Genomic DNA, 576,716 nt, shown 5'->3' on the forward strand with positions numbered 1-576,716 from the left:
AGGGGCAGAGAGAGAGGGAGACACAGAATCGGAAACAGGCTCCAGGCTCTGAGCCATCAGCCCAGAGCCCGATGCGGGGCTCGAACTCACGGACTGCGAGATCGTGACCTGGCTGAAGTCGGACGCTTAACCGACTGCGCCACCCAGGCACCCCTCTCTCTCTCTCTTTCAAAAATAAACATTAAAAAAAATTTTTTTAAAGAGAGAGATTGTTTATCATATTTTATTTACCATTCTCTCCTCACCACACACTCATCCCCAACAAACACATAATCCACAGCATATTAACACCATATGGCTATGTTAAATTTTGTAACATGAGTTTTCATAAGATTTTGTAATAAACTTCTAAAGCTGCAATGAAATATTTGTGCTTCAACTACCATTGTCTAGGCTGGTGGAAAAAAATCTTTATTGTCTTGCTAAAAGGAAAGTTCTGTGACATTGTTAGAATACAAAAGAATAGTTTCATCGATTCTCGGCCTTTTGGCTAAGATCAAGTGTAGTACAAAAGAATACAGTTTTTCATTCTTTTATTTATTAGTGAGTTCATTTTCATTAACCAGTGTATTAGTCTGCTAGGGCTAACATAACAAAATGCCACAGACCGCGGGGCTTAAACAAGTATTTATTTTCCCACAGCTTTGGAGGCTGGAAGGCTAAGACCAAATGCTGTCAGGATTGGTTTTTGATGAGGCTCTCATTCTGGCTTGTAGATGACCACCTCCTCACTATGACCTCACATGGCCTTTCCTCTGTGTGCAGGTGTGGAGAGAAGTCTCTAGTATCTTTTCCTCTCCTTATAAGGACACCAGTCCTATGAGATTAGGGCTCCACCATTCTCACCTCACTTAACCTCAATTACATTCTTAAAGGCTCTATGTCCAAATATAGTCACATTGGGGGTTAGGGCCACTCAGGCTCCCCAATAAAAATCATTTATAACAATATTTACTGATAATTTACCACGTGCCCTAATCTATACTAAGTGGCTTACACATACTATCTCATGTGATATTCATGGCAAACTTCTGAGATAGGTATTTCAGTTCAACGTGAGATAACGGAGGCTTAGAAGCTAAGATCATTTCCCAAAGAGATACAAATGGTAGGTGGTAGACTTGGTCTTAATTCAGGTCTGCCTGAGTCTAGAATTCAGGCTCTCCACTGCTATGCCACACTGCTTCCAATTAAACTCTTTTCATATTCGTTATTCAGACTGGACTACGAAAAGAACATGTAAAGATGTGTGAATGATAATGTACATAAGTAGAACCAACAGATCATGCTGAAAACCCCTGAATTCTTGTTAAATCCAACCTCTTCAGTCTAGGAGTCCAAGTTCCAAAATTCACCCAACCCTACATATTCAGTCATATGCCTCATTATACCTCACTATCATCCCCATGGCCACTATCCATCCCAGAAAGGCCCCTGCATCTCAGTAGTAGACTCTCTTCCTCATCACATCCAATCCTCTCCCTTCTGGTTTCTCTGCCTGAAGTGTCCTTCCCTCCCATTTCATGTTTGTCCAAACCCAGTGCTGCCTTTTTCAAGAAGCCTGTCTGATCTTCTTTCTCCCTCATGGGTCTCAGCATTTTGAACTTGTATTAGAGACAGACTTTTCCTTATATTTTTTTATTTTCTTTTTATTTTTCCTCTCTATTTCTGGCTCCTCCTATTCGATTTTGGATTTCAGGAAGAGAGGAAATTGGCAGTATGTGTTTTTGGAAGTCACATAACCTTCTAAGCCTCAGCTTCCTCGTCTTTAAAATGAGATAATAATATTGCCAGTAAAATGCAGCCTCAGGCTAAAGTTTGGATTAAGAGTGTAGCTATGCCAATGGCACGGTTGGAGCTAGAGAGTGTTATGCTAAATAAAATGTCAGTCTGAGAAAGACAAGCACTATATGATTTCACTCATATGTGGAATTTAAGAAACAAAACAAATGAATGGGGGGGAGGGTAGGCGGGGAGAGAAGGGCAAAGAAAGAAACAGACTCTTAGCTTTGGACAACAGAGGATTACCAGAAGGAAGTGGGGGGCGTTAAATGGGTGATGGGTGTTAAGGAGGGCACTTGCTGTGATGAGCACTGGGTGTTATACGTAAGCAATGAATCCCTAACATTGTACACTTAAAACACTGTATGTTAACTGCACTGGAAATAAAATTAAAATAACAAAATTAAAATTAAATAACATAAAATGAAATAAAATAAAATAATAATGTGGCTATAAGACCCTTCGTTAAACTCAGAAATATTGAAGTTGTTTCCTCATAGATCTTCTGAGAGACCATAAGATTACTAAGAATCTTAAAAGCCTTCCTCCTATAGCACTCTGTGTCTCAGCACAAGGTAGAAGGGGGTTTGTAAGTGTGGCTTTTATCTAAAGGAGCAGACCCTAACTTGAAATACAGTTGTGTAGAAACACAAGTTACATAGGAAGCATGTAGGAAGCTTACAAAGTCTTTGGCTAAATGGGTCAAAGACAGTTCAAAATAAAAAGAGGCTTCGAAGCAGAAATCAAGCTGAGAGTGCTACTGAGATGCTTGCATGTGCCATTTCCTGTGGGAAACATAGTGTGACTTAGAGGGTTGACCCAGAACCCAGAAGGCAGACCCAGAAGCCACAGAAAATTACTTTCCAGTAGCAGAACCCTAATTAAAGAGTACTTCCTGTTCTCTGAGTCAACAGAAATGGTGGCTTGTGGCCAACTTGATTCCAAAATTGCTATACACCTCCTCTCTGCCCCCTTTTGGAACAGAGTTGTCCCTGTGGCTACCCTATCCCTCTCCCATGATTACGTGCTGGATACGTGTCAGACCATTTGTCTTTTTTTTTTTTTTTTTTTTAACATGGCTTTCCTTCTAAGGAACTACACCAAAGAATCCTGGCCACACTTTGGCTTAGCTCAGGCTGCTATAACAAAACACCATAAACTAGGTGGCTTATCAACAACAGAAATTTGTTTCTCACAGTTCCAGAGGCTGGAGGCCCATGATCAGGATGCCAGCATGATCAAGTCCTATTGAGGGCCCTCTTCTGGGTTTCAGAGGACTGACTTCATTAGATCTCCCATGGCTGGAAGAGAGCAAGCTAGCTAGCTCTCTGGCCTCTTCTTTTAGAGGCACTAAAGCTTTCAAATCTGGCCACCATCAATTCCCTCCCTTCCTGTTGTACATATGCCACAGCTCACTAAGAGGTAGGGGTAAGTTCCCCTTTCTTTGGACCTGGGCTAATCCTGTGCATATTTTCACCTATAGGATGAAACATAGATGATGTTTTGGGACTTACAAGCCCAAACTTTGAAAGAACTGGCTACTCACACTTTCTGCCACTTGAAACTGTGTTAGAATACGATGTAAGAAGCCCGATCCAGGGGTGCCTGGGTGGCTCAGTCAGTTAAGCGGCCAACTTCAGCTCAGGTCATGATCTCACAGTTCATGGGTTCAGGCCTCACATCAGGCTCTGTACTTAGAGCTCATAACCTGGAGCCTGCTAAGAATTCTGTGTCTTCCTCTCTCTCTGCCCCTCCCCCACTCATGCTCTGTCTCTCTCTGTCTCAAAAATAAATAAAACATTTTTAAAAATTTTTTAAATCCATATATAAATTAAAAAAAGAATCCTGATCCACATGGAGAAGCTGAATTGAGGAGAATCAAGGTCAGTGAACCCAGCTGAGCTCCAGACCAACAGCCAGCACCAACTGACAAGACATCTTAGATATTCTAGCCCATTCAAGCCTTTAGACGCCAACAGCCCCAGTAAACATCCCACAGACCAGAGGAATCACCCAGGTGATCCTAGCCAAGTTAAAGAATCATGAAAGATAATAAAATGTTCATTTTTTTACACCACTAAGTTTTTGGTGGTTAGTAATGCAGCAATAAATAACTGAAATAATTCTTAGGTGACAATATGAACATAGTATATGATGATAATATAGAAAACAAAGTCAGGTCATAAGACTGGAAACACTGTAAAGATCATCTATTTTAGACTAATGTGTTCCTCACTCCAGGAGACAAAATGTAGGCCACACAGTAAGTTCATGAAGAGACAATTCTAAAACCCATTTCTCCTGCCTTCCTAATCATTGAGGCCTTCAAACAAAATGGCTGAACAGACCTATGTTCTCCCCATCAGTTACATTTCAGAATTATTCTTGAACGTGATATTAAATCCTATTTTATTCTTTCAAAAGAGCAGAGGCAGCAATTTCTTAGATGTTAATATAGAGTTTCTGAGCCGACATGTCTATGACTATGTGGTATGTCTGAGGCAATTTTTGATAAATTTATTTGAACGAATGATTTAGAGAATGTCTCTCTTCATATAAAACTTCAGACGAGAAAAGGCTGATGGAGGAGAAAGAAACGTTCATTTAAAAAAAAATTCTATAAAGAACAGGAAAGATCTGGCTGTTGTTCACAGTCATTTTTCAGGTGGCAAGGAGGTCTGGAGACCATATGTTGTTTTCAAGGTGAGGAGAATGCTATGGAAAGCGAAGCCTTAAAACAGCTATACTGTGCATGGCAATCTATGCTGAGTGAAATAAGTCAATCAGAGAAAGACAAATATCATATGTTTTCACTCCTATGTGGATCTTGAGAAACTTAACAGAAGACCATGGGGGAAATGGAAGGGGGGAAAAACAGAGAGGGAGGGAGACAAACCATAAGAGACTGAAATACAGAGAACAAACTGAGGATGGATGGGGATGGGGATGGGGGAGAGGTGAAAATGGGCATTGAGGAGGGCACTTGTTGGGATGAGCACTGGGTGTTGTAAGCCAATTTGACAATAAATTATATTAAAAAAAAATAAAAGTGGGGCGCCTGGGTGGCTCAATCGGTTAAGCGACCGACTTCGGCTCAGGTCATGATCTCACAGTTCATGGGTTCGAGCCCCGCGTCGGGCACTGTGCTGACAGCTCAGAGCCTGGAGCCTGTTTCAGATTCTGTGTCTCCCTCTCTCTGACCCTCCCCTGTTCATGCTCTGTCTCTCCCTGTCTCAAAAATAAATGAAACGTTAAAAAAAATTTTTTTTAAATAAGAAAATAAAAATAAATAAAAGTAATAAATAAATAAATAAAGCTACCCAAAATGGAGGTGTCTAGAAAATCATTCCTTTATCCTTTGAAGGACCCTGAAAAAGGCACTTTTTCTCAAAAACTTTTGATGATTCATTCTCAAGCAGATTTACAAACATGCCATCATCTGCTTTTCTTCATTTCTGCAACAACTATCTTATTCTTTGGAAACATACACCAGAGGATTTGTAGTCTTTTAAACTGAACTGTTGTCTTTTAAAATGAGTATGTATTAAAATCTTAGCAGGGAAAACATTTGACGACAGTCTGATTTTATTTATGTGAACAAATGAGACACAAGAGGGAGGAAAGTGTCCTTTTCACCATCGTACCATTGCTAATTTTTAAATAAACTTAATGAAATTCAGCATTTTCAGTTTAAACGTCATCATGTGTCATATCACACAAATATTCATTGTACTTACTCAGTGTTGCCTGCCAAAGTATCAAAATTTAGGGAAAAATATAAATATGGATGATAGAGGGGGCCTGAGTGGCTGAGTCTGTTAAGCGTCTGACTTCAGCTCAGGTCATGATCTTGCGGTCCATGAGTTTGAGCCCCGCGTTGGGCTCTATGCTGACAACTTGGAGCCTGGAGCCTGCTTTGGATTCTGTGTCTGCCTCACTCTCTGCCCCTTCCCTGCTTGCTCTCTCTCTCTCTCTCTCAAAAATAAATAAACATAAAAAATAAATAAATAAATAAATAAATAAATAAATAAATAAATAAATGGATGATAGAGCTGTATTCTGGTAATTATATTACCAGTATTTGCACCACAGGAAAAAAAACTATGAGCTTTGAACAAACTGCATGGTTTGCCTTGGCTCCTTGCCTTGCAAAAGAAGTAAATATCTGGTATTAATTGCTAATTAAGCCAAAATTAAGACTCAATTCACCTCTTTAAACGGTCTTGATAAACCTACCCCTTCATTGTTCATAGACCTTAATGAGTTGTGTTTTATAACTTCTATTTTTATTGCTTTCCAGATTATAGAATCTCTTTTCACATGAGACCTACTTATATAACTTGCTCTGACCCTTTTCTCTTCATAAAAATTCAATAAGCTTGTAACTAGCACATTATGCCTTTACAATGTGTCATGGCACTTTTTATCGGTAGGAAAGGGGATATGGTTTCCCAAACAGAACCATAGAAAGTTTAATTGTGATTTCTGTCACCAAAACAAGAGAACACTGAATATCTAATAAATAAGATTCTTGAACACAGAACACCGAATTTTCCAAATCAGCATTCTTACGAATTAAAAGATGAATCTGAGATTTGGATGAAATTTTCTCTGAAATATGTATAGATTAAACAAAAGGGAAAAGAATTAAACAAAAGGGAAGAGAAATAAAAGCATCTTAGGTTTTGTTCACTATTTGGACAGATACTTAATATGATACTACCATATCTATTGATGCCATAATACCTATTTGTTCTTCTCAGGAAGAAAATATATCCGTCAATTTATCTTTTTAAAAATATTAATTAATATCAAAGTAATAAATGTTTAATGACAGTTTTGTTATTAAAATTTCTTTTAAAAAATTGTACTGATAACCAGTTTATGTAAGCCCTACTGATTACATTTCTATGACTTTTTCAAAATGTATTGTTTTTACATAATCTTTATTGATAAAAAATTATCTTTTAATTTTTTTACTTAAAATTCTTTTGCTACATACATACAACTCTTTTGTTCTATGTATATAAAATGTATACAGGGGCACCTGGCTGACTCAGTTTGTATAGCATGCAACTCTTGATCTCAGGGTTGTAAATTTTGAGCCCCCTGTTGGATGTAGAAATTACTTAAAAATAAAAGCTTTTAGGGGCACCTGGGTGGCTCAGTCGGTTAAGAACCTGACTTTGGCTAAGGTCATGAACTTGCTGTTGGTGAGTTCAAGCCCCGCATCAGGCTCTGTGCTGACAGCTCAGAGCCTGGAGCCTGCTTCAGATTCTATGTCTCCTTCTCTCTCTGCCCCTCCCCTGCTCACACTCTGTCTCCCTCTCCCTCAAAAATAAATAAACATTTAAAAAACAATTTTTTTAGAAGAAGGTTGAACCAATTAACAGTGCCTCCAAGAAATCGTGATTTGCCAATTTCTCCCAAATCTTATCAATGGATTTTTAAACTTTTGTTTATATTATTCTTAGCTTGCTTTCCTTTCAACAATTTATAAATGTTAAATGAATATTTGTATATCATTGTATGCAATTTCTCTATCACCATAGCCATTGTCCACTTTTCCATTGCAAACTTAATAATTTCCTTAAAAATATTTTTCTTTATAAATATTTTTGATATCAGGCTTTAAAATTTTTTTTTTAATGTTTATTTATTTTTGGGACAGAGAGAGACAGAGCATGAACGGGGGAGGGGCAGAGAGAGAGGGAGACACAGAATCGGAAGCAGGCTCCAGGCTCTGAGCCATCAGCCCAGAGCCCGACGCGGGGCTCGAACTCACGGACCGCGAGATCGTGACCTGGCTGAAGTCGGACGCTTAACGGACTGAGCCACCCAGGCGCCCCTATCAGGCTTTAATTGATCATTTACCATACATATTTGCCATTTCTGTTTCTTTTACTTTCATTGCACAGAAGTTTTATCTGTGCCTCTAAAAGGAGAAGGAATCTCATATTTAGATAAGCACGCCACTTTTAATTTTTTATGAATCTTCTTTGAATAGTTAACACTCTAATTAATGGGTGACCTATGACACAATGGCTTAACATACATTTAACAAACATGTTCTCACCCACAATTCTTTCAACTATGTTAGAGAAGTATTCTCTAATTTTTGTGCTATGTATAAATTCCTAGCTGCAGGACAAACTGTGTATAATAGTGGGATGGAAAAGAGAAGGAGAATACTCATGTTATATCTTTACTATATTTCTTATATACCTTATTTGTTCTATTATATACACTTTGGCTATCTTTTATTTTTTCCTATGTATCTTTCTGAAAAGTTCAGGGAAAAACTAAAGTTCAGGTTCATTGTTTGTGACTACTCTATCATAGTAATATATAAGATGTTCATAACGGGAAATTAAGTGTGGGATATGTGGGAACTCTGAACGCCTTCACAATTATTTTTCTAAAACTACTCTAAAATAAAATTTTATTTTTTAAAACTCTATTATATATCCAATTTAAAATTCACTCATCCAACACAACTTCCCAATCCCAAGCACCAGTCTCTCTTCCCCCAGGGAAACCATTGGATCCCCCTAAGCATGATGTAATTGCACTTTGTTTGGTTCAGTCCCTGTGACACTGGTTCCAAATCCTCCCATCACGTGGCTTAAGGGACCCATGGATAAAGACTCCTCTTCTATAAGGGCCAGAGAGATAAAATTTCACAAAACTCTACTACAAAATCCTTTGAGTAAACTTCTTTCTCTCTCCAATGAAAATTAGTAAATGGGTCCAGTATATCTCTTTAATGTGGGATTTTAATAACCATAGTACCCAGTTCTGGGACCTCAGCCAAAACCTAAGACAAAAGGAAAAGTTTCATTTAACATCATTTTACTCTAGCATAGAAGACTCTTCTTTCTTGTACAGTATTTCACTGAAATTTTAGTGGACCTATTATATAGGTACCCCGGGTTTAGATTCAAAATCTCCCCAGAAATCACCACAACAACTCTTTAGGCCACATCTTTTGAAATCATTGAAAGGTAGATTAACAAATGTCCAAACCATCCATACACAATAGAACTCTGGCCATAAAGAGTACATTAATTCAATTTACACTAAATAGTCCTGCTGACCTATTATCCTTGTTAGGTTAACATCTGGGTCTTAAAAATACTTAGCTTGAGACTATAATTGTAAATTAGTAGACACTGGTTAAGCCTCTCCTCTATTCTTCCTCACTTGCTTAGAGAAAATGTGTGTTGTTAAGACACAGCATGGGTGTGAGTGAATCTTGATATTCTTCAAGATTCTGGAATAAAAACTTGGCTTTGTCAAGCTTGGCTTTGGCTGAACAAAGTACTTTTCATGAAGATGGGAACTCAGGAAAATGAAGGTCTAGTGGGTAAGACAATGGATTTAGATTCAGACTAGGTAACTGAATGGAAATGTTAACAGATTAGGCAGATATATAGGTCTGAAGCTCAGGATAAAAAGGGATGGAATTGTCGACATACAACATACTTGAAACCAAGAAAATGGAGATTATTGAGGGGAAACATGTTAAGTGGGCCAGGAAGACAGCTCCAGATAGAACCCTAAAAATTGCCAATTTAAAGGATAAAGAAAGACAAGCCCACAAGGCTAAAATTGATGAGACAGGAAGAAACGTAGAAGAGGGGAGGGTCATAAAAACAATAGAAGGGGGCATTTGAAGAAGAAAGGAGTCCATAGTGTTAAATACTGATAAAGAGGGGCGCCTGGGTGGCTCAGTCGGTTAAGCGTCCGACTTCGGCTCAGGTCACAATCTCGTGGTCCGCGAGTTCGAGCCCCGCGTCGGGCTCTGGGCTGATGGCTCAGAGCCTGGAGCTTGCTTCCGACTCTGTGTCTCCCTCTCTCTCTATCCCTCCCCCGTTCATGCTGTGTCTCTCTCTGTCTCAAAAATAAATAAACGTTAAAAAAAAATAAAAAAAAAATAAATACTGATAAAGAATCTACAAATAAAGATTGATAAATTTTTGGATTTAGAACATGGAGTTCACTGGTAGAAGAGATTCAGTGCAGTGGTGGGCTAGAAGTTAAACTAGAATCAGCTGAAGAGGGGAAAGACAGTACATGGAAACAATGAATGAAGTTAACTCTTAACTGTTTTTATGAACATTGGTCATGCAGGGTATAAAGGAGTTCAGTTCACGGGCAAATAAATTTTTACAAAGCTAAGAGATACTAGCTCTTTACAGAAAGGTGCCAATATGGTCTCCTGGCTGGCTCAGTCAGTAAAGCATGCGACCCTTAATCTCAGGATTGTAAATTCAAGCCCCACGCTGGGAGTAAGGATCACTTACAAATAAAATCTCCAGGGGCACCTGGCCGGTTTAGTTAGTGGAGCCTGCGACTCTTGGTCTCAGGGTTGTGAGTTCAGGTCTGAGTTGGGCATAGAGCCTACTTTTAAAAAAATAAATAAGTAAAAATAAAAAATAAAAAATAATTTTTTAAGTGCTATAAAGAGGAACAGGTTGAAGTATTGCACAATGAGGTTTTCTGGCCATTCACTCAATTCATTACTTTTTCCTTTTCACTTCTAATTTGAAAGAAGTTTAAATAAACCAAGTAAAAAAGCAGAGGATTGTTAGCATCTTAACTTAGTGAAGTTTCACCAGATACGCAGAAAATGTAATAAAAGAAAATTACATTGTGTCTTTTATTCTCCCCTGTGGTCCACTGGAAATTAGTACATTAAATTGATCCAACTTGGTGGGAGTAACTATCCATAGGGCTTGTTTTTTTAAAGAAAAAGTATTGTTTAGACAGCAAAATTATGAGCCTACCTAGGCATGTTGCAAAGGTATTTGAAAAATAACTCAGACCAAGTTGTATGAATGGAAATGTGGTGCTCAAGTTACATTCTGCTTAAAAAGGTTGTGATAAATAAAGATAAATAAAAAAACAATGTAGAACACACATAAGTCACTTCCTCATCTTCAGACATAATGACCTAGAAATAGCTCCCTTTTGATTTGTAGAGTATAAAATATTTTCTGAAAGTGAGAAAGAGGGACCAAGAAGTACTTAAAATTCTAGAGAGATTAGAAAGTTTTAAAATAGTCATTGTGGGTGGGGTGCCTGGGTGGCTCAGTCAGTTGAGTGTCCGACTTCAACTCAGGTCATGATCTCACCGTTCATGAGTTCAAGCCCCATATTGGGCTCTGTGCTGACAGTTCAGAGCCTGGAGCCTGCCTCAGATTCTGTGCCTCCCTCTCTCTCTGCCCCTCCTTGATCACACTCACTCTCTCTCTCTCTCTTGAAAATAAATAAACTTTAAAAAGATAAAAATAAAAATAAAATTTTTAAATAGTCAGTGTGAGAAAAGGTAATATTACCAGGAATGCATTGGCCCAGTAAACATTAAGTTCTGGAACTCAAAGTTTGGCTTTGAAGAACCATCTGATGTTCTATTACTACTCACTAAATAGTGAATGCCAACCATGTGCTAAACATCATTCTAGAAACTCAGGATCCAACATTGATCAAGGCAAAAAAAAAGACCTTATTTTCAATACATTTAAATTCTAGAAGGATGACACCAATAACAAAAAAGTAAACAACTGAATATTATTAATTATTATTTTAGATGATTGCCTGGAGATAGTTAAGAGAGAATAGGAGGAGCGAATGAGTATACAATGATTATAAACAACACTTTCAAGAAGGTTAGAAACAATAAATTGAGAAATGAGGAAACAGAGGAAAGACCCATGGGGTCAACCAATGGGAGACACTTAGGCGTTTATGTGCTGAGAGAACCAGTTCTGGAAGGACAGGGACATCATGATGCAGGAGAGTCCAGGAGAAGATGAGAGGGATAGGAATCTGGAATATAGGCGAAGGAGTTGGTTGTGACAGAGGCAGGGGCATTAAAAAGTGAGAAAAGGCAGAAAGCATGGGTACAAATGGAGGTGGGCTAGTAGATCTGAATGAAGGTAGGAAGACGAAGAAGTTCCTCTAGCTTTTCTTCAAGAGTATTTCTCTCTTATTTGCAACTTTAACTTGTTTCCCTTAATTGTATCATAAGAGACATTTCTTCACTTCTGAGGATGGAGAAACAGTATCCACATCTATGTGATTCTGACCCCAGCTCTGGGCCTTCAAAAACAGCACAGGTTTATACTGAAGTTTTTACTGTACAATCTCTTCCCCATCAGGACCTTTTTCCTTTTTTGTAAATCCCTCAATGTTACTTTTAGTCAGAGACTGAGACTCACCTATGTAGTAAACTTTTTACCTGAATTACTAGCCAGAGTGGTTTTTCCTTGTTACCTACTTAAGAAAAGGGCTAGATGGGGGCACCTCGGTGGCTCAGTTGGTTAAGCATCCAACTTCGGTTCAAGTCATGATCTCTCGGTCCGTGAGTTCAAGCCCCACGTTGGGCTCTGTGCTGAAAGCTCAGAGCCTGGAGCCTTCTTCAAATTCTGTGTCTCCCTCTCTCTCTCTCTGCTCCTCCCCTGCTCAGTCTCTCTCTCTCTCTCAAAAATAAAATGAAAAATGTTTTTAAATCCCAAAACTACAGGGTTCAGACAACTTCTGGGTTAATGAACACATCCATGTGACAGGAAGCTGGCACACCCCCAACTCCAAGGGGAAAGAAGCCTTCATGCTCAGGACCCTTCTGGACTTTTCCCTATGTACGCCTTCACCTGGCTGTTTATCTGTATGCCTTATGATATCCTTCATAATAAACCAGTAAACATAAGTGTTTCCCTGAGTCATGTGAGCCGTGATAGCAAATTACTGAACCAGAGGAGGGGGTTGGAGGAGCCCCTGATTTATATAGCCTGTTGGTCAAAAGTACAGGTGACAACTTGGGGCTTGCTACTGGGGGCAGTCTTGGGATCCCTTGACCTCTGGGGTCTCTGCTAATTCTGGATAGCATCAGTTGAAGCATAGGACACCCAGTTGGTTTTGAAAGGGCTGGTGTGGGAAAAAACCCCACACATGTGTTGTCAGAAGTGTTCTGTGGGTAGGGAATTTTTTCTTCCTTTTAACAGGGATCCTGCTACCTCTATTCTCACCTTTCAATGATTTCTCTTCTCCTTCCTTTCTTCCTTGAGGCTACCAGTTCACATGTTCTCTACAAAGAAAATCTCCTCACCATCACCAGTGTTTAAGGGGATGACTCTGCCGTGCTTGTGTTAATCCTTGAGAAATCAAAGTATAATTGTCATCATCACTCAGCAACAGAAAACTGAAGAATTTCCTCTTTGAAGGAACTTTCTACATCTTGTAGACAAGCTGTTTTCAAATAAATTTCAAGGAAGAAGAAATGGTTGATTTTTAAGGTGCTCATTGTGTTTGTTTAATTTTTGTGGCATGATGACATTTCAAAGTCTTAACGGTGTGCTCTTTCCTACCTGCTCACCTGATCCCCCCCTCCCCCAGCATAATCTTTTGCTATAAAACAAGGAGAGAGAGAAAGACACCACATTCTTCATCTCTAAGGTCAACAGGAAATTGCCTCCCCCACCTCTACCCAGAGAAAGACAACAAAATATTACAAGTAGATCTAAACCGAGAGATTTTCTTCTGTTCCTCCACCCCTCACCACAAATAGATTTTTAAAAGCTTTCGAAGGGAGAAAGAAAAAGGAGAGCTTTGGAGAAGGAAACAGCATAAAAGGAGAGCTTTGGAGAAGGAAACAGGAGCCAGTCACCAGAGAAGACTATATGGAAAACCTGTAAACTAGGAAATCCCAAGGTAAAGAGAACATGTGTTCAGCTCCAAATTGAAGTATTTTGAAAGTCACAGCCTACAGATCTCTCTGGGCTCTAAGGGGGTAAGACAGCAGAGAAGGCAACAAGGCGTTAGCCATACCACAGAGGAGCTGAAAACAAGCCCCTGGGTTTCCCTGCAGCTCCTAAGGGGATGAAGGAGATCCAGAAGTTTCCACGGGCCCCATGTGGGTAGACATGGATGTACACCTGCCTAGAGGCCATCTGCAGGGAAAAGGAACACATATTACAAAGCTAAGGCATGGACTTCCTGACGTAAGTAAAAGAGAACGCAGCTAAATTCGAGAGCCATCCTGTGTGCCAAGTTGTTTGCTGTGAATTCAATAAACACAGGCTAACTTGCCATTCACTCGCCACTGAAACAAGCCAAGGAAAGACCAAGAAATAAAGTGTCCCCTCCTCCACTATCTCAAACAGTGATTGTGTCAGCCCCTGGGGGTTTAGAATTGGGAGCTGGGTGAGGGAAAAAGAGAAAATCTTGAGAAGGGCCCATGTCTGCACCAGAATTGTTTAAACTGAAGCTGACATAGAAATGATGAGATTGGATTGAGGAAAAAGAAAAGGATGGAGCTAGCTCGGACCAGAGCAAGCAATACTGTTAGGCAGACTGAGAGTCCAGGCAGGTCGAAATCAGCCAGTATACATTATAACTATTTTTAAAGTGTCATTAAAAACACCAACTTTCGGGGCGCCTGGGTGGCTCAGTCGGTTGAGCGTCCGACTTCAGCTCAGGTCACGATCTCACGGTTCGTGAGTTCAAGCCCCACGTCAGGCTCTGGGCTGATGGCTCAGAGCCTGGAGCCTGCTTCCAATTCTGTGTCTCCCTCTCTCTCTGCCCCTCCCCCATTCATGCTCTGTCTCTCTCTGTCTCAAAAATAAATAAACATTAAAAAAAAAAATTAGGGGCGCCTGGGTGGCGCAGTCGGTTAAGCATCCGACTTCAGCCAGGTCACGATCTCGCGGTCCGTGAGTTCGAGCCCCGCGTCAGGCTCTGGGCTGATGGCTCGGAGCCTGGAGCCTGTTTCCGATTCTGTGTCTCCCTCTCTCTCTGCCCCTCCCCCGTTCATGCTCTGTCTCTCTTTGTCCCAAAAATAAATAAACGTTGAAAAAAAAAAATTTTTTTTTTTTAAAAAATTAAAAAAAAAAACAACACCAACTTTCAGGGAGCATGGGTAGCTCAGTCGGTTAAGTGTCCGACTTCAGCTCAGGTCATGATCTCACGGTTCGTGAGTTCAGGCCCTGCATTGGGCTGTGCACTGACAGCTCAGAGCCTGGAACCTGCTGCGGATTCTGTGTCTCCCTCTCTCTCTGTCCTTCCCCCACTCACACACACACACACACACACACTTTCTCTCTCTCTCAAAAACAAATAAACATTAAAAAAAGCACCAATTTTGGGGTGCCTGGGTGGCACCCCAGTCAGTTATGCATCCAATTTACACTCAAGTCATGAACTCATGGTTCATGAGTTTGAGCCCTGCATCTGGCTTCGTGCTGATAGTGCTGAGGCTGTTTAGGATTCTCTCTCTCTGTCTCTCTCTCTCTCTGCCCGTTCCCCACTCGCACTTTCTCTCTCTCTCAGAATAATTAAATAAACTTTAAAAATTTTTTTTAAATACACCAACTTTGAAGGGTGCTTGGGTGGCTCAATCAGTTAGGCATCCAGCTTTTGATCTCAGCTCAGATCTTGATCTCAGGGTCGGAAGTTCAAGCCCCACAAGTGTGGCGCCTCCTTAAAAAGAAGTTTATTTTAAAACACTGGAGACCACCATCATATTAACTTTTATTCCAATTTCTTCATTTTATTATATTTTTTAAAGTTTTTTTTTGAGAGAGAGAGAAATTGAGGGGCAGAGGGAGAGGGGGAATACTAAGCAGGCTCCACACCCGGTGCAGAGCCCAACTCAGGGCTTGATCTCAAGACCATAAGATCACGACCTGAGCCAAAATCAATAGTCAGATGCTCAACTGACTGAGTCACCCAGGCGTTCCACAGGTTTCTTCATTTTTATGATGGGACCCTGAACTATAACTTTTTTTTCTCTTTTTTTAGTCATCTTTGGGATATATATAAAATACACTAAATAGTAGTAATTCTGCACCAGTGTTGCTGTTTTTTTGTTTTTGTTTTTTTTAATCCAGACTTGCACATGGCCTCTCCTGTAAAATGATACAGGGAAGTAGACTAACCCTAGCACACATTAATCAAATTTGTCAAATGCCTGACGAGGCTCAGATGCTTCTGCCCAGGGCTTGCTCTTGTCAGAAAGCCACAGAAAGCTGTGCAGCAAACAAGTAACATATGTCACGATAATTATTTAAGCTTAGGATTTATGGTGAGTTTTGGATACTTTTTCTTTAAATTTTTTTGAAAAATTTCTAGTGAGATGAAGTAATTACCTTCAAAAGTAGAAATGAGTCATTGGTTGAAAAATTAAGCTTAATGAGAAAATATGTTAAATATGATTGTACCTCATCATGAAAAGGGCCAATTTGGTACTAAGTGATGTTCTACTAATGATCAACCACAGCACGTACAACAATACATGAAATGAACACAAGTGCCCTTGATTATATGGTCAACTAACCCTTGACAAAGCAGGAAAAAATATCCAATGGAAAAAAGACAGTCCCTTCAACAAATGGTGTTGGGAAAACTCAACAGCAACATGAAGAATGAAACTGGACCATTTTCTTAAACCATACATAAAAATAAACTCAAAATGGATTAAAGACCTGAATGTGAGATAGGAAACCGTCAAACTCTTAGAGGAGAAAGCAGGCAGCAACCTCTCTGACCTGGGCTGGAGTAACTTCTGACCAGACACGTCTCAAAAGCAAATAGCATGAACCACTGGGACCTCATGAAGATAAAAAAAAAAAAAAAAAGTTCTGCACAGCAAAAGAAACAGTCAACAAAACTAAAAGGCAGCCTACAGAATCGGAGAAGATATTTTCAAATGGCATATCAGATAAAGGGTTAGTATCCAAAAATCTATAAAGAACCTACCAAACTCAGCACCCAAAAAACAAATAATATCTTAAGAAATGGGCAAAAGACATGAATAGACATTTTTCCAAAGAAAATGGCTAACAGACACATGAAAAGAGGCTCATCACACATCATCAGGGAAATAAAAATCAAAACCAAGATGAAATATCATCTCATAACTGTCAGAATGGCTAAAATTAAGAATTCAGGAAACAACAGATGTTGAAGATACAGAGAAAGGGAACCCTCTTGCACTGTTGGTGGGAATACAAGCTGGTGCAGCCACTGTGGAAAGCAGTATGGAGGTTCCTCAAAAAATTAAAAACAGAACTACCCCATGACCTAGCAATTGCACTACTAGGTATTTACCCAAAGGGTACAAAAATACTGATTTGAAGGGACACATACACCCCAACGTTTGTAAGAGCATTATCAACAATAGCCAAACTATGGAAAGAGCCCGAGTGTCCAACGACTGATGAATAGTTATAGAAGATGTGGTATATATATGCAATGAAATATTACTTGGCCATCAAAAAGAATGACATGTTGCCATTTGTAATGACGTGGATGGAGCTAGGATGTATTATGTTAAATGAAATAAGTCAGGCAGAAAACACAAATACCATATGATTTCATTCATATGTGGAATTTAAGAAACAATACAGATGAACATAGGGGAAGGGGGAAAAAAAGAGAGATGGAAACAATAAGAAACTCTGATTTCTATAGAGAACAAACTGACGGTTGCTGGAGGGAAGGGGGGGATGGGCTAAATGGGTGATGGGCATTAAGGAAGGCACTTGTGTTGAGCACTGGGTGTTATATGCAAGTGATGAATCAATAAATTCTACTCCTGAAACCAATATTATATTATATGTTAACTAGAATTTAAATAAGAATTGGGGCGGGGGGGGAGGAGGAAAGAAAACAAGTGCCTATATACGTTTCACATGAAAGTTTTTGAAGGCAAGAAAGTACAATGACAGTGGTCACCCAATCTCATTCATTTTAGTGTGACTAAAATTGCTCAGCTTCTTATAGTTCAGGCAGTGAAATCTTCCAATCTCTGGTTCTGCTACATTACATGATTTTGAAACAAAACACAAAAGTTCCAAAAACAAGCAACTCAGACACTCCTGCCTAACTGAACTACTTAGTGTCATCAACAAAAATTTCCTATGAACAAAACTTAAATCAGACAATAAAAGCTCCTTAACAGGCCCATCCAAAGTCACAAGTGAGGAAAAGACAAATTCTACCAGAAAGAGCTTTTTAAAGTCCGGGTTATGTTCAACAAGCAGATGTTTACAAAAACATAATCTCCCTTCCTTTCTGCTGGCATTTAAGGGAGACAAGTGAAGGTCAGTTAGCATCATCCTTGGCTCCAGAAAGGATGCCCTTAGGTATCAAGACAACCAAAAACGTCCCCCCAAATTTCCAAATACCTATGAGAGCCCATCCCATGCTGGTTATCATCACTGATCTAACCCCAAATTGGACATTGAAAGTACATATCTGGCAAACTCCTTGAAAGTTTAGGTTTTATGATTCAGACCAATGAAAATATGGAGTTTTGGGTGTCTGTGTTTTGCTTGTTTTTACACAAAGTCACACAAATGAAACAAGGAATACTTTTAAAATGGGGGGAGGGGGCACCTGGCAGGCTCAGATGGTGGAGTGTGAGACTCTTGATCTTGGGATCGTGAGTTCAGACACCATATAGAGTGGAGAGATTACTTAAAAAACAAACAAACAAACAGGGTGCCTGGGTGGCCCAGTTGGTTAAGCACCTGACTTCAGCTCAGCTCAGGACATGATCTCACGGCTTGTGAGTTCGAGTTTGAGCCCCATATCAGACTCTGTGCTGACAGCTCAGAGCCTGGAGGCTGCTTCAGATTCTGTGTCTCCCTCTCTCTGTCCCTCCCCTGCTCACACTCTCTCTCAAAAATAAATAAACGTTAAAAAAAATTTTTTTTTAATGAGCACATAGAAGACTTACTACATAAAACATGACTGGAGAAAAAAATTAGGTTTTTAGATTAGATTATGATATACCATCAAATAACTTGTCAAAAGTGTATCATATCTACTCCGATGACATAGAAATTGGTGCTCAGATAAAAGCAGTTGCTGAAACATGCTTGTGGTCATCATCCGTGTAGAATAATGGTCTACACGGCATCATGAAAGGAGTTGGATAAGCATGAAAATTGACCAAATTTATTGAGGCAGAGTCTTTAAACTTAGGCGGACTTCTCAGAGTTATTTTAACGATAAGGGTGGCAAGTTCCTGAATGTATGTTTTTACAATGAAGTTTTTAGGAGTTCCAAGATAAGGTCCTACTACATATATTTCAAATTAAAATATAAATAACTTCTGTGCTTAAAAAAAAAACAAAAACCTTCCATTAATTAAACATCTTCAAATGTAATTTAGTTGTAATCAGCTGTGGTAGCTAGATGCTATTTGTTTTTAATTTTTTTTTATGTTTATTTATTTTTGAGAGAGAGAGAGAGAGAGAGCATGACTGGGGGAGGAGCAGAGCGAGAGGGAGACACAGAATCTGAAGCAGGCTCCGGGCCCCGAGCTGTCAGCACAGAGTCCGATGCAGGGCTCGAACTTACAGACCCAGGTGCCCCCTCATTCCCTAATTTTGTGATAAAGGTGGTAATTTAGGATTCATAAATTATCTAGTAAAATATAGCTTTTATCTACATTATGTACTAGAGTTTATGTAAGATTACATTTGCAAAGAGGACACTGCTATGAAAAACATAAAATAAAAAAAGTTCAAATTCACTGCCTCGGTTCAACCACATCATTCCACTCACCTGTCCACTAAGGCAGAGAGGGAGACAAATGACTTGCTCAAGATGACAGAGAAAATTCATAGTAGACACTGAGCTAAGGCGTGGACATCTCTTGATTTCTAACCCAGGATTCTTCTCCTGTCCCTCTGGATGAGGCTTCACTCTCCAGGGCTGGAAGCCAAGAATGATTTGAAAAAGACAGACTTTCCAACATAAAAATATTTAAATAGCATGGTTCCCACACAAAGCTCTCAAGAGACTGCCTTTCATATTGAAATAAATATCCATTCTTTACCATAGGCAGGTCTAGGTTTCATCATAAATCTAAAAACAATCCTCACATATTTGGGAAGAGGGTTGAATTCTGCCCTTGATGATGGCAAAAGCAAACAAACTTCAAACAGTCGTATTCTATTGAGTCAGAAAAAAGACAAAAGAACAAGAGAACAGGGATTTATGATGGCTACCACTTCCATTATGAATAAATTAACTACTTTTTTCACCCTAAGAGATTACTTATTAGAAAGAAAAATAAAAAGGTAATAACATCCTTATATTTCCTATCATGCCGGTGTTGCTAAGGGAAGTAACTTGCAGGGGGGATTTGGGCCCTTTTTCAGGAAGATATGTGCTCCAACGTTGTGCTTTGTCCAATCTTCAGAAGTTTGATCCAGTTTAATTTCTTGGCTGAGTCCTTGCCTTGGTTGAATACTTTCCAAAGGTTTAGGTCAGAGGGGCCTCACTAACAACAGGCAGCCGTCTCTCCAAATGGAGAAAAGCCTCAAATCGGGAAAAGAATGCAAAGGCGGCAGTGCCTTTTCTGTTTCTACAAATCATCAGTGATAGGGAAGGTCAAGCAAGCAGGGCTGAGATGGAAACAGTGTGTTTCCATTTTAAAGAGGAATGTTAACGGGATGGGAAAAATTTGCAAACATGGAGATGAGTGGAGTTTAACTGAGGCTCAGGGACCAAAGGTGGAAAGTTCCTCTGCTTCCAGCAGCATCAAGAGGTCCTAAGGAATGGGGTGCCTGGGTGACTCAGTTAGTTGGACATCCAACTTAGGCTCAGGTCATGATCTCACAGGTTCGTGAGTTGGAGGTTCGTGTCGGGCTCTGTGCTGACAGCTCGGAGCCTGGACCCTGCTTCAATTACCCCTCTCTGTCTGCCCCTCTCTCACTCATGCTCTGTCTCAAATATAAACATTAGAAAATTTTAGAGAAAAAAAAGATGTCCTAAGGACAAAACATGACTTGTCCTAAGGAAAACATGACTGGTTAAGAAAAAGTTCCAAGGGGCGCCTGGGTGGCTCAGTTGGTTGGGCAGCCAACTTTGGCTCAGGTCATGATCTCGCGGTCAGTGAGTTCAAGACCTGCATCGGGCTCTGTACTGACAGGTCAGAGCCTGGAGCCTGCTTCAGATTCTGTCTCCCCTCTCTCTCTGCCCCTCCCCCACTCATGCTCTGTTTCACTCTGTCTCTCAAAAATAAATGTTAAAAAAAAAAAAAAAAAAAGAAAGAAAAAGGTACTGAGCCAAACGTAATAAAGAAAAGTTCAGTCCTTGGCTGTAGAGAAAACAGAAGCCTCCAAAAAAGCCCGTTTCTCTCATTGCTGAATTTGCAGTTCTGAACTTGAACATAATCACCCTGGGAGGCATTGGCTGCTTCCTCCCAGCCCAGGCGCCCTTACACCTCATTCTTCCAAATGTGCTGTGTCTCTAGTCATATCTAGAACTTGCCATAAATCTAAAAATCATCACCACCACCTGAAAGCCATCCCAATTAGTGACAGCAGGTTTTGCACCCCATTTGGGCTGCACAGAAGAGCTGCAAGGGCCGAGTTTGTGTTTGGAGAACAGCTTTGAGAGCTCCATATGAGAGGTCGAGGGTGACTTCTGTGAACAAAATTTTAAATTATTTCATTCTCCCGTCAAGCTTCCAGAAAAAAGCTTGCCGCCAGATTTGTTTAAAAGGATTCCATGCCATGTGAGTGATTTCTTGGCACGAAGAACCTTTCCTTTCATGTTATATTAAGAGCGTGTGTACCACATTCCTTCAAAAGGCAACTTTTCTTGCACAAACAGAAAGTGAGCTCGTGGAGCCTATAGCAATCCTAAACAAAGCTACAGGTGGGTATTCCAATTCCCCAGCTTTGGGAAAGCCTGAAGTAGATTTACCACCTCAAACATCTTCCTTGCTTTGCCTGAATTGGTCACTATTTTGAAATAGGACTTTTTTTTTTTTTTTTTTTGCAGAAAAGGAAACAAGTTTCTTTGCTTCTTGGTGCTAAAATCATACAGGGGCTTTCTTGCATTGGAAAATATGACTATGACACTAAAAACTATGTTTACGGGCCCAGCAAACATGCATGTCCCAATACCATGGAGAAGAAATCAAAGGCACTTCGTGGCGTCAACTGTCTGGCAGCTGGAATCTCTCTCCAGACAGAAAACAAGGTAGAGACACAGAGCAAGACCTCAGGCAGTATTCAGCTGACGACAAGCAAGTTGATATGTGAGCAAGAATAAAAATGGCTCTCTTGCCCCACACCACAGGTGGTATTCCCTGTCTATTCACCTAGTTAATGTTGTGTATTGAGATTCAAAGAAATCAGTAAGCCCCTTCACAGCCATGCAGACGCATCCCTTTCCTGGTTTTTACCTGAAGTCATTAGTGGGCTTCTGAGGTCAAACAGAAGATTTGATGCAAAACATCAAGAAATGCAGCTCTCCAGGTCATTTTCAGACTCAGTGGTTTGAAATTAATTTTAGTCCTCCACTTAAGACTGTAAGGCACATTGGGTATATTATTGCATTTATTACATCTGCTGTGCACAGAGAAGCATAACATTTTTATTTAGGAATTTCTGCTTTTCTCCTCTCCACATCCTTTTCCCATGAGAAGCTGTATCAAGTTAAGTACATCAGTAACCAGATCGTGTTTCACTTTTTTTATGCACACCAAAAATGACCTATAAGATTATGAAGGATTTCGAAAAATAAGATCTTACACCCTCTGTTTTTAGGACAAAGAGGTAGAAAAATTAAGACTTCTCAGATGGGACCGGGCTCAGTCCCCCACTTGCTGAGATATCATGGACATGCTACTCAAACTCCAGCGACTTCACTGTCAAATGGAACAGATAACACCTTCCTTTCAAGGTTGTTGTGAGAATTAGAAACAATGCATTATGTAAAGTGCCTATTACATTATTCTTGTTATTATTGCCAAAACTATTAATGCCTAATAAAAATTACATGCTTAAAGGTTATTTGTTTTGTGGATGAAAGAATTGATACATGAATATTTACAAGTGATTCTGCTTAAGGGTGCCTGGGTGGCTCAGTCAGTCGGTTGAGGGGCTGGCCGACTCTTGATTTCAGCTCAGATTATGATCCCAGGGTCATGGGATTGAGCCTCACATCAGGCTTCATGCTGAGCATGGAACCTGCTTAAGACTTCCTCTCTCTCTCTCTCAGGGCACCTGGGTGGCTTAGTCGATTAAGCATCCAACTCTTAACTTGGGCTCAAGTCATGATTTCACGGTTTGTGAGTTCAAGCCCCACATTGGGCTGTGCACTGATAGTGCAGAACCTGCTTGGGATTCTCTCTCTCCTCTCTCTGCGCACCCTGCTTCTCTCTCAAAATAAATAAACTTTTAAAAAAGACTCTCTCTCCCTCTGCCCCTCTTAACTGCTCTTTCTCTCTAAAATTAAAACACACACACACACACACACACGCACACACACACACAAATGGTTCTGCTTAGAGCCTCTCGACCATCTGTGATGTTATTCATATACTAAAACCGTGGGACACCTGGGTGGTTAAGTGTCTGACTTCGGTTCAGGTCATGATCTCATGGTTCATGGGTTCAAGCAGACAGCTCAGAGCCTGGAGCCTGCTCAGATTCTGTGTCTCCCTCTCTCTCTGCCCCTCCCCCACTCGCAGTCTCTCTCTCTCTCTCTCTCTCTCTCAAAAATAAACATTAAAAAACAGGGGCGCCTGGGTGGCGCAGTCGGTTAAGCGTCCGATTTCAGCCAGGTCACGATCTCGCGGTCCGTGAGTTCGAGCCCCGCGTCGGGCTCTGGGCTGATGGCTCAGAGCCTGGAGCCTGTTTCCGATTCTGTGTCTCCCTCTCTCTCTGCCCCTCCCCCGTTCATGCTCTGTCTCTCTCTGTCCCAAAAATAAATAAAGGTTGGAAAAAAAAATTTTTTTTAAAAAAATAAAAAATAAATTTAAGGGGCACCTAGGTGGCTCAGTCGGTTAAGCTTCCGACTTCAGCTCAAGTCATGATCCTGCAGTTGATGAATTCAAGCCCCATATGGGGCTCTGTGCTGACAGCTCAGAGCCTGGAGCCTGCTTTGGATTCTGTGTCTCCCTCTCTCTCTCTGCCCCTTCCCTGCTCACACTCTGTCTCTCTCTCTCTCTCTCTCTCACTCTCAAATAAACATTAAAAAATTTTTAAAAATATATATATACTAAAATAGTGCCTCTTGAACTTTAAAGGACCTACCAGTCACCTGAGAATCATGTTAAAATGCATATTCTGAGTCAGTAAGTCTAGGGTGGAGTCTGAAACTCTGCATTTTTAACAAGCTCCCAATCAAGGCTGACACCCTGACTTTTAAATTCCTAAATAATTCCATGATGGAGGAACAGAACAACCAGTTCTTTAGATACTCACATGACATCAACATATATTGTATCCAAATAAAGACCGAACACCAGTTAGACATAATTGTTTTTTTCCATCGCAGCAACTAATAATGGATTCCCAACAGTACTGTTATCTCGGCTCAAGTGATCAGGGAGCTCAGCTCCAGTTCTCTCATCAATGAACTTCTCACATGCAATGAACTAAGAATTAAATGGCAGCCTATCCTTCTTCTTTTTTTTCCTTTAATTTTTTTTCATGTTTATTTTTTTATTTTTGAGAGAGAGAGAGAAAAAGATAAGAGACCAAGCAGGGGAGGGGCAGAGAGAGAGGGGAAGACACAGACTCCAAAGCAAGCTCCAGGCTCTGAGCTGTCAGCACAGAGTGCAATGCAGTGCTCGAACCTACGAACTGTGAAATCGTGACCTGAACCAAAATTAAGAGTCGGACATTTAACCAGCTAAACCACCCAGGTGCCCCAGCAGCCCATCCTTCTTAACAAGACTTGGGTCACACCTATCTCTAGTTTTGTCTTACAACTCAGAAAACATCTGCTATGGCTCGTGGTAACTAGAAACTGAGTTTTGAAGGTCTCCATAACAAAACCCAAGAATACATGTGAAAATAACATTTATTTGTGACTCCAGTTTCTTTTGTGTCTACTACGTACCAGGCAACATAAACACCAGAAGTGGGGACACACCGGTTCCATGGAACTTACCAGTCTAGTGAAGAAGACACATGGGCACAGATGGACACGAACATGATCAGTACTTTGGTACCACAGGACCTAAGCTAAAACAGGGGAGCCTAAGTGAGATAGAGGGACACCAACGAATGCTGCTCTGAGGAAGTGATGCTCAAGCCAAGATCAGAGGATGAATGCTCAAGACCAGGGATTCAGGTAGAAAGGTGTGGACACTGTTCCAGGTAGAAGGAGCAGCATATTTAAAGGCACCAAAGCACAAGAGGGCAGGGAGCGTTGAAAGAATGGAAACTGGTCCAAAATGGCTTCTCTCCACCAGCTGAACATTCACATAGGGAAGATAAGAGGGTAGAGAAGCAAGAAACTCCACAAAACCCATATGCCAAGAACTGTCAAGATTTTTAATAAGCGTTTATTTATTTGTTATTATAATACAACTATAATAAATATTATACTATTTATTTATTTTACTTATAAGTAAATGCTTATTAGCTTTATATGGCATGTAACTAATAGGTACTATAAAAGTGCAAATAAGTAAACAAATAAATACCTAAATACATAAATACACTGCTGATAGGCTTTATTCTGCCAGGTCACTTGAGATCACCTGGCAAATGAACATGACAGAGAGACCTCTCTGTCCAAAGATAGAGGGGGAAAAAAAAAGAGACCAGAATAATCTGGTTTCCCTGTAAGTCTGGAAATTACTGAATGAAAACACTATATATTCTCTGCCCCTCTCCCACTCACTCCTTCTCTCAAAAATCAATGAATAAACTAAAAAACAAAAAAAATAAACATTAACTCACTTTCATTCCCTCGTGATCTCAGCTGCCATGGCTATTTGTACTCATTATTCTCACTCATGTCTCATTTGAGCATATTTCATTAAACCTTTGACACTTCTCTCCAACTGCCTTCAGGAGTCCTGTTTTGATGTGAGGATCTCATTTCTAACTCCCTGAACCACCCAGGCTAAGTCTCCACCTCCTATCCCCTTCATGGATGGTTGAAACCAAGTGCTTGTCTAAATCGCCAGGAGTGACTCACATCCCATCCCACAGCCCCCATCCCTGCACATACATACAACAGACACCACCAGTATCTTTGTCCAGAGCAGTATCAACCTATGCTAAGGAGGATATTCAGATCAGTCTAAATCACCATAAAGCTACAACCAAAATTCACTTTCTCTGTTTACTCCGTGAACTGACACGAGACCCATTTAGTTGGAGGAAAATGGGACCTCCCATATTTCTAAAAAAATAATTGCTCAGGCAGAAGATCAAAACCCCAAAAAATCGTGAAGGAGAAGAAATAAAAGAAGAAAAAATGGGCACCTAAAAACCACAAACTTTTTTAAAAAATTTTTTTTAACATTTATTTATTTTTGAGACAGAGAGAGACAGAGCATGAACGGGGGAGGGTCAGAGAGAGGGAGACACAGAATCTGAAACAGGCTCCAGGCTCTGAGCTGTCAGCACAGAGCCCAACGCGGGGTTTGAACTCACAGACCGCGAGATCGTGACCTGAGCCGAAGTCAGACGCTCAACCGACTGAGCCACCCAGGTGCCCCTAAAAACCACAAACTTTGATGCCAAGAGAGGGGAGCTTTGACTTTCCAGGAAGAAAAAGATTTCTGAGAAGAGAGTGGCCTTTCTTACAAAGATGGGCAGTTTTACAAGAACTTCTAGGGACAGACAGCTTTAAAGACAGGGATTGGGTTGGGAATGCAAGCTGGTGCAGCCACTCTGGAAAACAGCATGGAGGTTCCTCAAAAAATTAAAAATAGAACTACCCTACGACCCGGCAATTGCACTACTAGGCATTTATCCATGGGATACAGGTGTGCTGTTTCGAAGGGACACATGCACCCCAATGTTTTGTGGTTTTTGTTTTTTTTGTTTTTTGTTTTTTTTTTTTTTGGGACAGAGAGAGACAGAGCATGAACGAGGGAGGTGCAGAGAGAGAGGGAGACACAGAATCGGAAACAGGCTCCAGGCTCCGAGCCATCAGCCCAGAGCCTGACGCGGGGCTCGAACTCACGGACCGCGAGATCATGACCTGGCTGAAGTCGGACGCTTAACCGACTGCGCCACCCAGGCGCCCCTGCACCCCAATGTTTATAGCAGCACTATCAACAACAGCCAAAGTATGGAAAGAACCCAAATGTCCATCGATGGATGAATGGATAAAGAAGGGGTGAGATATATATATATATATATATATATATATATATATATGTACACACACACACACACACACACACACACACACACACACACACACAATGGAGTATTACTTGGCAATGAAAAAGAATGAAATCTTGCCATTTGCAACTACATGGATGGAACTGGAGGGTATTATACTAAGTGAAATTAGTCAGTCAGAGAAAGACAAAAATCATATGACTTCACTCATATGAGGACTTTAAGAGACAAAACAGATGAACATAAGGGAAGGGAAACAAAAATAATATAAAAACAGGGAGGGGGACAAAACAGAAGAGACTCATAAATATGGAGAACAAACTGAGGGTTACGGGAGGGGTTGTGGGAGGGGGGATGGGTTAAATGGGTAAGGGGCACTAAGGAATCTACTCCTGAAATCATTGTTGCACTGTATGCTAATTTGGATATAAATTTAAAAAAATAAAAAATTAAATTAAATTTTTAAAAAAAGTATTAAAAATTCAATTAGACCAAAAAAAAAAAAAAAAAAAAAAAAAAAGATAGGGACTGGGTGTTCCTGGCCTGGGTGAGAGGGACACTGGTTTTTCCTGGCTCCAAATTTCCACACTTCCTCCACCAGGACCAACTCAGGAGTTGTTGTAAGAGAGACTTAGAAGCAGCAACACAATTGGTAAAGAGGCTAAAAGAATGATCCAGAGATGAATTTGCACAGAGTCTCACAATTCATACTTAGATTGTTTGGTAACATGTCAACTGAAGTAACAAAGTTACTTAAAAGTTATTTTGGGGCGCCTGGTTGGCTCAGTCAAAAGAGCATGTGACTCTTGATCTCAGGGTCATGAGTTTGAGCCCCGCATTGTGTGTAGAGATTACTTAATTAAATAAAAGTTAAAAAAAAAAGTCTTTTCGTTTATAATTTACTTAAGTTTCATATAAGATCCACTGCCCTTGTCAAATAGTTTTTTTTCCAATTTGAAGTAATTTTAGGGGTGAGGATGGATGAATTTTGAAAAAACTACTCCCATTTCACCTCCACCTTCAATCTCAGCAGATGACCTACCTCACCTCAGACTTCTAAGACGAAAGTGAATTCACCCATCAAGAACTTCTTCGTGGATGGAACTAGAGTGCATTATGCTAAGTAAAATAAGTCAGTCAGAGAAAGACAAATATCACATGATTTCGCTCACATGTGGAATTTAAAATACAAAACAGGTGAACATAAGGGAAGGGAAGCAAAAATAATATAAAAACAGAAAGGGAGACAAACCAGAAGAGCCTCTTAAATACAGAGAACAAACTGAAGGTTGCTGGGAGGCTGCTGGGTCGGGGGGGATGGGCTAAATGGGCAAAGGGCATTAAGGAGGACGCTAGTTGGGATGAGCACTGGGTGTCGTATGGAAGTGATGAATCACTAAATTCTATTCCTGAAATCATTATTACACTTTATGTTAACTAACTTGGATTTGAATTAAAAAAAAAAAAAAAAGAACTTCTTTAGTTCCCTCAACTGTAAAATGGAGATAATAATAGTATCTATCGCATAGCAGTGTTGCGAGGATTAAACAAGTTGTAATTCGTGAAGCACTTGGATCAGCAAGTGGGGTGGGAAGCACTGTCAGCAGCTGTAATTATTACCTCTCAACCTCCCCCAGCACATCTATAAACCTACCTGTCTCTGCACCCACCAACTTCCCTTCCCTCTTCCTGCTATAAGAAAGGTAACTCCTCTCCTCCCCTGGTGCTCTGGAGATCCCATCTTTTCCAGCCTTCTGCAGGACATATTAGCAATCATTTTCCCTCATTTCTGTATCTTCAACCTTGCCCTCTCCATAGGCTCCTTCCCATCATAAGAAACTATAAACTCATTTACATTCCCACAGCAATAAATCCATATTGTAATAACTTGTTCGTTGTTTAGACAGATTGTTGCTAATTACTAGTTACGGCCCCAAATTTAACTCATCTATCTGTTCTTGGAGACTATTGGTTCAGTGTCCCTGAAGCCCTAACCTCGAATATTCACCATGAAATTAATATATTTCTCCTATATTAGTCTCCTCTCTTAGCTTGGGCTGCAGCAAGAGATAGCCCCTATTGTCACTAGTTTAAAACGATTGATTTCTTTCTTTTATTTCCACCATCTGAAACATGCTAGTCACAGCAGCAGTGAGAAGGAGATAGAGAGAAAGGGAAATTTTGCTGCAGTTCTTAAATGTTTCCTTTAAACATTTCCTTAAATGTTTACTTGAGAGTGTATGTTATCTCCACTCATATTTCACACAGCTGTAATACGAAGAGGTGAAATATAATCCACCATCCACTCAGCAGGAGAGAAGAAACAGTGGTGAGTGGTCCACGTGTCTACAAAATTGGAAATAATAATGAGTCATTCTTGTATCTACTACATCTCCTTGTGTCTGACAAATGGGACTAATAACCTGCTGCTGTTGTCTTTTGACCTTATCCAATATTTGATAATATTTTCCTAAAGGACAAATAATGTGTACATTATGCAGTAGTCCCTCCTTATCCACAGGGAATATGTTCCAAGACTCCCAGTGACTGCTTGATGTCGTGGATAGTACCAAACCCTATATATACCATGATTTTTCCTATACATACATACCTATCATCAATCTCATACACAGTAAGAAATTAACAACAATAAAAGAATTATAACAATATATGATAATAAAAGTTCTGTGAACATGTTCTTTCAAAATTTCTTACTGAACTGTACTCACATTTCATGTGATGATATGATAAAATGCCTACGTGATGACATGAAATGAGGTGAATGATGTAGGCATTGGGACGTAGTATTAGGCTACTATTGACCTCTGACCATACCTCAGAAAGAGTCATCTGCTTCCAGATCCTAGTTGACCACGGCTAACTGAAACCTTAAAAAGTGAAACTGTGGGTAAGGGCGGACTACTGTATTTACATTTTGCAACAAGCATGAAAACATAAAATGTTTGCACACAGAACTAATTGTAAAGCTAAAACTATAAAACTTTACAAGAAAACATAGGAGAAAATCTTTATTACCGTGAGGTAGGCAAACATCTTTTTGGCTAGGACATACAAAACCAACCATTTAAAAAAAAAAGCTAATATACTACACTTCAAAAAAATGGAAAACTTTTGTTTTTCAACAGATTTTAAAAAGAGATAAAATAGCAAACTGCATTACATATATTCATATCTCTGACCAAATAGAAAGTGTATCCACGATATATAGTAAACTCTTACAATATAATAATTTAAAAATAACCAAAGAAGCTAAGTAAAAAATAAGCAAAAGATTTGAACACAAACTTCAAAGAAACATAGAAATAGCCAATATATATACATCATTAGTCATCAGAGAAATACAAAATAAAAGCACAGAGATAATACTATACTGCGTACCAGATACCAGTTGGAATGGTTGAATTAAAAATACAAACAGGGGCGCCTGCATGGCTCAGCTGGTTAAGCATCCAACTTCGGCTCAGGTCATGATCTTGTGATTTGTGAGTCTGAGCCCTGCATCGGGCTCTGTGCTGACAGCTCAGAGCCTGGAGCCTGCTTCAGATTCTGTCTCCTCCTCTCTCTGCCCCTCCCACGTTCATGCTCTGTCTCTCAATAATAAACAAACATTAAAAAAAAATTTTTTTTTTTTTTAATGCAAACAATACAGGGGTACCTGGCTGGCTCAGTTAAGAGTCTGACTCTTGATTTTGGCTCAGGTCATGATCTCAAGGTTCATGGGATCAAGCCCCATGTTGGGCTCCGTGTGGACAGCACAGAGCCTGCCTGGGATTCTCTCTCTCCCTCTCTCTCTCTGCTCTGTCCCCGTTCATCCTTTCTCTTTCTCTCTCTCTCTCTCTCTCTCTCCCTCAAAATAAATAAACTTTAAAAAATTAACATAAATAAACATGCAAACAATACCAAGTGTTGATGACGATATGGAACACCTGAACTTTTATTCACTAATGCTAGACATGGTACAACCATTTTGGAAAACAATGTGGCTATTTCTTCTTATACAATTAAACATACTTACACTTACCATATATCCCAGCATTTCCACATGTTGGTATTTACCCTAGAGAAATGAAAACATATGTCCACACAAGACTTTGACACAAATACTCATGACAGCTTTATTCTTAATAGCCAAAAAATGGAAGCAATCTAAATGTCCATCCATTACAGGTGAATTGCAGTACATCCATGCAATGGAACACCACACAGCAATACAAAGGGACAAACCATTAATAAGCCGTGCAAAAGAAGTCTGACACAAAAAATTACAACATGATTCCAATTATATGAAACCCTAGAAAAGAATCCTACCTAATTTATGGTGGCAGGAAGGTGGTAAGCAGTTGCTTGGGGCTGAGCTGAGGGTAAAGGAACAGACTTGAATGGGACATAAGAGAACTTCTTGGGGTGATGGAAATGTCCCATACCCAGGCCTAGATCTTGGTTCCTAAATGTTCTCTCCCTTAAATGGAGCCAGGGCTCCTTAGAAAAATGCTCAGGGAAAGTGCAAAGTGAACAAAGCAAGTATAAGTTGAGTCTAGAACAACTCGTTGTGCCAGGAAAGAAGGGTTCACCAAATGGGGACACATCAAAAAAGAAAGGGAAAAGACAGAAGAATACCAACAAATAAATACCTAAAGATGACAGAAATTGAAAACCATCATTTTATGATACCATCGTCATAATTGACTCAGGCTATAATTATGGATATTGAAACCACTGGATAAAAGACTGATGGAAAACAGAATTTAGAAAAACATGGCAGACTACTTGCCAAAAGATCAAATATCAATAATAATTGGACAAACTGCTATTATGTGCCTCCTCATGTATTGCACTTAAGTGACCAAAACATCACCTACATATTACTGTAAGTATTGCTGTAAGTAAATGTTCCAGATCAGTCTCGAGAAAGATATTGGACAAATCTAAATTAAGGGTTATTCTGTAAAATAACTGACCTGGACACTTCAAAAACTGTGTCATGAAAGACAATAATAATGATAATAATAATAATAATAATAATAATAATAATAATAATAATAAAGCTACTAAACTATACTGGTTAGCCTAAAGGAGAGTTAAAGAGACAAAACAAATAAATGTATCACTTGTTCCTTCATTGGGTCTTTGTTATAATAACTATTAAGTTCACGTGGACAACTGGGGGAAATTTGAACATAATTAGGTAATACTGTTGCATTAACATTATATTTCTGGAAGTGATTAATTGTATCTTCTTAGGAGACAAGGCTGAAGTATTTAGGGGTGATGTCTACAAAGAGCACTCAAGTGGTTCAGCAAAATATATGTGCGTGATGCCAAGGTGGTCACGGAAAAGCAAACAGGACAAAATGCAAAGAAAAAAAAAAAGAAGAAAGTGAAGAAAAAGCAAAACTTCATTGTCAGAAACAAAAGAACACTTAAATAAATGAAAAAGATACATGTTCCAGGTAGGAAAACTCAATACTGTCAAGATGTCAATTCTTACGTAGTAAGAATACTGTATTTCTCCATTCATTTGAAATGACACTTTTCTTATATAATAACTCCTGTATTATAAAAGTGGCACTTTAATGAAGAATTTAAGATTATATTTTAAATGGTACTGGTTAGGGGCACCAGGGTGGCTCAATGAGTTAAGTTCCAACTTTGGCTCAGGTCACAATCTCACAATTTGTGAGTTTGAGCCCTGCATTGGGCTCTGTGCTGATAGCTCAGAATCTGGAGCTGGCTTCAGATCCTGTGTCTCCCCCTCTCTCTCTGCCCCTCCCCCATTCTCTCTCTCTCGCTCTCTCTCTCAAAAATAAATAAACATTAAAAAATGTTTTAATAAAAAAGAATGGTATTGGTTAACTGTTAGAAGCAAAGGGCAAGAAGTAAACCCTAGCTTCAAAATATACATTAAAAAAAATCAGCTGCATTACAGAGTCAAAAAAAATTTTAAGCCATTTCTTCAACAAAAAATAAGGGGAGGAAGGAAGGGGAAAATATGGAGGAGATAGCTACAGATTAAAAGAAACTTCAATATGTATCAAACAAAAGCAATGGGTGGACCTTACTTGATAACTAATTTCAAATTTTTAAAAACAATTATAAGTCAATTAGGAAAATGACACTGAACGACGGATATTAGGTTCTTTCCCTAAATTCTTTATGTGTTATAAGTGATCCTGTGGTTATGTTTAAAAAGTGAAACCCGGGGCGCCTGGGTGGCGCAGTCGGTTAAGCGTCCGACTTCAGCCAGGTCACGGTCTCGCGGTCCGGGAGTTCGAGCCCCGCGTCAGGCTCTGGGCTGATGGCTCAGAGCCTGGAGCCTGTTTCCGATTCTGTGTCTCCCTCTCTCTCTGCCCCTCCCCCGTTCATGCTCTGTCTCTCTCTGTCCCAAAAAAAAAATAAATAAACGTTGAAAAAAAATTTAAAATAAATAAATAAATAAAAAGTGAAACCCTAAATATCAACAGATTAAATGATATTCAGATGTCTGGAATTTGTTCCAAACTGCCCAAAGAGGGTCTGGAGGCAGATAGAGATGGAATAAGATTGGCCATATATTGATATTTGCTAAAAATGAGTGATAGGTACCACAGGCTCATTATGCCTCTCTCTACTCTTAAATATGGTTCAAATTTCACATAATTGTTTTTTTTAATGAAACCAAGAAATAATCTGAGGTAAACAACTTATTCTGATATTAGATGGGAAAGGACTGTCTATACATTAACAAGAAAAGATCAACAATGAAAAAGATTGAGATTTGATTAAAAATCTGTTTAAAAATAACAAAAGTTAGACAAACACTGCCTACAACATACAAAAGGATTAGTGTTCTTAGATATGTGAATAATAAAATAAGAAATATAACTGACCAGGGGCACCTGGGTGGTTCCGTCAGTTCAGAGTCTGACTTGGGCTCAGATTATGATCTCGCGGTTCATGGGTTTGAGCCCCATGTCGGGTTCTGCTGACAGCTCAGAGCCTGGAGCCTGCTTCGGATTCTGTGTCTCCCTCTCTCTGACCCACCCCCACTCACACTCTGTCTCTCTCTCAAAAATAAATAAACATTAAAAAAAATTTTTTTTAAGAAATATAATTGACTAATAAGCATAATAATATACCCAGGTTTCATTGTAGTAAAATAAATGTAAATTAAAACAATGAGCTCTCCTTTATACTTCTTAATGTTTTTTTTTTAATTTTAATGATAATATTCAGGATTGGAAGAGTACTTAAAAACAATGCCACATATCATTTCTAGAATGCAAATAACAAAAGACACCAGAACTAAAAAAAGGCTTCTACTCTTTGAGAAAGTAATTCCCATTGCAGGAACTTAATTTAGAGAAGTAACCAAATACACAAAGTTTTCAGTTCAAAGATGTTTATGAAAGCACTATTTATACTGGTGAGACATTGGAAACTGAAATATTAAAGGACAGGTGACCTGCCCACTGAAGTACAATATTACATCAGCACTAGAAGTCCAATGATGTGAAGATGCTCAACTTATCCACGATCCTTTATCAACCTAACCTGAAAAAAAAAAAATCTGTGTAGATAGAAGAAAACATCCTCAATACGTTGATACCCAATATATTAACAAAACATGATTAGATCATATTCTTTTTTAATGTTTTTATTTATTTTTGAAGGAGAGAGAGAGAGACAGAGCATGAGCGGGGGAGGAGCAGACAGAGAGGGAGACACAGAATCCGAAGAAGGCTCCAGGCTCTGAGCTGTCAGCACAGAACCCGATGAGGTGCTCGAACTCACAGACTACAAGATCATGACCTGAGCTGTAGTTGAATGCTTAACCGACTGAGCCACCCAGGCACCCCAATTAGATCATAAATTTTGCTTATTTTTGTCAGTTTTTCCTAAATTCTCTACATAGAATATGTTACTTTCATACTTAGAAAATGTTCAAGGAGACTATTTCAGACTTTAGAAAATGTACTTTGTTGGCTAGGAATTACTCTAATTTTTTGTTCTTTTGATTTGTTTTGTTTTTTGAGAGAGAGAGAGGGGGCACAGTGAGCGAGGGGCAGAGAGAGAGTGAGAGAGAGAGAAGTGGGGCTCACCTGAAGCAGGGCTTGCTTGAGCTCACCTAACGTGGCACTTGAACTCAGGAACCGTGAGATCATGACCTGAGCCGAAGCCAGATACTTAACCAACTGAGCCACCCAGGTGCCCAATTTTTTGTTCTTTTACCAACGGGCTCAGGTAAAAAGAAACACAAATGAACAATGCTCAAAATGAAGTCACCATTTTTCCTTGTATGTTATCCTGCTATTTTAAACGAAAACTATCTGGAGTGTTCCAGTTTCTTCTGAAATTTCTACCTGTTTTCTCCTCCCAAAAGTAAAGCGAACACAACTTAAATGGAGATTCAATACATATTTCCTCCTTATGAATTAGCTAATCTTGTAACCTAAAAGGAAGGCTACCCTCGGACATGACACACTATCTCCTGTGGGGTCCACCAGTCCCTGGGTCTTGTCACTGAGACAGTAATTGATTTAGAACCAAAACCTCCTTCTTCCATACTGTGTACATAAAAGACTGCAAACAACTAAGAGGTTTCTTCATCAATTTTCCAAATATCCTAAGTTTTCCTCTTAACTTCTATCTGGCTAGTCCTAGATGAAAAGCAAAAACTCTCCCAATTTCTCCTGTAAATCATGGCCAAAGGAACATTTCTCAGCTAGTTATATGGCACCTAGTAAAAACAAGTTCAGATATTTTTCATTAGATAAAGGGGAGAAATCTACAACCACAAAATTGGAGCAGTCTGCACAAACTATGGCTGTAAATGAGAGTTGTTGCCTAAGCCAAGTAGGCAAATAAAATTTGTCAAAGCCATTAGCCTTTCCAAACCCAGCTGCACTCTACTGCTCTTTTCACAGGGAAATGATCTCCATTCTTGATCACTAATGCCCTTAGCGGTTCTTAGGAGATTTGTAAATTTTAAAAGAACTCTAGAGACAAATCTAACATCACAACAACATCACCGTTCATTCACTTAACAAATATTTCTTGAGCACATATGTAGATAAAGGCTTTTTTTTTTTCCTGCTGCCTTCTAAATAGTCTATAAACTCAATATACTTCTATATACACTCTATGCCTGGTCCTATTCTTGGATTGATTTTTTTTAATGGGAATAAATAGATATTTTTGTTTTTTTTTAAATGTTTATTTTTGAGAGAGAGAGACAGCATGTGAGCAAGGGAGGAGCAGAGAGAGAGGGAGACACAGAATCCAAAGCAGCCTCCAGGCTCTGAGCTATGAGCACAGAGCCCGACGCAGGGCTTGAACTCACAAGCCATGAGATCATGACCTGAGCTGAAGTCGGACACTCAACTGACTGAGCCACCCAGGCGCCCCTAGATACCTCTGTATTTTTAATGAAAAGTGAACATCTTGATTTAAAGAATATTCCTTTAGGGACACCTGGGCGACTCAGTCAGTTAAGCGTCCGACTTCAGCTCAGGTCATGATCTCATGACTTGTGAGTTCGAACCCGCGTGGGGCTCTGTGCTGACAGCTCACGGCCTAGAGCCTGCTTCAGATTCTGTGTCTCCCTCTCTCTCAGTCCCACCCCTGCTCACGCTCTGTCTCTGTCTCTGTCTCTCAAAAAATAAACATTTAAATAAATAAATAAATAAATAAAACTCCTTTACAGATTACTTTTTAGGAGCTACTTAAAGGAAACGAGAAATACCTGCATCTGAGACTGAAATCCTTGAAAGAGTAAAGATCAAATTGCAAACATTATCAGAAATAAATTCATTTTCCTGCATTTGACCCAACTGAGATTTAAATAACCCTGATCATATCTTATTATAAACACACTTTAGCTATAACACACTGGTTGTTCAATATTACAGATTACAAAATTCTTATTAACAGAAAGACGTTATACCCTTTAGAATTATTTACATATAAAAAATTAGTAAATGGCACATACTTTACGCAAAATATGCCAATTAGAACCATTATTTTCTACTTTCATCATGTTGTATTCACATAAAGGGTGAAAAACTGCTTCTGAAAAAGCAGTTTAATTTTAGGAAGTCTTTTATATTCATTCAATAACAATTATTGAACATCTTCCAAAATATAAAACATGGTAGAGACTAAAATAGAGACAAATATAACATGATGCATGTCAGTTATAATGATTTTAGAGTACTTATGATTTATGTGACGCTTGCCTCCATGCATAGTCTTGATCTCTGCTACTATTCTTATAATCATTCTGATTCCAAAATGCATATAAAGGATTAATGGCACACTCTAGCCTCTCAGTTACTGGACTTCCTTACATCCAATGATCACATCCTCACTCTCACCTCAATCACCCACTCTCAACGGGATCTGTTGGATATTTAGCTTAGCAACTAATGTATCATGAGCAAAGTCTTAATTTCAAGCAGTCTGCTAACACCAAACTCCTGCCTTTCCAGTTAATTTCCTCTAGTGACAATGAGTCCAATAGTTCTTCAACCCCACCAGAACCTGTGATCTCTTGATATTTTATTCCCTAACCAAACTGGATTCCACAGACCACATATTTTCCTAGGAATCTCTTCCTCCATTCTACCTGCCTAGTAAAATCCAACTTTTAGTTAAAACCAACCTTCCACTAACTCCACACCTGCACCCACATAGTTCACTGTGGCTGAGGGAAAATGTACATAGTAATGGTATCTGCTCTCACTTTAAAGTTAGGATGACAGGGGGGCCTGGGTGGCTCAGTCAGTTGAGCATCCGACTCTTGAATTTGGCTCAGGTCAGTATCCCAGCATCGTAGGACTGAGCCCCAAGTTAGGCTCCATGCTGAGCATGGAGTCTGCCTAAGATTCATTCTCTCTCTCTCTCTCTCTCTCTCTCTCTCTCTCTCTTCCTCTGCCCCCACCCCACTCATGCCTGTGTTCTGTCTAAACTAAAAATTCAAATTAAAAAAATAAGCTAGGATAAACCTCATGTTAGCTCAGTGCTATTACATTTCCTTATTCCATTCACTCTTCCAGATAATTTTCACACCTTTGTCTCTCTTCCTGGAAGAGAGAATGGAATACATCCAGTTGCCTACTCACTTCTGGCACTCAGATGTCTAAACAGGCATCTCAAATTTAACCTAACTCATTTGCTCCACCAAATCTTATTCTTCCCCAAACTAGTAAGGTGTTCCACCTTTTACTCAGTTGTTCAAATATCGTTACAGTCACCCCTCTACACACACACACACACACACACACACACACTCTCTCTCTCTCTCTCTCTCTTCAACTCCTACCCCTTCTTGCCAAACCCCTTCTTGCCAGTACCGCTACCTCAGTTGACTCATACAAAACCCTCAATAGCTTTCCCTGCTTCTACTCTTGTGTGAACAATACACTCTGTTCCCCATAAAGCAACCAGTAATCCTTTTAAGGTAAGTCCTATCCCATTCACCTACTCAACACCCTCCAGTGACTCTGGTCATATTCAGAATAAAACCCAGAGTGTTCTCCAACAGATTATGAGACCCTAAATTACTAGTTAGCAAACTAGGGTCAACAGGCAAAACCTGGCTCATTGCTTGTGTTTGTAAAAAAGGCTTTTATGAGGGGCACCCGGCTGGCTCAGTGGGTTAGGCATCTGACTCCTGCTCAGGTCATGACCTCATGGATCATGGGTTTGAGCCCAGCATTGGGCTCTGTGCTGACATCTCAGAGCCTGGAGTCTGCTTCGGATTCTGTGTCTCCCTCTCTCCCTGCCCCTCCCCTGCTTGTGCTTGCTTTCGCTCGCTTTCTCCCTCTCTCTCTCTCTCTCGCTTTCTCCCTCTCTCTCTCTCTCTCTCTCAATAATAAAAAAACATTAAAAAATTTTAAGAAAAAGGTTTTTCTGGAACACAGCCACACCCACTTGTCCATGTAACACCTGTGGCTGCTTTCCTGCTACAATGTCAAAGATTAGCAGCTATGACAGAGACCTTAAAGCACCCAAATATTTTTACTGAAAGAAGTTTGATGTGCCTCTGGTCTCCCCTCACTCGCTGTGCTCCAGCCACATTGGTGAGCTTCTTCTTGCATGCTGAGCCCACTCCCACCTCAGGCCTCGGTACTTACACTCTCTGCCCGGAACATGCTTCTCCCACATGCCCCACATAGATCAGGCCTCTCTGCTCACATTACCACCACAAAGAGAACTTCCCTGACTGTGCCAATAAAATAGCGTCCGACATTTCTAGCTCCTCACTCTGTTTTACTCCTCTCTATGGCCCTTAGAAGTGACCCCTATAGGTCATCCCTCACTTCCCCATGGAATGTAAGTTCCATGAGTGCAGGCCTTTTGTTCCAGTCACTCCTGTATGCCCAGCACACTGCACATAGCAGGAATTCAGTAGGTACCGAACAAATTGAATTTTTTTGATCCGCATTTGATCCTTCCTTTTTGCTCATTTGATTCCTTTTTTTGTCTTCGAGTTCCTTTATTTTGAATAGATGGTAGAGGAAAAACAAAACTTAAAACTCATAAGAACAAAAATTCTGTAATTCTGCCTGAGAATGCTTAATGTAAACGGATGTAAATTATATAACAGGCCATCTGAAAATACATCCCTGATCCTTGTATATGCTTAATTCTCATTGTCAGTAATGAAGCCAGAGAAATGGATGAATCAATAGCAGATTACTATTTATTTCTAACAGTTTGAATTCTGGTTTCTAGTCCGGCATGGAAGGAATTTGGAAGACATCATCACTCTGTCCTAGGAACAAGTGAAAATGCTGAATTGTAAATCAACAACTCTTCTTAGATCTATTAGAGAATTGAGATCACATGGCCAACCCCTGCTCCCAAAACTAGAGAGACAGCTGGATGCAGAGAATCACAACTTACCTGGGGCAGAAATCTCCATGGGAACCAGTACTGGGGTAGAAAAACCTAACCTGTAATTGGCTAATTGCCAAGGTTCGATGTGGACAAATTTGAGAGGTGAAAACTCCAAGGGGACCCAGTCATAGGGAAGGGCTTCCTATAATTTTCTAAGTTTTACCTCCAGGAGTTCTAACAAATCTCATAGTGAAGACAGAGAAAAAGCCCTTTCCTGCTTTTGGCAGAAGAGAGAAAGTAGACATTTTGAAATACGCCCAAAGCATTCATCAGTTCTTAACAAGACCTGCCCTCATAGGAAACTATTTTACCAGAACCTAAATTTACAAGGTTTTATGAGAGCCTAACTGACCGGGGAGAAGTCTTCCAGTGGGAGAAGGTCAATACCCAATTCCAGCCTCCTCCAGCCATGCTGCCCCGCCTGAGTAAGGAGAAACAGGAAGCAGTTGTGAAGGTCACAGCCTCGGGGCACATGCTCACCTAATCAGGGGACTATAGACCACTTGCCCTCCCCCAATACCTCATCACCACACTGCCCAGGCCTATTCACCACAGCACGCTGTACCAGGCACATCATGTCCTGCTTTCAACAATTACATGGATCCTAAAGGGCAAAAAGCACACTTTAACATTTTATTTTTTTATTTTTTTTTATTTTTTTGGGACAGAGAGAGACAGAGCATGAACAGGGGAGGGGCAGAGAGAGAGGGAGACACAGAATTGGAAACAGGCTCCGGGCTCTGAGCCATCAGCGCAGAGCCCGACGCGGGGCTCAAACTCACGGACCGCGAGATCATGACCTGGCTGAAGTCGGATGCTTAACCGACTGCGCCACCCAGGCACCCCAAAAAGCACACTTTAAAGACACAGAGTAAGCCCTGAGATACAGCAGGCATGCTGGAATTATTAGACTGAGAAATTTTAAAACTGAATATGGTAAGAGAGGATTAATATGCTAATGAAAAAAGTAGACAACCTTTAAGAACAGAGTAATGGAAGCAGAGAGATGGAAATTAACAGAATCAAAAAAAAATGCTAGAGGGGCGCCTGGGTGGCTCAGTCGGTTAAGCGTCTGACTTCAGCTCAGGTCATGATCTCTCGGTCCGTGAGTTCGAGCCCCGCGTCGGGCTCTGTGCTGACAGCTCAGAGCCTGGAGCCTGTTTCAGATTCTGTGTCTCCCTCTCTCTGACCCTCCCCTGTTCATGCTCTGTCTCTCCCTGTCTCAAAAATAAATAAAACATTAAAAAAAATTGAAAAAAAATGCTAGAAATCAAAAACACTGTAAATGACTGGATACAGTTGAGGAAAGCATCTGTGACCTTGGGGTATATCAATAGAAACTTCCAGAACTAGGATGCCTGGGTGGCTCAATTGGTTAAGCATCTGACTCTTGATTTTGGCTCAGGTCATAGTTTCACACTTCATAAGATTGAGCCCCTTGTCAGGCTCTGCACTGACAGCAAAGGGCCTGCTTGGGATTCTCTCTCTGCCCTTCCCCCTCCCCTCCCACCCACCCCCCCGTCAAAATAAATAAACATTAAAAAAAAAACCTTCCAAAACTGAAAAGCAAAGCAAACAAACAAAAGAAGGAACAAAATGTCCAAAGACCGTGGGACCACTACAAAGGCACAACATACATGTAATGGGAATACAAAAAGAGAGATATAAACAGAAGAAACATGTGAAGCAAAGGAGACTGAGAATTTCCTAACATTAATGTCAGACAGCAAACCACAGATACAGGAAGCTCAAAGAACAAGCAGGATAAAAACAAAAACAAACAACAAAAAAATTTACTACTAGGCATATATTCAAACTGCAGAAAATCAAAGATAAGGGAAAAATCTTGGAAGAAGTCAGAGGCAAAAAATATCTTCTCTATAGAGGAGCAAAAATAAGAACAATATCAGACAACACCTCAGAAACCATGCAATTAAGGAAAGTGGAATGCAATATTTAAAGTGTTGAGGGAAAAAGATAATAATAAAGTACTGAAAGAAAAAAAAAAAGCTAGAATTCTGTATCCTGTGAAATTATCCTTCAAAAGTGAAGGAGAGACACAAATACCATATGATTTCATTTATATGTGGAGTCTAAAAAACAAAATAAATGAACAAAACAGAAACAGACTCAGATACAGAGAACAATCCGGTTGCCAGAGGGGAGGGGAGGTGGGAGGATGGGTGAAATAGAGGGAAGGGATTAAAAACAAACTTCCAGTTATAAAATGTACAGCAGAGACAATATAGTTAACAATATGGTAACAATTTTGTGTGGTGACATATGGTGGCTAGATTTGTCATGGTGATCATTTCATAATGTGTATGTGAATGTGTTTGTGTGTATGTGTGTGTATATAGAAGCACCATGTTGCATACCTGATACTACTATGTCAACTACACTTCAATTTAAAAAAAAAGTAAAGGAGAAATGCTTTCTCAGGCAAACAAAAATGAGGGAATTTGTTACCAGTAACCTGCCTTGCAAGAAATATTAAAAGATGTTCTTCAGGGGGTTCCTGGCTGGCTCAGTTGGTACAGCACGTGACTCTTGATCTCAGGGTTATAAATTTAAGCCCCATGTTGGGCCTATATAGAGCCTACTTATAAAATTAATAATAAATAAAATATATTTTTTAAGTTCTTCAGGGGCACCTGGGTGGCTCAGTTGGTTAAGCCCCTCACTTAGGCTCAGGTCATGATCTCACTGTTCACGAGTGCTGACAGCGCAGAGCCCGGAGCCTGCTTCGGATTCTGTATCTCCCTCTCTCCCTGCCTCTCCCCTGCTCATGCTCTGTTTCTCAAAAATGAATAAAAGTTAAAAAAAATTTTTTTAAGTTCTTCAGAGAGAAGGAAATGATATAGGTCAGAAGCTCAGATCTGTATAAAGGAAGAGCAATAGAGAAGAAATAAGAGGATGAAATACTCACATCTTTTTTTTTTTTTTTTGCCATATTTACCTTGTTACATGTTGCAAATTAAAAGTAATTTCAGGGGCACCTGGGTGGCTCAGTTGGTTGAGCATCCAACTTCGACTCAGGTCATGATCTCGTGGTTTGTGAGTTCCAGCCCTGCGTTGGGCTCTGTGCTGACAGCTCAGAGCCTGGAGCCTGCTTTGGATTCTGTGTCTCCTCTCTCTGCCCCTCCCATGCTCTCTCTCTCAATAATGTTAAAAAAAAAAAAAAAAAAAAAAACGTTATTTTAAGTAATTTCAAATTGTTTTAATGTTTATTTATTTGGGGGGGTGGGCGTGGAGAGGAAGAGGTGGAGAGAAAGAGAGGGAGAGGCAGAGGCAGAGGGAAAGGGAGAGGGAGAATCCCAAGCAGGCCCTGTGCTTTTATCACAGAGCCTGATGCGGGGTCTCAATCCTTTGAACCGTGAGATCATAACCTGAGCTGAAATCAAGAGTCAGATATTTAACCGACTGAGCTACTCAGGCGCCCCCCCGCCCCCCTGCCCAGTTTTTTCAAGTAATTTCGATCTGTAGGTAATCAGAGTTGTATCAGTTAAGTGGAAATAGGGGTGCCTGGGTGGCTCAGTCAGTTGAGCATCCAACTTCAGCTCAGGTCATGGTCTCACGGTTCATGGGTTCAAGCCCCACATCAGGTTCTGTGCTGACAGCTCAGAGCCTGGAGCCTGCTTCAGATTCTGCATCCCCCACCCCACCCCCACTCCCTGCCCCTCCCCCACTTACACTCTGTCTCTGTCTCTCGAAAGTGAATGAACATTAAAAAAAATTAATAGGGGCGCCTGGGTGGCGCAGTCGGTTAAGCGTCCGACTTCAGCCAGGTCACGATCTCGCGGTCCGTGAGTTCGAGCCCCGCGTCGGGCTCTGGGCTGATGGCTCAGAGCCTGGAGCCTGTTTCCGATTCTGTGTCTCCCTCTCTCTCTGCCCCTCCCCCGTTCATGCTCTGTCTCTCTCTGTCCCAAAAATAAATAAACGTTGAAAAAAAAAATTAAAAAAAAAAATTAGTAAGTGGAAATAGCTTGGAAGCAGACAAGAAGAGGAAAACTTGGTTAAAACTGTTTTCTTTCTGAGATGCTTAGTTAAGACTTTTTTGTTTTGTTTTGTTTTTTAAACAGGCTGCATGCCTATTGTGGAAGCCAATGCAGGGCTTGAACTCAAGACTCTGAGATCAAGGCATGAGCTGAGATCAAGAGTTGGACACTTAACCAACTGAGCCAAACAGGTACCCCTTATTTAAGGTTTTTAAAACAGCCTTGACAAATACATCCAAATAATTAACCATGTATCAAAAAGGCATAGTAGTAAGGCCTCTGGGTTTAAAATCAGGCAAAACCAGTTCAAACTCCAGTCTCAGCAACTTGCTGGCTATATAGTTTTGGGAAAGTTACCTAAGTAACTCATCCATAAAACAAAATTAGTGAAACCCATATTTTGTACATTAATTGTAAGGATTAAATGTGAAGGATATGCAAATTAACCTAGCTCTCTGTCCAGCCAATGACAATTGGCTAAGGCTTAATGATGGAGTGTAAACACTATAAATCTTGTAACTTTCTGTTTACGCTAACTTCATAAACTAGCTTAAAGGCAACAATTTTATAGCCAACGTCTAGTAAATATATAAAATACCAGAGCATGCATTTTGTGGACATCACTCCAGCTGTACCTTATTTTAAAATTTTTCCTACATCTTACATTTATTAGTTTTTTTTAATAAAATCGCTTCATAATAGTATAAAACCTTTGAAAACAAGAGGGGAACTAAAAAGGTAAGAAACAAACCAATAGTTTTCTATATTCTCTAAGGGATGGAGGAAATGATCCTAGAAGGGCATTTTAAAAGTATCTCAACCTCCAGGGTGCCTGGATGGCTCAGTTAAGCATTCAATTCTTGATTTTGGGTCCAGTCATGATCTCATGGTTTGCCCTGCACTGACAGCTGACAGGGGATCCTCTCTCCCTCTCTCTGCCCCTTCCCCCACTTGTGCATGCACACTTGCTCTCTCAAAAATAAACCAACAACAAAATATCTCAACTTCCAATACTTCATAATATGGCATCTAGGCAGACCCAGTGGCCCATATTAACAGCCACAGGAAATGCTGCTACATACTCTTTGTTGCTTACTATAAATCACTTCTGTATTTTCTTTTGCCCTTTTTTTTCATAGCAAAGAAGATAAAATTTCAACTGATATTAGCTAAATTTGCTTTGAATTTGTCTTGTGTTCAAATTTCCTTACAAACTATAACTATCAACTATCTTCTCCATACTAAATATTGTTCTCTACTTCAGGAAATATGTTGCTAAGTTCCTAAGTGGTTTGCCAAAATAAGTCATAATGCTGAAGGCAAAAAACAAATAATTTTTGGTTCAGTCCTATGGTAACAAGGCTGTATTTTTCCCTATTTGGAAATGCATCTAGGTAGGACTTGTTTGCCAGATTGAATATAACATACCATAAAGGCAAAGACCCACTTTTAAGTGCTTTAAGGACATTTCTGATGTTTTACCTCTCACAAAGATAAAAGGAGCAACGCGTTGTTCTGTATTATGCCATTACTTTTTTACATCCCATTTTAAAAGAAAACCTGTAATGGTACAATCAGAGCATCACAGAGCTAAAAAGGACACTCATTCTAGCCCCTTACCTCACTCCAAAGCAAGTCTGAATTTGATAGTATATTTGATTAAAACCTGATATTAGGGGTGCTAATGGGCTTACTCAGTTAAACATCAGACTTCAGCTCAGGTCATGATCTCATGGTTCATGAGTTCAAGCCCCACATTGGGCTCTTTGCTATCAGGGCAGAGCCTGCTTCGGATCCTCTGTTCCCCTCTGTCTCTGCCCCTCCTCCTCTTGCCCTCTCTCTCTCCAAAATAAACATTTAAAACAAAACAAAACAAAACAAAAAAAGACACCGGATCTTAACTTTCCCAGTAATGAATTCTATTATTTTAAAATCTTGGGAACTTACTTTTCAGTAAAATTTAAACTTTGAAAATTATGATTTACTTTTTTTTTTAATGTTTATTGATTTTGAGAGAAAGAGAATGAGCACTGGAGGGGCAGAGAGAGAGAGAGAGAGAGAGAGAGAGAGAGAATCCCAAGCAGGATCCGTGCTGTCAGCACAGAGTCCAACGTGGGCCTTGATCCCACGAACCATGAGATCATACCCTGAGCCAAAATCAAAAGTCAGACACTCAACTGACTAAGCCACCCAGGCTTCCTGATTTACTCCTTATTTTCTGCTATCTGGAAAGCAAGACAGAGCAGCAGCCTTCGGACTGGTATTTCCATTGCCTCTTCACCAGGCCCAGCTTTGCATCTACTACTAGACAGGGTGGCCCAAACAAATCTGACCGTCATTTCCCTTCTTGCAACCTTAAATTACTTACACTAATTTTTTATGTAAAGTGCAAACTGTGACAAATGGAGACGAGACCCTCAGCAGGGGACCCTCCCTACCTCTGCAGACTTCCCACACACCCATCAGGCAACCCCTCCACCTAAACACCAGGCTGTTCCTTGCTGCGGCACATGGAGATCCTATGTTAAACCACCCCATGTCCCCCTCCGCTCTCCAGCACTAAGTTGGTCATAATCTTTAAAAGGTAACTGTGGGTTCTCCTCTGAGGGGAGCCCGCCCTGATGCTCTGGGACTGGCCAAATGCTCTCTGTGCTTCCACCATGCTCCAGACAGAGCTCCGACGTGACACTTCACACTGGACAGAAATTATGTTACACATACTTCTCCCTACTCCCAAGTCTGCAAAGCATAAAGAGAACGTATTCATTTTTGTTCAAAGTAATAAGTTTGTGTTGGGTACTAAATATTTATACCAGTGTACTAAACTTTTTGTCTTCTTTGAACATGCCATTTCCTCTGGCAAATTTCACCATGTCCTACATCCAGTTTATTTTTATTTTTTTAAGTAGGTTTCACGGCCAGCATGGAGCCCATTGTGGGGCTTAAACTCATAACCCTGTGATCAAGACCCAAGCTGAGTCGGTCACTTAACCGACTTAGCCACCCAAATGCCCCTTCTATGTCCAGTTTCAAAGTTGCTTTCTCTGGGATATCACTCACAAATTCTGGAAGAAATTTCTCCAAATACTTGTTATTTACATGATCTTGGAAACATCATTCACCCTCTCTGCAGCTGCTTCCTCCACCATAAAATGGAGTAATATCAACTTCAGTTATTGTAAGGATTAAATGAGTTAATGTACTAAGAACAGAGTCTGGTACTTGGTGTTCACTATTCCTATTTTTCCAAGCGATAATGTTAATGCCTACTTAACCCACATTATTAAGGAAAAATATGTAAGATGACTCACTTAACTGCAAATTATATATCCAATTAAGGGGTTACATTCACAATATATATAGAACTCCTACAACTCAACACCAAAAAAATATAATCATCCAATTAAAAGGTGGCAGATGACCTGATGGAAATTTTTCCAAAGAAGACAGTGATTAACAGACACATAAAAAGATGCTCAATTTTCACTAGTCATCAGGAAAGTGCAAATCATAACCACAATGAAGAGGCACCTGGATGGCTCAGTTGGTTGAGCATCCAACTCTTGCTCTTGGCTCAGGTCATGACTGCAATCATGTTGTGGGATCGAACCCTATATGGAGCCTGCTTAAGATTCCTTCTCCCTCTGCCCCTCTCTCCCATTTACACTCCCTCTAAAATAAAAAACAAAACAACAGAAAAACCTATAATGAGGTATCACCTGAGTCACACTGGCTAGTATCAAAAACACAAGAAATAAAAGGTGTTGGTAAGGATGTGGAGAAAAGGGAACTTCTGTTCACTGTTGGTGGGAAAGCAAATTGGTGCAACCAATGTGGAAAACAGTATGAAGATTCCTCAAACAATTAAAAATAGAAATACCATATGACCTAGTAATTCCACTGCTAGGTGTTTAAAGAAACACAAAACCTCTAATTCAAAAAGATATATGCATCCTTATGTTTATTGCAGAATTATTTACAATAGCCAAGATATGAAAGCAGCCCAAGTGTCCATTAATGAAGTATGGTATATGTGTGTGTGTGTAAAATATACTATATACATATGTATTATAATATGTATATATTATAATGTATATGTATATTATGTATGTACTAATATATATTATGTATTAATATGTATATATATTGTATTGTAACATGTATATAACTGTATATTGTACACACACACACATATATTATGTATATGTAAAAATAATGAAATACCTATCAGCAATAAGAAAAAAGATCTTGCCTTTTGCAACAATATGGATGGACCTAGAGGGTATTTTGCTAAGTGAAATAAGTCAGAGAAAGGCAAATATTATGACTTTACTTATATATGGAATCTAAACAAATGAGTAATAATTTTTTTAAAAAGACTCATAAGTAAAGAGCAGAAACTGATGGGGGGTGGTGGGAGAAGCAGGTGAAGGGGATTAAGAGATATAAACTTCCAGTTATAAAGTCATGTGGATGACAAGTACAATGTAGAGAATATAGTATTATGTAATGTACGGAACTGTTGAATAACTATGTTGTACGCCTGACACGAATGTAACATTGTCTAGCAACTAGATTTCAATTAAAAAAATTTCTGGCTGAAACATAAAATAAAAAATAAAACGTTGTCACACTGGTTAAAAAAAAAAGTGACTCATTTAAATTGGTGTTTGGTACACAGGCTGTAAGGGATAAGCAGTTGTCTTAGTGTACCTAAATTTTTTATCACAAGTAACTAGAACCATTGATCATTCTCTACCACCATTTGGCAGCTGATAAGCATATCAAATAGTATCTGTCTCTACTAGGTCTTAGGTTGAATTCCTCAATAAGCATTCAGTTTTTAAATGCTTTTCCAAGGGGTGCCTGGCTGGCTCAGTTGAGAAGCATGTACTCTTGATCTCAGGGTCATGAGTTTGAGCCCCATGTTGGGTGTAGAAATTACCTAAATAAAACTTAAAAAAAAAGAGAGAGAGAAAGAAAATGGTCTTCCAGCTTCTGCCTTTGCTCCCTTATAGTCAATTCTTCAGTCTGGGTGACTCTTGAAAAACATAATACAGATCCTTTTCTCAAATTCCTCCAATGGCTCCCCATCTGCTCAAAGATAAAGTCCTTTCACATCAACCCCAGCCCTACAACACACCATGCATGATGTAATGTAAGCTCCAAGCAGCTAGAATTTTTAATGTTTTGTTGAATGCAGCATCACCAGTACCTGGAATCCCAGTAGGACAACGTAAGAAACTCGTGTATTCAAATTTTTTTTTTCAACGTTTGTTTATTTTTGGGACAGAGAGAGACAGAGCATGAACGGGCGAGGGGCAGAGAGAGAGGGAGACACAGAATTGGAAACAGGCTCCAGGCTCTGAGCCATCAGCCCAGAGCCCAACGCGGGGCTCGAACTCACGGACCGCGAGATCGTGACCTGGCTGAAGTTGGACGCTTAACCGACTGCGCCACCCAGGCGCCCCAGAAACTCGTGTATTTAAATAAATGATCTTGCCTCAAGGGTTTTTACACTTGCTGTTCTCTCTGCCAGGAATGCTAATCCCTCAGATACCTGCATGACTTCCCACTCAGCCTCTCAGGGCTTTGCTCAAATGTCACCGATCAATAAGGTTTTACCAACTACCCTACTTAAATCACATCACAAATTCCCTATCCCTCCCTCCACTTTGTTTTCCTTGACAGAATTTCCACCACCTTTCCCCCTCTATATGTATTACTCATCTGCATATTGCCTGTCATCTCCCATCCCCATACTTATAAGTTCCATGAGATCAAGAATATTTTATTTTGTTCACTGCTTGAACCCGTAGCATCCAGAGCAGCGCCTTGCACATTGCAAATGCCCTAAGAGTTTGCGTTCCATTAATCTTTTATTAAATTTGAAGGCTAACAGTTAACTTCATGACATTCCCTAGTACAACAGCAACAAATTTCTTTGCTAGAAATATTTGCTCTAAAATCTCCAGTATAAATACTTAGACTTCCATCTGAAGCCACACAAGTAACCTAAAAACTGACATAAATTATGATTAAACGGATAATTCATTCTTCAACATTGCCTAATCACATCCCAGAAGTCTTTTTGTACTTATAGTAAATCTGAAATAATGATCTGAAATAATAATCTGAAGTCAGAAGAGTTCAGAAATCTTGTGCCCCCACTACCTAAAATATGAACAGAAAATAACAAAAAATGTTCAGTATCACTAGATCAGCAGAAAATGTAAATACTTACAGTATTTACTGATCTATTTCAAGATCATTATGCTGAGTGAAAGCCAAACAATCGAGTACATACTGTATGATTCTGTTTATTTAAATTTTAGAAAATGCAAACCAATCTACATGGAGACTAGAGCTCAGTGGTTGCCTGGGCTGGGCTGTAAGAGAAGGACAAACAAGCATGAGGAAACTTACGGAAGTGATGGAAATGTTCTGTCTTAACTGTTGATTTCAAAGTTAGGTGCATCTGTCAAAACTCACCTAACTGTACAATTAAGATTGACTGACAGACAAAATACTTACTGAAGTTAGTTAAGATTATTTTTGTGATCACCCATGACTGGGGAGTTTTTTATTCCCCAAGAATAATCAGAAAGATGAAGGAACCTACATAGATTTCTTCCAATGACAAGAAAAGACCATATATCTCAAGTGGGTTTGAAAGGATAAGATAAACAGGTTAAGACTGTACCCGTCAAACCATGCTCATCAAAACAAGGACTATAGAAATCCTCTTAGGTAATAATAGCATGCCATTTTATAAATGAAAAAAGCAGGCATAGAGGGTTCAACATCCCCCAAACCACAGTTTTCAGCTGAACTGAGAATCAAACACAAGCGATTCTCTTAACTCACTTTTCCACCTTAGAATGACTAAATTTAAAGGTTGGTAATATTCAAGTATTGGTACAGGGCAGGGAAAAAAGCATTCACATCCAGTTTATGTTGGCACCACCCTTTCAGAAAAACATTTCAGTAATAACAAACTTAAAATAGACACAACTCACAACTCTTTTAAGCCAGCTAATACTCCCTTCCAGGAAATGACAATACAGAAATCTTTTCAACTATATTTTCAAGAATGCTGCTGTATTAATTACATGACAATAAATTTGTAAGCAATCTTAATGTCAACCAATAAGAAATGGCTAAATAATTTAAGGTGTATCACACCTGGCCATAAAAAAAGAATGAGATCTATACAGATGTCTTGAGTAAAAGCCAAACCCTAGAACTGAGTGTATAACAATTTAAGAAGCAAACACAAAGGTTGGGAAGGAATCATCAAAATACTTATCTGGAGACCAGGAAAAGCGTGCTCAGTTGAAGGTAATGACTTTCACTTTTATCCCTATTTCTCATACTGTTAATTTCTTCATTTTTGCAAATATAATTTAATAACAAAGAAACTAAGATATATTTTTAACGACTATCAATGTTAAAGACAAATTCTGAATGAACTGCCAACTGTTCTGAATTACATTTAAAAAGAAAATTAGACATTTTGGTTGATTTAGGGAAGAACATACGGTGAAAGAGATTCACAGAAACTTAACTAAGCTTCCTTACCTTCTATAAAGAATGACATTTACTACAATCTTTTAGGGGCATTATGCAGGTATTAAAAAGATATTTAGGTAATAAGAAGATAACCAATTAGGCTTTCTTAATCTCTGAAATTCAAGAAGACATACCTGGGAATCTCCTGACCCACTCTTCTGCAACACTCAATGACATTTATATAAAACTATCCACACTGGGCCCAGCTATTAAGAGTAAATATGCTCATGTTTTACAATCTATTATTATTCCTTTGCTACATATTCTCCAGAAAATTATTTCTGCTTTTCTAAAAGGAAAAAGACCCCAAATGTAAACCTAATATAAGAGCTGTTAGGCATAGATTCATGAAATGGTTGTAATAAACATATAAATCCTTGGCAATTTCTTAATAAATTCATAAGATTTGTAAGACACATAAATTCATTAAGATTTTTCTTTAGCAGAAGCATATAAATATCAGAGAGAAAAAGGTCCTTGAGTGGGGGACAATGCTCTGGGACAACAAAACATTTAAATAAAGAAATCAAGTGCTGGATAACTCCTTCAAAATACTATTACTTAAACATATTACTCATATCATAAATATAACTGAGGTCTTATTGTAATAAAAAAAATGGGGCTTTACCAAAAACTAAATTAAGCACCTTTTTCACAAAATTAAATAAACCAAAAATGGTTACAACTGAATATATAAAAATACAGCATCAGTAATCCTTTACACTGAGCATGTTTAGACAAACTACAATTCCCTTTATAGGTTTATAAATAAAAGTACATAACATTATCACAGTATGGTTTAAGCTGACTGCTTCAACCCTACTAGTGTTTTATGGACAGAATTCTCCAAAATATGTTACTATAACAAGTACTCTCCTATAATACTCTTTCAACAAATCCTTTACAGATTATTTTGTGCCATGTATCATGCTAGGGACTGGCTGTGGCAGAAACACTGAAAACAACTTTATAGTGGTATTGCAATTGTACATTTATTTCCTCTCTCACACTGTGAAAAGCAGTATGGTATAGTGAAAAGAATACTGATGTAGAAAAAAATGTGGGTTGCAATTCCTGACCTAACCACTAACAACTCCTTTTTATGTTCAGAGTAACAGAACTATGTGTTATGTACCATGCAAAACTGATTCAGAAAAATCTGATTGGAGTATGTAAATGTTAAAAAAAATTTTTTTTTTAAATTTTTTTTTTTTTTCAACGTTTATTTATTTTTGGGACAGAGAGAGACAGAGCATGAACGGGGGAGGGGCAGAGAGAGAGGGAGACACAGAATCGGAAACAGGCTCCAGGCTCTGAGCCATCAGCCCAGAGCCCGACGCGGGGCTCGAACTCACGGACCGTGAGATCTTGACCTGGTTGAAGTCGGACGCTTAACCGACTGCGCCACCCAGGCGCCCCAAAAAAATTTTTAATTAAAAATAAGAATACAGCATTTCATTACATTTTTAAGGCTCTGAGGCTCATAACCATTGGAAATGACAAAATACTCTAACCTAAAAAGAAAAAAGAATTCTGCAGGCTCTTATTTATATTAAAGCTATAATGTTAGAATTATATAACCTTCTACCAGGTCACAGATTCTTTAACAATTAAAAAAGAAAAACATGTAAGAAATTTTCTAACAAATTTTATCCTTTTAAGAAATAGTCTCTAATTGTCTAGAAAAATATTTTTAATTTTCAAAATGTACTGTTTCCTCTCTCAAAACCCACAACATTCAGGGTGCCTGGCTGGCTAAGTCGGGGGAGCATGCAACTCTTGATCTTGGGGTTGTGAGTTCAAGCCCCACACTGGGCATTACTTAAAAACAAAATCTTAAAAAAAAAAAAATTCAAATAACATATATGACTTAACTACTTTTCTAAAAAAGACTATGTATGTATATTAGCATCTCTTTGTAGGTGTACAACCCTAGGCCTTCTTTACAGATAAGTATCAGATTTTCGTACTGAGAATCTACCTAAACCAAGAATTTGTGTCTGCCTTTTAGAGAACTATGCAGTGGTATTAAAGGTTTAACAACAACAACAAAAAAAGTTTATACAGAAAGCACCCAACTATTTTACAGACTCCAACCATATTTTTCCATTTAAAATTTTATCCGAGTATCTAACACTTCTGTTGATCATATATTATTAAAACAAGAATTCAAATAGCAAACAATAAAAGATGTTTTAAGTAATTGTGGCAAGTTCTATCCTTTTAAGAGTACTTGCATATTTAAAACATTTTATTAAGGTGTGAAAGGGAAAAAAGTTTTACAGTCAAAGATTTACTGACATGATTATCAATGCTTTCAATCAGAGTTAAACAAATCTTAAAATACGCATTGAGAGTTAATTATTGTCCATCTTAATTTCCTTTCATCTGAAATTCAGAAGTCATGTGTCCACTTTAGGGAAGATTTATATATGAAAAAGTTTATTAGAAAAATAAACAACTTTAAATTTTACAATATTTTCCACTTCCAAAATTCTTTTGTATAGAGCAAATGTGCCTTATGGTTTAAACATAAACTTGACTTACAAAATCTCATTTAGTCCTAAAGATACAAAAACACAAATGGTGAAATTGAGAAATTCAATGTAAAAATTTTTTTTTAAAAACACCATTTGTTGCAGATACCTAATATGGCAATATTTACTGAAAAGTATAAACAACTTTTACTGAACTTTACTGTACTGGTGTATTACCAAAATTAACATTATCAAATCAAAATGTAGATTAAGTTGTGTGGTTTAGGTTTATTTTTCCAAAAATTTTATCAACTATACCAGGAACTGGCAAATTTTTCCTTAAAAGGTCAGAGAGTAAATATTTTAGGTTTGCAGGCCCTAAGTTCTCACTACCCAACTCTGCTACTACAGGGAGAAAGCAGTCATACTTTCTCCTGAATGGATATACCTGTGGGCTGCAGTTTGTCTGCTGCTGAACTAGACAATGGATTTTGAGTAAGAGATTATTTCAGGTGCCATATTACAAATATGTCACATATAGGGGTCAGGAGGAACAATATAAAAGAGTAAACATCACTAAATGAACTATTATAAGTTAAAAATTTCACACTTATTTCCCAGTCTTAATTGTATGTGTGTATATATACAAGTTACAAAACTATTTCAATTCCACATTCTTTTTGGTGTGTTAATATAGTATCAGACCGAAGTCAGATAAGCAGCAAAGTACCATGAGAGATTCAGTACTCAGAGGCTAGCTAATCAATAACCATGAAATTAGGTTTTGACATCTAAATATTTCTACACGAAAAAATTAATTTATTTGCTGTGCCCCTAAAGAAAATGAGATGTATATTTCAGATGTCGTTTTAAAATTCAATTGAATTGTTACAATTTTGAAGCTAAATGTGATTTGCTTTGTTTTATTAGAAAAAATACTCAGGCAAGGTCTACAATCATCGGTCAATTAAGAATGACTTACAAGAACATGAGGCAATAAAATAAAAAATACAGGTACAAACTATATATCTGAAACACTTCTATTTGGCAATTTTATAACAAATCAAAATTTTAAAAGAACAAAGGAGATCGCAGATTACTTCGTAGATACAGAATAAAGCAATTGATGAAGTGCTTAAGCAAAAAAAACAAAAAAAGTAAAACACACTGCTTTCCTTTTCTTTTTAAAAAATAAATCACATTTGCTACAGATCAAATGGATAATACCCTTATTAAACAACCATTCCAGAATGTCTTATAGTAGCAGTGCTTTTATTTGCACTTCATTTAATTTTATATGACTCATTTCATGTATATAGATAGCTCTTTACCCCACTGTTAACGAATAAAGTCTCCCATAATTTTTATTATTTTAAAAATTTTTTTAAAGTAAATGAGAAATGATTTATGTATCATGGAACCTTTCCCATTTTGGAACCAAAGGCTTAATTCTATATTTTTGTCTATTCTTTTCTTTAAAAAATTTAGTGTAAAAACTGCTGGTTTTTATATCACTGTAGTAAAGTGAAAACTCCTCAATCAGGAGTATTTTTCTGCAGTTTGACTGCATATAACCACATATACTTTACAATATGTCCTTCCAACAGTAAGGAAATAATTGATTTCACGGTCACTGTCAGAAATGAGTGCCATAATTCTATTATGGGTATAGGTCCTCCCTCAAAGACTTTCTGGAAGGATGTTCAATGTGTTTTGTTCTTATAGATATTAACAGTAGTACATAGTCCCTTAAGTCTGCAAAGACATTTATTGTTAAAGAAGGTGCTTTATTAACAATTCCTCTGGCAGCACTAGTGAATTACAATATCCTTCAATATTATTTCTACCCATAATATATACATTTAACTTTCATGCCTCTAGAAAAACATCTACAGTACATTTCATAATATAAAAATATATTACAAATCTGCTGAATTATTTACAAGCAATGTTCTATTATCTCTATGCAACATTTGTTTGATACAATACTAACAAGTTACACATATTTCCATTTCTGTAAGTTAAAAAAAATCCATATGGCTTCTTGCTTACCAAGCAAGAAAGTGATTTTATTTTCCTTTTCAAAACCAACTTTGGTGCATAAAGGATTCAGTTTGAAGATACTTAAAAAAAAAAAAAAAAAATACAATTTTTCTTATGTTAAGATAAAACAGCTCATAAACCAAATGCTTTCCTCAGAAAAAAAATTAGAGGCTTATATAGGTTAAAATGAAAATATGAGGATTATTCAAATAATTTGAAATAAGAGGTTTTTCAAAAACCGTTAACAGATTAGTTATATAGGTAAATATTAACATACTGTACTCCATGAGAAAACCCTAGTCCTGAAAAGGGAGCCACCAGACATACTGCAACACTCTTTAACAGAAATTTTCAGCCCTAATTCGATAGACGAATTTTTAGTTGATTGCAAATGTCGTTCACTGTTTGCTTAAATACAAATTGAACACTTTTCTTATCAGAGTTCTGCAAAAGAACACAAATGGCAACCAATCACATCTATTTATCATAATTATCTCTTGATAATTTTCATTGTCTAAATATTTCCTAATATGACTTCAACTCAACAGACACTGTCAAGACAAATATCCTTACAGTGCTTTTGGTAATTTAAGGGCACATGTTGTAATTGTTTTTTTTTCCAATATAAACTACTGTAATTGCTAAAGGGGGAAAAAAAAGCAGCTTAAAGCAGCAAGCATGCAAAGCCTTTAAGAAGCTGTTCCACTAAGTTGCCAGAAGAGTGTTTGCTCAGTCTCCCACAGTACCATTCCATGAAAATGTGGATATACAGTAATATATTAATATATTCCACAGAAGAGCCTACTTCATTCACAGAATGTTTACACTAAGCATAAATATTACTCTAAATACCGGATTTAAGAAAAAAAAAAGGAAGGGGGTTATGACTCTAATGTGCAACTTTTACTAAACCCATTGTCAGTGACTAAGACTGCAGGTGTCCCCGCTTGTTTGCTTTTTATGTATTTATTTATTTTTTACCTCTTCAACCTCTTCTGCGGCATTGTTCTAGAAAAAGAGAAAAAGGAATATTCTTTTATTGGACTGAATCAAAAACACATTAAGTATTTCAAAAGAGACATTAAAAACATTAATAAGATATAGGCAGTGTGATAATCACTGATCATTAAAATCTATTTCCAAAGCATTCATACATTAATGGATGCAAATTTCAGTTATATAATATAGCTTTTTAATAAATCCTTTTTATGTAGGCTAATGTGATTCTAAAAAAGAATATCATGCCTAACACATGTATGTTAGCTAACTAGGACTTTAAAACTGATGTTTAAACCTTGAATAAATATGTTCTTTTTAGTTTCATTTTGAAGTTAATATATTTTTAGGTTTGTCATGCTTTCATTTTGAGATGTGTATAAGCCACAAAATATTTCTCCTAAAACAAGTCTGAATAATCACTTTATTCTTTTTACTTAATTTCACAAGTTCTCCAAATCAAAATCCAGACCTCGCTCACATGTTACACCACAGCAAATGTAGCCAGTTCTATTAATCTGTACCACTTTAGGAAAGACTCCATTCTAATTCCAGAATAGCAGAATCATGAAAATTTAGAGTCAAAATTAAATGTTAAGACCGGGGCAGCGGGCAGTAATACAGTTAAAGAAAATTAACTCCACAGATGCATTTAATATGTCTTAAGAACACCTTCATTACCCAAGAGTGACATCAATTTAGAATTGCAGACTTAACACTTTTCAGAACATACAATGCAATTCCTATGCTCTTTTGGACAATAGTTCTGCACCCAAATGGTTTTTTTTTTTTTAAGTTAATTTCACTAATATCTAAATTGCTTCCTATATACACAAAATAGCAAAAATAAGCTGTCTGTGAAAAAGGAAGAGCCTCAGAGAGGGAGAAGTAGAATGCAGGGCAGAAACACAAAGTTAGTCTGAATCTTATAATTAAGATTCATGCCCCTTTGTCAACTCTCTGCCTAAGGGATGTTTACAACCAGTTCTAATAGCAGGGTGGCTCTCCCCAAATATCACTCTTTTAAAATGCTAATTTTAATTACTCCCTTCAAAGAGTCAGCAGAAATAAACCCTAAATTAAGTACCAGTAAATAAAGAATATTCAATTATTTTTCTTAAAAAGAAAAAGGTAAATCATGACTTGCCCGTATTTTTGATAGTGGATTTCCCTCAATCTCTCCTCTGAGGTAATTTCACCGTTTTTTCTCAATAGTTAATAGTTAATTTCTCAAGAACACAGTTCCATCACACAGAAAACAAGTTTTTATTGTACTTATTATTAGCATCTGCACTAGAAGATCTTTAAAACAATTTGCGGGGTTGGAGTGCCTGGGTAGCTCAGTTGGAAGCATCAAACTTTTCATTTCAGCTCAGGTCATGATCTCACAGTCGTTGGATCGACTCCAAGTTGGGCTTTATGGTGACAATGCAGAGCCTGCTTGGGATTCTCTCTTCCTCTCTCTGCCCTCCCCCTCCAATCAAAATGAATAAACTTAAAAAATAATAATTTGGGGGGAATAGGGAAAACTTAAGAATCTTGGGGTTTCCACAAGGCAAGTCCCATTCATTATGTGAGAATTTCCCTCAGAAGAGATTTTAAATTATAGAAATCCTATTATACTGAATTACATTCCAGAAAGTTGAGTCATAGAATAAACAGAACCTTCAGAGTGTTTAACTGCTACAGGATTTGACATAGGGACAGAGTCTCTTTATGACAGCTAAAATTCACACTTGGGATTATCAATTATTATATGCTATCTTATTCTTATTCAACCTATTCCTATGCAAAATACATATCAAGTTGAAATTGATTTTTAAAACATAAAAATCTGCTCATAAAGAGTGCCTTTTAAGCATTTTCCCCACTTTCTGAATCACCCTAGTATACGTCATTTGGATGGAGGCAGTGTGGAGTTCAGTCATACCCTATCTGTGTAACCTTAGGCAAGCTATTTAAACTCTTGCCTCAGTTTTCCAATCTGTAAAACAGAGATAGTAACACCTACTTCACAGGCTGCTGTGAGGATGAAGTGTATGTAAAGCACCTAGCAAAGTGACTCAGCACATAGTCAGAAATGTTGGTCTCTTCTCCTTCCCCCCCTATACCTTCATAAGCACAGCACACTAAAACAAAGGTCAGATCAGAAAATTATTAGCAATGTGAACACTGAGCTACCTCTTAAAAACAAACACAACAATATTTAAACTGTTCTAAAGGCTTGGGTAGAGTAGAAGTTTAAAAATTCATCATTTATGGTATTTTAGGGCATTTGTGGTATATTCCCAGATCCATAAAAGTCTGGTATTGTAAAAAGAATTACGTATGTAAACAAAAGACACTTATTTTCAAAATAGTATGTACATTAGAATTTAAGCTACGTAAGATAAATCTGGAATTAAGTTGGCATATAAACTTTACCAAAATAATTATCTTTCTGGATTCTACAATTTATAAGCTTTTGTGATGTAATTTCCATATACAAAGCTCCAGAAAGCAAGCTATGCTTGGTACTGAAATTCAGTACTTAAAATTAAGTCCTAACCTTATATCCAAAAAGTTTAGGGAAATTTAAGATTATGATTCAAAAATTAAAACATCTAATCAAGAATTAAATTACCTGTATATGTTTGGATCCAAAAGCAAGGCAGTATCTTTGGGTAGCTTTGATAAATGAACTACTTTAGTTTTTAATTGATGTCGTTCACTTTCATTCACCCACACGTCAGGCAGACTATGAATTAAAAAACAAGTCATAAATGAAAAAGCATTCATTTTAAACTTACCCTTTATATAACTTCACATTACCCAGACTTTTCTGTTAGCGTGACTGAGCCACAGAAATTAACAACCTTCTCAGAAGCCAAAGAAATAGCAACGGGATGCGGAGTCCCAGGTAAAAAAATGACAGTGAAATTTCAGGCATGAATTTGGGAATGAATTAGGAATTTTTGCTGGCAAAGCCATATCAAACTTAGAAACACATATTATAGAACACTGCCTTGTCTTTTAGTTCAATGAGTAAATGTCATACTTGAGCTTGACTTGATGGAGTTTTTCTTTTTTTTTTTTTTTTTATTGAGGTATAGTTGACATCCAATGCTGTATTAGTTTCAGGTATACAACATAGTAATTCGACAATGCCAAAAATTACTCTCTCACCATATCATATTATTATAGAAATATTGACTATATTCCTTATGGTAACACCAAGTTGAGAAATAAGTAAACACTCAAGTAGATTAAACTCTACTTTAAAAAAATGCACATGACCAAAATCCTGAATTCAAAGAAATTCAATCCTATTGGGAAATTCAAATAAAAACAATTTGACTGATATTTATACTGATCAATATCCAAAATACTAAAAATACACAGATATTTGACTATACTTTAAAGAAACTGTTTATACCCTTAATATAAAAAGAGCTCTTACAAATCAGTATGAAACAGGTGAATATTCCTCAGGGAAAAAGGAACACGATAGACAAAGGATACAAACCAACAATTCACCAAAGATAAAAACAGTTTAAAAATTATCTTATTTGTAATCAAAGAAATATAAAATGTAAGAATGATAACAGTGTTAATAACCAGAGAAATAAGCTCTCTAATGTAGTGGGTAGGATTATAATTGGCACAAATTTTCAGGAAGGCGATGTGTATTGAAACCCATCAATAATTTGCATATTTTGTGTACTGGCTGATCTTAATATCTCTTTAACTGTAGAGAAAAACGGGGACCTTTAGTGTTTCAGCAAAAAAGGGAGTTCATTAAATAAATTTTACACAGCCATTTCAAAATATTTACGGTAGCATTTCCACAAAACCTGGATGGAGGGGATGTATGTGGAAAATATGTTCTACGTTAATGGAAGTTTGATAGTCACAGGATTAAAAAAAAGCTAGATTTCTTTACTAATATGCTAACATGTATTGTAAACTCTCAAATCTATTGAAGAACTCTTAATTCACATCACATTAACATCTCCTTAGAATGAAGTCTGAGAAACAATACTATAGAAAAATACTGAGTAACAAAAGATAAATGTTAACCACATACTATTAATTTCTGAAAAACCAAGTATACACAATGAGAGTCCATTCATTTATTCTATTCTTGGTATTTATTGATTTTACCCCAAACTTCTATGATTTATATACCTTTATTACCTTTTCTAACAAAAAGAATTTTAATAAAAACATAAAAGGAGGGGCACTTGAGCGGCTTAGTCGGCTAAGCATCCGACTCTTGATTTTGGCTCAGGTCACGATCTCACAGTGCGTGGGTTTGAGCCCTCCATCAGGCTCTGTGCTGACAGTGCTGAGCCTGCTTGGGATTCTCTCTCCCCCTCCCCCTCCTCCTCCTTCTCTGCTCCTCCCCCAATTGTGCTCTCTCTCCAAAATAAATAAACATTAAAAAAAAAGATAAAAGGAAAATTAAACATAAAAACATGAAAAACCTAAGGATTTTCAGGGCCAGAAAAATATAATGCTTTTGGAAAACAAGCCAAATGATTCTTCTTTATCACTGTGAGCTAGAAAATGTTTAGAATTTTTTTAAATGATTCAAACACAGGCAAAACTAAGGCTGCTTGCATACTGCCTGAGGGTCATCTAAAAATCATAAAAATAATTACATTCTAAAAATGATTAAAAATTGCTACAACAACTTTTATTGAAAACAGAAACAGCTAGTTGTAAAGGTTGTAACTTGAGTCAGGTACTATAAGAACTTTCACAGATTCTTTAACCCTGACAGGTCAAAATGTTTTGCAGTCTAATTTCTGTAATTCTTTTATATTCAAACACAGTAACTATTCAAACACAGTAAATATTTGAGTGTAAGATCATAATAAAAATAAGAGAGTCTATGGGGCACCTGAATGGCTCAGTTATTAAGCATCTGACTTCAGCTCTGCTGTCAGTACAGAGCCACTTCAGATCCTCTGTCCCCTCTCTTTCTGCCCCACCCCCACACCTGTATACTCTCTCAAAAATAAACATTAAAAAGAAAATAACAAGGATGCCTGAGTGGCTCAGTCAGTTAAGCGTCTGACATTGGCTCAATCATGATCTCATGGTTTGTGAGTTCGAGCTCCACACTGGGCTTTGGGCTGACAGCTCAGACCCTGGAACCTGCTTTGCATTCTGTGTCTCCCTCTCTCTCTCTGCCCCTCCACAGCTCGCACTCTCTCTGTCTCTCTCAAAAATAAACATTAAAAAAAATTTTTTAAAGAAAATAAGAGAGTCTATTAATTATACAGTATTTCAAATACTTACATGTCTTCAGGCATCCAATGAAGCAAAAGTTTTATCTTTCCAGAATCCTCTTTTCTCTTAGCTATTACCTAGTAATGATATAAGAGATCATAAAAATGATTTGTAAAACATTATTTTAATGCATCAATAAAAAGCAGTTTTGATTCTAATTAAGAATTTTTAAGTATTCATATCCTGGACCAGATATTATCACAGAATTTTGTTCTGACCTGCTTTAATAGCAGCTTCACCTTTTGATCATACATTTTCACAAAAGAAACAGAGAAAAAAGGAGTTGAAAAAATTTTGTATGCCCAAATATTAATACCATATTATCTTTATTAAGGGACTGAAAAATGCTATTTATTTTACTATTAAAGTCTGAAGATTAGCTAGACTGCCAACCAACAATGCATTATTAGTTGAAATTTTTTTTTAATTTTTTTAATGTTTATTTATTTTTGAGACAGAGAGAGACAGAGTGCAAGTGGGGGAGGGGCAGAGAGAGAGGGAGACACAGAATCTGAAACAGGCTCCAGGCTCTGAGCTGTCAGCACAGAGCCCGACGCGGGGCTCGAACCCACGAACCGTGAGATCATGACCTGAGCCGAAGTCAGACGCTCAACCAACTGAGCCACCCAGGTGCCCCTAGTTGAAATATTTTTAAAGAATAAGATGGTAAAGAAAAAAGAACTGCGGAGATGGGAGAAGTCTATAATTTATGACTAAGATATTTGTTGTTTACTTGGGTGTTTTTGTTTGCTGGTTGGTTTGTGTTACTTTAAATGAAACAGCTAATCAGTGTTTAGGTTCAATTATAAGGAATGTACAGATCAACCTAAATTAAAAAGACCTACATAACATAAATTATAAAAAAGAGAATATACTGGGGTGCCCAGTTAAGTGCCCAACTTCAGCTCAGGTCATGATCTTGCGGTCCATGAGTTCGAGCCCCCCGTAGGGCTCTGTGCTGACAGTGCAGAGCCTGGAGCTGCTTGGAATTCTGTGTCTCCCTCACTCTCTGACCCTCCCCGGTTCATGCTGTGTCTCTTTCTCAAAAATAAACATTTTTAACAAAGGGTAATATACTGGTCATTCATTACTAGATTCTGAAAATTAAGATAATGCTTAAATAATAACTGACCAAAATGGTATTTTGTAACTCTTACAACTTCCATATTAGCAAAATTAGCACTGTAGTGTTCTCATAATCGAAGTCTCAGTATTTTCACCAACTTTAAGCTGCAAACAGCCACCTCAAAATATGTTGAAGCATTATATTAAAGTAAAAACAGCACTTTATACATCAATAAAACTTGTAACTCCCATTACTTAAAAATCAATAGTTAGGTACTCTAATTCTAGACTTGATAATAAGATTAATTTAAAAGACTAAAGACAAATCTGAGGATGCTGAAACAAAACACCTCTACAAAAAAATTATAATATAAAAACAATGCAAACCAACTGACTAGTAACTAGGATTCTGCTGACCTCTTCTGGAGAAGGCTCGGAAGAAAATGTTTCAATTAAAGACGACAAATTAGGCAAACTGCATATAGCATAGTACCACCTCACACATATATTTTTCTGCAAAACCGTTTCATTATCTACACAGTTATTTCCTATAAATGCTTATTTGATTACTAAGGAAACTTAAAATTGCAGTTCATATTGAATATCTGACTGCTAAAAGAAGCGATTCTGTTTAACACATACCACCTCCATCAAAACCTTTCTAGTCATGGAACTTGGGTGAACCTGTCCACCTAACTCCTTTCTTTTTTTTTTTAAATTTTTTTTTTACATTTATTTATTTCTGAGAGACAGAGAGATAGAACGTGAGTGGGAGAAGGGCAGAGAGAGAAGGAGACACAGAATCCAAAGCAGGCTCCAGGCTCTGAGCTGTCAGCACAGAGCCCGATGCGGGGCTCGAACTCAAGAGTTGTGAGATCATGACCTGAGCTGAAGTCGGACGCTTAACCGACTGAGCCACCCAGGTGTCCCACTCCTTTCTTTTCTATTATGTCCACGAAGACCTGTTCCCAGACTGATGCCTCTTGCATCCACTTTCCTCAGCAAAAAGCATTCCTCAAGATTACACTCTACTTTTGTGGCTCTTCCTTAGTCAAGGTACTTGTGCTTCCACAAGGTCACTTGAGATGCAAATCATCCCTACTCCTTAGTTTTTATGGAAAAAAAACTTGTCATACCTTGTATGACAAACATAGGTATATTCTTAAAATCTCTCAAATGTTTTCTACAGCTAAAAAGCTTATTTTCATCTTCATAAATGGTTTTGTCTCTGTAAATTAAAAAAGAATTTTTCCAGACTCCTAATATCATCACCACTATTTTTAGGTCCTTCACTTTTTTGATCATAACTATTCCTCCCATGGTGAACCTAAGGATTTCATCACAAGGGAGATGCTCTAATGAAAGCATGTGAATGTTGATGCTTCATTTCTTAAAACACAACTGTACTCATCATTGTCACCACTATTCCCTAATATGTAGAGATACTTGCTCATTACCAAACCATTATTTCATCAGATTTATTGTCCTTTAAAATCAGTGATAAGCCCCAAATCTCACTCCTTAGACTTCTTTATTTATACTTAGTTCCTACATGATTCTATCCAGTCTGATTCCTTTAAATACCACTAATATGCTGAAAACTTACATATTTGTATCTGTGGCCATACTTCTTCTCTGAGCTCAAACTCTTACATCCGTGTGCCTAAGTTAAAGAGGGAGTAGATTCTCTACTGAATGTATCAAAATTATAGCTCTTGACACTCCCCTCTCCCCCAATCTGCTTTCCCCAAAGCCTCTATTAAATAGCAACTCCACTACTTTGCCCAGTTGCCCAGGCCAGAAACACTGCGGGCATCCGTTACTTTCATTACCAAACCTGACATCTGATCCATCATAATTCTGGTTAGTAATACTTTCAAAAGATATCCAGAATCTAACCCTTCTCCACATCTAACCATTCTAAGCATCTCCACCATAACCATTCTGGCCTTTTCTCACCTGAGATAAAAAGGCTGATGTCTCTTTCCCCCACCCTGACCTACATTCTGTCCTCAACACACAAAACAAGTGAGCACATTAAAATCCACATGAAAGAGGGGCACCTAGGTGACTCAGTCGGTTAAGCATCCGACTTCAGCTCAGGTCATGACCTCAGGGTTTGAGTTCGAGCCCCATGTCAGGCTCTGTGCCAACAGCTCAGAGCCTGTAGCCTGTTTCAGCTTCTGTGTCTCCCTCTCTCTCTGCCCCTCCCCTGCCTGAACACTCTCTCTCTCTCTCTCCCTCTCAGAACTAAACATTAAAAAAAAAAAAAAATCCACAAGAGAAAAGAGATCAGTGAGTTCACCAGGGTAGGGGATGGAGGCAGAGATGAACTATAAAATTACAGTAGGAAACCTTTGAGTGATGGGAATGTTCTGTATCTTAATTGTGGCGGCAGTAGTGGTTTCACAGGTAAGTACAATAGATAACTGTTTAAGTGGGTACAGTTTTATTTATTACACCTCAATAAAAATTATTATAAAAAAAAAAAATCAGACCATGGCTACTCAAATTTCTTCAACGGCTTCCCATCACACAAAGAATAAAAGCCACAGTCTTAGTCAAATAAGGTTCTCCCCACTCTGACTTAACTCTTACTCTCTCTGCTTTCGTGCATACTTGGCCTATTTTCAAACATACTTGGCATATTCCCACTTTGCAATTCTATATTTGATTTTCCCTCTAGCGATGATGTTCATCCCCCTAATAACTGAATGGTTCATACCCTCACTTCCTCTACTATTTCATCTTATCATGTCTCTTCCACTAGACATAGTTTATTGTTTTGTTTTAATCAGTTTTGTTCTCTGCTGTAACATTAGTACAAAGCAGGTGCTCAGTATTTAAGTGAATGGACAAATGAGTACTAATGCCATACTATGGGTCTGGAGACCACAACTTACTTATTGACCTTTGAAAAGAAGAACAATTATAGACCAAATCATAAGCCTACGTTACCAACTTCAAAGGAGGACTTCAACCATCACTGCTGAACAAGCCCCTGATCTTGCTGAATCCCAACAAAATTCCCCTTACAGCCATTTTAACTTTGGTCTTCACAAAATCTGTTTTTCCTTTCAATCCTTTTATTCTTATTTAGATAACTATATTTCCAATGTTTTTTTATATTTATTTTTGAGAGAGACAGAGACAGAAAGACACAGACACACACACACACACACACAAACACACACACACACACACACACACACACACACACACACACACAGGATCCAAAGCAGGCTCCAGGCTCTGAGCTGTCAGCACAAAGCCTGACGTGGGGGGGCTTGATCTCACGAACCGTGAGATCGTGACCTGAGCCAAAGTCAGACACTTAACAGACTGAGTCATCCAAGTGCCCCTCCAATATTTTTTTTAATCCAATTTTTCTTTATAGAGAATATACAGTTTCACCTTTCCTCAAACCCAAACTCACACCTCTCATGTGCTCCAATCTCAGAGCAATGGTTCCCTTGCTTTGTGTCTAATCTTCTACATTTGTTGCCTTTAATTCTGGCAATCATAGTCAAAACTGGGAATTTTTCATTGGAAGTATACACAAATGAAAAAGTAAAAATGCAATGCAACAAAACCTCAAGGTTACAAGAGATGGAAAAAACAGATATTCAAACCAGCAGAGAAATTGGTATCAATATGATCTTTTGTATTTTATCCTTGTGTATTCTGATTGATCTAAATACTAAAACCTAAATTTAGTATATTTTATATTTCAAGAGTCAAAACAATCTCTTTCTCCAGAGATTCAAATCAACAAGGTCTGACCTAAAATTTACCTCAGGGTGCCTGGGTGACTTAGTTGGTTAAGCATCTGACTCTTGATTTCAGCTCAGGTCATGACCTCACGGTTCGCAAAACCAAGCGTGGCCCACGTTGGGCTCCACACTGCATATGGGACCTGCGTGGGATTCTCTTTCTGCCTCTCTCTCTGCTCCTCTCCTCCCCACCCCCACCCCCCGCTCTCAAAATAAATAAACATTTTTTAAAAACACTTAAAAAAATAATAAAGATGACTGCATAATAAAACAGCAAAGGGCCCGGGGAAAAAGAACAACTCTGTTACCTCCTAGCTAACCAAAAATAGTTATTGCTTTTTCAAATTTGGTATAGTTACCAAACTCTGGTATAGTTACCAAACAGAGGTAACTCTGTTACCTCCTAGCTAACCAAAAATAGTTACTGCTTTTTCAAATTTTCCTATATTGAACAACACAGTCATTCAGCAAATAAACGGACTACTGTGTGTCAGGAACAATTACAGAAACTTGGGCTACATCAGTAGAATAAATAAATAAAAATTCCCTCCTTCAGGGCACCTGGGTGGCTCAGTCAGTTAAGCATCAGATTCTTGGTTTGGCTCAGGCTGATCTCACAATTTCATGAGTTCAAGCCCCATGGTGGGTTCTGTGCTGGCAGCACAGAGCCTGCTTGGGATTCTCTCTCCCTGCCCCTCCCCCACTCACAATGTCTCCATGTCTCTCTCTCTCAAAATAAATACATAAACTTAAAAAAAAAAATCCCTCTTTCATAAATCTTTAATTTGATGGCCATTATCTTATTTCTGTTTAATACCAACTTTAGATGTGTTTCTGAGGCTGAAGGAAAAGCATGTAAGCACTCAGGGATAAGACTTAAAAGAAGTCTAATACTCTAACTTTACAAATGAGGAAACCAGAAAAGACACCTAATTATAAGGTCAAAGCCTGATCTGCAAATGCCTACAAGCCCAAAAGTCACCCTAATATTCCTAAATAGCTCAAATTAAAGGCTAAAATATTCAATTGAATCATCAAAATGTTGAACTGTGGGGAATACAGTTGACTCTTGAACAACCCAGAGGTTAAGGCTGCCAACCACTCACCCAGTCAAAAACCCACATATAACTTTTGACTCCCCAAAAACTAACAGCCTACTGTTGACCAGAAACCTTACCGAAAACATAAAGTCGATTAACACATATTTTGTACATTATGTGTATTATATACTACATTCTGACAATAAAGTAAACTAAAAGAAAACACTAAAATCATAAGGAAGAAAAAATACATTTACAGTACTTTACTATGTTTATTGAAAAAAATCTGTATGTAAGTGGATCTGTGCAGTTTAAACCCATGTTGCTTAAGAGTTAACTGTATTTGTTTTACAACCAACAATACAAGTAATTTTTAAAATACTGATAAAGCAGAACTTTTTGATTTTGTTAAAATATATATTCTAAGGTTTTGAGCAGTTTAGAAATGTGATTGTGAAAGTCAAAATACATGTTCTTGCAGACCTACACAGATAATTAAAAAACAAAAACAAATACTTACAGTACTATGAAAAACAACACTGTGTCCCTTCCCTAAACTTTCTATATGAGCTGAGAGGTTAAAGCATATGGCTCGATGTCTTATCGCATCCAGTGTTTGTGCATCGAAGAAATCATGTGGTCGTGCTAAAAGTCAACACAAAAGAAGTAAAGAATATTTAGAAAAATGTAACAATTTGCCAAACAGCCAAATAGTCCATTTTCTACAAAAAATGTAATAAGTAAGGGTTAAAACAATTAACAAATATCTGGTGTTTAAATAAAAAATTTTATTTTGCTTTCAGAACATGGGTTCTAGCTGACAAGAAGAATATACAAAAGCTAATGAGTAAATGTGGCTTAATTGTGCCATTTGGTGTGGGAGGTTGTAACCTCAGACCTCATGATTCCACATTTCGCTATCTTTTCCATGTAACTTCATATTTTACTCCTGCATCCTGCCTGAGCACCAGTCCTGCATTTTCAACAATCTGATGAGTATCTCCATCTATCAACACACTGAGATCTAATTCACCACAGCCAAACATATAACATGTATGTCAGGAATACTCTATAAACATGTAATCAAAAATTTTCCAAATTTGGGGCACCTGGCTGGCTCAGTGGGAGGAGCATGCGACTCTTGATCTCAGGGTCATGAGTTCAAGCCCCACGCTGGGTGTAGAGATTATCTGAATAAATAAACTTAAAAAAAAAATTCCAAATTTGACAAACTGGTAATATTATTTTGGAGTTCTTGACAATTATTTTCTTGACTGTAAATAACTCTTCCAACAACAATCTAAGAAAATTATGAATACATCCTTGAATGCCAATGAGTCCGCCAAAATTCTTTCTAACTCCCAACTCCACCAGTTATTAGCTGTGCAACTTTAGGCAAACTGCTTAATCTACTTGGCCTGTTTCCTTATTTGTGAAACGGAGATAACAACAGCTATAGTTTAGGAAAAAGAAATGCATGTGAAAAATGCCTTCATAAGTCACAAAGCAGTTTATATTAATAAGCTTATACTACTTTTAAAAATAAACTCACAAACCTAGAGTAAGCTTTAGTGTAATCACAAAACTATACACTAAAGGTTTAATTTGGTAAGAACATTTTTTAAATTTCTATTTTCATCCCGCTAGTATTATTATAAATTGTGCTATTTTTATTCCTAATAAGAACATTGCTCACAAGGAAAATGAATTTATTTTACAATTGTGGAGCTTACTAATACATGTAATTTTTCAAGATCCTATGTAATTAAGTATTACATTTTATTGACATTAAAAGAGAGGGCTTGATTTCCTGCTACAGCATATTCTGAATTACATGTATGCTGATTTACCACATTATTCTGATTTACTACTATATGAAGTGGATTTTCCTCTACTAATCATGGAGTTCTCAGAACACCTACACAAATCCACCAGAGCTTTTGTGGGGAAATGTTTCACCAGTTGGCATACTCAATACAACAACCTAAATAGCTCTTTTTTTTACTGGATCTTTCTTCAAAAGGAAATAAGCAAAACAACATCAAGTAATAAACTAGCAGAACCCACAACACTAGGAATGCAACAGGAAATCAGTAAGAAAAAAATATCTGACATTTATGGAATAAAAAAGTCATGATTTTACTTAAACACTGAGAAACAAATTCCCTTCCTGTTAGATTTGTGGCTACTGGCAGGAAAATAAAGCGTACTCTATTCTGTCCATGCTCTCCAAATACGCTTTTTCCTGAGCATGATAAGCACTTAAGAAAAATAGAAACTAAAATAATAGTCTCCAAAGCAGGTCTTGTCATGATCCATTAGGGTAAGGGAAGAAAACAATATCACTACTTTTTTTATTCCATCTCAATGTTTTTTTCATATATCCTTCTTGGTAATTGTTTTATAACTTGCATCAGCAGCATTACCTGTGTGTACTGTGTAAGTACATGTTGGGATAGGGTGCCCAAGCATTTTTTTTTTCTAACTGATGAGCTGTACAATCAAAAACTTCTGGAGACCACAAAAATAGAGGCTCTATTTTCCTGTGGTTCAGAATTAAACATACCATCTGATTTCTTTTTTTGCCCTTCAGGTATGGTATTATGGGTATCCTTCCCAAGAACAGTACTATAGTTATGTAAAAGAATATTCTTAGGAGATGCATTCTTAGAATCTATGTTGTAATCAGAACAAAAACACTACATATATAGGGAGATAAAGCAAATATGGCATATTCTCTAAATGAAGGATATGCAAGTATTTATTGTACTCTTCTTTCCACTTTACTTTGAAGTATGTTAAAACAGAAAAGCTTTGAAATAAATTTTATAAATTGTATCAAAGAGAAAATGACTTAAGCTGCAGTTCTACTGTTCATTGATATACTTCTCTCCCAGTTAAGTGAAAATGACCTTTCTGAATCACATGAGGAAGGCACTAGCAAAGTGATGATTTTACTACACTGCTACAGATAGGCACATTTTTAAAGAAGGAATGGACTGCAACAGCAGCAACCCTGCCATTCAAATCTTAATAGTGACTGCTCACAACGACAGCTCCTGAATCTTTTAAAGCTCATATACTCAGGATTATCTTTATTCTCCCCCCATAAAACAGGAAACAAAAAGACTGTTTTTCCCCACCACTCTCCCTACACAGCCTGTTTTACTAGTTAATACTGGAAAAAACAACACTCTCAAAAGAGGCCATATACTTAAGCAGGCACCAGTCCCTCCTTCTCTAAGAAAGAACTAGATATTTAACTAACCCATTCTCTTTAAAAGAACTAGCAAATTGCATAGATACTACCAAATAATACGAAACAGTCAGTAAGTTTAACTGATTACACTACGTATACACAGAGATGAAAATAGTAATGAGGCTACTGAGTCAAAGAGGCGGGAAAGTGATTCCCAACTTTGTGTGATTGCAAGTACCACATCAATATTCAAGTAAAAAAAAAAAAAAAAACATGTAATTTCTGTTTTTCTAAAAGGAAGTCAAAAGGAAAATGGATCCATAACCTAAATTCAATAGCCAACTTTGAAAAATAAACATTTATTTCAAAAATAAGAAACTTAAAAGAGAGCTTAGAAAAGTTTGTCACCCATGGTTTGTTCATTTGTCCACTGTAGCTTTGTAGTAACAAAAAAAAATTGAACATTTTAGAGACAAGCCTTCTAGTCTGGATTAGTGTCTGGAGTCTCTTCTACATTCTAATCAAATCCCAAGAGAAAAGGTAAGGTACAATCTATTTTTTTTCTATCTAGTTCACCCTTGCAGTGGACTCCCTTTCAATTACAGCTTCAGTCAATTCTCGCTCTCCATTCAGGATGTGCTGAATCAGCCAGCTGACACCACAAACCAGGCAGAGTGCTAGGCTCTGGAGCTTCAACATCAATTCCTGCTCCCCGCGTATATAAAACTTATCATCTAGACTATATCCTAAATATTGAGGATACATTTCATAATCTGGTAATTAAACATATTAACATATGTGTTACAACACATTTAAGTACAGAGACACACACTACCAATAGTTTTGCTATTCACACATACCACTCTGCAGCAGATTGGTTACTTTTACTTCATTATTACCTTTAACATGTTCAAATTTTCTAAAATATCAACACTGCCGTATTTTAAATTTTCTTGTTTTACAGCAGAATCAAAGGACCCCTCAAACTCTAACTGTTTACAGACTTTGTATTCTAAGGCCACATATACTTACCCTCTCTTAACTAGAAAGGTAAGACAAAACATACATCACTGAACTCTCACACTAACACCCAAGGGATCCCATCTGTTTATTACTGTTAACAAAAATACACAGAGTTAAAGAACAGTAAAACCTGAATTTGCATGAAAGCCCAACATAGAAACAAAAGCTATCTACTACATACAGATTTTTAGTGAAAAACTTACGTAATGAACGTCGTCTTTTGTTCTTTAATTTTCTCCTTTTGTTCATTCCAGCTTTAGAAGGAGATTCTTCTTTGGCCTTTGGCTGGCTAGAAACTTTTGAGGAGTTCTGCTGACTGAAGTGTGTGGGTACATGGCGAGCTAGCCCTCCCTGAGAAGCAAAGCTGGCATTGCAGCCACCAACAACACACTAGACAAAGATAAAAAAGGATGTCAGGGATGCCATGCAAGGCACAAGTATATGAAGGAGTGAATATTCTGTTATTTTCAGAAGTAAATGAGTAACACTATAGAACTATTCCAGATAGAAACTACGAGAGATTACTACACCCTTTCTTTTTATAAGGTGCCCCAAATAATACACATTAGGCAGTGGCAGAGCTGGGAAATAAAACTCTAGTGTCACGACTCTCCAGTTTACTGCTCTTCCCACTGTACACAAGACAAAGATAGTGAGATCTTCTTCCCAGAAAAATCGGGTTTTGAATTAATCATTTTGCTAAGAAAAACAGTAACTTTTTTTTAAATCAGAGAATTACATATCCTGACAATTACTTGGGACTCCTAGATTTCTTTTTTAATGTTTATTTATTTATTTGAGAGACAGAGCACAAGATCGCGATGAGCATGGGAAGGACACAGAGAGAGGGAGAGAAAAGAATCCTAAGCAGGCTCCGTGCTGTCAGCACAGAGCCTGACGCGGTGCTCAAACTCATGACATGTGAGATCATGACCTGAGCTGAAATCAAGAGTCGGATGCTTAACTAACTGAGCCACCGAGGCACCTGGGGACTCCTAGATTTCTAAAATTATTTTTATCTTAACCATATATACTACTTCAATACATTCAGCAGCCTCCTTACTGTTCTACCCTGTTGTAACAGGAAAGAAATACAGTGATACTGACTTTTAAACAATTAGATCCAGCCACTCCGAGAAGACTTACCCTCAGGGTTGGTTTTACCCAACTCGTTAAGTTCCATTAAATACTGCCTGCCTCTTTAGCCTTCAGCACTTGCCAAGACTGAGATAACTACCCAAGTCACCTGGCAGATCTGCTACTCCAACAATGAATGCAGAACATTTAGATATCATTAAAATTATAATAAACAAATTAGCTACAGTACAAAGTGTATGACATCTAACAAGTGAATGTTAGTAATTAAAACAAATGCCATTTACAAAATGATCACCACAGCAAAATTCATAGCTAGATTTCCAGGGGCTCTTCTATTGGTAACTAAGCCAATTTACTTAGATTCTGACTTGACAACCAAACTCCAAGCATCCAAATCCGCCAAATCATGTCAAACACCAAATAAATCTATCACATTGTTCCTAGGTGGTTCAACGTACAATAGAGTTTATCTAGATAATACCACAAAAAAATGTACACGTTTCCAGGCTCTTTCTTTCAATCCAGGCAACTTTACCATTTTAAACTTCAACTCTCTACTAGGGATCATATCTTTATTCAGTCTCTCTAAATCTACCCAACTTAAGAAAAGCTCATCCCTTTGCAACTACATGGATGGAACTTGAGGGTATTATGCTAAGCATAATTAGAGAAAGACAAATATCATATGAATTCACTCATATGGAGGAATTTAAGATACTAAACAGGCGAACATAAGGGAAGGGAAGCAAAAATAATATAAAAACGAGGGGGACAAAACCTAAGAGACTCTTTGAGAACAGAGGGCTGCTGCAGGGGATGTGGGGGGGGGGGGGGGGGCTAAATGGGTAAGGGGCATTAAGGAATCTACTCCTGAAATCATTGTTGCAATATATGCTAACTTGGATGTAAATTAAATAATAATTAAAAAAAAAACTCATCCTCCTTTGAAGATAGCCTCACACTTTCAGACTGCTTATCTACGTATCGCAATTAATCCTTTCTCCATGTATTTTGAAGGCAAGAACATACTTTTATGAATATATATACGTATACATATGTGTGTGTGTATCCAGAACCACCTTGCAAATCATAGCTATTTCTAAATATACCTGAAGAACTCAACTATTTATAGATTCTGGTAAAACTGATGCTGGCTGAAACATTTCAGAGCAAGCCCCTTAGGCAGTGCCATTCATAAATATTCTATTTATTCTGTATACAACAGACCTTTTATGGGCTTAATGGCACTCAGCATTGCTAATAAAAACCTTTGCCCATTCTAAGGTGTACACTAAGAGGCAGAGGAATGATTCAAGGTTTTAGTTCAAATACTTATTTGAAAAAAAAAATTTTTTTTTTTTTTTTTTTTAAGGGCACGGGGCAGGGGGACCAGAGTGGCTCTCAGTCAGTTGAGCATCTGACTCCTGGTATTGGCTCAGGTCATGATCTCAGGGTGGTGGGATCGGGTCTGTGTCAGGCTCAAGCACGGAGCCTATTTGGGGATTCTCCCCCCCCCCCCATTTGCACACGCGAGCTCTCTCTCCCTCAAAATAAAATAAAAAATATTTACTCTATGTGCTATGCACCATGCAAGATGCTAGAAGTTTAAGGATGAATAAGACACAGTACCCCCCTGAAAGAGCTTACAATATGTCAGTAGGCATATGACACCTTAAAGAACTACAGTTAGGCTTAGGGGGCAGAGTGCTATGGGAACCCTAAAAAGGAGCAATTAACCATATCCAGTGCTTGAAAGTATTTCACTCAATTCTTTTAATACTTTTTAAAATGTTTATTTCTGAGAGAAAGAGAGACAGTCAGTCAGTTTGAGAAAGTGCACGTAGGGGAGGGTCAGAGAGAGAGGGGGACAGAGGATCCAAAGCAGGTTCTGTGCTGACAGCAGACAGCCCCAAGTGGGGCTCGAATTCAAGAACCACAAGATCATGACCTGAATCAAAGTTGGACAATTAACCAACTGAGCCACCTAGGTGCTCCTCATTCAAGTCTTACAATGACCTTATCAATAGTGTTACCCTCAGCCTGTATCAAAAATGTTCAGCTACAGATTCTGGCGATGAAAAGTTTAGCATCTAATGGTTACTGAATTCTTAGAATTAAAAAATTTATATTTAAAAAAATATATATATTTCAAGTGCCAAGAAAAAATAATGCTTTTTAAAAGTTTCCATCTCCTATTGATTACCACACTGCCATAGAACGACACTGTCCACAAAAGCCACTAGCCAAATGTTGCTACTTAACATTTTAAGGCAACTGTAACTAAGAAACAAAATTTTAATTTTATTTAAATTAATTTTTATTTGTTGAGGTGAAATTCATGTAACACACTACCTTAAAGTGTATAATGCAGTGGTCTTTAGTGCATTCACAACATTGTATAACCACCAGCTAGCTCCACATCCTTGTCAACACTTGTTATTTTCAGTTTATTTTATTAATCTTTTATTGAGGAGGGCACCTGTTGGGATGAGCACTGGGTGTTGTACGGAAACCAATTTGACAATAAATTGCATATTAAAAAAGAATAAATAATAAATAAATAAAATCTTAAAAAAGAAAAAAAAAGTAATCTTTTACTATTAACATTCAGGCCAGCCCTTCCATTTTAATTTCCAATTAAATACCTGATACTCAATTTCACTACTGAAAAACTTTTAAATGTATCTGCAATAGCTTGCTATGTGAATCTACCTCTCCAACTACAAATTTTTGAAATCTAAATAAAGATCAAGTATTCAGCATCTGAAATGAGAAGGCTTAAGTAAAATTACCCTCATGGGTTAGTTTTACACTGTCCAACACATTTTAATCATTAGATACCTATAGTACTAAGCACTTGAAATATGGCTCTTCTTAAAAAATATTTTAAGTATAAAATATGCACTGAACTTTGAAGATTTAGTACCCAAAAAAGCAAAAACTTTCATTAATTCTGTATATTGCTAAGATGTTGAAACAATACAAGGAGTTAAGCCAAAGATATTGTTTAAATTATTTTCACCCATTTCAATTATTTTAATGAAACACTGGAGAATTTAAAATTATATATTTGGTTCACACATATTTGTGTTACACAGTACTGCACAGAATAAAGCCACAGAGTATTTATTTTTCTTACTTTTCAATTTTAGAAGATATCATCCCTGTATTTCCTAACATCTACTTTAAAAACATACATTAATTGTCTTTGGTGGCCCATGTGTCAGATACTTTAAGGAATACAATGTAAGTAAGATAGTCTTTGCCCTGGAATTCGCAGTTTAATATTGGTTATTCAAACAAATCTGTTGGAAAAACATCACATTTCAAACTTCCGAATAGCTACCTGAATACAATTAAGGCAGAGATGACAGTAACAGTTTCAGATCCAAGCCCTCAGCTTTAAATTCAGAAGGATTTTGTGATATAATTCCATCCAGCATTACCCTTAATTATAAGGGTCCCAATACACTAGCAGATACATTTTGTCCCAGAATCCTTCAAGACTGCAATGAATAGGCCCTGAAAGCATCTAGAACTGAGTAAATATCACAAGTGTATTTTAATCAGTGGTGATTCAATGCTCTGGAAACGAATAATGAGAATTCTACTAGAAAATAGTTTTATCTTTGCTTTTAATCATTCATCCATCAAGAATCATAAACAAATCTAAAAAAGAAAACCTAAAAGTACAATGAGAATTTAAAATGAAGAGAGTCCTTTATTAAAAAGAACTATGAGGGGCGCCTGGGTGGTTCAGTCGGTTAAGCGGCCGACTTCGGCTCAGGTCATGATCTCGCGGTCCGTGAGTTCGAGCCCCGCGTCGGGCTCTGTGCTGACAGCTCAGAGCCTGGAGCCTGTTTCAGATTCTGTGTCTCCCTCTCTCTGGCCCTCCCCCATTCATGCTTTGTCTCTCTCTGTCCCAAAAATAAAATAAACGTTGAAAAAAAAAATTAAAAAAAAAAAAAGAAATATGAGAATCACACACCTTTCACTTAAATACAAATTTTACCCTAGAAAATAATTTTACGCATCATCTAATGAAAATTCCATCCATTATGTATATATCACAGAGAACAAGGTAAGAGACAAATCAGCTATTGCCTCAAGTGGACTTTCATTCCTCTCAACAAGAGCATTTCATGGTGAATGTGGTTTTAATGTTCAAAGATTCATTTTTTCCCCAACACATACAATGATCCATGAATTCAAGCCACCACATTGATGTCCTGATTTCAACAATCAGGGGAAAATCTGGTTGTTGGATACCAAATGCTTTAAATGATCTATTTCCCAAATCCACTGAAATACTCTCTATATACTGACTACTGTTGTGGTCAAGCAGCTGTTCTAAAATGTGGAATCACTGTTTTTATTTTTTGCCCCAAACATGTTCAAATTAAGCAATACTAACAATGTCTTTTCTAGTACTAAGACTGCCTTATTCATATATTCCCAAAAGTGCTATGAAAATCTACAAGGGGCTACTGAAACACCGAGGACAAAACATCAGTTTCACAGGAGACATGGTAGTATTTATTAATAAAGTAGGTAATCTAAAGAAAAATAAAAATTCCGGGCGGGTAGAAATGTTGGTTTTTTTAGTTGTGACGAATGTATCACAGTAATATGAATGAGGCAACACTAAGGGGAACAAACTAGGTGAAGGCACATGAATAGTCTGTTATATCTCTGCAGCTTAACTTTTCTGTAAATCTAACATTTTTCCAAAATAAAAAGCTTTTAAAAATTCCATGTAGAGGGATGCCTAGTGGCTCAGTCAGTTGAGCGTTCAACTCTTGATTTTGGCTCAAGAATCTCACGGTTCCCGAGATCGGCCCCCATGGTGAGCTCTGCACTGACAGTGCAGAACCTGCTTGGGATTCTCTCTTTCTGTCTGTCCCTCTCCACCCCTCCCCTGTTCACATGGGTCCACACACTTGCTGTCTCTCTCTCAAACAAACAAACAAACAAAAAATCCAAGTAGAAAGCACAGCCACAATGATTGTGATTCATTTGAGAACTACAAGTAGTTCTTATGGCTGGAACACTACAGTAAGGAACAAATGAGTCATGAAGCAGATAAATAACAGGTATGAAGATCTTATTATGCATCATGCTAAGAAATAGGGATTTTAATTTGGAAAGAGAAGTTATCATGGATTTCAAACTGAGTGACTAACAGAACCACAGAAGATAAACGGGGGATAAAAGAGTAGAGTGAGAAGTAGCAGTCATATTCAAAATATAATGAGGATCTGTGCCTGGGTGGCTCAGAGTTAAGCATCTGACTTTGGCTCAGGTCATGACCTTGCGGTTCATGGGTTCCAACCCCACATTGGGCTCTGTGCTGACAGCTCAGAGCCTGGAGCCTGCTTTGGATTCTGTGTCTCCCCCTCTCTCTGCCTGTCCCCCATTCGTGCTCTGGTCCCTCTCTCAAAAATAAATAAACGTTAAAAAAAATTTTTTTTAATATACAGAGGGTCAAATTGACAGGATTTGCTAATGTATTTACAGGAGTACAGGAGAAGTTAAGAGAGGAATCAAGAATGATACAGGGCTCTTAAAGTCAGAGCCCTTGATCTTACTATTTACCGAGTCTAGAACAGAACCATGTTTGAAATAAAAAACCTCAAGATTTTGTACATGTTAGGTTCAAGATACTCTATTAGACATCCAAGCCAAATATTCCATTCTGGAATCCAAGAGGGAATATTGTTAGGGCTAGAGATAAACATCTGAGAGTAATCAGAATATAAAAAGTATTTACTAGTATTTAAAACCAAAGGACACCTAGGGTAAGAACTTTGAGAGCACTCTCCAACATTTAGAAGTCAGGTATACCAAGCAGAGATCAGCAAAACTGACTAGACAGGAGCAGCAGCCAATGGCTTTGGAAATAGAGGTTGGAGGGATGAAGAATAGGCAAGTGTGGTATAAAAGAGGCCTAGAAAAGAAAGGTTACATCAATAAAAATAAGATCCCAAATGTGACATGCACACAGTACACACAGCATATCTTTTTCCCCTCAATGCTTTCTCCCCCCCTTTCAAAGACCATTGAACTGGCAGTCACATTTACCACAGAAATGCTGCTTAGTTAGTATAGAGTACCTGGTAAGAGAAATATCTTGTAGAACAGTAATTCTGAAGCCTAAGCACACATCCAAATCACCTAACTTTTTTTAAAAAATGTTAATTTATTGAGAGAGAGGCAGAGCAAGCAGGGAAGGGGGCAGACAGAGAGGGAGAGAGAGAATCCCAACCAGGCTCACGCTGTCAGCACGGAGCCCAGTGCAGGGCTCAAACTCACGAACTGTGAGAGTCGGATACTAAACTGAGTGAGTCACCCAGGTGCCCCTCAATTTTTTTAAACATAGCAAAATGCCTGGCTGTGTGCCCCAGATTCTGATTTAACTAGTCCTGGATGCAACTCTAGCACCAGGATTTGGACAGCCAGTAGCACAGTTCATACAGTAAAGGAAGAACTACTTCAGTCTTAACAGCTTTCCAAATAATGAGATCCCTGTCATTGTCCAATGGTGACCAACTCGTTTTTCTTTTGGGGGAATAAAGGGAATCATTTTTTGTCTTTTAGAATCATGATGACCAATGCAGTTATTATTCTTATTTATAGTCAAATAATTCCATGTTTGGTCAGCAGGAGCCTCCTAATAAGCACTGGCTGCCAAGGCTAGGGAGCTTCAAATTTTTTTTTTTTTTCAACGTTTATTTATTTTTTTGGGACAGAGAGAGACAGAGCATGAACAGGGGAGGGGCAGAGAGAGAGGGAGACACAGAATCGGAAACAGGCTCCAGGCTCTGAGCCATCAGCCCAGAGCCTGACGCGGGGCTCGAACTCCCGGACCGCGAGATCGTGACCTGGCTGAAGTCTGACGCTTAACCGACTGCGCCACCCAGGCGCCCCAAGGCTAGGGAGCTTCAAATACAGACATACAAAATGTCAAAGAAGAATTAAAGATAGCAGAACAGGGTATTTAAAGCTTCATATTATTACAGAGAATGTGTCTTAAAAATAAAAAGATTCTTACAAATATATATATTAAAATACATATATATATGAGGTGATGGATGAGTTAACTAGATGGAGAGAATACTTTCACAACTGTATACACGTATCAAATCACCACGATGTATAATTTAAATTTCTTACAATTTTATTTGTCAATTATACCTCAAAAACCTGGGGAAAAAAAGCAAGCGATTTAAAAATTATCAAAATCAACTATCATTACAAAACAGGTCCATTAAAGAACATGAGAAGGAAATTATTTCATCATCCACCACAGTGAATACCAGTATCATTCACTATGTAACAAATTACCAGAAACTGCCTGAATGCACAACTGTAAAGTTATCATAGGTTAAATATGGTTTGATAAAAAATTTTTTCTTTATCAAGAATGTAGGCTAGGGTTTTGATTCCAAAACACCTAAAAAGAATGGTTACTTTATGTATCAAGCTTGAAAGAAAATCTGAGTTTTCAAGCACTACTCTAACACAATGAGAAGTTATTCAAATGTGTCAATATTACAAATGGAGTCAATCATATTGAGCTACAGGACCCTATCTGCTGAGGAAAAGTCACAATAAATAAATTAACCCGAGATAATTAAATAACTATACTCTGTTCAAAGTAAGGAGAAACATGTAAGGGAAGCAAAACTACATATCGAGCTTATCTCATAAAAAGTATAACTACATAATTTCAAACATATACAAATCCGTCAAGACAAACCACTGCCCCATTAGCAATAAAGGAAATCAAAAGAATCACCAAACATGCTGTATATAACTACTTTTTTTTTCTTCAGTTAGGCAAAATATGTATTTCTAAGTGTGGTGGTATTGAAGCCACTTGGCTCTGATAAAGCTTAACACCAGATAACAAGAATCAAATTTAAACTGAAAAGGAAAAAAAAGAAGACCAAGAGAATAGTTTAAAATATTGCCATATTCTACTACTGTGAACACATGTAATGTTTTGTTTGCTTTTAAAGATTTTAAGTAATCTCTACACCCAATGTGGGGCTCAAATTTACAATCCCAAGATCAAGAGTCCCACGCTCTACCAACTGAACCAGCCAGGCATTCCAACACATGTAATGTTTTCCAAACCTAACTAAAATATTTCACTACATTTAACAAAATGGCAGCAGCAACTCCCCATCCCACAAAGTCTAAATGTATATATAAAGCACAGATATATATACCCGACAAAGTGAACGTGAGGTGGGGGAATTTTATCTAGGAACAATCCTTGTACTTTAATTATCAAATATAAATATCATAAAAGCCCTTGGCAAAGAAACTGTATTTGCATTTTAAGAGTACATTGATTTTACAAAACTAAAGTTTCATAAGCTAACATGATTATTTTCATATGATACTATCTTCTTATCAGACATTAAGTTTAGGAAACATAAAACTAGCCTTAAACCTAATGACACTTCCACGACTTTCTTTTATTTCTAATAACAAGTTACTTAGGTCTTAATGACTTTCAGTTTCAAGCCTCTGCCATTGCCAACACTACAATGGAGACTACTACCCTTCAAATATTTAGACAGTTGCCCCAGAAACTACATATATATTCAGATATATATATTCAGATATATTCAATATTTTAAAATCTGATTAGATGAGCATCAAAATAATAATAGTCATGAATTACAAACCAAGGAATAAAACAAGAACACAAGTTAAGGGGCGCCTGGGTGACTCAATCAGTTAAGCATCTTACTTCGGCTCAGGTCATGATCTCATGGTTCGTGGGTTCAAGCCCCAGCTTGGGTTCTGTGCTGACAGCTCAGAGCCTGGAGCCTGCTCCAGATTCTGTGTTTCCCTCTCTGCCCCCTCTTCCACTCACGCTCCATCTCTCTCTCTCTCTCTCAAAAATAAACACTAAGAAAAATTTAAAAAAACAAAACAAAACAAAAAAAAAAACCACAAGTCCATTCCTAAATAAATGATTAATTGGCAGACAGACATATAAAGAACAAAGAAGGCTCTATAAGTAGAATACTTACCAAAAAGTTTACACTGAGAAGCAGAAAACATACTCATTTTGTAATCCTTACATTAATAATTGATTCAGCCAAGAATCATCAATAGAAACTAAAACTAATTCCAATGGGAAACAACTTATTTACGTACGTTCAAAGTAACTCTCCAAAACTATTATAAAGGGACAAAGAATAAGTTTACAGTGGAGAACTTGGCAAATTCCACCTTCATCAAGTGATCTAGGTAACATTATCTACGATGGGACAAACTGTCATCAAGTATCCCTTGACATAATAGTGAGAATTTTGTTGTATTTTCTCCAAAAATTCATAAACCCAATCTCATCATTACCAACAATCCCAAAACAGGGAATATACTACAAAATAAAAGGTTTATATTCTTCAAAAATATCAGTGCCATGAAAAATACAGAAAGGCTGAGAAAACTTTATGAAAACTAAATGCAATATGAGATCCCCAACTGGATTCTAAGCAGACGGAGAAAAAAAAAAATTAAAAACAAATAAAACCAACAAAAAAACCAAACAAACAAACAAAAACCTGCTACAAAAGACATTAGTGGGACAATTAGTGAACTTCAAATAGCTAATAGCATCAATGTTAAATTTCTGGGTCTTGACAACTATTCTAAGGTTACGTAAATGAATATCCTTGTTCTTAGGAAATGTACACACTGAAGTATTTAGGGATTTTGCTCCTCTCAAATGTTTTCCAAAAAATGTGTGTGTAGGTAGGTGAGGAAGGAGAAGGAGGGAGAAAGGGAAGGAAGGTAGACAGATGAAGAAACGGATGATGGATAAATATAGAACAAATGTAGTAAAAAGTTAATTGGTGAATCCGGGTTAGGATATATGGAATTTATACATTCATGTGAGAGAGAGAAAATATATGGGAGCTTTTCATCTTCTCTGCAAGTTGAAATTACTTCAAAATTAAGTTTTAAAACTCTGCATTTTAGGGGCGCCTGGGTGGCGCAGTCGGTTAAGCGTCCGACTTCAGCCAGGTCACGATCTCGCGGTCTGTGAGTTCGAGCCCCGCGTCGGGCTCTGGGCTGGTGGCTCGGAGCCTGGGGCCTGTTTCCGATTCTGTGTCTCCCTCTCTCTCTGCCCCTCCCCCGTTCATGCTCTGTCTCTCTCTGTCCCAAAAATAAATAAAAACGTTGAAAAAAAAAAAATTAAAAAAAAAACTCTGCATTTTAGAAAAAGCACCATAAAAAGTAAAGGAAAAAAAAAGTCAAAATAAGAAAAATATTTAATTCCTATCATAGCAGGGAAATGTTTTTCCTACTTTTAAGCAGATTAATAAGATTTCCAACCTAAAATTACAAAAATAATACAGGAAGAAAGGTAATGAAAATATATAGAAACATATTTACATTGTGTAATCATGTATTTACATTTACATTGTGTGTAACTACATGTATATATGTAGAAATGTACAATATCAATATACAGAAGCTTCCAGATGGCAGAACAAACAAAATTTTATGAGAAATGACAAGCTAGACCAAAATATCTGTTACAGCAAACATGTACACTTTATATTAAGCTTGGGTTTTTTTTTTTTTGAGAGAGAAAGAGGGCGCAAGTGAGCAAGGGGCTGAGAGAGAGAGACAGACAGACAGGGAAGTGAGAGAGAAGCAGGGCTTGAGTTCACCAGATGGGGGACTCCAGATCAACCAAAGTGGGGCATGAGCTCACCCGATGTGGGACTCAAACTCACAAACCGTGAGATCATGACCTGAGCCGAAGCAGATGCTTAATGACTGAGCCACCTAGGGCCCAATATTAAGGTTTGTATAAATCAGAAAGAAAAAATCCAGGATGCCTGGGTGGCTCAGTTGGTTAAGTGTCCGACTCTTGATTAAGGCTCAGGCCATGCCCCTCCCCCATTCACACAAGCTCTATCTCAAAATAAATAAACTTAAAAATAACAATAGAAAGCAAGCCTATACATACTCTTTGACCTAGTAACATAGGTTTTAGGGATTTATATTAGCTCCCAAAAGCAGTGTATAAAAATGTTAATTACATTGTTCTTTACATTGGGGATAATTGTGCAAAAAACGATCCATCAAGAAAGGACTATTAAATATGATAAACTATCACATAGGAATACCATACAACAATTAAAAAGTAATAAATTTATAAATGTGAAGCAATGTCCAATATAGAAATGAAAACGTAAGTTACATGTAGGTGCAAAATGATACCATTTACTTCTTTGCTTTGTACAGGTTAAGAAATCAAATAAGTACTAAAAAATAAACAATGGTTTTCTATAGATGTTAAAGTTATACTATCTTCCTGAAGCTTTACAGAATTAAAATTCTTTAGTAGTAGCAAGTATTACATTTGTTATACTTATTTCCATGTGACAGAGTGGAAGACCAAGCAACTACTAGGAATTCAGAAAAAATTTTGCTGGTTGTGAAATTCCAAGGTCTGTCAGAGTCAGGCAAATTTAGGTACTATATATTAAGCCCTTCCTTTCCCTATTCTCCATCCCTTTTCTTTATTCAGACTTCATCCTAAAGAATTAAATATTTTTAGCAAAAACAGTACACATTAAAAAAAAACCCGTATCAATTTTTAAAAACATTTTTATTTTTACTTATGTATGTATTTTTTTCATTTTAATTTTTTTTGAAAGAGAGAGAAAGGGAGGGGCAGACAGAGAGGGAGACAGAAGATCTGAAGCGGGCTCTGTACTGACAGCAGAGAGCAGCACACTTCAGGGCTCAAACTCAAGAACCATAAGATTATGACCTGAGCCGAGGTAGGGGCTTATGCTGCTGAGCCACCCAGGTGCCCCAAGGTAATTTAATCAATTATCCACACACAAAGCACAACTGTAGAGCAGCCACACTGTCATTTTTTTAAGGTATGAATAAAACCATTTTTTTTGGTGAATGCTTAAAGCATATTATAAACACGATGAAAAAGGCCAAAATATACAATGCAAACTCCTTAGAATCAAATTCCAAGCTAACATACAGTGAGAGGTAATAACAGTAATCTAAACACAAATATACAATACATATATTACACCAAAGCCATTCTGCATTATAAATTACCAGAGTACAAATGGTTAAGGACACAGACCCTGGATTTATACTACCTCTGAAGTCCTGAATCTGCCACTAACTGCCCATGACCTTAGAAAATATTTCATTTCAGGGCGCATGGGTGGCTCAGCTGAGTAAGGGTCTGACTCCTGGTTTAGGCTCAGGCCATGATCTCACCGTTCGTGAGTTAGAGCCTTGCATTGGGCTCTGTGCTGACAGTGTGAAGTCAGCTTGGGATTCTCTCTCTCTGACCCCACCCCTGCATCCCCTCTCTCAAAATAAACCAAAACTGAGAGAAAAAAAAGAAAATATTTCTTCTCTTCCAACATCAATCTCCTCATGTATAAAATGAGGGCAGGCACCTGGGAAGGCTCAGTCGGTTAAGCAACAGGCTTTTGATTTTGGAAGGTCATGATCTCACGATTCATAAGATCGACACCAACACGGGGCTGCTTAAAACTACCACTGCGGAGCCTGTTTGGGATTTTCTCTCTCCGTCTCTCTCTGCCTTCCCTGCTTGCTTTAAATAAATAAACTTTAAAAAAATAAAATAAGGGGCGCTTGGTTTTCTCGGTAGGTTAAGCGTCTGACTTCACCTCAGCTCATGATCTCACCAGTTCATGGGTCCCAGCCCTGCACTGGGCTCTGTGCTGACAGCTCAGAGCCTGAAGTCTGCTTCTGATTTTGTGTCTCCCTCTCTCTCTCTCTGCCCCTCCCCCACTCACGCTGTCTCTCAAAAATAAATAAACCTTTAAAAATGAATAAATAAAACGAGGGCAAAACAGTAATTACTTCACAGAATTGTTTTAAGAGATAGTTAAAATAGGTAATACAATAAAATATGTAGGTAATGTGCAAGCCACAAAGTAGCATTAAAGCCTTTGCTAATCATGATTATTTCTGACCCTTACCTTCATCTTGTTCATTATACAACAAATACTCAAACATTCAATATGAAAAACTTTTTTCTAATGTTTGTTTATTTTTGAGACAGAGAGAGAGACAGAGACAGAGAGAGACAGAGCACAAATGGAGGAGGGGAAAAGAGAGATTGAGATACAAAATCTGAAGCAGCTCCAAGCTCTGAGCTGTCAGCACAGAACCTGACATGGGGCTTGAACCCACAAACCACAAGATCATGACCTGAGCCAAAGTCGGACACTCAACTGATTGAGCCACCCAGGCATCCCAATATGAAAAACTTATGAAACCAATTGCTTATACATTTAATTTCTAGATAGTCCAGGCTCACCAGTCTACAGAACTAGGTCTGAAAATATTTCAGGGGTGCCTGGGTGGCTCACTTGGTTAAGCATCCAACTCTTTTTTTGTTTGTTTATTTTTGAGAGAGAGAGAGAGAGAGAGAGAAAACACACACACACAAGCAGGTGAAGGGCAGAGAGGAGACATATTCCAAAGGAGACATATTCCATTTCCAAAGCCCTCCAAAGAGGGCTCCACGCTGACAGCAGGGAGCCCGATGTGGGGGTTGTGGGGCTCAAACTCACAAACCATGAGATCAAGGCATCCAATTCTTGATATCAGCTTAGGTCATGATCTCATGATTCACGAGATCAAGACTCATGTCAAGCTCTGCACTGACAAGGTGGAGCCTGCTTGGGATTCTCACTCTTTCAAAACAAATAATTTAAACTTCAAAAAAACTTTTTAAGGGGCACCTGGGTGGCTCAGTCAGTTGATTGTCCAACTTTGGCTCAGGTCATGATCTCACGGTTCGTGGGTTCGAGCCCCATGCTGGGCTCTGTGCTGACAGCTCAGAGCCTGAAGCCTGCTTCGAATTGTGTGTCTCCCTCTCTCTCTAGCCCCTCCCCTATTTGTGCTCTCCCTCTCCCCCCAAAATAAATAAACTTAAAAAAAAATGTTTTAATATTTCAAATTCCCACAATAAAGTACCATCTATAGATATGAAACATACTACTCCCTAAATAGTCCACTCATTCTTTTATGTCTCCTTTTCTTTCTCCCAAAGGCACTTCCATCTACAATTAAGTAGTGGTGATGGTTGCAGAACACTATGAATACACTAAAAAAAACTACTAAATTGTACACTTGGGTAAACTTTACAGGATGAAAATTTATTTAAATATATACCTGAAATGATCTTCCTATAACCATAAAATAAAACTCAGCTTTTCTGTAAGAGCCTCCTCATCTTCACACACTAAAGGTAGGCAAAAATTTTTTAAACAATACAAAAGGCACTAACTATAAAAAATAAAAGCTAGAGAACTACAGGCCAATATCCCTGATGAATATGGATGCAAAAATTCTCAATAACATACTAGCAAATCAAATTCAACAGCATATAAAAAGAATTATTCACCATGATCAAGTGGGATTCATTCCTGGGATGCAGGGCTGGTTCAACATTCGCAAATCAATCAACGTGATACATCACATTAGTAAAAGAAAAGATAAGAACCATATAATCCTGTCAATCGATGCAGAAAGGCCTTTGACAAAATTCAGCAACCTTTCTTAATAAAAACCCTCGAGAAAGTCGGGATAGAAGGAACATACTTAAAGATCATAAAAGCCATTTATGAAAAGCCCACAGCTAACATCATCCTCAACGGGGAAAAACTGAGAGCTTTTTCCCTGAGATCAGGAACACGACAGGGATGTCCACTCTCACCGCTGTTGTTTAACATAGTGTTGCAAGTTCTAGCATCAGCAATCAGACAACAAAAGGAAATCAAAGGCATCAAAATTGGCAAAGATGAAGTCAAGCTTTCACTTTTGCAGATGACATGATATTGTACATGGAAAATCCGAGAGACTCCACCAGAAGTCTGCTAGAACTGATACATGAATTTAGCAAAGTTGCAGGATACAAAATCAACGTACAGAAATCAGTTGCATTTTTATACACTAATAATGAAGCAACAGAAAGACAAATAAAGAAACTGATCCCATTCACAATTGCACCAAGAAGCATAAAATACCTAGGAATAAATCTAACCAAAGATGTAAAAGATCTGTATGCTGAAAACTATAGAAAGCTTATCAAGGAAATTGAAGAAGATACAAAGAAATGGAAAAACATTCCGTGCTCATGGGTTGGAAGAATAAATATTGTCAAAATGTCAATACTACCCAAAGCTATCTACACATTCAATGCAATCCCAATCAAAATTGCACCAGCATTCTTCTCGAAACTAGAACAAGCAATCCTAAAATTCATATGGAACCACAAAAGGCCCCGAATAGCCAAAGGAATTTTGAAGAAGAAGACCAAAGCAGGAGGCATCACAATCCCAGACTTTAGCCTCTACTACAAAGCTGTCATCATCAAGACAGCATGGTATTGGCACAAAAACAGACACACAGACCAATGGAATAGAATAGAAACCCCAGAACTAGACCCACAAACGTATGGCCAACTCATCTTTGACAAAGTAGGAAAGAACATCCAATGGAAAAAAGACAGTCTCTTTAACAAATGGTGCTGGGAGAACTGGACAGCAACATGCAGAAGGTTGAAACTAGACCACTTTCTCACACCATTCACAAAAATAAACTCAAAATGGATAAAGGACCTGAATGTGAGACAGGAAACCATCAAAACCCTAGAGGAGAAAGCAGGAAAAGACCTCTCTGACCTCAGCCGTAGCAATCTCTTACTTGACACATCCCCAAAGGCAAGGGAATTAAAAGCAAAAATGAACTACTGGGGCCTTATGAAGATAAAAAGCTTCTGCACAGCAAAGGAAACAACCAACAAAACTAAAAGGCAACCAACGGAATGGGAAAACATATTCGCAAATGACTTATCGGACAAAGGGCTAGTATCCAAAATCTATAAAGAGCTCACCAAACTCCACACCTGAAAAACAAGTAACCCAGTGAAGAAATGGGCAGCAAACATGAATAGACACTTCTCTAAAGAAGACATCCGGATGGCCAACAGGCACATGAAAAGATGCTCAATGTTGTTCCTCATCAGGGAAATACAAATCAAAACCACCTCATGCCAGTCAGAGTGGCCAAAATGAACAAATCAGGAGACTAGAGATGCTGGAGAGGATGTGGAGAAACGGGAACCCTCTTGCACTGTTGGTGGGAATGCAAACTGGTGCAGCCGCTCTGGAAAACAGTGTGGAGGTTCCTCAAAAAATTAAAAATAGACCTACCCTATGACCCAGCAATAGCACTGCTAGAATTTACCCAAGGGATACAGAAGTACTGATGCATAGGGGCACTTGTACCCCAATGTTTATAGCAGCACTCTCAACAGTAGCCAAATTATGGAAAGAGCCTCAATGTCCATCAACGGATGAATGGATAAAGAAATTGTGGTTTATATACACAATGGAGTACAACGTGGCAATGAGAAAGAATGAAATATGGCCCTTTGTAGCAACGTGGATGGAACTGGAGAGTGTGATGTTAAGTGAAATAAGCCATACAGAGAAAGACAGATACCATATGGTTTCACTCTTATGTGATTCTGAGAAACTTAACAGAAACCCATAGGGGAGGGGAAGGAAAGAAAAAAAAAAAAAAAAAAAGAGGTTAGAGTGGAAGAGAGCCAAAGCATAAGAGACTCTTAAAAACTGAGAACAAACTGAGGGCTGATGGGGGGTGGGAGGGAGGGGAGGGTGGGTGATGGGTATTGAGGAGGGCACCTTTTGGGATGAGCACTGGGTGTTGTATGGAAACCAATTTGACAATAAACTTCATATATTTAAAAAAAAAAAGCTGATAAATTAGATTTCATTGAAATTTAAAACTTTTTCAAAAAAATCCCATTAGGAAACCAAACACAGAAGGGATGTGCATATAACTGACAAAGAACTTATATCCAAAATATATAAAAATTTATACAATAGGGGCGCCTGGGTGGCTCAGTCACTTAAGCCATCTGATTTTGGCTGAGGTCATGATCTCATGGTTTATGGGTTCAAATAGGCACTTCCCCAAAACAGGAAATTCAAACAGCCATAAGCACATGAAAATGTGCTCATCATTATTCACTGGGGAAATAAAAATGAAAGCAAAAATGAGATACCACTTATATATCCACCAGAATGGCTAAAATTAAAAGACATTTGATAATATAAGATAGAGCAACTAAAAACTCTAAGTCACTGCTGGTGGAAATGTAAATAATATGACCAATTTGGAGAAGAGTTTGTCATTTCCAAAGCTAAAAATGCCCTATTCTGGGGTGCCTGTGTAGCTCAGTCGGTTGAGCATCCTTCTCTTGATCTTGGCTCAGGTCGTGATCTCATGGTTCATGGGATCAAGTCCTGTGTCAGGCTCCTCACTGGCAGTGTAGCACTTGCTTGGGATTCTCCACCTCCCTCTCTCTCTCAAAAATAAATAACCATTTAAAATGTAAATAAATAAACTGGTACAGCCAGAACTAAACCAGATGACAGAAATCTAATATGGCCTGAGGAGAATAACAGAGGACAGAATAGACTGGAAAATCATAATATGACCTGCGGGGGAAAACAGAGGACAGGAGAAGAATAGATTGGAAAGGGTCATTAAAGAAATTCTATTTTACTAAAAAATATTTTTCATCAGGGTGGTGGTGACACAGGTGCATACATCACAGGTGCATACACACATATGAAACATATCTTTACACTGTTGAACACTTAAGTATACTTAAGACACTTTATTATACATTATAAGTAAAAACTTTAAAAAAAAAAGACTCACCTCAAACATCATCACCTCATGACCTTCTTTCTATAGCTGACTCCCACTTACCTTCTACTATTCCTCCACAGTCCCTATTATAGTATTTAATTGATACCTAATCTAAGTTTCCATAGAACCTTTCATACGTCACTATTAAAACACATAAAACATTTCATTACTTAAATTTAGATCTTATTTACCTTGCTTCCAAAGTGCCTAGCACACTGCCATGTACTACAGATATCAATAAATGCTTTCTGAATTTAAATGATTCCTATGACTTACAGAACAATGCCTCACTAATTCATACTCCTTAACTTCTTTTTTTTTTTTTTTAATGTTTATTTATTTTGAGGGAGAGAGAGAAAAGTATACGTGGTGGGAGGGGTAGAGGGAGAAGGAGACACAGAGTCTGAAGCAAGCTCCAGGCTCTGAGCTGTCAGCACAGAGCCTGAGGTGGAGCTTGAACTCACGAACAGCAAGATCATGACCTGACAAAGTCAGACACTTAACTGACTGAGCCACCCAGGCGCCCCAACTTTTATCTTTTAAAGACAACTTCATTCCCCCTCTCCAATGGGAATCTTCTACAGTTTCTAAAAGGAGGATCTGGGAGAAAAAAAGCATTTGACAGGCTTTGAAATCAATCTGCACATCACAATCAACCAGGAGGATTGCTGCCTTAAAGAAAAACACATACAAATACAGTAAAAAAGTAAATGATTCTTTCACTTTAACAACAATAATCTCTTATGTTTATTGGATACATACTGTATGGCTCCATGAGGTAACTATTCTTACTAGCTACATCTTAATGGGAAGTTTAAAAACTGTCCCAGATCATACACTTCCAGAACATACCAGGGGTAGGATCTATAGTAAGACCCCAAGAAAGACTAGGGTGTTAAAGTTATAAGACCCACATGCCAACAGAAAGGTCAATGAGATCATTTATTTAAAAAAGAATAAAGAGGGGCTCCTGGCTGCCTCAGTCAGTAGAGCATTAGACTCTTGACCTCAGTATCATGAGTTCAAGCCCCATGCTGGGCACAGAGCTTGCTTAATAAAAATTAAAAAAAAATTTTAAAGTAAATAGACAAAATTAAAAAGAAAGAAAAATAAACCCGAATAGTTAAACATAAGAATAGATAACCAGGGGCGCCTGGGTGACTCAGTCAGTTAAGCATCTGACTTCGTCTCAGGTCATGATCTCACAGCTAGTGGGTTCGAGCCCCATATCGGGCTCTGTGCTGACAGCTCAGAGTCTGGAGCCTGCTTCGCATTCTGTGTCACCCTCTCTCTTTGCCACTATCCTCTTCATCCTCTGTTTCTCTCAAAAACAAACATTAAAAAAAGAAAAAAGAAAAAGAAAAAAGGATACCCAAACTTCCTCATAATGAAAGAGAAGCAAATTAAAACTACATTAGGATGAAAACAAGAAAAAAACCTACACAACGATGGAATTTCTAATCTATTAGATTGGCAAAAATCCAAAAGTTTGAGAACACCTTCTTATCTTAGCCCAGCTACTGAGAAGGCAGACGTTCTAACAATGATGATGAGGACACAAACCCTAAGGAGGGCAATTTGACAAGATTTATCAAAATCATCAATGCTTATATAGCCTTTGATCCACCCACTCATGTCACTTCGGGGAATTCTTCCTCCATATATATTTACACATGTACAAAATGACACGTATGTTCCAAGATTTATCACTGCAGCACTATTTATAATAGCCAAAGACTAGAAATAACCCAAGTGTCTATACAAATTTGGTTAAATAAACTGAAAGAATACTCTCTAGGAGCAAATATAGAAAGATCTCTAGAATACAGTAAGTTTAAAAAGCAAGGTACACATACATGCAAGAAAGAGGTTAACAGTGGGAGAAACTTGGCATAGGGTATAAGGGAACTTTATAATCCTTGTAATATTACTGTATATCTAAAACTGCTCTAAAATAAAAGGTTGATTAAAGAAAAAAATAATAAGGTATATGGGGTGCCTGGCTGGCACAGTCAGTAGAGCATGCGACTTCTGATTTCAGAGATTTGAGTTTGAGTCCCACACTGGGTATGGAGATTACTTAAAAATAAAATCATTAAAAAAAAAAAAAAATTACAGGGGTATCTGGGTAGCTCAGTCGGTTAAGCATCCCACTTAATTTTGGCTCAGGTCATGATCTCGCGGTTCCTGAGTTTGAGCCCTGCATACAGCTCTGCACTGACAGTGTAGAGACTGCTTGGGATTCTCTGTCTGACCCTCCCCTGCTTGTGCACGCTCTCTCTCACTCTCTCTCAAAATCAACCAACCAACCAACCAACCAACCAACCAACCAACCAACCAACCAACATTTTAAAAAAATAGTTAGAAATAAAGTACAGACGGTATATAGTTTACTGGATTTTGTGTAAGAAAGAAGAATGAAACTACATATATTGGTTCATAAAGAAATACTAGAATTCACTAGAAACTAGTAACAGTGGTTACATATTTGAGGAAGAGGGAAGAAGGAAAGAAGAAAAGGGAGCAAGATTTCTCTACATAAATAATTTCCTTAAAAATTTTTTTCAACTTGGGGCGCCTGGTAGCCCAGTTTGTTGAGAGTCTGACATTAGCTCAGCTCATAATCTCATGGTGCCTGAGTTTGAGCCTCGCATTGGGGTCTGTGCTGACAGCTTAAAGCCTGAAGCCTGCTTCTGATTCTGTGTCTCCTCTCTCTGCCCCTCCCCTGCTGGCATTGTGTCTCTCTCTCTCTCTCAAAATTAAACATTAAAAATTTAAAAAAAAATTTTTTTTAACTTGTTAAAGATTGTCTTTTCAAAATAAACTAATTTTTTAAAAAGCAGCTCCATAAGAATTACCTCCTTCTCTAATGAAACCCAAGGGAAGTTTCTGGCACGGTATTTACATACCAGTAAATTATGGGTTTAACAGCTATTAAAGTTTTCTAAACACAAACTTTTAACCTCTATGGTATATGCTTTCCATAATTACAAACCAAAATATTTTGTTTAATTTTTAATGAAGATAAATGGAAAAACGGTTTTTACAGAACTGGTTCTTCATACAATTTTTCAGAATACATCTATTTGACACAGTAATTTACAACTAAACTCAGTACCATGACCTCAAACCTGAGTGAAAGCAATCAATTTCCTTAACGTTGTACAATTTCACTTTTTGGAATTATTAATAATCAGTGTTGTTTGCTAATAAAAAGGCTGAAACCTATAGCGGTGAAAACACACATCACAAGGTATTAAAAGCCACCAATTTTAAAGACATGCATTCAAACAGGTCTGCCCATTAGCTATTCTCAATCCACCCTCCAGTGACTTTTTTCTGTTCTCCAAATTTTACAAATTGGATTAAATTATCTTTACCTCCATTGCTTTTTTAAATTCCATGTATCTACAGAAATATTTTTAAACATTGCTAGAAGGGCAAAAATATGCCCATTAAGAAATATATCAACCAGGGGCACCTGGGTGGCTCAGTCGGTTAAGCATCTGACTTCGGCTCAGGTTATGAACTCGCAGTTTGTGAGTTCGAGCCCCGCGTCGGGCTCTGTGCTGACAGCTCAGAGCCTGGAACCTGCTTCAGATTCTGTGTCTCCCTCTCCCTCTGCCCCTCCCCTGCTCACGCTCTGACTCTCTCTGTCCTTCAATAATAAATAAACGTTTAAAAAAAATTTTTCAAAGAAATACATCAACTAAAGGTTAAAAACAACTCATATACTTACTTACCTTAAAAGGTTTGTCTCCACTGTGTGTCAGCATATGCCTCTGTAACCAACTCTGACTGGTTGATGGAGTGTTATATACTTTACAACCTTTCCATAAGCAAACAAATACCTGTTAAAAGAAGAGCCATAATAATTTTCATCACTTATTTCAACAGAGTTTTATTCCTTGTATGTTCAAATGAACATGCTGCAAGTCTTTAACTGACAGAAAGAGCCATTAATGTAGGAGTCAATCAAAATGCTTAACATAGTTAAACTTCTGAACTTCCAGTATGAAAAGCACAGTGTCAACCCTTTCCCCTTAAGGCTGCTGTCCAATTCCCTCAATGGGGACTGAAAAACCAATCCCAAAGTGTCACTCAGAAGGCAAAATTCAAAATATTAACAATATACCCTTGGAACCAGAACTATACACCATTATTTTGTATTTACTGCATGAGGGAACTAACATGTATTATTTATAACAGGAAAATATAATGGTATAAAGAAATAATGAAAATAAATCAAAATACTCAAATATTAATCTCTGAAGATGAATGTCAGAAAATGAGTATAGAAATTAAATTACTAAGTTAAAATTTTCTGCTCTAGATTCCTTATTCTCATATGCATGCTAATACTTATTTTTATACTGTTCTATTCTTTAAAAATTATTTCCCATTATCTTATGAAACAAAATCTAATACAAAATGTTAAATTAATACAGTTGTAAAAGCAATGGGCATAAGCTGTTTATCATAACAGATCCACATTCTTGGATTCAGGTAATTGAGTATGACTGGGTTTGGAAAATACCAGTCTAACTAACAATCTAATCTTTATCATCTTCTTACTAGTGACATATCAAGTTTCTAACTGATTGTATTTCCATCAAACTGAACATTTAAAATTGCTTCCCAACACCAGTAAAAGAAGTCTGAATCCACTGTAGTTATAGCCTTCAAAGAGCCACTTATATATAAGCTCTGTTCTTTTCTAAGGGAAGAGTAATTATAAACAGAGCCATACTTTCAAGACTGTAACATACTACATGTAGAATAGAATGAAGATACATGCAAAAATGAAGCATCATTAAACAGTTTAAAATAAACCTTTTTTAAAGCCTAGAAAAATCAACAGTCTAAAATAACTGAATTTTTACTCAAAACCAAAGTCATTTTATATTAGATAGGTCTAACAAGGCAATACTGCTATTGCTGTTTGATATGACTGTTTATAGAGTTATCATGTATCCTGATTCCTCTATAAATTGGCTCATTTCTTTTAATTAAACAGACATAGAAATCAAAACATTTCCTCCTTCATATTTAAAATCCTTGACCCTAGTTTGTGTTTACAAAATGATTCCACAAGTTCCCAGAATTCAAAGCTACTTTTTAAAATGAATCCAAAAAAAGGAAAATATGTTTTCAAAACTACATGAATTGTGTTGTGGAAATTAATTCAATAATGTTTAATAATCACATGCAGATAATCAGTAGTGCTATCTATCAACTTCCTGACAACTCTGAATCTTAAATTTTCAAGCAATAAATAGGAATCAGAGATTGATTTAAAATTCTCTCACAAGCCATACCACATAAAGAGAGATGCATTAAAGTAACTGTAAACAAATCTACCGTCATTTATGTAATAATTTTTAAAACAGTGAAGAATTCTGTTGTCTTAACTCTTAAGTAACCTCTGTGCTGAGTTACTCTCAAAGAAACAAGAAGATAAATATTCAAACACTGCCCCTTACATTAGCCAACCACTATATGTGAAAGAAACAACAATCTCTGACTAGCAATTTTTTTTTCCTAGAAATAAACACAAATATGGAGACAATGGCAGACTGTAATTCCACCAGATAATAGCCTTCAAGATGAGTAGTTATGGTCCAGACTCTAGATGAAATAATGTCTAGTAACGCTATTAGAGCAACACCTTCAGGTTCAAAGAAAAACCATAACCTTCAACCTAATGAATTTTATAGGAAATGGAAGTAAGTGTAAAGAGACCAAAGCTAACTATATTTAGCTATACTGGGGTGAAATATTTAGAAAATAATTTTGGGGTTTGGAGAGAGGGGGAGAGGAAGCACTAAACTTGCACAAAGACAAAACAGGCACTAAAACTCCACACCATGGATCCACAAAAATCACAAAACTGTTAAAAGCTAAATTTCTTTCCCTAATCTATGTTAGGACACCCTTTGATAAAGAGTTAAAATCTGACAGAAGGGTCTTTCTTCAAACTTGAGAGTTTTTAGATGCACAATATATGAAAAACATTCTCATAATCAATTTTTAGAAACTTCTTCATTGTAAAAATTAACTCTGAAAACCAAACACCACAGGAATCTAATCCAAATGTGAAAGGAATTATTCAAGCATAAAATCTATCATGCTTCCTCTATAATACCTTAAGATGAATTAAGTTCTAAAAAAAAAATGAATTAAGATCTAGCTATACTAATCAGAATACTGAGGCACATAGGTACATAGTCTAGTCTCTCATAATAGACAGACTTATATTAGGTTATTAGATGTAACAAAAATAGCACAAAGTAAATGACCTGAATTGTATACAGAGCTTTCATACTTTGCAGCTTTGTAATCTTGGAAGAATCATTTCTTTAAGCGTCTATTTTCTTTCTCATCAAACAGACACTACGAGCACACATTTGCTAACTCCAAAATACAATGAAAATGCAAGATGATACTCTAAACTATTTAACAGAAAAATTGGGTTTATATTAGACACTGGAGGCCCCTTTTCAAAATAACTGCCACCAAATAAATTTTTCTGCCAAACTATCTTTAAAAATCAAATCAAAACACACAGTTATTAAAAGAATATTTGTGGAGGTGGCTGGGTGGCTTGGTCAGTTAAGCGATCGACTCCCTGATTTCAACTCAGGGTTACCCACATCAGGCTCCATGCTGGGCGTGTAGCCTGTTTTGGATTCTCTTTCTTTCTTTCTCCCTCTCGCTCTCTCCCCTCCTTCTCCCCCAACCCCCATCCCTCCCTGGCTCTCTCTCAAACAAAACTAAATTAAATTAAATTAAATTAAATTAAATTAAATTAAATTAAATTAAATTAAATTAAATTAAACTAAACTAAATTAAATCAGAATATTTTTGGACTACCAAAGAATCTTCAAATTTACAATGACCCAACAAAAGATGTAGAGGTCTAAAATTTCAATTTTATAGGTTTGGGCTTTCTGTTGAGAAGTCCTTCAGAAATCCTCACTCATTCAAACTGTCAACTTTAAGGCAACTCCTCCAAAATGCCCAGAATGGAAAAGACTGGTACAAACCTGAGAACCAAGAGTAGTGTTAAGTGTTCTTCACTTTCATCAATTTCTTTGACCAAATGCAGCAACGTATTTTTCTGAAGTTATTCATGGCCTACACCTTTGACAGCTTGTGTGACAGTATAAAGATACTTGTACTTATCTGGTCACTAACATTTCACACTAAAGTGTGCAAATGATCCATTAAAATTTTCTGTAAGTAAATTATAAAATCTACTGCAAAAAAAAAATGCAATGTAACCTGACAGAATCTAAGTATGCATAAGGAAAATTCAGTTAGTAGTAAGGTAAATTAAAATCAGCCAAATATATTCTAAATAGAGCCAGAAGGCAATATAATTTACATGCAGGAGTGGGGGAAGGGGCTGGCTTTACTAAGGAATTAGATTCCTTTTGCAGTAAAATGATACAAAAAGATTTTGTATAAAGCAAGAGATAATACCATCTAAAGTCAGGAAGGGATTGGATGATTCTTATGGATCCCTTAAACTTTCATTTCTTTTTTTGTTTAATGTTTTATTTTATTTTTGAGGGTGGGGGGCAGAGAGAAAGGGAGACATAGAATGTGAAGAGGGTCTAGGCTCCAAGCTATCAGCACAGAGCCCAACACGAGGCTTGAACCCATGAACTGTGAGGTCATGACTTGAGCCAAAGTCGGATGCTTAACTGACTGAGCTACCAGGCACCCCAAGCTTTAATATTACTTAGAAAAAACCCAGCTCACTCTTTTACAAAATGCGAACAAAAGAGAAATAAAATACCTTTTACATGTAATTATTGTTTCTAATCAGTTTGTTCTTCCAAGATCTAAAACAACAGCTATCATTTTATATCCTATTATTTTTAGCCACATTAAATGAACATTTTCAATTTTCTCTGTTAAAAGAACAGAGGACAAATTTAATAAAACAGAGGACAAAAATATTTAATAGAACACTCAAATTACAAGAATTAAGTATTTTTCCTTTATTACAAAATCTATGACCAATTTCATGCATGTTTTAGGAGCTATCAGATAGGCAATCAAAACTCAAAGTGACCTCCTAAGATTGATTTCACTTTCTAGTCTCATTCCAATTTAACCCTGAGTGTCATTTTATGTAACATATAAAGATAATTGATCTTATTCAAGCCTTTGAATAATACCCTACCATCCCTTCCCCAAAATCTCCTTCAGGCCCTCTGCCCTCAAACACACCAAAGAACATACACAAAAATGAACTTAATAAAATGACACGTGTAAAATAACTCGAGCATCAAGAAACACAAACAGGTTTCTTTCTGGCAAATCTGTTTTTTTTTTTTTAATAAGAAATAGTTAAGACGGAAAGAACACAACACTAATGGATGTTACTAAACCACAGAAATCCTAGAAGACAAAGTTTCCTGCTTACCAAGACTTCAGTGTATATGAATAGGACACTGGGATTTGAAATATGATTAATAAAATACCTCATTCTAGTTTTTGAAATCCAATCATGCACAGAAGTATGACCCCAGAACCCGATTCTATTATACCTAATGAAAAAAAGTTAAAAAATGTTTTGCCTCTTTTAGTGTTTTAAATAGGAAAAAGTACTTTCATGAGTCTTCCTTAAAAGGCATATTCACTCACGCACACTCTCTCTCTCTCAAAAATAAACATGAAAGAAAGAAAAGAAAAGAAAAGAAAAGAAAAGAAAAGAAAAGAGAAAAGAAAAGAAAAGAAAAGAAAAGAAAAGAAAAGAAAAGGAAAGGAAAGAAAAGAAAAAGGAAAAGAAAATTGGGGCAGCTAGGTGGCTCAGTCAGTTAAGCATACGACTTCAGCTCAGGTCATGATCTTGCAGTTCGTGAGTTTGAACCCCGCATCAGGCTCTGTGCTAACAGCTAGGACCCTAGAGCCTGCTTCGGATTCTGTCTCCCTCTCTCTCTGCCCCTCCCCCACTCATGCTGTCTCTCTCTCAAAAATAATAAACATTTTTTTAAAAAGGTATTTTTTAAAAATTAAAAAAAAAAGGTACACTCACAATCTGGTGTTTAAGTGGTTAGCTTAACTTTTGAAATAGAAGAATCTACCCACTTTGATATATGAAAAGGTCAACGAAGACCCAAACTCTACCCAATTTCAGCCTCCAAATATAATTAAAGTCCATGTGACATGGAAATATAAAAAGCTTAAAGGGGGGATGGGGGGAGAGAGAAGTTTCTAAGCTATTATATGATGGTTTTGTTTTCCCAGGGTGAAGATTAGAGTGGGATGAGAAAAAGAACAGGAATTAATATAGTATTCAGATCTTGCTAACATACTACTCCAATAAAACCGTCAACTTTTAGTAAGTAGAAGCATAAAGTCCTCTAGAGTTACCAATTTTTTCCTCATTTGCTTCTGTTCCATTAAGACAGTTTAACACTTGGGGTAGAAAGAAGAGATAAGAAATCTAAACAAAAATTATGTTATGAAAATCAGCTGTTTTCCAGGTGTATGAGGTACCTAGAACAAAGTCATGAAGACAGAAAGTAGAACTGGGGTGCTGAGGAAAGGGAGGAATGGGGAATTATTGTTGAATGGGTACAGATGTCAGTTTGATATATTAAACAATTCTGGAGACAGACAGTGATGATGGTTGTACAACAATATAAACGTACTTAACGTCAATGAACTCTACACTTAAAAACGCTTATTATTTTAAAGTTCCCTTCAAAGAGGCCATAAAAAAAAAAAAGATGTCCCAACCAACATCCACTCTATTTTAAGCACAAAACCAGATCAAGATTTCCTGTTACATAGTTGTACATAGTTTTCAAACTTTCATTCATTCATCGGTATACAGACTGAAAGCTTGATCTATAGGCCAATGACTGATATGTAAAAATAATCTGAGTGTATTTTCTCTATTCTCTAATATTTGTAGTTTAGCAATTAATGTCCTTCAAAGATCAGGCCTCCTTTCTGTGGTCAAAACAGCATTAAGCTTAAAATTAGCCAGAGAATCCTATTTTTAATAAAGTAATTTTATGAGTAAGTATTTGAGAAATGACACGGGGGGGGGGTCATTTCAACAAGTTTATACTTATTGTAGAAATACCAAGACTTCATGCCTTGCTCTATGACATAAGGTAAATATAGTTGCCGTGACTACATGATAGATTCAGTCTGCACCTCGATTCCTTCTGTAGATCCTTAAAGAGCTGAAAACATTCTCATAAGGCTATGTACCAACTCCTCAATGTGTAAGATCTAAGACTTAGAAATGTGAGATTTTCCCACACCTACTACACGAAGCTCAGTAACCTTCTACATAGTTCATGATCCTATATATAGTTGCTAAATCAAGTGACTAAAAAAGCATCATGCCATGGCTCAAAAGACTATCTTAGTGATATATACCGAATGATATCAAGCACTGGCTCACAAAAAACAACTCTATAATAACTAGGAAACCAACTTGGTTAACATAGGTCACAATAAAAATCTGATATATGTAAGCAGGGAAAAAAGACTATTACAAAAGTAACCTAACCACTGAGCTGGGTTGGGTTAAGCGGTGAAAATACCATACGATGGGCAAATTTCTTTAATACACTATCTGTTGTCTACCTAGACATCACAAAATTCAAATCTAGTAAGACAAGTATTTACTTATCAAATTTCAGTAATCAAAAAATTGCTGATACATTACAACATACTGTGACAACGGCAAAGATTTCTTAAAAGATTTCAATGCACAAATACCACTGGTTACAACGTGAGAGGTGCTTATATGGTTGCATGTTTTGAAAAAGATCAATGCAATCTAACTATCAATGCAACCTTGGAAACAGCTACCCACTCACTTAAACCATAATGATCCTAAACCATTTTAGTATCAGTAGATCTCAACAGTGATGGCAAGCTGATAGGAAATATGTGGCCTAAAGATTATCTGTACTTAACAATGTGACATTAATTTCTGGAAAGTGCACTAAAGTGCGGTTAACTATTCAAGACAAACCTAGATAAAATTGAAAAAAGTTGTAAGTAACATTATAATACTTTGATTCATTACACTTTGACTCACCTAATTTGCTTAGCTCTTAAATCACTATCCAATAAAAATTATATAGACTGACATAATTAAATTTATTCCTAAAAAGGTATAGGTCAATACTCACTAACCAGAACTTCCTATCTAAGCCAGCTCTGTTAAGACCTGGGAAAAGATGATCAATTCTCATTCACAAATAATGACTGCAAGCCGTCATTTAACAGAACTGTTTATACTAATCCTGTAGAAAGTCTAATATTACCGTTGTATTTTAGAAAACTGAATTTCTTCGCACTGTATTTTAGAAAGTCTAATCTCTTCTAAGAGCAAATTAAAATCCAACACATATGTTCATTTGATCCTATCAAGTTATGTGGGAAATAAATGAAAAAAAAATTGAAAAAAATAAAGCCTGTGTAAAAACAATCTCAAATTACTTAAAAAAAAAAAAAAAAGCCTAGCTAGCAATTACAAATTAATAAAACTAATGAAAACAGGGAGTGAAAAAAAGAAATGACAAAACCAACCCCTCCTCGCTGACCATCTACATGTATGGAACGGATGTGATCTGCCAGATCTGGACTAGAGTTGAAGCAAGCCTGGCACTGGTCCCAACAACAATTATAGGCAATATTTTTGCTTGAAGAAGTAGTGCTTCCTTGTCCATTCATCATTGCTGGAGTTGAACGCCCACTGGAAATTGTGCTGTCTACATCCATTATAGTACTGCTTATGCTACAAAAGAAGAAAAAAGGCTGTGTTATTCCTAGAAATTCACTAACATGAATATGATCTTATACTTAATTAAGATTACTACTTGACATTCTGCTCCATACAAAGCATACTAAACCATATTTTCTATTAGAAAACAACACTGCTTTGAAATCATTTAGTTGGCAATAAAGTGCAAATCAAGGCAAAAAAAAAAAAAAAAAGAAATGCTGGTATCTCAAAACCAGATATGGGATAATTTAAGTAACTTTTGGCAGACATGAACTCAATACTATAACCTACAGAAAGCAAAGCAAACACACACACACACACACACACACACCCCATACATACAGCTCATCAAATTTCAGCCCTTGCATAGTTCTGAGAAGCACAATAAAGTAATAGAGTTATAGTGTCCAGCTATAAATAATTCAGAACCAAGAGTATGTTTACAATTCTGCAAATCACTTGTTAATCCATAATCATTTCCTCTATTCACTAATCTAAGAATACAACTGCTGTCATATCCTACTTCTCTCCATCTCAAAGAAGTTGGGAAATTGTGCAATATTTTCCCTTCTAAATAAACAAGCAGAAGAGAGAAAACTGGGTGCAATAAAAAGTTTCTCCAATTTTACCAAAGTCCAAATAAAATGTCTTTTTCTAGACCTCAATTTTTTTTTTTTGCTAATCTCTATCCACAAAAAAAGGACTGAAAAAGCCAATCTTTTTTATTTTTTATTCACTAAAGTATAACATATTAGTGACCCTTTTATTTACTAAGAAAATTACATACTAGTAGAAATAAAAGTAAAAAAAAAAAAAAGAAAGAAATGAAAGCCTTCCTTTCAAAAGCAATTCATTTAAGGGGACGGCTGGCTGGCATAGTCAGTAGAGCATCTGACTCTTGATCTCAGGGTTGTAGGTTCAAGCCCCATGCTGGATGTAGAGATCACTTAAAAATAAAATCTTTTTGGGGCGCCTGGGTGGCTCAGTCGGTTAAGCATCCGATTTCAGCTCAGGTCATGATCTTAAGGTTCAAAAGTTCAAGCCCTGCATCGGGCTCTGTGCTGACACAGCCCAGAGCCTGGAGCCTGCTTCGGATTCTGTGTCTCCCTCTCTCTACCCCTCACTCGCTCACACTCTATCTCTCTCTCTCTCACAAATAAACAAAATTTGTAATAAAATAAAAATAAAAATAAAATTTTTAAAAAATTAAAAGCAATTCATTAAAACAATTTTTTTCAGTATCTTCCCAACAGAGACTACAGGAAAGTAGCTTCAACCAGAGGGCTCAACAGTAAGAATGTTTGCACATTAAATCCATCAAAAGCTATTTATTTATCTGCTTGCAATCTAAGTACCAATAAATTATGAAAATTATATTAACTTTTAAGGAGTATGCTTCCCGACTCCCAAGTTTTTACTACAGAAAATTTCAAAGACACAGAAAAGTTACATAAATTTGAACTTAATTTACATTTTGGGGACACCTGGCTGGCTCAGTCGGTACAGCCTGCGACTCCTGATCTCAGGGTTGTGAATTCAAGTGTCATGTTGGGTATAGAGATCACTTAAAATAAATTTTTTTTTTTAATTTACATTTTGTCCTACTTGCTATATGTAATTTGTTTTTCTCAATCATCTCCAAGTTGCAAACATGATACTTCAACCACAATCACTTCAGCACACACCATCTAAAAATAAGAACATTTATCTATAATCACAACTTCATTTGCTTATATGTAAGAGTCAAAATAAAGTTTAACTTATTAAAGTAAAAATGATTTGTGTCTGGGGGTAGCTCAATCAGTTGAGCGTCAGACTCCTGATTTCAGGTAGTGATCCCAGGGTTATGGGCTTGAGCCCCACGTCAGGCTGCAAGCTGAGCATGGAGCCGACTTGAGATTCTCCATCTCCCTCTGCCCTTCTCCTGCTAGGGCTCTCTCTTGAAATAAATAAATACATAAACTTAAAAAAAAAAAAAAAGTGTCTAACATCCAATGCACCCATTTAAAAAGAGCTAGCAAAAATGTTTTTTTTTTAATAGGATGCTTCAGACATGAAAAATGTCTGATTCCCCTTTAAAGAATATTCACATGCTTAAATTCATCTGGCTATCTACCAGTCAATGTAAGTTCTAAATTAGAACTTTAAAACTTCATTCTAAACTTTGTAATCTTGGGGCACCTGGATGGTTCAATCCATAGAACATGCAACTCTTTACCTCAGGGTCGTGAGTTTGAGCCCCACGTTGGGTGTAGATATTAAAAAATTTTTCTGTAATCTCTATTAAGTTCTCAAATGCAAATAAGCTTGGTTATCTGAATACTTAGTCATATTTTTTGCAGGAATAAATTGTGACTATGGCGTTTTTTCTATACAGAAATACATTATTTTTATTTGGGCCCTAGGAATTTCAAGTTTCATGAGGCCCTTAACCCATGAAACAATCACCTATTTTCATAGATTTTAAAACATTTTAACTGTAATGCTCATACTTTTATAAACCATACTAACTAACACCAAAGGCAAATAAAATATTAATAGTTTTCAGTGGACAACCAACCACACTCAAATTATAAACCATCTTAGGAAAAGAGATTAATCTCAATGATCTATTGCAATGCAATCTCTAAGGTATAGCAAAGTGTAATACACACACACACACACACACACACACACACACACACACACGGTAGTAATGCTCCAATTTCCATATCCATACCTAGGCCGGGGAGGGAGACAGATATAGACATGGGTGTTCTCTCAAGACAAAACTTTTGTTTTTTTTTTTTGTTTTTTTTTTTTTTTTTAAGGCAAAACTTCTTTTGAAGGATACACAAAACATCATCCATGTTTTTTTGGAGGGGCAGATGGAGGATCAGAAGGAGAGAAACTTTCACTATAAATACCTTTTTGTATCACTTTTAACCACATACCTGTACTGCTTTTATGGAAAAGTCCAAACTTAGTTGAAAATAAAACCAATTTTCTTTAAATTGGACAAAGAAAGGCCAAGAGACTCATAATAAATCCAACTAGCAATATACAGTCTATCTACATAGTGCTTAATGTACTTTTGTTTATTAATCTTACCACAGAAGGGGAACCTTGTAACTGCAAACATCCATATACACTGAAGATCATGTAATCAGTCTATGTGCAGTATCACTGAAACACAAGCCTTCATGTGGATACAGATCCTCACAAAAAGACAGTATAATGCTGATATTAAGAATATGAACTGTGTCTATCATTGGCAACTGAGCTGCATATGCAGTGGCAGAGGTGGTAAGGGACAGACCTCATGCCCTAGAAGACTCAAGAGACCTTCACACATGTGCAGCATACCACAGAGCCTCCCAAAGCCTAGCAGGACCAAATGGAGTCCTGCTGCGTAGCCCCTCTTAGGCTCCTGCAAATTCTAGGAGATGTCCAAATCCTAAGCCTCCAGGATCCCTTTTGGCCCTAGATCCATGCTGGAATCTATGGTTTTCTCCACTCCTAAGACAAAAAGGCAACAGTCCTGACGTGGGAGAGCAAAAGAGACAAGTTATAGTTAATTTTTTATTTTGACAGGGCACTGAGCTAGATATAGATCCCATAGAAAACAGTGTCCTTCCTCCTGTAACAGTAAGATAACAAGATGATCTGAACTAGAAGAAGATATTCCACCTGATCCTGTAATATTCCTAGGATCCTACATATTAACATTTTTCATTCACTTAGTTCTCCTTCCCAGTGAACACCTACTAATTCTGTAAAATGTGAACAAAAGCAGCCTAGTATTTGGAAGGAAACTTAAGCCAGAAAAAAGCACTCCTACTATTCAGATAGTTACAATAATCTAATGCAGTGCTTCTCAATTTAATATTCTAACAATCACCTGGGATCTTATTACGTGCAGATACCAATTTAGTGAATTTTGGGGTAGGACCAGAGATAACTGTATTTTTCTTTTGAGATACTGTATTTTTAATAAGCACCTACTTGTTGATGCTACTGCTACAACATTTTGAGTAGCAAGACTAAAAGATCTTTTACTATTACCCAAGTAAGACAGGTCAGACTATCTCATGAAGTGTGTGTCTGATACGGCACAATGATATAAACTAAAGCATACACGAAAACAGACACACACACACACACACACACACACATCCTGTGACAACACATAATCCATAAATTTCAAAAAAAAAAAAAGAAAATCCCACACGATGTTAGAAATTCACACGCAATATTTAGGGAAGGATAGGAAGGATTTTCAACATAACAACATTTTCTCTCTTTTCCATGGACCCTTTTCCTCTTAAGAAACTACCCGGCACACCAGCCATTTCTACCATAACATCTAGAGTAAACTACATTGCTATTATGAAAATTATTTCCTCTGGGGGCACCTGGGTGGCTCAGTCGGTTAAGCGGCCGACTTCAGCTCAGGTCATGATCTCACGGTTTATGAGTTTGAGCCCCGCACTGGGCTCTGTGCTGACAGCTCAGAGCCTGGAGCCTGTGTCTCCCTCTCTCTCTCTCTAGGCCCCTCCCCGCCCCTGCTCACACTCTGCTTTCTCTCTCAAAAATAAATAAACATTAAAAAAAAATTATGTCCTCTGGGAACTCAAGGGCCAACCAACACATGTAAGAATATACCCTTCTTTGGGGCGCCTGGGTGGCGCAGTCGGTTAAGCGTCCGACTTCAGCCAGGTCACGATCTCGCGGTCCGTGAGTTCGAGCCCCGCGTCGGGCTCTGGGCTGATGGCTCAGAGCCTGGAGCCTGTTTCCGATTCTGCGTCTCCCTCTCTCTCTGCCCTTCCCCCGTTCATGCTCTGTCTCTCTCTGTCCCAAAAATAAATAAAAAAACGTTGAAAAAAAAATTAAAAAAAAAAAAAGCATATACCCTTCTTTGAGAACTCAAATTACTGTCAAGCAAAACATTTGTGTGTAGACATAACCATAGCCGTCAGGGTTCCAACTTTGAAAAGCAAAGGGCAGATTACTAATGACAAAACACAGGAATAGAGGAAGCAATACATGGATGTTACATTATCAAGATGGAGGACAAACCCACGGTCTAAATGCAACAGAATAAGAAAAGCTCACTGATATAGTTTCAGATCCCACATTGCAAACACTGTAAAAAAAACTATCACCTGTCAAGTTTGGGTGTATAATCAAATAGCCACACAATTAATCTAAAAAGGTTATTAAAAAACTCATTCCTTTTCCAACTACATATTTGTAAGAGGCCAGTCGTCACATAGTTCAACCAAATCAATTCACTACAACAGACTGAATGCAGAAGTAGATATGAAAAACTAGCTGTAAAGTCAGATATTAAAGACGTTAAATATAAAACAACATCACTCTTCTATTTTTTTAACAGTAAAAGTTATTTTACATTAAGAAAATACTATGTAGGGGTGCCTGGCTGGCTCAGTTGGTAAAGCATGCAACTACTGGTCTCAGGGTCTTAAGTTCAAGCCCCACATTAGGCATGAAGCCTATGCTGAAGGAAGGAAGGAAGGAAGGAAGGAAGGAAGGAAGGAAGGAAGGAAGGAAGGAAGGAAACATATAATTGGTTTATTTTTAATGTTTCTAAAGTTCTTGGTTTTAATTTCTAATCCTATAAGTTTATTGATAAATATAACCCACATAAACAAAAGATCTTTAATTTTTTTTAATAACTTTAACAGGTTTATTGAGATATAATTCATATTCCTAAATACTTAAGAAAGCAAAGGGGTTTTTTAAAGTAAAATGTTCAAGAACCACTGTTCTGGTGCAAAGTTTAAATGACTCTCTAAAATGTACTGGAAAGAGTAGGTTTCTGAGCTGGAATATTTTTATTTTATTTGGAGTTTAATTCCTGAATTCGAAATTGAATCTGAGGTCCAATGGGTAGAGAAGCCTTATCAGGAGCCTTCTTTTCAGTTACCTGTGAGGAAATTCATTTGTACTATGGATTCTCCTTGGTATCTTTGGGTCCTTTTCTTTCTCCTGCTCTTAATTACAAGGCTCTGAAATGTCTAACTTTATTTTTTTTTTAATTTTTTTTAATGTTTATTTTTGAGAGAGAGAGAGAGAGAGAGAGCAAGCATGAGTGGGGGAGGGGCAGAGAGAGAGGGAGACACAGAATCCGAAACAGGCTCCAGGCTCTGAGCTGTCAGCACAGAGCCCAACAGGGCTTGAACTCACAGACAGCGAGATCATGACTTGAGCCGAAGTTGGACACTCAACCGAATGAACCACCCAGGTGCCCCCCTAAAATGTCTAACTTTAAAGGAGAGTTAGGAACAGAGACCCGAATGGATATGGGTGTATAATTTGAATTTAAGTATAATTTACTCTCTTCACTCAAAAAAAAATTAAAACATCAGAATTTCCTATAAATATGTCATTCATTAGCAAAGTTGCAGGTCTGTACTATAGACTTAATTTAGGCCTCCACATGTCCATTTATAAAAAATTAGATCTGTAAATCATACCCTTATGCCTTACCCAATTAAACACCTTCCAAGAAGACCAGTTACTTACTATGTGCTCTCCTCTCCTGGGGAGCCAATAACAAATTAAAGGGCTGACATAAGACAATTATTAAGAATTTTATAGCTTAAGTTTGAGGTTCTAGTCACTTTTGCATTTGTGATATAAAGACAATTAAGATCCTTAGGTAATGGTGTTTTTCAAACAAAATTTCCATACTAGTAATCCCCTTTCATAGCTCTTGATCAGCAGAACTAAAGTGTAGTACATGGAGACTGAAAGACAAGCTGCCCATATCTGCAAGTCAAATTTTCAAGACTAAGCAGCCAAAATAGAACAAGGAAATTCTGTTTGAATACTGACATATATTTGTAACATTCACAAACCCTACTTGTAATTTAAATTTACTTAAAAAGTTATACTGTTCTGAGTGACTTTATAAATTAATGTAAAATTTTTGAGATTACAAAAACTAAATACTAATAAAATACCATTTTAACATGTCTCAGGTACTGGAGTTCCACACAAAAACTCATTTGGGGAAAAAATTTCATCCACTACTCAATCTGTAAATTGTTTAGACTGTTTATGTTCTCAACAACAGTCCTTAAAATTATGAAACTACTAACTATGAAATGAATGGCATTTTACATTAAAAAGTGAGAAAACGGGCGGCTAGCTGGCTCAGTCAGTAGAGCATGCAACTCATAATCTCAGGGTCCTGATGGTGTAGAGCCTATTTTAAAAAAAATTAAAAACAAACAAAAAGTTAAAAAAAACCATAGAGCTGTATTACATACAGAGTAAGAGACATCAAGGATAAAAGGTACCATAAACTTAAAGAATGTAGTAGCAAGGGGCGCCTGGCTGGCTCAGTTGGAGCCTGTGACTCTTGATCTGGGGATTGTGAGTTCAAGCCCCACACTGGGTATAGAGATTACTCAAAAATAAAATCTTAAGGGGCGCCTGGGTGGCTCAGTCAGTTGAGTGTCCGACTTCAGCTCAGGTCATGATCTCACAGTCTGTGAGTTCGAGCCCTGCGTTGGGCCCTGTGCTAACAGCTCAGAGCCTGGAACCTGCTTCAGATTGTGTGTTTCCCTCTCTCTCTGACCCTCCCCCGTTCATGCTCTGTCTCTCTCTGTCTCAAAAATAATAAAATAAAACACTAAAAAAAAAATTTTTTTTAATCTTAAAAAAAAAAGAATTTAATAGGAAAAAAGGATGATCAAGGCATCTAACCAATTCTTTCAGGATCTGGAAGTTCTTGATTGAGGTTCCACAAAAGAACCTCACTAATCTCTAAAGAAACAAGGCGGTTTTATTTTTGTTCTCTGATGAAAACTATATGTTTAGGAAGTCTTAGGTTCATAGCTTCCATCTGAATTATTATAAAACAAATATTCAGGGAGCCTGGGTGGCTCAGTCAGTTAAGCGTCTGACCAGTTCAGGTCACGATCTCATGGCTTGTGAGTTCGAGCCCCACGTCGGGCTCTGGGCTGATAGCTCAGAGCCTGGAGCCTGTTTTGGATTCTGTGTCTCCCTCTCTCTGTCCCTCCCCTGTTCACACTCTGTCTCTGTCTCTCTCAAAAATAAATAGACATTAAAAAAAATTTTTTTAAACAAAAAAACCAAATATTCTATAATTCTCATTTTTAAAGAATGGAACATGGTCCTCCATAGGGACTGAAGAAAGTGGCATGAGATAAAAGGAAACAAAAATTCTACAGGTTTATAAGTTACATTTAACAAGGTAAAATCGAGCATTATAAACTTAGCTTAACTTTGTAATTGGTAATAAGCTTTGTGTAGAAATAAGTATACTATATAAAGTTTCAAAGTATTTACCAAATTATAGGTAAACATTATACCCACACATCAGGGATTCCTAATGTAATCATAGTGCAGGGTAAGTTGTTATTTGGCTAACAGATGGGTGACATTCCTTTCATCTATGAAATTGCCACTTACTAGTAGAATGATTATGTCTCTTCTATACTTATAATCAAATTTATTAAAGGCTAAAATTCAAGAGTGCCAAGCACTTAAGACAAGCCTTCTTCAAAAGTATGAAGTTGTATACCTAATATTATATGGATATTATATTAATAATATACAACTTTAAGAGTGAAATTCTACCATTCCTCACCTCCATTTGTTGGAATAGACTATAATTTTGTGCCCTGCTCCTTATTCTAGGCACTGACAATGAGATTAAAAGCCAAAACTAAACCAGTTAAAAGAGACAGGCACTTCAAGGGGCGTCTGGCTAGCTCAGTCAGAGGAGCGTGCCACTGTTAGTCTTGGGGTCGTGAGTTCAAGTCCCACATTGGGTGTAGAGATTACTTAAATAAATAAAAACTTAAAAAAAAAAAAAAGAAACAGGCAGTTCAAGAAAATTATGGGAGCTCCTGGGTGTCTCAGTCGGTTAAGCATCTCTTGGTTTTGGATCAGGTCATGATCTCATGGTTCACAAGATCCAGTACATCGGGCTCTACCCTGGCAGCACAGAGCCTGCTTGGTATTCTTTCTCTCCCTCTCTGCCCCTCCCCCAAACACTCTCTCTCAAAATAAATAAACATTTAAAAAAAAAGAAAATTATGAATTGCCTGCCTGTTACATTTTATAACTTTCTGTTAAGGAAAAAAAGGAATCATGTAACTTACTATATCAAAATTTGTATCACAAAACAAGATAGCCTATCTAAATCTGACTTCCTATACTTTATCATAACTGCCAATACTTACTGAGTCTATTTCCCAAAGACAGCCACACCATATACACTTTCCACATCCTCTTCTTTCAAAATGGCATGGGGATGGGACTCAATATTACCTACCCTTGAATCTGAACAAGACCAAGACTACTGCAAAAGTGACATTGCAATACTTCCAAGGTAAGGTCATATACTACAGCTACCAGCTGACTCTCTCAGGACACACAGCTTGGAAGCCCAGACCTACCATGTAAAGAAATCTGGTTCCCCTGAAGCCACCATGCTGAAGAGATCTTACGAGAAAAGTACACAGACCTAGAGAGAGATACCAGGGAGTCCCAGATGTTTCAGTCTTCTCAGCCCAGGCACCACACGTGTGACTGATAATGTCAGTGGGTGAGTTTTTTGGTGACTACAGTCCCCAGCCTTTATGCTGTTCTAGGCTGACACCAAGTGGAACAGGAATGATCTAACCCTACCCAGCCCTGCTCAGATCTTAGATTTATAAGCAACATGACTGTTTTAAGCCATTAAATGTTGGGAGTTGGTTATCATGCAGCCATAGTAACTAGAAGAAGGCTTGATATGTAGTAACTCATTTAATGTTTACAACAACCATATCAGGTAGGTACTATTAGTATCCTCATCTTAATAAAACAGACTGAGACACAGAATTACATGACTTGCCCAAAGTCAGACAAATATAAAACACTAATGCCAAAGTGGATTGCCAGACTTACACATAGGAAAAATCTGAGTAAATCACAGATTTGAGAAATACTGAAATACAACCCATATCATACATCAAAATAACTGACAGTTTCACTTGGTGTGCACACACAAGAAGTTGTTTCTTTGCTTTTGCACACCTATATAGCACACACAAAGGATATTTAAGACTTAGATATAACTTGACTCATTTAGGCGGACAGATAGCTTTGATAACAAGATAAACTATTAAATTTGATTCCTACAAGTCAATTAGTTTCATAAAAAAAAGTAATTCAAGGTCACAGAAAGCAACCCAATCCTCAGGTAGAACTTGTCCCAAATTTAGAACTTAGACCATTAGAACAGGAGCCTAACAAAGTCAACATAAAATCCAACTCCAAATATTAATTTGTTTAGAGATAAAGGGGAAGTCACTTTCATTTTTCTTTATCAAGAACAAATAATAGGGGGGGTCTGGGTGGCTCAGTCAGTTAAGCGTTCGACTTCAGCTTAGGTCATGATCTCACGGTTTGTGGGTTTGAGCCCCACGTCTGGCTCTGTGCTAACAGCTCAGAGCCTGGAGCCTGCTTCAGATTCTGTGTCTCCCTCTCTCTCTGCCCCTCCCCCACTCACACTCCGTCTTTCTCAAACACTAAAAAAAATTTTTTAAAAAGATCAAATAATTATGAAATTGGTCGTAAATGGGACTAAAGAATTTAGATCACATAAGATTTCTGTAAGGCCATCTGATTTTGTCTTCCAAACTGCTATGGTACCACAGGCTTTTAGATCTCTAAACTCAGAAGCAATTAGAAAAAATAAGTAAGAAAGAAAAAGAGAAGTAAAGACAAGTGCTTGTTTTATTACATGTGCTACACATGCTCAAGTCACATCTCCCTAAAGCCCTCCCTACTCACCTAAGGTGGAAAGAATTTTGCTTCCTTATGATCTGGTTGATTTGTATTATGAATCACCTATAAGCCTCTTATTTTGAGTAAACTCCTAAATCTAGGTAGTGCAGTGCCTTGCACACAGTAAATGCTCACATACTTTTAGTGACAAATTTAAGTAGGATTTTTAAGGCAAGGAAAATATATGGCTTTGTCACACTGAGATAATCATAAAAATTAATTGGAGGCACACTAAAAATCATTAGCCAAAACCAAGATATTATTATTACTATTGTTACTGTAATTACAAGCTATTATCACTGTAATTTAAAAAGCTAAAATGGGTTTTTCTAATCAAGAAAAAGACTACTCTCCATCCCTACAATTATTTCTCTGAATAAAAACAAAAGATTTTTTCCTTAAGACCCAGCAGCATTCACTAAATTGGTCAAAAGGGACTTTATGCAACAATGATGAAATATAGCCTATGGAAAACAAGTAGGTTGTATTCTTATATCACTACTATGCACTGTGCACATCATTTTAAATTTCCTTCTCATTTCTAGTCTAGTCCAGAAAGCAATAGTCTAGTCTATTGCTCTTTAAGATTACTCCACCCACATTTTTCACAGTTTAAGACAAGATCAGCAAGAAATTATCTTCAAAAACACTGTAATACTAGAAACATTCTATTTCAATATAATTACATTACAAGGAGTTATCTTTTACCTTTTTTATCTTTTACCTTCTTAAAAAGATTTCCAGGAAAATGTCTATATGCAAAGACAGTACGTAAAAAAAATCTGCTGTGAAGGATAACACCCATTTTATACAGAAGCAATCATTACTTGGTTTGTTTTTTTCTTTTTAACTTAGTTTTAAATCATAAATATGATTTTATCAGATGATTTCAGTACACACATTTCTGACAAAAATGCCTCTAGTAGTCCTCAACACCTCAAAAGACATTTCAAATGACTGTCAACATGAATTTAAAGCACTAAAAAATTCCACAGCTGATTCATCCACTATCAGAACTTTAACAAGTATTTATAAAAAGCAATGACATTAAGTTTTATAATTTAGAAATGAACTTGGAGCGCCTGGGTGGCTCACTTGGTTAGGTGACCAACTTCAGCTCAGGTCATGATCTCACAGTTTGCGAGTTCGAGTTTTAAAAAAAAAAAAAAAAGAATACATTACAATGCTAGTTTATATCAACATCAGTACATAGAAGGAAAAAAAAAAGAAATGAACTAGTAATATTTACTGAAAAATACAAATGTCCTTCTAAAATCCCTGTTTTCTCTAATTAGTATCACTTCACCTTTCTAGAATATTGAAACATAAATGAAAACCAGAAAGACAGGGACTTAGAAAAGCATTAAAATTAAAGAAATAAAATGCCAATAAAGACTCTCTATTCCCCTAAAGACTGAAAAACTACAACACTTAAATATCAACTTTTGTATTTCATAGTCTTAAAAGAGATACAGGCTATGTATATTATAATTACAAATGAAAATGAGGCCCAGAAATGTAAATGAATTCAAGTACTTAAGTTATTCTTTGCAAAAGAAACAGGTTGAAATTTAAAATAGCCACTGACTTAATACTATTTTAATTAAACTTTCCTAGTCCAGGTTGGTTATAAGAATCACTTAGGCAATATAGTAGCTAAGACCACATCCAGAGCCAGGACTGCCTGCATTCTCAAGGAGCTGTGTAACTCTGGGCAAGTTATGTCTGTGCTCTCTCGCCTCATTAGCGGTTTGTGAGGATGCAGTGAACTGAAGTTCATAAAATCTTTTCAATTAGCTCAAGAGTCTCAGATTCATAAGCAAAATAGACACTCGCAGTTTTCTCCTAAAATAGCATATGCATTTATTTTTTGTTGTTGGGAAACAAAATATGGGAGGTCCACTTTCTAAATAATTCAAAAATCAAAAAATAAATAATTCAAACATCATGGTTTTTCTCAAATACTGTTTCCACATATGCTGTTATAAAGAATGGGGGGGGAAGGGGGGCGCCTGGGTGGCGCAGTCGGTTGGGCGTCCGACTTCAACCAGGTCACGATCTCGCGGTCCGTGAGTTCGAGCCCCGCGTCGGGCTCTGGGCTGATGGCTCGGAGCCTGGAGCCTGTTTCCGATTCTGTGTCTCCCTCTCTCTCTGCCCCTCCCCCGTTCATGCTCTGTCTCTCTCTGTCCCAAAAATAAATAAACGTTGAAAAAAAAAAAAATTTTTTTTTTTAAAATAATAAAAAAAAAAAAAGAATGGGGGGGAAGGGATGCCTTGGTGCCTCAGAAGGGCACGTGACTCAATTTCGGGGTCATGAGTTCAAGCCCCATAATGGGTTTAGAGATTACTTAAATTAAAAAAAAAAAAAAACTTAAAAAGAAAAGATTTTGGGGAAGATATAAGGCACAAAACAGTTCTCCTTATTTCTTATAGTCCTGATAGTAAGAAAGAAGAAATTGTGTATCAAGTACATCCACATGCAATTAAATTCAACCAATCCCTGAATTCTGAAGATAGGCAATGCAATAGGTGAGTGAGTGCAGCTGAAGGTAAGTAAAGTATAAAAATAAATAGAACCAGATTTTAATTCTTAAAAAATGTTACAGCCTGGACAAGACAAACACAAATGAATATTTCAATACAACACCATAAATTACGGTGATTTTTGAACCCAGAAGAACCTATCTAAAGTATCTTTGAGATCCTGGATAAAGCAAAGCCATGCTTGCAATATTCTGGGTTTGTCTAAAGGATAAAAGAGAATATTTGCCAAGTCTACATCTGAATTATCGTATTTGAGCTCCAAATTATTTTATGTTGTTTAAACCCTCACTTTTAAGAAAAAGAATCAATCTGAAGTTCAAAGAAATGAAATGATTACAAGCAGTCTCTAGTAAAGCCAGTACTACAATTTCAATCACTTATTTTCACCAGAGTTTTCTTTTCACATCTCTAGGCATGAGAAAGGGAAGGATAAATGACTCTCTGAATTAAATAGAGCCCTAGGCCCTTTACATATTCCATCTCATTTAATCACAACACGAAGGTATTCTATTTTGCAGGCAGGGAAACAACTTCTAAGAAGTTAAATTATAATTCCTTCTAACTTAAGGTTCATGCTCTTTCACTACCCAACTTTTCTTTTAGTTATTTTAGTGCTGGATATGTCTGGAAAAGTAAGCAAGCTATTGTTCCAAAGAAATCCTCAAGAAAAAAGCTTTTTACTCAGAAATAATAATATTTTTCTTACAGGACACTCAGGAAATTAGCTTTTCTTTCCTTTGATTCTGTTTCCCAAGCATGACTTTTCCTCCAACTTCTACCCCAGCTCAAATCTCTTCAGTTCACACCTGTACTATTCCTACTACTTCCTAATTGGTCTCCCAGCTCCCAAAATTTCCAACCTTTGCCACATTTTCCTTTAACACAGCAGTTTCATCATTCATCCAAAATACATTCAAGAATACCTAAGGGGCACCTGGCTGCCTCAGTCAGTACAGCATGTGACTCTTGATCTCAGGGTTACATAAATTTGAGCCCTATGTTAGGTCTGTAGAGATTACTTAAAAATAAAATCTTGGGGCACCTGGGTGGCTCAGTCAGGGGCATGATTTTGGCTCAGGTCACGATCCCAGCATCATGGGAACTGCTCAGGGTACAACCTGCTTGGGATTCTCTCTCTCTCCCTCTGCTCCTCTCCCTCACCCCCGCACTGCTCACTCTCTCTCTCTCTCTCTCTCTCTAAAATAAAAAGAAAAATTTTTAGTAAATAAATAAAATCTTAAAAAAAAAAAACCTAAAATAAGCATCAGGCACTGTGCCAGGTGCTGTGAATACAACAATCATCAAGAGACACAATTCCTATTCTCAGGGAGCATACATTCTAGCAGGAGAGATAAACAGTAAATAATAAAATTGTTAAGAAGGTCAAGGAAGAACCTGGGAATGCTAGCAATGTGACTAACATAGAATCAGGAATAGTTTGCCTGAGAAAATGCTTGAGATAAGATCTGAATGTGACTAGGATTGACAAAAACAGAAGTTGGGGTGAGGAAAAAGAATCTGATTCACAAACCTATACTGACAAAATGCCCACATCTGTGTTGGCATACAAAATCTCACTTTAGCCATTCTTATTTCTCAGTTCCAATGTGAATCCTCTGATCTAGGCAGAAAGCCTCGTGAACATGGTGGGCTCTTTCTTTTCTGTTTCATTTAGGCTTTCTAAAAATTTCTCATCACTCACCTAACCCTAAAACTCAGCCCTCTCCCCACCAAAACTTTAATCACTGACTACAATACTCTCCAGTTTTTATTTTAATGTACTGTGTCACAATTTACAGAAAAACTAGGAAAAACAACGGAGTCATCTTTTTAGTCTTCTCATTAAAAACTAAGTATCTAGGGGTGCCTGGCTGGCTCAGTCTGCCCAGCAGGGGACTCTTAATCTCAAGGTAGTGAGTTCAAGCCCCACACTGGGCATGGAGACTACTTTAAAATAAAATTAAATTAAATTAAATTAAAATAAAAACTAAGTATCTGGGGAGGCGCTATCACATTTCTCTCTTATCACTAAACAGAGCACCATGCTAACTACCAGAGTAAATGCTCAAAATGTGATTTTTTTTTTTTTTAAACATCCATCCATCCCTCTGATCCATGCCCAAAATTGTCCATTTAGTTCTAAGGCCAATATAACCACTATTTTCACAAAAGCAAACTATCAGTCATAAAAATGAACTCAACAGGTGGTTAGATCACTGCAAATCCATTACCATTACTAGAAAACATACCCCAAAGACTTTTAGTAATAGGTCAGCAGCTTCGCTTACATATTAAAAACCATTAAAAAGTATTGAGGCCTTTTAGGTCAACCACTGAATAGATATACATGTTAAAGAAAGCTGATTAAAATGTAGATTTTGTAATGAAATATTTGACCTGGCATTTCCTTTTGCAAGTTTCTGCAGCACTCATTTACAGATACTTGCCACACATTTAACAGCTGGTCTGGCACTTTTTGGCATTCAGATCTTATACTGCTTCATAACAACAAAAGATCATTACTAGCTATTTCTAGTTCATTTGTGCAGTCTGTCTCCCCTCCTCGTGAGGTCTCATAGTCACCAGTTTAAGTGAGAGCCAGAATTCAAACCACACATTCAGACTCAAATCACAGACTTAAACCACTACTCTTTATACTTTCTCCTTAACTTCAAAATTTCCATTTAACTTTAATAAAATGTTAAGCATTTTTATACAATAAATGCCTTAACAATGATTTGGAAAAAACCCTCTGGTGACTATCCATTTTGGATTTTCCATACTCATACTCATTTATAAAAACGTGTTTTATAAAAATTCACAATTTCAGAATTGTCCGATCACTTAATAAACATTTATCATGCACCTCTGGACCTCCTCTAAGTTGGCAGGGTTTTTTTTTGCGGGGGGGGGGGGGGGGGTTGGTAAAGTAAACCCTAGTCCCAACATGGGCCTTGAACTCACAATCCTGAGATCAAGAGTCATATGTTCTACCAACTGAGCCAGCAGTAGTTCTTAACCTAGACCAAACTCTTTTGAAAAGCTGATAGAAGTTGTTGACATCTTCTCAGAGACACATAAAATTTTGCACATGACCTCAATGGCCTTACTGGAGTACACTGACCCAATACCCTTTTAAATTTATCAATACCACAATACAATGATCCAACCAAAGGCACTAACTCCTAGCCCTCAGTTTATAGTCTCCTTTATTTATACAAATTCTATTGTTGGCATTTCCATTTAATTATAATAACTGAGTACCCACTATATCCAAGATACTGTGTTTAGACACAATAAAGATCTAAATGAACTGAACTGTCCCTGTTCTCAAAAATACCACTGTACAACAAAAAAGGATAAAGCAAGCATTCAAATAGCATGGATTCTTCAGAAAATTTCACAGGACTCTTAAAATCTTCACAGTAAAAGCTAAACTTTCTTCACAGTTAAGAAACTAAGACTCAAAGATATTACTTAAAATCATAATACAAAGATCTGAATTGTTTCCTTTAACTCAGATTACATGCTCTTAATACTGAAATATTCTACACCTCTCCACCTATAGAATAGAGCCATAGGCTGGGAGAGAAAAAAGACAAAAAATACATATGTGAGAACTAAAAGGAAAAAGAAATGAAAACCAGGAAAGGATTCGTTGTGGCATTTTGATGGGTTTTAAAAGGTGGCCTCAGTGAAAAAATCTGAAATAATTATTGTGTAACAGGGTATGAATGAAAAGAAAAATAGGAAAAACTTCTCTGCTGAATAAAAAGACAGGAAGAATAAAACATAAGCAGGTATATTTAGGTCATAAAAAGCCTTTGTGGCTTCTTCCTGCTGTCTCAGATCACTTACTCTGAGGGAAAATAGCTGCTATGTCAGGAGCACACACAAACAGATATTGACTTGGTGAGTAACTGAAGCATCCTGCCAAGTGCTACAATAAGTGAGCCATCTTGGAAACACTTTTCTAGCCCCAGTCAAGTCTTCAGATGACTGCAATGCTGGCCAACATTTTCACTGCAACCTCATGAAACCCTGAGCCAGAACCACCCAGTTAAGCCTATCCACTCCTCTCAGAAACCACACGTGGTAAGAAATTCTGTTCCCTGAAATTGCTAAAGTTGAGACAAATTTATTACACGGCAATAAACAGCTAATACAATTGGCAAGGTGTGAAATTTGACTTTGTTTACATTAGAGCCAATGAAGTTTTGTGCTAGGAACTAGAGCAAAACCTACAGTTGGAATTAAGTCTCACAGCAATATGCAACATGAAGTGGGAAGTATTTTTTCCTCCCATTTTCCACAATACTCAGTAAAGAGTCCTGCACATAGTAAATACCTGTTTGGTTAGTAAGTCAACTTACACACAGGATTCTCTAATTGACTAAACATAGTAGTCTTTATGTTTCTTAAAAGTAAAATGGCCCCTTAGAATCTCTCCATAAATTCAACCCTGAAGTCTAGTTTTTTCCATGGTTTGTTTTTGGCACAGAGCCATACCTTCCTTAACTGAGAGTTACAGATTATCAATGAAAACTGAGAGCTACTACAAGCTTCTTTCCCTAATCAAAATAAAAAGTTAGCTTAAAGAATGATTTCAGAGCCTATAGACAGCTGCTTCAGAGTTGAAGTGGCAAATACTGAAAGTTCATCATGGAGACACCTGGGTAGTTCAGTTGGTTAAGCATCTGACTCTTCAGCTCAGGTCCCAATCTCATGGTTCTTAAGATGGAGGCCCTTGTGGGGCTCCGCACCGGCAGCATGGAGCCTACTTGGGATTCTCTCTTTCTCTGCCCCTCCCCACTCACTTGCACAAGCCCTCTCTCAAAATAAATATTTTTTTTTTAAAAAGGAGTCCAAGGGGCACCTGGGTGGCTCAGTCGGTTAAGTGTCCGACTCTTAATTTCTGCTCAAGTCATGATCTCATGGTTGGTCATGAGAGACAGAGAAGAGCCCCACATTGGGCTCTGGGCTGACACTGTGGAGCCTGCTTGAGATTCTCTCTCCCTCTCGTTTTGCCCCCCCCCCCCCACACACACACACTCAGGTTATCTCTCAGAACTAAATAAATTAAAGAATGAATGACTGGTTAGCCTCTATGTCATAAGATCTTCCAAATCATACTAATGAGAAATTGGGCAATATAGGTCTATCTCACCAGCATCTGAGCAATGTTAGTTATACCTCAAAGTTTGCAACCTGTAAGGCTGGGATTCCAAATTTTGATCCACAAAATGGTAAGGGCCTCTGGCCTTCCTGATCATTAAGTTTCAAACTATATGCCCTTCCCTATCATCCCATCCTTACACATGCCCTTTTACTTGACATCTGGACTTACCCAGAAAGGCTGATAAAAGTGGCTGAAAAGTAGTCTTGGCTTTTTCAAAATAAGTCATGGTTTCTATTCTAGTTGAAAATATATATATAGAGGGGCGCCTGGGTGGCGCAGTCGGTTAAGCGTCCGACTTCAGCCAGGTCACGATCTCGCGGTCTGTGAGTTCGAGCCCCACGTCAGGCTCTGGGCTGATGGCTCAGAGCCTGGAGCCTGTTTCCGATTCTGTGTCTCCCTCTCTCTCTGCCCCTCCCCCGTTCATGCTCTGTCTCTCTCTGTCCCAAAAATAAATAAACGTTTAAAAAAAAAAAAAAGAAAGAAAATATATATATAGAGACATATATACAAAAAGACAAGCACAAAAAAGTTATTATCAGTTCACTTATACAGATAAGAAGGTAAGAATATTTTCAATGTATAATCTGACTCAATAGCTAAAATTTGTCAACTAAAAAAATTTCAGAGACATTTTAAATTCTAAAATTCTATTTAAACATTAATTAGCCTCTAAAGTAACCCAAAAGGTTATAATTTTTAAGTGGTAATTTTTTAAAAAGTACTTAAGCTTAGGTTCAAAGTAAAAGAGAAACTAGTTTTTAATGGTCTTGCACAGCTCAATATTCCTCCAAAGAAAAGAAATTACATTTCTTTTTCTAACTTTATCAAAATAAACACACTAATAACACACTTACTCTGGTTTTGAATAACTTTCTCACAGGGAAAATAACCAATGTTTTTGTACCAAGTGTCATTTATTCATTTTATAAATTAGTCACTTTTCACCACACAACACTTAGAGTACACACTTGTAGACTGACACTTTGGATCATGAGCTTTCATATCTAAGTCTTTATATCTAAATGTTTCTTAAAAAGAAGCACTTACAGTCAAAAATATTTAAGATATTTCAACAAATTCTAAAGTATGCTAGATAAACTCAAAAGCATGATCTCATTTCAAAGTGAGAAAAACTGAATGGCATTCTAAAAGAAACAGTAAATTCTAATGATAAAATCATTTTGATAGGAATGCCTCAAGTTTTTTAAAAGCACTTTAAAACCACAATATCTTTCCATCGGTTACAAAAATATACACCTCCTACCATGAAATCAATTTATAAAATCCACATAGATTAGTGTAATCTGCAGGACAGTTCATAAGAACTATGATTCCTTCCCAAATTTAAAAGGACTCTTAAAAAAAAAAACTTAAACGGCAACAAGGGGTCATTTCAGAATTAAGATTATCAAGACCACCATAACCAGCTTCACCAGTAAAGCTTTTTCATACAAGTGATAAATTTATTACCTTGAAACAGTAAAATGATTACGATATTTTGTAGTCTCTTATGTTCAAGCATTAAGAAAACCAAGTATGTTTGATTATCAGGTCTGAACCTTATTTGGACTTGTGGCTCTAATATCTCTTACTCCTTACTCTGAAATATGATGTAAAATTAGATATTCCGGTGTATACCTTACAAATATGAAGTCAAAACTCCACTTCCTGAGATACTACTTGACCAACCATCATCCCCTAAAGGGATGTAGTAGACAGATATTTAAAAAAAAAAAAAAAAAAAAAACAAGATGAAGAAAAAAAAAATCCTGACACATACACCTTGCTATTTAAGGTGAAGTATTTTTACTCTTGTGAAATGGAAATAGCAGGGGACTTGATAATGTACTTTATTCAGATCCAGCTCTACCACTTGCATTCTATACTTACTGTTTTGAGTAAGACACTCAACTTGCTTCTTCCCCTGTTAAATGGAAGTCAAAATAATACCTATCTTGCACCAGAGTTGTGCGAATGAGGCGGAGATATTTAAATTGTGCAGTACTAAGTGTGTGTGTGTGTGTGTCCGCACTCTAGATAAATGGAAGAACTATGGTAGATGCTAACTGTATAAACTAATATCAACTTTCAAACGTCTACTGGTACCAATGAAAGAGGATATAATAAAATGATTAATAACATATACTTCATTGTGTGGTTCTCATCAATTTTTAGTGGTCTTGAAGACATTCTCCTTCCTGCCATGCCTATGTAGTTTAGTACAATTTTTGTAGTCTATTTTAGCCCATCCAAGATGTTTTCCTCACTAGCTGTATCTAAAGCTGTATTTTCATAATATTTAAAGCTTGGTATTCCTTATAATATTAAATATGAACCAAAATGGTCTTTTTATCAGTTACCAATCAGAATTTCTAGAACTTTAGAATAAAGCTTTTCAAGCCAAATCAATATGGATTGTTAAAAATTCTACTGTTCATCAAAATACTAGATGGTCAAAATACATGCTAGTATACTTTAGAAGCAGAACATACATGACATGGTTCTCTGTGCTTAAAAAAGTACATTAAAAACCAATTAGTTTCCAAAGTGATCAAAAGTAATAACAACAACTGAAACATACTAATAAATTTTAATGTCTTGAAAAAATGAAGCTTATTTTTGTTGGTATCCACGTTATTTCTCACAAGCTTTAAAAAAATGTTATTCTTCAGCGAGCTCTCCAATACATGACTTTAAATATTATCCTCTAAAATCATGACATCCATGTTAAAGCACTACTATATAAAGATTATAAACCACACACTAATAGAGTGTTTCCTTCCAGACTGTATTTTATTATGATTCCAACTCTTTGATTCTGTAAAATTACTTTAAAGGATATCAGCTCATTATTCTTTTCTACAATAATTTATACTTGTTTTAAACTTTCTCCCAGATTTGATCACAAATAGAAGCTACTAAAATCAGTTTGGAGATCATATTAATGACCACACATGAGGAATTTAAGAAGCACTGATTAAATATAAAAGACTAGTCTTTTCCCTATTAAGTAGCGAAAAGTGATAGTTGGGGTCTCCTCCCCGAACAAGGAAGTTCTGTTAAATCCAGGCGAGACCAGCCATGTTGGAAAACACTTGTCAATTATAGTTCTGACAAGTGTTCGCGAACACGGTTGGATGAAGCTAACCTTGTGTACTGAGGTGTGTACATCAAGGCCCTCTTAAGCCCTGCCAGAGGATCTGGGCCTACTTTGAGGATTGTTTCTGAGTTAGAGCTGTCCTTACGTTCGTAAAGAGTGTAGAGCCGAGGGGAAAGAGGGCGGGGAAAGGAGAGTTGGGGGGAAATGGTTTGAGAGTTGGAAGCGGCTATCCGCAGCGAGAGGGGCGCGGCGACCAGGAGAGATTTGCGAGTTGAGAACCTGGGGGAAGGGCTGAAGATTTGGGGAAAGGGGAGATATCAGCAAAAAGTCCCCTCGGCCCCCTCTGAGGGGCCCATGAGTGCAAAAGGAGGAAGGGAAGGGAAAACGCTTCAGTGCACTGACCTGTCCTCCGAGTCCATGCGGCTCAGGGGTTCCCCATCCGACGACATCTCCAAGCTGCCTCGCCGGCCCCCGGAGGTCGCGCTGCTTCCGCCACCCCCGGTCCCGTAGCCCTCATCGCCGCCACTAGAGACGACGCTGCTGCTACTGCTGCCGCCCCCGCCGCCGCCCTGGCTGCCCCGCGGTCCCTTGGGTTCCTCCAGGCCCTCCTTGCCGTCCCCATCCCCGCTGCTGCTGCTGGCGGCGCCGGGGCTGAGCGAGCGCGTCTCGTCGCTGCTGCTCCCGCCGCTGCTGCCCACCAAGCTCTCGGCGCTACTCTCCTCCTCGCCCCCGCCGCTGCTGCTGCTCTCGTCCTCCTCCTCCTCGTCCTCTTCTTCGTCCTCGTCCTCCCCGGCCTGGCTGGCGCTCTCGGGGCTCGGCTCCGACATCGTCTCCGCCTCGCCGCCCCCCACTCCGCCGCCACCGCCGCCGCCCCCACCGCCGCCGCCGCCGTTCAACAGCAGCACAGCCACCGCCTCGGCCTCGGCCTCCTCTTCCTCCTCCTCTTCTTCCTCCTCCTCCTCGGGGGGCTCAGCCCGGCCCCGCGCCGCCGGGCCAGGGCTGCCGGGGGGCAGAGGGCTCAGACGAGAGAGCTCCTCCAGGTCGGCCATGTCGGTGATAGCGGCGGCCATGGCGGCGCCTGCTCCTCCTCCTCCTCCTCCCCGCCGCCGCCGCCGCCGCCTCCCTCTCCCGACTCTACCTCCCTCGCCCCCTCCCAAACGCCCAAAACTCCGCCGACGCCGCTGCAGAGCAGGAGGAGGGCCCGCGAGCTGCGTCAGCCTACACACGCGCTACGGAGCCCGCGCGGGGACAGGCGCGCGACTGCGCGCATTCACGCGGAGACGGTTGCGCGCCTGCGCGGCGGCACGAGGTAGCACCTCCCCCGGGCCGCGGATTCCGCGCCCGCGCCCCCACCCGTGTACCCGCCCGGATCCGCCGAGTCCTCAGAGTTTCTTTGGGGCCTTCCCACGCCTTCCCCTTCCTCGCAGCCGCCAGGACACGCAGAACGAAAGCTTGAGTGCTAGCCGGGGATTTTAACAGCCGTCTGAGTTCTCACGATAAAGTCATTCATTCCGGGGATGTTTGGGGAGTGCCCCTGGGTACCGGCAGTGAGCCAGGCAATGAGCCCTGGGCTTCTGAGAGCTTGTAATCTACGAGGAGAGATCTTTAAAATGGATAAAAATAAGTAATACAATGCAAAGTACTAAATCCATACGGGCAGCCACAGGTTTTGGTCCAACCTTCGTTTGAATACCCCAAGAAATGGTTAAATCAGTATCAGAGCTAATGTGTCTTATGTTCAAGATCTTCAAACTTGTTAGCTCAGGAGTCCTGTAAAACAATTTTGTACATCCTTAATATAGTTTAAAAATAAATATACATTTTTCTTCAGCTTGTTATAAATATTTTATAACTGTCACACTTTTAAATGTAGCCAATGAACTCTAAATACTGCAGGGACTTAATATCCACCAATATCCACTTTTTAAAATACAATTTCTTTTCTACTTGGTTAATTTCCATCCTTCCTTTATCTTCTGGAACTCTTTTATATTCGGCATCCCCTTCAGAATTTTATACTAATAATGAATGTCCTATTTGAACTATTGTATTGATCATCTTATATTTCCTTGTAATAAAATGAAATAAATTGAAATTTAAGGGTTTTTTAATTTCCTGTTATAAAATCCTAAATCTTATTATTTCAATTGATCAAAACACATATTTTAAATACTTACATGTATGTAAGTATTAAACACAAAAGTTAAATTTTGTTGGAAATGCATCTTACAGAGATGGAACTCCTAGTTCCAACTAGTCTATTTTATTGGTGGATGAGTAATTACTAGAATGAGAACAAGTTCAGCATCAATTCTATTCCAAGTTTTCAATTCCATGGATGCATGCATTGAAGAAACTTGTTTCCAAAAATGAGTGGATGAAAATGAATGGAGTTTTTAGTAATGCCACTCGAATCTTTGAACCCTTTCCAAGTTATATACCAAAAAAAAAAAAAAAAAAAAAAAAAAATCACATAAAGAGCTAACAAAAAGTACTTTCATTTTTTATTAAATGTTTTATTTATTTCTGAGAGAGCACAGGCAGGGGAGGGACAGAGAGAGGGGGACAGAGGATCTGAAACAGGCTCTGTGCTGACAGCAGAGTAACTGATGTGGGGTTTGAACTCCTGAGCCTAGAGGTCATGACCTAAGCCAGTCAGAGACTAACCGACTGAGCCACCCAGGTACCCCTAACAAAAATGGTCAGCTGACAGCTCTTATTAGTTTATAAACTTTGTTGAAAGCAAGTAACCTGAAACCAGGAGACTTGTAAAGGATGTGTTACCCATTCTCATTTACCAGTCAATTGTTCCTTTTCTGATGTCCTAGAGATTTTTTGCTCCCCCATCCCCACCCTGCCCCAGGGTATTGCACCTAGGTAAAATTTGGGATGGGGAAGAATTATGCCTTTCTTTTTTTAAAGTCGGGGAGGGGCGGTTGGGATAAGGAAGGCTGGAAAGAATTTTACACTCTGACCCCAGGGGCATACTTTCAGGCAGATCACTTTTAGAGACAGCCACCTGAGAGAAGTGAGGATCTGAGAACTGATTATGTTAAAACAGTAGTCTCCTACTCATACACATCTTGAAAAGTCTTCATAGACCATGAGTACTCCAGTTTTGTATCTGCTGCCTTAGGCCTTTGGATAGCTATTATATGTTCCATATGTTGCCTCAAGGGAAAGCAAAAAATTTTTAAATAATAGTATGGGTCATTATGGTTTACAAATACCTTGAGACACACATACAATGCAAAATCCTAACCTCAAACATTTCAGCCTCAAAGCCACTCTTTGAGAAAGACAAGGAATGTCCTATCCTATATTGTAAATTAAGTACTATCAGAGAGTTTAACTGAAGAGTGTATACTAAGTGTATGTGCCAGGCACTGTACTAAACCCTGGAAATTAGGGTTAACATTTAGCTGAGCTAATCAAGGAAAACTTCATAAAGGATGTAGGATTTGAACAAATTTGTATAGTAACATATATAACTACATGTAAGTTTAATTAATTTGAGCTGAATCTTGAAGAGTGACGAATAGAATTCTATGTGAGGGGGAATTCTAGGACTGAGAAATAAAAACATGGAAACACATAAAAATTTATTCTGGACAGTGTTAATCAACCATGAGAAAGCAATCTAGAAAACTAAAAAAGACTTTAAGATTAGATTGCATAAAATCTTGAACAAACAAATTGACTTTGGAAGACAACATACACTGGGATTTGTTTTTTCAAGATGTGCTGATATGATTGAAGTTATTTGTAACGGTGGCTAATGCATAGGGAATAAGAAGAAAAGTGTGAAGAGAGTGAAAGTGAATGGGGATTCAACATGTGGAAATGGCAGGTATCAAAGCGACAAGTGAATGCATTAGCTGCAGTATTTGTTGGACTTGGAGAATACAATGAGCTATCTTGGAACTGGCTAAAGTTCAGGTCCCACCCATCCCCAGAGACTTTTTTTTTTTTAATTACAAATTTTCTGAAAATTTCAAAGAATTAAATAATAAACCACTATACATTTGTATAGATTCATCAATTATTAACATTTTGCCACTTTAGCACAGCCTGTGTTCCTCTGTCTCTCAGTCCCTCCTCCTCTCTCTCTCTCTTTTAAAATTTATTTATTTAATTTGGAGAGAGAGCAAGGGACAGGCTGAGAGAGAGGGAGGCAGAGCATCCCAAGCAGGCTCCATACTGTCAGTGCAGAGCCCAATAGGGGACTCAAACTCACAAACCAGGAGATCATGACCTCAGCCAAAATCAAGAGTTGGACACTTAACCAACTGAGCCACCCAGGTGCCCCTTCTTCTCTCTTCTTTACCCCTCCACTTTACCCCTCCCCCTTCCTCTCTTCTAACCCCTACCTCTACCCCCTCTCCTTTTCTCTCTCCATCTGGGTTTAGTTGCAGATCATTACTCTGCATGTATCTCCTTAGAACAGGGCCACTCTCCTACATAACCACAATGTTAAAGTGTCATTATCCCACTCACTGAAGTGTGTGGCTAGAGGCCAGACTTGTGGATGATGGATTTCCTTCCGGCGGCATCAGGTGAGAGGTGGGTGGATAGGACCACCAGAAGCACTGTCTACCGACCAGTGCACCTCCATAAACTATTTGTTACTGGTCTGTAGCTAGATAAGTACTGAAATTAGCTTCTGGAAACTTCTATAACCACTTGACAGAGTAATTTTATGCCTACTGAATCTAATAATAAAAAAATGGGGCTTATATTTTGATGTCATCAGTTTATTCTATTATTCTAGTAATTCACTTTTACTATATTTTGCAAAAGTATCAGTCCACTAAATTTAAGGAAAAAAAAAAAAATACTGGTCCTTTGCAGATTGAAAATCACTGCTTCTATAGTTCCCTTCTTCCCGCTAGGAGAATAGGTGATTCTATGCATATTAGAAGTTACCAGATAATACACCATTGCATAAGAACTATTTGATTAGGAATAGTATTCAAACCCATCGACCACAGTACTAATGGGGTTGGATTAGCAGTAATTTGAATTCCTCTGCTTTTCTACCTACCAAGCCTACTAACAAAGTAAGGACCCCTCTGGCTTTCCAGGAGCCTCTGGGGTGCGAGGTCTTTCATATACTCACACATTCTTCTCCCAGGGGCCTCTTCTAGGCATTGCAGGCTCCATTCTGGGACCTGTGACACAGGCAAAGCAGGCAAAGCCACAGTGTAGCCTGCAGAAATGGAGATGATTGTGTGGACCCGTTTTAGGGGAACCCCGAGGCAGACTGCTTGTGCCCAATATCAGAGAAGGTTTTCAGTGAAATAGCTCTTTATGTTTTTACTCAGAGCTCTGTTTCTCTTAGGCACCCAGACATGCTTTCATGGGCCTTGGATTGGCGACAGATTTCAGTAACAGCCACCCCAAGCTGCATTTATTATTCCCCATCCAATGACTAAGTCTTTCTTATAGAGCTTCTCTGTCTCATTCTCTTCCACTAAAATGAGTTCTGTTCTAGGAAGCAGTTTCAGCCCCCATGTCAGCAGGTTTCTTTCAGGCCTGCCTCACCAGTTTGCCAGACATGCCCAGACATGCTGGAACCCAGCAACAGACCCAGCTTAGATTTAAGCTGAGATTCCTGCTACACCACACGTGAGATACTTCTGAAAACGACAAATGATGTCTCTAAAACATGCAGCTGTCACACATTTTGCACCTTTACAGCCTCCTCATTCTGCATGTAGGTACTGCCATAGTGAGCAAGATCAATAGCAACATAATGACTTCATTCTCTGATTGACTTGGAGTCTAAAGATAGTATACATGAGGGTGCCTGGGTGGCTCAGTCAGTTAAGTGTCCAACTTCGGCTTAGCTCATGATCTCGTGGGTTTGTGGGTTTGTGTCCCCCGTCGGGCTCTGTGCTGACAGCTCTGGAGCTTGGAGCCTTTCTTGAATTCTGTGTCTCCCTCTCTCTGCGCCCCTCCCCCAATCACACTCTGTCTCTGTCTCTCAAAAATGAATAAACATTAAAAAAAATTTTTTAAAAAGTATACACGAAATGATAGAACATCTTACCGAATGAAGGAAAGATAGGATCAAAGCTGGAAAGAACTAGAAATCTGATGAAAGCTTTTCCAATCTGTAGATTGCAATCCAACCAAAACACAACCAAATAATGATTATAGTTTTTTCATAGTCTTTTTTTTTTTTTTTTTTTTTAATTTTTTTTTAACGTTTATTTCCTTTTGAGACAGAGAGAGACAGAGCATGAACGGGGGAGGGTCAGAGAGCGGGAGACACAGAATCTGAAACAGGCTCCAGGCTCCGAGCTGTCAGCACAGAGCCCGACGCGGGGCTCGAACTCACGGACCGTGAGATCATGACCTGAGCCGAAGTCGGCCGCTTAACCGACTGAGCCACCCAGGTGCCCCAACATAGTCTTTTTTTTAAGTTTATTTATTTTGAGAGAGAGAGAGAGAACCCGTGCAGGGGAGTGGCAAAGAGAGAGGAAGAGAAAGAATCCCAAGCAGGCTCTTGGGACTTGATCTCACAAACCATGAGATCATGGCCTGAGCCAAATCAAGAGTTGGATACTTAACCAACTGAGCCACCCAGGCACCCCATTTTTCTTTCTTTTTTTTTTTCTTTCAGTTTTATAGTTGTGTATACATATATAGATTATAGCTAAAATTTGTTAGTATATTTTGAGACACAACTGCTTTTGGCTGGCAAATTCCCACAATAAGGAGATCATGTGCATGTCTGGTATTTTGAATAGTCAGTCATTTGGAATTTACTAAATATGCTTCCCTATAAGCTATCAGTGAATGGGTAGGCACAATGTGAAAGGTGAATAACTTAAATACATTTCTTGCTCTCTTTTGTATTTTGCATCTGACTTGCTAACCAAATAATTTTTTTCAATGTTCAAAATGCTCTCAATTATTAAATTTGAATTTTCTGGGTTAGTTATTGTAGCATACAACTTACAAGACCATCAAATCTCTAAGAAGACAGGGCAAAATCTAAACAAAATACATAATGGGTGAAATATTTAAAAAAGCAAATCAGCAGTTTGGATAAATTACCTTGGCTTCAAGCCAAAACAAAAAACAAAAAAAGGTATCCCACCCCTTCTTTTATTGAAGTATGCATGGCATCTATTTTGACCACTAACCTTACTCATACACTTTTTTCCCCTTTGTTCTTCCCTTTCTCCCTTATTTTGTTACTTGTTTTGATAGCTACTTTGTAGCCCTTTATACATCTTTTGGTAAATTATCTCAATTTATTATTTTTTTAAGTAAACTCCACTCCCAGTGTGGGGCTTGAACTGATGACCCCAAGACCAAGAATCACATGCTCTACTGACTGAGCCAGCCAGTTGCCCCTCAAATTAATTTTTTTTTTAATTTTTTTTTTCAACATTTATTTATTTTTGGGACAGAGAGAGACAGAGCATGAACGGGGGAGGGGCAGAGAGAGAGGGAGACACAGAATCGGAAACAGGCTCCAGGCTCTGAGCCATCAGCCCAGAGCCCGACGCGGGGCTCGAACTCACGGACCGCGAGATCGTGACCTGGCTGAAGTCGGACACTTAACCGACTGCGCCACCCAGGCGCCCCTCAAATTAATTTTTAAAGGTGTTTTGTGGGACCTGGGTGGCTCAATCAGCTAAGCATCTGACTCTTGATTTCTGCTCAGGTCATGATCTCATGATTCATGAGTTCAAGCCCTGAGTGCAGCTCTGTGCTGACAGCACAAAACCTGCTTGGGATCTCTCTCTCTCTCTCTCTCTGCCCCTCTCCCACTAGTGCTCACAGGCTCACTCTCTCAAAATAAATAAATAAACTTAAAAAAAAATGAGTTTTGTGGGGTGCCTGGGTGGTTCAGTCGGTTGAGCATCCAACTCTTGATTTGGGCTCAGGTCATGATCCCAGGGTCATGGGATCAATCCCTGCATAGGGCTCTACTAAGTGTGGAGCCTGCTTGGGATTCTCTCTCCCTCTGTCACACTCTCTCTAAAATGAAAATACAAATAAAAAATTAACCTCCCCGCATCTCTTTCAGCTAGATTTGGCCATGTGACTAAGTTCTAATGAGCCAGGAGCAGAAGGAGCCAGGAGCAGAAGGATCACATCCTCCCACAGAAAGCTGCTTGCCCTCCCTCCTCTCACACTTTTGTTGTGTCTTGTCCTTGGGCTGGGGCATATACTTGAACGGGGATGAGCCAGCGTCAACCACGCATACCAGAACCAGAGCCTAGGATAACAGAGCCACAAGAGAAGGGACCTGTGTCCCTAGATGAGGATGAAGGAATCAGGGTATCATTTTACAGTGCCATCCACTCCCGTTGACTAATAACTCAGATTTTTTGTAGGGAGAAAGAAATTTTTTATGTAGTTAGTCTGTTCTAAACCAGCCAAATCAGGCCCACCTGAGTGGATCAGATGGTTAAGCCTCTGTCTCTTTATTTCAGCCTAGGTTGTGATCTCACAGTTTGTGAGATGGAGCCCTGTATGGAGCTCTGCGGTGACAACACAAGGACTCCTTGGGATTCTCTCTCTCTCTCTCTCTCTCTCTCTCTCACCCTCTGTCCCTCTCCCTCCTTTCTCTCTCACTCTCTCAAAATAAATAAGTAAACATTAAAAAAAAATTAGGGGCACCTGGGTGGCACAGTCAGTTAAGCATCCAACTCTTGATCTCTGCTCCAGTCATGATCTCATTGTACTTGAGTTCTTGATTCTGTCTCTCCTTCTCTCTGCCCCTCCCCCACCTCTGCTCATTCTCTCTAAATAAATACATAAATAAATAGCAGAATATCTTTTAAAAAATTAAAATTAAAAAAAAACCTTGCAACAACATGGGTGGAACTAGAAAGTATGATGCTGAGCATAATTAGTCACAGAAAGACAAATATCTTATGACTTAACTCCAATGTGGAATTTAAGGCACAAAACAAATGAACACAAGGGAAGGGAAGCAAAAATATAAAAACAGGGAGGGGGACAAAACAGAGACTCTTAAATATAGAGAACAAACCGAGGGTTGCTGGAGGGTTTGCAGGTGGGGGGATGGGCTAAATGGGCAAGGGGCATTAAGGAGGACACTTGATGGGATGAGCACTGGGTGTCATATGTAGGGGATGGATCACTGGATTCTATTCCTGAAATCATTATTGCAGTATATGCTACCTAACTTGGATGTAAATTAAAAAAAAAATTTAAACCAGCCAAATCAATATCCTAATTAATGCAGGTAAAATGAACAAATTAGATAGCGTTCCTAACTACTTCCAGTTTGGCGCTGCCCGATTGGAATCAATTTTGCTCATACAAACTCTTAAAAAATTAAATATGTAAAAAAAATTTTTAAAAATTTTTTTTTAACGTTTATTTATTTTTGAGACAGAGAGAGACAGAGCATGAACGGGGGAGGGGCAGAGAGAGAGGGAGACACAGAATCAGAAGCAGGCTCCAGGCTCTGAGCTGCCAGCACAGAGTCCAACGCGGGGCTCGAACCCACAAACCACGAGATCATGACCTGAGCTGAAGTCAGCCGCCCAACTGACTGAGCTGCCCAGGTGCCCCTGGATCATGTGACTCTTGATCTCAGGTTGGTGAATTCAAGCCCCTTGTCGGATGTAGAGATTACTAAAAATACTTACATACATACACAAATACACAAATAAAATAAATAGGGGTGCCTCAGTGGCTCAATCAGTTGAGCATCCGACTCTTGATTTCAGCTCAGGTCATGATCTCACGGTTTGTGTGTGTGAGCCCAATGTCAGGCTCTGTGCTGACAGTGAGGACCCTGCTTGGGATTCTCTCCCCCCCCCCCCCCCCCGCCCTTCACTCCTCTCAAAAAATGAAAATAAATAAATAAATAAACATTTAAAATAAACAAACAGGCAAATATCGTTTCTTATTTCCCAGAAATCTGAGATCCTCAGGACTGAGGTCTTCCTTTTTCTGTTCCTTCACCTATAAAATCATCTATATCCACACTCATTTTTCCTTCCCTATGTAAGCCTAAGCACTCTACTGTGGCAAACTCTTAGGTGTCCTGAAAAAGGAGGGAAAATGACCATATATGTATATATGGTCTTTTTTTTCTCCTCACCCTCTACTTGGGCTCTTGGCTCCTTCATGCTCCCTTACATTCGGTTATTTAACCTAAGCAATATTTTGTTAATCCAAATATTGGATCCTTTCAGGTAGAGAGTAGTTTCCAAAGAACTGTAAATATAACACGTTGTGTAAGCAAGGTAAAATTGCAGATTTCTTTGTCCTTGTAGGTGCTCTGATGACAGGTTGAATGAAAGATACACTCAAAACAAATACAAAAACATTTCAGAGGCAGGATTCTGTGCCCTTATAGTTACCATCACAGAATCAGAAATCCAAATAGCTCAGAATAGGACAGTTTAGGACAAGCATCATGAGGAATCCCTAAGATACCAGATAGCAAAACTTGCTGTTCCTACAAACATAAGGAAAGTCTCCTGACTATCATAGATAAAATCCTTACACCTTGAGTAACTTTAATTTCACTGTCTCAAACATCCATCATTCTGTTTAACAAATCACTAGCTTCCCTAATATAAAACCCATTTCTAACATTCATTATGCCATTTAGCAAGGCTTTATGGAGATCTTGATAGTGAAAGATCATGTTGGCAGCAAATTCTGGAGTATGCCCCTTTCTGATGGACTGCTAACTAAAGACTACTGACCTGGGATTTTTTTTTCTTAGCATATTAATTGAGTCTATAGAATTAAAGCTTACATTGTTGGCACATGCATAGCATCACATAAACCACCCAAAGTACAGGATTTTGAGCTGAATTATGGAAGTATTAATGGTTAATATTAGTTCCATGACTGAATTCTCACCAAGAGAATGTGAACAGAGGTAATATGTACAACTTCCGCCTAAATTGTTCTGGACTTCCTTTCCCATGTGCTAGAACAGCGCTGTACCATTGACCCAACTTCAACATGCAGTAATGGAAGCAGTCATATGGAAGGAATATAGGTCCCTGAGTAACTTCACCGTCTGGAGCTGGCAGCCAGTCTACACTGACCAAGCTGCTACATGGTAGAGAAATAAACGTCTATTTTATCCAAGCTACTATATTCTAGAGTCTCCTTTTTTTTTTAAGTTTATTTATTTTTGAGAGAGAGAGAGAGAGAGAGAGAGAGCACAAGCGAGAGAGAGGGAGACACAGAATCAGAAGTAGATTCCAGGCTCCAGCTGTCAGCACAGAGGCCAACGTGGGGCTTGAACTCAGGAACTGTGAGATCATGACCTAAGTCAGACACTTAACTGGCTGAGCCACCCAGGCACCCTAGAGTCTCTTTTTTTTTAAAGACAACTTTACTTGTCATTAAATGATAAACCTTTACATCTTGACCCATCAGCTTCCATCTCCTCTTCTATGTCTTCAATCTCACCCTCTATACTTGCTCCTTTTCAGTTTACAAACATGATCAAGTCCTTACAAAGTATTTCTTTCTTTTTCATCCAAAATTTTTTTTTATTTTAAAAGTGTTTATTTTTGAGAGAGAGAGAGCGAGGGAGAGAGAGAGAGCCAGAGAGTGAGGGAGGGGCAGAGAGAGAGGGGGACAGAGGATCTGAAGCAGGCTCTGCACGGTCAGCACAGAGACTGACGTGTGGCTCGAACTCATGAACCATGAGATCATGACCTGAGCTGAAGTTGGATGCTTAACCAACTGAGCCACCCAGGTGCCCCTTTTCCATCCAAATTTCTGAAAATATGAACTATACTTGCTTGTTCCATCTTCTTACCTCCCATACACTGTCTTTCTATTACAAAGTGATGTCCATTCCCACATTTTTTAAGATGACTCCCAGTAAAACTATTAATTAAATCTGGAGAATACTCCTCAGTTCTACACTTACAACTTGCTATCACCTTATAATGAAAATAAGTCTCAGGCCAAATTCTGCACCATGTACATCGCTGCATTTTCTCCTCTGCTCCATCCTCATTTTCTCTCCTCTCTTATTTCAACAATGCCACACCTCCTAGATTGCTGGTCTCTTTCATAGATTTTTGAAATGTTGGTTCCCAAGTCTACATCCTTGACTCATTGTCTTCTGGTTCTACAAAGTCTTCCTGGCAAATAACATCTCTCCTGCTGATTCTGATCTCTGATGAGAACCTCCTGTATTCATTCATTCATATTTTTGGAGAGCACTGATTCTTTCTTGAGGTAGAAGATCCTTGATTTATACTGACACCAATAAACAAAATTGTATGTGCTTCTGTCTCAGTTTTCCCCATGTATCGCAAATTGACTTCAGTCTATTTGGCCTTTCAGCAACTGTCAGGTTCTGTTAGTAAATGTCAATAGCATCTATTGATTGGACTAGGTGGAAGCTGGGCGTGCCCTTCTCCAAACATTGATATCATGTGATAGATTACAAGGAAAGCAAGACTTCATTGTAATTCTTCCAAATGTATAAAATTTATTAGCAAGTGGACAAAAAAGTCATATAACATGTTCATATAAGGTTTCAGGAAATCCTCACTCTTTGTCCTCGGACATGCCCACAAGCATCTCGATGAGAGACTCACTCTCAGGTGGCTGTAGCAATATCCAAACAGCAGAATCAGCCGACCTTCTATTCAGATCTGTCAGTCTATGTCTCCAAACACTGAATAGAAGGCCCTGGGGAGAGGTGGATAACACAGAATCAAATAGAACTTAGACCAAGAAGGTAGTAGATTGCTGGGCTACTATTGTATTGATTATGTTGAGTGTCTACTACGTGTCAGGCACTGTTCTTAGCATTGCGTATATAGCTACGAATAAAGCCAATAAAAATCCCTGCTCTTGTGAAACTTATACTCTGGTCAGTTGTGTTGTTGTATCTCATTCACACAAGAGTGACAGGGCTGTGAAATCTCTCTAACCAGCCATACATCTGGGACATCATTTATTTCACCAATGAAAATGTATTTCTAAACTCCCTTTTAGTAATTAATAAACCTTTGGATATAAATTTCAATACAGATCCTTGAAATGCTTAAATAGCCACCTGGGGAGTATGGATCCCTGATTAGGGTACTTCAGATTACAACTAACCACCCCTAGAGTGTGAATTCCTAATAGGGTAACTCTAATGATAACTAACCTTCCCTAGAGTGTAGATGAAAGCTAATTTACACACAAGTACATTACACTGTTTATAAGGAAGTATTTTAAAGTAAATTATAACAGAGGTAATATGACAACATGGCAAGAAGCATGGTTGCACAGAGCTCCCAAGTTTCACATATAGGTTTTAAAATACTGAAAGATACCAACCATCTCTCTTAGGACTTCTGAGTTCTCCTCGTGATCTAGCAACTACAGGTACAACAAAAGGTATATCAGACCATCCTAGTGTAACACGGTTCGCAATCATTCTGAATGGCCAGTTCCCATACCACTCCAACCACTGAATATGTTCAATAGCATTGTTGCTCAAGTCTTTAGCCATGAAGAAACTGACAAGGCTCTCTGAATTTCAACTCCAAATACCTTGAGGAAAAAATAATAACTATCCCAGTTTGGACCTAAGATTCATGCCCAAATTGATTGGGATTGGTAAGGGCATAGGACCTTTATAACTTGTTTGATGGGATGATGGAGATGCTTGCAGAAACTCTTAGGAGGTTATGAAAAGTGTTCCAGCATCAGGGTTTTGTCAGGAGAGTAAATCAAAGGGGGAAAGAACCAAAAGAGTTAAAGATATATATAGGAGAGTGAACAATGACATTTAAGCTGGGTAGAAAAGGAAGTAAAAACAGGATTTTATCAGGGTAGCTGGCTGGTTCAATTGATAGAGCATGCAACTCTTGATCTCAGGGTTTTGAGTTTGAGCCCCACACTGGGTGTATAGATTACTTGAAAAAACAACAGCAACAAGAACAGGACTTTATTAAATCATTTGTAGTAGAGAATAGTATTTATATCAAAAGAGATATTGGAGCGCCTGGGTGACTCAGCTGGCTAAGTGTCTGACTTCAGCTCAGGTCATGATCTCGCAGTTCATGAATTTGAGCCCTGCATCAGGCTTTCCTGTCAGTACAAAACCCACTCTGGATTCTCTGTCTCCCTCTGTCTGTGCCCCACTTACACGTGTTCTCTCTCTCTCTAAAAAATGAATAAACATTAAAAAAAAAAAAAACAGAGAGAAAGATGCATACTTGAAATGCTATCTGTTCTGGTCCATTTATATAAATATATATATGTAGTTCCACAGATGATCTGGTAGTATTAATAACTGTTACTTTATTTCTTTTTTTAGGTTTCTTTATTTTTGGGGGGTGCCCAGGTGGCTCAGTCATTTAAGCAGCTGACTCCTGATATTGGCTCAGGTCATAATCTCACAGTTTGTGGGATTGTGCCCCGTGTCAGGCTCTGCAGTGACAGTGTGGACCCTGCCTGGGATTCTCTCTCTCCCTCTCTCTCTGCCTCTCCCCTCCTTTGATGTGTTCACACATGTGCTCTTTCTCTCTCAAAATAAACTTAAAAACAAAACATATATATATATGTTTTATATATATGTATATGTATATACATATATGTATTTGTGTATATATATATATATATATATATATATATATATATATACAGCTGAAGAATAGCATGTTTCTCATATTATTAAAATTGCAAATAGTTCAAAACTAGGAAATGGAAGCAATGAACAAATATTGAAAACCTATTATGCGCAAGTTCTGTTCTTGCAAATTAATATGAGACAATTTGGGCATGCACAACTCTTAGGTTCTTTTTGGCAGATACAAGTAGCCAAAAAGCTTTCTTTTCAAGTAAAAGCCAAGATTCCAGAAGGAAAATTGGGTCAGGCACCCAGATTCCTCCAGTGTTTTTGACTAGAGACCCGTTGAAGGATTTAGCCTAGGGCATCATTGCTAAGGACATAGGCTATAAGCCTCTTGAGATTTGTATTCCCTACTTATGCTAGAGCAGGGAGAGTCTGGAATATTTTTAGATAACCATACATCTTGAATATCTTTATTTTGCCATTAAAAAAAACCTCATTTCCAACATTCATCATGTTGGTCAACAAGCCATTGTTTTTTTTTTTTTTTAATTTTTTTTTCCAACGTTTTTTATTTATTTTTGGGACAGAGAGAGACAGAGCATGAACGGGGGAGGGGCAGAGAGAGAGGGAGACACAGAATCGGAAACAGGCTCCAGGCTCCGAGCCATCAGCCCAGAGCCTGACGCGGGGCTCGAACTCACGAACCGCGAGATCGTGACCTAGCTGAAGTCGGACGCTTAACCGACTGCGCCACCCAGGCGCCCCAACAAGCCATTGTTTTTATCAGTAAAACCTATTTCTTACATTTAGTAGGCAAATTACAAAGAATCATTGTTATCAAGATACTGATAACAGAAGCATTTATAAAAGCTACCTCTGAATGTTAGAAAAACCACCACCCTGCACAGTGAATTCTTTTTTTTTCTTTAGCTTTTCATTATTACCATTTATATATATATAAATGTATATATATGTACAGAGAATGTACAGAGAATAGTATAACGAACACCCAAACACTCATCACCTAGATTTAATAACTCTCATAATTTCCTCATATTTGCTCAAGTATTACATAGTTAATTATAGACATCATGACATTTCACCCTTAATTACTTTAGTACGCACTTCTAACAACCTAAATACATTTCCCCATGATCACCCTTAAATACATTTCCCCACGATCACACTTAATAAAATCAACAGTAATACCCTAATATCCTCTAATGCTCAGTCTGTACTCAGATTTCCACATTTGTCCCTAAAGTGTCTTTTACAGTTGATTTTTAAATACCAGATCCAATGAGAATCTTGCCTTGCATTTGGTTATTAGTGACTTGCACCTTCCGGATTAGAATGTTGGCAGCCTCTGGGTTATAGTTTAAGCCAAATGGTACACACATAACATCACAATGTATATATTAAAATTTTTTAAAAATAATGACAGACCTCCCAATGACTTTACTAGATATTTTTGTCAACATTATCTTATCTATTTCTTTCTTTTTAAATACATATGTATTTTTAAGTAATCTCTACACCCAATATGGGGCTCAAACTCATGACCCCAAGATCAAGAGTCATAGGCTCTATCAAATAAGCCATCCAGGCGCTCCCTTATCTATTTTTTTCCCAGAGAGGAAGAAGGTTTCCAAGGGACTCAACCAGACTAACGTGTATTCTTTATAGAAAAGACCTTTTTAATCAGTTTGGGAATTCTTAAGTTAAAAGCACAGAGGATTCCAACACCACACTTTGAGAAACTGACCCATAGGGCATGTAAGTAGCAGGCTCTCAGGAATGACTCTAAAAACACTCTGGGATTTGGCCTCTAACCACTTTTCTATTGTCTTTTGCACCCATCTAGATCCCCTGAGCTCTTCAGTGTTCACTGATAAGGCCAGGATTAGGGGGAGGAGAGATGCCTAGGACAGAAAAAAGAAGGAGGAACTACTCTCATGTGCCAGGCCTACACTTATGTGACTGAAGAGTAATATCTGATGTGATAATAGTAATAATAATAAATTTATTAAGTCTTTACTTGTGCCAGGGACTGTTCTAAGAACTTTACATGGATTAACCCATTTAATCCTGCCAACCCCATGAGGTCGGAATTTGTAAAATCCCCATTTAGAGATGCACAAAAGCCCTCTCACCAGAGCTCTGGGGCTAGTCTGGCTCTACAGGCAAAAGAGGACATTCTCTCTTTACACAGTCACCTTTCTTCTCTAGTCCACGTGGCTATCTGGCCTCCTTGGTGTTGTCTATCAGTCAGGCCGTACACACTGCCTGCCCTGGGCCTTACCATGCTGAGATGGTGAGCTATATCCTCTCCTTTGACCACTCTCTAACACTGTGAATTCTCAGATTAGGGATACAGTTCTAAAAAATTTTTTTTCTTCTTCTTCTTTTCGATGTTTATTTATTGGGGCATCTGGGTGGCTCAGTTGGTTAATTTTCCGACCTTGGCTCAGGTCATGATCTCACAGCTTGTGAGTTCGAGGCCTGCATTGGGCTCTGTGCTGACAGCTCAGAGCCTGGAGACTGTTTCAGATTCTGTGCCTCCCTCTCTATGTCCCTCCCCTGCTTTCTCTCTCTCTCTCTCTCTCTCAAAAATAAATAAAGATTAAAAAGAAACTTTAATGTTTATTTATATTTGAGAGAGAGACAGACAGACCACAAGCAGGGGAGGGACAGAGAGATGGAGACAGAATCTGAAGCAGGCTCCAGGCTGTCAGCACAGAGCCTGATGCAGGGCTCAAACTCACGAACCATAAGATCATGACCTGAGCCAAAGTTGGATGCTTAACTGACTGAGCCACCCAGGCACCCATCACAGTGAAGCTAGTAATGAACACTAGATCCTAAGATGCTATCCTTGTTTTATGAAATATCAGAATAGATTTGTCTGTTAGCAGACTTGAATACTTTCAGAATATCCACTTCCAAATCCAAAAGTTTAAGTTCCCACACACAGACTTTTAATAGTTTGCTTTGCCAGTTCTTTAGTTTATGTGTCAGCAACAAGGGTGTGTGTTTCACACCTAACCTCCCTGGAAGCTTTCAAGGAGCCTACTCAATGCTGCTATCATCAACTTCTTCTCTGCCATTGATATGGAGGTTAACTCTAGTTTAAGTAACAAAGGTTCATTTACCCAAAACAAACTATGCATTTTAGCACTTGTAAAGCACTTAAGCCTTCCCTTCACTGCCTGAAATGCAGCTATCTGCATTTTTAGCTAGCTACATATTTTAGCATATCACTGACAAGTCTCTTCAAGCTCACAGCCATGACACATCTTCCGAAGGCTTCCAGCCCCAGAATTCTTAGCTATCAAGATCCACATGGGCAGAAATAGTTCTGATCACTACCAGAAGTCCGGCAAACAGGTCACACATTCGATAATTCGGTATTTTTATTTATTCAACAAATATGCACTGAACACCTACTATGTGCCAGGATTTGTAAGGTCTCTGGCAAAGAATTCAGAACTCTTGTTTTGGTGGGAGAAAGGGTGGATAAAGCCTAGAAACTAGAGAGCCGCAATTCCTAAGGGCACCAACAGGCTTTGGAGAGAGCAAGGCATTCGCATTGACTCTCTTGGCTAGAGAAAACGTCTGTAAAGGACCAGACACAAAGCAGGTTCTGTCTCAAATATTTGAATCTATTCCATCTACACCATTTGGCTGGCAGGAAGTCCCTGCTCTCTGTGGATTTACTAATGGGAGACACAAACCTCTGACATAATGAAGTGGCAGGAGGTGTGTTTTACTCCAGTTTCTCTTGAAGGGCAAGAATAGCAGCAAAAGTTTCTTCGGTTAATCCCATGGCGCACATTTCCGTGTGGGTGCGCATGCTGGTATGCGCTCGTCTGTTAAATACAACAGGCTTCAGCTCTGTAAGAGAGAGTGAATTAATTTATGTATATTTTTGAATAAAAAAAAAGGAAGCCTGGCAGTGAAGTTAGCACACTGGGCCCATTTTATTTTATTTTATTTTATTTTATTTTATTTTATTTTATTTTATTTTATTATTTTATTCTATTTCGGAGTGTGGGGCCCTATTTTAAAAAGAGACAGTCTGATCTCTTAGAAGAGGTATGCCAGTACTTTTTTCTGGCCCTGTTTGGCTCCATTCTTACACATAGATGACAACTACACAAACAGGCTACAGGCTGAAATCGATTCCCTTGAGCACCCTGAGATATCTACGAATTTAGGGGCTATTCTAGATTTTAGAGGGTTAAATCAGACAATGATTCAGAAAGTTTGTTTTTAAAGAGAGAAGCTATATAATTGTTGCTCAGAAGAAAAATTTTAATACAGCCCAAAGATAATTCACTACAAAACCTAAATTAGATGTAGTACTTGCCAAATTGACTTTCTATAACTTAGAAAGAAAGATTCCTAAGCAAAGCTTACAGTGTTATAATGAAAAAAGCCGTCTACTAAGCCTGGTCTGATTGACTTGGTCAAATGGTATATAAATTAAATCCATCTGAAGAATCTGATCTCCAAATGGGATTTTCATTTCCATCAGACTGCAGTTTAAAAATGTACATGAAGTAAGAAAGTAAGAGTAAAATCATTTCCCCCCATGACCAGTGAACTTGGCAGCCCACGTGGAAAATGAGCCAGCTCTTCCCCTGCTGAACAAATCCATTCAAAATGATTTCATAGTTTTCCTTCCTCATCCTTTGGAATGTGGAAGCCATTTTCCAGTGGGCTTTTTAAAAAAATGTCTGAATTTAACCCTTTGAAAGAAGATATTTATTCTCTTTTTGTTTTTGTTTTCCAAGGGTATGTAGAATAATGCAATGGGGATTTTTTTTTTTTTTTTTTTTAGCACAATAGCTGTAGGCAGGAAGTTGACTCCATCTTATTTAATTAGGACCCACGGGAGATAGTTGTGTCTAATATAATGCAAAATTCTATAATTGAACTAATGTGATTTTGCAGCCACCTGCCAGGGAAATACCAATGCAGGTAGCTTAAATGATACAGGAAAAAGTTTTTTTTTGCTTTGGTATTGCAAAATTAAATAAGCAAATTAAAAATCAGTAGTTGAAGACTGCTAGCTTTTGTAGTCAGGTTGGATTTGTTTTGGGGTATCTTTCTTCCTTGGCCTAATTTCCCCATATCTTATGCCAAACTCTATTCCAGGCAAAAAAGATATATACATATTTGCTTATATACACATAAAATATATCTTCTAGAAGGGAAACACACAAAAAACTTTAATTTTTGTATTTTTTATATTTTCTTTTTTTGTATCGATAAAGTTAATTCACATATTGGGACCCACAAAATGGAGGCTGCACCAGTGGTGGAGATCATGTCACAAAATGAATTAAGTCAGCCTGCACTTACAGGAAACACCTGTCAAGGAATCCTAACAAACATCACTCACAATCTTCTAACTCAGCTTTGGCTAGTTACCTTAGTCTAGAAAATAGGATCTGCTAACCTTATAAGGAAATTCCGGACTCTTAGCCTACCATACCCTGTTTCTGGGTTGCCTTTTCTAACACTTTATAAAATTCACTCTTTCCCAAAATCCCTTGGGAAGAATGCTCCACTGCTTGTTAGGCATGGTACTCCCCCAACCCACAGATTATTTTCCCTTGAATAAAGCACATCAGATTTGTTACTAAATCATTTATGTGTTGTCATTTGACAGTATATACTCATTCATATTAATTCATTCACATTACTCCAAATTGAAAAAGGGTTTATAGTGTTGGGGAGCAAGAATATCCTGTCCCCTTCAAGGTCCTTCTAGCTGGACTAAGAATTAAATTGACATGAGATAGATTAACAAAAGAAAATCAAATTTAATAGCGTACGCACGGGAATCCACACAGACATTGAAATTCCAAAGACAGGCAAAATGAGGTATGCGTGCCATCCTGAAGTGAGGAGAAGAGGATAGGGGTCTGGAACTTCCAAGAGAAGGAAGGCAATTCATAGGGCAATAAGAAGAGCTGATGTTTGGCAATTAGATACTTGCCTTGCCATATAGATGGGTACTTAGAAAAATTTATCTTTGGTAATAATTGTAATTCTGGGAAAGACCCCAGATTGAGATTCTTCTGAGTAGTTAAAGAAGGGGCAAAATTTTCTGTTGAGTCTACAGGGTCTCAATTGCTTTCAGCTCAGAATAGTCTTCATGTGAGGGGTGCCTGCATGGCTCAGTTGGTTAAGCATGCAACTCTTGATTTCGGCTCAGGTCAAGATCTCACAGTTTGTGGGTCCAAGCCCCGCATTGGGCTCTGTGCTGACAGCATGGGACCTGCTTGGGATTCTCTCTTTCTTCCTCTCTCTGCCCCTACCCTGCTCATGCTCTCTCTCAAAATAAATAAATAAACTTTAAAAAAAAACTTTTTTTTTATTAAAGAAAAATAATAGTCTTTATGTCTCATGGCCCCTCTTGGGGCAGCCTGCCCTAGGCCCCTACAACAGGAAAAGTCTTTCCACCTTTACCTCCTAGCTACCCAATTTTCCTTTTCAAAACAACTAATATTATAAGTTTGTTTCGACTTTGTTTTTGTTGCAGTGAGGACTATAACTCTTTCTGAGACATTTTATAGATATTTAAGCAGCTATACACATATATATCTATATCTGGATATATATATATATATATATACACACACACACACACATGTGTATATATATATATATTCCATAAACCCCAATCTTTAAAAAAAATTTTTTTTAATGTTTACTTATTTTTGACAGAGAGAGAGAGAGAGAGAGAGAGACAGAGACAGAGACAGAGCATGAGTGGGGCAGGGGCAGAGAGACAGGTAGACCCAGAATCCGAAGCAGCCTCCAGGCTCTGAGCTGTCAGCACAGAGCCCATCGCGGGGCTCGAACTCATGGACTGTGAGATCATGGCCTGAGCCAAAGTCGGACGCTCAACCAAATGAGCCACCCAGGCGCCCCCCTTCCCCCATCTTTATATATATTTTTTAATGTTTATTTATTTTTGAGAGAGAGAGAGAGGGACAGAGTGCAAACAGGGGAGGAGCAGAGAGAGGGAGTCACAGAGTCAGAAGTAGGCTCCAGGCTCTGAGCTGAGCTGTCAGCACAGAGCCCATCGCAGGGCTCAAACTCATGGAGTGTGAGATCATGACCTGAGCAGAAGTCGAACACTCAACTGACAGAGCCACCCAGGCATCCCTCTTTATTTTTATACAAAGGTTAACATTCATCTGTATCCTTTTTGTAACCCCCAATGTATATTTGACAAAGGAGCAAAGTCTGGAACAAGTGGATATCCATGTCCAAAAAATGAACCTAGATACAGAGCTTACACCCTTCACAAAAATTAACTCAAAATGGACACACCTAAATGTAAAATGCAAAAGTATCACACTCTTAGAAGAGGATATAGGAGAAAAACTAGATGATCTTGGGTTTGATGATGACCTTTAGATACAACACCAAAGGCTGATCCATGAAAGAAATAGTTACTCAGCTAGATTCCATTAAAATTAAAAACTCTGGTCTATGAAAGACATTGCCAAGAAGATAAAAAGAGAAGCTACAGACTGGAGAAAATAATTGTAAATACACATCTGATAAAGGACTATTATTTAAAATATACAAAGAACTCTTAAAACTCGACAAGTGGCTATAATAAAAATATATTTGGTCTTTGTTCCCAGTTCCTTTTTTGTTTGTTTAAGTTTCGTTTATTTATTTAAGTAATCTCTACACCCAATGTGGGGCTCGAACTTATAACCACGGAATCAAGCGTTCCATGCTCCACCAACTGAGCCAGCCAGGCGCCCCTCAATTTACACTCTTATCCGCAAAATATGAGTTTCTGCGTCTGTTTCTCACAACCTCAAAACAGAGTGCTTATCAAATATTTGGATTTTTGCCAATCTGATGGGCTTAAAATGTTATTTAAGGTCAGTTTTTAAAACAATTTTTCTTATGGGTATTTTATATTTCCTGCATTTTTTTTTTTTTATTTTTAGATTTTAACTTTTTGGTGGTTATCCATCTGGAATTTATTTTGGGGAGCAGTGTGACAAAGAGATTACTATTTTTCCTTCAGTATTATGTAATAAGGAAACATTGTCCACTCTTTACCCATTTGAAAGGCTCCCTCTTTCTGGATGCTATTCTCTTTTGTGGCTGTATTTTATTATACCTAATATCAATATCTTTTTTTTTTTTTAAGTTTATTTATTTATTTATTTTAAGAGAGAAAGAGAGAAAGAGGGACAGGTAGAAAGGGTGGGAGAGAGAGAATTGCAAGCAGGTTCTGTGCTGTCAGTGCAGAGCCCTATTCCAGGCTAAAACTCACAAACTGTGAGATTATGACCTGGGCTGAAACCAAGAGTCAGACACAAAACGTAACCCAGGTGCCCCCCAATACCAATATGTTAATGGTTTTAATAACTATGGCACCAGACTACGCTCTGTATCTAACAGGGCAAGACTTTACTTACTAATCTTTCTTCTCTAAAATTGTTCTTCTATTCCTTATCATTTCTTCTACCAAATGAATTTAAGAATCAGCTTGCCAATTTACATAAAGAATCTCTATGAGAAATGATTAGGACTTACAGTGAATCCATTGGTAGATTTCATGGGACAACTGTATTTTTTTTGGGGGGGGAACAACTATTTCAATTTAGGAATATGACATATGTCCCCCTCAAGCCTTCTTTTACTTCCTTCAATAATGTTTTCTATTTCTTGTTTAATTTACTCTTAGGCACTTTTAGGGGTTCTGTTGTCATCATGGCCCAGATCTGTTTTGTTTTGTTTTGTTTTTTTTAATTTTTAAACGTAATTTCTATACCCAACACAGGGCTTGAATTCAGAACCCTGAGATCATGAGTCACATGCCTTACTGACTGAACCAGCCAGGAGCCTCTCAGATCTTTTTCTTATTACATTTTTTGAACTTTAGAATAGTTATACTTATTGTGTAAGATAAACATTTTTCTTTAATATTAACATTTTTAATGAGATGTAGCTTATATGTGGTGACCCTCTTTCAGAATGAAATATATTATTTTCCCTGAAATGACATAAGGTTAAAAAAATGTTGGGGCACCTGGGTGGTTCAGTCAGTTAAGTGGCCAACTTCGGCTCAGGTCATAATCTCAGTTTGTGAGTTTGAGCCCCGCATCGGGCTCTGTGTTGACAGCTCAGAGCCTGGAACCTACTTCAGATTCTGTGTCTCCCTCTCTCTCTGCCCCTCCCCTGCTCACACTCTTTCTCTCTCTGTCTCTCAATAATGAACGTTAAAAAAAAATTTTTTTTAATGTTTATTTATTTATTTGGAGACAGAGAAAGAGAGAGCGCTGGGGAGGAGCAGAGAGAGAATGAGAAAGAGAATCCCAACTAGGTTCTGCACTGTCAGCACAGAGCCTGAAGCGGGGCTCAATTTCATGAACCACGAGACCATGACCTGAGTTGAAATCCAGAGTTGGATGCTGAGCCACCCAGGCACCCCAACACAAGCTTTTGAACAGGAATGAAACCTAGCATTTATTATGCAAGGAAAAGTACTATTTGCTGAATACCTACTATACTAGCAATAGCTAATACTTATTTAGCACAATTATATGTCAGCCACTATTTCAAGTGTTTTATATACTTTAATTCCTGACAACAATCCTGTGAGGGAGTTTGTAATATTTGTATTGTATAGGTGTATCAACTAGGTCACAGAGAAGTTAAGAAACATGCTCAAAGTCACACAGCTAGAGAGTAGTGGAGCTAGGAATCATAAGCAGTTGGCTTCAAAGGTCTTCTTAATCATTAGGCCATATTCACCACTAGTTGCCAAATATTGAATTTTAATCTATTATTTCATTTTAAAAAAAAATTTTTTTTTTCAACGTTTATTTATTTTTGGGACAGAGAGAGACAGAGCATGAACGGGGGAGGGGCAGAGAGAGAGGGAGACACAGAATCGGAAACAGGCTCCAGGCTCTGAGCCATCAGCCCAGAGCCTGACGCGGGGCTCGAACTCACGGACCGCGAGATCGTGACCTGGCTGAAGTCGGACGCTTAACCGACTGCGCCACCCAGGCGCCCCTCTATTATTTCATTTTTAATCTGTATAGCCGTATCAGATTGAAAACTATTAAACTCATTTTACATCTGGGGCAATTTAGGCAAGAGAAATTAAGGAACATGCTCATAGTTCACATCGCAGTCCTGGAGTTACTGGTATTTCAAAGTCAACCTGCTTTCCATTGCTCTTTGCTACATCTCATTTCATCTGTAAAACTACATTTTTATTTAGCCATTAATTTGATTTTTGGTCAGAGGTAAATAAATCTTGCAATCAGAGCTTCAAATGAGGGTGAGGTTACCAGAGATACCATATTAACACGTATCATTTCAGTCAAAACAAATGACTTGATATTTTAGCTAATCTGTGAGGCTCTTTTACAGGGAAATTCATTCTTTTCCTTGCACTTTTAGAAAATGGCACAGTGGCCCCTTTTCATTCTACCATCCTAAAGGGCAGAACTCATGCTCTCACGAAAAATAATTACCAGCCTTTTCTCTTCAGTATACTATAAGATGCATTAATTTAATATTTATCACTTCAAATGGCAAACAACAGTCGTAGTCTCTACACTTACAGGAGTTTTATTCTAGTGGGGAGGCATATATTAAGAAATAATCTATGAAGTGTGATCATTGCTCCGACGGGAAACAAAGTGATTTGAGAGCGACTGGTCTAGTCTTGGTGTGTGTTGGACAAGGGTATCAAAGACAAGTTCTTCAGGAAAAAAATTTGAGCCAAGATCTGAAGAATGGGTCATCAAGGAGGTTATGTTCAAGGAGCTAAGAGGACTGGGTGGGGGGGTGGGGTGCGGGGGGAGTTGGGTGCAGAGAACTGATGAGAGAGAGCAACTCACATTAAGGTTGAAGAAGTAAGCGTGAACTAGAGAGCATGCAGGCTTTGTGAATTTTAAGGGCTTTTCCTTTTTGGCCCTAAATTAATGGGAACCCTTTGAAGAGTTTCAGTAGTTTCTATTCAAAACCTTTCTGACAGCAAATGAGATTTTTTTGCTTCCTGACACCAAATACGTGGTGTCTTTTCCAATACCACTTCCACTATCTGATACCAACTGGATATACAACAATTAATTTCGATTCTGACACTACCTGGAGTTAGCATCAGATCCCACAGGCTAAAGGACTTTGTCCCACAAGAGTGCTCCCACCGCAGACACCAATTACAAGTCTGCACCACTCTTCCTTCTAACTGAACAGCTATAAACTTGAGGGTTCCCACAACTCCTCTCTCAGGTCTGATAATTAGCTAGAATGACTCAGAACTCAGGAAAAGGGTTTTGCTTATATTACTGGTTTCTTATACAAGCTAGAACTCAGGGGCGCTGGCTGACTCTGCTGGTGGAGCATGTGACTCTGATCTCTGGGTTGTGAGTTCGAATCCCACACTGAGTATAGAGATTACTAAAAAATAAATAAATAAAAACTTAAGAGTTAGAACTCAGACACAGCCAAATGGAAGAGATGCACAGAGCAACATATGGGGACAGAACTTAAAAGTCCCATGCTCTCTGGGTGGGTGTGCCATGCTTCTGGCATCTCTATGCGAGGTCATCAACCCAGGGGTTGGTGGTTGGTTATGGAGGTTTCATTGTGCAGGCATAATTGATGAAATCACTTGGCATTGGTGGCTAGACTCAACCTCTGGTCCATCTCCCCTCCCTCGAATTTGGAGTGTGCAGCTGGAAGTTCCAGCTCTCTAAGCACAGCATTTGGTCTTTCTGGTGAACAGCCTCCATCCTGGAGCTATCTAGGAGGCCCCGGCCACCAGTCACCTCAATAGCATACAAAAGACACTGTTATCACTCCAGAGATTCCAAGGGTTTTATGAGCTGTGTACTAGGGACTGGGGCAAAGATTAAATATTTATCTTTTATGGTACTGCAGGCTTTAAGTGGAAGGATATGCTCAGGTTTCCATTTTTGCACATACTACTCTGCAGGATGGAAAATGGATTGGGGGAGATAAATCAAAGTGAGTGTTGATGGAAGCTTGATCCAGGGGATGGAGGAAGAGATGGAGAGAAGAGTGTACACAAGGGATATGAAAATACAATAGCAGGATGGGGAGGTGGCTAGGATGTCAGAAGTGAAGCAGGAAGAGGCATGTCAGGGATAGCTCCTTGGGGTCTGTCTGTACAGCTGGAAAGATAGTGATGAACGAATCATGAGGTAAGAACTGAAGGAGGACGAGGTTTAGACAGTGTGTGAATTCAGTACATTATATTAAGGGTAATTTTGAGATACTTTATTGGAGATGTCAAACAAGCACCTGGAGATATTCATTTACAACAATGACATGCTTCCAGATAACTCTGGCTGCAGATATTCATAAGATCACCTAGGGACATAATATAAAGTGAGAAAAGCCAAAGACTGAAGCATGGGTTGATTAGTTCACGAATTTGACCAAACTGTCTTCTCTTCTAGTGTTCATCGTTTGGTCCCTGATAGGTACTGGATAAATGTTTGAAGAATAAAATTTTAAAGATATTTCCTTTCTTTCTAATTTATTTATTTATTTATTTATTTATTTATTTTTTTAATTTTTTTTTCAACGTTTATTTATTTTTGGGACAGAGAGAGACAGAGCATGAATGGGGGAGGGGCAGAGAGAGAGGGAGACACAGAATCGGAAACAGGCTCCAGGCTCTGAGCCATCAGCCCAGAGCCCGACGCGGGGCTCGAACTCACGGACCGCGAGATCGTGACCTGTTTGAAGTCGGACGCTTAACCGACTGCGCCACCCAGGTGCCCCTCTAATTTATTTTTTAAAAAGGTTTATTATTTTTTATGGGGGAGAAGGAGAGGGAGAGAGAGAGAAAATCTTAAGCAGGCTTCACGATGTGGAGCCTGACACAGGGCTCGATCCCATGACTCTGGGATCATGACGTGAGCCTAAATCAAGGTTCAACTGATTGAACCACCCAAGTACCCCTTAAAAATATTTTTAATGATTATTTGGACATCATCTTGGGCCGGTCATAAGAGCAAGTAAAATATCATTGACACACCTACCTCATTCCTTCTCTATTACACAATTTTTAGGGCGTGGAAAAGGGATAATGCTAGGAATCATTTATTTGGTGCTTAGTTGAAACACAGTAGAAGAGAACTCTGACCTTTATCTGACCACTAAATTTCAACTGACATTTCCTCTGGGAAAACCTTTCCTTGTCCTCCTCATCTCTTTTAAAGTTCCCAGCACCCCCTTCCCCCAAAATGTTCCCAGGCCCAATTTCAACGTGTGTGTGTATGTGAGGGGCTCCTCCCACCCCAACAGCAAGCAATTCTTGGATAGCACCGGGGTATCCAAGAGTTCAACATAATTCTGATACTATCTACCTAGAAATAACATCAGATTCCACAGGTTAAGGGTTTACTTCTACAGGGGCACCTGGCTGGCTGATTTGGTAGAGCATGCAACTCTTCATCTTGAGGCTATTAGTTTGAGCCCCACATTGGCTATAGAGATTACTTAAAAATAAAATATTTAGGGGTGCCTGGGTGGCTCAGTCGGTTAAGCGTCTGACCTTGGCTCAAGTCATGATCTTGTGGTTTGTGAGTTCGAGACCCGTGTCGGGCTCTGTGCTGACAGCTCGGAGCCTGGGGCCTGCTTCAGATTCTGTGTCTCCCTCTCTCTCTGCCCCTCCCCCGTTTGTGCTCTGTCTCTCAAAAAGGAATAAATGTAAAAAAAATAAATAAATAAATAAAAAATATTGATGAGAAATGTGTGACTTCTGTAAATAATAAAACCATGAATACCACACTGTTTTTTAAAAAAATAAAATATTTAAAAAGGAAAAAAGAATTCACTACTACAAGACTACTTCTCATCCCCTACTTCAGATACTAGTCACAAACCCCAGGCTGTTACCTGTGCTTCTGAGAAACCAGCTACAGATTGGAGGTTCTAACTGCCTCCTTCTTAGGTTCAATGAACCTGCTGGAGCAGCTCACAGAACTCAGGGAAATACTTAAATTTACCAGTTCATGAAAAGGATATAATAAAGGGTACAAATCAGCAGCCAGATGAGGAGACACATAGGACAAGCTCCTAACAAAGGAGCTTCCATCCTCACGGAGCTTGGGGCCCCATTTGGTGGCATGTTACAAGCATTCTGGTTCTCCAAGTGTGGAAGCTTGCTGAAGAAAAAGAACCACAACTGTCCTCTTGGTTTTTTTTTTTTTTTTTTTTTTTTTTTTATGAAGGCTTCATTACATAGTCATGATTGACTAAGCCATTGGCCACTAGCAACCTCTAGCCCCTCAACTCTCCCCGGAGCTCAGGGGGTAGGGTGGGACTGAAAGTTCCAACCCTCTAATGCTGGCAGTCAGCCCCCACATTTGGGTGGGATCCAACAGTCACCTTGATTAATAGGAAGACACCCATTTCACCTTTATGAAATGACCAAATATATATTTCTTATAAATCATTATATAATGCAACACCCCATAGAAGAAAATGCAATCTTTGGATCTCCTTATACTCAGGATATATTTCCATCATAGTGCCACCCAGCATTCCAATAGAGTATTGAGCATTTCTTTGTTTACAGGTCTGTCTCCCTATAAGACTGAGAGCTCGTTAAAGGCATATACATTGTCTTAATCCATCTTTGTATTTACAATACGTTGTTTAGCATGCAGTAGGAAGTACTCAACACATTTTTTAAATTAATATATTTTAGGGGCGCCTGGGTGGCTCAGTCGGTTAACCGCCGACTTCAGCTCAGGTCATGATCTCGCGTTCTGTGAGTTCGAGCCCCGCGTTGGGCTCTGTGCTGACAGCTCAGAGCCTGGAGCCTGTTTCAGATTCTGTGTCTCCCTCTCTCTGACCCTCCCCCATTCATGCTCTGTCTCTCTCTGTCTCAAAAATAAATAAACGTTAAAAAAAAATTTTTTTTTTAATTAATACATTTTATCTTTTAGAGTAGTTTCAGGTTCACAGCAAACTGGAGCAGAAAGTATAGAATTCCCATATAACCCCTGCCCCCACACTGTGGACATCCGGCTCCTGAGTGCTATATTTGGTGTAACCGGTGAACCAACATTGACACACTGTAATCATCCAAAGTCTATACTTCACATTAGAGTTCACTTTCGGTATGGAAAATTGTATGGGTTTGGACAAATGTACAATGATATGTATCCACCATTATAGTGTCACACAGCATAGTTTCACTGCTCTGGAAATCCTCTGTGCTCGGTCTGTTCCTTCCTCCCTTCTCTAACCCCTAGGAATCACTGATCTTTTAACTGTCTCCATACTTTTTCCTTTTCCAGAATGTCATGTGGTTGAAATCATACAATGTGTATGTAGTCTTTTTACTTTTGCTTCTTTCACTTAGTAATATGCATTTAAATTTCTTTCATATCTTCTCATGGCTTGACAGCTCATCTCTTTTTATCATTAAGTGACACCCATTGTTTAGATGTATCAGTTTATCCATCCAGCTACTGGAGGATATCTTGGTTGCTTACAAGTTTTGGCAATTATGAATAAAGCTACTGTAAATATCCATGTACAGTTTTTTTATATGGACATAAACTTTTGATTTATTCATGTAAATGTTGAGCAGTGTAAATGCTGGACTGTGTGGTAAGAGTATGTTTAGTTTGTAAGAAAAGGCCAAACTACCTTCCAAAGTGGCTGTACCATTTTGCATTCCCACCAACAATGAATGAGAGCTCCTATTGGTCCGCATCCTTGCGAGCACCACTACATACTATTTGAGGGCCAAAGTACCTTAAAGATTTTTTTCCATGTAAATGGATGGATTGTACTTATTGGTAAGGTGATGTGAAGCAACTCAGAGCTAATAATTACCTAGGGGTTCCCTTGTAAATGAACTATAAATTCAAACTTCTAAAATTTGGGAAAATTAGATTTAGAAACAAAATACAGACTTTATTTATTTGGCCCCTATTAGTGTGCGAAAAAACTCTTTATTCTTTTTTTTTTTTTTTAAGATTTTATTTTTAGGGACGCCTGGGTGGCTCAGTCCATTTAAGCATCTGACTTTAGCTCAGGTCATGATCTTATGGTTCATGAGTTCAAACCCTGCATTGGGCTGTGCACTGATGATGCAGAGCCTGCCTGGGATTCTCTCTCCCTCTCTCTCTGCCCCTCGCCCACTCAAAAAATAATAAGATTTTATTTTTCAGTAATCTCTACACCCAATGCAGGGCTCAAGCTCACAACCCTGAGATCACAAGTGATCATGAGTTGTCCATTCTTCCTACTGAGCCAAAATACTCTTTATTCTTATAATAAGCATAACATTGGCAGATTAATGACAACAAGAAAGAACTAGGTTTTGAGTATGCCTGCAGATTGATTAAAAGTTGAAGGAACAATTTGGAAAGCTTATTGATCATTGTTGATTAAAATAAATGACAATGATTTGTTGCTGTAGATCATTTGGGGAAAAAACAGGACATTAGGTCACTAATGTTTGCCTATTTGTAAGATGAGCCAAAGCTATAAGTTATGTCTACAAGGCTGTCCTTATTCACTTGAAATGCCCTTTAATATCCTACCAAGAAACCTCCTATTCAATTACTTAGAACACTTAAACTTCATAAATTATGAGCTGTTTGAACAGGTTGATTCAATTAAGAGTATAGAAAAAACCCATATAACTATTGTCATAAAATTCCTTAAAATTATGCAAAAGCCACATGATCTTCCTGAGGTAGGACTGAAACACAAACAGAGCTGTTTTCTTTCTACTGTGTGTTATTAAGAGTAATTGCTTCATTCTCGTGATTGCTTTTGAAAGAGAAGGAATCAATCAAGCTTTCACCAAAAGCGGATGCCATTGCATTATGTATGAGGTTGGCAAGGGAAGAGAGACCTGTGACCTAGAAGGAAATCAGGATCTAAAGCACTTACAAATGTGAGTCTCTCATGTGTCCAAGTCTCCTTTGTCAAGGGGCATGCTTCCTTTGAACATGAACTTCAACATTATTCACTTCATATAAGTTTCTTAAGTTTATTTTCTAACATAGGGCAGTCCCTTGAATATGAAGATAATGTTACTGATATATTACAAAAATATAAAGACACACTTCCCCAGGAGTGTTGAAAGGCCCTGTCTACACTGCCTCTTCAGAGTCGCCTGGGAATATACAGCATTCATTTTTGAGATGGCAAAGCAGGATTAGGAGTATTGATGATTGAAGAAAATTATCCTCTGTTTGAATCTCCTGGCTCCTAAGGGCAAGCCCTTGGCCTCATTGGTACCATTGCACCCAATAAGGTGAGTGAATTGGCCTAGATTCTTTTTTTTTTAAGCTTATTTGTTTGTTTTATATATATTTTTTAATGTTTATTTATTTTTGAGAGAGAGAGAGACGGAATGAGAGTGGGCGAGGGGCAGAGAGAGGGAGACACAGAATCTGAAGCAGGCTCCAGGCTCTGAGCTGTCAGCACAGCACAGAGCCCAACGCGGGGCTTGAACCCACGAGCTGTGAGATCATGACCTGAGTGAAGTTGGGGGTTTAACCGATTGAGCCACCCAGATGCCCTTGTTTATTTGTTTTTTTAAAGTTTATTTATTTATTTATTTTTGAGAAAGACAGTGTGAGCAGGGGAGTGGAAGAGAGAGAGGGAGAGAGAGAATCCCAAGCAGGTTCTACACTGTCAGCACCGAGCCCAACGCAGGGCTTGAACTCAGGACGCGTGTATCATGACCTGAGCCTAAATTGGACACTTTAACACACTGACGGCTCGTGGGTTTGAGCCCACATCAGACTCTGTGCTGAGAGTGCAGAGCCTGCTTGGGATTCTCTCTCTACCCCTCTCTCTGCCCCTCCCCCACTGTGTGCACTTTCTCTCTCTCAAATTAAATAAATAAACTTAAAAAGAAAAAAAAAAAAAGAACCCATGTTACCTCAGCACAGTTCCAGAAGAATTTCTTATTTTGAAAGCTTTCTCATTCAACCTGCCAGCAAGACCAGGATTCCTTAATGTGTGATTTACTTGTCATCTTTGTATGCACAGTTCAGCAGGCAGCAGAAACAGCTGGCAAAGGCAGGATATCTTAGGTGGAGATGAATCTCTGGAGGAAAAATAAGAATTTGGTAGAGAAAGCATCTTTCATGGACTTTTCTCTAGAGAAATCACATTGTCTTCTGGCCTGACAGAGACTGGACTCTAATCATTATGGTTCCATTGAACCCACCTATCATTAAGCAGCAACTTAAAATCCACTTTTCTATAAAAGAGGCATTTTTTTCTTAAGTGTCTAATTTCCCTTTTATTAAGAGTAGTTTTAATGTACTAAATGCTTGAACATGGACTGGACTCCCTGAACACATATCCCTTTCTTCACAGCCCTCAGTAGGGTGGAGAGGAGGGAGAGGGAACTAACATTTTTTGAGCCTTCACAAGGGCCAGATTCAGGAGCTGGTAATTTCCCAACTTGCTTTGTAATCAGATGAGGAAACTCTGGGAGAAGCCAGGGTGTCTGAGTCCAGGCAGAGGGTTGGGTAACCTCTAAACAGGGACTATAGTCTGGTTCAGGCCACTATCCTTGCTAAAGAACCGGTCCCTGGTAGAAGGGAGAAAAAGAGGGATCACTGGAGTGGGTAGTACAGAAAAGTGACACAAAGGTGTCCCCTTCGTTTGGGCAACACTAATGGAGTGTCCTTCTGTGCTGTGACCATGTCCTACACAGCCCAAACAACACCTACTACAGTGCTGGGAACATGGTGGGTCCACAAGGGAGGTTTTTGGAAGTAATTCCCATTAACATCATTTAAAGCATGTGTTTAATGTCAGCTGTCACCACCGCTGTGACAGATTTTGGTCATCATTTGAATCCATTAAAAAAAATTTTTTTTAGGGGCGCCTGGGTGGCACAGTCGGTTAAGTGTCCGACTTCAGCCAGGTCACGATCTCGCGGTCCGTGAGTTCGAGCCCTGCGTCGGGCTCTGTGCTGACAGCTCAGAGCCTGGAGCCTGCTTCCGATTCTGTGTCTCCCTGTCTCTGACCCTCCCCGTTCATGCTCTGTCTCTCTCTGTCTCAAAAATAAATAAACGTTAAAAAAAAATTAAAAAAATAAAAAATAAAACTTTTTTTAATGTTTATTCATTTTTGATAGAGAGAGAGACAGAGCCAAGCCAGGGAGGGGCAGAGAGAGAGGGAGACACAGAATCCGAAGCAGGCTTCAGGCTCTGAGCTGTCAGCACAGAGCCTGAATGGGGCTCAAACCCATGAACTATGAGATCATGACCTGAGCTGAAGTCAGATGCTTACCCGACTACGCCACCCCGGCTCCCCAAAATCCATACTTAATATCACATTAACAGCTCAGAATTTGGTTAATCTCTTAATTAGAAGGCACTAGGCATTAAAGACAAGCCAAATGAAGTTGGCCGTGAGGAGCTGAGTTATCTGGCTCCACGTGCTGCAGAATCTCTCAAGAGGTTTCCTCTGATGGGTTCAGGGGCTCTGCCAGCATGGCGCAAAAGGCTCAAATACCTCAGGTGCCGCTCCGAAGGCAAGAGGAGATGGAAGAATACTTAGAGTGTGAGAAACTGGACCAGGGCTGCCTGAGCAGTAGGGCACCAAACAGACATACTGCCTCCGGGGCAAAATGTCTTACTTGTCTTCTGAAGTTAGTAGAAGTATCAAAACGTGGGCACTGCCCTTTCTCTCTCTCCCATTTTTAGAAAGATGTGGAGACAGAAAGACTTCTCTTTTGCACGATTTTATATTGAATTGAATAGGTAATGGTTGGACCAAGTTCCCCACAAAAACTTACATGCTCAAGTTGGAGTCTTGTATGGGTGTCGATGCCTCGTAACAAATGACCACAGGTCCAGTGGCTTGCCACAGCATCCGTTTATTAGCCACAGTTCTGTAGGTCAGAAGTCCTGGAGGCTTCAGGTCAAAATCAAGGCATCATGCTGGCCGCTTTATGATCTGGAGGCTCTGAGGAAGATTCTCTTCCAAGACCATTCAGGTTGTTGGCAGAATTCAGGTCCTTGTAGTTGTAGGACTAAAGAGGTCCCATTTCCTTGCTGGCTGTCAACCAGGGGGGCTATTCCTGCTCTTGGAGGTCACTTTTGTTCCTTCTTATGTGGTCCTCTTCATCATTGAACCAGCAACAGTGTGGTATCTAGCCCTTCAGATGTTAATCTCTGATTTTTCCTGCTGCTTCTCGACAGAGAAGTCTCCATGATTTAAGAAAATTTTTTTTGCAATGCTTATTTTTTGAGAGAGAGAGAGAGAGAGTGAGCGAGCGAGAGAGAGTGAGTGAGGGGCAGAGAGAGAATGAGACACAGAATCTGAAACAGGCTCCAGGCTCTGAGCTGTCAGCACGGTGACGTGAGCAGAAGTAGGACGCTTAACCGTCTGAACCACGCAGGTGCCTCCATGATTTTAAAGGGCCCTTTAGGGAGATTAGGTGCATCTGGATAATCTCCCTTTTCCATGTAATGTAACCTAATCATAGGAGGGGGGAGGCAGGTTTACCAGGGTTCGCTGGACCATTCTTAGAATTCTGCCTACCCTAAGTTGCAAAATCTGTTCCTTTCTCAAAGGATGGTAAAGAGAAGAGATCAGGTAGGCACACTTGAAAGGCATCAGTTCAGTACTTCCTTTTCAACCTTCTTGCTGTGAGCATTGGAAAAGGCAAGACCTATTATCCTGATGGCCTAGGTGCAATGCTCTACCCGGGGCATGAAGAGGTTGGTGCGTCCCACCTTCCCACCTGAATGTGTTGCTCTCTTAAAGCAAGGGTCAGACTTTCAGAATGTGAAAGCATTTCTTGTTACTCTCTTTCCCTGTATCTGAGATCCCACATTCGTGCAGCCTTGGGAGACAGGGAGATAATAAAATTTGGTTGTTAAACAGCAAATGTTGGGACGCCTGGGTGGCTCAGTCTGTTGAGTGTCTGACTCTTGGTTTTGGCTCAGGTCATGGTCTCATAGTTGACGGGTTCGAGCCCTGCATCAGGCTCTGCACTGGCAGCCCAGAGCCTGCTTGGGATTCTCTGTCTCCCTCTCTCTCCCTGCCCCTCCCAACTGTCTCAAAATAAATAAGTAACCTTTACATTTTTAATTAAAAAAACAGCAAACATTTATTACATATTCATTCAGCAAAGATTTACCATGTGCAAAGCACTCTGATAAGCAGTGGGAATACAGCGATGACACAGTGGCTGACCTCCCAAGGGTCCTAAATGTTATGATAGGGGAGAAGCTAAAGCTGTGAGGGACTCAGAAAAGGAATGTTTTATCCCAAGAGGGATGATGTAGTCAAGAAATTCTCCTAGAGGTAGTGAGGTCTAAGCTGACTCAAGGGTAGGTGGGAATTCCTTAGAGGCTAAGTGTGTGTGAGTGAGTGCCTGTGTGTCTGCCAGGGAGATGGTCACCAGCAGGGGGAACAGCATGGCTCTGTGGTCAGTATGGATCTCCACACTCCATGAACGATGGGCAAGTGTAAGATTTGCGGTGACAAAGGTAGTGAGAGGCTTGTAATTAAGTGCACTGATTCTGAAGCCTTCTCTTTTTTAAATTGTGGTAAAATACACATAACATAAAGTTAACATTTTAGCCACTTTTTTTATTATTAAAATTTTTTTTTAATGTTTATTTTTGAGAGGCAGAGACAGAGCATGAGTGGCTGAGGGGGAGAGAGAGAGGGAGAGAGAGAGGGAGACACAGAACTCATAGCAGGCTCCAGGCTCTGTGCTGTCAGCACAGAGCCTGATGCAGGGCTTGAACCCATGAGCTGTGAGATCATGACCTGAGCTTAAGTCGGAGGCGTAACCCACTAAGCCACCCAGGCGCCCCCATTTTGACCACTTCAAAGTGTTCAATTCTGTGGCATTAAGTACATTTGCAATTATCTAGTTACAAATGTTTTCATCCCCAGATGGCAATCCTTTACCAATTAAGTAGTCATTTCTTTTCTTTTCTTTTCTTTTTAAGTTTATTTGTTTATCTTGAGAGAGAGAGAGAATGAGAGTACAGGTGCAGGAGGGGCAGAGAGAGAGGAGAGAAAGAATGCACAGAGCCAGATGTGGGGCTCGAACTCTCGAACTGTGAGATTATGATCTGAGTCAAAACCAAGGGTTGGACGCTTAACCGACGGAGCCACCCAGGTGCCCCAAAGAGTCACTTCTTATATCCCTCCTCTCCCCAGCCTCTGGCAATTGTGTATCTGCTTTCTGTCTCTATGGATTTGCCTACTGTGGACATCTCACACTTATGGAATCATACAATATGTGGCCTTTTGTGTTTGGCTTCTTTCACTCCACATACTTTTTTTTTTTTTAAGATTTTATTTTTTAAGTAATCTCTACACCCAACGTGAGGCTTGAATTTACAATCCTGAGATCAAGAGTCACATGCTCTACTGACCGAGCCACCCAGGCTCCCCACTCTGCATAATGTTTTAAGGTTCATCTGGGGTGAAGCAATAGTCCATTCCCTTTTATGACTGAATGATATTCCATTGTACGATATACCACAATTTGTTTATCCATCCATCCATTGATGGATATTTGGATTGTTTCCATCTTTTGGCTTTGTGAATAGTGCTGCAATAAACATTGGTGTACAGGTTTTTGTTTGAACATCTGTTCTCAATTCTTTTGGGCATATACCTACAAATAAAATCACTGGGCCATGTTGAGGAAACACCAAACTCTTTTCCACAGCGTCTGTACCATTTTAGGTTTCCGCCAGCAATATGTGAGGGTTCCAATTGCTCCATAACCCTGTCTGGCTTTTGATCCTGGCTATACCAGCTTACCAGTTGTTAAACCTTGGCAAGTCCTTAGCTTCTCTGTGCCTCAGTTTTCTCTCATCTGTAAAGAATGAAATCATGATGCCTCCTTTACCAGGTTGTTGTGAAGATTACACTCAGTTAATAAGAAAACACGTCGTTAATATGTGTATAGGACAGTGTTTGGCATGCATTGGTTGCACCAGATGAAATTGCTGATCAACTGTTAATTGGTGTACAGAAAAGGTAATTTTATATGACTCAACCTGATAGCAAGCATTGTATAGCAGTTTGTTTTAATTAGGTAAGGGCCAGGTTAGCATAGTTCATCTTTCGTCTAAGACTAACAGGGCCCTCGTTAGGGGACTTGAAACAGAGCAGTGACACGATGACATATAATAAATAGATTGGAAGTGAAGAGTTGTGGCAAGGGTGCCGGGAGAACTGAAGAAAAGGGGGAAAAAAGGAAGCAAAAGTTAACTCTGCATGTGGTCAGTTTGGAAGCTGGTGCAGTAATCCAGGTGAGATACAACAGTGGCTGTGAGGATGAAATTAAGTAGATGTAATCAAGGGCGCTTTAGAAGGTAAAATGGACAAAGAGGGTATACTGATCACATGTGAGCATATGCCACTTCTGTTGACTTTATCTCTTAAATGCAAATATTATTCAAACATCGTTAGTTTGCTCCATCTCTTTTATCACTCAGCAGTCCAAATTACCATCATCTCTCAAATAGCCTGCCGTGATGATCTCCTAATAGCCTTTCCATGTCAATTATGATTTTCATTCCATGTTGTTCCTCCATTTTTTCCAATCCAATCTCCATATTATGAACTGGCATTAAGGAAGTACTTCAGGGGCGCCTGGCTGGCTCAGTCAGTAGAGCATGTGACTCCAGATCTCCGGGTTGTAAGTTCAAGTCCCACATTGGATGCAGAGATTAGTCAAAAATAAAATCTTAAAAAAAAAAAAAAGAAAATACTTGAGATACACAAAAACGAAAAAGAATAATGTATATCCACATATCCAACTCATATATTTACAAAACAAGAATACATATGGCTATGTCCCTCTTGTAACCCTCCCCAGTCATACTCTCCTCATTATGTCTGTAATTCAATGTTACAGATAGGGCTAACTACCACGCTGATTTTGGTATTTACCATTTTCTCACATTTTTATACTTTTATAGCATTTACATGTGTCCATATGTGTATGTGTATTTGTATACTTTCTTCAATATTTTAATGCTTCATGTGGAAGAAATCACATTGTATGTATTCTTCTGTCACTGCTCCTCACCCCCCACCCCACTTATCTCATTAGTGTGAAGTTTTCACGCTGAAACATGTGTCCTACTCAGTCCAGCGATTTTCAGTGTAGCAGAATCTTCATCGTACGATTTTCAGTGCAGCGGAATCTTCATTGTACGAGTGTACCAAAATGACAGTTATCTATTCAAAAGGCAAATCCGATCATGTCAATCTCCTGCTTCAAATACCTCAGCAGTTTTCTACTGCTCTGAGGCTTAAGACTACAATCAGGCCTGGCTTCATTTCAAACTCCTTCCAGAGCAACGCCTCATCTTAGGCTCCTTGTCTTCTCCTATTAACGAACTCCACTCATTCTTCAGACCTCAGCTCAAATTTACTTCCTTGCTGATTGGTTAAAGCAGGACTACTTTTGGGGTGCCTGGCTGGCTCAGTCAGTGGAGCATGCAGCTCTTGATCTCAGGGTTGTGAGTTCAAGCCCCACCTTGGGTGTAGAGATTACCTAAAAATAAAATCTTGAAAAAAACAAAAAAACAAATCAAGGCTACTTTCCTTACACGGGGTAAAGGGAACCTCAGCACCAGGTTAGGTAACTGCTGAGCAGGCATGTGTTCATTGGTTGACCTGGGCCTTCCTCTTCTGGGAGAACTGAGCGTAGAAACTTAGTCAAGTTTTGCTTTGCTGCTACAGGGCTTAGCGTGAGCAACTCCATCTTGGGCCTTCCTGAGGTATTTTAGCAATTTCACAATATATAATTTAACAATACATATTCCAGAATTTAATTTAATTGAATTTACTTTGATGATGGGGTATCTGGGACTAGATACACCCTCCCTCCGTAAACAACTAGAGAACTGGACAAAGTCTATAAACAACTGTTTTCAGACATTTGACCACAAACAGTACAGGACTGTGATCCCTGAAAGAAGGGAAACAAGGCCAGTCCTACTATGTCGTGGGGATATTTTTCTGGACGATGGTGCAGGGAGGGAGATCTTAAGCAGAGATAGCACTGGACTCAGAAGGAAAAAAGAAAACAGAACTAAAGAACAGATAAGACAATAGTAAACAAAGAGTAAAATGGCAGATTTAAACTCAACCATGTTGATCATTACATTAAATGCTGATAGTCAAAACATTCCAACTAGGATCCAGAGGTTGTCACATGGAACATAAAAGCAAGGTCTGGGGTTCCTGGCTGGCTCTGTTGGTGGAGCATGAGACTCTTGATCTGGGAGTTGTGGGTACCAGCATGACACTGGGTGTAGAGATTACTTAAAAATAAAATCTTTAAAAAAAAGAAAATGAGGTCCAACTATTGTGCTATCTATAAGAAATGCACTTTATTTTCTATTTATTCTTTTTCCTTTCTTTTTCTTCTTTCTTTTCTTTTCTTTTTTTTGAGAGAGAGAGAGAGAGTGCGAGCCGGGGAGAGAGGCAAAGGGCGAGAGAAAATCTCAAGCAGTCTCCATGCTCAGCACAGAGCCTGATGCAGGGCTTGATCATGACCTGAGCTGAAATCAAGAATCAGACACTCAACCAACTGAGCCACCCAGGTGCCTGTATTCATTTTTTTAATGTAAGCTCTATGCCCAACATGGGGCTTAAACTTACAACCATGATATCAAGAGTCAGACCACCCACCGATTAAGCCAGGCAGGTGCTCTAAGAAATGCACTTTATTTATTTAAAAAAATTTTTAATGTTTATTTTTGAGAGAGAGAGACAGTGTGAGCAGGGGAGGGGCAGAGAGAGAGAGGGAGACACAGAATCAAAGCAGGCTTCAGGCTCTGAACTGTCAGCACAGAGCCTGACGTGGGGCTGGAACCCATGAACTGTGAGATCATGACTTGAGCTTAAGTTGGACACTTAACCAACTGAGCCACTCAGGCGCCCCCAAAAATGCACTTTAAATATAAAGATACATATAGGGTAAAAGTAAAAGTGTAGAAAAAGACACTAGGCAAACACTAATTATAAAAAAAAAAAAAAAGGTGAAGTTGCTATATTAATATCAACAAAATGGACATCAGGACAGGAAATTTCACCAGAGTAAAAGAGTGACACTTCATAATGACAAAAAGTGAATTCATTGAGGGCCATCTGGCTGGCTCAGTCAGAAGAGCATGCAACTCTTGATCTTAGGGTTGTGAGTTCAAGCCCCACATTGGGTATGGAGATATGCATGCACCTAAAAACCAAAATTTCAAAATACGCTAAGCGAAACCTGACAGAACCAAACGGAGAAATAGACAAATCCAAAGCCACAGTTTCAGTTGGAGATTTCAATATGGCTCTCCCAGTGATTTATAGAACAGGAAGATAGAAAATCTCTAAAAACAAAGATGTGAAACAATATTACCTCATCAAGTACACATGGAACATTTACCAAGATAGATAGTAATCTAGGCCATAAACTGAGGTCTCAATAAATGTAAAAACTACAGAATTTTTTTTTTTTTTACTACAATAGAATTAAATTAGAAATTAATTACAAAAGTTATACTAAGCTCCCCACCCCCCACCACAAATATTTGGAAATTAAACAGCATACTTTTTCTTTTTCTTATTTTTACATAAGTTCCACACCCACCATGGGGCTCAAAGTCGGGACCCCAAGATCAAGAGTTGCACGCTCTACTGACTGAGCCAGCCAGGCACCCCAACAATACACTTTTTCATAACCATGGGTCAGAGAAGAAGTTGCAAAGGAAATGAGAGAATATTTTAAAATGAAGAATAATATATCAGACATAATCAATAAAATGGACAAACCTGTAATTAGACTGATTAAAAAAATAGTAATACAAATTACCATATCAGGTATAAGAGGGTCATCTCTGAACATACTGAAGGTCTAATAAGTAGTATGAACAATTTTATGCCAATCAATGAAATGAGCAAATCTGTTGAGGGCATAAGGTACCAAAATTATGTCAAGAAGAAATAAAAATTTGAGTATTTTTTTTATCTATTAATTAGATGGAATTTATTATTTTTTTATTATTTAAAATTAAAAAAAGAAGTTTATTTATTTTTGAGAGAGAGAGAGAGTGTGTCAGTGGGAGAGGAGCAGAGAGGGAGACACAGAATCTGAAGCAGGCTCCAGGCTCCAAGCTGTCAAGACAGAGCTTGACATGGGGCTCGAACTCATGAACCATGAGATCATGACTTGAGACAAAGTCAGACGCTAAACTGACTGAGCCACCTAGGTGCCCCAGATGGAATTTATATCTAAATATTTTTCCACAAAGCAAAATCCAGTCTCATAGGGATTCACTGGTGAAGTCCATGAAACATTTAAGGAAGAAATGGTACACCAGCTCTTTCAGAAGACAGAGGAAAGAACCCTTCCAACTCATTTTAGGAAATCACTATCCACCAACACTAGACAAAGTCATTATAAGATTAATATTGCTCACGAGGGATGGACATAAAAATCCTTAACATTAGCAAACGGAATCCTGAAACGGAAATGCAGACTAGCCAAAACAAACTTGAAAATAAAGAACAAAAATGGAGGTCTTACAGTATCTGATTTCAAAGCACGTTACAGTAATCCAGATAATGTGAGGCTCAGGAATTTATATTAAAACAAAACAAAATCTCCAAATGATTCTGTTGATCAACGAGGTTTAAGAAATACAGACAGTTTAGGAAACACTTAAAGTCAGGCACATTTTAAAGTGTGTGTTTTTTTTTTTTTTCTTAATTAGAAATTTTTTTTAGTAATCTCTACACCCAACAGGGGCTTGAACTCACCACCCCGAGATCAAGAGCCACATGTTCTTCCAACTAAGCCAGCCAGGCACCTCAGGCACATTTTAAAATTTGATTTTAAACAGTATATTCTTTGGGTTTCACCATTTTATGAAGCTGCTCAGTGAGCTCTATACTTGAGCGCCCTTAACCTTCATTATTCTCTTAGCCCTCAACCTGATCTACCTTCTGGTCCTTGCTCCCTTCTGCCTCCAATCCTCACAATTATATCCTTAATGTTGTTTCCAGATTTTTACCTTCTTTACTTCCTTTTTCTTTTGGATTTTTTCTACTTTTGTAAAAGGAGATAAAGGGAATCATAGCTCATCTACTGTTTCCGTAAAGTGTGTTGATTCTTCTTTTGGTTCATCCACTGGAATTTTATGACAATCGATTACTGTCACTTTGAAAATTATCACAGTTTTCCAGAACCCTTTTGCCCAGATACTGTTAATGTCAAAGCCTAGTGCCTCTTCAGACCTGAGGATTTGGGGACAATATTTATGCTACTATTTTTGAAAATAAGTTCACTTAAAAATTTTATTTATTTATTTATTTGTTTTGAAAGAGACAGAGAAAGAGCAAGACTGGGAAGGTGAGAAAGAGAGGAGACAGAATCCCAAGCAGTCTCTGCCCTAACAGGACATCAAACTCACGAACTGTAAGAACATGACCTGAGTCAAAACTAAGAGTTGGACGCTCAACCAACCGAGCCATTCAGGTGCCCCCAAATAGGGCTACTTTTGATTTAAAAATGTAACTCTGCACATTGTCTACACAATGTCTTTTGAGCCATCTATCAGCAATCAAATAAACCAGATCACTTGAAACTCCAAGGAGAGCTTATGCTTTATGTTGTTGTTCCTGAAATTTCCTTGGAGATGATACACTTACTGCAACAAATCCCACCGGACCAATTCACAAAGAACTTTCCACTTAGCCTCCTCAGCCATGACTTCTTTTTGGCATACTGATCAGCTTTCCTGCAGACTCTGGTTCTTCGTGATTTTGAACTGAGCGTACTCCTGCAGTAATGACCACCTGGCTTCACTGAGCTTTGGTCAGGCAATGGAAGATGTGCGGGAGTTTGTCCTCTTACAAGCAAAGTGAAATGTAGCAGATTGCAAGTCATGGTATTTTCCAAAATGACTTATTTATGGTTTTCTCTTTGTACTTGGCTTTGAGTCAACCTCGAGAAAGTTTTATGGCTAAGATTTGGAGGTCACTTGGGGGCAGGAGGCCTCATCAAGTTGATTTTAACGGACTAGTTTATCTCCTGTTTCAGGTCCAATGAGAACTCAAAACTGGAAATTTATGATCTGTTCTTTGTTCTAAAACAAAGACATGATTGCTTGCCAAAAAAATTCAGAGACTGTAGGCTCCTTAAAGGAGATCCAGAATTAATACCATGCATATAGCATCGCTAGGTAATTGTGAGTGTGTACTGTCCATGCGTTTTTAGCAAAATGGGATCTTGTGAAACATAGTGTAATTTACTCTTTTTACTATTCAGCGAACAGGATTAACCACATAATACATGGCTGCATAGTATGGGTATTCTCTACTTTATTTAACCAGTTCCCTAACAACAACAACAACAGCAACAATAACAAAATCAATTTCCTATAGGTGAACATGTAGGTCCTGGGGTATTTTTTGCACCTTGGCCCATTCAACACTCACTTCAACTGCCTTTCACTGCTGTCCTCTATTCTAGAAGCTGGAAAGATAAATACTTGCTTTCCCAGGCACCCTTACAAGTCAGGTCGCATATCATTTGGTTCTGGCCAACGAGACAGAAACAGAGCTGCTGATAACACCTCCTGGGCTTCTGCTGTCCACGTGGCACACCCGAGGAAGAGTGGTCACCGCTGATGGCAGAGCAGGAAGAGAGGAGTCTGGCTCCCTCACAGCATTCCCTGCCATGGGCTCCCCACTGTTTGCTTATGGCAAGAGATAAAGGATTTAAACCCTTTGCAAAACAAACTACAAATGCTTCTGGGTACTCATTAGAGTATTTCTTTAGGATACATCCCCAGAAGTAGCATTGCTGGGTCAGAGTATGTGTTTTTAATGCTTTTGAAAAGTTGTATTAACTGACAGTCTCACCAGCCCTATATGAGTAGATCTATCCTCTTCCTGCACCCTGCTGACTGGACATTATCACTTTTTCTTTTTTTTTAAGCACAGCTTCATTGAAGGTATGACTGATATACAAAGAACTGGATATATTTAATGTGTACAGTTTGATGACTTTGGACACATTAACACCTGTGAAACCATTGCCACAACCAAAGTAAGAAAGATATCCAACCCCTTCCAGAGTGTCCTTGTGTCCTTTGTGGGTATTGTTGTGTGTGTGGGTGGTTAGGAACACCTAACATGAGGTCTACCCTCAACACATTTTTTCCAGCTTGATTTATTTATTTTTTAAAATAAAAAAAAATATATTTTAATATATAAAATAAATATATATATAAATATATATATACATATATATATATACATATATAAATAAATATATATTTTTTTAATTTTAGAGAGGGAGAGAGTGCATGAGTAGGGAGGGGGCAGAGGGAGAGAGAGAGAGAATCCAAAGCACATTCCATGCTCAGCAGAGCCTGATGTGGGGCTCAAACTCACACCCCTGAGCCAAAACCAAGAGTCTGATGCTCAACCGACTGAGCCACCTAGGCACCCACCTCTCATCTACCCATTAAAAAAAAAAGTTTATTTATTTTTGAGAAGTGGGGGGGAAGGGCTGAGAGAGAGAGGGACAGAGGATCTTAAGTAGACTCTGTACTGTCAGTGCAGAGCCTAATGCGGGGCTTGAACTAATGAACCGTGAGATCATGACCCAAGCTGAAGGTGGATGCTTAATTCACTGAGACACCCAGGTGACCCTCATTTACTCATTTTTAACTGATGTTTTTGTAATCCCCCAGGGCTAAAGAGAAGGAAGTTTGAGCTGGGCATGAGAGCTAGATTCAAAATTCAAATACACTTGGCAGATGAAGGCAGGGCCAAAGCTTACACAGAAGAAAACAACAGGTAGTCTAGGAGGCCTCAACCTTTCTAGACCTTTGTAAGTCTGAATGTTGCCTTTCCAAATCATTTGTCATGAATGATTGAGCCTGCAGGGCCCAAGAGGGATCTAAAAGCTCTGGATGGCACTCAGAGACATTGGGGCTTTCAATGCAAGGAGCAGATGGGCAATGAATTGTGAGTGGTAGCAGCAAGCATGTTTCTTGGAAAGATGGGCTGATGTCTTCTATTAGCCTGCTGGATCTCACGTTTTCCAGCTGTGCCCTCAGAAGAGGCTGACCTATATGGACTACAGGGAGTTCTCAAACTTTTGGGTCTCATGATTTTCACATGCTTAATAACTACTGAGGAATCTAAATAGCTTGTTTTGTGGGTTATATCTATTGGTATTTACTGTAGTAGTAATTAAAGCTGAGAAATGTTGAAAATATTTACTCATTCATCTATTTTTATTTTATTTTTTTTCTTTTAAGTAGGCTCCATGCCCAACGTGGGGGTTCAAACTAACGACCCTGGGACTGTAGAGCAGAGTAGCACAGCGGAAGCGTGCTGGGCCCATAATGACTCTGGGATCAAGAGTTGCATGCTCTATTGGCTGAGCCAGTCAGAAGCCCCTTTACTTGTTCATCTAAAGCAGCAGTATAAGGGCGCCTGGGTGGCTCAGTTGGTTAAGCGTTCAACTTCAGCTCAAGTCATGATCTCAGGGCTTGTGAGTTTGAGCCCCACACTGGGCTCCAGGCTGACAGTGTGGAAACCTGCTTCGGATTCTTTCTCTGTACCCTCCTCCCACTTTCTCTCTCTCAAAAATAAACTTAAAATAATAAATAAAATAACAGTAATAAACTCACTGTGTGTTAACATAAATAACATCCTTTCTTATCTTTTAAAAGATTTTATTTATTTTATTTTTACAAGATTTTATTTTTTTTAAGTAATCCCTACACCCAACATGGGGCTCGAACCCACAACTCTGAGATCAAGAGTCACATGCTTTATACTCTGAGACAGCCGGGCACGACCAACATTGTTTTTAAATAAAAAACATTGCCTTCCATGTTTGTAACTCTCCTCAACATGTGGATTAACAGAAGATAGCTGGATCTTCACATCTCCTTCTGCATTCAATCAGTAGAAATACCACAGGTCAGACATCCTTTGGGAAAGGCCGGTGTTCACTACTGAGAGAATAGAAGTGAAAAAGGCAAATAACATCTTAGTATTATTATGAAAATAGTTTTGACTTCAAGAATCCTCTGGAAAGGTCTTGAAAACCCCCAGGCATTCCCAGCTACACTCAATACAACTCTTGTGACCTCTTAATCTACTGGGTTCAGCCAATAGGAGCCCCAGGGAGAAACTGCAGTGGTAAGTCAGTGTCCAGAACATTTATTCTCCTGTCTTTATCCATGTAGGGATGCCTACACTGAGGCTGGCTTTGTCTCTTGAAAAAAAAAAAAAAGAGGAAGGGCTTCTCGGAAGTAACTCTCTTCTTTGGATTCCAGTTACTTCCCTCATCCCTTTGGGCCTTCGTGTGAAACATCTGAGTTACTGCGTTATCTTCCTTAGTTCTTCTATGTTCTATGCACACCTTTGTCAATAAAAACCTCTTAATTTATCCGAAAACTCTATCACCACATATAAATGAAACAAAAATTCAACATACAACACAGAGCCTTATTACATGTTAGTGGTTTTCCAAGACTAGTCCCTGGAGCATCAGCATTATCTGGGAACTTATTGGAATTAGAATTCAAATTTTTGGACCACACCTCAGACTGACTAAATTCTAGGGACCTGCTTTTTTTTTTTAATTTTTTTTTTCAACGTTTATTTATTTTTGGGACAGAGAGAGACAGAGCATGAACGGGGGAGGGGCAGAGAGAGAGGGAGACACAGAATCGGAAACAGGCTCCAGGCTCTGAGCCATCAGCCCAGAGCCCGACGCGGGGCTCGAACTCACGGACCGCGAGATCGTGACCTGTTTGAAGTCGGACGCTTAACCGACTGCGCCACCCAGGCGCCACCCAGGCGCCCCTCTAGGGACCTGTTTTAACAAGCCTTTTGGGTGGGTTTAATATATGCTAAATTGTAACCCAATCTGAAAACACTGCTCAAACAAGATAATTAGTAGTGCCCTGGTAAAGTTAGAAACTGTACAGTTAGATAAAGTTAGCCCTTAGTTAATAAAAGCTAATAGCAGCAAGCATTTACATGGTGCCAGGAAATATTGTAAACACTTGACACATGTTAACTCATTTAGTCTTTATTTTTTTTAATTATTTGTGTATGTATTTATTTATTTTTGAAAGAGAGAGAGAGAATGAGCTGGGAGGGGCAGAGAGAGAAGGACAGAAAGAAGCCCAAGCAGGATCAGTGCTGTTCGCATGGAGCCCGACATGGGGCTCGAACCCACAAACCGTGAGATCAAGACCTGAGCCGAAAACCAAGAGTCTGGCGCTTAACCGAATGAGCCACCCAGGCACTCCACTCATTTAGTCTTTACAACAATCCTAGGGTAATAATAACTGTGAAATCAAGTTTTGATTATGTAGAAAAAAAACTAGGCATAGATAGGATGAGTACCTTGGCCAAAGGACACACAGTAAGAGCAAGAGCTAGGCTCCAATCCAGGTAATCCAGTGCCAGACTTTGTGCTCCCATCTGCTACGCAATGGGGCCTGTAGCAGAAAAAAGGGTCTGGAGGGACTCGGGTTTCCTAGCAACAGAGGTGGTGGAAGGTCCCTTCAGCCAGCCCGCCAACCTAGGACGATTGCTTACACTGTTTCCCAGCACTGGAGGAAAGGAGGTGAGCCCTTTCTAGGAAGCAGCTGGAGTGAATGAGCCTTCCCTCAAGTAGACGAGATAGGCTTCTCTGAACATAGCTAATAGAGGATGTAAGGGACTTTCCAGGAAGTTTGTGAGGCACTGAGCTTGTGAGAGAGACACGGCTCTGGGGTTCTATCCTAAACTTAAATGTGTTGTCCCAGGCTAGAATTACATGAAACAGCTTGTGCTGTATTCCCTCACACCTCTGCCCCAGTCTTTCACCTTATGTTTTATGTTGCCTTTTCATTTCTATTTTAAAACAAAAAATTAATGTTAAATGTAAAAGTTAAATTAAAAACATTAAAGTTTCTGCTTTTACAATACCAACCATATATTGCAAAGATTTATTTTCAACTAATGGATGAAGGATGTGATCCATTTTTCTGGAAGACTTCTGGGAAAACTTTCCAAATTACTTTAGCATAACAGAAAATTTGTTTCTGCATTAAGTCAGCTTATTCCTCATACATACATAGTTGTTCAAAATTGTTGAATAGTGAGTTTCTCTGCCATGTGCTAAATCTATATAAAGCCTTTATGTAGTTAAAGTGACCACATATGCATGAATGAATACACTTAACACATATTTTAATGGCCAGATCGTCTAGGAATGCATTCTTCAAATCAGTACACAGAAACATTTCGAACGTATGTGGGCAAGGATGCTTTCAATGGACTTGGTACCCAGAACGTTCCCTTCCACATAAACACCTGCCTCAAACATATCACCCCTCAGCCTCCTGAGATCAAGGCACTCCTTTCCAGAGCATTAGCTCCTTTCTCCCTTACACATGAAAACCTTACTTCTCTGAATCTTACCCTTACCCTTCAGGGTGTAAATCCTCCAGCATGGTGAAAAGTGAACGGCCACAATGGCTGAGTAACGAGATCTCACAGAAATGGATGGAATTAGAATTACATTTAACGTATCCTAATTTGTTGTGATCAAGTATGTTCGGGGAAGTACAATGGAAATGTAAGTTCAAGGAGAAAAAGAAACGATGTAACATTTCCTACTTAAAAAAAAAAAAAAAAAAAAAAAAAGCTTTTGGGGCTCCTGGCTGGCTCAGTGCGTATAGCATGCGACTCTTGATCTCAGGGTTGTGAGTTTGAGCCCTGTGTTGGGCATAGAGATTACTTAAAAAGAAATATTAAAAAAAAAAAAATCTTGTGTGGCGCCTGGATGGCTCAGTCAGTTGAGGGTCTGACTTCAGCTCAGGTTATGATCTCATGGTTGGGGAGTTTGAGCCCCACGTAGGGCTCTGTGGTGACAGCTCAGAACCTGGAGCCTGCTTCAGATTCTGTGTCTCCCTCTCTCTCTGCCTTTCCCCCGCTGTCTCTCAAAAATGAATAAACATTAAAAAAATTTTTTTAAAACTTTAATACATTTTTAATTAGCTAATTTTTAATAAAAAATTCTATTTAATTTAGTTAATTATTGAATGGTTTTTTTTTAAGCTCCCCGAGGGAGTGCACCATTCCCAGAGGTACTGCGATACCAGGTCGATGCCCGGAGAGGACGGAGCAAGCTTCTATTCCATCCCCCTGCTCCAGAAATCCACTTAGTATATTGTCCTCGGATAGATGACGTCTCAGATATCAAACTGATACGAACAGATACTATGCTTGATATTAGCCAAAAGGCCAAGAAATGATTAATCTTTTTTTTTTTTTTTAAAGTAAGCTCTATGCCCAAGGTGGGACTCAAATTCACAACCCCGAGATCAAGAGTCATGCTCTACCGATTGAGCCCCAGGTGCCCCCTTGTTTGCATCTCTTAAAAATGGATAATGAGGGGCGCCTGGGTGGCGCAGTCGGTTAAGCGTCCGACTTCAGCCAGGTCACGATCTCGCGGTCCGTGGGTTCGAGCCCCGCGTCAGGCTCTGGGCTGATGGCTCAGAGCCTGGAGCCTGTTTCCGATTCTGTGTCTCCCTCTCTCTCTGCCCCTCCCCCGTTCATGCTCTGTCTCTCTCTGTCCCAAAAATAAATAAACGTTGAAAAAAAAAAATTAAAAAAAAAAAAAAATGGATAATGAGAGGGGTGCCTGAGTGGCTCAGTCAGTTAAGCACCCGACTTTGGCTCAGGTCATGATCTCGCAGTTCATGAGTTTGAGCCCCGTGTCAGGCTCTGTGCTGACAGCTCAGAGCCTGGAGCCTGCTTCAGATTCTGTGTTTCCCTCTTTCTCTGCTCCTCCCCTGCTCACGCTCTGTCTCTCAAAAATAAATAAACATTAAAAAATTAAAAAAAAGATGGATGAGGGGTGCCTGGGTGGCTCAGTCAGTTAAGCACCTGACTTCGGCTCAGGTCATGATCTCACGGTTCTTGAATTTGAGCCCAAGGTAGGGCTCTGTGCTGACAGCTCAGAGGCTGGAGCTTGCTTCAGATTCTGTGTCATCCTCTCTCTGCCCCTCCCCCACTCATGCTCTGTCTCTCAAAAATGAATAAATGTTAAAAAAAAAAAAAGAAAAAGATGATGAAGGGTGCCTGGGTGGCTCAGTTGGTTGAGCATCTGGCTTCTGATTTTGGCTCAGGTCATGATCCCAGGGTTGTGGGATCAAGCCCCGTGTTGGGCTCTGTGCTGAGTGTGGAGCCTGCTTGAGATTCTCTCTCTCCCTCTACCCCTCTCCCTTGCTCACACTTATTCTCTAAAATAAAATTTAAAAAATAAATGAAACTATCAAAACAGTATTTAGATTCTGTTGGACACATTTAAAAAACTGATTTAATAATTTTATTTTACAAAGCCAAATTTACAGTTTGCTAAAAATTGATCTTTTCAACTTCAACTTTTGAAAAACTATAGATGTCAATTTTAAAATGTGCAAAGGGAAACATAATTTTTAAAAACACTCTTGTGGACGTGCAAATAAGTTTGCAGATTGCTTATTTACGGTTATGTTTAATTTCTGACCACCATGGAAGTATGGCTATCAACCTTCTATAAACTGGGAGCAGGTGCATGTGGGGGACTTGGATGTGATGTTTAACCGACCCAATAAGGCACACACTAAGCTTTGGAGCTTGCTTCCATGCTGGAAGGGTGGTGCCGGTGACGAACCCCCATTTGGAGTAAGGTTCTTTCCGGCTTGTCTGCCCTCCTTACTATGAGTCTCTGTACTCCCTGGGCTCTCTGCACACCTCTCCAGTAAGATGGAGTTGAGTAAGGTAAGTTTTAGGTGAGATAGAAAGTATTGATCTAGTCCATATTTTTGGAGAAGAGTCCCTTTTGCTATCTCCTGTTACAGGTACCCTTGCTGACCTACAGTTTTTAAGCACCTGATTTTCATCTGGCTTTCTGAAAGGTTGACAAAAGTTACAAGTCCTCTGTACTGCTTTTTCTAAACTCCTTTGGCTTGCAGGTATTCAAGTATGGGACGTTCTTCCTTCTTGAAACAGCTCAGAAAATGTTGTGTTTAATAAAGCCAAGTGACACACACCACATACACACATCAATCAAACCCTAAGAAGCCTCACCAAGAAAACCCGAAGGGAAAACCCAAGAATAACAGTAACTCAACCCACTGACAAAAGATCTGGAACCATAACCATCTCATGCTTGGAAAGAAAGAATAATCTTTTGCCTATTTCCTTTGGAAGACTTTGGCTGGCATGATGTCTTTAGATAAAGGTGGTATGTGTAAACATGTTTACGTGGATACAGAGAGCTGAGCCCTCTCCTTCCATCTTAACCTCTCTTCTCATTCACCTCCTACAATACAGACTGCATCTATTTGCATTTCATTTTGTGTGTTTCTGTTTGGAGCAGATGAATTTTTGTACATCTGCATTTTGAATTAAATTTAAATCCTCTTTACCATAGCATGGGGAAAAAAGAAAAAAAGAAAGACTGACCGGTGCCAATTTAGTTTCAGCCATTTCATATAGGAATCCAAAAGCATCAAATTTCCTTGTACTCTGGGAACAATATATAGCATGAACAAAAGGTTATAGAGGGAAGAAAATGTAATTGATTCTGAAGAGCGTGAACATCTGCAAAGAATGTATTGTAAGGGAAAATGATCTCTGAGGGTCCTACTCCTGATGATGAAACAGTTTCTAGTTCCCCATGTCAGAGGAATAACACTCCGCTCCACACAGGCCTCTCCAGGCCCAATGCACTGAGCAGAGAGTGTCAATGCTTGGAGCTAGTTTCCACAACACAGAAACAAACAGAAAGAAGTGTGAAGACTTCAGGAAACAAAACCTGCCTGGCGGTGCTGAGCTAATGGCCTCAGAGGAAAAGTGAAGAAAGAAAAGTATATTCTGGTCCAAACTCTGTCATTACATATAATGTGACTGTGGCCAAGTCAATGTATCTCTCGGAGCCTCAAGGTCCTCAAACTCTCACATGGGAGAGCCAGACTGGATGGCAGAAGAGGCCTTTTTATGATGTGATCTACAATAATACGATTAACAGTCTATTATTTCATAGAGAAGTCCCTTGAGTCTCAGACTTTCCATTTTATTTATTTTTTATTTTTTTGAAAGATTTTGTTTTTCTCAAGTAATCTCTACACTCAAAGTGGGGCTTGAACTCACAGCCCGGAAATTATGAGTTGCATGCTCCACTGACAGAGCTAACCAGGTGCCCCACAGTCTTCTCATTTTATTTTTTTAGTTTTTTGAATGCTTATTTTTGAGAGAGAGAGACAGACCGACACATGGAGTGCGAGTGGGGGAGGGGCAGAGAGAGAGGGAGACCCAGAAGCAGGCTCCAGGCTCTGAGAAGGCAGCACAGAGCCCGATGTGGGGCTCGAATTCATGAACCATGAGATCATGACCTGAGCCTAAGTTGGATGCTTAACCGACTGAGCCACCCAGGCATACCTATTTTATTTTATTTCATTTTATTTTATTTTATTTTATTTTTAATGTTTTATCCATTTTCTGAGAGAGAGAAAGAGAGAGAAAGCAGGAGAGGAGCAGAGAGAGAGAGGGAGACACAGAATCCGAAGCAGGCTCCACGGCTTGGAGCCTGACGTGGGGCTTGAACTCATGAACCATGAGATCCTGACCTGAGCTGTAGTCAGATGCTTAACTGACTGAGCCACCCAGGCGCCCCTAGGCGTACCCGTTTTAGATGGGAGAGAGCAAAAAATTCTAACACGAGTGATTTAAGAACATCAACATTTATTTAACATGATAAAAAAGAAATGAGATATGAACATTTGCATTTAAACAATAGTAAGTAGCCTTTAATACTTACATGTGCTCATTGTATAATATATACACAATGAACATAATTACATTTGTACACAAACTAAGTACTGGATTGGAAAACCTGCTTATTGCTGTACACATCTATCCCAATGAAGTATAAGCCCAGTACTTCAAAATACCTACATTTTAAATTGTACCTTTAAGAAACAGGAAGCGGTAACATTTGTGTTTAAGCTGACAAGAGTGTGGCAGTAACTGCTGACGCTGCAATCTGAGAAATAATAGTAGCAGAAAACAGGACATTCTTCACTTAGCAGTAATAAAATGGCACATTTTAAATATATATATAAAATTTTTACAAATCAAGTGTGAAACAAAGCATTGCAGTAGCCAAAAATGGGAAGGAAAAAAAAAAAAAAAAGGAAAACAAGCTTCATTCGAAATAATAACTAAATTTATGTACTGAAAAGCAAAAAGAAATATAAATCCACCTAAATTTTAGAAACATCAAAATCTGGAAATCAGCAACTGAGTGAGCTCTGGCTGTAGACCGCACATTAAAAAAGCACCTTTACTTATGTGCTCTGAAATCATAGCAGCAAGCTGGTGTCAGAACAACAACCTTAGGATTACGGAGTGTACATATGAGCCATTAAAGCTGTTTGGAATAAACATTTTCCAGAAGTGATAAAATGATGCTCTGTGGCCAAAAGCATCAGAACTATGAATTTCATAGATTTAAAGTATACTGTACAATATCTTCTCACATTGCTGAAGGTCCACGTCCTTAGCTTTCAATGGTTTTGACAGAAGTCAGGATAGCTGAAAAATAAAGACAGGGAAAATTACTTTGACACCTGCAAGTTAATGAGTGACCATTTCCTAAAGTAACTGAGGGCAATGTTCTACAACGGCAGAGCTGACAGGCATGGCCATGAAAATCCTAAAATATAATACAACAGAAGGACGTTTCTTGTCATTTCGTAGGTTTAATTTACCAGGCCATTTCAGAATTTTAAAAAAGAGTACCCAAATTTATGGCTGAATCAAAAAGATCAACAAAATAAGCAAAGATTTGCATAACTTTGCTAAAATATCTAACAATATATTAAGCTGCCTGCACAGTAGTGTCATTTGTAAACCTTCCCAAAGTCCTGCCAAAACTACTAGGTCAGCAACATGACATACACTCAACGAGAAGACATAAAAAAATACAAGTCTGAGTGCTACTTGTCGTTCTGGCCATACGCCAGAAGACAAGGAAATACCCGGCAATAACTGGACCCCATTCCAGCTTATAATGCCACTGGCTCTTAGAGGGAAAGTAAAACAAAACAAAATCCAATAATAACAACTTAAGGAACCCGGAAATGTACTTGAGTTTTAACTGTACATATTCTTTATTGTCAGACAACATTCTTTCATATCATTGGTCTGTGTACAGAGAATTGTAACCTGTTTATTGAACCAAAGATAATGAGAGTGGACTTTAATTTACATTCCTCCACGAAGATGGACAGAGGCCATCTATCAGCTCTTCGCACAGAAGGAATCACACAAGCATGCTGCTATTCCTATTCTGGTGGTATTCTTGTCACTAGTTGCAACTGTCACTTCAGAACCTATTAAGTTAAAAGTTTAAATGCATGAATGACAGAGGCAAGACACAGGTAAGACTGTAACAAACAGGTGGTTTGTCACTCCAGAAAGGATGTCAATCCTGCATAAATGCCAACTGACAACAAACAAAGGCCTCTTCTAGGCTCTAGGTAGACATAATCTCAAACAGAGGTTATAAATATGCCAAGACAGTTAGACACAAGTCCATCTGGATGAAAAAAGGGACACAGATTACAGTTGCTACAAAAGGTATGAATGGAAGTGGATTCTAGAAAATAAGCACTACTGGATGAACTTAGTCAGTGTTTGTACTAATTTGAGAATCTGTAAGTCAAAGCATATGTTAGCAACAATGCTTATAATGTCTCTATGTGTTTCTGCTGCTTATAATTGTTTAACAGAAATGTGCTGGTAATCCTAATGCACACATTACTAGATCTGATAGACACTGAAGAAAAAAAAGGAAAAAGGCATAAATAGCTTCACATCTCAAAGCTCTTCTGAAAAGTAAAAAAAAAAAAAAAAAAGGTACGTATTTACAAGTACAAAAGGCAAGTAAAATTTAGCAACTGTTTATAAAAGTGTTAACAGTAAGACCTTAGGAAATTATTGTCAGTTCCCAAACTGTGGTCTATGGCACAATGTTCAGTCAGGTTCTGTCCTTCCCCCTGCATCCACCCACAGCTTTTTTAGTAGCTACTTCTCTTACTTAAACAAAATTAATTATTTAGAAATAGTTTCTGATAGATCTTAAGGACTGTAATATTCCTTGTAGTTGGCTGTACCACAAACACTTCTTTGTCCTTTTAAAATAATAAACTCCCGATGCGGTAGGTGGGTTGCACAAACTGTAAAAAAACATTACTTGATCAACATGTAACTGCTTCAACAGAATTCTCAGGTCCGACTACGGAAAGGAATGCTAAGTGGGGGCACAGCTGCAAAACCCCGTGCGGCCTGTCTTGGCACGGGCTATACCTTTCCCGTTTTGCTGTTTTTATGGACGATGAAATAAGAGACAGAGAAAATGTTGTCACACAGCAAATCACTGGAAGGGCTGATGGAGATCTGAGTTAGTGCCTGTGGCTCAAATACATGGCCTCCTTGCTCTGCCAACAATCTCTAGTGCACGGCCCAGAATTAATCTCAGTTTTTGTTCACTAAAGCAACAAATGGATACAACTCAAGTTAAAAACTCTGAAGTTAAAGCACGGACGCAAAGGGAACAGACGTACTTTTTCTGAGACTACACACACATGAAATGGGATCCTTCCGTGAGCTGCGGCTGGGCGGCTGGAACCGGAGATGCTGAGGACTCAGGAGATGGGGACAGACTTTTCACTAAAACAGACCAAGAGAATGCAAGAAGGTACACATGTTTAGGATACACTTGGAGAAGGAAATCCTGATGTTGTGATCCCATAAAATAGGAACATGTTTCAGGAAGGAATTAATAGTTGTATTTGGTTTCTGTTGTTTTCTAAATTGGCAATTGATTATTTAGCATGAAATGTCTCTTGAAGACTGTTAAAATTCTTCTTCCTTATATACCTTAAACATCGTATACAATGTTATGTGTCAATTATACATCAACCAAATTGGAAAAAAAAATTCTTGTCTTTTTTTTTTGGCTTTGAGGTTAATTTTTAGGTGTCTGTCAAGGAAGCCCTCTTGTTGGGTCTGTTTATCTATCTATCTATCTATCTATCTATCTATCTATCTATCTATCTATCTATCTAGTAAGCTCTGTGCCCAACATGGGGCTTGAACTCATAATCCTGAGATCAAGAGTTGCATGCTCTACTGACTGAGCCAGCCAGGCACTGCTGGGTCTCACTTTAACAGACTTTCTAGTTTCATGCAGCTAAATAGTATGAACAGTTTAAATGTTGTGATTTTAATGCACCCACACACTTTACGCAGACGTGCCAAAACAGTAACAGGAAGTGGTCAGTGACAAAAAACTGCCTTATAAGCGACAGAGGCAAAAGACAATGCTTAATGTTGGCTACAGGGAAACACGACTCATAATATAAATTTGCATGTTACATGCATGTAAGATACAGAAAATACTCTGCCAGAATCCAATGCTCCTCCTAAGAAGAACAGTACCAAATAATTGGATTTCATTTTATTTGCTTGTCTGCAAAATGATGGGGAGAAAGGTGAAGGAAGGCAGGATTAAGAATAGTTTTTTCCAGGGGTGCCTGGTGGTTCAGTCAGTTATCCAATTCTTGATTTTGGCTCAGGTCATGATCTCACGGGTTCAGGAGTTTAAGCCCAGTCAGGGGCTCTGTGCTGACAGCCTGGAGCCTGCTTGGGATTCTCGGTCTCCCTCTCTCTCTGCCCCTCCCCCACTTTCTCTCTCTCTCAACATAAAGAAATAAACATTAAAAAATAAAGAATGGATTTTTTGCTTATGGACTATGAGAAGTAAGGCTGATAATATGCACCAGTGGTATGATCCCTCTCCCCACCCCTTGCCAAACATCATAAAGAAAAAAAGAGAAAAATCTGTGAAGATTCTAAAAAAAAATAGAAATTTTTATTTTGTGACGTACTATGGATCACGATTTTCTCTCAAGGAAACGTCCAAGTGTGGATTCTAGCAGGGGCTAGAGTAAACAAGGTCATGCTACTAGTTTAGATATTAAATCTTACACAGTTCCCGAAGTGGTAGGTTTGTGACTACTCTGAGAGTCCAGCCTCAGAGAAGCAGGTACATTTTCCATGTACTGAAAGATCTTAGTAGAAAAAATTTGTGGTATATGTGTTAAGGTTGAGATGGGAGGGAGAGAGAGAGAGAGAAGCAACAGATTCCCAAGCCAGGACAGACCCTGTGGATCTAGCTGGGTAGGCACGTGTCCCCTTTCCTTCCTTTCCAGTGACATCCTTCCTGAAGGCGCATGTGGGAAAGCAAAGGTATGCGTTGAGAAATTCAGAGGAAGCACCAGTGAGAAAAGTATGAAATGTGGAATATCTACCTGCCATCGTTTGATTTCCTCTAGAAGCCTCAGGAGTTTGTTCACAAGAAGCAATAGTTTCTTCCTGCTCATGAATATCGTCCTTTATATTTTCTTCAGGGTGGCTTTCTGCTTTATGATTTGGGATCTGTGTCTCATCCTGAGGGCTAATGAAAACAGATATTTTAAAATTTGTTATTACAGAATGCAATACATTTTTTCCTTCCAATTTACTGTTATGTAAAATTTTAACCATACACAAAGGATGTCACCATCTCCATATTTAGTAACTGCTGACATTTTGCTTGTAATTAATCTCTTTTCTTTTCCCCCCTTACAGAAATTTTAATCATAAAAAAATCAGAGCAAATAATATATGAAACTTATACCCTCAGCTTCAATAATGATCCATGTTTTACCAATTTTGTTTCATATACACTGCCAGTTTCCTACTCCCCAAATTATTTTAAAATAGATTCCAGACAAATCATTCAGTCTGTAAACACTTCAGTTTGTATTTATAATACCTAAATGTCATCAAATATCTAGTCAGTGCTCAAATTTCCTTGATAGCCTCATTATACCAATTTTAGAGTTATGTTTCAAGAAGATCCAAAGTCCACATTTGTATTTGCCTGACAAGTCTCTTAAACTTTAAAATACCCCACAACACACATCCTTTTTATTCTTTGCCACTTATCTGTGAAAGAACCTGCTTTCTCCATCCTACATAGTTTATCACATTCTGTATTTTGATGATTTTATTCCTCTTATTTTTTATTAAAAAAAATTTTTTTAAGTTTATTTATTTATGAGAGATAGAGACAGCATGAGTGAGGGAGAGGCAAAGAAAGAGACAGAGACCCAGAATCCAAAGCAGGTTCCAGGCTCCGAGCTGTCAGCACAGAGCTGACATGGGGCTTGAACCCACAAACCATGAGATCATGATCTGAGCTGAAGTCAGACGCTTAACTGACTGAGCCACCCAGGCGCCCCTCCTCTTATTTTTTATAAACTGATAGCATTTTGAAGCTTGATCAGATTTAGGTTTTTTGGGGAAAGGGGCAAACAGTAGATCATTAGGTGGGGTTTGTGCCCTATTGCATTAACAGGTTCTATTCTTTATGTTGAAAATGATCAGTGAGTTCAAGGGTTATCAGCTTGATCCACTCACTATAAAGTTCCCTGTCAGATTTTCAGCTAACAGCTTTTCCAGCCATTGAGGAGTATTGCCTAAATCCCTTATTTCTTTAAGGCTAGCAAAGCTGTGATAGTGTAAGTCTCTCATTCCTTATTGAATAAAATTCTTCTAAAAAGAAAAATATTTCCTCAAAAACTTTTTGGTTGCAATTTGTTTGGGAAAGGCAAGAAAAATACTTGATTCTTTGCCTTTATGCACCAGACTTTGGAATAAGAAGTCAACTCCTTAGCATCGTCCAGAGTGGCCAACAAATGATTTTTTTGTTGTTGTATCATTATAAACTCATAGATTTTTAACTGAGGGTAAGATTGAGGGTATACACATAAGAAGGCTAGTTAAGAAATGCAGCTAAACAATAAATAGCAAATCACTATAATTTTTGGAACACATCAGATAACTTAGATATCTGATCAATGTCTATCATTGCCTATCATTATGCAGGCAATACTGAAGTGGCTCACTTTGATAGACCTTATACATCTCTTGGCATTTTTAAAAAGGTATTTATTGAATTCCTGGGTGAGAAGCATAGTGATAAGTGCTATACTTGTATTTTCTTATTTAATCATTGCAACACATTTGTGAGATAGATACTATTATCATCCTCATTTTTACAAGTAAGGAACCTGCAGTTTAGGAAGTTTATGTAAATTGTTTAAGATCCTACAGCTCTTAAGTAGCTAAGCTGGGACAGGAATCCAAGACTTTTTGACTCTGAAATTCACCATGCTTTCTTCTAATGTATGATTGTTTATTTTTGAGAGAGAGAGAGAGAAAGAGAAAGGGAGGGAGGAAGGGAGGGAGGGAGCGCAAGCAGGGGAGGGGCAGAGAGAGCTGGAGACACAGAATCCAAAGCAGGCTCTAGGCTCTGAGCTGTTAGCCTGACGCGGGGCTCGAACTCACGGACCGTGAGATCATGACCTGAGCCGAAGTAGGACGCCCAATTGACTGAGCCACCCAGTCACCTCTGAAGTTCACCATTCTTAAGTAGTTATAGTATTTGGGGAATGATTCCTTTGTTGTTTTCCCTATTACTTATTACCTGAATGAAACATCCTCAGACATTTTCTCTTTGTTTCTCTCTTGATCCATCACTTCCTCAGAATTCACTCCATTTGGTTCAGGTTTAAAAAGTGTTGTGGAAAAAATGTCCTCAGTGCTTTTCAACTATAGAATAAGAAGAAAAATGATTCAAAAATAAATGTGTATTAAAAAATTAGACCCTGTCAAATAGTTACTGAAATACATATTCAGATTCAAGTATATTAACAATATTAACATTCTTTTTTTTTATGTTTTATTTATTGATTTTGAGAAGAGAGAGAGAGCGCCAGCAGAGGAGGGGTAGAGAGAGAAGGAGAGAGAGAATCACATGCAGGCTCTGCCCTAAGAAGCGCAGAGGCTGACAGGTGTCTGAACTCAAGAACAAAGAGTCGGACACTTAACTGACTGAGCCACCTACGTACCTCTAAAAATATTAACATCCTTTACTACTGGAAGCAAAAAGTTACTTGCCTAAAGGGCTGATGCACGTTGCTAACAGCTAGGTGTTTTGGGACATAAGATTCTTTAACTGGGGTTAACAATAATTTATTCTAGCCTTACTTATGTTTTAACTTTTCAATTAACCCATTTTTTGATGTGCTGAATACATCACTCAAATTAACAAAACCTATTTCACTTAGACGTAGGGTCTCTGTGATGAAATGAAACATAACTATTTTCAACCTTACCACTTGATCTAATCTTCAAAAATCTACCCCTTTGGAATATCTATTCAAAAGTAATCTCTTTACCTCTTTGCTGAAATCTGTATTTTGAGGTTCACTTTCTTTTAGTCGAACAATTTCTGCTGCAGGAGTTTCATGGTTTGGCTTCACATCATTTTCTCTAATGACAGTATCCAGTTCCTTAATGTTATCATCCCTTTTTCGAGTCTGTCCGAAAGACATATAGCATAGATTCATACTATGTACAGTTTTTAGATAGCATCTGTTATTTTGAAAAAAAAAAAAAAAAAAAAAAAAAAAAAAGGTTGATCTTCACGTACAAGGAGGTTCTCTTATGAAAACCAATAGGAAGAAAAAAAAATATATATCAGTATTCCATGCATTTTTTTTCTCTTTTAATTACCCATTTTGTAATTTGAAGAATGTGCAATTTCAGCGGTTAATCTGCTGAATCTTTAGTAGCAGTGCCTGGATGCTCCTGATTAGATGGAAAGGGGATTTCTAGGAAGACAGGGAAACCCTTTCAGCTGGTGCATGTCTACTAACAGGGACAGGCCAGACAGAAGCTACTGAAAAGGTTTGCTCGTCTGCTATCTCTGTATTTATGAATCGGGGTAACAAACAAACAAACAATAAGAAATGGAATGGTGTCTCTTTGCAAGGCAGGAGTTGGGATGTAAGGAATAGTAGACTTACGCTTTTACTGAGAAGCTCTGTCCTGCTACAATTTAGGTCATGTTAAACTAGGACACAGAGTAATACACATTTTATTGGAGGGGGAATTGGGGAATATCTCGTTAACTTGCGTGGCATTTTACATTCGCTGAAAGCACTTTTACCTTAGTATCTCTGTGAAGTAGACAGGGTAGGGCTGTGTCATCTGATTTACAGCAGAGAAGAGTAAGGCCACAACTGGTACAAGTATGTCCAACAAGTAAGATGGCTCTCGTTTTCTGAACCCAGGGCTATTTCCACTTTACTGAGCTGTCTTAGCTTATTATTATGGACATTAGGTAAAATCAAATAACTATCCACACTGCAGACATTTGAAAACCCATCAATCATGTAACTCCAGATCCTGACTCAAGTGATACTACATTTACACACAAGAATGGTTAAAAGCAAATTGATGTACCTGGGTAATCCTGAACGGATTATCCCTTAAGCCTGAGGGACTTTGTAAGGGTGACTGGTCTAAAGAACCAATAACATTTAATCCTTTTTTCTTTTCCCTCAGGCACGCTTGTTGATGTCTCCTTATTCTTTCCATCTGCTCTTCCACAGTCATCCTAGGTCGAGTACTTTCAGCCAAACAGAGCTGTTCCACTGCACTTCTTGGTCTTTCCTTTAAATTAGAAATAGACATATGAACACATCAATACAGAATAACTTCTGAAAAGTATGTTGGGATAAAAAATGTTCTGAAAGGATTTATTTTGTTCTCAAAATCACAAGTGGAGCTTTGAGTGTTAATTTAGTTAACACCAGAAAGGCAAACTGTTTTTTCCTTCACTGGTGATTGGTGATGCACAGTCAATGAAACAGGAAATTGTATAAAACTCAAACTAGGAGAACACAGCGGGCACAGTATCTAAATATAAGACTTTATTTTAAACATTTTATTTATGTTGAGAGAGCAGGAGCAGGGGAGAGGCAGAGGCAGAGAGGCAGAGAGAGAGAGAATCCCAAGCAGCTCTCCGCTGACAGGCTGACAGTGAGGAGCCCAATGTGGGGCTACATCTCAGGAACCATGAGATCATCACCTGAGCTGAAATCAAGAGTCAGAGGCTTAACTGACTAAGCCACAAAGGTGCCCCCCTCCTTTTTAATTTTTTTTTCCTAAGGTTTAGTTTTCAGTAATCTCTATACCAATGTGGGGCTCAAACTCGTAACTCCAAGATCAAAAGTTGCATGCTCTACTGACTAGGCAGCCAGGTGCCCGAAGATATATTTTAATGAAAATTTAATTTGTTAAAAAAGTTTATTTACTTGTTTTGGGGGGAGAGAGAGAGAGAGAGAACCAGCAGGGAAGATGCAGAGAGAGAGGGAGACAGAGAATCTGAAGTGGGCTCTGTGCTAACAGTATGAGCCCAATGTGGGGCGAACTCACAAACCACGAGATCATGACCTGAGCTGAAGTCAGACGTTTAACCAATTAAGCCACCCAGGTGCTCCAAAATATGTTTTAAGTCAAACATTTACTGTGAAAAGACTTCGCAGAGAAAACATCCTCAGTTTATGATCAATAAGGATTTAAAAATTAAACAACCAATTCTTAATCTCACTTTCTTATTAAAGACGTAAAACAATATCGGTATAAAATGCCAAATAAGAACTTCAATATTAGTCACAAGCAAATTTTAGCTTATTTTATGTAACAGAAAATTTGAAGACTGAACATATTCTAGAATCTATGGCATAGAATCCATAGGTTTCTTTGTGCCCTCTGGTCTGGGTTGGTGGGAACTGACTGAGATATTGGTGAAGTTGCTTTCTTTTGAAAAAACCTAGGGCAGAGATGAGCATTTCCGTGAGGAAGCAATACGTCAGGCAAACCCACTAAGATCCTTTTTTCTCTTGAGCAATCTGGAAAATGCTTGCAGGGCAGGAGTGATAGCTCTAGAGCCATTTTCTATTGTATAGAATAAGTATCTTAAAGAGCTCAAGTAAAATCTAAAAGAGGAAAACTGAAAAGCCTTAATTTGCAGAAGTAACGATGATTTTCATTTATATGTAAAATAAAACACATTAGCTTTGGAAAGAAAAAACAAAACACCAACCAAACCAAAAAAAAAAAAATAAATTAAAAAAAGTAAATTCTAAATATAGATTGGGAATTGGCTACTATAGTCATCCCTTTTCTTTTATTTTTATTTCAGATTTTATTAAAGTTTCTTATTTTATCCTTTTATTTTTAGTAACAATAAACATGCAGTCTTCCTGGCTTTTCTAGGTTTATACAATAATGTCACACTGCAACTTTCTTCTCAAGTTGTCATATAGTAAAAATCTGTTTTTATTTATTTATTTGTAATTAAAAAAAATTTTTTTTGAGAGAGTGAGAGAGAGCGAGAGAGCCAGAAAATGAGTGGGGGAGGGGCAGAGAGAGAGGGAGACAGAATCCAAAGCAGGCTCCAGGCTCTGAGCTGTCAGCATAGGCCTGATGCAGGGCTTGAACTCATGAACTGTGAGATCATGATGGAGCCAGTGTCGGACGTTTAACAAACTGAACCACTCAGGAGCCCCTGTAAAAATCTGTTTTTAAAGGTCAGATATTGTTAATTTTTAGATCTTTTCTCTAATGATAACTGGAAAAGAATATGTCATTACAGTTTTAGTTATTAGTATTCTAAAAATTATTATGGGGTTGAAGAATATTTGTGAATTATTGTTACATATTTTCCATAGAAAAGAAACTCTTAAAAATAACTTATGTATATTCATTCCTCATATATTATGGAAATTTTGTGTTATATTCCAAGTATTTTATTCTGAAACTGATATTGCTTATAAAGGTCTTTTTTGTACCAATAATAAACTGGAGTCTTCTATACTCCCTTCCCCACTCCTGTATTTGGTGATATAGAAGTCTTTCTTCTACTATTTAAGATAGTTACATATTAAAAAAAAGAAAGAATATAAGTCCACTAATATCTTTCTTCTTTATCTCAACATACACTGTTAACTTTTTTAAAAAGTATTTTCATTTATTTATTTATTTATGCATAATCTCCACACCCAACGTGGGGCTTGAACTCACAACCCCAAGATCAAGAGTCACACCACCCTCTACCCTCCACCAACTAAGCCAGCCAGGGGTCCCTTAACTTTTTTTTTTTTTTTTTTTTTAACGTAAGCTCTATGTCCAGCGTGGGGCTTAAATTCACCACCCTGACATCAAGAGTTGCATGCTCTACTAATTGAACCAGTCAGGTGCCCCTCAACATACATTTTTAAAACCTTTTTCTGTTGATTTTTTTTTAGCATTACAATTTCCAAAGAAATTTTTCCATCTGTAAAAAAATGCCTCTAAACAAACAATAGTATTATAGAACCATGACTGCAAATATATAGCTATTCATTTATTTTGATTCTACAATAATTATCTTTCTAGGTCTTTATAATTTTGTACTCATTAAAATATTATATTTCTTGTATATAAATTTGTCAGATGTTTTAGGCATATACTTTGTACCTGTAGTTTAATATCTCTCAAGAATAACCATAAATCTTATCATTTGTAGTACTTTTCATTCTTTTCTTATAGTTTAAAATTATCAAATTACCCATACCAAATAAGTATAGAATTTATAAAGATGAAAAGTAAAAGTTCTTTTGCACCCCAAATGTTTGAGACTACTTGGTAAAAAGGAGTTAAGTATGCTGATAATCTTCTCAATGTGACCAAGCTTAGACTGGTTTACAGCCAGTTTGAATTAAATGGATCTCAGATGAATATATGAAATATAGAAGCTATTTTCCCAATCCCAATTCACATTTCTCAGAGTAACCAGAGGATTGGCAAACTCCAAATCTACCATAGCTGAAAGGCCCTGTAAACTCGGGCTGGCTTGGAAATCCATTACCTTGGATGACCATAGGACATGTCTATCACTCTCTTTAAGGAAATTCTTAGAGGTATCAAGAGATGTAACATGAGACAGCTGTCTGAAAACAGATTCCACAAACTGTGGACTAAGACCCCATGTCAAAGCTGATCAAAACAAACCTAGACTAGGTATTGAGTAGGTCTGTCCCCTAGACACTAATTTCCTCAATGGAATTAAAACAATAAATAGGCCTTAAGAATCCTTTTAAAGATTAACTTCTAGTTAAATACCGTTCTTGAATCCATCATCTTCTTAGTTTTCCTTAAGGTTACATAAGAGGCTATCGTTGAAGATTCAGGTGTTGGTGATTTGGTCCTTGGAGGAACTACTCCAACAGGAAAATGGGAACCTAAAAATGAAAACACCAGTTAAGTTCTACAAAACATCTTTCACACAACATTGCTTTCTTTTGAGGTACTCAATTTCTAATTAAAAACATTTTTTTTTTAATTTTAGAGAGATGGAGCAAGAGAACGTGTGTGTGGGGGGTGGGTGGGGAGAGAGGCAGTGGGAGAGAGGAAATCTTAAGCAGAGCCTAATCAGGGCTTGATCCCATAACCCTGGGATCATCACCTGAATGAAATCAAGAGTTGGATGCTCAATCAACTGAGCCACCCAGGAGCCCCTGACATACTCCATTTCTGAGGTTTTCAAAATTAAAAGGCAAATTTATTTTTATTGGTTTATTGTTTTAAAGATTTTATTTTTAACTAACCTCCATCCACAACATGGGGCTCAAACTTACTACCCTGAGATCAATAGTCATATTCTCTACCGACTGAGCCAGCCAGATGCTCCAAAAGGCAGATTTATCGTTTAAAAAGAGCCAGGGAAAATGTAGTAGCCTTCCATTAGTTACTCTGTCTAAAGTTCTACAGATTTTTTTTTAATTAAAAAATTTAATTATAAAATCAGTAATACTCAGTGGATCAGACATCTTCACAACAATCTTCTAAAGAAAAGAAGGTAAATGAACTGCAGTGTCTGCATTAATTTACTTCCTCAAGTCCATGCAGCTCATCAGCAGCATGGCTGGGGCTTCTCTTTGCTGTAGCCTTCTTTCCATTTGCAGTATTTTCAGAGGTTGAAAAGGACCTTAATCCTCTCACATGTTGCAGATCAGGAAAGGAATGGCCCAGAAAGGTTAAGTGATTTACCTAAATGCCCTTAATTTCCATTTGGTCTCTTTTCAATCACACTGTACTGTCTCAAGAGAATCCACTAACAATGTTAACAACAGTTAACTATAGGTAATCACTGTGACTTTTTTGCATTTTCAATTAATTTCTAAAATGGACACACACCATAAAAAACAAAACACACAACACAAAATCATTAACCCAACAACAATAAAAGCTAAAAGTAAGTTAATACATAAAATGTACGTAGTTATATCGCATTAATTTTGTTTTAAGTAGAATATATGCACTATTATTCACTGAGGACACTAGCAAAAGAACAAATTATTAAAATCTCAATGGCTTACTTAAAAAAAAAAAACAACAAAAAAACAAACCACTCTCTTTGAGCTCACTTAAAGTTACATCAACTGAGTAGAAAAAAGAAGTCTAGTTTCTCCCCCAAAGACAAATGGTACATCAGTCATTCAGGGTCCCTTTAATTTACACACCAAACAATCTGTAGCTTAGGTTTTAATATTGTTTATGAACTGTGTGAGTATTGTAAGGCTGTATATTTAAGAACGTGAAGTGCTGAACTGCTACACAATATAGGTAATTCTGCAGTTCAAACTAAGAGAAAGACTCTATTATCCCAGTTAGTGATCCACTTTTAAAAGTTCTACTTTAAGTCATGTGGCACAAATTACACCATAATTTATCTGTGTATTTCAGACAATTTATTCAGGTGAGAGCTTGTAAGTTAAAAAAAAAAAAAAAAAAAAAACCAACAAAAACTCAAACATCTAGGGATGCCTAGCTGGCTCAGTTGGTAGAGCATGTAACTCTTGATCTCAGGGTCATGAGTTCAAGCCCCACTAAGTGATCTCTTATTTCAGAGATCATTAAAAATAAAAATAAAAAATCAGGGGCAGCTGGGTGGCTCAATCGCTTTAGTGTCCCACTTCGGCTCTGATCTGCAGGTCGGTCGTGATCTCACAGTTTGTGAGTTCAAGCTCTGCATTGGGCTCTTTGCTGTCAGCACACAGCCCACTTTGGATCTTCTGTCTCCTCCTCTCTCTCAAAAATAAAGATTAAAAAAAACCAGACAATAGAATTCTTTCAAAAAATAAACAAACACCTAAATTTTAAAAGCAGCAAAACTCTGAAGAAGAATCCAAACCCTACAGAGAACACATGCCAGACAAGGTATTTTTTATGAGTACAGATATGGCATTGACTTTTGTCCCCCCTCTCTGTACCTTCCCCCGCTTATTCTTTGTCTGTCTGTCTAAAATAAAATAAACATTAAAAAAAAGTCTATTGATGAGTTGAACTCACTTATTAAATAATTTCTAAATTTTGTAGACTTGACTGGCGACAATTATCCCTTATAGATCATGGGGTATTATGACTATGTAGGAACCAGAAAAAGAATGGAATAGAAAATGCAAAATCAAAGCATAAAATGTAGTCCTTATTTTATATATGCTCTAAATACTTTGCCCACAGGGATTAAGAATGTTACACATGTGATAAATAGCAACTTCCTCCCCCCCACCCCGCATATGCTTTTTGAAGAGGGTAGATGTTAGGTCTAGGAAACAAGTGCTGTTGAAACAGGGGCACTCTGGCTAGATTTACTGACTTCTTTTAATTTTTAAGTAATCTCTACACCCAACAATGTGGGGCTCAAACTTACTCATTCAAGATCAAGAGTCATATGCTCTACCGACTGAGCCAGCCAGGAGCCCCTAGATCTATTGGGTATTTAAGAAAACCTAGGAAGTCCCAATTTTTATTTATTTATTTTCTTAAAATTTTTAGTTTGAAAGAGAGACAGAGAGCAAGAAGAGGAAGGACAGAGAGAGAGAATCCCAACCAAGCTTCACACTGTTAGCATAGACATGGCTGTGCTCAGCGTGGAGCTTGATCCCACAAACCTTGAGATCATGACCTGAGCTGAAATCAAGAGTCTGATGCTTAACTACTGAACAAAACAGGCGCCTCTAAAGTCCCAATTCTTAAAAATTTTTTATTATTTATTTATTTTTAAAAATCTAAATCCTAGTTAACGTATAGAATAATAATAATTTCAGGAATAAAATTTAGTGTTTCATCACTTACATGTAATACCCAGTGCTCATCCCAACTAGTGTCCTCCTTAATACCCCTTGCTCATTTAGTCCTTCCCTCCACCTAACACCCCTCCAACAACCATCAGTTTTTCTGTATTTGAGTCTCTTATATAAAAAAAAAAAAAAAAAAAAAAAAAAAGAGTCTCTTATAGTTTGTCTCCCTCTGTTTTTATATTATTTTGGCCTCCCTTCCCTTATGTTTATTTGTCTTGTATCTTAAATTCCACATGTGAGTGAAATCATATCTGTCTTTCTTTGACTTATTTTGCTTAGGATAATACACTCTAGTTCCATCTACGTTGTTACAAGTGGCAAAATTTCATTCTTTTTGATCACCCAGGAATGTTCCACTGTATGTGTGTATGTATGTATGTATGTGTGTATGTATGTATGTGTGTGTGTACCTTCCTTATCCATTCACCAGTCAATGGGTTATTTGGGCTCTTTCCATACTTTGGCTATTGTCAATATTGCTGCTATGAACCGTGGGGTGCATGTGCCCCTTAGAATCAGCACTCCTGTATCCTCTGGATAAATTCTATAAAATTCTATAAAAATTCTATAAAGTTCTATTTTTAATTTTTTGAGGAATTGTTTTCCAGAGTAGCTGCACTCATTTGCATTCCCACCAACAATGCAAAAGAGAACCTCTTTTTCCGTATCCTCACCAACACCTGTTGTTGCCTGAGTTGTTAATTTTAGCCATTTTGACAGTTGTGAGGTGGTATCTCATTGTGGTTTTGATTTGTATTTCCCTGATGGTAAGTGATGTAGTGATGTTGAGCATTTTTCACGAGTCTGCTAACAATCTGGATGCTTTCTTTGGAAAAGTGTCTATTCATGTCTTTTTGCCCATTTCTTCACTAAAGTCCCAATTTTTAAATGTTGGCAACCAACACTTGTTGAGCCAGTGGCTCAGTTGGTTGAGCATCCTACTCTTGGTTTCCACTTAGGTCATGATCCCAGGGTTGTGGGATCAAGCACCATGCTGCTTAAGATTCATTCTCTCCCTCCCTCCCTCCCTGCCTCTCTCTCTCTCTCTCTCTCTCTCTCAGTGCCTGGGTGGTTCAGGAGGTTAAGCATCTGACTCTTGATTTGGGCTCAGGTTAGGATCTTGCAGTTTGTGGGTTTGAGGCCTGTGTCGGGCTCTGTGCTGACAGTTTGGAATCTGGAGTGTGCTTCAGATTCTGTCTCCCTCTCCTTCTCTACCCCTCTCCACTTGTGTGTGCATGTGTGCGTGTGTGCTCTCTCTCAAAAATAAACATTAAAAAAACAAAAACTATGGAAAAAAAAAGTCTCTTTCTCTCCCTGTTTGCCCCTCTCCCCAGCTCCTGCTCTCTTTTTAAAATTTTTTAATGTTTATTTATTTTTAGAGAGAATGAGAGACAGAGCATGAACGGGGAGGGGCAGAGAGAGGGAGACACAGAGTCAGAAGCAGGCTCCAGGTTCCAAGCTGTCAGCACAGAGCCTGACGTGGGGCTCGAACTCACAAATCACGAGATCATGACCTGGGCTGAAGTCGGACCCTTAACTGAGCCACCCAGGCGCCCCAAGTCTATTTCTTTTCTTTATCTTATCCTTAAGCATGTACACTAAACTTATTAAAATATAAAGGTAATCATGATCATTACCATCCTCTGGAACAATACAAGGACTTTAGAACATGTTAATATCAACAAAATTAGTCCTGGTTATATGCTATTGGTATCCAATATTTTAGTTCTCTGCTTCTTAGACCTTCCCTATCTGACCAGTTTGCTTCTATCTGAAAACTGCAGAACTCTCTCAAGTGACGGTTAAGTGGCAAACTCTCTAGTTTTTATCTTTATCTTTACTGTTTCTTCAAGTTTTATTGACGCAAAATGTACAACTAAAATGAATAGATCTTAAGTGCACAACTGGTGAAGTTTTATAAATGTATTCTTACCCCTAGCTGCACATGCATATGCCAGTGTAATTATCTCAGTGAAGACAAAGACCATCTTCGTCACCCCACAAAATTCCCTTCCAGGGAATCCCACCCTTCTGCCAAAGATGACCACTGTTCTGTTGTCTATCACCAATAGATGAGTTTTGCCTGTTCTCAAACTTCACATAAAGGGATTCATACACTAGGTCTGCTTTGTGTTAAGCTTTTTTCACTTAATATAATTTTTTTTCACATTTATACATGTTGCTAAGTTACACATGTACATCTATCAGTAGTGTTTTTTAATTGTTAAGGAGTTTGAAGATACCATAATTTGTTTATCCATACTCTTGTTTACAGAAATACAGGTTGCTTCCAATTTTTATCTACTATGAATTAAAACTATGGTTAAAAATCCTTGTATAAGTTTTTTTGAGGAATGATGTTTCCATTTTTCTTAGGTAAATATGTAGGAGAATTGCTGGATACGATAATTGCATGTTCAATTTTGTAAGAAACTACAAAACTGTTGTTCTTTCTTACACCACCATCAGAATTGTGTTTGAGATCCAACTGTTCTATGTCCTAACAAACACTTGGTAGTCTTAATTTTAGCTATTCCAGAAGGTGTGAATTATGATTTTAATTTGCATCAAAACTGCATTTATGCTTGATCAGTTGTAAACTTTTTCATATACTTGTATACTTTATTTGTTAAGTGTTTAAGTCTTTTGCCTACTTTCTTATTGGGTTGTCTTTATTATTGATTTGTAAGAGTTGTTTATATATTCTGAATACGAAGACTTTGTTAGGTATATATACCAATGATATTTTCTCCGATTCTAATGGATAGAAGTTTTAAATTTTGATGAAATCTAATTAATCTCAGTTTTCATAGAGAGTACAGCCTTTGGAGGGTTCCAGCTTTCCTTGAGGGGGTGTCTTATCAGACTTGGTTTTTTGTTTAAAAATGTTTATTTATTTTTGAGACAGAGAGAGAGACAGACGGACAGACAGACTAAGAGAGGCAGAGGGGCAGAGAGAGAAGGAGACACAGAATCCAAAGCAGGCTCCAGGCTCCGAGTTGTCAGAGCAGAGCCCGATGTGGGGCTCGAACCCACAAACCATGAGGTCACGACCTGAGCCATAGTTGGACGCTTAACCAACTGAGCCACGCAGGCGCCCCAAGACTTGTAATTTCTTCAGGATCTGAGCTTTGTCCTGTCACAAGGCACTTTAGTGCTCCACTTAACTTATTGGATCCCTCCTACTACAAACTGAATTATGACTTTCTAAAATTCATGTGAGGTCTTAACCCGTGATGTGACTATATTTGGAGATAGAGCCTATGAGGAGGTAATTAAGGTTAAGTGAGGTCATAAAGGCATGCCCCTGATCCAACAGGATTAGTAACCTTCTAAAAAGAGAGCTAACATCAGAGAGCTAACATGTGCTCTCTCTCTGCTTAACTGAGAGGAAAAGCCCGGTGAGGTGCAGCAAGAGGCAGTATCTGCAAGCCACGAATAGAGTCTTTCCCTGAAACCAAACCCAGCTGGACCCTGATCTTGGACTTCTACCCTCCAGAACTGTGAAAACAAAATTCTGTTGTTTAAGCCACTCAGTCTATGATATTTTGTTATGGCAGCCTGAGGAAACAAATACACTACCTTTCACATAAGGTGAGCGTCCCTTTCTTTACTTTTCCTTAACTTGTTGAAGATTCTCAAAAAAATTTAGAATGGTATCACCCAGCAATTAGAATCACTTTCTATAGGAATAGGAGGATTGGCCAGGGCATCTAGTTAGCTATACTGCTAAAACATTTGTTTGCAGTTTAATATTTCCTGTGTATTTATAATAATATGCACCATTGGGGCACCTGGGTGGCTCAGTTGGTTAAGCGTCAGACTCTTGAATTTGGCTCAGGTCATGATCTCACAGCTGGTGACCTCCAGCCCTGCATCAGGCTCCACACTAATAGCATGGGGCTGTCCAATGTGAGGCTTGAACTCACGACCCCAAGATCAAGAGTCACATACTCTACAGACTGCCAGACAGGTGTCCCTGCATATAATTTTTAATTACTAAAAATCTTAGCTACTAACAGCCTACTGGTGACCAGACAATTAACACATTATTCTGTATGGTACATGTGTTATATACTGTATCCTTACAATAAAGTAAGCTAGGAAAAAGAAAACCGTATGAAGAAAACCAAATGGGGGGGGTGCCTGGGTGGCTCGGTTGGTTAAGCATCCGACTTCGGCTCAGGTCATGATCTTGCGTTTCATGAGCTCAAGCCCTGCACTGGGCTCTGTGCTGACAGCACAGAGCCTGGAGCCTGCTTCGGATTCTGTGTCTCCCCCTCTCTCTGCCCCTCCCCTGCTTGTGCTCTCTTTCTGTCTCTCAAAAAAAAATGAATAAATGTTAAAAAAATGTTTTTAAAAGAAAACCATATGGAAAATACATTTATAGTACTATACTGCATTTATTGAAAAAAAATCTGCATTTAAGTAGACCCTCATAGTTGAAACTTGTGTTGTTCAAGTCAACTGTATGTGAACACACACACACACACAAATTTTGGTGAACCATTTACACATTCTCCTATACAACCACAATTTCACTTAACTGTCAATAATCTCCAGAACATATTTAAGTTTCCATAATTGTCCCAAGAACGTCTTTAGAGACTTAAAATTTTTTTTATTATTAAAAAATATATAGTATTTATTTATTTATTTATTTGAGGGAGAGAGAGAAAGTGCAAGCTGGGTGGGGTGGGGATGGGAACATGCTCAACTGACTGAGCCACCCAGGCGCCCCGATTGAGACTTTTTTTTAAACCACAATCCAATCAAGGTTAAGTATTGCTGTTGTATCTGGGCTTTTCTACCTTTTAATCTTGAATAGTGCCTCCTCTATCCTTTTTCTTCACAACACTGACTAATGACCAGCATTAAAAAAAGAAAAAAAGTCTGGCTCAGTTGGAAGAGTGTGCAACTCTTGATCTCAGGGTTGAACTAACAACCCCAACGTTGGGTGTAGAGATTAGTTTCTGGTAAAAATGAAATACAATATAAAAATCAGAGTACACCCATAGTAGTATTATTTCATGGAATTTGTTTTTTAGTTTATTTATTTGTTAAGTAAACTTTATGCCCGATGTGGGGCTCCAACTCACGACCCTGAGATCAAGTGTCACAGGCTCTACTGACTGAGTCAGCCAGGTGTCCCTCAGCCCTTAATCCTTTATGTATAATTCTGAAACAGAAAAAACCTAAAACCTCCCTCTCCCCAATTCTCAGGAAATGGAAAACTTTTCAAAAGTTTGGCATATGAACCTTTTTAGTCTTTATCCCACTTAGGATGAATATTCCAGGAATGTTAATTGATTTCAAAAGAGGATGCTGCCTCATGCCTAGCTGAAATGACATGTAATATATGGTTTACATATGGGTCATGTTACCTTCCTAATACCTGAAATTTCTGAATTCAGAAGCTCATCAGATTCCAAAGGTTTCAGATAAGGGACTATGGATTTGTCTATGTATTGGGCCAACATGTACACTGAGCTTATTGCTAAAATGTCTGAAAAACACAGGAGATAAAACATATCCTAATGCTGACCTTTAACAGAAGTTTCCATTTCTGAAACAGGTTCTGATTTTTCTTCTCCATTAGACTCATCAACTTCTGCCACTGTTGTTAACTCTGGTTCACTCTTGTAGAGTCTATAATCCGGACCCTTGAAAAGAAGATGTGCAATTTTAAAACAAAAGAAAAAAAATTGCTACAAGTTTCTTTTAAAATGCTTACCTCAAATCAAACTTTGAAAACTAAAAGTCTCAGCCAGCTATATTGGGGACAAGCACAACTGACATATATGTTACAGCTTAGGTGGAAAAAAATCTGAAATATTTTAATCAGTAAAAGTTTTGGCTTTTAAATTAAAAATATTCCTCTTAGGGACAAAGTCAGAATATTTTTTATCATAGTAAAACTGAAATCTGAAAATAATTATATCATATTAACTCAATTGGCCCTATTCCCTACCTTCCTACTTCTCTTCTAGCTTACCACATTTTACATTTATTTAACCCCAAACCTCTTATTTTCAGCTTCCGTGGATAATGAATGTTTCTCCTTGGCAATGTCCATATCCTCTAATAGTTTTCCTAGATGGAATGGCCCATATCCCAACCCTTTTATCATTCCTAGAATGATCTTTTTCATTCTTGCTTCCTTCTGATCTAAATATATTATTTTGTCTCTAATATCCTGAAATGGTATATTTAAAATAAGACGTCTTAGACAAATGTAAAGTAACCACTTTGCAAAAGCATTAGAAATATGAAATTATGAAGTATTAAAATTATAAAAACATTAAGAAATGAGAATGGCAAAACCAAAACAGGAAAAACACAGATAATAACATTAAATACAAACAAAAAACAAACAAACAAAAAAGCACTGGCTAAAAGTGGGGTTATAACAAAAAAAAAGTTTGAGTGTAAAATAAATTAACTTTCAAAAATGAGAGGGCATGTACATGATTGATTATTCTGTGGCTATTGAAGCCACTTACACAGTGAGATCCATTTCTTGGATATCCTTGAACTTGATGAATCTTCTTTTCTTCAGGCAGATGGACTGGGCCCCTGCTATAACAGAGCAAGGAGCTGCTATCACTGGGCAGAGGGGGGATTATGGGAGGCTGCTCTGTAAAGTCATAGGACCGAGGAAGTGGAGGACGAGGTGGGACTACTTCCTCTTCCTAAAGATTGTAGAATAGTCACCTTATTTAGATAAGCATATTGAATTAAGTATATCTAAATTCTTTGCAATGGTAAGTTAACTTAAAAATCACTTTAAGATAATTAAAGGGACACTGCCAAGCCAAAAGTCAGTCTCATACTGAAAAGTAAAATAAAGAATGTTTATGATAGCCAGTAACTGGGTCTTAAAAAAATAGTTTTATCTAATTTTTTCCTGTAACATTCAGGTTAGCTTTAATCTGAAGCTAAAAATCAAAACAGATGTGAGACTACAGTGTTTCACTTTAAAAGTAGAAGAAAATAATTAATTAAAAAATCTTATTGCCTATTTGTTTTTGTAATTTTTAAGGGAAAAAATAAACTTCTTTTTGTTTGGTTTTAATATAAAATTCAAGACCACAAATGCTTTCAGTTAGGTTGACAGTATCTCTTTGTAGTTGTAATTTCTTTATGGTATGCACAACACACAGCAAACTTATCTATCAATCATCCTATAAATTTTACCAAGAATAAGACACAATGATAAATATTCAAATTACTTATATTAGAAAAAGTATGACAATGTTAAAGTTCTAACATAAATGAAAAATAATGATTTTTTTTTTTTTTTTTGCATTAAGGGAGGAAAAATTGCCATCTGTTAGAAGGATCAAATTACTGAAACAGCGAAATTTCAAGATTAAAACAATAACTTAAATATATTTAGGAAACATTTTTGTTATGAAGAAAAGACAATTAAATTCCAATTCATGTTTTACACATTTAAAATAATTTAGAGATAAACAAACAATCCAAACTTACCTCGTTTTTGTACTTAACTGTTGAGAAAGGCTTTGATCCTGCCATACCTATTAAAAAAATTATAAAACATAACTTATATTAAATAAGTTTAAGATATATTAAATATATCTTTTAAATCCACATAAAAAAGGAGTAATTTCATTTATTTTATTTTTTCTAAAAATTCCATTGTTAAGTAGTCTCTACAGCAGACATAGGGCTTGAACTAACAAATCCCGAGATTAAGAATCACATACTATACAGACTGAGCCAGCTGGGCGTCCCCATTTGACTTATTTTAACTGAAGCTTTCAGTTCTAACCCCTCATTTATTAATGTTTTCAGAATTGGAAGCCAATTACATTAAAAAATACAAGTTAAAATATCTAGTTTATTTTTATTTTTTAAGTTGATTTATTATTTATTTTTGTTACTATTTTTGAGAGAGAGAGAGAGAGTGTGTGAGTGGGGGAGGACAGAACATTTGAAGTGGGCTCTGTGTTGACAGCAGTAAGTCCAATGCGAGGATCGAACTCATTAATACCGGACTTGAATTCACAAACTGTGGGATCATGACCTGAGCCAAAGGTAGATGGTCAGTCGACTGAGCGACCCAGGCGCCTTTAAGTTTACTTATTTTTGAGAGAGAGGCATGGTGGAGGGGCAGAGAGAGAGAGACAGAAAGAATCCCAAGCAGCCTCCATGATGTCAGTGTTGAGCCTGACGCAATGTGAGATCATGAGCCAAACCTGAGCCAAAATCATGAGTCAGACACTTAACTGACTGAGCCATCCAAGTGCCCCTAAAATATCTAGTTTAAGTAAGAGTACAGGGAAATGGGTTTTCTGAAGTACTGTTGATGTAAATATAAGTCAGTACCATTTTTTAAGAGGGCAATCTGGCAGTGACTATCAAAATGGAAGATGTGTGCTCATTTCCCACTTCTTCTAATCCATAAGTACTAGCATGTGTGTTTAGTCATATATACAGTAATGTTCATTACAGCATGGCTTATGATAGAAAACAAACAAACAAACTCAAAACCTGGAAACAAACTATATGTCCAAAAACACAGAAATGGACATATTATAATTCATCTATACAATGAATTCTTACACAGCTATTACTGCATTGTACTGTTAAGGAGAAAGAAACCAAATTGTTGAAAAATAAGTATAGTATGATTCCATTTTTTGTTGTGGGGAAAAAAAATTCCTAAAAGCAAAACATTTTGTGTGTGTATAATTAAATACATAAAACAGTAATTTATTTTTGTTGTGGGTGAGGTTGCCAGAACTTTTGCTTTTTACCATCTAAACTTGTGTACTGACTCAATGTTACAGGAGTGCCTGTTTTCTGATGTCAAAAGTCCATTAACAAAAGAAACCCAATTCTATGTATCATTCCATTTATTTTTTAAAAAAGTTTATTTATTTATTTTAAAGAAATTTCTACACGCAATGAGGGGCCCAAACTCATAACCCTGAGATCAAGAGTTGTATACTTTTCTAAATGAGCCAGCCAGATGCCCTGTGTCACTTCATTTAGATATAATATTATGGTCAATTACTGCAGAATAAAACACAAAGCTAATTTACCTGTTTCTGTAGTGCCTCTTTGCTGTTTGTGTTTACTCAGTCCTTCCATGACATCTTGAATTCTCCAAAGTTCTTTCTGAATCTGTGCACGCTGAATTCCTGCTGATTCAGTCTATCAGTAAAAAGAGATCACATACAGGAAAAAATAAAGTTGTAAACTAAACTAAGTATATATTTTAAAAAATGAGAACTGCAGTAGATTAAGTTTTGAAGACTACGAACTCTCCCAATTTTGCAACTTTTGTGGCAAAGATAAAAGTCGAAAAAAAAAATTCAGTTTCTCAGACCTAAGTGCATTATTTCACTTCTTTTCAATAAGCTTTGCCTTGCATTACTGCTGATCACAAGAGACTAAAACATGGGGGGAAAAAAAAAGAAAACAAAATAAAGTAGAAACTCACAAAACCCAAATTAAAAAAAAAAAAATTTAAAGGAGAAGAAAAAAAATGGGAAGTATACTAGTTTCCTAAGTACTAGAAATTCTAGAAAATAAGATCATATTGGTATTATTGGTCTTACTGAAAGTAAGATTCTAATAGAACTCTATGACTTTATCAATACTTCTGATAAAAAGAATTATGCTTTTTTGGAATGTAAATTTATTTTTTTTATTTTTTTATTTATTATTATTTAAAAAAAAAATTTTTTTTTTCAACATTTATTTATTTTTGGGACAGGAGAGACAGAGCATGAACGGGGGAGGGGCAGAGAGAGAGGGAGACACAGAATCGGAAACAGGCTCCAGGCTCTGAGCCATCAGCCCAGAGCCCGACGCGGGGCTCGAACCCACGGACCACGAGATCGTGACCTGGCTGAAGTCGGACGCTTAACCGACTGCGCCACCCAGGCGCCCCAATTTATTTTTTTTTAAAAAAGGGCAATGAAAGTAGTACTGTCACAGTTACCAAAAAATTTTTTTTTCACTTAATATGTTTTTGACAATCATAGATATGAGAATAAAATCAGTATGTTTCATTAGTAAGCTAAAAAGTCCTCCAAGGGGTGAAAACATGCTTTCAAAGTCTATAACTGTAAAGACTATGTACTAATGCTGCTTCAAAAAGGCACTACACAACCTTAGTTATCCAGTTTTCTAAGCTACAGGGCTGGAAGCATCAGAGTAAATGAAGGAAATATTCACACAAGAGCCAAACACAATGACAACCCAGAGATGTGAATACTGACATAGACTTCTAGGGAGTGAATTTCAGTTATAAAAACCAGATATGTGCACATGTCCTATATAGAATATATATTATTTTTGCAGTGATTAAAAAAAATATATAGCCTATCTGAAAAGTATACAATGAAAGTCTCATTTTTGTATTATTTCTCATTTATCTGATTACTGGTGCAAACAATATTCAAACACTTGTTAGCAATCTGAGTTTCACTTTCTATAGATTAAAGCTGGTCATATTCCTCATCCATTTTTCTAATGTATTGCTTTTCCAAACCAAGAAGAAAATTCCTTGGAGATCTAAATAGTAACTTTTGTTGAATCAGTGGTCAACAATACTTCTCCCTAGTATGCCATCTTTTTGTTTAAGCCATTGTCTTCTTACTGACTTATTACTTTTTAAAAAGTAGGTTCTATGCTCAACCTGGGGCTTGAACTCACAACCTTGAGATCAAGAGTTGCCTGCTCTACCGACAGAGCCAGGCAGGCACTCTGTTTACTTATTTAATAAACACTTATCAGTATGTTTTATATGCCTAATACTATTTTAAGTGCTTCAAAAATATCAACATATTAGCCATTATAATAACCCGATAGAGGTAGGCACTATTATTTTATAGTCATGAAAACTGAAGTGCAGAGTTGTCATGTAACTGGTCTATGTGCAATGTTATCTCTCATAGAGTGTGCCTTGTAGTTCTTTATATTTTCAAAACAATAACTATTGTGGCTTTTATTATACCTTTAAAATATGAGAACCATTTTGTTAATTTTTTCAAAAATTTCTGGATGAAATTTGGTTAGGACAGCATTTGAGTTTATAGGAAGAATTTTTACTGAGATAATGTTAAAGCATGCCATCCATGAACATGGTATACCAATTCCACTTCTCCATTTATGTCCTATAACATAGAAATTACATTTTCATGATGAATGTTTTTGTCAAGTTAAATCAAGTTAAACTACTTTGGCCTGAAAGCTAAAAATGAATTTTCTCATTTAAAAATTTCTCATTCTCAAAAACAAAACCATCCAAGATTATGTGACAAAATGTATATACCTGCAACATCTACAATATTTTAATATCTGGCCTTATACAGAAAAAGTTTGCTGACCCATGGGTAAGTTCTTTCTCAGGCATACTGGCAACATTTCAATTGCCCAACAACTGCATGTGGCCAGTGGTTACTATACTGAACAGCAAAGATGGAGGACAGTTGGTTTTCTCCAAGTAAACTTTACTAACCTTTACTCCTTGTATTGACTTGTCTGTTGAGTCCACAGTTTCCAATGCAGATGACCAAATTTACATAGGGTCACAAACATGAAGTGACTTTTATTATTTTCTTAAACGTATATTATCTCCACTTCTCAGAACAACACTTTAAGACAGGTATTATTGTTCCATTTTATAGACTAGAAAATTAACACCTGGAACCTGATTCCAGATCTGATTGTTTATGCTAAATGGTGCTGCATCTTTCCCCATTCAATAATATACCAAAAGTCTATAGGCTAAATACAGTTTGATAAGAAAGAGACATTTAATATAGAATGGATTAGAATACATTTTTATTTTTTTATTTTTAAGTAATCTCTACACCCAGTGTTGGGGCTTGAACTTATAACCCCGAGATCAAGAGTTGCATGCTCTTCTGACTGAACCAGCCAGGTGCTCCAGATTAGAATAAGTTTTATAAGACACAAATTACCCTTTATTTGATAAATCCATTTAATTCAACACTTTAATACTAACTTCCATATAGTTAGCTAGGAGCGCAAAACATGACAGGGATCACACCATGTACCCAACAGAATAAAGAACTTTTGAACAATGAGAGATGGGCTACTTTGTGGGATATTAAGAGTCCTATTATTGAAAGTATTAAAACCCAGGTCTTAGGTGGCCAGTAATGTAAAAACTGTTAAGGGCATGCATGGATAACAAGGTATACAGTACCAGTCAAAACCAGTTGAGACAATGCAAAAAGACATTCACTTCTGTACCTGAACTTCACCAAGGCGATCTAGCTGTTCTTGCATCTGGTTCCTGGTAACAGTCACATCATATTCTAACTTATCATACTCTCTCCATGCTCGTTCCAGTTCCTAAAATCAAAGAGCTTTAATTACTTTAATAGGGAAAATGTGCTTTTGTATTGTTATCACTGCAATGGCAAGCTTTCTAGATTTTAGAAAATTGTGTAAGTTTATACTGGGTGAAAGAAAAACTTTTGTAATTCATTTTCCCTTTCCTTTACTGTTTTAAAGCACTTTCTTAACTGCCCTGATTAAAATTTCTCCATAAATAAAAATACCAAGTAGGTTGTATTTTAGCATGTTGGATTTTCAATCATACCAGAAGCCTAACGTACCTTTACTTGTAATAAATTTACAGTAATGTAATAAACCTAACTCAGCTAACTAAACAAGTCAGTGAATCCTGCCCACAGAGACTCAACATATATGCTACCCACCTACTCTTTTCTCCTTTGGAAAAAAAATCACCAACCCTAAAATCAGAGAGGTTTTTCACATTTGGTCTTTAACCACCTGTCATCTAATACAGGATGTCAAAAATACGTCATCATTTCATTGTTTCAGAACTCTATTCTACGGGAGTGCAAGTATTCTTCTATGGGTTGTAATTACTCTTCAGACATTTCAGAGCGGTATGAAGTCAACAAATTGATAAAGACAGGGGCTTTGACCAGTTTTATCATTAGTATTAGTGTGGTGTTGGCACATGTAACACAACCAACACATACATGCTGAACACTGTTATAAAATGAATTAGTAACTCTTGTCTAAGAACCTTTCATGACCAGAGATTTCTTGCCCTGAACTGTGCTGAATGAAGCCGCCCTGGGAAATGTCAGTTTAACAATAGCAACAGTCTTGGGATAAGGCAAGAAGATACTGAGTGTGGAGGAAAGGGTACTGAAAATAATTTTAAGAGTTTTTTTTTTTTTTAAATGTTTATTTGAGAGAGAGAGCGAGCGCACGCGCAAGTGAGCATGTGTGAACAGGAGAGGGGCAGAGACAGAGAACCCCAAGCAGGCTCCACACTCAGTGTGGAACCCAATGAGGGACTTGATCTCACAACTGAGAGATCATGACCTGAGCCAAAATCAAGTTGAGAGCTTAAATGACTGGGCCACCCAGGCACCCCAAAAAGGATTTTTTAAATTGAAGAATAGTTGACACATGATACACAATAATCTTAACAGTTTATTTGTAAAGGTTCTCTTTTAAAGAGTTATTTTACTTTTCATACTGTGCAACTAGCTTAAAATCACTTTTAAAAATGCAGGTAATGAAAAATTATTCAAGGTACACACTTTTAAAAATTAAAATGAGTGTTAGAATATGGCCATTTGGAATAATTGCTTTTTGAATCTAAGATATTTCCTTAAGCAGGTTTTACAATGAATTATATTTTTTAAAAAGTAAAAAAAAAAAAAAAAAAACAAAAAAAAACCACTGGAGATTTTCTTTTTAAAGCTTTATTTTATTTATTTTGACAGAGAGAGTGTCCACGTAAGCAGGGAAGGGACAGAATCCCAAGCAGGTTCTGTGCTGTCAGCCCAGACCCCGACGCGGGGCTCATGAACTGTGTGATCATAACCTGAGGTGAAATCAAGAAATTAAAAATGCTTAACTAACTGAGCCACCCAAGTGTGCCACCACTGGAGATTTTTTTTTTTAATCATCTCTTTATTATATAGATAATTTAGGGAGTCTGATTTCACAATTAATAAAATTTTTAAAAGGCAAAGTGATAAAGGACTAACGATTTTTATGTCATCTATATTGCGTAAATGCTAGTCGTCTTACTTGGCTTCAGCAAACTATTTTTAACTGAATAAATAAGGATATTGATCTCCTTTAATAAACTTTGCTTTTAGACATCTTCTAATTTGTGTACATCACAAAAATTACAAATTTAAATAGTGGGCCTTTGAAGGCTTCACAGGGAGGGTAAAATGAAGCTGACAGACCCAATGGCGCCCAGTAATTAAGTACAGATGGCATTGCCAGGCTAACACCTGACCTCTTTTGTAGAAAAGCCAGTTTCACGGTGGATCCAAAGGCTATAGAGGCATCTAAATGTCAGAACATTTTAGTATGGTAAGAATCCTTGTCTTTCTTATGGAAACACATAATCTAGAGCTACAGACTAAGAGCTAGAAATTATTTTAAGGGTGAAGAAACTCAATATACTTTCAATTTTTCTAGCCTGGAAAGTGCACTCTAACATTTGGACTAAATCCCATAATCCTCCGGGGATTACCTGCTTCTGCCTTCACCTCTGGGCTCCTCAAACATGATTATGCATGGGCAGAACACAAATCAACAGTGGATGGCAAAAAAAGGGGCAGCACTGGAATAACATCAGTTTCTCCCAATACCTGGCTGAGCATTTCATTAAAGAATTTAATGGATTACACAAGTTTTTTTGTTTTTTTTTTTTTTGGTCAAGAATATACTTGTATGACAAAGCAATTAAAAGGGGTAATGACTTTTAAACATACAATTATCTTAAAATCACAGGCATTAAGTCAGGAAACAGTGCTTTTTTTTTAATTTTTTTAATGTTTTTATTTATTTTTGAGACAGAGAGAGACAAAGCATGAGCAGGGAAGGGGGAGAGAGAGAGGGAGACACAGAATCGGAAGCAGGCTCCAGGCTCTGAGCTGTCAGTACAGAGCCCGACGTGGGGCTCGAACTCACAGACCTTGAGATCATGACCTGAGCCGAAGTCGGACACTCAACTGACTGAGCCACCCAGGCGCCCCAGGAAACAGTGCTTTTGATAAAAATGTGGAGTTTCATGCTATATACAGTTAAGAGAATGAATGAAATTTTGCAGTCTACAAACCATACGGATGACTGTCACAATGTTAAAAGAAGCCAAAGAGCATATACAGTATATCCCATCCTTTTAAAGTTCAAAAATAAGCAAAAAGCTAACATATAGTTTAAAAGTCAGGTAGCGGTGTTCTAGGGAAGCAGTCGCTGGAAAGGGAGCTTCTGGTGTGCTAGTAAAATTCAGTATCTTGATATGGATGTCAGCCATATCTGTGCACATAAATTGTGTAATTTTCTGGCAATATGTTACACTCTAACAAAGGTAAAAAAAAAAAAAAGTATGTTTTTTTAAAAAAAAGATTGTTACAGGGATGGCAGAAGACTTCTCAAAAATTTGACTTAGTCTAACTTTAGGATGTGGAACAAGTAACTTTTAATCGCGGTGACTTCTTTATTGTCTACACTATGGGGGAAAACCTTCAAGTAGGTCTGCAGCACTCAGATGTAATGAAATGCCAGACTACCAAAAATGAGGATTTTAATATTTAAAATGGAACTATGGTAATTACACATTTTTATCTTTATTAAGAAAGTAATAGGACTAATGATTCATTTCCAAGTTTTTAACGTAATAAGATCTTTCCTCTTTCTTTCAAGATCTTATTTTTAAGTAATCTCTCTACACGCAATGTGGGGCTCAGCTCGAACTCAAAACCCCGAGATCAAGAGTTGCATGCCCTACTGACTGAGCCAGCCAGGCACCCCACCTTTTCTTGTCCAGAATCAATCATAATTTATAACCAAATCCACCCATGGGAACAGTTACACAATATGCTACATACAAATAAATGTGTAATCTTTATTTATAATCTTTAACTTGTATCTGTAGTTTCTCTTCTAATCTCTTTGAAATAAATTCCATCTGAAAGAAGTGGTTAGTGTTTACTGTACAAATTTGAAATGTAATAAATTTGTATCATTATAAATGTAGAAAAGCTAGTAAATAGGGAAAGAAAAAGAAAAAAATACCTATTATTGTGCTACACTTCTGTTAGCATTTTCATGGGTTTCTTGCAACCTTTTCCACACATACACAATGTCCAAATACACACAAAAGTAGGGCCCACTCCAAATTCAACAGTTATGGATATAGGGCCAGTCTGGTTTCATCTATAGTACTCATATTCTACCTTTGTGGGATTATTTTAAAGAAAACACCAAGCATCATGTCATTTCATTTATAAACACTGCAGTATGTATTTCTAAAGAAAAGAAACCAAAATGAAAAAAAAAAAACATGGAAATTCTTACTTTTAAAATCATTAATATGCATTCCTTAAAAAATTCCTTAAAAACAATTTCCCCTGTTCTCTCTATTCCCTTACTACTTATTTAAAAAAATTTTTTTAAATGTTTTTATTTATTTTTGAGACAGACGGAGAGACAGAACATGAGCAGGGGAGGAGCAGAGAGGGAGACACAGAATCCGAAGCAGGCTCCAGGCTCTGAGCTGTCAGCACAGAGCCCGACGCGGGGCTCAAACTCACGGACTGTGAGATCATGACCTGAGCCGAAGTTGGATGCTCAACCGACTGAGCCACCCAGGTGCCCCCCTTACTACTTATTTAAAAAAAAATTTTTTTTTAATGTTTATTTATTTTTGAGAAAGAGAGAGAGACACAGTGCAAGTGGGATAGGTCCAGAGAGACAGGAAGACACAGAACGTGAAGCAGGCTCCGGGCTCTGAGCTGTCAGCACAGAGCCCGATGATCTGACCTGAGCCGAAGTTGGACACTTAATCTACTGAACTACCCAGGTGCCCTTCTATTCCCTTGTTACTTATATGGGGACGAGATTGGGTCACTTACTCTGCAGAATTTACGTATTCTACATTTTGCCAACTGAATTCCTGTGGGATTCCTTAGCATGCTCTTCTGTTTGCTTTGTTTCCTATAAACTCATAGTGGGTTACACACTAACGCTTGCTACCTTCAGATTTGATTGTTCGTTAAAAATAGCTTGCAATTGTTGTCGGGTACTTCCTACTGCAGCAAATCAGGAGGCATATCATATCTGCCTACCTCTTTTTGGGGGGATATTGTTAATTATAAAATAACCAAGTATTCAGAAATTACCTTAAAATCTTTCAAAACGTATTCCATACCAATTCATGGATATTGATGGAACTACTACAAAAAATTACACTTTACTATAACCATGATTCTCAGAAACTCTTTATTACATTGAGAATGAGTATATGAAGGTATTTAATGTGTAAGCTTCTCCCCAAGACAGTTCATTTGTCCTGCTTCCCTGCCCCTGTAAATTTACAATCCTAGAATCTAGCATATCCACTGGAATCTAACATCTGTTTACTCAAGGTCCTCCTCCTAGCTAGAATCCAGCTTAGAACACAAATCAGTTTAATGGAAGTCTATACATACTACTTACTCATTGTAAGCCTGGGCAATCTGTCTCAGTTTTCCATTTTTAACATAGTAATAAGAGTACCCATTCCAAGGGGTTATGGGGATTATGTGCATGTAAAGCCCTTAATAACTGCTCCAAAAAATATTCATGATGGTTATTATTATTATTTATATACTGTATTATTTCATAGTGGGTAAATGCATAAACTACCAGCATTATTTAGGATGAATGGGGGGCTTTTATACCTCCCTTATGATGGCTGAAATTCCAATTTTAGATTTTTGAGTTAATATAATCTAAATTTGATTCCAAGTTCCAGAAACTACAAGTTATGTGACCACGTAGATAGTGAGGCAGAATAGAAGGTACAGAAGCCATAGAATTAAAAAGTCCTTGATTGAGGTGTTGATTCTTCCCTTATTAGTTACGTCATCTATGCAAGTCATTTAGCTTCCATGAGCCTCAGTTTATCTGTGCAGTGAAGATAATAAAAATGAAAATAAATGGAGATAATAATTATATTTACTTTGCACATGCTTTTCTTAAAGATCAAACCAGGTAATATATTGAGAGAAACAATTACAAATATATTTTGCTGCCATTATTGGATGAGTCACAAAATATCTGGTTCCTTGAATTGCTAGGTCGAGTAAGAAGCACCTGATGAACTGATAAAACCTAAGAATATTTCTCTTCCATTTGGAGACAAGGCCTAATGTAAATTCCCCAAGAGAGGTGCCTGCAGTGGACGTTTACGGAAGTCCACACCATACCCCTTTTGCCCACTCAATTTCAAGGAGCTATGTTAAGTTCCATGCCTGCTAGTGTCTCACAGCAAGCAAGCTAAGGCAGTTTGGAAGTATGGGTGAATTAAGGACACTGGGGCAACTTCAACCAATGCATGATAGACACCCCAGTCTCCCAGACTTTGCTAGAAAATTCTGACGCATTCTGCTCATTTCCTCAGTCCCCAGTGGAATTAAACCCCAGCTGACGACAGTGGGAACCAGCTCGGTAGTGAAACCTTTACAGGCTTTTCTCCTTCTGTCTCATTCTTCACTGACACTCTCTCACTTCTGCTTCTAGAAATGATCCCAAAAGAAGATGGTGACACATTGAAAAATTTCAAGTATAACTGATTGTTGTAACAATCTTTGCCACTAATCCGGCTTAAGTAAAAAGAAGTAAAAGCAAGGTGAGAACACAGAGGCACTAGGTGCTTAAAACTGTAAGGTTGTTGGATGGGGCTTACGGAAAGAAGATACAATATCAAGAATTTAATAGAATATAACAGGAACACTGCCTTACATGTTTGCCTTGTGTTAATCCTAGTTTTACCTACTTAAATGGCCAACCAGGTGAGGACAAGATGTTCTCAGAATCAAAGCTTTCATCTTTGGAGGCATTAATGTTATACCTCTTGTATCTTTTATACCTCATGACTTGGATTTGAACCAATGACCTCAATCAACTGCAAAAGAATCAGAAGAATCCTTTGGGATTCTGCTAGCACAAATGTAATTCAATTTTAAATCTAATCAACATCCACCCAGTGTCAACCATATGCCCAATATGATGTTAGGCATCATTTGTAGTCTTGAGCTACAAGTATGAATAACTTTACAAAGGCAGAAGTAACATAGTTTGTATTCTGTGTAGTAAGACATGTCTTAGAAGAACATATTGAGGGTTTGTAATGACCAATGAATAACGCTGAAGACAAAGAAAAAGAAACTGGGAAAGTGATTATAGGGAATAACAACCTGAAAAATGGGATAATCAACATCATTAATGTCTACTAAAACATTAAAAACAATTTTTTTAATGTTTATTATTTACTTTTGAGAGAGAGAGAGACAGAGCACGAGTGGGGTAGGGGCAGAGACAGAGGGAGACACAGAATCTGAAGCAGGCTCCAGGCTCTGAGCTGTTAACACAGATCCCAACACAGGGCTCGAACTCACGGACCATGAGATTGTGACCTGAGCTGAAGTCAGAAGATTACCCAACTGAGCTACCCAGGCGCCCCTCTACTAAAACATTTTTAACAAACTTCCATCAGAGTTGGGAGTTAACCTTCAGATAAAGCAAACTGTAAGCCTACTGATCAAATTTAAGTTACTAAACCCATTTGGTAAGGGAAAAAAAAAACAATTCAACTGAACACTGTACATCCTCAGAATTTTCTAAAACAGATACCAAATCATGAAATAGTTTCCAACTACATTTTGATTCAATTCAGGTTGCCACAGAGATACCGAGTTTTTCATTAGCTTGGCATTGACAGCTTAGCCCCATTTTCCCTTTCTAATGGTATATTCCTGATCCTCTATTCCAGTCAGTTACTTCTATTTCTTTTTTTTTTTAATTTTTTTTAATGTTTATTTATTATTGAGACACAGAAAGACACAGAGCATGAGCAGGGGAGGAGTAGAGAGAGGGGGAGACACAGAATCCAAAGCAGGCTCCAAGCTCTGAGCTTTCAGCACAGAGCCCGACGCGGGGCTTGAACTCACAAACTGTGAGATCATGACCTGAGCCAAAGTCGGACACTTAACTGACTGAGCCACCCAGGCACCCCCAGTTACTTCTATTTCTTGTAGAAGAACACGTCTCCTACTTTCTTATCTCTGTGTTGTGGTTCAAGGCATTTTATCCTGCATGGACTACTCTTTACTGCCCTTTCCTATCCAAATCCTACCCACCACTGGTTAACTAAGGGACTATTTCCTTGTAGACAACATTTCAGGTGCAACAATTTCCTTTGTGACCATATTATAAAAATCTATGTAGATTTAAGTTTTCAGGGATTATGTTGAGAAGACCTGGGATTGAGTTCTAGGCATAGCATTGATTAGCTCTGTAACACTGAGTAAGTCATCTGGTTCAATCATCAAAATGTTAACACACATCCTACAGTGCTGGATTCTAGGACTACAAAGATGAATGAGATAGGGTTTTGATATCAAGGAGTTCACAACTGAAAGGATATTAAATTCTTTTTTATTTCTTATCAGAGAGAGTGTGTGCAAGAGGGGAGGGGCAGAGAGAAAGATAAGAAGAGAGAGAATCCCAACCAGGCTCCTGAGCTGTCAGCATGGAGTCTGATGTGGGGGTCAATACCACAAACCGTGAGATCATGACCTGAGCCAAAATGAAGATTCGGACGCTTAACTGACTAAACCACCAAGGTGCCCTCAAAGGGTCTATGAACATTACAGTATAACAGAATCAAATGAAATAATGGAAATAACAGTACTTAACAGATAGGAATAGGATATTAAATATAAGGTATTTAAGAATGACAAAAAGTATGTTTTGATATTTATGATCAAGGTATATTCCTTTAAAAACTGCTCATGTTTGGAATATTAATTTAGTGTTTAGAACTGAAGCCATGTTGAGATTCTGGTATCTTGTTAGCTTAGACCTCTCTTAGTTTAGCTATAACTGTCTATGGATGACCTTCATTTTTTTTTTTTTTAAATGCTTATTTTATTTTTGAGAGAGAGAGAGCATGAGTGTGGGAGGGAGGATACAGAGAGAGAGAGAGAGAGGGACAGAGGTTCCAAAGCATGCTCTGTGCTGATAGCAGAGAGCCCGATGTGGGGCTTGAACTCACCAACCATGAAATCATGACTTAAGCTGAAGTTGGACACTTAATAGACTGAGCCATCCAGCTGCCACTGTCTGTGGACCTTCTTATATATTTTTTAATATGAAATTTATTGTCAAATTGGTTTCCATACAACACCCAGGGCTCATCCCAACAGCTGCCCTCCTCAATGCCCATCACCCACCTTCCCCTCCCCCCTTCCATCAACCCTCAGTTTATTCTCAGTTTTTAAGAGTCTCTTATGGTTTGCCTTCCTCCCTAACTTTTTTTTCCCCCTTCCCCTCCCCCATAATTTGTTATGTTCCCCTCCCCCTTAACTTCTGTTAAGTTTCTCAGGATCCTCTGTGGACCTTCTTAGAAGGTAGCTCCTCCCTATCTGAATATACCCTTATAGACAAGGGTATATTAGCAGTTTTCTATAACTGGTGGCTTCTGCTAGGATTTTTCTTTCAACAGGCCACTTGGGTAGGAGTTCTTACTAGGTTTAGAGATAACCATCACAAGATCTAAAGCAGATGGTTTAAACTCAAAATAGTCAATTTATAAACTCTAAGAATTTTAGATTTGGTAATCCCAAGAGACTTAAAAAAAAAATTTTTTTTTTTTAATGTTTACTTATTATTGAGAGACAGAGAGACACAGAGTGTGAGCAGGGGAGGAGTAGAGAGAGGGGGAGACACAGAATCCGAAGCAGGCTCCAGGCTCTGAGCTGTCAGCACAGAGCACGATGCGGGGCTTGACCTCACAAACTGCGAAATCATGACCTGAGCTGAAGTCGGTCGTGAAGAGACTCTTTATAAAGTAACATGACTATGGGTTAAAAGGTTCTAGTTATATTTCCTACTCAAACCCTCTATCAAAGCTGAGATCACACCGCAGCTATGAGATGATAATGTCAGTGGCTGCTTAAAAGCATTTCACAGGTGCCTTTTATTGAAACGGTTGGTTAAATGAATCCAATTACCACCTTCCCCAAATTATTCTAACTCCCTAAAATCTATGAAATACTTTTCTTCTTCTTTTATTTAAAGATTTTATTTTTAATTAATCTCTACACCCAACTTGGGGCTCACACTCACAACTCTAAGATCAAGAGTCACATGCTCTACTGACTGAGCCAGCCAGGTGCCCCGAAATACTTATTTTCTTAATGTAATGAATATTAACATATTGAAGGGTTTTCATTTGAATAATTCATAAACAGGAGTATTTGTCTCCCCTGTAAAACAACTATTTCACAAGGAACAGGATGTTTACTATAAGAGAAATAATTATATTTATTTTGCATCAGAAAATAAATCACCCTTTATTTTTATTAATAACAAATTATTTTTTGTTATAGTAAAGAACAATCCTAAAGTCAGTCCAATTGTATAGAAACATAAATAGGAAAAAAGAAAAAAAAAGAACCGCATAATATTTCAGTGACTCTTACTAGAAAAAATCTGTTACTTACGGCAGTGGCTCGAGAGAGTTCTCTACACGTACTAAGCAGTCCATTTTGTAAATCGTCCCTCTGTAACACCACGGTCTGAATGGCTGCTGGGTTATCTGCATTCATTTCTATCTCTTGGCTGGCTGATAGCAAAGCTTGCTCAAGCGTGTACTATTATAATAAAAATAATTACACTTAATGTTCTGCATCATCGAATTAACTCTTTTTACTTTAGTTATCAGTGTCCTGATAATGAGCATATAAAGTAACATCAATTGCAGATAATAAACGTAATTGTCCTACTTTCTCCTTGTGGAGTTGCTGAAGTTTCTCTTCCAGAGCATGTACCACTTTATCTTGTTCACATAACCGGCTTAGCTTGGCCTAGGTTATAAGAGAAAATCTGTTGTTAGCAAATTTTCCTTTTTCCTGTAGTTGGAGGTAAGTGTAATAAGAAAACACATTTAAAATAGCCATAGAATACCTAATTAGGCCAATCTTTATTTCGATCAGTAAAATAAAAATTAAAATAGCTTTTAAAGACACAGTGCTTAACAAACATGCATATAAAGTGAAAAAGCATTTCAACCATACTATTTAACCTCACAATTCAAAATATTCGTAGTGAACAAGCAGTCTCATATAACTTTAATGGATTTCAATGTAGTTTTTTCCCTACAAACTGCTAGATAGGTTAAGCGACATATGCAGTCCTTAATTAAAATATCGACTGGATTCTGTTTTTATATTTTAAAAATTATGCTCTTATGTTCAGAAAAGAATATAAACAAAAGATTGCTTTTAACTGCAATAATACAAATAAAACCTTGCTAAATGGAGAAAAAAATCACTTTCAATAGTTTAAATGTTTTGAATTCTTGGTATTACCCCAATTTTTAAATTATGAAAATATCATATAATGACAAGCGAGAAATCAGAGATTTCACTTTCTTTGCCATGTACCTGTTAAAGTAACTACCTTATGTTTATTAGACACCAAAACTCAAGCTATACCAAATGGCATATACTGAAATGAGAAGGTATAACTCTACGGAATAAAACCAGGGGAAATGAGGGAAGAATGAGATAAAGAAGAATGGGGCACCTGGGTGGCTCCGTTGGGTTAAGCGTCTGACTTCAGCTCAGGTCATGATCTCACGGTTTGTGAGTTCGAGCCCCACACTGAGTTCTGTGCTGACAGCTTGGAGCCTGGACCTTGCTTCAGATTCTGTGATTCCTTCTCTCTGCCCCTCCCCCACTTGCACTCTGTCTCTGTCTCTCTCAAAAATAAATAAAAACTCAAAAAAATTTTTTCTTAAATAAAGAAGAATGCATGGCAAGTTAGTCAATCTAACTAATTAATTGTATTGATTGTATTTTAGATACAATTAAAAGACTAAATTTTAAAAAGGAAGGAGTTACAAAATTTCTAGAGACTGATACTTTCCCTAGAAGACAGAAAACTTTACTTTGTTTCCAGTTCTCCATACTTTTTTTTAAATCAGAAATAGTCCTTTTTACTTAAAAAAAATTGTTTTTATTTTAGAGAGAGCGTGTGCACATGTGCAGGAGCAGGGGAGGGACAGAGGGAGGGAGAGAGAATCCCAAGGAGGCTCCACACTCAATGCAGAGCCTGACCCAGGCCTGATTCCATGACCCCAGGACCATACCTGAGCCCAAATCAAGAGGTGCTCAACCAACTGAGCCAACCAGGTGCCCCTAGTCTTTTACTTTCATTTAAGTGATTTTTTCCTAGATTCAACTGTTAATTATGGGGAGGGGGGATAGTTACAGAATAGGGGAGTGATGCTATAACTTAACCTAAGCATAAAATAAAAGAAAATGTTAATTTATTTGGTGTCATTTTGGAGGGCAAGAGAGGAAGAGGAAGTTTTTTGTCATGCATACTTCCAATGTTTTGGCAGAGAATATAACAGAGTACTGACAATATATATGTAGCATACTAACACTTACATCAGTATCCACTTCTTCAGGTCTGTATTTGTATAATGTGCCTCTACATTCATCTTGTGACAGCTATAGGGAAAAATGTCAGGTAGCAAGTTTAAAAATAGTATTTAAAAAATATATTTAGCCTATAGTTAACATTTTAGATTTATATAATAAGAAAATGGGATTTTAATGATTCTTATACTTTAAGAAGTTTAATTCAAACACAGATCATTACAAAAGTAGAAAAATATTTAACAGTGATGCAATATGCAAGATACATGAAAATGATGTTAACTTAAGCTTGTCAAACAAAATAATAAGTTGGTCAAACAAATTATACGGCACCTTACATCTTCCATTTGTAAGACACACGTCATTTTAATGGAAAATTGACAAATACAATCATGGCAACTGTACTGAATCAAATATTCGAACCAGGCATATTTCAGCAGCCAGAACCATCCTTCACGGTATACACATAATCACACAACTGTGTATGCGTATACTCAAATGCCAACACATCTTAGTACAACTTTAGTAACAAAACCTGTAACATACTGCATACATATACATAATATATAAACACACATACACAATATAGACTTATCTTGTTCTTCTGTCTTAAGAACTAAAAGATAATGGGGGAAAAGGACGGGTTTAATTGAAAAGAGGAAACTCATTCAAAACCTCATAGAACTGAAAGCCTATGTTATAAACTATGAATAGTCAAATTGCATAAAAAGTTTGTATGTGTTGATTGACACCATTTGTTTTATTACACTATAAGAAATGCTTGCTCAGTGCATTTAAACGTCCTTTCTTCAAACTCTTTCCCAGTATCTTTCAGTCAAAGGAATCTTCATTTTTGCTTGTGTTTATCAAGATTTCAAAAGTCATCCCGGTCAGTTATACCACAGCCTCTGCAAGCAATATTTCACTTTCTCCCTGGTCTTCTGACTTTATATCGACTGCTAGACAGTAACAAAAACATAGTTGGAAAAACTTACTTTGGGTTCACTGCATATTTACTAACTGGCACACTTTTTCTCAAAGTGGGGATGGGAGTAATGTTTTCCCACTACATTCCAGATTGGAAAATTAAACTTCATCTAATGCATCATAATGCATCTAATTCATCACAAATGCATAAAAATGTATAAGTTTTAACTATCTACGTCCACTTGGCAAAAAACTGCTTGCCAGTTACATCTTTAGAAGGAAGCATAATTTAAAAGCAGATAACTTTGAATGGATCTAGAAATGTAGGTTATCAGGAGGTTAAAAATGTAAGCATTACAAACATACAATAATAAATCCTGGATTTGTGTGTTTCATTTCAAGACATAACTTTCACATCCTCATGCAAATGAATCTGTGACTATTTAAGGGTATGCAGTGATTATTAAACAAAACTTTCATAGAAATGAGTTATCACATGAAAAATGAATTTAATGAGAAAAGTCAGAATACTTGTGCAGTATTTTCAAATAAAGAGCATTAAATATGTTGTAAGAAGTATCAATTTTTATTCTAAATTAAAGCACCTAGATCCAAGAAAATAATTTGTACTTTTATCTGAAAAAAAAAAAAAAAAGTAATGAAAAGGAAGTTTTAAAATGCTTAGATCCATGATAAAAAAATGTAAGACAATGCCAAAATTAAATTTCCCATTTATAAGAAATTAGAGATGTAAAGCCTTTAGCTACTAAATGTTCAAATATACTTTACTTAATATTTAAAGTTAAATGCAGAGCAGCTTTACCAAACCATGGAATGTAAAGTTTGAATGTAACTAATGCACAGTGCTACATGTAGATTAAAATATGAACATCGTATCCTAATTGCCAGGGTCAACAGAAAAAAAGACTAATATTTTAAAATGGAAATGTAGCAGTCTATAATAAAAATTTAGGGTGTTGGTATACTATTTTTATTTATGGAATCTTACTGCATATTCATTTTCTTTCTCTTTTTTTTTAAAATCAATTTTCTTAATGTTTATTTATTACTGAGAAAGAGAGAGAGACAGAGCATCAGCAGGGGAGGGAGAGACACAGAATCCGAAGCAGGCTCCAGGCTCTGAGCTGTCAGCACAGAGCCCTACACGGGGCTCGAACTCACGAACTGTGAGATCATGACCTGAGCCGAAGTTGGTCACTCAACCAACTGAGCCACCCAGACACCCCTGCAATATATTCATTTTCACATCAGCTGGCAAAGTAAAAAATGTATACTGTGTTGCTAGAATTTGAGAGTGATATATCCTTATAACCATATGAATATATTACCTACGTTAGATTTACTTTATCATTATGTTTACTACCACTGAAAAATTTATTAAAACCTTTTAGCAAGTTATTCAATAAAGATATTCATTATTAGACACTAATAAAATCTTAAAATAATCAGCCTTCCACTATACATTGCTTTTACCTATTAGAAGGAAAGAATAAAAAAACATGATTATTCTTTAAAAAAATTAACCTTTAAGCATGGCGTATTTTCCATTACTGATAATAATAACTGAGGCTTTTCTTAAGAAAAGATGGATATAGTTTATTAAAAGTATTTCCACTTGGAATTGAAGAAGTTTCTATTTGGTCCTCACTATGAAAATCTTACTAATAAGAAAAAAAGTAATTTCGTTAATATTCTCATTACTTAAGATCTCCATAAAATCATGTTTCACTTTTTATCATTTTTCAAATGCATCTTTAGCAAAAGGAAAAAAGTTCTGGGTTTGAATACCTTTTTTTTTTGAAGTACCTGAGCAATACTAGAAAAGCACATGAAAAGGGGCAACGGAGAATGTATAAGGGTTAGCAGTGCTCAAGCTTCAACCTGAGAAGTGTATTATACAGACTTTACTGACATCTAGACATATGAAGATATATGCTCTATTTAGAAAGTCAGAACTTTTTCATAATAAAATATCTAATAACCTTTTAAAAAACTGGCTTGGCATTAACACAAAATTACTTTTGTTTATCAAAATTCAACTTTCTATAGTATCCCTTTTAAGAATGTGAATATACATATACTTTAAAGTTAATGAATATATGTAAACCCCAAAAAGGTTTTTTGGGGAAATATTTGATAGAATTAGACATTTTGTGAGGGCTCAAAAATAGTCACAGGACGGTAGGTATTTGCTAATATTAGTAGGTGCCTTTCAAAACAATTATTCATCAGGTGATTCATCTCACAGATATTATTTTATAAAAACTCTAGTACAAAAATTAATTGGGAAAGGCCGTAGAATGACTAATAAATGAGAAGATTTTTCAATACCAAGTGCACTCATTTAGCACTTTTTTTTTTTTGGATTCAGTTTTAGATCCTTTTTATATCACCGATTCAAAGAAAATTAACTGAATAGGTAATTTTTCGGGTGTCTTCTTTCTTCCAAGAAAATGCAAACTTAAAGGTTCTCCTGAGAGAAAATCTAAATGGCTATGATTTAGAATAACAGGTCACAAAACATCATATTTTAAGTTGTATTTCAGGAAACTATTAACACAGTGTCAGAGAGGCATATTGTTAGAGTGTATAATAGAAACTTTCATAAAGATTTCCTTTGGATATTAACACGGTAAGGGAAATCTGGAGAAAAAAATGAGATCGAATTTCAATTTATGTAAATTAATAAGCAAATTTAAGAAATGTGTCTGATAGTCATTTTTGTTTTTTAATGCTTATTTTGAGAGACAGAGACAGAGAGAGAGAGAGAGAGAGAGAGAGAGAGAGAGAACGAGTTGGGTAGGAACAGAGACAGAGAGGGAGAGAGGGAATCCCAATCAGGCTCTGTGCTGTCTGTAGAGCCAGAGGGGCTTGATATCATGAATCATGAGATCATGACCCGGGCCGAAATCAAGAGCCAGATGCTGAACTGACTGAGCCACCCAGATGCCCCTGAAGGTCACTTTCATCTACCAGCAGTGCCCTGTAACAATTAAGTACTTCATTAGTGGCTGACTTTTAAAAAAGAATTCTCTAAAGACACCCTCAATTTGACAGGACTGGCAGTCAACACTGATTACCTGGTAATCGGTTGCCTATCTCACGCCCAGGAATGGCTGCTGATGGTAGACATTCAGATCTTCCAGTTTTGTACAAATTTAGTTTTTTCTTTCAAGTATTCATATTTAATGAGGAAATACATTTATACAAATCGATTGTTCTGGTCAGTGATGCTAGTATATAAGACCACTCTAACATATCTCCACACTTTTGAAAAACTCCGATTAGAACGTTTAGTGCAACTGAGTAATTTCAATCAGCGATGACTTCTGCATCACCAACCCTGATTACTGATCATTATAAAAAAGATGGGGCGCCTGGGTGGCTCAGTCGGTTAAGCGTCCGACTTCAGCCAGGTCACGATCTCGCGGTCTGTGAGTTCGAGCCCCGCGTCAGGCCCTGGGCTGATGGCTCAGAGCCTGGAGCCTGCTTCCGATTCTGTGTCTCCCTCTCTCTCTGCCCCTCCCACGTTCATGCTCTGTCTCTCTCTGTCCCCCCAAAAAAATAAATAAATGTTGAAAAAAAATTTAAAAAAAATAAATAAAAAAAAAAAGAAAAACCCAACCCAACAAAACTGAAAATCCAGGCTATCACTCTTACTGAGAATATGCAAAATGTGAAAATAAAACCCATTAAAACATAATACCTTTGACTTTTACCAATATAAAAATGATAAAGTGCAGCTTCAGAAAAAGGTATTAATTCCAGAACAAAGGCTAAGGTTCTCAGCAGTGGCATTTTGGAATGAAGTGTCAAGTTCCTTTAACCTGGTTACTTTAAAAATGAAAGATTTTCTTTTTTTAACCTTTATTTTTTTAAGTTTATTTATTCATTTCTAGGGAGAGAGAGTGAGTGGAGGAGGGGCAGAGGGAGAGGGAGAGAGAGAATCCCAAGCAGGCTCTGTACTGTCAGCGCAGAGCCTGATGCAGGGCTTGAACTCGTGAAACCTGAGATCATGACCCGAACCAAAACCAAGAGTTGGACACTTAACCGACTGAGCCACCCAGGCGCCCCAGAAAGATTTTATTTTCTTTTGAAAAGTAAAGCTGTTTAACTTTAAATATTTAATCCTTTGTTTCTTTATTGATAGAATAAAAACTGGGCCCAGAAACAGGGCTCACCCTTCTATCAACTGTTTCAATCTCCCAGCTACAAGGCCCATGATACTGATCTCTAGGTGACTAAAGCAAACCAGAAGACTTTAAAGCCAGTGAGCTCAAGGTGCTTCTTTTCACTAGGTGCTTTTACACATGTTAATCAAAATACATTCATTTTTCATGTTTGTTAATTTTCTTCTTCGGTATGAATTTTAAAGTACTATAACAGGTCATAGGCCACAGTAATTTGAAGGTGTTGAAGTGGAAGAAGCTGATGTTGCAAAACACACAGCTAAGAACACTTAGACCATGAAATACAAAAAAAAAACAAAAAAAAAAACAAAAAAAAACAAAAAAAACAACTGGATAGGAATGTATAAAATGACTTCTTTTGCAGATCTGCAGATTACCAATGTCCTAAATTAAAGCCAGCCAGCTCCATGGCACATATTTTGAGTTAGGGAAAAGAATGAGGTAAGATGATGCATATGATGGCATAAGAATGGTAAGAATACAGGGAGAAGATATCCCCAGTATGTTAAGAAGTGGCTATCATTAGGTCTTACTACACCACAGTACAGAAACTAGATTTGAACAACTCCCATACAAATATAATCTATTCCTAAAACAGTGGGTGGGGGTGGGGTAGGGTGGGTTGCGGGCCGCCCCTAAAAGGAAAAAAAAAGTTTTTTAAAGTTCTCCCTAGAAATCAGTGAAAATGCTTTTAGAGTAAATTGGAATTAACGGCAATCCAGTACCAAATTTGCAAATGTACTGCAGACCTCCAAGTACATACGTATCAATCAAATACTCTGCACAACAACTTCAGGAAAATGGCACACTTAATATTCAACAGCAAAATGTTCAGCAAAGCCATGCTAAGAATACTGCAGCATCTTAAAAAGCATGGATGAATTGCATTTTTCCAAATAGACATAAACAAAAAAAATGAAATAAGAAAACACTAATGTTATGAGTAACTCTGAGGATAAACCAAAACTGTCACTGAGGGATTTTGCAGATGATAAAGCAGTATCATTCACTGTCCAAGACCTTACTTGCTGGTACAGTTGGGGTCTTAGCGCCGAGTTCTCAATCATTGTGTGAACCATGGTGATAATAGGTTCATTTTCTTTCATCTATTTCAAATCAGGAGGAGCATACAGCAAACATCAGTTTACAGCACAGCTAGATTTGAAAGACGACACTGTAAATATAGCCTCTACTTTAATATCTTCCTAATAGTGCAGTTGCTTACATTTTACCCCAAGGTTGTACAGATTTAACTTACATAAACCATTTCGAGCAAGTATTAAATGATGTTAAAATACTTCCAAAGTTATATAAAAGCTTATTAATTGCAATATTGCTACAACTAGGGTTTACCTTATGAATATAATCATACAGTCAATGAATATTTTTACATGTACTAGAAAAGATGATAAAGCAGCACGTCTTATTCAAAGAATAAAGCACAAGGACCTACTTAAAAGGAGAAATGGCATAATTTGACTGTTTAGTAAAAAAGCTTAAAACAATATTCAGTTCTTTGTAAAGTTAATCAGAAAAATATTAGTCCTCTGCAAATATTAAAATCTTATAATAATCAGTATATCTTGTTGAAATAATTACATATTTCATTAATGTTAATTTTGATAGATATCTGTAATACACCGTTTTGGATTTTCTCCCAGTATAACACCACGTGTAAAATTATTTCAAGGACATGCAAACTGAAATTTATTTAGCAAAGATCAATGTATCTCCCTAGTTCCTAAAAAGGCTGAAACCACATTTCACATTTCCAGCTATGTTGTACTTAATTACTGCCTCCAGAAAAATACTTGTTTTAGTAGGCTCTGGACTCAACAGCTAAAGCATTCAAAAGAGAATCATCATGACATATAGAGAGTAAAAGGCCAATGAGGATTGTACTGTTTATAAGCAGACAAGTCTGTTTATAATTGCAATTTGCAACATATAGTTTACATAGTTTTCTTCTGCATAGTATAGACAATAAGCATTTTTATCATGGTTCACAAATGCTACTTTAGTGGCTTACTTAAATCTACAATAAAGGTTTACTAATCTTAAGATTAATAAATGCATCATGTAAGTAAAAAATAAGTCTTGAAAACTGTGTATCTAGACAATTTTATTTTCAGCCTAGTTACCAATGTTTCATGTCAATAAAATCTGTTTTGTCAAGTAACAAACTGGCAACTGGTTTAACTTTTTTTTTCTAAAGTTTTATTCAAGCTAAATAATTTCTTTTTAAATGTTAACATCTGTATTATCAGTTAGACTCAAACTTCTGTTTCTCTCCTGCAATACTATCCCAGAAGGATGTGTTGATATGTAGTTCAGAACACATTTTTTACGTTGTTGGAAAGTAATTTATAAACAACTACAGATATTTTTTTTTTCTTTAGGAGAAAAAATACTTTTATTATAGAAATTTAAGACCTCTTTATGTTTTCAAGTGCCCTCTATATCTTACAGGAATGCTAATTATTTTATCTTAATCAAATGGTGATCTTGGAATAAATTGTTACTGCTTTTTGTTTTGGCTTACATTTGACTGTAAGGATACACATTTCATACAGCACAAGTAAGCTTAAGTCTCTATCTACTTCTAATTTTAATTTTCAAAGCAATCTCATCATTACTATTTTTCAATAACATGCCCTGGAAATTAGTCAAAAGAATACTGGATTCAGATTTTCTTGTGTGTGGTGGGTGGAGGTCAGGAGCATGAATGTTTTAAGAAATAATGGAGATCAGATAGCATCCAAATGTAAATGATACTCAAAGTCAAACTGAAATTGCCCATTGAGTCTTGGAAATCTGCCACCACAAATGGGCCTCTGTGTCAAATGACTAGGTCAACATGGCTCACACCTCTAAGCAGAGTTTCAATAGAGTCAGATTAAGGACAATGTTCATACTCTAAGCTTGGCAAATTTATTTGAAGGGACAATATGGTTTTTGTAGAAGGATAATCAAGCCTGATTTATTTAGTGTACTACTTTGAGATGGTAAATATGCATGTATATACAGGGATGCCATATGTGATTTAAAAGTGTTTAACTTACATGTCATAGCTTATTAAATATTGAGTCACTGAGAAGGGTTCTTTGCAAGAAGAAACTAGCTTAGGAACAGAAAAACTAAAAGTAAAAAGAATACTTAAAACATACAGACTGCAGAGTGTTTCAGAGATCATTTCTGAAACTATTTCTCATTATGAAAAATTTCAAATATACGTAACAAATCCTAAAATATTAAAATTAGAAGTCATCTCTAGAAATCGATAGTTTAGTACAACAAAGGAATAAAAATGTTAGCAGCAATTATTTTGTTTTTTAATTTCAGAGAGATAGAGAGAGAAAGAATCTCAAGCAGGCTGTACGCTCAGCACAGAGTCTGATGCAAGGCTTGATCCCATGACCCTGAGATCATGACCTGAGTTGAAATCAAGAATTGGACACTCAACCCAATGAACTACCCAGGAGCCCCAGCTGCAATTATTTTGAATTGTGGGACTGTGGATTATTATCTTTTTCTTTCTCTACACTTTTTTTTTTTTAATGTTTGTTTATTTAAGGGGGTGGGAGGGGCTGAGAGAGAATCCCAGCAGACTCTCCATTGTCAGTGCAGAGCCTGACGTGAGGCTGGATCCCACAAACTGTGAGATCATGACCTGAACGGAAATCAAGAGTTGGACACTTAACTAAGGCCCCCAAAGCACCCCTTTCTTTTCTCTATACTTCTCTGCATTTGCCAAGTTTCCTCCCGAGTAGATACTGCTTTTCTTTCTTCTTTTTTTTTTTTTTAAATTTTTTTAATGTTTATTTATTTTTTTTAAAAAAAAAAATTTTTTTTTTCAACGTTTATTTATTTTTGGGACAGAGAGAGACAGAGCATGAACGGGGGAGGGGCAGAGAGAGAGGGAGACACAGAATCGGAAACAGGCTCCAGGCTCTGAGCCATCAGCCCAGAGCCCGACGCGGGGCTCGAACTCACGGACCGCGAGATAGTGACCTGGCTGAAGTCGGACGCTTAACCGACTGCGCCACCCAGGCGCCCCAATGTTTATTTATTTTTGAGACAGACAGAGAGACAGAGTGTGAGCCAGGGAGGGACAGAGTGAGAGGGAGACACAGAACCTGAAGCAGAGCTCGAACTCATGAACTGTGAGATCATGACCTGAGCCAAAGTGGGACGCTTAAGCAACTGAGCCACCCGGGTGCCCCAGATACTGCTTTTCTAATTTAAAAAGATATTAAAGAGTCAAGGATAAAAATATATAAACATGAAATAAACAAAATTAATGGGACAACCATATCCTCTGGCAAACACCCTTTGGTAATGCAAGGAAGCTAAGAAAAATTTTAGCACCATGTGTTCGTATCATGTTCAAGGCTGAGAGTTAAGGTGGAAGAGCCCTACTGGAGTCATCTAGTATAATGAGGACCTGATCTAGAAAACTATTCTTATAAACCTTTAGTCTATTTAGTCTATCTTAGGAATCTGTACCCATGTCAGAAATTTATTAGGAAATATGTTAATTAATTAAAAAAGGTAAGCTACCCAATATATTTATAAATACATGTAACTACCTTGTAATACCCACCCCCCCGCCCCCCGCCATTTTTATTACATCTTCAGAAATCAAAATTCAAGTTTAGACCAGGGATTCTGAACCCACACTCAAACTACCCGCAGAGCCTGAAAAGAATATAGACACCCTGATTCCCAGATAATTCCAATGGGCAACTTCAGAATCTTTGATGTAGACAATATCATTAAAACAAAAAGGTGACAGAGATGGGATAAGACAATCTATGGAAAGGCAGAAGAAGCAGGATCATTTCAGAATTTCCTAGGGCACCACACCTACCTGACCAAGAGCTGTTAGGATGGCTGAGTAATGGGCTGTTAAGAATGATCCTCAAAGGTGAGTGGTCCTGTATGTGGTGGCTCTACCTTTGCATGTGGTGTGCAACAGCTGAAGACAAGTGAACACAATAATCATGATCCAATATAGTGAGAGCTTAGTCCCTATGAAACAATTTCAGCAAGTTGACTGAACTTTCACACTCTCCAGATTTATTGAATTGGAAATACTAGACCTGCTTTATCTCCAAATGTTCCTAGAAATAGGATAGTGGTTCCCCTCACTGAAACACCTCTGAAATACTGTATATTTTAATACTTAAAAACTGCCTTGTTTCCAGAACTTACACTGAAATAGCACATTCTATCTGGCTTTGGTCATGCAAACTTTATAACAGCTTTTCAATTAAAGTACTAAATTATGGCCTAAAAAATACACAATGCTCCATGAGCAAGTTGGAATTTCATTCTCAAGTTCTTAAAAAAAAAAAAAATCCACCAATTCTCTTTTGGTTCGAATACAAGGATTCTAGACAGTATTATGATAGTGGTGTTAACAGCTGATGTATTTTGTTTTAAGGAAGCAGAGCAAGAAAAAGACTAGCACATGGAACATGTTTATTCACTTGAAAATGAGTTAAATAAATGCATTGCTTCTACTTTAATTCCTTGTTTGAAGTAACAGGTAATGTAAGTTTATGTTTCATTTAATTGATAAATTATAAAGCTATTAATAATAAGACATTATTTTATAATAATAAAAATTAGAATGCTTGATTCAGGCATTATACTATTTTCCTAACTTCAGCAATAAATAAGTAAACAAACGTGGAAACATCTTGCAAATACATTTAGGTAATGTCAATGTATTTCTGTTTAGAACAAAACCACCTATTTTTATTTGACATTTTAAAGTCTAAATGTTTAGAAAAACTACCTAGAAGGTCTGGTACTTAATTCTAGCCTCCTTCTCAGTTTTGAAGTATGCTGGGCTAATATAAACAAACAGTATTCTTTGATGTTACTCTCAGAAATAACTTAAAAACCCATCACAAAAAAACTTTTCAACACAATTCTATGTATCTGTGTCATACTTACTAGGCTCTTAGGCAGAACTTCCCGATACCTGTGGGTTGGGAATGGATTACAGGTGTGGGGAGATAGGGACCACCTCAGTCCTCCCTAGGCCTAACCTGCTGATGACAGTGCGTCATTTAGTTCCTGCCAAGGCGCTGCACAAATATCATCACTTTCTACGTGTGCCATATATGAAGAAAGATAAAAAGCACTAAGATAGTGTTTTTATTTCAGAAAAACTAGACTTTACTTCTTTCTTTGGTGTTTACTGTCATTATTTATCTCAGTAGTTCTCAAACCTGACTGAAAAAGAAAAGGGCCTATGGACATTTAAAAACATATGGAGGGCTGGGCTCTGGCAATTCTGACCGGGGACTAGGGGAAAGAGGGCCCTGAGTATTGTACTTTCTTTCTGTCTTTTCTAAAGACCCACTGGTAGTTCTGATAGGAGATCAGGCTTGAGAACTATCTTGGCACGAATTCAAGTAATTGGAGGACTAATTCAACTGTCCCCAGTAAGGAATTTTTCAAGGTCCTGATGAGATGGTATTAAATGTTAATCAAGATCTCTGCACAAACACCAAAAGACGAAAAATTTCAAACTATCTAAATACAAGGATTGCATCTACATTAAGATAATTATCTTTTCTTTGTATGAGATATAGCATTAAGATACTAACCTCCCTTAAAAAATCCAATAAATCTCACGATTAGTAATATTGGTGGACTCAAGCATAATCATGGGGGGACCTGGGGTGTCAGGAGTCCAATTTCCAATTGTGTTTTTCTATTTGTCTAGCAACTCCTAACTATCTGTTTCAAAGTCTCTGTATAGAAATTAGATAAGCTACTAATGTAGAAGGACTAGTATATTCTAAATCATGAGATAAATGCTCCTGAATAATTTTGGAGGTAAGCGGCAGGAAAGAGAAAGATTAGTAGTGAGCAGAGCCAACCAAGACAGTCATTGATATAATTTAGCCTTGGAAAAGATTAATTCTTGAATCCTCCTGCAATATTAAGTAGTGGCTTAATTGGTCTTTAAAAATTTTATATAATAAATCATCCAGAATAGTGTTGTTCAACAGACCTTTCTGTGATGATGAAAATGTTCTATACTGGTGTAGTCTCATACTGTAGACGTGTGCCTATTCAGCTCTTTAAATGTGGCTAGTATGAGGAAAAGAATTTTACTTTTATAAAAATGTAACTAACTTAAAATGTAGTCACATATGGCTTAGTGGCTATCACAGTAGACAGTAAGTTTAGAAATTCTAGACAAGTAAATATAGTATAATTTTTTCCCTGATCTAGGTCTTATTCCCAGAAGGAGAAAACATTTGCTCAAGCTCTGTCTTGTAATTGAGTTTGAGTCTAAATGCTGTGCTAACAGCTTCCTCCTTTTTTGGAGCAAGCAGTCTGGATGATTCTTATCTACCCCACAGAGCTTTTGTCCTGATAACCAATGAGAAGACCCATTTCTGTGCTGTCATTTTCCATTTAAATGGAAAATGGACTTTTCCCCAGTTCTTAATGACTTCTTAGGAAAAGAATTTTTAAGTTGAGAATCTGTCTTAACAATAGCAAAACCCCTGATGGCCTAATCACTGAAGAATTCATTTCTCAAGAATGTCCTCCTGTGTCTAGATCAATAAACTCTTAAGAAGTGTGGAAAGACTAAAATGCTAAAGAATTTGACATGCCTAGGGTGAAGCTTTGAGGAATGCAGGGGTCTTTATAAACAGGTCATTGAGATAATGACAATGTAAATGCCCTTCACTCTCATTCTAGGAACATCTGAAAGTCCAAGAACCTGAGATTGAAGGGTATGACTACCTATTGAAACTACTCATTGTTTAACGGGGAGCAGAGAAATCTGAAGTGACTTTTTAAATAGAGGAATGTAAATAAGTCTCTGTATAACTGATCAGGCAAAATACTGAGGTCTATTACTGTGAAAATTTTAAAGCAATCTGAATAAACTGTCCATGCTATATACGTCTTCTAAAAGTAAAATTTGGGGAAAATATTACTATTATTATATTTCAGAAGAATCAATGGTACTTTGAAAGATGCAGCTAGACAATATAATATTTTCTCTTTTTCTTGAAGGGAGGAAGATTTTTAAAAAAAGGAATAACAAATTGGGACGCTAACATAGGAGTCAAACATATCTGATGTTCCCTTAATAGAAAACGCAGACACATTTCTAAACTGGATGATGCAGTAAGTATTGGCTTCAGGATTACTGGTAAGGTCCATTTATTGAGAAACATTATAAAAATACCCTGAACCCAGCAGAACAAAAGAAGGGTAATCTCTACACTCACAACCTTACTTAAAACTGCTACATTTTTAGGGCCCCCATTTTGAGATACATATACCTGTAGTATATTTTGAAGAAGACTTTAAAGGTCTCAGCTAATGTCTTTCCAAATAATTTATTTATGTAATTTACTCACAGTGAGTTTCTACTCTTTTTACCTAGGGTCTTTTAAGGTTTTGTTTAATTAAAATCCTTTTACTACACGATAAACTTTACAAACCTGACTTGACTTTAGTGGCTTAAACTATTTTCCTTATTTAGCTATTCTTAACCACTGTTCCTTTGGCTTCACGGAATATATTACTATCTGATGCTAGCATCTTTATTCCTGGCATTCACAGGCAACCAGAAATATTAAAAGAACTCAAAATCAATTTTGTAAAAATGCTTTATTGTGGACATAATGTTTGATATGGTTATATTTTCCTCTTCTTTGCATGTATTTTAATACCATCTTAAAGGAACAAATATTCCAAAAGTGAAAATCTGATACCTCTGTTAGTAAAAAAAGGTATTTGTTTTGGCCGTGGGTAAATCTACTACAAAATATATTTGAGCTTTAAATCAAAGTTAAAATATCTTCTGGATACAAGGATCTAGGTTTTATTAATAGCAATTGTATATTGAGTTATAATTAGCACTGAGTAGCAGATTTCCTATCATTATTTTAAAGATTTATCAGCTTATGTTTTAACTACATAATCATACACTTAGGCCAGTCTTAAAAATGTTTTTGGCATTTATGCTCAACTTTATTTCCTTCCTGGGCTTTGAAAATAATTAAAGAATCTACTTTGTAAGCACTAACTTCCTGCCTTACACTGAGCTCCATCAATCTCTGCTGAATGAATGTTCTGAAAAAATGAATAAAAATAAGATAGAAGCCAAAACGACGGACACTGGGCTACAAAAATACTTGCTTTTATAAATACAAAAGCGAACTATATAAATATTATGCATTTTAGGAGGGGTGGGGGAAATTGTCTTCATGTTCTTATCTAGGAAAATATAAGAACAACTCCATTAATGTTCAAGGAAGTCAAATAGATTTTTTATTTTATTTATTTAAAATTTTTTTTAACATTTATTTATTTTTGAGACAGAGAGAGACAGAGCATGAACGGGGGAGGGTCAGAGAGAGGGAGACACAGAATCTGAAACAGGCTCCAGGCTCCGAGCCGTCAGCACAGAGCCCGACACGGGGCTTGAACTCACTGACCGCGAGATCATGACCTGAGCCGAAGTCGGCCACCCAACCGACTGAGCCACCCAGGCGCCCCTCAAATAGATTTTTTTATAAAAGGGAAGAAAATTCATTAATACAATGTATTCATCCTAGCTTTGTGATCTGGGGCAAGTCATTAAACCTGGCTTCTGGGGACAAAGGTAACTGGCCCACATGCTACAGAGGCTTACACAGAAGAAGTCAAGTGGGATATTGTATGTGCCAGTGCTTTGGAAACGGTAAAGTGTCACTTAAGCTGTTAGGATGAACAGGTACTGGACAGGTGCACAGTGTAGAGAATGGGATTGCTTTTAAAGTAGTATTTGAGAAATAATGAGTTGCTGGCTGAAAAAAAGGGATGATAGGGTAGGAAGAATTTCAAGGTTGGGGAGGTAGTAGAGAGGGGGCTTGGATGATAAACCAAAAGGAGACCTTATTTTGTAGCAAAAAATTTGTGAAATTTCTGGAGTTAGCTGAGAGACATAATGTGGCAGGTGCTTTTATTATTGCCAAGATTTTGTGATTAAATGGTAATAAGGAGCTTAGTATATATAGGGTGTTATGATGGCCTCTATAATCCTGACTAAACACCATGAATATATCATGTATTCAGTTAAACAATCTATAGAATCTCATGATTTTCCTGCTTTCAGTAAAATTGTTCTTAAAATACTTTAAATTCAAGTTTCAAGGTATTTTAAACTTTAATATTCGGTGGTGTTGGGCGGATGAGATATTAGGAGAACATAATATAACTCCAGGAAGCTGACTTAATTTTTCCATTTTTGTAGATCTGTATTCTTTCCACCCTTAGAGTGGTGGAACAAGAGAACTGCCATACCTTCACTCCTTCTAGGTAGGCTGCCACTTATTTTTCTTTTCATCCACCAGGCAATCAGACTGCCATAGGCTGGTTATCAGGCTCTCCCAGCCATAGCTGGAGGTGGAGACTGGGTCTCATTTTTTTTCTTTTCTCTTGAGGGCTTAAACCAGTTCTAGGTTTAAGCAAACAGCTAAAGTAAAGGTCCCGACACTTCCCAAAGTCCAACGAGCTCTTTCCCAAGGATGATGTGCTCAATAAATATTACATCATTGACATTAAAGGTGAGCAGTATTTTGAACTAATTTTGCTTTTTAGCTTTTGATCTGACTACTGAGGTATAAAACAACAATTCTAAATTTGGACATGTTGGGCAGGTAATGAACTGAAGGCAGAATGTCCAAGTGCAGATTTCCATAAGCAATTAGAAACACATAACTGGAACTGCAGAGAGAGGTGTTTTAGATACCTTTGTGTCTTTTTCCACATCCTACTGGCCCAACTTTTGTTTCAACTCTTGCTGAGCCAACCAATTTGTGTATTGGGACCCACTGGGTGCTAATGTATGTATAACCTCAATGTGTTGGAGAGTTAGTCTCAACAGGTAACCCTTGGTCAAAGGAGGATGGGAGCCAGTACAAATGCTTTCTTTTGTTGGTCAGTCGGGCAATTCTGCAGTGTTTCTTTCATCAACAAGTAATAGTCAGATGAGGCCCAACTTGCCTATGGCAGTTGCTAATATATTCTCTCCTTCCTTGCTCACTCTCTTTACTGCTGTGCCTTGGTATCACTTCCCAAAGAAAACTTCCTGAGAACAAGCCCACATCAAGGACACACCACAGGCTCTGCTTCCTGAGAGAAATCCAGGGGCTAGAGATGAAGAATAACAGACAACTAGTAAAATGTGTGGATAAATGCTCAGTTGAAAGAACACTAAAACCCAGAGAACTTCCCCTATTAAGGCTGAGATGAGTGAAAACAGTTAGCAAAAAGGGATAGATTAATTACTAGTAACAAATAGGAAAGTCATGATAATAATATGTAGGCACTGATAGGCCAAGATATCAGAGAGTTAACACATATAAGTCCTTCCAAATTTTCAATTCTAATCTACCCACTATTTATTTTAGCCTTCTTAGAGTTCTGCCATTATGATGTCATACACTGCTTCAGAACTTTCTGGGTATCATCCCCCTCTCCCCAATATTTCTGTGATTAAATATGCAGAGGAAGGGAGAGACAGAAAAGAAGAATGAGGTGTGATGGAGAGAAAGGATCACTCTTAATAGCAAGGCATAAAAAAACACAGATATTCTATACCATGTAACTAGTTAATAAATGTTAAAGTAACATACTTCCAATTTTCTAGTTTCCTTAGTTTGCTTTTGCCAAATGCCTATTCTACATCCCCTAGAAACATTATCTCAATCATCCCTAAAAATAGAAGCTCCAGGACCCCTTGAAATATTAGAGAAAATGGGATCTTTGCTTAATAGCTCAACAGAACAAAGTTGCTGAATTGACATGAACAATGAAAGCCATCAAGAATCTCTTCAATCATCTTGTTAGCATTTCTTCCCTTATAGGGAAGCTGTCTTTCATGAACACAAAGAACAAAATGCAAAAAGGTATTCTTGGATTTTTACCTTGAATGGTTCCAGTACCAATTACATATATTCAGTTAATTGTTTCTTTTTACATTTCCCTTGGCATAAGTATGTTTAAAGGTGGCCAGAGTCTGTGTCTGCATAGTTTTTTTCACTATTGTTTCTTGAAAGGATATAGAAAGCATACTGGTGAGGAATGTCCACAGCAGCCAATGGGGAATATCAGACTTCTTCCAAAAGTCATTAGTAGCTTTAGCACACAGTTCATAAAATATTCGTATTTATAAAAAGAATTACATCATAAAATCTCAATGCTAATACAAAATCTTTGCAAATTATAAGGTTTAGTTTACTCTTCAAGATTTTTTTATTTTTATTTTTTCATGGATAAACTATTTTGTAGTTCTTTTTTCTTTTTTTAAATTTTATTTTTTAACTTATTTTTTTAAATTTGCATCCAATTCAAGATGTTTTTTTAAAAGTTAGTATTAAAACAAAATGATTTTATCTTCCTCACAAGCATCTGATAAAACTTAAAAAAATATATTGATAAGACACAAGGATGTAGCTATTGGCTGTTGCACCTTAAGCATTTTTATTTTTTAAATATTTTTATTTTTAAAATATTTATTTATTTTTGAGAGAGACAGAGGCAGAATGCGAGTGGGTTAGGGGCAGAGAGAGAGGGAGACACAGAATCCGAAGCAGGCTCCAGGCTCTGGGCTGTCAGCACAGAGCCCGACGTGAGGCTTGAACTCGCAGACCGTGAGATCTTGACCTGAGCCGAAGTCGGACAGGCAACCGACTGAGCCACCCAGGCGCCTCTCCTCTTAAGCGTTTTTAAAAAAATGTTTATTAAAATTTTTAAAAATGTTTATTCATTTTTGAGAGACAGAGAGAGGCAGAGCATGAACAGGAGAGGGATAGAGGGAGAGGGAGACACAGAATTGAAAGCAGGCTCCAGGCTCTGAGCTGTCAGCACAGAGCCTGACGCGGGGCTCAAATCCACAAACCGTGAAATCATGACCTGAACTGAAGTTGGATGCTTAACCCACTGAGCTACCCAGGCGCCCCCACAAATATTTATTTTTGAGAGGGAAAGAAAGAGAGTGCACTCAAGAGCACGTGAGCAGGGGAGGGACAGAGAGTGGGACAGACAGAGAATCCCAAGCAGGCTCTGTGCTGTCAACACAAAGCCCCATACAGGGCTAGATCTCACAAATTGTAAAATCATGATCTGAGCTGAATTCAAGAGTTGGATGCTGAGCCACCTAGGTGTCCCTTAAACATTTTTATACAACAAAGAACACCGTAGGTAAGCTTGGGCTGTATTTTTCTTTTATTATACTATGGCAAACTGCTTTTTCAGGAAAAACGTCTAGTTTTTCCATGAGAATTTGAGTATAATAAGATCCTTTTGCTATCTGATGTTAAAGAATATACTATTTGATGCTACATCTGGAAACAAGTATGTTCCAGCAGCAGGTAGACAGCTCCAACTGGGTAAATCAACTTCATTAATTACTGGAACAGAGGCATATTCTTTTCACAAAGAATTTCTGAGTACATGGGGAAGAGACAATCTACAACCTGAGTGTAGCTGAGATCTGTGTCCTCCTTTCCCTTTCTCAAGCAAATGTTTCTGATGCAATTACCTATGATGACTCTTGAAGGGAGAGGGGTAAAGGCAGAATGTCATAATTTTAAGGGCATTCAATGTTACAGTATTTATATTTAAAAGATGAAAAAATAAAATAACTGCTGCAGTATCAGTGCAAGTAAAGCTTAGATGTGTAGAAGTCAAACTCCATTTACTATAACAAGTATTCTATTCTATTATTTTATTTTTTTTTACTGTAGCAAGTATTCTTAAAGGAGGAGGTTAGCTACTAGAGTGCTAGTATAAAATCACAGTGGGGTGAGGAGCAGTGGTGGTGGAAAGGGTTGGGATATGTTTAGTGTACCCACAAGGGGGCAGCACACTGACAAAGGCCTGTGAAGCATGGCCCCAAGTTCCTTGATCCTTCTATCCATGTCTTCCTACCAATTTCTTAGTATCTCATTTTCTGTTATCATTGCCTACATGGAAAGCTGGCCGAAAGTTTTAGGAAGAAGGGAAAGGGAACATAATCTAAACTGTCTCATAACTGCTTTTTACTCAATAACAGGGGAAAGTCAGAAAAAGCAGGTGAGGAAGAAAGAAACAAATGGAAGGAAGAGCTAAAATAGGGTGGAGAATATGGACAAAAGGATGGAATCGTTCTCATTTCCCCATTCCTATTAATCCTCCCTTCATGACTGACCAAAAAAGTTATGCATTTATTCATTTTATAAATAGAATCTGGATGAGGTACATGAAGTATATCCAGTTAGGATTATTGTACATTCACAGGTTATCTTAAAATTCACAAAAATGACAAATAAACCTAGCCTGGTCTTATTAAATGTAGTCTGTGAATAGTCTACTAATTGGGCTGTAAAAGCACAAGCAAATGATAATAGTGTACTCCAAAATGAAACAAAAAGCAGAAGATAATTCTGCTATATAATTAGTATAGCTTTTGTTGTTTTTAAAAACACTTTAGTACAGAACTCATCCTCAAAATGTGGTTAATCAGAAGCCAAATTATACTGCTCAAGTTATGGGGGACCAGAAGTCAAGATTTTTGGATTGATTGTATAATATGCAGATCTTCAGAATTACAGGGTAAGGCATTTTTATTTTTCATTTGTTATAACCATTCTGATATCAGAAATGAATTTACCTCTGAAGCAACTCAGAAACCACACTTGGTTCTATTTTTCATGGACAGTGATAGCAACTGAGAGAATTTCAATCAATAAAAAACTTTCTTTTGACTAGCTCCCAAGAGGCGGGAGAAAGACTACATTTTGCTGCTGGCCTTAAGTTATTCTAACGATGTATTTGAGCTAGGAGAACAAGTGTTGAAAGTGAGTATTAATTAGTACATGTTCATTTGTAGGACATATTGTATAAAATGTGACCAGAGCCTTTTCTTTTGACTTTCAGATTTTAAAATCTAGCTTCCAATTTCTAGTTATGAAAAAACTGCTGATTTTTTTATATACTGGGCAAACAATAATGCCTATAAAAACAACAGACTTGGCAATCTAAAATAAGTTACTGGCAGTAACAAGATTAAAAGCTGGAAATGCTTTCTTTTTTTTTTTTAAACTAGAAGTGTTTGAGCTGAATGAAAAAAATTTCATTAAAATGGAAAATGATCGAGAATTCTTTTTATATAACTTAATAACTTTACTGTTGATATAAAATATAGAACAGTTCAAAAGTAAATGTTTCATTTACATTAAATGTAATTAATTATTTGAAACCATAAAAATTTTTGATTTATTTAAAGAGGGATTTTTCTTTTGGAAACCTTAAGGATCTATATATTTAGGCATATCTGAGTTTCTGGGCAAAGTTTCCACCTTGTTTCTATATATTGTCTATTTATTGCCTAAAAATGGCCCAACTTTTTCCATCAGAAACAGTCTTCTTTTGATCATGCAAATCAGCATTCAAACAATTACTGTAGTTCTTTTCATTACTACATTTTAAAATTGGACTAATATACTTTTATTTCAGTATCTAATATAAAAAAAGGCAACTACTAGAAAACCTCTGCTGATGTGTAGAGGCAATAGAGAGGATCACTTAAAAGTCGAGATTTTTAGAGGCCACCTGTAGACCACTAGCCTGGTCCTCTCCAACAACAAAGGCTCAGTGGAGCACACTTCCAGAGTACCAAGGGCAACAGAAACCTCAATCGGATCTAGGTCACTTGGGTAAAGGGAAGAAACAGCTCAACCCGGGAAAGGGAGTTGAGGAGAAGTATCTTAGCAAATGGTGGTGTTTTCAATATATTCACCTGTCTTTTCCTAGGATTTCTTTTTTTTATGTTTATTTATTTTGAGAGAGGGAGAGCATGCGTGCGTAAGCAGGGGAGGGAGAGACAGAGAAGGAGGGAGAGAATCCCAAGCAGGCTCTGCGCTGACGGCTCAGAGTTGAAATCAAGAGGTGGATTCTTAACCAACTGAGCCACCCAGGCGCCCCTCCTAAGATTTTTTTTTTTTTTTTTTTTTTTTTTTTTTCAGTTTCTCTATGCTCAATGTGGGGGTTGAACTCACAACCCGGAGAGTCACATGTTCCACGCACTGAGCCAGCTAGCAAGCACTGGGATTTTCTAAAGCTCTTTGTCTCTGTAATTCTAGTTTTGATTTATTGAGGTAAGTAATAAATTACAATGAACCACTAGGTTTATTTCCAGAGATACTATATAACTTTAGATTCACATTTATATCATTGTTTTTTACACCTAATTTTTGAAATATCCCCTTATTTTTCAGAACTATTGCTAGCTTTACAGACAAAAGAGCTTTTATGAAAGTTATTTACCAATGCATCTTAGAAGCTTTCTTGGCAGTGTGGCATTTTGAGGGAAGACTTTGTGTCTTTATTAGATTACTTTCAAAGTGTGAATATACACCGTGGTTAAATTTCAACAGCAGTCTCTGGAGTGGAGACTGGAATTTGGACTCATGAAATGCTGATTTCTAAAGCTTTCCAATTGGCAAAATCATGACAAAAACATGTTGTGGGACAAAAAATAAACTCTATATTAAAAAAGTATATTTCTTTTAAAAATTATCAAACACGATTGAACAGTTTTTAAAGGGTCATCCTAATGCAAAATCCCTCTTTAAATAGAACTAATTTAAAGCAGTACCTTAGTATTTTAAGGAGGCAAATATAAATATGTAAACATTTGTCTTATGACATTTTCCACAGTAACCTCTTTCATTTGGTAAAATGCTCAAGTTTGAATTGTTTGAAACAGGCTAAAACAAGTTAGAGCTTAATTTATATAGATAAAAAATGCATTCACAGGACGAAATTCAGTGTTTAAGGACATATCAAAAGCTCCCATAAAATTAAAATTAAATATTAATAGAGAATTTCATAAAAACTAAAATATGGAAAAAGCAGTCCCTGTGCATGAACTGCCATTCACCCTAACCATCCACACTCACTGCTACCACTGAGGAAATGGTAGGAACTATAGCCCACTGTAAAAATGATTCTACAGAGCTTAGTGAAGACCAAACACCAGGAGATGGCAAACAAGGGCTGAAGTTACAGAATTAAAAATGGTCACCATACTTTTCACCCATAGCGAAAGTACCCTTTGAGAGCACAGCACACCCCCCCCCCCCCCCTTGATCTTCCAACAAGGCATGCACAGTTTGGTACCTAGTTCTTTAATCAGGTCAACCCCAAGCAGAGATAAACCTAATGAGTAGGAGCTTTCTTGGGATAAGAGAAGGGAAGTCTGGAGAATTCAGGCTCCCAATTTTCCAGCGACCCAGTATTGCTCCTTACACTCACAACTATCCTTTTTACTTGTTTATTTTGGTATTACTGAATTCACCGTTAGGAATTTCTTATTCTGTTACTTATAAAAGTCATGCTATTAGTTCCAAATAACCTGGAAAACTAAACTACATTTGAAAAGTTCTATTAGGTACTTTAAGCAAAAAAATGCTACAAATCCCACCTGATGATCCAAATATATGGTGTTCCTTTGAAGATGATGTGAAAGAATTTCATTCTAGTAGGCATCAATCAAGAAACAAAGGGATAGAGAAAGAGGGTGTAGAATTCATGAAAAGGTCAATTTTGAAATAAGAAAAACAGGTAGTTTACCACAACCTATTATATCTTGGTACACAACTTTCACATACATGCTCCCTGTAAATTGTACAGATGACATATTAAATTATTAAAAATTACACTTAGTTTTGTAAGAAATTAAATAGACATGCACAGAAGCCAAAATATTCAGCAGGAAAATCCTTGAAATGGCTTTAGCAGATTCAATGTTAGAAGTTTTACATGTTAATACTTTTCTGTGACACAGTACGACTTCTTTGGATGTTTCTCATATAACCAGAGGCTATTAAACCCTTTGAGAAATGTTTGCATGTGTTCATTCTTTTAGTCAAGAACAAAAGAAATATCTTAATCTCTGACATTTATAAGGCAGTATTATTACAGTTACAACCAATTTTCAACTCATTACTTTCCAGGAAATTATAGGACTTTTCAATCATCTGTTTCATCAGCTGTGGAAGCTACGGTACAAGGGGAATGAAGTCTGTATGCATTTCCTTCCTCACGACCAAAAGTTGGTGGGTGAGTGGGCTGGAAGGCCAAGAAGAAATCCATCCTACCCGTATTTCCCTTTAATAACATATAAATAAGTGAATTCTCAAAGGGTCAATAGGAGATCATAATGTCACTGCAATGATTGTATGGGCTCATGCTCAACACTAATGACACCGATCAAACTGATTAACGAATGGCTCAAGGTAAGTGGTAATGGCAGATGACACATACAAAACTCTTCATAGCTGACCTTTGGGCTGTGGGCCTCAAGTTTCAGCTGCATGAGCTGTGCTAATGTATGCTCCCGGACACTACTCAGTTCGGCCTGCTGCCGTCTCAGCTTTATTAGCAGCAGCGTAAGCTCCTCTGGCTGAAGGAGTACAATTTAAGAATCCAAACAGTGGAAAACAGATTAATTGTTGTCTTAAGTGACAGATATTAAACCAAGATTTCTTGGCAAGTTTCCTCTTACGGTTGACATCAAACATAGTGCCTAGGCACTATGATGATAGGTCCTACATAAATGCATAGATATCTAGAGAAATAGAAGGAACAGTGTTACTTTAAAAGATACAGCAAAACAACAGTATATTAAGGCACTTTCTCAGAATTCATGAGAGAATACTAAATGTTAAGTATTAAAAAGCACAATGCCAAAAAACAACTGTAAAGGTTTGTACATAAGAGTTATTAAAAAATTATCATTAAAAGATATTTTTAAGTGATGCCTAAGACTTTTACAGCAATAGAACAATACCTGCATGTCCAACATTCTATTTTAGAGACAGAAGGTAAATAAAAAGCATTCAAATTCATGTAAAACTTGGATGATATCTTCATATTTAACTCAGTACCTGGGGTCTATTAATTGCTTCCCAGTTATATTTCTAAATGTCACTGTTAATGCATTCACAGGATATTTTAAATAACCAAAGATCAGTTTTTATTTTTTAAGGGGGGGGGGGGAAGGACACCATTTAATACCAACAGAAAGGTTCCATGAGTACATAAACTCTCCTCCCACACTCTGGTTCCTGATTGGTTACTATGAACACTAAGACGAATAAATTTTCAAAGGTAGATAAAATTCCTTAACAGGCCAATCTGATACATTTTTCTTTGTTAGAAATGCAATAAAGTATGGTCATTGGCAGTCTTATAGGCTGTAAAACATTATTTGATGTTTCTGTGAGCTTTGTTATGATTAAAAACTGCAGATGGGCAAGAGAGAGACTCATCACTTCAGGGCTACAGCGTGGTCTTAAAACTTCCAGGCCAAAAAATGGTCCTGAGATTGATTTATATTGCCTATAACACAGTACTACACCAGCTCTCTTCTGTTCTGTTCATTTGCCATGTCTTTATATTCTATACAATTTTTTTAAGGGACAGAAATAATTTTTAACTGTTATTTGAAATTTTATATGAAATTTTATTGCCTTTAGGTGAGAAAAATGTCAGAAGTAAGTAAGAGTTACTACGGGATTCTTCAGATAAAGCTATCTATGTAGATGAGACAATGCTCTTTTATATTAAAGAGTAAAAGAATGTGTATGTGTGTGACTTAAGGAAGAAATTTCACAACAGGAGAAGAGTAACTGCTTTTGTTCTGATGCCAACCACATCTGGTGACCTCGTGACTATGGGAGAGCCCAGGTCTTATGACCACCATATCAAGCTCTTGAGGTCTTGCCAAGGAGAAGGTAGGGTCGTGTAAGGGATTCAGACAGTCTAAGACCCAGAGTGGTATTTGAAAAAAATATCAAAAGAAGGAATTTTGAAACTCTAGTTTATTATTTACTGAGTTAAAAAGATTAAGACATTTTCAAAAGGATGAAAGATTCCAGTAAGTTTGCTACATATTTGAATTTTGAGGCAAAATAAAAACGGGCACATTTTTTGACCCACAAAGGTGATAAGTACATTTTATCCTAACTATCCACTAGAGGGAGCAAGGCAGAAGATAAAAATTCATAAGACGATACTTAGCATTATCTTACGATAAATGTTTCTTGGCAGATCACCAATCTAATATTTAAAAATTACAACATTTAAAAGTTTTCAGTTTTACTCAAGCAATATTTATAACCTTTAATAAATAAGCTGGAAACAGTTTAAAGCCAGGACACCTGTCTTATATCTTAGCATGTAAAAGACTCAGAGATGAAATAAAACAACATCTGCAAAACACATAAGATGAATTTGTTTTGATTCCTGCAGGAAGAGAATTTTAAATGAACACATCTTCACAGGAACTGACACTACCTACTCAGATCACATCTTCACAGGAACTGAGACTACCTACTGATATTAATGCACAGATAAAACAATGCCATTAAAATAAAATGAAGTAATGGAAGTCATCTTTTCTATTTAATGTGAAGAATAACAGTGTCCTGGTAATAAAACTCCTTCCCAATTTGAACATAATACTGACAATGAAATGGTAATGGTAAGTACTTGCTTGCACCTAGTATTTTCATAGTCTCTCTCTGCATAAATATGTAAATCAGTTTTTTCCTCTCTAAAGTAGTTAATCTATGCAAAAATTTATGGGAGAAACTTTTTTTAATTTTTAAATTTTATTTATCTGAGAGAGAGAATGAATGTGGGGGAGGGGTAGAGAGAGAGGGAGAGAGAGAATCCCAAGCAGGCTCCATGCTGCCAGCAAAGAGCCTGATGTGGGGCTTGATCCCACTAACTGTGAGATCAGGACCTGAGCTGAAATCAGGATTTGGATGCTTAACCGACTAAGCCACCCAAGTGTCCCCTAGGAGAGACTTCTTAATAGGCCCATAGTGTGACTACACACGGTTGCTTGCTAGATTTGTTCCACTAATCAACAACTCCAACTTCTGTTTTAAGAATGAGGGAATCGGGGCACATGGGTGGCTCAGTCAATTGAGCATCTGACTCTTAATTTCGGCTTGGGTCATAACCTCACGGTTCGTGGGTTCAAGACCCCATGTTGGGCTCTGCCCTGACAGTGCAGGGCCTGCTTGGGATTCTCTCTCTCAGTCCCTTCCCACTTGTGTGCTCCCTTTCTCTCTCAAAATAAACAAACTTAAAAAAAAAAAAAAAAAAAGGGAAGGAGGTAATCAACATCCAATGAAGTAAAGAAACCCACCCAGGTTATACAGTAAGCCCTGAAAATATAATCTCATATTTAGGCAATATGACATTTTGGGAGATTTCTCTAGTCAGATAGAGAAGTGGCTGCATGATCCCAAACTCTTCTGATGAGCTCTCTTTCACAAAAGTAGCAACGGTTTTTCTTTGGGAGGAACCTCTCTGAAAATTCAAACTTAAATGCTCTGTAAGATATGTGCTATCATGTGTAGCACATAAATAAAACATGATATGATAAATAAAAATACTGAACTCACCGTTTTGCCTTGGAGGTTCTGGGGACTTACAGACTGTAAAGTCAGGCCAGCTGGCATTGACCTTCTGTCAGGCACATAGACATGCTAGGAAAATAAAGGTACAATATAAATTCTGTGGTCAATGTCAATGATGAGAAATCTTAAATTTACATTATAAAGTATCATTTAAAATTTGTTATTAGTGCTAATGAAAGTAGATATTAAAAGTTAGTTGCAAATGTTATCTGAAACTGTATCAATGACCTTTTCACATTAACACCTATTACTTTACAGGCATACCTAGGAGATACCGTGAGTTCAGTTCCTGACTACTACAATTAAGTGAATTATGCGATCAAGCGAGTCAAATGAATTTTTTGGGTTCCCATTGCATGTACAAGTTATGTTTGCACTATGCTGCTATTAAATGTGCAAAGGCATTATGTCTAAAATATATATATATATACACCTTAATTAAAAGATACTGCAAGAAATGCTAACCATCATCTGAGCTTTCAGTAAATTGTAATCACTGATGACAGATCCCCATAACAAATATAACAGTAAAAGAATGGTTTGAAATAATGTGAGAATTACCAAAACATGACAGAGACAGAAGTGAGCAAATGCTGTGGGAAAAATGGTGCTGACAGACTTGCATGACACAGAATGGGAGCAAACTTTAAATCTGTAGAAAATGCGGTACCTACAAAGTGCACTAAAGTGAAGCACACAAGAATGAGGTATGCCTGGTGTTTACACTTTAAATGAATTTTTTACCCATCTCTGATTTTGTAATAGCAAACACTGGTCATGTGGAAAGTGCTGGTTCGGTGAATTCTGCAGATGTTGACACATATCAGTATACAATACCAGTAACACACATTTGTTAATACTGCTGATCTTTAAGCACCAGAAAGCTGTCAAGCTCACAGTGGCAGATACAACATTTCCAAAATTCTAATTTTTGCTTGAAAGCTCCAATTTGTCATCAGTGACAAATACTGTTGGTTGTTTTCCTGGAAGTGACAGGATAGCATTTCACTCTGAGAAGTGTCTGTCAAATACTGAGTGTGAACAACCGTAGAGTGTCTGTCATTCATCCTTTCAAGTAAAAATGGTGTTTCAGGAAAAAAGGAGCTAGTTCAGCTTGCAACTCAATCACACGTATCTTTTTCTGAGTCAACCTTGATGTTAGTAGTTTGGTACGCAAGAGAAATGCTTTATGCACCATTTCCCATTTCATCGCACACACTATGAAAATGATGTATAATGAAAGGTCAAGATTGAATAAAATTATCTTTTATTGCTTCATCAAAGGGATTTTTAAGTGAATTTAAAAATTCACAGTTGGGAGCTGCCCCCCTGATTTACGCTAATGTGCCAGTACCCATCGTTGCTTTTGCACTCAAAAATGGTAACGCAATGAATGATGTCTTATTATTGCCATTATAAGAATAGTTTTGAGCTTACAGGCTAGACTCCTTGCAAGGGTCATGGGAACCCCACAGGGGTCCACGGACATATTTTGGGAACCAATGATCACATCAAGGAAAATGACAGGAGAGTTTGAAAGAAAATTTTGGCAATGTTTAAGAAGTTTTTTGGGAAGAGGAGTAGACCAGTAGTTGATTAGGAACTAGACAGAGAGCATACATTCATATTTGTTTTTGAAACAGATGATACATTTAGGTCAAAAATAATAAAAAATGCTAATTCCCAGGAGAACATGTTTCAACCACACACTATTGAATCCGATTTCTCTTAAATATTGTTACCATTTTTTTTTTTTTTTAAATCAAAGATGATTTAGTTTTGGATGTACAAAGTGACAAAACACTGAACTCCGTTATGATGGAGTTCAACGTGAGCCTTTTTTGGTGAGGCAAACTAAAGCTTCCTCCAAGAAGAAAAATTCCTGACTGACTTATTCATTTCTAACTAATGCTTATTTATGGAAAACATACACCTTATTTATATCAAACATATACTTTATGCAATGTTATAACTGAAGGATTCAGTCTGTCAGAGGGATAAGAAAAGGTACATTTTAAAATGGTGTAAAGTAAGAAATTCTTTAGAATTAAAAAGAAAATGACAGAAAAATTCCTTTTCATTTTAGGATAGACATTAAACAACTGGCTGCATACAGGCTGAATGATCAAAACATGTGCTTTAGTATTATAAAAAGCTAACCAACACAAAAGCTAATTATTTGAATTAACTCCAAATAGTCTACTAAGCAATGCTTAAACCAACTTCATGTACAAATTAAAACATGATCTCTATGTGTATCTTAATTTTTAAAAAGTATATATGCCACCATGCATTGTTATCCTAATATTAAATTGGGTACATAAGGAGATGATTTCAATAAGCCACATATGCAGCTGGTTAGAAGAGATTAGCACTTTTCTTAAAAAAAAAAAAGTTTATTTATTTTAAGAGAAACCAAGAGTAAGAGTGAGAGAGTGGATGGGGGGAGGGGCAGAGAGAGGGAGAGAGAATCCCAAGCATGCTCTGCGCTAATAGTGGGGCTCAATCTCATGGTCTCATGAACCATAAGATCCTGACCTAAGCCTATACCAAGAGTCGAATGCCTAACCAACTGAGCTACACAGGCGCCCTGAGCTCAGCACTTTTATCTTAGCAAAGTGCAGGATGAACCTGATGCAAGAATACAGGTATGCTGCTGGAAGAGGACAGGAACAGAATTTTCAAGTGTGTGAAGAGCCAATAAAAATGCAAGTGGTCTTAACCTACATGGAAAGCTGATGACATAGGCTATGGAGCATAGAAGAATGCGTAACACATCTGCTCAAAATAAATATTTTTGTGCTCTCGAAAGATGATGTGTTGCAAGCTTAGGTTTTTATATGTGAGATTCTGATACTAGAGATTATTCTTTTTTAATTTTAATTTTTTAAAAAAGACATTTATGATTTTTTAAAAAGTTTATTTTTTTGAGAGAGAGAGAGAGAGAGAGAGAGAGAGAGAGAGAGAGAGAGAGAGAGAATGCATGCCAGGGGGAGGGGCAGAGAGAGAGAATCCCAAGCAGGCTCTGCACTGTCAGCACAGAGACCAATGGCGGGGCTCAAACTCACAAACTGTGAGATCATGACCTGAACTGAAACCAAGAATCGGATGCTTAAACAACTAACTGAGCCACCCAGGCGTCCCATATTCTTCCTTAATTTTTAAAACAAAGGAGCTGTCTTGCCTACCTATTTTTTTGTCTCTCACATTAAGAAAAAAGAATAGGTGGACAGAAATAAAACACAACATCCGTAAAGTAGTAGTTAACACAAGATTAGCAGATATGTTACCTTAGGATGATGGGCCCTGTGCCTGCGGTCTATCGTCACATCTCCTCTCTGAATTGGCGAAGACACTTCCGACCTGTATGTTCGTTGAGGGGAGTATCCCTGATAAGCAGCTATTGACCCATGGGAAGGTGATGTGGGAATAGAGTGCATTGTCTGATCAGAAATATTAACCATGGTTTTAGGACTGGTCAAAGTACCGTGACGAGGGAGGGTGCTCTGCTTATTATAAAACTGACGCTGCTGCCATTCGTAAAGCTGCCACATTGTGTCATCTCTCATTGATCTCCGTTTCTCTTCTGCTCCAGGCCCTACTGTTTTGTCACGAGTGGAAGGGGTTACACTGCAGATGCTTTCAGGCCGGGTCTTGCTGTTTCTGGGGAGTGTTCTGTAACCTTCTGGATAGCGGGCCATAACCTGGGCTCTATGGCTTGGCATATTTCTTGGTAACGTTTGGTATGAAATGACTCTAAAATTAAAAAAAAAAAAATTGAAATATAAAAACGAAGAAAAGAGTTGTTTTCCAGATTCTAAATTAGAGTAAATTTTTTTTTTCCTGCCGGTAAGTAAAGTATATCTTGGGACTTACTTTTAAAAAGTTGATCAAAATATTACACAGGGTATAAAATATTAACGAACATATTTCGACCTTTTTATGAAATTCAATTTGATGACTTTACTACATTAAGTAAAAAGTATCTTTGTTATTTACATAAAAGACTGTTAACTCCACACAGCGTGCAGTTTGGTTAAAAAAGGAAAAATACTTACTTGTAAGAATATCTAAGATCTAATCTTAAATTTGTCTCTGTAGCTTGTTTTTATATAAACAAACTCCTAGGCTCTTTTCATAAGGTAAGTAGGAATGGAATACTAAGGGTTTGAGTTGTCCTATAGAGCAAGAACACAGGAAATGAATCCCTGCAGGTATATGTGACTCCTCTATTACAATGTTTTTTTCAGAAAGCAGGACTATTTCTGGGAAGAAGCGCATCAGTACATTTGTGGTTTGAAGAGAAAACTCTCCTTGATATCTTTTCTTAATTTGAAAAATAAAAGTGACTGGAAGCTAAAGCTCGAAATTTAACTATTTAAAGACAAAACACTTAAACGTGGTAATATTCAGATATACAACTGCAAATCTCAGGAGTTTTACATGTTTCTAGCATGGAAATGAATATTCCACCTTGGTATAAACATTTGTGGCAGGCTTTTTAAAGCAATCTAAAAATTCTCATCTATATTAAGCATCTAAAATAAAGTTCTTTTAAAATGCTATATTTTTGGGCATGGATACATAAGGCATATTACTAAGCACATATTTCCTAATGTTTCCTAAAATGAGAGAATAAAGTAGAATTTTAGTTTACAATTTTTAAAAAAGACTCTGTGATAAAAACAGTTTTAACTATCCTTTGCTAACCTCATGCTAGGTCAGATACATTATATAAAAAAGTTTCTTAAAAAGTTAGGATTTGTGTTCCCCCGTTATCTTCAGAGGTAGGAATAAGGTGCAATTAAAATTCAAATTCTAAATGCAAACACAATCTTTTTAATAACAATAACCACAATAAAATCAAGATTTAAAAGATCAATATTATAAGTATTCATCTTGCTAGCATCTATACTTGGCATAAATCTATATTCTAATATAATATAAAATGTAATTCAATCAACTAAATGTGGGGGAGTTGGGACCCCATACACCCAGGTTTTCCAACCTCTTCTTTCAACATTAACACATTTCTTCTGTGCACTGTATTTTCAACATAGAGTGTAGTTTGCAATTGTGCATGCATGATTGCATACTATTTTGCTGCCTCCTACTGGGTGTTAAAATGTCAAAAAGGTGGTGATTACATAGGCCAGAAAGGGTAGAAGACTTAATGCGTAAATTACCTGACCACACTCTTTCACCATCTGGGAATCCTTGGCTGATAAGCTGGATGTCAGAGCTGTTTGACCCAAGACTGTTGTCAGTGACAATGTGTAAACACTAATGTACCGTAGTAAAAAAAGATTTCATTGTGATGATTAGGCGTAATGAATTGGGTGCGTTTGAGCTAAGAGGAATGGTGATAATAAAAATCCCTGCATAATTTGTGCCTACTAGGGCAGTAAAATTATGTTACCTTTACAAAAACACCAGAGGAAGTCTCAAGTTAAATACACTTTTTTTGTGGCTTAAAGCACCCACAGAGGGGATAATGCTGTGAAAAATATGACAAAATAATAAAGTGGGAAAAAGCAGCTGATCAAGAGTCAGGAGGACCAAGATTCTTGCTCTCCTACTTATGTATAAGGAGACCTTGGATGAATTACATCTTCTGGGACTCAGAGAATGTTAGAGAGCATGGTGTTTTTGTTTTGTTTTGGTGGGGGTGGTGTGTGGAAAAGACCAAGAGTGCGTACTTCTCTTAATGTTTTCTCCTTTTTAAAGTGATCTCTATACCCAATGTGAGGCTTGTACTCATGACCCTGAGATCAAGAATCACAGGCTCTTCCAGCTGAGCCAGCCAGGTGTCCCTCATGCTCCTTTTAATATGTGGGTTAAAGGAAGAGTTAGTGAGCCCACTAGGAGTGGCATGTGAGCTCTTCCTTAAGCAGCACTCTTTTCATTATGCCAATGATTCCTAGACTTTTGGATTTAATGAAGAAGCAAAACAATCCTTCTATGTAAAAAAATTTCCCCCGAACCACGAAAATTATTTTTAAAACTTTACTCTTTAATTAAAAATAAAAATACACCTGGAAGGGCATAATCTTAAAATGCTACTAGAGTCCTTCATATGCTACCCAAATCTAGCAAACTGAAACTTTGGGAGATTTGGTTTTCTCATCTATGAGATGATGTGATCATAAAGCCATCTTACAGTTCTAAACTCCATGTCTTATATATTCGAAATTTTTCCATTTCCTTTAACCATTCCCCCTAAACTAAATTTCCTTCATCACGCTGGTTGTTCTTCAGCTTTTCAATGTCTTTACTTACAACAGGCTTGCTTAAAATTGAACATGCCCCTCACACCCCAACAGGAACTGCTGCAGTGAGGCTAACCACTGGAGGTCTTTGGGGCTGGAGTGAAGAAAAAAGGTACCCAGTACTCTGATACAACCAGTATAAAGGTTCTTCTATTCTTTGCTGCTTTCTTGCCACAAATATTTCCTATTTGTTCCCCCCCTGCTTGGTCTCCCTTCCTATCCCTACCTTCTCTGTTAACAACAAAGCCAGAAACTGGAAGAAGTTCAGAGTTGGCAACCCCACAGCTATCTGCTAGGAAGCAAGTCAGTCACAGAAATAGACACTATCCTAGAACTTCTGTCCTAGTACTAAAGCAATTTACCCCAATATACCTTGATTTGGTCATTCGCAAATTCAAGAACTATTATAGAGACTTTAATATGCAAAAAGCTCTGTACTAAGCAGTGAACTATACCATAGAAGCACATACCGAAAATATAAATGTTAACTTTGTATCTAGTTTGGAAATGTGGGAAAAAACTATTTCTAACCATATAACGAATGGACATATATTTTTAATTTAAAACACAGTTAAAACTGCCCATAAACTAATGTTTGAGTTCCAGCTCAGAAAGTCTATTACACCAAAACCCTCCATCAGTGCTCTGAAGCATTCACAATACGTGAGCTGGACGCTCCTGTAGACATGTATATTCAACTGGAGCCATTAACCTATCCTATGATCATTAACAGTATGCTATTTCCCTACTGAGCTTGGCTAATTAATGACTACAAAGCTTAAAAGGCTCTTCTGCCATCTTTGGAACCACTTTTGAAGAATTTTAATACAAAGTTAGGTTATTTTCAAGTAAATTTATTTTTACCACATATACTTTCTAGCATTTTGAGACCTGTTTTTCAAAAACGGGTTTCCTTCAGTGGATTTCCCCAAAGAAATTCAAATTAAGCAAAGTGTGACTTACTTTTAAGTGAAAGCTTAAGAAATGAACACTGTAAGCTCCTTCATCAGGTTTGGTGCTCCATTCACTAGCAGCTGCCTGTCAAACACCATGAAAACCCTGTCCCTGTGATTCTGCCATGCAGAACAATGGATTAAGGCACCATGCATCTTAACAGTGCCTGCCACTCACAAAGAAACTTTAAAGCTCTGTTCACAGATGCAGGGATCTACTATTTGACTAAATATTAAACCCCTTTTCTTTCTATCAGAACTTTAATAATAATAGCAAGGCTTCCACAAAGTTTTACAAAATGAATTATACTATGAATAACCCTTATGCTTCTTTCCACCAATAAAAATTATTGTATTATAAAACATCCTATTTTTTTTAAAATATGAAGTTCATATAATAATGTAGGTGGTATATCTCACTCAATGACCCAAAGTAGACTCTAGCCAGTGACTCCAAAGTTGGAGAGGCAAGGCAGAGAAAATCTTAGCTCAAAATACCTTCAGAAGCTGTAAATCTGCTTTCAAAGGAAAAAAGTCACACAGAAAGCCTTTATGTGTGTTAATTATACCTATCCAGAGACCTAAAAGTTCTTGGAAAATATTATTTATGCTCAACAATTAAGAAAACCCTAACTTCCAGATGTTTGTCAAACCACTTTATACAGTTTCAACTGTAAGAAAGTATAGAATCATGGAGAAGTGATTTCATTAAGAAGTGAGGTTTAATTTTCTGGGTAGAGATTCAGAAAATTTTCTGGCTGGCATTTTTATTATTGTTTCCTTGAAAATGGTTACCTTAAGTACTACCAAACATCCGTTCATTTATCCCCCCCAGAATTAACTCTGGTTTTCCTTCTGTCTAATCAAACTTTATTTTTGAAATAGCAAATATTTCTCACAACCTTTCCTTGGGAAAATCAGAAAAGTGAGCACTGAGGGTGGAGAAAAAGAAAATGGAAGTGAACACCACACTGCAAGAGTGTTTTGCAGTGCTGGTTGAGATAACAAAAGATGAGGCCAAGTGTACCCAGGCCTTTGAGCTGCTCCTGAAAGGAGAGAGACTTTGGCTGACAGCTGCAGACATCAGCCATGACAACTGAGCAAACTGGAAGAACTGTTAAGTTAATCTTCACTTAACCAAAACATCATTAATGTCATTGGTTTTTGGTTTTCTACTACTGAGAGGTAAGAGTCACAATAACTCTTCAGGTAATTTTTCTGCCCACAAGCACATTAAAGTCTTTTTTAGGTTTTGCATCACCAAATTCTGGCCTAATGACAGAACACTGTTTCCCATTGTAGGGGCCCGCTTTTCTTCCATCTCCTCTGGCCTTTATTTTTCATCTCCTTTGCGGGTCCCTCAATTCTTTTTCCCTTAAATGTAAATTTTCTTTCAGGTTTTCCTGTAGAATCTTTATTTTATCTAGCTTCCAGCTGAATGAATTTATCTATTTTCATCCTTATCTTTAAGTGCTTTTGATACAATGATGATGCCCCAAAACTTACTCAAGTCCAGATTTCTCTTTGCAGCTACAGACTACATACAGGCCGCCTCAAATTGAACCTGTCCAATTATTCATTACTTTCTCTCTTCCCAAATCTTTTCCATGCAGTAAAAGGCACCAGACAATCCCTGATGACCAGAGTCCTAAAAGCAGGTGTCATGCTTGATTTTCCCCTATCAGACTGAGACTAGTTTGCAATCAAGCACATCCAAGCACTCAACTAGTCTTGTCAATCCCAACTTAAATACATCCCCTCTCTCTCCTCATTTCACTTACTCCAATAGTGTTTGAACTTTCTCTAATTCATTCTCCAGATTCTTCGGTGGGAGTGATCTTTCTGAAACACCAAATCTGAAAACATCTCTTCTGGCTTATCTCTCCAGCCTTGGTTCTCATGCATCATCACAGAGGTTGTACCTAAGCCTGGATTCCAGCTCTGTCAACTCTGCAGTTTTGCATATCTAAGCCAATTATCAGCCTGCCACCCTTTACAACTCAGCTCGTTATTTCATTTCCTGCAGAACAGTTTTCCTGGACCCCTAGGTTGGGTTCGGTGTCCCTGAAACCTGTTTTTGTAAGCACCCTGTTCTTGCCTTCATTTTGTAACAGTGTATTGCACTTGTTTATCTAACTTTCTTCTCTACCAGGGAAGGACCTCTGTGAGAAATCTGGATAGCATAATGAGAAACAGAGAAAAAACAGTTACGTCTGATTACCATGAAGAAAAGATTGAAATGAAGCTATAATGTCTAAAACACAATTTAAACTAATACTTTTCAACAGGTGTCTCAGAAACCAATCTTCACCAACATAGTATGAAAGAAACGTGGGTTCAGGACATGTTATGACAAGATACTTACCCCCTGGTTTCTTCTTCATGACCCCTCCCCTTCTGGATTTTAATCCACTGTTCCAACTGTTGCATTGAGTTTGTCCTCTGTATGACTCGATCAGCCTCTGTGTGTAAGGGCCCGGTATTTGGGTGGTTTCCACCTCTAAGATCTGCCAGGCTGACATTGACAGTTTTGTTCTCTGAACTGTTCACGTTGACTGGTCTATAGTGTCCAGTCGGAGCTGGACATGTTGACCCGCTCTCATATTCAGATGGCAGAGAATTCAACTTCACACTGTTAATTTTTGTTAAAGGTCTATCTTGACCATCCTTCTGAAATCCGTATTTTTCAGCTTCCAATGCCTTTTTGTCTTCATTTTTGCTTATTTCTTTGTTTTTCTGGTTATTTTGGACCTCTGGTTTAATTAGCACTCTATGGTTGGGAAAGTTATTGATTTCCTTAGTTGGGGCATTTTCAGATGTAATCTTGTCCACTCTGAAATCAGAGAAGAAAATCATAGTAAATCAGATGAAATAATGTGCATGTTATTTCTTGGATTCAATCTAGGAAAAATGTAAAATTACCTTTGACTTTATGGAAAAACCTGAAAGGGTCACAGAAAACAAGTCTGTACAAACCCCCAACGTTATGATATGAAAATTCAAGCACAACACCAAAATGCATAAATACAAAAGTGGGAGGGGAAGAAAACATAAAATGTATGGTGTATAAAGCACTGGAGGGTAAGAAGTGATGAGTGTTCCCATAAGAAATCTGGAAATAAAGCAAATTAAGATTGCCTTTGACAGTAAAACCTCAAAATCCACACGTAAAGGACCACAGCAGCTAGTCATTTGAAATACATAATGTGGCTTCCAGCCAGGAGGGTTAACTCATCTTGAGACAAACATGAATCTGGTTTGTGGAAATGGCTGCACCAAGAAATTACAGTCTGATGCTGTCCAAGTTCTGAACCATATGACTTACTAACTCTATGTTTGTATTCAAGAGGACCTGACTTTTGGTGAAGAACTCTTACAGCCAGACTGCTATAAGCTCTATCTCTTACTAGCTATGTTTTTGGACAAGGTGTAGAGATTTACCGTGGGGATAACTGTAGCACCAGGACTACAGGATTGTTGAGGACCAGATTAATATTTCAGTGGCTGCCACAGACTTTATTACTATTATCATTCTGTCTTATCAAGCAATTCTGGATTAGAATCTGGCATCCCATATCCATCTCCCCACTGGAAGAATGTGCTGCTTAACAGTACATTGCTGGGCCACCGGACAGTTTTATTGCTCACCATTCCAGTTGTTATATCTAGGACTTTCTGAAGAGAGTCAGCTTCTCTGAAACCAATCACCTCCAGACTCTGACAAGACCAAGCTGAGTGTCTGAACCTGCATGAAATTGCCAAGATCATGCCAAGCTGGGAGGCCTTTCAGGAACTGGCCAACCTTCTACATTTCCGTATATAATAATGTTCCTATCAGATCCCAAGTGTGATATTGCTGCCAGTTTTGGTGATGAGTAGGAAATACATAACCCATACATAATTAGCTATAGACAGAGTTTAGAATACAATTAGTGAATGTAAAAAAAAAAAAAAAAAATGAAAAGAAATGTGACTACTTTTCTTAGAATAAATTTATAAGCTATCCACATATTTAGGTTGGATATAACCCATAGCTTCTAGATTGGAAGCAATATTAGACACTGGGGAAGTTTATTAAGATACGCTATGGAGCTTCTTTATCTTAAAAGATAAAAGTGTGAGAAGATTTACACTAAAAGCACACTGACCTTTACTAAATTCTAGGAGTGAGGGGGTGGGTTTAATATTGAATATCAAATATCTGAAAAAAGTTTTTAGACTTAGTTGCCTATTATTTTAAAGTAGAACAGCATTGCCTTTTTTATCTTCATTTCTCCAAAGACTTATCATTTAAGACATGTAACAAAAAGACATATATACTGACTTTTCGAATGGAACAAATGAATTTAGAAGAAATTAACTACCTAGTTAAAAGCTGGATGTTTTATCTCTTATGATAGGTTCCAATAAATATTTGTAAGTATTTTGGCCATACAGGAAAGAGAGCCCATTACCTTAAAACCAAGCACACAAAATCTCCCTCTACTTATGAAATATTATAATAATTAGGTTCCTTCAGTTTGAAATATTAAGTAAGGCTAACAAGGCGGGCTAAAAATGCCAACAGCTAGCAGTAGAATAAAAAGCATAATTTCTACAGGATAATGGTGACCGACATCAGGCTGGGCACAAAGGTGGTTTCCAAGAATTTCTGGCTAGGGCTTCCTATGTGGGGTTAGGCATCAGACTTCAGCTCAGGTTGTGATCTTGTGGTCTGTGGATTAGAGCCCTGCTTCGGGCTCTCTGCTGTCAGCACAGAGCCCACTTGGGATTCTCTGCCCCCCCCCCCCCCCCCCCCCGCGGCTCATGCTCTCTCTCAAAAATAAACAAACATTAAAAAAAAAAAAATTCTGGCTGAGTAAATTATATCAATACAACCTGCTAAACATTGTTACAGGCACATAATCAACTAATAAGTTGTTAGAAGTCCAACCAAAATATTGACTATTATTTTTATCACCCTAAATTATGAGTAATTATCAGTTTTTAGAGTGGAAAATACAAGAAAAGAAAATGGAAGTTGAAATTCTGAGATAAGGACAACATATATTATGAGACTATCTGGAAATCAAATATGTAAACTATGATGCTGATTTCTTTATTCTAAATAACTCCTTAAAAATTTTATTCTGATGTTAAAATTGTCTTAATACTTTTTAAATTTTTTTTTTTTTCAACGTTTATTTATTTTTGGGATAGAGAGAGACAGAGCATGAACGGGGGAGGGGCAGAGAGAGAGGGAGACACAGAATTGGAAACAGGCTCCAGGCTCTGAGCCATCAGCCCAGAGCCTGACGCGGGGCTCAAACTCACGGACCGCGAGATCGTGACCTGGCTGAAGTCGGACGCTTAACTGACTGCGCCACCCAGGCGCCCCTAAATTGTCTTAATACTTTTAATTAATTCTTTTCACCTACACAATTCCTCTACCTATTAGTACTAATCACCTCAATTTTATGGCCATTTGGGTAATTTTTTTTTAAGTGAATGCTATACCATACATGGGGCTCGAACTCATGGCCCTGGGATCAAGAGTCCCATGCTTCACCGACTGAGCTGGCCAGGCAATCCCCATCAGGTAATTTTTACACATGAGATTCCAAAAGCAATTTTCCTTTTATTAGCTTGTCACATAGAATACGCAGATGGTTGAGTTTTTTTTTGGTTTTTTTTTTTAAATAGGTGTCCTAGAATTTAATCCTGGGCCTTCCTTTTTCTCTTCTTACTTTTCCTAGCTGTAATTACTAGTGATTGGTTAAATTGATTTGGACTTGATATTAAAAAAAAACAAACCACAAATATATACATCAATTTCAGTCTTTTAACCAACAAATCAAAAGACTTTACTAGTGTGTACACTAACCCTCCCCCACCACCAAAACGAAAAGGTTTATATTATAACAGTACCCTAAATCCCTGAGAAGAGAGAAAAAGAGAATAAACTTGCAAGGAAGCATCTTTCTTGTATGAGACATATGCTCAACTGTAACTGACTGGAAAAAAAACTTAATGGTGTCACAGATCTTTCTTCAAATTACAGGAATACAATTTTTTTTAAAGCATATTATTCAGCTGCTATTTAAGTAGTTTTATAAACAGATTTCCTCTCACTAGTTCTTCATATAGTTGATTATTAAAATGATTCAGATGTTCAAAAAGAAAAAAATCACAGGTCAATTTTAATAGTACATATTTGTACTCTCAAGGAATCTGAATATTGAAGTTTCAAAAGAAAGAAGGTAGAATTTATAAAAAAGTAGACATATTTAAAAATAATCTAAATGCTTGCTGAGTTATTTTCTGGAGACATTCATCATAAAACCATCAGAATTAACCAGGAAATGCTGAAGAAATGAAACTCATCAAAATTTTTTATTTCTACTTATTAAACTTCAAAAACATACAACATAGCATAAAAACACAATAAAATTAACTTCATGAATATAAATTGTTTTCTAAGATTTAGGCTTTGAAACAGTCTCGTGTAGTTTTAAGATAACAATTAAAAACGTACTTACCGGAAATTAAAGGTAATTCTGTAAGAAGAAAGAATATTCAGTTTGAATGTTAGGATTCTGGATTCACCTCAGTACACTGATAGGTGAAAATGAATAAAGAGGAAATGGGGAATAAAAACACAGGTGGTATCTCAAATTAACTAAAGGTATATTAATTTAATACAGAACATGAATTAATCCTTGCTTTCTGAGGAAGAAATGATTTCGTATCATGAGTAATAAAATGATATGCACTATGATAACAATATACTTGCAGGGCATGGAATAAAATGTAAGTGGAAATCACAGTTATTTTCCCTACAAGCTTTTACCTTTTCACGGGTTCTGTCTGTACTAGGGCAGCATCTAACATGGCTTTCATCCACAACTCCATTTCCTTTCCTGTATCAGTGCAGAAATAATAGGTCCGCATGTTTGGATGGGCTGCCTGATTGAAAATGATAGGATCATTTTAAATAGATACATGGGATCTGTAAAAGAAAAAGAAAGAAAGTTAAGTAGTTCCTACAGAGATCATTACTGTCAACTTTCAAAGCAAGCAAGACTTGTCTCACACACAGAGTTACAGAAATGACTGACTTAAGAAAAATATAATTCAATCTTAAAAAAAATGTAACTATTAAAATTTCCTCCCAACACTGCCATTTTCCTTTGAAAATTAAAACAAGGGAAACGGTGTATGGGAAGGAAAGGAGGTAAGAAATGAAGCACCTTGTCGTGCCCCTTTGCTGTCCTTGTCCATGCCCAAATCCCTAGCAATTCCCATTTACTACAATTCATACCTCTTATTCAAGAAGGTTCCATAAAAATTGAACTACCAAACAAGGCAGCAAATCCACTTCTTATTTAAAGAAGAAAACACTAGTTCAAAGTAATATATGCACTCCCACTGCAGCATTATTTATAATAGCCAGATACGGAAGCACCCTAAGTGTCCGGTGATAGATGAGCGGATAAAGCAGATGTAGTAGACAGACAAAGACAGACTGACAGACACACACACTGGAATGTAACTCAGCCATAAAAAAGAAAATGAAATCTTGCGACAACATGTAGAGACCTGGAGGCTATTACACCAAGTGTTCTAAGTCTGAAAGAGAAAGACAAATATTTTACGACTATTTGATGGAGCCTAAAAAACAAAACAAGTGAACAAACATAACAAAACAGAAAGACTCAAAGATAACAGGGAACAAACTTTTGGTTACCAGAGGCAGGAGGGATTAGAGGGTAGGTGAAATAGTTGAAGAGGATTAAGAGGTATCAAATTCTACGTACAAAATAAGTCGTGGGGATAGAACATACAGCATAGGGAACACAGTCAGTGACACTTGTAATAACTTTGTATGGTGACAGATGGTAACTAGTCTTATTATGGGGATCATTTCATAATATATAAAAAATATCAAATCACTATGATGTACACCTGAAATTATTGTTTGTCGATTATACTTCAATTAAATAAAGAATGTTCCAGAACAACCAGCCACAAAATTAATAGAAATGTTCATGTCCTAGCATTTCCCCTTTGTGTTAACAACTCCTTTAGTCTTCAAAAGGTGCCGCTGTTAAGGCATTTTGTTTAATCCTTATAGACGTCTACACACAAACATCTAAGATTTACAAACGATTCAAAACGGTATTTCCCTTTAGCTTTTCATCTCAAGTTTCAGAGTTAAAATGTAAATGTTTGGGTTGAGGAAAGCCTATGTAACTGGAAAGTGCGTTTTTATTTTTTTTTAAAATGCTTATTTATTTATTTTGAGAGAGAGAGAGAGAGAGAGTGAGCGCGCACGCGTGTGTGTGCGGTGGGGGGAGGAGCAGAGAGGGAGAGAGAATCCCAAGTAGACTTTGCACTGTCAGCATGCAGCCGGGTGCAGGGCTTGATCTCATGAACGATGAGATCATGACCTAAGCTGAAATCAAGAGTCAGACCTTTAACTAACTGAGCTACCCAGGTGCCCCTGCCCTTTTTTTTTTTTTTTTAAGTTTATTTATTTATTTATTTTGAGTGAGAGTGTGTGTGAATGGGGGAGGGGAAGAGAGAGAGAGACAGAGAGAGAAAGAGAATATGAATCCTGACCAGGCTCCACTGTCAGCACTCGGATACTGATGTGGGGCTCAAACTCACCAACCATGAGATCATGACCTGAGCAGTAATCAAGAGTCGGATGCTTAACCGACTGGGCCACCCAGGCACCCCTGTGGGTTTTTATCTTTATAGTCGTTCAATCTGCCTGTTTCTGAGAAATGAAATAAAGATGTCAATCAGGAACTGGTATCCAACATATGAACACTGAGTGCTCAGCTTAATGCATGGGCTGACAAGACAAAGAAGGACAGCAGTAGTAGCTGTATCAAAGTAGAAAAAGAGGCTGAGGTAGAGACTTCTGTGAAGGAAACATTCTTAATTTCCATGTAAAAATGCCTGTGACAGTTTCCTATCACATAACTGAAGAACAAAGAAAAACAAAGACTCTTTCGGCATACAGTGAAGTAAAGGAAAAGAGTAATAAGTATGTAGTTAGTCTGCTAAACATTAAAAGATGAGAGGAATAAATCTGGAGCCACACACTTTACTCCAAAACCTAGACTATCTGCTTTATTTAAACAAGATCAAATTAGCTTCTTCAATTTTTTTTTTTCCAGAAAGAATCAAGATAGAATTAAATGAACACAGTGATCCAAATAACTATGTAAGCAACAAATCTCACTTAACTGATCAGAGATATAAAACTATCCACAGAAACAATTTAGAAGAAACAGCTGAAATGCTACATGTTGTTAAATGATTAAAGCTACCACAAAGTGTCATTGCACTGCTTTAGTGGAGTTTTGGAGAAATGAATGAAAGACCACGGTCCATATTTGTGATCAGTGGAAGGAAGACTGGGCTAGTGCTAAGAAGATCCAGGTACAGCCATGACTCCTATGCTAACAAACCACACCCATGCTTGACAGATGTCAAATGGAAATATTTACTAGATGATGATCAAGTTTGCTACCTAGCTTCAAGTCCCACAGTCGTCCATGAAGTCTCTACTCACCACTATGACAAGCAGTAGATTCAGTGTCCAAAGGTGCTCATAAATTCAGAGGAAACAACATTGCAAAAGAGAGTTTGAGAGAGAAATTACTATCCTTGTACTTGTAACAGATAAAATATATATTTTTAAGTCTAAGAACCCAGCAAAAAGTCCTACAAAGAGTACAAATTCAATAACCTTTTGCCAAATTGATGAGCAAAGAAACAAAAAAAATAAATTCATGATCAAATATAAGTATCAAACGGTTTTACATGTAAAAGTAACTTTATGAAGTCATTAAAGTTACTAGAATTAACTTTGTTATAGCATTTTAAAATATTTAATTCTGTTTTATGGTTCACACTGTTTATAAAAATTTATTGAAATTCTATGCCATTCCCTTCTTACCCACAGTGTTTGCTCAGATATTACCTTCTCATTGAGGCCATCCACCCACGCCCAACCACTATTAACTTCTTTGCTCTTTTTTTCCCCAGAGCTAATAATGCAACGTATGAATTAGCAAAAGTTGTAAATCAGCTGCAGTCCTGAGTACTCTTGAAAAAAGAGTGGATGGGAATTAAAAATGGAATAAATTTTATAATGGGGTAAACATTTCCACTGTTAAACGTGTTACCCTAATTTTTCCCCTTTTCCTTAAAACAAAGTTTTTACATCAAACCCTTTAAGAGTTCTTAATTTAAGACTGACTTAAAAAACAGGTGACCTCTGAAATTTATTTCAGCCATAATCATGAGGCAAAAAATGCAGTATGGTTTTTGAAAACAAAAAATAACCAAACTATCATTAAAGTGGCCTTTTAGTTGAGGTATTTTACAAACCAGCGTTATCAGAAGCAGATGGGTATTGTCAGAGGAGGTGGGCTCAGGTCTGCTTGGATTTAGTGACCGTTTTTAATGTCTCAACTTCCATATTATCTCAAATGTACCTGATGCTCATGATGTACTTAGACCTGAGAACATTTTTGCAAATATTCTCTGAGGTCATAAATGTACATATCTTATGTTAAAAAACATAGTTGTTCTCTTTCATAGTACTCTTCCCCTAACTTATAATGAAACATTTCAAACATACAGTAAGTAACCTTTGAAGAATAGTACAGTGACCACCAGGACACCTACAGCTGTATTTACCAATTATTACTATTTTCACATATTTGCTTTATCTAGAACCATTCTTAAGTATAAAGACACTTGGCCCTTGGATATCTGAGAAAACGCTTCCTAATTAAAAGGGAACCTAAGACTATTAACTAATATATTTTAAATATAAAAATGACCATCACTAAAATATCTTTTTGTAATAATCTATGGGTCGATATCCATTTTTTTAAATCAGTGCAAGATTCAAATACAGAATTAAAAAAGTATGACTACTTCCTTACCTTAAAAGCATATTTGCGGTTAATGTGATCCTCTGAGGTAAGCATGGCTATCTGAAAACTAGGTAATAGTATGCTTCCCAGGATACCCTCTTCTTTCTCATCTAAGAGATAATTGAACATCTGATTAGAATTTTAAATGTTCTCACGAAGCAGAATAACTTTTCTCAAAATGTATTTTGACCAAACCAAAAGGTTCTTACATATAAATGAACTGTATTCAGTGTGCTGTTTAGATAGTTCTTTACAAGGCTTTAAAGGAAATATTAATAGCAAAAACCTATATGCTTCTTCACCTTCATTAAGCTTCCCTATCCTAAGCAAATCAGAAATGGGTCTCACACGTCAGAAAAAGGTCAATTAGACACGAAAACAGCATACATTGGTTTAGCATATATACCACATTCTACAAAACCCTTGACATGTGATTCACTGAAAACATATTAGTACGTAAGTAACGACACAGAAGCTTTACAAAATTAATTCACCCACATTTCTGGTAGGATTTAAATGCCCAACCATTTCAGGCCAAGACAAATGCACAGCTCACTTGCTCACACTCTTCAGGGTGGCTCAAATGTCTCATGATACAGCCTTCCTTTACTGCCCTAATTTTAGCTGCTATTCATCTGAACTCATCCCAGAGCCCTCTCTTCTCTTTCTGCGACTTCACCACCACCCCCTCCCCATACCTCTGACACACTGTGTTCTATTATTTATTTATCAACTCTTTCCTCACTAGAATGTCAACTCCAGGAAGATACTCAGAATGACAGGAGGAGACACTAAAAAATTTTCAATAAATGAGTACATATGTAAATACATATTTTTAACTATGCTGTAAAAATTATGATGTTTAAAACATATAACCGTGGTTACCTTTTACCAGTCATTCTGATACACAACACTTATGGAAATAAATTATAGGCCTACAAGGCAAGCACATAAAATATACCCAGGAAAATGACAAAATATTAATCTTGGCACAGTATAGATTCACATTATTAGCTTGCTGCTTGGGGGCAGACATGTTTATAAAACTCGAAATACATATATAGTCCATTGTTAGAAACCCATAAGGCAAGTTAATAAAGCTGAGCATTAGGCTGATGAACTCAGTAATGGGAAAAACCAGAAACGAGAAATAATTTATTTTTAGTATGCTTGTCATGTTTTTTACTATCCCAAACTTAACAAGGAATTTTATTTATTTTCCCCTCATTTCTAAAATATAGGTGTAACTTCCACAAGAAAGAAAGTTGCATTAAATTGAGGTTACCTCTGTAGCTTTTTTCATAACACAACAATTCTGCTCTTACTATACTGTGCTCATTCATGTGCAGTTCACTAATACAAGGAAGAATGAACACAAGTGCAGATTTAGTCTAAAAGGTTAAAAAAAGAAGAGGTAGAGAGCAGTCATCAATTACGGAGAATATGATGATTTAAATGAATGAGTCACATTCCAATTTTAAATCCAATTTTGTTTATATAAAAGCATATAATCAGAAAAAGCTCATGAAGACATCTTTATTAAAAAATCATCTTTATCAAATAATAAATTCTCTTTTGTTGCATTACTGGAAACTGTGACTCTTCCTAAAGTTATTTCAGAATATGCACAGGCATTATATAGCACAGGGCGATTTTACTGGGTCGTCATGAATTGTTTCCCAGATGGACACCAAGCCGTTATGAGGGCTTGTCAAGTCATCCATGCAGGGCATCTTGGCTTCATCAGCTACAAACCTGAGGAAAAAAGCACTTAACGCAAAGAACTGCTGTGAGGGTCACATGAGCAAACAGCTATGAAGAACTCAATAATGCACTCAGCCTGTTTTAAGTCTTCAATAAATACTGCCCTCATCATATTACTGCATATAGAAAAATCTTCATCTTCTGTCAAACGACTGTCCTAAGAGTTCTTTACTAGATTCTCCAAATGTTCTTGATCATGGCACTCTTCGGTTTGGTTCTGTGAAGCCTGACCTACTGTCTTCACATACTGACAAGCAAAGAGTAGGTACTGAGTGATATTTGTAGAATGAATGAACTCTTTGGGGGGCGGGGGTTCAGCTAGGCCTTCTTTAGACTGGATAGGAGCCCAACTCCCTCTGTCCCATTCTAGTCCCTCCCCTTTTCTGCCACAGGTAATGGTCCCAAGAACACTTCCTAATAAGCCTCTTGCACAGAGCTTACCGCTTGGGGAACACAACTTGTGACTGGAACCCCTTAAGAATCTCAACACTGACTGGATTCAAGTAACATTTTAGACTCCTTACTTGTACTTCAGCTTTAAAGACATTTGGATTAAAGGCAAAAAAATACATATAATTACAGCTGGGTATATAACTTACAGACTGGAATATTATCACTAATTATCATTACCTAGAATACTTCAATACTTTAACTGGTCTCTTGGCTTCTCGTTTAAGTGCTAGGGTGATTTTTCTAAAATGTACTCTAAATGTATCCTATTATTATTCTCACTTTTAAGACAGAGTTAAAACTCATGAGGATGGCAAACAGATGCCTTTTGTGCCTTGAACCACTTGTTAGCCTTTGCTCCTATGTCCTTAGGCATAACCTTCTTTTCAGTAACACAAGCCCCATGTGTCATTTTACAAATATGTCATGCTCACTCATGCTTTGAACATGTGAAGTTCTTTGCCTAGATCATCCTTATTTCCCAATCCTTTCCTGGTACTCCTGGTCAACACTCATTCAACATAACTGGACACTATGACATTCTTTCTTAGACTCCTTTAGCTAATCCGTGAGTTCCATGGAGATGCGTTTATATTGTTCATTTCTGTATCCTACTACCTAATAATACATCTGGTACATCAAAAGTGCTCACTGCTAGCTACCACCTTAGTCTAAGCCATCATCACTTCTACCTAATAATTCCTAACTAGTCTCCGCTTCCTTCCTTCCTCATAATCCATTCTCCAATAGCAGCTTGAGTAGGCTTTCCACAATGTAAGTCACAGCATATTGCTCTTATACTTAAAAACATCCAATTGTTTCCTAATGGAATTTACAGTAGAACTGCAATTCTAGTAGGGTCTGACATTGGTGCAATCTCCTCCATTCCTCCCACCTCCCTCCCTACTGCTCCCCTTCTGTGGGCTCCTTTGATGTTCCACTTTCCTACCTTCCAGCCTTTGCACTCTTGCTCCCCCTGCCTGCAATACACTGCTCACTCTGGCTCTTATTTACATTTTGCTATCTAAAACGTCTGCTGAGAGAACTGATCCAAAGAAATCTTTCATCCATGCCTGTCTTTAATACAATGACCTTATTTTCCCAAAAGCACTTGTCATGGTATTGTTTATTTGAATTTACTGTCTCCTTGACTTCTCTAGAATGTAAGCTTCATGAGTGCTTTCACTTTTTTTTTTTTAATGTTTTTGAGAGAGAGAGAGAGAGAGAGAGAGAGCGAGCAGGGGAGGGGCAGGGAGAGAGGGAGACACGGAATCCAAAGCAGGCTCCAGGCTCTGAGCTGTCAGCACAGAGCCCGATACAGGGCTCAAACCCACAGACTGTGAGATCATGACCTGAGCCGAAGTTGGACGCTTAAACGACTGAGCCACCCAGGCACCCTTCTTTTACTGTTTGACAGCATCTGCTCAATAAATATTTGTTGAATGAATTAAGTCCTATGATATGTACTGTCAACAGACTGACTATAAAATAGAACAATCTAAGTGCTCTGTCATAATATGCCTGATACTCTGCAAAGATCAGTGGGAACCTGAACTTCCATCTGGTATTGGCTCCTAACCTATTGTAAAAAATAGCAAATCACTGGGGCGCCTGGGTGGCTCAATAGGTTAAGCGGCTGACCTGGGTTCAGGTCATGGTCTCATGGTTCGTGGGTTTGAGTCCCGTGTCGGGCTCTGTGCTGACAGCTCAGATTCTGTGTCTCCTTCTCTCTCAGCCCCTCCCCAACTTGTGCTCTGTGTCTCTATGTCTTTCAAAAAACAAATAAATGTAAATAAATAAATAAATAAAAAAAATAGCCAATCACTTATTTTCTGTCTTACTCTCCGTATCTGTGAAATGGAGACTGATGGTCAAAAAATTCTGACAGTGCACTGTGTATGTCAGTATACCAGACACTTGGAAGGATATAGAAGAAATGAATGGGGATGCTGTATTCAGCACATAAGAGATCTGTGAAAGGAAAAATTCTGTGGTTAAGAGAAGTAATCTTGGCTATGACACATGCCAGTTGTGAGCAAACAGTATGACCTCTCTGCCCTTTGGGTTCCTCTTGTGTAAAAGGGCATAGTATTTCCCACCTTGGAAGGGAAGACATAGACCATCTATGCTACATGCTCAGCATATAGTAAGTGCTCAAAAAAAAAAAAAGCAAGGTATTATGACCATCTCACTAAAATATGGTCATTTTTATTTCAAATCTGACATTTCTTATTGATAAAACAGAGGAAGTGTATAATATCATAATACTCATTTCCAAGCGTCTGAAGAGAAGTGAGTTAAATGATATTTCTTTCCTTTTCATATTTTCTTCTCTGTTACATTGTTTCTTTCTGGGGAACCATACTAAAATTAACAAGTATAGTGAATGTAAAATGCATATAGTTAATAATAATACATAATCTCAGATTCAACACAGCTTCTGAAGTCAACATTTACATTTTAAAAATTCGGTTAAGAGAGGAAAACTTTTAAAAGAGGTGGTAGGCAGCACCTTTCCATGAGCAACAATAGCAAATCACAAGGAACTCAGTGTTCTTTTTGTGGTAAATTAACATTAAGGAATTTTGTATGAGAAGTGGTAATAAACATATTCCTGGTCTCATTTAAAGCTCTAAAAAGACTATAAATAAATTGAAAAGAGGAGGGAAGTACAAACTATAAGCTTAGAAATTATGCCTAAGTTATATATAACTCTTGACTTTTTGAACGAGTGGGAAAGCCTTTAAGGAAAATTGTAGAGTAAGGTTGGCATAAGACTAAAGATAATACCGCAATTGCTGCCTGACCAACATCTCTGTGACAAAATGAAATTTTATAGGTTTGTTTAATTCTGACTCAGCAGTACTTTTCAACCACAGTTTGCAGTGGGGGAAAAACAGATGAATATAATTCTAGTAATTTCTAATTTTGAAAGTTAATATACATTATATTGCTTTGATAGATGACCACAGAATTTCATCACCCTTTTGTTTGTGCAATCACAAAGCAAATTTTAAAACTGCTAATCAGTTCTAAAATCCTGTTTTATCTTGTGATATACTCATCTAGAAAAGTTATAAACTGTTCAACACGCTTTGACAATCTAATTCTTTAATGAATGTTTCCAACCAGACTTTAAAGTAGGAAAGAAAGAACTACTGTCCAGGTTCATGGTTTTATATTATAATTGAAGCAGATTTCTATGGAGAGTGCAGCCTATATAAACTTTTTCATGGCTGGGTACCAACTGTATCGTATCTAACAGATCCACGTAGCATATGAGGAGAGACTTCTTTGGACTTTGAGCTGAAACTGTATTCATCAATAATTTACTAACAAGAAAACATATTTAAAAAAGGAGTTTATGGCATCCATATAGGAAAAATGGAGACAATAACTCAATACCTAAGATAATACCTTTATTTACTCTCCACCAACTTTAACAGCCTGGTATGTATACTTTCCACAACTTTCTCCATGTTTCAGGGAGTCTGTCATTGTTTGAAAAAAAGGGGGTGGGGAGGGTGGGAATCATAATAAGTACATATTTTGTACTTAAAAAAATTGCCAATATATCAGAGTAGTCTTTGACAGTCTAAAGACATCTGCTGCAGAGACCTGAACATTCAACAATTCAATAGCTAGAGCTAACAGAGCTGACACATAAAAAAATAAAAAAAAATCTTATCAGACTAATGACTTTTGTCTATTAGGCAACGAATTCAAGGATAACATTACAGAGTAAAGAGTCATACACTATTTACATAAAACAAATCAGATTAACACAATCACACTACAGAAATTGGACCAAACTCAGACTAATCTGCTCGAAGCACAATATTGTCTTCAGTCATCCCTCAAGTACTCAGTATTATATATCGATGAAGAAAAGGTTTTCTTGATATTGTTTGTTGGTAATAAAACAGCCAAAAGAATTGTAATGTTTTTTCTTTAAAAAAAGTATCTACTACTTAACATATCCTATCATGAAATACTACACTAAGACAGTTTATAGTAAACTTACCTCTGTAATAAAAGAGGCAAAGGTCAGAAAGCACGAACCAGCGTTTCTTCCATAGCTTCATGCCGGTACTGTCCTATATTAAATCAGCATATTAAAGGGTTTTTTTTTTTTCATTTCAGAAAATTCAAATTCATTTCTGATACCTTTATTTAAAATAAGCTTTTATTTCTTAAAAAAAAATTTTAATGTTTATTTGAGAGACACACATAGAATGTGAGCAGGGGAGGGACACAGAGAGAGGGAGACACAGAATCTGCCCTGCAGCAGGTTCTAGGCTCTGAGCTGTCAGCACGAAGTTTGATGTGGGGCTCGAACTCATGATGAACAGTGAGATCACGACCTGAGCCGAAATTGGACATTTAGCCACTGAGCCACCCAGGCGCCCCTAAAATAAGCTTTTAAAACAAGATGTAGAAACCTAATATACAAAGCAAAAATATGGAGGTAGTTTTCTAGGGACTTGTATCACCTTAAGACATTCCCAAATATACAGGTCTCTGAAGAGTAATACTATCATGTAAGAAATACTGTTGAAGCAATCAGATTTAGCTTCATATTTGTAAGCAATCTGAAATTACTTTTTTGAACATACATGTCTGCTAACATGAGGATAACGTAACCATGCAGCATTGTGTGCATTCTGGTAGAACAGATTTAATAAATGTTAATCTCCAACAAGAAGAAAAATATGTGATTTGAAATTATCCCAAAGGTAATGTGATTTAAAATGACTGTGAATAAAGGAAACTTAGCATACAAATAGATTTCATAAACACTTTTTTCTTCTTACATATACAGTTTGGGTTTCGCTCACCCTGCAAAAAAGAGTGCTTCTTTGGCAGCTTTTTCTTAGTAATTCAGTTAATGAAAATACCAAGCTCAAACAAAATTACAGTTTTAATAAAAACTGCAAGAGTAAATGAAACACGCACACACACACACACACACACACACACGCAAAAAAGAGGTCAGTTTGGATGTGCATTAACATTATTTTTAGTTGTAACAATCAAAAATGACTTTAGAACTAAAGAAATTATATAGATAAAAATCTTAAAGTAAGGGATTTGTCCTTAAAATTGACAGCTACATCAAAGAACCAAAAAAAAATTTTTAACAGTATATGGTATTCTTAATGTCCTAATAATATTCTTTAATACAAATAATTTAAAAGTTTACACTTTTATTTTAAGCAGGTTCCATGCTCAGCAAGGAGCCAACGCGAGGCTTGATCCCACAACCCTGGGATCATGATCTGAGCCAAAATCAAGAGCTGGACACTCAACCATCAGAGCCAACCAGGTGCCCCAAAAAGTTTACACTTTTAAGTAACTCTGCAAACAAACACTCTGTGTAAGTCACACAGCTATTACAAAATAAACACTCATGGTAGAGAAACTGGTTGTTAACACTTCTGCAATACAAATTAACCAAGGGATCAAGAAATAAGAACAAATATCATTTTAAAGAAATTCTGTGTCGTCTATTAGGCTCAATATTACACTGAGCTATTTGAACATAACTTGGACTTATTAGAAGACTAGTTAAAGAAATCTTTTAGGGGCGCCTGGGTGGCGCAGTCGGTTAAGCGTCCGACTTCAGCCAGGTCACGATCTCGCGGTCCGTGAGTTCGAGCCCCGCGTCGGGCTCTGGGCTGATGGCTCGGAGCCTGGAGCCTGTTTCCGATTCTGTGTCTCCCTCTCTCTGCCCCTCCCCCGTTCATGCTCTGTCTCTCTCTGTCCCAAAAATAAATAAACGTTGGAAAAAAAAAAAAAAAAAGAAATCTTTTAGTATACATAAGTTTAAATGTCTGATGGTGAAAATATAGATGATGTTTTTTTAATGTTTATTTTGAGAGAGAGAACACATGCGCACGTGAGTGGGTAGCAGAAGGGCAGGTGAAGGGAGAGACAGAGAGAATCCCAAGCAGGCTCCTCACTGTCAGCACAGAGACCAACGTGGGGCTTGAACTCAGGAAACCGAGAGATCATGACCTAAGCTGAAACCAAGAGTCGGATGCTCAACTGACTGAGCCATCCAGGTGCCCCAAGATGGTTTTTTTTAGTAGATGATTTTTAAATAAAAATAAAAGTTGGTATTCAAGTTACATACTCAATCAACTCAGCGACACACTGGCAAAACTAATTTGCTTCAATGATTGGGAATTCTTTGGATTTTAAGATGGCCCTCTCTCGGTAAGTTGCCACCTCAGCTTTCATATGGAACGATGTCTAATGAATGTATCCTCCGTATACATGTATAATCAGAGACAGAACAAAGATAGATAAAGGTCTTGAAGGCTGAATATATCATCTCAGTTATCTGGTGGTCACTTAACTTGGAAACCCAGGTGCAAACCAGAAAGTAAAAAAGAAAACAGTCTATAAGCACGAAAAGAGATGTCAGGAAGTCCAATATGCATGCATCCTTACTAATTCCCAAAGTAATGGCAAAGTTCCAAAAAAGCTTAGTTATCAGGTTTTCCAAACGATAAAACAATATACACCCCAACTTATCAGGATGTCTGACAGTGAGCCATACTTAAGCAAACAGATCAGAAAAGAAGAAAAAGAAAAAAAGGAAAAGAAAAAAAGAAAAAACAACACATTTAAGAGAGTAGTCTTGAGAGCCTAAAAGTAAAAATCTTAGAAAACTATAAAAATCTCAATTACAATTTCTCTATAAAGCAGAGAAGTATATAATTGTACACTTCTCTAATGATTTTTAAAAGAACAGAAAAATGAACAGTATCTCTATATGTTTTTTTTCCCCATTTAAAAAATATTTCTGCCTGGATAATTTTAGCATAGTATTCCTAACGATTTCATACAGCATGTATTTAATTTCAAATCTAGAAATACCTACAACAAAGACACACAATCTGTGTTCTAAGTAACATCCATTACTTTTTCTTTCTTTACTATTCTAACATTCTTCAGTGGTAATAAAAAGAATCTGGATGACTAATTCTACAGTTCCTTCTCTATTTTATATAATTGTCCTAGGTACATTCAGCTGAAAAGGTCTTTTGATTCCATTTTTCTTTCACATCAAATAGAACACAAACAAAAAATACCTGTTTATAAAGCCAGCCTCGCCTGACCACAGGTGCATTAGGATTCCTTTTAATTGAATTTGATCTTTTTCCAAAATTGTGAACTTTTTTTGAAGACCGTGAAGTCTAAACAGAAAAAAGAAAAACAGAAAATGTGTTATTAATGGTTGGTATTTATATTTCTTCTTCATAATTTTATCTCTCCAGATTTCTCTGAAACATGCAGGACTTAAATCTTTTCAGATGAATTATAGCAATTCTGCTTTTTGAGGATTTACTTATTTCAAGTGTAAGAATTTTGCACAAAGAATTTTTCCCCAGGATATTACAAAGAATCACAAGTTTTACAATCTGTCCTTTAAAACTGGGATATACAATTTTTAAAAAGGCACAATGTGTGGCACTATTTTGTCCTACCTGCTATATAAATTGAATAAACCTTGGGTAAAAATGAACAAATCTTTAAGAATAAATGAAATGTAGAACTTTTTGCTTTATATCTGATTTAATAATGTTATTTCAATTACAGAGAGTGAACAGTGTCAAGGGTCAAGAGAAATACTCAGATATAAAACATACCACATCAAGTCAACACAAGACTGGAAAGATCTGCTTAATGTCATGTACTGTCTTCTCCTTTATGGGCAATTCTGAACTTGAATGATGCCACAAAGATAGTGTTTACTATATATTTAAAAGTATACATAAGGAGATACAATCTTTTGAGATACTATGTTGATTTAGTATGAAGATTTAGCAGGAATGGTAGTGGTAACCAACAAACAAAAACAAAGAAGCTGAATTTGAGTTCTCTATAAAGGTAAGTAATATCAAATTATCTCTTATTGTTTAACTTATCTAGAATCCAGCACATTTCATGAGAATTTTGTTTTTTGAAGCTTATATTAGTACATAACAGAATGTTAAGTCCCAATATCAACCACATTTTCCCAAAGTATGTTTTGTTGATACGTTTCACTTTATTTTTGAATACATAATGCTTAAACATAGTATACAACTCAAATGGTACAAAAAGATACACACTGGGACTGGTCATCTACTTCCTACCTCTGGGCTCTAGCACTCAACCCTATGAGGCAACCAATGTCAACTGTGTGTATGTGTGCACTTATTCACCTAAGATAACTGTTTTCATAGGTATGGAATATCTTTTTTTCCTCAAATGATTACATATATAATACCTACTATTCTGTTCTACTGTTTCTTGGAGCTTACTACATAAAGAAAATGCCTATTTACCCACATTGTTGTTGAGGTACCGCGCTAGAAAACTTCTTAACCTTTGCTGGGGCGCCTGGGTGGCGCAGTCGGTTAAGCGTCCGACTTCAGCCAGGTCACGATCTCGCGGTCCGTGAGTTCGAGCCCCGCATCAGGCTCTGGGCTGATGGCTCAGAGCCTGGAGCCTGTTTCCGATTCTGTGTCTCCCTCTCTCTCTGCCCCTCCCCCATTCATGCTCTGTCTCTCTCTGTCCCAAAAAATAAATAAACGTTGAAAAAAAAAAATTTAAAAAAAAAAAAGAAAAAAAAAAAAAAGAAAACTTCTTAACCTTTGCAAATTCGATATGTGAAAAATGGTGTCCTTTGTTGTTTTAATTAGCATTTTTCATATTATGAATGAGTTTGAACATCGTTTTCATATATTTAACAGTAAGATTCCATTTTCTGGGTGGGGATTTTACATAATATGCCCATTTAAAAAGTAGGCTGTAAGCCTTTTCCTTATTGATTCAAAAAACTTCTTTTGATTATAAAGGAATTATTCGCGAATTATTACATGAATTGCAGATATTATGCATGCATAATAATTATTTATGGTTCAATCTCCTTATTTTCTATTTTGATTTTTGGGTTTTATGTCATATTTAGAAAGCCAATCTGCATTCTGCGTTTGTTTTTTTAAAAATCTTCCACTGTTCTTTGTAGTGCTTTTATAGTTTTGTTTTTAACATTTCAACACCTGATCCATCCAGAAAATTTTCAGTGTAAAGTTTGAGGCAGAGATCCGACTTTCTTTCCAGATAATGACTTGCTGGCCCTCAACCTACATATCATTTCTCTAGATTTTGATTAAAATATATTAATGAAGTATTATAATACTCAGTTACCTTACTAGCATTTTATGTTACATAAGAATTAGAAAATATTTACATTATTTAGAAATTTATATTAACTTGTAATACTCTACAAAATATCATTTTAAAAACATTAAAACAAAAATGTCACAACAGGCATTTAAAATAGATAACCGCCTATTATCCATTTCTTTATAATAGCCATAATTTACTATAACTGTTCTATTATAAAATATATTATTTTTTAATAAAGATTATTCTTTTATTATCACTTGATTCTCTTGCTATCCATTAATTTAGGAACTGAGAAGCAACTTTAAGGCAACTATTTATTCAGATTTAATAGCATGTGTTTTAAGAGACTGATAAAATTTCCGTATTAAAATTCTAAACTTAAAATATTAGCACTGTAGTTTAAAGTATAAGAAACAATAACTACAGGGGCCCCCAGGTGGCTTGCTCAGAGGAGCATAAGAAAGACTCTTGATCTCATGGTCATGAGTTCGAGCCCCATGTGGGATGCAGTGATTACTTAAATAAAAAAATTAATAGAAGCAGTAACTACAAATTTTTATAGACACAAAGTCTGGGACCTTACATTAAACAATTAACATTTTTCTTTGTGATTATAAAGAAACACCACCCTCCTCTATTTCCATATGACTATGGCACTTTTTGTATAATGGATTCTAAATATGTCAGAATCATCAAGCACAGTGGCCTAGGGTTTCCCTTTGGCAGTGATTCTACATTTCTTTTTAAAAAGTTTGTCTGCTCAATCTAGGGATTTATAACAGTCAGAAAATGGTATTTCTATGCCATTATATTAACTCTCATCTTTAAAACTTCAGTTGATTCAATAAATTGCCATTTTTTCACGTAAACATCCATATATTTGTAAAATTATTCAAAATCTGAACTCTATAATAGTTTTAAAAAGTCATTAAATTATTAAAATATAATCTTATTATTTTATATTCCACATCATTCCTTAAGTAAATTATCTCAAATGTAATCTGGTTCATGTAATAAGAAAAATGAAATAATTATTCTTTAATTCCAAGCCCATTAAGAGTATAGTAATAGATGCAACCAATTATACCAGATATCAGTAATTAACAGTAAGCAAAAGAACTTACTCTGCCTACAGGGCTCATCGGATGCACTCCATAATCTGAAGTCATATTATAGTTAGAAGCTTCATTTATCATGCTTATAGGTCGTTCCTTCTTTTCTTCAGATGTCATGGTTGCAACAGTCCTGAAAATATGTCAGAATGCTAAAACTTGCTGTACATGTTGACTGCTTTACAATAAACCTTCCCTAGAAATTATAATGCTGATGTCCCACTTTTCCAAAGAGCTGGATACTAGTTAGAGCTTAATAAGCTCTAGAGTCAGAGCTTAATATTTATAACTATTTTAAATATAATTAGCATATCTCCTAAGCACAGGATAGGTTAAAATCATGTTTATTTTAATAAGCATTATTATAGATATGCTACTTGGTCATCTAACTGGAAAATTAAAACCTCAGTAAAGATGAGCTATTCTATTATCGAAAATAAAAATAATGATATCAAGAGCTATTTTTTTTTGTGAACAAATTTATAGTATATAAAATATTTTCACACATATCTCATTTGATGCTTATAATAATCCTAAGAAATGGTAATTACCACTATCTCTGATTTAAGAACGAGAAAACTGAGCTCACATTAGTTTAATAATCTGACAAAGTTTATAGTTTCTCTGACGTTAATTCTGGGCTCTTGAGCTTACTGTCTGTGTTTGTACCAACAGCTTCTGAGATTACATTCTTCATCAAAGAAAGTTTTAAGTTATGTTCCTATGCCATCCATAGTAAATAGATGGGTTTCTGTTATACCTGACTGCAAATATCCAGATAAGAAACTGTTAAATTATAATGTATTAACATATGGACAACAGCAGAGTGCCTGGGTGGCTCAGTTGGTTAAGTGTCCTAGTCTTAACTCTTGATTTCAGCTCGGGTCATGACAGCATGGAGCTTGGGATTCTCTCTCTCTCTCCTCTCACTGCCGCTCCTCTTGCTCACACTCTCTCTCAAAATAAATAAACTTAAAAATATGTTTTTGGATAACAGCAAACTTAATGCTAACACCATTTAAAACGAAGGCATTCCATGAAACTCTTTACTTACTGTTCATTCACTACAAAGATACAATTGTCCTGTGATGGCTGTCCTGTGACTGGATGTTTACAGGTTACTTTCCTTTCATTATGGCTAAAAGAAAAGAGAAAAAGAGAAAATGCATGTACTTCTATTATCACAAATGTTTTTCTAATATTCTGGTAGGAAAATAGTGATTTCTTTATTATAACATTAGTGAATAAAAGAGATGAAATTCAAACTCCCAGGTGATGAAATCTCCAAATACACCCTTTCTACTACCTACCATGTACACATGTATGTGTGAATGCTACTACAGTTTTACCATATAGGTAAATGAACCTCCCACCTCCCAAGCCTGACCTCAATTCTTTCTTCTCACTATTTTATAAAAAAGTAAGTTGATTTGGCTCCACGATCACTGCATTTCACATTTGATAGGTGGGACACAAAGAATGAGTATCTACCTACTTCTATTATTTTGTATCTTTATTTAGGCACATCATAGAGAAGTAATGCCAAACTCATATACTATTCTTTTTAGGCTGAGTGATAAGATTAGGTCTCCTGCTGTCTTCTTAGAAATGAGAGGGAAAAGAATTCCCAAACGATTTATCTAAATAAAAAATACTGGAGGCCAAAAAAAGTATAATATATACTGATAAATAATACACATTATTATTTATAAATTAATTTTCCCCCTTTGGGTCACATACTATAAGGCAAGATCTATAAGGAAGATCCATCATTTACTTTCCTTACAGAGAAAAATTTCAAGATGCTGTAACTGAATATTGCTTTGTTAATCTTAAAAGATTATTAAATGTGCTCTATAACCACAAGCCACAAACTTTCTGGCAAACTTTAGATATTTAAATTCCTTTTCTATATCCTAACTTTTATTAATATTATTTTTATTGGTAACATAGTACTTGAAACTTTATCCATTAAATAAAACTAAAACCACAAAAAAGAAAAGGTACAGATACATATTGACTATTGTGGGAGTAGAATGACTGATGGAATATAATGTGTTTCTATTATTCCTTTATTTTATTTTTTTTTAACGTTTATTTTATTTTTGAGACTGAGAGAGACAGAGCATGAATGGGGGAGGGTCAGAGAGAGGGAGACACAGAATCTGAAACAGGCTGCAGGCTCTGAGCTGTCAGCACAGAGCCCGACGCGGGGCTCGAACTCACGGACTGCGAGATCATGACCTGAGCCAAGGTCGGCCACTCAACCGACTGAGCCACCCAGGCGCCCCACTCTATTATTCCTTTAGATAACCGGTCTAACAAGCACACAGGACTACTAAATTATCAGCTTTTTGAGGTGGTTTTGTTTTTATGCAATAGAGAGATTAAGATTTGGTGGGTTTAAATATCCATTTGGAGCGATATTTTCACTACATAAAAAGTATGTGAGTGGGGCGCCTGGGTGGCTCAGTTGGTTAACGTCTGACTTCAGCTCAGGTCATGATCTTGCAATTCAGGAGTTTGAGCCCCACATCGGGCTCAGTGCCAACAAGCTCAGAGCCTGGAGCCTACTTCAGATTCTGTGTCTCCCTCTCTCTGCTCCTCCTCTGCTTGTGCTCTTTCTCAAAAATAAACAGTAAAAAAAATTTTGAAGTATGTGAGTGGGTTCAATGGTGGAAACCTAAGGTCTCATGTGGGATAGCAGTTTATGTAATAAGCAGTAAACTGGTAACAGAATAACTAAGGAAGTACAGCCTCTGCAGGTAAGTGGAAAATTCTGAAGTACCCAGATGTGATGAACACCATGAATGTGTCGAGGTATATAAATTGTGATGTTTAACAGAATAAAAGTGTGGAGAAAAAGGGAGGGGGTAAAGTAATCAAGGACAGGGATTAGGACACCTTAGTGATAAAAAAAAAAAAAAATGGAAGATAGCATCTTTTGTTTTCTTAAAGCCTCTCCTAGGAAGCATTAAAAAGGCAGAAGTAGATAGAACAGAAATATACAAATTCTTTCCATAAAAATCCAATATTGCAAAAAGAAAGCAAACAAACCCTTATATATTGCATTATTTCCCTAGGCTATGTCATCTTGCCTAGGAGGAATACAGTAGACTCCATTCCCCAAATTCTGGAAGATCTAAATTGTAACAACATGGCTCTGCAATAGTTATCTGGCTAAGAGACTACTCTGATATCCTGACCACTACATGGATTTGGGTATCCATTAGAAAAAAACATAAAGGAATGGAGATACCTAAATAGTGAATGGTTTAAAAAGAGCACACTCTTTTGCCTAAAAGTGGATGCTGTTTTGAATGAAATGGTGATTTTATTATCTAAGTACTTTTCAGAGCACAATGTCTTAAACAGTAAACCTAATAAAAATCTTACTATTCTAGCTTAAAAGACCAGTGACTAAAATCAATATGAAATACAAATATATTTATGTTCTTCATTTCTTCAAAGTATCCAATGTGTGTGAGGTTTTTTTTAATTTACTGTTGATATTATATTGACATACAATTCCTATAAAATCTACAAGGACACTCTAACACAAAAGTATTTTACAGGCATATTTTAGAGGTATTGCAGGTTTCATTTCAGATTACTGAAATAAGGTGAGTATCACAATAAACTGAGAAATGAATTTTCTGGTTTCCTAGCACATATAAAAGTTATGTTTACACTATTAAGTGTACAATAACATTATGTCTAAAAAAACCCCCAATGTACATACCTTAATTTAAAATGCTTTATTGTTAAAAAATGCTATTTATCATCTAAGCTTTTAGTGAGTCTCAGTCACTGATCACAGATCACCAGAACAAATGAATAATGAAAAAGTTTGAAATAATTGTGAGAAATCACCAAAATGTGATAGAGACGTGAAGTGGGCAACAGCTGTTGGAAAAACAGTGCCAAAAGATTAACACAAGCAGGCTTACCACAAACCTTCAATTTGTAGAAAACACTATCTGTGAAGTGCAATAGAGAAATGCAATAAAACAATATGACCATAATATTTTTTAATGAAAGAAATAACCTTTCTCACTACATAAGCATAACTGTAACATAAAATAAAGATATCCTCTCAACTACTGGGACCTCATCCAGTAGTTGAAAAAAACCTTCTGCACAGCAAAGGAAACAATGCGCAAAACTAAAAGGCAACCAATGAGATGGGAAAAGATATTTGCAAATGACACATCAGATAAAGTGTTAGTATCCAAATTCTATAGAGAAGTTCTCAAAAAACAATCCAGTGAAGAAATGGGCAAAACACATGAATAGACACTTCTCCAAAGAAGATATCCAGATGGCTAACAGACACATGAAAAAATGCTCAACATCACTCATCATCAGGGAAATACAAATTAAAACCACAATGAGATACCACCTTACACCAGTCAGAATGGCTAAAATTAACAACTCAAGCAACAGATGGTGGCAAGGATGTAGAGAAAGAGGATTTCTTTTGCACTGCTGGTGGGAATGCAAACTAGTACAGCCACTCTGGAAAACAATATGGAGGTTTCTCAAAAAATTAAAAATAGAACTACCCTATGACCCAGCAATTGCACTACTAGGTATTTACCCAAGGGATACAGGTGTGCTGTTTTGAAGGGGTACATGCACCCCAATGCTTATAGCAGCACTATCAACAATAGCCAAAGTATGGAAAGAGCTCAAAGGTCCATCAATGGATGAATGGATAAAGAAGATGTAGTGTGTGTGTGTGTGTGTCTGTGTGTGTGTGTATATATATACACACACACACATATATGCATATACATGTGTGTATATATATACATATACATATATACATATATATATATATATAGGAGTATTACTCAGCAATCAAAAATAATGAAATGTTGCCATTTTCAACTATGTGGATGGAACCAGAGTGTATTCTGCTAAGTGAAATCAATCAGAGAAACACAAATATCATATGACTTCATTCATATGAGGATGTTAAGATACAAAACAGATTGATATAAGAGAATGGAAGCAAAAATAATATAAAAACAGGGAGGGGGACAAAACATAAGAGACTCTTAAATACAAACAACAAACTGAGGATTGCTGGAGGGCTTGTGGGTGGGGGGATGGGCTAAATCACCAGAATCTACTCCTGAAATCATTATTGCACTATATGCTAACTAACTTGGATGTATAATAAATAAACAAATAAATAAAAAGTCCTCTCAAATGTTTATTCATTTGTTCTGTCTTATACAGTATTCCTAAAATCTGGTTCCTGAAAACTAATTTAAACAACATAATTATCAAATAGAAAAGTCACAGTAACATTTTCGAATTATTCCATTAAAAAAAAATAAAATTGGGGTGCCTGGCTGGCTCAGTCGGTTAAGCATCCGACTTCGGCTCAGGTCATGATCTCATGGTTAGTGAGTTCAAGCCCCACGTCGGGCTCTGTGTTGACAGTATGGATCCTAAAGTCTGCTTCGAGTTCTGTGTCTCCCTAGCTCTCTGTCCCTCCCCCACTCACACTCTCTCTCTCAAAAACAAATAAACGTTTAAAAAAATTTTTAAAGCAAAATATCAATTCCAGTCTTAACTGTTTAAATGTGGTAATTTCCTATCACCTGATAGGATTGCCAATCCTTACTGCCCCTGAGCAAATATATTTTTATATATATTTTTATATATCTAAAAATTTATTTTAAATTTCAAAATCATTCCTTATGTTGGCATTTACACTTCATTTTTATACTAATGTTTCATTTTAAGGTATTGTAATGGTAAGGGTAAACATAATTTGGAAATTATAGACAGAAACTAAAAATATGAATTAAATGAGTACTGAGTGCCAATAAGTGAAAGAATTGTAAATGAAATCCAAATGAGTCTTTAAAAATCTCCACAAAGTCATCTCTGTTAATGTTAGAGTTCATTATATGCTATCCATATATACCAACTGGGCACTGTGGGAGATGGCTGGCCTACTGTTTAAGTATCAAGTCAGGGCCACTGTCTCTGGCACGAAGGAGGACTGTCTGCTCAGGACCAGGAAGGAGGGTAGGGACAATGATTCTCAGCCTTTCCTCAATTCTACTAAAGTTTGTCCCTTGCACTGTTTACAAAGCATATGTTTTCATCCTACATCTGCTATCCTTTTGTAGTCCACCAGTTTTTTTCTTTTATGGAAGGGCCTCAAAATTCAGATCAGGAGTACTATCAGTTCTGTTGTAACTGATATGTGGAATACATTCCATGTAAATGTGGAAAAGTGTGTTCTCCAACGTGATTCATATGTTAGGGAACACTTTGAATATCAGTCACATAAATTCCACATTTTTTATGCATGCTCTTGTCTGTGATCCTGTCCTGTTTGTGTGCACAGGATTACATCAATCATACAATTGCACAACCTCAAACATCTGTCAGCTACGTTAGTTCACTGCCTGTTTTATGCAACACACCCATTCACATGTAGTGATACAACTTTCCATCTAATTTCAGATTCCCGTACTTCCAAAACTTCCCAAAACTCACAACTTAAAACCGTCCCAATGTCCACTTCCACTATACAAACTGTGGGTCTTTTTCCAAGGCAAAGTGTATCTGCAGTATTTTTGTGTTTCCTAACCATTTAACAGTAAAATTGTGCAACCACTTTTATTAGTTTCCTATCTTTGTTTTTAGGTGTCACTAATGAAGTTTTTGAGGGGTCTTCCAATGAAGTTCTTTTCCACAAAAGCCCCTGATTTCCATTGCCTGATTTTGCACAGTGATGTGATTTTTAGGAACATACATGTTGTGTTATAGCAAAATTGATTGGACCACTTAGTTCCAAACTAACATACGTCTATGCTGCAAAAAGTGCATTTTGAAGCTTTAACAGAAAAGATGCCATTTTAAAAATCCTTGCCAGAGATTTTTATGCTCGTCATGAATGAAAAGAAGTACTGGAAAGGTATAATGTTACATAAATTTGTGTTTCTAGTGGAATCCTTATAAAGCAGGGATAAAATTCAGGTCTTGATATAAGACATTCTTAAGATCACAGAACAAACTATTTCCCATCGTGTCTTTGAATTCTCTGTGGCATAGCAGAAGTCCTAACTTTAACAAATGTGATGCCCAGTATTTACCTACTCATACTTCCTGGCTTCTCTGATGTTTTATTTTTTTTTTAAAGATTTTATTTTATGTTTTAAAAGATTATTTATTTATTTTGGGAGTGGGGAACAGGCAGAGAGAGAGAGAGAGAGAGAGAGAGAGAGAGAGAGAGAGAGAGAATCCCAAGCAGGTTCTGCACTGTCAGCACAGAGCCTAAAGCAGGGTTCAATTTCATGAACCATGAGATCATGACCTAAGTTGAAATCAAGAGTTGGATGCTTAAGTGCCTGAGTGAACCCCTTAAAGATTTTATTTTTTAGTAATCTCTATGCTCAACATAGGGGCCCTAACCTGCAACCCCCCGAGATCAAGAGTCAGCATGCTCCATCCACACTGACTGAGCCAAGCAGCAGCCCTTGTCTGTGCTGGTTTAATGTCTAAGTCTAGACAGTGGATCTCAACTGGGAGTGATTTTATTTCCCAGGGGACATTTGGAAATGTCTGGTAATATTTTTGAATGTCACAAGTGGGACTGGTATCTAGTGGGTAGAGTCCAGGATGCTGCTAAATGTCTTACAATGCACAGGCAAGATTTCCACAGGAAAAAAGTATGGAGCCCAAAATGCCAATAGTGTGAGGTTATGTAAGCCTATGCTAGACCATCATAGCCCTCTAACAATTAACTCTGCTGAATACGCCACATTTACTATTTCTTTGTGTTTCTGTATTTCTCTAGAGACAACAGAGGCAGCAGGAAATAACAGCAATTAAGAGCACAGGTTCTGTTATCAGGCCACCTAGGCTTAAATCCCAGCTCCCTGACTCATTAGCTAGGTATCTAAATTACTTTAACTTTCCATGCCTCAGTTTCCTTAGCTTAGTACCAGTAACTGTATCAAGGTTGGTTATTTTTTTCAGAGTTGCTCTAGGCACCGGGGATAGCAGTGAACAAAACATAAAAATCTTTGCCCTCATGAAACTTACTTTATAGTGGAGACGTTTATGAGGATTAAAAGAGTGAGCGGTATAAACATGGCCTGGGACAGAGTAAGTCCTCCATAACTGTTGGCTTATATTTATTGTGAACAACAGGACTTTCAGCATGTCATTGTCATTAAATTACTGGTCAGTCAACTGTTTATGTTAAAAGTTTAAAATAGTACCCACCTAGTAGCCCCCTCTCACCCATGGTTTTCCGCTTTCTGTGTTTGTTACCCATGGGTCAACTGCAGTGATGACCCTTTTGACCTATCCCCAGAAGGCCACTGGTAGCCTCACGCTGTGCATTAATACCTGTGTCATTCTACTCACTTCATCTCATCACATAGGCATTTTATCATCTCACATCATCAAAAGAACAAGGGTGAGTACAGAACAAAATATTTTGAGATCATATTCATATGACTTTTACTACAGTAGACTATAGTTGTTCTATTTTATTATTAGTTATAGTTGTTAATCTCTTACTGTGCCTAATTTATAAATTAAGCTTTACCATAGGTATGCATGTATAGGAAAAAACATAGTATATATAGGATTTGGTACTATTTGTGCAATCAGGCATCCACTGCTGGGGGTAGGGGGTGTCTTAGAATGTATCCTCTGCAGATAAGGGGCTACTGTACTCAGTATTTACTGTAAAAGAATAAAGTTGTAATCTCTCTTGGTTTTCATGCTTCTGGTAAAGATATCTGCCCCTAATATGTCAAAAAGACAGAGGAGAAAAGTAATTCTAATACAAAAATTCCAAAGAAAGATTAGCTGTGTTTTTATGCTAGCAAAGGCAGGATGTGAGAAGATTCTTAAATAGTGACAAGCAACACTTAAAAAAGAAAAAAAAATGGACTCAGCTATTCTGGAGAGTTCAGGACCAAAGAAAATAGGGCATATTCACTAGCTTAATCTGAGGATCATGCTCTATTACGAGTCCAGATAAAAAGGTTGAATAAATTCCATTTTCAGGAAAATATCAAGAAATTGACAAACAGCAACACAAATTACTTGTTTTCTGGCATTATGCCTTCTTCACTATTTATTACCAGACATGTAATCATTTACTAAACTAGAAGACCAAATGCAAGACCTGCTTATTTAGAGCCTCTATGGAAATACTTCGTTCAATAATAATTTAGTTTTAAAAGATCTTAAGATGAATAAATCAGTGTGTGTAAAACATTGTGTCTCTATCAGATTATATAAATAACAAATTAAAAAAGACATGTCTGCTGGAGATGGAATATACTTACTACTCTACCTTATTTCTTTTCAAATCTTGTATTTATGAACCAAATAATGCATCATGTAGGTAACTGTACTAGAAAATCTGGGTGAAGCTGTACCATTTTAAGCAGTACTGAGCTTTCTAGCAGCCTACATGAACAGGGAAAGCTGATAAACTACATTACTCCTTATAGCCTCGTTGTGAAAACAGAGCAATTCACTGGGTTTGCGTCAACTCTCAGTGACAGGTGCTTTTATATTAGAATAATTTAAACTACATGGCAGCACACTGAAGATAGGAGAAGCTGGTATTGTGTCCCTTTCCAGGGTCATTGGAGCAAGGCATTTTGTGTTCAGTCCACATTGCTAGTCTTCCTTCAGCAGAACACTTTTAAGGGAAGGTGCCAATGACATTGCTAAAGAAATACCTCCCTCCATGCACTAAGTACATGCATAAAATGCACAAAATTGCACATTTCATATACAAACCCCAATAGGGGTTTAGAAAGACAGAGGGGAAAAAAAGATTTAAAAATCAGTTGCTATTGGGTTGTAAAAGTTCTTTATATATTTTGGGTATTAATTCCTTATCAAATATATGATTTGCAAATATTTCCTCTCACCTGGTAGACTGCCATTTTTTAAAATTTTTATTTATTTGTTTTTTGAGATATAGAGTGCTTAGGGGAAGTGGGGGCGGAGATTGAGAGAGAGAGAGAGGGGGAGGGAGGGAGGGAGGGAGGGAGAGAGAGAGAGAGAGAATGAGAATATGAATCCTAAGCAGGCTCTGCATCATCAGCTCAGAGCCTGATGCGGGACTCAAACCCACAAACTGTGAGATTGTGACCTGAGCTGAAACCAGAAGTCAGATGCTTGACTGTCTGAGCCATCCAGGCACCCCTGTTATATTGCTTTTTCATTTTGTTGTGCAAATGCTTTTTAGTTTGATTTAGTCCCACTATTTTTGCTTTTGTTGCCAGAATTTTTTTTTAATGTTTTCGCCAACTAACAGCAATGTTCTGGATATTTAATTAGTATTGCAATTTTCTCCTATGGGAATACTTATTTGTGTGTGTGTGTGTATGAGTTTCAACGCTTTTGTATCATGCATAATTTCAATGACTGCTTAATACATAAAATCCATTGTTTTTTAAGAAATAAATATCAAAACTGCTATTAACATTGCCAATAACAACCAATATAATTCTTCTGAGTAATAATACATTAGACAAAGTAAGCTTTAGTAGTGTTTTATATGTGTAACTGTGGCAATACAGTGAAAATTTATCTACTGTGCATAAAAAATATGTGGTTTTAGAAAACTATTCCACAGAAGAGATTTTGGTTGTCTCTTACTAAACTCAGATGCAAACCCGTTTATATGATTTGCTCTGAATCATGTGTTTCCCTTATGGGGAAGAAAGAAGGATTTAATTTAGTATAAGAAAAACAGGGTATCATAGAGGTTTGGCAACGAAGCCAGTATCATGACTTGGATTTTTACAAGGGCTCAACGCATAAAAGGTGCCACATATTCACAATGTTGTTAGAAGGGAGCAAGGTGGAAGAGGTGTGGGAACTACGGAGGCTATTTATTTCCCAAATTAGTCTGAAAGCTGTAGAGCAAACAGCTCATATGTGTATTTATGACTCTTTTGTTTTTAGTATCCTTCTAACACAAAATGGAGTATTGTACATTCTCAATTTGTCCTTGGTTTCAGTATACTATTAGACAATAACACTCTCCAGATTATTCTAAAATTGAAGAGCTTTTATCGCTAGAAATCATACAGCCTTATCACTTTGAGACTCAAAGAGTCTCAAATTAGGTTCTGAAAACATGTTTGTAGTTGTGACTTAGTTATTAAATTTGTTCTAAGGTAGTTCAGAGAAATTTTAAAAATACTGTTACATGTTAAGTTTGTTAATGTTTTATACAGATAACTATTTTATTTTTCTTTTAATAAAAAGGAGAAAATGTTATGTCGAAATCTGACTACCACAATGACTATGTCTGCAATTTATTTTTAAAATGAAAATATGTTGGCATGGAAAACTGTGCCCACAGTTAAAGGCAATGTTTTAAGAACAAGAGAAAAACACTGTAAGTGCCCTGCCTTTTCTTGAGACTCAATTCTTGAACCTTATGTGAAGAGATAACCACTGAGTTAGCAGTCTAAAAGAGTGTAATTTTTTTTTTTTTTTTTTTTTTTTTGCAAAACATGAAAAGTATATGTTTCCTTTCCCCGCATTTCTTCTAAATGCCATTTGCCTTTAACTTAAGAACTAACTGCTTCCAGACATCCTGCTCAAACCTCAGTGATTCATTTACCCACCATCTCCTTAAGGTCTTAACTCTTTCTCTCCTTTCTCCTCTCATCATTTAGCAAATGGATCATCTCCCATTTCTGGGGGGTTAAAAAGAAAGGATTTCTTAGGTGCGAGTACCTCATTGATCCTCACTCTCACCAAAAAGTATCAAAATTATCAGCTTGATCATCACCACCACTTGAGCAGGACAGCGAGTGCTGCTCACACACTCAGCTGTCACACCTGTGCTTAAAATGTGACTATCGATCCTCACATAGACCCTCTGAGGTTACTATCTTCACTTTACAAAATGCATACACTGAGGCTCACAGGATTCACAAAGCTGTCAGAAGTCACACAGTGACAAGGCGAGGAAGAGGCAGCCCCAAGGCCTGAGCTGTGTCCTTTTCAGATCCCCAACTTTCAATAGCTGCCCCTGCCTTGAATCTTATCTCAGCCAATGAGACTTTTCAGTTCTGCCCTTCATCTTCTGCGTTTCTGCCCAATGGTACTAAAACACAACACAACATAACACAACACTGTACTTTCCTCAGAGGTCCTTCCCTTTTTCCACAGACCAGTGACACACAGCCTCCTTCACTGCTCGTCTTGTCTCCTTCTGCCTCACTGCCTGGCATCACCCCAAGACCACATCTATCTGAAGCAGAATAATGAAACCTTCCCAGTTCCAATTTAATTTTAGATTTCCCTATCTCTTTTCCATCTTCCTATTCTCTAAGGCTTCAGAATCATTTTCCAGTCTTAGATGCTCAGATAAAATTATCACAGCATAATCATAAACACTGCCTCACATTCCCAATTACAGGTACTAAAGAATTTAAGTACAAATAACTGTAAAGCATGGGTTTACAAAAGCACCCAACAGGAACTGAGTATCTTGTTTTTCCCAGTAGGAAAATATGAACATGGTGTAATGCTGTAAGTATAAATATGAAAACATTATTATAGACTAGGAACAATAAAGACAAAAAATTAAAAATATTAGGCTCACATACAAATTCATTTGTTTTACTTCTGGGTTATTTGTAGATAATTTCTAATCCAGCTTTTCAACAAAACCTTAAGTAACACCAACATGTTCATTTACAATCTATAAATACTTTTTAACAGATTTAAATAATTTTGGAAGTAACATCAAGAATAATTCAATTAACTCCATGCTAGTTACAGACAAAATGTGTCTATCACACTAATAATTGCTACATATCCTGAGTGTTATGGCACCATTACCTTTTAGAACACTTGATACAAAACACTTGAATTACAAAACACATTATAGGCAAAAATACCTAAAATAATTTAGGTAATTCTTTCACTTGTAAGTCATCTGAGTGACTCTTAAGGAGCTTTTAAATGGCAAGGTTAAATGGCACTTAATGGTGAGAACAGAAATAGGATTCTTCAAATATACGCACTAATCCACCAAAGTAATTTCCTGTCAAACATTCAAGAATCAGGTGACATTTCTGGCTGTCACCCACACATCACCCTAGAGAACACACAACTAAAGACATCTCCATCACTGCCCTTGTTTAGGCTCTTATCTCCCCAAGAGTCTTTTAACAACATTCAAATTCACCTCATTTTAACTAGGCCCTCTCCTATTTAGAGCATCCTCCTCACTGAGCCTTAAATTCTTTTTTGAACTAAAACCCAAACAACAATAATAAACCCTATGCAATAGGACTTTTAAAAGAAAAAAGTACTTGGTAGCACAAATACACATTACCTGGACCTAACTAAGTTCTCACTAAATAGCAGCTAAACTTGAATGTTCTAGGAGAGATTTCTTGAAAAGTAAAATGATGTCACTTCCTTGCTTTACAAAGTTGCTGGCTCTCTGCTCTTTTTTCTTCTTTTGAAAAAATGTTTATTTCTGAGAGAGACAGAGAGAGTGCGCGTGCACATGTGCGGGAGAGTGCATGCAGGGGTGGGGCAGTGAGAAAGAGGGAGACAGGATCTGAAGCAGACTCTGTGCTGACAGCAGAGAGCCCTACATAGGGCTTGAACCCATGAACTGTGAGATCATGACCTGCACTGAAGCCACACACTTATCTGAGCCACCCAGGAGTTCCTCTCTGCTCTGTCTTAAATACAAAGTACAATGGTTTGTATAGGACTATAATTTAATGAATGAGGAACCTGATAATTTGACCTGAGGTTAAAGTTTACTGTTGAATGACCTATGCAAAAAGCAACTGTAATACCACACATAGGAACATAAAATGATCATAGGGTATATTAAAGTAGTTTAATTTTGTAAAAAAATTTTTGAATATTTATTTTTGAGAGAGAGAGAGAGAGAAAAAGCATGAGCAGGGGAGGGGCAGAGAGAGAGGGAGACAGAATTTGAAGCAGGTTCTGGGCTCTGAGCTGTCAGCACAGAGCCAGAAGCAGGGCTTGAACTTACAAACTGGGAGATCACAGACCACAAGATCATGACCTGAGCCAAAGTCAGACACTTAACCGACTGAGCCACCCAGGTGCCCCTATAGTTTAAAAGAATACTTATTTGAAAAATTAGAGTCACCTGTATAAAAAAGTTTTATTTACAGAAGTCTAATGGAGTTTTAAAATAAAACTAAGCAGAACTCCAACTCAGAAACATTTCAGTAGTCAGAATATTCTTGGGGTGCCCTGTGTGGCTCAGTCAGCTAGGCATCTGACTCTTGATCTTGACTCAGGTCAGATCTCCTGGTTCATGAGACTGAGCCCCATGTTGGGCTCAGCGCTGACACTGGGACAGTGTGGAGCCCGCTTGGGTATTTTCTCTCTCTCTCCTCTCTGCTCCTCCCCTGCTCTCATGTGTTCTCTCTCTCTCAAAATAAATAAACTTTTTTTTTTTTTTACCATTTTATTTTTTTGAGAGAGACAGAGTGTGAGTGGGGGAGGGGTAAAGAGAGAGGCAGACACAGAATCCGAAGCAGGGTGCAGGCTCCAAGCTGTCAGCACAGAGCCCGATGCAGGGCCTGAACTCATGAACTGTGAGATCATGACCTAAGCCGAAGTTGGACGCTTAACCTACTGAGCCACCCAGGAGCTCCAATAAACTTTAAAAAAAAAAAGAATATTCTTAGCATTTAAATGCAATGATGTGGCATTCAATGCCATACTCAATATATATTAACATAGAATTGCATTAATTCAGACAACTCTACTACTTGCTAATGAATGCTAATTACTAATGTTTTATTGTAACATGCAATAAATAGAAGTTTACTACCTTTGGTAAGGAAGCAAACAACAAATTAGAAAAAGTTGAATTTAAGCACTATTTCTTCTATGTGTGGTCATATACCACTTTAAAAAGTTAATCTAACTCTAACCTACACATAAAGAACCACATGATTTCAAAAAAGATCCAGTTATTTTACTGTAGGTGAAGCATTCTTCCCAATAGTCAAACTGACAGAATAGCTCAATTCAAACAGAAAAAAAACTCAGTAATTACTGAATTTTACTCTTCTTTACTGCAGTGTTTCATCATTTTAATACTGCAAGAGCTTTATCTGAGCAATCACCTCAAGAACAAAAAGGTAGTTACTACTACCAAGTCAAATGATACTTCTATGAAACAAAGATTTTATAAACAACAACAAAAGGTAGCTTTTTTTCCAAAATGGCTATATTTTTGTGTAACTTGAATACTTCATTCAATATGACACAGGCACTGGTGACACAGCCTTAATGATAATATAAATAAAGAAACAGGAAGAGTAATATAACCATAATCAAAATATAAAGGGGAGACCAATTAGGGATTGATCTTGCTTAGAAGGGAAAGAGCAGGAAAGATGTCACAGAAATGGGTGCCATTTGAACTGAGCTTCAGGATCAGCAAGAGTAGTCAGTCAGATGTGGTGAGAGTGCAGCACATACTGAAAAGAGGGGATACAGAAATGGGGCAGAAAATCTAGGCTTTGAGTAACAACACACTTACACATAAAACATTTGGCATATAAGTTTTGAAGCAATGTATTTTCTCTACTCCTAGGAGCAAATATATTTTTTATAACTCTGAAAAGGTTCAACGCACTTGTGACGCACGCAGCACTTAATTAATTAAGGCTCCATTTAGTCAACAAATCATTATCCCTGAGTACTGAGAAATTTCTCACGTACAGATGAGGTGGGATAGAAATCTGACCCAGAATAGCAGGGGTAAGGCTCACTTCCTACAATAGAGATAGATACAATAAGTAGAGCCACCAATGAAATCCAGTGGCCACTGCTGGCTATGGACTTGGCAGGTACTGTACTCCTGAGATACAGTTCCTTCTAACAGAGTACAGGTCATGGTATCCTATTAGTTGGTTTGCTAACTAGTAGGTTTGCATTATCAGAGTGAAAATGAAATCTCTCCAATACAAGGATCAAGGGGGTCTCCTCATTCATTTAACTTGCTTAATCAATTCATTTACTCATAGTCAAATATTTATTAGGCATCGATTATGCGCAAGATTTTGTACTGTATGCCCTAGAGAACAAAAATACAGTTTAAGACTATTAGTAACTTCAAGAATATGATTTCATCTGAGTTTTACTATGCTAAATTTCAAACTTAAAGAATGGCGCAATTATATTTTTCCATCAGGCTTCAATACTGATGGAAAGAGTTCCTTAAAGCATACCTATTCATTAGAAAACAGACAAGTACTTTATTCTCTACTGCTTTAGATTTCAGTAAAACTTTTATGTCAGTTTCAGGTTATTTCCTCCTGCAGTTCTGCTCATCTTCCCCTGACCCCTCCTTTTTGGCCAGATTTAATTTCCTGTTCATACAAAGAAGTTTAAGTAACTTCCCTTCAACTTTAGTAGCATTTAGGCCAATGACCTCTGATGTCATAACGCCTCAAAAACATCTTTGTTTAATATGTATACTGAATATATTATAATTCATTGTGACTACTGTAACTTTCTGATTAAGTTTAAAATACAGGCTATTTTAAAAACATGTTAAAATATTTTAAATGGATTCAAGATAAAATTTTAAAGGGAATAAAAATATTCATGAGTGCTCCATATACTTAAATTTTCTGGCTTTGGGCAGAATTTTCAGCTTCCAGCTGAAAATCTTGCAACTCAAGGGAAAAACTGTGAATCGTGAATTAAGGCCGTCAAATCAAATAAAATGAACTTGAGACCCTACTTCTGTATTTCTCTGCCTCCAAATATAGAAGTATAATGTACTAGGAGTCATGTATGAGGCAGTTATTGCAAATTCCTCAAGTCTGGTATTTTTGCACATTCACAAATAAAAAGATGACGTAGATAATTTCCTTTCAATACTTACGTAATTCACACAAAAATGTGTACAAGGAGTCTTATTCTTTGTTTCAGTAAATTGATGTGAAAATATTTAAAATATTAAGAATTTCCATATTGCTCTTGCTTCAACTAGACTTAAAAAGCAGATGGTGCCTGTTCTTTAAGAGTAAACTTTATTTGAAAATTCTTCTAAAAAAACCTTGAAATCACAAGGCTGCTACTAAACCCGCATAAAAAGAATTATACCAGAAATGGCAAAATGTAAAAAAGTAAAAGACTTTAAAGGCTTCAGTTTTTACTATATAAATAGCATGATATTAAAATATTCATCTCCTCACAGTGGAGAAGAGAATTATAAGCAAAATAGCTACAGACAAAAAAAGTCTTGCCCAACCTAATCTACTCCTTAAATTAATGGTTTCAAAACAAGTAAATCAATATACATAGTGAAATTCAAAGAAGCATGAATATTGTTAGTAAGAAATAAATCTTTAAAGACATGCTGCCCAGCCTTTATAGCTAATTGCAGTAGTAACTTTATTTCTTTAAATGCCAAAATACTGTCTATAATAATTTCCTACCACTATATTGCTTTCAAATTTTAGGTTAATGAAGATTCCTGTTTCGAATCACATTACTGAAACACACCAAATAATTAAAAACTTAAATAAATAGAAGCAGCTTCAACCAACTGTTAATTAGTTTAAGCTAGTATTAATATACATGCTAATAAAAACATTATGTAATGAATACTGTTAACATCTCCACAGGAATTTCTGAGAATTGTTCATTTAGTTCTCTTTAAGGAACAAAAAAATATATACAAGCTTCTCTTCCAAGTAAGTTAAAAAATAGACAAGATAAATTTAAAAATTTTAATGAAAATCATTGGGCTTTAAAGCAACATGCAACTACTACACATTTATGTAGTTTAAAGTTAAGGACAGACTAAGAGGAAGATTACATTTGAAAATACCCAAGTCATTTGAAAACCTAATGATGTACAGTATTTACATTGTTACAAAAATACAACACTTTGGTTATAGAAATATTTATGTCAATTTTTTACACTAGGCACTGTGCCTGGCACTAGGGCTACAAAGATTATTTACCACAGGATTGTGAGCGGAGAAAAAAGTCCTAACTAATGCTCATTTAGCCATGACTTATTTATTATTAATACATAAAAGTAACAAGAAATACTCACCAGCCTTCATCAAAATCACATTTGTGAACAGACATTCAACTATAGGCAAAAAGGATACTGGAATAAAAATCAGACTCCACTCCTTTTGTCTTTGAGCTGCTCCCAAATGAACACTGTAGGGACGAAGCACTAAGGAAATGCACTGTGGCTGTCAGGCTGGTCTGCCACTCTGCAAGTCTGACACCAGACTGACGTCACGCACCAACATGTCAAATGCAGCCACAAATTCAGGCAGCTTCTCCAGGAGGAATCTGTTGTGATTATGCATGCCTTCCAGCCATAAGAGTGAAATATGATTTCAATTCTCTTTAAAGTTGGCATACATCATAGGGTAAAATATCAGCATATACGGTTACAAACAGCTCTTGAAGAAAACATGCCGTGAGTAATTTTAAATAACCTTAGCTCAAAATAAATAGACATTTCCTGTTAAAACTGTAAGCATACCAATTTAAACGACTCCTCTAAAAACATTTTTTGTTGTTGTTTCCAAAGTTGATACATACTTATTTCAAAAATTCAAGCAATAAAAAGGCATAAAGAAAGCTAAAATTACCTGGTGTTCCACTACCCAAAAATGATAATAGCTGCTTAGATTTATTGATCATTTACTATGTCAATCACTTTATAAACTCATCTGAGCCTCATAACCCAACAATAGAATTTCTTCATTTTACTAAAGAACGTGAGACCCAGAATAGTTATGGAACAGTGCTATTAGGCGACAGAGCAGGACTCAAACCCAGATAGAGTGTCTCTACTGCCTATGTATTTGATCACTAATATTTAGCAGTCAAGATACCAATTGTTTAAATTCTGGTAGACCAGAGTTTGTATATGTATACAGATTTCAATATAAGAAAATCAAACTACATATGTTGTTTGCAACCTACTTTTTTCATTCAACAATATGCCACGGACAGTTTCCCATGTCAATAAATAGACTCTTAACTCTTCCTTTTTTGATGGCTGCCCATCATAATTATGTAAACCTGATTCCTACAGAACACTTTATTATTAATTTTTTATTATTATAAACAGTAATATTAACTGTCCAGACATCTTCGTGTTTTCTTGTGTTTAGCTACACAGGATAATTCTTAGAAGTGGGGCAAACAGGTCAAACTATGTGCGTACTTTCAACATTTACATGTTTCGTCCTCCAAAAAGGGGTAACAATATGTATTTGTATTTCAATGCATTAGGTTTGTCCTTTCCCCACAAACTGGGTATTGACAATTACTTTTCTTCTTTCTGAACCTAATAGAATATACAAACAATCACACAGTTCTAATTGTGTGTACGTGCTTGTGTTTTAACTGCAAGTGAGGTCAAGTCTTTTCTTTGTATGCCCATCCTCACAGGAGGCAGTCCAGCTTCCTGGTCACAAGCACCTGGCCATGGAGTCAGAGACAGTAGTCAAGCTCTTTTTCTGGGCACAGGCAAATTACTTTGCTTCTCCATGCTTCCATTCCCTTATATAGAAAATACAGATAACAATTTAATCTTCATGGGATTTTTGTGAGAATTATATGAGGAAAATCGTCCCAAGCGACTAGAACAGTGCTTACCACAAAATAAGTGTTTAATTGTTATCTCGTATTTAATGACCGACCATATTTGTTCTGCATTTCATACCCTTCGCCCAAAATGGGGATTTCTTAACAGAGTACATGAACACACCATTTTATAATGGTGTCAATACCTTGTTAGAGTGCTAATGACATAAAAATGTTCAGTGACCTTAGTTGTGAGTTGTCTTACAACTAAATCTAGAGTGTAACGTAACTGGCGCTGAAAACACTCCTTTCATATGAAACTGCTACAGCAAAAATTAAAAATAACATCTCAAGTTGAGAAAACAAAATTGTTTCATCATGTAGCTTGAAATATAGACAAGCAAGCCAACACAGTTTGCTATAACCAGAAGGGTTTGCATATGTTTTAGAAAAGTAGTGATTCATGATCTTTCCCATTTTTTCAAAGTGAAGGTTTTGCTGGTCTCAATTAAATTTAAATTTTTCACACAAAGAAAGAAAACAAAACCCATTCTTGAAAACATCAAAGTCAACCACTTTTCTCACAGTTCTGAAAAGTCCTATAGCCCCTTTTAAATGACACAAATAGTAACAACCTATAAACAAAAAATATATGGAGATTGAAATGTATTAAACTTATAGTCCTACTCCCAAACCAAACAACGTATTATTATTATATAATAAAGCCTTCAACTATTCTCATTATCAGGCTACTTATAACAAAACATCTCTAAAAATACTGAGAAGAAAGTTTTATATTATTCTAGCAGATTTGGTTTAGATGTATTCATTGTTGTATATGCTATAAAATTATCCTATGCAATGGCAAACATTTCTGTAATATGTTTGTAGAATCACAGTGGCATGGTGGTTCTGCATATGGCTGCCAGGGGGAAAACAATAATAATGCAGCAGCAGAGATCTGTCAAGATTCTGGAAGATTAACAGGAATACTGAGAACTAACAAATCGACCAAGTGTTTGGTTTACGGAGTTGTCAGCACCCTGTGCAATTTCTCTAGAACCTGGGAGGCTTGGCTTCCCCCTGCCCCAATCACAGCTTACAGAAGGACTTCCACAGGGATAAAGAGGGAAAAAGGTCCCTCCTCTTAAGACCGTAACAGCATAGAACTGACAGTTTAATAGGGAAAAGAGAGCTGTAAACAGATCATTATACCATAACCTGATTTGCAGAGCACAGAAGAGGAAGTGGCTAAATGCCTGGGGGAATCTGGAAAAGGCTTAACAAAGTAAATGACAGCTGGCCAAACTATTTCAAGAGGAGATTTCAGTTAGCGGTAGCAGTAGTTGTAAAAGTACAAATTTAAGATTAATCTAAATTTTACACTGGTGCCTAATTAACAGAGAAACTATTCATTTAAGGGGAAAAAAATGCATACCAAAAAGGCAATTCTCCCAAATGCCTTATAAGATTCTGTCCTGCTTTTCCTAAATGTCAGTGATATCTAGTTTGGTTTTCTCAATTCTGCTCAAACCACATTTTAGAAAAGGAAGCTGAAGCAGACTGTGGATATATGTCCCACTACGTCAGAGCTAATAAACTTCTTTAAATCAGTAGGAAATCCTAAATCTCAATTAATCCTGACTCCCTTTTCATGTATCTCTATGCTATAGGGCATGACTCATAAAAAGCTACAGAAGAAAGTCCAACAAGAGTCTCCAAAACATTCGTCACCAAATAATGTGTTTCAGTATATTCTTTAGGGATGTTTGTGATAATGACTAAAGATTCAATTGTGAGGACTCTTAATTTTTTCATTTAACTTCATTAAACTTCATTAAAACTCTTGACTACTCACTTCTTGGAAATGTCACCCTTTATCTTAACTTATGTAACCTGGTTCCCAGCTGATGTGAGAACAAAGGCAAAAGAAAAAAGTTAAATTTCCTTACAACTTACAGACCACTGACAAGTCCTTGAGACAGGCAGAGTGACCTTCCTCCAGGAACTCAACTGCCTTGATGTCAATACTTTGCTAAGGGCAAAGGTAACCTTGGCTTAACATTAGCCCGACCTCCAGGATCCTGTAAGTCTCTTTTAACATATAATAATTTCTTTGGAAACTTCCTTTATCTCTAACCACCCCTGCACCTCCCTCCCCTCCCCCCCCCCCCCCCCCCCCCCGCAACCTCCCGCCCCAAGATAATGTTAGCAATCATCCTCCAAGCAAATGCCCATTTATATACATCTGAAGGATCTCATGATTAGACAGTAGCAAATGACGATTTCCTCTAAGGTCCTGGAAACCTTACTTCCAAATTCCTTAGGGATTTAACGCTATTCCTAACTCCCTCCCAACTTGAACGTATATACTTGAAAGTTTATAATCTGCCACCCCTCACAACCCCAGTGCACCTCTTTCTGCCCCTTGGGTCCTGTCCCCGTGCTTTAATAAAACCACACTTTTTGCAAAGATGCCTCAAGAATTCTTTCTTGACCGTTCGCTTTCGAACCCCAACATTTTCTTATCACCAGCCTTCACTTTGCAAAACAAGCTTAATTCCAAACGACTCAAACCAGCACAAAACTGTCTCCATAATTTGGTGCCAATTTACTCATCACTAACACCCAAAGGAGAAGTCCTCTTAATGGGTGAGAAACAAATCTACTAATCTCTTTTGCACATACTAATAGTGCTAAGTAACAGAAAGTACTCTAATGTTCTATCAGTTGATTACTGATTTTTATCTCTTAGGTCAGTAATATAAATCTTTCAGATCAGAAAAATACTAGGACATTGAGAAGGCCACAAATACTTGTTTCTGATGTGTGTTTTTTCCAACACCACTAAGCATTTAACTCAATTCTGACACCGTGTACCTGGAGACATGTTAGAACACACAGGTTAAGGGCTCTGTCCCACAAGACTGCCTCCACTTTAGGTAACAATCTTTATTTTGTTTATTTATTTATTTTGAGAGAAAGAGAGAGTGTGAGTGGGGAGAGGGGTCGAGGGAGAGGGGGAGAGAATCTTAAGCAGGCTGCACAGAGCCCAACGTGGGGCTGGATATCTCATGACCTGAGGAGAAATCAAGAGTCAGATGCTTAACTAACTGAGCCATCCAGGTGCCCCTAGATAACAATTTTTTTTTTTTTTTAAGTTTTATTTATTTTGAGAGAGAGAGATAAGGAGCAAGTGGGGGAGGAGCAGAGAGAGAGAGGAAGACCAGAATCCTCAATGTGGGGCTCAAACTGACAAACCGTGAGATCATGACCTGAGCTGAAGTGGGATGCTTAACCGACTGAGCCACCCAGGCGCCCCCCAAATATATTTCTTACATATATCATAGTATTCATACGCAGTTACAAAAAAGTAAAGTAAGAATACCAACAGCCTCCTTTTGCTTTCTCCCAAATTTGCAAACTCACTTATCTTGGCACTATACCATATCTTCATGACTTAAAGAGAAACACCAAAGTGCACTAATTAGAAAAGTACATTAAAATTCGCAAATACGAGGATCTCTCTCAAATATCTTTATTAGCTTCTGTTAAAAGGCAGTAATCAGGTAGAGAGTGAATCAAACTCACAGAAATTAAACACTAAACCCAAAGACAGCCTGACAGAGATCCCAGGCCAACAACTTCTTCTAAACACTAAGTTATCATCATTGAACACTGTGAAAATTAGTAATGGGAATCCTCACTAAAATGGAGTCAGGAGGTTTTGGCACTGGGCACTATGTCCTACTGTTACTAAACCATCTATCATTGCTGCTAACTCAGGATTTGAATGGGTAAGCCCTTGTGCACCGTGTGGCCAACTGCTCTGTTCCGGGGATCCTGAGGAGGCTGAACATACTGAAAGCATAGTTCCTGGCTGGGTTTGCCAACACTGTTGTCGAACAAACTCAGACAAACCCGTTACAAGAGAAGGCAACAGCTCATAAGATGAGCGTTTGAAAAAGAGAAAGGGAGAAATTTAGATGCTGGCAGCCAGGGAAGGCGGCAGGCTCAAGCCTTAACAACCACCTCTGCTGGCAATATGGACACCTAGATCTTTATAAGGAGAGGTTGGGAGCAGGGGTACATGCAAGAGAGTAGGCAGGGAACCTGTGATCATGGGTGAGAGGCGGCGACGTCAGTGTGTGTTCTGCCCATGATCATGGGCAGGGAAAGGGTTGGGCTGAGTGTGGTTTTCTAGGCATTCTGCTGCTATCAGAGCTTTTCTGGCCTGGTGGCTGTAATGCTGTGGTCACTGCAAAATGTCTTCGTCAATGCCTCAAGACAGTGTGACAAAAACAGAACAATAAGAAAAAAGAACAATGGGTTTCAGAGCATGAGTTGTGAAGTTGCCTTGTCTATTTCTGGTTTCACCTGTTAGGGTCAATAGTTTAAGCAAGAGGGCTCCCTGACACTAACACTCCTGGTCAACTGCATACCCAACAGAAACAGATGGACTTGGCCTTGCAAGTAGACACTACTCTACTACTTCAGTGGAGGAAGAGAGGCTTTCTTTATCTCCCTCCACTAACCCCAACAGCTCAACCAATGAAAAGCTACTATACTTCCTACTCCTAGGTTGTTCCAATGGACTTTAGTTTATAACACTCTTCCCAACAAAGCGTACCTCTCCTTTGTTGCCTGGTTTTTCTGCAGCTTGTTTGTCCTAGATTGCAATTTTTTTTAAAATTCCAAAATAAACCCATTTTTTTTTTTTTACTGGTAAAATAACTGGCAGCTTTTATTTTTAAGGTTAACAACACTGACATTAGCAGTTTTAGATATTCTCAACTTACTACCCAAGAAAAGGCCAAGCGTTGTTCTATGTTATCATCTTGGTTTTCTATTAGAGCTAAAATTTCACAACACAGCAAATTCGGAAAAAGTGGAAGAGCCAAATGATTTAAGAATCAAATTAATCCATAAACACCTGCTTAGGAAGGGACCAATTATAATGAAAGTCCTTTTTACCACTAGGATCTTCTTCCCCAGGGAGTGATAGCTATTAAAATATACTTGCTAACAGGACTCAGCCTTCTAATTTGAAAATGTCCAGTTCTTAGGTCATCAATTAACAAGTTTGGTCCTTGAAAGCCAGTTTAATAAAATGATGACTTAGCCATTTTATACTCCCTTTTATTTCATCTAATCCTTTCTAAATTCTTTCCACTTTTTGCGTGAGATTGATAGCCACAGTTCCTCCTTCTGAACTGTCATAACTTGTGTACCTCATCAGTTTATAGGATTTAGGTCCAGCTCAAATGTTGCATCCTGAGAAGTTTCCCTCAATCTCCCTCACTAGGATAGCGCCAGTACTATCTGGAACAATTAGCATAACCAGTAAAATATTCAATCATGCATATTTACATCTCAAAGAATCTGCCAATAGGGATGTATATAAACTATTTTGCACAATAAACAGAAAGTGTATACCCATGGAGAGCAGACTGACTCTAGTAAGTTCATTTATATAAGCAAATACAAACCAAAGTGAAAGAATTTAAAAGGCAACAATGATAGGGCCATTAAAACTGATCATCTTTCTTCCCTTTTCCTATTAGCACGTGACATATCAACTTCTCAGCTAAAAGTGAGATGTCTGGTTATATTTATATCTCCTTTGAATATGTGAACTCATCTCTGAAGACAATTTCACTTGATAGGGAAAAAAAACTGGATTTTGAGTGGTGAATTTAATGGGCTCTGGAATCTTTAACTACATTTTCACCTTAACCATTACAATTCTAGAAAAATTCCAAGTCAAAGTATATGTGTGCAAGAAACAAATGATGCTAACTTTCAATTTAGTAATTTTGTACTTAAGTGTGCAATGGTAACTAATAGGAAATTGGAAGTACTTGTGTTTTATGAAAAATAATCTGAAATTCTAGCACAATAAAGAAATTCAGACTTAGGAACATGTTGATGACTATGAAATAATAAATCAACAACCAAGTTATAGGAGCAAGAAAATAAATGTAAATTTAGCTAAGCTCTAGCTTCCTTGCCTAGGTTCTATTTCAACTCTGGATGAATACACATTTTTGAATGATAGTTTGTAACTTATATTCTATCTACATATCTATTGATTTTCATTCTGAAAGAAATTTTAAAATCTAACTGGTTTTCTACAGAGCCTGATTTACTAACAAAGCATCTATTATCCAAGTAACTAAGTCAATTCTACACTTGAACCATCTGCTTAGAAGACAGTCTGTTTTTGATGCAAGAATAAAATCAAACATATGACAGTGTTACCAGTTTCATTATCATAAAAAAATAGTCTCAAAGAAACTATAAGGGTTTTGTGAAAATAGAGGAAATTTCATTTAAAATGTCAGGAAGCCCTGAAGGGGGAGCTCTCATGCACTACCACTCACATCCCCAATAGGAGGAAGCTTACTTAAAAAAATTTTCTTTTAATGTTTTATTTATTGTGGCTTAGAAATTTTCCTTTTAATGTTTTATTTATTTTTGAGAGAGAGACAGAGTGTGAGCGGGGAGGGGTAGAGAAAGAGGAAGACACAGAATCTGAAGTAGAATTCAGGCTCTTAGCTGTTAGCACAGAGCCCGATGCAGGGATTGAACCCACAAACAGTGAGATCATGACCTCAGCCAAAGTCAGGCTTACCTGACTGAGCCACCCAAGTGCCCGGGAAGAAGCTGACTTTACATGCCCCAGCAGTACAAAGAATTTCTCCTTGCCCATCAACAGCTCAGCCAATGAGAAACTGCCACACTCAGCCAGTGAGAAGTTGTCACCACCCAGAACTCTTCAGCCCCTCCTGGCTGCCTCCTTTCTTTCATAAAAGCAAGCCCTTCTCTGTTCTCCACACTCGCCTATGGTTTGCCATACTCAGCTTGTCCTGAATTATAATCTTCTGCTACTCCCGAATAAACTCATTTTGCTGGTAAAATAGCTGGCTCTTTTGTTTTTTGTTTTTTTACAGTCAACAGCTGCTTTTGTGTGTTGGCTTGATTTCCCAAGAAACTCATGCTTACTCTCTTGAAAGAAGGCAAGAAAATGTGCACGTTTTTTAGAAGTTTTACTACCATGGAACACGACAGAATACATTGTGGAGACTCATGATCCAGACATAGCCTTGGGAACTAAGAGATACTTTTATATCTACAACTAACTCAATGAAAGTAACTGACTTCCTTAGTTGTCCCTTTGTCAGGAGATTACATTGAAAAAGGACTTTACCTCCATTTTGACCTCAGTCTGTACTTTCTAACTGATTAAGTTCTTCTTATCTTTGAACTCCGGCACAAGACCCAATGTGCAAAGAATCTTGTGATGGGAACTGAAACCACCCCCTCAAGCATTAACTGCCCTGACAACCAACAAGACCCCACATGACTGATCTGAAGACCATGGTCGACTTGACCTTTACTGCCCAGCTGTATATGTACCCACTGACCTTTGTTCCATACTTTCCATATATAAACTGAGAAGTATTTTCAGCACTTCAGAGGCAGTCTTTGAGACATCAGTGCACTGTCTTCCTGGTGTTGGCCTCATTGAAATAAATTCCTCTCCTGTTTCGCCACCATAGGTCTCTGTGCCTTTGGATTTTGTCAGTGGCAAATGGCCAAACCTGCTTTATTTGGGGCCCCTGGAGCCAGGTGCTCTTCCTGCACCCTCGAGCCCCAGTTACAACATAACAAACACAATCAGGTGGTCTTATGGCAACAACCCCAACCACGACCATTTGCTTATCAAGGGCAAGTTTTATTGAGGTGTGAGCATTTCCCCTTAAGACCAAAAACAAAACTGGTTTTAACTTGCCAAACTTCTACACTTACATTTCAGGCACAAGAGAGATAATTTCTTTTTATCTCTCTGTTTATCTATCCATCTATCTTAAGAAAGACAGAGTGTGCGTAAGCAGGAGGGGCAGATGAGGAAAGAGAATCTTAAGCAGGCTCCAACATGGAGCCTGACATGGGGCTCAATCCCATGACCCTGGGATCATGACCTGAGCTGAAATCAAGAGTCAGACACTCAACTGTCTGAGCCACCCAGATGCCCAAATTTGTTTTTAAATCTCATTTGTACAAATTCCTTGGCCCACAAGATTTTTCTTTTAGATGAAAATTTTTCTTTTAGATGAAAATACTTTATTTTGGAAGTTTACTGGAAATGTTACACATTTGCTATCTAGTGTTAAAGAGAAAAATCAAGCAAACAAACCTGGGTTGAGATTTAATCTCCTTGGCTACTGTTAATACATTTTTAAATTCAGTCAACAAATATTTATTGAGGATAGTGTTTCTTTTGTAGAAACACTAGATCCTGTGAGAAAATTAAAAAAAGAAATGAAATGTCCAAACTAGTTATGGGTAGATAAGTACATAATTAAAATACAAGTAAGAATATGAGATGCTATAACATAAATGAATTCTGGAACCAGAAAGCCTAAGGCGCAATTTTGGATCAGGCCTTGGGAAAACTACTGTACTTCTACGTGCCTCAGTTATCTCTAAAATGGGTATAACAATAGTATCTTCTTCATAGAATTTTTATGAGGATTAAATGAATTCAAACATTAAAGCCCTTACAACAGTACTTGATACATAATTAGAGTTCATTAAATAATAACTATTATTGTTCTGAAAGACATGTGGACCAAAAAAGCTGAGGTAAGTGAAATGGCCTGTCAGCATGAACCCAATAAAGATGGGTAGGGTCGGGGCGCCTGGGTGGCGCAGTCGGTTAAGCGTCCGACTTCAGCCAGGTCACAATCTTGCGGTCCGTGAGTTCGAGCCCCGTGTCGGGCTCTGGGCTGATGGCTCAGAGCCTGGAGCCTGGTTCCGATTCTGTGTCTCCCTCTCTCTCTGCCCCTCGCCTGTTCATACTCTGTCTCTCTCTGTCCCAAAAATGAATAAACGTTGAAGAAAAAAAAAAAAAAGATGGGTAGGATCTGGAAAACATAAATTAGGAAGGTCATGGTGAAAAAATATTGTGGTAAAAAATGAGATGACTAGTTTGACTTGGTTATAATGCAGTGGTTTAGAAAGGTAGGTTGGGAACAGGGTTGAAGGTTGTGAACATTAGACAGAATAGCCTGGGTGTCATCTGACAGGCCATGGAGAGCGACTAAAGAGAGAAGGGTTATGACCAAAGGAGATTTACCAGCAAAGTTTTATAAGTGACATAGAGGGCTGGTGAGTTTTCACAAATGCCATTGAGAAACGTGATTTTCCTTTACAGCAGTTTTGCTTACATATAAAGTAAGACTTATACTAACAACCTCATCACTACAAATGAAAGCACTAAAGCTGGGATATAAACAGACTTCCACTATCTGGAAATGAACTGAATGAGTAAGCAAACGAATATGAAAGAAAATGAGATTTGATACTAACTTGAAAACAGGTTTGACTCAGCTCATATTACTGTTTAGATTGTGTTTTTAAACGTTTTTTATTTTGAGATAAAAGAGAGAAAGCGTGTGTGCTCGCAGGGGCATAGACAAAGGGAGAGAGAGAATCCCAAGCAGGCTTTGTGCTAACAGCATGAGCCCGATGTGGAGCTTGAACTCATGAACTGTGAGATCACGACCTGAACCGAATTCAAGAGTTGGATACTTAACCGACTGAGTCACCCAGACGCCTCGGGATTATGAGTAAAAAGTTGCCAATGAACTCAACACGGCCAACCTTTGCCAACTGCTGATGGTACACACTGGTCACTGCCACACACTGCCCACTCTCCCTTTCCTGCTCAGTCTCAGTCAGGGTAGCAACGCATCCAACTAAAGCATTCTGTTTCCGGGCTTCTCTTGCGATTAGGTGTTAATGAGGTGTGCCCACTGAGATATAAAGAAGAACTTATGGAACCCCTGGAAAGGATGCTTAGAGGAAGCTGACTCAGCTAGGAAATACATGCTTTTGCTCTTCTGATCTTTCTCCTTTTGGACATAAGGACAGCCACTGTGGTCCATGAAGTAATCTTGACAAAAGAAGTCTCATGTTAGGATGGTGAAACAGGAAGACAGAAAGGTCTAGGGCCCTGATTTCAATCTTAAAAGGCCTGTCTCTGAGATTGCTCTTACTTGAGAAGATAAACTACTCTGTGTTTAAACCGCTCTCCGGTCACTCTCGTCAGACCCTAACAGATTTCCCAACAAACAGTGCTAGTTACTCGATGTTGTTAGTTGAACTAACTACAACTAAGTTACTGTAACCACAATGTGTCTAAATTCAGGGATGTATGTCACTCGTTCACACTCACTAGACTATTATAAGCAGTCATTCAAGAGAGGGTCCTCCAGGGTGATGAAGCTCTGGGGACGGGGTCTGAGACCTGCTGGCAGACACTGTTCTAGCTCTGGGGAGGAAGCAGGTCTGAGATAATGAGCCAAATAGCAGTGAGAAGCAGCAAACATCCTGCACAGTTAAGGGTCACTGCTTCTAACCCTTACTGCCACTCCCCAGCCCAGCTGCACCCACGCCTTCTATAGTGTCAGTATATAAGCCACTTAATTTATCTTTTTGCCTACAAGTGTGAGTTTGATTTCTTTAAAAAAAAATTTTTTTTTTTAACATTTATTTATTTTTGAGACAGAGAGAGACAGAGCATGAACAGTGGAGGGTCAGAGAGAGAGAGACGAAGAATCTGAAACAGGCTCCAGGCTCTGAGCTATCAGCACAGAGCCCGACGTGGGGCTCGAACTCACAGCCCTCACGGACCGCGAGATCATGACCTGAGCTGAAGTCGGCCGCTTAACCAACTGAGCCACCCAGGCGCCCCATGAATTTGATTTCTATAACAAAAGAGTCTTGAGTAAGACAATATATTCCGGGAAAAGTGGCTTATTAGGTACACAACAGAAAAGGAATAAAACAAAAATTCCCTTTTCTCTAATTATAAAATATTAGAAATTATGTATCTACATAAAGCTGCACTAAATAAATGGTGCAGAGAGAACAAAGAACAAATTCAAGAACAGTACTTTCATGCACATTACATATCCTTGACGGGCAACATTTTAGTATTAATTTAGCTGCTGAAATGTGAAATTCAAGCACTTTCTTATTACCAGCAAATAAAAGTAGCAGTACTTAGAGTTCCAAAGCATTGAGAAATTTAGACATTTGCCCTAGGGTCAGTGGTTACTAAACTCAAAAACTGGCTGCCTCAGAATCATGGGAGAACTGGTTTAAAACGCACATTACTAAGCCAAACCTCAGGAGATTCTGATTCAGCAGGTTTGGTTTGGGCATTATATTCTAAGCCACAAAACTACTTTCAGGCAAAAATAGGCTTGAGTAGCTGATAGGTATATGTGAACAAAACTAGTGAATATTTCTACTTGTTTTTTTCCTCAGATAAACCCCATCTTTATTTATAATTTACATGATGAACTACATAGTTACCTCAAATGTAAATGTGAAGAGTTTAAATGTCTTACCTTTTTTCTACCCATAAAATTCCAGAGTCTCACATGTAAAAACTATAAAGTATAGGAGCAGTTTTTTCACATTTTAACAAAATACTTCTCATCTTTTCTTTGGTAGGAGTTAGGATGCTTTTAGCACCAGAATGCCCAATTAAAAAAACGGCTCAAATAATGAAGAATTTAGTATCTCACATGATAAGAGGGCAGTCTCTGGTCTAATTCAGAGACTCAATAATGCCTCCGTGATTCTCTTACTTCTTCTCTGTCATGGGTCCACAATTGCCACTGTGGCTCCAAGCATCATGTTCTTACAGTAAAAAAAGGAAACAACTTCTTATCTTAGATGCCCCCCCCCTTTTTTAAAGAAAATGAAGAAAACTTTCACATTAGTTCTTCAGCCTACACCAATCACTGGCATGGGGGATAGGAGTAACTCCCTAAGAATAATTATTATTTATACTCTAAGGCTTAGGAGGCTAACCTTTCCAAAGCACATGGAAGAAAAAAACCCTTAGAACAAAACCTGGACTCTTTCCAAAAGGAAGAAGGTTGGAGGGAAGTGTGGAGAGCAATAGCAGTTTGTTAGGCACCAACAATGATCCACCGCATTCTGTCACAAACTAATAAACCATATTTAAAACAATCAAAATGTAATTTAGCATGGAGATACCAGTTCAGTGCATTAAACGACTGGAAAACATTAACAATGAACAACAAAAGAAAGATTAAGCTGCCAAAACTTTGAATCCTGCACAACAGAAAAAGAAACAAAAGATGTACCTAACTGGAAACTTGAAGGATATAACCCACTTCCTTACGCAGTATAATTACTGTCAGTCAAGGGGCGCCTGAGTGGCTCAGTCAGTTGAGTGTCTGTGAGTGCCCGACTTGGGCTCAGGTCATGATCTCACTGTTCATGAGTTTGAGCCCCACATCAGGCTCTGTGCTGACGGCTCAGAGCCTGGAGCCTGCTTCTGTGTCTCCCTCTCTCTCTGCCTCTCCCCTGCTCGCCCTCTGTCTCTCTCAAAAATAAATGAACATTAAAAAAAAATTACTGTCAAATCAATTAAAAAGCATCTTGCAAATTACTATTCAGGAATGTTCTCCTACCCTAATCTGTGTATCCATTACTCTCTGATTTCTAAATCAGCTAAATATTTCAAAAGTGTCACATATTAGATATAAAAGACAAAACAAGGAATAGGTATTTTAATTTAAATAGCAAATTCAGTTTTTAAACACTGTTTCTTAAAAATTCTGTTCGGATGTCAGAGGATCAACAGCATAACAAAATAACAGCAACTTTAGAAATGGACCATTTTCATAGGCCTCCTTTGAAAATCTTCATGAAACCATATACACTAATGTTACCCAAAAATAAAAAAATCCTGATTGTTCAGAATTTAATCTGGAAGCCCCAGAGTCAGTTCAGGATCCCAGCATAAATATTCAGTGTTGGCAATAATGTAAAATAGCACAGCCGCTATAAAAAATAGTTTAGAGATCCCTCATAAAGTTAAACACAGAATTACTACATGACCTAGCAATTGAACTGTTTTTTTTTTTTATTTATTTTTTATTTTTTTTATTTACAAAAAAATTTTTTTTTTTCAATGTTTATTTATTTTTGGGACAGAGAGAGACAGAGCATGAACGGGGGAGGGGCAGAGAGAGAGGGAGACACAGAATCGGAAACAGGCTCCAGGCTCTGAGCCATCAGCCCAGAGCCTGACGCGGGGCTCGAACTCACGGACCGCGAGATCGTGACCTGGCTGAAGTCAGACGCTTAACCGACTGCGCCACCCAGGTGCTCCTGAACTCTTAGGTATATATCCCAAAGGACTGAAAATAGGTATTCAAACAAATATTTGTAGACAAACATTGCTAGGAGCACTATTCACAATAGCCACAAGGCAGAAACAACCCAATTGTGTACCAATGGGTAAATGAGTAAACAAAATGTAGCATGTACATACAATTTATTCAGCCATTGAAAAAAAGTATTCATAGATGCTACCAACATAGATGAACTTCAAAACCATTATGCTAGTGGAAGAAGGCAGACACAAAAGGTCATACACTAATATGATTCCTTTTATAAGAAATACTCAAAACAGGTAAATCCACAGTAACAGAAAGCGGATTAGTGGTTGCCAGGGGCTGAGGGGAAGGGGGAAATGGGGAGGGAGAGCTTATAGGGCACAGGGTTTGCTTCTGTGGTGATGAAACTATTTTGGAACTAGACAGAGGTAATGGTTGCCCACCACTGTGAATGTACTAAATGCTACTGAATTATACACCTTAAAATGGCTAATTTTACGCTCTATGAGCTTTATAACAATTAAAAAAAATAACTGATGTATCTGTAATATGAATTTTGTACAGATCTGAAGGAAGATGTGTGTTGGAATTTAACCAAGGCTGGTCAACAGTATTCCAACTTGCTTTAATACAGTATAGTATTATACAATTCTTCTGATTGGATATAATCTGGGATCCTCATTCCACCCAGCATTCTAAGATTTAAAATGGGAAACTACAATACTGAAGTTCAGATTAATTCCCACACTACAAATGGAATTGCCCACACAGCCAGTTCAGGAGCAGGATAAGTCAAAGGGCATTCTGATTTAAATCATAAATGAAAGAGACCCTAATTGTTTACGGTTATGGGGATCCTTGGGGAGTTCCTTGGTAGTTTATAGTTTAGGACCCTCTGACATCACCTTATAAGGCTGTTTTGCCTCTCACGAGAAGGATGGGGTAAACAGATTGTTTACCACTGCTGTTTTAAAGTAAGGGTCTGCAAGGATCAGAGTGGTCCTTTCCAGAAGGCAGACGATACAGTATAAAGTAACAAGGGAAAAGAAGAACACTTGCAATTTCATTTTAAAAGTCCACAAATTCCGTTTTTAAAACTCCATATTGGTCTAGAAATTTTATTTGTTTGCAAATGTTTTGGATGTGATAAGAAAGGCCTGCACTGGTCCAGAATCTCTGCCCTGAGGAAACAGACAAAAGGAGTCGCGTATTTCCAAGGGAACTGGCTGGGGCTTTGGGGCAGGCACCAGGCACCCCTGCATCATCTCTCCACAAAGATGGAGCAAACACATGTAGTTCTGGGGCCCTGCAATACTTCGATACTGCAATTCTCACCCTTAGGGAAGCAGACCAGGATTGGTAGTACAGGCGGTAGTAGCTAGGCATTTCATACTGTGTGGATGAAGGGGCTGCAAAAACTCTTCAGTGGTCCCTTACGGTCTTAAAATTGCTGTCCTCTTGTGGTTGAAGGAGAGGAACCCCCAATTTTGACAGACCCTTATACATTTATAAACACAAAGCATACATAGTTCAAAGTTAATGGCTTAAGTTTTACTCCCAGAATGTGTATATTTTAAAGCCATATGCTTTTGAAGGATTATCATATTTAGTTTATTAGAATACTCACTGATAATTATGAAAATGCTTTAAGTGGAAATAGTCACTGAGGTATCGTCTACAGTTCCGTAAGTCAGTCATACTTCCTTAGGATTATTTCATAAAACTATAAATCTGAAGAGCATTTAAGCTTAAATTTCTGCAACAAATCCTTTAAAAAATTCATAAGATATTATTCTGTTATAAAGGTAGGCATTTTCCTTGGGACGGTATATTAACAAGAAATGAGTTTAAATGTAGACAACTGGCTTATCTACCAAATAAGAGCACCACCATCCACTGACAACATAGTCAAGTGAGGAAAGGAGTTAATGGTAGAATATTGTTTAGAAAAGCCATTCCATTAAATGTTCTGTCCACTTCTGCCATGTCAGAATATCACATGTACTATTAACAGTATTTACTTTATATTAAAAAAGCAAGTTAAGTCGCTTCATCCTCAGCAATATCTGCAAAATTGCAGGTTTTATCCATTAGCTATGTTTTCCAACATGTAACATATATTAAAATGTGAAAATTTCATCCACATATTGCCTTGTTACACTGCAAACAACTTTAAAATAATTCAATATGAAGGCTAAAAGAAGACAGTTGGTTAATATTTTAAATACCCTATCAGCTATCCATGTTCAAGGCAGCTAAGACCATCACACAAACTCTTCAAATCTCACTATCTAAATCTGCATCAGAGGGTTTATTAGGGTAAGGGAAGTTGGAACTATTTTCTCATGGTGAAATAAGTGATAATCAAAGTATGTAGATGGCCAGAAGGTCCTTGCATAAATAGGAAACACGAATTTGGCTAACCTAGTAGCCAAGCGCGTTTGGACTAGTCCCCCATTATAAAATTTCCTTTGGTTCTTTGTTCCCCTCATTGAAGGGTACTGCTTGCTGAATTCATTAAGTTAGGTGATCTTTCTGTCAGAATATTGTTATATCTGGAGTACATCTTTCGTGTTAAGGTGTTTGTTGGAATGCTTAAAAAAGACACAGAGTAGGGACACTGCTACTCTTAGAGAAAGACTTGTGTGTATGTGTGTGCATATATAATGTTTTATTTTTGAATGAGAGGTGGGGTGGTGGGGAGGGAAAGTGAGGGAGGGGCAGAAAGAGAGGGGACAGAGGATCCAAGGCAGGCTCCAAGCTGACAGCAGGGCAGCCCGATGTGGGGCTCCGATGAGATCATGACCTTCACCAAAGTTGAATGCTTAACCACCCAGGCACCCTGGGACTTAGTCTATTCTTACAGGAATAGGTTAAATGGCTGTTTTGGTATCTACTTGCTAATAGTGTGTGTAGCAGAATTCAGTGCAGGACTTGTTTCCATCACTAACATACCTGGGAGCAAGGCTGTGGGAAAGAAACATATATGGGTCACATCTACCTGCAGCTGTCAGAGGCTTACTTACCAAAAGAATTAAAAAAGGCAAACACCCGAATTGGCTTATCTCAGCTCCCAATAGGCCTAAAAATTATTTTATATACTACCAATGACACAGGTACCAGGCTCTGAGAAATGAGAAGTTAAACCTTATGTTAAAAAAAAAAAAGCAACTATTAAATCTAACAAAACAAACAACTATGGCTGTAGATGGAAAGTTCCCTATTTCCTAGATGAGTTGCTGCTGTTCAAAAGTATTAGTCTACCATCTCACAATAAGAACTACTACACAAACATGCTTCGAGTACCCTCTTTCATTTATTCTAAGAAGCAATTAAAAAATCATTTTAATAGTCCTGAAATTGGGAAACTCGTCACATCTCATGGCATTTTAGGATCATTGTCCACGAGGCAGATTGTGATACTGTGATATTCTCATTACCTGTATGCTCAAATGTCAGAAGCACGGTGTGTCCGTCAACATCTTGGATCACACTTTTACCTTAGGATCCAATGGTTGTGGGGTGGGGGCACTTAGCAACATTTTGGATGCAGGAATCAAAATTAGGTTTGGCTGGTTAGCATCATAGATTTGATAGACTAACTAAAGAAACAAAATTAAAGAGAAAACTTCATTCACATCTATTGTTTCCCCAGTAAAACAAGTATTTATCTAATAACATCTTTTGGATTATATGAGCTGATCCACTGAACAAAAATTTAGGCCAAAGCAATCTGGCAGCTACGTCCCCAAAGCATGGTGTTTGACAAAGTGAATGGCCCTTGACCCAAGTGTACATATTTATAGTATCTGCCCAGCTCTTGTAGGCATTGGAACTTGTCATTCCCAGAATTAAAGAGTTACTAAAAGAAAACCTGAGGTGCTATATATTTCAAAAATATTTACATATACTACTGGGTCTGAATCAAACTTGTATTGTCTCTGGAACTGATTTCCACCTCCCTTATTTATGTATTATTAATTTATTGTGTTTTTGTTATAAGCCATTTCAAATTCTTCAAGGGAGTCTGGTTATGAATAAATGGAAGTTTTTAGGACCTGAGCCAGTTCTTTACTCATTCACTGTCTCAATCAACAATTACTGAGTGTGCCCAGCAAGCAACGGCAGGTGGTGTGTGTAAGGTGTGTGCATGTACAAATGCACTATGTACCACAGCTGGCAATAAAATCATTAAAAAATCAGGCACTGTGTTCATTATCAAGACATTTCTATCAAGATTTTTATAAACTATAAAAAATACTTGGTTTTTATAACAGATGAACTGTAGGCACCAATGAGGAAATGAACACAAATATGACTAAACCCAGTTCTTCTGTAACTCTGAAAGATAAAAAAGTTAGCTTTGAGCCATGTTTATGCTCTGTATCTCATAGAACGCTGGACAGGTCAAAAAAAAAAATTTTTTTTTTTTTTTTTTTTTTTTTAACTAACTAAAGGCCATAGTTTGTATGAATTCTCTTAATTTTTACCTAATGTTCTTTTTCTGTTTCAGGATCCCAACCCGGGTACCACATTATATTTAGTCATCTTGTCCTTAAGCTCCTCTTGGCTGTGACAGTTTCTCAGAGTTCCTCTGTTTTTGATGACCTTACTGGAATGAAGTATTATGCAGAAGACTACATAGTCTTCTGTCTTTAGTCTTATAGACTCCACTATTTCCAAAGTTACATAGGTCATTATCTTTTTTGCCCCATCTCCTCCAAGTAAGGTAGTGTCGTGCATATATACATTCTTTTGTCACAGTCTGCATTCTATACTGGGGTCCCTTGATCTCCTAAATGATTTCTTAAGTTTGCACACAGCCTGGTTTCACTTGTTGTCCTATAAAGTTCCATGGGTTTTGACAAACGCATTGTGTCATACAACCACAATTATAGTACCACACAGAATAGCTTCATCACCCTCAAAATCCCCCATGCCTTACCTATTCAGCTCTTTCTTCTTTTCCCCCAAGCCCCTGATCTTTATATCATCTCTATAGTCTTAGCTTTTCCGGAGTGTCGATGGGAATCATATACTAGGTAGAATTTTTAGACTGCCTTCTTTCATTTGGCAATAGGCACTTAAGATTCACCTCTGTCTTTTTGTGGCTTGACCATTTCTTTTTACTGTTGAAAAATATTCCATTATATGGATGTCCTGCAGTTTGTTTAGCACTCATTTACTAGAGGGTATTATCTCAGCTGCTTCCAGTTTGGGCAATTATGAAAAAAGCTGCTATAAACATTCATGCGCGGGTTTTTGTATGGACAGAAGTTTTCAACTCATCTGAGTGAATACCAAGGAGTATGATTATAGGATCATATGGTAAGACTATGGTTAGCTTTATAATAATAGATTACCAAACTATATTCCAATTTTGCTTTCCCAAAGGCAACGAATGAGAGTTCCTGTAGCTCCACAACACTGCAGCAAACAGTATTGTCAGTTATTTGGATTTTAGCTATTCTAATAAGTGCATCATAGTATCTCACTGTTAATTTAATTTGCAATTCCCCAATGACAAATGTGTTCAGCATCTTTTCATATGCTTATTGGCCATCTGTGTATTTTCTTTGGCAAGGTGTCTGTTCAGATCTTTTACTCATATTTTAATTGGGTTGTTTTCTTATTGAGTAAAGACATTTTAAATGAAGGAATGATGTTTTTGTTCAGATTTACATAATTTACTAGAGAATAGGTTATAAATCAATCTCATCATTTCATCTAGGACAGCAAAAGTGGAAACAATAGCAAACTACTTGAGTCTTTGATTTTCTTTTTAAAAGCAACACATAAAACTGAATCAACCCAAGTGTCACAATCTCATATGGAGAAATAATTAAAGAAATTAAGGCACATTCACAGAAACAGCACACTAAAAAGTTTCTAATGTGCTCATTATAAATCTTGATCACATTTTGGCTTTACAAAAGATTGACTTGTATTTTTTTTTTTTTTTTTTTTTTGAGAGAGAGAGAGAGAGAGACTAAATGCAAGCAGGGGAGAAGCAGAGAGAGGTGGAGAGAGAGGGAGATAGAAGGAGGGAGAGAGGGAGGGAGAGGGGGGAGAGAGAGAGTGAGAGAGAGAGAGAGAGTGAGAGAATATATCTTGAGCAGGCTCCATGCTCAGCAAGGAGCCTATGATGGGGCTGGATCCCACAACCCTGAAGTCATGACCTGAGCCAAAATCAAGAGCCATACGTTCAACAACAGCACCTCAAGTTGTACTGTTTAAAATATGAGCCACGTAAATGATACAGCATATTCCACTATCAGAGCTTTGGCAAACGTCTATGTTTCATTTTCATACTTTAGTCAAGCTTAATGATATAGACTGCAAGTCAGTTAACTGATAACTTTCCTCAAGTAGTTTTGGGCATTTTATTTGGAGATGTGGCTAATGATAATTTAAAGGAAATTAACTTCTTATTTTCTGTAGAAATTATAACTGCATTCAATGAGTCAATGTGATGGTAACATTCAACCAAAGGTTAAAAAAAAAATCAACTAGAGTTTCTTTGACTTTCTCTGTGTGAATTTGGTTTAGGAAAAAAAACTCCACAAACTTTGGCAAGGGTATGCATTAACTGATATTCTGCAGTGTGTCTGACACAACCAAAAAGAAAAGTGCTTCTACTATTCCCATTTTTTAAATGACTCCCCCTTTCATTTCCACCAAAACCAATTACATAAAGTCTCATATCACATCAAACACCTTTCCTCCTGAAAAATCCATAGGGAAAAAATTCAATTAAAGTCTAAGATTGAAAACAATCTAACTGTATTTTTAAAATAAAGGGATATGTAAAATGTTACAGTAGTAACTAGTACCTAGCTTTTTAAATAACAGGTAAAACATTCATTATATATATAACAAATTAGTCTTTCCTTCTAAATTATGACCCCCAATTCATAGTAGGAAATTAAAAAGAGAGAAACAGAAGTAATCTGGAGCAGCACATATCCAAATGATTCACAAATCTTTTATAGTTGTTTCTAATAACAAAACAAAGCAAGTGCACACACACACCCGCCCCATCAACAACAAAGAATAAAAATAAATGTAGACCTACTGGATTAAAAATTTGAAGTATAATTGACAGATTTGTTGTTAAGAGGGGTGACTGGATTAAGGGTGAAAGTACAATTATATTTTGAAGTATTTTATATTATATCTCACTATACACATAGTGTAGTTTCTTTTAAAATGAATCTTTATCAGGGGCGCCTGGGTGGCGCAGTCGGTTAAGCGTCCGACTTCAGCCAGGTCACGATCTCGCGGTCCGTGAGTTCGAGCCCCGCGTCGGGCTCTGGGCTGATGGCTCAGAGCCTGGAGCCTGTTTCCGATTCTGTGTCTCCCTCTCTCTCTGCCCCTCCCCCGTTCATGCTCTGTCTCTCTCTGTCCCAAAAATAAAATAAATAAACGTTGAAAAAAAAAAAATTAAAAAAAAAAAAAAATGAATCTTTATCAGTGCTTTATCAGTGCTTCTATATAGAAGAAAATAGAACAAAAGAGGCCAATGATTCCAATGCCCAGGATAACCTGCTGACATATAAAAACAAGTAAATTTGATAGTTCAAAAGCTCAGTTAGGCAGAGTGTGAAAAGTGAAATGCATTTAAACCCTATCTGCCCAATCGAAGCAACCTCTGTTATCGACCTGCTTCAGATATACAAATTATTGAAATCCCTTCTTCCCTTTCACTACAGCAAAATCAATCACACAACTTTAGACATATTTTTTTATAGGGAAAATAGTTTACACTGAAACATTTCTATTCTATAGCATTTTTGGACACTGCTGCTAAGATCATGAACTTTTAAATATAAAAGAATAGGTTCTCTCTTGTTCTTGTTGGGTCTAATGAAATTAAGGTACCCTTAGATATCATCAGTAGTGTACAAACTTGTAGTGGGTAGTGAATAAGCCATACATATCTAATCTATGGTGTAATGAATGTATACGATAATATTGTACTACAATAGTACTGTGGCAAATATCACTACATTGGCAGTCATATTACAATATATAAATATATCAAAGGAACATGCTGTGCACCTTAAACTTATACAACGTTACAGAGCAATTTTATTCCATTAAAAAAAAAAAAATTAAGGGGCGCCTGCCTGGGTGGCTCAGTCAGCTGAGTGTCCGACTTCGGCTCAGGTCATGATCTTGCAGTTTATGACTTTGGGCCCCATGTAGGGCTGCGTGCTGACAGCTCACAGCCTGGAGCCTGCTTCGGATTCTGTGTCTCCCTCTCTCTATGCTCCTCAACTGCTCATACACTCTCTCTCTCTCAAGAATAAATAAAGATTAAAAAATTTTTTGACCAAAAAAAAAAAAAAAAGAAAGAAAGAAATTAAGGTTCCCTTCCCATATGAGAATAAAACATACTTATTTTGGTGGTTAGCACCCCGATCCTCATCTTGTAGTATTCTTGAGGACTAGATTAAATAGTTGGTATTATTTAAAAAAACCCATCGGTCTCCCCAACTTTGTAACTTGCAAAAGACGGTTAAGAGCTGGAATTTAGGTTAAAAAATTCAGTTCTATTATATGACACTGCAGGGGTACAAATTTTCAATTAAAATTACTGGTAACTTCTGTTATAGCTGTCTTTGGAGCTGAGTCTCTAATACCTCTCAAACAATACTGCTTGACAATCCCATTCCTCTGTAATTCATGTCCCCAACTCCCAGAAAAGCTACTTTTCTACTAGCCTCAAGTCTCTCTAGAGGTCTTAGCAGATGATCTTTCTCATTTACTGAGTAACGGAAGTCATCTGACACACATCCTCTCAATTACTACCCTTACTACCTGTGATAGTAAGCCTCCAAGATGGCACCCAATGATCCCAAGCCAGAACCATCCAGCTGACCCATGACAAATTCCTGATCCACAGAAATATTTGCTATTGTTTTCAGCACTACATCTTGCTATGATTTGTTATGCAACAATAGATTAATGCAATCCATTTTATTTTCCTATTAGCTTGCAAAATTTAAGTTTTTCTCCAATGTAGAAAGCACATTTCCTTCAGTATTTTTATCTTTCTCCTTCTGCCAAACTTCTCCAGAGAGTCCACCCCAATCATGCTATTAAAACTCCTTTCTCAAAGGTCAATCGATATTCTCATAATTGCTACATCAATGGGCTCTGTTTCTTTCTCATCCCTTTGACGTTTGTGCAGCTTTTGACAATTAAAAATCTTTACATTCTTGGCTTCCACAACACTGAATTCTCCTTAGTTCTGTCCCAGGCTCTGTGAACTAATTTTCTGACTTTCTTTATGTGCTATATTTGTATTCATACCCTTTAAACACAGGCATTTCTCCAAGATTCCGACTTCAGTCCCCTACTTTCCCCAAAATAGGTGTGACAGCAATAATAGTAACAACCAGCACAACCAAAATATACTGAACACTAATGTGCTAGGTCTTATGCCAACCTCTTTACATATCTCATACATCATCCCATATATGTTTAGACTTTCCATTATAATGCTGTTGCTTAAGTGTGTTCTACAGTTTGGATAATCTACCATATTAGTCAAGCTTTCTTTCCCTTTCCAGGAGTAAACCACATTCCAAATGCCTTATCCTTTTGTTTTTACCATCATCTTCCCAATGTTTACAACACTGCTTGATACACAGTAGGTATTTATGGAGCACGGGGTAGGATACTTGTTGCATAAGTGATTGGAAAACTCACACATATCCCATCTCTTTTTGAGACAGGGTGGGCTGCAATAAAAAATAAGACTACTGGGGGCAACTGGGTGGTTCAGTCGGTTAGGCATCCAACTCTGGGTTTTGGCTCTGGTCATGATCTCACGTTTCGTGGGTTTGACCCCTGCATCGGGCTCTGCACTGACAGCACAGAGCCTGCTTGGGATTCTCTGTCTCCCTCTCTCTCTGTCCCTTCCCCACTCACACTCACTCTCACAAAAATAAATAAACATAAAAAAAAAAAAAAGATTACTAGCTCACAGTTACAACTAGTATAATAAGTAATTCAACCTGCTTGTTGCATTTTTTTGTTTTGTTTTTAATTTTTTTAATGTTTATTTTTGAGAGAGAAAGAGACAGAGAGTGAGTGGGGGAGGGGTGGAGAGAGAGGAAGACAGAATATGAAGCAGGCTCCAGGCTCCAAGCTGTCAGCACAGAGTCCAAAGTGGGGCTTGAGCCTACGAACCATAAGATCGTGACCTGAGCCGAAGTCGGATGCTTAACCCAACTGAGCCACCGAGGCACCCCTGCTTGTTGCATTTCTAAAGCCTATGTCTCATTCAATGCATATTATAAAGTACCAACGTTTCAAAAGTTGTGCAAAACTTCTACACGAAAAACTTCACAATACTACTATGTGAAGTTTTAAAATTTCTTAAGAAATAGAGAAATATACCAAGGCATATAATGAAAACTCAATATTGCAAAGATGTCAGTTATCTCCAATCAATCTATAGATTTAGTTCAACCCCAATAAAAATTCCAGCAAGACCTCGTGTGGAAATTAAAATTGACTCAATACTTACGTGGAAATGCAAAGGACCAAAGTAGAATAACAATCTCTAAAATAATGAATGACAATGCTGCCCGGTGAGGATGTAGAACAGCCAGAACTTTCTTACAATGCTTTTGGAAGCCTAAATTCATGCAACCACTCTGAAACAACGTTTGGCAGTATTTTCTAAAGTTGAACGTACACATATCCTGTGATTCAGGCAATTCTCTTCTTCAAAATTAATTCAAAGAAAGGTGTAAATATGAGCACTAAAAGACATGCAACAATGTCAATAGCAACATTGTCTATAATAGTTACAAACTGGAAATAATCCAAATGTCCCTCTACAGAAGAGTGGCTAAAATGAACAGTGGCATGTTTATACAGGGGAACACTACATAGCAATGACAATGAAGAAACTCCTGCTACATGCAACATGGATGAAATCTCAAAAGATGCTAATATGTAAAACAAGCCAGATGCTAGATTGCACTGTATCATATTTCATGATACCTTGAATTTGTTCAAAAACAAATACAACTATACCCTTGGTGTTAGAAGGTAAAATAGAGGTACTTTTAGGGCAAAGGAGTGGGGGCAGTGATTGGGTGGAGACATCTAGTGGTCTTTTAGGATATAAGCCATATTCTATTTCCTGAGTAGTGGTGCACAAGTATGTTCCCTTTGTGATGCTTTTTCAAGTCATACACTTAAGATACATGCACTTAAACGTTTATTATATTTTAAAGCAATTGAAGCAATTGAAGGAAGCAACATTCAGGGAAGGCCATGGAAACCTGTGGTCCCTGATGAGTTTTTAAACCAGCAATCACAATATTGAAGATGCAAGATTCTTTGAGAGAAACCACACCTACTTTTTAATTCTCACAATCCTATATTTATTGACTATAGGAAGTTTAAAAATCATAATTATAGCATAGGGTTGAATCATACGGCATTGCTGTTTTTGGAGGTCAAAAGCAGCCACAGATTGGCAACTGCTGTTAATTTAGTCAATACTGTTTAAGAGGGTTTCACTGGTATGGTTGTAAAAACACAATCAAAATAATCCCACCGGTGGTTACATGTAATAACAGTATTGAGGAAAGCAGTCTTGGAGGACACTTTCTGGATTAGAAGCATTGATAAGAATCCAAGTTAATGGATTAATATTTTAAAAGGTAACAGTTGCAGTAGACAACTGGCGGTACATCTTGAAAACAAGAGTCCTAACTGCATGCAAATATGCTGTGTCCCACCTTTACCTCCTCCTTGTTCTAGAGGCAGTCCTTGGGCCACAGCCATCCAGTCAGTGAATCCTGACTGGCTCTGCCCTTTTAGTTTGGGCCCTTTCAGAATCACCTCTATTAAGATGTGCCCAATGTTACTCTCTTAACTTTTCGAAGGCAGCTGTAATGGAGAGATATTGGAAGTCCGCCTGTTGAGCTGTAAAAGTTTTGTACAGCACATTGTTTATTACACCACTAAGTGTCCCTAAATAAAAACTCACAAGAGAAATACTTTTCAAGGGAAAACCATCTTCTGGATGAACTGACAGGCATCTCCTTTCTGACAGCAAGGGAACATATTTCCCTTTTACACCGAGAAACAGCCAAACCGAAGTCCAACTGTGGCAATTCTAAGGACTGATGTTTAGTAAATTTGCATTTTATTATTTTCTTTATTGATTATATTGCCTTACCTTTTGTTGGACATTTCCTAGAAAAAAACAATATAAGTAAATCCAGTTCATGCCAACTCAATATAACTTTTTCTAACCTACCATAAGTTGGGGGCTTATTGTTAAATTATTCTACCTTTAAAGATACAAATTTAGTCAAAAACAAAAACAAAAACAAAACTCAGCACCTCACTGAGCTACAATGAGATCTGCTAGATGAACTCAGCTCTTGAGCACCAATTGGTTACAACAGATTTCTTTAAACCTGATAAATAATGAGATGTCATTAAAAGTGCTAAATAAATTTTTCAAAGGGGTCTCAGGGACTAGGACTGGGTCCTCTACATGGCTTACTATGACATTTTTTCAGAAGGATATGAATATATGGTTTCAAATACAAAAATGCTTTAAATTTTTCTTAACTGTAACTTGAAGTAGGGTATGTGGATACTGTTAAGCAAACTACTTATATGTACCCTCTTCCCCTGGCTAAAATCTCAGCTACTAATATGTCAGAGTCCATATTACCCTGGCCATCTCTGCATGCTAGAGAGCACTAAACACTCAATAAATATTCAATGTCTGGATTCTGTTATAGCTTCTGTATTATTTATAACTCATAACATATTTTTTACATTTCACATTAAAAAAACTTTTGGCTAACCTAAACAAGCTTAAGCTGACAGGGGTTCCAAGTATTAAGCTGAAAGGGGTTCCAAGTATTGCAAAAGAAGGAATAGTTTTCAGTAAGCAAATACATTCTAGAGGGGGAAGAAAAGGAAAGAAACATACTTGCTTTCAAATGAACACCAGCATCTGCCCATACAGATTGATGTGATTAACAATTCCTCGTTTCCAGCTTCAGACAGGTTCTTAACACTACTTTGCAGGCAACTTTTTAGTTTACTTTCATTCTCCCTTCAGCAGCTATTCTCAAATTTTTGCCACTCCCCTTAAGCCACCTACCCAATCCCTCTGGTGCCCCCAAGTAATCTTTAGTTTTGTTGCCCTACAGCTCAAATCTGAACGGTAGTTATGCCCATTCTCACTTCTTCCTTCAAGTCTTCAGAAGATGAAGTCACCACCCTCTGTTCCGTCTCTGATCAGTTTTCTTCCCAACTACCGTGGGACCTTGTTCTAACAACTGGTTCTTCTCTTTCCCGCATCTTCAATCTCTTTTCTCCTGGCTCCTATTTAACAGCTAAAAAAAGACTTTTAGCCATTCCCATTCTTGGGTGCATCTTGTCAGTGAACTTCTGATTTCTTTCCTGGACAAAAGACTGGTTCACACAGGTTGCGAGCACTCGCTCCAGCCTTGTTCACTTCTCCCCTAACTGTTAATCTGTAATCTTACTTACATCCTTCCTCATCCCTCAGTGAAGGTGGCTGATGTCTTCCTATTGGGCGAAGGATGCTTCTTCGTCCTCATCTCCCAGGACTAATGTGTGGCTCTTGACACCGTTAACACTCCTTCTGGTTTTTTTTTTTTTTTTTTCATTTTTTTTTTTCAACATTTACTTATTTTTGGGACAGAGAGAGACAGAGCATGAACGGGGGAGGGGCAGAGAGAGAGGGAGACACAGAATCGGAAACAGGCTCCAGGCTCCGAGCCATCAGCCCAGAGCCTGACGCGGGGCTCGAACTCACGGACCGCGAGATCGTGACCTGGCTGAAGTCGGACGCTTAACCGACTGCGCCACCCAGGCACCCCTCCTTCTGGTTTTCTTAATCTCACTCCTCTAAGTTCTCTCACGCTAATTTTTTCTTCTAGGTGTCCTGTGCCCACTACCTAGACACTGGGTTTCCTTTAAAGTTCTGTCTTCAATCCTCCTTCATTTACACCCTCCATCCTTAAGTGATTTAATCCACTCCTTATTTAGTGACTCCTGTTATCGTTCAATAACACTACTGGTAAAGTTTTAATTAAACTTATACATTCCAATCCATATCTGTTGCCCTGATATTTCTTTCTTGCTCCACAGGTCCCTGTACCTAAATTTCTGCTCTCTGAACAAAAGGAATATCCTACACACATTTCAAACTCAAATTGCCCAAACCTCTTTATTCCCAATTAAACCTATTTCTCTCTTAAGTTTCTCATCCCAAATATAATCCAAATGCTGGAGTGTGGTCTTGCCCTCTCATTTGCTAACTCCTATCCCAGCTGATCAAATCCTAAGATTCTTAACTTCCATATCATCTATCTTCTCCCCCTTTGTGCTGCCATAGTTTAAAATTTTTATCGCATTTTCAGTCATACCCATTTTCAGTTTGAAATTCAGTCATTTCAAACATCAAGGAATTCATGCCCAATCTCCTCCGCCTCTAAATGAGCCTCTATACTGCTGCAGGTTTATCTAATACACAGATTTGTCTTCCTCTCCTCCCCTATTAAGCCCTTAAAAGCGGCCCGCCAATGCCTATGGGATTGTCTGTGCCTCCTCTGCACGGCTCATAATGCTTCTCTGATCTACCTTCCTCATCTGTCTAAGCTTCCTGCCACCAAGCACCTCACAGTACTCTAATAGCAATGAAGTAAGTAACTGTTCCTTGAAGACACCTAGAAGACTTTGGTCTCGTCATTCAATTTACAGTGTTATCCACCTCCCCGCACCCTGACCCCGGTGTTCTGCTTAGCAAATTCTTCATCATCCTTCTTCAAAACCCAACATAGCTGTCATCTGTTCTGGGCAGCCATCCACACCCTCACATCACTGGGCAAGAATAATCACTTCCTTCTATGTGCTCCCTCACACTGTGCACACATCTCTCATGGTCCTCAGCCCTTACCCCAGAGGGATGTCATCCATCTTTACAGAGATTTAGGTCACCTGGGTCCGGAATGTGTAGATGTTCTTATGTTTATTAATTTGAAAGAAATTATCTCTTTCTAGGACCTATTCCCCTCTGCTGGGTGGGTTAAGAGCTGTCTGAGGCTCACAAGAAGCTAGCACAGGAACTGGAATATCAAAAACACAGCGTCAGGGTGCCTGAGTGGCTCAGTCAGTTAAGCACCCAACTCTTGGTTTCAGCTCAGGTCATGATCTCATGGCTTGTGAGTTTGAGCCCCACATCAGGCTCTGCACTGATGGTATGGAGACTGCTTGGGATTCTTTCTCTGTTCACCCAACTTTCTCTGCCCCTCTCTTGCTCACACGCACTCTCTCTCTCTCTCTCAAAATAAACTTAAAAAAAAAACATAAAAAACACAGGGTCTTTTAGGTTAAAGATAAAAAAAAAATTGGAATTACACAAACGTGAGTTTAAATCTTGGCTCTGCTACTTTACAAGTTCTGTGAACTTGAAACAAAGAACCATTCTCAACATGTTTTCCTATTTCCATAGATAGCTGTGAGCATTATACTAGAAAACAGGCACTCAATAACTAACCCAGTGTATGTGATGTTTGGTGAATTATGAATATATTGATCATGTAACCAATTTAATCCAAAAGTCATTTCGAAAAGTCCCAAATATTTAAAGTTAAAACTAAACATGTAAGCACAGATTAAATTTTTTGAAACCTACCTAAAGGTAATATTTTAACAGTCACTTTACATTTTATTTACATTTTTATTAAAACCAAACTTGAGAATTTTTCTCTTCTGACTTTGGTTGATGGCTGTTCCATGCTTAAAATCTTTATAATCAAAAGAAGCATGAAATCTCTAATTTAATCTATTTCCTCAAACTCAGCATGACTGGGTTTCAACTGCTTCCTCTACCTCGCTGTTGAGTAACTCTGTACTTCAAAACAAAATTAGAAAGGAAGTGACTGAAAGACACGCTAAGTTAGTAGACATTAGAAACTCTGGAAAAAACCTAGAGAGGAAAACACCTTTGAAGTTAACACAGCTGTTACTCAGTAGTATCAGATTGAAGGCAAGCACATAAAAATCTAGAGCCACCAAGATACCAGAATTAAAGTGGCAGTGTCATGAATAATCTTTTCATGCTTTTACTTGTTCATGTTCTGTAACATTTTCTACAATACGCATGTTTCACTTTTTAGAAGAAAAACATTAAAAAAAAGTTTGAAAATGCTCGAAATAAACTGTCAGGTGAAAAAGCAGAATTACAACACTGTATAGTCCATATACTCTCAATGACAGAAGAAAACGTGTGCACGTGGGACATACATAATGTGGGAGAAAAACGAGAAGGCAATACGCAAAAAATGTATGGTTCTCTGGTGAATTACCAGTAGTTTTTATGGCCTTATAGTTTTCTGTATTTTCCAGTTTCTTTATAATAATCTAGTATACTTAAAAAAAATAACTGCTTGATTCACATACCATAAATTCAACCATTTAAAGTGTACAATTCAATTGGTTTTGGTACATCCACAAAATTGTACATCACCACAATTTTAAAACGTCTTCATCACCCTAGAAGAAAACCTGCACCCACAGCAGTCACTCCTTATACCCTCCTTTCCCCAGCCTCTAGCAATTTCCAGTTTATGTTCTGTCACTGTGGGTTTGCCTATCCTGGATATTTCATACAAGTGGAACCACAGAATACCGGGTCCTTTGTGAATGGTTCCTTTTCCTTAGCATAATGTTTTCAAGGTGCATTCATGTGGTAGCATGTATCAGCACTTCATCTGTCACCAAGCAATATTCCATTGCATAGATAGAATGCATTTCATATATCCATTTTTGAGCTGGCTGTGATTTGAGTTGTTTCCACTTTTTGGTTATAATGAAAAACGCTGCTATGAATACTCACATACAAGTTCTGCATATATGCACGTTTGCAAATCTGTTGGGTATGTAGCTAGGAGTGGAATGCCTGGTCATTTGGTAACTCCATGTGTATCTTTGAGGAACTATCAAACTGTTTTCCAAAGCAGCTGCATCATTTTACATTCCCGGCAGCAGTGGAGAAGAGCTGTAATTTTTCCATATCATTGCCAACACGTGTTATTGCCCATCTTTTTGATTATAGCCATGCTAGTGGGCTTGAAGTGATAGTTCATTATGGATTTGATTTGCATTTCTCTGATGGCTAATGATGTTTAGCATCTTTCAAGTACTTATTCTTCTTTGGCAAAGTGTTTGTTCAGATCTTTGCCCATTTTTAAATTGGGTTATTTGTCTTTTTATTATTGAGTTGTAGGAGTTTTCAAAAATATATTCTAGTCACAAGTCTCTTATCAGATATGTGATTTGCAAAATGTTTTGTATTATATTTATAAAGACAAAAAAGAACTCCATCTCTTCTGAAAATTCAATTAGCAAACACTGTGGTCATGGGGTATAACATGGCAATGACAAATATTAAACAACTTAAAATGTGAGCAACGTTTTATAATTTTCTGCTTAATCCTCGCATGGATTTAAAATAATAGGCCTGGTTCTCAGGTCAATAATCGAAGGTCTGTAGAGGTAAGTTGATTTATTCAAAGCTCTCCTAACTTCATTATTTTTCTATCACTATTTTTCTTTGCTTTATCTTTCTTATTTGTCTTAAATTAATGTTCCCCCTCTATGTTGTTTTCAAATTTGTTTGCAAACTGTCTTAAATCCTTTTAGAACGAACTAGATACGTTTACACAGAAATTTAAAAAAAATTTTTTTAATGTTTATTTTTGAGAGAAAGAGAGACAGAGCATGAGCAGGGGTGCGGCAGAGAGAGAGGGAGACACAGAATCTGAAGCAGGCTCCAGGCTCTGAGCTGTCAGCACAGAGCAGAACGCAGGGCCTGAACCCATGAACCGTGAGATGATGACCTGAGCCAAAGTTGGACACTTAACTGACTGAGCCACCCAGGCAACTCTACACAGAAATTTCTTGAAGATTCATAATGAACTAGGATTAATAATACCCACTACTCTGGGTATCTGGTACAGATCTTTCTCTGCTATGATTATTCATATGCTCTCTGATAGTGCAATAGGTCTGACAGGAGGCACGGTGTAGCCTGACAGAGATTTGTGAGGACTGACATGACAGGGTGGAAGGTGAATGATCCCAATGAACCCAGCTCTGTGGGCTCTATTAGTTTCCTATGACTACTGTAATTACGACATTGGTGGCTTAAAACGACAGAAATCTTTTCTCTCTCAGTTCTGGAGGCCAGAAATTCAGGCTGTAATCTGTTCCACTGTACCAAAATCAAGGTGTTGGCAAGGCCACAATCCCTCAAGAAGCTCTAGAGGAGAACCAGTTCCTTGCCTCTTCTAGCATCTGGTGACTCCTGGCATTCCTTGGTTTGTGGTCCCATCTTGCTTCTAGAGTCACAGTGTCTTTTCTTCTCGGGGCTGAAATCTCCCCCTGCCACTCCTACCCGCCATGAGGACACTTGTGACTGTATTTAGTCCTGGCCCCCCAGATCCAGGATAATCTCCTCATCTCAAGGTCCTTAACTTAATGACATTTGCAAAGTGTTTGCCACAAAAGGTAACTTTCCCGATTCTAGGCATTAGGACATTATGCAGGGTATATGTGTGTGTTGGCAGGGGGGGGGGTCCTTACAAAACTCAAGAACAAAGTACCAAGGGGCAATTCTCCACTGTTTTCTTTTCTTTATATTCATAGTCTACTCAATTCAGATACAAAAACTGCTCCCACAGTTACATTCTCTCCTAGCCCTGACGCTATCCCCAAATATTGCTAAAAGTCACCATCTTAGTTACCTGATCAAGTAGCTTCAATTACTGCTAAGAACACTTTCATACAGAAGAAAACACTCTCTAGATTCAAATTTGTTATGACAAAACAGTTGTAGGAGGAAAAAAGAGAAACAGAACAATATACTGTTTTCTCTTAAAATTATTTACAAATCTATGCTATAAATCTAACATTAAGGAGGAATTCGGTATTTAATATTACATCACTCCCCAGATACCTAAAAGTAATCAAAATTTGTAATACAATAATAATGGTTCACATACAGTATAAGTTTTGAAATATATTGGCAATTTTTTTTTCTCTTATGCTAGATAGGGAGTATTATATGGACATTCTTAATTCATATCCTTTGTATGTCCATAATATTTATACAGTATTATAATTTTTGAGTATTAAAAAAGAAAAAGGATATAATGCCATCCTCCACAAGCCCTAGAAAGCACCCCATGTGCTAGGCTTCAGATTAATGTCTGGAACTACATCAATAACTCTATCATAAGCCACTGTTAAAATCTACAAACAGGGCAACTCTTTGGTTATGAAAAAATTCTTGCTTATTAATTCTTTAGGGAAGTAGAGAAAAGGTAGTGAAAATGAGAAAGTCTAACCAGGAAACAGATACAGATATATGCTGATTAAGTTGCCCATCTCCATATGCCTTGCCCTATAATTTCTACTTGTTTATACGGAAAGATTTTTGCGCTATTTACCAAGATGAAGTTATCCATCTCCCAGATGGATTTTGCAGGCTAGGTGTTAACTGCTGCAATTCTCCTTTTCTTGCCACAAGCAACTTGTCCTCAAAGGAAAGATATGTTTCTGGAATACTTATAAAATCGCTTTTAGTAGACAAATCATACTTTCTCATTGACTTAAGCTGTAATTTCAGAGATTTATTCTTAAGGAAAAAGTATAGCTCCAAGGAAAATTTATGCTTATATCCAAAACATACTTTCTTTCTGACAGAAAGGAAAAAAAAATTCCATCATAGTTCATCTGAACTGGGAAAAACCCCAAAGATGTGTGCTAGACAGCAGACAAGCTGTGTACCAGACATTAAGGAGACCAGGAGAAGGTCTTGGTTCCTAATCTTAAACCTCTTCCATTGGAAACTGTCCATGCTAAATGATGGCTAAGGGGGGATGTTCCATCTGTATTAAATAAGCCATAGATCCTGTGCTCTAGACTTGTGGTTTGTGGTTTTCTATCTTTATAAAGTAGATTTTAGACTCAGACTTCAAAATGTCACTGATAAAAATCACAGAATATCTGTAGCATTTTACTAAGATATGTATTTTTCATAGAGATTCACTATACTGCATATTCAATGCCTAGTCCTTTACACTAGAGTATATATGGCTTACTAAACCACCAAAATACCGATTCTACATTAAGCTTAGTAAGAAAGCTGGCCGATCTCCATTCTCAGAGACCAAACAAGACCCACACTGAATCTGCAGAGGATCCTGGGGTCAAGCAACCAGCCCATCTGAAGTTCCTAAGTAGCTCAGGATAGGACTCCTTCCCCCTCATATCTGTTAATATGTATACATTCCCTTGTAAGAATAAATGATGATTTGAGAACATGCATACTCATTAGGTTACAGCAAGGAAACCCACAGTTTAAATTAGGTTTCATATTTAACAGAGGTGCCAGAACAGGAGCCTCTAAGCTGATAACTAATCAAACTGTCCATTTTTCAAAATAAAATTAAAGCAAAAAACCCTTAAAGTAAGTGGGTGGGCCAGGGGAGCAGCCAACAGATATTTTACTTTCATAGGAGTCTGATATGTTTCACTGAAGAGGCAGAAGGCCCGAGACTCAAGTAAACTAAGGGAATGACGGCCATTCTTTAACATCCTGGGCAGTATTCAGGATCATGGGGAAGAAACAACATAGCCTGAGGGAAGAGAAAAAGTTAAAAAATCTGGTTCAAGGCCAGTGAGCTGAGGAGTTGCTGAGAAGAAATTATTCTGAAATTATTATGGAAAACCGTAATTCAAACCGTATTAAGGCTTAACCCTTGCAAGGAAAATTTGTGACAATTTGGCAAGATGAATATGCCAACAGTTAGTCACTCAAAGGAAACAAAGGCATTCTAAAAACTGGAGAGCCCCAGGCTTGTTTGCGTTCTAATATCAAGCTTAACATGGGTGGGAGGAAGTCTGAAAATGATGTGAGGCTACTGTTGTTATTGTCGCTGTTCTTACTTTAACTTTTATTCTGACCTGCAGCCTTTACTTTTTATTACGCAGGCTGATGACACCTGAGGAAAGCTAGGGGACAGGAACCTGAAACTGTCTGGAGTGAGCTAGGCAGGACTGAGCTTGCACATGTGGCTTACTGAAAGCATCCTATGTGATAGGTGCCAGCAAAGATCTGGATGTCTAAGTTGAGGAGTAATGTGGAGAAACAGCAAAACAAACCAAAGAAACAGAGATCCCAAACCTTGATTCCTAGACTAAATGTATGAGCTCTAAATGCAAGAGGGGACTTGATAAAAGGTTGCTGAGAAGAATCTAGATGCGGAACAGTAAGCCAGGAATGACAACCAAGAGATTGTGAATTCAGGTTCAAGACAACCTGAAATGGAGTGGGAATCTGGGCACCATCAACAAAACACTGAGGAAATTACAGACTGAGGTTAAACTCACATGAATTTGCTGAGTGTTTTGTGGCCATCTATTAATAGCCTAATTAAAGACATAAGTTATGCCAAGTTAGGGCAAGTAATGGTATTATATATATACTTCTGATGTGCCTATCTTAAATCACTGATACCCCTGAGAGCTCATTAGTTTTATATCAAGCCAGCTAACTGACCTTGAATTTGCCAAAAAGCCAGTATAAGAAGAAATGTATTAGAGAGAAGCTAATATACAATGGTTATGGCCCCAGTGACACAGTATTTGAGGTATCTTTCTAGCGCCAACTTATGCACCCGTTTGCTGAACAATCTTGCTATGTAAGGGCTACAATAGGCTAGATTTCAACAAATTTTCAATGGATAAGCCACACAGTTCCAGAGTTCTGGGGTATAAGTAATTACAAAAGTCTATCAAGGTCAGCAAAGACCTTCTTCTTTCAAAAGAAAAAAAGCCCCTGCTAATTCATATTATCAGCTCATTTGTGGAGATTACATTATGGAGTCTAATAATTTTAATGTCTCTCTTAAGCAATAATAGTATGGGAAGGGCTTCGTTTTTAAAGAATAGCAATCTTCACAAAAGTAGAGAACACAGAAATGGAAAATAATAAGCTCTAAAATAGTGTTATTCATTGATATGGACTGAAAACCATGAAAGAGAAAAACATTCAATGCCAAATGTGTGCCAGGCACTGTTGGGTTTCCACTAATTTAAGAGTTCATATTTCACTAAAAGTGATTTTATTTATACTAACATTGTTTTATAGTAATATGAACAAATTTGAGGTATTTTTTTTAGCCAAAATATTCATCACTTTGTCTACCAGGTCAAAGACAGCTGAAACATATAGGTATTTACAAGTGACTCTTATAAAAGTTGGCTCAGCAAGTTGAGTCTCTTTCAACATTTTATCACGTATACATGCTGGTTTTAAAAGTAAATTATATAGGGGCGCCTGGGTGGCTCAGTCGGTTAAGCGTCCGACTTTGGTTCAGGTCATGATCTCACAGTTCGTGAGTTTGAGCCCTGCGTCGGGCTCTGTGCTGACAGCTTGGAGCCTGGAGCCTGCTTCACATTCTGTGTCTCCCTCTCTCTCTGACCCTTCCCAGCTCATGCTCTGTCTCTCTCTGTCTCAAAAATAAATAAACATTAAAAAAAATTTTTTTAAGTAAATTATATAAAGATATTCTAAGCATATTATTATTTATAAATCAGCATACTTCTGAGGGTCTGGTATTTAAAATAGGATAAGTAATATTTTTAAAAAATTATAATACAGAAAAAACATAATTGTTTGAAACAGAAATTAAGGAGACATTTATCGAACACTTCATGAGTGGCACCATGCTAGGCTCTTTATATAAAATTAAATTTTCATAATGTAAAAGAAAATATTGACATTTCTGTGTATTACTGAAAACACAGAATGGAGAAAAGAAGACACTTGCCTGAATCACAAGTGGCAAAGCTAGTCTGGCCCACCAGACTACAAACACCACTAATTTACCATTACAAACCATATTTTAAAAATTAGTTTGTTTCTCCACAGGGGTAATCTAGGAGTAACTTTAAGGGAAGGGATGAAAATTTGTGAGAATTATCAAAATCTTTATTTGGCCGTATTGCCCCCCAAATACCTCATACATGTTTGCTCACTGCTTGTACGTTCAGAGTTTAAGGCTTTCAAAAATGTAAGTTCAGCTTATATCACTAGCTTATATCACTAGCACTATCCCCAAATCTAATCATATCTTTTATATCCCATTTACACTATATTTCTAAGATTGTTGTTTTAAATGTAAAACAAGAAAAGAACTGAGGCAATTTTCTGGAGGACAGAAGCAAACTCATAATTCCTCTTTCACTTATCCAGACACTTCAAATAGAAGGGTTCAAATTCAGAATTATTTACATGTTTGGTTAATGTTCATATCATATATTAATTAAACTAATTATAATTAAATATAATTATATTTATATTTTATATTTATATATTATATAAATATAATTATATCATACATTACAATTAAATATATCATATTTCAGAGAAAACTAAGTTCTAGAATAAAGTTCTGAACAAGATGTTAAAGGCCAAGAAGTTCTGCCATAAATAAGTCCTTATGGCCCATTATTCCCAGACTTACTTGACCATGAGGGAAGACCACTTGGGATCTTTAAGCACTATTGAACTTCATAAAATTTAGGGAAAGAAGTCATCCTTAATTGGTAGATGTTAAGTTAAATAAATAAACGAATAGATGAACTTAATGATTTGGAAATGAACAAATTATACAGGTATGTGCTTAATCTGCAGAAACCTGGCAAAGAAATCCTTGTCATCAGTCACTCTTCTTCTCATATTTCCCTCCTTTCACTCTCCCAGTATTTCTAATTTTTTTTTAGTGTTTATTTATTTTTGAGAGACAGAGACAGAGCACAAGTGGGGGAGGGGCAGAGAAAAAGGGAGACACAGAATCTGAAACAGGCTCCAGGCTCTGAGTTGTCAGCACAGAGCCCAATGCGGGCTGAAACCTGCGAACCGCAAGATCATGACCTGAGCCGAAGTCGGATGCTTAACCGACTGAGCCACCCAGGCACTCCTCCATATTCTTCTTTAACAGACTTCAACTGATTATCGATTTCTCTTCTATTGAAGATCTATGAAGGTCTATGAATAGAGGCAAATGGGACTAAATACATAAGAGAAAATAGGGTAAAGTACGATTCTTCATGAAAATTTCATGATTATTCACAGACTAAATATGTATTAGCAAATTAGTTTCAAAGACCACAGAAGACTTATAAAGCAACACTTGTTTGTTTCCCCACAGTAGGTATCTGGGAATGACTTACAGTCCTCACAAATCTTTGTAACAGTCCAAGAAATAATCTTATTACTTTAGAAATCTTAAATGAACCTCCATGATACAGTACTATACTAAAAATAAGTAGAAACAAACAGAGTGTGCATGCTGCCCAAGGTCACACAAGTGAGTCAGTATGTACAAGTGGGAACAGACTTCTCGAGTATTGCCACTTAGTCCTCATCTCTAAGTGCTAACCCTCCCTTTCCACGAACATACAGGCTTAAGTATACACCCACCTCCTTCACATGTGCCAATCCTGGAAAATGGCATAGTGGGGGCAGTTCACAAAATAAAGATATTTCAGGAAAGCATCACATAATTGCCTGGCATTTGAAGGCACTAAGCCTTTAGTATTCTCTTCCTATTCCTCCCACCCCCTGCATCGTTTTTCTAGAACTCTTTAAAATACCTTCTCTACCTCAAATTCCCTACCTGACATTTACATTTACTAATGAACATGATTTTCCTCCAAGGAAATAAATATGGTAATTTTATGCCTTTTCTTCAAATCTTTAAAAAATACAATGATTTATCTCATGCTGAGTATGCAATTTTAACTTTCAGAACACTCTGAAGATTTGGCTGCCACGTTTATCTATGATAAATATAAATCAATTGAATATGAATTAATAATTTGTAGACTTTAAATGTTATGATATTATGAGAGCATAACATAGAAAAATGCACAAAAACTTCTCTCTTTAACTTCACGGTAAAACATGAGCACTTGGATAACAGAAACAACCACAAAACATTTCCTAGCAATCATGCTAACATGAGCTCAAGGGAAGAAAGAAGAGCCCAGAACGGCAAAACTATTATATGCCAAACACTTCTGTAGCTACTTTAAGAACTAAAAACAGAACAGTTTCTAAATATGCATACTAAGTAAGTGGAACATATTTCACAAAGTGTTGTCAATTTCATTTTATTTTAGTGTACTGTAAATGACCAATTAGATTACAAAGCCAACTTATTTCTGAATCATCTATATAACGATATGTACATATACTATATAACATACCCTCTCATTTCAAGAATTCTTGCTTTTAAGCTAAATTAAATCTTACCCACTACTTTTTCTTTTTAAGATATAGTACAGAAATGTGAAAGCAAAAATTATAATTTCATCAAAATACAAGAACAAAAATGCTAAACTAGTCCAAGCAGACAAATCCTGTGCTCCCTCAGCACACAATCCTGCCAGCATTATTCAGCACCAGTGAGCAAATGAAATTTGTGGAGAACACGAAGGAGTATCATCATAGCAATTTATGAACTTGTCACCTAAGGAATGTACTGAAAATATTTCAAGAGTGAGATTTGGACAGCAGAAACAATTTTCTCCCAATCTCAGCTAAGTTACTTGCTACATAAAGCTTCAGCTTAGTACAAAACAAGCAGTAGATAGAAGTAAAGACACAGCCTTGCTAGGAATTACAGAATAGAATAAAACAGCTAATTAGCTCACCAAATAGCCTTTTGCTAAAAACCTGCATTCTTCTCTTTGTCTCAGGCTTCTGGTTTCCAAAGACAAATTACATGCCCTCTGACAGAATGATGACAAAAGGGCACTCGGTGAGCTCTTCTCTTCTCTTCCCACTAGAAGAAAACTGAACCACACTGCAGTCTCCAAGAGTAAGTACTTCATATGAGCATGCTCGGTATCTAATTTAAATGACTTGGTATTTCATCTCAGCATGTGATGGCCTACTTCCAAACAAACCCAGAGAGCTGCAAATTCAATCGAAGATCATTAACTGCAATAAACTAAACGGAACTGCCAAATGATAATTGATTTGTTTTTGACTTCATGATTTTTGTGGTTCATTTAACTTGATGTGACTGGAAGTAATTATCTCTATACTTTTTTTTTTTTAAACAAGTCCTTAGGCTTCAGTATTTCATTAACTATATCAACATAGGTATCTCCCAAAATACTGAAATGAACTGAAAATATCAAGACATGCAGGATGTGATTCCAAAAAATAAATCTGACCACTGAGTAGGCAAACTATAAACCATTCCCATTTCACTTTTTAACCCCTTATTCTGTACTCTTGGCTATACATCAAATAAAACAATCTGCAAACTATCCAGTAGTATTTTAATTTTGCCTTTGGAAATATTAATACACATCAATAAACTGAAATGTTCATTATCTTTATTAAACATGTCTGCTATCTTCAAAAATATAGCAGTAAAGATTTTCCCAGCTATGGAGTATATATTATATAATGAATTAGAAGCTTATGTAACAACAGACGTCACCCAAATATTGATAAAGCTATATAGGATTAATAATTTTTTTTTGCATTCTTAAAAATAATTTTTACAAAAATTCCCCCCGCCCCCACACACAAATCAACCACATAGTTTGCATAGGTATGCTTATGTAATCAAATAACTAATTTGCCTGGTTTGCCAAGTAAGTTGCTACAAAGGCCATACACTTTTGCAAGATGGAAATATGGTCAAGATGCTCATTATGACCATTTAAATCTTTCAGGAAAAAAAAAAAAAATCTAGCACAGCAGATATAGCCCCACCAAAAACAAACAGAAAATTCTTATGAATCCACTTCCCATTTTCACCTTGAAAATCGGAAGTGTTCACATACTAGATACACGTCAAGCTTAAGGATAGCAAACCACAGGCAGAGTGGGGCTAACCCATCTAACTGTGTCCATATACTAATTTACGATTTTCCTTTCTACACTTCCCCATCATTAAATACCTAACTACCCCAATACAAATGTCTCATTTTTAAAAAAAAATTTCTTTAATGTTTTTTTTTGAAAGAGAGACAATGTGAGCAGGAGAGGGGTAGAGAGAGAGAGGGAGACACACAGAATCTGAAGCAGGCTCCAGGCTCCAAGCTGTCAGCACAGAGACCAACGTAGGGCTTGAACTCATGAACCGTGAGATCATAACCTGAGCCGAAGCTGGATGTTACACCGACTGAGCCACTCAGGCGCCCCACAACATGAGACCATTTTGTAAATAGTAGCCTTGCTTCCCCTTCCCTCCTGACTCCAAATTAATCTGGAAGACCTGGGGAAGTAAGAAGGCACAGGAAACAAATTCCATGGGAGCAATGAAGATAAGGCCCTTCTTTCATAGATGGTGAGGCAAGATCATTAAAAGGCTCAGAGAAGTTATTAAAAAAATGTTAAAAAAAGAACATGGACAACTATTTACGGAACCACACCTGACTCCAATACCTTTCCAAAAAAAAAAAAAGTGTTAAGTTCAAAGAAAGCTACTAACATATTATTTTCTTTAGCATTCTATCAAAGCAGCTCATTCTTATTGCCAAGGAGTGTTAGGTAAGTTTAATTGCAAGGTCTATGGGCAATGTATGCTACATAAGCATCCTCTCTCTAAAGAAAAAGCCCAGGAAAAGAAGGAGCACAGAATAAAAGCAAATACCAAGAGTCATACAAGGTATCAAAAAGTGTCAACATGCATATGTTTTATGTATTGTTAAGTCTAATAAGTTTTGTGCACAGTATGTATCAGGGTGATGATTCTGTTTTAAAAAAGAACTTTTAGAAAACTATGATTTCTGAAGGAGAAAGGAAAAGTTCTTCACTAAAACAAACAAATCTACTTTTTTTTGGTGCCATAAATAAATATTTATTTTATTAGAAGAAAAAACTGCTTCTTTCTTATTATTTTTTTATTTTTTATATATTATTTATTGTCAAGTTAGCTAACATAAAGTGTATATGGTGTGCTCTTGGCTTTGGGAGTAGGTTCCTGCGATACGTCACTTACATAAAATACCCAGTATTTATCCCACCAAGTGCCCTCCTCAATGCCCATCACCCATTTTCCCTGTCCCCTGCTCCCCCCCCCAACTCCCTTCCACCCTCAGTTTGTTCTCTGTATTTAAAAGTCTCTTATGGCTTGCCTCCCTCTCTGTAACAAATCTACCTCTGATCTATAAATACTTATTAAAAACATGTTACATATGAGGCATGGTGCAAGGCAATTTACAGTAGAAACAAACACAAGGAGGATTATCTCTGTCTTGAAACGAGCTTGTAGAAGATGAGGCAAGAATACATGACACTATTACAAGGTGATCACAGCAAAAGAGAGAGGTGCCTTGCTGCAATGGGGAGTTTAGAGGGAAGAGAGACAGCATTCTGATGAAGGAAATTTAGAGAAGGCTTTGGGAGGGGGTGACCTTTTTGAAATGCCTTGGATAAACACTGAGGATCTGGACCAGAAAGAAGATGCAGGGAAGAGGAAACGGCCAGACTGGAGGCAGAGCAGCAGAGCAGGAGAGGACTGGGAACTGGCCGCACTGGTGTGAGTGCTGGGAAATGTAGGCTGTCAAAACTGGGAAGAGAGAAAAGAGAGGAAGGGAAGCTAATATTCAGGGGTGGAATTTGGAAGCAGACAGCAAGAAGTGCTTTATATCCTGCATAATGGAGGAGCTAGGGTCATGTGCTAAACAGCTAAATGAAGGACATAACTTTGGAAAGATAGGCAGACACAAAAGTAGGTAAAAAAGGCATTAATTCCAGCCCACTGGCACAGCACAGCCATTTTTTAATTTACGTTTTGGATTCTTCCATATTACTTAATAATAGCTCTTTAACCTGAATTTTCTCTCTCCTACACATTCAACTTTAGCTTTGTGATTTAACATGGAGGTAATCTTATAATTACATTTACCTTTGATCTTAATTAGAGATCTTACCTTTTTTAAACATCTTTATCTCATCGTTTTTTTTTGTTTGTTTATTTTGAGAGACAGCACGTGTGCACACACACAAGTGGGGGAGGGGCAAAGAGAAAGAGAGAGAGAGAGAGAGAGAGAGAGCGCGCGTGCCACTCCCAAGCAGGCTCCCTGCTGTCAGCACAGAGCCAGATGCAGGGCTCGATCTCACAAACCGTGAGTCCACTGACATGAGCTGAAACCACGAGTCGGATGCTTAACTGACTGAGCCACTCAGGGACCCCTCACCATTGATTTGCTTACCCTTTCTCTACCTACAAAACTTGATAAAATGTTTCCTGAATATTACTCTGCTAAGAATGAATGAATCTGTAAAAATTCAACAAACGATATAATCTATTTCTATCTATGACAAGTGAGTAACCTCTAAAGACTTTGGACAGTTCTGGTGCAGTGCAGGAGGATGGACGGATATCTCTATGACTAAACATACTTGCCATTCGTTGGACAGTGAACTACAGGGAGGGAACCGGAGACAAGAGGAGGGAGAATGGAAGGGAGCGCGAGAACCTTCTACTGCAACTTGTCGCCATTTTGGTTTTCACCATAGTTCACATTAGGATCATTTGTGTAGCTGAAAAACTCAGGCACACATAGTCAGGGTCCAGAAATCTTTCAATCTGACCAGTTGGTGTGGGGCCAGACATTATGAAGAAGCTCTCTACATGATTTTGAGGTTCCTCTGGTTACAAGCCACTGTTCTAGGCACTCGCTAGTGTGCAGGGAGACATGGATACATAAATAATCATGAAGTACTGACACTACACAACTTGACGGTAAAAGATTCCTTTTTATTTTTTACTGCTTTCTCACTCAGAAATCTTCAGATGGCATTTAAAAATGTGGAAGCACTTTGCTTTTTAAAAGTCTTCAGTCTTAATGCAATGAAATTAGGAATTTTTTTCAAATACATACAGCAAAAAAGTGAGCCCCCAGAAGTGTCCAATAACAAAGAAGTAGTAACAGGAAGAATCCCTACAAAATCTGGGGCATGTATTTGCAAGAATCATGGGCAAAGGAATACATTTTGCATGATAATTTGTTGTCTAAAAAAGCTAAATTTTAAAACATATTTCATAAAATAAACTTAAATATCCTAGTGACTTTTACTGCAGTGATAAGCCCTTAGCATCTACTTAGCATGCGGCAAGATAATGAATAGACTTAATTATACATTATTTTGGCATTCAAACAGTCTCTTGCTTGAGACAATGCTTAGAGTATAAAGAAAACTTCTCATGCTTTCCTAGAAAAACAAAAGCAAACACAAAACAATTTTGCTTCTGAATAAAGACATAAGAGAAGAATATTTTGAAAATACTGTATTGTGCACATGAAAAGAGAAAATGAGGATGGGGTGGGACTATTTTCTGCTTTCTACTAAGACACAGAGCACTAATGCCTCTTTCCCCAAATCAGAACAATCATATTTTTCTCCCATTATTCTTAAGGATATTCTTAATCAGTTAGCTAAAATATTAAGTATTACAGAAATTTGGAACTCTTAAAAAACAAGTTGTTCTCTGTTGTTCATTTATTCATTCAGTATACAAATACTTATCAAGCATCAACTCTATCAGACACTGTTGTATGTATTAGGAAAATGTTTTCAGTGGTACAAAAGTTACAAAGACCTCTCACAGAGCTTATATTCTTATTAGGGAAAAAACTCAATGAACAATATATAAGATAGTGGGAAAGGGTTATTATGCAAAGAACTAAGACAGGCTGAGTAACCGAGTGAATGGATGGTCAAGTCCTGAACAGGCAACATGTAAGCAACATCTTACACAGTAGCAGAAAGAGGGAAAAGGAGTCCAGATAGAGTGGACAGTTAGTCTAAAGGCTTTAAGGTTAGCATATCTAGGGAGAAGAAGGAAGGCCTCAGTGTCCACAGTGTGGTAGGGATGAGGGGAAAACAGTTAAGAGATGAGAGACAGCAGGTCAACCAGTGCTGGATTTATAAGCCAAAGAAGGGACTCTGGATTTTACTGTAAGTGGTATGGAAAGCCACTGGAAGGCTGTGGGATGATCTGCTTACCTTTTTACATTTTACAGAAGATGCTTCTGGCTACAGAGTGGAGAATGGACTGCAATGGGTCAAAAATAGAAGCAGGGGAAAAGCTGAGAGGCTGCTGCTGTTGTTTGGGTGAGAGATGATAGTGGCACAGATGATTTGGGACCCTTTCTGAAAAGAAGAAAGGTCAACAGGGCATACTGATAGACTGAAGGGGAAGGAAGGGTCAATGAAGGAAAGAGAGAAATTAAGGATGCCTGTAAAATCTTTTTGTTTTCTGATTATATCCACTAGACACTATGTAGACAGGTCAGTGAGTAGAGACATGCAAGAGCTTAGACATCTAGGCAGGCGATGTAGATTTATGGATGATTGGCATACGGTGTGCAAAGAGCCTTGGAAGTGAATGAGATGACTTAAAAGAGAACACAGGATAGATGCTGTGTTTTCATCAATCAACGATGCCTACTACGTGCCAGGCCCTATGCTAGGTGTTTGGTGCAATCTATGGAAACAAAATCTAGATCCTTGCCCTCATGGAGCTTATACTCTATCAGAGAAGATAGACAAACATAATAAATAAGTAAACTATGTAGTATGATAGAAGGGGTAAATGCTATCGAAAAAGGAAAAAGTTAGCAGTGTTGCAAGGATAACAGGGGTCATGATCTCACTCAAAAGATGGGAAGTGAGCAAAAAGCCAAGCAGAGAGGGAGAGGTCAGTGCTAAGGCCCTGAGGCAGGAATAAGTAAGATTTTCCAAAATAATTTCACTAGCATATTTGAAGAATGGCAGAGAGACCAAAATGGCTGCGGCAAAAGAAAAAGAGCCAGTAAAAGAGTAGCCAGAAAAGCAGCAAAAAACCCAGAAGTGCATGATGTCATAGAAGCCAAGGGGAAAAAGGTGTCAAAGGACTCACTATGCTGAATGTTGCCAAGAAATTGAGTAAGATGAAAACAAAGAGATTCTTAATGTTGGAAGAGCAATGTGGTCAGTAGAGAAGAGAGCCATCTCTGCAGAAAGGCAAGGAAGGAGATACATTTGGCAAGAGACACGTTCATTTCTAAAGGTAGTAAGACAAGTTGGCTCTCAGGACTTGACTAAATTCTTGATTTACTGCAGCCAACAAACAAGGATTTAAAAAAAATTTTTTTTTCAATATTTAAGGTTTATTTCTTATTATTGAGAGACAGAGCATGAGCATGGGAGGGGCAGAGAGAGGAGGAGACACAGAATCCGAAGCAGGCTCCAGGCTCTGAGCTGTCAGTACAGAGCCCAATGCAGGGCTCGAACTCAAAAACTGTAAGATCATGACCTGACCCGAAGTCGGATGCTTAACCAACTGAGACACATAGGTGCCCCAAGGATTTAAAAATTTTAATAGTCAATATCATCAATCAATTTTGGCATCCAGAAAGCCTATCCTGCTTATTTTCTCACTCCATTAATTATAAACCACCCAAAAATTACTACTCTAAGTGATTTTCTAAAAATAAAGAAAAAAGAAAGAAAGAAAATCACAGACAGAAGAAAAGCTAAAAATTCATAAGCCAGACCAGCAACTTCAGCAACACCATGATACCAAGTTTCATGGATTGAGAATCACTTCAGGTATTGTGGGTATGTGACTGATCTTTCTTTTGCACAAGAACACCATCAGATGGGTTTTACTATTCGCACTATATATATGTGAAAAGGTGAAAACAGACATAAGCTATTTAGGGTTGCATGGCTACGAAACTGAAGAAAGGGGTAAGAAAGAGTGCATGTTTTTCCTGCTCTGCCTCATGGTGTCTCCCTTCTATTCATACTCTTCTAAAACAAGAGGGCAAATGGGTAGGTTTTCTTCTTTGCTTTGCTGGACACTCCTGCTAGCCAGATAAGGTGATTTTTATTCTTTCCAGTCCTACTACAACCATTAACATTGTTGTACTAACAAATAGATAACTTCCTCAATTTTTTGTCTCCTTCCTCTCTCCTATCCATCCATCCATCCATCCCTTCATTCATGTAATAAATACTACTACATACAAGTAGATACTTTGTACTAATGCAGAAAAGTTAGTTTTCTAAAATACCAATAGTACTTTCCAAAATAAGCATCACTGGTGTATAAAAAGAATACTTTGCCAGTATGTCAACAATAGTGTTGTACTTTTTTAAATAAGTTACTAAATTGATACCAGGAATTAGGTTAGATATCTTAATGCTCTTTTAGAAAAACTACTTTCTGACAATTCATGGCCAATTTTTTTTTTACTATATATATACAATCATGTATAAGGTTTACAGTCTAATGACCTATGAAGAATCAACTTAAGTCATTTAAAAAAATTTTTAATGTTTATTTAATTTTGAGACAGACAGAGCAGGAGTGGGGGAGGGGCAGAGAGAGAGGGAGATACAGCATCTGAAGCAGGCTCCTGGCTCTGAGCTGTCAGCACAAAGCCTGATGTGGGGCTTGAACCCATGAACTGCGAGACTATTACCTGAGTTGAAGTCAGCTGCTTAACCGACTGAGCCACCCAGGTGCCCCATCAACTTGTCATTTTTCTGTGATAATTTAAGACTTCTGATGGAGATAGCTCATCCTTAAATTCTTGTTATAATTGACATATAAATTATAATCTGCTGATAACTGAGAAAAGAATAAAGATTTTCAAGGAGTTTAAGAAAGGGTCACAACACCTCATGATGCAGAGACAAAATCCTATTCAAGAAATCAGACTCAAAATATCACTAAGGTCACCATTGCTTTTTAAAAATTATTTAGAGTGATGATAGATAAACTTCAGTCATTTCAATTAGTGTGTGCAAGGCATGCACCAGATGCTCATTAGGCCAAGTTATATAAACAGCAACAAAGACAGAAAACAAGATGCCATAAGTCAAGAGAATAATCAATAGGAATCACTGCATAAATTAAAGTTTCTGTACTGTGGAACATGTCACACAGCTGTTAAAAATAGGAAGGGAGAAAGAACTGTATGTCCTGTCATGGGAGATATCTATGATATCTATGTATATTATCTTGGTAAAAGAAGCAAGAAGCAAGAGAACAGTATGGATAAAGGCTACTTTCATTTTTTATTTTATACTCTTGTGCTAAATTGTTTTTGATAGCACATATTAGTTATGTAATTAACAATAAAAAAAAAGAAAGGAAATGGGAAAGGGAAGAAGAGGTGGGAGGAAGGGAAAAGAAAAGGGAAAAAAAATAATAGGAGCTAGGAACAAGATGACAGATTTAGAGGCTGGCAGTGTGATGTGGAGACATCTGGAATGAGATGTCCTCAGATTGTAAGTCCTAGTGGACTACAAAACTACTGGATTTGGGCAAGTTAAACTCTCTAAGGTTCAGTTTACTCATACGTTGAGTGAGGATAACACTATTTCTTATCCTATGGAGTTACTGAGAGCAGTAAATGAGCCACTTTTTGAAATGTGCCTAGTACAGAGCCTGATTAAAATGCTAAAACAACTTCACATCTTTTCTTCTTTATATCACAATCTTAACGTATATTCTATTTGGTACAAATTTTTCCCACTAATTTAGAAAAACAGGTTTTAACAATGACCACAAAGCCAATCCGGTAAGATAACTTATGCTGGTGGTACTATTAGAACTATATTTCACCTGGGGTTTTCTAGTCCACCTGCACATGAGTGCCTAGGTCCTTGTCCTTGCTCATACAGCCCTGAGCCCTAAATTTTGGGCTTCTTATTTGGAAATTTCATTCTTCAATTTGTCTGCAGCACACCATTAAGGATATCTCTTTAAGTTATTCTGCAGAAGGGTAGAAAATAGATATTACTCAGGGGACATATTCTGAAGACTATACTTTCATGTTTTTTTAAAAAAAAAAGGCAAAAAAGCAAAACTCTCACCATAAACCAGAAAAGATTTCAAAGTAAATAATAAAATTCTTAACTTCTAATTCAGATTAAGAATAGATTAAAATTTTTAGATTGGTTTTTCACACTAACCTAATTCAGTCAACATAATGTTCACATTTGCTTTTCAAATGCTGGCTTCATATGTTCCCACATGGGCTGTATTCAAAGCTCATGAATTTTCTTAATAAGCAAAGTCTTGCCTAATGAAGCATTATTCTTGTGAATCTTACAATATTCTGTCCCTCCCTCTTCTAATTAATAAGACTTTTCTTCTAAAAAAAATTACAATGCTATTCACAATGCATTTTTTTTTTTTTATGTTTACATGCTACTGTCTGTAGATTTATGCATCCATCGGCACTCCAAAACCTAATCTTGTATTTTAAAAGTCTAAAATCTAGAGCAGGGGTCAATAAACTTATTCTTCAAAGGGCAGCAAATATTTTAGGCTTTGTGCACAGTCTTTGTCACACAACTATTGCCTCTGATATTGCAGTGAGAAAGCAGTCACAGACAATATGGAAACAGATGAATGTGGCTGTGTTCCAATAAAACTTTATTTACAAAAACAGGCAGCATGCTGGATTTGGTCCACAGGCCCCTACTGCCAAATCCTAATCTAGAATATCAATTAACTGGAATGTTATGATAATCTTCTAAAAGTTTAGTAACACATGCCTCTGTCCAATTGGTTTAATAGATTATTTTACTTGTTAATGATTAGTTTTTACCACTTTTACAGAGAGTAAATTATTTTCTATTCATACTCATTTCATTTAGGGTCTTTCTAGTATTTAACTAATTTTTCATAGTTCTGTACTTAGCTAACTAAATGTCAGTATGTCTCTGAAAATGCTTTACAAAATTCACAAATAAAACAAGCATTTACATGTTTACTTTTTCCTTCATTAAAAATTCCCACTAGTTTAGAAAAGTAGGTCTTAACAATGACCACAAAGCCAATCCTTTAGGATAATATATGCTGGCAGTACTATTAAATATATATAGTTCACCTGGAATTTCCTAGTCTACCTATACATGAATGTCTAGATCCTTGTCCTTGCTCATACAGCCCTGAGCCCTAAACTTTGTTATTAACAGAGATATTCACTTAAGGTATGGCAGCTAGTCTCTAAGATACCCTTCAAGGATCCTCACCTCCTGGTATTCACTCCACTGTAGTCCCCTTCACTGCAGCTTCTGTCTTGGTTTCTTAGATAGCTCACTCTGGACAAAGCCAGATCTTAAGGGCCACATAACCCTGTGGAGGGGCCCACATGGAGAGAAACCAGCTAGCCAGACCCAACTTGCCAGCCATGTGATCCTCCAGCCAAACCTTCCAAACTTGTAGAGACTAAAGCCCCGTGGAACTAAAGCTTCATAAGACACCCTGAGACAGAACTGCCCGACCAAGCAGCTCCAGAATTCCTGCACCACAGGAACTGTGATAATAAATTATTATTGTACTAAGTCTAGGGGTGATCTGAGGACACAGCAGATCCTCCTTATCTGATTAGATTATAATTTAGCCTACTTTGTAGACCTTAATGAATATTTTGGTTCATGGCAGCTATAGTTGATAAACAAGCATCTCCTGTCTTGCAATAAGATGAGTTCAGAGGACAAGACTGATATTAGCAACAATCAATTAGGCTGCACAGTAGTGATGACTACGAAGCTGTTTGTTCAACAGCATTCAATGTTAACTTGATGCTTCCTGTGTGGAAAGCAGTGTGTCAGGATGTAAAGGTTGTTTGATTTCTCCATACTGGCACATGACCCACAGTAACAGTTACATGCAAAAACAATCCTTACTTTGCCTCCATCGGTGCCCATGTAAATCTCACTGTTGCACAGAGCAGTATTTTTAAATCGTGGTCTAACCCATTAGAAGATACTGAAATGTAGTTAATGAGATGCTTTCTACCACCTCTTTTAAATAATTAAACAGAAGAAACGATACAGGTAATAAAGGGAAAGCATTTTTTTTTAATTTCAGTTTTATAGGAAAAAAAATGTTATGTGGATAATACATTTCGTAATAATATATATTTCCTACTGTGGATCCTGGTCAAGGAAGTTTGAAATCAGTGACATGAAGTACCAAATGTTAACATTCTTAGGAACTAACAAGTTGCCACGTTCCCAGTTCTCACCCATCACGTTCTTCTTTTCTGACTTCTCTTCTGCCTGCCTGTTAAACCTGGGTTTCAACCACTTACTTTATTTTCACGTTGAGATTTTATTAATTTTTAAAAATTTTTTTTAAACATTTATTCGTTTTTGAGAGACAGAGCATGAGCAGGGGAGGGGCAGAGAGAGAGAGGGAGACACAGAATCTGAGGCAGGCTTCAGGGTCTGAGCTGTCAGCACAGAGCCCGACGTGGGGCTCAAACCCACTAAGTGTGAGATCATGACCTCAGCTGAAGTCGGATGCTCAACTGACTGAGCCACTCAGGCACCCCATCACGTTGAGATTTTAAAATCTATGTGGAAATTGGCTCTGGCCCAGTTGTTTTCTTCCCCTATCCTCAGTCCTGCCCATTTTGAGAATAGGGAAGTGCCTTCTTCTTGGGAATACCCCTTTTAAAACACACTTAGTGGTTGTCTCAAAAGAGTGAGGCAAGTAATGAGAGGAAGATCATATAGGGAACTTGAAAGGACCCTGAGATCATTGAAATTTCTGACTAAATGAATCATATTCACTTCTCCAACATGGTAGAAATAATTACATATGCTGGACTTACAAGGTTGTTTTTTAGCTCTATAATGCCCCAGAAACAATGGTATTTTCCACTAGTGGACTTTCAGATTGTTATGACTTATATGCAGTATATAAAGTTGTATGCTTTTATAACAAACCTTACAGACAAAGTATCTTGAGTCCAAGAATTATCCCCCAGCTCTCTCTTCTGTAGTGCCTGGCACAGATTTTGCATTAAAATGATAAATGACAAAGCGGCACCTGGGTGGGCTCAGTCGGTTAAGGGTCCGACTTTGGCTCAGGTCATAATCTCACCGTTTGTGAGTTCAAGTCCTGTGTCGGGCTCTGTGCTGACAGCTCAGAGCCTAGAGCTTGTTTCAGATTCTGTGTCTCCCTCTCTCTCTGCCCCTCTCCTGCTCAGATCCTGTCTTTCTCATTCTCAAAAAATAAATAAACATTAAAAAATAATAGAAATAAGTGTTTAAAATGATAATGAATATTTTCAAAAGGACATTTTGGTAACCTAAAAAAAAAAAAATCCAATCAAGTGATCGTTCATTTGCTTATTTATAATGCTTCAAGAGAAAGGCATTGTTATCAGTAAGGAAGTTTTTGTAGCTTTAAACCAATTATTTCTACCACTGAAAATATAAATACTAATAAACAGAGCTAAACATTTCTTTGAATAGGAGGATTTCAAGATTACTCCAAAATGAGTCAGAATAAGCAAAAGGTCAGGATGATGATACTACTGCACATAGATGGCTGTCTTTCTACCAAAAAGGCACAATGAAGCTTAAGAGAAACTATGGGAAAGATGATACTAAGATTCAGCTGATTAATAACTTCTAAAAAACAAGCCACAAGGAGGAAATGGGGAATCAACATGCTGTAGCCAGACCTCAACATTTAATAAGGAAATGGACTGATGTCTTTGGAAAAGCACAGAAAAGTAAGTAATCAAATTCCTCTAGAATGAGATCAAGAAACGAAAGGGCAGGGGGCATTAAATCACAAAAAGCTCTAATAAAAAAAAAAATTCTTTTCCAAAGTTCTTTTCCTAAGCCACATTCTGATTTTTATTAATTATTCAAAAAGCAGTCATTTTTCATGTCAATAAAATTTTAGCACAGTTATGTCATCCTCATCCTATCCCCAGTCTAAACAAGACTTAAGAACATGTCTTACAGTCTGTCCTTTGGCCTAAATTGCAGAATGTGTTGGCATTTGCCAAATCTACTTTTCTAACCCAAATGCCTGCCTGGAATCTCTACTAGGTTTTCCCACAACCATTTCAAACTCACCCTACCAGGAAACAAATTTCTTTTGACCTCCATCCTTCAATCCACAACTCCTCCCTAACTTGCCACCTTGCCCTGCTCCTAAAAAGAATAAACCATTTCTCTCATTTCAAAATATGGAGTTTCCAACCCAGCTGCCTAAGTCACAAAGCTGGAAATTATTCTTCCCATGTAATCCACCAGATGCTGTGTGCTTGGCCTCCAAAATTTCTCCCCCAAATAATCTACTTTCCTGTAACTCTGCTGATGCTCCCCTTAATTCATGCAGCACCTTTTCCCATTGGGACAAATGCAGTAGCTTCTTCACTATTCTTCTTCTATTTAAGTTTGCATCATTTAATTCTCCACCAGGCAGCCAAAGTCGTATACAAGATGGCACTCTCCTATATAAAACCGTCACAGTTTCCCACGGCATCTGAAATAAAGTGCTAAGACCTTAACTGGGCTACAAGGCCCTGCACTGTGGCCGCTGGCCCTGTTTCCAGCTGCAGATGGGGAGGCTCCCCTCACTCCTGCAAGGAACCCAGATGCTTTCAGACTCTGTGGATTTTTACAGCCCACGAGGTTCTTTCCCAGCAAACTAACTCCCCGTACTTATCTGTCAGGTCTCAGCTTAAGTACTTAAAAACACACGTATATATTGGGGTACCTGGGTGGCTCAGTTGGTTGAGCATCTGACTTCGGTTTGGGTCATGATCTCACAGTTCGTGAGTTCAAGCCCTGTATCGGGCTCTGTGCTGACAGTTCAGAGCATGGAGCCTGTTTCTGGATCTCCCTCTCTCTCTGCCCTTCCCTCACTCTCTCTCTCTCTCAAAAATAAACATTAAAATATATATACACCTATATATTTACCTGTGTGGTTATTAGTCTAATGTCCATCCATCTCTCCTCTGTGCTGACAGCTGTTCAGCTGACAGTGACAGTGCCTATTTTGTTCTTCAACACTGACCCCAGAAATTACCATAGGCTTCGGTATATAATACAAGCCCAATAAATATTTGTTCAGTGAAGGGAGTTTCCTTTAAATTCATCTCATCACTAAGATTGCATAATACATAAAATTTTATATGTAAAATTTTATATAAAATTTTTATTCAATGTTCACAGGATAAGAAATGAATAAACTCCTAAGAAAAGAATACTGTCAGTGAAAAATAATCTCAACATATAAAGTACTATAAATCTATCCATTTGCCTTTTGGGATTACATTAATTTAACGAGTCAAATCTGCAAAATAAGGCCTTAAAGATAAACAAGCATTACAGGCTATTATAGTTATGCCATGGAAATATTTACTCTAGGTTGGCTATTACCAGAAGCATTAATAAACTGCAGAGCCAGGAACATCATTTCTAATATGATTTGTTCCCTAAATGGTACTGAAATGATTAGATGAAAAACAGATCAATTTTAATATTTTAAATTGTTTATATCCTCCTATGTTTTTCTTTCTTATACATTCACAATGCTGGAAGTATCACTGTTATATTTTCAAAATGAACATACTAACCTGAAAACAGATATGATTTATGAAAAGGATGTATTAAGACAGAAAACAGAGAAGGAAAATAACTTGGGGGAAACACAGCTGAGAGGAGTGACTTTAATTTTCCTTACTAATTTTATTTCACAGTCCTGATGTTCTTAATACTAAAGTAAAATTCTGGTTTAAACACTTTACTCTCAGTTCTGTTCATATCTGTTATTAACCTAGCAATGTTTAAACCTACATATGCATGAAGTGGCCACATTCTCCTTACCCCTCAATCAACTCTATTATTCCCATTATTCATCACGACACTGATGAGAGTAACAGTGTCAGGTTGTAGACCCAAAACGGTGCTCTCTGCTCAAATTTAAAATATGTAAGTAATTTGACAAAGAAATCTTTGAAAAACAAGCAGTAATTTCTATGACGCTTGGTCAGCCATCACTAAGCACTCTCTCTGCAATAGTATTTCTCACCATTGAATGACACAGAAACATAAATAAATAGATCACATTAAAAAAATTAAAATGTCCCAGTCTCACTTTTATAAAAGCATGTTCTCATAAAACTCATTTCTCTTACCATTCTTTTCCTATTTCCCATTTAAAAGTACAGCTAGGGAACACTGAGAACGTAACGCCATTCTCCCAGGGGAATGAAGAATGGAAAATTAAAGTGAAGATGAGCTGGTCTGATTTTTCAACCCCATATTTCACTCTAAAATACTTCCATCTGAAGATTTACTTGTGTCTTCTTCACACAGGCCCAAAGCCATTGACCGATGCTTACAACAGGGCTACAATACGTGGTAGCCAGCGTACAAGGTGGTCCCCAGTGATTCTCACCTCCTGGAACTCAGGCCCTTACGTAGGTATCTTGCACATGAAACACACCTGACTGTGAGATACAAAAGGATATTGCACAAGTGACAAAAGCTTGACTGCTAAGGACAGGTCACTGAAAACACTGGCTTCCCTCTTCCTCTGTCTTCACTCACTCACTCTGGGTAAAGCCAACCAGGATCAACTTGGAAGCAGATCCACCAGCCCCAGTGAAGTCTTCAGGTGACTGCAGCTCTGACCAACCTCTTGGCCACAATCTCTTAAAAGACGCTTCGCCACAAGTGCCCAGTCAAGTCACTTCCATAATTCCCGACTCAGAAACTCTGATATTGTTTGTTGTTTGAAGGCTAAGTTTTGAGGCAACAAGAGACTAAAACACAATACTTCCTCATTTTTCATCCATCACATTTACAACCAATTTGAAGCTCAGCAGGCCTAGAAATGTTATATGTAGATAGGAAAACACTTTGTAACCTAAATGCAGCATCCCCAAAGTCATGAAAGCACGCTTTTGGAATTCCATTTGTAAGACCTCAAAAATGTTAACTACTGCTACCACACCAGACAGGGACTGTCATACAGAAGATGCTCATAACATGCTTAATAAATCAGTGAACCCATAAATGATACAGGAATAAAAGAAACAAATGATACCAAGGCTAGTAAGATTCACAGCACACATCTTTATTACTTGTTTGCAATGTTTCTTTCAACCACCAGAGGGCAGGAACTGCACACTGTTCTTTGGACTTCCTACAACTTAACATAAAGCATTTACTAGTAATAAAACAAAAATTCTCCACAAATGAGGAGAGAAAGGGAGGATGCTTGTTCATAAATTGTAAGAGATTAAGTCTTACTAAGATGCCCAAAAAAGCTTCCTGGAGTATAAACTGAGTTAGAATATAGGATATCATATATTAATATCAATTAGTACTAATTCATATATTTCATAATTCAATACTAACTCATTAAGGGTATTCTGTAAGGGAATAAAGCAAAAAAGCACAGAGGCTGAAAACATCATGCCAATTTCAAGAAACACATGACCAGAGCGCTGGGAATGTGGACTGGGATTCAAACTCAAGCTAAACTTCTTACTCTTGCTCTGTTTGTCCTACCTAATTAGAAATTAGCTGGGGTTTATTGTTGTTGTTGTTGTTGTTTTTTTCTTACCCTGAAATGTCTGTTTCTACAGGAAACAGTAAATTTAGTATGTTAAATTCAGGCACATTCTCAAAGTAACCACGGGTAATTATAACTCCACCTTTTTGCTCTGTATAACCAAAACAAGCTTGATTGTGTACCTAGCAGGAGCTACATCCAATGCAGGTACAGCACCCAGAAACAAATAATCACCCTCTCTGTGGCCAGACTCATTAACTCATACCTATTAGGGTTACCACAGATGTCACAATGCTCTCTGAAATCTTATTATCATAGCAAGTACTTTCCAACTGCCTTATTATTTTTAATGTTGCCTTGCAGCAAATCATTGTTATTGAATTGTATTTTAAAATATCCATCATTTTGTATTGAATTGGAAGCTTACTTCTAATAACAAAATCATTTTCACTTTTCTTCAAGTTACTTAAGTTAGCTAGGGTCAGGGATGACTTCATATTTGAATTTTATGAGGCCTTTGGTGAATTATGTTGCTTTTATGGTTTATGGTCTGATTCCTAGATCTAAGAATTATGGTTGGCAAGAATATTTATAAGCGGAGAGAGACAGATAATGAATAAAATGGAATCTCAACATTTCACAAAGGATATCCTTGCTGAAAGAAGCTGGAGGAGATAAATGGGTTAACTCTTGATTAATCCAAGAGGCATTAATAAAAATATCCCATCCACTCAACTGTAATAAATAACAAGATGTTATATGAATGTAATAAAGATCAAATTGTCCCATGGATGACCATTAATTAGTTAATGATAACAATACTGGCTCTGGATTTATAGAGAAAATCTTGTTGGTACTAATGTTAAGCAGAATAAAGCTGAGGCATTTAATTTGGTTCAGTGGGCCTCTACAGATCTGTAAACCCCTGATCCTTTGCATACTTTAAAATACATAAGCACATAGGCATTCTTTAGGAGAATGAAATTCTTCTTTCACCCTAAAATGACAGAAAATCAAATTCAAAATAGCTTAAGCAAAGGAAGTGAATTCACTGATTCAAATAATTGAAAAATCCAGAAGTAGATCCAGTGACTCAACTCACGATAAAGGTGTATATCTGTCTCAGCTCCTTCCCTCCCTCTTCACCCCTTCTCTGTCTCAGAGATACTCATCCAGGAGGGCAACTCTAGGCTTACACCTTTACAGCTTCAATCCAACAAAAGAGATTCTCTTCCTCCAGAGCTTAAGGAAAGTCCCAGGATCAAGTCACACTGGCCCAGTTACATCCTGTGCACACCCTTGAGGTCAGGTCTGCAACAAATACTTACCCCTAAGACCAGGCCTGACAGAGAGGAAAGGAAGGAGTTGCTATCCAAGGAAAATATGGATTAGATTCTCAGAAGGAAGGAAGGAAGGAAGGAAGGAAGGAAGGAAGGAAGGAAGGAACGAAGGAAGGAAGGAAGGACGAATGATGGGCAGGGAACAAAATAAATGTAAGTCATCTATGTATATCCACTTGCACAGAGGTCCCTGAATACTTCTTTGAAGTTAAGAACCACTATAAAAAAGGTTTAAGAAAGAAGGGGTACACCTCTAACATGTTACCGTAAACCGAACACAGCACCACATTGCTCATAATTAAGTAACGGATACACTAATCGAATCTAGTGCCTCACTTGGCTTCCTCAATTTAGAAGCACTGCCATTTCCTTCCACTGACCCCATATTTATCTTTTCTTAAAGTGGTGTTCTGTCTTCTGACTTTGGCTTCCAGGATATACATGACTCAGGCTCCACGAACTCTCTTTTTCAGGCATTCATTCCCCAGCTTCCTCCCCTCTTTTTCTACCTCATTCTATCACTATTCCATCTTATCTGTCACTTTCCTTCAAATGACTCTCAAGTATTCATCTCCAGACCAAAAAAACACTTCCACTCCCACATATCTAAAAACCAAATATATTACCTCAGAAGCCTAGGTGCCACACCCCAAATATTCAAAACAGACGTCTTCTCTTCGACAAAACCAGCCCTTCTTCCCTCTCAGTTATCTATCTGAGAAATAACCTGATCACTTGTGCTTCGGGATTCAGCTCAGACCTTACATCTTCTGTGAAGGCTTCCCTCTCCTCTCCAATCCAGGCTGGGCTAAGTGCCCACTGCCCACTGTCACAGTACTCACGCCATTTCAGTGATGCCTGGTTCACTTCCTGAGTTCTTATGCTAGACTACATACTCAGTAGCAAGGACACAGCTGAGTCTTACATCTGCATCCAATATGCTGAGCCAAGTGGCTGGCACATAGAAGGTTCCCAATGAATATTTAATGGAAAAGGGAGGGGGGGGAATTTAATTCTCATTAAAGATCTAGAAGTTTAAAATATTTACTACGTGCTAAAAAGGACTGTCAGGAAAAAAGATTTGTTTGATTTACCATATGAGCAGACTGTATCTTGGTAAAGTAAGGTCTAGCCAACAAGACTGCTACCAAAATTTATAAAATAAAAGTCAGGGACCAGAATTAAAGTGAAAAATCACCACTCTCTTCTTTCCTTTTTTTAAAGCAAGCCCTGAGGTTAAAAAAAAGAGGGAACAATGGTGGACATTAAACACTAGGAAACTCTTCTTTCTCCCCAATGGACTTTAATAACAACACCCCATCAATGGGCACCAGATGTGCTTGCTCTTGAGACCTTAAATCTGTCCTCTCAGGGATCAAGCGTCCTAGCCGCCATTCCTTGCTTGACACACCAAGAGATGGCTTTTTGAGACAGAGCTGACTGGAAACGACTCCATCCTTTTATCCAAAAGCCTTTGCTTCTTTGTGATATTCCTCCTAACTTTAAAGAGTCTTTAATCTTTATGACCTGAATTTCAGTCGGAGAATTCATTATTTACTGGTTTCTAGGACACTGACCACATTACTTAAGGTCTCAATTAAGAGATTAGTGATCTAATTAATCCGAATGTCTAAATTTCCACATCTTTAAAATGGGAATTAAAAAGCTGCCCCACAGAGCTGTTAACGAGAGTACGCGAAGGAGCAGGAAAAGCGCCTGAGGCACAGGTGGGCTTGTAAGCGAGGATATGACGACAGTGGTTACAGCTGCTCCCTGTTGTTCATAAAGGCCACGAAGGTTTGCTGGCTTCCTGACCTGAGACGTCTTCCAGGTCACTTGATGGCAGCTTTCTTTAACCTGCTGCAGGCAGGTATTATTCAAACTCCTCTTGTTAATACATATATTTTAAGAGCATTTCATTCCTTCTCCTGATTCCTAAAGTTGTGTAAAATTTTACACATGCTCTCATCTCACACTTGCTGGTTCCCCCTTTGAATTTCCTTCAGTTCAATCAAGTTTTCATGACATACTGTCATTTTTTTTAAGACTTTAATAAGCAACAGCTGGTTCTCTGTTCATTGCTATGCACAAACTTAATTTATAAACCTCAACATTATTCTCTCCTTAGTTTTCTCCTTGGATTATTCACATCGACACCACCTAGCTGCAGTCTGTATTGTTTTTAGTACCATTACCTATAACCTTGGAAAGCTTGTGCTACTCAACCTAGCCCCTGAGACAGCAATCACTGCAAATAAAAAAGTTACACATACCATATTTCTGATATTTTATTTATAGGTGTCAGATTGCAGTCATTTTCATTTATGTATTTGGGGTTTTGTCTGTTCGAAGACAAAATGCTCCTGATATTTTATTTCCTTTCCATACTTCTGAATGACTTTAGTGGAGATGCGAAGTGACACTGATTCACTACCACATGAGCATTGGAAATTTGGTGAGGAGGAGAGAAGAGTCTAGTCAATGCCACTTCATCATGCCATGAACAAATGGAGTACTAAAATTAGATTAAAAGTATATTCCAACTTCTATTATTAATTATGAGCAAAACCACAAAACACTTAGACATTTACTTTCTTAAAATTACTTTGTTACACAGAAATTTTGTCATTTAAGTTTCCAAATATAAAAACTTTGCAAGAAACTGAAGCGTTTCCTTTTGGGGAAAGATCAACCTATAAGAATAAACACAATCAAAACATTAAAAATGTCAAAACTATTTCTCTCACTGGCAATAACAACAGAAAGTAAGTAACAGCTTGCATGGGGAAAAACAAATCTGCTTCACAGTTCAAACTTCACAAATGTAAAGAAAAAGTGCCCTCATCTGGCCAAACAAAAAACTTAACATTCTAGACGTACATACTAAAACTCTTGCTCGAGCATAATTTTCAAGGCTTTAATTGGTATAGAAATAAATCTGAAGGTTTAAAAAAATAAGCAGCAAATCCAACAGTATAACCTTTTTTACTGTCTTCTACAAATGTAACTATTTGCTATTTAACTATTTAACAATAAAATATAAAGCAAATTATACAATACATAGTCTCTTCCCAATCAGATATATTAGAAATATAGTAGGAAGAGCATATATTGCTACTGGTCCCCTTACTTGTAAACCATTAACTATAAAATGGCATAAATAACCACATAGCTTAATGACAAGGCTGATTTATGAATGTCATATGCTATTATCTGGAAAAAATATCTTGGTAAAACTTTCAAGAATTTTTCTTCCTGAGTACTTTTAAAAATGAATGTGCCATTTAAAATTAAATATTGGTAAATCACTTATATTCTCAGCTGACATCTCTGCCAAACAGAGCCAGTAAAGCCCTGACTGGAAATACAATTTTCAGCAGTGCTGTGACACTAATATTACAATTGAAGTGCGAGGGATGAGTAATCCTACCATTAACAGTAATGATGATGAGGCAATACTAATATTAGAAATCACTCAAAAGTTCACTATTTGCCAGGCCCTGTAGGAGGTAGGCAGAATGCCCCTCCGCCTCCAAGAAGCCTGTGTCCTAATCCCCAGAACCTGTGATTACATTACCTTACTACCTCACACGGCAAAAGGGACTCTGCAGATGTGGTTGAAATGGCGGAGGTAAGGCAGACTGTTCTGCATTATCTGGGTGGCCTGACGTAATCGCAAGGGTCCTTATAAAAGTGGAAGAGGGAGGCAGGAGAGTCAGGGGGAGGTATAACCATGGAAAAAGGGATGGTGATGCAACATTGCTGGCTTTAAAGATGGAGAAAGGAGATCATGAACCAAGAATATGAACAGCCTCTAGAAGTGCAAAAGCATGCAAATAGATTCTACCCTACGAGCCTCTGGAAAGGGACAGCCCTGCCAATGCCTTAACTTTGGCCCAGTGAGTCCTGGGTCGGACGCTTGACCTACAGAACTGCAAGGTAATGAATCTGTGTCGTAAGCCACAAAGTTATGGTAACTTAACAGCTAATACACGGCGCTAAACTCAGTTACTCCTCATACAGCGAGACAGATACTACTGGACTTGGGCATATCCATCTGCCATCAGTGTCACGCAAGGATGATGCCCACCTCTTAGATCACTGCCTTCAACCCGTAAACATGACACCATTGCTCTTTGGTACTGAAAGTGTTTCGTTCATTTCTCCTACCCTCGCACCCAATGAGATCTTCCAGTTACTGCTGTTTCAAACTACCACATCATTCTCCTTGTTCAACCAATCTTTGGATCATTGTATCTTTTATGTATTTTCTACTTTCCACATCCACTGGGCCATGCTGAAGTAGGACAAATCACTTGAATAAAAACATTCTAACTCACTCCCTATTATCAGTTCCAGTCATGTAATGTCCCACTTGAGGGCTTTCAATAGCTTTCCAGTATATAATCAAGTAAAACCAAAGTTCTTTTAGGAGTCTGACTTCAGGAATCCTTTCAGGATTTCAAAAGGATCCCATCTTATCTTTCCATCTTCTTCTACTGCTTCCCACATACTATAAGATACATCCAAATATAGTCTGCAGGCCCATATTTTGGCTCTCACTTCCACATCCTTTGTTGTGTTGTGATGTTTATCTAGAATGTTTGTCTATCAAAAGCCACACTTGCCCCCTTAAAAATAGCACACCAGCCACAAAGCCCTATAGCATTTTGCTTATACCACTCATTAGTCCCTACCTTGTCCAGCCCCATTTGGCTTCAGACACTAACAACCCAGTTAGGCTAAAGGAAGTGGTATACCCTTGTTATCTCTTAGGCTAGACATCCTGGGTCCTAATCCAAGCACCACCACTTTCTAGCTTTGTGAACTGGGCCATTTATTTCACATCACTGGTCTAGGTTTCTTTACCTGGAAAATGTAAAAAATAATAGTACCCCCCTCATATGGTCATTTAAAGAATTGAATAGATAACTACCTGTAGCTGGCATATAGATGTTTAATTTTTACTACAGTTCCCCTAGAGAAGTACCTTCTTCCTTCAATCTTAGTCTACTTGGCTGGTATACACATGATGTATCTAATCGTCACCTTCCCTTCTCCCAGAAGGCTGGATCTTATGATCTGCCCCACAGTATCCAGCCTCTACTTCCACGAGACAGATCGCAATTCCCAATCCCCAGTACTACAGTACGGAAATCAGCATGAATCAGTACCTCTTTTCACCACCTTTCCCCTTTTCCCTCTTGACCAATACCCCATTCCCAGATCAGACACTTACATATTTTCTTAAGCACAGGTTTACTCTATCAGTTTAGCTACTGTGACTTTAATAGCTGACTGCCCTAGCTCCATAGATGAGTTAGTCCGTGCAGCACTGGCTTCTTCAGCAAACCTCTTTTCCTATTATTGCATCAACGAAAAAGGTCAACCTGCTGTTATTGTTGTTATTGGTATATGTCTTACTCACCTATACAATTAGAGGTTTCTTGAGAGCAAAGACTATGGAATAATAATCTTTGAATTTCCCAGACCTAAACACATTTTTATTTTTGATTAAGCTGACAGATGAAATGAGTCACATGTGACTCACAGTTGAGTACCAATCAGCAAAAATAGCTTTCTGTTTACCACCCATTCCCCAACCACTGGTACTAAAATACAAACACAAATTTATCCTTGCCTAGAATTACGAGTTTTATTTTTTATTATTATTTAAAAGTCTAAAATGTTTTTATTTTAGAGAGAGAGAGAGAGAGAGAGAGCGCGCGCATGTGAACAGGGGAGAGGGGCAGAGGGGGAGTGAGAATCTCAAGCCCAATGCAAGGCTCAATCCCACGACCCTGGGATCACGACCTGAGCCGAAATCAAGGGTCAGACGCCTAACCAACTGAGCCACCCAAATGAGTTCTTAAATGACTGATACCACTATAGTTTCCTCAGGTTTTCGTGACATATCTTTACATTACCTTACCTTAGTTATTTTAATGTACTAACGTGTGTTCCATACAAAGCTTTTTGAAATTATTTAAAAATACTGTAATAATAATCAATATAGGCACATTAGTGCTTTTCAGTAACACTTATTATACTTAGTATACCGTAAGCTTTCAGAGCCTACACTTCAATACTATGAAATTATGCTGCATTCAACAAGAGATTTCAAATATTTTTTAAAAATAACAGATACTGCGGGCGCCTGGGTGGCGCAGTCGGTTGAGCGTCCGACTTCAGCCAGGTCACCATCTCGTGGTCCGTGGGTTCGAGCCTCGCGTCGGGCTCTGGGCTGATGGCTCAGAGCCTGGAGCCTGTTTCCAATTTTGTGTCTCCCTCTCTCTCTGCCCCTCCCCCGTTCATGCTCTGTCTCTCTCTGTCCCAAAAATAAATAAAAAACGTTGAAAAAAAATAAAAAAAAAAATAACAGATACTGTTATTCTGCTTCATTTATTCACATGCTTCTCCTTTAATCTGAGCTTAGTGCTAAATTTAACTTGCTTGATACTCTAAGTCAAGTTCAAGTGTAACTCATGCCAATATTGGTCTGTGGCTATTAAATATTCTATCATCCTTACAATACAATAAAATAAAATCTCAAAAAAATATTCTATCATCTTCTATTTTCTTATGTTTACTTCAGGCCATCTCAAGTAAATAATGAAATTTTCTTAGAGGGAGGTGCTCATTGTAATCTGACATTTTCCAAAGTATTAAAGAAGTAAAATTGATCTGTTTCTTTTTATGGTTACTACAAGACACCTACAAGATTTAACTCTCTGCCTTTCCATGTGAAATATACAAAACTCTACAAAACAGTGTGGTTCAGAACCCTGACTGTACACTATGAATCTGTGGAGATATTTAAAAATAGATCCCCCGGTCCCAAGCTAGCAGGCTCTGATTTGGTTAATCTCTGGTGAGCCCAAGTTTGAATGTTGTTGCTGATGATTTTAGAGGACCCACAGTGAATAAGAAGCACAGCCCAAGGAATCCTTCCTTCCCTAAGAGAAAACGTTGTATGTCAAAGATCTATGTAAGACATATGTAGGTACAGATTTAAAATATGTATGTGTCATCTATAATCAGTCACCTAATTGAAATAACTTACATAACCAACATATTAAGTTTTTTTTCTTAATTTGAGAGAAAGGGGTGGGGGAGAGAGGTAGAAGGGGAGACAGGGGGAGAGAGGGGGGCAGAGAGAGACAGAGAGAGAGGGGGGAGAGAGGGAGGATGAGAATCTCAAACAGGCTCCACGTTCAGCACTGAGCCAGATGCAGGACTTGATCCCACAACGCTGGGATCACAACCAGTGCCGAAATCAAGAGTCAGATGCTCCACTGACTGAGCCACCCAGGCACCCCACTAACATATTTTAAATCATCATTGTACTGCCTAGGTCTTTGAAAATATAATTGCAACAATCACTGTCAATTTTTTTCTCCCAAATGATCAGTCCTTATCTTGGTGATTTTCTAAAATAATCTTTCAGGTATAAATTTTTTTGTACATCAAAATAACAGAGTATATTCTAAATACCTTTAATCCTCAGTATCTGACCAAATCATTCCCTATCCGCTTGCTATCAATTTAAAGTTCATTTTCTGGATTAGTTTACAAAACAAATCCCCCTGTGTTTCATTATTATTTTTTGCATGTGGAGCACCCCAGATTTAATGCCTTAGCCCTGAGAATAACTCCCCCCTCTTGGGCTGATGGAGGAGTTTTCTGCTGGGCCTGCAAAACAGTCTTGAGAATGAAAATGCCCTTGATGACTGTCAAATGACCTAGTCTTTCAGAGTAAAATTTAAATCCCAATGGTGATTTAAAGTCTATATTCAGCTGTTAAGCTCTTTTGGACTCAAACAGCAGACACACATAATAAATCTCAAAGCTGACAGTTTGAGATTTGCTTACTACCTCTGGCACTTCTAAGCTCTAAAAAAAAAAAAAAAATTCATCGGCATAACTGCACTCTGATAAAGCCTAAAACCAAGTATAACATCAACTAGATGGGGGAAGAAGGAGGCTGAGAGACTTTTGCTTAAATACATGCCATGTTTTCATATAAATTTTTCAAGTACATTCTACCTCATTTGAATTATATTTTTCTGTATCTCCTGCAAAAAAAAAAAAAAAAAAAATATATATATATATATATACACACACACACTATTTTTTTCCAAATAAGAGTCTGAATTTCAACACCCCTGAAATTAACTTGCCTGTTACTACTTCAACAGGCCCATCCCTCCCCCATACACCAGGGAAAAACCTATACCCTGAAAAATCTATATTTAACTAACCCTTCATTCATTTGCAATGCCAATTGTTTTCCAGATTCCCGTCCAGTCTTTAGCAGATGCATAAATTTATAAAATCGTGATCACAGTTGTGTATCAGAATTGTTTCTTCTGTTTCAATATAAATATTGTTAAGAAGAGGCCTTTAATAATAACGCAGGATATAAAAAAAAAGGAAAGGCATTCAAGAATTATACAAAACAGTCAATTTCATATCTTAAAAAATTTTATCCAAAAAACTGATTTCCCAGTGCCAAGGAATTAAATGTCTTCCTTTTAAAATGCAGTGTAATCATCAGAGTCCTAAAAATCTCTGAAGGAGGCAATATGTGCCTGTAATTAAAAATTTCCCTCCTCCTAAGTATTTGGTTTCTATTCCAAGTAAGATATGTAAGATATATGCAGATTTCTAGATTTCAACTAGATTAACATGTACCACCACCAATCACTATAAATAATTTTTCCTTTTTTAAAAAAGTCATTAATTTTAGCCCATTTTAGCCCATACCTCCTCCATAAAGATGAAGAAACTAACACCCAGTTGGGCAGATGCCATGTGATTCTGCAGTGCAAGGGAGGAGTTAGTTACCACCTTCTGCACTGGATGGGGCTACATCAACCCCAGATCCCTCTATCTCCCCAAAGAGAAGTGAGCAGTCTCCAAAAGCTACTGATTATTACCATACCACCTTTGTACAACATCATCACAATTTACTTCATTACATGGACTTTGTAACTTCAATCATGAAAATTAAGAATAAAATTAACTACCCACTTGGAGAATGTGCTTAAGCATTCTACCACATGTCACGCTTCACAGAAACCACACTGTCGCAGTCTGTTTCTCCAGGTCCGGATTTCCTTGTTTTTCTATAAATTGAGTATGCTGGCCTAGTGTTAAATAATCCCCAAATATGTTACTGTCTTCAACTAATGATGGGATCAGTTTGACGTTTCAGCTATTTCTGCTGCACTGACTTGGGAATAATGACTTCTGAACAAAATGTAACAACTGAAAATCAAACCAATTTCTGTTACACTTTTATAAATACCTGGTTTGCTAGCAGTGCTTCCTCAAGTCTCTTCATGTCACAGGCACATAAAGTAAATGATAATACTTGGGCAGCACACTGGAGACTGCCAGAGGTGGGTGTAGGGGAGTTCAATGGCTCCTGAAACCTCATCATGGCTGTGTGCCCTAGCTGTGTGCTAGAGTAGGAGGTGATGACACAATCACAGACTCAACTGCTGTAATAAATGACATGCTCACTTTCAAACAGAGCCTGTATTTCTAGGGTTAACTCACAAAGCTATGCACTTAGTCACACACAAACTGATCACCAGCACTAGCTAACTCACTGAAAATTAACAATGGCAGCAAAATATTCCAAGCACTGGAAAGAGAAATCAAGCATTCTCTTCCTGAGAAACATCGTGGAGCTCTGAGTGTATTGATTAGCCAGAGTGGGAGATGAAGGGCCTGGGTACTGGGATTTCAAAACAAAGCTGATTTACAGGACAAGTGTCTAATTCCCCTCACCCATAGTTTCCTTTTCTGTCAAATAGAGCCAGGATCATCTTCCTTATTGGGTTTCTCTGAGGATTAGAGATAAGAAACTTGGTTTCTACCAAGCATATCTGGTACTCAAAATACACTCAAAAAGCATTACTGTAGCCATTGGTACTATTTTGTGTGCTTTATCATTTACTTAACTATAACTTATGTATCTTTTTACAAGTACCTTCCCAGTATCTGTGTTCCATATTTTTAAAGGCCACATAATATTCTTGTAATCTCATGGTTTAGTCAACACGAGTCAACTGCTGGAGATTTGTATTGCAATCATTTTCTACTAATATGAAAACTTTTTATTTCCTTAGCATCTAGATCCAGAAATGGAACTACAGAGTCAAAGAATATGATTATCTTTATGGCTTTTGGTAAACATATTTCTTAGAGATCTATCTTCCTAAATGAAGACTTGGGTGTAGAGTTTGAGTTGGGTTGAATCTGATTGATTTTGAAAATTTGCTAGTTCTAGCTCAATCACTTTAACTAAATCTTAGAACTAACCATGCTTTTTTAAAAGAGAAATTAAATTATAAAGAAATCAAGAGCAAGCTTTTCAAAATTATTTAAAAATAAGAGACGATTTCCTCAGTTACAAAGCAAAATCATTTTAACAATGAACACACTTACTGTTTTAAAACTTTTAAACACAAACAACATATATACAACATAGACTGTGTATATATCTTTCTTCACAAAATACAGACAGATTTAAAGTGAAAATGAAAGCCTCCTCTGCTCCATCCTTGGTATTTCTTACCAAAACTCAATAAAATCCAAAAGTCATTAACATTTTCATTTGTATCCTACTAGAATCTCTACACAGAAAAAGCTTAAATATGTAGAACTTTATTAGTACACAAACTGTAAAACTTGATTTTTTTCCCTCTTAGTAAACCTTGATTTCAACACATTCAGATCTACTGCTACATATATTTTTTATTGCTCTATAATTTATTTTTTTTTTTAATTTTTTTTTCAACATTTATTTTTGCGACAGAGAGAGACAGAGCATGAACGGGGAAGGGGCAGAGAGAGAGGGAGACACAGAATCGGAAACAGGCTCCAGGCTCTGAGCCATCAGCCCAGAGCCCGACGCGGGGCTCGAACCCACGGACCGCGAGATCGTGACCTGGCTGAAGTCGGACGCCCAACCAACTGCGCCACCCAGGCGCCCCTATTGCTCTATAATTTAGATAACTAGTTCATTATTAAATGATACTTGAGCGATTATCAGTTTTCACTGGGCTTTTTATGTGTGCGTATAAAACAAAACTTCAGCAAGTTGTACATACATCACTATAATATAGATGAAAATTCAACCTCATATTAATTAATACTATGATATTTGTAGGACAAGGTTGCAGTTATAGACTTGATGAGACAAAAGGGTATGAGCATTTTATATTTCACTATTTTCACCACGTTATATTCTTATCAGTAGTAAAAGAGAGTGACTTATTTCCCTCTACCTTCACTAATGGGAGGTATTACCACACTTGAAACTTTGCCAAGCCCCTAAGCAAATAAGAGATCTCATTCTAGCTGGCTTTTTGCTTTTAAGTGTCTTTCTGTATTTCCTTTAGTGTGAGCTGACTTTCCTTGTTCCCATCTTTTATTCATTTTCTACTAGCTTGCTCATTATTTTCTTCCTGGGAATCGTATGTTTTAATTTAATTAACTTATTTAAAATTTTTGAGTTTCATTCATATTTGATCTAAAATGTTAACTTGAGGGGCACCTGGGTGGCTTAGTTGGTTAAGCGTCTGACTCTTGATTTTTGGCTCAGGTCACGATCTCAAGGTTTGTGGGTTTGAGCCCTGCCTCAGGCTCTGCCCTTACAGCACAGAGCCTGCTTGGGATTCTGTCTCCCCCTCTCCCTACCTCTTCCTCTCCCCCACTCGCTCTCTGTCTCTCTCTCTCAAAATAAACATTTTTTTAAAAATAAAGTTTCACTTAAAAAAATAATGATACAATGTAACCTTAAAAGCAATTAGGGAGTTTGACATTGACCTCAATATACTCTGTGTCTATAATCCTGGCACATCTTTTCCATTATTCTTTAATTTTTTTCACACCCTTTGCTTTTATGTTTTTCCTTAAATTTTTAAATTTGAGGATAGTTGACACGATGTTACATTAGTTTCAGGTGTACAACACAGGGATTCAACATCTCTATACATTATGATATGCTCACCTCAAGTGTAGCTACCATCTGTCAACATATAACACTATTAAAATATCATTGACTATAGGGCATCAAATATTTTAAAATATATCTAATATTCAACATTATGCAATAAAAGTTACAAAAATAAATCTGAAACCTGGCTGTAGTTTCCTTGTTATCTGAATCACTTATGAATACTTTCACACTCCCTCTTGTCCAGTGGAGATGAATGCATGTATATTTGTTTTTATATTAAGCATAAATCTATTGTAAACATCAACAGATGTGGAAGGAGCAAACAAGAATATAGCATCATGCAGGTAAAAGGTTAAGAGGCCAGGGTCATCTAATTCTGGTCTCAACTCGGCCACAATAAGCTGAATGATCCATCAAAATATTAGCCCTTCAATCGATAAAATGAAAAAGTTGGGCAAAATGATCCCTAAGATTGCTTCCTGGCATAAATCCTATGAGTCTAGGAGGTTTCAACATTTTTCTTAGCACTATGAAGAACTTACAGTAGGACATAATGAAATAACTTGATTATTATACTGTAAAAATATAAATGATAAATATAATCAAAAAGTCTATTTTTAAAAAATAAAACTAAACAATAATATAACAAGATTATCAACATGGTAATATCCAGGTTTCTTAAGACATTTGATTTTCTAAGTCCTCAATATAGGAATAAAATATAAACCTACTTAAGGGCCCACTGCTATTAAAAGCTTCTTTTTGTTGGAATAATATCATGCCACTTATTGGCATTTATGCTATATTAATTTTTCAACTCTTGCTTTGTTTGTTTTATTATTTTTTAAATGTTTTATTTATTTTTGAGAGCAAGAGAGACAGAGCATGAGCAGGGGAGGGGCAGAGAGAGAGGGAGACACAGAATCCCAAGCAGGCTCCAGGCTCTGAGCTGTCAGCATAGAGTCTGACATGGGGCTCGAACTCATGGACTGCAAGATCATGGCCTGAACTGAAGTCAGATGCTTAACTGACTGAGCCACCCAAGGGGCCCCTATTTATTTTTTAAAGTTTATTTATTTTGAGAGAGGGAGGGAAGAGGACAGAAAGAAAGAGAAAGAGAGAGAACCAGTGGAGGAGGGGCAAAGAAAGAGATGGGGACAGAGGATTCAAAGCAGGCTCATGCTGACAGCAGTGAGCCCAATGCAGGCTCAAACTCACAAACTGTGAGATCATGACCTGGGACGAAGTCAGTCGCTTAATCGACTGAGCCACGCAGGTTTCCCTCAACTCTTGCTTTAAATGAGATATATCTGTAAATCAAATTAGACTTGTATTTAAGTTTACATCCCTGAGCTCCCACCCATAAAATCAGCTGAGATTTCTGATCAAGTCTTCGTGTTTATATGCAAGAAATTATAAAACCAAGTCACCTTTCTGCCATTTGAAGAATTATTTCAGGGCCATGATGCCTACGCTTATTCATTTTATACTTTTAAAAACCGTGTTTAAGAAAAAACTGTCTCAAACACAAATTTTATGTAGGCGAAAAATCATTGCTATAGCAACAGTAGCTTTAGTTTATGAGAACTGAAAGGTGAAAAATTCACATTTCCAACACTTAAAACTTAACTATTTGATTTTTGATGGCTGATGGCATAGGGTGGTAGCTCCTGACCTTTCAGCACTACTATCATTAACTGGATCCCAATGAGACTTGGCCAAACTCAAAGCCTTAAAAGATAAAACACGATGCTTTCTTTAATGATAAGATTAATTAATACAATTCAAACATTTATTATTTAGACCATCCCCCAGGCTGTTCTGCTCTTCTGCCTGGGTTACTGGGACAGTAACAGCCTCAAGTGGTGAGTGATCTGCATATCTCTGAGGTCTTCCAGCTAAAAGAACATCAACAACAACAACAACAACAACAACAACAACAACAACAACAAACACCACTAGCATCATGCCATTGCACTGGTCCCAGCTAGAACTGGCATCTCCAAACTTAACTGTGGCTGGTTCCAAGTATGAAACATGATCATTTCCTTACTATTCTGATGGCACAGGTTAAAAACTAGCAACAAAAAGAAATTAAAACAGTATTTTTCCATAAACAGATGGCAAAATTTGTGAGTATATGTATACAAGAAAAGGAAATGAGGATCAATTTTGAAATACTTTTTCCCATTCTAATGCCTAGCTGCAAAACATACCCCTGGCACAAGGGGAATGATCACCACTAATAACTTAACCCAATAGCACATGACCCACTGAATATGGTAGAGTTATACAATGTTCATATAAATCTGTAATAATATATTCCTGATTCCGCGCTTTACCAGCTGTGTGACTATGGCCAATTTATCTAAGCCTCAGATCTCTCATCTGAAAATATGCTTTTTTTTTTTTTAATTTTCTTTTTTTAACCTTTATTTATTTTTGAGACAGACAGATCATGAGCGGGAGAGGGGCAGAGAGAGAGGGAGACACAGAATCCGAAGCAGGCTCCAGGCTCCGAGCTGTAAGCACAGAGCCCGACACGGGGCTCGAACCCACAAACCGTGAGATCATGACCTGAGCCAAAGTCGGATGCTTAATCGACTAAGCCACCCAGGTGCCCTTGAAAATATGCTATCTTATAGTTTGTTATACAGATCAAATAAGTTAATGTATGTAAAGCATGGAGAACTGTCAGTGGCACATGGTTAAACACTTAATAAAGGGAATAGTTACCTTCATTGTTCAGTTTTGAGTCATTCTAATAGGGATGCAGTGGTACCTAACTGTGGTTTTAATTTGCACCTCTCTCAAGACTATTGATGACTATTGAGTATCTTTTCATGTATTTATTTATTTTTTAATGTTTTATTTATTTTTGAGACAGAGCATGAACGGGGGAGGGTCAGAGAGAGAGGGAGACACAGAATCTGAAGCAGGCTCCAGACTCTGAGCTGTCAGCACAGAGCCCGATGCAGGGCTCGAACTCACGGACCCTGAGATCATGACCTGAGCCGAAGTCGGACGCTTAACCGACTGAGCCACCCAGGCGCCCCTTCATGTATTTATTTTTAATCTGCGTATCTTCTCTCTTGGTGAAGTGACTTTTCAAATCTTCAGCCCATTGGATGGTTTGTCTTCTTATTGTTGAGTTTCATGAGTACTTTATGTTATTTGGATATAATTTATTTGTCAGATAAATGATTTGCAAATATTTTCTCCCATTCAGTTGCTTTTCTTTCTGTAACAGTTTTTCACACAGCAAAAACTTTTTAACTTTCATCAAGTTGAATTTATTACTTTTTTTTCTTTTTGCAGATTATGCTTTTGGTGTCATCTCTAAGAAATTTCTGCCTAACTCAAGATCACAAAGAGTATCTCCTATGTTTCCTTCTAGAAGATTTATAGTTTTTTTTTTTAATTTTTTTTTTTAACATTTATTTATTTTTGAGACAGAGAGAGACACAGCATGAATGGGGGAGGGGCAGAGAGAGAGGGAGACACAGAATCGGAAGCAGGCTCCAGGCTCTGAGCCATCAGCCCAGAGCCCGACGCGGGGCTCGAACTCGCGGACCGCGAGATCGTGACCTGAGCTGAAGTCGGATGCTCAACCGACTGAGCTACCCAGGCGCCCCTAGAAGATCTATAGTTTTAAATTTAGGTCTATGATCCATTTTGAGTTTTTGTTTTTTTAAAGTAAGCTCCACAGCAACGCAGGGCTTGAACTCATAACCCCAAGATCAAGAGCTGCATGTTCCACTGAGCGAGCCACCAAGGTGCCCCTTTAGTAGATCCTTTTGTTGTTGTTGTTGTTTATAAGATTTTTTTTTTTTTAAGTAATCTCTATACCCAATTTGGGGCTCAAACTCGCAACCCAAAGATCAAGATTGCATGCTCCGCCAACTGAACCAGTCAGGTGCCCTGAGTTTTGAGTTTTATGTAAAGTACAAAATGGGTCAAAGTTCTCTCTTTCTTCCATGGGAATGTCCAACTGTCCCAGAAGTATTTGTAAAAAAGACTAACCCTCTCTCCATTTCAATACCTTTTCACCTATGTGCTGAAAACAATGACCTACCGTGTATGGTATGGGCCTATTTCTAGATTCTGTTTTGTCACAATCCCCACCCTCCCCAACCCCAGCCCGACTATCCTTTCTCTGATGCCACAACGTCTTGATTACTGTGGCTTTCAGTGAACCTTCAAATCAGGCAGTATGAGCGTTCCTACTTTGTTTTTCTTTTTAAAATACTCTGGCTACTCTGTAAATAAAAAAACATATAAATATAAATTCACATAAATTTTAGAAGAGCTAACCAGGCCTTCTTAAGCAGGGCAAATTTATACTTATAAGCAGCTATTCTTACAGGGTGTTGTTGGAACTCATAGCTAATATAGTGTCTCTTCATCATTACATTAAAAGAAATGCTAACATCTTCTCAGAGGTAGATGAAGGAGCTGATGATCTCCATGTTTCCCAAACTGTGACAGAATTTAAATACTCATTCCCTAAACTGATTTCTTCTTAATCTCAGTCTTTTCAGAGATAATGATGTCACAGGCCTCAGCTATAAGTAAAGCTGTTTTCCTGTGGCATGTCCCCCATAAGTCAAGCCAGGCTGTTTGGCGGTTATCTCTGGCGTGGGGGAAGGGAAAGGCTAGGAAAAATATCTCTATCTCTATTCTAGTTGCTAGTCTCATTTTACGTCTCAAATTGCCAAAAATTTTCACTTGATTAAGATTTTATGAGCTTCTTGCAACTGCCTTGTTAGCCAAAAGCCAACAATAGTAACAGACTCCTAACTATGTAAACAAGGGTTTTACAACTGTGGTTTTGTAAAGTGTATGGGCTGGGCACAGTCATCCTCCCCAGTAATTCAACTACCTTCCCTGCTCATTGTAAACTGTAGTATGTAAGGAAGGACAACCAAGTTTACAAACATTATGTAGACTCCAGAAAGAAGGGATGATAAATTACTTATAAAATCATTACAGGGAGATTTTAATTATATTTTGTGCAGAAAGTTACTGATCTGCATTAACTGGGTTTAAAAGCCCAACAACATAGACAATCAGAGCCACAGATGTTGCCCCTTCCCTTTAGTTTGTTTACTGGAGGAAAAGGCTCTGTAAACACACACAACTGAAAATCAAAAAACACAAGAGAAAACCATTAAATTGCTCATTTAGTAGCTTTAAGGCCAAGTTTTAAATTAACCCCTATAAATACAAAATATGCCACCTCTGCTGGTCAGACTGGCTAGCCATCTTCCCATATTCCACTTCAGAGGTTAAGAACAAACCTTAACAGTGATAATTCAATTTCTGACCTGATTTTCCCACAATTTAATTAAGCTAAAGCCAACGACAAAGGGAAAAATGCTGTCATTAGAATCTTCCAATTTGCTACCTGACAAGTCTCCTTCATACAAGTAAAAGGGTTTTTTTGGTTTCTTAAAAATTATTTATTTTGAGAGAGTGGGGGAAGGGGGGAGAGAGAGAGAGAGAGAGAGAGCGAGAGCAAGAGAGAATCCCAAGCAGGCTCCATACTCAGCACAGAGCCTGATGCAGAGCTCGATCCCACGACCATGAGATCACGACCTGAGCTAAAAACAAGAATCTGATGCTTAATGGACTGAGTCATCCAGGTGCCTCTAAAAGTTTTTATGTCACTCATTCCTAAGCTTTCAACTCTTATTATTTGGAAACAAAATACTTACAGAAACTTCAATACCCAAGTAGAGGTATAGTACTGGGTTTATTTTTTTAATTTAAGGAAGAAAAAAAGAAACATTCCGGATTAGCCAGACACAAAAGAGGGGTTTTTTTGATCACATAGCAAAGATCACACACTTCACTTTTAACAATAAATGAAAAGAGGCAAGAGCGGGAGTTCACAACACTGAGAGCAGGGTTTCTATTTGATCTTATTTCATAGTATTTTAATGCAGACTTGATACATAGGCTACACTCTAAAATGGTTCACTCAGGACTAGAGGTTGCTAGGGAGCTCTACAACAGACAGAACACACATAATTATAAATTCCTTTACATATTCCTTTTTCTTTACGTATAATGCTTAATATTCATTTCTTACCTCACACCACTGAGTGAGGAATGAGAAGATTATAACAGAAACAATTTACAAAAAGGAGCAGACTTTTGTGGGGAATGCTGAAAATGGCATATGCTATCCATGTGCAGGGGCCAAGGGTAAATGGAAAATCTCCACCTTCCTCTTAATTTTGCTGTGAACCTAACATTGTTCTAAAAAATAGTCTTTTAAATAAGAGGGGGGAGAAAGTTACACAACAGAAGAAAAAGAAGTACAAGTTATCAGTAATGGCCCAGAAAGATGCTCAGTCCAAGCTTTGTCTAAAAGACTGAACCCCAGTGAAATCTTGACCCAATTTTTACCCAGGCTCTTTCTCAGGCGCCACTGGTGTCCCTGCAGGATGCAGAAGACAAGGTCTGGAAATACCTGAATTGTATCAACACTTATAATCGCCAACAAACTCACTAATGAGTTCTTCAAATTACATCCTTCTTGTATTTATACATTTTGTTTCACATTCACACTTTAATGTTTATGAAATTGGGTTCGTCTTAGATTCAATGTGTGCATTTTATGTCCTAGTTTATCTGTTTGTTTTTCCCAACAAAAGTCTATATTCAAACCACTGGCACATCTTTCAAAGAGTCTCAGAAGACAATACGAAACTCAAGTCTACCACTGCTGGTCAGTGAAAGCCACGCAGCACTGACATACACATCATTGCTACCTGAATGGGTAAAGGCCAGAAAACGCTGGAGGCCCTCCCAGGACCGGGCAGAGAGGGAAAGCTCCGATTCCCTTCAATGTAATATCAGCAGAAACCAAGCAGAAAAGTGACACTAACTTCATTCATCTGTGGTGGCTTTAGTTTACAACCATCCTTTTTTTTTTTATATATACTTGATAATCTTTAAATAGATCTTTACTGAGGTCCAAAGATAAAACTGAAAATTGATTTAAGTCAGCCTCCTGGGTCTAAACTAGCTGTACAACATTAGCAAAGCTGCTAAACCATTACTGATAATTCTTCTTTAAGGGTAAAAACAAGAGAAAGATGACATATGCTTTCTACGACTACTACCAGAATAAAAGAAATCAAACCATTTGTTTTATCTTTGATAAACTAATTAAAAAATAATGACGGCACCTTATTATTCACATATCTACTATGTGCCAGGAACTCAATCAAAGTATATTACTTTAATCCTCTATGGCAGCTGTTAATCTCACATTACAGAAAAGGAAACAAGAAACTCAAAGAAGTTATATGGTTAGAATCAGGTCTGGGATTCAAAGTCAAGACTGGTTGATTCCAAAGATCTCTCTGCTTCACCAAGTTGCCTCCAGAATACTAACTTACTACTTTACCATCATTCATTTACCTTTAACTGAGTTTCTGTTTAGAACACATTCTTATAAGAAATCTCAATATTTGGTATTATCCACTACTAATATACTCTTTCCCTCGTTCAAAGAGCTCTTTCTTACTGATGTTACCTGTAATACAGCATTATGAAAATCAGAATGTGTCCATATGTATGGGCTTGCAGGTGTGTGTATGGGGGAAGGAGAATGCATAGGGAGATGAAGAATTTTTGGTAAATTTAATATTCAAATAACAGAAAAGATACTGGTATCAAATTTTTATTTCTCCCACCCAAAAGAACTGTTTTGCAGCTATTTCTCTGTAAATCACTGCAATAAACTGCCTTCAACTCAGAGTCTTGTGGTTTCTAGAAATGTACTTGCCACAATTGATTTGTTTCATCTATGGCATAAATAAGGTATAACTAACTCACTTTGGCTGTACAAACTCTGAAGTTTATTTTGTATTAGAATAGCCCATTTACACATAAAAGAGAATATTTTTTTTTCCCCACCAACAAAATCCAAATACACGATTTTAATGAAAAGTTAAGTCTCAAAAAACCTTACATCAGCCAAGGAGAATAATGAAGAAAAATGGCAGCCAGGAGATGGTTCCTTCTGTTCATCTAAAACAGCTTATATCCTGAAACCAATCTAAAGGTTGTCTCTATTCAAAACACACAGCTTTAATGGATTGACACCGTAGTTCAAAGTAATCAAGAAGTCCTTCAGTGGTTGGGTGGGGTGGAGACAAATTGAAACTTTCAACTAGAAAGAACTAGTATGAAGCAGTAGTCTCTCCATGAAAACTGTACAGTAGCTACTTTTACACTAGAACAGTAACACAGCCTGCAGTGAAATACGGAATTAATAATGACCACAAAGAACCCATGCTACCATGGATGCTTACAGCAGATTGACAACTAGGAAAATCTCCAGCCATCCAAAGACAGAAAAGAGCCATTTCAAGAATTGTGTCATTTTCCCCAACGGTACTTAGCTTCCCTCCATAGGGAAGTTGACCCAGGGATGAGAGTTTTTCTGGGGGTTTGCAACAAAATGTAAAAATAAAATAAAATAAAATAAAATGAGGAAATCAAGCTCTGTGGAGTTGAGAAGATCAAAGGAACATGTAGTAGACATTACTTGGGGAGGCTCACCATCTCATGATTCTCCTGACACTTAGAGGAGCCCCCCCAAATGTGTCTGTGCTTATCAAGCTGAAGCATGAGAAACTGCTTTTTCTTGAGGCAAAAACCGTCCAATTAGCAAATTAATATGGCTCAGTCTACTACAGATGGCTCTATCCTCCCATCCATCAAACAAATCAGATTCTCTCTCTTGGGAATTTGACACTTGAGTGACAATATGGTCACAGCTGTGTCACCCTGATGAAAGCACTCTAGGGAAGGTTCAGAAGCTCCCAGTGCTCAAGGCACTAGATTCTTGCTCTGTGCAAAATTTAGCCATGCTGCAATTCCTTCAAGATTGCAAGCTCCCCAAGAATTCTTTCAATAACGAATTTTAGCAAATAACTTCTTTTGATGAAGTGTGACTTAATTTCTATCTTTGCAACCAAAGGAATCTTAACAAACACCGTGAGCCTAGGAGGTCAGACAGGTGGTTCCACCAGATCCTTGAATTACCAGTCCAACACCCAACTTTTTTTTCTGTTGTTCACAAAACCTGAGCATGATTGCTGATTAAGCAAAGTATATCAAGCAAGGAAGAAAGGTTTCCCTTTTCTTTTTTTATTTTCAGAAGCCTTATAATTGCTGCAAACATACAGACTTGCTCAAGGCATATTCTGTAAACTGAGAGAGAAAATTATATTAATAAAATGTCTACCAGGATTCAAGGACTTTGGTTATTTTCAATAGCAACTTTAATAGTCACATACGCTATATAAATTAAAATGATATAAAGTGTTCATTTAAAAAACAAAACAAAACAAAACAGTTGGGGCTCCTGGGTGGCTCAGTCAGTTAAGCGTCCGACTTCGACTCCGGTCATGATCTCGCGGTCCGTGAGTTCAAGCCCTGCGTCAGGCTCTGTGCTGACAGCTCAAAGCCTGGAGCCTGTTTCAGATTCTGTGTCTCCCTCTTTCTCTGACCCTCCCCCGTTAATCCTCTGTCTCTCTCTGTCTCGAAAATAAATAAACGTTAACAAAAAATTAAAAAAAGAAAAACAGTACCTGAAGTTATCTCAATCTTAATTCCCACTAAAAAGAATCGATTTCAGCTTCAATGGGCACTCAGCTGGGCAGGTATACTGCCCCTCCCCCGTGAGGCGTATGAGAAGGCACAAAAAGCACAGGAAACAGAGTCAAATGGAGCCTCATGGAAATTAGATGGTAAACCTATAACTGGCCACCAGCTAGGAATATGGAGAGGATTTTCCAAATATAAGAGCCTATCACGTCCTCTGAGCCAATAAAAAGGACTTACTTCACCTTCTCCATGATATAACTGCTAATGCTTAGTGATGCTGCCTTGTTTAAAGCAATGTGGCTTTCTCTGCTTCAAATGGCCCAGAGAACTAATACTTTCTACCTTGCTCCATTGTAATCACTAATTATTAAGGATATTTTAAAACACTTGGTAAGAGTTTTATATATATTCACATAATCCTATATACTAAACAACAACAGAAAATTAATGCTGTTGGGACAACTAACCAACATTTGACAAAAAAAAAAAAAAAAGTTCTACATGCAAAACCATTTCTCAATGGACTAGAAATGTAAATATGAAGAATAAAAACATGAACATATAATACAGCTATTTTTATAATCTAAGGGTTAACTGCATGTATGATACCAAATGCAGAAATCAAAAAAGGAAAAGGCTGATCAGTTTCACTACAACAAAACAAAAATGTCTCTGAAAATTAAAAAAATGTCAAAATACAAATGAAAAACTTAATCAAAAATAGTAAGAAAATGATTAGTATGCCAAGCAAAAATGGACACTGAAGGCAATTAACCTGGAGACCAGTATAGGAATGTGTATCAAAACTTTAAAAGGGGTGCTTGGGTGGCTTAGCTGGTTGAGTGCCCTACTCTGGATTTCAGCTCACGTAATGACTGTGCAGTTGAAGGGTTCCAGCCCCACGTCAGGCTCTGCACTGACAGTGTGGAGCCTGCTTGGGATTCTCTCTCTCTCCCTCTCTCCCACTCTCAAAATAAATAACTTAAAAAAAATAATAAGCCTTAAAAACAGGCTTGCTTTTTGACCCATCGAATTCTATTTTTAATAATTTACCTTACAAAAACAATTTTCTTATCAAGTATATTCACTTTTGCATTGTTAACAGCCAAAAAACCTAAAACAAACAAAACTACCATTAGCATGTTAAATTATAATTCATTCCATCTGTTCCATCAAGTAATGTACTGCCATTAGAAAACAGAAAGAGATCCATCCATATTCACTGACATGAAAAGATACATGAAAAGATACCATGTACTAGAATAATGGGAGGAAAAAAAACCCAGATTACAAAACAGCAAAAAATAATGTGCATAACAAGGCCCACTATCAAAGTACATTTTTCCCGGGCACAAAGGTAGACTATATTTCCACCTCCTATCTTTACTCCTAACACATGCACACTTTCATGTGCCTTGTGATTGTGTTCTTTCTCTGCAACAGAAATATAAGCGTGGGTATAACCTTGGAGCCACAGGTTGAAGATGTCAGACACAACCCTGGCCTGAGTTCCTGCAAGAATGTAAGGAGGCCCCCACCCAGATCCCAACCTGGAACACTAACCCCAGACTGCTGTGTGTGAGAGAAAAATAAACACTTGTGTTTGTGCCATTTCACTTGGGCCTGTATTCAGTAGCTTAGCCTACCTACCCTAACCGAGTAGAAAATCAGCAGTTTCACGTTTTAATGAAATTTATATTCACATATAAATATTTTTGAAGTCTGGGAAGCTATGCATCAAAACTTATCTTTATGATATTTAACCCTACTGTTATGTTGCATGCAGCTGTGAACGATTCTTGTTGCTATACAGTATTTCATTATGTGCCCATGTCACAACTTATGTATCGACTACTGATGGGCACTTGGGTAATTCCATAGTTTTTTGCTATTATTACACAGCTATTCCATGAACATTCTTGTATATGACTTTTGGTGAACATATATTCAAATTACTGTCAGGTACTAACCTAAGAGAGAACGACTGAGTCAGGATATGAGGTGTTCAGCTTTAGTAGATACTAAACAGTATTCCAAAGTGAGGGCACCAATTTGCACTCCCACCAGCAGCACATGAGAATTCCAACTGCTCTATACCCTCATCAACACTTTGTATTTTCTTACAGTTGCCATTCTAGAACTATACACTTTTAATTATTCTCTACATAAAATACTTTATTATCTAAAATTAAAGAAGTTTAGTTAAGGGGCGCCTGGGTGGCTCAGTCAGTTAAACATCCCACTTTGGCTCAGGTCATGATCCCACGGTTTGTGCGTTTGAGCCCTGTATCAGACTCCACGCTGGTGGTACAGAGCCTGCTTGGGATTCTCACTCTCTCTCCTCTCTCTGCCCCTCCCCCACTCATGACCTCTCTCCCTCAAAATAAATAAATAAACTTAAAGAAGTTTAACTACAGTTTACCTCTACAGTGGAATAACGTGATTTCAAAACTATACATATAAAATGTGTTCTTAATGATTTATATAATGTCTAGAAAACAGTAAAAGAAAAGAGTTGCAACCGTGTAAAATGACTGTTACCGACATTTGAAATCTGACCTTCCTTTAAAGAAAACTATTCTCCTGATGCCTGTAATTTACTTGGAAACACTGCAGGGGATCTGAAGTCAGAGTTCTTGGGTGAGGGTCCTGTTTCCGTGACATACTGTGCAGCGTGAACTTGAGCTCTAACTTCTCTAACCTGCCACTTCTGACCTCTGACCCGGATCTGCAATTTCGTATATCTCTCTGGGCCTCATCCTCATCTCTAAACAGAGAACATAAGGGGCGCCTGGGTGGCTCAGTCGGTTGAGCGGCGGACTTCGGCTCAGGTCATGATCTCGCGGTCCGTGAGTTCGAGCCCTGCGTCGGGCTCTGTGCTGACGGCTCAGAGCCTGGAGCCTGTTTCGGATTCTGTGTCTCCCTCTCTCTGACCCTCCCCCATTCATGCTCTGTCTCTCTCTGTCTCAAAAATAAATAAACGTTAAACAGAGAACATAAAAGTTCCAACACCTCATGAAACTGAAAGAGAAATAAATGGATGTACATATGCAGAACACTCAGAACAGTGTCTGACACGTATGCATTTGCTACTCATCAGTGCCACTGCTGCTGCTCCTGTCACCACCGCCCCAACCACTATGAGTCTCACTATCTAACAGAAAAAAGAAAAGAAAAAAAAAAGAAACCAATTAATCATCAGAAGGCACGATGACACTTGCACCTCGATACACCCTCGCTTATTCTCTGAAACTGACAGTGGATTATCTGAGACCAAGTGGCCACAGAGCTAGAGGTCTCAAGCACCCTTCACTTTCACGTACTTCCAAGTAGACTCAGGGTCCTTTGCAAGGCCGATGGAGAGATAAGCTTCCACTATGCAAATCCCAAATACAAAGCACAAAGATGGTGAAATATGGGCACATTTTATAACTGAAAATTCATTAAAATGACATTTGTAATAGCTTACTGGATTTTCCTACACCCATTCAGGCCTGTCTAGTCTCTTCTCACAGGATGAGTTTTTCAAAACAGAAATGTGATCTTAGATCCTGCTCTGAGGATAAACACAAACATCTTAGGCCATCCTAACATGGCTTTCACAGTCCTGCTTGGAATAACCCTGTAACCTACTTCTCCTGCCTCAGCTTCCTTCAGATTTCTCTGTCTACACACTCCAGATACACAGGTCTTCCTTGAGTGCCACAAACCCACCATGCTTCCTCTCTCCATGGGGCTTTCTGGCAACTACTTCCTCTGCCTGCAAAGACCTGCCTTTCCCTCTTCGCCTGGGTAATTGTCATTTATCCTATGGATCTCAGTTCAGTCTACTCCCCCGCAGACTAGTCTTATGACACTGTGCATCTCTCTTCACTAAGCTTATCACAGTTGTAGTTTACAGTGATTTGTGTGACAGCTGATTTAAGGACAGTCTCCTTCACTGACATGAAGATTCCACGTGGACATCTGTGTCTGCTCACCACAGTAACCCCAGTGAAGGACACACTGGATAAAGGACAGGCTGAATAAACATCTTTTGGTTGGCTGAATGAATACAATGAAAGGAAGAAATGAAATAAAAAACTGGAGTAACACAAGTCAAACCAACAGGGAAAAGACAGGATTTCAAAACCTTTCAGCAAACTAAGAACCACAAAAAAATTATCTCAGCACCAAGACAGAATCTGCCCAGTAGCCATGTTTCCAAAGCAAAAAGGAAATAGAGGCCTTAGAAGACTTGGAGAGTCTTCTTGTAAGATGAAGCCAACGCCAAAAGCAAAACTTCTTCCCGCATAGTTCCCTAAGTCAAATAAGGTACTGCATCTGTTGCCACTTTTACACATTTTGTAAGTATTTGTAAGCTACATTCAGTCCACTCCTTTTGAAAGACACATTCTTTTTAGCTCTCCTTGGTTCCCAGAAGAATCTGAGATCAAATTACTGTTCCAAGGCTACCCTAAAGAATGTTTTCATCACTGATCTATATGCAAAGTATGGATTGCAAAATGGGAAACAATCCTAAACAGATGTAACAATTGGGTAAGCAATGAGGTGGGAAAGGTGGGGCTTGGGTGTGTGAATAGTATCGTTTTATTAATGAATACAGCGAGTGGGTATTATCTGCTGGAGGTTAAATATATGCTAGCAACTTTTACTTTTTATTTTTTGGTAGTGGAAAGATAATATATAGAAGAGAACTTTGAAAGTCAATGACTCATGGGGCGCCTGGGTGGCTCAGTCAGGCGTCCGACTTTGGCTCAGGTCATGATCTCACGGTTTATGAGTTCGAGCCCCGCACTGGGCTATGTGCTGACAGCTCAGAGCCTGGAGTCTGCTTTGGATTCTGTGTCTCCTTCTCTCTCTGCCCCTCCCCCACTTGTGCTCTGTCTCTCTCTCTCTCTCTCTCAAAAATAAATACATGTAAAAAAAAATTTTTTTTAAGTCAATGACATATAATAATCTGTTAATTCCATTTAAAAACAATATAAGGCGGACCACACATTAACAGACAAGAGTCACAAAGAATGACAAATCAAAGGTCAAATGGTTCACAAAATCAGAAAAAAGAAAAAAAAAACCAAATTTACATTGCTATGGTCACTACTATCTTCAAAAAGAAGCAAAGAAAAAGTGAAATACACAGGTTGTTTTTTAAAGTTCAGTTTATCATTATCTACATTAATAATAGTTACAAATGTGGAAACTTGATACTTAAATTGCAGAGGCTACAGAAATTATGATCTGGAATGTCTGTCTCCTGGACAGCTGACAGCCTTTGTATAGGCAAAGAAAGTCAAGCTCCTGGTTCACAGCCACTAGTCAGCTGAGGTAAAATAGGACGAGTTTGGGATGTGGCACACCATTTTAGGGGTGATACTCAGTGATGCGTGCAAGTGGAGTACAAAGGATCCTACCCCGGAAAAGACAGCCAGACCCTCAAGTGAAAAAGAGAGGCAAAAGCAGAGATAATGATGTAACACTGTTATCTTTTGCCATTTGGATATAAAATGTTAGGTACGAGACATTTAGTACCACGAAGTATTTGTGTAACTGCAATAGGTTTCAATGAGGTCAATAACACAAGGAGTAAGCTAGATAAAATTAAGTCAAGTGTTAAATTTAGGTTAAACTCTCTTCAACCCTGATCTAATTTTGAACTTTTTTTTTCATGTTTTAGCATTTGAAAAGAATGGTTACTTTTTTTTTTTTTTTTGAGCCCACACACAATTTATTTTAGAAAAAGGAACATAGGAGAGACTGCATAGTGTTGCATCGAGAATAAGGATTCTGAAGCCAGATCCCAATGCTACCACTTATCATCTATGGGACCTTTAGGCAATCACCATTCTCTTTGTGCCTCAGCTTCCTTCTGTATAATGTCAAAAACAATCGTATCTACTTCGTGATTACAAGGATTAAGTGAATTAGTATTTATAAAAGTAAAAATACCTGGAACATGGTATGCCTTATATAAGTATCTGTTAAATAACTATTTTAGTTTAATTAGGTTAAGCAGATTTATAAAATCTCATGTCATAAAACACATGAAAGAGTTTAAGTATATATTTTAAGAGGCCTAACTGCTAATACCTTCACAATAAATTCTGTTAAAAGTGCCCATCTTTTACTGATTCAACTTAAAAGGAACGGCAACAAAAAAGCTACCACTTACTGAGTACTTACTTTGTACTATAACACACACTTTATGCTAACTAGCCCTTAGAACAATCCTATAAATGTTATTATCCCCATTGACGGTTGAGGGAACAGATTCCAAGAGGTTAAATGACTTGCCCAAAGACACAGCTAATCTCGTTAAAGCTGGAATTGAAATCCCAGTCTTTCTGATTCCAGAGTCTGTCTTCTTAATCGTAAAATATCTTGTTCTAAAACTAGCTTTGTCATCTACTGAGTTCCATGGTCTTTAAGTGCTTAGCTTAGACATAAGTAGACTTTAAAGAGGTAGATCATCTTAATAAAAACTAGGTTTCTAAATAGCAGGTATTACAGATCTTCTGTCTGATAAGCACACAGTAGTTTCACATCTCATAACTACTTCTAAAATCAAACTCACAACTGAAAAAATGATTGTGCTAACAAGTATCACAACACTAAGTTGAAAACACTGGGTACTGTAATTTCAGAATATTACTTCTGAAAGGGGAGAAAGGAATTCTTTTATTTACTTTAAATTTATTTTATTTGGCGGAAGGAGTAAGATGCTGAGACTTGGGATGTGGACATCTGTGTCCATGCACAATAAACTCTGAATCCCCAGATGCCTGTGGAACCTCTATGACCACTTCTCCCTATGAAAAGCTAATGCAGCCCCCTTGCTTCAAGATGATGAAGAAGCCTCTGCCTTGCAACGCAGCAGGGCCCCCTAAGTGGTTTCTGCTAAATAACTGAGGAGGAATCCTTTTGTCCTGGCTAAATATTAATTTAACTGGTGTCAATACAATGCAAAGAAGTTGAGTGTTAAAATGAAAATATTTGAATCACATTTTAACATTAAATGGGCCATTTGTGAAAGTAAAATGTACAAATAATTATAATGGGGACATTAAATGTAATTGCCAATATTCCATTCCTTTTTAAAGGAAGTAAGGAAGAGGTAGGAGGAACAATGCAAAAGACAGTAAACCTGTGGCATCCAGGGCATGGAACAATCTCTGCTATTTTGGTGAATAATGGGGCAGCCATGTTTGGATTTACCCTAGATCATCCTGGTTAACCACTTATTCAGGATGAAATAAGGTTTCTTAGTTAAATCTAATTTCCTAGTCTGGAAACTTCTCTAGCACATGCACGTACCAATGTTATAAGATTCTAGGACTCTATCACAGTGCCTCCAAAGTTAACCTTCAACAAATCTTTGCTAGTGAAAAATTATTAAATTTTCTACACTTCTATATATTTTACAAAATTAAACATAGTTAAATAATGGTACTTGGGGCAATACTAATTACTTTCCCTTCTGTGAATCCTCTTTAAAATGGCTCACCGTATAACTATGATGTAAGTACATCCCCTTAAGTGATTTGTGTGTTTGAATAGTTTGACCAAAACATACAGAAGTTTTAGAGGATAAAAGATATTACAAGCCGCTAGGTGTAGGAAGTTCCCCAAAGTGCCTTCTGCAGAGAAGACTGCCTGCCCAGTCTTGGTTACAGCACAGGCAAAACAGGTATTACGGGTTTCTAGTTTGAACTCTTTTCTATACTGTATACTTCAGACCTCATCTCTGAATGTCAAAGATTCTATCACTACCAATTTAAAGCTGATTAAGGATGTGGGTGAACGAAACACTGTCCAAAGATCTATAAAAATGATGTCTAGGATGCTAACATAAAACATTCCTATCCGGGGCGCCTGGGTGGCGCAGTCGGTTAAGCGTCCGACTTCAGCCAGGTCACGATCTCGCGGTCCGTGAGTTCGAGCCCCGCGTCGGGCTCTGGGCTGATGGCTCGGAGCCTGGAGCCTGTTTCCGATTCTGTGTCTCCCTCTCTCTCTGCCCCTCCCCCGTTCATGCTCTGTCTCTCTCTGTCCCAAAAATAAATAAAAAACGTTGAAAAAAAAATTAAAAAAAAAAAACAAACATTCCTATCCAAAAATAAGATTTTTCTGACCCAAGATTTACTCTATGAATTGAAAGGAAACTAGGGTTGAACAAGAAAGAAATGGGGTACTCATATCCTCAGTTTCAGCAGAGCTGGAAGAAGAGTTTCTCTTGGAAGAAAATATTAATAGTCACCTCTTTAAAACAGGGAGAAAAGGGGTCAGTTAAGGGTCTGACTCTTGAATTCAGCTCAGGTCATGATCACTCGGTCATGAGATTGAGCCCTGAGTGGGGTTCCGTGCTGAGCTTGGAGCTGCTTACAGTTCTTTCTCCTTCTCTCTCTGCCCCTCCTCCACTCGCATGCACTAGCTCTCTAATGGAAATGAAGTCAGGATAAAACTATATCTCGGTTTGAGTCGGCAGTTTCACTTTTTTCTAGAGAGTAGGAACAGGGTTGGTGGGTAACCTCTGCAGAGGTGATTACAGACCACTTAAGGGTCACTGGGTATTACTGGGGATCCAGATAAGACTTGGAAATTGGAGACCTTTAATGGCCCCAAAAGACAGAGTTATTTTATTTTTCCCAAGAGAGAAGAACAGATAGGTGTGCAGCCCACAATGAAAAACTTGGGAATAGAAAAACATGAACAAGAGGTCAACCACAGTTTTCCAGAAGACACTGAGACTCACTGGGCAAAACCCAGCAGAGATAACATTTCCAGGCACAGAGTGTCCACCTCAGACAGTTCAGCAGAAAGGTCAAAGACAAGTGGATTCAAATTATGGGGCCTGGTTAACTAGCTATGATGTTGGTCAAGCTGTTTTTTGTTTTTGTTTTCTCACTTGCTCACAAAGGTTTCGGGGGATTGTAATACCTGCCTTTATAAAGTTATTCTGTATATTAAAGGAAGTAATATATGAAAAGACTCAGTATTGTTTCTGACACTTCATAGGCACTAAATAAATATTAGGGTTTTTGGGTTTTTTTCCTGTACAAAATGAGGACATTAGACCAGATGTAGAGTCCCATCCCATCTAGAAAATTATTTCTAGATAAATTTGTGTTGGCCACAACTCACTCTTTGAATTTTGTGAGCTACTTTTCATCACCAACACCAAAACTAATAATGATACCATCTTATGTTTGTAAGGTGCTTTGCAGTTTTAAAAGCGTTTACTTTCAATTACCTCATTCATTAGTCCTGACAACAACCCTCTGAGGTAGACAGAATAGTTAACTGCCATCAATTTGTGTACAGGAAACTTGAGAGGCAGGGAGATTAAATGACTTGTCCCTAGGTCAATTTACTGTTCATTTAGTTATCTTTGTTCTGTAAAGTTGCTGAAGTCCATTTAAAAAAAGACAACCTGTCCCTGTATAGAAAATAGGCTCCCTTTGCTTTTATTTTTATAAAGCTGACTTACTTCTGATTTCATTCACAGCTTATTTTGCACTGTGCTTTAATTTGCCAATCATTTCACATGTCTTTCTAAAAAGGCACAAGTTAAATGCCAACCATAAGAGAAAATATCTAAAATCAAATACAGTATATAAAAGTACCTTGACTGGTGCCTGCTAACCCCCACATTCCTAAGATTTCCCCTGCATTCTATATGTACACGTATAATTTATTTCATTAAAGAGGGACTATAATTTTTAGATGAAGATGGCCACTAACTTGCTTTATCCCCTCCATGAAAATAGTACCCCAAGGAATCAGGGGGAGAATACAGGGATCTTGGGATGGAATTCAGAAAATCCATTAAGTTAGATGTAAGAGAAATTATTCTCTATCTTCACAGATCTCGAACTGAAATTTGGCATTTCCTTCAATTATGAATACAGATAAGTCACACTTATATTAGCAGCACTTCTCATTTTTATCAACAATAGAATTCAGATATTTTCTATCATATTATAGTCATTGCAGATATCTTGAAATATCATTTACATATCACCACTTCAAAATTACCAGTTATTAAACTCACTTCTAGATTTTATTACGTGTTAATAAAGAAGCATATATTACCATATTACAAATTGTTTTAAAATTACCCTCTCTATATTTCAATTTAATTGGCCTGCTTTGAAACATAAATATTTGTGTGTATAACATAAATAAAACAGGTTAACAACTTCCGTTTCAAAGGATGGCTTAAGACCCTGCCAGGGTGCCTGGGTGGCTCAGTCGGCTGAGTGTCTGACTTCGGCTCAGGTCATGATCTCATGGTTCATGAGTTCAAGCCCCCAGTCAGGCTCACTGCTGTCAGTGGAGAGCTCACTTCAGATCCTCTGTCTGCCCCCTCAGTGTCCCTCCCCACTCATGTTCCCTCTCTTGAAAATAAATATTTAAAAAAAAAAAAAAAAAAAAAAAAAAAGACCCTGCAGAACTTCCCTCTTGATCCTCTACTTCAAGAGATTTCTTCTTCCCCAATTTTGCCTTCCTTCCCCCCTTCTTCCATCCTGCCTGGCTTCAAATACAAGGAACTCAGAAAGAGAAAGAGGTTTGTGGGAGAGTAAAACAAGTAAAACATATGGCTAATTCTGCATCCCTTTTCCTCTCTCTCCTCAGATACAGGCACCATGATTATTATTTGCATCCAGAGCTTCTAAATTCATTTTTTCTCCTAAATTCTGAAATGTCCTTTGTTGCCCTTTGCTCCTTAAGTCCTAACACCCAACATCAGTGATAAAATGTCTGGGGTAGTGTCAGAGTACCCTTATGAAACAGCTTTTTTAACATTCAAAGACCTATAATCTATGTGGCTTATATGACTGCTGGAACATGGTCTACTAAGAAAAGAGAAGATAGCCAGGATGGGGTGGGGGTGATTGGTAAAGGGAGGTGGACCATAGAAAGAGTTTTCATTTCTCATCTTCCTAGCAACTGGAAGGAAAGAAGGAATGAATAAGGAAAGCACATACACATATATTCACACCCGTAGAAACCACCACATGGGCTGTGAAATTGCTTTTGGGAAAGCAGAAGAAGTGAGACCGAATCCCTACTGGAAGTGAGCCAGGAAGACAAGATGCACTGGCTGAGTGAGAGAACAGTGAAAATGGAGGGCATGTTGGTTAGTTTTTAGTAGAAGAGTCAGCCAAACACCTAGGTCAAGACCACGAAGTGTCCAAACAGGAAGCTCAGGTTTGTTCATATTTATAGAGCTCTTCTCCCCAGCTTCCACATAACCCAGAACAAAACTTCCAATGTAGTATTCATATTACCAGAGGTGCCATGGCCACAGGAGCCATTTGCAGAAGCTAAGAAGAGAGGTCTCCATCGCATTTGCTTAAAAAGTGAGGGGGAAAGCAAAAAAATCCTTACAAGATTACAAGAGAGGGATGTATCTGTCCAAAGAAACACTGCAAATGAATTTAAGTCCTCCACTATTATCAATACTATACATCATGAGCTGGCCAGTTTGAGAGCAAATCTACTTCCACGATACTGTTTATGTGGGAAAACGTACTACAAGTTCTAAACAAATGATTATTACATAAAATCTGAGCATGACTCATGACAGAGAGCTACTTTTATTAATTACCCTCCAAGGTACCAAATGACAAATGTAACAGAAAACGAAGAGGTAAAAGTTTAAGAAAGGATGAAAACATTGAGACAGTGGTAAATATCTTTAAAAAGTGATACTGTGATATTCTACACAAACTTTGATTACACTTTAAATTATTAAAAACTAGGACACACATAGCTTAAGTCAAGTTTGAATTCAGTGTATTAATTTAACAATTTTTTAAAAATACATACAAATGGGCTATTCTCTATGGTATTCCCCTATAAAAACATTTTTTTAAGTTTATTTTGAGAGACAGCACGAGCACAAGTGGGGGAGGCATAGAGAGAGAGGGAGAGAGTCCCAAGCAGGCTCTACACTGTCAGCATAAAGCCCAATGTGGGGCTCGAACCCACGAACTGCCTAAGATCATGACCTGAACCAAAACCAAGAGTCAAACACTTAACCAACTGAATCACCCAGGAGCCTCCAAAACATTTTTCAAGTAAATGTCTTCTTTTCCTTTGTCATTAACAAAACACATTCTCAATTAACCAGAAAATCAATATAATGAATAGCATTTACGTGACATAATAATATCCTATTCTTTTAAAAGCTAAAGCAAAAATTATGTAGCTATAAGGCATAGAAAAAAACAGATTTTTTTTTTTTTTTTGCCTTGTTTATTAGTAAAAATCAGCTTAGGACAAAAAAAACCTTGTTATTCTAACAATTAATGTTCAAATAAGAATATTTAAAACTCAAGTTAATGTAGTAACATCCTATTGCTCCCTGAACATACTGGGATAAAATGACACATTAAAACTATAAACACTTAAAGAAAATGGAAAAGCCTGTTGCATTTTTCCAAAGTAATTGTGAATGTTGACCCTTCTAATGAAATTGTAACTTGTGTCATTACACTGTCTAGTTTTTGCATCTCCTATAATTTCAAGTATTATTTCATCACTACCTTGCCAATATAATACTTGGAATGAAATTTCTATCTGAATTTGTTATAAGGTCCACATTTTTACAAGATAAAACATTCAAGTGCTTTGTTCTTTACCTAAAGTCACAAAGCAATCTGACAAGGAATATATTAATATCCTAAAACTGAATGGCTGGACTAGAAAGTGCATACAGAGACGTCCTTTTAATTTTGGTTCCTTTAAATATTAAAACATTACAGAAAAAAAAAACAAAAAACCGTCTTCAAGGAAATAAGTTGAAGGCATGAATTATGTCCAGCAATTCCATGTTTAAGAAAAATCAATTTTACCTATAAATAACCTATTTTCTTTGCCTACTTGCCTCAAAAGAAAACATTTTCCCCCAAAGTGTTCAATATAACACTCTTACGTGGAAGAAGGATTAAAATAAAGTATAAACCCATTTTCTATGAAAGAATAATGGTAGTAAAATAGTGGTCACCACTTTAAAATCACCTAACAAAATGCTGACAGGAAAAAAAAATTAGAGCTTGCCTGGAACATAGTAGGAGCTCAGTATTTGTTGAATAAAGTAATTTAATGTTGAGAACTTTCCTGGGGGAATAAAATGAAAGTTGGAATAGCAACTTGTTCCTCTCAAATTACTTAAATATAAGTTCTGTAATAAGAAAAAACATTAAACTAAGGCAAATATATAATTCCATTTTATATTAAAACAAACTTGTATTTTGACATAAATACAAAGCAATTGCTAAAGCAATAAACCTAATTATGAACTTCCTGCATTTTCCCCAAAATGATTGCATCATAGTACAACTGCTTTTCAGAAGTTAAATGATTTCTGATTCACATTAGATGACTAATAAGTTTTTTTGGCCATTCACTTAAATGAGTATGTGCACAAATCTATATTATGGGAACAAAAGTAAGACTACTTTATGGTCCCAGAAAAATCTACTCATTCTGTTTTGAAAAAGAATATCTAATTTGAATAATTGAGATTATATTACTTTCCTTTGCCCTGAAGGAAAGAACATTCTCAGTTCCCGTTTTGTAGCTGGCACCCAAATACTCAATCTTGGTTAATTTCCAAAAGCGCACATGTTATAGTAAATCCTCTTTCAGTGCCAAAAAGTTTTTCGCTCCTGGAAATTGTTTTACTGGCATATTCTCAACATATCAGTATCTCAATACCTGCTAATCCTAGAGAAGTGAGAGTGGCCATGTACTTTAGAAAGTAAAGGCTCCATTTCAAATCTATAAAAGGCTGAACTATTACTTTGAGCAAGATCCTATCTGCAAAATCTGAGAGTTTAAAATAGTAGCTCTCAATCTTGGGTGTGCATGAGAATCACAGTTAAGACAGGGGTATTGACTGTTTTAATATGTAGCTACTAAACCTATTAGCTCTTTAAAAAAAATTTTTTTTTAATGTTTATTTCTGAGAGAAAGAGAGAGAGAGAGGGAGACACAGAATCCAAAGCGGGCTGCAGGCTCTGATCTGTTAGCACAGAGCCCGACGCGGGGCTCTAACTCACAGATCATGACCTGAGCTGAAATCGGCCGCTTAACAGACTGAGCCACCCAGGCACCACAGCTCTTAATAAAGGAATTTTGTACAAATGAGGTAACACTTCAGTCTTTAAAAAGACACAGAAACATACTTTAGCCAATTCAGATGGAAGTTTTCTGACAATCACTGAAGTGTTTTTTCCAGTAAAAAAAACAAAAACAGTAATCAACTCAAAATGAGCTATGAGAGAATTTGCTTTTTCTTCTTTTAAACAAATGGAGGTAAAGCCAAAGAGTGAGGAAAATATCCCATAAAAATATTTAAGTTTTCCTACTCTCCATCTTTAAGGAATGGTCTGAACACTTCTATGTAAATACTAATATATCCCTGCTAAGGGACTTAAACTTCTAAAAACTTAAGTTTAAAAAAACAAAACAAAAAAAAACCTTGGGTGCCAGACATTTCATTAAGACTAATGTTTGTATAATAAACCCTTTGCTTTAAATGAAAACAAAAGCTTTCCTGCTTTCTTTCATACATGTGGGTTATTATTATTACTATTATTACTATTATTACTATTGATTTTATTTACTATTTTAGTAGCAAAAAAAATTACTTCTTAGAATAGTAAATTATAAAGCTTTTGTGTTCCCTATCCCCCTTCAAGTTAAGTTTAATTTTAAAACACCTTATTATAAAGCATCAAGTTTAAAATTCATACTCACTGACCCAGTAATTCTGTAACTGTGAACTTATCTGAAGAATGCTTTAAGAAATTTATGTTCAATAATGTTTTTTATAGAATTAAATTAACAACAAGGATTAGAAAAACTAACCACTGAAAGTAGGAAACAAATGAACATATTATGATATACAGCTATACAATACTATGCACTCATTATAAGAAATTGTCACCAGTGGTTGGAGAAAGAAGGGCGTGAAGAGGTAGGGAAGAGAGTTGAGGAAATTTCCAGTCCTTACACTCTTCAGACTTTTCCAAACTTTCTGGGCAAACTATGAAAGGGTAGGTAGATTATGACTACAACTACACGAAAATGGGTGATGATGAAATTGTGGGTAAATCTATTTCAAAAAATATTTTAATATTATGGGTATATCACTGTTTTAACTGAAAAAGATAAGGCAATTTTTCTAAGCCTAAATGCCCAGTCGGCTTCTTTTGAAATCCAGATTTTAAGTAAAGGAATAAAGAATAGAATTGAATGCACAGCTGTTTGCTTCTAGGAATACACACAGGCGGAAATAAACAGAGGGAGGCTAATGTCTGTGAGACTGGGCTAACTACTTCATTCCCAGCTGTGTGTTAATTTGTATTATTAAACAGTAACAAACCCTTTTTATGATCATCAGAAGCTGAGAATTTCCATTTGTACCCAGCAAAAGTTAAAGGCACACTAGAAAATACTTGGAATGTTAGATTCAGTAATTTATTATCTGGTCTATGTTCTAAGTTGTAAAACATCAGTTGAATTATTCAGCTGTTAACTCTAATTTAATGCCATTTAAAATCAGAGATGTCTGATCACTTACAACTGGCTTAAACTATAAGAAAGATGGGCAAGTTAAAAACCATACCCTGTTTTCCATGGTAAGATAATTAGGTCCATAATAAAGAAAGCCGGTATTGACTGAGGTCAGTTTATGCCACTGGATCATAACTGCAAAGAGTCCTGTTCTCTACTTTTCAAAAACTATACAAGATTCCTATGACAGCCACAGAAACCAGCGAGGCAGGACTATGTTCAGACCCAAGTGAGGCAATACTACGGAAGGTGAATGTCTTTATTATTATTGCTACTTTACACACTAGTTTTGGGTTTGTTTTCTTATAAACAGACAACTGTAAAGTCCATGGAAGCCCAGAACTTTCAAGAAATCAAGGGGGGAGAGGCATTCAAAAATGTACCAAAAACCAGATATTCTTTAAACTATCAATTTTTTAAAGCCATCAGCATAAGATGACTACCTTTACATAGAACATCGGTTACCTTTTCTTACTGGTTGTAGGAAAATACATGAAATGTCCAGCTTAATTTTATGGAATTAATTTTTTAAAATTTCATTATAAACTTGATCCTAGGTTTATGGCAATAGCTGCATTAGCTGAAATGGTTAGAAGTCTTTTTGTTTGTTTTTTTAAAGCTGGTCATAACAGACACAATATTGGTTATTTAAAATGATTAATTAATTCCATAGTTGAGTTCCACTCCTATCTTTTATTAACTCTTTCTGAATTGGTGAATTTTAAATAATCTGATCCTCTATTATTTATACTGTAGATGAAAATTTTACCGTAAATTTACCAAAATTTACCTCAACTGCTAAAAGATCTTTTTGGGTAGGATACAGACCCACAATTGCCAACCTACCCCAAGTTTGAATCCTAGCTCTGCTAATTCTCTAAGGCTTAGGTTCCTCATTTGTAAAGAGATGAAATGCTTACACAGTCGCAGGTACATAAAATGCTCAACAACTGGAGGGGAGGTCCACATGGTGTGTGCAATAAATGACATAACACATACAAAATACAGAGCTGAGTGCCTGGAACATAGTTACATGCTCCACAAACAGCAGGCATTGCACAAAACAAGTAGACAAAAAGTTAAAAATAACATGTACAAATGTAAGTAGTTTCTAATTCAAATAATTGTCTTCTCAAAATCTTAAAAAAGTGCCACTATTATCATGCAATTTGTTATCCCCTAGCATCTAGCATTCTATCTAGCAAATAACAGATACTGGATAAATATTATTATATTACTAAATAAGGACTATCAAAATCAATTATGAAGTTCTAAGAATAACTGGTTTGTAGATCTTGCCTATTTCATCTTTACAGCCCACTGCCTGACAGATTATGTAATACAGTTAATTTCATCTTTTCTCATTCAATTAAAAAACAAATTTACTTAAAACTTTCAAACTTTTTTAAGTTTATTTATTTATTTTGAGAGACAGCGAGTGAGCGAGCAGGACAGAGGCAAAGAGAGGGAGAAAAAGAATCCCAAGCAGGCTCTGCACTGTTATCGCAGAGCCCAGTGTGGGACTCTATCTCATGAACTGTGAGATTATGACCTGAGCCAAAATCAAGAAGCAGATAGATGCTTAACTGAGTCACCCAGGTGTCCCAAAGTTGTCAAACTTTTGATTTGTAACTGGAAACTCATTACAAGGGGTTTTGTGTTAGGACTATGGCATACACAAGGGTAAGGGCCAGGTCTGTTTGATTCATTATTTTGCAAAGCTGGTCAATATTTAACATATATTAGGGGCTCAAATGTTTGAATAAATGCATGAATTTTTTTTCATGTTCTATATTAAGAGGGAAACAAAACCGTAATTCCTAACCGGAGTTCATACCCAACAAATGCATGAAACGACCATAATGAGAAAATTACTGCTGGTTAGTTGTACTTCAATAAAAAAGTCTTGGCTTGGTAGACGTCAATTATCTCTCAATAAAGCTAGAAAAAAGAAAAGGAAGTGACAAGTACAAAAAGCCAATCGTTACAGTAAGGGACCAACAGCAAGCAGTGGTATCCTTTTGGCTGCCAGAAATATTTTCTTTAAATGGAATACTGATTTTTTTGTGTACTTTCTTACTAAAACTAAAACATAAAATTCAGTGTCATATATAGTTTCACCACTAAACCTGAGAAACTCTACACAACCAACTTCCGACACTTCTATAAAAGTCTCCCAATTACTTCCTCTTCTGTTTCACAGAAGTTGTAATGACTGGCTTGGTTCCAGTCCCCAGTGGGGAGGGGGGAGAACCAAAGCAAGGAAATGCTCCTATCTAAGCTTTTTGAAGGAAGGCCCCTGCAATACTAACTCTGTGAGGTAATAACTGATATAGGAAACTTCAAAAAAAACTGTAAAATGGAAACTACTTCCTAATACAAATACTTGTCTCAAGAAGCAAACAAAAATGACATGTAGCAATGATAACAATTACCTTCTCTGTACACCTGGGTCTAACTATGTAAACTTAAATGAAAAGGACCGTTCATTCAATGCACACTTTTCAGGAATGTCTCTGAAGATAAACAAAATGTTCAATCAGAGGTGAGTTATTTTCAGAGAGCCATGTGTGTTGTTTCAGGGGTTATTAGGATATTTGGGTAATGTGTTATCATGCTCAGTTTCACAGAAGTCAGAAATTGTTACTGTTCTTCCCCATGTGTCTGATTCACTATGAAGATTATGAGAAAGTAATTCTACCTCTCACAGAATCTTGTCACCTAAATGAAGGCTTTTGCAACCCTGAGTGCAGAGTAGACACAAATTCTAGATAGATGAATAATAATATATGCCCAAGGTTATGATTCACATCTTTAAATTGTTACCTTCTTTTGCAGAAGAAAATATATTCCATTTGATTCGAAGTCACATTTAAAGTCCTGATATAGGTGATTCCGAAGCTGATTTAAAAATCTATAGATCTTATTAAAAACCGTTCCAGATCAGGAAGATGTCCGACTAAAGGCTAACAGAGTAACACCACACAGGACCTGAAGAAAAACCAAGGTGGAGGGACTTCATAGGAACGACTTGCTTGCCATCCCTGGAATGGCCTTGCTTCCATCCCTGGCAGGGCCTCTGACTAGACACAGTTGGGTTCATTATTCAGAAGCATCTAATAAAAGTGTTTTTATTTAATCTCATGATCAAAACAAGTTTGGGATTGTCCAGATTTCCTTCTTGCCAGGTAAAGTAGCTGATATTATAAAAACACACCTCACTTACTTTACACAGACCTTGTGAGGTCTCCCAGTATGTGACAATGAGCTATCAGATAAAAACTAAGAGTTCAGACATACATCTTTAAATAATCTCTTTAAAGATAGGCAACTGAAGGAGACTGGAGTATCAGTGCCACTCTGTTCCACCTACACACCCCCCAGTAGAATTCCTTCCTTATTTTCTGACTCTTCCCTACTGTATCTCACCCCCTTGCTTCATTTTCCTTCCTAAGCCTCAGTCCTGCCTCTATGAACCATAGGTTTAGCCCAATACTGACACCAAAAGAGGTTTCTCTCTCTCTCTTTTTTTTTTTCTTAATTTTAGAGAGAGAGAGAGAGAGAGAGTGTGTGTGTGTGTGTGTGTGTGTGTGTGTATGTAAGCGGGGAAGAGGGGCAAAGGGAAAGAGAGAGAATCTTAAGCAGGCTCCACAATCAGTGCAGAGTCTGATGCAGCAGGGCTCAATCCCAGGATCCTGGGATCATGACCTGAGCCAAAATCAGGAGTTGGACACTCAAAGGACTAGGCCACCCAGGTGCCCCAGAAGTTTCTCACTCTTATTTAGTATTAACTTAACATCAGGGCAAGCCTATGATTTCTCTGTACTCACAAGGTACAGACCTTAATTACCTTAATTACAGAAGGCACTCAGTGTTAGCTGAAGTCTTGATAAAAAATTACATTTTATTTTAAGCCACCAGAAAGCTAATATAAATATCAGACTACTAGTAAGAGATTCTAGTTAAGTTTAAAAAACACATGAAACATTCTGCTTCCATCGATGAATACAAACAACAAAACAGCAAGAAGTATTTAACCAGCATATTTCACTATGCCAACTACACAAAAAAAACAGTCTTTAATCTACCTTGGAATTACTTCTTCCAAAATTATGAAGACCTTTAGCAGGCATTTTCTCTAATAACTTCTTACTAAGTTTGTGGTACATACTGAAATCTAGGTCTCTTATGAGTCAACTACTAAGGTAAAAATTTATTATCTACTGCTGTGTAAATATTGAGGTCTATACAATATAAAAGATTATATAATATATAATCTATTAGATTATATAATCTATTATATAATAGATTATATAATCTATTATATAATAGATTATATAGCTATTATATAATAGATTATATAATCTATTATATTATATAATAGATTATCTTCTTAAAAGAACAAAAAAAGCAAGAGAAGAAAGTATAAAAGAGAAAAGCACAAAATAAGGCATAATTTTAAATACACCAATGATCACAAGAAACATAAATTGACTAATTTTCTAAATGAAAAAAATTTTTCAAACTAGATATCTATATGCCATTTAAAAGAGATATATAAAAGATGGATGGATAAACAAAGGTGGTCTTTTTTTTTTTAACAATAAAAGAGTAGAAAAGTTGTATTAGACAAGTACTAAATAAAAGAAGGCTGGTATGATATATTAAAATCTGACAACATAAGCAAGGCCTTGAGTATAAAGGGAGATCAAAGTCCCTTCTAATGATAAAATGCTGAATTCATTCTGATGACATATTCTGCACTTAATAAAACATATCAATTCCACACCATAGTCATCTGCTAACATAATTTCCAAAGTTAAAGGGGGGCACCTGGGTAGCTCAGTCGGTTAAGCGTCCAACCTCATCTCAGGTCATGATCTCACGGTTTGTGGGTTTGAGCCCCGCGTTGGGCTCTGTGCTGACAGCTCAGAGCCTGGAGCCTGCTTCAGATTCTGTATCTCTTTCTCTCTTGGCCCCTCCCCTGCTCATGCTCTGTCTCTCAAAAATAAATAAACATTAAAAAAAATTTTTTTTAATTAAAAGCACAGAAATTCAAAAAGAAAATGAAAAGTCACCATAACAGCAAAAAATTATAACTCCCCCCAAATTATAACAATACCTTCCTCAGTAATTAATTCCAATCTCATGTAAACTATCTCAGAACATAAAAAGTGGAATATCCTCCAATTTACGTTTTAGGGCAAGAATAACCTTGATGTTAAAGGCAGACAACGACAGTACAAGAGAAAGAAACTATAGGGCAATTTTGCTTATTATGATAAATGTCAAAGTCCTAAACAAAATATCAACAACCAATAGAGCAATGTATAAAATAGAAAGTACATCATGAGGGGTGCCTGGGTGGCTCAGTCGGTTAAGCGTCAGGCTTTGGCTCAGGTCGTGATCTCACGGTTTGTGAGTTCGAGCCCTGCGTCGGGCTCTGTGCTGACAGCTCAGAGCCTGGAGTCTGCTTCGGATTCTATGTCTCCCTCTCTCTCTGCCCCTCCCCCACTCATGCTCTGTCTCTCTGTCTCTCAAAAATAAACATTTTTAAAAAAATTAAAAAAAAAAAAAGAAAGTACATCGTGACCAAGTTAGGTTTATTCCAAGAATGCAAGGTTGGTTTACCATTAACAAGTGTATTACATAATTCATAGTAATCCACTGAGTTAGCAAATTAATAAGTCATGTCAAAAATAAAAAAAATTTAAAAAGACATTTCAATGGATGCAGAAAATATACTCAGTGAAATTCAACACTCACTCACCTAATATATTAAAGTTCTTACCAAACTAGGAATAGCAGAGAATTTTCTTAACTTGGAAGGGATACCTTCCAAAAACCTTCATTAAATAGCATTCTTATTGATTATTGGCAAAGTCAGAAGCAGTTATTTTTAAGTCAGAGAGGTAGTTGCTTCTATTTATCACTCTACTAGAAGTACTAGCCAGCAGTACAAAGAAATACAGGGACTAAAATGGAAACAGATAAAAAGGACTGGAATGAGGGGGAAAAAAAAAAACCCTATCATAACCTATAGAAGACTGCTAATAATTACACTAAGATTAAGAATTATGTTCATCAAGCGAGCCCTTAAATAAAATGAAGGCAAGTTACAAACCTGGAGAGTAGATTTGCAAAGGTGATTATCTATAATTAATAAACTTAAAAATTATAAAAACCGTAAGAAAAGATGCCAAGTAAAGCAGACAATATGTTAATAGGTGTATCACAGACAAATACACAACGGACCTAATAAAAGATGCTAAATTTTATTAATCTGGGAAATCTAAAGTAAAAGCCACAGTAAGAAAATATCTGACAAACAGCAGATTGTCAAAAATGTACAAACCAGACAATATCAAGTGCTGACACAGATATGAAGCAACAAGAACTCATATACTGCTGGAGGGAGCTTAACAGTACAACCACTTCAGAAAATAAATGTATTCAAAAATTGAAATGCATACCTTACAACCTCAATTATAGTTATATATTCTAGAAAACTTGCAAATGTACATGAAGAGACATACAATATTGTCCACATAATAGCCATAAAATAGGAAACAAATGTCCACTCGTGGTTAAACTGTAGTATAATCGTACAGTGAAATACTACAGTCATAAAAACAAACCACATCAACTTTGGATAAATCTCCTCAAAAAACTGTGTTTAACAAAATTAACAAATCACACAAGAATAACTTCACCACTGTAAAGTTAAAAAAAAGCAACAGGGGAAATTATTGTATATGGACTCAGACATATGTGGTAAAATTTAAGAAAACCATGAGAAGGTAGGTTATAAACACAAATCAGGATGGTGGACATCTCTAAGGAGGGGGCACAGAAGACAAAGGGATGGGATCGAGTAGGGGAAAGAGGGGGCTTCAAAGATCGAAGATGTGATCTATATCTAAAGCTGAGTATCATGTGCATAAGTATTATGTATTATCTGACAAATGTTATATTTGGCATGTATTAAATTTTTTGTAATGAAACAAAATACATACTCAAAAAAGGCTTAAAAATTCTTAGCATTAGATAGAAGTAGCAGTAAGATGAATAATTACTTGATCCACAGAGTTTAAACTATTGCTAACTGCACAAAACAAGCTAGATGAGCAAACAGTTAAATTACATAGATTTTAACCTGCCTTGCTTCTTTCAATGGAATAAGTCTGACCAAAGGGTTAAAGGCCACAAAGTAATTACTATTAATTATTCTTTATGTTAAACGGTCCCTATTTATGAGCTTATAATCAAATACTTTTCCTAAAATTACTTCCTGGTGGTTCCAGGAATTTATAAAATCTTCCACTGTTGTCATTCCTACTCTGTTGTCTATTAGGTAACTTTGAGGTTTAAAGATTATGAAATCTTGCTCTGGTTCACCACACAATTTGAACTTCCAAAGTGACTAAGAGCAAAAGGAGGAGATTAAATATTTACATTTAAAACATCTACTTCTGCTAATACCAATACAAAAAACTTTATGACCAAAAAATAGAAAATACTAATTTGAAAATCCTGATCTTTGGATTTCAGTAACTAACAGTACTACATAAATTAAGTCATTGTCCTCTAGTATTTGCATATATCATTAATGTTTCACATTTTTAAATACTTTTACATTTTAAAAATGTCATTTCTTATTTAAAAAGATACTTAGACATTCTGAAAAACCTCCAATGAAAGCTGAAACTATTTAATGAGTGTATGTCTGCTGACTATGTAAGCCCCTAAGAGTTCAAAATAGGTCTACCTCAACCCCATTCACAGGGGCAGAGGCCAGAAATTCCTGGGCTGACCATTGCCCTTGGCCAAATGAAAAATGGCCTCTGGTCATTAGCCCCAGGGTCACTTCTGTCAGACTCTACTGAAACTAAATCCACCTGGAAGCACAGGTTCATACCATCACAATTCCCTTTCTCAATCCATCCCCTGACCCAGCATTAGCCCTACAAAAGGCTTTGTTCTCCTGTCCCTGACCTAGCCTCCACTCCTTCATTTTGTAGACTACACTACCTATGGAAGTGGTGCTCCCTAATTAGCAAACTTCCCGGTACTGGCAACCTTGTCTCAAAGCATTACCCCAGTATCGTGGCTGTCAAGGACTTTCTCCAGAGGACATGAGCTGTACTGCTGCACACTCTCAAACAGCAGCTGTTTAGTTCCTACCCCTCAAGGTCCTTCAACCACCTGAGCCATTCATTCATGCCCATGCATGCCCATAACCTGGCACAGTGATCACACTGCATCAACACAGCCCCTAACTTCCCAGCACACAAGTTTAACTACTTTCCCTCTGTGGATTCTCCGGTCCTGAGGGAATCTCTATTCCAGTCCATCAGATTCTTACTTCACCTCCTTCCTTCCCGGCCTGAAGTCCAAGGGTCTAACATTTCAACAAATTTATCATACCCTAAAGTCTCCTGCTCATCTGCCTTCCATTGCATTCATGAAAAACCCTCTGTAGCTCCAACTATTCATTTTCTCTGAGCTCTCACGGCCCATGAGCCTCCCTCAGCACTGCATAAATACTTCATGAGTGTCTGAGTGTCTACAATGTATCAGAGACACAGCTTATAACACTCTTACCACAAAATTTTCATTAAGACTGTTCAACAAATGGGGCACTTGGGTGGCTCAGTTGATTAAGCATCTGACTTTGGCTCAGGTCATAATCTCATGGTTCATAGGTTCGAGCCCGACATCGGGCTCGCTGCTGTCAGTGCAGGGCCCGCTCGGATCCTCTGCCCCCGCCCCCCGAACTCACACACTCTCAAAAAAATAAACATTGAAAAAAAAAAAAAAACTGTTCAACAAATGCTTTACTAAGCATCTCCTAAGAAGAGAAAGGCACTATTTTAAGTTCTGAGAATTCAGTAGTGAACAAGTCAGAAAAGGTTACTGCTCTTATGAAGCTTACATGCTAGAGGGGGAAGACCAACCACAAAAAAAGTAAATGAACAAGAACTTGAGCCAGTGCTATGTGCCATGAGGAAAATAAGACAGCAAGTACTGATCAATGGGTTTTAGGTATGGGCAGGATAGGGGAGGGGAGGTCTTCTGTTTGAAAGAAACACACTAAAACCTACAGTATCTTCTCCACCACAACCCTCCACAACAAAAATACTAGGGCCCATTCTGAACCCTAACCAGACATAGCCTCAGTGAGATTACCAAACCAAATAAATACATTATCAAAAGAAAAGAAAATAATAACCCTACTCTACAGGAGTCAGAAACTAACAGATTTAATAATGAAGAAAATCCTCCACACGTCCATCTAATTTTCTATGTAATCAAAGGAGTACATGGATCAGCAGTTTGGCCATGATCAAGTGTAATCCCTTATTTAAGACTAAAAACCATAAACTTCCGCTGGGTTCAATAATTTTTTTTTTTTGACATGTGTGCTATATGCATTACAAAAATGTTCCAATTCACCACCTCCCACCCTCTCCCACCCCCATATCCACAACCCTTGCGGTGTGAGTTTCCAATTCCTCCCTCAAAAGATGGGAGTCTGTTTCTCCACTCCTTGAATCTGAGCTGGCCTTGTGACTTTCTCTGGCCAACAGAAAGCAGTGGAAGTGACTTTTCTTCCCAGTTGTGAGCCCAGGGTTTCCCTCAAGAAACCTGGAAGACTTCTGCTTGCTCACCTGGAATTTGCCGTCACCACAGGAGCAAGCCTGGGCGAGGCTCCTGGAGGATGAGAGATGTGTGAAAGCCAGTCCAGTCATTCCCACCATCCCAGATAATGGCCATCCTCGACCAGCCAAGATCAGCAACTTTCCTACCTAACCCACAGCTAATCTTAGACAAGAGCAACCCAACAGAAACTAGATGAATTGCCCAGCCAACACAGGGATGTGTGCAAAATAACAGTTACTGTTTTTAAGCCACTGAATTTTTAAGTGGTTTTTATATAGCAATAACTGATAATGGCAAGATTAATTAAACATTATCTATTCGACTCAAATAATCTATTACATTTCTATTTTCATGTTTTTGAGGAATTAAAGCCAAAAATTGTGAACTATTTTAATTTTAGGCTTTTCTGCAATGAGGCTTTAAAAGCAGACCAGGCAAGAACTGTTATATACAGAAAGGATTTAAAACCTCATCAAAGGATTTTACTTCTCCTACCAATACTACTGCTTGTTTTCAATTAGAGTTTTTCTGTTTTTTGTTTGTTTTGTTTTTGTTTGGGGGAGGGGGGTTGCAGCTCCACTGACAAAGGAATAGCAGCTAAACCGAAAATCGCTCATATTGGGGCTGACTTGAGAAGGTAAAAATCTGGATTATTAGGTAAAGGTTCAAAATGACCTAAAGGTCCTCAGTAAAAGAAAAAAAATAAGTACTTGATTTCCTTGTCCTTTTATCATTCTTTTCTGAAACACAGAAATTTCTCCGTGTGAATGGTTTCTGACAAATGCATCTATTTTTCAGTAAGGATTTCATTTCTTGTTTGCCTACTGTCTCTCACCTCCTCCAACTAAGTTTTGGAAAATAGATACAGTAAGTAGACGTTCTGCCCCCACCCCCTTCCCATTCATCTGGGTAAGCATAAAAGGTTTAGTGACCTGAACTGGACGAGGCCTGTCCTGCTTTCTACCCTGCGGGGCTGTTCTAAGAATCAAATGAGAGGGAGGGAGAAGAAAGTGTTTACAAGGAATGTGACCTCTCTTGGCTCACCGCCCACAGTTCTCAGTTCCAGCCTACTCCAACCACTCCTGGTCATGGCCTGGCCTGTGCCAGTCAGCAGAGGGTGCCCGAGAGTGCCTGTTTTCCAGCACTTTTGCTGAGCCTGAATATTAATACATTTTAAATATATTTGCACAGCTGTGATCTCAATTTTTTAACTCCTATTTATTAACGACCAGGGTTTCAGTTCTTCTCCATCCTTCATTCACCCTCTTCTGCAGATAATTTATTCTACAGCTAAATTTTTTCAAAAAGATTTATAAAATGTATATTTTAAAAACACCAACATCTACATTCAAAATGCCTTTTCATAGTAACTCCTGGGCATACTATATTATATATTGCCTTTAGCATTCTCTCAATTCAGTTCCACTTGCCTATGTAGGAGTCCCTAATGTTATGATGCCTTAAATTCTTCATTACCCTGGAGAATATATTCGAGCTAGGTCCTGCCTTTTTTTATCTGCAGCCCTAGACAAGAGCTACTTTACTCTTAAAGAAAATCTTTCTTAGTGCCACCAGGCAATTCACAAATAAACTGATTTCTAATTCCCAAATCACAAGGCTTTCTTAGGTAGAAAACAGCATTTATTTATTTTTAATTTATTTATTTTAATATATGAAATTTATTGTCAAATTGGTTTCCATACAACACCCAGTGCTCATCTCAAAAGATGCCCTCTTCAATGCCCACCACCTACCCTTCCCTCCCTCCCAACCCCCATCAGCCCTCAGTTTGTTCTCAGTTTTTAAAAGTCTCTTATGCTTTGGCTCTCTCCCACTCTAACCTCTATTTTTTTTTCCTTCCCCTCCCCCATGGGTTTCTGTTAAGAAAACAGCATTTTATTTTTTTTTCTTTTTTTTTTTTAATTTTCTTTTTTTTTTCAACGTTTATTTATTTATTTTTGGGACAGAGAGAGACAGAGCATGAACGCGGGAGGGGCAGAGAGAGAGGGAGACACAGAATTGGAAACAGGCTCCAGGCTCTGAGCCATCAGCCCAGAGCCTGACGCGGGGCTCGAACTCACGGACCGCGAGATCGTGACCTGGCTGAAGTCGGACGCTTAACCGACTGCGCCACCCAGGAGCCCCGAAAACAGCATTTTAAAAACCAAATATAGAGGCACCTGGGTGGCGCAGTTGGTTAAGCCTCTGACTTCGGCTCAGGTCATGATCTTGTGGTTGATGAGTTCGAGCCCCACATTGGGCTCTCTGCCCGTCAGAGCAAAGCCCACTTCAGATCTTTTTTCTGTCTCTCTCTGTCCCTCCCCCTGCTCACGCTCTCCCTCTCTCTCAACAAATGAAGAAACATTTTTGAAAATTAAATTAAAAAAACCCAAATATGTGTATTATTGAAAATATACTACACTATCACTAATACTTGCTGTTACATATAATAGTAAGTGTTGGTGAAGTTCCTACCTTCAAGAGGTCTAAAATCTACATGGGCTAAAGACTTAAAACGATGTTTCAGAACCACTATTAGCAGCCCTGATTCTTAAGCTGTTTTCCAGCATAAATAACATTGAAATGAATTCTTTTTACCCAATGTTATGAACTTGTAAAACAAATACTCATGTGAATTAAAATTTTAAAAATAAATAAATACTCAGGTATTTCATACCTACACCATGTTTCACAGTTTTTCAGAGTTTGTTTATATAAATTAACTCATAACATCGTAAGCCTATATAATAGTCAAGACAAAAAGAAACTGGTACATAACAGGACTAAGACATATTCTCAAAGTGATATGGTCAATAGAAGTAACAGAACCAGGGGCACCTGGGTAGCTCAGTCGGTTGGGCGTCTGATTTCAGCTCAGGTCATGGTCTCCCAGTTTGTGAGTTCGAGCCCCGCATTGGGCTCTGTGCTGACAGCTCAGAGCCTGGAGCCTGTTTGTGATTATGTGTCTCCCTCTCTCTCTGCCCCTCCCCGACTCTGTCTCTCAAAAAAATTAAATAAACATTAAAAAAAAAATTAAAGGGGCACCTGGGTGGCTTAGTTGGTTAAGCGACCAACTTCAGCTCAGGTCATGATCTTGCCGTTTCCGAGTTCAAACCCCGTCTCGGGCTCTCTACTAACAGCTCAGAGCCTGGAGCCAGTTTCAGATTCTGTGCCTCCCTCTCTCTCTCTCTGCCCCTTCCCCACTCATGCTCTGTCTTTCTCTCTCAAAAATAAATAAACATTAAAAAAAAATTTAATTAAAAAAAAAAAGAAGTAACAGAACCAATGTCTGACCCATGGCTACTTTCTACTTTACTAGAGTACTCAGTGCCCACAGACTTACAAATTATGTACACTGTGGTACAGAGAGCACATTCCTCTTAGCAAATCTAAGTGGCTGATAAAGGGCCTAAATCATAGCTCTGAACTCGTGGTTTTCTAGGTGAATGCACACAAGACTTTCCATTGGGTTGTGGCAAACCATATTTAGCACCCATACATACATGAACTTTTAAATCATGATAAAATAAGAAAAAGTAAGCTTTACTAATATGTAACACATGAACTGACAGCAATAGATGTACATAATTTATAAATACACATGAAATGGGGGTGTATAATCAAAAACTTTTCACCTGTAGGGTTACAAAACCAAAAATACTTTGGAGATCTCTACTAAGCTAAATGGCTCAGGCATCAAAAATACAAATCTCTGACAGAACAGAAAAACAGAAAATATATGGAAGAGACAATTCACAAAGACATTCAAACTGGCAACAGATAGGAAAAAAGATGCCAAGCATAGCCAAAACCAAGAACGTGCAAATTCAAACAAGGTACAATTTTTGTCCATGACATTAGCCAAAATTTAAGTCTGGGAATACCAAGTGCTGGCAAGAATACAAAAGAGGATAACTCCAAACACTGCCTGGTTCAAGGATAAAATGGAAAAGATTTTTTGGAAGACAGCTGGACTAAGTGTAAACCACAAACAGTAAAACCATGAATGTGTCTATCAAATGGTTCCAATAGGTGGCCCAACTCCAATTCCCAAACGAATTCAGGAATTGAATGTACTGTGATCCGGGGCTCTCTGACGCATTACACAGTCACTTTTGCACAATGCATCGCTTTTTATCACTTTTCTACTTTTTTGTGTGTGTGTGACTCCATGGTCTTAGTGAGAAATAATGTTTTCATTAATCTTCTAAGTAGGCATTTTAATAATTTCAATATTTTTAGACTCCATTTATGGTGGAGAGCAGGATTTTACATTTACCAAAAGCTAAAATACACATATAGCCTAAGCCAGCAATTCTATATCTAACAAACATTTTCTAAAAATATTTGCAAATGACCACAAAGTTTATGTAGGAGTATGTTCACTACACACTTTTAGAAATTGGAAAAAAATTTTTAAAGCTAAATGTCCAATAATAGAGGTATGCCTAAATAATCAAAGTGTATTTTGTAGCTCCTGAAATTGACTTATAACTACTAATATGAAAAGACATATTAAATAAAAACTACATAGTTTAATCTCAGTTTTTAAGTACAATCTCAATTTTGTTTACACACACACACACACGTGAATGCAGAGAAAAGACAGTATATATAGTATGGAATAATAATATTTTCCTTTAAGTCTTCCTTTGAATGCAGTGTTATAGTGCCTACTCAGAAATACTGCCACTGATAATTACTGTTTAAATCACATGAGTTGATCCAAAGGTCAAGTTGACAACTCAGTCCAGCACTTAAAATCTCTCCCCACACAAATACACATGCAAATGCATACATAGGTGAGACTATCTATCTATCATTGATATTTTATTCTACACCAACTGTTATTAACTGCCAACATGAAACCAGGACGAACAAAAGGTTAAGACTCATTTTACTCAAGTACTCAAATATTTTTTAACTATTTGGGCTTACATACAAGCTCATGGATTGCTTTAGGTTTTTTTTTTTAGGTTTGTGGCTTTATGGTATACATTCACAGACATTAAAGTACGGTAAGTACAACCAGTATACCCACATCCTCATTTAAACCCTTACAAACATCACTAGCTCATCACCATATGCTTTTCTACTGATCCAGAAGCTGGTCTCCAAATTCTTCTGAATACAGTGCTCCAAACTGCTATTGCTAAGCAATTCGAGTTGCAACTTATTTCCCATCTCTGGTATTCACAGGCTTGTGTAGTCCTCTTCCACTTTTGATTTTGGCCTTAGTTTGTGACTTGCTTTGACCAATGGGACATAAGCAAGTATAATGTGAGCAAAGGATTTATAAGTGCTCTGCACTAGGGTTTGTCCTCTTAGAATGTTCCCCCTTAGGGGCGCCTGGGTGGCGCAGTCGGTTAAGCGTCCGACTTCAGCCAGGTCACGATCTCGCAGTCTGTGAGTTCGAGCCCCGCGTCAGGCTCTGGGCTGATGGCTCAGAGCCTGGAGCCCGTTTCCAATTCTGTGTCTCCCTCTCTCTGCCCCTCCCCCGTTCATGCTCTGTCTCTCTCTGTCCCAAAAATAAATAAACGTTGAAAAAAAAAAATTAAAAAAAAAAAAAAAAAAGAATGTTCCCCCTTAGAAGTCAGCTGCCTTGTTACAAAGAAACTGTACATAGAGCACGAAGTGATGAGAGGCCATGAGACAAGACACACTGGATATTCCAGCCATGGCCAAGTGCCAGCTGAATGTATCTGTATGAATAACCTCAGTTTTACCACAAAGAACAGAGGAATGGCCTAGCTGAACTCAGTCAACCCAAAGAAAGGGAAAAAAACTATAAATCACTATTGTTTTAAGCCACTAAGACTTGAGGTAGTTGATTATGTGGCAACAGGTAACTGGAAGACTAATCCCTGTTCTAAACCATCTGCATCACTAGCAACAATCCATGTAGATTCTCTATCAGTTACCTTTAAACTTCACCTGTCCAATCAAGAGTGTTTATTACAGAAATGGGGGCACTTTCAAGTACTCTCAGATACTGCAGGAGAGAACATAAATGTACACAAATCTTCTAGAGAGCAATTTGGCAAAATGTTAAGGTAGTGAAGCTTTTAAAAAGGTCATATCCTTTCCAAATAATTCCAAGTCTAGGAAATAGACATGCATTATAAGAATGTTACATAGAATTTTCTCACCACAAAAAAGTAGAAAACATAGCCATCTAAAAATAGAGAAGTATTTAAACAATTATATGCTCACAAGACAGAATATCAGAGTTATTTAAAAATCTTCTCATGAGTATAACACACAATAAACCTAATGAAAATAGTATTCAACACAATATTAGCAATAAGACCCAAAACTTTAAAAAAACACATGTGTATGCATATATACTGAAACATTAACAAATTCTCTTGGCACAACAGGATTGATTTTTTATTTTCTCCATATTCTTTAGTATTTTCCAAATGTTTTTATTTAAAAAATACATTACTTCTATAATCAGGAAAAAAAAAACATTATATAAAAGGTTGGGAAGGGGCACTTGGTCGGCTCAGTGGGTTAAGCGTCCGACTTCTGCTCGGGTCACGATCTCGCGGTTCTGGAGTTTGAGCCTCGCATCAGGCTGTGTTGACAGCTCAGAACCTGGAGCCTGCTTCGGATTCTGTCTTCCTCTCTCTGCCCCTCCCCTGCTTGTGTGCACTCACACATATGTATGCGCACTCTCTCTCTCAAAAATAAACATTAAAAATTAAAAAAAAAAACAGGTTGAGAAAAAAGTACACACATTAAATATAGATTCTTACTTGACTTGGAATCATTATTTTTTGAGAGAGTGCATGCATGTGAGCAAGGAGGGGGAGAGGGAGAGAGAAAATCCTAAGCAGGAGCCACACCAGGCTCAGAGGCCTACAGGGGGTTGCATTTCATGACCGTGAGATCATGACCTGAGCCGAAATCAGAGTTGGGTGCCCAACCGACTGAGCCACTCAGGCACTCCTAGTGAATTATTTTAAATGAATTATTACAATGCATCTATATTTCTGGGATTGAACAAATTTTTCAAAATAAATGTAATACAGGAGCGCCTGAGTGCTCAGCTCAGTCATTGAGCATCTGACTTCGGCTCAGGTCATTATTTCACAGGTCATGGGTTCGGGGCTCCGCACTGGGCTCTGGGCTGACAGCTCAGAGCCTGGCACCCGCTTCAGATTCTTAGTCTCTCTCTGCCCCTCTCCCACTCACGCACTCTCTTTCAAATATAAACATTAAAAAATTAAAAAAAAAAAATAAGTGTAGCATAAAAGATTCATTTTCAACAGAGGAAAAAAAACTGACTAAATTTAACATGTTACTTTCCCTCTATCATCGTTTTGTACTATGAAGCTGGCCAAGGAGTTCATTTCAAGACTCTGCTATACTGTTCTACTTCACTGTGTTTTAAATTTTAGTTTGAACAGCTTTATAAATAAATATTTAATAAAATGGGTATTATATGCACCTTCAACCAAGTTTAGCAAAAGCTGTTGGAGTGAACTCAGTGTGAAGACTAGAACTATTTTTCATCTCAGAGGAAAAATGTGTAAAGAATCTAACTCTTTTGGAAATTAGAAGAAATAGGAGATATGTAGCAAGCAAGTTTTGGTAGCATTACTCAAGCACTGGTACTATTTGGCAATGAGTCTCAGCAGTGGCCAGTAACTTCAGAAGAACCGGATGGAATCACTGGCCTACCACAGCAAGGTAGAGTTTTGATCACACTGGGGGTCTACTGCTACTTGTACTAAATCAAAGTTGATTTCTTCCATCTCCTTTGCTCACAACAGCCAGTTTAAGATTGATTTCATAGTTTCTTCTCCAGAATTCAACCCTTCTGCTCCACTGTCCCAGATCTAGGGCTGGTCACTCTGCAAGGTACTATACAAAGCTTCCTTGAAGATCAGTGATACTATCACTTCTTGAAATTCTGCAGATGTTCAGGTTCACCATCTTCCTGGCCTTAGGCACATTGTACTATATTATAAGGGAGGAGCAGCAGACCTCTGATCTTGTAGTCTTTCACACCCTTGCTTCCTATGGTGAACTAGACCTTTCCAATCACATGGTTTCTGGAAGGTTTGCCAATAGTAATTTTGGCTGCAGCCAAGGACAGAAAATTGCTGAAGACCAGAGGGTCAGTCCTTGCTGTGATTCAAGGTGGTCAAAGTCCTGTCTAAGATTTTTTTTATTTGAGTATGGAAAAGAAAACTTACCTTTTGGACTTAAAATCTAAAATGGTATTACGTGGGGCTGGAAATAAGCTGTCTAAAGTGAAAAAAGGTAAGAGCCTTGAAGAATTCATTTGTATGCCTCCTGGAATTAATGTGGAAAAACAGTTCTGTTTTTGCATATACCATTGGCTTAGGGTCACTGATATTTGCCACAGTAAGAATGCTGACTGGATGACAAGTGGAAAGCAGAAAAATGCCCTGGGATGTTCAGATTTGGGTAAAAACTTTCTTTTCTTACAATCTGTAATAGGTCTTCATTTCAAACATCTAATTGCCTATTATGTGCCGGATGTGGAAAACATAAAGATTATTATGACTTCAAAGAGTTAAGTGCTTCTGAAGTTGCTGGCCACTTCAGAGAATAATTCCCAAATAGCTCAGAGGCTACTGCCAAATGGCCACACAGTTCCCCAACTGGCTCTAAAACTTCTATCATCTGTACCTCATGAGCACTACTTTCTATTTCTCTCAGGTTTCTATAGGACCCACTGATTTCAGTATATTAAAGACTGGTCTACATTCACTTTACCCATGCTATTCACAACAGTATGGACTTCAAAGTCTCCCTTGTGTTCTAAAAGCCACAACAGCCTGATGTGAACGTTTCTAAATGGAAATGTCATGGCAGTTGGTAAGGTCTGGATTTCAGCTGTCTCCCAAGAGGCCTCTCAGGTCCCTGCATTATCTTGGCATAGTCATGGATCAGGTCCTACAATCAGGCCTCTAGGCAGATCCTTTCTATCTCACAAAGAATCACATACAGCAAACTTGACAAACGGATGATTTACTAATTCATATAGGATAAATAAATGTCACATGAAGAGAGTATTTAATTTCACAAGGAGGCATATTTTAAGGTTTCTGAATAAGCATGGAATTAAGTTGGCTGTCATCAAAACTCATTAAATCAACAAATATTTATTGAAGACCTACTATGAGAAAAGCTTAGGCTGAGGGACTAAAAATACAGCAATGAACAAGACTGCTTTTCATGAAGAACAAGACTGCTTTTCATGAATCTTACCTACCATACATACACAGTGTGAGCAAGTAGGCATTAAACAAGCGTTGCCTTGATTCTAACATGTACTTTTTAAATATACTGTCTCTGAAATAAGGATGGAGAGGTTTATTTAATATGGCCATGATGCTCCCTTCCCCCCCCCCAAAAGCTGCTATTAAATTAACAGTAACTGATCATCAAGCAGCTTAAAAGAAACAGTAATTATGCAATTCAATATTTAAGCATAATCTCGTTAAATGCTAAGAAAGAAAAATATAAGGAGAAAAATCTCACATGGAAGAGAACTTCCTCTGGAAGGGCTCTGTTAGCTCTTCCAAATCTCCTCATAAACACAGCAAAGTGACCCTTTCAAAGGGTAATACCGGATCATGTGCCTCCTCTACTCAGCCTGCAGTGACACCAACCAATGAGGCCACAGTCTAACCCGTCACCTCTCTGATTTCAGCTTTCTTCCCACATTCATTCCTCATCATTGCTCTCCTGATGACCAAACCTTGCCCTATTTTTGTCTTACAGCATTTGCATATTATCACACACTCTAAAATTTATTTACTGGGGCGCCTGGGTGGCGCAGTCGGTTAAGCGTCCGACTTCAGCCAGGTCACGATCTCGCGGTCCGTGAGTTTGAGCCCCGCGTCAGGCTCTGGGCTGATGGCTCAGAGCCTGGAGCCTGTTTCCGATTCTGTGTCTCCCTCTCTCTCTGCCTCTCCCCCGTTCATGCTCTGTCTCTCTCTGTCCCAAAAATAAAAATAAATGTTGAAAAAAAAATTAAAAAAAAAAAAATAAAATTTATTTACTAATGCTTACTTTGTCTGACATTCTGCACCCCGCCCCCCACCCTGCTCCCCAGAAAGATAGTGTTCTGGTCTATTTTGTTTAGTGATAGATCTTAATCACTAAGGCACATTTAGGAGTTCAAAATGTGTTGAAGAGAATCGCAAGAAAGAATGTATCTGTGAACAAGTGATTGGAAGACCCTGTCATTGGGACTAAAATAACAATCAAAACCAGTTGCTGAAGACTTGCCCTTCCGTAGTTTTTCTCCTTTTACTCAATTTCTATACCACACCAATCCACCCCAAGTCTTCAGACAGGGCAAAACTTTCACTCAGGTTATGGTCCAGTCTCAAGCCCAAGATGCTATTTATTTTTCATTTTTCAGATGATTTTGTGCTGCTTTGTTCTGATCCGCTCTGGGAATTTCACTGCTGAACTTTCAGAGGCAGGCTTATTTCTCTGATTTGTGAGAAAGTCCTCTTCCAGTAACCCTCATACTGGGCCAAGTCCGCTCCATATATCTGGTCAAAGCATGATGTACACTTCACAGAATGTATCACCATCTACAAGTACATATTTGTGATTATTTTATTATGGCCTCTCCCACAAAATACCTGTGTGCTCCTTACAAGCAAGGTCCATGTCTGTCCTTCACAAAGCCTACAGCACTTGGCACACAGTAAATACCCGTAAGTATTTGTTGAATGAATAACTGGATGGGTGACTATGGCATTTCTGCCTTGGATGTATATACATGTACAGTCTACTAGGTAGCTGGAATAGGATGTTTTGGGGAGAAAGGTTGTGTTTCTTGTTTGTGAAGGAGAAATAGAAGATAATGTTGGGAGTGCTTTGGAAAGGCCGATTTTTGCCACCTAAAATGCTATGTCCTCTCAAACAGCTCAAAGACTAAACCATGATTAACACTTCCACCTAGAGCTTCCCCCCACCCCCCTCCCCGCCACCTACTCCCTTATTCCAGTCAGGGTACCAATCATTCTTGTAGTCACTCAGACACAAAGACTTTGAGTAGCTTATGACCTCTTTCTCTGTCAACCTCCTAGCTCAGCACGAGTCATAGAGCCTGTCAACTCCTCTTTAATATCTTTGATCGATGGCCTTCTTCCTTTCCATTCCTGCTACTACTAACTTGGTTCAAGCAACTAACTCACAGGTTATTATAGCAACAGATCCAGAACTTGCTCTCCTTGATTCCAGGTTTGCCCCTTTCTAATCCATCTGCCTATATTAAATTTCCCTTAAAACCTTCACTTTGCACTATTAATGCTATACCAAAAATTATCTGCCATGGCAAGCTAGAAAATAAAAATCTCAGCCTGCCATTCGAAGACCAGACACAATATAGCTCCAAACAGTATGGCAGCATTTTCTATGTTAATTAACATCACTTACCAGCATGGTAGTTATCACTAGACATCACACACATTATACATGGTTCCCACCCCCATGAATTTACCCTACCGGTCATTTATATCAACCCATCTGAATTCCATCCATACCCTCACATCTACATGTAACTTTTAATATTTGACCCCAATTTATACATAATCTATTACAGAAAAATTAAAAAGTCACAGGAGAGGTGCATTTATCAACAAATGCTAAGAAACACCTTATCTACCATGGACAGATAAAGGTGGCTATACAGGGATGTATACATCTGGCCAGTCTCCAGGGCCTCCAATTCTCACTCTTCTAACTAACTTTATATTTTTCTACTCTTCATTTCTTTCTCCTTCCTAAAGATACACCAGGCATAAAAACAAAAAACAAAGAAACAAAACAAATCTACCCACATTAAGGGAAAAAACATTTGAGAAATCCAAAAAGGGTTCTCAAAATGCAACTACCTGAGTTATGCGGATGCCTGTTATTCGGTCCCAGTTAACTCCTTCAAAGACTGGAGGCCAACATCATCACCATCAGTACCACTTTTAGAGAGTGACGGGATGCCAGGCATTAAGCTACCCACAGAAACTATAAACACACTGAGCAGGCCTGGTCCTGGCAGTGGTCCTGGGGCTAAAAAGGAGAACGGGATTCCATGGTAAAATTCACTAAGACTGGAAGTCTGATGTCCCATTCTTGAAACTCTAAATGTACTTCATCATTGAAACTTTCTTAAACTGTCACAAAACACTCTACTTTTCCTTTAAGATGATACTATTTTAATTTTTAACTTTCTTTTAATGTTTATTTTTGAGAGAGACAGAGACAGAATTTGAGTGGGTTAGGGGCAGAGAGAGAGGGAGACACAGAATCCGAAGCAGGCTCCAGGCTCCGAGCTGTTAGCACAGAGCCTGACGCAGGGCTCGAACTCCCAGACTGCGAGATCATGACCTGAGCCAAAGTCGGACGTTCAACCGACTGAGCCACCCAGGCGCCCCAATGCTATTTTAATTTTTAAAAAATGTTTATTTTGAGAGAGAGAGCACTCATGCACAAATGGGCAGGGCGAGAGAGAGAGAGAGAGAGAGAGAGATGCCCAAGCAGGCTTTGTGCTGTCAGCATAGAGCCCGAAGCAGGGCTTGATCCCTTGACTGTGAGATCATGACCTGAGCCAAAATCGAGTCAGAAGTTCAACCAACTGAGCCCCCAGGTGTCCCAGAAGATATTATTTCTAAACTACATGTTTATTCCATTTTTTGTTTTCATGTCTTGTTTCTACTACTAGAGTATAGGCTCCAGGAAGGCAGGGTCTCCCCACTGTATTACAGAACAGTGCCCAGCATTTACTAAGTGCTCCTGAGTGAAGGTAAATGAATGACCAAATTGCAAGACCCTGTTATTATAATACTAGTCACAGGTTTTTAGGGGGTTGAACAAGCTTTTATTTGTAGGTTGGCCTACTAACCTAACTACTGTATTTGTTTCCATGAAATGACACCTCTAGCCCCAAGCAACCCACTTATGGAGAAATACATATTATAGGGCTGTTTATTATACTGTCCGGTATTTTTAGGTGTAGAGGGGCTTTAGCCCCGAGACCTTAATTTGAATGCTAGTGACTAGTGAGGCTATATGTGACCTACGATAGGCCCTTAACCTCTTTAAGCTTCAGTTTCATCTGGGGAAAAAAAAAAAAAAAAAAAAAGGAAAGAGAACAGTAAAAGGCCATTGTGGAGATTAAATTCATCTAATGGTACACTGAAGGACCTAACACTTAAATAAGTCCATGTTGTCCCCACCATCTCCCTCTTTCAATCCACTGCCTGTTCTTTCCAATATTACAGACTCCTTGAAGGTTGAAACCATAGTTGATAGCTGTGCTGTACCTAATGGATTAGCGTAAACTGCTTCACACGTATAAGAATCACACGTTATAGTCCAAAACTCTCTGTTATGAATATAAAAAATATAATGCCCATAAACTGTTCTGAAGCATTATATTGCTAGATCCAATTATAATATTATGGTATTAATGTACCCAACAATTTTAAATATCAAATATATAGGAAAATATTCTAAGATTCTTGGTGGCAGTTGTGTTACGTTCCCTACCTTTGCTTATAGTTCGAACTGTGATAATCTATGAAGAAACACGATTTTTCCCCCTCACTCACAACCTTAAGTGGCTATGTCAAACTAGAATTCCCTTCACTGCAGGTTAGTTTGAAATTCTAAGCACACATTAGATCCAGTCATTGAAGATACTGAAATGAAACTTCATTAGTGAAAAATCAAACACTGCTCTATTTGCATATCTAAGAAAAAGTTCAATTTTCAGAACTTAAAATTTTAAGTCAAGAAAAAAATCAGTATGAAAATATAACCTCACAAAATTTACATCCTACTTTATTACCCTGCAAAGACTTTTTATGATTCCTAATTCTACCACATAAGACAATGACCTTTAAATAATCAGAACAAAGTTTCTCACTATTCAGAGAGCATTGTTTTAAGATTTATTTGGCACCTAAAGTTAACCATCTTAAAGCTTTGAAGCACAAAGGAATAGTCAATGACACATCCATTTTAAGCTACCATGACCTGTCATTAGAGTCATTAAGCAGTATTTTCAAGGAGTAGCAGAAAGCTTTAAAACTTTCAAATATATAAGACTGTCTTCTGTACTTCATAAACTAAGTTATTTGGATATCTAGAGTTACACTTCATAAATTATAAAATGCACTGATAATTTTCTGCATTCTTCCTAAAGATAAATAAAATGAATTGTTAAAAAGCAATATGGAAACTCAATAACCAAATTCAAACATTGTATATATGTATTTATTATACATAAACGTGATAATTTCGAAGCTGGCTAGCTTAAAGTATACAGAAAAAACACTTTTCTCAGAAAAAAATTATCCAACTTTAGGATAATTTTCAAGCATTAACATTTTTTTGACCAAATGGATTTAAAGTAAAATACATTCTCTATATTATATATTCTTTTATCTAACTGTAAGCTTTTATTAAAGAACCAATTCCAAAAATTGTATAAAGTAAACTGATGACCCAATTCAAATCTATACAACTCTTAACGCTGATCAGGTCCTCTGTTGACATTAGCACCATTAACTGTTTCCATGCAGCTCTCCAGGGAAGATATGTATACAAAGCACAAAACGCAGCAGCAACAGAAAGAAAGCACACACCAGTCTGGCACTACACACTTCACACTCATCTGCAGTTAATCTACACAAAGTTTAAGGAAGAAACTAAAATAGTTGGCATGATAGGAAAGCTAAGTAGCTTTCCATATTTCCCACATCATCTCTTCTTGACCCTCTGAGTTCATCATTTTGTAGACTTTTGCAAATTCCCAGAACATTATAAAATCCAAAGAATTTTTAAAAATTGGATGGAATTTAGAGGTTGCCATTTCCAGCCCGCCTAACTTAAAGGCATGAAGACTGAACTCCACGGTCTTGAAGAAGTTCCAGACACAGGCTAGCTCTTACAACTTACCCCCACTGCAGTCCTCTTTCCCCTTTTACCACCCCTAGAGATGTAATGGTCACTACCAAAGTATTATTCAAAAATAAATTATTCTTGGCAATGTGCCATTTTGAACAACCACTAACATTTGTTCAGAAGAGAAATGACCTGAGAGTCACATGTGCCTTACTTGGGAACAAAAGTAGAAATAAGTCAAGTACTTTAGGTCTTTCTTCTTGCTAAGGGAGCCTCCCAGGAACACTTGCTTAGGAATAGCAAGAGGGTCAACGTGTCTTTAATTGACCTATCTTCCCTCTTCCCACGAGAACAAAAACTACCCTGTTCCCTGTATCACTTCCTTTCTTATAATTTGATCAATAACCTCCTTGCTTCATCGAAGAAAGAACCAACAATGAGAAATATATCCACCAACATTAATCAGTTTGCTACTTCAGAGTCCTACCCTTTCTTCTCTGAACATTCTAAATATAGTTCACATTCCTGCTGTTTCTCATCTTGCTGTCTCTGCAGACTATAAGTTCCAAAGGCATGTTTCTGTTGTTTTATTATGTGGTGTGACAATGGAAACAGTAATTCTTCTGACTACTTCCAGGATTAAAATGAGATTCAGACATGACAATATATGTGAAAGCACTTGGTGAACGGCAAAATTTATGATAAAAGTAATGTCCCATCATGTGAAAATGATAAAGTATTCTTAATTGCTCATAACAAGACAAGTAAGCAAAAAGTTTCTAGGAAATTACGGCCTACATTAGCGATTTAACTATCTTAAATTAGTCTGATACATCTAGAAAGGAAAAGTAGTAGCACCTAACATTCAGCAAATCATGTATTTGTCAATGATCATTTTATTTCAAAGAAATTTAATGACTGATATATTTATATAGCATGCTCAACTTTAGAACAAATTACTTTCACAGTATAAATTTATTACTACTTTCTGATACAATTATTGGTTGTCTATTAACACCACATGATTAAAACCCACTAGTTTAAAATGTCTTCAGAATTAAACTAAAATTATTATAGCTTTCTTAATATTGTCCTCATTTTCCTGAGAAACTTACTTGGGCATGACATTCAAGTAAGATTCTAATTTGTTTAAGTCAACATAAAAGAAAATGTAATCAAAATGGCTAGAAAAAAAAAAATTCAGTCTTTCTAACAGCTCAGTTCTGGATTAAAACATATTCAGCCCACACAGAATAACATTTTGTACTGTTGAATAAATGTTCATCTAAGAATGTACCTATTCACAGAAATTAAAATATTATGAGAATTACACTGTTACCCCTATTCTTGTAAGATCAGCTAGACTTAATGTACAGTAAAAATATATTGGCTAAAAATAAATGAACTCCATCAAAAAAACCTTCCTTCAGAAATATCAATACTACATCCAAAAAAAGAAGCATCCTTTTCATGGCAATACAAACTCACTTTAATTCAGGATGAATACAGTCACTAAAAAAATACTTGGTGACTCTGCACTTATGCCTTTATTTTTTAGATCATATAATGATGTATAGCACAATCTCCGAATAAAAGATGTGATAAAAAACATCCAGAGAAGAACCACATCATGAAATCGTCCATTCCTATAGCTTACTTCTGCTTTCTCTATTTCTATATTCAAATGCAAGCATTCCTAATACCTATAAATATCCCTTGACATTTTACATAAATATCATTCTGAAAAATTTTAAAACCATACAAATTAATTATAATTTAACACAAGTATGGTGTGATCTTAAAAATATCACTTAGTAGGGGCACCTTGGTGGCTCAGTTGGTTAAGTGTCTGATTTTGGCTCAGGTCATGATCTCAAGGTTTGCGAGTTCAAGCCCTGAGCCCTGTGTTGGGCTCTGTGCTGACAGCATGGAGCCTGGAGCCTGCTTCAGTTTCTGTGTCTCCCTATCTCCCTGCCCCTCCCTCACTCATGCCCTCTCTCTCTCAAAAATAAATAAACATTAGGGGCGCCTGGGTGGCGCAGTCGGTTAAGCGTCCGACTTCAGCCAGGTCACGATCTCGCGGTCCGTGAGTTCGAGCCCCGCGTCAGGCTCTGGGCTGATGGCTCGGAGCCTGGAGCCTATTTCCGATTCTGTGTCTCCCTCTCTCTCTGCCCCTCCCCCGTTCATGCTCTGTCTCTGTCCCAAAAATAAATAAAAAAAACGTTGAAAAAAAAATAAATAAACATTAAAAAAAATTTTTTTTAAATATCATTTAGTAAAATACCTTACTGGGCCCAATGAAATAAAGGTAACTTCAGCTAGGTATCCATTATGATTAATAAACTATTGACATCTCAATCAATTCTTGTGTTTTAAGCATTCTCTTTTCAGCCTCAGTTCCTTAAAATTAAACAAAAAATTCTAAAACAACAAAAACAAGCTCTTAAGTAAACAGTTTATCTGATTTAAAATGAAGATAAAACCACCTTTATTTTCCCCTTGGGGAGTAAAAAACTTTCCTACATACTGTTGACCTCAAGCACTGTATTTGTCCCCAAGTACTACCAAGAGAACACTAAATAGAAATTAGCTTAATGTTCTATAGAATTAAAAGTTAGGACTGACTGGTTACCCCTCCTTTGTAAGCTCTAGAGAGAATCTTGTACTGAATCACAAACAAACATAAATTATCTGTATTTTAAAAACCCTGATATATTTAAATAAACTGAGGCAAATTACAATGCTCCAACAGATATTTGTGAAATAATCAGTATTTATTTGTTTTTACTTTCAGCTCTGTCATTGTTCATCCAACTGTGACCTAACCTCAAGTCACTTTTGCTTCTTATTAACAACTCTGGTCAAAATACACATGAACAGAATTCACTTCAAAAGAAAAAACAAGGGGGGGTGGTGACATGCTAAAGACAAAATACTATAATGCTCTATCACCCAGGAATATATGCAGGAGCACCAAAAATGTACTTGTGGCCATAAATGATCTGATTTCCAAATGAATGAAATGTCTAGGCAAGTAACATAGAAAACTAGGAGTGTTGCCTTTTCTCTCAAAATTACAACACTATAAAGGATAAAGCCAATATTATATGATAGACCTTAAAAATCATGATCATATCTAGAGATATAACTATTCAATTGAAGATTACAACATTTAAATTACTGAGGGAAAAAAAAAATCACAATGAAAAAACTCACTTTATATAGTATCTTGCACCTTCAAAAGTATATGCTTCTTCCCAGCCAGTAGGCAAATCTAAAAAACATACATTTCACAGTTAGTATTACTTCAGTGGGATAGCAAAATAAGTTTCCATCTATTTTAATTATTCATTTTCATGATCAGGTATTTTCATTTCTTAGGATTCTTCAAAAAAAACGCTGTACTGGTAACAAAACTCGTAGTCAACATAGTATCGTTTTTGGCAAAATGGTAATTCAAATTTAAAGCCACCAGAAAAGTATGAACAATATTAGAGATTATCTTACGTGATTATACACTTTAATGATCAAAGTGAAAAGGAACTACTCTTTGGCATCCAAAAAAAGCAAGGAAAGCCTTCTAATCCTAGGTAAAATACCCATGATGGTTGGCCAAAAACGAAAAAAAAAAAAAAACAAACCCAACACTGCATAAAAGGCAACACCTGCTTCTTCTCACTGTGTCTATTTAAAACGGTACCTTTCAGCTACATAAATGAATCCATCCAGAAAGTGTCACTGATGAGAAAAAACTTCCTAAGTACTTAATTAGGGGAAAAGAACTCTGATATCACATACTTAATACATGTGTTTCTACAGATTTGACTTTAAGAGATGTGAAGTTTCAAGTAATAAACCTGGGAACAATTCAGGTGAATGATGGTAATTTTATTTGCTACACATTACAAATGACAAGTGGCTTGGATTTAACCATAATCTCTCTGAAATAAAAACCAATGATGTGTGTACAAAACCACACAAAGTAAACCAAACCAGAAAAGAAATCATGATCCGTCTTAGAAATTAATGTGAAATCATATAAAATAAAATTTTTCTGTAGTGTCAATGTTATCAAATCTGTGGAGGTAATTAGGATACAAATTCATATTACACATAACCAAAATAAGCATGAAATAATTCCACAAGATGATTAGGCTAAATAATTACACCATACTGTCTTTTGTGAAATAAATTTATTATCCATATGGCAAAGAGGCCATCAGAGTTGATATTATGTATGCAAAACACTGAAAAGTATATTGAAGTCAAAGACTGCAGCGGGGAGTTAAGAAATATGACCGTGTATTAGTCAGAAATGCCTTAAAAATGTAACCTCATCATGCTTGCTACACCAGCTTTCCCTTTCCTCCTCCACCTTTTTGCAAATTTGGGTATTAGTCACTTAACTCAACTCCAGAATTTCATAGAAAAGGCAGGCTTGTTCAATATCCTGGCAACTCTAAGGGACTCCCAGAATCTCATAGTTGGAGAGAAAGTATCCCAGAGAGCAGCTCTAAAGGACTGCTGAAGCCGGCCTCACCTTCGACCCAAACAATTCACAAGCCTTTCCAATTACCAGAAACAGAGGGAAGCCAGTAAGAGAACACATGTTATATTTCAAAGACAAACAAGTTTCACGAATGTAAACAAAGAATGACAAAAGAAAGCCAGACCAGCACTGAAGCTACCATCAACCTTTCTCCACTTCAATTCACATTTAGATTCAAACGAGCCAGCAAAGGCACTAGAGAGACCCCCATCCAAGCCGACCCTCTCCAATTAGGGCACAAATGCCCACACGCGGGACAGCCCCTAGCACGCCCACCGCCTCCTGGCGGTCTGTGCAACCTCTGTGCTGCTGCCGGGGACTTTGAATCTCGCTGGCCAGCAACTGCAGCTGCAAATGCCTCCTTGGGTTCCGGCTGCTGCTCTGGTGGCAGGAGGAAACGCGCCAAGCGTTTCCTGAGCCATTCACTGTCACACAGAGGAGCGCAGCACCCCCGAACTCCTCTCCTCCTCCTCAATCAGTCACCTACCCACAGGTCCCACCTAGGAGGAGGAGGAAGCCACACGACTAGAGGCAGCTGTCCGACGAGCAGGGAGAGGATGTGGATCCCATTATCCCGGCGGACGAGTGCCAGGGTCCCGGGCTGCATGGAGGGGAGTGGGGAAGGACTTCCCAAAGGTTAAAAGGGGTTGAGATCAGGGAACGAGGGTGGTGGTGGAAGGATTTAGGAGTGGCTGCGGGAAGAAAAACTCAGGATCCCAGATTCCTGGTAGAGGAGAGTCGGCCTCCTGGGGGCGGGGGGGGGGGGGGGAGCGGGGGGGGAGGGGTCCAGGTTGGGATGGGGGAGAGGGCCCAGGAAGAGAGGGCGCCGTCTCCAAGTGGCGATGAAAGGCTGAAGAGAAGCGTCCAGAGACTCGAAAGAACTCCCGCGGCGGGGCCCCCGCCGGCCCCTCTACCTGCGGCCACCCCCGCTGGCCTCCGCCCCACTTCGCCGCCTCCCGGGGACGGCGGCTGGGGGCAGGTTGCGGGGAGGCGGGCGGCCGGGGCTCTGCCGCCTCCTCCCGGCGGAGCCCAACTCCGCTCGGGCCCGGCCGGGCTCAGCGTTACCTGTGCTCTGCCTCCGGTGTCCGGTGACCACGGCCTCGCCGGTGACGGGGTGCAGCCAGGTGGTGCTCTTCGCCTCCTCGCTGCAGGGATGAGAGAAGGGGCAGAGACGGAGCGTGAGTGGGGGCGCCGGAGGAGCCGAGAGGGCTGAAGCGGCACAGACCCGGCTCCCTCTTCCCCTCCCGCCAGCCTCCCGCACCCTCCGGGGCCCCGCGCCGTCCCCTGCTCTTTACTTGATGAAGAAGACTCGGCCGCCCCTGGTGATCCCGTAAGTCCAGGACCGGGGCAGGGAGCAGATCCACTCCAGGTTCAGATCCGCCGCCATGTCTGATCCCCAGCCGCCGCCGCCACCTTCTCCTGCTGCCGCCGCGGCTGCCGAGGGAGGAGGGAACGAGCGAAGGGAGCGCGGAGCGAGCGCGGCCGGAGCGCGCCTCCCCGGCCCGGCGCGCCCCCGCGCGCGCCCTACCCCCTCGGGCGGCGCCCGCCCCGCCGCCCCGGCTGGGTCGGGCCCGCGTCGCCGCCCCTCCGCATCCTCCGCGGCCGCCGGTCGGCCGCCCCGCCGCGCGCTCGGGGGATGGGCGAGTGGCGCCGCGCCCCGTAGCCAGACCCCTCCCTCGCGCCCCTCCCGCGCTCCCCGCCCGAGCGAAGGTTCCGGGATCGATTAAAAAAAAACAAAACAAAAAAAAACCCCACAACAACGCGTCCTGCCCCCAGGGCTTTGCCCGAAGGCTTCCCAGCCTAGAGCGCGAGTCAAAGGGAGCGTAATCCCTGCGCCCCAGATTGCTCTCTTTCTAAAACAACAGGAACACAGTGGCTGAGCTTTGTTTTATTAGAGCTATTGGCTATCAGAGGTTTTTCAAAAATATATCGCTTTAAAATAGAAAGCTGCTTTATTAAAGCACACGGAAGGCTTTTCCTGTTTGTGTCTTGTGTGCCAGATAGCAAAGGTTTGACTAGTTATCGTGGGCCCATGAAATATGAGTAGATTCTGACTTGACAAAACAAGTTTGCTTCTTCCTAGGCCCCTTAAATCATACAATGTTTTATAAAATGAAACCTTGACTTTTTCTCTTTTTTTTTTTTTTTCAAAAAAAAGATTCCCTTATTATCAGTCTGGAGTTCTGCTTTCCTCTATTCTCCCATAGATTACAATCATAACCAACTTTATGGAGTCCTTGCGACGGTATACATTTTTAAATCCCCACAACCCTATGGATACTATGATAATCCCCATTTTACAGATTAGAAAAATTAAGTTTAGAGAAACAATAACTTTCCCAAGGTCACAGTAGTAAATGACAACGCCTGGATTCAAACTGGCTCTAGTATTTAAAAAGTCTGTCTGTATAACCACGTTGCTTTACTTATTTTAAGTCTTGTTTCCTCTGTAGCCCACCCCCTTTTTGTTCTTTGAACAAGTGAAGGGCAGATTTCACTGCAACTGAGATTCCCCCCCCCCCCCCCCCCCCCCCCCCCCCCCCCCCCCCCCCCGCCCCACCACCTGGAAATGCTTGCCTCTTCTCATTGTCTCTGGTCCTCTGCCACACTTGAAATTGCTTATGCATCTTTGCAGCAAGATGACTCATTCCAACAGTTCAATAATAATAGTACTACTTGATATTCCTCTAACACCTTTTCTGACCAGTTTTGGGTGCCTCTGAAGCATTATCTCATTTATCTTTCCAGTAGCTCAAAGCAGCAAACCATCTCTCTGCATTTAAGGAAACTAAGGCACAGAAAGGGCAAATGACCTTGGCCAAAGCCATATCCAGCAAGTCAGATGGGGCCTGGGTGAGAATGCAGTTTCATTGGACATTGTCTCTCATACTCTAATTCCCCAAGGCCAGTCTGTCTTTGGAGAAAAGAAGTCTACAATTACTGCTATAATTTTCCTGTCCATCTGCATACACAGGGAAAAAAATAACATCACTTTAATGTTTTCTCTTTTTGGTTCCTTTGCATTCTCCTCTTTCATTTTGCTACTTATTACTTCTTGACATCTTATCTCCTGCCCAGTCTCTGGAAAAAGTGCCCCGCCCCCCCCTTTTCAAAAAATCAATGAATAACTAGCAGGAAATGTTCCACATTACCATCAGTGGTTACTGGTTATTACATAACAAGAAAATCAAGAGCTATTGAATTTATATTGTGCTATCTTACAAATTAAAAAATCTAAAGTGAATCTTTCTAATACCATTATAACTTTAGAAATCTATTAGTCGAGCTATATTTGACTTTTTGACTGTGTTAAGAAGTCTTTAAGTTGGCCATTTGTTGTATGAGAATTCCTTTTAGCTGTGAATCTTTGATTTTACAAGATTCATTAGTGCAAAGCATATTTCAAAAAGTGATAGATTCACTTAATAAAAATGTGTATCTTAAGAAATTACATTCACAGTACTTAAATAGTAACCTACAATCTTAAGCATAATTCTATATGTCCCTAAATTTAGGAATTTAGGAAAGCAGTAAATAAAAAAACTAAAAGTTATATATATATATATATATATATATATATATATATATATATATATACAAAATGAGGCATGCTTCTGTTCTGATTTGGGGAAATGATAGCCCTCATACCTTCCAGGAACCAATAAAAGCAGCTTCATACACTAGACTGTTGTGTTCTCTGGATAATTTTCACCCTTAATGAGTAAAATAGTATTTTTTCCAAAAATTTTCCAGAATGCCCTTTGTCTGAAACTTTATTGCCTTATCCTGGGCTGCTTTGCCTTTTGGTTGTATGTACATGTGTGTCTCCTTCACTGCAGGAAGCTGGGAGTCATGTCTTCCCCATCAATGAATCCTTCCCAGCCTTGACTCAGTACTCAAATGGTTATTGAATTTCATTTTCTTGCCAATGCCTCTACCTCCCAACAGAGTTATTTCCCAATAACATATCCCCTTTTTATCATCGTGAACCTCTTCAGTAACTGACTCAGACCTAAACTCATATCTAACCTCTGCTTTTTATTGCATTTTTTTTCATATTTCCAACCTATGAGACTATTCAATTTCTCATGTTGTGATCTAACTTTTTGAGGAGTAATATCCTATGACCATTACAGCCTTTCTGAAAAAAAGAAGAGATTTCAACAGTACTGAGCACTAAAAATAAACATCACTCCATTGATATGTAGAGGATGATCCTTGTCCTAAGGGGCTTCCAGTTCAAATATAACAGAGAAATACATATAATGATAAGAAAAACTCAAATGAAAGTTTCTTAAAATATGCGAAACAAAGAAGAACAAGGTGACATTTTGGAAAACAGCAAATCGATCCCCCCTCCCATTTTAATAAATGGGAATGAAAAATGGATGAACTCTGGAGAGTACAGAGATTCTTGAGAGAGAAAAATATTCTTTTGCTACCAAGAAACATCTATTTATACACATTAATGTTTATCAAAATCTACCAACAAAGTTTTGTAACTTTGATTAGGTCATCTCTCCAAATATATCTGTGTTACTCTAGATGATTTGTTACACTATTAGTACACAAAATTAAGAATATTGTAAACAGTTCCTTTAATAAGTCATCTGTAGAGTGTTCTAGATCATGAAAAGTTATAAGGAAGGGCAAAATAGAGGACCCCATGAGCTCAGTGGAAATCTAGGCAGAAAGGATGGCAATTGAGGGTTTAAGTCAGGGAAGAAAAATACTTGGAAGTTGATTTAATAGGGATTTTTTTTTCTGTTAAGGAATAAATTGATAGAAGAGTTATGGATAAAATAATTTCCCTCATTCATTCAACAACCATGTATAGGCTCCCTGTTACATATGGTGTGCCAGCCAGTCTGCTGGGTCACAGGGATTAAACGACTTGGCCTCCTTTGGGCAGCTTAGAAAGGGAGATAGAGATGTAAATATTTAAGTACCTTGTAGAAGCAGCATGTCTATCCTTGTCATAGAAAGAAACCTCTGTTACAGGTGTTTTCCAGAGTGTCCTGTGAACTGCTCAAGGCCTATCTCAAACAACAGTCTTCTAACATTGATATTTTGGAGAACTCTTCAATTATGAACAAGGATAATTGAAAGAAATATGTAGCAAGCAGCACTAGTTACCCTGCTGCTGGCCAATCCCTCTGCTACACTGAGGCTCTAGACTAAGTTGGTATCTGCCTGGAGGCTTGGAAAGAGGCTTGAAAGGGAGTTCAAAAATGTCTTCGAGGAACTTACATCTGAACTTCTGGTCATGTTCAAATTAAACACCACTTCCTTTACCCCAGTTAGGAAAGCTTCAATCATCTACTTCTCTCTTTGCTATAAAAGAGAAAGACCAAAATTCAAATGGTGGAGAATTAGGAAGTATGTTCGAATGCAGGGGGCAGGATAGAGTGAGTCAGCAGTCTGGCTGAATTTTATGCCTGGCTCTGCCATTAATTAGCTGTATGACTTTGAACAAATCATTTAACCTCTACCCCTCTTAGACCTCTGAATCCTCATCTGTAAAGTAAGAGCACTGGTGTGTTTAAGACATTACATCTGATTCTTTTTCCCCTCTAAAGTCTTCTGCTTTGACAGGGTGAGCACTCCATTAACTAAAGTTGGGGATGTTTTGTCACAGTGCAAAGACACGAGTAGGATCCCTGCTTCTAGAACTGCTTAGGATTTTCTGCCACTCAGATGGTTTGTTAATAGAGAAGGTTGGAAGAGCAGTTAACAAAGTTCTTTCACATCATATTTAACTTGTGCAAATGGCTCTGTAACATCGACACTATTAATGTGTTACGAACAGGAAAATGGGCTCCATGAAGATACTATATAATATAGCGATCAAGTGGCAGACTTAGGGTTTGAACCAGGTCTTTAGCATATTAGATTTCAAATTCCATCCACAAGGTATTTTCTTTCTCAACCTTCGCTCCTTGTGTCCTCTAGTTCCTTACTGCCAGTCGCTCTCCTACCTACTGCGGATTGTGTCCGCCCTCACCACCTCACCACACCTGCTCTTCTGCGTCACTGTTGTCCCCCTGCGCGCCGCCAAGTCTAGCGGATGCTTTCAGTTCCAAGCTTTCTCGACTTCCCTGCTGTATTCACATGTCACCACTTTTACTCCTTGAAACTTTCTACTCTTGGGTTTCATGATACCACTTCCCTGAAATTCTCCTGCTCTCGCTGTAGACCATCTGCAGTACGGTCACCAGGGAAGCTTATTTAATTATTGATTCCTGAGCCTCTCTCCAGACCCATTCAACCACAACCTCTGAGGATTAGACTGAGGAATCCACATCTAACAAGCATTTTGGTGATTTCTTGTGTATGGTAACTTCTGAGAACAATTCCCAGTATGATAAAATTCCCATATTTGTATTTCCAGTATAGAACTCTCTCCTGAGTTCTAGACCATATACCAAATTTCTTTGTAGACATGTTCCTTCTGGAATATTCTTTCTGGATGTTCCTCAAGTATGTCAAACTCAGCATTCCAAAACAAGTCCCTTTTGCTCCAGATATGCACCACTCCAGTGTAGTCCCCTCCTACATGGTACCAGCATCCAAACAAATAGCCACATCAAAAACTTCCAAATCATCCTCCCACAAGCAGTTGGTTAATAAATTCTATTAATTGTTCATTAAATATGTCACGAAGTTAAAGTTATCTCTCTTTCTCATTTCCTGTATCCTAATATAAGCATTCACCAATGCTACCAGAATGATCTTTTTAAAAATGCAAATCTGATTATGTTCCTTTCTTGCATAAAATCCCCTCATGGCTCAAAAAACTTAGAGGATGAAATGCAAAGCCTGTTGCCTGGCATTGGAGGTTCTTCTTGATCGGAGCACTGCCCACCTGCATGTTAGCCATATGGAATGGCCTACTGTTCTCTGAACAAACCACGCTTTTTCAAGTCTCTGTACATGCTGCTTTCTCTCTAGAATGCCCTTTTCTCTGTTTACCTAACAAACTCCTACTTATGTTTAAATTCTTAGCTCAAAAGTTATTTCCATTAAGAAGCCAGCCCTTATTCCTTCAGGGCAAATCTAGCTCCTCCTTCCACCATTCATGCTCCCATATCTTCTCTACCGAGTTATCGTTATAATCTGCATCTCGTTCTCCCCCCTAAACTCCATAAATGAAAACATTTTATTTATTTATATTTATCACCTCACTTTCAATAAATGTTATTTACATGAATGAATAATAGTACTGACATTTACATAGTGCCCTATATTTCACTCCATATTTGATATTTATTTCTGTTTGTATTACAGCCACTTGCCAGTGAGTCATGTTTCTATCCTTTCTTAGATTTAACATTCCCTTTAGCTTTTTATAGACTATCCCATATAGAAGAGAAAAAAATGGCATGGGCCCAAGAGCAGCATAGCAGTATATGAAAATAGCTGCTTTCTATAGAGCTGTCTACCTGGCTTAAAGAATTCTAAGATTTGTAGTTATATTGAGTGAGATATTGAAGGACAGGAAGGATTCTGCATTACATTTAATTTCTTAAAGAGATCTATGGAGCCATCTTTTGAATGAATTTTTCCTAGAAAAATATTGATAAAAATAATATGCAGTATTTACAAAAATCACATACTATAGCTACATGAACTGGGGAAAAATTATAAGCTATAACATATAAGGTATAAACACACCATAATTACAACTATATGTATAGCTGTAAGTGATAAAGATTATCAGATCTCTTGCCTTAAGCCCGAGGAATAAATGGAAAGATAAAGGGGAATCCTTTTCTCCCTCATTGTTGGTGTTTTACATTGTGTACCAGTATTCTCTGAACAATTTTTCTTTAATGTTTTAAGTCGCTATCTGCTTAAAACAAAAAAATTTTCTCCCATCAGATAATTCATATAGTTTAATAAAAAAATTATGTACACACATGTGTATATGTATATATTTTTTCAACCAATGTTTCTCAGTTTCCATTTCTTCAGTTTCCAATTGTTTATTTCAGTTCCATGTAGAATTATATAAATAGTAATCTCAGATGGAGTATCTGCAGTTAACTGTAATATATCATATAGCTCAAATTAAGGAAAATGTAATGTGAATGCAAATTTTGTATCATCATAGGCACTGCCTTGTATATAGTTAGTATTCAACAAATGCTTAGTAATGGAGCGCATCGTAAAATAACAGTGCTAGGGGAAAAACTGGAGGCTTTTTAACAAAGCTCTTCTGTTTCAGATGCATTTTTCTTAAAATCAAGCAGTTATAAATTCAGAAGTGTCTCATCACTGAATTTCTGATCTGAAGAACATGCATGTTTGACCTAGGAAGATTTTTAAAAATATATGAATAATTACAATGGGAAATTAATAGGTTTAAAATGAAAAAGGGCTAAAAAATATAAATCACATCTGCTTAAATTTCTCTCTTTCTACATGATTGCGTATGGGTAACCGAGGGAAGAAGAGAGACTGAGCTGGAGCACAGCTCCAGCCTTGTTGTCCACTCGCGGCCTGTCCTGCTACAACCGTGTGAGGATCTGAACCTAGGAAACAACACTGTTTGGAGTCGTGTGTGTTACTCTATTTCCAGGTGTGTCATTTTGTGCCCAACGTGACCATTTTTTTTAATGTTTTTATTATTGAGAGAGAGACAGACAGACACAGAGCACAGTGGGGGAGGGGCAGAGAGAGAGAGAGGGAGACACAGAATCCGAAGCAGGCTCCAGGCTCTGAGGTGTCAGCTCAGAGTCTGACATGGGACTCGAACCCATGAATTGTAAGATCATGACTTGAGTCCAAGTTGGACGCTCAACAGACTGAGCCATCCAGGTGCCCCTCTTTTTTTTTAAGTTTATTTATTTATTCTGAGAGAGAGAGAGCACAAGCGGGGGAGGAACAGCAGAGAGAGAAGGAGAGAGAGAGAATTCCAAGCAGGCTCTGCACCATCAGCACAGAGCCCAAAGTGGGGCTTGAACCCACAAACTGTGAGATCATGAGCCGAAACCAAGAGTCAGATGCTTAGCCAACCTAGCTACCCAGATACTCCCCAACTTGACCATTTCTATCAAAGAGATAGAATTAGCTATTTGTTTTTTACTAGACCATTTTTTTAAAGTTTTTTGTTTTTGTGGGCAATCTTGATAAAAGGGTAATTTTCAGATTTTTATAATTGTCATAACATTCATCATAGGCAAAATGCAATTAATTGTGTTTGTCAGCAATATTAAACATGCTCAGAAATCAGTTGCTATTCTAAATATTGATGAAAATAAAAGAATCGCTTGTGTTCACAAGCAAAAAAATTGGTGCTAAATATTTTGTTAGCTGGAGAAATTTTTCTTTTTATACCATTGTGTGCTCTGTAGTAACTAATCTTTATTACACTTGATTAGAAATCCTTTATCTGCAGTTTATTGATTCATCCACTTTAAGTAATAGACACTTTTCATGAATCTAGTATATATCATACACTAGGCTAGGGATAGTGGTGACACAAAGAAATAAAAATTCAGGTTTGGGCCTTCAAGGCATTGCAGTCAACCTGGGGTAGAAAGGAGTGGGGAAAAGATAAACACACAAATAATATATCAGTAACAAATGGTATGATACGTACTGCGCGTGATGGAAAACAAAAGCTTGTTAAAAGGGTATCCATTCTGCAACCATGCGGAGAGGTGATCAGGCAGGCCTTCCTGGAGAAAGTGGTACCCGACTTACTGTTGTTAATTAATATTATCTCTACAAGGGTTTCTTGAAATGGTAAATGATACCTTAAGCTGATTCTGCCCTTCTTCCTCCCTCCTCCAGTTCTTTTAAGGTACTAGGTACAAGAGGTCCAGAGCCATGCATGGCAGAAATTATTGACCCCAACATCATTTCTCCTTTGTTAGATCCCACCCCCCACCCCACCCCACTGATTTTTTTTTTTTGTTGGGTGTTTGGATGCTTTAAATAAAGATGCATTGGGGCACCTGGGTGGCTCAGTCGGTTAAGCGTCCCATTCTTGATTTCGGAAAAGGTCATGATCTCACAGTTCATGAGTTCAAGCCCTACATGAAGCTCTATGCTGACAGTGTGGAGCCTGCTTGAGATTCTCCTCTCTCTCTCTCTCTCTCTCTCTCTCTCTCTCTCTCTCTCTTTCTCTCCCTCTCTCACCTCCTTTCTCTCTGCCCTTCCCCTGCTAGCTATCTCAAAATAAATAAACAAATTTAAAGATGTATTTCCCAGGTACCCTTTTATCAAGATGTGAGCCCTTGGGTTGGGTTTAGGTAAGTGGGATATAAACAGAGAAATGTATGGCAGATTATGGGACATGTCCTTGAAAGATGATTGATAAATACTTGGTCCTGCTTCTCTCCCTCTTCCTCAGCCTCCTGCTTGGAATGTGGATGAAGTGGCTGTAGGTCTTTGTTGGATGAAGAAGGCAAAGGCCACCCAAGGGATGGCAAAGCGGACATCTGGATGTAGCCTAAGTCCCTAAGAGTTACAGGCAGTGGAGCCAACATAACTGCTCTGAACTTACAAGTGGAGGAGAAATCAAATTCTGTCTTGATTAAGCTAATGCTATCTTGTGGGGGAGGGGAGCTTCTGTTACTCTCAGATAAACCTAATTTTATCTAATGTATCACATCTATCTTATTTAACAGCACTTAGTACATGTTGGGTGCTCAATAATTTCTTAAATGAATGAATTAATGTATGAATCTCCAAACACATCAAAATTTCATACATAAAATTTGCCTCATGCCTCAGTAACTCCTGATTATTCTTTTGGATGAGCCAGCTTTTCTCTCACTTACCTTATTATTTACTGAGAATAAGGTAGACCCTTACAGATCTTTAACTCATTCTGATAATTAGACTATTAATATCTTTAAAATTAAAAGGATTTTTAAAAAAATCTTTTTTTTTTTTAAAGCTTATTTATTTATTTTGAGAGAGAGAGAAAGAGAGAAAGCATGGCTTGGGGATGAGCAGAGGGAGGAAGAGAGAGAGAATCCCAAAAAGCTCCACACTGTCATCATGGAGCCCAATGCATAGGGTCAAGCCCATGAACCCCCAGATCATGACCTGAACTGAAGTTGATGCTTAACCTACAAGCCACCCAGGAGCCCCTAATTTCTTTAATATTTTAATTTGAACTACAATAGTAAAATTTAGTTAACTAAATTTTCCAAATATCCATACTACTTTACGCTCTTTATAGACTACACATTGCCAATATATCATTGCAAACAAAAAGGAAACTTGACAGAATACTTGAACCAATAGGTACCATTGCCAACCATGCACTGATGGACATATGTTGTGTTGTGTTTATGTCCTGTCTACCCAGCTCTCAGGGACAGGCTCAGAATACTAACCATCACTTTTATCAAAATTCTCCCCAAAACACGGTCTGCAAAAAAGTTCTACTCATTACAGGCAAGACAAAGTTGTCAAGAAGATTTATATCATCTAGATTGTTCTACATATAATGAAATCTGAAGAGTAATCATTTTAGAAAACATTAAAAAAAAACTTTCAAATTGTTCCAGTCCATTACTTGGTAGTGCATTTTTATTAACCATTTTGAGATGCAGCAAAGAGCACTGACTCAGAGATCTAAGCTTTGAACAGCTTTGATACAGGTTATTGTCACTTTCCATCTCTCTGTAAAATGGCGGAACGTTTACCTACCACATTTCATTATGTGTGTTGAAACAGATAACATCTTGAAATAGCTTGAACTGCTCAGATATAAATGTCTTAAAATAAAGATGGCATTTTCCTAGAGTAGAGAAGAAAGAAAGGTAATTTAAATTAGTAGTAATTTGCATGCTGTTCCTATCTCTGGGCAGCTTGCTGTGATTTTTCCTCTATAGTCCATCACTTATTTTCAAAATGATTATTCAAAAATAAAACTAGAGCAGCAGTTGTTTCCTTCTGAAATAGTTGTATATAGGAATTGTCCTCTATGAAATTATACTTAATTTGGCAATGGAGATCAGGTGCTTCTAAAAACAGTTGAAAGGAGGAAAGGAAGGAAGGGAGGAAGGAAGACAGGGAGAAAGGGAAAGGAACCACACTATCCAAGATTCTGATTATCTATGAGTTAATGCTTAGAAGCTCAAATTGATTTTCCAAAGTCTTTCTTTTTTTTTCTGCTCAATACCCTCATTATAGAAAACTTCATCGGATAATTTTTTCTTCTGGACCAGAAGAATCCTTCTTCAGAAGTAACTTTCTTGGGGCACCTGCTGGCTCAGTCGGCAGAGCATGTGACTCTTGATCTCCAGGTCATGAGTTTGAGCCCCACGTTAAGGGTAGAGATTACTTAGAAGAAGAAGAAGAAGAAGAAGAAGAAGAAGAAGAAGAAGAAGAAGAAGAAGAAGAAGAAGAAACTTTTTCTTTTTCTATCCCTTCATACTTAAAGGTTAATGGTTGCAATGCTGCAGGAGTACATATAATCCAGTGCAATGAGAATCAGAAAGGAGAGTACAAAGAAGGCCACTGGTGGAGATGGGTTAGGGAAAAGGGCTGAGTGATTCACAGAATGAAGGATCTTCATCAAGCAATAAGAATGGATTGCAAAATTGTTCCAAGATAATTTATGTACCTAAATAGTAGCCTCCTGTACTATTATATTCAGGAAAAACTCCTCAAATCAGAATTGCTATGACTTATATGAGCCTCATTTTCTTTATCTTATCTTGTTTTCTTGTTTTTGTTTTTGTTTTTTTTTTTTTTTTTAATCTTGTTTTACAGATGAGGAAGGAGAGGCAGGATCAGCTACATAATTTCTGGGGCCCAATGGAAAATGAAAATGTTGGGCTTCTTGTTCAAAAATCATTAGACATTTCAAGATGGCGTCAATAAACCAATCATAGCATACTTGTGAGGGCAGAGGCTTGTGTGACTGCACAGGTTGCATGCCTAGGAAGCCAGTTGTGAGGTCACCAAGGTTAAATTATTTGCTGAAGGGGATGAAACTGGTTAGGAACAGAAGTAACCTCCTGATTCCTTGTTTAGTTTTTCTTTTTTTCCTCTGCATTTTATTACTTTTCTATATTCACTTCATTTTTAGCTCAGAATAATGTATATTTATTCTTTCATTCTTTAATAAGTATTTTTTGAATACAGACTGTGTGACAGGCACTATATTAAGCATTGAAGAAACAATTATAAGATAATTCCTTTCCTTAAGTACTACTTTACACTGGGTGCATAAAAAGGACATTAGGAAAAATTCCATTTCTACAGAGGTGTGGGGAAGTTGAACTCCCATATACTATTAGTGAGAGTTAAATAGGTGTTAATTTTTTGGAGGGCAACCTGGCCATATAAGAAAAATGTCTTAAAATTGGTATGCCCTTTGGCCCAGAAAGAACACTTACTGGAATTTATACTAAAGCAAAAATAAGAGATGTGGGCAAAGTTATATGCACAGAGTTGTTCATCACATGATTTGTTTTTTCATAAGTGCTCAAGAATGTGGGTTTTATTGGGCACATTTTGTTATACCCATGCTGTTAACACATGACCATTAAAAATGTGGTTTTAGAAGACTACTAACATAAAATGTTTGTAATATGTAATTAGTGAAAAATCAAGGTTTAAACTAGTATGTATAGCATGATACCTTTTTCTTTCCTTCTTTCTTTTTTTTCTTTTGCTAGAAAATATCTATAACTAGGAAAGCAGGGAAGGACACATACCCAAATGATAGTAATTAACCTTTTGTAATTTGTTTTTCTCTGTACTTAGTTGTATTTTTTAATATTTTGGTTTCTTATTGAGATATAATTGACATATAACATATTATTTTCAGGTCAATATTTCCTTATTGAGCATGTATTACTATTTTTTAACGTTTATTTATTATTGAGAGACAGAGAGAGACAGAGCATGAGCATGGCAGGGGCAGAGAGAGGAGGAGACACAGAATCTGAAGGAGGCTCCAGGCTCTGAGCTGTTAGCACAGAGCCTGACGAGGGGCTCGAACTCACAAACCCAGTGAGATCATGACCTGAGCCAAAGTCAGACGCTTAGCTGACTGAGCCACCCAGGTGTCCCAAGCATATATTATTTTTATAATGAGACAGAATTTTAAGTTCTACCTGTATTAAACTGTGAAAATCTGTTTTCTTTTTTTAAATTTATTATTAATTTTTTAATGGTTATCTTTGAGAGGGAGAGATACAGAGAGGGAGAGAGTGGAGGAGAGCTAGAGAGAGAGGGAGACACAGAATCCGAAGCAGACTCCAGGCTCTGAGCTGTCAGCACAGACATGGGGCTCAAACTCATGAACCGTGACATCATGACCTGAGCCAAAGGCAGGCACTTAACTGACTGAGCCACCCAGGTGTCCCTATGTTTCCTTTTCTTTTTTTTTTTTTTAATGTTTATTTATTTATTCTGAGAGAGAGCACAAGTAGGGGAGGGGCAGAGAGAGAGGGAGAGACAGAATCCCAAGCAAGCTCTGCACAGCCAGCACAGAGCCTAATGCTAAGCTTGGTCTCATGAACTGTGAGATCATGACCTAAGCCAAGATCAAGAGTCAGATGCTTAACCAACTAAGCCACCAGGCACCCTGAAAATCTATGTTTTCTTAAATATCTTCAAAAGAAGGGCAGCAATTCTACATTTTGCCATTGGAAAAAATTAATGTTTAAATGCCACATGTAAAAGTTCATGATAGACTAACCTAAATGTCCATCATAAACGTGGGTGAATTGAAATATTCCCCTTGTAGTTGAAATAATTCTTACAGGTCATATGGTCTAATCTCCCAACTAAAGTAGAAATTGACTTTGTCATCCTTGAAAAGTGATCTAAACTTACTGAATTTAGAGGTAGAATCTTTTTATTCACAAAATACAGGATCTTACCTACATTACAACAAAGAGAAGCCAGTTTGGAATCAGAGCACCAATATTCTGTAACTACACTTGAATATTTAGGTAGAATTATGCATGGTAAAGGAAGGAATTGGTATGTTACTGAATAGATGTTCTCTAAAAAAATCCATCCAAATTGGAGAGTTGCTTTTGGTCACTATACCTTTATTTAGTGTGTGTTTAGTGTTACCATCCACCAGAGACTTTGCTTTTAAATGCAGGGCTAAGAAAATGAAGAATAGTTCCCCTGGAGCACTCTCACAGGGGCCGATCTTCCAGATCTAACCATAAAAACACCTAGTATAAGGGCTTCACTCGGAACCTCACTTGGCAATTTCTTATAATGTTTGTAATATTATGGGTAAAAATTTGTTTTTGTAATCATTACATTGTGTAAAGTGAAAAGGCAACTTTAAAAAACATGAAATTAAAAAAAAAAACAAACCAGAAACACACACAAATAATCAATGGTCTCGTGCCATTTTTATTTTTTTTAATTTTTTAAAAAATATTTTTATTTATTTTTGAGGGAGAGAGAGACAAAGCATGGGGGGGGGGGGACAGAGAAAGAGGGAGACACAGAATTGGAAGCAGGCTCCAGGCTCTAAGCAGTCAGCACAGAGCCCAACACGAGGCTCAAACTTGTGAACCACGAGATCATGACCTGAGCCAAAGTCGGACGTTTAACTGACTGAGCCACTCAGGCACCCTGGTTTGGTGCCATATTTAAATCCTAATTTTGTAAGAAAGAAAATATGTTTAGAAAAATGTGTAGAGGATCATGAGAAAATATGAATAGTAATTATCTCCGGGGAAAAGCTGATGATAAAATTTCAGAGTAACAGAATGATTTCTAAGAGGACAATTCCTTTAGAGCAATGCTGAATGCAGCACACTGCTAGAAAGAAATTCAACACGTCTTAAGAGCGTGCTGCCGGAAAGAGTCTATTGCATCGAACTTGGCCGTTCCCTTACTCTAAAATTCCATTTTGTTTTGTTTCTTTTTGTTTTTGTTTACCTTCTGCCCTGTAAATACCACTTAAATGCTCTACACTAGTGGATCTTAACATTTTTTTTTTAACTTCAAAAAAGGTCATTGATAATTGTTATGCTTTTAGTGTCTACACTGACTGGGATACACACACACACACACACACACACACACACACACACACCGACAGACACACAGGCACACATACTTTGATTCTTACTCACTGTACTTGCTCTGCACCCCAGATTTCCAAGACAAATGGTCTTTAGAAATTGCTGCTCTATATCTTTTAGCATTTGATAAATAAACTTGGTTTAGTACCCTGTGTAATGACAAAGATGGTAGTAAAATTACTTTTCCTTAAAAATGACAGCTGCCAAAACAACCACAAAAGCCCATGTTTCATAGCTTGCAACATACTTTCTTTTCCAGAAAATATTCCAAAAATATGTGTTCACCACTGGTGTTGTGTGAATTCTTTAAGCCCCACAACAATTCCTATAGTGTTCCCTGTAACCACGAACTTGACCAACTTTGTTACAATGCAGTCAGATTAAATTTGTGAGTTAAGAATTATATCTACGTTAGTTTCCTCTCTCCTCCATTTTCCCTGCACCTGCAAAAACACAATACAAGCAACAACTACACATCCCTTCTTAGCATCATGGTGTCTTTTCTTCTCCTCCTCTCCCCACTTCCTAGCCGTCAGAGCTCACGATCCTTTCTGGTCTCTGTGTAGTTCTACCTTTTCTCCCACCCACCTCCTTCCGGATACCCCTTCGGCACCAGTGTAATCCTAAGAGCTACTGGGGATTTTGCCACATCCTTCTTTTTAAAACACGATCTAGAGAATAGAGAAGAAAAGAAATTTGCTTTAAAGTTGAATGTTTGTTTATTTTGCAGAGGTCACAGATCATAGCACACCCATTAAAATTAATGTGACTTTTCAACTTAAAAGAATTAACCCAAGGAGAATCTCTTCAAGGACAAATAATGCTTTATAGACTGGGGGGAAGATGGCCAGTAGAAAAAGGTCCTTTTGAGAGTGAAATCTATCCAATCATATGAAAACCCTCCATTATTAATAGATCTCATTATTAATAGATTTGTAGAATTGAGTGACGTTGGTAAGATTTTTAACAAACAAGTAGCCTATGTGACAACATTAACTAATGCAGTAAGTAAAGACTATAACAAAAATTCAATAGTAAGAAAATGAAACATTGAAGATAAAAATATTCAAAGAAATGATTCATTTTGCCTTATCCTTGGGTAGGTAAGAATAAAGGAATCAAAAGGGTAAAAGGGGGAGAAGGCATCAAGGACACTCAGTAGGATGCCAACTTGAGAAAGTGACATTGGGGAAAGATTTTGCATTGATCCATGGTTGAAGCTAAGAGGAAGGGAAGAAAGAGGGGCCAATATATTTTTATTGTCTTTTTAATTTTCTGAATGTAATGCTTTGTGAGTATAGCAGTTTCCTCCTACCACATCTTAAGAATGTTCTTTAGCCCTAAATATTGTGGAGAAATTGCTTTTTCTTATAAAATAATTATGATTAAAATTCCTTGAGTGCCTGGGTGGATCAGTCAGTTGAGCATCCAACTTCAGCTCAGGTCATGATCTCACAGTTCATGAGTTCAAGTCCCACATCAGGCTCTCTGCTGACAGCTTGGAGCCCTCTTTGGATCCTCTGTCCCCCTCTTTCTCTGCCCCTGCCCCGCTAGTTCTCTCTCTCTCTCTCTTAAAATAAATAAACTTAAAAGAATAAAATAATATTCTTGCTAAATTTTATAAATTCTTAATATGAACTATAGCATAGACTAGCAAAATTGAGAGTTTATTAACTTAGCAATTAAGAAAAATATTCAGTCAGGGGCATCTGGGTGTCTCAGTCAGTTAAGCATCTGACTTCGGCTCAGATCATGATCTCACGATTTGTGAGTTCAAGCCCCGCATTGGGTTCTCTGCTGTCAGCACAGAGCCTGCTTTAGATGCTCTGTCCCCCTCTCTCCCCCCTTCTCTTTCTGCCCCTCCCCCGCTCATGCTCTCTTTCTCTCTCTCTCTCTCTCTAAAAAATAAATAAACATTAAAAAAATATTCAGTCACATAAAAAATGAAAATACTGGTTCCTCTAAAAGTTAAACATAGAATTACCAAATGATCTAGCAATTCCACTTCTAGGTATGTAACCAAAAGAATTGAAAGCAGGGATTCAAACACATGCTGTATACCAATGTTCTTGGCAGCATTATTCACAATCGCCGAAAGGTGGAAATTACCCAAATCCATACAACAGATGAATGGATTTAAAAAAATGTGCCATATACATACAATGGGATATTGTTCAGCCTAAAAAAGAATGAAAGTTGGATTCATGCTACAACACAGGAGAACCTTGACAAAGATGCCAAGTGAAAAAAAGCCAGATACGAGAGAACAAATATTATATGTTTCCATTTATATAAGGCACCTAGAATAGGCAAATTCAGAGAGACAGGAAGTATATTAGAGGTTACCAGGGGCCGGGGGAAGAAGGGAATGAAGAGTTATTATTTAATAAGTACGGAGTTTCTGTTTGGGATGATGAAGAAATTTTGGAAACATATAGCATTGAAGGCTGCACAACCTGGGAAATACACTTAACGCCACTGAATTGCACACTTATAAATGGTCAAAATAGTAAATTTTATGGTATGTATATTCTACCACAATAAAAATGTATTAAAAAGTAAAAATAAAAACATTGACCATATTTCCCACCACAGAAAATTTGAAAGATGCCATAACGTCATACCAGAAATGACTCCTGGTTTTGAATGTACATTATATTTAATCTTTCAAAGCATATAATTCAATTTGAGCTGTAAGTATTTTTCAAACTTTGAGATTATTTTGTTCTTCAAATTTTTCAGCAATCAGGGCCAGACTCCAGACTACTGAACACACTATAGGGGAAAGATGTTCCATGCTATTAACTAAACAAAGCTAAGCAGGGTCCTTAATCAGTTATTATTCAGGAAAAAAACAAACAAAAAAACTCCACTGTATAGTTTGCTGCCTTTTTCAAATGTAAATGACTACAAACCTTTCAGTATCTCCCTGACCCAATGTTCCTTGAGATACAGTTTTGGGGAATACTGCTAACCAGTCACCTACATGGCATAACTTCTGGAGTTGGCCCCCACAACTGATTGATTCGCTCATTCCCTTGTTATGCTTTCATTATTTTATTCTTTCTTTTATTTATGGATCAATGCAACACATTTATTGGGTACCAACATTGTGCCAGTCAGTATGCTAAGTGCCATTCAGTGTCCTTGGTGAACTTTGTATGTATGTCTAGGTATGAATAACATAAAAATCCTCTGGTTAGCATTCTCAATTATCCCTGAGTCTATCCAATTAAAGACTTGCCCAGTTTTGTGTAGATCCATCTAACTTTATTATATGGAATAGATGGAAGAAGAGGAGCTTCTCAATTGGGATGGGTCAAGGTCTAGGATGTGGAATGAGGGTCTTCACCTATGTCCCCATATTTTCTGCTGTGCAAATCACAATGGGAGTAATACTTGAGGTGAGTCTTGATGGATGAGTCACATTTCATCCAGCACCAGGTAGAGGTATGTATGTGTTGAGGTGAGCAGAGAGGGCAGAGGAGAAGGGATTATTGCACATACAGTTGTATAAGTTGTGCACAAGAATGTCCAGGTAAGGAAATGGGGGGAGAGGCTGGAATCTATACCCGCTCTGCTCACTGAGCTATGCACCCTGGGGTGCATCTGCTCCCACCTGAAGAGGGTACAGTTTGCATGAAGATACTGTATATTATTCTTTCTATTCAGTTTCTAGGAGTAGTTTTGTGAGACTGATCAACTATAGATTAAAATTTAAACTATAGAAGCTTGATGGTAAAGACTCTGTTTGTGCTTGTTTTTTGATTCTTGTCTCATAATTCCAGCCCTCAGATACTAAATGTCATCAGAACTGCCTTCTAATCATAACTGATCCTGTCTGCCCTCCAAATTACCCCTATTCCAGAAGTAATTCTTCCTCTTCTCTAGCTGTAAGAATATGTCCACATTTTAAAGTACATCTAGGAATTGATTGGTTCTTTCAGAGTTCACATTAAGGTGTGAGAGACAGATAACCTGCCCTAAAACTCTAAAAAGAGATTGCTTACTAATAGAAAGCACATGAAATTAGTAGAGTTTCATGTGGTAGTGGACACATGTTCTCGGCCAGAGGGAACAATCTGATAACTTGTGAGTAAAATTAAGAAGTCTCTATCCACCTGTGATCTGTTTAGTTTCAAGAATCTTATAGTAGCGTTCACTCTTACTTGGACTCTCCATGCAATGAACCCTAGAAATATACTATCAAGTGCATACTTTAGATCATTTCTTGTCCTACCTTTAGGCCCATGATTAACTTGATTTCTTTGTTCTTTTGGGAGCTGGGCTGTTGCTCAGTTGACAACTGTCCCTTGTCCCACATCCACCCCAGAAAAAATAATCTCCAGTCCAAACTCTAGTTCCAGCTTGGATAGACTGAACCTGACCAAGATGGTTTTTTTTTTTTTTTTTTTTGAACATTCAGCATGATGATCTGTCCCCGATCCATTAACTAATATTGTGTAATATAAACTCCACATTACGTAGGGTTGTTACTCCTAGCAAGCTCAGAATGTCCAATTGCCTTTTCTCTCTTAAGTTCTTTTTTCAAAAATGCAAATAATCCAGGTGTGAATAGCATTTTTGACTAATTTACACCAAGGTGTAGGTGTGTTTTTTATGGCCTTTTTTCCTCAGGAAGCACTTTGACAGAGAGGTTAGAGAATGGAGGAGGGAAGATATGGAAAGACAAAGGGAAGAGAGAGAACAAGCTTAATTGAAACCGATAATACCTAAAGACTTCATAATTCAGCCATTTCATAGTTTTTACTTTGGGGACAACATCTGAAACTTTTTTTTAAGTTTATTTATTTTTGAGAGAGAGAGAGAGAGAGAGAGTGGGGGAGGGGCAGGGAGAGAGGGAGAGAGAGAGAGAGAGAATCCCAAGCAGGCTCTGCCCTGCCAGTGTACAGCCCAATGCAGGGCTCAAACCCACGAAACTGTGGGATCATGACCTAAGCCAAAACCAAGAGTTGGTCACTCAAACGACTGAGCCACCCAGGTGCCCTGGGAACGACACTTTAGAGTAATATCTGGAAGAAGTGAATCAAATGAGTTTACACTTTAACTGATATGCATAAGGAAACCAAGAAGACCTATTCTGAATCCCAGGTTTCCAAATATGGAATTTTTTATAAGTACTGATATTTCACGGTATTTATTACAGAGAGGCAAACTTTTCCACTCTTGATAATAAGAGACAAGTTTTTCTACTCTTGTAAATCAGAAACAAGTTTTCCATTCACATATCTCATGGACTCTGAATTCTTTAAAGTTTGTGAAATAATAAAAACTTTCCCCTCAAATGTGACAATATTATACATGCCTTAAGACATGTTTGATATAAGAGGCAGATTTTCTCTAAGCAATCTAAAGAATAGAAGGATCTCTTATAAAGAGGCAAGGTATGTCATAGAACCCAAGGACAGGAAATGGCCAGTTCCCCCATGAGACCAGAACTGAGAACTGTAACGTTCTCAGTGACCAAGGCAACTCTTGGTCTGTTTTTCCTTTCCCTCAATCTCATCCCCTCCCCCACTGCACATTCACCACAGTCTTTAATTTTCCTTATCTCTGTGTTTCTAGTCCCTTTTTACAGAGCAGCGCTCATCACTTATACATGGTTCATCATATAGGGTTGCCAGATTTAGCAAGTAAAATTATAGGATGCTTATCCTTTACCTGGCAACCCTAACATCATGCCCAGCCAATCCATTGCCCTCATTTCCTGGGTCTACCTGACCCATAACCAGAGCAAATTTACAGGAGTTTCTGTGTCCTCATTCAGTAGAGAGAATCTCATTAGTCAGGTTGGGCTAGTGGCCAGCCCTCATGGGTAAGGCAGCCAGAGGGCCCATCTCTGGTGTGATGCACTGGAAGAAAAAAAGTGCTGAGTCAACCCAAAATGTTATCTACTAAATATAAATTTAGGCTATAAGTACACCTTGCTATACATAATAGAAGTTGCTTTTGCAAATATCTTGAATTCATGGACCAACTTCTATTGGTTTTTGTATCTCCTGGTGTCTGGCATCTGGTACTTCATACATATTAGTGAATCGAGTTAAACAAGAAAAATTTCATAAATTTTTCTATTTCTCTATTAACTTGAATATCTATAAATGTAGATAAGGACAGAGCAACTTTCCAGAAGTGGTGTTTCAAGTTACTAATGTATTCTTTAAAGTGATAGTACATATAGCGGGGGATCAAATGAAGAATGATATTGACCTAATGTAGAAAAGAGTTGGAAGGGGCGCCTGGGTGGCGCAGTCGGTTAAGCGTCCGACTTCAGCCAGGTCACGATCTCGCCGTCCGTGAGTTCGAGCCCCGCGTCAGGCTCTGGGCTGATGGCTCAGAGCCTGGAGCCTGTTTCCGATTCTGTGTCTCCCTCTCTCTCTGCCCCTCCCCCATTCATGCTCTGTCTCTCTCTGTCGCAAAAATAAATAAACGTTGAAAAAAAATTTTTTTTTAAAAAAATAAAAAAAAAAAGAAAAGAGTTGGAGGGCCTGGGTGGCTCAGTTGGTTAAGCATCTGAATTTGACTGAGGTCATGATCTCCCTGTTCCCAAGTTTGAGCCCCGCATAGGGCTCTGTGCTGATGGCTCAGAGCTTGGATCCTGCTTCAGATTTTGTGTGTGTCTCTCTCTCTGCCCCTCCTCCCCTCATGGCTCTGTCTTCGCCTCTACCTCAAAAGTAAATAAACATTAAAAAAATTTTTTTAATGTAGAAAAGGTCACTGAAGGGGCGCCTGGGTGGCGTAGTCGGTTAAGCGTCCGACTTCAGCCAGGTCACGATCTCGCGGTCCGTGAGTTCGAGCCCCCCGTCAGGCTCTGGGCTGATGGCTCAGAGCCTGGAGCCTGTTTCCGATTCTGTGTCTCCCTCTCTCTCTGCCCCTCCCCCGTTCATGCTCTGTCTCTCTCTGTCCCCAAAAAAATAAATAAACGTTGAAAAAAAAAAGAAAAGGTCACTGAAAAGCTTCAGAACACTGAAAATTTACCAAATATCTTTTGAAAGTACATAAACTATCCAAGAAGGTTCATGTATTAGCCAATTACTAAGAGGAAATTAATTTATTAAAATTTCAGATTGAATGGTTTTCTCCTAATAAACAATAAAAAAAAACCCTCTTATAATGGACCTGCTCATTTATTTTCTTGCTTCTCTCTGGCCATCAATAATACTCTTTACATGGTGATTTACTCTAATTTTTCAGGTTGCTTTATGCAAATGGCAGCTAGTGACTTTTAATCTATTACCTATCACTTAGATGATGCAAACCACATATGCAAACCAGTCATCTATATTATCAACATCTACAGCCTGATGGATAAAAGTCGTGGTAGCATCAACCTAGCTGGGGTCATAATGTTATAGGAAGCAGAACGTGGAGGGGAGGAAGCTGAACCTGGGTCACATGACCTGCGCTTGATGACACCTGGCCTCGGTTTAGCTCCTGGTTCTCCTTCTTATTTACTGTGATGCCTTGGGCGAGTTTCACAACCTCTGTAAGTCTCAATTTTTTTAAAGCAGGGATAAATATGCCTGCCCTGGCCGCCTACCAGGCTTGTTAATCAAATGAGACAATGTATGTGAAAGTGTTTGTAAACTATAAAATGCTTCACAGACATAAGATTCTTCTTGTTGTTGTTTTCTAATAAAAGATTTTTATAAATCATGTTAACATCGATGCCAAAATACCATTGTTATATTGATGATTACTATGAGCTAGAGGTACAAGCTCTAAAAAGTAGAATTTTTCAAAGAAAAATAGTCTTCCTGAAAGGAATATTCTTTTACATACCATTTTTAAGGACAAAACTATTCTCATTGCTTATTATTGTTTTTTTTTTTAAGTTTATTTATTTTGAGAGAGAGAAAGAGAGAGTGTCCATGTGTAAGCAGGGGAGAGGCAGAAAGAGAGGGAGAAAGAGAATCTCAAGTAGGACCTGGCTGTCAACACAGAACCCCACACGGGCCTCGAACCCACAAACGTTGAGATCATAACCTGAGTCGAAATCAAGAGTTGGATGCTTAACTGACTGAGCTGCCTAGGCACCCTTATTGTTTTTAACGCATAATTTAAGATGAACAGAAGACACACTAGGCTGGGGGGGGAACATGAGCCATAATCAAACATATCTGAGTAAAAAAGCCCTCATGGTTGCCATATTGTTAAAGGTAGGAATCTTTGAGTCCCCCCTATTGGATTCCCATGCTGTCCCACTGTCTTGTCCCTTGTCTATATCCTGTTGGAATCCCCAGAGAGAAAGAAGAACATAGCTATTAATGCCTCCCTTGCCCTACAGACAGACTTTAGTATCAGTATCTATTCTCTTATCATTTCCTTTCCCTCTTCTTAAGCCCCACCATTTGGTGAAAATGAGAAATAGTCTCTCTGACAAAGTGGTGGGAGCCTTGTGGAAAAGCAAAGTTTTCTCTGCTGTAGAAATCTCCTTTCTTCTAGACATGAATTTGGAACTTACGGATATTGTCGATGGTGATTTTTAGCCCCTAACTGGGGCCTGGTATACATAGGTGCCCAATAAATGACTAAATTAATGGATAAATGGATTGATTGTAGCTTGGTTGAATTTGTATATTCTCAAGAAGACAGATAAACATCTTCTTGTTAATTAATCCATTTAACTATATAAAAATGGTATGACAGAGACTTTTAACCTTGAAATTGTCTATGGATGCAATTCCCTAATATAAAGTAATTGTGGAACCATATACTATTGTATCAAATGCTTGTGACTTGTCTTATTTGGGAACACTTGTAAATATCCATTTTGAATATTGATAAAGCAATGTCCATATATCCTCTTTTGCATTAATGATTTTATTAGTTTCTATTATTTAAAAATTTTAAGTTAGTTGAATTCATATCTAACCAAACTGAATTAGATTTCAGGTCTGTGCTGTTAACTTGAAAATGATTAACATTCACAAAAGAAAAAGAAGCAGGCTATTTCCAGGAAAGTTTTATGTTTACAAGTTGTATAAAGATTGCTTATTTTAACCAGTGAGATTGATCTAGGGTGATGAACTTTTAAAAAAAGATGGACTATGGCCAGTTTGACCTAGAGACAGAAAATGAGTTCTGAAAACAAAACATAGGCAGGATAGAGTTGCACTGAGGAGCAGTTTTTAATATGGGATTTAAGCCCTGGTTATTATTCTATTTCTTTTGTTAGCTTCATAGATTCTGTAGTTGAAACATTTCAGCTAGTTAGTGTATAAGGGTTGCTCATATGCTTATTGCAAAGTCTGTCATTGCTTATCATTTCATGATGTTTTATTTGTTGTATGCTGTTGTTCACCATCACCATCCAGGCTTATACAATTCTGCCCCTAGTTTATGGTGTTGGTTTTCTGCTCTTATGCCTGAAAAAATTATCTCCACTTTGTTGCTTTCCTTTGTGACTTGTCTCTTGCTTAGGTCCCCAGTTTCTGCCTAACTGGTTGGAGGAATACTTCTGGGCTTGCCACTGTAATTTGTTTAATCAGGTCCAGGTCATGGGAACAGAGCAATGATTCTGAGAATGATTTGCTCTCAGCTGAGGTCTGGCCACCCCAGAGAATAGACACAACATTATGGGAGCCACAGCATCCTGTCTCAAAGTAGGAGGCATGTAGCCCTGAGAAATCATTCTGGGAAAAAAATCTAGAAATTAACCTGAAAGTAGGAGACTGTAGTGGATAGACTGGAATAAAATATCTGCCTTGTTCGAATGGCAATTCCAGTGGTCATAAACCTTGGTTCAATTGATTTGCCTTAATTAAAACGAACATAATATATATTTTTGCTTCTTCATAAGTGATTACATTTATATATCAGTTAAACTTTTCCTTTTGGATGCCAACAAAACTTTTTCTGTAAAATTTTACTAAAGTGAGTTTTGGAGTATAATTATTAACTCATTTATCAAAACAATATTTCTAGCAGAGAAATAGATACAATCTTTAAAAGAAATGGCAACCAATCTTAGATTATAATAAAGGAAACATCTTGACATTCTCCAAAGAAGACTCTGGTATTAAAAATACAGACAAAACATTAGAATAATGGTACAGTAACATAATGGTTCTATCTTCATGTTTGTCCACATATACAATAGATTTAGTGATTGCATAATTGTCTTTTGCCTCCCATACTTCAATATGCCACTGAGGTTATGTAAAATTACATTTAAGAACCTCTTCTGTTCCATTTGAAACAGGGAAAAAAGTGTCCCACTGAGAGTAATTAAAGATTCTCTTTTTTATCCACAAACTGTTTTCTTAAAGAATGACTTGCTCACCCCAAAAGGATTTGGGGGACAATAAAGCTTAATTACTTAAAATTACTATGCAGCATACAAAAAAAACTACTTAAGTATGATTCTTTGGATGTTATAATTTTAAATATGCTTGCTTATCTTCAGCTCAAAATACTATTAAGAAAAACCTTGCCATATGCATGGGATTCTTAATGACTAACTTTATGATTGTAGCAAACCCAGCTAGAACCTAATATTTGGGAAATCTGGTCTTTATTGGGAAATACTAGTCAAGGGTGGGGGGTCAGTGTTGTAAGAAATGAGGTTCTCATAACATTTTCATGCAAGCTCAGTGACCAAAGGAAAAAAAAAATTCTTCTGTGTTCTTATCGTGTTTGTGCAACATTAAAAAAGATTACTGCTCTAAAAATTGTGCAATAGAAAGTAGTCATAGTTAGAGCTTTATAAGATTACAATACATGAGACACAGATGTCATTTAATTATGTACCGATTTACCTGTTTAGACATGCCTTTGTTGTCCCTGGGTGTTCATCAGAAGTTCAGGTATAATTGCAATTAAGATTTTAAGAACTTGGAAATATACATAGAAAGCATTTGTATAATTACTTCTTTTTGATAAAAATAGAGTAATAGGTTTGTTTTGGAGTTAGAGACATGAGTATAAAACAAATGGCATTTCTTGAGATCATGCTTCAAGTGTGTTCATTTTTAGCTGATGAAAAGAAACTAACTTTGTCAGTAAAACTCTATTTTTTTCCCCACTACTGCTGAAATTTAAAATATAATAGGTGATCAAGTTTTATCACAAATGTAAGTATGTGAACTGTCAGTTGACGTAGGGGTTGCACATAAACTGTTTGGCATAATTTAAAACATGATAAACTTGTTGAGATAGTATCCAAAGCTTTTTGCTCTCATTTTATAGATAAAACTACCTCTCCTCCTTCAACTTTTACTGAAACGGTTAAGTTTTCTAATATTGGTGTACTTACCGCACACAAAGTAAATAAGATAATTGGATACTACTTCCGTACTGCAGAAACAACCATAATTCAAAATAAGGGCAGAGAAACTTCTAGGAGCCTTCTTTCTGACTAAACCTACCACACCCGTCACAAGAGGACAAAGTTCAATCCGTGAATAAGCACAAGCTGCCCTTAAAGCCATGGCTCACAGTTGTTTTTTTTTTTTTTTTTTGATCAAAGTGGCTCTTTTGCCAACAATATGCCACCATACTCCCTTCCCTTCTTCTCTGTAATAAGTAGTGCTTTTCTGAAGTTTACGTCTTAAGTGATTATTAACCTGTCCCTTACTAGCTGAATAGCTCCTAAAGTTACCAACAGTTTAGTGCTCGAAGAATACAACAAACACGTTGGCTCTCAGGAATTGTCCAATTAGCTTCATGATGATAAGACAGTGCTTAAATGTAAGAATGGGGAGAAATACAAGTCTTAAAGCTGCATACGAAAGGAAACAAATCATACAGAAATAGTTATGCTTAAGAAAAAAACAGAGTCCTTGAAATAGCGGAGGTGATCTACGACGATGGTAGATCGTAATAGTTGTAAACTGCTGACGGGCGGAAGAGGAAATACAGTGTTCTAAACCACCAAACGTTCTTACCTGCAGCCTCTTTGCAAATGGGAGAAGGTGAATTTGTTTTAGGGTAGCGTCCTCCTTTGTTTCCGAAGGATTTCTATTTCATAAGTTAGGTATTTGCAAATTAAGTAAATAATATTTCTTTTAGTTGAGTATTTGTAAATGAACTATCCACCATTGTTAGTGGGAAAATCACTCAGAAATAGATCCCTAAGTCCACTGAATTCTTTGGGGGGGCTATGTAGCTAACAGAAGATCCTTTGATGATGTGACCCGGTTCTGCTTTCTCTAGCTGAGTCTGAGACAGCGGGTTGGGGACACGGTACTTGGGAAAGAAAAGATGAACAAGGAAACTTTTGGCTAGTGGAGATTAAGTGGATTCTGTAAATACCCAAGCAGACTGGGGCCCAAAAAAGAGTTCACTAGGTAATTCCTTGTGAAAAGGATGTCAATATTTTTCTTTTCTTTATTATAATTCCTTTTTAGCTTCTTTGGGCTTTAGTAAAGTATGCTAAAATGTGTTAGCTGTGTTTGCTGAATTCAAGGTGGCAGGGGGTGGAAAATCCATTTCTATGCTTTGGGGGAATCTGTGTCTATACGTTGGGAAGTTAAGGAGCCTGGAGAGTTCCGGCCAGAGGTGATGAGTGGAGAGCTCTGAAGCGGCAGCCCAGAAGGCATTGAGACAAAACTCCCAGGATAGATTTGTGAAAGGTGAGAGTACTCACTGAGCATCTTCATAAAGTCTGAGGGAGGAACCTGGCTCCCTGCATTCCCTTGGATGGAGGCTCAGATCCTTTTATTTAGATATTAAAGAGAAGAGTGACATTGAAAGCCTAGAGACATGGTGTTATATAATTCACGTCACAAGAATATAAGAACTGAAATGCAATGTCACACTGATGTGCTAGCATCTGGCAGTAAAGTAATAAGATCACATCAGCTGATTCCAGAACAATTTGGAAAGTACAGACAGGAAGCTTAAAATATCAAAGCCTTGTATCGCTCCATGAAATATGACACCTTTACTATTGTATAAGGGCACATACAAAAAATCCATAAGCATGCAAGGAGAAAAACTTTAAATCCATATAAATAAAAAATTATAAAAGGCCTATCGTTCATTCATTATGCTGGCAAATGCAAATAAGTTAGAAAACATAACCTTGCCCTTGAGAAGTTTACCATTATATAGTCTAATCTGCATTACAAATAGAGGGACACATAAGAGAGATCAAAGGAGGATACGCAGAAATCCATACCTTTCTTCCCAGACAGGACACACTGTTCTGGACAACAATGACCACAAGTCTTAGAATGTGGTGACTACTGTCAGACCAGATGTGGGATCAGGAAGCAGAGAGACCAGTGGCAGTTCTACAGAAGAAATGTCTAGTGATCCGTAGGATGTGACCGGGCCCTCTGCGGCTGGCCAGAATGCAGTGGAGGGGATGGTGCAGGGCACCGAGTGGGGCTGTGTGGTGCAGAAGTCCAGAGAAGGAACTCTAGAACCACACCACCTGACTTCTAACTTACGCAAGTTCCTTCACCAGTCCAAATGCTTTTCCTCAAGAAGTCACCTTACTTTCAATTACAATCAATTTAGATGAATCACTAAAGGGGTGCTGTTTTAAGACGTGATTTGAGTCTTTCCTCCTAGTTCTTAGATGAGGTTTTATGTGGTGATTCTGCAGTCAAATGCTCTACCCCGAGCTATACCCTCTAACGTGACGATCCTGGATGGCAAGTGGTTTCTGCCTGCTCTGGATTCATTTGAGAAGTAAAAATTAATGTTGGCTAAAAGCAATGTAGTTGTATCAAGGTGGATTCCTTCCCCTACAACTGAGGCTAGTTCTGAGACATCCCAGATTTAGGCTATATATGGGCTCAGGGAGCATCTCCAGGATGATTAGCTGTGAATATGTTGGTTACAGGCTACCAGTGCCATCAGGACAGTTTCTGCAGTCACCACAGTTTTTCTGCCACAGCCTCCCACCTGGTGACTTGGCAGTCTCACAGAGTGAAGGAAACAGTGATTGAGGAAAAGCCAAAAGATATTTCTCTGCTGACTGCTATAATACAGAAACTGTGTTGTCTGGTTAATTGGGAAGCTCTACAGATAAATAATGATGTAACAATACCCTTAATTGCAGTATTCTGTAAAACTAACTGAATTCCCTTGAGATCCTAAACTACCTTTTTATAAAAAATGGTATTTCTTTAAAATCGTAGCATTTACATTTTCATTTAATCTCTTTCTTTTGAAAAGAAAACATGCTATGGTGGTAAAATTGGTTTGTACTGCATTTACTTTGCCTAACGATAGTTTTTCTGTATGGACAGTACTTTTCTGAGCTGACATTCAGAAATAACCTAAAGCCCAGGAAAGGAAAGCTAGGAGAAAGAGGGATGATAATATAATCAGGAACAAACAAACAAACAAACAATTCTACACAAGAAGGAGCTACTAGGAGCACATACAAATAGTACACTGAAAACACCTTCCGAAAAGTACAGTTCTCATACACATCCTCAGAGTATCTCAGGTTAGAATTTTAGGTACTATACAAATATTCAACCTGCCATTGTTTAAATTTTCTTGAAGACAACACTAACTACACTTGCTTTTATAGATGGATAACACAAACCAAGAATTAAGAAAAATAAATTATCTCAAGAAAGCAAGCCAGAACTCCCGACTCTTGATTCCTGCTGCAGTCAGTAAGACACGCATCTTAAAAAGTTCAACTGTCCGAAACCTTCTCTCTAGAATCTTAATTGTTACACCTCTTAATGTCCAGAAAGCCTGTGGGCTAAGTCTCTTTCTCCTTAGTAGGGGGTTTTCTTGGCCTGCAGAAGGAAAGCTGTGTCTATGTAGCAAATTGTAGCAGTCTTCATCCTGGGGTTGAACTCATCCTTGCTAAGACCCACCTGTCTGGCACATTTGTTTAGAAGCCTAACACTGGTGAGTCCTGTACTCCTTTGCAAGGCTCATTGGTCCTTGCACTTCTGCGCTGTGGTGACAGTGGTCCAAGAGGTGTTTGCTAGAAGCTGCACGTAAGTAGAGCACCCCCGCAACTGCCCACAACCCTGAACTCTTATTGAAACAGTGGTTCATTCTGGGCAAAGCTGCCATAAGTTGCAGTCACTGTTCTGCATGACCAAACCGCAAAACTTCTTGTTCAAGCTGTAGCAGACAAAACCATCTGCCCATCTCTTAAATCACCTTGGCTAGTGTAAGCCTCTACAAACCACTGAGGTCAAAATGTCCTACCCATATACTGAAGTCTAAAGCCCTAAGCCACCTGTCTGGACCCCATCAAAAATTACTCCTCTGTATATATTCCACCCCACCCCCCCGCCCCAACTAATTTCACTTCTTTTATTTCTCAACGTTAGCAGCCAATTCATCAAATTTGGGGGTCTTTAAAAAAATTTTTTTTTTAATGTTTATTTATTTTTGAGACAGAGAGAGACAGAGCATGAACGGGGGAGGGGCAGAGAGAGAGGGAGACACAGAATCGGAAACAGGCTCCAGGCTCTGAGCCATCAGCCCAGAGCCTGACGCGGGGCTCGAACTCACGGACCGCGAGATCGTGACCTGGCTGAAGTCGGACGCTTAACCGACTGCGCCACCCAGGCGCCCCAAATTTGGGGGTCTTTGTGAAGGTCCACCAAATAGAGTTTTCCTTCCCCTTCTGGCTTCTGAACAAATCAAGAAATAAAGCAAAAGAATAAGACAGGTGAAATGTCCAAATATCACCATTATTACCATGAAACCTTAATTCAAGAACCAAATGGACTCCCTCATACTAAATCCCACGATGAAAGTCACTGCAATGCTGGGCCCCACACAGGGTGTTCTAATTTGCCACATTTAATGGAAATGAAGGGAGGTCCTCCTCAGAAGTATCAGATTAGTCCTATTGTATTGCACTATTTCCTAATTCAGAGCAATCTTATTTTGTCCAGTAATCTGAAATTCAGTAGGAATTCCACGGGATCCCTGTCTAGAATAAAAAATAAAACACTGGGATCTGTCCTTCACCTTTCTTATGAAGTTTAGGGTGTAACAACTGCCTTCTGCTAATTACAGAAGCTCTGTTTCATTTTTCCAGAAACACTGGTTAGGTCTGTTCTAAATCAGCAGCCAATCAGCTTAGCTACTTCTAGTAAACATGAGCTATGTTCTGCTCCAGTCCTGCTTAGGCTTCTGGATGCAGATGAGTGACATTTTAGCCTGAGAGATCTGGTTTTTACTGTTGCTGTTTTGTTTTGGTTGTTGTTATTGTTACTGGTGGTGGTGTGTGTCTATTTGTAGGTAGGACAGTGAGGAGGGAAGAATTTTATGGCAAATACACTTAAATAATGAGAACAGGCTACTATCATAGAAATGTGCCTTTGGCTGGCAAACATGTGAGATAAAATTAAATGCATTGCCTGAAGGTTTATTGGGAAAACAAGGAAAGAATAAAATATTGGAGGAAAATAATACTCAGAAATAGAAGGATAGAGAAACACAAATATCTAACACTGAGAGTTTGTAATTTGCTAAGAAAATGTGACCTAATCTTTTCTAAATAGAGGGAAAAGAAGTTAAGAAAGAGCAGAGATTTAGAAGTATGGTATCATATTTAAGAAAAGAGTCTGCAAACAATAGGGCAATAAAAAAGCAGTGTTCATCTTACATGAATGCTGAATTAGATTTTTTTCCACAGTGAAAGGCCTAAGGGATTTTGCACAACTGTGCAATTTAAAAAGACAGCGGTTTTTTTTTTTTTTTTTTTTGACGTGCAAAAAAATTATGGTAGAGGTGTTAAAGCTCATTATTATTTATTTTCATTTTCAGGGAAGGGAGGCTTTTCTATCCAGATGTAAGCCTTTATCTTAACAGAAGTCACAGTAATTCGCAATCAATAATTATACCTAATAATAGAAAAACATATGGTGAAACTACATGCAGTTATTTTATAATACGTTCTTCTAAAAAACTATCTTTCGGAGTTGATTTTAGAATTAAAATAAGACTATAAAGGAAAGGCAAGGAAGAAATAAATTTTCCAAGTTGAAACTCATCAAAAATTTTCATCTCCATTGATAAGGCTTTTACAAAGAATTACTTTTAGAAAATTACTGGCAATTTAAATTAATGTTTGAGTGTGGGAATTCATTCATTAAACAATTTAACATTTTTGACTTTTCAAAAAACATGGTCACTACAAAGTCTGAATTATCTGTGGGAAATAAATGATATGCAATTGAAATTCCTTATAGATTACCAGAACTAACATTTTTAGTCTTTTTCCGTGATATATTTTAAAAAACTAACAATTAGAAACAAAACCTCAATTATAATACCTATTTCTCTCGCTGTAGGGCTGTAATAAAATTAAAAGACATAATATAGCGTTGACCTAAGTGTTTTCCTAAGATTAATAATGTTTTAAACATTGTGGTTAAATCAATAAGAAAACTCTAGATTAGATAAAATTAAACAGGTCTTTCTGTTTAAAATATTGCAGAGATTTTAATATGCTAAAATAGATATCCAAGAATATCCAGGAGGTAAACATATTTCCCGGTGGGTTTTATTTGATTACAGAATATTTATTCTCAGACTATCTTCCAAGGGTAGCACCATGCACAGTATGTAGCTGTTGTTATTTTTATTTAGACGTCTCTGAACAAGAAATAAGGGACCCAGATAACACGTAAGCTAGATAGTCAACGTCCAGTGTGGTAGTCCTTGGTGCCACTTATCAATATCCAGTCCTTCTCTCCTTCCTGGCATATTGAAAACTGAACTTTCTAGGCAATGAATTTGGTGGAAGGTACTGTGAATTATTTTTAGCTGGAGCATATATATACATCAAAGCAAACTCCTTAGGGCTCCTTTTTCTTGACCACAACTCTTGGCTATTCTAGAGGGTAGCTACTTGTCAGTCTGGGTCCCATAATCAGGAGAGCAGAAAGTGGAACAGAGGACAGAGGAGCAGACCCTTCAGCTGACTCTCAATGGACACGTAGCAAAAGCAAGAAAAAAAAAATCTTGGTTGTTTTAAATTGCTGAGATTTGGGGTTGTTATCATAACCTAACTTAATTTATACTGACAGCTATGCTAAGTGATCAAGAGTAAATTGTATTTTTACAGCTAGAAAAAAATCTTCACTGTTTAGTAGAAAGAAAACTGGGTCAGAGCTTAGTCAGTGGTTAGACAGGCCGGAGCAGAGAAAGCAAGGATCTAGAGAAGGGCCAGATCCACCAAGTTGGCATTGATCATCAGGGGAGGTGGTAGCTATAGAATAAGCCCCAGGAAAGTCATGAAACAGAGTCATAGTCAGGGAGATTTAAGAACTGCCAAGAAGGATCATCATGAGCTGGTGTTTAGGGACAGGCCCCACAACGAGGGTTGGTCAGAAAGAAAAAAAGCAGAGCCTATTAATTAGAACAATGCTTGACCATTGTCCAAGACGATTAGATGATTAGTCTATGATTATTAAATATTGCCTGACTAGGGATGGCTTTAATTTTGGAGCTTGGAGTAGGGCTGAATCTATAGATAAAAAATAAATGGCTCATAATTAGTAGAAGAGTAGTAGAAGGAAGCCAAATGAGTTACTAAAGTGAAAGATTTTGTGAATGGGTCTAGAAAATGGAAGAACAGTTTTTTTGAAATAGTATTAGAAAAAAACGAGTTTCTGTTGATTTTCTACCTGTTAACTCTCTAAGATGGAAAATATTTGGTTATGACATGGTCGTGGTTCTTTCCTAAGTTTAGGGTATCTGGTAGAATAGTCTGGGTCAAGATCCCTTCATGGACTTTTAATTGCACTTGTGGCACCTTTTGTGAACTTGGGCTAACTTGACAGAATGAGGCTATCTACAGCACGTGTATTGGTTTCCTAGGGCTGCCGTAACAAAGTACTACAAACTAGGTGACTTACACAACAGAAATATATTGTCTTCGTTTTGGAAGGTAGAAATTTGAAATCAAGGTGTTACAAGGTTGGTTCCTTCTGAGGTCCGTGAGGAAAAATCTGTTCCATGCCTCTCCCTTCCATCCCAGTGGTTTGTTGGCCATCTTTGACATTCCTTGGTTTGTAGAAATATCACCCGAAACTTTGCCTTCATCTTCCTTGGGACATTTTCCTTGGGTATGTGTGTCTGCCTCCAAATTTCCCTTTCTTTTAAAAAATGTTTATTTATTTTGAAAGAGAGAGAAAATGCATGAGCAGGAGGAGGGGCAGAGAAAGAGAGAGAGAGAGAGAGAGAGAGAGAGAGAGAATCTCAAGTAGGCTCCACACTGTCAGCACAGAGCCTGCGGTGGGGCTTGACCTCATGAACAGTAAGATCAGGACCTGAGATGAAATCAAGAGTTTGGACGCTTAACTGAGCCACCCAGGTGCCCCTAAATTTCCCTTTTTTATAAGGACACCAGTCATATTGAATTAGGAGCCCACCTTACTCCAGTATGACCTTCTCTTTTTTTTTTTTTTAATTTTTTTTTTCAACGTTTATTTATTTTTGGGACAGAGAGAGACAGAGCATGAACGGGGAAGGGGCAGAGAGAGAGGGAGACACAGAATCGGAAACAGGCTCCAGGCTCTGAGCCATCAGCCCAGAGCCTGACGCGGGGCTCGAACTCACGGACCGCGAGATCGTGACCTGGCTGAAGTCGGACGCTTAACCGACTGCGCCACCCAGGCACCCCTGACCTTCTCTTAACTTAACTAATAACATCTGCAATGGCCCTATTTCCAAGTAAGGCCACATGCTGAGATTCTGGGGATTAGGATTTTAATGTATGAATTTGGCGGGGGTGGGGGGGTGGGGGGGGGAGGGGCGGGGGAGGACATAATTAAACTCATAACAGCACCCATCAAAGATTGGTTTTCCCACCCTACCTACTTGTTCTTGTTTTTTTCTCTTTTGCATGGCTTTTTACAGCAGCATTTACATGTCTTTTTTAATTTCCCAGACCATGAGCTTCTTAAGGTCAGAGACTACACCATTTTAATTTGTCCAGCTCCTGGCACAGGACTATCGCAAAGTAGTGCAGTCATATCTCTCCTGAACTAGTGACTACAAGAGCCTTATAATTGCATTGCCTGTTTCCTCTACTTTTGGTTTATCCATTCTGATTCATCTTGCATAAAATGGCCCCCTCATTAAAGAATAAACCTCACCAAACTCACATTCACCCTTCAAATCAGATCAAGCACTACCATCTCCAATGCCTTCTGTGATATTCCTGGGCAAAGTTAGGTAGCTAATTCCTCTTTACTCCCATATAACATTGTTAAGGTCAGAGACTACACTATTTCAATCTGTCTAGCTCCTGCCACAGGACTATCACAACGTAGCACATACCTATGGTAAGCATTAGACACTCAATAAATGTTTGAATGAGTATTTGAATTAATTAAATTCATGATTTGTAAGGCAAATCCCATAGTAATTTTTGAAAATTTTAGGAAATATTTTTCCATTTCTGTTTGCACTGCTGAATTAAATGGGCCATACTCTAGAATTAGTCTTCTTATACCTGCAGTCCTTCTAAAAAATGTATTTTTAAAATTGAGATATAATTGACATATCCTGTATCACCTTTAACTCTGAAGAACTACCCATAAATTTCAAAGAATGTAATTAACAAACAATGCCGTTCACAATACAATTCACAACATTTTGTCAAAGAAAAAACAAAACAAAACTGTAGGGTCTTCAAATCTTCTTTCAAATAGAGATTGGTGTTCATAAAGCAGCTAAAAGAATACTGTACCAGGGGCACCTGGTTAGCTCAGTCGGTTAAGCATCCCACTTCTGCTCAGGTCACCATCTCACGGTTCGTTAGTTTGAGCCCTGAATTGGGCTCTGTGCTGACAGCTCAGAGCCTGGAGCCTGCTTTGGCTTCTGTGTCTTCCTCTCTCTGCCCCTCTACTGCTAGTGCTCTCTCTCTCTCTCTCTCTTAAAAATAAATAAAGATTAAAAAAAAAAAAAGAATACTGTGCCATTAGTATAACTACCCAGAAATACCTTTAGCACCACTTGACAAATCAGAAAACTTCATCTCTAAAAGAAGGCCTTGGAATGTACCACTCCTTAACAATCTAGGCCATGATAGCCAGGCATCAAGACTTTGGGTAGGACACATGAAAAGTGGTAGATGGCAATCACACTGACAGAGTGGATTAGGACAGTAAGTGGAGCAATTCGAAGATGTGCTGAGAGCAATTTGAAAAGTTCCACACCATCATCATTAGGGACGAGTGGGAAACTATTGTTGCTTAGTATATTTTGGGCTTGGGATTATCTCCCCTATAACAAAATGCTGACCACCAAGTCCAGAAACAGCCAAACCTTCCACCCTCTCTGTCTGTCATCCAGTCTCATCTCATCACTCCTCACGCACCCTTCTCCAAAAAGTCCTCCCTGTTTGCTGTCCCCACGTTCAATTCCCTTTCACTTTCCTTTGGTGCATTTCAATCTGGCTTCCATCACCACAATGCAAATAAAGCTATTTTTCTTCTTTTTAAAAAATATTTCCTTGTATGTTTTACTGGTTAGCTATTTTATGAATGTTTTTTTCTTTTTTATTGTAAAAAACACGTAACATGAAAAACTCCCCACATAACATGAAATCTACCTTCTTACATTTTTAAGCGTACAGTAGTGTTAACTATATGCACATCGCTGTTCAGCAGATCTCTAGAACTTTCCCATGTTGCATGACTGAAACTACGTCTACTGAACAGTAACTGCTCATTTTCGCCTCCCTCCAGGCCCTGGTAACCACTATTCTACTTTCTGAAGCTATTTTTCTTTCTTTAAAAAAATTTTTTTTTAACATTTATTTATTTTTGAGAGAGAGAGAGAGAGAGAGATCGATCAGGGGAGGGGCAGAGAGAGAGAGGGAGACAGAATCTGAAGCAGGTTCCAGGTTCTGAGCTGTCAGCACAGAGCCCGACACAGAGATTGAACTCACAGACTGAGAGATCATGACCTGAGCCAAAGTCAGAAACTTAACTGACAGAGCTACTCAGGCACCCCTGAAGCTATTTTTCTAGTCACTGCTGACCTTTTAAATGCAAAAACCTATGATGCTTTTCTGTCTTTATCTTACCAGATATTTTGGGGCATTTCACACTGATGATGAAATCTTTCTTCCTGGAACTTTTTGTATTTCAGTTTTCCTGATACTTCTCTACCATTCTCCACTTCCATCACTGACTGCCATCTTTCTACCCATCCAGTAAATGTTGGTGGCTTCACAGAACCCAGTGGTCTTCTCACTCTCACTCGCCAATCCCCTCCTTTCCTGTTATATCAACACTGATTTCTGCTATTCTACCTGCTCATGACTCCTCCAAGCCTTGGAGCTATAATTCCTGATGGTCATCTACCTGAAGGTCCTATATGCACCTCAAACGCAACTTGCCTAAAATTAAATTCCATATCCTCACCTATGATTTCCCTCAAGTGGTGACTCTAACAGTCTTACAGTAACTCACACCAAAGGCTGGGGGATCCTGTAGGACTACTCCTTTTTTTTGCTCTCCACATTGGATCATTCACCAAATTCTACTGATTTTAATTTCTAAAGTTTTCTTGAATGTTTTGCACCTCTCAGTGTGCATCACTAATTAGTTCAAACCTTCATCCTCTCTGATCTGAAATTCTGAAGAGACTTCCAATCCCTCTTACTGTTTCCAGTTTTATTTTCTTAAATAGTCCTCCACAGAGCAGCCAGCGATTTAAGTAAAACAGAAGTTCAAATACGTTGTCCCCTACTGGTGATTTGATCCCTACCTGGGGATCGTTGAGTCTTGGGCAACCAGAGTATCCAAGGTAGACTCATGAGCTCAAGGAACAGCTACTAGCAATTTCAATAGTTTAGGAATCTGTACAACTGTACCGGCATGTACCCGCCACCGTGTTCTGTTTCCTATCTGCACCTTAGCTCCGGCCCTGCCAGCTCAACCCTAACCTGGTTAACTTCTCTCATTCTTCAAAAGTTGCTTAGCTATCTATTCCTCCAAGATGTCTTCTTGTCACCTCCCCTAAATACCTCATCCCTATGCTTCCTAAATAGAGCTGTGCTTCATACACTCCTTGTAGATAGGGACCATATCACAAAGCCATGCTGCACAGAATCTGATATATACTTGCATGGTGAAGGTTATTGTGAAGGGGATGGTTGGTGCCTGGGAAGATGTGGGACCCAGATAGGTAATTTTTTATTTTCACTCGGACACTTCCTATTACAATTTTTACACAGGTGAAATCAGGTCAAAATGTTTATACATAGGAAAACAAAGAGAAGGAAGAAAGACATCAAGGACTTCTCAAGGGATGTGGGTATGAGGGGTTGAAGGGCAAATCCACATCTTTGCTTTGGGAGATCGAGAGCTGGAGTAAATGGGCCTTTAAAATGTGTATAAGGTTTTAGTGTCTTTTGCATTTGATGACAGGGCCACGTCTTTCTTCCCATCAAATTGTATCCTGATTTATTGCCTTATGGGAGCATTGTGAGTGAATGTCTAGGTGCTGTCAGGGACTGTCCTATTTTTAAGAAGAGTTGAATTCTGCATTAGAACTCTTTTTTTTTTTTTTTAATTTTTTTTTCAACGTTTTTATTTATTTTGGGACAGAGAGAGACAGAGCATGAACGGGGGCGGGGCAGAGAGAGAGGGAGACACAGAATCGGAAACAGGCTCCAGGCTCCGAGCCATCAGCCCAGAGCCTGATGCGGGGCTCGAGCTCACAGACCGTGAGATCGTGACCTGGCTGAAGTCGGACGCTTAACCGACTGCGCCACCCAGGCGCCCCTAGAACTCTTGAGTAGAGATCTTAATATTCGCTATGTGTAGTAGATATTTGTTTATTGATTTATTTCCTGGTTCATTCTGCAAAAGATTTGAGGCTAATTATAAGAATACATATAATAAAATAATGGTAATATATGAACAGAAATAGAAAGACTAAAGAAAATAATACAAATATGCAAATCATCAGGGCCAATACAGTTGTTTCACTCATTCATTTAATTATTGACTCTTTGTTTCATCTGCCAAATATTTAGTGGATACCTACCATTCCTAGCCATATACGGGGTCCATATTTGGCTTTGGGTTTCTTAGGACGTCCAGTCAACAGGGAAGTATGATTAATTACATAATCCTTATTATTAGATAGGAAGAAATGTATAATTTCCTCTAGGAAAATAAAGCTTTCTCTGGTACTAAATTCTGAAAAAAACAAGAGCTCCTATGGTAGTAGACATAGTAGACAATAAGTCAAAAGACAATGTCTTCAACAACTTAGAGTAGTAGATTTTTATGTTCTGATATGTGAACCAGATAGAGGGGGTTCTTTGATCAGGTTCTAAACAGATCAGATACTGATATACATATACCACACATATATACTTAACTAATACATTTAGTAGTAGTTTAGAAGAAAGAATAACAGACTTGGAGTAAGGAGATCTGGAATCTTGTCCCTGGCTCACCAGTAATTGAATAAATTATGTATGCCATTTGTGTCTTTTTTTTTTTTCAACTTTTTTTTTTTTATTTATTTTTGGGACAGAGAGAGACAGAGCATGAACGGGGGAGGGGCAGAGAGAGAGGGAGACACAGAATCAGAAACAGGCTCCAGGCTCCGAGCCATCAGCCCAGAGCCTGACGCGGGGCTCGAACTCACGGACTGCGAGATCGTGACCTGGCTGAAGTCGGACGCTTAACCGACTGCGCCACCCAGGCGCCCCATGCCTTTTGTGTCTTGAACCATGCATCCATCATCACTATTATACCATCCCACTTCCTGCAATGTTGCTATGAGACTCAAACAAGGGTATATGTACAAAGTGCTTTATAAATCGCAAATTACAATACAAATGTTATTTCTCTGAAATTATGAGAGCTTTGATGGTAAAAATTATATCTTGTTTATTTTCCAGTTCCAACATCCCATCTTCTCACCATGGTTGTAGACAAGCAACATGTGTTTGTTAGTAAAGTCGAAAAAAAGATAGGGGAGGGGGCAGAACAAGATCCTGTCTCATGCCCCTGGAGATTATTTGACTATTCCAGTTTTGTTAAATTATTAAAATTTCAGGTTTCTGAGTACCAAAACTACTTGTCTGTCTATAGAATCTGTCTATAGGTAATAAAATGTATAAAAGAAATGCAACTTGCCTTGCACTTGGGTTGGAAGATCTCTTTGGGGTGGGAGAGAGCCGTCCCATTCAACAAGGGACTTACTCAGCCTGAGGTCTGCTTTCCCTTCACATAAAAATGGAAGTGAGAAAACCCAGTGTTCAGTTTGAGTAGCAAGCTGATATAAAGGGTTTGAAAATAGTGGGGTTTTTTTTCTGCATATAAAACAAAAAAATGCTTATTGTAGAAAGTTTGAACTATATATTAAAGAACATTAAAATCACCCAGAATTTGAATATGTGGAGGAGGTAATTTTTAACATTTAAAAAAAGTTTTTTTTTTTTTTTAATGTGTATTTACTCTTGAGAGAGAGAGACAGTGACAGAGCATGAGTGAGGAGGGGCAGAGAGAGAGGGAGACACAGAATCAGAAGTAGGCTCCAGGCTCTGAGCTGTCAGCACAGAGCCCAACACAGGGCTTGAACCCATGAACCGCGAGATGCCCTGAGCCAAAGTTGGATGCTTAACCAACTGAGCCACCCAGGTGACCCAACATTTTAATGATTATCTTCTAGTTGTGTGGGGTTTTTTTGTTTGTTTTCAATGCAAGAATGAATGCATGCACAAATTTGACATCCTAGTATATATACTATTTTGTAACCCTTTATCTCAGTGTGCCTAAAGATTCTTTTTTTGTTGTATTTTTTTAAAGCTTATTTTGAGAGAGAGAGAGAGCGAGCAAGACAGAGTGCAAATGGGGTAAAGGCACAGAGGGAGAAAGAATCCCAAACAGGTTTAGCGCTGTTAACGCAGAAGTTGATGCGGGGCTTGAACTCACAAACTGTGAAATCATGACCTGAGCTGAGACCAAGAGTCGGCCATTTAACCAACTGAGCCACCCAGACCCCCCCTAAATATTCTTTTATAATGGCTCCCCAACACTTCAATTAAATCAACAATATTTGTTGCCAAGACCTACTGAGCACTTAACATGTACTAGAGCTAGATATACCTTAAATACTCATTTAATCCTCATAGTAACTCAGCAAGTTTATTTTAATATGAGGGAGTGGAGGCTTAGAAAATTTAAATAACTTTCTCATTTTCACACAGGTAGTATATGACTTGAACCCAGATTTGTATCAATCCAACTACTAAGACTTTAGTCGCGGTCGACTACTGGCTTATATGTGGACATAATATACTACATTTACCAGTTTTGTATTCTTGGACATTTAGGTAATTACTAATTTGGTGATATGAAAACACATACTGTGATTAACATCTTTATAGGGAAATTTATATACACAGGGAGATTATTTCACTAAGTTACATTGCTAGAGGTAATATAGCTCAAAGGAACTGCACAGTTTTATTTTATTTATTTAAACATTTTTTTAATGTTTATTTATTTTTGAGAGGGACAAAGTCAGTGCACGAGCAGGGGAAAGATAGAGAGACAGGGAGATACAGAATCTGAAGCAGGCTCCAGGCTCTTAGCTGTCAGCACAGAGCCCAACTGGGGCTTGAACCCATGAACTGTGAGATCATGACCTGAGCTGAAGTCAGACACAACTGACTGAGCCACCTAGGCACCCCAGAACTGCACAATTTTAAGAAGACTTTTAAAAATAATTATTGTTTAATTGCCTTCTAGAAATACTGAAAAAAGCTACAGTACCTGGTTTCCTAAAATCTCAACTCTAGATATTTTTTTTTCAGCTTTTTGGCATAAGATTTTTGAGGTGTGTTCAGGAAGGTAATAATTCTACATTTTTGAGGGAGTAGAAGATTATCCTTTTTGAAAATTTGTCTGAGTAGATCTTTATTACATCTAACTGGATTGTATCTGAGGAATTCAATCAATAAATAATTTGGTGAGAATTGGAAATCAGAATAGACTTTGAAAATTTATGTTAGCAAGAGTTCTTCATCCTGATTCATTTAAGAACTTAAAGAGAATGGGAACTAAAAGGAGGATTTACTTTGTGTTGGCCTGAGGGGTATATTAATGGTAATGAATCTTCTTTGTGATATATTACCTAATATACACCTACACAACTTGATAGGAAGAGTAATTTTTCAATGTCGTTTTTAGTTCTGGGAGATGTGAATTATGGTGTTATGTTTGATCTTAACAAAACTTCTTTCCAAACTTCTTTAGATATCTGAGGTCAAAGGAGAGGAGAACCAATGTTAGATAAAAATCAGAGCTAAAGGACAGCAAGTCTAGTAAGAGGATGACATGGGAGCTTCATGACCTGGGTTTTTGCCCCAGCTCCTTAATCCTTGGGCAAGCTTCTTAGCTTCTTTTAGTGATGTTGTCTACTTATAAAATACGTTTTGACTAAAGCAGTGATTTTCAGATTGCTACAGATATTCTGAGAAGCTTTGACTCAAATTTCAAAATATATTTTTGAGTATTAAAAATTCAACTGGTACAAACTAAGGGTGTTAAATCCCAAATTTTAACATATTAGAGATCACCCATACATTGTCACATCAACTTCTTTTTTGGTGTTAACCCTGGAATAAAACTTCCTGTGCTTATATTTGACTGCCTTATAAATGTGTCATTGACTAAGAAGAATATAGGTCTTACTGAAAGCCCTTCAAATTTCCTACAAATTTTAGCCCAGGTTCTCACTCATGAGATTATACAACTGAATACAGAGGCTGCTGTCAAAGGAATGGCAAGCTAGTGGTACACACGTGTGCCTGGCCAGCTTCCACTTACCATGAAATCACCAGTGGTATTGTCCAGAGTGACTGTTTTCCACATCTCTTTTCAACAATGCACTTGGCAGTATGTTTAAATGCTTACTTTTCACTTTGAATGCTTGTTACTTGATCTTTTTGATAAAGTTGTTGCGTGTTTGGGTGCTTTGTGTTTAACTTTTATACACGCACACACACACACACACACACACACACACACACTCTCACACATTTTAGGTGAGGTGGAATAATTCACCCTGCAACTAGAAATGGGTTGCTGATTAAAAGCAGGGCATTTAAAAAGCAAATGTGCAGATGGAAATGATAATATTGATCAGGCCCACATTTGACGACAGAGGTGCTGTATTGATTAGGCTCAGGATAAAACAAGTCATACTATAAAGTACTAAATGTATCTTCAGATTTTATCGACCAAACTGACAGCACTATACAAAATGAAAGCAATATGCAGAAAATTCTCTTCAAAGTCACTATGATACAAGTTTATATTTGTTTGGCAGTTCAGGGTCCCAATGAATTATAGCTATAGGTTAAAGTATCAGTAAAAAGATGAAAACTTAAAAGCACTTTTTTTTTTACCATTATTTATCATTGGGATTTACCTTTGTGGCAATAAAAATGCTTAAATTTTCAATATGATATATGTAATCAGATTTTGCAAGATACTTATCTGTTCTATGACAAGTTACAACACCATTTGGAAATAAAATTTTGTGAATGTAGGCAGAAGGATTCCAGATTCTTTCAATATTGTATAGCTCCTCATATCAAGAGGTGGTATCTCTTTTTCCATTCTTTGAATCTGAACTTGCCTTGTGACTTGGTTAGACTAATAGAATGTTGCCTTGGAGCTCTTGCCTCTCCCTCTAAGAATGCTCTGGCCACCACGTAAAGAAGCCTAGCTAGCTACTGAATGATGAGAAACCACAGAGAAAAAACAGCACCAAAACCCAAGACACAAGTGACTTTCTGACCCCAGGCAAGTCATTGATCTATGCAACCACAAGAGTGAACCAGGCAAAACTAGCAGAACGGACAAGTTAATTCATAGAATTGTAAAAAAAAAAATGATAAATTGTCTTTTTGAGCCACTAATCTTTGGAATGGTTTGTTTGTTATACAGCAGCAAATAACTGATGTAATACAGTAACAAATATGGGATTGGATCAGTAATATTATCTGATAACACAATCTAGAGAGGATTTAAGAATACATCCATCGAACTTGATGTGGTAGCAAGGAAGCTGAAATTATATGAATTCTTTACAGTTCAATTGATCATATTGCAAATAATGTGACTCTCAGTTTTGTTTAATTTACGGTTTGTTCTGACATGCATATATGAAGAAGATTTAACGCTCTGTCAAACACATGATTCATAGGAACCAGAAAGAAATGATAAGAGTTAAAACCAGTTTTCAAATACTATGAATGTAGGAATGTCTTCAATAACTGTGTAAGACCAATGGTAGGGACAAAAAAGAAGCAGCTCATGGAAAAGTTGTTGCCAAAATGTGCCTAGTCATCATATGTTGTATAAGACAAGCACTAGCTCTTAAGAAGATTCTATCATCTTTGCACACAGTGTTAGTGCCATACAAATCTCAATTTTGTTAAAACTTGCATTTTAAATTGCAGGATTTTCAGGATTATTTGTAATGACATGGGTAGTAAGTTATAGAACTTGAACAAGCTCATGTTAGTTTGGTAATTCAAGATCCCAATGAGTTATAGCTACAGACTAAAGTGTCCATAAAGAAATGGAAACAAAATTTAGACTCAATATACAAAATAACATAAATCCTATTATTTTGAGAAGTAAAAGAAATATTGGACAAAATTATTCCTCAAGTATGGGTTTTAAAAAAGACACCATTGAAACATGTCATAATTTTTTTTAATGTTTATTCATTTTTGAGAGAGAGAGAGAAACAAGAGTGCAAGCAGAGGAGAGAGAACAGGGGCAGAGAGAGAAGGAGACACAGAATCTGAAGCAAGCTCCAGGCTTTGAGCTGTCACCACAGAGCCTGATGCGGGGCTCGAGCTCATGAACCGTGAGATCATGACCTGAGTCAAAGTTGGACCCTTAACCAACTGAACCACCCAGGTGTCCGGAAACATGTCATAATTTAACAAATATATGTTTAAAAATCATTTTTCCAGCAAGCAATGACAGCCTGAAAAAGCTATTCGTTGATTCTCTCCACATTGAACATTTACCAATTAAGAAATGTTTGTAGATATTATTAAACATTCAGACTTCACTTTTCTTTCAAATATCTTGATTGGTTTTCCTGAATGTGGTAGCTGTTTCTAAAGGGGCCACCATCAATTCTTTCAGCTCTTTGTATGAACATACCATTCTCCCATTGAGAGAGTCTATTCCTCCCTCTCCTTGAACTTGGGCAGGTCTTAGTGACTTATTTGATCAACAGAATATATTGGAAATTCTGAAACCAGGTCACAAGAAGGCTTGCAGCTTCTTCCTAACCTTCTTAGAAGGCCCACTTTTGGATCCCTGAGCTACCATGCAAGAAGCTTGACTGCCTTGCTGGGGTGACCACACGGAGAGACCCTGAGTCTGTGTGGAGAGGGGAAAGGGCCCAGCTAAGCCTACCTACCAGCTGTGCCCACCAAAGAATCAGACCTGTGAGTGAAGTAATTTTGGTTACTCCAGACAAGGTCCTCTATCAGCTGAGTACCGGTGAAGAATGACTACATTTAATGCCACATGGAGCAGAATCCAGCATCCATGCTCTGCCTGAATTCTGGACTTACAGAAATTGTTGTGACTTTTTTTAAGCCACTAAGTTTTAAGATAGTTTATTGTATTGCAATAGATACTCAGAACATTGACTAATAATCTGAGATGACAAGATAAGCTATTAAAGTTGTTACCACTTCAATAATTTATCTTGTGAATCAAGCAATGGAAATAGAGAAGACAAAACACAGAAACAAATTGAGCATCATGTCTGATATAAGACCACAATGAAAGGCAGTAACCTCCAATTGTTAATACCTTTGCATTTGCAAAACAGCTTTACTGTTTTCATTGGCTGTTTTTAAAATACATATTACAAATTTGAGTTAAGAATTAACTTTTGTAGGGTGCCTGGGTGGCTGTCTGTTAAGCGACTGACTTTGGCTCAGGTCATGATCTCATGGTTCATGGGTTTGAGCCCTGTGTCAGGCTCTGTGTTGACAGTGTGGAGCCTGCCTGGGATTCTCTTTCTCTCCCTCTCTTTCTGTCTCTCTCTGTTTCTCTCTCTCTCCCTCTCACAAAATAGATTAAAGAAAAAAACTTTTAAAAAAAGAGTAAACTTTTGCTAGTATAATGCCACCTTTATCTCTTGGGGGTATCTAATAATATTCTACTAGGAATATGTGATCTAGGAAATAATTTCTGAATTTAAAAATGTTTGAAAAGCACTAGACAAATACTCTTAGTGTTTCTTTTTAGTTCTAATATTTATAAAATATGTCACAGTGGGTATGATGGATTTTGAGTGGATTTTTACTTGAGCCACAATCTCTTTTCATCAGGGATATCAAAAAAATTCTTCCTGGTGTTTAGACAGGAGGTTTTTCTTAAAAAAGAAAGCAGAGTTTCTTAATAACAGCACCTTCCTGAATAGTGGTTAAATGACTTCCATTTTATATGCTTATATAGGTGTTCTAAATCTCAGGTCACAGATCAAAGTATGTAAGAAATGTACCTTCATTTTTCAATAACTCCATTTAATTTCTGTTTGCACACCCATTCCTCCAGCATGGTAGAAACTTCACTGTGGTTCATGTGGATGGTTTTCCAATATCTCTACTTCCCTTCTCCTTGGGTTGCATTTATTTATTTATTTTTTTTTTCAACGTTTATTTATTTTTGGGACAGAGAGAGACAGAGCATGAACGGGCGAGGGGCAGAGAGAGAGGGAGACACAGAATAGGAAACAGGCTCCAGGCTCTGAGCCATCAGCCCAGAGCCTGACGCGGGGCCCGAACTCACGAACCGCGAGATCGTGACCTGGCTGAAGTCGGACGCTTAACCGACTGCGCCACCCAGGCGCCCCTTGGGTTGCATTTAAGCCCTAGAGGGCTCACTTGGGTCTAAGCCCTCAGGGCTGAAGAGGACATTTGATCACACATGCATCTTCAAGGCACCCATTGCTCCCTCCTGTCCATACAGCTCAGCCTGAACACTCTTCATTTCCACCTGAATGAGGTCTTTAGGTCTGACAGGGCTCTCAGCTACATCCACACTGTTCTAGGGCCTTGAGAATCATACTACTGCTCCCATGTCATGCTAGAATTTGTAAAGCTCTGTGAGGCTAAGACCTTCTCTTGCCAACTCTTAGGGGCCTGTTCATAGAGTTGGGCTCCAGTCTCCTTTGCTCTAAGATCCCAAAGACTTATCTGGGAGTTATTCTGTCTCATTGGAGCTTGGTTGTAGGAAAAAAGCTCTGGGTCCTAATTACCCCCATCTCCCCATGTGATAGTCAGAGGCCTTATCTTTGGGGGGTGGGGAAGCCTTGCTCTTGCTTTATGTTTTTTCCTAAATTGTTCTTATGTCATGAGTCCTTACTAGTCCTTACCTTTCTATGTTCATGGTGTCTTAAGTGTGTCAATTTTTTTCATGGCATCTTTAGGTCTAAGTAAACAAATGAATAACAAGCAAACAAATAAAACACTAAAATCCTAGTGGCCCCATTTTTAATTTTTGTAATTAATTAACTAATTTTTAAAAAGTTTATTTATTTATTGAGAGACAGAGAGAGAGGCAGAGAGAGAGAGGGAGACAGAGGACCCAAAGCTCTGTGCTGACAGCAGAGAGCTTGATGTGGGGCTTGAACTCATGAACCATGAGATCATGACCTGAGCCGAAGTCGGATGCTTAATTGACTGAGCCACCCAGGCACCCCATGGTTCCATTTTTTAAATAGTTAGGTTCAAACAAGAAGTTAATAGTAGCAGCTTGTGCACTGACAGCTCAAAATTTAAGGAAGCCACAACAGTCTTGTAAATTCACCATGGCACTTAAAGAAGTATGTGCATAGGCCACTGAAATACAAAATCCAAGGAAACTCCCCTCTTTGCTGTTATATGCCTTCATATGTACAGAAGCTCAGAAAGGCCTACCTATTTGATTGGCAGTAGTGAGTAGTGGAACAGGAAATGGTGGGGAAAAAAAGCCATAAAAACAAGTAAGTTCAGTCAGGAAATTACAGCCATTATAAATAGTACTGGAACAAGAGACTTATTATAAGAAAGGGAAGGAGCTTGGGAAAGTGAATGTTTGGAAGGAGGAAATGAGAAGATTTGATAGAGGGGACGCCTGGGTAGTTAGTTAAGTGTCCAACTTTGGCTCAGGTCATAATCTTATGGTTCCTGAGTTTGAGTCCCTCATCGGGCTCTGTACTGACAGCTCAGAGCCTGGAGCCTGCTTTGGATTCTGTGTCTCCCTCTCTTTGACCCTCCCCTGCTCGTATTCTCTCTCTCTCAAAAACAAATAAACATTAAAAAAATAATTAAGGAGAAGAGTTGATAGAGAGTCACTAACCAATCTGTCGTGTGGGCGATGAGAGGCTGGGTGCACAGGTCTCAAAACGTGAGCTCACAAAGGGGCTGATGGAAAACTGTTAGCCCTCTGGGGAACATAGCCATGTGTCTGGAGCCACTGTTGGTAAAGCAGTATCGTAGAGGAAAAATATATGTTCATATATGTGCAGTGGTGGTAGAGGGGAAAACCAGGAGACCTGAACAAATAAGAGCTTTATTTAGGAAGATCAGGAGAAGACAGCTGCCTCAGACATCTAAGCAAATAGCTTCCAAAGAGAAGATGGACAACGTAGGATTCCAGGGGCTGGAAAGTTTTACAGAAAGAATAATAAAACTAAGAAGGCTCTCTTGAGAAGGATTACCTATCTTGCAATAATTTGCACCTCTTTTATTGCCATTATCTGTAGTAAAGTAGCTGTTAATATTCTCAACAAGAATGATTGTCATGTCACTTGCTAAGAATGAGGGAAATCAGGAATAAATGGTGTGAGGAGACAGACTCCTGTTTCTAAGTTCATAAATACAAGAGGAAATCTTCAAAAGCTCTGGTGGTCACAGCAAAGGCAGTTGGTAACTTTACTGCCACATTTCCAGACAAACTGGGTCTATGAGTTCTACTTGAAACTCGCAGTAGTAAAAGCCAACAGACATAGAAAGGATTACCCTTCCACATAACTCAATTCTGACCTTAACTACATGGGCATAGTATAGTGAAAATATGAATTAAGGGTTCATATCTTTAAGTCACTTTACTGGTACTAAAAGGTTGATTTTGGGGTGATTAAAAACCATAGTCTGCAGTTCTCAGTGAATACAATCTTGAGAAATTTGAACAGAATCTGCAGAAGATATTCATTAGTCAACTAATGCTGGATAACAAACAACCACAAACCCTAGTGGCATAAAACAACAAGCATTTATTTCTTGTTTGTCCATTTGTGTGTCAGCTGGAGTTCAGCTGCCCCAAGTCTGACTGAGGGCCGGGCTTAGGTCTCTTCCATGAGTATTCATTTTAGAGCTTGGGTTACAGGGGTAATGGCTACACACTGGAAATTCTTCTCATGGCAATTGGAAGGAGGGCAAGAGGGTAAGTCCAGCCACACAGGCACACTTCAAGTCTTTGTGCAAGTCATGTATGCTGACATCTCATTGGTCAAAGCAAGTGATATGGTCAAATCCCACATCAATGGGTATGGAAATATATTCCTCCAATGGAAAGGAGAGGAGTATTTCCTTAGCAACCATCTAATCTAAGACGTTTTATATATTATTTTCTATTATTTCTTAAATTTTAAATTACTTAAGTTCTAATTCAACTCAAAGTGATAAAAACCCCTAAATAAGAGTAGCTTAAACCACATGGAATTTTATTTGGTACATATAAATGAAGTCTACAGGAAAACAGTCTAAAGTGGCACGGGACCTTCATCATCTTCAGGAACCCAGTGCTTTCTCTCTACCTTCATCCCTGTTTTTAGGCCACCTTCTGACCCAAGATAGCTGGTAAGTTTCAGCCATCAAGTCCACCTTCCAGACAGCTAGCTGGAGAATGGGATGAAGAAAGTTACATCAGAGGTCACACAAAATTCTTTTGCTTCCATCTTTGGCCAGAAATTTTTTTGCATAACTATGTCAGCAAGGAAAGATGAAAATGTATACTTTATTGTTAGAAGTCTCCAGTTGGCCATGTTTCATATGCAAAAATTACGTTTTTTAAGAGGTTAATATACTGAAGAACACCTGTTGATGTAAATACTTGGTAGTCTTTGCCAGAAAATTCCAGAGAAACTGTTTGCATTCTCATCACTACTAAGCGTGTACATGAGATATTTCATGTCTTAGAATAAAAATGATTGTTAACAGATAAAAGCTATTGATATCATTCTTTAAATTAAATTTCTGAATTATTTTTAGTTACAGCTGGCAAGCTGCCAAAAAGAAAAAGGTAGAGGGAATAAAGTTTAATTTTTCATTTTTTAACATTTATTTATTTTTGAGAGACTGAGAGCGACAGAGCGCAAGCAGGAGAGAGGCAAAGAGAGAGGGAGACACAGAATCGAAAGCAGGCTCCAGGCTCTGAGCTCTCAGTACAGAGCCCAATGAGGGGCTCGAACTCACAAGATTATGACCTGAGACAAAGTTGGACCCTTAACCAACTGAGCCACCCAGGAGCCCTGGGAATGAAGTTTTTTAACATGTATGTTTATTCTCAGCATCCTTCCAGGTTGCTCCTCAAAATGAATTCCAGGGAAAACTCATACTTTATATTTTCCACTGTAGTATGTTAATGCCAGTGCATGAGTTCTTAAGAGATTTCAGGAAAGAGGACATTTCCTGTCATGAATAAATAGTTGAGATTTGAATTAGCCCATGGACATTGATGGATCACTGGTTTTTGTCACAATCATTAGCTTGTAATCCAGGTTATCCACGATCTGTTCCCAATATACTTTTCTAGGCCTATCTCACATGACTCTTTTTCAGGTATCTTTATAAAATTCATGGCATGTTGCAAAATGTCAAGTATCATATATGACTTTCTCAAACTAGATCAATTGTGCCACCCAAACATATTCTGTATCTTCCTTTTTTGTTTTTTTGCCTATGCTTGAGCCATCTTAGAAGAGTGACCCCCATCGTACCCACTATAACCTTACCCCTTCATTTAAGATGTAACGCAAAAATTTATATTCTTATAAAAGCCTCTCTAGAATCTCACAATCAGATGTGACTTCTCTCTAAATCCCACATAACTGCATATCATATGCATTCTCTCTTTCATTAATTTATAATTAATACTTACTGAACAGCTACTGGTGCCACTGTGCTAGGTTTCATTCGTAGCATTTATAATCTAGTGAAAGGCATTAACCAAATAGTATTTTCTCATGTATTATACCACAGCCTATCTCACATTATACTTCTATTGTTCATCTTGCTTACCTTTATAAGCATTAGAAAGATACTTGCAAAACAGTGTCTTATCATCTGTATATCCTTTTGACACCTAGGACTATGCTTGCACTGTTACTCAAATGTTCAGCAAAAATATTTGATGCGTGAATATTCTTGGTGTGTTTCACTTACTGCCTTCCACTTTCCCCCAGGGGAGGCAAGTCAAAGGAGGTATGTTATCATTAAATTAACTGCTGTAGAAAAATCCACTCAAAACTGAAGCACACATTTTAAAACATATACATGTAACTTCATACTACAGTGGTGAGGATGGAGAAAAATCAACAAGATGAAATCCAGCATTTGCCTTATTAGAAATGGAAAGTGTCCCAGTGAAAGATGATGTGAATTTCAAGAGGCTGAGTATCAGGTGTCCAGTGTCCAGGCTTGCAAAAATCACACAGATAAAAAGCAAATCTCTGTCTAATATATATGTGCCTTCTATGATTAAAAGAAAGAGTAAACAATGAAGAAATGATATTCAGGCATTTCTGAAAATACTTGCATCCTGCTGCAGTCATTGTATAATAGTATGTTTTCTGGGTCAGCAGCCTTTTCCTTGTTTCCCATTTATTCAGGCTTCAGATCTGTGGTGTGGATCATAATTAGGAATCTGGTCATCTTTCCCCAACTCGGATTCAATTAGCCATATGTTACAGGTAACAAACACAGTGACTGTCAAACTTCAGCAACTACCAAGGGAAAAAGAAGGTAGTGGGGTCAAAACTGTGGATGTATAAAAAGCTCTTGAAGTAGAGGTGACTCCTAATTATGAAGCATTAATCAGAATTTTGTCTGCTCATTCATCAGCCATCTCCATGGACCACTCTGGAAATAGCAGCCTCTTATTCACAAGGGACAGAAGTGTGGAGCAAAGGTATCAGAAAATGGAATGGGTAAATATGCAATTCTGTTTACATTCTTCATCTCAACAATGAAGAAAAATCAATAAGGTTACAGAATACGGCAATTGTACTTTTAAATGAAGACTCTCTAGAAGACAGGTTTTTGTTTGTTTGTTTGTTTGTTTTAACTCATAAGGGCTGATTCCAAACAAGTGATGTCCTTGTTGTGGAACTTTTTATGCATAATTAGGGCTGCCCTGGGTCAGCCCTGCAGTAGGAGAGCCTTGGCATGGTGGGTCAGCATGAAATTCATTTTACTTGGAAAAGGTGGAATTAAATTTAAGCATTAGAATTTGAAAACTGTGTTACTTCAGAACTTTTCTTCTCTGTTACATGCTGATTTGTTAGAGAAAAAGGTTGGAAATCCTGGGAGTAGAGAACAGTTAAAAAAGTAGTTAAAAGAAAATGAGTATTGAAGCATGTGGTTCTTGAGGAGAAACTCACATAATTCGATAGGCTTTGTGAAGAAATTTACCACTTAGAAAAAAAAAACTGTTTAATTTTTGGCTAACCTACCCATTCACACTCTTCTCTGAAGAAGAAGGAACTAAGTTATAATACAGCCACACTCCATTTAAAATAACATTTATTCAACAGCAGGTCAGCCTCCTAGGCTTACTTCCTCACAGAAAAGGCCTATTATAAATCCCACTAATTTTCCCATGAGTTCTACAAAGAGTGTTTCTTCGTGGTGGGTTTGAGAATTTTAACCACTACAATTTAAATGTCTCAAACGATGTCGCTTCAAATCATTTCCCTGGAGGCTGCTCTAGTCTGAAAAATATCTTCATTAAGATATTTCTCTAGTATTTAACCTGGAGTTTTAAAATTCTGTTTTATCTGCCATCAGAAACATGTCCTTTTTGCCCCAGCCTTGACCACTGAACTTTATTCAAGGAGTTGGTGTGTGCTATAGCACAAGAAAGGTGGTTGTCTTTTCTTCATAAAAGAAGTGATTTTTAGCTCAATGGTACTGAACAATTCCCATTTGATTTCTTCTGCTCCATGTATGTCTACAGGGACTAGTTTTGAGATTTTTGTCAAGGAAGGTTGAGGTTTGGTTGGGGGAGGGTGAAGACCACTGGAGAGGATTTTTAAATATAATTTTTATTTTCTCATATCAAATCGAGGTTAAAACATTTTTTCAATGTTTATTTATTTTTGAGAGACAGAGCGCGAGTGGGGGAGGAAAAAGAGAGAGGGAGACACAGAGCCCAAAGCAGGCTCCAGGCTTCAAGCTGTCAGCACAGAGCCTGACATGGGGCTCAAACCCACAAACCGTTAGATCATGACCTGAGCTGAAGCCAAACGCTCAACTGACTGAGCCACCCAGGCACCCCGAGATTTTTGTTTTTAATATTGAGAGATTAAACTTTACTCTGGTAGAATGCAAATTGAGGAAAGGAAAGAATCTACAAGAATATAGGTGTGACCCTTCAGACTTTTTTCTCTTTAAGGAAAAACAACTGGGAAAGCATCTTGCTAAGAATTTAGGGCACAGATTTCTGACCCTTTAAAGAACTTCTACCAAAACACTTGAGCTTTAAGCATGTCTACTTTAATTTTAATAACATAATTGGAACGACAAGGGAGGCAAGGGTTGTCAAAGCCAATACATTAAATGCTTATCGAGGAGAGTGGGCTGCTCTGTGGAAATAATTCACTCAGCTCCATCGCTCCCTACTGTGATGGGGGCCCCAGGGGTGAGGATCTTTGCTGCTGGCCCTCTCATCAGTTTTAAGTGTGTCTGTACACACTGACAGTTCTCCTACAGAAGGCAGAGCATACTCCAACAGAGGTCCTAGAAGGTTCATAGATGGTACAGCAGAAGAGAATTTTTTTTTCTACTAGGACAGTTTGGTTAAAACTACTCGTGGTCTGAAATGGATGCTGTTCCTTCCCTTCTGACAAACTTTGCGATGCACAATAATAAAAAGAATAACTCTTAAGCCTTCATTTAAATCAGTGAGATGATCGCTTCAGTGAGGATTGCTGTGTAGGCTTTAATATAAGATTGTTCCAGGCACACTTCAAAGGCCAGGGCTAAGTTTAACAGGCCATTGGCTGTAAGTGTCAGTGTCATTGGACATCACCAACTGGTTCATGTGGAAAGTTTCTTTAGGCTTTTCAGTTTTGGAATTTAAAACATATATGAGGAAACCTTGCCATTTGCAACAGCATGGATGGATCCTGAAGGCATTATGCTAAATGAGATAAGTCAGACACAGAGAGACAAATGCTATATGATCTCACTTATATGTGGAAACTAGGGAAACAACAACAACAAAAACTCAACTCATAGCTTCAGAGAATAGATTGGTGATTGCCATAATTGAGGGTAGTGTGTGTGGGGAGGTAGGCAAAATGAGTGAAGGAAGTCAAAAGATAAAACTTCTAGTTATAAGATAAACAATTCGTAGGATGTAATGTACAGTATGGTGACTATAGTGAATAATACTGTATTGTATATTTAAAGGTTGCTAATAGGGTGCCTGGCTGGCTGATTCAGTAGAGCATGTCACTCTTGATGTTGGGGTCATGAGTTCAAGCCCCACATTGGGCATAGAGATTAATTTTTAAAAAGCTTGCTAAGAGTGTAGATCTTAAAAGTTCTCATCACAAGAAAAAACTTATAACTATGTGTGGTAATGGATGTTAACTGATCTTATGGTGGTACTCATCTCATGATATAAATATACATCAAAACACTACATTATATAGACCTAAAATTAATACAATGTTATATGTCAGTTATATCTCAATTGAAAACAAAAAGAACCACCCAAACCCCTATTATTACTAAATTAATAGATACAACTTGAAAAAAAATAAAACATATACAAAAATGTATAAAACAAAAATGTGTGGCCTAATAATGTATCCTAAAGCCAACCCTAATGTAAACACTACCCAGATCAAGAAATAAAATCTTGGTAGTACTTGCAAAGCCCCTGTCCTATTTCCTCTATCTCCCCTTGCCTAGAATGGTAATTGCTTCCTTGCTTACTTTATAGTTTCAGTGTATCTCCAAACTCCATGGTTTTCTGGTTTGAATTGTACAGTAAATGAAGTCCTACAGTATGAGTACTCCCATGACTGGCTCCTTTTGCTAATGTACTTGTGAAATTTATCCAGGATTTGATTTGATTGTAGCTATATTTTGTTCATTTTCCTCTTTCATAATCTTCCATTTTATAAATATACCTACAGACTATTTACCCATTTTACTCTTAATGTACATTTGGGGATTTCCAGTTTGAGGCAAAAACAAATGATACTGTTAAGAACTCTCTTCTACCTGCCTGCTGGCTCATATGTGCACACATTGCTGTTCTATCTGGTCCTAGAACTGGAGGTACCACATCAGAGCATGTGCTTGTATTTTACTCTGTAGATAGCATCAAACTCTTTTCTAAAGGGTTGTATTAATTTTCTTGCCAAACAGCAGGGAAAGAGAATTCTTGCTGCTCTATACTTGACTTAATGATTCGTATTATCAATCTTGTAAATTTTAGTCATATTGATGGGTCTCTGGTTCAAGGGAAGCTCTTTCTCTATTCACAGCATTTCTGGTACCAAATGTGTGGGTTTTCCACAAGAAGAAATTCTCTAATTCTCTGTGGACAACAACTGGACGTTGTACAATTTAATTCAATTCTGACTCTAACTACCTGGAGTCAGTTCAGACCTTACAGCTTAAGGGCTCAGATGCACAAGACTGCCCCCACTTCAGACGCCAATTGCAAGAGTGGCTCCCGGGTTAGTCACACTTCTGTCTGACTTGGCTATAGATTGGGGGCTCCCACAACTCCCTGCTCAGGCTTGATAATTTGTTAGAGTGGCTCACAGAACCCAGGGAAACACTTTCATGCAAAGGACACAGATGAAGAGGTACAGCACTTACGTGTGTCCACCACCCTGGAAAACCTCCAAACTTTGTTTTTTAGGGTTTTTGTGGAGTTTCATTAAATAGGCACAGTTGATTAAATCACTGGCCATTGATGACTGACTGGATCTCCAGTCTAATTCCCCCACCCTGGAATGTTCTAACTCTCTAATCATGCTTTGATCTTTCTGGGGACCAGCTCCTACCTATATTTTGGTAAATTCAACTTGTTGATATTTTATTTAGGATTTTTCAATCCATGTTCTAGGTGATACCGCCTTGAAAATTCTTTCTCATAATGTTTTTTGTCATGTTTTAATATCAAGGCTATGTGCTCCCTCAAAAAGGATGGGAAATAAATAATCCCTCATTTACTGTTCTCTAGAAAAGTCTGTTTAAATGTTTGGTAGAATTCACCAGGAAAGCCATCTGTGCCTGTTGTTTTTCTCTGTGGGAAAGGATTAAATTAAGAATGCAGTTACTTTAATAGTTACAAAACAATCTAGATTTTCTATTCTTGTTAGTTTTGGTAATGTGTTTCTACCTATGCCATTTAAAAATTTAAGTTTATTGGTATAAAGTTTTTCAGGGGTGCCTGGGTGGCTCAGTCCGTTAAGCATCCGACTTCGGCTCAGGTCATGATCTCCTGGTTCGTGAGTTCAAGCTCTGTGGTGGACTCTGTGCTGACAGCTCAGAGCCTGGAGCCTGCCTGCTTCGGATTCTGTGTCTCCCTCTCTCTCTGACCCTCCCCAATTTGCTCTTTGTCTCTCTCTGTCCCTCAAAAATGAATGTTAAAAAAATTAAAAAAAATTTTTGTAATTTTCCCTTATGATCATTTTAATATCTGTGTGATCTAAAGCAGGAGTCAGCAAACCACAGCTCTCAGGCCAAGTCTAGCCCATGGCCTATTTTTGTTTGGGCCAGTGATCTAAGAATGATGTTTATATTTCTAAAGGGTTGTAAAAAACAAAATAAAACAATAACAACATACGTATAAGAATATATGACAGATACCTGAATTCCTGCTCTTAATATTTCCTTTATTTTAAATTTTTTGATTTAATTTTCTATTCTCAACTGTCTTCTTGAGATTCCAGTCTTTGTAGATATTCCGTGTGTATTGGAAAAGTCAGGTTTGCTATCATGTTATTTAAATCCTCTGTATCCTTACAGATTTCTTATCTCCTTATTCTATCAGCTAGTGAGAATTGTGTTAAAATCTCTCTTTTTTATAGTGGATTTGAATATTTATCCTTGTAGTTCTGATAAAGTTTTGCTCCACATATTTTGAAAAATGTTATTAGATACATTTAAATTTAGAATTGTTGGGGTTCCTGGGTGTCTCAGTTGGTTAAGGGTCGAATTTCGGCTCAGGTCATGATCTTGTGGTTTGCAAGTTTAAGCCCCACATCAGGCTCTCTGCTATTAACACAGAGCCTGCTTTGGATCCTGTCTCCCTTTCTCCGCCCACCCTTATAAAAAATAAACATTAAAAAAATAAATTGAATTGAATCTCTTATTATTATTAATTGGGGTGGAAGGGAGGTACATTCTAAGCAATGGAAACACCTAATAAAACATAGATGGGAGAAAATGTGAAACATATTTTGGGAGATGAAATTATACCATTTAATTATACTGTGAAGTCCGTTTAGGGAAACAGAGGAAAAGGAGGCTGCAAAAATATAAAGAACCATCGGGCGCCTGGGTGGCTCAGTTGGGGAAGCGACCGACTTCGGCTCAGGTCATGATCTCGTGGTTCACAGATTCGAGCCCCGCGTTGGGCTCTGTACTGACAGCTCAGAGCATGGAGCCTGCTTCGGATTCTGTGTCTCCCCCTCTCTCTGCCCCTCCCCTGCTCACACTCTGTGTCTCTCTGTCTCTCAATAATAAATAAATGTTAAAAAAAAAACTAAAAAAAATATAAAGAACCATCAATCAACTGGATTAATTGATATCTCTATACCACTTCATCCAATGAGAGCAGAATGCACACTTTTCTCAAGCTCACATGTTATAATATTCTCTAAAATAGATCACATTCTGAACCATAAAACACACCTCAACCAATTTTAAAGAATAGAAACCACACAATGCTACCTGTGGGCTATAATAAAATTAAACTAAAAATCAATAACAAAGCGTTAGAAAATCCCAAAACATGTGGTTAAGGAACACACTTTTAAATGGTATATGGGTCAAGGAAGAAATATTAAGAAAAATATAAAAATACTTTGAACTAGGGGCGCCTGGGTGGCGCAGTCGGTTAAGCGTCCGACTTCAGCCAGGTCACGATCTCGCGGTCCGTGAGTTCGAGCCCCGCGTCAGGCTCTGGGCTGATGGCTCAGAGCCTGGAGCCTGTTTCCGATTCTGTGTCTCCCTCTCTCTCTGCCCCTCCCCCGTTCATGCTCTGTCTCTCTCTGTCCCAAAAATAAAAAAAAAAAAATAAAAAAATAAAAATACTTTGAACTAAATAAAAATGCAGGGCACCTGGGTGGCTCAGTTGGTTGAGCATCTGACTCTAGATTTCCGCTTGGGTCATAATCCCAGGGCCATGGGATCAAGCTCCCCTGTCAGGCTCTGTGCTGAGCATGGAGCCTGCTTGGGATTCTTTCTCTTACCCTCTCCCCTGTTCACGTGCGCGCTCTCTCTCTCTCTCTCTCTCTCTCAAATAAAAAAAAAATTTAAAAAAATAAAAATACAACTTCAGAAAATTTGGGGGATGCAGTGAAAACAGTTTTTAAAGGGAAATGTATAGAATTAAATCCATAAATAAGGAAAGAAGAAAGATCTAAAACCAATCATTGAAGCTTCCATGTTAGGAAACTAGAAAAAAGATGGGCAAATTAGATCCAAAGTAAGCAAAAGAAATAAAATAAGAATTAGAGGAAAAATAAAAAAAGAAATTGAAAACAGGAAATCAATACAGAAAAATCAGTGACATCAAAAGCAAAATCTTTAGAAAGAGCAATAAAATTGACATGCCTCTAGCCAGGCTAACTAGGAAAAAAAGAGAGAGAGAGAGAGGGAGAGAGAGGGAGAGAGAGCAAGAGAGAAAGAGTACACCAATTATTAATATGAGGAATGAAAGAGGGGACATTAATACATATCCTACGAGCATTAAAAGGATAATAAAGAAATACTATGAAGAACTTTATACCTACAAAGTTGATAACCTAGATGAAAAGCATTAATTTCTTGAGAGACACAATTTGCAAAAACTCACAAAAAGAAATGGACAATTGGAATAGGCCCGTATCTATTAAAGAAATTGAATAAAAAAATTAATAACCTTCCAAATAGAAATCATCAAGTCCAGATGGGTTCAGTGGTGAATTCTGCAAAACATTTAAGGAAGAAATCATACCAATTCTCTACAATGTCTTCCAGAAGATATAAGTAGAGAGAATACTTCCTAATTCATTCTATGAGGGCAGCATTACCCTAATACCAAAGCCAGAGGAAGACATTATAAGAAAACTACAGGCCTATATCTCTCATAAACATAGTTGCAAAAATCCTTGATAAAAACATTAGGAAGCCAAATTCAGCCATGTATAAAAACAGCTGTAGCCTTGCCCAAGTATGATTTATTTCAGGTATATAAGACTGGTTCAACATTCCAAAATCAATTAATGTAATCCATCATATCACCAGGCTAAAATAGAAAAAAAAATTCCTTGATTTTATCACTACATAAAGACAAAGCATTTGACAAAATTCAACACTCATTCATGATAAAGGCTTTCTGCAAACTAGGAATAGAGAGCAACTTTTTCAGCTCGATAAAGAACATCTACAAAAAATCTATAGCAACACCATATTTCATAGTGAGAAAGCTCTCTCAGTAAAATCAAGTACAAGGCAATGATGTCCCCTTTCACTATTCCTTTTCAGTATTGTACTGGAAGTTTTAGTTAATGTTCCAAAAAAATAAAAAAGAAATAAAAGTTATACAGACTGGGAAAGAGGAAATGCAACTGTATTTGTTTGCAGATGGCATGACTATCTATACAGAGAATAAAAATATCACTAATAAAACCTCCTGGAACTAATAAATAATTATAGCACGATTGCAGGATACAAGGCTAATATACAAAAGTCAACCACTTACCTATATACCAGCAATGAATAACTGGAATTTGAAATTAAAAACACAAAACCACTTAATTAGCATCCCCAAAATGAAATACTTAGGTATAAAGCAACAAAATATATACAAGATATGTACGAGGAGGGGCGCCTGAGTGGCTCAGTCAGTTAAGCGTCCGACTTCAGCTCAGGTCACGATCTCAAGGTCCATGGGTTCTGGCCCCAAGTCGGGCTCTGTGTTGACAGCTCAGAGCCTGGAGCCTGCTTTGGATTCTGTACCTACCTCTCTCTCTGCCCCTCCCCTGCTCGCTCTCTCTCTCTCTCTCTCTCCCTCCCTCAGAAATGAATAAACATTGAAAAAAAAGATATGTATGAGGAAAACTATAAAATTCTTATAAAAGAAATCAAAGAATTAAAGAAATGAAAAAGTATTCCATGTTCACAGATGGGAAAACTCAATGTTGCCAAGTTGTCAGTTCTTCCCAGCTTGATCTAGAGATCCAATACAATCCCAATCAATATGCCAGCAAGTTATTTTGTGGACATCAACAAACTGGTCCCAATGTTTATATGCAGAGACAAAAGGCCCAAAATAGCCAATGGAATATTGCAACGTAACATGCAAAATAGTAATAAAAAAATCTAGACACAGATCTTATAGGTTTCGCAAAATTAACTCAAAATGGATCATCGAGTTAAATGTAAAACACAAAACTATAAAACTCCTAGAAGATAACGTAGGAGAAAACCCGGCTGATCCTGAATATGTGGTGGTGTTTTAGATGCAACACCAGAGGCATGATCTATTAAAGAAATAATTGATAAGCTAGATTTTATTAAAATTAAAAACTTCTCATAATCCCTATAAAAATAACACCAGCATTCTTCACAGAGCTAGAACAAACAATCCTAAAATTTATATGCAACCAGAAAAGACCCCAAATAGCCAAAACAATCTTGAAAAAGAAAACCAAAGCTGCAGGCATCAAAATTCTGGACTTCAAGATGTATTACATAGCTGTAATCATCAAGACAGTATGGTATTGGCACAAAAACAGACACTCAGATCAATGGAACAAAATAGAAAACCCAGAAATGGACCCACAATTGTACGACCAACTAATCTTTGACAAAGCAGGAAAGAATATCCAATCAGCAAATGATGCTGGGAAAACTGGACAGCAACATGCAGAAAAATGAACCTGGACCACTTTCTTATACTGTACACAAAAATAAACTCAAAATGGATAAAAGACCTAAATGTAAGACAGGACGCCATCAAAATCCTAGAGGAGAAAGCAGACAAAAACCTCTTTGACCTCAGTTGCAGCAACTTCTTTCTCAGCACATCTCTGGAGGCAAGGGAAACAAAAGCAACAATGAACCATTGGGACCTCATCAAAATAAAAAGCTTCTGTATAGCAAAGGAAACAATCAGCAAAACTAAAAGGCAATAGACTGAACGGGAGAAGACATTTGCAAATGACATATCAGATAAAGGGTTAGTGTCCAAAATCTATAAAGATCTTATCAAATAATCCAGTGAAGAAATGGGCAAAAAGACATGAATAGACACTTCTTCAAAGAAGACATCCAGATGGCCAACTGACACATGAAAAAATTCTCAACATCACTCATCAATCAGGAAAATACAAATCAAAACCACAATGAGATACCACCTTACACCTGTCAGAATGGCTAACATTAACAACTCAGGCAACAACAGATGTTGTTGAGGATGCGGAGAAAGAGGATCTCTTTTGCATTGCTGGTGGGAATGCAAACTGGTGCAGTCACTCTGGAAAACAGTATGGAGCTTCCTCAAAAAATTAAAAATAGAACTACCCTACGACCCAGCAATTGCACTACTAGGTATTTATCCAAGGGATACAGGTATGCTGTTTCGAAGGGGTACATGCACCCCAATGTTTATAGCAGCACTATTGACAATAGCCAAGGTATGGAAAGAGTGCAAATGTCCATCAATGGATGAATGGATAAAGATGTAGTATATATATACACACACAATGGAGTATTACTCAGCAATTAAAAGAGATAAAATCTTGCCATTTGCAGCTACATGGATATAACTAGAGGGTATTATGCTAAGTGAAATTAGTCAGTCAGAGAGAGACAAATATCTTATGATTTCACTCATATGAGAAATTTAAGATACAAAACAGATGAACATAAGGGAAGGGAAGCAAAAATAATATAAAAACAGGGAGGGGGACAAAATATAGGACCCTCTTAAATACAAAGAACAAAGAAAGGTTGCCGGAGGGGTTGTGGGAGGGGGGATAGGTTAAATGGGTAAGGGGTAGTAAGGAATCTACTCCTGAAATCAGTGTTGCATTATATGCTAACCAACTTGGATGTAAATTAAAAAATTAATTAATTAATTAATTAATTAAAAATAGAATAAAATACAGTAAAATCTTTAAATATAATAATAAAATAGTAAAATGAAAAAAATTAAATAAAATTAAAAACATCTCTATAAAAGATACTGTTAAGAAAATGAGAAGACTGGGGCGCCTGGGTGGCTCAGCTGGTTAAGCAACTGACTCTTGATTTTAGTTCAGGTCTTGATATCATGGTTCGTGAGATCGAGCCCTACATCGGGCTCCACGCTGACAGCGTGACAGCTTGATATCACGACCTGAACTAAAATCAGGCTGTCAGCGTGGAGCCTGCTTGGAATTCTCTCTCTCTGCCTCTCCTCCACTTGTGCTCTCCCTCTTTTAAAATATAAGTAAACTTAAAAAAAATGAGAAGAAAAACTACAAACTGAGAAAATACTTGCAAAAGACACATTTGAAAAAGTACTGTTGTCCAGAATATAGAAAGAACCCTTGAAACTCAACAATAAGAAAAAAAAACAGATTAAAAAATGGGCAAAATGCCTGAAAAAAGACCTCATCAAAGAAGATATATAAATGGCAAATAAGCATGTGAAAAGATGCTCCACATCATATATCATAAGAGAAATGCAAATTAAGTCAATGAGATGCAACTACACACCTATTAGAATGACTGAGATAAACACACGACACCAAATACTTGAGAGGATGTGGAAATAAGAACTCTCATTCATTGCTGGTGGGAATGAAAAATGATACAGACACTTCGGTGGTTTCTTACAAAACTAAACATACTCTTACCGTGATCAAACAATGAGGCTCCTTGGTATTACCCAAAGGAGTGGGAAACATATGTCCCCACAAAAACCTGCACATGGATGTTTATAAGCAGCTTTATCCAGAACTGGCAAAACTTGGCAGCAAGTAAAATGTCTTTCAGTAGGTAAATGGGTAAATAAATAATGGAATGATATTTGGTACTAAAAAGAAGGGGGCGAAAAGCCAAAAAAGGACACGGAAGAATCTTAAATACATGTTACTAATTGAAAGAAGCCATACTAAAAAGCCTACATAGTGTGTGATTCCAACTATATGACATTCTGGAAAAGGCAAACCTATGGAAAAGTAAAAAGATCAGTGGTTGCCAGGATTGGGGGAGTGGGGCAGAATGAATAGGTGAGTACAGAGGATATATTTTTTCTTTTCATTGTATCTACGCGAGATGATGGATGGTAACTAAACTTACAGCCGTAATCATTTTGCAATATACGTAAATCAAACTATCATGCTGTACACCTTAAGCTTATACATTGATATATGTCAACTATTTCTCAATGAAACTGGAAAAAAATAGATGGGGACTTTATTTTGCCTGTAAGTTTCAGAGGCAAGAGATTGTATCTAAGCCTTTTACAGATTTTTGAATGGCATTTTTCTTACCTAAATTCAAGCTGGTTGCAATCACAAGCAATTAAGAAAGACTTTGAGGGAGGGGAGGGTGGGTGATGGGTATTGAGGAGGGCACCTTTTGGGATGAGCACTGGGTGTTGGATGGAAACCAATTTGACAATAAATTTCATATATTGAAAAAAAATAAAAGCTTTGCATAAAACAAAAAAAAAAGAAAGACTTTGATTTAAGGCTTTACACCATCTTTCAATACCTTTAAGCAAGGTAAATTATCTTAGCCATTTAATCTTAAACATTCCATTTTAATAATTTTTCTACTATCTTATTTCCTTTTTCTCAAGAAATAAAGGAAGTTGATTTTTATAAACAAAAATAGTGAACGAGTGCTTGTTGATTACCCTTATGTGAAAATACTCATGCTAGATTTTCCTTTGTTTTCTTCTGAACAATGACCTTTGAAATGAAAATAACCGATAGAGAAACAAAAGTAAAAGTCTTGGCTCAGAACTGGCTCAATGCCAGAAGGATGTATGTTCTAATTTTTACCTTAAAGAGTGGCTGCAGTGTGATTCTGGTTTGGCGGGTGGAGGTGTTATGATTCAGGACCCCATTCAGCTGTGGCACAGTTTCAGGGGGACTTATTTAACACCACGTGGGATGAAGCCAACTAAAGAAGGGTTTGGTGGGACAAACCAAGAAATATTCTCTTAACTATAGAGACCCAGAGGGCTCTGGTTAACAGAGGGGCAGTGTGGAGAGAGTGGGTGAAATAGGTGATGGGGGGTAAAGAGTACACTTATGATGAGCGCTGAGTACTGTATAGAACTCTTGTATCACTATATCATACACCTGAAACTAATATAACACTGTTAACTGTAGGAGAATTTTTAAAAACTTAATTAAACAATTAAAAAACAGAAGGGCTTGGTGGGAAGGTCAGCAAAGGAGGGGTCCTGCAGACTTTATACAATACATAAACACTCATCCAATGGACAGAAAACCACTTGGAACTGTAGCCTCAACTCCTGCCTTACCTCATAGCAACCAAGTCCACAGCAACCGTATCTGCAGTGATTTGTTGGTGACTGAACTATTCGTTTTTGTTTCCCGAATAGGACCCCATCTTCCCATCTGTTCGTCAGTTGGTACTAAAGGTTCAGAAAAAGGCAGTTCCCAGCTGGGGTGGGGTGCTGGTGTCCTTATCTGTCAGGAAAGGTATCTATTACATGACCGGTTCTATTCCCTGCTCAACTACTTACATGTAGTGAAGCCATAGATAAATTACCTTATCAGTCTTTGCTTTTTTTTTTTTTTCCTTTCTGTATCTGTAATCTGAAGATAACAGAATTATACTGCCTTCTTACACACTTAGTGACATACCTGTGAAGACAAATTGAGGCTGGATTGCAGTGTGTCTGCAAAGTCTAAAGAGGTCTCCGAATAAAAACTATGTATAAGTAAAAATGTATTATGAATGTTTGAATATTAACAAAGGCTTTTATATTTTACCCTCATGACACTCTAGAAAATCCTAACTGTTGAATATCAAACATTTCCGGGCTACCCAAATAATATTTCCCAAGCTCTCCAAGTTAGTCCTTAGGACATAACCATGAAGGAGATAAAAATCTGCCTGTGCCCCCAGGTCCCCCCTTTTCCTCCTCCCAATGATGCATCTACACCACCACTGCCAATAGGTTCAGGGCTCTCATGGACTTTCTGCCACTATTAAAAAATGCTCCCAGCCAAGCATTTCATGAATGTGTCCATTGAGGTAGAAGTGACTGACAGACCGAGTGTGTTCTTTCAGTATTTTTTAAATTTTGAAACAGTACACAGTCTTTAACCAGATGGATTAATCTAAAACGGGATTTTCAGATTTCCATTTGAGTATCTGTGGGGAGGCTTTGTGTTATTTGTCTGTTTTCTGAAGGTGGTAGGGGCGAGAGAAGGAGGAAAACAGCAAGCTGGAGGTTCTAAAGTCTTACTACATTGGTACAGGTATTAAAAAATAATTCTAGCATTAACCTAGAATATATAATTCTAGCACTATATATCATCAGCCTTGTCTATACATTATCAAATGCACCCTTTTACAGATGAGACTACTGAAGCGGGCTGAGGTCACACACTTAGGAAAAAAGCTAACTGCGCTCAAATTTGAACCCAAGCTTCTTTGACTCCAAAGTGCTTTTCTTGTCACATACATTAAGGAAACAAATCACAATTATATACAACTGCCTCTAGGATTAACTATGGACTCAGCTCTTTTTGTGTCATCCACACTAGTTAAGCACACATGTTTTCATGCTAACAGGTCTCCATGTCTTCCCTGGCTCTGTAATGTTTGCCACCAAAATAGATATGCATATATATTCAGCATATTCTCCAGAAACAATTATGTTGTGGTGAAATGTCATCAATAGATCTTTGGTATCTTCCAAATGCTTTTCAGAATTTCACCAAATTGAATGATGAATGTCTTTTAATTAAAAATCAGGAAAAAAGTTAACAATGTAATAATATGTTTATGTACGACTCAATTTGAAGGCCTTTTCTTCAGCAGCCAATTTCCTTGACATATGTTCAGCCTATTCCTGAATCTCTCTTTACTTCAATTATATTGTATTCTTTTAGTTCTCTTGCTCCTTCTTCAGTGAAGAAGGATTTTTTTTTATATTTTGCTAGCTTTTCTTTCTTTTTAACATGTATGTCTCCCAGAGCTCTTATAAAAATTGTTGTGTTTTTCTTTCCCAATACTCCTTAAGTGTTTTCAGTCTTCATGTTGGCTTTCATTTCTTTCCAGCATGAAGCTTGGTTCAGGCAATTCAGGCTTGAGTTTCCATCCATTCCCCCTACCCCCTTGCTTTTCCATATATTAAAAAAAATTTTTTTTTAATGTTTATTTATTTTTCAGAGAGTGAGAGAGACAGAGCACGAGCAGGGGAGGGACAGAGAGAGAGACACACACACAGAATCCAAAGCAGGCTCCAGGCTCTGAGCTGTCAGCACAGAGCCCAACGCAGGGCTCAAACTCACAAACTGTGAGATTATGAGCCAAAGTCAGACACTTAACCGACTGAGCCATCCAGACGCCCCGCTTTTCTATATATCTAATGCTTGTCTCTCACACAAACATGTCACACATGTATCCCTTTCAGTCCAAGCTCTGTGTTGCCCACAGTATGGTAAATTACCATGCCACAGAATTCAGAATCTTTGAGGGTTTTTTCTATAATAATAGAAAAATTTAAAGTGACAGAGACATATATCAAAGTTAAATTCCCAATAAATTAGTGATACCTAGTGAAGCGTATTAGTATAATTAATAACCAATATTAACCAAGTAGAGTCATCAAACTTTGTCTATCAGTGTGCCATTTTGTTTTCTTATGTGATCTCTCATCCATGGACTTCTCTCTACTCATTCGCAGGTCTTTGCTCACTGCCATGACATGACTCAGCTGCCTGTCAACAAAAGTATTAACTGGGACCACTGATGATATGTCTTCTTGTCACTTCTACTCACTCCACTGTCATTACTCTGATCATTTGGTTTTTTATCCAGAACTCTCCCTAACCTAGCAAAATTTTTAAATGTTTCAGGTTTCACAATATGTCAAGGTAAAAACCCCTGGTTTTATCTATTAATATCCTCCTCCCTAACTCTGTCCTAAAGTGGAGGGACAGGCTCTCACATCAATAACTGTACCTTTTCCTTTTAAAATCTGGCTACCATTTCTCCAGAACATACTGAAAGTATTTAGAGGAGAAAACATTCTAAAAATGTTTCTTTACAAGTTGTGAGGTCTATTTCTTTATATAGTAGAGAAATACCCTATCAAATTTTCCTCTCACGTGTCTCTCCATTGAAATCAGAAATAGTTTACAAATTATCTTTGAAGATTCAGTTCTACCCCTAGGGCATTCTATCAATGTCCTTAGTTGTGCTCAATAGAAACTGACTGCTGTTATCTTAAACAAAAGAGAGTTTATTTAAGACTATGGTGACAAGCATGAGGTTGGTATGGTGCTTGTGTATGTAGGGATAACAGGGTAGGAGGCTGTGAGGCCAGGCTTGGGTACAGAGAGGAGTAAAGGGTGCTTGGGAGGACCAGGAAGTAGGAAAGACAGCAACCACCCCATGATGAAAGGTGGTCAGCACACCTCTTCTCTTTCACTGCCACTGAAACGAAATAATTTCTACAATAATTTCTTCACTCTTGCATCACTCACTCAAGATTCATAGTTTCAGGAGACAGAACTTGGATGGCTGAGGTTATCATATGTCTGAACTTTGGGTCTACCAGAAAAAAGACCTGGGTCTCTTAGCCTCCAAAGACAGTCAATTGCCCTTCTAGCATGGATGAGATACTTTCCTAAAAGAAAATCAGGAGTGGAGAACCTAGCTGGTTCAGTTGGTGAGCATTTGACTCTTGATCTCAGGGTTGTGAGTTTGAACTCTGTGATAGATGTATAGTTTACTTAAAATAAATAAATAAAATCTTAAAAACAAAAAAAAAAAAAAGAAAGAAAAGAAAAGCAGGGGAGGGTGAGTGGATTCGGCAGCCATTAAAGACCAATGTGCATAAAGGAACTAGAATTTTGGATTGAGTTGCTCATCTTTTGAAATGTCATAGGGACATGTCAAATAATATCCATTTTGTACTTACTTGTCATGGGAAATAATTCTAAATAATTCCAAATATGTCTTCCTAATAAGAATTTACAATAGTAAACACAAACAAGTAGTTCCCAAGTGGGCATAAGAGATGGTCTTGGATCATAGGGCTGCTGTTGAAATGTTGTGGGTAAGGAGATGAGAAGAGAGGGAATAAGTTTGAATGGAAATAAAGACAAGAGAGGCTATATGGACAAGAAATATGAGTTTGTAAGCATTTTACATGTCATCTGCAAGTCTAGTTCTTTGTGGAGACTTGGAATTGATTGTCAAACCCTTTAGGGAGCCTGTTTCCTTCTTTTCTATTCAACTTTCTTTCTGTACTCCAACAGGTAGACTTTTCTGCATATTGAATCAAACATTTGAATAGGTGGAAAAGCCACATATTTTAGTATCCACTTTTCTCTTCAGCAATTTCTCTCCCTGTTTTATGCATGCTGCTCATGGGTTTCAGTAGTAATAAAGATTCATTTTTCAAGAGGGAGCATCAAAATTAAGAGACTTGTAAAACCATTCAGCAACCATCATTCTTCTTATAATTAGGTTGAGGGCAAGATAAAGTATATGTATTTCTAAAATCCTTTTTGGTTTCTTTTTTTTTTTTTTTGCAGATGACAAGGAACATTGGGCTGTTCATTGTCTAATTTGACAAGCTGAATATTGTCAGGCAGATGTCTTCATTAAGTCTGTGAAGGAAAAGGGAAGAGCATCAAAGGGTAAAAGTAGAGAGTTTTCTTTCAGGTAATCCATAAAGGGGTCATATATCTTGCAGGATGATCTATGAATACAAGAGTAGATTACAGTATTTTGGGTGAAATGGTAAATTTTTTTTAGTATTACAAATACCTTTGGCAAACATTTGTTGGGTCCTGACACGCCATTTGGTAGTCTTGAGATAAAGAGTATTATGATCCACTTCAGGAAGCAATAACAATTTAAATAGATTTTAATTTTAAGTATTTAGGTCATGAAGCATAGCAGAGAGGTATATGGCAATTAGGTGAGGTTAATCAAAGGTGGGGAAGACTGAAAATGAGCTGGAATAATATCCCCGCCTATAGCAAGGCTTGATATAGATGATATCTATCAGTTGTTTCTGCCAGTAGTATCTATCTAATTTCAATCTTGTCCATTCCAAGTTAAGGAACTAACTACCCAAATGTGCATCTTTTTGCCATTTATTATTTTTCATTTCCTTACAACCTTCCAGTTGTAAGGTTAAAATAATCCTCACTCTATAATTTCTTAGATTTACTTCTTTTTGATGATTTGGTTCTTTTTAAGTGATCTCATATCCTCCCCTTGGTCATATTGTGATTTTTTTTAAGTAGCAAAGACTCTCTACAATTTCTGAGGTAACTTTCTGTAAAAACAGCTAGGTTACCCCAGCAGGATGATGTGAGAAAATGGCATCACAGCAAGAAGCATGTATTGTGCTAGTTACGTAGCAGGAATGACTAGTAGTATACAATCAGGGGCTGAGACTAAACAATAGTGGCAGCTATTTTGGACAAATTCCTGCTCTCTTAATTCAGTTATATATTGTGATAACTACTATGCATCCTTAACAATAAACTGCAGGTAATCGAATTATGCCTCTCAATCATCATGATAATGGAGAACGACATTATAAGAGCAGCAGATATAAAATGCCACATACTCCGAGTAACCCAAGAATGAGGGTTAGAAAATGGTGCTTCCAGGAAGAGCCATTTTTCTTTTCTTTCCTCCTATCATCTACCTTTTAAAATTACTGTTTCCTTCCCAAATCACTAGGAAAATGCCTACTATACATTTTAGCACCAGATCTGATCCTTCTTTGCCTCCTCAGGTGGTACAATCTTGCGATATGAAATAGAGAAAAAAGCATGACATTTTGGATGTTATGGTCAGAGGGTACTGTCACATTTAAAATTAACTAATAGGGGGGCGCCTGGTTGGCTCAGTCGGTTGAGTGTCTGACTTCGGCTCAGGTCATAGTCTCATGGTTCCTGAGTTCAAGTTCCACATCTGTGCTGACAGCTCAGAGCCTGGAGCCTGTTTCAGATTCTGTGTCTTCCTCTCTCTCTGCCCCTCCCCTGTTCATGCTCTGTCTCTCTCTGTCTCAAAAATAAATAAACGTTAAAAAAAAAAATTAAAAAAAAAATAAAAATTACTTCTAGTATGTCAGGAAACCTTTACTAATTTAGAGATGTCAAACAAAAGATTAAAGATAATGCAATTACTGGGGGGCCTGGGTGGCTCAATCAGTTGAGTGTCCAACTTCGGCTCAGGTCATGATCTTGCAGTCTGTGAGTTTGAGCCCCGCGTGGGGCTCTGTGTTGACAGCTCAGAGCCTGCTTCAGATTCTGTGTCTCTCTGTCTTCCCTCCCCCACTCACACTCTCTCTCAAAAAATAAACATAAAAAATTTCTTTAATAAATAAATAAACATTAAAAACAAGACATGCAATTACTATATTAATGCACCCAATCAACAAGAATTTAATGAATGCCTACATGCCAGATATTGTTCTAGTTGCCCAGGAAAACACAGGAGAGATAAAGTAAAATTGTTGTTCTTATGGAACTTATATTCTAGTGGTGGTGAGAACATACAGGCAGTAACTAAACAGTAAATATACAGTATGTTAGTTGGTGAGGAGTGCTACAGAGAAAAATTAATCGGGGAAGCGTGAGTGGATGGTGATTGGGGGAAGGAGCTAGCTGTTTTATACAGTTTTATCCAAAAGAATCCCCAGTAAGGGTTCAAGGAGGAAAATAAATAAATAAATAATCCTCAGTGAGAAGATGGCATTTGAGCAGAGATGGGAAGGAAGTAAGGAAGCTGTCTATGTGGGTATTTGGGCAAAGAATGTCCAGGCAGAGGAAACAGCAAGCACAGAATCTCCAAGGAAGGAGCATGCCTGGTGTGTGTGAGGAAAAGCAAGAAGGTCATGGGGCTGGGCCAGACTAATAAGAGTTGTAAGAGATGAAGTCAGATAAGTGGGTGGGTGTGGTGGGCAGGTCAGATCACGTAAGTACTCCTGTAAGACCTCCAGGTACCATCACAGGGAAGGTTAGGATTCCAACATATGAATTTTGGGGGGACACAAACATTTACTCTGCTTCAGGAGGGATTATATATATATTTTTTTTTTTAATTTTTTTTTTTTCAACGTTTATTTATTTTTGGGACAGAGAGAGACAGAGCATGAACAGGGGAGGGGCAGAGAGAGAGGGAGACACAGAATCGGAAACAGGCTCCAGGCTCTGAGCCATCAGTCCAGAGCCCGACGCGGGGCTCGAACTCACGGACCGCGAGATCGTGACCTGGCTGAAGTCGGACGCTTAACCGACTGCGCCACCCAGGCGCCCCTGGAGGGATTATATTAAATCTAAAGATGATGTGACTTAGAGTAGATTTTGTTTCATTTGAGGTATTGGGAAATGGTTGGCTGTTACAAATAAAACTTCTATGAACATTTATGTGTAAGTCTTTGTATGGTCATATGTTTACATTTCTCCTGGGTAAATACCTTGGAGTGGAATGGCCAGGTCACATGATAACTATACATTTAACATTTTAAGAAACTGCCAAACTGTTTTCCAAAGTGATTGGTCCATTTTATGTTCCCACCAGTAGACTATGAGAACTTCAGTTGTTCCATATTGTTGCTAACACGTTTTACACTAATTGTAACCACTCTAGTACATACATAGTGGTATCTCATTGTGGTTTTCATTGGCATTTCTGTAATAACTAGTGATGTTGAGTGTCTTTTCATGTGTTCATTTTGCCACCTCCATTTCTTCTTTGGTGAAGTGTCAGTTCAAATCATTTGCCCACTTTTAAAAATTGTATTGCTTGATTTCTTATTGTTGAGTTTTGAAAGTTCTTTATATAATCTTGATGCAAATCCTTTATCAAACACATGATTTGCAAATATTTTCTCCCTGTGTGTTTCTTGTCCTTTTATTCTCTTAAACAGTATCTTTTTGAGGAGCTGAAGTTCTTAATTTTAAAAGAAAAAGTTAAAAGAAAATTGGGGTCCATTATTCAATCTGGAGTCACATGTTGCCCTTAGTTTTTATGTCTCTTCAGTCTCATTCAATCTGGAAAAGATCTTCAGTCTGTTTTTGTTTTTCATATCCTTGACATATTTAAAGAATACAGGCCAGTTATTTTTGTAGAATGTTCCTCACTTTGGGTTTTTTTTATGTTTCCTCATGATTAGTTTGAAGTTTTTTGGCAGGAATACCACAAAAGTGATGTTGTGTACTTCTCAGTGCACCATATCATGAGGCACATGATATTGACTTGTCTTAATTCCAGTGATATTAACTTTGATCACTTGGTTAAAAGTTTTTCTGTTGTAAAGTTCTGGGTTTTTTTTTTTTTATGTTTATTTATTATTGAGAGACAGAAAGACACAGAGCATGAGCAGGGGAGGGGCAGAGAGAGGGAGAGACACAGAATCTGAAATAGGCTCCATGCTCTGAGCTGTCAGCACAGAGCCCGATGTGGGGCTCGAACTCAGAAACTGTGAGATCATGACCTAAGCTGAAGTCAGTCGCCCAACCAACTGAGCCACCCAGGCGCCTTTGTTTTTTTTTTTTAATGTGTATTTTTTAGAGAGAGACAGAGCATGAGGGGGGTGGTAAGGGGTGGATGGGGGAGGGGCAGAGAGAGAGACACAGAATCCAAAGCAGGCTTCAGGCTCTGAGCTGTCAGCACAGAGCCTGATGCGGGGCTCAAACTCACGAACCATGAGATCATGACCTGAGCCGAAGTCGGACACTTAACTGCCTGAGGCACCAAGGCGCCCCTGTTTTTCTATTTTTAATCAATGAATTTTGGGGGGAGATAATATTTTGTAAGAGTATGTAGACCTCTTCACCCATTAGTTTAAGTACCCATTGACAATTTTTGCCCAAATCAATTATTATGATGTTTGTTGTATAAAAGCTTTTTCTATCCCTCATTCATTCATTCATTCATTCATTCATTCATTCATTCATTCCCTTATTCATTCCTATGCTTTCTATATCAGTATGGATTTGTGGATTCTTATTTCTCTTAATAGGTTTTAATCTGTTAATATAATTATTTTCTTGCTGAAATTGTCCCAGATTTGGCTAGGTAAATAGGTTCCTGTGCTTTTTTGACATTCCCACTATGTTTGAACCGCTTTTTTACAGTGGCATGACAAGATGTTTGAGGTTCCTCTTATATTTTCTCTGCTTCAGGCTGGAATCAGCCATTTCTCCAAGGAGCATTGATTTCTTTTTATAGACAGTATGTTTAGAAGCTAAAATTTGGGCATTAATTGTTCTTATTGCAATTGGGAACTGATTACTTCTAGGCTTTCTCAGCAGACAATGCTAAGAAATATTCTTATTATATTAAAAATCATATATTCATACAGTTCTTTCCTTTTAGAATGAAGTTATAGTGTTAAAATGCCATGCTCAAAGGTGACTTGAACAGCCCTTCCTGACTCTCTCCCCCACTCTCCCACCTCAGGGGTAGTTATGTTATTCTTTTGAATGCAATAAGAACACAATTATTATTATATTCTTTAGATACTAATAGTTTGTATTCCTTTTAAGGGTTAAAATATATTACTATTTTATGAATATTAAAAAGTAACATGCTTCAAAAGTTGAAGTGATAAAAATGATAAACTTAGAGAAGTATCACTCTAGTCATTTAAGTGAGTAGACTTCTAGCTTTCTTAAAACCTTCTCACAAACTATGCCCTCCACCTGCTCATTTCTACTTTTTAGCCTTGTTTATAATTCTTCAAACTCCAGGCTCAAGTCAAATGCCATTTCCTTAGGGAAATCTCCCTGTAAACATCCCCCAACCCTAACCACCCCACCCCCCAAAAGAACTGGATCTTCCTGCTATTAAATCCTCCAAACATTTTCTTCATGGCACTGATCACGGTTAACTCTTATAATAAATATTTATTTCTTTGAATCATGGCTACCTGGCTCACCATGCTTCAGATTCCATGTATAGCAAATATTTGTTGAAGAAATGAATGTACATCAGAAAAAAATTAAGGTTTAGGTTACTATGTAGTATCAAAATTAAATATAATAAAATTATGTGGCCATTTTAGCTAATTCACAGTTACTTTAGCTTTGTTTACAAATTCACGTATCTTTGGTTTTTTGGTACAACTATAAAAATTTAATGTAAATATCAGTCTGGCCTTGAATAATTGAAAGTAGTTGTATTGGCAAATATCAGCCTATGCTTTTTAACTAACAAAATTATACAAAAGGAAGATTTTTTTTTTTTTTGAGAGAGGAGGGGTACAAGTGAGCGAGGGGCAGAGAGAGAGAGAGAGAGAGAGAGAAGTGGGGCTCACCCGGGGCTCATGTTTTACCCAAAGTAGGGCTCATGCTCATCCGAAGTGAGACTTGTGCTCACCAGATGAGGGGCTTGAGCTCACCTGATGTGGGACTCAAACTTATTAACTATGAGATCATGACCGGAGTCAAAGTCAGATGCTTAACAACTAAGCCACTCAGTTGCCCTAGAAAAGGAAGATTTTTAAGGAAAGAAGTGTGAATAAATAAAATAATTGCTATATTTCTTGTTGCTAAGTAGAGGAAACAAATGGAGTGAAGTAGGAGATAAAAAGAGCCATTATTTGACAACATGAAAGATAGCTATTTTGGTATATGACTGAAAACACTTTTCATTATTTTTGTCATGTTTTCCAATATTACTGCAAATATACTTAAGACCCTAATGCAGAGCAAATGCCTTTAATTTCTATGGCCAATAAGTATAATTTTATCTAAAATATCCCAAGCAACCATTCTTTTTTAAAAAATTAACTTTATTTTACATAATTATTTTAAATAGACTTTGTATTTTAGAGAAGTTTTAGGTTAATGGCTAAATTGGGAGACAGATACAGAGATTTCCCATACATCCCCTGACCCACACATGCATAGACTCCCTCATTATCAACATCCTCCACTAGAGGGGATTATTTGTTACAGCTGATGAACCTCCATTGACATATTATTAGCATTGGAAGTTCATTGATTATATCAGGGCTCACTCTTGGTGTTGTACATTCTATGGGTTTTGACAATTTCATAATGACATATATACACCGTTATAGTATCATATAGAGTAGTTGCATTGCCCTAAAAATCCCCTGTTCCCTGCCTACTTACAAACCCCTGGCAACCACCAATCTTTCTATTGTCCATAGTTTTAGTTTTTTTCAGAATGTCATATAGTTGGAGTCATAGTATAAAGTCTTTCAGATTAGCCTCTTTCACTTAGTTCTATATATTTAAGTCTGTTTTTTCATGGCCTGGTAGCTTCTTGCTTTTTAGCACTGAATAATATTCCATTATCTGGATGTACCACAGTATATTATCCATTTACCTACTGAATGAAGGACATCTTTGTTGCTTCCAAGTTTTGCCAATTCTGAATAAAGCTGCTATAAATATCCACGTGCAGGTTTTGTGGGGACATAAATTTTCAACTTTTTTGGGAAAATACCAAGAAATATAATTGCTAGATTGTATGATAAGAGTATGTTTGGGGCGCCTGGGTGGCTCAGTCGGTTAAGCGGCTGACTTTGGCTCAGGTCATGGTCTCGCGGTCCATGAGTTCGAGCCCCGCGTCGGGCTCTGTGCTGACAGCTCAGAGCCTGGAGCCTGTTTCGGACTCTGTGTCTCCCCCTCTCTCTGACCCTCCCCCGTTCATGCTCTGTCTCTCTCTGTCTCCAAAATAAATAAACGTTAAAAAAAAATTAAAAAAAAAAAAAAGAGTATGTTTAATTTTGTAAGAAACCACAAAACTGTTTTCCAAAACGGCTGTACCATTTTGCTTCCCACCAGCAATGAATAAGGGTTCCTGTTGCTTCATGTTCTCACCAGCATTTGGTGTTGTCAGTGTTTTGGATTTTGGCCATTCTGATAGGTATATAGAAGCATTTCATTGTTTTAATTTGCATTCCCTTGATGACATATGATGTGGAACATCTTTTTTAAAATTTATTTTGAGAAAGAGTGCACGCACACTGAGAGGGAAAGGGGCAGGGAGGGAGAGAATCCCAAGCAGGCTCCATGTTGTCAGAGAGCAGCCTGACATGGGGCTCTTTCCCACAAACCATAATATCCTGACCTGAGCCCAAACCAAGAATCTGACACTTAACCAGACTGAGCAGCCCAGCCACCCGGAAGCATCTTTTCATATGCTTATTTTCCATCTGTATATCTTTTTGGTGAGATCTCTGTTCAGGCCTTTTGCCCATTTCCTAATCTGGTTTTTGGTTTTCCTACTAGTGAGTTTTAAGAGTTCTTAATATATTTTGGCTAACAGTCCTTTATCAGATATGTCTTTAGCAAATATTTTCTCTCAGTCTGCGGCTTGTCTTCTTATCCTCTTGACAGTGTCCTTCATAGAGCAGAGTTTTTAATTTTGGTAAAGTCCAGCTTATAAATTATTTCTTTCAAGGATCATGCCTTTGGAACTGTATCTAAAAAGTCATCACAAAATTCAAGGTCATCTTAGATTTATAGGATCTGTGCTGATGTACCCTCTTTCATTTCTGATAATAGTAATTTGACTTCCCTCTTTCTTTTTCCTAGCCTTGTTAGAGGCTTATTGATTTTATTGACTTTTTCTAAAACAAAACAAAACAAAACAAAACAAAACAAGCTTTTGGTTTCATTGATTTTCTGTATTGATTTCCTGTTTTCAATTTCATTGATTTCTGCTCTGATTATTATTATTTCTTTCTTCTTGCTTACTTTGGATTTGCTCTTCTTTCTTTAGTTTCTTAAAGAAACTTTGACAACTGATTTTAGATCTTTTTTCTTTCCTAATATATGCATTCAATGCCATAAGTTTTCCTCTTTGCTCTGCTTTCATTGCATCCACAATTTTAATAAGTTTTATTTTCATTTAGTTCAAAATACTTTTTAATTTTTCTTGAGATATCTTCTTTGACCAATGTATATGTAGAATTGTGTTTAATCCCCTTGTATTTTGAGATTTTCCCAGCTATCTTTGTGTTATTGCCTCTGAGTTTAAGTCCAGTGTGGTCTGAGAGCAAACATTTTGTGATTTATATTTTCAAAAATTCGTTAAGATGTATTTTATGGTTCAGAAGTTGTCTATCTTAGTGAATGTGTCAGATATTAATTTAGGGAAATTCTCACTTATTACTGCTTAAAATTGCTTCTGTTCCTTTCTCTCTTTATTTCCTTCTAGTATTCCCATTATGCATGCATTTCACCTTTTTTAACTGTCCCACAGTTCCTGGATATTTTGTTCTTTTTTTTTTCCCCCCAGTCTTTTTCTCTTTGCATTTCAGTTTTGTAATCTTCTACTGTCATATCCTCAAGCTCAGAGATTCTTTCTTCAACCATGTCCAGTCTACCAAGTCATTCTTCATATCTGTTACAGTGTTTCTGATCTCAAGCATTTAAAAAAATTTTTTTTAACATTTATTTATTTATTTTTTGAGAGACAAAGAGAGACAGAGCATGAGTGGGGGAGGGGCAGAGAGAGGGAGACACAGAATCTGAAGCAGGCTCCAGGCTCTGAGCTGTCAGCACAGAGCTGGACTTGGGGCTCAAACTCACAAAGATCATGACCTGAGCTGCAGTCAGATGCTTAACCAACTGAGCCATCCAGGAGCCCCTCAAGCATTTCTTTTCGATTATGTCTTAGAATATTCATCTCCCTGCTTACATTATCCATGTGTTCTTATATGTTGCCTACTTTTTCTTCGTTAAAGCCTTTAGCATATTAATTTTAGTTATTAAAATTCTTGGTCTGATCATTCTAACATTCTTGCCATATCTGACTCTGGTTCTGATATTGTTCAGGCTCTTCAAACTGTGTTTACTTTTTAGTATGCCTTGAACGTTTCTGTTGAAAAGTAGACATGATGTACTTAGTAAAAGGAACTGCAGTAATTAAACCTTTAGTAATGTAGTGATCAGGTGCCCAGAGAGGGGAAGCCCTGTTTGGTCCTATGATTAGGTCTCAGCCTGTTGGTGAGCCTGTGCCCCTCGACTGTGTACTTCACCACTACTTCTCAGTGGTGGGAAAGGATGGGCTAAGTGGGGGCTGCGGTTGTGTATTTCCCTTCCCTCAGGTCAGGTAGGATCTGGTAAAACTCTAGTAGGTTAGTCTCTGGTGAAGTAGTTTCTCATGGGGGCAGACTTTGTTAAAAACACAATACCCTGGGTGGCTCAGTTGATTAAGCATTCGACTCTTGATTTCTGCTGAGGTCATGATCTTATGGTTTGTGACTTCAAGCCCCCTGTCGGTCTCTGTGCTGGCAGTGCAGAGCCTGCTGGGGATTCTCTCTCTGCCATCTTTCTCTCTGCCTCTACCCTGCTTGCTCTTTCAATATAAATAAATAAACTTAAAAAAACAAAGAAAGAACAGAATACCACTTGCATATTTCAAATAATTTTTTTTTTTTTTACATTTTATTTATTTTTGAGAGAGAGAGAGAGCACAAGTGGAGGAGAGGCAGAGGGAGAGGGAGGCACGGAATGTGAAGCTGGCTCCAGGCTCTGAGCTCTCAGCACAGAGTTTGACGCGGGGCCGGAACTCACAAACGTGAGATCCTGGCCTGAGCCGAAGTCAGGCACTTAACCGACTGAGCCATCCAGGCTCCCCGCCCCTTGAATATTTCAAATGGTTCCTTTTCTCTTTTCCCTGCAGGAAGCATGAGGGGTTCTTCTGATATTCACTGTGAGAACCTGGTAGAAGTCCCTGAGATGAAACTCACAAAAGCGTGCCCTCTTCCCCTTAATGGGTCTTTCAGAGATTTTAACCCTTAGATTTGTCCATACTGAGATTCCAGGAATTTGTCAGTTACAATTCAGGTTTTCTTCTTGTTCCTGTGAAGGTCTGTGCTTATAGGTTTCTGCTTTATTGAACTGTGATTCTCTGTATCTGCTTGTTTGTTTTTCCAGTTTGGGAGATTAGCAGTTTTCCCTGTGATCTCATTTCTCTGATGAATGTAAGAAGAGTTGTTGATTTTTTCAGATTGTTTAGCTTTTCATTAGCTGTTCGGATGGAATGGCAACTTCTAATTTGTTTATTTATTTTTTAATTTACATCCAAATTAGTTAGCACATAGTGCAACAATGATTTCAGGAGTAGATTCCTTAATGCCCCTGACCCATTTAGCCCACCCCCCTCCCACCACCCCTCCAGTAACCCTCTATTTGTTCTCCATATTTAAGAGTCTCTTATGTTTTGTCCCCTCCCTGTTTTTATATTATTGTTGCTTCCATTCCCTTCTGTTCATCTGTTTTGTATCTTAAATTCCTCATATGAGTGAAGTCATATGATATTTGTCTTTCTCTGACTAATTTCGCATAGCATAATACCCTCTAGTTCCATCCACCTAGTTACAAATGGCAAGACTTCATTCTTTTTGATTGAAGTGGCAACTTCTAAGCTGCACTGTGCTCGAAACTGAAGTCTTAACTGCTCTGTTTTAAAGGATCAATGAGGTTAGAGGCCGAAGCAACTTTACTGTAAAGGTAATAGAGGCTTTTGTTTGCATTCCCTTTCCAAGGCCCTGAGAATGTCCAAGCAATGTGTTTACATGGTCAGATGATTTGTAAAATTTGCAAACTTTGATCTATAATTGGTTAAGACTCCTGTCTCCACACAGACTCTCCCTCACATTTCCTCTGGTGTCCGCCATACTGGGACTGCAATAATGATAGTCACTTCTCTGTATAATTAGCCACCTCTTTGACAGAATTGCTTCCAGAAAATCCTGCTGCCCACCTGGCATAATGACACAAAGCTTCAAAGTCAGAAGTTATATTGTGATACGCAAGTGTTCTATAGTGCCAGGCACTGCAGTATGTGGACAGCAGAAGAGGAAAACGTTTTTAAAATAGGAAGCCAGAAGCTAGTTTGTGGCAAATACTTCTAAACATCAGAAGTGTAGAATTATAACCAGAGCATCTACTTCTCATTATTGCCTCATCAAAATGGTTGCTCTCTCCCGTCAGGAGAGTTAATGCAGAGTGTACAATTATAAATGCATCATGTTTTTTCCTTTTTTGGATGAGAACCACACAAAATAACATTTGTCCAAGAATTCCTGTGTTTATAGGTCACAGATTTTAGAAATATTACAGAGAATAAGCCTCTTGACATAGTGCTTACTGCATTCCAATATGTCAGATCACTTCTTAGAGTATCTGACATATCTTGCCCTTAGAACGGTGTGTAGTTCCAGATGAAATCGTACACAAAATTGCCAACAGAGCAGAAATATGGACTGAAAAAATAAGTACTCGGATGGCAAAATACCTACATGTATTCATCAACTTAGTCAATGTAGTATAAGAGTAATTTGATTATGCTTCATGCAGTTCTGCATAAGGTAGCAACAATTTAAAACTATGTTTTAGTTCCTCTTGTGTTACAATTAATTTTGCATATATTTTTCAGAATAGAAGCAAAAAAGGAAAAAAAATATTAGAGGGATTTATCAAGTAATTAATAAAGTATTATGTTATTTTTCTGTATTGTGTATTTCTGTATTTGTGGAGCATATATTTTCTGTATTTTGTATTTTCTCTTCCCACACATATATTTGCTTTTATTCCCAATTTTATATTTGTAGTTTTGTGTTCTTTTCCTTAAAGTATGTCCCTTTAGGCCAGAAAACATCTGGCCCCACAGAAACTTAATCTTCCTTTGTTTGGGTGAACTAAAAATGTTTCTGTCCTATGAAAGTTAGGTGTTTTCTGTTAACCCTAAAGATAATTAAGCACACAAATACATATTGCCCTTCATCAACAATGCACTCCAATATTTATGAGATAATTGTTCAGCTTTCATTTGTGTGTATACGTTCGGATTATGAATTAACAGAAACTGGGCCAATGGAGAACTTTTAAACACCACCCACCCCCTTCAGAGATGGGTCTTCTTTTTCCCTTGGTGAAGGTAGACAGCATGCAGTGGAAGATGAGTCAGAGTTTTGAGCCAGCTCAGGAAACAGAGGGAGATAGAGCTGGATGGAGAACTAAATTAAAAAAAAAAAAAAAAAAAGGAAACGCAGCTAGATTCTACTGTTGCTTTTGGTATTAAAAATGGAGCCGAGAGATATGCCTAGGAATTACCTACTGAATACAAAGAAACCAAAAAAACCACTGAGTTGAAGTTTGAGAAATGATGAGACCCAGACGCTAAACATCTATGTAAAAAAAAAAAAAAAAAAAGAAAAGAAAAAGAAAAAGAAACAGAAAAAACCCTAAGGAAATAAAAGGAATAGAAAACAAAAGATCAACTGGACGAAGGTGTACTGTCAAGTAGGAAGCCCTCTTGGAAATAATTTGAAAAGAACAGTTGGTTCCCTTCTGACCAGTTTTAATATGAGAAGTCCAAGCCTCTGCTACTTGCTTTTGTCCAGCCTCAGCTTTTGGTGTCCCTTCTATGGGGCTCACGTATCTAGTGAGCAGAAATAACATTGTGCTTCCATAATTCCCACAGAGGCTTTGCCACTGGATCTCTTTGAGGCTCTTACTCACCTTTCCTTTTGGGGCTTATTTATTTCTGCTTAAGGAGAGGTGGGAGTTGAATTTGCTACTGGCAGCTCAAGTGTCTGAAGCTCTTTGATGTTTTCATCATGGTTGAAAAATTCAACGAATCTACAGGTTATGAAATACGTGCGACAAGAGTACATGGGAGAACGGATAACAAAATCCCCAATTTGAGGACAGGGTACTTACTAGGTGCTAAGGCAGGCGTTAGTATCATGGTTGGCACCTCCAAAACAGTGTAAAAGGCTAGTCAATTGAAACACCCAAAGCTTCACCATTCATTCTTGTGCATCATTTCACTGTCCCCCTTCTACCTTAAAAGATGATATGACTCTTAAGAATTTTGGGGAGTAATCAGGTTACTATTACTGTTACTATTACAACTATCAAACGAGTTCATCAAAAAAATTACAAATTCTGAGCTGCATTAAGAAATAAAGGGTCAGTATTTTAGCAAAACATCCCAAAGTCTCTGCACGACAAATTACCTCCTCTGGAGAGCTGTAATAATATGACCCTGCTGAGTGTCACCAGATGCTTGTTTTGAAAATATTTTGCATTTCTTAGATGAAGGGCACGCTTTAACACTCCAGATTATAATAACACGGACTTACATTTCAGCTACTTCAATTCACATCAATCTCACAACTTGGCAGAAACGTTTTTTACCCAGTCTGTGTTTGTTCTGGTCACACTGAGAATTTTATTTTTAGAAAAAGGTGTTTAAAACAGAATCACAACCACAGATTTTTAAAAAAATGTTATCTCGAAACTTATGAATGCTTTTCATATTTCAGTCTTAGGAAATAAGAGTTAGTTAATTTCTATGGAATCTTCTACCTTGCTTGAATTGGAAAAGGAAAAATAACACAAAAGAAATAGAAATACATCCTAGCAAACTCAAAGAAAACTTTTCTCTTTCTTTCCTTTCAGGGGTAAAGTGTAAGGGTGGAGAACTATTTGTTGTTTTCTGCTAGGATTGTGTTTCATATTTTGATGTAAATTTTGCTCTTGTGTTTAGAGGCCTCTCCATAAAGAAAGAAAGGAAAAAAAAAAAAAACCCTGAATACCCAGAAATGCTTATTAAATCTAACAGCACACCTGCTGCAGATTAAATGCCAGTGGCTCCTTGACTCATACTGCTTCTTTTCACATCCCAATATCTTTTTTCACCGAGGTGTATCATTTTTTACTGCAGGAATCCAGAGAAACATCGGAGTTAGACATGCAGGCCAGTTAAAAGCAAACAAACCTTAACACTTCAACATTTTTGAGAAAACATTTGAGCTTGCAAAGCTTCTGATACTTGTTGCCATAAAACACGATTGTGATTCTTCTGATAATCATGCACAGCCGTGCCTCCCCAACCCCGCCACGGTACTTGGAAATTGTTAAAAAAAATAAATAAATCTTACCTTGCTATCTCAGAAGAATAAGAAATAAGAAAGCTCTCTTCTTCCAAAGGCAAGATCTTCTTGATAGATACCTCACCACTGTAAGCTACTTATTGTGGTTTATTTTTATAGTCCCAGACCCTCATGGAGGGAGGGGCCTGATGAGGACCTCGACTGAGGGCAGAGCTGAGTGAGGGAATCCACAGCTGAGGTAGAGGCAGCTGGGAGAAAAGAGCCCTATTTGGGAAGATGGTGTTATCCTCGGGGGAGGGGGTGGGTGGGTGCCAGTCCAGTGTGTGGTAAACAACTGCAGAATTTAGGGACCCCCACCCCACCCCACCCCCCCACACTCTCCCGTGAAGCTCGGCAGGGGTCAGAGGCAGGTTGTAGGAACAGGCATTTGTGTAGCAAATGAGGAAAAAGAGAAAACCCTGAAACGGTAGCTGGCACGCGGCCCAGGCCAACACAGCTGTGGTCAGGGAGGCTGTGGCCTAGCGGCAGGAGACAGGCTAGACACAGGTCATCACATTTAGCAGCGCAATACATTTTAAGGCCCTGCTGCCTAGTGTGTCTGAGCCTCTACGGGGGTCTAAATGCAATCCGCTCTGGTTGCAGTTATGGCCAGAACTCAAGTTGTTGGTGTCGGGGCCTGCAGCTGAGACATTTAGAGAAGTTTCTGACAAGAGCCACTTGCATGGTTTCCCTAAATCCACTTCTGTCCCATTCCAGTCTATTTTTAGCTGAGAAGTTGGAGGAGTCCTTAAAAATGTATCTGATAATTTCACCCTCCGCTTAAATTCCATCCAAGGTGTTCCTTTGGCCTTTAGGCTAAAACCCAACCTCAACAAGGCCTACGGGTCTGTACATCTAGCCATTCTCCCTGTTGATTTCTGCCCTGCAGCCACAGCTTCTCCCCAGCTGTTCCACACACATGCTCCTGCTTTATATACCGTCTACTCTGCCTGAATTTCTCTTCCCTGTTTACTAGCAGAAGAAGCCCTCTTGTCCTTAGACTTGCCAGTCAAAAGTCACTTCCTCATGGAGGTGGGGTATGTGAGGTCCCCTGTTTCAGCCTCTCTTGTAGCTTTTGTTTCATATTCAATGCATTTACCACAATAGTGATCAAATAATTAAGTGTCTAGAAGTGCGTGGGTGGCTCAGTCATTTGAGCATCTGACTCTTGATTTCGGCTCAGGTGGTGATCTCACAGATGGGGGATCAGCCCTGCTTTGGGCTCCACACCGAGCACGGAGCCTGCTGGGGATTCTCTCTCTCCCTCTGCTCTGCCCCTCCCCAACTCTTTCTCTCTCAAAATAAATAAATGAACATTAATGTTTGTTATTATTATTATTATTATAAACATCATTTACTTTGAGGGAGAGAAAGTGCACAAGAGGAAAGGGACAGAAACAGAGGGAGAGAGAGAGACAGAATCCCAAGCAGACTCCACGCTGCTAGCCGAAAGCCTGACGCGGGGCTGGAACTCATGCACCATGATATCACTACCTGAGCTGAAATCAAGAGTCAGATGGTTAATCTTCTGAGCCACCCAGACAACCCCCTCATGGCCACCTTTTAAAAAAAATAAACATTAAAAAAAATTAATTGTGTAATTAATGTTTGTCTTCCTGGCTGGCTGAAAGCTCTATTAGGCTAAGACCACATCTGTGTTGCATTCCACTGTGCCTATCTATCATAAGTCCTTTTGCAAAGTAGGTGTTTGGTGAAGAGTTACTGAATGACTGTATACACAAGGATTATCTCATCATCATTAGGTCTTAATACAGTCAGTAATCTATTTTGCCTGTTTACAAGGCCAGCCCACTGCAAGGACTGGTCTTAGTAAAGCATCATATCATATGATATTACATCAACTAGTATAGCATAACAATACATATCGATGGATTGCTTTGTATACAACTAAACCCATTTTTTTTTCTAAATTTCCTTTTTTAGAGTTGGAAAAAATACCACTTACAGAAAATGAAAGAGAAAAGAGACAACAAAATACCACATCAGTCTTCTGGAATTGCTAAGTCAAATGAATACTCTGTATTGGTGACTTTTCCCATGATCCATAAGGCACTAAATCTAATGCAATTTCCCACAAAATCACATCAGTCTATGAACCATTATACTCTCAGTAGCATAGAAGCTTTGGAATGTTGCAAGAGGCCCTTATCTCAACTCTCTGTGGTAATGCATTGGAACTGAAGTGAAGCAAATCGATCCACCAATGGAGAGAGGGTAGAGTGTGTAGTTTCCTGCCTGCTACGTCCAGTCAAACATTGTCAAAAACCACTGCATGTGTGGTAGGAGTGGTAAATGGCTGTTCATCCAGTTTCTAAAACGTCTCTAGAATCTGTTCCCTCTTTCTACTTCTGTTCATACTCTGAACTATCACAACCTTGGTTTGGACCCTTTGTCATCCCCATAATGGGCTATTTTAACAGTCTAACTAATTGCTTTCTGGCCTTTCATGTCTCCTTTCTCTAATCTTTCCTCCTGTCCTACAGCCAGAATCCGTGTTCTGAAATGTAAATATGGTCATTTAAGTTCCCTAACCAAAGATCTTTTCTGACTTTTAGAGGCTTACATGAGCAATTTTAAAACTTGAAAATAACAGCTGGCTTCTACTTTCAAATTAAAAATATAAACGAGATGTATGAAAGATACAAAGTGGAGTGGAGTAGGGTGGAGGCCGGAGCTTTGGTCTTTGGACCCACCCTATGCTCCCATTATGGTGCTTCTTTGGAAGCTGTTGGCCCATTGGATGCCCTGGTTGTCCTCAAAAAGGCCAATCTATTCAGAAAAGCATTCATGAGATTTCACAACCTGACCACACTTTTTCCTTCTAGCATAATGTCTTGCTAGTCCACTTGTGAACTTTCTAGCCCCTGGACTTGTCATTCTCCAACACTCCATGCTTTTTCATTCATTTTCACCTTGGCATAGGCTGTTAGTGCTGACTGGAAAGGCCATTCTCTGCTGGTGAAATATAGGACCCAGTTTGAAAGTCATCTTTTCTGAAGGCTTTTCAGACTTCCCCAGTAAGAGCTGGGATCTCTCCATCCCCAGCACTGACTCCGTACTTAGGCCCATCACAGCACTTAGCATGCTATATTGTCTGTCTCCTTATTTGATGGCAGAAAATATTTTATTCATCTTGGTGAAACTAATGCTTTCCTAACACAATGTCTGGCTTATAGTTAGGTGTTTGCCGAATACAAGACGATTCTGTTCCCTTTTCCCAGGACGTATTCATTCCTAAGGGATGAATTCAGACTAACTCTTTCCTCACTGCCTCTTCCCTTCCTATGCAGTATGGGCTGCTGTAGATTAAATGTTTGTATCCCCCCCCCCAATTCATATGTTGAAGTCCTAATCCCCAATGTGATGGTATTTAGAAGTGGGAGGCAATTACATCATAAGGGTTGAGCAGTACCCCCCACCCTCCACTGAATGAGATTAGTATCCTTATAAGAAGAGATGTGAAGGATATGATCTTTCTCTACCACGTGAGGATACAGGAGAAGGTGGCTGTCTGCAGGCCAGGAAGCAGTCTCTTGCCAGATACCAAATCTGCTGGCACCTTGATCTTGGACTTCGCAGTCTCCTTGGAGAAATACATGTTGTTGTTTACCCATCTAATTTATGGTATTTGTTATAGAAGCTCAAGCTGACTAGGATACATATCTACATATTTAAGATGCTGCCTTTCTTTTTTCTCTGATTTGCACAGACATGAATATCCCTCTCTTGGACCTTGAACCACTAAGAAGAGCCTAGGGACAGAGTGGGGTCACTCCTAAGTGCACTAGAGGAGAAAATGTAACAGTGGTGTCAAGGCTAAAAATAAGAGATCTTGGAGAGAAAAAATTGAGAGAGACACAGAATTTGTTCTTCCCTGTGTGGCATATAGTGAATACGAATTTCTAAAAATCCAAAATTCAGATATGCGAGAAAGAAAAGTTTTTAGATTTCTTTTTTCTAAACTCCAATTTACCATTTATTTAGAGACCCTATTCTCCCTGAGGGCAGTAACCACAACTTTAGTAAATTCCTGGCAAACTCAGTCACTGCAAGTTTTAACTCAGATGATTCCCCGGTTGCATTTAAGTAGCCTCCTGGCTCCAGGGATGAAGCAGTATTTGGGTCTCAGACAGCAGTTGTCCATGCTGTTATTTGCTGTAATCATCACGTATGGTTTCCAGATGTAGTCACCACTTACAGTAGCTTCTATCGAGATGTTGATGTTCCTACTAATCCCCAGCTGTACGGTCCAAGCTTCCTTATGCTGCCCTGTTCCCTTGTCACGACTACAAAATTCTTTCAGGTGTCTGCACTCTGTCGTTTTGTGGGGGTTGTTGTGACTCTAAGCTGGTTTGGGCTTGTACAGCTTTAGATTATTTTAGGAAATAATAGTAACCACCACAAAAGCGGTTTACTCTCCATAAATTATGCCACAAGTGCAGACTTTATTAAAAGAACATTTATTAGGAAGCAGTCTTGAAAATATTTATACAAACTATAAGACTGATGAAGTCCCAGCTCTCTGTTCTTTTGGAGCGTTCTGACTACCTCTTTGCATGAAATGTTTACTTGAAGCAGATAGAACAATATGCAGAGGCAGGATCCTGTGCTCTCAGAGTGAGCATCAGGCAACAAGGAGTCCTCTGACTCAATGATCGCGCACAGGTTCATCTGTGGGTCAAGCCTCAGGCCATATCCCTATTGGTACAAGGAACAGGCCTGGGTAGATTTTCATATTATATTAATTAAGCTACGCATCTCGAGTTCCACTCATTTCCACAGTGAGACCCTATTTTCTAACATTCGTTATGCTAATTAGAAAAGCTTCTGGTATTTACGGAGATATGGATGGTAGAAGGTGTATATTCATATTGGCTGGAGTGTGGGCTTCCTGATTTGCATGCTAACTGGCTGCCCCTGGGATTTTAATTCCTGATTTGGGTAATCTTTTAGTCAGTTTGGGTTACGGTAACAAAAGTGCCATAAACTAGGTGTCTTAAACAGCAAGTACTTATTCCACACTGTTCTGAGAGCCCGGAAGTCCAAGATCAAGGCGCTAACAGATTCAGTGTCCGGTGAGAAACTTCTTCCTGGCTTGTAGACAGATGTCTTTCTGTTGCGTCCTCCTCTGGTGGAGAGCAGAGAGATAGGACTGGGCGAGAGCTCTTTCTCTTCTTAGATGGACACTAATTCCATCATGGAAGTTCCACCCTCATCAGCTAATTACCTCCCAGAGCCCCCACCTTTAAATACCACATTAGGGCTTCAACATACGAACTTCGGCAAGACAAACATTCAGTCCCTACCTGGAAACTAGCTGGACCTTAGGTTGTAACTTATACCAAAAAATCTATAATATTACATTGGTTATGCTAAAGGATTTTATATTTGTTCCCTTCATACTCTGCCATAATAACCATCCTTTTGGGCAGTGGTGGACCTGTGTTAAATTGCCTGGGTTTGAGTGGAGGGTAGAGTGGGATGGAACAAGGATATGTGGATTAGTACTTCAAAATACTATTTTACTTTGTGAGTGTACTTTGCTTTCTTGAGAGGAAACATAGAAGTCTGTTTTCTCATAAACCTTCAGTAGGAGGTAGATAAGCCTTTTGGATAAATGTTAACATTTTTCTTTCTGACAAGGAAAGCCCACTGACAAGTTGGGTAAGAGAAAAATTTAAACTGACCTGATCTAATTTAGAAAATAAATCTTGGAGATTTTCCTTTCTTAACATACTGTAGTTTATCCTCATTTTAATTAATCATTACACAGCAGAAGTTTGCCTTTTCTAATTAACACATAAAAAGACAGTGATTATAAAGATTGAAACATCTTAATTCCAAGGTATGGAAACCACGCATAGAGGAAAAATAATTTTAAGAAACTCAATAGTAAGTATCTGGCACACAGTAGGGCTTCACTAAACATTTGTTTTTGAATGAATGATTGAATAAATAAAAGTCTGATACTAAAAGAGTCAAGTCTGTGGGTATTAAAACACAGGCAAAGTCTGGCAACCTTTTTGCACATTAGAAACTTGTAGATGATTGAGAGAATTTGTTTCTGTGGAAGTTATCATAGAGAAAACTACATTCTGCCAGAATCTGATAGAAGAATTAGGATAAAGCATCTCCAGTGACTCCCTCAGATCTGTCCCTTTGAACTCAAAGCTCAGAGTCTTGGGGTCTGAGGCATTTTGATGGGGACCGAGAAACTGCTATGGCGACAAGAGTTGAAGCACCAAGAAGGCTTTGTCCTGCTTTGAATGCCAGAACACAGAGTAAGGCAGAAATTGCCTATCAGAAGAAATTTAGTGTGCTGCCTGGGTGGCTCAGTTGGTTAATGTCCCACTCTTTTTTTTTTTTTTTTTTAAGTTTATTCATTTCTTTTGAGAGAGAGACAGAGCACGTGAGCAGGGGAGGGGGCAGAGAGAGAGGGAGAGAGAGAAACCCAAGCAGGTTCCACACTGCCAGTGCAGAGCCTGATGTGGGGCTCGAACCCATAAACTGTGAGATCATGACCTGAGCCAAAGTCAAGAGCCGGGCACTTAACTGACTGAGCCATCCAGGCACCCCATCTTCCCACTCTTGATTTTGGCTGAGGTCATGATCTCAGGATCATGGGATGGAGCACTGCATTGAGCCCCTTGTCAGACTCCACGCTGGGAGCTGAGCAGGCTTAAGATTCTCTCTCTCCCTCTGCCCCACTAATGGGTGCTTATGCACCATCTCTCAGAAAAAAAAGGAGAGGAAAAAGAGGGAGGAGGAGGAGAAGGAGAAGAAGAAATTTAGAAACATTTACTAAACTGTGACTTCTATGGTGGAGTAATTTATTTTTTTAACTTGATTTTCCTTTTTTTCCTTTTCTTTTTTAAATCAAACTAATGCCAGAATAATTTAAAAGATCAAATAATTTTATAAGGCTTATAACAATAACAAAAGTCCCTCCATTACCTCTCTCTATCTCTCTTTCGAAGGGGTAACTAATTTTTAAAAAATACTTTATTATTTAAAAAAAAAATGTTTATTTATTTAAAGGAGACAGTTCGGCCATTCTGTCAGCACAGAGTCTCACATGGGGCTTGATCTCATGGACGATGAGATCATGACCAGAGCCAAAATTAAGAGCCAGATGGTTAACTGACTGAGCCACCCAGGGACCCCCAAAAGATTTTATGTATGTATGTATGTATGTATGTATGTATGTATGTATGTATGTACGTATGCATTTTTCAATTTACATCCAAGTTAGTTAGCATATAGTGCAACAGTGATTTCAGGAGTAGATTCCTTAATGCCCCTTACCTATTTAGCCCATCCCCCCTCCCACAACCCCTCCAGCAACCCTCTGTTTGTTCTCCATATTTAACAGTCTCTTATGTTTTGTCCCCTCCCTGTTTTTATATTATTGCTGCTTCCCTTCCCTTATGTTCATCTGTTTGTATCTTAAATTCCTCATATGAGTGAAGTCATATGATATTTGTCTTTCCCTGACTAATTTTGCTTGGCATAATACCCTCCAGTTCCATCCACATAGGTGCAAATGGCAAGATTTCATTCTTTTTGATTGCCGAGTAATACTCCATTGTACATATATACCACATCTTCTTTATCCATTCCATCAATGGACAATTTGCCTCTTTCCATACTTTGGCTATTGTTGATAGTGCTGCTATAAACATTGGGGTGCATATGTCCCTTCAAAACAGCACACCTGTATCCCTTGGATAAATACCTAGTAGTGCAATTGCTGGGTTGTAGGGTAGTTCTATTTTTAGTTTTTTGAGGAAAACTCCATACTGTTTTCCAGAGTGGCTACACCAGCTTGCATTCCCCTCAGCAATGCAAAAGAGATCTTCTTTCTCTGCATCCTTGCCAACATCTGTTGTTGTCCGAGTTGTTAATGTTAGCCATTCTGACAGGTGTGAAGTGGTATCTCATTGTGGTTTTGATTTATATTTCCCTGATGTTGACTGATGTTGAATGTTGTTTCATGTGTTGGTTGGCCATCTGGATTTCTTCTTTGGAGAAGTGTCTATTCATGTCTTTTGCCCGTTTCTTCACTGGATTATTTTTTTGTGTGTGTGTTGAGTTTGATTAAGTTCTTTATAGATTTTGGATACTAACCCTTTATCTGGTATGTCATTTGCAAATATCTTCTCCCATTCCATCTGTTGCGTTTAGTTTTGCTGATTGTTTCCTTCACCGTGCACAAGTTTTTATTTTGATGAGGTCCCAATGGTTCATTTTTGCTTTTGTTTCTCTTGCCTCTGGAGACATGTTGAATAAGAAGTTGCTGCGGCCGAGGTCAAAGAGGTTTTTGCCTGCTTTCTCCTCTAGGATTTAGATGGTTTCCTCTCTTATATTGAGATCTTTCATCCATTTTGAGTTTATTTTTGTGTATTTTTAACTAGTCTCTACGTGCAATATGGGGCTTAAACTTACAACCCTGAGACCAAGACTCACATGCTCCACCAACTGAGCCAGCCAGGTACCCCCAATTTTTAAATTATTTTTTTAAGTAATCTCTACACCCAACTTGGGGCTTGAACTTACAACCCTGAGATTAAGAGTTGCATGCTCTACCAACTGAGCCAGCCAGGCAATGGGCAACCAATTTTAACTCTTTTAGTATTACCATGCTTATATTATTATTTCCTAATTTTTCAATTTTAGGCATTATCTATTAACTTCTTATCCCTCTGCTTCTCTCCCATTTTGTTTTTGTAAGGGAGGAAACATAATTTTCCCTCTACCCTTGTGAGTTCTTGGCTGAGACTCCTATAATAAAAGGGGAGGGTAAGTGAATTTTAAAAAAGACCAATGGGCCATTAGAACAGATAATAGGTATGATAGTAGGTGACAAAGTTTGTCTGGGTTGGGGTGGTGTCCACCTGTCATCTCCTCTCCTGTGATGATAGTCAATCTTCCCTGGTTAATGAAACTCCCCAGGGAAGGGATTTATAACAATTGAGCTCCTTTTAAAGGCTCTTTCAGTAAATAAGGGGAGCTCAGAGAAAACCTCTCCCTGCATTAGCTGTTTTTACTTTTTTTTTTTTTTTTTTGTGAGAGAGAGAGAGAGAGAGAAGGTGCAAGTGAGTGAGGGGCAGAAGGAGAGAGAGAAGCGGGTTCACCCGAAGAGGGACTTGAGCTCACCCGACATGGTACTCAAACTCGCGAACTGTGAGCTCATGACCTGAGCCAAAGTCAGACACTTAACGACTGAGCTACCCAGGTGCCCTTGTGTTGGCTGTTTTTTCAAGTGCCCACAGGTCAAAAATAATTAATATATGGAAATGGCATATTTTGGGCTGGCATATATCATCATATATTTCTTTGTTAAATCATTATTCAGTATTCATTCTCATTGGACTATGTAAATATTAGTTCCATCATGCAGTATGATTACATTTCCTTTCTGGTTCAGCTTTTTTTCCCTCCTTGGACTGTTTGCCTCAGTTTTGTTTGTTTGATTGTTTGGCTTTATATGTATTCATCCCCTATCTTCCACGGAGTTACAAATCTCTCACTATATTTAAACACATCAGGCATTTACTTGGTTTCACTGTTTTCTGGCACACGCAGGGTATGTTGCAAATGAGAGCATGAGGGTCCTGAGTTTAGATCACTTGGTTTGAATCCTGGCTGCACCACTGATTAGTGGAGATCTTGCCTCAGTTTCCTCATCTGTAAAAATGCAGAACTGGTAAGGCCTATCTCATAAGGTTGTTAAGATAATGATTTAAGGGGCGCCTGGGTGACGCAGTCGGTTAAGCGTCCGACTTCAGCCAGGTCACGATCTCGCGGTCCGGGAGTTCGAGCCCCGCGTCAGGCTCTGGGCTGATGGCTCGGAGCCTGGAGCCTGTTTCCGATTCTGTGTCTCCCTCTCTCTCTGCCCCTCCCCCGTTCATGCTCTGTCTCTCTCTGTCCCAAAAATAAATAAAAACGTTGAAAAGAAAAAAAAAAAAAGATAATGATTTAAGCATTAATAAATAGAAAGCATTCAGAACAATGACAGACACATCATAAGTGATCATTTGTAATATTCATCTTGTAGCCTTGTTCTTCTGTTCTGGAATATTCTGGTCTCCTTTTTCTTGGTTCACTCCTCGTTCTGGAGAAGCACATCCACTGGTAAAGTGTTTCTCAAACTTTAGCTTGCATCTAAAGGGCTCATTAGGACATAGACTGTAGTGTGAGGTCTCAGAATTTGCATTTATAAACAAGGGTCCTAGTGATGCTTTGGCACTTTCCTGAAAAAGAACATTCAGGAGATAAAACATCTGAGACTTTGCTATCTTTTTTTTTTTTTTTAATATTTATTTTTGAGAAAGAGAGAAAACACAAGTGGGAGGGGCAAAGAGAGAGGGGGACAGAGGATCCGAAGCAGGCTCTGTGCTGACAGCAGAGAGCCTGATGCAGGGCCGAACTCACAAACCAGGAAGATCATGACCTGAGCCAAAACCAAGAGTCAGATGCTTAACCAACTCAGCCACCCAGGTGCCCCCTAAGTAACACCTTTTATCTGTGACAGCTCCCACATGTTCACAGAATTGCCAGAGTAGGGATTAGCCCAGCTGCCTGCACACACTGCCTAGTACTATCCCAACTCCCACTGCCTTCCACTCTGCAAAGAATGAAAGGACAGCTGGGAAGTAGAAGGATAGTTATGCCAGTTAAGTCGGACGCTCAACTGACTGAGCCACCCAGGCGCCCAGAGATCTTGCTTATCTTAAAATGTCTTTATTCTGTTATCACACTTGCTCAATAATTTGAATGGGTTAGAATTCTAAGTTGCAAATGATTTTCTTTTGGAATTTTGACTGCACTGTAACTTTCAGAGCTGTTAATCAGCCAATATCGTTTTCATTCCCGATCACTTCGTATGTGGTCTGCTTTTTCTCTCTAGAAGCTTTTAGGACTTTTTTTTTTTTTTTTAATTTATTCCTGATATCCTGAAGTTTTTCTATAATATGCTTTGGTGTGTGTATGTGTGTTTTAACTGGGTTAAAGCACCTGGGCTCCTTCAATCTGAAAAGTTACCTCTTTTAGTTCTGGGGACTTTCTTGGTGTTTTCTCTTTGATAATTTCCTCTTTGTTCCCCAATCCTGGAAATTTTATCACTTGAATGTTGAACTTCCGTGCTGATTTTCTTCTTCTCAACTTCTTTATATATATTTTTTTTACTTATTGGTGGTTTTATTTCCTTTTGGGCAATTTCAAGTTTATCTTTTTAACACTTTTATTCACATTTTATTTCTATCATATTTAAATTCTAGGAGTGCTTCTTTTCTGAGTAATACTTTTAAGAAAGCCTCCTGTTTTCATTTCATGGATTTGTAGTAGTTTCTCCTCTCTACTTGAGGGTACTAGAGTTTTGTTTATGACATTATCTTTTGCTTGTTGTGCTCTATGTCATCCACTGTTCCTATTTTGGCCTCTACTTTCATATTAAAAGCCTTCATCATGCCCAGTGATCCTTGACTGTCTTTTTATATTTAACAGTAAGGGACCAGAAAGATGTTGGAAGGCTCTGTGTGTGGCCACAGGGCTTGTTGGATGATTAGGACTAAACCTGGCTTTTTCTAGAGCTGTCAGCCTCTGTGGGTCCTTTTTCTCTTGGGTTGGTCGGTTTCTCTTGAGAGTGATTCTCTTATCTCCTGTTTGAGGTTTATAGTCCAGGCTGCCAGATTCTGGGAACAAATGGGTAAAGGCATTGAAGATTTTGCCATGCAGACCGGAGATTTTTCACTTAATCCTGGTTTTCATCCTGGCACACATCTCCTGCCTCCAGTTCTGCCTGTTGTCAAGTTCATATTCCTTTTGATTCAATTTCACCAAAGACGAAACCTCCAGTCTTCTGCTGGAGTTAGTGACAGGTAGGCTCCTAGTTGCAGGGAGCTGGGTGGTTGATTTAGAGATTTAATTGATTTTTATATCAGACTTTCAAAAAGTAGTCCTGCTTTCACTCCACTTGAACTCCACTCCTTCTTCTTCCAGAGGTGCTTTGCTTCTCCAATTGCTGAGACCTTCTGGGGGTTTGTGGGGAAATCCATTTACCCGACTTTCTGTTTTCCTTTGATTTGTCATTCAGCTACCTGCTTCTCGTTCTCAAAACGTTGTCACTATTTCTGTGATCATTTCTTATGTATTCTTGTTCTTAAGTATTTATACATTTTGTTAGGATGCAAAGAAGTATATTTAACAGATTTTTTTCTGTGTTTTCAAAATAGATCGAGAAATATATGTATCCTTACACATGAAATCTGATCATTGAAATACCTTCTTAACTGTAACGGTTCTTAAACGAAGCAAGGACAAAATATACAACAAGAAAAAAAAATGTGAATGGTGAATATAGGCACCAGGAAGCAGAAGAAACTTGGCCTTACTATGAAGAAAGAAACGAAATTAAGAGAAAAATATATCCTTGGAGCTAATTGGTTGGTTTATTTTCTATACCACCTACTTGTTCAAACTAAAAATTTTGAATTCACCCTTAAAATGCCTTCTTTTTCACCTTCGTATCCAACTTTTTCCTAAATTTGACTTATTTTTTTCGATTTATTTTTCTCATTGCTCCGAACTTAGTCCAGATCCTTTGCTATCCCTTACATACACTGGAGACCTCTATACACTAATAGCTTCTGTGATGGTTAACTTTATTGTTAACTTGGCTGGGCCACAAGTTACCCAAATATTTGGTCAAACATTATTCTCAATGTTTCTGGGAGGGTGTTTTGGATGAGATTACCATTTAAGTGAGTGGATTTTGAGTAAAACCGATTCCCCTCCATAGTGTGGGTGGGCCTCAACCAATCAGTTGAAGGCCTGAGTAAACAAAAACTGGCCTCCCTTGAGCCAAGAGAAAACTTTCAGCAAACTGCTTTGGACTTTGACTGCAACATTGAAGGACTTCCTGGTGCTACAGCAGACAGCTTTTGGACCAGAACTGAGGCATCAGCTCTCCTGAGTCTCTAGCCTATCAGCCCAACCTGCAGATTTTAGACTTGTTATCTTCCATAATCATGTGAACCAATTGCTTAAAATAAACCTCTTTTTATAATGTGCACACCTTCTATTCGTTCTGTTTCTCTGGAGAACCCTAATACAACCTCCTTCTTGACTTCAATTTCATCCTTATTCTTATGCATTCCCCAAATTGCAATATTCAAGTGTCTTTTAAAACTCAAATAGGGGGGAGCCTGGGTGGCGCAGTCGGTTAAGCGTCCGACTTCAGCCAGGTCACGATGTCGCGGTCCGTGAGTTCGAGCCCCGCGTCAGGCTCCGGGCTGATGGCTCGGAGCCTGGAGCCTGTTTCCGATTCTGTGTCTCCCTCTCTCTCTGCCCCTTCCCTGTTCATGCTCTGTCTCTCTCTGTCCCAAAAATAAATAATAAATGTTAAAAAAAAAAACAAAAAACAAACAAACAAAAAACTCAAATATGATACTTTCACTTAGGTGTTTAAAAGATCTTCAGTGTCTTCTCTAGAAGACAACCTTTTTCAAGGCTTTAAGCTGTATTTCCAACTTTATCCCTAGCCCCTCATTGGTGAAATGCACTATGGCCTTTCCTCCTCTGTTCTTTTTGAATGCATGATTTCTTTTGGAAATGTCCTCCCTCATTTGCATCTGGAAAATTGGTCTTCTTTTAAAAAATGTTTTTTTTAATGTTTATTTTTTTTATTTTTGGGGGGGGAGGGGCAGAGAGAGAGAGAGAGAGAGAGAGAGACAGAATCTGCAGCAGGCTCCAGGCTCTGAGCTGTCAGCACAGAGCCCAATGCAGGGCTCAAACTCACAGACCATGAAATCATTACCTGAGCTGAAGTAGGATGCTTAACCACCTGAGCCACCTAGGCGCCTCCAAAATTAGTCTTCTTTTGAGTCCTGGCCCATGTGTCACTCATATGAAGTGTTAGTAAGGACTTTTCTCTTTCCCAGTCAAGTTAAGGGCTTCTTTTTCTAGCTCCACAAGACCTCTCCCATAGTATATGTGCAAAGAAATGCAACCAAAAGCAATCATATTGCATTGTGATTATTTGTTTATGTTTCTCTTTCTCATTAGAATCCAGACTCTAAGGAGGCTAGTACATAGGAGGTATGCCATGACCATTTATTTAGTTACTATTACTAAAACTGTACCTGAGATTCTGTCAGCGTTTTTTTTTATTGTAGCTGGAAGGTGAATGAAAAAGAATATGAAGTGAATTCACTGCAATTGAGCTGAAAAATGTTTTTAAATGTTTAATTTTTTTAAAATCCAAGTTAGTTTTTGAACTGAAATTTTAATTCTGTATATCACAGCTGACATGATAAAGGTGAAAACTGTTCTGTATTTTCTGGTACAATTTTTCCCCTCCCTGCCTTCAGGTGGGGGGCTGCCCTCATTAGGTCCCACCTTTTTGTTTTTACTCCTGACTTAATGTTCTAATTGTCGTAGTGTTCTCATAGTGTCTATTGTATGGAAGCCTCCACCTTTTTTGGAAATTGGTAGTTCATAAATAATGAATAGCCTGAGCCAGTATATTGTTTATGTTCCCAAGAGACTTTACTAGTTGTTTTTTTGCGTTTGTGAGACTTTAAATGATATTAAAAAAAAAATAAGACGCAAACGAAAAAGATCAAACATGAAGGGGGTATAAATGAACTGCTACTTCCTTCTGTCTTTCCCAGAGCCGACCTCTCCCCACGATGGAGACACATCCTTAGGACTCCGGAAGTTAGAAGAAATACTATCAAGCTGGCTCTTGAAGTTACCCTCACTTGGCCCCAGTTTTCACAGTGAGAGCCGAGTTGATGAACCGAGTTGATCTCCGGCTTCAGAGCTCAGAGGGGATGGATGCCTAGCTCGGCCTCCGTGTGTTTTATCTGACTGATTTCCAGCACAGACGGGTTTCCTTTCACCACACAGGGTTTTACCTTTAGAACTCTTCTTCCTGACCTCACGAAGTTTCTTGCTTCTTTGTTGACTTCCCTGACATTTCTGATTTTTTTTCCTTCAAATTCAAGTTAAAGTTTCAGCCTTTTGTGACTCAGTTCTTAGGGCAGCAGCTGTGCAAACGAGGCCTTTTCTTTGTTGCTAGTGGCTGAGCCTGGAACAGAAGGCGAGAAGATGTCAACTTCTCTATTAAGGCAGATCCTCCTTTGTTTATTTTAGGGAACCACTCCCTCTCTTTTAATGCTTGATTTTTTTTTTTCTTTTAAAGTTCTTCTGGGATTATTGGATTCAGTGAGTTTCAAGATTCTCCTTTAATCCCACCATCTTCTTCCTAATCTTTTCAAAATTTTGTTATGGAGTCACAGGTTCACCTGAGGAACGAGGAATGAATGTAAATTTACAGCAGGGCCCATCCAGCAAATAATTCTTTTGTGTAGGGATTCTAAGACCTTTTTCTTTACTAATAGGTATGCAGGATAAAGCTTTTCTCTTAAGACAAGGCTGAATGGGAAGCAATACAAGGAACCTAACACAGCAACAGAGCAGCAACAAAAAAAAATGTCTTTTTATAGTTTCCAGAAAACCAAAGTCCAAGCTTCCGAAAGAATATTGGAGTCTTGTTAGTTTACGTCTGTTGTGGTCAGAGTTGATAGCAACCAGTTTCTCTCCCCAACTTGAGTTGTACAATGAATATCTCTATTCAGTATCATCCCAAGAAACAATGAAAAGCGGCCTCAGGGCTGGGAGAATAATCATCCGAGGAAACTTGACATTCAGTATGTTTTTGATTAATTATTCCTCTAAAATAGAAGCATGCGGTAAAAGTTTGGGTTCAAATTTTGTATTCTTCCCCACCTTGCCTCTAACATTCCCAGTCGGGCTGGTATTGTTTCACGAACTGTTTCTCTCGGTATCAGTTTTTCCCGCGAGCGAGAAATTTAAGTTCTTATTTAGAGAAAGAAAAGCAATCTACTTCATGCGACACCTTGTAAATGGTAATTTTATTGGATGTAAGTGAAATAGGTAAATAGTTTCGTGTCCCTTTTATTGTTATGGACTCTAGATGCTGAGAAAGGGGTTGTTTTGGTCAGCACTTTGTAAATCTTTTCTTCCTCCTACTTAAAGGGACACTCAATAGGTGGAGAAACAAAAGCCCTGCAGGTGGCCCCATGCAGAGACTCAGCCAAATGGAAATCAGCATGCAGAAATAGCATAACAAAGCTATGGAGGTGGCCTTGATGAGCGAGGGGTTATTTTCGAAGATCAAGCGTAAGGATGCAGCTGTTTTCTGGTGAGGTATTGGCTATTCTCCAAAAAAGGAAGAGAAGGAAAAGTTTATACATATGATGAAAAGTTCATGTGGGTTATAAAAATTTGCTACTTTCCCTCAGAATCACACCAATATCACCAGGTAGAATAAACATCGCCTGTTACTCATGCAAAATAAGATAATTATTATCATCTATGGGGTTATTTACTATGTGCCTAGTACAATGCCAGGCACAATATGTGCATTATCTGACTTAATCCTGACCATTAATATTAGTTTCATTTTATAAGGGAGAAAATGATCTCAGTGAGGTTAGGAGACTTGTCCTGTGGGGTGCAGCTAATTAAGAGTATATGCACCCCTTTGACATATTCTGTAGATTGAAACACTCCTTTATAAGAACCCAATGATTTAGCAATAAATCTTGTATTCACTTTATTTGAGAACCTGTTGTTTGAGAGCAGACATTTTATTTTTTAATGTTTATTTTTGAGAGAGAGACAGAGAGAGAGAGAGAACCAGTGGGAGAGGAGCAGAGAGGGAGACACGGAATCTGAAGCAGGCTCCAGGCTCTGAGATGTCAGCACAGAGCCGTTGTTATAGGCCAACCATTCTTTCAATGTAATAATTGTATATTGTATGTCTACTCTGCCATGCTCTGTTAAAACAGGTGCTGGCGATATAGCAGTTAATGATAGTGCATCAATTGTAAATAGAACTATGTAATTATTGCACTATGCACATGAAAGTGACTTTTGACTTTGTAAACTTTTTTTTTGAACAACACATACAAGGGATCTTCAGATTGGCCTCGGCCCAATTGCATTTCATATTACCTTCCAAACCCAGAATGGATAAGGATCCTGACGTGTAAGGTAGGGATTGGGATACATCTAACTCAATAATGTCCACATTTCCACCAGATTTCCTCTTGTGGAGTTTAGTATTAGCCCATAGAGTAAGAATATGGGAAAGTGGTTCCTTTTAAAAATGGAAAATGTGTCTATTAATCACCTTGATAGGAATCGCTTTTGCTAATCTTCTCTGTCGAGAAGAATTTTCAAAAGCAAGTAAGGACTTATTTATTAGCAAATTCGCTGATAGGTAAATTTTTGTTTTATTTTGTAGTAATAGGTAAGATTTAAGCTTGAATGGAAAGGAAAAAGTTTTGATGAATTTTTTACAGTTTTGCCAATGCCTTTTTCCTTTGTTGGTACCACTATACAAAAAAGATGACCTTTTCTAAGTGATGGTTTGCATTAGGGAGAAACACAAAATCTTTTGGAAGTGAGATTGTTTTTAATATGCAAGAGATTTTTGAATTACTGCAGAGTGCAAAGCCTGGAGCAGAAAGAAGTTCTTAATTGATAATGTACCCAGTAGGGAGCTTATCCATTTAGGTATAACATTTCAGAGGCCACTGGGAGAACGGGGGATGGGGAGTGGAGGGCGGGAGGGGTTGGGAGAAGAAAGAATGCTTTTGAAACTCTGAGTACTTAGGTGAAAAATGATGCCATATATTTGGCATATGTCTCTTCCTGAACCTGTTTTTAAGAAGGGAACAATATACAATAAAAGATTTGGAATAATGTCACAACGTATTAAAGCCACACGTAAAATACCGAGAAAATGCAGGGAATTAAAACCATAAAGGCTCATTTCTTGCTAGGACAAATACCTTCTCCAAAACGTATCTGAAAATCATCAGGAACTCAACAGAGACAGTGAATTCAATGATCCACTGAATCAAAGAGGCTGCAGTGATTACTTTTAACTAATTCTTTGTTTAGATTAAATTGAACAAACAGCCTTCCTAGGCAGTTTTGATATTGGACTATTTTTTCACTAGAAGAACATAGACTAATCGATAACTCTTATTTAAGTTATTAGGACTGCTTGAGAAATTTACATAATCAAAGGAAAGACCTCCGGAATTTGAAGAGCTGTGCCACTAACAATAGCCACACATGTAACTGTTTAACAAAGTACACCACATGGGTGCATTAAACTGTCTGACATAAATCAATACATATTTGGTAGTCATTGGTTAGTTCTTTTAAACACTCCTGGCTAACCTTCCATATCTTCCTATGTCCGCATTCCAATAAGGAGGCTATTACTGACTTAAAGGCCATTTGAATCAAATAGTAGGCCATTCTGCCATTTTTTGCAACTTTTTAAGAGTCCCAATAAAACCACAAATACATGTATTCATGTGCATTATTCAATCAGAAATAAGTGCATTTTCCTTTTTTTATGTTCCAATACTAGGAGAATAGAAAGTTTTTAAGTCATCTCAGGAACTGAAGCAGAATTCTTTTCTGGTGTGACACAGGAAAAATAAAAAGAGCAAAATCGAGCTTTTGATGCTTCAGGCATTCATAGATTAATGAGAATATGAGTACTTGCCACTATAAGGGAGCTCTGCATTTAATATTGTCTCCCATTTCTGAAGGTGGTACTTACAGGTTGATAGTGATGCCAAAAACATGAAAACTTTATTGTTTTCAGGGACTATTTGTATCCATTAGGGTACATAAATTGAAGACTTCACAATAAAATGATGCAAACTAGAAAGTTGCTTATTTCTCTCTTTGCTGATAGTCCCGAGGCAGATGAGCTGACCAGGGCAAGTAGACAGCTGTGTTTCACAAAGTCATGCAGGGACCCAGGTTCCTCCCATCTTTGGATTATACCCTCCCTTAGGGTGGCTCATCACCACCATATCTGTGCTCCAACCACCAGGAGGCAAAAGATGAAGTACAGGGCAAGCTGAAGCTGATTCCTTTTAAAGTTATGACGATATTGAACTTCACCTGAGCCCCGTGATCCTGGAAAACAGCAGTGGTTAAAGAACAACCCCCCCACCCCCACCCCCTTTGTGTTCTGGGAAACAGCTTATGGCAGAGAACGACCCTTACTTAGATAAGACTCAGGGATGCCCCTCTCGTTTACATATGACAAGGCCAGACACCGACCCTTCAAATTCCCATTCTTCGCTTTCCAAATGATTAGCTGAATTGTTTTGTCTCCACTGATCAATGGGAACAAAATGCTTATTAGCCAAGCTTTGATTAAGATTTTCTCTGTCCCCAGGGCTCCTGAACTTTGGCCTGCTCTCAGCCTGAGGCAGCATACAGCCTCTCCTTAAGGGTCTCTCTCAGCAAATAGGCTGGCTGCAGGGCAAAACGTTTTTTGACCAATTATCTATCTGACCTTGACACATTTTCATCTGATTTCTCTACACCCAGTTCTTTCTAGCCTTCTTTACTCCTCTCTGTGGAGGAAACTCATGTTGCCTGACACTTGCAGATCTCCTGGTCAGAGTGTCCTCTTACTACGATCTTCCTCCCGAACCCTTTGCAATAATCTTTTCGAGAAGAGTCTAGATTTGTTATTTCCACTGGTTGGAACCTGGCTGCAAAGAGGGCAGGGAAGTGTAGTGTCTAGCTGAACAGCTAAACCCAGCTACAACTCGGGGGTTCTGTTATGAAAAAGAAGAAAGGGATAATAGATATTAGAGGACAATTCCCAATATCTGCCACGCTCTTCATAAAGTCAGCCACAATTGGTAGTTCTACAATCTCTTCTCTCAGACTGTCTGATAGTTTTGCTCAAACTGGATGACCTAGAATCTAGCTGTCCTGTGCCACCTTGGTTTTCCCTCAGTTTTGCTGAACTCTTCTGCTGTATTTCTGAAAATATGTCAAGATGGTCTTCCTTCCAGGCAAAATGCTTCTCCACTTCACCCTAGGACTTAACCTAATCCAACTTTGGAAAATGTATTTTCGTGGAAAGAGAAAGGCTTTATTTAGCAGGACCATTGTGTATGATTGTACAGGTTGAACTGCCTATCAGGCCATCCTGGTCTTTAGAAATGGATGATATATAATCCTGGCTCTGTCAGTTACTACCTTACTGGCTGAGGACCTCGAAACAAGGAATGTGACCTCATGAGGATTTGTTTCCTTATCAAAAAATCAAGAATATTTAAGACCTACCTTGTAGAATTACTGCAATAATTAGAGATAAAATTCATAAAACATCTAGTCTAGTGCCTAGCCATTGGCATATGCTCAATAAACGGTGGATGCCATGTTAACTATTGGATCAAGCTCTGCTTTGGAATTCTCCAATCACATCTTGTCTTCCAGATGCTTCCTCATTTCTGTTGCTCACCCTAGTCTGGTTCCAGTCTGGTCCCAGAGGAGTCTTGCCAGGCAGCATACCCTGGTGCTGTTTTCAGTGGTTTGCTCCTCCTCTTCTCTGCTGTCAGAATTGCCTAATCTGTGTTTCATTACTTTAAGGATTAGTTTTCTGGCTTTAGACATAGAATCCCCTTTAAAAAAGCAATTCTGGGACTACAACAGATAAGATGACTTGGATCTTTGGTTGTTTCAAACTGTATCATGCTGAGCTATTGGACATTGAAATTACCCTGTGATATCTTCTCAACTATTCTCCTGTTACCTATTTTCTGTGCATATGAATTGCATTGCTTTCCCTTGTTGAGAAAAATCCCACAAAGGTGTTTAAGTAGCCAGAATAAATTACTTACCTTGGAAGCCTGCATTTTGATGGGATATGCATCAAGTGGTGATTGAGATTAGTTACAGAATCTACTCCTTGACAGGGAGAACCACAGAGTCACTCACACTCTTTCGTGGCTGAGGAGTGTTTGTCGGTGAATGCACCTGCATTCTTATTTCAGGTATATAGGGTTTTTAAATTCAGATTTTCAAGTCATACTGTGTGCTTCCTTGGATGTTCTTTTGGTAGAAATCTTTAGAAGCTTTAAAATTCTGGCAGTAGATTAGTTGTTTTTCTGAGAATAATCTTTACTCTTTGAGTTCTTACCAAATTCAGCCTTAATAATTATGTAACCAAGTATTCCATACCATCTGTTGGTGTTGTTTACAAGGGAATGAAAGTAAGTACATAAGAATTTGAAACAACAAAAAAAAATCACTTTGAAAATAATTACTATAAGTTAGGTACGGAGTTCTTGAAGCTTTCAGGTAAGGCAAAAAGCAAATTTCATATAGAGGAGGATTTATAATTTTTGCTGCACTAAATGAGATTAAAACTAGACTCCACGTATTACCAGCATCTTAGCTTGGTGCTAAAAAGGAAAGTTTTCCTGATGATGAAGCATTTTTACCTTTCCCTAAGTCTTTCTGCAGGATTTGAGGAATAGTGGCAGAAATGGGGGAATGTGTTGTAAGTTTCTGAAAAAGTGGCTAGAGAATAACGAAACAATTGTAAGAAAATATTTAAGGGTAATATCTACAAGTATTTTTCTGCCATATCCTCTTTTGGAGAGTCTACAGGCTGATTGGTGATATTACAGGTATGAATATCAACAGGAAGAAATTCATGCCACCACCACCACATCTCCCTCCACCAGTCAATACCATGGTGAGAGTTGATTTTACTATTTTTATAGTATATTTCAAATTCTTCTTTCTCTGTTGCAACCCTGACATTCAGTCTAAGTCGCCATCACCTTCTTCCTGGATTATTGTGATAGCATCCGAACTTCTCTATCTACTTCTTTTGCATTTTTCCAAATGTTACATGATAGCCCAAGTAATTTTCTTCTTTAAAAACAAATATTGTTTAATTAATTATTAATTTACCATCTGTCGACATTTCTTCCTTTTTTTTTAAAATTTTTTTTCTTATTATTTATTTTTGGAGAGAGATAGCATGAACAGGGGAAGGGCAGAGAGAGAGAGAGAGGGACAGAGGATCCAAAAAGGGCTCTGCACTGACAGCAGTGAGCCCATATGGGGTTCAGACTTGGGAACGTGAGATTATGACCAGAGCCAAAGTGGGATGCTCAACTGACGGAGCCACCCAGGCGCCCCCCAAGTAATTTTCTAAAAATAGAAATTAGGAGCACCTGGGTGGCTCAGTGGTTACGCATCTGACTTTGGCTCAGGTCATGATCTAGTGGTCTGTGAGTTACAGTCCCACAGCATGGGACTCTCTGCTGACAGCTCAGAGTCTGGAGCCTGCTTCAGATTCTGTGTCTCCCTCTTACTCTTCTCCTCCCCTGCTCATGCACTCTCTCTCTCTCTCTCACTCTCTCTCTCAAAAATAAATAAACATTAAAAAAAAATTAAATCATGCCACTCTCCTTTTTAAAACTCCTCAATAGTTTTCCTATTGCACTGAGAGTAAAATCCAAACTTCTTCCCATGCCCTTCAAGATTCTGCCTTTTCTGTGTTCTGAAGATCTTTCAGCCTTATCACTGCTTCTTATTGAGCATCCTCCAGACCCATGGCCTTCTTCATGGCTATAGATTTGCCAAGAGGCTTTCTGCTCAGCCTCTGTTTCCGATCTTCTTCCACTTGTCAGCCGACATTTTTCTCATCTGCTCGGTTGCAGTTTAAAGACGGCCACCTCCAGGAAGCCTTCCCTGATTACCCCATCTAAAGTAGGTCCTCCTTTCTCCGGTGTTCTCTATCACAGCACCTTGGCTTCTTCGTAGTCTTTGTCACTAGTTGTGACTTAAAGTCCATGCTGCTAACCACTATGCTATCCTGATGTCCATACATCCTGAAAATGCTTACTAAGAATACAAAGTGAACAAAACTACTGAGAAGTAAGGAACAATAGTAGTAATAGTACTTTGTTTCAAATGTATAAACTCTTTGGCATTTAAAACATTGATGGATGAAATTACCGGAGGCTATTTATAAAGCCGACTGGAATCCCCATGTGTGCAGTCCAAAGGACCCACAGAGTACGGAGACGACCCAGAGTGTGTGCGCAGCGGTTGATGGGAGCAGAGCAGGCGGCGAAGGTGATGGACGGGACTTGGAGAAGCCTCTGACTCAGCTTGCTTTGCTACTGGAGAGGAGACAACGGCTGTCCTAACAAACGACAAGGCTGCTTTTAGTGTGACAGGAGCAGAGCTAAAATCAGGTTTTCAGTCTACTTTTGAGGAAAGTAATGGTAATGTTTATGTTACAAATGTTTGTAGGCTCTGTGGAGAAAATGTCCTTTCAAGCCATTTGAAAATGTTCCATGGATCTCTGTTGTTCTGGTGATGCAATGGCACAGCTGTAGAATAGATTTGTAAAGGGAAAACAAAATCCAAGTCCTAATGCTTTCAGCCTGGTTTATCAGTCTGATTTATTGTTCTTTCAAAACATGGAGGGGTTCTTGGAGAGTTAGAAAATGTGAAACCATTTAGAGTTTGCTCCAGCCTTTGGGTTTTCACCGGGTTGAATATTAGAATATTCTGATTAGAATATTTAGAATACACAATCACATGAAAGCATGAAGAGCTCTTCTCAGTTTATCTGTATCAAAGCAGCAACTTTAGAGGTTTTCTTTAAAAAGAATCACAGACTTATTAAATAGCAGAAAGTTTTGTTTGAGCAAAAGCTCAAGGTACTTGAAATTATACTTTTCCATGTATCCCTAAAAATCTCGGAAAAAATATTGTTTTGGTCAATCATTTGATTATCTGCTTTTAAACTCCATTTATTGCATTAAGGTCGAGAATGCGTTGTACAAAAGCACACATTGCAATTAAATTTATTTCAACACCTCCCGTTAGGTGTTTATTTGCAGACAGAAATGGGATATTTCAGATACTGATTGGACTGATTAATGGCACTTATCAGGAAGAACCAAGGGATCATAATTAAACACCAAAACTACATGGTCTGTTGGTTTTATGTGTGTAAATTATGCATGAGTTTGGCATTTATATTTCATGGAAAAATTACAGTGCTGTTTCCTCAATGCAGTTTCTACATAACGAATACAATACGTGTGTGAATGTGAATATGAATTTACAGCCTCTGATGTGCTACTTTTTTTTTTAATAAGCAAAAATTTCAAACAAAGATTCAATGGTCTCAGCTTAAGAACATACAAGTCTCCATCTGCTCTCTCTACTCTATTGGTTCTTACAAAATAGCCAAACTAACAGAAAAATCAATCTAGACACTGTTACCTTTTGTATCAATTGTGGATTTCATAGGCTACAGAGACACCCAAAGTCGGGTAAAAATAGATTTGGGGGTACAATAGTTCTGATTTTTCCAGGTAAAGGCATGGAAAATAAAACCGTCATCCCTATTGTTTCATGAAAACCTAGGAAGGACATAATCATAAAAATCAATATTAAATGAATCCGTCTTTATTAAGAAATCTCCATATTGTCCTTGTTTTTGTTACCTCATTTCCAAGCACTAACATTTATTATTCACAGCATGACACCAACCTATGAAACCATTTTTGGAAATTTTTCATCACGGGTCAGTAACCCTAACTTCCTAGGTAGCATTTGCACATTGTTGGCAATTGGTAACACAGAGCCATAGCACTAGCCTCTTGGGATATGAGTTCTAGGCTAGCTATTAAGAAAAACATGATAAACCTATTTCTTAGTTTCTGTTATATGACCTTCTAGTGTGCTGACCAGGCCTGAGCCACAGCAACCTTCTTCCAGCTTGTAGAATATTCGAGTCCTTTCCTGCTTCAGAGTCCCATACTGTTGTTCCTGTCCACACCGATCTCTCCAGCCTTCTTCACCTGGTTAATATCAGCTTATCCCCTTAGGACTCAGTTTAAATATTTATCAGAGAAACCATCCCAGACCACACATCACAGTTAGGTTTCCTTGTTAGGTATTCTCACAAAACATGTAGCCTTCCTCTGATGCACTTAAAAACAAAAATTCTTTTTTATTGTTTATTTATTTTTGAAAGACAGAGTGCAAGTGGGGGAGGGGCAGAGAGAGAGGGAGACACAGAATCTGCAGCAATCTCCGGGCTCTGAGCTGTCAGCACAGAGCCCGATGCAGGGTTTGAACACACGAACCGCGACATCATGACCTGAGCTGAAGTCGGACGCTTAAGTGACAGAGCCACCCAGACGCCCCATCCCCTGATGCACTTAACACAATTAATGGACTATAAGATCCCTGAAAGTATAGTGCAGCCATCTGCATATCTTTGTTTTCTCACTACCCAGCTTGTCATATAGCTGATGATCTAGAGACACTTGATGAATGATAAAAAATGATAACAAAATGATAATAGCAATTACTTTTATTATTCACTGAGTGTAGACTTTGTTTCAGGTACTTTATATGTAATCATTGTCTCTCATCTTTACAATAAGCCTGGGAGGTATTTCTTTCTGTTCTTGTTATGTGAACAAAGAAATGGAGATCCACAGGTTCAGTCTTTTGTCCACAGTTGCCCAGCTAGTAAACAACAGAGCCAGAGTTTTAACCCAAATATGTCCTGTTTTAGAGCTTCATGATCTTGGCTCTATAAAGCTAACGTATCCTTTTAGTGAAGAACAAGGAATTACTGATACACAAAATAAGTTAATTAAAAAAATTTTTGACTGGTTATTATATAAAAGCATTTATCAGTTGCTTTGGTTATCTGTTGCTGCATTAAAAATACAACCCAAGCCCTTAATGTCTTAACATAGCCAACAGTCATTTATTGGCTTATAATTCTGCATTTGGAGCAGGGTTTGATGGGATCATTTTTTCTGCTCCACATGGCATCAGTTCTGGTGGCTTAATTGTGGCTGAAGGATCTAGTTCCAAGAAAGCTTACTCCTATGGTGGCAAGTTGATAGTTCCTAGGAACTCAGCTGGAGCTGTGAGCCAAGGTCTTGATGGTCCTCCACGTGGCCTCTCTGTGGAACTAGGTTGGGCTTCTCAGGACATGGTCACTGCATTCTGAGAAGGAGTGTCCTAAGAGCAAGCATTCCAAGAGAATAACTCCATATGCAAACCTCTATTTTAATCATGCCTATGAGTGTACTCTTGGCCAAAGCTAGTCAAATAGCCAATCTCAAAGTCAGGGTCAGAGGGGACTGTGCAAGGAGTCATAGTTCACTGTGGGCCACTAAAGAAGCAATCTATTACACTGCTATTTAATGAAGAATGGTAAGAACAAAGACCTATTTGGTCTCATCTATTTTTAGTCTTTGTAAAAATGTGAAACGATGGCTACTCATAGACAATCACTTCCCGAATGACTACTCTTCTGAGTAAAAGCACAGTCATCTCTATATTAGTCAGGATAGGCTAGGTGTCTAGCAGGAGTAACAACCCCGAATAATTAACTCAATGCAACACAAGTTTATTTCTTGCTTTTGCTGCATTCCCAGTGCAAGACAGAAAGGAAGCTCTGCTCATTTTAGTTCCTTAGTGACATGAGCTGATGAAAGATTGATCTTGACAAGTACCTTCACAATTACCTGAGCAAAAGGGAGATAATGTGGTGAATTATGCACTGGCCTTTAAAGCTTCGGATGGAAATGGCATATGTCACTTTCTTCACATTTTATTGGCCAAAGCAAGTCATGTGGCCACACATAATTTCAGACAGAGTGAGGAAGTACAATCCTCTTTATGCTCAAAAGGGGGATAGCTAGACATATTTGGTGAACAGCACTGCTATGGGTTGAATTTTGTACCCCCCAAATTCTCATGTTGAAATCTTAACCCCCAATATCTGAGAATGTGACCTTATTTGGAAATACGGTCAATGCAGATAATTAGTTAAGATGATGTCACATTGAGAGTAGAGTGGGGCCCTAATCTGTAGTGATTGGTTTTCTTATAAAAAGGGGAAATTTGAACACAGACACACACATAGGGAGAAAACTATATGAAGATGAAGGCAGAGATCAAGGTCAACCAACCAGAGCCAAGGGCCATCAGTTGCTGACAAGCCACCAAAAGCTGAAAGAAAGGCATGGAACAGATTGTCCCTCACAGCCCTGGGAAGAAACCAATTCTGCAGATTCCTTGATCTACCTGTAGCCTACAGAACTGTTAGACAATATAGTTCTGTTTTTCTAAGCTTCTCAGTTTTTGATACTTTGTTACAATAGCCACAGGAAACTACTACAAGCACTAGTGATTAACATAATCACTAACATCTCTTCTATTTTCTTTTTATAATACTAATTCGCTCTTATGAATTTTCCTTTCTGTTCTCCTCCTGTAGATACTGTGTATGAACAACCTGTTTTTCCAATTCAAGACTTTGAAGTCGTTGGCAACGCCTGTTTCTCTTTTGCTTCTAATTAGAGCCAATTTCTGAAAATATTCCCCCACAGTATTGCTTGCTTATTTTTCTTTCTTTTCTAGTCTAAGCCTCCTTGTATCTTGCATAGCAGAGTGATAAGTTTCAAATTCATTTCTTGGTCTCAAGTCAGGTCCTGCTTCTATTTACATCACATGTAGCTTTCAGGATGGCCTTCTCTGAACACCAATATAATTTCTGTACTTGGTTTAACATGCCCTATTATTTCGTACTCTAGCTTTTGCATCTCTGGACTTATTACCTCATAGCTTCTCTTCCTCTATAATTTCTTTCTCAATTTTCATTATGATTAGCTGTCATCTGTCTAATGCAGCTGAATACACCTGATGGTTGCCCATTACTACACTCATCTTTGTAATTTTATCTCAGTGCTTTTGTCTGACATTTTCTACATGGAATGTTCACCCCAGTAATTCATGTCTTTCTTTCCTGATTATCTCAGAAATCACCCCGCCAGGAAAACTTAATGGATAGCACCATCCATACTACTCTTGACATTTTCAGCAGTTATTTAGTTTACATTATAATTATTCTCATTTTGATCAAGGCATTGTGCTAAATAGTCTATATGAATTATTTAGTAGAATTCTCTTGCCTCTGTGATAGAGTATTATTCATATTTTTTAGATAAAGTTTCAGTGAGATTAAAACCCAGTGAATTTTTTTATAACTAGTGAGAATGATCATGATTTCAAAAATCACTTTAAGTATAATTTACATAAAACAAATGCACCAATTTTAACAGTACAATCTGATGAGCTTTGAAGTATGTGCATGGGTGTTTATATTCCCTATAATCATCACACTGAACAAGATAGAGAATATTTTCATAACCCTCAAAGCCTTTCTCATAATGCTTTGTGGTCAGTTCTCTATCCCCAGGCTCAATAATCTGATTTCTGTCACTATAGATTAGTTTTGCTTATTCTAGAACTTCATATAAATGGAACCCAATAGTATATTCACTTTGGTTTTCACTCAGCTTTATGGTTTTAAGATTCATTCATGTTGTGTATGTGTATTAGTAGTTCTTTCCTTTCAATGCTGAGTAATATTCCATTGTATGGATACACTATAATTTCTTTACCATTCACCTGTTGATATTCTTTTGTTTCCATTTTTTCACTATTTTAAACACAGCTAGTATGAAAATTTTTGTAGAGGTTTATGTTCATTTTTTTCATGGGAAAACATCTAGGAGTAAGAAATGCTGGGTTATATAATAAGTATACATTTAACTGATAAGAAACTACCTGACTAGGGTCACCTGGGTGGCTCAGCTGGTTAAGTGTCCAACTCTTGATTTTGGCTCAGGTCATGATCACATGGTTCACGGGATGGAGCCCTGCTGATAGCACAGAGTCTGCTTGGGCTTCTCTCTCCCTTTCTCTCTGCCCCTTCTTGACTCATGCTTGTGGGCTCTCTCTTTGTCTCAAAATAAAGAAATAAAAACTTAAAAAAAAACAACTGGCCAACTATTTTTCAAGGTGTTTATACTGTTTCACATTCCCACTAATAGTATAACAAAGTTCTGTTTGTTTCCTATTCTATTCTATTTTATTTTATTTTATTTTATTTTATTTTTTTAACGTTTATTTATTTTTGAGACAGAGAGAGACAGAGCATGAACAGGGGAGGGGCAAAGAGAGAGGGAGACACAGAATCTGAAACAGGCTCCAGGCTCTGAGCTGTGAGCACAGAGCCCAAAGTGGGGCTCGAACTCACGGACTGTGAGATCATGACCTGAGCCGAAGTCGGACGCTTAACCGACCAAGCCATCCAGGCACCCCTGTTTGTTTCCTATTCTTGTCAACACTTGGCATTGTCAATCTTTTTAATTTTTAGCTGTCCTGTAGTGCGTATGCAGTGATATATCTCATTATAGTTTTATTTTTCATTTCCCTGATGGCTAATGATGTAGGGAATTGTTTCATGTGCTTTTGGACCATTTCTATATCTTTTGAGGAGTTTCTGTTTAAATATTTGGCCCATTAAAAAGGAGCAAAATATTTTAATTTTGTTGAAGTCTAATTATTTATTTATTTTCCTCTTATAGGTAGTGTTTGTGTGTGTGTGTTTGTCTTATCTAAGAAAAATTTACCTTTCTCAACGTCATAAAGAGATCTAGTAAATTGTGTCTTTCAAGAAATTTGTTGATTTTATCTAAGTTTTCTAATTTATTGGTATAAGTTTTCTTAGAATACCTTCTTAATATTGTCAACAACTGGAAAGAGCTGACATTTTACTCTACTTGATAGTTAATGAATTTGCCTGTTCCAGTTTCATGGATACTGGCAAAAGACACAAGACTCTTGGATCAGAGATGAAAGATAGTTTACTACTCATAGCAATAGCAGTAATTATAATATTAGCATTTCTTCTTCCCCAAACTCTAGTTCCCACAGGGTGATAGGATGAAGGCCATAGGACACCTGCACACGCAGTGGGTTGTATTACGGAAACAAATGCTAAATTTAGGGAAGCTAAATTTTTCATGAGAGGCAATCATACCTGCCCTTTGTTCTAGAGGGAGTCACTATCTATAAATTCCAAGGCTGTAAGCAAGCCTGATAACACTATCAGAATCATCATTAAAGAGTCCCTTAGCTAGCATGAAAGGTGCTAATTTAATATATTTAATAAGTACTCATATAGCATTTATTTGTCAGCCACTGATCTTAGCATTTTGTAAACGTCAACTCATTTTTTAAAAATTTTTTTTAACGTTTTTTTATTTTTGAGACAGAGAGAGAGCGTGAATAGGGGAGGGGCAGAGAGAGAGGGAGACACAGAATCTGAAGCAGGCTCCAGGCTCTGAGCGGTCAGCACAGACCCCGACGCGGGGCTCGAACTCACAAACCGCGAGATCACGACCTAAGCCGAAGTTGGACGCTTAACCAACCAAGCCACCCAGGCGCCCCAAACGTCAACTCATTTAATTCCCATAATGACGCAACTAGGTAGGCATAATTAGCATCTCTATTTCACTGATGAGGAAAAAGAGGCAGAGAGTTTGAACAACTTGTTCAAGGTTATGTGCCTGGTAGAAATTGGCACAGCCAGATTTGAACCCAGATAATCTGACTCCAAAGCACACGTTCTACATCATTATACTATTTCTGCTAGAAATATTTTTTTGTCAGTGAAATAAGTGTTATGTCTATTAACTAGAAATAATATGCAATACATGTATAAATGTTGCATAACAATATTGCATCATAATGTTACATATTGATAAGAATTTCAGAGTCCATCAGCCTAAAAGTCTTTGAAAAAGCACTCAGGCCAAGGATTCCATTTGGTTCAGCATTCTATCACTTAATGGAAGATTCTGTTGTCTGATCCAAGTAGAAGATTAGCTGGTTCTGTTGCTAAAGTATTTTCACATCTACCATGGCTGCAAGACACATGTTTTGAGTCCCTAAAGGACTTTAAGAAGCTCAGATTGTGTGGCATTTTTAGTGACTGCCTACTAATAAAAATTTGTATGTGTCACAATATTTGGTCTGAGATTTGTTTTCATTATAACATCCTACCTATTAATAGGACTGCAGATAGAATTTTCATCAACTAGTAATTGCTAGGTATTATAGACATCTGCCAAACAAAAAAAAACAAAACAAAAAAACAAACAAAAAACAGAGAATTTTGAAAATCTTAATTGGTTTAGGTCAGTTAGTGATGCCAGGCTTGTCTGACTCCAAAGACCTCTGCTTTTGCTCTGATTATATCTAGGTTATAATTCTCCATTCTGGTCTCCCTTTAGAAAAAGACAACTTATTTATTTTGTTTTTGAAAAGGTGATACAAACACATGGCAAAAATTTCAAGTTGTACAAATGGCAAATAATGCAAAGAAGATGTCCTATCCTCTCCTATCTTACAGTTTTCCTCTGCAGAGGAAACCATTGTCATTATGTATTCTAGAATCAACTAGCTAACAAAAGAAATTTATAAGCTAAGATGGCCTCTTAACTGGGAATTAGTAATTAAATAATTCTTTATTATACTTTATGTGTGATTTTATATTCCCAAATAAATTTTGAGTTCATTAATGGAAGATACTTACTTCTTTTCTTCTTTTTAAAAATTTTCCATACAGCTTAATGTAGTTTCTGAACAAGAAAACTCTCAGTAAATACATACTGCTGTTTTCTATTTGGATAGGATACATAATCAAAGGAAGAGAGCTGGATCAAGTTAAGGGTGATATTTTGGTGTCCAAATTTCTAAAAATTTTAGACTCTTAAGTGAACTCTCTCTCTCTCTCTCTCTCTCTCTCTCTCTCACACACACACACACACACACCACACAAATGGTTAACTTTGATTAAAAAGGACAATGATTTACCCACTTCTGACTACATACCAAATATCCCCAAATTTTAAAGGCCGTGTTAGCTTACAAGTTTATTTTGTTAGCTAGTTGATTTCCCACCCACACAACCCCTAAAACTCCCCAGTAATTCCTGTGATTCACCTGTGTTCATAAATCCCTCTCAGGCTATTCCATTTAAGCATCCTTGTTGAGAGCTGCTGGTCTCAAGGTGCTTTTGAGCGGCCTGTGTGGGAATGCTGCTTCTCTAGTCAGCATACTTTGTCACAATGCTCCCAGAGCTGCAAAATCTCCAAACTGCCAGATACTACCAATTCCTCTCCATTTTTACCAGCACACCAGAGCCATGCTGGGTTATTGGCAGAAATGACAAAATGCCTTCTCCCTACCTCTGTTTTGGCACCAATCTCATGAAGGTTCTTGGCAAATGGCCACTCCAGGCTTTCTCTGCAGCCCTTTTCCCTGATGCTTCAGACTGAGTCCTTAGGTCAAACTGTAACGTGGACTAGAAACTGTCCTCTGCATTTGTTCCTCTCTGGACCCATGAATCCGCACATCAAACTGTTCTTTTCTGTCCTCATTTTCCATCTGGCTCCTACAAATGGATACTGAAGCAGCGTGGGGTAGGGTCAGTGCTGCCAACCCAACATACCAATGTCAGCCACGTAACATTTATTCCAGGTACTTAATGGGAATACAGAACATGGTTTACCAAAATGTCTGACAAAATATAAGGCTTCACATGCTATTTGATGACATTTAGAACTCTATATTTTGGGGTATCTCTATAACATCAGCATTTCTCTTAATGTTTTTCAAGTGGAGAATCTTTGAGCACTGGATTATAAATAACTGTGTTTTGGTAGTTCACATATTAAGTATTATGCTGAAATCCATGAAGACATAGTCTGAATACTGATTTGATAGAAATGCTCCATTGCTTTTACTAGAGCTGAGCCAAATTCATTAACAGCCTCAATTCATTAGGAGGCACTATTAATTCAAGGAAAATTAAAAAAAAAGATTAAATTCTTTTATTGTGTTTTATAAAGCATCACACGTTAATCAGAATTTAGTATATTTGGTTTTAAGATTCCTGCCATTTCATCTATGAATCTTTACAGAGGACACAGTTATTAGTTTACTTACCAAATATTTATTTGTGCTAGTCACTGTGTTGAGTTTTGTGCGACTGTGTGAATTACAGAATGGTTTTTTTTTTTTTTTTTAATCTTTGCTTATTTATTTTTTTGGCGGGGAGCAAAAGTGGGGGAGGGGCAGAGAGAGAGGGAGAGGGAGACACAGAATCCGAAGCTGGCTCCAGGCTCTGAGCTGTCGACCCGGAGCTCAACACGGGGCTCGAACCCATGAACTGTGAGATCATGACCTGAACCAAAGTCAAATGCTTAACAGACTGAGTCACCCAGGTGCCCCTTCAAGATAGCTTTTTAAAATCCTCGCCCTTTCCAATGAATCAGAGCTCTGCAATCAGCTAAAAATGCTTCATCTGGTTCTGGTCAGGGTGAGGCAGTCCTCCTCTGTTCCTTCTTTCTGCACACAAAATACAGGCTGAGGGGATGTACAAGTGGAATTAGAGAGGAGAGGCGAGTGGGTGAGGAATCACAGGAGGAAGAGAGAAAGGGACAAGGACAGGAAAGAGACTTCTTGACATTCCTCTGAGCTGGACTCAACAGGGACTGGCTGTGACTGCAGGGAAAGGTAAAGAGCTCTTTCCACCATCTTTAGAAGTTGGCTTTATCCTTGCCCTTCCCTCAATAACATTTATTTTTGGGGAACTGTGCTTATAAGCTGAGGTGATGCTAAGGGATCTTGGGGTCTTCAGAGTCCTCACAACCTCCATCAGAATCCTAAAGCCACTTAAGCAACCTAAGTGAAAATAGTGTGCTAACCATGCAAATGCTACTTCCAGCAGTCTCTCATGTCCTTCCTGCCCCTGCAGCCAGATTTCTAAAACTTTCTTCACAGAAATTCTAGAACCTACTGCTTCCTGCCCTTCTAGCACTTAATGGCATCACTAAAAGATTACACTGTATGAATAAAACACAATCTCTTGTTTTTTTGGAACATACAATTTAGAAAAAGAAAAGGACTTTGGGGCGCCTGTCTGGCTCAGTCAGTAGAACATGTGACTCTTAATCTCGAAGGAAGTTTGAGCCCTGCGTTGGGGTGGAGCTTACCTAAAACAAACAAACAAAGCAACAACAACAACAACAAAGAAGAAAATGGCTTTACACAAGTAACTAAAATAAAATCGGAAGATAACCCTTGTTAATTACCGTGATGTGCTTGGGAACAGTGTTGAAAAAGAAGGTAGGGATTTGAAAGATGTTGCGAGCTTGACTGATTTTGAAGTATGGGTCAGGGTAAAGGAAGAATTAAAACAACCCTGAAATTTTTCAGGTTGATCTGAGAGCTAGTGGTATTGTTCATAGAACTAGGTCACGTGGAGTTGGTGTCTGCGGGGAGAATAGGAGGATCTCCATTAGGGAAATGTTCAGTTGAAGGAGTGAAGGGACAGACTGGTGGAGATACAGGGTAAGCTTCTGAATGTTTGGGTCTGGAGATGGGAAGAGTGTTCGGAGCTAGAGGCATAGATTTGCTGTCACTGGATACAGGTGAAACCTGAAGGTCTGATGGGGTTGTGGGTGGTATTACAAACAGAGAGCAGAGAAGGGGCTGATCATTGAAACATGTTTAAGCGGTTTAGGGGATGAAGAAAAGATACAAACAAAACAGAAAAGAATAACGAGCAGGAAGAGGGAAGGGATAGGCTGTGTGAAATGTGGCTGAGAAGTTAAAAAGGAGTGCTGAGTAAATTCCATTAAACTTGATGATAAGGAGGCCACTGGTGTCGCAAGAATGGGATGGAAAATTGGTGTTGGATTAAGGAGCGATGAATACAGAGAATGTAGAAGCAGTGAGTGCAAATTTCAAAAGGACCGTTGCAAGAACCAATACCTGATTGAATGAAAATATTTAGAAGTTTGAATTATTTACATTTCAAGGCTCACCAATGGTGAGCAAGATGAGCAATTAAGCAGTTTTCAGATGCTATGAAACCATTATTATTCAAAAGGTGTTCAGATATAGTGAAACAATAATTTGTCTATTGGAAGACAGTTGGTGTCAGAATTTTTTTCTGTGGCGAGAAAGGTTAACTAATCTCTATAAAGTCAAGTAGTGATCAATATATGCGGAAATTTTTTTTTAAATGAGGCAATGGTGACTTTATCCTGTATGTGCCTTATCTAGATTGCTCTGAGATCTCAATGGTATGTGTTATGCCTTTAGGGTAAAGTAATATTATTTTATTTTATAAGAGGGATAAAAAGGTAGTTTTGATTTCTAGTTAATTCAAATTCAGTTAACTACACTGCCCGTTTTCTACTATTATATTTTAGAGAGTAGGTTTTCAAGGTCTTAATACTTATTAAGAAATAGACCTTGGTATAAATGAGGTTTTTTTTCCCCCAATACCTTATATTTCTGGAAACAATTACAAGACTAATGTAAAAGGAACTTAATTAAAAAAGGAAAAAAGTTCTAAACGTTTAGCTGCTCTTCTGTGTCTTCAAGTTGAATTGCAAATCTAACTTGATGAGAAGAATCTAATTTGTCATAATTACTTAGAAGACACTGAACATAGCTCTAGGAAAAATATAAACTAATTTAAAACACAGGAATACATATCAACCTTGTGCATAGGGAATCTTGATTTTAGTGAACTAGTTTTGGTGTTTTTAAAATTCTCGTTCTGAGTCCAGTGCTGCAATCAAGAACATGGAATTGCAGAGGGCAGGACTATTTTTCTAGGCAGACATCACATGAAGAGAAAATCTAGCTAGAAACAGTCTGAGAATTCTTTAAGAAAAATTTAAAGCAAAAAATAGCCTCACTCTCGAACTTTTAACCTGTAAGAAAGCTTAATCTTAATCTCTCTTAATCTCTGAGTACTCAATCTTAATCTTACTCAGTAAATATTACATGGACTGCATTATACCAGGTACCACAATGGAGAATAGACAATGAACACCATCATGAGTATTGCCAACAATACAAAATAGTATACAAGCAGTGTCCAAATAAATAAATGGTACAAGAAATGTGGCAGGAAAATCTTAATCTCTCTTAATCTCTCTTTTCTCTGAGGAACAGTCCAAAGTACTGAACAGATAGGAGAAATGTCATTCCCCATGAATACACAATATACAATCTATGGAATTTTGAGGATCCTAAACTAGGAGACATTTGCGCATAGATGACAGATATCTTAAAATATCAATCACTTAATTATTTTTACAGGGAGGCAAGGATTGGCTTTCTCTTCCAATATGGTACTGGGGCAAGAAACCTTCAGTAAGGGCATCAGATCATTGGGTTTTGTCCCAGTTGCTCTCTTTACTACAGTGTGACCTGGCAAGATTCTTTTTTGACCATTGGTTTCTGCATGTAAAAAATGAGGAAACACATATCTCACAGGATCGTTATGAAGGTTAAATAAGACAATGGATGTGTGACTCTTGACTCAGAGATCACCTCCATATTTTCCCCCTCACATATAGAACAGACTTAGCAAGCTGTCAGGTGGAACCATATGAAATTGCTGATATTTAACATTTTTGACCCAACAAAATGACAATTTCATATGACCCAATCTAATAATCCTATTCAAGCCATACAGTCCAACTCAGATCCCAATATCCAATGTGAGATTTGAGCTGGCTTGCCCCCTAGACACAGTCATATTTTCCTGCCACATTTCTTGTACCATTTATTTATTTGGACACTGCTTGTATACTATTTTGTATTGTTGGCAATATTTTTATATGAATGTATCTTGTTTTTTCAACTATTTTGTATATTCATTGAGGGTGTTCATTGTCTATTCTCCATTGTGGTACCTGGTATAATGCAGTCCATGTAATATTTACTGAGTAAATTTTTTCATGATGCTAATAATAATAAATAATTCATAATTATTGACTTGACTGCTCTGAGGATAAAAAATTTATACTATGCTTTCTTCCAACATTTAACCTTTTCATCCATGTGTCTAACATCAACGAAGGAAATTTCTTTGGTTTTGAGGAATCTTCTAATGATAATACATGTAACGATAATGCTGTCCTCAGTACACAAAAATGATTGCTACTGATGAATAGTTCAGCACGAGTCTTAGACTGTTGTCCCACTAAAGGTTCTAGAGCTCCAGGAATCATTATGTTCTCTCTTTATGTTCCACTTGGTTAGAGAGCTAGGGAAATTAGGATGTTAGCCAAGGTGAGATGGAGCAAAGTTAAATTAATTAGTCCATGTGGGGATTGATTCCTTGTTCTTGGTATGATTTATATTGTACTTTAATCAACAAACAAACACAAGCACCAAATAAAGCTAATTTTAGAAATGAAAATGATCTTTTTCTTTGTGATTCCAATCTCATATTTTTAGCAAGAAATAGGGAAGAGGAATCAGGGTTGTTGTATGTCCTAGAAGGCTTGAGCTGGCAGAAAGATTCTTATACAGAGTTCAGTTTGATAAAACTAGGGAAGTATGTACAAACCAAGAGCTGAGCTTCCAGGCTAAAAGAAAGGGTCTACGTGAGTCATCAAAATGAGGAACAGGGCTTAATCTAGGGCACTACTGAAGTTTGAGGGGTCAATAAATCACATTCTTCTACTCTGGCTTCAGTTTAATTAGTAAATATGATTTGAAATGTACTCTGTGCCCAAGGCCAAAGTAGTTTCCTGCTCTTTCTCCCAGTGAATCAGACTGGCTTGGCCTACGGCAGGCAGAGCATCTGAGCACCTGCAGGGCAAATTCTGTGCTCCATGGAAGAGAGGCCTGAAGCCCGAGAGCAGGTTGATTATAAGAGAATAAGAAGCACAGAGGAGGATAAACCACCTTAGAACAACTCTTCTTCTAGTCTGAGCTACTAGTCAGCTCCCTTTTCTTTCAATGTGGAGAAGCCAGTGAGAAGTAAAGAGAAGGGAAGAAATTTCTCCTTAAAATTCAGTCAACATAACAGAACCTAGTTTTAAGGCTGGCAAAACTTCACAGCTAGGGAAAGAACACTCCCCATCAACCCCCATCGCCCCCCCCCCACCCCCAGGGGAAATGAACTTGAAGGATTGAGGAGAGATAAAATGTCAAACTGGCAAGCAGACTGGACATTTGCCAGAGAGAGGGGCTCAGCTGAAACTAGCACTTATGGCCTTCCTGAAGAATGAATGTGGATAGCTGGCCTCATAATAAGAGGCTGAGACAAAGCAGATGCCAGAAGTCTATTGAATTTTCACTTTGTTTTTTTCAGCATCCTCATGGATAATGTCTTCAGTCTTCTGCTTCTGATTGTGATGGAGTTATTGGTACAAGGCTAGTCTCGTGCCATAAACAACGATGAAACCAGATAAGATATATGAGGCAATGCTCTTTAGGTTTTAGATAATGGGCAACGCAAGATTCTGATCCCTGAAAAAAGGGACACTCATAAGATGAACCCCATGATTTACCTGGATGTCTGCCTGGGAGACATTTGTGAATCATAGCACGGGATGCTGAAATTCATAGTGCTTATGCTTTGCTGAAGACACAGTGATTAGAAATCAAGACAGCAGAAGCAGTTGGAATATGTGGGTACTGTAGAGGAAAAGGCTGTGTAGAGGGGGAACCTCAGAAGTCTGTATGGAGGTTTCCCACCAGTCTTGCCTGAGGACTTGGCCACATATCTGCCCTGTGACACTACTCAAGGCTTACCCACAGACTTGAGGCTTGTAGCTATCAGGTCGAGAGCAGAATAGAGATACTATAGCTTGAACAATGTTGGGGACATTGGAATTCCAGCTCAGCCATAGTGGAGAAATCTAGTTAACATCTCACTAATATTTGATAAAATCAGGCTAAGACATCAGAAAAGTCTGTAAGGACCAATTCCTATAGTAAAGCCTATGGTACACCTGGGATAACAAGGCCAAACATCACACCTTGACAAGATCCACAGCAGAGACAGAGTTTGGAAGTTGAATTCTGCCAAGTAAGGGACGCTTGGAAAACATCCTGTTCTTTCATTGAATCCTCCCTAGCAAGCATAAAACCAAGGAAATAAGATTTTCATACAAGGCTCAAAGTAATCATCAAGTAATTCAGCTGCCTACAGAAACAAGTCAACAAGTTCAAAGAAAGATAACAGAATTCAGAATCTTTACAATGATTCATCCACAATATGCAGTGTAGAAAAAAGTTATTAAAAACTTAAAAAAAAAAAACTAGGAAAATGTGGCCTATCATCAAGAAAAAAGTTTAATAAAAGCCAACTCCAAGATGGTCCATGTGTTAGATTTAGCCAACAAAGACTATAAATCAGCTATTATGGATATGTTCAAAGAATGAAAGGAAAACGTGATAGGATCTCTCAGACATCTCTCAGAAGAGAATTTTAAGATACATAAAAGAACCAAATAGAAGTTCTAGAACTTGAAACTAATTTTTCAATGAAAAATTCACTGGATAGTCTTAACAGCAGATTGGAAATTACACAAAAAAGTTTAAAGTCTTCAAAATGAAAATTCACCCAAATCAACTCTTTGATCTAAATGTCCTCCGCGACTTATGCTGAAAGCTTTGGAATCACTTTGGAGGGAATTTGCTCTTTTATTAGTTGTACTCAAGCAGTCACCAGGACCCATGGATCTTTTTTTCAAAATATTTTTCATATGAGCTCTTTTCTTTTCATTTCTATTTCTACTTCCTTAGTTAGAGGGTGCCATTCTCTTGTGCCTAAATACTGGTACAGATGGATTTCCAATCTATCTAGTCTTATGCACTGCTGTAACTGTTCATTTAGTCAACAAACATTTATTAAGCACCTACTATCTTTCTGATACATATCTCTGTTCTGAATTCTTTAATAGTTCCAATTTTCCATCAATAGGAAGCTAAATTCTTCTGTCTGGATTTCAGGGTCCACTATAATCATTTCTTCTGATTTCCACTAGCTATCCCAATCATATTTTTATTTGTCATAGACACCATAGCCTTTTGGCTACTCAACAATGGCACTCTTTTCTTATCTACGGGGAATCCCCTGCCTTATGAAGCAGAGCTGTCTCTGTGCTGTAGACACAGCAGATGCTAGATAATCACTTTTCCTGGCTTCTTTGCAGTGCCATCATATGTTATAGTATATGATCTAGTCTCTCTCCTTTGGATATACTTCTCCCAGACTTTAGGTCATAAGTGTCAGTGACACTCTGCAACAGTGCCCTCACAGAATGCTTGGTGATGTGTGGCACCAGTGTCAACACCTACCCAGTTCCCAGAAACATCAGTGACAGTATGTGGAGTCAACAATACAAACTGAGGTGGCTGTATCCATCAATGGCTGCAGAAGAATCTTCTAGACCAGGCTTGCATTGCAATTTTGCTTACCTCAGTCTTCTACTACAGTTTTGGTCATTGACCTTGGCTGCTTAGCCTCTACAACTAGATCTATGTTTCTTCTGGAGATTTTGTGAGCTATCTGCATCCTTCTATTAGCCAGTGTTGTTTTCTAACGCACACAGCTAAGAATTCTGACTGAACACATACATATATACTCCACCCTAGACAGGCCAATCTTCCCAACCCAAAAGCATGCCAAGCTCATCCTGGACTGGTAGGTTTGCCAGGGCCATTCTAATCACTAGGATTCCTCCATTTTCCATGCCTTTACTCAAACTGTGCATATCTTCAAGTTCCACTGCTTCAAATAAGTTTTTCCTGATTTTTCTAGGCCTTACTAATCATCCTCTTCTCTATACTTTACACCTTAACACTAGGTTATACACAGTTTTCTGTTTTTCACTAATTTTAAATACATATTAACTTTCTTCCTGGATCCAGAGTGTACATTTACTAAAGAGATTATAATGCATACCCTAGATGCCTGGCTCCCACACCTTGCTTAGCACTGTATTCGGAACATTGTAATTATTTATGATATGGTAAAAAGAGCATGAATTTCATGAAAGACTTTGCTTTTATTTAGTATTTCATGAGCAGTGATAATATCCTGGATAGTGTTAAAACATGATAGCCTTTGTGTGGGAAGATAACACTGGTTGAAACCATTTGACATGAGCTCTTTCAGTCTCTTTCCTTCCCATTTTAATATTTTCTTAAGGCTAATCTTTCTTCTCATTATTCCTGCCTCAGAGGAAGAATGTGACTCTTTCTACCTTGACCCTCTTCCAACTCTTTTGAAATCTTATTCTATTAATCTTTTCCCCTCCCATATTCTTTCTGTCTTGGGACTGATTCCCCATACTAAAACAACAACAAAAGCTCTCACACTCTATTTCTCTCTTCTATTACCTTCAAAGTTGCTGAATTCTTTCTGTCTTTTCCATGACTAGATTTACCAACGCAGTGATCTTGCTGAATACCTCATTTTTTTCCCCTTCCTATCACATCTCAGCACCTTGAAAGACAGACTTTTCCTTTACCACTGTAGTGAAGCTGCTTTCTTGATGCTTACCCAAAATCCTGCTCTATCAGTATGGTCTCGATCTTAGTGAAAATCTCAGCCTTAAAGTTTCGCTTCTCACTCCTGCTATACAGATGATTATTGCAGTACTGTGGGTGGGCTGGGGCTGCTGCTCCATGAAAGATGCAGGCTGATGAAGCAGCTCATACCTTGAACATTGCAAGTAGCCTTGGCAAAAGAAAACAGAATTCTACAAGGTTTTGCACTAGCAAATTACATTTTCTGGCCTGGAAATGTGACATGTCACTTTTGCTCGAACTCATTGGACAGATCTAGTCACATGGCCATATCTAACTAAAGAAATCAGTTGAGAAAGTACAAACCCCCCATGCGCCCAGAATGGAAATATATTCAGTGAACTGCCATGTCTCTTTATTATCAAATCAAACAGATTTTTCTCTCCATTCTCCTTTATTTTTCCACAGCATTTGGTATTATTGACTTGATTCCTTCTTACAACTAACAGCCTGCTGTATGAATCCAGGTAAGTGTTTTGCTGGTACCTCAAATTCAGTACAGTTGATCCCTGAGCAACAGGGTAGGGTGTTAGCAGTTATGTTTTGGGGGAGTCCAGAGTTATACATAGATTTTTGACTGTGTGGGGTCCCGAACTCCTGTGTGGTTCAAGGGTCAACTGTATACACAAACACAAATTCACTATCATCGTCTGCCTTCCTGACTCCTACTGGCTACTTCCAACCCTCTCATTTCTATTCTTATTTATGGAAACCACCATTTTCCCTATCACTGGATTTTTAATCTTTCTATATTTTTAATCTCCCTTCCTTCAAAAATTTCTTCCATCTAATCCACTGCCAAATCCTGGCTATTTCCATTTCCCTAGCATTTCCTGAATCTGTTTCCTTTCTCACCGAGATCTTGAATATAAGCTCTCAAGAAAGCCTCATTTTGGCTGCTTTTATCTAGATGCCCTGTCTCCAATGTGTCACATGCCTCTACCAGTTTAGGTCTTCAGAATTCTAATCATGTTGTTGCTGTATTCTAAGCAAATATTCTAAGAATTCTATGTTTCTTAGAAGATAAAGTTACAATTATCTGTTTACTAGTCAAGGCCCTCTATTATCTAGTTTTGATCTTCCTAGAATTTTCTCTCAAATTTTCCTATAAATTACAAACCAGATTTTATTTTTTACATAAAGTCACTTTTTAATTTTTTTTAAACATTTTTAATTTATTTTTGACACAGAGAGAGAGAAAGACAGGGAGGGGTAGAGAGGGATGGAAATACAGAATTTGAAGCAGGCTCCAGGCTCTGAGCTGTCAGCACAGAGCCCGACATGGGGCTCGAACCCACGAGCCACAAGATCATGACCGGAGCCGAAGTCGGCCACTTAACCGACTGAGCCACACAGGCACCCCTCCATAAAGTCACTTTTGATCACACTAGCTGAACATGAACTCTCTGTCTTTTGTAAGACCCTGAAGGTTTTCAAATTTCATGATACTTATTATACATCTTATTATGTTTACCAATTCTTCTTGCTTATATTGGTTTCTGTTTCATATGTCTCAACCTTATCATTAGGCTTAGTTCTTTGTTGGGCAGGATGTCTCTGGAGACTGCATGCCAGATTGTAAGCTGAGCTGCTCACCTTAGTTTTCTTCTTACCTGGCACATTAATTACATTGTGCCCTGCAGACACAGGATATTTATTTCTGAATGAATGACCCACCAATTTTCCCCCTTTTTGTGAGCAATGATGATAACTTGCCTTGAGCTACCCACCTCCTCTCTCTTAATACTTCCTAGAGCTCACTGGATGTTTTTTACATGACCGGCTGGATTTAGGAGTTTAACCTGTACCTATGGAATGGTGGTTTTGCCTAAGTGAAGTTAATTGGCTCATGCAGAGATTGAATCCACAACCTTGGGCTCATTAGCACCTTGCTCTAATCAGTTGAACTCTCTAGCTCAATGCTATAAAATATCCACAAAAGACAGAAATAAAGATGTGTTTAAACCTAACTCACACTTTTCCCTGTTTACTATGGCAGAGGTGAAAATTAGTTGCCCATTAAGCTTGGACAAGTGGTTTAAATTGAATAGTGGAATTAATGAATGCAATTTTGAATGAATAAATAAATTTAATTGAGTCAGAATAGGCTAATTAAAAGCAATGGAGCAGATGGAGCCTTTGAAATATGTAAGAAAGAGAGTGTCATGTGATGTTTTGTACCTTGCCCACTCCTGAAAATGCTAGACAACTAACTACTCAGTGGGGCTTTCAAAATTTTGAAGAGAAATGCCTCCATGTAAAAAAGTGGTCCAGTGCAGCACAGTACTTCTTCAAAACCTCAACTTGATAGCTTTTTGTTAGAGCGAGAAAGCGGCTGCTGATTGGTCATATTGGGTTGGGGACAATGTTGAGCCACAACTATGAAGAGCAGCTTTGATGGGATTCTTTGTGATATTAATATGGCGGTGCCTTAAAGTTAACACTCTGGGCTAGGGAAGGTACCTGGAGGTGGGGAGGGGGGGCACAGTTGACTACTCATAACCTATTTTCTTGTCCCTTCATGGCAGAGTGTCCAGGGAAGTCAAAGAATCTTTGGAGGTCACAACTTACCTCCAAAATCAAAGGGTAGGAGCCCATATAAGGGACCAGGCACCTGAGGTCTGAGTTGAATGGATTAAAAAATCCTAGTATTATTTGCCTGTTACGTATTTCAAACTGTATTTATATCATAGTCCTAAAACAGCTCGTTAGCTAATATCCTAAGTTGAAATTTTAAATATTTAGCATGTATACATTTGTTTATTTATATGTCACCTTGTTATGGATTTAGGGTGGAATTGAGAATACATGTCTAAATTTGATATAGCATTAATTCTGCTTTAACATAGTAATTGCCAGTTTTCCCCTCATGTACTTGAAAGATTGAGAATTGACACATTTGAAGTAATTTTCTTCTGAATATGGAGCTCTGAGGGCAGCATCACTATCTCTGAAGTATGAACTTGTGTATTTGAGGGCCCTTTTAACAGGTCTGAGAGGTTTGTGAAAGGAAAATGTTCATTAAGCCCAGGCCTAGGGGGAAAAGGTCAGTCTAAGTTACTCAGAGAAAACATTTAAAAGGGATCATGCAATCGTAATGAAAAAAAAAAAATTGGCAGAAAATTTGTAAAGAGAAGAATGAAGTTTTGGTGAAGAATGTGAAATATAGCAAGGAAGATGAATGTCTTTCCTTATTTCCTATGATGAGCAGTTTAAATAACTAAGAACAGTTTGATAATCACACTGCCTCAAATGTAATTTCTTTTTTATTAGTTTATTTTTCCTGATTGTAAAAGCAATCAATGTACATTGCAGAAAGATGAGAAGTCCCTAACGTAATTTCAAATAAAGTGCTGAAGTCGGCTTAAGGGGAAAATGAAATCAGACACAAGTTGATAGATTTTAATACTGTATCCTTCATAGGAAGTGTTCCAAAAGAGTATAAGAAAAGAATCACAGTTGGACCACAACAGACCTTCTTTCCTGAAATCTCTCCCGACTAGTATTGATTCAGTTTAGAAGTGGGGAATAACAACAACAGCAGGTAGTTGGGCAGGAGAACTAATTTGTGGACATCAGTGTTCTGTCTTCATGCGATTCTGACAAGAACCTCTTCCTTCTTTTTTTCCACTGCTCGGGACCGCTCCTTCCAGGCAGAGGCAAGCGGAGATCTGCTTTCACAGCAGTGGCCCCTGTTAAGAGACTGCGGAGTCATCCACTTTGCCGGTACTTCAATGCTCTCTCTCGAAAGAAGCAAGCAGTCATTGCTTTCACAGTTGGGCCTTTCGCTCTATAACCACGAAACAGTAAGCTTTTCTTCTGAGCTGTGCTATTTGATTGACCAATTTTATTTTTAAATCTACCTGGTGGACTGGATGCTGTAAAGAAGAAGCAAAGCGTTTTCTACCCGATAGACGCATGTATAAATTAACAAGCTACGTAGCATCGCCATGTAATGAACAACCCTTATTTTCATTGCACTATAAATAGTAAGGAGTCATCTAAAAGGCTAGGAATCAGGCTGAAGATTTTTCTTTAATACTACATTTTTAGGACTCTGTAGATATTTTGTGGAAGTCTTTCTCTCTGACGCTTAATCTAATTAGGAGTTAATTGAGACTAAAATGATGTTCAGTCTAAAAGGGCTTAGAATAAAAGGCTTTGCCCAAACAGTATTTTTCACTGAAAATAGTGAGGCCTTTGTCTTTCCTTTTTTTTTTTTTAGATTTCATTTCTAAACTGCAGGGAAACACTGCTAACGTACCTGTATTTGCAGTGAGTTGTTATAGCCCAGTGTCAGAAGAGTAAGATAAAATAAGAATACTATAATAGTTCTGTGCGTAACAAGTGCAAATGAATGAATTTATTACCTAATGAATGTTGCTGAAGAGAATGTCAGGAGTGGATTGTTTCTGTGCCTTTAATGGTAATTCAGCGTTGAGGTGCTTTCAAGAGGTGAAACTATGACTTCTTTGTTTTGTGATCAAAATAAAACCAAAATACGCAGGTGCAATACAGTAAGTAGACTTTGCTTTATCTTGTAAACGAGAGGAGCTTCTGAATATTTTCTCTTTTCCTTTAAGGTAGCTTTTGTATTTGGAGGCTTAGAAGAAAGCATTCTTGTGATGAAGTAGAAATGATTTATATGACGAAAATGTTGATTCTGAAGTAATTCTATTAACAAGACTCTCACAGAATCAGAAACTCTTAAACTAGCACTCAGGCCCTGCTATGATCTAAATGTCATTAAAGTGATCCTAGAGTACACCTTAAGGGGCTGAGCCAGATGTAGTTGATGATTTACCCTCTTCTAAATAAATGGGGAGCAAATACCATCATTTGACCTGGGAACCAAGATTGGTCAGAGTCCCATCATATATCCAGATTGTAATCAATTTCCGGCTCTTTGTATTGAGAAAGAAACTTTGCAGTTTTTTGTTTACTTAAGTAGCTGTCTTTCTGTTTATAGAAGTCCAATTTTTAAAGCCATAGTTAATATCTGGCTAAAATTTACTTGGATGACAATCCATGGGTGTATATAATGAATAATCTGTTATGGCATAAACAAGATAATTTGTGTCTGATGATTAGCTCCCAAATTGGTTTTTATAAACGTAGTAGTAGAGAGTAACTGTAGAATGTTAAACCTAAACAATCACACAGAACAACAAAGACAGAAACAATTAAGCATCCTTAAGACAGAGAACAAGCAGGTCTGACGGTAATAAGCCACAGAGCAATGGCTTACAGCATAATTATCTGATGCTCATATTTTTCAAGTTTCTAGTGAGAAATATCTCACTTTAAAATAGCTTAAAAATCTGGCTGAAATGTACAGAAAAGGTGATACTATGCAATTTGCAATTAGCATATTGTCTACTCTGGTGGCAAACTTCTCAATGGCCTTGCAAGGTCTACTCGTGTAAAATCAAGTCCAAACTACCTTGCGGAACCAAAAAGGCTCTGTGTGGTTTGGCCTCTACCTTAGGATTCTGGCCTCCTCTCTTCCAGTCTCCTCCCTTAGACTTCCAAGTCTCCTCCCTCAGACTTGTCTCTTTGTCTAGCTAAATCCTACATATTCCTTAAGAATCATTTTAGGAATCTAATCTTCTGGGAATTGTTCCCTTGTCTTTTTGCAAACATGGCAGTATTCAGCCATAGTGGTTATTCCTAAAATTTCTATATAGTAGCTACATTATGTTGGACTCATAAAATGCTTCATTATTCCTTCCAGAGTATGCAGTCAGCTAGAGAGTTAAGCTTATAACTCTATGCACACAGTTTTCTGGTATTTCTTTCTTAGAGTGGAGCCATTAGAGAAAGAATTAGAGAATAGAACAGCTCTGAACAACTTTTGTTAAACATGTAGTCCAAAGGAGATTTGGGGGTAGGATAAGGCAAAGTCACCATTGTCTTAAAGTTTCTTTTAGAGTAGTGTATCAGAAAACACATTAATCTAGCCTTTTTTCTTAGTAATCTCCCCAGTTCTTGTGAAAACTTGACTAGACAGGTGATGAGCTGCTAGGTTATGGTTTTTTTCCTAAGAATAGAGTATTTAACTTTGTGATCTCATTTTTTCCTACCATTCCTTTTGGGAACACATGGGACTATTTCCATAGATTCTCTTCTCAATTTTAATGTTAAACCATTTTTCTGAGATTGCCAAATTCTTCTGAAACCCCCAGTAGGACAGCCTGGTGCTTACATGGTTTCTATTGTACCAATAAAGCTCAGGTAAGAAAAGATGTCTGGATTGCTGCTTTAATATTCATTCAATAGTTCAGGAGGCAAATACATCTCCATATCGGTCTCATCTGCTTTTAGCTATTTAGCTACAGCCTTTAACAGCACTAAACAACAAAACATTGATTTTTCCCCCCCTTGATTTTGGGAGGGGTTGGGAGATGCAGGAGGAAGGGAGTAAGTGAACCTTTAAATCAAGTTCAATCAGTGAAGACTTTCAGGGAGCAAGCCTTTCCTACATGCTTTTATGCCTTCTTTTATAATATTCTAATATTCCCTCTTAAAGGGAGAGGAAGAGATTATTTGAGACTCTGTAAAAGTTGCATGGGAAGCTAGTTGAAGGGGCCAAAAAGAGAAGGCGCAGACTTCTTTTCTTTTTGGCCTTTAACACTGTAAAAAATGACAGCAATATCATAGACTATATTTACAGGGCCAGTTCTTTCCAAAGCAATTTGCCTCATATTATCTCATGTGATCTTCACAGGAAGGTTAGGGCAATTCATATGACACATTTCATTAGACAAAGTAAGACATTTTAATGGTTGTCTTTTCTCAAACACAAAAGTAAAATTCTAAGGTTCTTTCCAGTTCAAAGATGCATACATCTATAAAAGTATTATTAAAGTGTGGTTCATTTTGAGTTGTCTCCAAACACAATTTTTTGAAAGTTTTTATTTAAAAAATTTTTTTTTAATTTAAGTAATGTCTGTCCACGTGGGGCTCGAACTCACAATTTTGAGATCAAGAGTCGTATGCTCTTCCTACTGAGCCAGCCAAGTGCCCCTCCAAAACAATTTTTATTTTTTTTAATAACAGTTTATTCACATATCATAACATTCACCCTTTTAAGTTATATAGTTCAATGGTGGTCAGTATACTAACAAAGTTGTGCAACTACCACTACTGTCTAATTTTAGAATGCATTCATCATCCCTTACAAAGAAACACTTAACCCATTAGCAGTCACTCCACATTCCCTCCTTCCCCCCCAACTCCTGAAAGCCACTAATCTACTTTCCGTCTCTATGGATGTGACTGTTCTGGACATTGCATATCAGTGAAATCATATAATTTGTGGACTTATGTGTCTGACTTCTTTCATGTAGTATGATATTATCAAGGTTTATCCATGTTGTAGCATGTCTGAATACTTCATTCCTTGTTATGGCTGAATAACATTCCATTATATGTATACCATATTTTGTTTATCCATTTATCATTTGACCGACATTTGGGTTGTTTTCATTTTTTGTCCATTATGGATAATGCTGTTATGAACATTCATATACAGGTTTTGGTTTGGACACCTGTTTTAATTTCTTTTGTCACTTAGGGGTAGAACTCCTGGCTTACATGGTAACTCTATATTAACTTTTTGAGGAATAGCCAAACTGTATTCCAAAATGGCTATACCATTTTATATTCCCAATATAAATTCCCAATATATATTCACCAATAGCCTATGAGATTCCAATTTCTCCACATTTTCACCAACACTTGATATTGTCTTTTCCAGCAATTTTATGTACCTGAGTAGATGTGTAGTGGTATCTCATTGTGATTTTGATTTGTTCATTTGATTTGCTCATTTTCATTGTTCATTTCCTGAATAGATAATGGTGTTGAACATCTTTTTCTTGTGCTTATTGGTCATTTGTAGATCTTCTTTGGAGAAATGTCTATTCAGATCCTTTGTATATTTTTAAATTGGGATATTTGTCTTTATGTTATTGAGTTGTAAGTGTTCTTTATATACTCCATTATCCAAGTCCCTTATTAGATATATGATTCATAGATAATTTCTCCCATTCTATAGGTTGTCTTTTAGTTTTCTGATCGTGTCCTTTGAAGCACAAAAGTTTTCAATTTTGATAAGGTCCCATTTACCTGTTTTTCTTTTGTCACTTGTACTTTTAGTGTCATATCTAAGAAACCATTACCTAATCCAAGGTCACAGATTTAGTCCTATGCTTTCTTCGAAGAGTTTTATTCTTGTAACTCTTATATTTGGATACTTGATCCATTTTGCATTAATTTTTGTATATGGTATGAGGTAGGACTCCAGCTTTATTCTGTTGCATGTAGCTATCCAGTTGTCTCAGTGCTATTTGTTAAAAAGACTATTCTTTCCTTATTGAGTTGTCTTGGCAGCCTTGTTGAAATTGAATGACCACAAGTGTGAAGGTTTATTTCTAGACTCTTTAGTTTTATTCTGTTGATCTATATGTCTATCCTTATGCCAGTAGACAATTAATAACTTGCCATCTTAGAGATTTCTTTATCATCTTTGTTCAATATCAATTTTGCTATCTTCTGTGAGAAGTATTTTTTTAGAACTCAAGGAAACAGAATCATGAAAGAAAATTATTTATGCAATATTTCATGATTATTCTCATACGTCAGTTGCTTCAACAAAATGATCAAAATACAGGGGAGTGTTGCTAAGGAAGGAGCATAAGTCTAAAAGTAAATCTCTCAAAATGTTTATTTTTTTCTCATAAGAGTTTAAAAACTATCATAAAGTTTACAGTTATTAAAAACGTGTCTTATGTCACTTGTCTGAAAGTACACATTTCCTGGAAATAAAAAATATCCCTAGACAGTTTTTTGTGTTTTCAAAGAACTTAAAATCTAACAAACAATGACTTATATTCAAAGACTATATTATACCTAAGAAGCTGAAGCAGATGTTTTGTAGGAAAATTTGTAGAAAACTATGATCCCATAGCAGGACTAGAAATTTTGTTTTACTTTATTTATTCATTACCTACACATTAAGAACTTAGTGCTTACTAAGTACTGTGTGACCAAGGCTTGAGACCATTTTTGCTTTGGGGTCTTAGGCACTAGCATGGGGAAACTGATGGTTTATATCTGTGATGGTTTATTTTGAAATGCTTCCCTACCAGTATATACTGTGTATTATAAGGAACAATTGTGAAAAACTTTAAAATGGGTAAGATTTGTGTTAAAAGATTTGCTATTATCATAGCAGTCTATTTAGAATCTGACATTTTCCTTCTTAGAACATCAGAATTTCCCTTCCATTCATCCACCCATCCAACTAATTTATTTATTCAGTGCCTTCCGTGTACTAAGCACTGTTTTGTGCCCTAATGATGCAAGCAATGAATAAAATAGAAAAAAAAACTCTGCTCCCTTGAAGCTCACATTCTGGTGGGTAAGGGCTTAAGACAAAACAAAGTAAGATACACATATAAAATATATAAAATATTAGGCCCTTTTTGGAGACTGTCGTTCTGTGGGTACCTGTTTTGGCAAACAGGTGCTCAGACTTCTGCAGAAAATGACTTTAAAATCTTTAAGAAAGATTTAGCTATTTCAAAACTCTTTTTTGCATTTTGAAACATTGTTTTGACACGTTGGAAAATGTATTACTCATCTTTTAATAAAACTTGATGACTGTAGAGTGGACCTCAACTTTTTTTTTTTTTTTTTTCTCTTTCCTTAAACTAAAAAGCCTGCCAATCTAAAAGCCTCAGAGCCTTTGGGGGACAATTTGAATTCAGCTTTGAGGGTAAACTGCTCCTTTGTTTTGGGAAAATCTCTTGACAAGGCTTTTAGATATGCAAATAAAAGCCTTCTTTTGAAAGTTGTTCCTTTTCCTCTTCTATTATAGTTGGGGAAGGCCTAAAGGTCTTGCAGTAACGGGAAACAGATGTTTCAGATGGAGATGGTGGAAGTTCTGTAGAAGGGGACATTGAGAGTATCCTTATGTTTTCTTTAGAGACTTTTTTTCCCTGTAAATGTAGACCCTGAGGTCTCTGAAAATTATTGTTTGTTCTTGTGGGGATTATGTATGTATTCTCACTCATGCCGCTGTCCAAGCATTTGCCAAAGATTAGAGGGGAGACACAAGTAGGGTAGAAAGCATGCAACTGGACAGCTCAGAGACAGGGAACCCTAAAAATGATTTAACTGAGCTGGTTAAAGCTTATTATTCTAGACTGTTCTGTTGAAGCCCCACAAAGAGTGTTATTCAAAATCAGGGGCGCTTGGGTGGCTCAGTCGGTTAAGCGTCCGACTTCGGCTCGGGTCATGATCTCACAGTTGGTGAGTTCGAGCTCCGCGTCAGGCTCTGTGCTGACAGCCCAGAGCCTGGAGCCTGCTTCAGATTCTGTGTTGCCCTCTCTCTCTGCCCTTCGCCAGCTCGTACTCTCTCTCTCTCTCTCTCTCTCAAAAAACAAAACCAAAAACAAACAAACAAAAAACCAAACCAAAACAAAAAACTTAAAAAAATCAAATAACCTCTAGAGTTTATCTAGAAAATGTGCAATTATTGAATTATGATGGATTGTACTATTATGACTCCAATGGGTTGGAAATAGTATGTCCTTATAAATTACTGTGGGAAGAAGACAATTTAGGGCCAGAGAAGTACACATTCTTGGAAGCAAATTTCAGATTTCTACTCTCTCTGAGTTAAGCAACAGTTTTGCTTAGACTATGGGGTGCAGACAGAGCTCCTGAACCTCTCCTGTGGTGGAGGGGGTGAGCTGGCCTCTGTTACTTGGAGGAATTGTGGGAGCCAGACAAGAGATTCTGAAGTTGAGTTTGTAGTTTTAGGTTCTAAGAAAAGTGGTCACTTCTAGTAGCAGTTTAAACTACTCTTTGCTTGGTTGGTCTCTTATATCCTAACTCTGTTAGAAATGTTGGCCTGTTTTTGAGCTGTGGAACATTGGGGACAGGACTCTCTTGCCCTTAGGAAGAAGGGATGGAAGTATGGTAGTCACAGTGGGAGACAGGTGGACCTAGCAGAGGAGATTTCTGAAGGAATTGGCACCTATAGTTAGCAAGAATGTGGTGAGAATTTAATTTTTGAAACTGAGACAGGTGGGGAGTCTGAGCTATTTTTATTTGACATTAAGAAATATGATCTTCTTTCGGTGTTCTAAGTTTGTGAGATCTATGACATATTTACTTAGTCAACATTTATTGAACTCCTCATATGTGCCAGGTACTGCTGTATGTATTTGGAATATATCCATAAACAAGACAGACAAAAATGTCCGGCTTCATGGAATATGCATTGCAGTGTGGGAAGATAGACAATAAATGAGTAAATAATGTAGTATGTTGGAAGATAGTAAGTGCTATGAGGAAAAGTCAGAGCAGGTAAAGTAAGGGAATAGAAAAGGGAATCAGGAACGTAGGGGTGAGGAGTTGTTGAGTGTCGCCATATTAAATAGGTAGTCAGGCTTGGCCTTATTGAGGCCAGACTTGAGGGGGGTGAGTAAATCAACCATGTGCGTATCTAGAAGAGGAGTGTTTCCTGCAGAAAGAACAGCCAGTGCCCTGAAGTGGGTTTGGTAGGCTGAATAATGGCCCTACCACATATATTTATGTCCTAATGCCTAGAACTTGTGAATATTATCTTATATGCAAAAGGGACCTTGCCAATGTGATTAAGGATCTTGAGATGGGAAGATTATCTGGATTATTCAAATAAACACAATATAATCATAATAAGAAAAACACAGAGCAATCAAAAGCCAGAGAAGATGTGATGATGGAAGCAGAGGTTGGAGTAATACAATTTGAAGATGGAGTGAAGAAACATACGTGGCCACTAGAAGCTGCAAAAGGCAGAAAATAGATTCTCCCCTCAGAGCGTCCAGAAGGAACCAGCCAGGCTGACACCTTGGCTTTTGCCCAGTGAAATTGATTTAGGACTTCTGACCTCTAGACTGTAAGAGAATAAATTTGTGTTGTTTTAACCCACTAAGTTTGTAGTAATTTGTTATAATGGCAGTGGGAGATTAATGCAGTGTGAGTGTGCCTACGTTTGTTCGTGCAACAGAAAGGCCAGTGTGACTGGAAGGAGAGATGGTAGTAGAAAAGGTAAGAGAGATAAAAGGGTTGGGGAGGCTCTCAGGAATCCAACTGACAATTTTGCGCAGAGGGGTGAGTGATCTGACTTTTACAATAGACTGTGTGTATGTGTGTATATCGGGAGAAGTTTGGGGGAGCCTAGGGCAGTAGAAGGGAGATCAGTTGAGGAGCCTATTTCAGTAATCAGTAGAGAGATCAGATGAAGGTGGTAAGATCCACTTTAATGATAAAGCCAACAGTATGTCTTGAGAGGTTTGAGGTGGGATAGGAGAGAAAGAGGAGTCTAGGATGATCCCAGATATTTGGTCTGAACAACTGGAAGGATAGAATCACTAGTGAACTACACTGAAGAAGACCACAGGTGGAATATGGATCTAAAGTTTGAGTATGTATTAGATATCCAAGTGGAAATGTTGAGTAAGGTTGGAGTTCAAAACATGGCCTGGGATCGTGATACAAATTTGGGAGTTGTTGACAATTTACATGCTATTTAAGCTATGGGATTGGGTAAAATCACTGATGGGTGATTGCAGGCAGAGGGGACTAAAGCCTCGATACTCCAGTGTTCAGAGGTCTGGGAGAAGTAGAGGGACTGGAGAACAAGACAGAGAAGAGCAACCAGCGAGAAAGGAGGATAAGAAAACAGGTTTTGTTCAAGTGACAACAAATTCCTGTATTTTAAAAGGACAATACACATCACTCCACAGCCCCAAGAAAGAGGTCACTACTGGGACACGGTTCTCACTGTCTCTCTTGTTTCCACACATTTTGTGAGCAGAGGCACTGACAGTTTTTATCCCAGACTATCTCTGTAAGGATATTTGTACAGTGAACAACCTTGGAAGATAGAGATAGTGTCTCCCTCTGGAGCAGAGAACAAGTTTGTTTACTGTCCAGTATAATAAGGATAATGCCTCCTTCCAGAACAAAGTTTAGGCCATGTGGGTTAGTTGCATTAAAAAAGATTGGGGATTGCTAAGCTTGGGTTTCCTCAGCTGTGACACAAACCCCCCTGGGCCCCTCTGGATAGCCCTTGAGAGTCCAGGGGTGGAAGGAAATTGGCACAAATAAGAAGCTCCTGTTCCTTGCTGTGCTGTGAGTAACAAGGTCCTTTGTCTCTGACCCAGGAATCTCCAGGCTTCTGTCAGCATGCTGTGAGTAACAAGGTCCTTTGTCTCTGACCCAGGAATCTCCAGGCTTCTGTCAGCATGACACTGTGGCGGGTTAACTTGTCAACTTGTGACTAGGGTAGAACCTCAGGCCCTTCACAGTTCTTGACAGTCACAATTCTGTAATTATCTGGATGTATTGATAATTATCCTGTTGCACATGAAAATAATAAAACACTAAATTCTTTGCATATTAACAATTCTAAAGGATAATCTTTCTTTTTTTAATTTTAAATTTATTTTAGAGAATAAGTGAGTGTGAGTCGGGTAGAGGGGCAGAGGGGGAGAGGGAGAATCTTAAGCAGGCTCCATGCTCTGTGCCTGCTTAAGCAGGCTTAGCCCAATGCAGGGCTAGATCCCATAACTCTGGGATCATGACTTGAGCTAAAATCAAGAATTGGATCAAGAGTCGGATGCTCAATGGACTAAGCCCCCATGTGCCCCTAAGGGATAACCTTTCTAAAATTGATCACATATCTTCCCATTTTCTCAAAGAGGAAGACTCTGATGTAATCTATGATGTATGATTGGGCCCTGAAGACCTACTGAGTAATATAGAGTTGTCTGGGTCTATACCTGTAATTCACAAAGTGTCCTTTATGAATGAATTACCTGATGTGCTTGCGAATATTGTACTTTGCCACACCCCAAAGATTCTGATATGGGTCTCAGGACTTTACCTTTTTAACAAATTCTAATGTAAATGCTCAGGATCACGATGAGAAACTCTGCTCTCTGTAAAATGGTTCTGGACTAGCAAGGGTTTAACCTCTTTTGACTGCATTTAATAGTTGCTTATCCTCTTCCCTCACTATACATTGGAAATTATTTTTTATTAACAGTGTGACTACTTCAAGCAGTTTCTCACTACTGCTTCATATTCTCTTTACCCTAAGGAACACAATAACCCATCTTGCTAGAGTTGTGTCTAAACAGAGTTAAAAGAAGCTATAAGTGAAGGACAGAGTCATTTTCCTGGTGTAACACCATGTGATCTTTGGTGCAAAGCTTTTGTAACTAGATTGGAACTGTTTAGAGTCTTTTTAATTTACTTTTTTGATTAACAACTGTGTTTCAGAGAGTCAGTGTTGCCATAAACGCTGATAATTGAATTTACTGATTCCAGTTCTTTCCCAGAAAGAATTTGAAGTAGCTTTTACCATATTTACTGATAACCAATAGAATTTACTAACAATCCTTTCCATAAAGAACTTGAAGTAGCTTTTGCAATAAAAAAATTTTTTTTAATGTTTATTTATTTTGAGAGAGAGGGAGAGAGAGAGTGGGGGATAGGCAGAGAGAGAAGGAGAGGGACAGAATCCCAAGCAGGCTCTGCACTGTCAGCACAGAGCCTGGCATGGGACTGGATCTCACAAACTGCAAGATCATGACCTGAGCTGAAATCAAGAGTCGGATGCTTCATGGGCTGAGCCACCCAGGTGCCCCAGCTTTTATGATGTTAATAAAAATACAATAAAATAGAAATGGAACTAGAACGAAGGAAAAATGATGAATGTAAAATGGTGCCATATAGGTTACTTATTGCCACATTGAGCTTCATATTTTGAGATTCCTGGCAGTCAATGCAAAGGGGGAAATACAACATGTTACAGTTTCTTCTCATTTAAAAGCAAGAAACAGAAACCTTAGAAAAGATAAAGCTTTTCCTGGCAGGATTTTCTGGAATAAATTTAGTCCAAGGAGATTCTTCTTTATAGGATACATTGAGTGATAGGTTCTATAATCTACCCAACTATTTTTTAAACAGCAAAATGAAATGGCAAATTTCTTTTGACTTCCTTATAGCAACATTTCATGGAAGCTAAAGGCATCATTAAAGCATAACTCAGTCAAAGCAATGCTGTGAGGTGCTGAACTCCTGTGAGTCACAGATACGTTATTTTTATAATTTAATAAAGTGAGGTATAACTATGTTTAATTTTTGCAGGAACAAAAACTGCTTGCAGAAAACATGTTCACATTTATCTTCCGGGACAAATGGCTGATGTAATATTTCTCAATGAGAGAATGTAACCATGACATAGAATGTACCTACCTCTCTGACTCACTCGCTGAGTTCACACATCCCACACTGTGTTGCTTTTCTTACATAGAGAGCTGAAAATACTGTATATGGATCTTGCTGTTTGTGGCTTTTGTTTCTCAGGTTGTTGTTCTGCTTGCCACGGTGATTAAAAGCAGCTTACTTTTTAACTCAAGCCCTAAAACTTGAGGGTACTCTTGCCCTGTTATCACTTGTGCTTGTGTTGTGTGTTTTGAACATGTCATTCATCACTTAGCCCTGAGGCTCTGTATAAAAATTACCACCTTGACTATAAGACATTATGTTAGCCAACTGTGACTGAAAATGGTGTTTAGATGCTAGCTGTCAGCATGGTTTGAAACTCCCACCTAAAGATGGAAATTGCAACAACAGCAAAAAAAAAAAAAAAAAAAAAAAAAAAAAAAAATCTAACATACTTCTCAACACAATGCTAAAGAAACAATGGCTGCCAATATCAATCAAAACAGAACAATTGTAGAAAGGAAGGACCAGCGAATAGAAATTTGCTGTAAGTGAAAAAAAGTAGGCATTTATCTTTTTAAGTATCCAGCTTAAGTTAAAAACAGACAACACGTTACACAGTGCTTTATGATGTATTACAGCAAGATAAAAATTTCTGCTAGTTTCAGGTTTTTACTTGTGTGGCTGGAGATAACTTCTGTGTATGGTAAACATCTCTGTTGTTGTTGTTGTTGAATGAATTTTTCCTTATATTTCTTATTATTCTCTCAAACCAACTTCTTTCTTAGGGCCTAGAGGCCCTTTCTCAGCTAGAATAACATTTGTGTTTTTAATTGGAAGGCCAGCATAAAATGTCTCTCATTTCTATTTGAGCAAGTTTTTCTGTGTTATCTTGATATGCTTTTTACCATTCACCAGCAAGGAGCATAGCAACCAAGATAATTATATAAACACTCTATGTAAAAATATTCTATTTAAATCTGTAATTACATAATAACATAATATATAGTAAGCTATATTTTCAGATCACTTCTCAAAGAGAGATTGTAAAACTTGTATAGAGATACGTGCTCTGGGACATATAGGACTCTGAAGACAAGAAGAGATTTTAAATTTGAAAACAAGGTTAAAATAGTCTGTTTTCCAGATTTCTCATTTGGTGTCTTAAATATTAAGATGTTATAGCAATAAAAACAAATATTTGCCACTTCACAAGAAAATTTTATTCTTGATAAAAAATGATAATGATAATCTGAATCAAATGGCTAAGCATTCTTGTCATAAATTCTTACCCTCCAAGTGAGCAATTTAGATATTTTGCAGAATGCTTGACTGGACATTGAAGAACCTTTTGGGGGCTATCATGGCGGGTAAAATGGGAATTTAACAGTGGTGGTAATCATGGCTTACCGTAGCTAAACACATCCTCCATTCGAGTGTTTGCTAATTCTTGCAAGCCAGGACAATTGGTAAACAGTCCCTGTAGGGCAGAGAAAAGAGAAAATCAAAGTAATTAATAAGATAAACAAAATGGTTTTGTAGGTGACTATGATTAAGTGATAGGATAAAAGCCAATGTAACAGGTAGAAAGGCAATCTGCTTTTTTCTGTTTAGTTTTTGGGATTTATTGATCCTATCATTAGTTTGTGGTTCATGAGTTGAGAAAAGGCCAAATTAAAAAAACGAAAACAAAAACAGGAAAGAAACAAAAGAAAAGGCCTAACCATTTAAGTGGGTGACTCAGGAAGAGTAATGAATGACTCAACTTGATTTGCCTTCTTTTGACAGCTTGATGTTAACTTTGTTTTTCCCTCTTGGCTTTGCATGAAAGTAAATAAGATCTCTTTAAAGCCAAATTATATTTTAAAATAAGTAAGCCTATTATTCATTGAGCATTAGGATATCTTTTTAATGGTGGCAACATCTTAAATTGTCTTAAAATTCTAGTTGGGCAAAATTTTCTATTGTTGCTTTGTCACCATTACTAAAAACTAAGACAAATATTTAATTTTTTAAAAAAGTTTATTTATTTCTTTTGAGAGAGAGAGAGAGAGAGAGAGAGAGAATGAGAAGTGGAGGGACAGAGAGAGAGGGAGGGAGAAAGAATCCCAAACAGACTCCATGCTGTCAACACAGAGCCTGATGTGGGGCTCTATCTCATGAGCCTGAGCTGAAATCAAAAGCTGTACACTCAACTGACTAAGCCACCCAGGTGCCCCAGTAAGAAAAATATTTCAAAAACTACTAGGTAAAACTAAAACACTAAATGATATATCCAATAAGGGGTTATTATCCAAAATATATAAAGAACTTATAAAACTCAACACTCAAAAACCAAATAATCCAATTAAAAATGGCAGGGCGCCTGGGTGGTTCAGTCTGTTGAACATCCAACTTTGGCTCAAGTAATGATCTCACAGTTCATGAGTTTGAGCCCCATGTTGGGCTCTGTGCTAACAGCTCAGAACCTGGAGTCTGCTTCAGATTCTGTGTCTCCTTCTCTCTCTGTCCTCCCCCGCTTACACTTTGTCTCTCTCTCATAAATAAATAAACATTAAAAAATTTTTTTAAAAAGTGGGCAGAATACATGAATACACATTTTTCCAAAGAAGTCATACAGATGGTCAACAGACACATGAAAAGACGCTCAACATCATCTATCATCAGGTAAATGCAAATCAAAAGCACAATGAGATATCATCTCACACCTGTCAGAATGGCTAACATCAGAAACTCGAGAAACAACAAGCATTAGTGAGAATGTGGAGAAAAAGGAACACTTGTGTACTGTTGGTGGGAATGCAAACTGGTGTAGCCACTGTGGAAAACAGTATGGAGGTTCTTCAAAAAATTAAAAATAGAACTACCATATGATCCAGTAATTACACTACTGGGTATTTACCTAATGATACAAAAAGCTAATTCAAAAGGATATATGCACCACTATGTTTATTATGGCATTATATACAATAGCCAAATTATGGAAGCAGCCCAGTGTCCATCGATAGATGAATGGATAAAGAAGAGGTGGTGTATATATTGGAAGATTATTCAACCATATAAAGAATCAAATTTTGCCACTTGCAACAACATGGATGATGGATGGATCTAGAATACAATGCTAAGCAAAATAAGCCAGTCAGAGAAAGAAAATACCATATGATTTCACTCACATGTGGAATTTAAGAAACAAAACAAAGGGAAAGAAATAGACAAAACCATAAACAAACTCTTAACTATAGAGAACAAACAGATGGTTACCAGAGGGGAGGTGGGTTGGAGAATGGGTGAAAGAGATGAAAAGGATTAAGAATACACTTATACGGGGGTGCTTGGGTGGCACAATTTGTTGAGTATCCAACTCTTGATTTCGGCTCAGGTCATGATCTCACAGTTCATGGGATCAAGCCCATGTTGGGATTTGTGCTGACAGTGTGGAGCTTGCTTGGGATTCTCTCTCTCCCTCTATCTCTGCCCCTCTTCCACTTGTATTCACTTGCTCACTGTCTCTGTCTCACTCTCTCTCTCTCTAAAAAATAAATGAATAAATTTTTTAAAGAAAAGGGTACACTGGGGTGCCTGGGTGGCTCAGTTTGTTAAGCGTCCAACTTAGCTCAGGTCATGATCTCACAGTTTGTGAATTCGAGCCCCGCACTGGGCTCTTTGCTGTCAGCTTGGAGCCTGGAGCCGGCTTTGGATTCTGTGTCTCTCTCTCTGCCCCTTCCCTGCCCGTTCTCTGTCTGTCTCCCTCTCTCAAAAATAAATAATCATTAAAAAAAATTTTGTTAAAGAAAAGTGTACACTTATCTGGATGAGTGATATATGGACCTGTTGAATCACTATATTGTACACCTGAAACTAATATAACACTGTATGTTAACTACACTGGAATTAAAAAAAATAAAGCCTTAAGCAACAGTGTTTATTCTATTCTATTATTGCTATAGGGTGGGCATTCTACCCTATGCTCTCTTCCAATTTTACAGATTAACAAAATTGAGAGTAAGTGAGTTTAAGGAATTCACTCAAGGTCATGTGTATTAAATACATTGTGGGGATTTATACCCAGATTTGTCTAAATGGGAAATTTAAATCCAGGTTTACCTAATTCCAAGGCTGGAGTTCTTTCCATGAGTTTCCTAAATAATGAGCTCACACAGCTTTAGCTTGATTGATTATATTGGAATCAGCTAAGCAGAATGACTTTCACCACAGAGCACTTATAAAAAGAAAAGAAGTCAAAGAGACCTGTTTCATCAGATGTGTTCAGAAGAAAACAGATTTACTCTAGAGAAAAGTTCAAAGGGTTCAAAAGTTCAAGGGCCCATAGGAAGAAGGCTTTTCTTCAAAAGAAAGGATTTTAGGACAAATGTTGCTGCAGGGCAGTGTTTCCTAAATTTACCTTACTATAAGGCTCAATTGTGATGCTTGTTAAAAGATACAGATTGTTAGCCCTCTCTTTTAGAGAATCTGATTCAATAGGCTTCACGTGGTGGGTCCATCAAATATGTATTTTAACGAGGACGCTTCCACCCAGGTTGTTTTTTGATCAGGCAAGTTCAGGAAACATTGCTTAAAAAGGATGGATCAATATTCTGAACTCCCAAAATTTATCACAGTTATGTATTTTAAATATTGGAAAGAATATAACAAAAAAAATCATTCAGGAGATTTTGTTTGGAGGTGTCTGCAAACAGCAAGCTGTGTGAAAAAAAGAAATCAGAGTAAATAGGGTTCAAGAAAAATGAAAGATGGCACACACATGTTATTAAGAACATTTCCGGGGCGCCTGGGTGGCGCAGTCGGTTAAGCGTCCGACTTCAGCCAGGTCACGATCTCGCGGTCCTTGAGTTCGAGTCCCGTGTCAGGCTCTGGGCTGATGGCTCAGAGCCTGGAGCCTGTTTCCGATTCTGTATCTCCCCTCTCTCTGCCCCTCCCTCGTTCATGCTCTGTCTCTCTCTGTCCCAAAAATAAATAAACGTTGAAAAAAAAAAAAAAAAAAAAAAACCTTTCCGGATGCATGTGACTGGAAACTAGCTCATACTCTTTTAAGGAACAGTGTGTGTGTGTGTGTGTGTGCGTGTGTGCGCGCGCGCGCTAAAAAAAACCAGTGACGTGAGTACCCTCACACGCTATCATTATTTTCCCTTTATTTTGCACCATATTTAAGAATTTGTGTAAATTGTGAATATTAATCATATGAAGTATTGTAAATAAACTCAGTACTGTAATTAAAAATGTATATGTAACCCTGAGTCCGATCCAAGCTCAAATTAACCATGCCCCTCGCTTTTCCTTTACAGTTGAATGGAGAAAGGACATGTCTTACGGGCTAACTAACAAGCTTCTTCAGGACCTGCCCAACTCCCAGATAATGAGTACATCTTATTTCATTTCCTTTTACACCCAACCGTTCCCTAAAGTACCTGTTTGAAGTGATAAGTTATCTTTGGAAATTGATTTATGTTCCAAATTAAAAGTATCAGTTTTGTTTTGTTAGTTTTCCAGCGATATTTCCAAATAAAAATTCTGAGACTTCTTTGCCTGTGCCTTAGCCTCCTTCCCCAAAAAGATTTCATTCTCAATAGTTGCAATGATGAAGCAATATAATGATATTTACACACATTTTACTGAAAAGTTGCAAAGACTTTCAAATATTTTTAGCAGTTTAAAAATAGTGGTTATGCTGGCAGCTTTTAAAGCAAAATGTCCTTTAAGATCAAGGACAAAAGAGACAATAAAAGAGAAACCATTCATTCAACAAATCTTAAAAAAGCCTACTATGTGGCACATTACAGTAAGTACTTTGGGAGTCTTGGTATTATTTGTTATCTAAGATAAGATAAGTGTTTCTGGAAGATTAGTCCTCTAAGTCTTTCAGAAATCTGATGCATGACAGCTTTTTTGCTCGGTAACATTTGGAGATTCATGGGATTGTTGCCACCCCAGAAACATAGATAAACAAAGTTGGTCATTGGCACTCCTTCCTTGCCCTGTTCCTGCTCCTTCTGGTGGTGTCCCTGCATACCCCATGCATGTCCTGAGTGCTGTCCAACTGGAATTTCAAAAGACCTCATTCCTGGCTCCCTGCCCAGCTCTGCCCTCTCAGAGTGTCTCTCTTTCAAAATTACCCATTTTTACCATTTATAATGAGTTTGGGTTGGTATTAAGATGGTATTGTGATTAGCAACACACTAATACTTGAATCCTGTTAGGCCTTCAGCCACTTGTTTTCTTCAAGTTCCCAAGGAGTATGCAAACATTGCGAAGGAAAGCGAGGAAATGCTCAACTCTGTGCTAGAAGAGAACGTGGTGAGTGAAGCCTCAGGCTAGAAGACCCAGGAGCGTTCCCCTCCTTCAAGCTAAATTAGAACCCTGAATCTTACTGCTGTTTAATAAAACAGCAGTAAGACCCATGAACATACTCATCAGTTCTAAGATGGAGACAGAGAAAGGCAGGTTGCAAGAGAGATGGCAGGTGTCCCTGGTTTCCCAGAAGGCTCTGGCCCGGCTGTCTTGTGGGATAGCAAATCCTTAAATGTGTGTCTAAGATGTGCCTCCCCTCCTAGAGCACATTTTAGAGATGGTTGTGAATAATGAGCCTCTCCTAAAAGCCATGAAGTTTTCTGTACTAGCTTTTCTGTTACACTGGGCACAAACTGGTATTAGATTAGACCTAATTTCTGAAATGCTGGCTCTAAGCATTTATGTGGCACTCTTAAATAAGGCAGGGAGGTGTAGTGCAGAGAGGAGGAAGCTGGAAGGCAGGCGTTGTATTCTAGTTGCCCTTCCATTACTTAGTGCCACTCAATGTTAGGCAATTGACTCAAATCCTCTGAACCTCAGTTACCTGATTTGTAATCTAAGGATATTACTACCTTAGATATTTTCTTTTTTTTCTTTTTTCTTTTGAGAGAGCGAGAGAGAACACGTGTGAGTGAGCGAGAGAGGGAGAGAGAGAATCCCAAGCAGGGTCTGCACCATCAGCAGAGAGCCTTACTCGGGGCCCTAACTCACAAACCGTGAGATCATGACCTGAGCTGAAACCCACAGTCAGAGGCTTAACACACTGAGCCACCCAGGTGCCCCACCTTAGGTATTTTCTGAAGGCAAGACAAGTTCTTGACATATCTGCTGTCACCCAAATCTATTATTTAGGTTTTTGAGGACCCCAAAGTGTGAGAGTGTATTTGTTTCCCTTATTTACTTAAAAAAGAGTGAAAATAAAGGCGGAGGCCTCCTGTGCTTCTAAGATTTCAGAAGAGGTTACCCAAGAGGCTTGTTTGCATTTAAGTTTCCAGGTCTCCTGGGAGAACAGAGGTAAAGAGCTTGCCCATTGGATAGTAGGATGGAGACAGTCTAACAAGAAGGGAAGGACTGCAGAAGGGTCTAATGGCAGTGCCTCTAGAGGCAGGAAGCTGCACAGAAGGGCCGAGGTGCTCAGTGTCTGATTCCAGGAGCCGAATTGTTTTTGACGGTGAGGAAGGGTTTCTCAGGAAATAAATGACAAACAAATGAAGGACAGTGGAATAAATCCATTCCCGATCGAAAGTTCCCTTGACATAAAATTCTAGTATGTGTAAATCCATTTCTGAATACCTTCTTGTTAACCTTGAGCATTGGTTGGGGTCATGGAGAGTTGAGACCTCCTGCTCATGAAATTTTTTAATACTTGGAGAAAGGAAGGTTGCAGAAGAAATAAAATTATCTCTAAGAATGAACTCTTGCATAGAAAGCTCATGATTTGTTTCTAATAAGCAAGAGGTTGATGATAGAGTTGAAAAGGACAGCTGTGTCCTCATTAATACGCTACAACCCATGCTTCCCGGGCCTCCCTTGTCTACACACACATGGTGTCATACTGGAGGTCATGCCCATGTCTCTCTGGCTCTTGCTTCCACCTGGTCATGTACAGCTCTTTGGTGCTGCTCCATGAAGTTGTTTCTGCCTATATCCAAGCCATATCTCTTTTGTGCTTAAGAGCAATTCTATTGGCTAAAGATAACGCCAAATCTGCCATGTTCTTTCCCTCTCTGGCCCTTTTGACCATTATGACCATCCTGGGGGTCACTGCTGTCTGGCTGCTGTGGCTAGAATCAGTGCTCCAGGCGTGGTCAGTGGCAGTCACTCAATGCTCCCAAAAGGCCACTTCTGAAGTCTCCAAGCAGCAATGTTAGAAGTCCAGGGAGTTTCTGTAAGAGGTCATATCGTTACTCAGTATTACTCATTAGCTGGATGCCAAATGCAGTGTGGGACCTCTGCCCTATGATTTTCAGAATCTCTCATTCAGCTTGGCCTACAGTCTGTCTCCATAAAACAGCTCAGCATGAGTCCCTGATGCTGGATCTGGGAATCCAGTAGGTGACAGACTGCAGATGGTACGTTCTGCTCTTCTTTCCCCTCCTTCCACCTCCGCTGTATGTGTCTTTTCTCCCCCCAGGTAAATTAATTCTTGCAAATAGATGCTTCTTGGCCACCTGCCCCCTTTTCTCATATATATGCCTTGACCAGTTAAATCCCAGAGTCTGGGACGCCTGCTATGCTTACTTAGTGTATTTCATTGCTACATTCATTCATGTAGTTTTTAGAGTTGCCAGATAAAATACAGGATGCCCAGTTAAATTTGGATTTTGGATACATAGTGAATAATGTGTAAAGTATAACTGTGTCCCAAGTGTTGCATGGGACATATTTACACTAAAAAATCATTTGTTGTTTATCTGAAATTCAAATTGAAATAGTCATTCCATATGTTTATTCGCTAAATCTGGCAACTCTAGCCTTTCTTACTTTGTTTCCATGTTTATGAAATCTTTAAGGAGCTGTTTATGATCACTCTGGATGGTTGTCCTGAGGATCCTATTTTTTAAAAATGTTTATTTTTGAGAAAGAGAGAGAGAGAGAGAGAGAGAGAGAGAGAGAGAGTGTGAGTGGGGGAGGGGCAGAGAGAGAATCTGAAGCAGAATCTGAAGCAGGCTCCAGGCTCCACACTGTCAGCACAGAGCCAGATGTGGGCTTGAACTCATGAACCATGAGACCATGACCTGGCCAAAGTCAGACACTTAACGGACTGAGCCACCCAGGTGCCCTGGATCCGATTTTTTTTTTTTCTATAAGGTTCTCTTCAACCAAAAATTCATCTATAGAGGCTTTCAGAAACCTAAGATCAGGAGTTGGAAAGTTGGCTGTCATAATCAAATTCTTCCCCAAACTTGAGAACTCTGCCTTAGAAAGTAGGAAGTAGCCATTGGAAAGGCAGAGAGGGAGGAAGACATTCAAACATGTTGAGAATAGGGGGTCTGACTTCCCACAGGGAAAGGAGGTGATCTGAGGAGCATGAAGATCTTGGGCATTTTCCAACAGAAGGAATTAGAAGCCCCAGGATTATTACTCATGCCCCTGGTTATTGCTCAAAGCAGGTGGAGCCTGTATAAGAAAGAGTTACCCAAAGTGGGATCTTAAGAGAGCCAGAAACCCCTGAGTAGACTGTCCTAGCCCTTCTGATGCTAACAGTTATATATCCTGAGTTTTAATATTCTGTGTTGAAAAATTCTGAACTAAAACTCTGTCGATTTATACAAAATGACAGAAAATACTTTTACCTTAGGGAGCTATAAAAATAGAAATAGTGCCTTGAAAACTTTAGCTTTAGAAATATAGTCTCTATTGATCTGAATTGCTAATGCAAAAATATTGTGTTTTTATTTTTAAATCTATATGTCTCTGCCTTAAAATTTTCATAAATATTGTAGCAGAATATTAACTTTCATTATTTATGAATCTGTTGAACTTTGCAAGGATTTGCTGACAGTTAAAAGATTACAATTTTAAGGATAGTTCATTTTACATCATAAATAACCTAAAAGGTCACTTAGTATCCTACAATAACATCTAAAGGCAGCAGATATTGAGAGTAAGTATTAGAAGGTAGGAGAGTTGACAATTACTTTTTAAAAAGTCCATTGATTTTTTTTTAAAAGTTGGAAATAAAAAATATCAAGTTCAATCATGGTTAATATTTATTGCAAAGTGGTTGTTTTACTTTATGCCTTTTCTGAAATTCTTATTGTTCTGGTAGTATTTTCCCTCTTTAAGCATGTTGGTTTGTACTTTGTGGCAGTGTATTACAGGCTAGGGAGTTCTAACAAAAAGACTCAAAATTAAAGTGGTTAAGGGGTGCCTGGGCGGCTCAGTCGGTTGAGTGTCTGACTTCGGCTCAGGTCATGATCTCACGGTTCATGGGCTCGAGCCCTGCAAGGGGCTCTGTGATGATAGCTTGGAGCTCAGACCTGGCAGCCTGGAGCCTGCTACAGATTCTGTGTCTCCCTCTCTTTCTGCTCCTCCCCCGCTTGCACTTTGTCTCTCTCTCTCTCAAAAATAAATAAAAACATTGAAAAAAAGTAAAGTGGCTAAAAAAACCTTAAAGTGGTTAAAACAAAATACAAACTCCTTTCTCTCTCTCTCTTATACACACACAGACACACACACCTAAATGTGTGTGAGAAGGCAGGCCACTTGCCTTTTCTCAACCTATAGCCTCCAATGTGTGGGTCTATGATGGCTGCCTCTCCCAGCCATTGGAAAAGGGCAAAGGAATCAAGAGACTTGAGTTCAGATATGTTGCGAGTAAGGCCCAGAAGTGGCACACATTATTTTTGCTGACATTTTTCTGACCGGAACTTAACCAAATGGTCGCAAGTAGCCACATAGAACACTGGGAAATACCTGGGATCATCTCAAAGTGCTATTTTCTGATTTATTTAATTAAGAGGTGTTGGCAAGCAATGGATTCTTTAGGCAAAAGCAATTTTTTATGTCGTTTACTTTTTAGTAAAATTTTATCTTGATTAACTTTCATTTAAAATAATAAAATTAGGGGCACCTGGGTAGCTCAGTTAGCTAAGCGTCTGACTCTTGATCTTGGCTCAGGTCATGATCTTGGCTCAGGTCATGATCTCACAGTTCATGGGTTCTAGCTCCGCATCGACCTCTGTGCTGACAATGTGGAGCCTGCTTGGGATTCTCTCTCTCTCTCTCTCTCTTGCCCCCTCTCCTGCTTCTTTCTGTATCTTTCTAAAAAATTAAATAAAAATAAATTTAAAAAATATAATGAAATTAATTTACTGGGGTGCCTGCATGGTTTAGTCATCAAACATACGACTTTCGCTCAGGTCATGATCTCATGATTCATGAGCTCAAATCCCACATCTGGTGAGCCCTGCTTCTCTCTCTCTCTCCCTCTCTCCCTTTCTCTCTCTTTGCCTCTCCTGGGATTCTCTCTCTCTCTCTGCCCCTTGCTCACTTACGCTCTCTCTCTCTCTCTCTCAAAAAAAATATTAATTTATCTTATTATGTAATATTATCAATAGCATCTGTTCATCAGGATATTTTTTTTATAATTATAAACTTCATGCAGGATGTGTCTAGCCAAGTATGATTGTCATTGTATAAGGAAAATAAGTTACTATCTAGATTTTGTCTTAGATGGGGGGTTTCACATACTTATACTTCTATTGGATTTGCAATTTAAGGGAAAACTTCCTTTTTTTCAGAAGGCTGGTATACTAAAAGTGGTTTTCAAATATTATGCCAACTAAAGCATTTGTTTTGACTTTCTGTTCCAGAAACACTTAGAGAGAGTTGATGGAAACAATTTCTCTAATGAACTACTATTTCCTTCTATGCTGCTTAATTATATAATTTTGTTCATTTCATAAATATTTGGTTATTTGATGACATATAGGCTACACTGCTTAATGTGGTGGCAAATATGAAGGGTTCTTGGTACCTCTGGAAGCTGGTTGACAAGGTGATACCAAACCAGTGAACAGGGCCTGCCACCCAATTGGTTAGAGCCCAGGAGGTTAAAGGCGAATTATGAATGAAGACTTAGATTTCTGTGCTGTTTCCCTTGCTTCTATGAAAACAAGAATCACTCCGGGCACTTACTAAATATTTAACATTCCAGGCTCCTCACCTACAGATTCTGATTCAGTGGTTTCAGGTGGGGCTTGGGAATTTGCATGTTTAGCAAGTACCCCAGATAATTCTTACCATCAGAGAAGTTTGGAAATGTGGCACAGTGACAGGCCTTATGCCCTGTGCTAGAGGGCAAAGATGGCATCCTCCATCGGGTGGGTCTGCTCCAAGTGATAGACGGGGCGGGCTGCCAATCACTGCTCAGTGGCTTCCTAGGTTCTTCCTTTGCCATGGAAGAGAGGGCTTGAAGGGAGCAATTGTCCAGTGTTCGCACTTTGAAAAGCACACCTTTGTTCTGTGACCCCAGGTTGAAAGATGGCATATAAATGCTTTCTCTCTGGTCCCAGACTCACTATCTAAGGACAGCTACTGTCACCTGAGAGGAAATAGTTTCATGACCATGGATGCTGCCCTAGCTGCCCTTCTTTATATTCCAGTCCCAAAGAAGAATTGACAGTACTTTGTGATGATGACTGCATAAAAATCATAGATTACCTTGCTACCAGTGATGGCTATTTTATTTTTTAATCATCCTTTAATCTCTAGATTCTTGGTGCCCAGAATATTTTCCTTTTCTTCTTTTTATCACCAACAGAAGCAGGAAAAGTAATGGTCCGTGTACAAGTCTGCTTTTCAGAAGTTTGCATTACACCACCTTGCTTTTATAGAACATCTACATCAGTACCTGTTTTCGTTAACCAAGAGAAATCCAAAGAGGGTTTTCACTTTTACAAAAAAAAATCAAAGAGTAAAAACAGCATTCAGTGTTCGTTTTGCAGCAGCCATTACAGAGGCAGTATGTACCTCGAGCAGTGAGAATGGCACTGTGAAGTTCCTTCCCTGGGAACCACCTTGAGCATCTCAGCGTTGAGCCACCACAGCGTTGACCTGTGTCTGTGGGTGTCTGTGTTTTATCTCCATTTATTTTGTGCATCTGTTAGCAAGGTGTGTTTTAAGGGATCAGAAAACCCCAGGGGTGGGCATTTTTTGGGTCTGGGAACACTAAAAAGATTTTCCATGTAAACTGATTCATAATTGCTTCTTTGCTTCATGCCATTTTGGCTTACAAAAGGTTTCATAGAAACACTCTATTTTGGTAAAGCAGGGAACACCTGTATTGAAACTCTTAGGCTTTCTCTGGGCTTTGAATAGTTCAAGCTAGAGCCCATACATAACAGCATAAAAATAGACAGGGCCTTTGATGAACAGACATATGAAGACTATTTTTATTAAACATCTGAAGTGACAAGCTCTTCTTCTAAGATTCTGGATCCTTGATCACCAAAATGAGGCACTAGTAGACTCTGGTTTTACATAGGGGTTATTACATAAGGATTTCCACATTTTTTTTCATCAAGTTCCAGTGCATCTATGTTCCACTTCGTTTTGGGTACAGTTCTACTGTTTGGGATAGCTATAGATTTTCTAGTTAATTCTAAGTGGAATTGTGTAACTGTACCATGAATAAAGAGCCTTGAGTCAACAGTGAGAAATTTTGAAAAAGTAGCTTGCCTTAGTAATGGTCTCTGATTGCTCTGAATAATTAGTAGGCAAGAGAATTCTTTTTTGATATGGGATAATAAGTGACTCTAAAAGTACACCTTAATTTTTAGAATGTATCTTTTTTTTTTTTTCGTTTATTTATTTTTGGGACAGAGAGAGACAGAGCATGAACGGGGGAGGGGCAGAGAGAGAGGGAGACACAGAATCGGAAACAGGCTCCAGGCTCCGAGCCATCAGCCCAGAGCCTGACGCGGGCTCGAACTCACGGACCGCGAGATCGTGACCTGGCTGAAGTCTGACGCTTAACCGACTGCGCCACCCAGGCGCCCCTAGAATGTATCTTTGAGGCAACCCCATTGGGGCAGGTTCTGTTTAGTGTAGGGTAAGTATACCAAGTTGACGTGATGTAATAGCTCACTAAATGTCAGGAGACACCGAAAGAGTAATTTTGAAAGTCCCAAGCAAGCACTCATGTATAGTAAAATACTAGAAACAACAAATATGCTTTTACAAACTGCAAAATGAACAACTATAAGTTTCATGGATGCAGGGGCCATACCTATCTTGTTAATTTCTGTATCCCTAGTTCCTGATACCTGATACTTAATAAATATATCTTGCACAAATCAAGAAATGAATGAATATGCATTCTTGTTAGAATAGAAGGTTATATGTAAAGACTGACCTTGAAGCAGTGCTGGAAGAGTCCTGTTTTGAAATCCCTTTAGAGACCATCTTGACCCACTTTCTGGAGCACTGCACATTAGCATCATTCATAGTAATGATGATGACATCTTTTCTGGAGAAATAGTGGCAATTTAGTAAGTACGGAGCAGAAGTCTTTCTTCTGTCTTTCTTTCCTCTCTGTCATTCCTAAAATGTGACTTTGTTCTCACTTATTTCTACTGTAAATTGAAGGGAAAGAATAATAGAATCATAGGATCTCATACGTTCAAAAGAATCCTGATGGTTTTCTAGTAGCCGGACCATCTCTTTAAAGCCAGAGAAAATTTTCTATTCCACCAAAGTGCCAGGCTGACATTTATTTGTTGCAGGGACTGGAAGCAGCTTCCTATCTCTTGAGGTGAATCATTCTCATCTTGTATGGCTCAGATTGTTCAATAGATTTTCCCCAAACTGAGCCGAAAATTGTTTCTAAATTCTACCCATCAGGACCATTCAGAACATGTCTCTTTTCTTCCATATGGCCGCCCTTTACATATTTGGTGACAACATTCACACCTTCCCATGAGTCATTTAATAGTATTAATGATAGGTGCCATTTGCAGTAATCCAGGTCCTGTGGTAAGCGCTTTTCTGGCATCATCTCATTTAACCCTCACGATAAACCTGAATGTTAGTTACCACTATGATCTTCGTGTCACAGATGAAAACCCTGAGGCTTAGAGATGTTAGGTAATTAGCTTACAGTGAGAATTAGGAAGCTGCAGAACTGAGACTTGACCATGTCCATATTGGGGTTTGCGTTTAGGTTTACCTTACCATGAACTTCCCATTGTTTGCTTAAGAAGTTCAAGTTGCTCTCTGCTCTTGGTGGCTAAAATTGGCCTAACAAATATACTCAATATTCTGCTTTTTGCGGTTTCCAGTTTCCTCTTGCATTTGGAAAAAAGGCCAATTTTTTTGTTTCTTATCTCCAGTCTCACAGCCTTTTTCCTTTTCCTCTAGATTCTTAAAGGTCACTGAACATGGTTTGAACTACTTCTGACGGGAATGCACCGTGTCTACAAAGCAGAACAAGTAAATTCCTACTGTGCCAAGCAGTGTTTCAGACGTAGCACACAACCACTGCTCTACCTAACCCCTCTTTCACGAAATACAAAACAATTACGTTTCCCCACAGGGAAAGGGAGGCTAGGTGGCAAGATGAGAGAAGGAATATTTCCTTTGAGTTTTATTCTCTCATATGAATACATTTCTTTGTGGTTTAGAAAACTAGGAAAGACTTATGAGATAGTGTACTTTCTGAGCAAATTTTGGTCTTTATATGGCCATTGTCTCAGTATTTTGCCATTCTGGGTTGACTCACTAGAGACACATCATCCCAGCATTTTATCAGATAAAGCAGAACACCCCACCTGACTATTGTTATATCAATGAAGACATGGGAAAGAAAAGTGACCCTAGAGGTAGGGAAAGAGGAAACATATTTAGCCAAAAAAGTAAAAAAAAAAAAAAAAAAAAAAAAATCAAACACAAACATACACACTATAATTATACCTTTAAAAAAGTGTGTGATTCCAAACATCTGTAATGCGTCTTTCTCCAGGTTTTTCCAGCCTGGTCAGAAATGCGACCATAGAATTATTTTGAAGAGTAATTAATATTTCCCTGGTTGTTATCCATTCAGATCTACTCCCAGTGTATCTCATGCAAACTCAGATTCAGGTCCTCTCTTCTTTCATGGGATGTGAACTTCAATTCCTTACTTTCCACATTGGTTGCTCTCAATGATGTCTGATGCTGAGGTCCTGGCTGCCCACCAAGCCAGACGAGGTGCACTGGCCATTGCTACTGGGTGCCATTGTGTGACATCCAGAGAACCCATGTTGCTCCTGGTTACTGGAGTCACTCTGTCACCCCCTTCCTGGGTCTCAAATCACAACACAACACAGTTCAGAATCAAGTTTTGACAGTCTCCCACCACTACAGAGCACATTATTAAAAAGGCAAAAAAAAAAAAAAAGCCTATTGAGATTCAGCCAACTCTCATTACTGCAGTGGAGATCAGGTTCATTTATATATTGATTATGATTCTCCTGTTGTTGTCATTTAATCATTCATCTGCTTATTATCAATATCACTTTCACCAGTGAGTTAGCATGCTCAGGAGAAGAAATTGGAAATGTAATCAATTTTATTAGCAAATTCTGTGACATGTTTGGCAAAGAAAAATCCTAAAAATGTAGTACTGGCTACAAAGAGATTTCAGGATTTTTTTCATTGGCTTTGCTTATCCATGCCCTTCCAATCATACACTACCGCAGATAATTGGAAATGTGCCATATATCCATAGCCATGTCAGTACATAACACGATGACATGCTGTGAAATGGCAGATTTGGGCAATGACGTTAGGTTGGTCTAAAACAGCATGATAAAATCAGATAGCTGTAAACAAATTTGAAAACAAAAAGATAAAGTTACTGAACAAAACAGGATGTAAAATTGCTTTGGAAATATAACAGAAAGAAACCCATGTGTTTAATATTCAGTGTACAGACCCATAAAAAGTCAATTAAAGGTTTAAAATTTCAGTGCTGATCCATCCAGACTTCACGTTTTCTTTAGCCCTGGTGCAGAAATGAATATTTCTAGTAATAATCCTTTACTTATGAGGTCCCTTAGGCCTACCATGCTCACAAGTGAGAGTCTGTCAGTCTGGTGAAAAGAAGTGTTGGATATATTATAATACTTCTCCTGATCTGAGGGATGCTATATACGAATGGCTCACAGCCGGTGCAATTGACATAATTATTTACAGTTCAAACAATTACGGACTTTCTTCTATCATGGTTTGTTGGCAGCCTCATGAGATCGTAACCTGTATTTTTATTCATTCTTCTTTTTTTTTTTTTTTTAACCCCTCCCAAAGTGAAAAAAAAGGAGTTAAGTGCTAAGGAACTGATGTGATAAAGATGGCAATAAAGTAAGAGGGTTCTGACTTCCGAAATTCTCTGCAGTAAACCCCCCTTCACTGGGAAAGTGCATTCAAAATGATTTCAGTTCCGATGTTTGATTCTGTCTAAAAATAATAAAATAATTTGATTCTATTACTCCTCCCTTCCCCTTGAAGGGGTAGGGTGGAGGACTGCTGACTATTTATTTTTTTAATCTTTATTTATTTTTGAGAGACACACACACACACACACACACACACACACACACACAGA

The 576,716-nt window shown here is 37.9% G+C and overlaps 2 protein-coding genes, 3 long non-coding RNA genes, 1 other non-coding gene and 1 pseudogene across 29 annotated transcripts; 4 read left to right on the plus strand and 3 right to left on the minus strand.

The window, feature by feature from the left end:
- The first annotated feature begins 470 nt into the window (after positions 1 to 470).
- On the plus strand, positions 471 to 594 carry LOC112868061 (U2 spliceosomal RNA; annotated as a pseudogene).
- Positions 595 to 29,754: 29,160 nt separating this feature from the next.
- AEBP2 (AE binding protein 2) lies at positions 29,755 to 125,791 on the minus strand. Of its 2 annotated transcripts, XM_086713953.1 has the most exons (10): positions 124,974 to 125,791; positions 102,741 to 102,948; positions 94,910 to 95,017; positions 72,473 to 72,659; positions 68,568 to 68,692; positions 62,179 to 62,246; positions 59,516 to 59,629; positions 56,878 to 56,904; positions 30,949 to 30,984; positions 29,755 to 29,794 (listed from the first exon to the last, which is right to left on the minus strand). In XM_086713953.1, exons 1-10 carry the CDS (start codon positions 125,639 to 125,641, stop codon positions 29,770 to 29,772), a joined length of 1,566 nt encoding a protein of 521 aa, XP_086570079.1. In that variant the 5' UTR covers positions 125,642 to 125,791; the 3' UTR covers positions 29,755 to 29,769. The 2 variants fall into 2 exon arrangements, with proteins under 2 accessions (XP_086570079.1, XP_025786352.1); XM_025930567.2 differs by lacking the exons at positions 29,755 to 29,794; positions 30,949 to 30,984 and adding an exon at positions 54,761 to 56,340 and having other exon boundaries at positions 124,974 to 125,789.
- Positions 125,792 to 174,304: 48,513 nt separating this feature from the next.
- LOC112868049 (U2 spliceosomal RNA) lies at positions 174,305 to 174,495 on the minus strand. Its single transcript, XR_003224244.1, has one exon. It is a non-coding gene; the product is annotated as a U2 spliceosomal RNA (small nuclear RNA).
- Positions 174,496 to 177,952: 3,457 nt separating this feature from the next.
- PLEKHA5 (pleckstrin homology domain containing A5) lies at positions 177,953 to 419,693 on the minus strand. Of its 18 annotated transcripts, XM_086713963.1 has the most exons (32): positions 419,469 to 419,693; positions 419,239 to 419,318; positions 416,841 to 416,898; positions 276,261 to 276,344; positions 275,219 to 275,339; positions 272,009 to 272,113; positions 268,933 to 269,005; positions 262,704 to 262,804; positions 258,584 to 258,699; positions 258,273 to 258,290; positions 254,120 to 254,587; positions 247,823 to 248,288; positions 244,518 to 244,601; positions 241,382 to 241,501; positions 240,521 to 240,574; positions 224,046 to 224,126; positions 218,463 to 218,498; positions 217,892 to 217,954; positions 216,221 to 216,301; positions 215,939 to 216,088; positions 205,632 to 205,733; positions 202,445 to 202,556; positions 200,868 to 200,914; positions 199,877 to 200,065; positions 198,919 to 199,036; positions 190,354 to 190,472; positions 186,649 to 186,858; positions 185,580 to 185,720; positions 184,826 to 184,950; positions 182,604 to 182,749; positions 180,855 to 180,960; positions 177,953 to 178,821 (listed from the first exon to the last, which is right to left on the minus strand). In XM_086713963.1, exons 1-31 carry the CDS (start codon positions 419,558 to 419,560, stop codon positions 180,866 to 180,868), a joined length of 3,855 nt encoding a protein of 1,284 aa, XP_086570089.1. In that variant the 5' UTR covers positions 419,561 to 419,693; the 3' UTR covers positions 177,953 to 178,821; positions 180,855 to 180,865. The 18 variants fall into 18 exon arrangements, with proteins under 18 accessions (XP_086570089.1, XP_086570091.1, XP_086570090.1 ...); XM_086713965.1 differs by lacking the exon at positions 218,463 to 218,498; XM_086713964.1 differs by lacking the exon at positions 258,273 to 258,290 and having other exon boundaries at positions 419,469 to 419,692.
- On the plus strand, positions 196,087 to 244,928 carry LOC147579292 (uncharacterized). 6 transcript variants are annotated; one of them, XR_015253777.1, is made up of 7 exons: positions 196,087 to 196,967; positions 231,076 to 231,189; positions 239,061 to 239,192; positions 241,053 to 241,158; positions 242,719 to 242,834; positions 243,352 to 243,583; positions 244,791 to 244,928. It is a non-coding gene; the product is annotated as an uncharacterized LOC147579292 (long non-coding RNA). The 6 variants fall into 6 exon arrangements; XR_015253775.1 differs by having other exon boundaries at positions 241,053 to 241,154; positions 242,577 to 242,834; XR_015253778.1 differs by having other exon boundaries at positions 241,053 to 241,154.
- Positions 248,283 to 254,279, plus strand: LOC147579293 (uncharacterized). The gene is made up of 2 exons (XR_015253783.1): positions 248,283 to 252,939; positions 253,574 to 254,279. It is a non-coding gene; the product is annotated as an uncharacterized LOC147579293 (long non-coding RNA).
- Positions 419,694 to 547,560: 127,867 nt separating the features above from the next.
- Positions 547,561 to 564,866, plus strand: LOC147579294 (uncharacterized). Its single transcript, XR_015253154.1, has 2 exons — positions 547,561 to 547,756; positions 564,625 to 564,866. It is a non-coding gene; the product is annotated as an uncharacterized LOC147579294 (long non-coding RNA).
- Positions 564,867 to 576,716: the final 11,850 nt, after the last annotated feature.

This window comes from Puma concolor, chromosome B4 (assembly GCF_028749965.1).
Source record: "Puma concolor isolate L17-30 chromosome B4, mPumCon1.1.hap2, whole genome shotgun sequence".
NCBI lineage: Eukaryota > Metazoa > Chordata > Mammalia > Carnivora > Felidae > Puma > Puma concolor.

Coding starts and splice junctions, on each gene's coding strand:
- AEBP2 (XM_086713953.1), bottom strand. CDS start 125,641: ATGGCCGCCGCTATCACCGACATGGCCGACCTGGAGGAGCTCTCTCGT. Junction 72,660..94,909: donor GTGGAGACAAACCTTTTAAG/GTAAGTAAGTAT, acceptor ATCTTTGTCTAG/TGTGTTGTTGGTGGCTGCAA. Junction 62,247..68,567: donor GTGTTGTTTTTCATAGTACT/GTAAGTATTTGT, acceptor TATCATTACTAG/GTAATAGCTAAGAGAAAAGA.
- PLEKHA5 (XM_086713963.1), bottom strand. CDS start 419,560: ATGGCGGCGGATCTGAACCTGGAGTGGATCTGCTCCCTGCCCCGGTCC. Junction 275,340..276,260: donor ATCTTTGTAGTGAATGAACA/GTAAGTAAAGAG, acceptor ACATATTTTCAG/GACTGTTGCAACCATGACAT. Junction 202,557..205,631: donor ATCGCCTTGGTGAAGTTCAG/GTACAGAAGTGA, acceptor TTTTACTGATAG/ACTGAATCAGCAGGAATTCA.